Here is a 576,716-nt window from a genome sequence, read left to right as displayed (position 1 = left end):
TCTCATGTTTAAAACTACTAAAATACTAAAAAATAATGTCTATCTCTAAGAGTTATTTCAAGTTTTAAATATATTATTTTGTGCTTTATTTTAGTTGACTACAAAAGTTGCATAAATGTAGATTAAAAGTTGCACAAAACAGACTCATAGAGACAAGCACAATCAGACTGAAATATTAACCCACCTTAATGTGTAGCATTTGGGTTCATAGAATCACATGGTATTTTACAAAATGTCTATTTTAGAAAAAAATTAATTGAAGGTGTCAATTCCCTCATTAGGATATTATTATCATCACGTTATACTGTTTTTCCTAAGAAAGCAGCATTGTTCTTTTGCCCAGATTCCCTTTAGTTCTATGAGAATGTCTCACACCTCACTCCCATAACTGCTTATATTGTTGCAATAAGGTGCTCATATGCTCCCCCCCAAAACCACTTGGCATGTACGTATTATCCAAATTACAGATTCATGCTTAGATGCAGAGGCTTAAAATAAAACTAGTGGATTAAATTTTATCATATACCATCGTATTAGTTGAAAACAGCCAGGTGTAGTGGAGTCTTATGTAAAAAACTCAAAGTAGAAGATACAAGGTAGTTACGAAGTTGACATTTGGGGGAGCATAATTAAGATCTTTCCTCTATTATATTAGACATATTTAATTGTTTGTGAGTTTCATTTACAGATAGCGTTTCTTTTTGAATCTTTTACACATACAGAACGTCGATGACAGCTAAGTTTAAGAGCTCACATTGGAATGAGAGATGCAGTTAATAGCCTATTAAGAGTAGTCTTCAGAGTTGAAACTGTTTTATGTTGTGCATATTTGCATGTTTAAAAGTTTGTGGAGGAAACAAGCCCTGTTTGGTAATAAAAAGCAACCACAGACTTCCTTAAGAAAATAACCGTATGGATTATTTTTCAAACAGAAAAGAGTAACCGTAACTGTTTGCTTTTAGTCTCCAATGAAATAAGTACAAAAACTGAGTACAAAAAACTCTTATGGCAAATCAACAGAGTAACTTTATGCCAGTTAAATCTAACGATTATAAAGAAGTGATGAATTTTGTACATTTTGAGTTTTCTTTCTTTTTTAAAAAAATTTTAGAGTCATTAGATTTCATGAATTGTATTTCACAAAAGTGTAGTCTGAGAGGTACCAGAATAAAAACACACACACACATGAACATACACTAATGCCTGATCCTTCCCCTTTAAACGGTGTGAAAAATACTGCTCTCATTTATTTTCTTCAGTGGCCCTATTAGACATGTAGAACAGAAACTCTTACTGCTCACTCACGTATAGAAAATACTTATATCTAAGAGATTACATGACATGACATCATTAAGGTCACAGAGCAAGCAAGTGTTAAAATCAAATGCCAAGTTTTATTATTCCATATCTTATGTTCTTCCCCTTATAGCACACACCGTCAGAGAAAGTGATACCCTATGCTAAAAATCTGTTTACCTAGGTAGGCTAACCTTGCTTAGTTATTAGCAGTGTGGAGAGAAACATCAAGAAGTTACAAGACAGAAATCCAAAACAGAGGGAATATACGCATAGCTGATTCATTTTGCTGTACAGAAGAAACTAACACAACATTGTAAAGCAACTATACTCCAATAAAAATTAATTTTAAAAAAAGTTACAAGACAGCATCATCTATCTACCTATCTATCTATTCATCTATCTACCTATCATCTATTGAAGAGAGACCTCACACGGAACATTTAAAAATTATCTAAGTATAGGAGAGAAGGAAGCAAAGGTAAAGTCGAAATACTTTATGTGAGTATAAGGAAAAAGAAGAGGAGGTGAAATGTATGTGTGTGTGTGTGTGTGTGTGTGTGTGTGTGTGTGTGTGTGTAAAATAAGTGGATAAAACAGGTATTAAACAAGAAGAAATATGAAATTGACACGATCAAATGCTGAGCCTTTATTTTAGTGACCACCAGTTGAAAGTTAATATTGCAATGAAATCCTGAAGTTAGATGTTAACTCCCCGGAACTGGGCTGCCTTAGTCTGGCATCAGGGTTTCAATCCTACCATAGTCTTATTAAAAAAAAAAAAACTGCCTGGTTTATAGCAAACTGTTGCATGGAGTAGCTTTGTCCTTTTTTTCAGAAGAATTGTAAAGTTTGGGGACATCTCGGGGTAAAGTCTTCCTTCTTAGTTGGTGTTCCTCCTTCCATCTATTAGGTAGCTTAGATGACCCTCCACTGAAGAATTTATTGGCACCTATACCACTTGGGGAACTTTGTCCACACTCTGAGGCAGAAATTTTTTAAAGTTCCATAAATTCTAAAACTGTCCAGAATTTTTCTGATCAAAACCCAGAGACAGTAACTTGGATGTCTTTAATTAATGTTTGCAAAACGCTTTCAATGCTAATGCTGACTAGGTTTGTTATATGAGGAAATAAATAAAACTAAATTAGAATTAACTAGAAAAGTAACATAGAAAAACCAAAAAAAGTTTCAATGTTTGCAAAGGGTTTAGATGTTTAGCCACACTATTACTTCCTTGAAGCTGTCCTAGTAAGGCAACCTTGTAGATAACCCAGTATTTGAGATTGTCATTCTGAAGGCACTTTGGATTTAATTGTCAATCATTTGGGGAGAAATCTGCATGAGATGTGTTATAGACAGTGATGATGGCCAGTTGAGTCAGTGATAAGCCCTGTATTTGCAAACATGGAAAATAAATCTGAATGTAGTTTTACTTTCCAACATGTCAAATTTCCTGGCTGGTGAAACAGTTTTGGGGACTAAATAAGGCACTGCAACTATGTAGTGGCAGCGACCTTGAATTTCTGACATAGAGTCCCAAGAATTTTAAATGAGTTACTAGCTGATGTCTTGTTAATCAGCCTGATTTTAGTGACACTAGTGTACAGCATATATCAACTCAGATAGCCAATCCTTTTTTTTTTCTTTTGGCTTGTAGGATCTTAGTTCCCCAACCAGGGATTGAACCCGGGCCATGTCAGTGAAAGCACAGAGTCCTAACCACTGGACCACCAGGGAATTCCTGCCATTACATTTTTTTATTTGCTGTCATTTGAAAATGTACTACAGTTTTTTACCTAACGAAATAATCTAATTAAAACTTTTCATTTATAAAAACAAATTTTAAAACACTTTCCATTAAAAAAATCAAAAATATCAATGCTGAGTATTAAATTTATTAACTTCATAAGTACATGTACTTGTTTTTCAAGAAAGTAGAATTATTTATTTTAAAATTGCCCATTAATTATTAGGTATATGATTATATCTTTATTTTGCTTACAGTTTCTTAACTCAGAAAAGGTAAAATAATTATGCCTTTTCATTAGTAGGATATTTCTAATTTGAAGACTGTACTTAAGGATTGTGCTAATGCTTCTTTCACCCCAGTGACCCAAGCCTTTTAGTAAATTCTGCCTTGATATTAGTTTTCCTAAGTCAGGAAACATTTTCCATATGTCACGAAGCATTATCCAAAGGGAGTTCAGAGCCACAGGGCTCATGCTTTATCATCGTCATCCTGGCTGAAACGAAAGCCGTCTCAGTGATAACGCCCATCTGAGAAATCAGACAAAAGCATTTTTGGTACACTATTGTTCTTGGGTTAGCCACTTCCTTGAACTAGAATCATTTCACAGTTTTTATTAAAATTATTATGAAAGAACAGCTGAAAAAATAAACTAAGTTGTCTGACTGAATCTTATTTAGTGTCATCAAAGAAAAATTATCTGTCCTAGAGCAACAGAGTACAATTTAACAGCCGAAATGAACATTTAGAAGTAAGCGGAGGCATTAGAATTTGCTGAGGACCCCAGAAACGCATTACTTTCAGTAAACTTAAAAAGCAGCAGAGAAAGAAAAAAGAATGGAGAAATGTCAAAATTAGAAAATTATTAAAAATTATAAAAGAAAAACCACTGTAAAAACTATTATAAAAGCATAGAATGAAGGCAAAAATAAAATAAATTATCTAAGACTAAAATAATTAGAATAGAAATCAGATTGTATAATTATTAATGTATTCATATACATTAAAATGTAGGTATGTTTAAAGACATTGAATAAGTAAATATAAAGGGAGAATCAGCTATTCGTTATATAGGTTTTGGTTAGGGGCAGATTCTTATAAGCATTTAACTTTATCATTGGCAAAGGGAACAAATTTACATGGACATTATCTTTGAATTGCTGTTCAAGAATTCAGTAGACATGACATTTGTGTCTGCCAAAAAAACACACAATAATGCCCTTGGTGTTGTTTTAGAATAATTTGAGATCATGACCACAACAATTTGAACATTAGAACTCAAAACAAGATTAATTAAAATAGATGAATCAGATCTTACGTACTTTAATAATTTTTCTCAAATCATGAAATAAACCTATGTGATTAATAGAAGAATGCACAAATTGGGAAGAAATGCATTTGGTTTAATAATGGCTAAAAACAAAAAACAATAACATTCAAGATATTTAAATTAAAACCGTAGGGTAAATAACTTTTACAATGTGTGGAGGCCATGAGTAATGTCCATCAAAGCATGATGATTTCTTAAAGGAGGCCTTTTAAACATAATTCTGTATATTATAATGCATTAGCAAAAGAGAATTTTCTTTTCTGCTCTTTACTCTTCCTGCTGTAGCTTAATCGTGAATAAAATTCAGATAATGGAAATTGTTCTTGCCCATGGGGTTATAAGCTAAGTAAAATAGAGGGTAAGAAATTTATCCCTTGAGTCCCCTAGATTAGAAGTGCAAATTTGATTAGCAAAAACATATACCTGACAATAAGTGTGTTAGGCTACTCTGAGTCAAGCTAAATATTATCCTCAGGGACTGGCTGAGAGTTGGACACTGGTTGAGGCTCAAAGAATATAAATTATAAATGGAAAGACTTGAATGACACAGCTATTTTATATATATATAATCTTAACTGGCTGAAGACTTTTAAACAGTCTCACAGCAGCTGTTCTCAGGATAATAGGACTTTGAATGTTGACTCCCCCCACCAAAAAAATTATTTTATCTTTGCTAATGAATGCCAAGAATTGGAAACAAAAAAACAACTAACAAGAATTGGAAAGTTCATTTAATAGTACTCAAAAAAATTTTTTTAAGTTTCAACAAACTTGTAAAAATGCTGTCATGTGATTTATGAACTTTCACCTTTCACATATAAAATCTATAAAAACCAATATTGTACCTCCCCAAATACATAACCCGAAATTTTTGATGAGTAGCAAAACAAAAATACTTATAGATATTTTCCAGGTCTTAGTGTAAAGGTGCAAAACATTTGACAAATTAAGCCCATGTTCAGAGCAACATTCTGTCTCAGACATACATGAACTGGCAATGGAAAATAAGCCTGTGCCACACCACATCCAAAACCTTAATTGGTCTCTTGTCTTTCATCAGCAGTAAAGTGTTAGTGTTTCACTTTGCCAATTATCAAGATAATTGGGCAGTTTTAAAGATACAAAGTGACAAGCTGAGATTATTTAAAATATCTAAAAAATGCATTCAGAATGAACATCTGTGTAGATTAATCTCCTTTTGTGCTAACTCTCTAAATCCGAAGGGCAGTGTCTGCTTAAGAAAACTACCTAAATTCTCTGAAAGTCACTGAAGGAGGTTCATAGCCAAAATCAGCTTTCTCCCAGTGAGAAACGTCTTTGGGAGACCACGTTTCATTTTTAGAATTTGTAATAATCCGTAGATGAAAATATATACATGTACAAAACTGTCTAAACTGAAGCATTTCACACTAAACCTACACAAAATATTTGATACCTTCTTCTTAAACAAGTGATTTAGAAGAACAGGCAAATGTCCTTATATTTCATATTGTGTACGTTATATTTTTCTACCTAGACTAGAAAAAATCTTAATCAAAAGAAAACATAAAATTGAAGAGAATTAAAACAAATGCCAAATTTATTTTGTTGAGAGGAACAAGATACAGAGAAGAGAGACAAAGAAAAAATTCTGCATCCTTAAACTAATTTGTGATTAATCATATGTGGATAATCACAAAAGATAAAGCCAGACCCTTAGGAGAAGTACAGAAGAGCCATGGAGGGGGTTTTAGCAAATAAATGACTACTTGTCACTAACCTTGAGTTGAAGACATACATTAGGATGGCAGACACATCCTGCTAGTCAGCATAGAAGTAGCTATATGTTGACCTATATGGACTTGAGCTCTCTTTCTAAAATATTCTATGTGCTGTGCTGTAAATCCTGACAGGTTTACTAATCTTGGTAACCACTAATTCATTGGCATCCCTACCAGAAGGGACAAAGCAATGAGAGGAAATGTGAAGGACTTGGGAGTAAAGAATGTTCTAAATATATATATTTTTTTCTTTTTGTGGTATGCAGGCCTCTCACTGCTGTGGCCTCCCCCGTTGCGGAGCACAGGCTCCGGACGCGCAGGCTCAGCGGCCATGGCTCACGGGCCCAGCTGCTCCGCGCCATGTGGGATCCTCCGGACCGGGGCACGAACCCGTGTCCCCTGCATCGGCAGACGGACTCTCAACCACTGCGCCACCAGGGAAGCCCTAAATTATTTTTTAATGAAAATGCTATAACTTTGTTAAGAGAACCGGGGCTAGGTGATGTAAATGAACAATTATGCTGCAGAGAACTGATTTGTTATTTGATCATGCTTCACAATACCAGCATGATTACCTTTTGATTGGCAGGTGCAGTGCATCTCATAATGATTGTGATTATGTGACTGTTGTATGGTTTATCAATTTATTGCCTCTCAGGCTCAAATTCACCCTTTCTGACTGCTCTGTGACAATAAATCTGGACCCATAAAAATACTTTTTCCATTGTCATCTGGCACTGAATCTTTGTCAGTGTAGGGTGCTGGAGAGTCATTTCCAGAAATAAAGGTTTTGTTTTCCAGTTCTGCTTTGCTTTATCTACAGTCTCCTATGGCGTGCTTGATTTCTTCGGCACCAGGCTCCTGCAGCATTCCCAGCTCGCCAATGTCTGGCTCCAGCTGTGCATGTGAGCCAGCAGTGCGCAGAAGCCAGGAGCTGCCCTTGGCATGCCCTCCTCACCTTGGAGGGTTTTGTGGCAGAGTGCCTCAGATGAGATATCTCCCTGTGAATAGCTTTCTGCAGGTCCCCAGAGAGTGGATTTCTTGCAAGTTCCACCAGCATGGCATCACAATGACTGCCCTGTCTTCAGTGGCCATGGCCATGCTCTGTCCGGCATGGTTTGGACTGAAGCCCTGAAGAAGAGTCAGGGCATCTCCCTTGAGTACTCTACCTCAGCCTTAAGGGTAGTGGCTGTTCCTTGTAGCTGCGTACTTCTATAGTCTTTCAAGTTTTCTTCTGTTTTTTCATACCAATACCTTGTTGCTCCAATCCCCTGTTATAGTTAATAATTATATTAAAATTTCTTATTCTAATATTAAACTTTAATATTAAACTTTCTTATTCTAATTACTGTGTGTTTTCTCTGTTTTGATTGCACCCAAACTGACTCCTCTGCCAACTAGTTTACTATTAAAAGGCTTCAAAATGCACCTGCTATACTGAGCAAACCTTTCACTGAGCATCTACAGTGTACCATGTCTGTGTCAACTACTAGGGGTACACAGCAAACATCATGGATGCAGACCCAGTCCTGGCCCTCAACAAACTTAAACCCTACCTACAGAGATATAATGCAAACAGAATACTACAATACAATTTGTTAAGTTCTGGTAGAGACATAGTATATATTGAATTGATAGGACAGAGGACAGGATGATGGAGGATGAAAGGTTATATCCTGCACCATGTGGAAAGACTTTCCACCTCTTCTAAATAGGTGTGTTCACTCTAAGTAGAATCAGAGGAAAAAGTTTCAGGGAGGCAAAATAAGAAAGCCTTTTGAAATTATCAGAACTGTTGGAAGATAACATGAGATCTCTCAGGCATGATGAGCTTTCTGGCACTAGAAATATTAAGCAGAAACCAGATAGCTATCCCACAGATTTAACTTCGGGAATTAAATGAGTTTCAAGGTGCCCATCAACCTTTTGATTCTATGATTGTAAAACCAAGTCAAAGTTCCTTAATCACATCATACCTGCTTTTTCTCTGGTGTTCCATAGCTTGCTTAATTGTATTTTATTCTTCGTTGACAATAATTATAAAAATAAAGTTTGTTCTCAATTTCTTCTTAAACTATGGTTTATACATGCAATTATACATAATTTCCTATTGAGAAGATGCCACTCAAGTCTATCCTCTAATTTCTTTATAATTCCTTCTCCAGCATCACTCATTCTTCCACTTCTATATTAATAATAATTGCACAATAATTCCTCCATTTATTTTATGCTAAGAATTTTTTTTCTAATTAGTGACCCATTCCATACTTTTCTCATCTACCTCTGTGTGTTAGGGCTTAATGTGCTCTGTAACAAGCCATCCAAATTTTCAGTGGCTTCTGGTAATCTGCTAATAATATATTCTTTTTGTCTTTACCCTAGAGATTACACCTTGCTTTCTTAACAACAGAAAAATAAAAAGTATTCTCTCACTTTCTGACAAAACAGAAATATTTAAGTCCTAGAAAGATTAAAGTGTTTTCTCCTTTGCATCTTTTATACTTTTGTTATATATTTTAGTTCTACTTACATTTTAGAATTTATAAACTATTACAATTATTGTTTTGTTGAGATTATATTTAGTTATATTTACCCACACTATTTATTTACCCTTTCTGGGGCTTCATTCTCTTCTGCATTTCCCCATTTCCACCATGGGCCCTGAGCATCCTTCCATGTTCCTGCTGGATATGCCAAGAATATAAGAGCCTGACTATGCTTTATCTGGGACAGTTCCTAGGGTTGTGTTTGCAATGAGAAGTCTTGAGGACTGAGGTACCATCTACCCCTGGACGAAGGTCAAAGTTATTTCTGCTTGCTGTCAAAGCGGTGAATGCTCTCAGATCAGTGCTAGTCTCCTGAGACACAATGTGGCACTGTGTGGTTGAATGTAGGTATCCATGTGGACCGCCCTGTATTACTCTGTGGACTTGGTGAACATCAGGAACTGGTACAAAAATGAAGTTCATGTAGTGTGTTGGGCTGGTGCGTAATAAAGGTCTTTGTCTTTGAGTCAAGGATCTCTGTCTTCTGCCAGCATCCATGAAACAGTAACAGGCTAGCTTGTGAGCTTCCAAGTAAGGTCAAATCTCTCTCCTGACATAATTCTTCCCATAATAATTCACTAGTCTTGTGTTCTGCTCTGTCTGATCTGCTTTTAAGTTCTGAGTTTCAATCAAATTAAAACCCTGAGTTCTAACTCTAGATCTTGTAGTTTTCAGTTGGATTCTAGTTTATTATTTTTTTCATATACTTTGATTCTCTATTGAAAAGTGTTCATGCTTTTACCTATTTTTTTTTTCTATATTTACCCCATTTCTTCTAACCTGAATATCTAGGTCATGTGAACCAGCTTCTTGTATTTGATTTTCTTTTGATTATTGATCATATTGTCTTCCCTCTTTGCATATCTACTTATTTTTTATGTTAGACTTTTTGTATTAAAGACTTATATAGAACTCAGATGATGTTATTCGCTACCAAAGAGAGTTTGTAAGGCAGAGAGGGTGAAGGTCTGATCATGATAATATAAGCAGAAGATGTAAAACAAACAAACAGACAGACAAACAAAAACCTAAGGCAATTACAGAACAAATTGTTAGAAACAGAATATCCAGGACAAAACTTAGTAAAATTAGCCCCACTGAACTCTGCTCTGATCAAATCACTTTAGGAATATTCTGCTTAGCTTAGGCATCATGTCATACAAATTCGACTTAACGTATGAAAACTCTATCATATTTAGTAACCATTTCCCCCACCCTAAACTATATAATAGGAAAACACAATTTGAGGGGTGGTCAAGACACTCACAATTATAGATGCAGCCTCTTCATGGAGTGTCTTTAACTCAGTTCTGCCATGTAACAGGTTCTGAACAATCCTGGGTTTCAAGTTAGGAAAGTAGAAGTCTCCATGGTATTTCTTAGTCTACAACTAATAAAGGGACAGTCCTCCTTGCCTGGGCTAATTCCAAAAACTTGAAACACTGAACATATATTAATCATTTGATATGAGCCTCAGTGAAACCTAAAATTCCCTAAGGCTCTAGGTTGTACTAAATCTTTTAGTATATTCTATTTTCACTCCAAGAGGGAAATTAGTAACTAGGAAAAAAAATTGCCAATTCCATGAGAAGAGTGAAAAGCAGGCGCATAGATACTCTTTTGGGGAACCACCACTGTAGTACGATCTCCTCATATATTTACAGTTAAAACCAAGATCCTCCAATAAAGAAAATAGTACACAATACTTTTTGAAAAGCTCTCTGTATTCACAATGTGGGCTTTCCTGCCACACCTCCGCTCAGTAAAACTAGCTTAGATGAATCCATGGTCCTTACCACGGCAAGAATAGATCCTTACAAGATCACCAGATACAGTATGACCTCTTGTTATCTGTGTCTTTAAGTGTAACCTTCAGGGTGCCAATGGCCTATAATGATTAGAAATATTAAAAGATATTTCCATTTTAGCCCAAAGCTGGAGTTGTTGGTCATGGTATAAGGGGTTATGAAAATAAATATAATACATATTCGCTGAGTACTAGAAATTGTGCTAGGCACAATATATATATATAATTTCCAATGAACTAAGCTCAACATGAAGAATAGGTATCACCACCCCTTATTATTGATGAACAGAGACATAAAAAAGTTAAGAGGAAGAACCAAAATCTGAACACGGATCTCTCTTGACTCAAATATCTATGCCCATTCTACACCATCATCGCACCTTTCTGACTACTTTGATCCATGATTATGGTTGCAGCAATTGTTGAAAGATTATGGTGTATGTCTTGATATCAGGTTAGAGACTTTGTGTTGAACTTGTCATTCTTTAGGGGTTGAGCTATATCAAATAGAATAGATGTCATCAGGCGTAACAAGTGCAAAGTGAGTGTAATTTTCCCCTCCTTGTAATGGTAGCTCATGTTTTGTGTTGCCCAGTGAAATCATCAATTGTCCCCTCCTCTGAGTCAGGAACACATTCCAAGCTGTAATTTTTTTTTTTTTTTTGTAAACCCCTGGCAAGAAAAGTTAGCCAAACTTTCTCTAACTGATAGCAAAATCTGTGGGATTTTTTATTTTTTTATGAGGCAGACGTGAGTATTTTGCTTCTTCTTATGGGTTATTCCCCCAAGCAATTGTTATTTTTTCCCCAATTTTCCTGATAGTGATTTCCAAAGACATAAAAAATATGAATTTTGGCGGCTTCCCTGGTGGCGCAGTGATTGTAGGTCCACCTGCCAATGCAGGGGACATGGGTTCGTGCCCAGGTCTGGGAGGATCCCACATGCCGTGGAGCAGCTGGGCCCGTGAGCCATGGCCGCTGAGCCTGCGTGTCCTGAGCCTGTGCTCCGCAACGGGAGAGGCCACAGCAGTGAGAGGCCCGTGTACCGCAAAAAAAAAAAAAAAAAGAATTTTTAGACTGGCATTGGCTCCACACTGCCTTTGGCATAGAAAGCAATAGGGAATGTACATGAAAAAACACCTAAATGTGTGTTCAAGTTAGAAACTCTTAATCTGACCCATTAAGGAAAACTGAAGTGATTAGGTGGCACAGATCAACACCTAAAGAACACACAACGTGAGTGAAAGATTGAGGATTATATCATAAAAAATGGGAGAGGTAAACTAACAGTTTTCAGAAAAGAATCCTGGGGCAAACTTAAGAAATGATCAAAGGGAATCGCTGCTAATGGCTTTAAAGCTTTTGGTAAATTAATGAGAATGACCTAGGTTAACCCATAAATTAGCTAAGTCAACTATCAATGTTATTTATGGGAGCAACACATTGCCAGAAAACAAAATTTAAGTATTGATGTAGAGGCCCATTTCTGTGTGTTCACAATGGATTTGAGCTTTAAATATCTTCCTGATATATTTCACATTTCTTCCTCAATACCTATTTCTGCTACACAGTCTGTAATCATCCATTCTCTCTGAATGTTCTTTATTTTTTAGCACAATATTCTATTTCAGGCATATTCCTATATGACGCACATTTATTTTTCTTTTAAACTATATGCATGTCGTAGCATGATCTAGATAGATGAATCATAGCAAATATTTCCAGAATATTATTAGTACTATTTCTAAGTTCTGGATATCATTCTTAAAAGGTAATTCCTAACCAGCTCCAAACCAGCAAAACATAACAAAAATATGTATGCAAGTAAATATATAAATAAAAATAAGTTTATATTTTACTTTCACTTCAGAGTGATATTTCTAAACATCATTATATTATGTAGTTTTGTTTAATATCACTGGTCATTTGTGATTACAAATTAGGTTTCTGATAATTTAAGAAAACTAAGCAGTGGTAGCTCTTTTCTATATTTCCAAAAATTCAAATCTCTTCAAAACTTAAGTAAAGGCAATACATTTGTTCATATCGTGTAAACTAATATTCCCAATGGAAGAATTAAATTAGAAAATTCTTGCTGAACCTATTGACAGAAATAAGGCATCAAAATATAATATGCTGCCTCTGTTTGTTTCCTTGTATTGCTGAAATTCATTTAATTTTTTATCATTTATTCCTATTCAAATTCAGGAAAACAATTTTTTGTTTATATTACCACTACATTTAATGAGCAATAGCTTAATGATACTTACTTATATTTAAAACACCAAATTCCTTTAATTTTATTATTTCTCGATGCTTTAGTTCATACAATAGTTCATTGACTTATTTAAAAAGAAAGATTTGAGTATAGGGTATAGAAACAGGCATATTATAAACGCTTCCTGTTATCAACTCTCTAACTAAAGATGATAAATGTTAGTAGACCTATTTTATTATAATTAGACTAACCAAACTAATTCAAGTTGATCAATGGAAAAATATGAAGTCCATGTAAGTATTTAAATGAGATGAAATTTAAATTTTTGATTAAACTTGTAAAAGTTAGTTTGCCTTAAAATGTTCTCAGATTCAGGCATTTAGAACTTTGCTTGCAAGTTGGCAGAATTATAGCTATACCTCCTCCAGTTATGACACAATTGATATCAGATTACTGACACGAAATTAACTGTGAAGAGTCTTGGTGAAAATGCTCAATATAAATACATATCTGATGAACTAAAAAATATTTTAAATTTATTCACTAAATCTAAAACATCACTTCTTTGGTTGTATGTTACACCATAGAAATAGTGGTCGGAAGCAAAGGAAATGAGAAGATAATGGAAAAAGGAATAAGAATCCTTTCAAAAATACTCTGATGTAAAGCATCTATGTATGAAACTAACCTTAGAGTATCAATCACCTTCAGTGTGTGGCTTCAGGTTTTGGATTCCATTAATTTGAATGAGCATCAGTCGGCTGAACAGAGAAAGCATTTACAATGGAGGGAGATGCTTTTTCAAAATCAGGATATAAATGCTCTTTTGACAATCTGAAGTGTGATTTTCTCGAGGTAATCCGTTTCAAACCAACAGTGACTACTCATTTTAATTAGTTGCAGGCAGTTTTGCAAATTAAATTCCCGCTCAAAAGTCAAAATTCCAGAAGGAGAATGCTTTCATTTTGTTAATTGCTAAATGAGTTTTCAAGACAGGGTAGAATGAAGCGGGGGTGGTCCTAAGCAGCAGGCAGATCTTAAAGGGCACGCACCTGTGGTTATGGAGTGTCTCTTAGTAGGGCTAGAATGTTAGTGCTGAATGTACAAGTTTGTGCTGTCTTCCAAATAAACCATCCTAGTAGATTCACTTCAAATTAAAGTCTGTCTTTTTTCTCTTTTCAGTCATGTGCCTTCATGATTCAGACTTGAATTGGCCATATGTGAAGTTATTTGAATTAAAAGTATGATCTAATTCATATCCCAATACAAGATATGCTGCTATGAAGTACAGCAAACTAATCCCTTTTGTGATATTCACTCCCTTAGTGGCCTAAGGCAAAAATCTTTTTCTAGGTTTCAAAGACATATGAAAGTGCATGTAAACGTACAAATCACATGCACCCTCACAAGTCCCTCTATCTCAATCAAAGGGAAAGACTTGCTTGAGATTCAGTTCACATTTGAAAGAAAACTTAGAACTGGTTTCTCTATGCAAATAAAATTCTTGAAGGCTTCTTTCTACCTGAAAGCCTGCGATCCTTAGCAGTGGCTTTAGGCGATTCGGAGAAGGATTTTCAAGGAGAGGCTGACCCCTGGAGGCAGACAGAGCTCCCTTTTGGCTAGATCTTGCTTTTGTAATTCTTGGCGTTATTAAGTAAAGGGCTGACAGGAAGAGATGACATCCATGGCAAATTCCAGTGGGTATCTCACCTGCCCTTCCAATTCCTCCCTCCACACCCTCTAACTTATTTGCAGAAGAGCTAATCAAATCATAAATGGTGGAATATGAAGATTTTTGAAATCAGATACCACTGGACCATAAACTCCATGAGGGTAGAAATTTGTTTTATTCCTGTTTATATCCTCACCTCTCAGCAAATGGCTGACACATACCTAGCACTAAATAAAATTTTGTGGAAAGATTAAATGAACAAGTGAATAAATACAGTCTAATTCCTTTATTTTAGAAAGATTAAGTAAATTGCACAGCGTCCCATACTTAGCAGAAGACATGAATACTGATTAAATATCCATCAAAAGCAATGTCGGCAGAATGAAAGAGATTTAAAGCATTCCCCCTAAGAGAAGAGTCAGAAGGAGCCCTGAGGAACAGATAGTAGTGAAAGTTATCTTATGCCAGCCCCCAAACACTGACCCCTATAAGTCCATCTTTGGAATGACTTTGATAATTCTTTTCAAAAAGAATCTATAAACTTCACTGGCTTCATATGAACAAAGAAAGGAAAAGGGGGAGGAGAGAATTGCTTTCTCTGTGTGACTCATAAGCTTTAGGCCAAAACACAGTCATGATGAGAAAGCTTTAGTTTCTCCAAGATTACTCCCTTCCTACCCGATGATGCAAATTAATTTAATTTAAGACACTGAGCATTATTAACTGACATTACTCTTGGTAAAGCCTGGTTGAAACATTTGATCAATTACTTAAATGTTAATGCTTATAAATGAATATGTAAAAGAGACTTTGGTGTGGGATGAGATATGAAGCTAGTGTAGTTTTGATTATTAGACATTTGTCAAGGCACTGGCAAAGCAAAGGCAGAATTTTTTTTCCTAATAATTCAACATATGATATTTCCCGAAGAAGGTAGGTTGGAAAAACCCAATACTTGTTGAAATTGCTCACCTTCTTTTATATTTTAACACTCTTTAATTATACTGTGATTAGAGCTCTGTATTTTTCTTTGCTGCTTAAGGTCTCTCATGGGCTTTTGGCTGTTGAGTGCCCAAGTGTGTAGTATATAACATAAGAACAAAAAACTAAAGGAATTGATGCAATCAGAAAACAGACTTTATAAACTCCATTATTTTATTAGGGTCAACAATGCTTTTCTCTCCATTTAAATTGTGCTCCCAGAAGCAATCTTTAAATTCAGAAAAACACAGCTGCAAATATAAGCTAACCTTCTCCTCTTTCTTGACCCACAAATATGTACATCTTTTTATATACTTCTAAATTCTTGCTTCAAACACTTAAGTTCTTCTCAGATTTCCTCAACTCTTTGTTTCTCTGCCACACAATCTAGAATTAGTCTACATTGGTGGCTACATTTGTTCCTTCTCTTTTTAAAAGTAAAGTTTATTTTCTGATTACAAAAGTAATTTTGTACTCCATGCATAAAACAAAAACAATTACATAGAAAAAAAATTTATAATTTTACTGCCAAATATAACTACCACTAACATTTTAGTTATTTCTTCTTGAGTTTAACAATTGAGTCTATACCGTATATTTATTTTCAGTCTTCTTGCTTTACTAAATAATGCAGTATTTCTAATGTCATTAAAATTTTAAATTAGTATTTCTAATGTCATTAATGTATTTCTAATGTCATTATTAAAATAATGTCATTAAAATATTTCTAATGTCATTAAAATTTTGTTTTAATGTTTTCTTACTTTTTGTTTTTGACTATTTTCCATCTTTTCAAGTCTTTAGCACTTTGAGAAATATACTTTTAATTTTTAGAAACTCTACTTGTCATATTTTATTTTTAAAGAATATTTTAAACATATTTATCTATTTATCAAAATCAAGAAGGAATTCTATAATTTGAGACAATTCTAATTTATATGTACTCCTCCTGCATTTTTCCACCATCTTTCCTCACTTTCCAAGTTTGGGGGGGATTAGGAACAAGATTATCATTATTCACATTTTATTTTTCCATTATCCATTCTGTTTTTAGGCATATATTTAAAATATTTTAAACACTTTTAAGAATAAATTTCTAATCAATATTTTGACTTAATCCCACTTGACTAATGCACATCATCATAACACTTACTATAATATTTACTACCCCCTCCCTTGATTCCTTAATTTTGTTTTAACTCATTAATGACAATGTACCTTTAAGTTTTTCTCCTGTCTCATTTCTGGTAAATTTGGGATTGAGATTTATTAACTTTGAATTTTTACCTATTCAATCTATAAAACTCAATTGTAACAAAAGAAAGTTACCATGGTAAATGGGAGTGTTTCCTTAATTTCTCTTTCAGATTTTTCATCATTAGTGTTTAGGAATGCAAGAGATTTCTGTGCATTAATTTTGTATCCTGCTACTTTACCAAATTCATTGATTAGCTCTAGTAGTGTTCTGTTAGCATCTTTAGGATTCTCTATGTATAGTATCGTGTCACCTGCAAACAGTGACAGTTTTACTTCTTCTTTTCTGATTTGGATTCCTTTTATTTCCTTTTCTTCTCTGATTGCTATGGCTAAAACTTCCAAAACCATGTTGAATAAGAGTGGTGAGAGTGGGCAACCTTGTCTTGTTCCTGATCTTAGAAGAAATGGTTTCAGTTTTTCACCACTGAGAACGATATTGGCTGTGGGTTTGTCATAAAAAGACAATCCTCAGAATGGGAGAAAATATTTGCAAATGAAGCAACTGACAAAGTATTAATCTCCAAAATTTATAAGCAGCTCATGAAGCTCAATAACAAAAAAACAAACAACCTAATCCAAAAATGGGCAGAAGACCTAAATAGACATTTATCCAAAGAAGATATACAGATTGCCAGCACATGAAAGGATGCTCAACATCACTAATCATTAGAGAAATGCAAATCAACACTACAGTGAGGTATCACCTCACACTGGTCAGAACGGCCATCATCAAAAAATCTACAAACAATAAATGCTGGAAAGGGTGTGGAGAAAAGGGAACCCTCTTGCACTGTTGGTGGGAATGTAAACTGATACAGCCACTATGGTGAACAGTATGGAGGTTCCTTAAAAAACTAAAAATAGAACTACCATACGACCCAGAAATCCCACTACTGAGCATATACCCTGAGAAAACCATAATTCAAAAAGAGTCATGTACCAGAATGTTCATTGCAGCTCTATTTACAATAGCCAGGACATGGAAGCAACCTAAAGGTCCATCGACAGATGAATGGATAAAGAAGATGTGGCACATATATACAATGGAATATTACTCAGCCAAAAAAAAAAAAACGAAATTGAGCTATTTGTAGTGAGGTGGATGGAGCTAGAGTTTGTCATACAGAATGAAGTAAGTCAGAAAGAGAAAAATAAATACCATATGCTAATGCATATATATGGAATCTAAAAAAAAAAAAAAAGGTTCTGAAGAACCTAGGGGCAGGAGAGGAATAAAGATGCAGACGTAGAGAATGGAAGTGAGGACACGGGGAGGGGGAAGGGTAAGCTGGGACGAAGTGAGAGAGTAGCATGGACATATATACACTACCAAATGTAAAATAGATAGCTAGTGGGAAGCAGCCACATAACACAGGGAGATCAGCTCCGTGCATTGTGATCACCTAGAGGGGTGGGATAGGGCGGATGGGAGGGAGATGGAAGAGGGAAGAGATATGGAGATATGCGTATATGTGTAGCTGATTCACTTTGTTATAAAGCAGAAACTAACACACCATTGTAAAGCAATTATACTCCAATAAGGGTGTTAAAAAAAAAATGAAAGTTACCTTCAATTATATATTAAGTCCCTCTAGTTCCAGGTACTTTTGTCTATTTTTCCTCAACATTTTTCTCTTAAAAAAAAATATCTTGGGCTTCCCTGGAGGCGCAGTGGTTGAGAGTCTGCCTGCCGATGCAGGGGACACGCGTTCGTGCCCTGGTCCGGGAAGATCCCACATGCCGCGGAGCGGCTGGGCCCGTGAGCCATGGCCGCTGAGCCTGCGCGTCCGGAGCCTGTGCTCCGCAACGGGAGAGGCCACAGCAGTGAGAGGCCTGAGTAACGCAAAAAAAAAAAAAAAAAAAAAAAAAAAACTTGTTATCTTATTGTGCTAAGAACGCTTAACATAAGATCTACCTTCTTAACAAATTAAGTGTACAATACATTGTTGTCAACTGTAGGCACAATGTATATAGCCGATCTCTAGAGCTTATTCATCATGATTAACTGAAACTTTATGACCTCTGATTAGTAACTCCCCATTTTCCTGTTCCCTCAGTCTATGGCAATCACCATTCCACTCTTTGATTCTATGAATTTGGTGTTTCTGATTTTTTTCCCCCCAGGAGCAAGTCAGATACAATAATAGAAATCAATTCCCATGTTTTTCTCTTTATCCTTCAGGGAACATATAACCCACTAAGATTGAACTTAGACTCTCAACCAGTAGAAATCTTGGTTTACATACAATAGAGATATCATTGTCCTCTCCTCATACTTGTCCTCTTCAACTTTTCTTTCCAGGATCCATTATTCAGTAGCTCTGCATTAAAAAGAAAAAAAAAATATTAGAAAAATCTGAAGTCAAAGATTGAAAGAAGTTCAGACAAAACTTGGAAAAGTAGAAATCCTATTCTTTAATTCTTCCAATAATACTTTTGTATTGCTATTACATTTTAGGTTTTCATGCAATCCTACTTAGTTTCAGTAAACTCTTTTTTATAACATCAGGTTTTTAGTCTCATCCAGCTTTTCCTTTAATTTTTTCTTTCCATATCAAAGAACCATAGATTCTTGCTGTGTATTGAGAATGACAAATAATTTTATAAAATATTCCTACAGTCACTGTGTCATTTCATTTTGTGAGGTCTATTCCTTCTCTTAGTCTTCCAATTGGTCATGCCTTATTTTTATCATGGTGTATTATTTCTTTTTTACTTATTCTAAAACTAGGAGAAATCTCATTAATAAAAATGTTAAATCCAAATACACTTAAATGTGTTAGTCAATAAAGTATGGAGTCTTATCCACATTCATTGTCTGTGCACATTTAATATTTTTAGATCTAAACTGGAAATTAAGCAGAAACACACAACTCCTTCTCCAAATCTGACCTTGGTAGGCATGTATCTTATGAAGTTATGATATCCTGAGATGAGAGTTTCTCCTATCCTGCTTTCTAGTACTCGGGTTGACAACAAATCCTCAGTATTCCATCTTACTTCCTGCCTATAGAACATTTACTCACAGAGAATACACTAACAGGGATGTGTAGGGTTGAAGAATAAGGGAAGAGAGAGGCACCAGGCAGTAGAAGATGCCTCTAGAGTTTTGAAGTTGGTTTAGAACCTGTTTTTCGGAAATAGGAAATAGCGGATGACAAATATTTCCACTCACTTTCAGGTGATGAGGCTTGATTTTATCCTATAGTGCATCATGATTGGTGTTTTTCAGTTTTGTTTTATCAACTCTGCTTCTAGTGGAAACTCTTCCCAGATTCTGACACTAGAATAATATTCAGTGCTTATTTTCAGTGTCATTTTGAGTTCACTAATTTTGATGCTTCTTAAGAATTACAGTGGAAATTAGAAAAGATTATCAGAGGCTACTAACATCCCAAACTAGAATCTACTCTATGATTAATTTTTGTTAGGTATATCTTCAATAAAATGGACGAGTCTTTTTAATCTGCTGAATTGTGGCACTGGAAACAATCTCAATTCAATTTAATTCAATTCAATTCAATTCTGTTTAGGTGGTGATTATTGAATTTCTATTATTGGAGACAGAATCCCAAATTGACATAAGTGAAAAGGAAATATATTCCCTCATATAACAGAAGAGTTCATGAATAGAATTGTCTTCATGTATGGATAGTTCATGAGTTCAAACAATATTTTCAGTTCTTGAGCTTTTTCCATTTCCCAGTCTCTCAGATCTACTTTCCTGTGTTGATTTCACTTCAAGCAAAATTTTCTAAGTGGCATCCAGCAACTCTAAACTTAAGTTCTTCTAGTACATCAACCACAACAGAAGAAGAGTTTTTACCTCTCATATTATTGGCCACTTTGTGTCATGTATCCATCTGTGATGCAATCCCTGAGGTCAAAGCAATGTAGAAATTTGACCAGATCTGAGTCAATCAGGCTTCTGAACTGGAGACTAAATATTGAACCAGCCCCACCCCAGAGACATGGAATTTTGAGTATGGAGATAATATTGGAAAAGAAAATTGAAATGGGGTTTCTCAGACAACACAATTTTGCAAATGTTTGTGACATTTCTCTCTATTTGCATTTATCCAATTGCATAAACTAGTAACTAAGAGAGAGATCTTGCAGTATCATAATTCTTGAATCTAGATCCCAGAAATGTGAGGGTCTCAATGTCGAAGATCTGAGTGCTTTCTGCTTGCCCCTAGCCTCAGAGCAATGTACCACCACAGCATGAGGTGTGGTAGCAATTAATTTGTCCCTTTACACCAGACTGCATTTCAATATGTAGCTCTTTACAATGGTGCCAATTGTTTCCTTTGATTGGAAGGGGAAATAAATAGTAGGAAAATTTGGGAAGGCCTTCTCCAAGTCCCAGTATAATTTCACACTTTTACTCCCATTTTCTGCCTACGTTGGAACTAATTACAGTGTGGGACTCATACTTTAATTTTTCAGTCATCCACAGATCAATATTATTAGGCTGTAAGCTATGTAGATTTGCTTATTCACAGAGACAAGGGGCCTCTGAAATTTTTCTACCACTTCCCGAAACACTAACCTTAGTTGTCTTATTATCTGTGTTCCATGGTAAATACATTACCTTTTGACAGAAGTTTTGCTAGCACATAACCAAAATTGCAGACTTCTCAGTCTAGAATGGAGTGACCATCATTGCCCTCCCCCTGCATATGTCAAGTCAATGAATTCCACATTATATGCCTCCTTGTCTTGCCATCCCATGAACTTAGAGTAACGGGGAATTAGTTCTCCAAAGCAAAAAACCTGAAATACTGTTACTTGAAGAAGACGACTATATACTTGCAATGAACAAAAAATGATGGGTTTCTAGTTGTTTCAAGAGTAGGCCTAGCAGAGAAAACAAAGCCAAGATTACCAGGAAAAGAGAGAGTTCCCTGTTCTATATCTACTAATGAGACATCTCTCATCACTTCCGTGGCCCAAGAATCAGAACCGATTACAAAGTCCAAGGAATGAAAGGCAAATGTCATGGCAGAATGATGAGAAAACATGTGATTCCAGGCACTTAGAATGGCGGATGCCAGATTTTGACGTGTCTATACATATAAGCACGACTTGAGAGCCCAGGCATATTCAGGAAAAATGAGTAGGTTAAGTTTGGTTAAAACATGCAATATCAAGTGGTAGAAGAATTAGAAATGCAGCTGAAAAAGTAGGTAGTCATCATACTGTGAAAGACTTTTGATTCCCAGGTGATATTTTTTTTCCTAATTTGGTGGAAAACAGAAGACCTTTGAAAGTTTGTGAGCAGGAAACTTAATATGATCAGAATTGCATTTAGAAAGATGACTTTAGCAATGGTATGTAAAATAGATTGAAGCTGAAGGAAATAGAAACTGAAAAAACTTATACATTTACCACTACAACAGTTCACGTGATAAACAACAAGAAACATACTTAAGGAGATGGGAAGGAAGAGAGAAGGAAAGATGAAGGATAAAGTTTATGAACTTTCCCTGTTATCCAGCATAAGCCACTGGGTTCTTCTCTTCCTCCCACCCTTTCTTCCCTCCTTTTCTCCCTCCTTTTCTCCATCTCTCTCTCCCTCCCTCCCTTCTTTTTTGTCTCCCTTTCTCTTCTGTTTATCCTAATTTTTTGACATAATTAAACTGATTAAAATTTCACTTTTATCAGTGTAAATGAGGATGTTGAGATTTGTTCAGACAGCCTACTCTTGTCTGAAACTACACATCCAACAGGGTCCCCAAATTCCCAGAAACATAATTAAAGAATTCTCTAGGACCACACTGACTATTTAATTCTGAACGAACTATTTCATTTCTTTCTGTTTTGTCATTAAAAAAAAACTGACATATGAGATCATCCTTTAACCTTTTACAACTTAGGAACACTCTATTCATCTGAATAGCTTTGGGTATTAAATAACACTCTAGATCACTAGTAAAAATAATCAAATTTATGTCCACTGCTAAATGTTTATCCTTCAATTTTATTTTTTACTTTGAATAATAATTATTTTTACATTTTCTAGAAGCTGTTCTAAACACTTATTTATTTTAATATTTTATCACAGAGAATTTAAAATGTATACAACGGTAGAAAAATAATAAAAAGGAACCCCTATATACCTATCACCTAGCTTTAACAATATCACAACAAAAATGTTCTTTTAAGTAGAATGCCTGCCTTTTTTACCACCTCTAATTTAAAAAAAATCAGATACCCTTTTGCTTTTGCATTAGTGACAATAAATAAAAATGCATGCAGGTTTCTCCCATATATTATATTTGAAGATTTCCTCATAGAAGGTACATTAGATGTGATGTTTATCTTATTGGTGAAAACAAACTTAATTTTTTCAAAATATTCATATATTTTTAATAGTTTCACTAGGATAAAAGCAGTCTGGAATTTTTTCTTCAATTATTCACCTTCAATGATCCAAACAATTATAGTATTTGGGTAAATCTGACAGTTTTGTCCTTTTAGAGAGCGATATTTGTGTCATGAGCAAAATATTTGGACAGCTGCCAAATGGCATTACCCAGTAAATTATAACCAATAAGTGCTTATTTAATAAAGCATTTGTCCAAAGAGTAGAGCCCCATGTGAACCAAGAGTCAAGAATTCTGTGTGACCTCCCTTTGTGACGTGACTTGTTTTGTGAGTTGGAAAAATCAGTTAACCTCTTGGTGCTTGAGTTCAGTCATCTATGAACTGAGAAGAGTAACATTTGCCACCTAACTCACCAGTATTTTATGAAGGTTAATGAGTTTCAGAGTTTTTAATGTGTCTTTTCTTCTTGGATTGAAAGTCTCTCAAAGAGTACTAAACATCACTGCTATACTTTTTCTTACGGATCCATAAATTACCCTTTGAAAGACTCATGATATTACAAAATATGTGATGATACTTCTAGTAGTGTTATCGCTCATTTATCATGTTATCTGAGGGATAAGAAAAGTTTCAACATCACTGCCATTGAACTGTATTCACACAACTCCTATTATTAGTGCCTGAAAAGTTTGTGACCCAGTAACACATGCATGTTAAGAGTTTTTCCACCTGCAACTTAAAATATCTTAGTTCTAATCAGTTTTTCAAAATTCTTGCATCTCTTGACATAGTTTCATGAGTTGAATATTAAAAAGAAAAAAGTTTCTCCATTGAACAATTGGACTGTTCTTTATGGCCACATTGAATGAATAATGCTGAGGTCTTGATGGAAACCCACAAAAGTAAGACGATTTGAAAGAAGGGGAAAATTTGTCCTGTCACTCCGTACTTTCTGAAACAGTTTTGCCAAAGTTTTGCTCTAGATACAGAAGAACATTTTTAATAGCACAAATTTGGTAGGATCCTGAATTTTAGATATGATGCTACAAATCCTATGTTTTATGGATTTAATTAACTTTATACTACTTAATATATTATTTTAAAATTTGAGTGAGGAAAAATATCAGGTAATTTTCATGCTGTTAAAGTTTATTTTGGAGTTTAGAAAGAAAGGTGTCAACATATAAGCTATTTAATCAACATTTCTTAAATTATAGTTCAGCATTTTAAGTACTAAATAACTCCTATTACACTTTATATTAGGACAATAAGGGTAAAAACACATCTCACACATTTCTCCTACTTTATTTCGGAAGAATAATAAAAGAAAAACTAAAATGGAAAAATACAAAATACATACATTTTGCTCTTTTTATTTCTCTCTTAGCAGGAGAAAGAAACTATATAAAAAGAAAAGTACATTCATGTTTTTCCCTGACTATGGAAACCAGAGAAATTATCTATTGTATTTTTAGTCTAAAATAAATACAAGTTTTAGCTGACATCATCTTAAAAGTTAAAAAATATATACAAAATAATTTTAGAAGTCTTGGGACATGACCCATCCAAGGACTGTCACTCGTTGGGGGCTCATTTTTTGGGGCCTCCCCAAATCAAAGCAAACATATAAAGGTAAAACTGAGAGATTTTGAAAATTATTACCCACTATAGTCAACATGTTCTTTTTGCTCTTTCCTAGAAATACAAACCATCTTTCGAGGTGGCAGCCAGCCCACATCCCAAGTCTGTATGGTCACAGCTAGAAGGCACTTAACATGAACAGCCATGTACATTTTCTTGTTCCTGTAAGAAAAGGTGTGAGAAGTTTGTCTGTTAAAACAATCCAAGTATTATAACCATGAATAGATGGCCAGCTAGCCAAAGAGTTAAAGCAGGGTATCCTTAATTTAGAACAGGTCTTTGCTAAAGTGCAGAATTTGTTTCATTTTCTTTCTCCTCTTAAGGAAATGTGATGCTGTGTTTCCCATGAACCAGTTTTCAGACCAGGGATGGCTTTGAGCAAGTCTTCATAAGTTCAGGACAAAAAGAGGAAAATAAGACAAGATTCTTATATATGTGATGGTAAAGTTGTCAACTATTCTGTCTTGTGAACATAAACCTTTTAGTCCAAGAATCTGCCTTCCTAATTTTTTGTTGTAATAAAGTGACTCTTTTCTAAAATAGTAGTGATGTGGGACAGACTTTTAAAAAAAAAATAATGTCCTTACCTTGGCGAAATAAGTTAGCAAAACTACATTGTTCCTGGTCCTTCCCTCATCCCACTTTTTAAAAAGAGAATATTCTTGACCTCTAAAATCCAAGTCTAAGAGTCTTTGGTTTTAAATATCTTTATAATACTTTTACACAGCAGAAGAAATCAAGGTTCATAATATCATTATATATATAGCAGAGAAGTTTTATTGCTATCTAGAATCTATTAATATGAAAATAATAATTGGTATTTATATTGTCTATAATATTGCTAAAGAAGATTCTTAAATGAGCACAATTGGTAGGTGATATGTAAATTTGGTGTCTCTTTTTTTCTAAATGAATTATGATTGCTTTTAATCATATATAACCTGTGACTGATATGACAAATTTCTTTAAAAATACATGAGATAAAAAAGATTGCTTTGGGACAATATATAAATGCTATGCTGTAAATTAATCAGAAATTACTCCCAATAAGGCAAACCATCCCAGACAGTCCATCAACATCTTCTGACTATTGTCAGTCAAAGAGCCCAAATCAAAAACTCTACAATAGCTGACTAGAATATTTGCCAAACATTAAGATGCTCTTTTTGGAATTTGACATTTCAAAATGAAGCTTACTGGGTTTCACAACAATTTTGTGTTTGGTAAAGGAAGATAAATTTCTGTGGCTTATGGAAAAATTTTGGATACATCCTAGATGATTAACAAATACCTATTGGAATGTGAGCAACTCTAATTTTGTTGTACTTCCTGATTTCAAGTTTTTTTTCCAATTTCTTTCACTTAGTAAGTCACCATGCATCATATGAAACCTCATGCAGAAGTATTAATATTTTCATAGGAAAAAGAACCCACTGCAAGTCATCACAGTTTTCTGGCTAATTAGTACGTTGACCGTTGTCTGCCCAGAGGAGTTGTTAATGTCCGCCACTAAGTAGATAAAGCAGAGTCCTTACTGATCTCTGAATGACAGTTTTATGAGGCCACATTTTTTGAAATTTGTATTAAATCTATGGGTTTGTTTTTCCCCTGGGCATGTAAAGAAAGCTTGGTTACATTGTGGAATCTTTGCTGGGACTAACTTTATCTGCATATTTTTGGTCTCTGCAGACCAAAAATGTTAGTGCTGGAAAATTCCTGGACAGTGGCTTTAGAGGTACATGGCTATAAAAGAGAAGTATTTCCTTCTTTTTACTGCTTGACTTAGCAAAATAAACTCATTTTAGTTTTATAAAATGCAGACAAGAATTCAATTATAAAGGACCCTTATTTTTACTTTAAACAATTTAATCTTTTGCCTTTACATAACCTTTTAGTACTATCTTTTAATAAAGAGAATAGGCTACATAATGGTACTCTTGGCATTGCAAAGGGGCTTTGAAAATATCATTTTAAACCCAATATATATTGCATGCTAAGTACATGGACAGGAAGTTTGGTTTGGAGAGTAATTATATCAAACTACCAATCAGAAGGCCGAAAATGATGTCCTCATTCTTTCGCTGACGTCATTGTTTTTCCAAGTTTATTGTGCTATCTCGAGATTTCTCACCTGTGACAGAGGGCTACTTAGAAATAAAATGGGGCGGGGGGTGGGGGGGATGAGAAGGGGGAAAGAGGGAGGGAGGGAAGGGAGGAAGGAGAGAGAGAGAGAGAGAAATAGACATTTTAGAATATTACTTACATAACAGCAGACTTCACATTTTCCCCAGTGTTTAATAATGTACAAAGTTATTAGGAGGTCTGATCTCAAAATAATAACCAAATAGGAGGGAAATGGGCCTATTAAATAAATCTGTGCTTATGTAATATTCTTATGATAAGATTGAAAAAATATTAATCTATGAGAAATTATTCCCTTCATCTGGGGAGTCCACTGTATATTTTACTTTTTGGTCAGTCAGTTTAATTTCAATTTGTATATTTAGTGTTGCAGGAAAAATATTTTTTTGGTGAGGAATAAATCAATTCCATCAAGGCATTGGCATCAGGTACTTAACAGTCAAAGGGGCTCGTTTTCTGACACAAACACAAGGTCATTTAGCTATCTTGTCTTCTAAAGTAATTCTGACTCTGATGGCCCAGTTTCCTTGAAATGAGTACTCATGGGGCTATGTCTTTTCCATGCAGGCTTTCTGGCTAATTTGACTCAGTTAGTTCTACCACTGCCTTTTGGTGAGAATCTTGGTTCTATTTTAATAAAGCAGCTAAGAAGGATCTATATTCCCAATGTCAAGTCTCAAGGAAGAAACTTTTCTCTCTCTCTCTTCCTCAAAGGACACTGGTAGGATACTGCCCACGGATATGTAAAATCTTGTTCAACACAAGACCTAGAATGTTCTGGAGATTTCAGGAGTTTTTTGACCCTCTATGTCAGACTCTCAAGCACAATTTGGACTACACCATCACCCCAGACACATGTTCAGGGAAAAGATGCAATTTACAGGAGACTTGAAGTTCCTCAGACGATTTTATTGTTTGTCTTTTTTATCATAAATCAAAGGATAAAAAGTAAAAGTTTGATAATATATATTGGTCCATGATTACTGGGTGTATTAGTTTGCTAAAACTGCCATAACAAGAACCACAAACTGGGTGGCTTAAACAACCAAATTTTGTTGTCTCACAATAACGAGGGTAGGTTTGAGATCAAGGTGTTGGCAGGGTTGGTTCTTTCTGAGGGAGGGGGAATCTGTTCCATGCCTCCCTCCTAGCTGTTAGTGACTTGCTGGCAGACTTTGGTGTTCCTTGGCTTGTGGACACATCACCTGACCTCTGCTTTTATGCTCACAAGGTGTTCTCCTTTCATAAGTATTTGTGTCCAAATTTCCCTTCTTTTATTAAGGACACAATCATATTGGATTATTAAGACCTCATCTTAACTTGATCATCTGCAAAAACCCCTATTTCCAAATAAGGTCACCTTCACTAGAACTGCAGGTTGTGACTTCAACATCTTTTGTGGGGACACAGTTCAATCCATAATGCTGGGTTTATCCAGTTTGACATTTGCATTTCAATCCTCTTACACTCTAAGAAGATGCACAGATTAGAATACTGGGATTTCCCTATAAGGATTACATTATAGAAAAAAAGAAGAGGACAGACTAAGAGAGGCATCTCTCTCATCTTTCTCTCAAAGAGATAGCATCTAAAATAAAATCAACTTAGTTTTTAATATTCACCTCCTTTTAGGTTAAATACATGCCTTTGAAATATGTCTCTAATGTCATTATTTAGTTCTTACTCACCTCACCTAATGAATTTTTCTAATAACACATAATCCCAATTTAAAAAGCTAAATTTTGGCCAAATTTTGGTGACTTTTCAGTCTGATCCATTTTAATAATCAAAGACATACTAGGCAATGTATGTTTGTTTCTCTATTAGACTTGTATATACATTCACAAGGACAAATGCAGAGCAGAGAAATGCCTCAATGTAAATAACAGATTAGACATTTGGTTCTTAAATAAACAGGACAGGACTGTACTGAATCCACTGGTTTTCTTTCCAATCACTCTTTGCCGTATCAACCGATTTCTCCACTATTGATTGAATCAGCTGTGCAGACAATCTGATTTTGTCATTAAGACAGCTGAAAACACCAGACTGACTCTTTTTGATCTGTTTCATATAAACACAATTATTGTCAGAGTGTTCTCAAATCCTCCATCTGACTGCAGAATAAATGGAACTTCTTTTTTTTCACATTTTACTAACAGCAAAAAATAAAGTGGACTCTACAATCAATTTGCCTAAGAGTAGGAAAAGTTTGTCAACCATTTTAGAAATTAAACCTAATAGACTTAAAAACCTTGAGATAGTCTAACTTGACTGTGTCTGGAACTAAACTGATTTAGAATTAATGAGATAATGTATGGAAAATACACTTGGTTTCTTTATTTAAAAAAAAAGAAGCAGCATTGGCTTTGGCATAAAGAAATATAGGAATATATAAACCTCAGACATTCCAATGACCCATGTGTTGCCTCCAATTTTTAGTCTACCAGAGTGATGAACAGGGTGTTCTTATTCTATTGTGTTTACATTTATTCAGTTAAAGTATATCTCTGAATGAAGACCAATGATAGTCCTGGGTACTTAGCACCTTTCCTAGCTCTCCAAGTGCCCTGAAAATATCATCTCATTACTCTTCAAAACTATCCAGGCAAGAAATCATACATCTAGTCTCAAAAACAATTCTTGAAAACAAGAATTTATATCCTCCAATAAGAGTGTATACTATATGTATATGCACTTAAAATTCTCCCACTAGTTTTTATTTTGGAGATCTAGTCAGTGAGTGAGCAATTAAAAAACCATCTAAACAAGCCAGGAAGCAACCGCCTGTCAAGAAGATATTTATGGACAACTCTCTGACATGTTTGTTTTACAAATTAACATTAAACCTTCAAATAACAATAGGTTGGTGTGATTCTCTGTGAAGCAAACATGAAGCTCTAAGTGTTTCACCGTATTAAGGGCTCCTTTTTTATTTACATGATGATATATTATGTTTATCTTATTAGCACAGTAAAAATATCAGTAGCCACCTGTAAATAGAGCTCTGATAAAAGGTTACTTCATTTCAGTGTCACTAATCTATGTTAATACCATTTGGTCAAGGTCCTGTAACAGCTGTTAGGATTTCAACCCAGAGAAAGAAGATGGGAAAATCCTTAATAAAATGTTGTTAGAAGCTACAGGTGGGAAATAAAGAAGCTCTTGTGACCTATAATCTTATTCCCTCATAAAGTCACCAAGAGAGCACAGCAGCTTCTGAAGTTGAAATTAGACAACACACTAGTGGCTTTTCAATCTCAACTTTTACAGTTCAATGTTATCATTTTCAGAGAAGAACAAATGAAGGATACAGCAGCTCTGCCCACGATGTTCTCTCTCGGTTTAATCAGCCCATTCAACCACATGAGTAACTCTGCCTCAACAGTATTTTTTTATTCCCATTTATAAACAATGTAGGCTTCTTGCTGGTCTGTTCAAAAACAAACATCAGATTCTAAACATGTTCTATTTGGGTTTTATCATTTTTTATGCCAGATACATTGGAAGAAAATAATTTCCTTTAAAATATTTAATACTAAGTCAGATCAACTTAATAATGGGAGTTGATACGAGATCACATAATCTACCCTAGGCATAAGCTTTGGTGGAGGGCTGAGTTCTCCCAATATATGGGCCCACCACATTGGCACTCTGTAAAAAAAGCTGAGAAAAGGGCCACAAGCAGGTGTTTGACCAGATAAGAGTTCTGGTGATAATTGTGCGCGTTTAGCAGATGCCTCCGTGAGCTCCTGCCCAACGAGTAGCAGGCTTTCACTTTGCCCTGTCTTTACAGCTATTGGTGATGGTAAAAACCTGCTACATGTCTGCTATGTATAACTGGATCTTGAGGGACAAATAGCTTGTTGCTTCATTTTCCTCAGAAGAGCATGTGACTCTTATTTTCCTTGGCCCCAAAGGGAAAAAGAATGCTTGCTAGGAGATCACCATTGATATATTGTTCTTTCTTCCATAAAACTAATATTTTATGTTTTTCTTCTTTGATTTAGGAAGAATATTCAGCAAAATATAAAATAATAGGGCTGAAAAGAAAAAAATGTTCTTGTGGGAATAGCTAGGAAAGGGTAGATAGCAATTTTCTATGTTGATTTTTCTCCCAATTTATAAAAAGCATCTCTGGAATTACTATGTCACATCAAAGTTACATTTAAAAAATGCTTGATTAATACTAAAATAGCTTTTTAAAAAATAGGTTCAGACTATCAACTTTAAAATTGCTGCCATAGAATAGGATAAAATAAGCTCCTGGTGTTCTGAATAACACAGTTTTGGGTTTTTTTGTTTTGCTTTGTTTTGTTTTTGTTTTGTTTTTTTACATGGATGCAGTATTTTTTTTCCCTAAAAGTTAACCATGCAGTAGAGAGAGTAGAATTTAATATTGTTATTCAAAGATAAAATTTTGTAGATTTAATTTGCCATCAAGCCTTTGCATAATATTAAGGTTTGGATTTAACATAAGCTTAAGGTTTGTCATAGGCAATTTCCATTTATTTACAATGTATAGGACAACTTGTTTAAGAACGGTTGGCTCTGTGAGTAGTTTACTTGACAAATTATGTCAAATATTTGCTTTCTGAAATCCCAAGAATTGGTTGAGAATAATTGTACTTCATGTTGTCAAAAAATAAATAAATATGGGACTAAGAAAGTCCGATCATTAATTTGTCAGAAACACGAGTTGTCATTTCTGAAAATTTAATGTCACCGAAGCTCTATTTCCAATAGCAAAGGAGCACTATTGCTAATAGACTTCAGAGCTTGAAATAAATAAATCTTTGGAATCCTGTTGCATCTCTTGGGGTGTGACATTTGACAGTCTTTTATAGCACAGAACGAAACAAGTTTGTGAGCTGGAATTCAATTGTGGCGTATTGATTCCTTGCATCAGTCATTATTCCCTACTGATTGACAGCTGAAAATTGGTTACGTTAAGTATTTCATATGTTATATTGGCTGACATTTGCTTGCCTGCTCCTGTGTCAATATTGTTGTAAAGATCTCCAGCTTTATGAGATAGCAATAGACACTGACTGTGGCTTTTGTGTGATGTTCCAGTGTTTTTCCTGACATAATTTAAGACATATTAAAAACCAGCAGCATCTCCCCTCTTGAGAAGCTTAATGCCAATATTATTGTCTTCCAGGGGAAGATCATGTATGCTCATAATCGGGTGCTAATTTCCACCCGTCCGCTCATGTTTAGGCATTAGGCGCTATAACTGTAAAATTGAGCCTTCTTGATTGATTCATGTCAAGCCTCATCTTGGCTCCTGCAGGGGAAGTCATCCGGCTGACCCTTTTTACACTAAAAGAAGAGATTTGTGTTCCTTTCTTTCACCTGGAACCATCAAATTGACTGAATAATCTGTAATACATTAGTGCTGACATTTGTTAGGGGAGAATTAAACAAGACACAGTAATCATTCCCTAGAATAAAAATTGTGTTTCATTTCCAGCAGAGTTCTATTAAAGCAATGACAGAATTAGTCTCTTCCGAGGTGGAAAATCATGAATATTCTCTGCATTAATGAATCAAGTTAACACATTAATTGCTTATAGGACCTAGTTCTTCAATATGAGTGTTAAAGTGTAGGGAGGATTTATGGTCAATATGTATTTGTTTTCAAGGTGAGCTTCTTGTGGAAAGAAAAATTCATGTTGCCTTCTTACTTTTGCTAGTCTGAGATGTAAAAGTTGTATTATTCCCTGAAATATCTAAAATTCATCCAAAAATGACTTATTGTCTATGCTTCCACTCACTTGGGAAATATGATGAAAAGACTGAGTGAGCTAAGTACCCAAGTACTAAATTCGATTCCTGTTTTTCATTATGTCACTTAAGTTAGCAGTGTCTTTGAATCTAGATCAAGAAGTGTCCTTACAGCTCACCCCTCCTGTTCTAAAGCACACAGGAATCATGGTCACGAGCTTCACTTGAAACTCTTCTGAACAACTGTATATCCTAGTCATTGGTCTTCATTCCAGCACCTGATGTCAACCACGACTGTCACCATGAACGGGATCGTATTACACTCACTAGGGTTCACATGTGTGTGCGCTGTCAGAACCACAGTGTTTTATATCTAACTTGTGTAGGACTCATTTTCAAGATGATTCGTTTGTAAGTGATTATGTGAGTATGTTTCCCATTATGAGTTCACACTTCTCAGAAGTACCACTTAAAAATGGATCTTTTCCACTTTTGACGATATTTGTTGAAGTAGTTGTCAAGTTTGTTAATTGGGGTCATTTCAAAGTGCTCACAGGCATGAACTCCAGATACTCCATGCCTTGTGGAGAGACTTGGGAAAGAGAAGTGAGCAGCCTTTGCCAAGACCTAGTACAGAGAAAACAAAACTCTCCTCTTCCTTGAAATATTGGAAAGGCCTCTAGAAACTTGTTGAAGTTAAATGGGCGATCCACAAATTAGTAGGAAACACCTATCCGTTTCTACAGAAAATAAACTCTTAGTCTAAGGGAAATAAGAGAAATTGGTTTTGCTTCATTTAATTTGGCAAATTTAGTAGTTTTGTTGGCTTACAGATAACATATTTACATCCAAGAACTTTCAAGAACAAGCATAAAGCTCATAGCCTATGCCAAGCACCTTATTAGGAATGAAACCTACTACCACAAAGATATGAGGTTTGCTCTCACAGGGCCCAGTTTTCTGGGAGAGATGGAAGGACATGCTTATAATAAAATAGGCTAAGCGCTGGAAGAAAACTCTGTACAAATTGCTCTTTTAATACATTGTTGATGACCCAACTAGTTTGCACTCCAATTTTATAAATAATAGCATGTGCACTCATATTATAGAATCATTTTGCACCTTACAGAAGAAAACTATAATGTAGAAGAGGGCGATATATAATTTATGGAATCAGAATCAAATATTTGACAGTTTATCTAGTGTCTGTGAACCTATCTGTTGACAAAAGCACTTGCTCTAAATGAAGAACACCCCGCCTCTGCATTTCCAGTCCCATAAATGAACTTTTGAGGGAACTCCAAGAAGCTCTTCAGTGGCCAATTACCCTCTCACCTGCAAAGCCTGGGGAGCCCTAAGGAGCTTCAAAGACAATACTTGTTTTCAGTGAAGTTACAAACCAAGTCAAGGCCAGTAACTGTAGAATAAAACAGAAGAACACTAAACTTGGAATAAGAAACCAAATTGTTCTGGCCTGAAATTCTTGACCTAGAAAAGAAGTCTGGACTACCTCATTTCTGATGTTATTCCTAAACCTAATGATAATTTCTTATTTAATGTTTAAAATGGTACAAATAAATCTATATGGAAAAGAAGGGTATAAGTGCAGTTAAAATATTTTTGCAATAAGAAAATTTGTGATTCGTTTATTAATATATGAGTAAATGAAACACAGGTGACTTGTTTGCCCAACACGGTCAGGTGTCAAAGGCACAAAGGTAAATAAGACCCAGTTGCAGTCTTGTGTGCTGTGTGGGTGACAGGAGGAGAACAAGAGAGGCAGCCAAGTCACACAGCTTGATAAACCCTATAAAGGAAGCATTTACAGATTGCTACGGTGCTACGGCAGCCGGAGGGAATAGAGATTAATTTCATGGGGGACAGACAAGGGTCAGAGAGCCAGAGGTGACATGTTAGCTGGGTAGACAGTAAGGAATGGGTGGGACTTTCAAGGTGGCCAAAATGGGAATGAATGAGCACGCCAACGTGGTTGGTATTGGTCAGAGTCCCTTTGCTGTGAACATAATTCTCTCTAAATAGCTTGGGCAAGAAGGAATTTAATATAAGGTGTTATTTAACTTATAAATCTCTGGGAGCACTGAGGAAAGACTTTCAATTGGGCTTTTTGAAATGACTTCCAGAGTCAGACCCAGGGCCAGGTCACAATGGAACTGCTGTTTTTTCCTCCAGTCAGGAACTCCCTGGCCAAGAGTGCCCTGTCACTGCCCCTATGAAGGAAATAATCATAAGCCACGAGAGCAGGAAATCACTGATGGTGGGTAAGATCCACAAGAGCCGGGAGCAGGGTGTGCTCTGTTCACGGACAACCCATGGAACAGGAATAGTGTCTGGCATTGGATAGGTGCTCAATAAGTATTTGTTGAATGAATTAAATAGGTGAGCTGCTATCTCTATGAGCTCCAGTACCATGCCTTGCCTAACATGACTCACTCCAACCAGTGGATTCCTGGAGCCTGCCTCTCCACACCCACCAACTTGATGAGACACTAGTGCATGGCTAATGTTGAGAAGAGAAATCAGATGCCTTCCCGATACTGCTTGTCTGCAGGCACAATTGGTATTTCAGAAGCATGGCCTCTGCCTCACTTTGGCTCTCAGTCTCAGGTGATTGCATTGGTTTGGAGGACCTAGTCACAGCTAGGACCTACCATAAAGGGAGCTTAGGAAATACGGCTTTTAGCTTTTCCTCTTCAGTATTGAGCAGCATGACAAGAGAGGTCAACAGTCCAGCCCTTTGTCTCCTAACATCCATATATACACTTCTTAATTGTACACAAGCTCAGCAACAACAAGGAAAATAACCAGATTCTCCATCTATCACACAAGTACGATGAATGGGAATGAAAATCCCCACCGCCTTTCAAAGGGTGGACACAAAGTTCTATCCATTACTGTATTTATCTCTGATAAGTTCTTTTTTTCCTAATTGAGTTGAGTCCTGCCTTATTATCTTATAATATGTACTGAATAGATAAACTTAGCAACCATAGTCATACACTACATAAAAGAGGGCGGGGAATGGGGAGAAATAAGTGGGATTCAAAAATTCAGTCACATAAAATGTGGGATCAAGTGAAATTAATAATTGACTGGTGAGAACCTGTATTGCAAGTCAGATAGGGGTTGTAAAAACACCCACAAGTATGGTGTAAATTGCCTCTAAATCTAAAGAAGCCCAACAAGCATTATGCCTTTTTCTCCAGTGCTAGTTAATGTAAAGTCTGGCAAGGGTTCTTTTACCTTTGAGGAGATTACCTTACATACTGCACACTATAGGATCTTACAAGCCTCATTGGATGTTTGTGATGTGCAACTCTCACCCTCTTGCATGCATGTGTCTCACAAAGACACATAGATCATAGTTGTTTCCTGCCTACCAGCTCCTATCAGCACATAGACCTCAATAGCATGGGCCTGCATAATACCCTATGCAATGGCGAAACGACCAGGATCCCTACAGAATAAATGACGACAAAGAACCAGAAAAGTGACATACTGGAGTAATGCAGTAGAGTTATACTACTGTCACTAAGAGAAGAAAAGCAATTGCTCTGGAATTCTCTGCTTCTTGGGATAGAGAACCTGACCTTGTCAGATCAACTGTCCCATGCCTGGTGTGGGAGATTGGGTTGATGCACTTCAATGAAGAGACAAGTTCTGGAGCAGCTGTTGACATTAGACTTAACACATGACTAAATTTGTCATAATCCATGGCTTAGCAGAGAGAATGACAATGAACAAATGACCTGATAGAACATGCAGACCTGGGCTAGGAGCTAAAGAAACCGATGATTTAGGAGTAGAAGGGAGACTTCAAGAGTGGACCCTCTGCTTCTGCCCCCTCTCCTCGCCGTTACCACTTTCTAACAGTTTCAGTCACAATTAGGTGAGTGACTAAGATTAGAGACCTTGGAAGAGATTCCAGAAAAACTGGTGTTTGTTATTAGATGGGGTATTTATGAGATATTCAAACAAAGCATGGCCAGTCTCCTAGTATGAGTTGCAGTATTAGATACTGAGGGTTTTTTGAAACCTTATAATGTCCCTTTTCCAATTTGGAGGTCTCACTCTTTCCCAATAAATGCTCTAAAATTTACAAGAACCTCGGGGAGGTTCAGAATATAACCTATATTGTAATTTAGCAACTTAAGTGTCAGACTGGACAGTCTGTTTAAGCAATTTCCACTAGAGATAATGAGGTGATGATTCTTTTAGGACATCCATGGATGATCACGGTCCTCTGATGTCATCTCAGTTGGAGAATTTAAATCCTGCTTTTTTTTTTTTTTTTTTTTTTTTTTTTTGCGGTACGCGGGCCTCTCACTGTTGCGGCCTCTCCCGTCGCGGAGCACAGGCCCCGGACGCGCAGGCCCAGCGGCCATGGCTCACGGGCCCAGCCGCTCCGCGGAATGTGGGATCTTCCCGGACTGGGGCACGAACCCGTGTCCCCTGCATCAGCAGGCGGACTCCCAACCACTGCGCCACCAGGGAAGCCCAATCCTGCATTTTAATTTATTCTTTAAACTCACCAGAATACTTAGAAGCAGGTATCCTAAGTCAGTCTTTGTACTCCACATTCTTTCCAGGAGGGTTGACTGAAGCAGTCACGTGGTATGTGATGCCATACCTTCAATGTGCCCTTCTCTCCAGGCTGTCTCAGATGATAATTTTACTAACTGCTTTATCTGTATAACATGGATAATCCTCCTCTCTTCTTCTAATTGAGATTCAAACCCAACCAGGCATTGTTTTTGGTGTTTTAGAACTTTTGCTTTCACTGAAAATGTATATGTCTACTTTCAGCAAAATTAATTACATTAAAGAATTTTAGGCATTGGTATTTTTTTAGTTGTTTATTATTCTATTTTAATTGAGGGCATATTTGTTTGCCAAAAAGAGTTTATGTTTGTAATCATGAGGTGTGATCAATTAAATTATACTCCTAAGTGAAGACTTTATAAAGAGAAGATTTCCTCAATATTCAGAATGGCATGGGAGTGGGATGGAGAAAAGACACATAGTTGTCAAAGAGATAAATTAATTTTTTAAGGCTTTACCTTCATCGATGTCCTCTCATTTTACTTTTCAGAGATCATACTTCTGAAAGTGATCTTAAAGCCCTTCTTGTCTAACTCTTTAGTTCACAGCAAAAGAATCTGAGGTTGCACCCACACCCCAGTTAAACACTTCATTATATACTGTCTTATTCTCTAATGGCCTCTTGCCTGTATTACATTTCTAACAAGACTATAAGCTCTTTGATAGCTGAGGCAATTATCTTCTGTTTTGTATCTCTCTCACAGCTCTTAATACTTGTTGATTAAATGATTGATTTAATCAAGGGTGCTCTCTTTTTTATCCCTGATGCTTCCAAGATCACTGGTCGGGTCACAGATAGAAGCACTCATGGCAGAAGATATTGTTAGTATGAGAATTCTAGGTCCTTTGGATATAGTGTACTTGGTTAATAAGGTAACTACATAAAGTCAAATGACTCAATAATTAATGGAATAAAAATCAACAGGAAGGATTACAGAAGGAATTTCTAAATTCGAACAAGCATTCGTTTTCCAAGATGGTGATTGTGATACAAATGGACTTTAAACTAGAAAGTTTAAAAATCCACTTATTATCCAAATAGAAAATGTGAAATGTGTGCTTTCAAGCATATATATATATATATATGTGTGTGTGTGTATATATATATATATATATACAGGAAAACATATGAGAAATCCAGCCTGATTTTCACACTTTCTGTCAATTACTGCACACAGGAAATCAGTAGCTTAAGATTAGTCAGGGTATACTTATATCTTAAGTATTTACCAAGCAGTCATAGAAGTATAAAATGCTAGCTCTTCAAAATTGTGAGAACTTGTATTTCATAAATGAAAACACTGAGGCATAGAGTATCTGAGTACTTTAATATCTTGGTCAAGTGCACACATTTATTAAATAAATTTAGAATCAATCTAAGTTGGTCATTTTAATGCTTTTCCTATCCATTATCATGTAGCTATCCTGTATTTGATGGAGATGCTTTTATAAACACTGAACAGTGTTTCAAATTGTCACATTCAATTAAATTATTGGTAATTACATAAATTTCATTTTCCAGTTTGTGGAGTGCTTGAAGATAAAGATTCTGTCATTCTTTTAAACTTTCATTATGTTGGATATAAAGAATTACACATAGTAATTGGCTAATAAATGCTTGCTAATTAAAAGAAAAAACATTAGATCAACTCTATTTAATAAACGTGTTTTTGTTGACAGAATTCCATCATCCTCACCACAAACTTGTGCTATCTAGTTACTCTAGTACTTGGTTGAAGCTCTAAGTAAATGACACAGTTCTGCACATAAATCCTTCCCTCGAGGTAAAAGAAAAGTTAGCAATAGCACACAACTCCTTATACAAATTATTTTACAAGACTTCTTTCTAATCTTTCTTGCAAAAACTCTTCTAAATTCTAAGACAAATAAAATTATAGTTAATTAGATGGTTAACTACTGTTTATTATATTTGTGTATTACTTTTGGGTCAAATTTAAATGCAGGAGAATTATGCCTATGTGTGGGGAATAGACTTTCAGAACAATGGGATCTCTTGTATAAGCAATATAGATTGTTTTTTTAAACACTTTTTTTTTTTTTGGAAAACCAGCGCATAACTTTACAATTTAGTGTATTATGTGTGGATTATGGGAAGATGGTGGAGGTGGAGACAGCAGTTTTGGGATCTTCCTGACTCCCATGTAAAAACAGAAAGATTAACTAGAGAGCAAAACCAACAACACTTGGTCAATATTTACGAAAAACTAGGTGATGAGGTATCGACCTCAAAACAAAATAGAAGTGTGAAAGAACCAACCATCAATAGTTCCAAGATCTGTTGTTAACAGTGTCTATGAAGGAGAAAGCAGAGGAAATCAAGTGGGTGTAGGGCTGATCTGGAGCAGGAGAACCCCAAATATCCAACAAACAGTTAATAACTGGAAATAAATGGACTGCATGGTGCACCAAAGAAAATAAAGCTGAGTGGGTTTTACCCTCTTTGACCTAATAAGTGCAAGAGGTCCAGTCCGAAGGAGCTGTCTCAGGTTGCCCCCATGAACTTTTGAAACTGACCCCCCTAGGGCTTCCTTACAGGAGAAGGCATCACATTTAAGAGAAAGTGCCAAGAATGGAATCAAAATTGAGCAGTAAAGAAGAGCAAAGACAAAGGAAAGACAAGATCCAGGAAAAAGTGAGGCAAGAGAACAGAACCAGAACATCTCAAAAAAAAAAAAAAAAGCTGCCAGATATTTTGATATGGCATGAAAACAGCAGAAGAGGAAGCTCTGTAGACTTGGAAAAGCCTTGGGATCCTATCAGGAAAATGAAATTAATGTAAAAGGAAAAACAGTGGAGTGTTGAGGTCAATCTCATACAAAGATATTATTTAAGAATAAAAAATGAGTATCAGGAGCAGAGTAATAATTCCTACAGTCAATGAAAATGAACCAGAAAGATTTTCTTTTTTCTTAAAAGGTCAAAATTGAAATGTACTATTTCAAAAGGAGCTAAAAAAAATTGTTTTGGCTATCTCTTGACAGGTAACAAAATTGTCCCAAAATATAGTGGCTCAAAACAATCATTTTACTTTGCCCATGATTTCATGGGTCAGGAATTTGGGAAAAGCTTGTCACGACAGTTTGTCTCTGATCCTTGTGGCATAAGCTAGAGCAACTGGGGCTGGAGGATGCAATTCCAAGACAGCTTCTTCACTCGCATACACGTCCAACACCTTAATAATGTTCTTTGGTGCTCTGTTTCCTAAAGGAATCTCACCCTTAAGATCCTGTCTATGTGGCTTGAATTTTTCACAGGTTTGAGGATAGTACAACTTCTTACATAGTGGTTTGGGGCTCAAACAAAACAGGAAGGGAAAATAGACCTTACCATCACTCCTAGCATCAACCAGAGGAGTGTCAAAGAACTTGTAGCCACCTTTAGTGCACTGCAGACATTAAGAAAATAGTAAAGGAGGTGAAAGTAAGGCATAGATCAGCATTAAAAAAAAAAAACCCTCACGACTGAGGTAATAAAAATGCAAACAGAATTAGAAATAAATGAGAAAAAGTCCCTTAAGGAATAAAAAATAAACAAGAAGGAACACAGAAACATATATTAAAAAAATAATAATGCCTTATGAGAAATATATAGGGAAAAAGTAGAAACTTTTTAAGTTTCTTTAAAAAAAGAATAAAGTGACATTGAACATCTTTTCACATGCCTGTTGACCATCTGTGTGTCTTATTTGGAAAAATGTCTACTCAGCTCTTCTGCCCATTTAAAAAAAAATTCTTGTTGTTCTTGTTAAGTTGTATGGGTTCTTTATATATCTTGTATATTAACCCCTTACCGGATACATGATTTGCAAATATCTTCTCCCATGTGATAAGTTGTCTTTTCATTTCATTGATGGTTTCCTTTGCTGTGCAGAGGCTTTTTAGTTTAATATAGTTTAATTAAACTTTTTAGTTTAGTTCCATTTATTTTTGCTTTTGTTTTCCTTGCCTGAGAGGTTGCTGAGACCGATGTCAAAGAGCATATTGTGTATGTTTTCTTCTAAAAGTTTTATGGTTTCAGGTCTTATATCCAAGTTTTTAATCAATTTTGAGTTGATTTTTGTGTGTAGTGTGAGATAGTGGTGTAATTTAACTATTTTGCATTGGTTGTCCAGTATTCCCAACACCATTTAGTAAAGAGACTATCTTTTCTTCTTTGTATGTTCTTTGCTCCTTTAACATATATTTATTGTCCATAAATGTGTGGATTTATTTCTGGGGTTTCAATTCTGTTCCATTGATCTATACATCTCTTTTGATGGCAATATTGTGCTGTTAAATCAAAATCACAGTGCGCTATCACCTCACACCCATTAAAATGTGTAGTTTCAGAAAGACAAGAAATAAGTGTTGGCGATGATGTGGAGAAAAGGGAACCCTCAGGTGCTGTTTGTGGGGATGTAAATTGGTGCAGCCACTATAGAAAACAGTATGGAGATTCCTCAAAAAATTAAGAATAGACCCAGCATATGATCCAGTTATTTCATTTCTGGGTATTTATTTGAAGAATATGAAAACATTAATTCAAAAAGATAAATGCACCCATATGTTCATTGCAGCATTATTTACCATTGCCAAGATATGGAAGCAAACTAAATGTCCATCAACAGATGCATAGACAAAAAAGATGGGAAATACTGGAATACTATTCAGTCATAAAAAAGATGAAATCTTGCCATGTGCAGCCACATGGATGGACCCTGAGGGCATTATGCTAACTGAAATAAGTCAGATGGAGAAAGACAAATATATGATTTTGCTCATATGTGGAATATAAAAAAAGCAAACAAACGAGCAAAGAAATCAAATGAACAAACCAAACCAAACAAAAACAAACATGTAGATACAGAAAACAGAGTAGAGGTTACCAGAGGGTAGATGGGAAGGAGGACGAAATAGGCAAAGGGGGTCAACTGTATGGTGACAGATGGAAACTAAATATTTGATGGTGAGCACACTGTAGTGTACATAGGAGTTGAAATATAATGTTGTACACATGAAAAAACATGAGGGAAAATAATGTGAAACTTCACCATGAGTAGACATCCAGGAAATGTAGGCTAAAAAACAAAAACTAATTTAATCTTAAATTTAATTAACAGAAGAAGAGTTAAGCAATAAATTGAAATTATTTCTTCTGTATCTTGCACTGGTCAGAACTCATACGGAGTCCAGAGTTATAGGGAAGGGCATTTATGAGACATTGAAAAACAAAAAACTTTCCAAATCATCAATACCTGAAAGGATTTTACATCTGAAATTGTGAGAAAATGAAATTTTTATTTTGGAGAAGAGAAGAATTGAGGAAAACAAAATAGCTGTTTTCAAGCACATATAGTCTGTCATGTAGATAAGAAATTAGAATTGCTTTGAGTAATTCCAAGGGCAGGGACAGAATTGAGGTTGCAGAAAGACCAGCTATGGGATCTTTGACTAATTGATCTCCTGAACACTCATGGCCTCTGCTTTCACAGATATAAAATTTGGGAATTGATCTTATAGATCTCAGTGTGTAAGACTAGCACAGTAGAAAAATGTGTAGGCTACACTTAGATGGATTTCTGTGACTCTATGATTCTAAGCATTTTCTACCAGTTAAAACCTGTAGGTCATGTTGTGAGGTGGTAAGTTCCATTACTGGGAATATTTACCCAGAACTCATTATAAGTAACTTATATTTGCTGGATGTTGAGACCAAACTGCGTTTAAGATCTTCTCCAGGTCTGGAGCTGTGACTGGGTAAGGTTTCTGCCCCTGTGGAATGACGAGGTGCCTGTGAAGTCACTAACAAAATTGTGCTGACGCCAGTGTGCCGAGCAGGTTGCAGGACCAGCGGAAGAGAAAAGTGGCATATTTGAGTTTCCATTATGTTTACGACAGGTGCCCCACTTGTGTTTGCAAAGTCATAAAAAGTCGTTGGTGTTCTGCTTGACAAACGGTTGATATGCTATTTGATAGAAATTGGTGGTGGGAGTTGCAGGAAGAGAAGGTGCTAGTAATGAGGACACAGGTTTTTTCAGACTCAAGGAGTCACTGAGTTGCACTTAGAACATTGCCAAATACATAAAAAGCATTCAAATTCAATTAATATTAGTAGTAGTATTGTTGGGAATAATTATATGCATTATAATTTGATAATGTATATCACAATTATTAAGAGCTTGCTTATTTTGTTGTTAGACCTGGGTTCAAAATTTTACTTGTACAAATTGTTAACTTCTCTGAGCCTCAGTTTTCTCTTTTGTAAAATAAGAAATAATAATTCCAAGTTTAAATTGTAAGAATATAAAATATACAGTGAATATAGAGTTCCCAGCCCTATATCCTACGTGTCAGAGACAGATAGCTGTCTGCTTCAAATATCCATAGTGTAAAATTGTTTCTGGGAGGCAGCTATAATCCAGGAGCTCTAATTTAGAGATGCCTCACATCCAGTGAGATCCTGGCACTAGATCTTGCAACAGGGCAAGAACAGAAGTGGTAAGGACTTGTCAGAAGACTAGTGCCCTTCTTCATGCTCTCTGTCCCCCTTCTCTGGCTAGGGGCAGAGCACTAAGAGATCCTAGCCTAGAGAATTATTGGAGCCTTAGTTTTCAGGAGCTTGAAAGCCTACATAACCACAAAAAAGCCACCCACTAACCAGGCACCTCTATACTGAAATGTAATGTGAGAAAAAATAAACCCCTATGGTGTTATACCCTTGAAATCTCGAATATTATTTGTTACAGCAGCTAAAATTATTCTTGTTAATATCCATCAATGATAGTATTCAATACATTATAATATTTGTTTTAATCAGCATGTCTGATAGACTCTAGAAAATATTGTCTTTAATAAATATTAGAATTATTCTTTTAGTTATCTCAATGAAAGGATGATGTAGAGAAATAATAAGATGTGAATTATGCCTTACATTCTGTTCTAATACCGAAGCTAATGATACTAAAATGTATTGTTTTTACTCTTTATATATTAACTTTATTGAGACAACTAACAATAAAATGGATTCATATCTTTACTTCCTGTTTAGTGTCTTCCAGATCTACTTTCCAGAATGAAGACATAATAATTTCTCACTGATCAAATGTCCCTTCTTTACTTCATATAATAATAGTTCAAGTTCTCCTTGTGTATAACACATATGTAGGGCAAGTGACTGTTTTGGTTTAAGTAGTATCTCATTTTTTATTATGATTAAAACCACAAAAATAATGCTTAAAATATATTTATAAACTACACTTGTATGATTGGGCACCCTTTGCAAACTGTATAAAAGCAACAGCCCTAGACAGCAAAATAGGCAAAAAATAGAAATGAATTAAAGATGGTTTGTAAAGAGATACGAATGAGGGAGTGACAGCAGAGTATAGGAGAACATGGATCATGCTGAAACTTTAAGTGAGGCATTAGGCCATACCTGTGTCGCCAAAAATATATATTTAAGAGGTATATTTCTCAATCAGAAAAACAGTACATTCACTATAGATGTGACCACATATGTTAAATCCCATCTTCTTAAGCTAGTTATTCAGAGTGAATGCTGAGGCAAATTTACCTTAATTAGGCAAAGTAAAATGATAACTTAGAATACAAAATGTTAAAGTATTAAAATATTAATAAAGTCAGATAATAAAATTGTATAGTATTTATCACATTGTTTCTTAACAAGTTAATGATCAGTTAAGGAAGTCAAGAGACCTAGGGTATATATACTGAATTCCTAATTGTTTAAACATCTCTCATTAAATACTGAATTATATGACTCAAATTTGAAGCATTAAATTGCCACTGAATAACTGACATATGATAGAGTTTCTATATATTTTCACATATAATTAGAGGTTATATAAAATACATTAACACGTTAGTCATGGAATTGTAATATGATTGGGCCATTTTGATGTCCCACTCCCTTTTTTTTTTTTTTTTTTTTTTGCGGTACGCGGGCCTCTCACTGTTGTGGCCTCTCCCGTTGTGGAGCACAGGCTCCAGACGCGCAGGCTCAGCGGCCATGGCTCACGGGGCCAGCCGCTCCGCGGCATGTGGGATCTTCCCGGACCGGGGCACAAACCCATGTCCCCTGCATCGGCTGGCGGACTCTCAACCACTGCGCCACCAAGGAAGCCCACTTTTTGGGGTTTTGAAAATTTATTTTTGTGAAATTTACATATGGGAGATTGAGGAAAATCAGACAACAACTTGATCTGTTGAAGAATTAATAGGCCTTTTATTTGTTAGTTCATGATGCGTAGTCTAAGAATGAATCAATCAATATAACTCTCTTAACTAAGAAAGCACAGTATAAAGATATTAACCCTGCTTAGAAATATATTGTGAAATGGATGCTCTAAATCCACATTAAAAATAACAATAATAGTATCTCTGTGAATCCATTTTCTCTTTTACCAACAACTTGCTTTTTCAGTTATTGTATTTGCCACCATATATTACACATTGCAGCAAACTTTCAATATTAGAATTATTATATGTGTTTGTTGATGACCATCATGTCTTTTGTTACAATACATCGATTCATTGGCTCAAAATTGTAATTAACCTTTTCACTGGTAATTGGTATTTGAGAATTGGTATTTGAGAATTGGTATTTGACAATGCATATTTCTTTTCTACCTCACACAAAAACTTTCCTGGGAATTTGAAATAAAAATAAACGTGCACTTGTGCATAAAATTAAATGTATCCTAGAAACAATTTGTGATTTTACTGAAGAACAGCAGAAACTATGTTTTGGCCTTCTTTCAAAATACTCTTTACTATAAGATCTAGCTTTTTAAATGACTGATTTTAGCCAATCAACTTAGAAATTCTCCCTCTGTTTGTTGGTACTGTTTAAATAAGTAGTGAAACAAAGGTGTGCTTATTTATATGCAATGTAATCAGTAAGCATAGAATTGCTGAGAACTGATACTGCATCAGAGATGATAAAGAAATTGAGCAGATTCAGGTCTGACTCTCTTTCAGATTTGAAATTTTACCACGTTAGCCTGTGTACTAAGTCCATCTACAAGTCAAAGCTTTCTCATATTGTCAGAGTGGAAGAAAGTCTCTTACATGTGTAGGTGAATATTTGTTGAGTGAATAAATCCATCACTTAGGAAGCTTACCCGTTCAGAACCTAACTCAGTAAGCATACCCCCAGAAGAACAAAAAAGAATGATGATAAAATAGACTTTTCTATGTAACTTTTATTAATCTTCAGTAAAATCTTAACATGTGAATGACGGATACTTTTATTCCTTAATTTCTCTTTTGTGGTTTGACATAGAGCTTGGAATCAACCATACATTTTCAACGAATGAATCTACGGCGTGGTATTTTCTTCATCAGCTCACAAAGCAAAGCATATTATCTGGTGTTTCATTCTTACTCCTGAGAAAAGCCCAGAAAATTGACACAACTGCAGGGTGCTGATCACACTTTGTTCTTATAGGAAGAGAAATACGCTATTTGTTTTTACATTTTCCGAGCTGTCTTAGGAGTAAAACTGCCGCCAGTACATATGGGCTTAGTCTCCCACGTCCATCTTATGGGTGTCACCTGCTAAGGTGAGGAGTCTGGAATAGCACAGACACATTATGTATGGGTGGCCTTTTGTTTACAGCAGACAAAGCCAAAATCCTCGGGATTACTTGAAGATATCATATAACACACAAGATGGAGTTACTATTATTCTCCTCTAAGACATATAGTGTTTCCCCTGGGCAGAGGAAAGAACGCACAGCCAATCATATGAAGACAGAACCCATTAAAGATTTATGCAAGCCTGAATTACTTGGCTTTAAACTATTTTCTTTTTTCCCTCTTTCTTTTTCTCCTTTTTTCTTTAATAAGAGGGGCATTTCTTCCTGAACAGCAAAGCTGATGTAGATAGTATCACTGGTAATCCTAGGCTTAAGCACAGAGCTTCTAAATGGCTGGAATTAGGCTGGAAGATGGGGCTGTTTGATTTCCCTTCCTTTTTGTTTCTGTTTTCAAGGCTCTGTCACCAAATGTCCCACTAAACTAGCATTTATGTGGACTTGGGGCCTCAGTGTGTAAGTTTCCTTTTAAGCATAGTCAATGAAACAGCTTTGAAGCTGTTGAACTGTGTAAATGTTATATTAACATTTTCTCTCGCAATTATAGACATTTACATGGTCTTGTTGAAATAGCGCTTTCAGAGGGAAGTAAAAAATACCAGAAGTGAAGGTACACAATGACACAATGAAATGAAAAAGCAGCAGTGTGCTCTATTTATTTAGTTTCTGAAATAAGTAATTTCGACTTTTAATTTACACTTCTCTAAGATGGTGGTTAAGAATAGACAAACAAAGGATACTGTGAGAAATAATTTCATTTTGTTCCTTTGTTACATGAGATCATTTAATTTCTACTTGGTTTACATATGGAGATGTGGCCAATGCACCCCGTTCTTTAAATCTGCTAACTAATAACAAGGACTCAGGAAGCTCATTCTAAAGACCTAAGACTCATGGATGATGATTCAAAAATTATGAGACTACAAGTAGTTGTCCAGTTATAAGAAGAAGGGCAAACTGAGTAAATTAGACATTAATCCAGAGCATTCCCAACTATCCAGGTCCCTATTTAACAGAAACCATAATGTGCTTTCAAATTGAAAAGTGATTTGAATCATCCCCAAACTACCGCATGTGTGATCTTTTCTCTGCACACAGTCCAATGAACAGATTAGGAAAGGGAAGATATAATCACTTAGACTCTAAGGAAATACTTTACCAGTCTAATTTTGGTCCCTCTCTGCCTACAGAGCAATCATTTATAGATGCACAGTATCAGTACAATTCACAGTCAAATTAACTCCTTTCACATTGGTACTACTAAATGTATTTTCTCTAAAGATCAATAATTATAATCTTCACACTGTACCATAGGATTCTTTGCTATTGCTAGTCTTCTGTTCAATGATAGACTTGTTTTATTGTGTATAAAAATATATATACTCCTTGTCTTTCCACCAAATCAAATCAAAAAGCCTGTCCGTGATGGAACCGTTGCTCAGCAACTGTGATCTCTCCACTGGTCTGACCGCTGCTCTCTCCAGCAGGGCAGATATGCAAGATGGACAGATGCATTGATCCTCACACCGTATTAGATTGTATTACATGCATTTCAGAAGCTGATAGCAGTAATCTTGTACGTCTCTGTCTACACATCATTGAACTTTAACAGTCAAACTTTGAAAAGTACCTTGTTACATAAAGACTTTCTATAATTTCGATATCTAATTGATTTTCAGTTTTAAAAATTATGTTCTGGAGAATCTACAATGGTTGGTGTTCACGTTATCTCTAAACATAGATAAGAGTATGTTAAAATACACAAATATTTTTTGTTTGTACTTTTTTTCACATCATCCTTGGATTGATAATCCAAGTGCTAGCTTCCACCATGGTAATATGCCTCTTCTCTCTTAAGAAACAATCTTAATTGGAATTAAAAACTTGGTGTTCAGGCATTATATGAAAAAGTTGAATCACAATTTATGGCAAAAGATGTTCTTGGAATCCAATTCATTATCCGATAAGGAAGCTGAGAATGATTAAATGCATGTTTGTAAAAGGGTCAAAATTAGAATTATATATGTTAATATATTAACCATACAAAATGTTCTTTTTGATGTACATCTTCAAAAAATAAAATTTCAGATTGAGCACATTTTAAATTTATTTTATAAAACAGTAATATTAATACCATTAATTAATTATAATTTAATGTCATATCTGTTTATATGATTAGTATTCATATTTTAAAAAGGAAGAATAGAATGATTGAGTGAACTGATTTTAATCTGATAAAGTAACTTAGTCCAGTTCTGATCTTTTTCAAAATTTTTTTTCTACTTGACGACTTACCAGGAAAAGCACTGCTTTGTCCAGCAAATTAATCTATCTGGAGACACATTCAATTCTTTCTTCAAAATAAAAAAATCATAAAATTTGACCTTGAGACATTAGCACGTTCAAATTTTCCTTATTCATTTGCAGAAGTGGTTCCACGGTTTCAGATTACTTTTTCTTTGTAGATAATGTGCCATTTAATATAAACTTAGATATCTTTTAAATACCTGAAATCTGAAAAAGCAAACTCAAGGAACTAAAGGTAAAGGTTGACAGTATAAAACCTTTTTGAAACAGAGAATGGTGTTTTATTGAGGGAAAATTCATAAAGTGATAAAGATCGGTCAGAGTGAAAACATTTTCCAAGTTGATGATTCATTAATAATTTGAGAAAAGACCAAAATTTAAGGATCAGTTTTGTTTGATCAATAAAACTAATTTCAGCAGGAAACATATCTAAGCACAACAACCATCTGAAATATAAACAAAAAACAGGATGTAAGCAAAAATATCCAGTAAGAATCCAAAAGAAATTCACAAATCCATGCATTTACAAATTTTTTCACCTAGTTTTATTGAGATATAATTGACATTCAGCACTGTGTAAGTTTAAAATGTACAACATAATGACTCAACTTACATACATCATGAAATGATTATCACAATACATTTAGTGAATATCCATCATCTTTTAAAAAAAATATTTACTTATTTATTTGGCTGTGCCGGGTCTTAGTTGCAGCATGCGGGACCTTCTCTGCGGCTGCGGGATCTTTTTTTCAGTTGTGGCATGCGGGATCTTTTTTTTTTTTAGTTGTGGCATGCATGTGGGATCTAGTTCCCTGATCAGGGATCGAACCCGGGCTCCCTGCATTGGGAGCATGGAGTCTTAACCGCTGGACCACCAGGGAAGTCCCGTATCCATCATCTTTTATAGATACAAAATTAAAGAAGAAGAAAAAATATTGTTTTTCTTAGGACTCACTCTCTTAACAATTTTCATATATAACATACAGCAGTGTGCATTATGCTAATCATATTGTACATTACAGCCCTAGTACTTATTTATAACTAACAACTTGTACGTTTTGATCATCTTCATCCAATTCTCCCTCCCCTTCCCCACCACTGGTAACCACAAATATGATCTCTTTTTCTATGAGTTTGTTTTTTAAGTGTAACTGACCTACAACACTACGTTAGTTCCTGGTGCACAACATAGTGATTTGATACCTCTATACATTACATAATGATCACCACGATTAGTCCAGTTACCATCTGTCACCACACAAAGATATGACATTGTTATTGACTATTCCCCATACTGTACATTTCATCCCCGTGACTCATTTATTTTGTATAAAAAGTGTTTTTTATATGTACAAGAATTTCACATTTCTCTTCAGAGTCCATTTACTCTTATGTTACATTCAACTCTAATAAGCTTGGTGGTATCAGTTGTAAGAAATAAAAAGGGTAAAGAGTAGCTGTATATTACTAGTGGCACTAAATGTCAATTGTCTGTTAGCAGAAGGCAAAAATGTTTTTTAAATAGATAGAGAAATTAATTAAAGACAATACACAAATTGCTTGGACCAGATTGATTAACTGTGGAGATAGTGAAAAGTAGGTGAATTCTGGATCCATTTGGAAGGTTGGGCCCTTGGGATTTCTTTTTTTTTTTTTTTTTGCAGTACGCGGGCCTCTCGCCGCTGCGGCCTCTCCCGCTGTGGAGCACAGGCTCCGGACACACAGGCTCAGCGGCCATGGCTCACGGGCCCAGCCGCTCCGCGGCACGCGGGATCCTCCCAGACCGGGGCACGAACCCGCGCCCCCTGCACCGGCAGGTGGACTCCCAACCACTGCGCCACCAGGGAAGCCCCCTTGGGATTTCTTGACACATTGGATTTGTGATGTGAGAAAAAAGTCAAGAATGATTCCCCAATTCTTTTTTGCTGACCCTTGGAAGAAGAAAGTTAAAGCCAAATGACATAGGGAGGGAAAAATTGTGTGAAGTCACCAAGGAGAGAGAGTAGATAAAGAAGACAGGTAAGGTCAAGGAGTAAGTCCAAATATTCATGGGTTATTTACAACCATGACTTTGTCTGGATCATAAAAGAAATATTAAATGATATTTGTTATTGGTATATGTATAAATGATATACATGGTTTCTCACTATGTATGCACTTACATGAATATAACTATCTGATTTTAGGAAAAAGAGAAATATAAAAAAAAGGTAAACTTTACATAATCTAGGCTATTCTGTCTGACATTCTACTAAATGAGCCTATATCCAAGGGTAAAGTTTAGATGAAAGAGATAAATTTGCCATTCCTTCAATCAGTTACATTTGTCCTGTCTCTTGTGTCCTTGTAGTGTGGGTTTCTCATGACGTACATTTAAGTTTTTTGTTTGTTTGTTTTTTATATAACATAAACCTTAAATAAAAGGCTTTTTGTATAATATGAACCTTAAATATACCTAGAAGTCACTTCAAACTTATAGTTTGACATTATGAAGAGATAGTAAATTACTCTTCAATAGAAATATATATTTGGCCACATATACTGTTCTTTACCTTCAACTTAATGGACTTTCAAGAATAATTTTGATCATATTAATTTTTGCATTATAACTTTTTACCTTACAAAGAAGTCCAATATAAAATGAGGCTCTATGGTACATATTTTTAAAAACAAGGACACATGTTAACATTTTAAATAAAATTATATAACAGTAGGTTCCAGGTTTCAAAGTTTTGGTGCTATAATGAAGAAACTTCAGCTATTCTGAATTTAAATGAGCCAAGTCTTGAATTTCAAACTACTTAGTTTAACTACATGTTCATCATTATGATGAAAATGTATCAGTTTAGCTTTTGGAATATGAGTCATAAGTACATAGGATGCTGCTATCAAAATTCCATTTTTAAAAATTCAGTATTATGTTTTTTTCCTATAGTTTTATTTTCTAATATCTCCTGTGGCTGCAAATTTGTAGAAGTGTTTTCTGTCACGTCTCTCCCTCTCTCTCTCTTTTTCAATCTATCAACATTCTCAGTGGTCATCTTTCTCTTAAGTCCAATATTAGGGGATCAAAATTTCTTGTATTTTGAAAGTAAACAGACAATTATATATCAATAAGGAAAAGAGGGAAAGACAGAAATACAGTTATTACTATTGTGGGAGTCGGAATGATCTTACATCAGGCTTGGCAATGACAATTTATTTCATAAAATTTTTGAAGGATATAATTCAGTTTAACTCAATCCAAACAAAATTTACTGAGAACAGATTATGGCCAAGAAAATTATTAGCTTTCACAAAAAGACACACAAAATATTTTGAAAAAGACATTTATCTTGTCCTCTTAAGGTTTTTAAGATCAAAGACAGAAATGTACAGACAAGACTGTTTCACAAAGCAAACAAAGACCAAACCTGAAAAATACTAAGAAAGGTTTGATTATAATGGAAGCATTAATCCATGAATAGGTATGTGTTATGCTAGGATAACAAATAACAGATTCAGACAATAACATATAATGATTTTCCAAAAGCCAAACACAGAAAAAAAAATGTGCAGACTATTTTTAAATAACGAAAATACTTTTCCTTACTACTTTTTGTATATTGAGATCCATGTTAGGGAGGGTAATTCTGTTCTCACGATTTAAATTACAAATGAGAAAAACTAGCGCCCATCTGGGCATTCCTGAAGGGCAGCAACATTGCAGCAGCTTTCAAATCCTTCCCTTGAAATAGAAATGAGGTTGCAGACCATGTTACCAGGCTAGGCGGCTCACAGTCAGTACCAGCGTGCATGCCCAGGTGCTGAGAAAGGAGGAAATGTGCACAAAAGGCAACTTTTTCAAGTACTTCTACCAAACAATCCTCCTAACCTCACCACCACTTCATAAGCTTGGCTCCAAACACTTTCAACTACTATTGTTCCCCGCAGTTATGCAATATTTCCATGACTGTCATATACTTATTTCTTTGTGTATAATGTTCTTTCCACCTTCCTCTACAGTAGATATCTGTTGTGCTTGTTTTTTTGTCTTTTTATTTTGGGGGGGGTTGGCTTTTTTTCCCCCTGTCCAGCATCTTCCTCTCTGAAAATAAACTTCAATTTGCCTTTGGGAAACAATGCCTCCCTCTCTCTTCATCCATGTGGCTCAGATGTGGTTAATCCAGGCCTCCACATACATGCCACCCAAATGCTAAGTGTAAGCATGTGTTCCTAGCTTTATATTCCTTTCCTCTGGTGAGTGGGTAAGAACTAGATATTCATACAATTTAAACCAACAAGCAGCAAGCTCAGGGCTTCTGCTAGGTGGACTAGAAAGAAAACATAATCTTACCTCTGGGGGTCATGATCAGGTAGGATGGAAGGCTAGGCTTCCAGAGTCCATCTTGCTCCATAAGACAGAGTTTGCCTGACAAATTAAGCCAATTATAAAAAGAAAACTGGGCTTCCCTGGTGGTGGCACAGTGATTGAGAATCTGCCTGCCAATGCAGGGGACACAGGTTCGAGCCCTGCTCTGGGAAGATCCCACATGCCGCGAAGCAACTGGACCTGCGAGCCACAACTACTGAGCCTGCGCATCTGGAGCCTGTGCTCTGCAACAAGAGAGGCCGCGACAGTGAGAGGCCCGCGCACCGTGATGAAGAGGGGCCCCCACTCGCCGCAACTAGAGAAAGCCCTCGCACAGAAACGAAGACCCAACACAGCCAAAAATAACAAATAAATAAATAAATAAAAATTAAAAAAAAGAAAACTAAGAAAAAGAGAAAGGTATGGAAAAGGACAGATTCTTGATTTATATTTGGTTGAACCCTTGGATTTGTCATTCATGTGAGCCAACACAGTCCCCTTCTTATTTAACCAGGGTTTGTTTCAAGTTTTTGCCACTTGTAACCAATCATTAGTCTGTTCTAACTTTAAATCCCCTCACCATCAAAGGCTCTACAAGCTGAAGAAGTCTACCCTGATTCCTCATTCTAGTTTAGGAGACTATGCCACCACAGATTCCTGAGGAGCTTTATGCTTTCAGCCATCACACTCTTACCTTCATCACTGATTAATTCTTTGTCTTCCCAGCTATGCTGTAAACTCCATGAGTGTAGGGAAGTAGTCTTATTTGTGTTTCTTTTATCCTAGATACATATTAAGGAATCAATAAACATTGGTTGATTAAATGAATGAAATGAAGGGGTCATAGAAAGAGGCATCCAAAATATCTTGGGTGTGAGGTTTTTATGCAGAAATCCAAGATGTGAACTGAGAAGCATATGAAATCACTGTGAAGTTTTAATAAGTTGATGGGATGTGTAGTGTATTAGCTGAGAGAGATTGCCTAAGCCCGTAGAATTATCATCAGGGATAGATTCATGGAGGTTACCGAATAAGAAACTAACATTTGTCATCTAGAAGATCAAGATTTAGAGAATATAAAGAAACAGTGTAATTTTTAAACGACTGCAACTATAAATATTACCAAACCAAATTTGGGTCAGCCTGCCTGATGCTCAGCAGAGCCAATCTACTGACATCAGGTTGTGGTGAAGGAAGGTTCAGTGTCTATTGCAGGACCAAGCAAAGAGAATGGGCAGCTCATGTTCAAAAGACCCAAACTCCTCGATGCCATTTAGGGAAGGAATTTTAAAGACAGTGGGAGGGAAAGGGTCACAGGATGTGTGATCAGCTCCTGCGCAATTCTCTGGTGATGGTGAGGTAGCGTAACAGGGTGATGTCTTGGGAATCTCAACCATCAACCTTCTGGTTCTAACACATCTGGGATCTGTGTGTTGGTGGTCAGCATGCAGTTAACTTCTTCCACCTGGTGGGGATTTTAGTATCTGCAAAACAATTCAAGGATATGACTCAGCATAATATCTCTAGCCCTTGAGGAGGAACTAAAAGTGCTTGACTTTGTTTTATGGCTAAACTATTATTATTTTGCCTTGCTTGAGTGCTTTACTTTGTTTCTAAATTTTCTCACTTCTCTGGTTAATCTGCTCTTTGGAAATTGGGGACGGCCTAGGAGGCTAAAACTTTTCTACAAACAAGTGGCAGGTCAGGTCGGGGACACTATTGAGGGTTGTGGTGGTGTCTGTCCCTGGGAAGGCCTGCAGGGTCCTGCTGGGCTTCAAAAATAAAAGAACAATAGATACAACAAGTTTTAACTCCCCAGTTTACAAAGTTCAACTTCTATTTGTAATGAATCCATGCAGTAACAAAAAGTAACTGGTAGTCGAATGGAAGGGCTAGTGCCCACAGGAACTTTGCTTTCCCTCCCTCTATTTCATTTACTCAGGATTTTTATCCTCTACTCTTTAATTTCTGTTTCTTCTGAAATGCTCAAGGGTTTATTTAATCCTGACACCATCCATTGAGACAGATCCTATTATTTCATATTTTTGTAGATGGTGTAAATAAAGCAAAGAAAGACTAATTAACTTGACTATGATCATACATTAATAAGTTGAGGAACTTTGATTTAAACACACTCAATCTGGATTTGTTACTATATAAACTACATGGCTTCTTACTCTTTACATCTTCAGCTGTGGTTGTGTTCCTTTTTCCTTTCCTAAAGTCTATTATTTACATCTTTATTCTTTATGTCTTGATCAATCTTACCAGAGGTTTGTCAACTTTAGTTTTCTCAAGCATCTACATTTGCTTTTTTCAGACTTTTCATTGTATATTAGCTTTCAGTAATTTGTTTTACTTATTTGTTTCATCTTTATAATTTCTTTCCTCCTAAATTTTTCAGCTGAGGTGATTCTGACGTTTTTCTGTTCCTAAGTTCTTAAGATGGTTCCTTAGTAAATTAAAGTTAAGGCTTTCTCTCTTTCTGCTTTATGGATTCATGATATATATGTTTTTTCTAAGTATTTCACCTCTGTGCTGTTAAGTTTTGAAATATAGGGTTTTTGTTACTATTCTATTCTAAAAATGTTTCATTTCCAATATGAGTATTCTTTCATCTATAAATTGTTTTAAAGTATGTTTCTAAATTTCTAAACATGGCTTGTTTCTATTTGGCTTTGTTTATTTTTTTTCTTGTTTAATTTTAACTTAATTACTTTGTGTTTAGAGAATATGACTGCCATGTTGTTGAGTCTTACTTTATAGCCTATACGTGTTCAAAATTTAGTACAGTATGTATTTGAAAATAATATGTGCTTTGCAGTTACTGAAGGAAAATTTCTATGTGACTTACTTAAAGCTAACTGTGTTGATTAAAGCTTCTACAGTCTTATTGATATTTTTGTCTGCTTGATCTGGGTTTCCTTGTTTTTAAAATCTTCCACTGTGATTGTGGAATTGTATGTTTTTCTTTGTAGTGCTGTCATTTTTGCTTTATTTATTTTAAGACTGTTCTTCATTGCGTAAGAGATTAAAACTTTTATATCACCCTGGTAAACTGTTTTATCATTATTTTTGACCCTCTTTATCACTAGAAATGTTAATTTAATCTAAAAATCTATCTTGTTTCTAATAATTATGGTTACATAAGCTTTCCAGAAGTTATATACTCCATTATGCTTCTTTTAGTAGTTTCAATAGACATTAAAATGTGAATTTAACTCATTCAGGTTTAAAGTGAATCAGTTTATTTACTCCTCTTGTAAATAATCAAACACCTCCACACTATGTATATTCACTATTACCTTGTAATTTAGTTAATTTTAAGCTACAGTTAATATTATTAGTTTAAAAAATCAAAATTTATTTACATTAACATTTTTATCACCTTTCTTTTCCTTTATTTCTTCTTGCTTTTCAGACTATCTAGGAACATTAATGATGCATTACATATATCATTAAATATTTTCTTTAATGGGATACTGTCAGTTACAAACTCTCAATTTTTTTTATTCAAAAATATCTTTGAGTCATTCTTGTCCTGTCTAAAGAGATATTTTCTATGTAATGAACTCTAGATTGAGTTATCTTCTCTCACCATGGTAAAGATATCAATCCTCTTTTCTGACTTCCATGTTCCTACTATAATTAATTCTCAGTGTAATTTTCTTTCTTTCTCCTTGATTTAGATTTTATATTCTTGATTCAGGTATCTAAGTGGGAGAGGACCAAGAGTCTCTATCTAATTTCAGAAATACAAGCTATGTGTATGGAAAGGCCAGTTACTTCCATTTTTTTCTCTAATCCAAGGTTTCTCTATCTTGGCACTGTTGACGTTTTGAACCACATAATTGTTTGTTGTTGAAGACCTCCTGTGCACCAAAGGATATTTAGCAGCATCTCTAGCCTCTACTCACTAGATGCCAGTAGCACACCTCTTCCACTCCCTGAGTTGTGACAGACAATAATGTCTCCAGACATTGCCAAAATCCCCTTGGTGGGAGGGGAGGAAGGGCAGCAAAATTTCCCCTAGTTGAGAACTGCTGCTCTAATCCAAAGGACCTTGTAGTTAGGAATGATTCCTTCTAAATGTTCACATTAAGTTGATTTTCCACTTTAATTTACAAAATTGTGATTTTTTATATTTTTGTGCCCTTATAGATATTAGAGAAAATAAGGAGTGGTTGTATAAAATCAAATAGTGAAATGCTATTTTAAATCAAAATAGCAAAAATTTTTAATGATTTTTAAATTTAAAGAGTTACTGATATTGTCACTGAATTTCATATACACCCAATGGTAAATGCTTAAAGGCTGATCTAGACAACAGAAAATGAGATATAGCAAGGCAGATTTATAGCTTGTATTTTTGTTTTTTCCTGGTACGTTTCAGCCACTACAAAAACTATAACAGCTCACAGGTTTTTGTATATAAATAGTTTAAATATTCTTCCTTCCATTTTAGAGTACTCTAATACTGGCACAAAATGTTTTTAAGGATGCACATCATGCACTTATGAACCAAGTAGAAAAATAAAGTGGAAAAAGTATTCAGCAAACTGGTTCTAACTAGTTTGCTAATTTCACAGTTGGGCAGGAATTGGGCAGGAAAGACTCTAGTGTACTCTGGCAAAGGGAGCTGCTAAAGAAAATAAAGTTTAACAGATTGTATTTTCCTCTTTGAATCACATTTAAATACATATGTTTCCAAGTAGAATGCTAGGATGAGTGTCATGGAGTTTCATGACCCACTCTTTTTCTAATAAATGTAAGTCTAAAGTTCTGCCTCCCTAAAAAACAATGAGTGATTTTATGACATTTTTCTCAACTTTTTGAGTATTTTATGCATCAGTAAATGTTGCCTTCACTTTCAGGGAAGACCATGACAATGACATCAACTAGTGAGGAGAGGCCCTGCCTGAAAAATGGCAATTGTGAATTACAGTAAGTTCTTTAGACAAATGAAATTATTTACTCTGAAAAACTGGATATGGATTACCATATGGATTACCAAAGTATTACGTGGCTGATTCCTGTACACTGTGACAAATGAAGAGATAAAAATGATTTCTAAATGACAGATCCTTAATGTATGAATAATTGTTTTTTCTAAAGTACTTGAAAACGATTAAAGACAGTACCTTCTCTTACAAAGCTTAAACATTTCCCTGAAATCTTAAACTCAAAAAAACTTGGAAAGATGTGTGTGTGTATATCTGTATATATATATCATCACCATCATTTTACAAACAGGAGAACTAGAGTCTTATGTTGAGCAGCAGAAATTATACTAGAACATATGTTCTCATTTCCATATTAGCTGTCTATCTCACCATGTCTTTCCTATAATATTTACTTGCTTAGCAAAAGTTTTGTATAAATGCACAAAAAATATAAATTTCATTCTCATTTTTGTCCATGTTATCTTAAATTCCTTTTTAGTAGTGACAAAATGTTTTAAAAGTTTTCTCATAAGCCTAAATATGTAAAGGCAAAATAAAAACATATTCAGTAATAAGCAGCATATGTACCAAGATCAATAAATAGCTACAGTTTTCTACAAAGATCAACCCCCTAAAGCTCTCTGTTTAAAAAAGTTTTACAACTTCTCATTGCTTAAAATAAAACCTAGATTTTTTTTTCAACTAGCCTTTAGTCCTATAGGGAGGATAAAAGGAGCAAAGACACTGAAGTAACAAACAAAACAAAACAAAACAAACAAACAAAAAACATGGAGTGTGTTTAAGAAATAGAATCAAGGTCAAGATCACAGTCCCCAAGGAGTACCAAGGAGTAGTTCCACTTCTCTGATCATCTAATTGTAATTATCATCCGCCAGGTCTGTGTCTTCCACTTGTGTCTCACTAGCACTTGGAACAATGTCTTGAATGTGTGAGGAACTTAATATATGACTGCTGAATGGAAAGATTTTGGAAATAAGTCATGTAATAATTAGATAAATGCTTGTTTATAAGACTATTTTCACATTCTGGTTTCTGAGAGCTAGGGTGGAAAAAGTAACAACAACAAACTACAAAGGCTTTATAATTAAACATATGAATTTATATACTGAAAAAACAAAAAGATTCACCAAGATATATCTCTAATCTACCTCCTGAATCTTATCTCCCAATGCTCACGTTGTACATTTCAATAAAAGTAAACAACTATTTACATCTGGTATTTTTCCTTTGTCTTTTCTCAATTGAAACGTTATTTTTCCTGTGTCTGAGTTGCTAAATTCTACTCATCATTCAAAGCTAAACTCAGATGTTATCTCTATCTTAAGGCTTTTTCTAAGCCTTCTAGATGGAAAAAACTCCCTTCCCTCATCTGAACTCCCATAATACTTAATATGCCATCTCATTTTGCAGTTATTTACAGATGTTTTTCCTCACTTGGAAGATTGCAAAGTGTTGAACGACAGGGGCTGTGTTTAAATAAATTTCCTATCATCTGAAGGGCAAATAGTAAGTCCTTAACAAATACTCACTGGTGAAATAAGAAATGGATGGATACATAAATGGTTTACCTTAATGATAACATGACAAAACCCCCAAATCTAATCTAGCATCTAGAGATGCTAAGGAAATACTAATATCATGGTTTACTGCACAGGATTCTTTTAGATTCTTAGAAACGGTAACTCCAAATTCAGTAATTTGCAAAACCTATGACTTTCAAATCAGAGCTGTTGACTGAAGCTTCACCAACACAACTGAGTTTTCCAATTAGTAGACACCCTTTTTTTTTCCACAGTAAGTGCACTCTTACCAGCTGTTATGCCTGATTCTGCCATCATTTCTGCCAAAAACAACATCTTCCACCAGGCCCCTGCTCCTCAGCTGCGCCACTCCAAAACAATGTTTGCTCCTCATTAAAATTCTGCAAAGCCAACTGACAGTCAATCCACCACACAAGCAGCCCAAACCAAATTGGGGAGGAGAGACACAAAATCCGATCTTGGTTACCCGTACCACTAAGAGGCTGTGCTGCTGCATTCCACACAAGCTGTGAGCACTGCAGAAGCCCTGCTGGGAGCCCTGTTGGAAGGCCATGATGGCAATCAAACCATGTGGTCAGGAGGCCACGTGCTGCTGTTACTAGGTCGTTGCAAAGTAAATAAACTACGCAATCAATCGGTTGCAGCTTATGGAGACTGTGCAGCTGAAGAGGCACTTGTGCCACCTAACCCATGTGAATTGGAACCATGGTTCTGGTCTATCTCCAAGGAATAAGATAGGTTTTATAACCAGATGGGGCTCTAAACAAAGAAACTGGCCATGGATGCTGGGTTATTGGCCCTCACGATGGCCTGTTGTAACACAGAAAGACCCAGGACAAGAAGTTAAAGCAATCCAGACCGTTTGAGAAGTGAGGATGATTTGATATATTTAGAGCCTCAGGCAAACTCATAAGTTTTGTGATTCTGCATCTCTTTCACCCACATCCTAGAGATCTGGTTAAATCCGATGCCCTTTAATGCTCAGGGCTCTGAACTACTGACTATTCAAAAAAAAATAAAAAGTATCAGCAATGGCAAAATGCATTTTAAAACACCTCTGCTTTTAGGACACATTTCCTTAACAATATATATTTCTTTAATCATATGATTCACCCCACGACTTTTGGCAATGCTCAGAAATTATCAGTCCCTTCAAGGTTCAAACTCTACAGGTAAGTATTCCAAAGTTCTGCATACTCCTCTGCTAAATACAACCGATCTGACCTTTACTAAAAATACAAGAGAATAAATCAGAGATTTCCCTTACAAAATACTTAGACCGTGAGAAATTTGCATGTTTGCAATGACCTTCTGTGTAGTTAAATAGCAAAGACATAGATAGTTAATTGCAGACAGTTATTTTATGAGATTAGAGGCTGCATTGAAGAAAAAGAAAAAAAAACAAAACTGAATGAAGCCAAGCAAGCAATGCAATCTTTTGTTATACTGTAACAGCCATCTAAACCTTTGTATTATATTTTGATTAGAAATGTATCTTGGGAACATTCACTACAATCTGGTACATGCACAATGTTCTCAGAGACAGTTAAGAGCCACCCAAAGGATACTCAGACTGCTAAGTATCAAGATCATTTTATCCAGCTGATCAAACAACCCTGAATGTGCCAGATTAACTGGTAGTGTGAGAATGGAAATGGGAGACAGAGAAACACTGTACATGTCGGGTCAGTCTGGACCATTAGCTCCCCACGACATGCCCAAGACTGCTAAGCTGTCATTTTAGGAAAACACCTTCCTATTCACACCCTCCTATAAGGAGATTGGAGAGAGAGGACAACTTGCCAGAATAAAAAGTAAGAAAAGAAAAGTAGATTTCAAATGAATATATATCCAGAAATAAATACAGGAGAGAACACAGAGGAAGCATAAATGAACAGACATATCTCAAATAAAACATATTCTAGCATGGGTTGCAGGTAGTGTTTGATGGATGCATTTCCTACGAGAGAGTAACTATTTCTTCAAGAGCATACAGAGTAGAAAAAGTTTGAACATGCATACAAATTCGTTAAAACCAGCAGGTATTTAACAGTTTGATTTAAAATATTGACAACAGAGGTAATGTGGCTAAAAAGATTTTATTCATTCATATAACTAACATATTTATAATTGTAAAGACATATTTGTAATTTCTGAAGTAATTTGCAAATGCTATTGGCATATTTCTATGGCTATACCTCTATGTTATTATTAAATAATAATATTTAATATATAAGTAATATATATTTACTTATATATAAACATATACACACATACACAAATATTTATATAATATATACAGAATTATTTAAATCATTTTCTTGTATAATAATATGAATTGTCACATTAGAGACAATAATTTTAATTGAATCACTTATACCTGTAATATGTGTATATTTTATATAAAGTGTACATTAAAATTTTTTAAGTAATATCACATATAATAAGTTATACAATAAATTATAAAACCAGTCATAACCATCAATCTACTTATGCTGTCCTAACAAAATAGAGCAATCCAAATATTCCTTAATAATCATGCTAACTTGGCTAAGAACAACCTCCCCCAAAACAAATGACTAACTATATTAACAAGATTTAGAAACTACATTCCAATGTTTTCTTCCACAGAGAGATTAATTCTTTATTTTAGAAGATAAACTAAATAACACATTTATTAATGTGAAGAATTAATATTTTTGCTCTATTATTTTGTAATGAAACAAAAATTTTATGAGCATTAGCTCTATTTTAGCATTACTATATTCATTTCACTGTTAATATGATAATACAATCTTAAATTCAATTGAGCTAAATTTTCTAGTTAATTAAAAAGACCTTAAGAATTTTTTAACCCAATGAGAAAGGGGAGAAAGGATGGGAGTCACTGCCCCCTCAAACAAAAATGAATTATGTAAACATAGATTACACAGCGTGGGGAAAATACAGGAAAGATATCTCTGACTTTTCTCAGCTTACCAGGTCTGCATCTCTTCTATCGTCAGCTGCGTGCGCAAAGCACCTTACAAATCATAATATGTAACAGACTAAATGTCATTTATGATTCATAATTTTGTGTTTTATTTTTTGTCTAATATCATCCTTTCTCAGGCATATGTGTGTGTGTGTATTCATACAAGCACATACACTGCAAATATATATTACTTGTATATATTATATGGGAGAGAAAGCTGATTTTATCAGTCACCAAAGTAATATTAATAAACATTACTAAAAATTGGGAAAAATATCTGTGTGTGTGTGTGTCTGCGGTTTGGGAGGGTAGCAAGTGAGAGAGCACAGTTTTTGATTTAATCTCCATGGTGAAAGGCTTTTGTACGATAATTCTTTGCATGGAAAAATCACACCTAGCACTTTAGTCTGATGCTAGATGTCATGAATAACAGGAATAAGATTTTTTTGCCAGCTGTTTCAATCCCATATTCCTACACACATACATACATGCATATGTTTGCTAATTTAAGGAAGAAAGAAGGGAAAATGAGTTTGAACTAGTTCCACCATCTGTAAGTCACTAGTGAGGAGCAGAATGTTTTCATCAGTCATTATGGGTCAGATCTCAATGATTAAAAACCCCAGAGCTTCTCAAGGGTATAATTTCCTGGTTCTCCACCTGCACACTTCCCCATGGACCTCATCACCCTTGACTTTAACCAAATTCTGGAAAAGCAAGTTAATTCTAATTGAGAAGCAGGATTTAACAATACATGCAAAAGGACATTAGTTATGTTGATAACCAGACAAATTTAGCACAGGATTTTGTCAAAAAATATCAGGAGGAAATGTTTTCTTGACTTTGACTTATATCACCTATTACTAACTGAATGCAAAAATAATTGTGTTATATTATAAAAAAAAGAAATGTTTTCTTGAGGTTTCACATCAGGTATCATCATTGGACTAAGAGCCGCATTCTGGTGGCCTGAGAAGCTCAATTCCACTTTTGAATGCTTTGGGGTCAATAAAACCCCGAATGATTTGGGCCTATCATACATCCTCTAGTTATTTAAACCCTTGAGCATTTCAAAGGGAATTTAATCTATATGGTCTGATTCATTTACACTTTACTCATAAAAATTGTGTCTGTAAGAGTTACTCATTACAAAATACTTCTATATAAAAATGCTTTAATCTATACTTTTCAAAAAATAGAATGTCATTTCAAAATTAAGCAACTTCCTTCTTCCTCTAAATGTTCACGGTTAGTTCAAAACTCAGAATATTTCTAGTTTTAAAGGGTGCTGAATTTTCATTGAAGCACTGTATCTTTCCCAGGCACAGCTAGATCACAGAGCTTTCTCTCTTGGTGCTTGTGATTCCGAGATGCCTCCATAATTACAAACAGTGCGCTGTAGTTGTTCTGAGACAAAACAGCCCTCTATGCTTAAGGAACTGATAAAACAATGGTTGAAATGATCTTCCTAGACTTTTTATTTTCCCTTCAATGAACACTGTTAACATTAAAAATACATGGAATAGAATGTGGTCATGCTGAAATTTTAAAAACAAATATGGATAAAGAGCTAAAACTCTTGCTCAAAACCAATCTGGAAACATAAACATCAATAGCTGATTTTTATTCAAGATCCTATTGTAGGGATTTCTTTTGTTGTTATCTCATTATACAGAATTTTGTGTTTTTGTCTATGTTATCTACATTTGTACATGAAATGATAAACATAAGTCTGCAGTTATTTTTGAAAAACAGTTTAGAACAAGATCTAATTGCAAAATGATATTTTATTTGAAGATCGTTTGAGAGTTCCAGTTGTTTTTTTTGTTTTGGTGGTACGTGGGCCTCTCACTGTTGTGGCCTCTCCCATTGCGGAGCACAGGCTCCGGACGCACAGGCTGAGCGGCCATGGCTCACACGCCCAGCCGCTCCGCGGCATGTGGGATCCTCCCAGACCGGGGCACAAACCCGTGGCCCTTGCATCGGCAGGCGGACTCTCAACCACTGCACCACCAGGGAAGCCCCTGAGAGTTCCAGTTTTTACATACTTGGGGTTACATATCTTGTGATATAGTGGTCATTGTATGAGCCATATGTGGAATAAAATTGAAAAAAGAATATTCTGGAGTTCCTGATACAGCCCAAATCTCGTCTGAGACTTCTAAGATTAATCTTTCTCTGTCTTGACACAAATATGGTAGTATTAATATATAAGAAATGGCATAAAATTTCACAGTTAATCATTGCTCCAGAAAAAGTATAGTGGAGACAATAAGACAACAAAATTGTTCCTACTTGGGTTGGAATCCCAGTTCTGTCACTTAATTGCTGGGTGACTTTGGGCAAGTCACTTAAACTCTACACTTCTGTTTCCATATATATTAAAATAGAGATAACAATATTTATGTCTCAGGGTTGTGGTAGGAATTAAATAGGTTAATATATAAAAAGTACTTAGAACTGCAGCCATATAAATGTTAGCTCTTTTAACATTTAACAGAAAAAAATATCAGTTACGTTTGTGTTTAATATTTGAGAATTGCTTTCTTTCCCGTGCCTTCTGTGTACATATCCCCAAATAATGTAGTAATATGGAATGGCTATTTTAAATTTAAAAAAGAGGTACTACTTACTTAATGTGCATTAATAATTAAGTTTTATCATCTAAAATGGAATATAAATAAATAGGTAAAAATAAATAAAGCTAGTTAGTTGTATGGCATCTGCTATCCAGTCTCATTTGGTTGGCTCTGGAACCTCTAATTCTAGCACTGGCTGCTCATCTCCACTTTAAGCCCTAATTTCTAATGTTTTTGTCCATTTAGATGTCTAGTAGTTGTCTCTGGCACTGCATATTCTCACTGAAACTCACTTTCATCTTTTCCAGGTTTGGTCCACCTCCTAGTCATCTGAGTTCTCTTCATGTTGGTATGACTCTTCTTGCCTTTTGGGCTTTAATGATTTCTTTCCTTTTTTTCCCTTCAAAATATCTCTCTTTGTATTTCTCGCCTTCCTCTGTGGTCTAGACATCCCCTTTACCTGGATTAAATAAATATCCTCTTAATTTTCTCTCTGCTCTCCATTCTCTCTTTCAGATGAGTCTGCCCACCACAACCAGACTGACCTGTCTTAACACTGTCTTCCTTACGCTACCACAACTCTCTCTTGTCTCCAACCTTAGACCCAAAGCCAGTCTTTTGACTAGTTTTCAATCCCTGCATTTTCTGACTCCAATGGACTCCTTCAGTATGTTTATGCCTTTACATTTAGACAAGTTCCTTCTGAAAGTGGGGCACATCCTGATCACTCCTACATCTCTCTGTTTAATCTTCTCCCATCATGAATCCCTCTCCTTTCTTTTTCACACATTTGTGTCTTAAGTATTTGTTAAGGTACATATAAAGTTTTACTCTCTCCAGAAATTGTCTATTCTGACCACACAGACCTCTCCCTTCTAGGAATTACTATGCCACTCAGCATCAATACTCAAGAATTTAACATTTCACTTTGTGTTAGTTACTTCATCCACAAATTCCAAACTGACTGCGTACTTCTTGAGGTCTAGGACAATGTACACATTGTCCATCAAAGCCCTAGGCAGATAATACACAAGCAAGAAGAATTTATTGTAAGATTAATTGATTAGTGATTAAAATAGTAGAGAATTTTAGAAATAACTTTGTAAACATTAGCTCTTAAATTTCATACTTGTGAACCAAAATTAGTAAACTACCCTCTCTCTACAGGTCCTTCACTCAGTCTTACCAAGTCCCTCTCATATACTCAAATCTATTCTTTCTTTATTCCAGCTTATTTTCTCTACCACCACCAGCTTAGGCTTTCTAAACCAGTGATTCTGTATTAGTTCTCCTACATGATCTCAATGAACTTCTCTCCTCTTTTTCCTCTATTATCATAACAGAGATTCATAAAAATAATACAAGTTACAATCGTGAAAAATCAAACACTAAATTTCGCTAACTAAATGGTTACTCTGAAGTCAAGAAGAGTTCAAGTGGTTATCAAAGGGGACATTAAATGGTTGATTCAAAAAAAAATTGGTGTCTTGATGTTCCACTAATGTTCAAAATTTTTTATAGTTTTACAGTGTTATACGACGAGTATTAAGAAAGTTATTGCACTGTTAATTACTTCATTTGTTATACATATATTAGGTGTATGGATACAAATATTAATGAACAAAATATTTTAAAAACTCAAAGTAAATTGATTTATGACTGACGTTTATGTTTATATATATATTAAAATTTTTGATATTCAAAGTTCCCCTGAATCTGGTCCCACCTTTTCCTTCTAAATTCATGTACGATTGCAACCTAAGCAAAAGTTTTGCTTTTTTTTTTTCAGTCTGGTCTCCTCACTGCTTCTTGAGCTCAAGCCTACTATTTCCCCATTTAGAATGTCCTTTTCACTCAGAAATATTTATCCCAGTTCAGATTTACAGTTCTAGCCCCCTCTAGCCTCTTTCTGGCTATTGATCTTCTCTCTTCTTTAATTTCTAGAGAAATTTTTAAATAAACTACCATTTTAGAATTAATTGCACGCCTGCTTTTTAGTTTATGTTTCAAATACACATTTATTTTATCTGCATCTATAATATAAGCATATATAGGGAACTTATGTTAACTCTTTTTTTTCATTAAACAATTCACTCCCTAACGTGGGCACAATATGCTGAATAACTTTTTTTGATTAATAAGACAATAAATAATTTTGTATGTTTTAATAACTTTCATAAAAGCAACTTAACATTATATATGAGACTTATTAAAGATTTACACTCCAAGAAGTTGCTAATTATGCTTGTTGACTATATGTTCACCATATCTCATCACACTTCTAAACCTTTTATGGATCAACTAATATAATTCTCATGACTCCTAAAATAGGCATTATTATCTCAGTTTAACAGATGAGAAAACTAAAGCTAAGAGGGCCAAATAATTTGCTCCAAATCCCACAAAACTAGAGCTCTAAGTACGGTCACAACAAAAACTTACTCAACATCTGCAATCTACCAGGAATTCTGTTAGGTGGCTTATTTTATTTTTCGAAGTCACACTCACTAGCAGGTATTATCACATTATATTTATAGATAAGAAATTGATAATTTATGTGAATTTTAAAAAGTCATACCACAAAAATCTTCTGATATAAGGTCAATAAATGCTCTTATTAGTTTATCTCTGATATGCTATTTAGTATTATTCTCTTCAAATTATATTTATGGTCATTGGTATATTTAACTATATAAAACCAGTTGAAATTAAAATCTTCTAAGGGTGGCAGGGCAGGATAATCTAGTAGGCTGACATAGCACATGCTTAGGACCTCCAGAAAAACAAGGGTTTCTGAAAATATTTAGAAGTGTGTTATTTCAAAAAAGCTGTGGAGTGGGTATAGTGGAAATAGTTTATCGAACATTAGTCTATGTTTTAGTATTTGTATAATTGCATCAGCTGCCTCAATTCTTTAATCTTCCCTATATCTACTCTCTTTGCTCTGTGACTTTTCAGATTCTCCCGCTGAAGGAGTTGAGTATATTCTCCTGCTTCTTGGCTTCAGTTTGGCCCACAAGACTTGCTTTGGTCAACAGAACAAGACAGAATTGATGGTATGCCAGCTCTGAGCCTAGGCCTTGAGAGTCTTCACATATTTCATTTCTCTTTTCAAGACCCCTGCCATCAACTTACAAAGAATACGCCTGGGCTAGCTTGCTGGTTCCAGAAGTAGTGTGAGAAATACACGGAACCTAGCTAAACTGCTCACACAGAGACCGGTCTAGATCATCTGCGCTCCAGCAGAGCCCCAAAGCACTTGAGCAAGGTCAGCTGAGATTAATGGGCCCACACAGCTGTGTCAGGCTCAAATCAGCCGATCCCGGCTGCCCAGATAAACACCCAAATAAATGATGACTATTGTAGATTGCTGAGATTTTGTGGTAGTTTGCTACACAGCATTATTATGTTTAATAGTATTGTTTTTATTGGAAATAACAAACAGGGTATTGATATAGCACTACAACATTTCATGGGTTGCAGCTACATGGAATCATAATCTGATGCTTTGGGTTAGTAAATCAGATTGGTCTCCAGTGTAAAATAAGAAGGCTTTTTTTTAAAAAAAGTGTTTGCTTTTGTGTGTGTTTTGTTGGTTTTGTTTTATTTTGGGGAGAAAAAGATAAATATTTTTCAGATACTAAGTTGACAAAATTAGACAAGAGAGTGAATTGAGGTTCGGATGCAAGTACGTGAGAGTTGTTAATCTGAGTGTCATCTGTCTTTCTACAGCCTTTAGCTTAAGTGTCCTGTTCTTGTGAAGGCTTCCTGCCTTCTCAAATCTGGGTTTATCATCCTTTTAAGTATTTTCAGAATCCTCTTTTACCCCAAAGTAGCCGTTATGCTTCTTTACATGTCTTTATTTGTCTAAACTACTATATCTCTGAGGAAAGGGACACATTTTTATTGTTCCATGTTGTATCTCCAACACTAAGTATAGTTCCAGTCCCATAGATGGCCCTCAATAAACACTTTTTAATATGAAGCAATATGGACTTTCATTTCAAAAATATTTATTCTCTCACTTGTTAATAAAGTTTAACTAATTTTAGATATTTTAGTTTCAGGTCATGACAATTTATTTTTCCTTTCCAAAGTGGTCAAGTTTTATTATTATTATAAGAGTACATAGACTGATGGTAACAAAGTTACAAAATATGGATGTTTAAAAAGTGAAAAGTAAAAGTCTCTCTTCCATACTCTTAGTCTTTTCCCTAGACAAAACTATGTTTAACCATTTCTAGTTTTTTCTTCTTTGATGGTTATTTAAATAATTCAAAGAAGTATGCTTATACTTTAATTTCTAAAAATATAAATGTAGATATTATCAATGGTTTCACCTCAATAAAAAAAAATTAATATTACCTTATACCACTATATCTCTTCTCCTAAAAATGTACACAGATAGTTTTTTACTTCTTTCATTTTTTATTTTACTATGTATTACCTTAAATAATGTATTCAAACCCTCATTTCTTGATCCATCATTGCAGATAATATTTCCTGACTCCCAGTATGTAAGACACAAATGCTAGGTTGCAGCAGGTATAGAAAATAAATGTGCCATCCATGTTAACGCAGAAAATCAGAGGCTCTGAAATAAAGGTCCTCAGGAAAAAAGTGGATTCCAACTGGCATCTACTATAATTAAGGAGGTCTGTGTTCACAATGAAAAGGTATAGCTAAATGCTGCTTTTTATAAACAAGAGAAAAGAAAGATAATTAGAAATTCAAGGGAGGAAAAAAACCATATAATAACGCCATGGGCCAAAGATAAACTAAACTAAGATGTCATGTGCCTTAGCAGTCAATGGGTTACATTTCCTATTCAATGGGCCTAATCAAATAAACTTAATTCTGATATAAATAACATTTTTATATTATTATATTTTAAACTTTTTATTTATTTTCAATTATCAGAATCATCTTATAGATCTGAGATAAAGAAAGTGGTTCTAGTTGCAACAGAAGATCTAATCACAATAAAAGATCATGCTATGATAGAAAGAGGAGGTGGTAGACATGAGATGAGGAAAGGTAGAGAAGAAGAAGTCCAAATAAATAATTACTTTTAGATGAGAGAAGTTCTAGAGGAGAGTCATTAAAGTAAAATTAATGATAACCACGTGTTAGAATATTTCTGAAATAAAAAACTTTCCTCAAATATTATTTAAATTGATTATAAACAGACCCAACTTTCATATTCCTAAATTATTTCCATTTATGGAAATTAATAATTTTTGGTTAACCAGAAAATCTTCATAGTTTTTGTGATTGTCAAACAAATTTTACCAGGGAAATTGGATTTTCTATGTTACACTAGGAATTCCAACTTAAAAATATCCTACACGTCATTTCACAGTACCAACACTACTAATATTATTCATATATTCACTTATATATTTATTCATATATATGTGCATAAATATATATGTGTATATTACCATGTAGTCTGAGCATCAGTGAAATACAGCAGAGAGCAAACAACTACAATATGAAACAAATTAAGATACTGCCACTCAAAGATTATCTTTTAAAGTAGGTAAGATCTCATTTTCAATTTTAATTATAAAATTTTAATAAACTGCAATAATTGATTTTTGGTAACCTGCTTTGCAGATGAGATAAATTTAAATAATCAGAGTTTATAAAACCATCGTTGTGCACTGATGTTCACATTTGTCCTGCGTATCATGAGGTTGGATGACTGGGACCATCCAACTATTACTCAGTTTGTCAGACAGGAACAGGTGCCGGTGGACCTGATACAGTTTCAGGATATCCAAAACTTTGTAAAATCATTTTTTATGAAAACTTAAATTCTTTTAATAGCAGTATTTTCAAGAGCATACATTCTTTTCACAAGGATTAAAGTTTGGAAATTAATCTATGTCATGGGTCATTCCATTAAAATTAATTTTAAATCTGGATCTTAGGGCGTCCCTGGTGGCGCAGTGGTTGGGAGTCCGCCTGACGATGCAGGGGACACAGCTTCGTGCCCCGGTCCGGGAGGATCCCACGTGCCACGGAGCGGCTGGGCCCGTGAGCCATGGCCACTGAGCCTGCGCGTCTGGAGCCTGTGCTCCGCGATGGGAGAGGCCGCAGCAGTGAGGGGCCCGCGTACCGAAAAAAAAAAAAAAAAAATCTGGATCTTAAATAGCATGGTATAGTGAAAAGTATAATAGCTGACGTGAGAATCCCAGGTTTCCGTACTCTGATTTCTAGACTTTGGTAATCTCATCTCCAAAACAAAGCATTGATTAGATAGTCTCTAAAATCTCCTGAAAAATCAAACATCCCATTGTATTTAAAGAACGGGAAGGTAGATCAGGTGTGTCATCTTTGAAGGTCCAAGGAACATAGTTCCTTCTTCAATATATTCTTTGTTCCCAGTGACCTTAAAGGAATTAAAAAGTAACTTCTCTCTAGAAAAAAAAAATTGAAATCTTAATATTGAATGAACTTGAAACATTATTTCAAACTATAAATTGTATGATTTGGAGTAATAATAGTTAAGAACCTATATAATTCTAGGAAATTACTCCAAAAGATACAGATTTTACATATTCTACTTTGTTTTCTAGCAGTTCATAAACTCAGTTTCTTTTCCCGTTATGGGTGTTTTTGACTTTAACATTGGCTTAATCATATTTATGAGTATTTACCATCATTCTTTTAGGCAGGTACCTCTCAAGCAATGTAAACTCAAATAGAGGATTGATAAAAATCAGGGAATGTTTTATAAAGAAAGTGCTCCCTTTTTGCAGAACTGAATCTCAAAAGAGAAATAAAAAATTTTAAGAGTCACACAGCATGTAAACAGAATGTTTTCTTCTGATCTCAACTTTAGTACATGCAATACTGGGAGAACAGACGTTTAAACTGCATGATCCCAAGAGAAAATATTTTCAGAAATTAGTCAGTAATCATTTCCTTTTTACACTGAAAAACAGAAAGACATGAGTCTGAGAAAAGCTGAAGTTTTAAGAGCCCCAACGTAACTGAATTTTTTTGCAGAAAGTTTCTTATTTATAAATATTTTATCTTAGAGAAATTGATGCAACAGGAATATATTTAAAACAAAAAGAAAGTCTACTGGAATTTTTGTTTTTTACAGCAGCTTTATTGAGATAAAAGTCATATACCATAAAATTCACTGTTTTAAAGTACACAGTTCAGTGGTCCTATTGGATTTTAACAGGTACTGGTAAACTGAGCTATTGTACTCTGATTTAATAATGTTACGAATATAAACAAAAACAAGAGGGAAGACAGAATACCAGATGAAGAAGTGTGTTCAGGAGATTCCTAGACATTGATAAAAGTTATATGCTTAGAAGAAATGGACTGTTACAGATAAACAGGTTAAATATTTCAAAGCCATAAAGAAAATGAGAAGATACTTATAATGTAATAGTAAAGACAAATAACTTTATATAAAGCACTATCCCAATTTTGTAAATTATAAAAAAATTGAATTGAAACACATGCATTTATTAACAAGAGCTATCTCTGAGCTCTAAGAATGTAAGTGGTTTTAGATTTTTTCTTCCTACTTTTCTATATTTTCTGCAATCAGTTCGTTTTTTTTAATAATTAGAAATAAACACTATTAAAATTGCATAGTTCTCTTCAATCTTGCATATGAAAACAAAACAAAAACTATTTGCTTGGCTTTCTTTTTCCTTCCACTTTCCAATGCCAAACTTTTCCAAAAAAAAAAAAAGTTACATAGTAAATCATAATTTTGCCTTGTTCAAAAGGCTGTCACAGCTGTTGCTGCCTTGAGAAAGAAATTCAAAGGGCCTTCACAATCTGATGCCATTTTCTATTTGCAAATTTATCTCCCAACTGTTCTTCCAATGAGTAAAGTCTTGACTCTGGTCAATTTTGTGATTGTCCTCTGAACAAACCAAATAAACTCTTTAATGTAAATATTTGTTCAGGAAGCCCTCCCACTTACTCTCTCTAAACCAATTATCCAGGTTCTAGCCTCACTTTTGCTCCAAGATTAAATCTCATCCTTTCCCTCCCTCTCTGAGTATGTCTATATAATATCCTCTCTTCTCTAAATCTCTGTAGCATTTGTTTTCGTAACTCTTATTTCGGCACTAAATTATATACAACTTTGCACTGTTGTAGCCTCCATGTTTAACATGTATGTTTTTTCTTCCACTAGACTATAAGCAATTGAAAGGTTTGAATTCATCTTTTTCATTACTAAAAGGTGTATGTCCATGTAGAGATGTCTATTAAGAACTTGTTGATTTAACTAATGAGTGCATAAAAGAAAGCATGAGTTCATTATTTTAGAAGTATCATAACTGGTACTTGGGCAGAAAAGAGAAAGTCACACCAAGGAAGACAAGAACAATATGTCCAGGGAGACTTCAATGGACTAATAAAGCCCTGGGCAATTAAATACATATATGACAGTCAGAACTATGTAAAAAAAAAAAAAATCTCCCATTGCAAGTCCAAGGACTAGATTTAAAATCAATTTTTTTTTTCCCTTGGAATTGGTGGGAGTTGGGGGAAGTAGGAGAAGGGGACATGGTTGTAAGTACCATTAACCAAAGTTGAAGCAAAGCTCAATTCCATGCTGTCCTTCAAGCAAAGTAAGATAATCAATTAATAAAGATTAATTAGATCATTAATAGAGGTGCTACAAGAAGACTGGGAGAGTGGAGGTTCAATAATAATGGTCAGATCCCTAATCACTGGGAGACTTGGAGCTGGAGCAGAAGACTGTTACTGAGAACATATATTTGGTGCAGAAATCCACTTATGGGGACCATGGCAGCAAGGTCAGAATACTGAGTGAGAAATTCAATATCCTCCCAAACTAGAGACAAAATTTACTCTAAAGGTTAGGTTGGAGCTCAGCCTGCAGTTGGGAATAAGTAGAACTAGCTGCCATGACACAAGTAGATAAATATGAAAACTATTAGAAGATGCTTCCATCTGCCAAATTTTAAAAGGACAGATTCATCTTGATTCTGCAATCTGTTGCTAATATTTATATTTTTCCTCTTGCCTCACTCCTGATAGCTGAATCTTGAGTAGAGTGATGCAGTGACTGAAACAGTTGGAATGGATTCATTTTGAGAAGTATCCTGAAAGAGTTTCCTATAGTCTTTCCCTAGATCCTGGGATTTCCCCAGATTCCTGTTCTTCCTAAGATAGACTATTTGCTTTTGCTCTGATTCTGCAGGTTATTCATACCCTTCTAATGCATTCCTTTTTGTGAAGGTAATTAGAATTGGACAGATTTGAACCAATTTTACTAACTCATGTGTAATCTTAAAACCCAGGGTCAGATAATGCCCATTCATAGCAGTGTTTAGGATTGTATGCACTACAGCATGTGAGACTAGAAAATACCATTACTTTCATCAAATACCATTTCAAATTTTGTATGCAAGGAAAGCAGCAAACATTAACTTTACGTAGCAGTTATTCTTAAATAGTGATATATTTCTTTTATTATATAAGCTCCCTTTGTATCTGTACCTTAGTGCTTAAAAAAGTATTTGGCACATAGTGAGACTCTGTTAAATGTTTACTGAATGAGTGTGTTTCTTTTGGGAATACTTCACCTGTCCGTTGAACCCAATCACAATTTATGTTCCTGAGAATTTGAGTGATACTTTACTTTTACTTTTATTTATTTATTTATTTTGCGGTACGCAGGCCTCTCACTGTTGTGGCCTCTCCCATTGCGGAGCACAGGCTCCGGACGCGCAGGCTCAGCGGCCATGGCTCACGGGCCCAGCTGCTCCGCGGCATGTGGGATCTTCCCGGACCGGGGCATGAACCCGCGTCCCCTGTATCGGCAGGCGGACTCTCAACCACTGCGCCACAAGGGAAGCCCCTACTTTTACTTTTAAAAGGGACTTTTACTTTAAAAAGTGCCACCCATCCACCGAAGAATTAAGGATATATTATCAAAGCAAAATGTTAACCATATTAAAAAAGGAAATGTATAAGTGAAGTGCTGAGAATAATTTTAAAGCTAGTTATCAAAATGCTTAGACTGCCAGTTAGAAACTCTGACCCCATGTTTATATGTTCTGCTCACCTGAAAAGTGCTAGGAAGTCCCAGTGAAATGGGTCTTAACATGCTCCGTGCGCACATCCTGTGCACAAACTCACTTACTTTCATGCCTTCGGTTCCTCAGTTTAAGAACAGTGAACTGTTAGTGGCAGCACCCTGGCTGATATTAATTGCCAGGCCCAGGGCAAGAGGCAATTTATCAGATAACTGGGTCCCAGGCCATACAGGGCCTTAGAGATTAAAATGATCACCTTGAATTGCACTCAGGAGCTAAAAAGCAATCAGTGCAGACGGCAGAGCCCAGGTGTAACATGCTTCATGTAGCCAATCTAGTTAAGCAAGCTGCCCACAGCATTTTCAGGGCCTGAAGCTTCCGAGTGGTCTCTTAAGTGCTGTTCCACACAAAGCTTGGAGCTTGAATACAAATTTTTTACGTGTTTGAGGATTTCTCCTGGAAGAAATGTTTTTTAAAGAGAAAACAAATGAAAACCCCTACGAAATTTGCTAAAATTAAAGGGCACAAGTAAAATAAAACGTCCTATGAAAATGATGAGCAAGAGAGTTTTAAAACATTATGTCCAACACGTCTGTAAGTTCTTATAACATTCATACTCCCTCCCTCCCTCCCCAGATTGGAAAACCACTGGAGACCTTAAGTGTGCAGACTATGTCTGTCCGGAGTTCATCCTCACTTTTTAACGTGGGAAACAGTGTTTACTGTCACAAGTGCAGTCAGAGCTGAACAAACTCATTTAATAATGGAAGCATGTGGAAAGGCTCCCACAAGGGCATAGGGTCCTTCTAATATCCAGGGGTCAGTGTAAGAAGCACATTGGATAAACACAAGAGAATGGCTCGTGGTTTAAGTATCAGGTTCGACATTTTAAGACTCCTTTGGACATTTGGTTTAAATCCCCTTGTGGTTAGTAGAGCCTTTCAGTGGTAGATAAACTCAATTTCTGCAATGAACTGTGCTTTTCCTTTTATGATCTGTTGTTATCTGCCTCTCTGTTCTGCTTTGGTAGAACACAAAAGTCCCATCTGCACCTGTATCTGTAGGTTAATAACAACAGTGGGAGGACATGCCAAGGTCCTTACTGATCTACCTTCAAGCTGAAACCCATAGATGAGAGAAAGTGTGCCGCAGGACAGGTTTCTATTTCTAGAAATTAGAAGTAGAAAGTTTTATTTTAAATACTCAAAACCATCAACATAAATGATCTTATTGAAATATAACTAATTTCCCTAGTACTACTTAATATTAAAAGGCATTGAATCACTGTGTCATATACCTGAAACATACAATATTTTAAGTCAACTATACTTCAATAAAAAAGTGGGGGAAGAAGAAAATCAAATCATAAAAAGCATACAGATATTAAATAGATGCTCCTGATCATTTCTAGAAAATTCAAACTGCAACTTAATATATAATTAATGAAAGCAATAGCAAAGTACTATTAGAAGGAACTTCTTTCACACAGTTTTTAAATGATGGAAAGTGTTGTCAAAAATGGCACAATACAGGAGAAAGATATGAAGCAAATTGCCTAACACAGAAAGTGCTGGTGGCCTGAGCATGTAAATCCTTGCCAAGAAAAATGCTTAAAGTAATTATTAACACTTCTGAAAGAAACTGTCATTATGAAACATGACTAAGAGCCACAGATGTTTGCCAATTATTATCACATGTGATAATTTCCAAGTTATTCAGAAATGACTAAGGAAGATTCATTTTTTGAATCATCTTTCTCAGTAACACATTTACATTGTTCTTCATTGTATTCAGATTTCAAACTCAATTACTTTAATCTAATAATTAGAATCCTTCAAGTATAGTTTAAATCAAAACAAAGTCATCTAATGCTTGTTCATTTTCTTTCACTGCACTATTAGATTGGTCTTTGATTTCTTACCAGCTTTAGAGCCAAGTGTACTCTTTCCTTAACTTATATTTATCTAGAAGATTTATCTATTTGTCTAGAAGACTTGAACTGTTTTAAAATGCTTTCTTGACAAATGCTTGAACCTGGAAAAAAAATTCACATAGGCTTTGTCTCAATGACTAATAAAAGCCAGCAGAAATAAAATATTAAGGTCCCTGGCTTCCTTAGTAATCTTTAGTAAGGAAAAAGATTATGTACACTGAGAAGCTACCTTTGTAGTGGGATACATACAGAGTTCATAGCTACTCAGTCATTGATGTCAACTTTTACTAATGTAACGCTGTGTGGGTTAATACATTAAAATTGATGAGTATAAATGTTTTAATACACTGATTCTCAGGGTGTGGGTAACTGTGTTAATATTATAGTGAAGCCCTACTGGATAGATATATTTATACATATATACATATATATATATATATACACATACACACACACACATATACACATATATATTTTTTTCTTCTTAGAACTTCTTAGAACTTCCTAGCCACATAGCCAAACTTTTTGCCCTATTTCTCTTGATCTTCTCAAGAGTGTATGATTTTGTGTATGACCCACAAAATCGAAAATATTTATTATCTGATCATTCATAGAAAAAGTTTTCTGATGCTGCTCTAGAGGATTCTTTTTGGTTTTGGACTGGTCAGGGGTTTTGAGCTACCTGATTGAGTTCTATGAGCTCTCTGAAATGGTACAGAACTTCTAGGCAAAACCCTCCCTCACTTGACAATTTGATTATAGCAGCAGAGATTTCTTATGTCCCTCAGATTCTAAAGAAATATGTGCCAGGCTTATTTGTCCTTTATAACCTGTGATGCACACCAACTTGGAGGTTTTCCAGGGGAAAGTGGAAAGACTTGTATCATTAGAGAACATTGACTAATTGAGAAAAGGAAAGACCTCTCCTATTCATCTATGAATCTCTATTGAGCACATAGGAGGTGCTCTAGAACTATTTGTTGAATGAATGAATGAAGTGTATAGATGAATCAAATAAATGAATCCCACCACCCTCAAAAATATTAATAGGTTAACACTTGGGCTTTCTTCTACTACTGGATTGTTTCTGTCATATTTACCACTGATAGAATAGGAAATCATGAGGATTATGTGTAACACCACATTATCAAAAATAGATTCAGATTATTTTCTTCTTTAAAATAAGTTGCAATCAGAAAATGTAAAACTCTCTTTGTAAAAAGTGATAACTAATTACAAGAAACAGGCTTTGACAGCTTTCTTAAAAATCAGCTTGCTTCTCATATATCCATACCCAAACCTCAATGATAGAATTTACTGGTAAAAAATGCAAACCAAATGTTCTCCTTGACAAAAAGTTTTTGGTCAAATAAGCTTTTGGTTGTTATCATCTGATAATGAGAAAGTATGTTTTAAGTGGACTTTTACTCTTGGTTCCTACTACAGTATACACTGATCTAAGCTTTTGAGACTTGACTGTTCTCTCCCATGTATTGGGAACACTGTTTCCCCTTTCTTTATCAGGCAAACTTCTAAGCATCCTTTAAGATTAGATTACGCCTTGTCTTTATGAACTGAGGCAGAACTGAGCGCATCTTCTGCAGGTGCTCCCATAGCACCCACACATGCTTCAATCACCAAACCTACTTGTTTACTGCACTGAAGTCATCTCTTCAGGTGTCTATCTCTCCAACTAGATTCAGGCTGCTTGTGAGTTCCTTGAAGGCAAAGATTCAATTCTAGTGGGTACTGATTAAATATTAAACAGAATCTGCTCAACACAGGGGCAGAAATCCGTCCAAAAACTACTGAACGATTATGTAAATCAGTTTTTAGTAAGCAGGTCTCCAAATAACTGGAATTCACGTGAATGATAACAGACAGGCAGGTGTGACATATTTCTGAAATTGAAATTTTTAGTGATTTTCTGAAAAGGGGACCTAGAGTCATGATCCAATGTTTAAAAGCATGTATTTTAAAAATCTATTTTATATAGATAAATTTGTAACACTGAGTTTGTTAACTTACTGAAGTTGTATTATAAACTTACTTGACAAATAAACTTGGGGTCTACTTCAGTTTTATTTCCACTTTATTGACTTTATCTCCATGCAACTTTCCACCCTAATACCTATTTCCTCTTTTAAAATTTCCTTTCTCTTTATTTTTGTCACTATTTTGATATTATCTCCTTTTAAAATTGTTTTCTTCCTTTTTAACTTACTTCTATCAATTCCCTAAAAAAAAACCACACACATTCTATATAGAGTTTCTCAAATTCAGTCCCAACCACATTTATAATTATTTGCAAGGCATCTCCACTAGGTTGTACTGCCAACATCTAAAATGCAACACTATCTAAAATGCAGCAAGACCTAAACCACACTTTTCATCTGTACATCCACCCCCCTCCCCCAACCCTACTCTAAAGATCCTCCCACCCTAAATTCAATTTTTTGGTTAATTATGATACCTAAGTTTGAACCTTGAAATACTCATTGGCCTTCCCCCCCACCCCTGCTCCTCTCTCTAACAGCAGTAACACACACACACACACACACACACACACACACACACACACACACACACACACACCTAAATTTATTGAGCACTTAATATGGTCTAGGCCATGTGTTAATAGCTTTACAGATATGGGTTTATTTTTCATTCACAACCACGCCATACAATAAATCTTGTCTCCATTTTACATATTAGAAAATTGAGGTTTGCCAAGATCACACAGCAGCATAAATATTCAATATTTTGTGCTTCCAATGTTTATGGGTCAAATCACTGACTATTCAGAGGTGCGGAGAGAGGTTCCCCTACTTCTCTTACACTCATGAACTCAAGATTGGCAGGTGAGGGTGTGAATGGTAACATGGAAAGGGGTGATGTGATTATATCTGTGAGATGTTAACTTTTCAATGGGGGCAGGGGAAAAGTCTGGAAAAGCCTCAGTGCTCAGGAAGCTGGCTGGCTACTTTTCCTTGGTGAGAGCCTTGGAGAGAAGCTGAGAAAGCCAGGAGGCTGGGGCCGCAGTATCCTTATTGCTTCCCTAGGACCTCTCAGGTCCTGGGAGTTCCAAATCAGGACCAGAAGTGTGCTCTGGTGGCTCCCCCTTTATGTCGGTGGAGATACCAGGAAGGCTGCAGCTGAGCTGCCTTGTCTTCACCACTGCAGGAAACCACTGAATGACCGCCTTTCCAATTGCCCCTTCAAGCAACTGCTCTTCATTCTGCTGATCAGAGTTCTATCCTTTTAGGCAAAAGACAGATGCTAGATTTCACTTTCTTTTGTCCTTACATACATGTGCACTTATTGTATGGGGAAAGGGATATGAGTGACATGTCCATCCTGACAAATTTTTTCTGCGATGTAAACAAAAGGAAGATAGCCTATGACAGTCTCTTCAGACAAAGTTCTGCAAGGCATACACATCATCGTGACTTAACTCCATCTTTCCAGTCTTACCCTAAGGTCTGCTAATCACCAAACATGCCCAAGTGTTTGGACACCATCCAGTTGTATTTCCCATGCCTGAACTATCTTTCCATTGCACATATCCCTAGATAAATTCCATCGATTCTTTGAGGTTTATTTCAAAAATCATCTCGTCTTGTGAACTTTACTTGACTTTTCATTTACAGCAGTTGTGTACCTGTTGTATAACAATATTTTCTGCCTTTCATTGTGGTTATTTGTATCCATGTCTAATCTCGGCTAATAAATCACCTGTTCCCTGAGGCAATTTCATATAATACAAAGATTCTGAGGAAAAACTACCAATTAAATTCCATGAAATCACAGCTTTGAAGTAATGTAAAACTATTACCTTGCTATAGTTTGCATTTGATTAAGATAGCACTTTGGATGTTCTATAGGAGGATTTTTCCCATCTTGGGAAAAATGGAGGCAATTGTTTTTACTCTTTCAGCCCTGTTTTCTTTTCCATCTACCGTTTTTTTCTTCTGTTTCTCATTGCCCCTCCCCTTCTCTCTTTCTCTACCCTGGAATTCATGGTGTACAATTTAAAGCCTAGAGATTAACTGCAATAGAGTTTTGGAGGCATACACTACAGAACCATAAAGATAAATTTATTAACTATTCCACTGCCCTACCAAGAAAATAAAATACTTTTGCTTCAATCTACACATTCAGCCACCATGAATATAAAGTGTTACCTTATAAAAATAGTGCAAGACAAAATTCATTCCATACTTTCAGAGTTCTTATGGATTCCCTTTGGACATATGTACTCAAATGTACTTTAGATGAATTTAGAGCTAGAGCAGCCTTGTTCAGGTTTGACAGGAAGAATATCAAATTCTATCAAATTTAAGGTTACCAAAGTGTTCTTAGACAGCTGTTCTGTACAATATACGAGGGTGAATCACAACTGTCAAGTAACTTTGCAATTTGCCTATTATTGGGTGTCATCTCTAAGGAATAGCCTTAGGGTTCTTTTGAAAAATAATTCTAATAAAAATCCATAGAAATTTTCTAACAGAAAAACTCTAGGCTGGCAAGGGACTCTAGATATTTAACATTGCATTGGTAGTATAAATAAACCACAGTGGTAACACAAGAAGAATGGAAATTCATGTTCAACTACCATATAGATATTTGGAATTTGAGTTTAAAGTTTATATTTTCTTTACGCAGATTAGGTATGAGAACTGGATTCAAAGTTTGTGAAGTAGTTTATAATCCTTTAAAATTTACCATACAACTTCAAAGGGTTATTATTCCACTGTTTTGTGAAAATATTAACCCCAATTCTGATACATTAAAGTCAGCTCTATGATTGCCTAGTGAGTACAGTTAACTGCTATGATAGTGAGCTGGAAGCTGAAAAAAATAATATTAGCTTAAATACAGTATCCTTGTAGAAAAGACAAGGGCTTATATATCAATATGTAGCATATTATAACACTGGCCCATGAGTTTTATGAAGCACCTTTTTTGGCAGAGTATTTTATCAGTAGAAAACAGTCTGTGCTCTTGAGCCATTTAAAATCTATTTGAGGGACTTCCCTGGTGGTCCACGGGTAAAGAATCTGCCTTCCAGTGCAAGGGATGTGGGTTCAATCTCTGGTCAGGGAACTAAGATCCCTCATGCCATGGGGCTACTAAGCCCACATGCCATAACTAGTGAGCTCGCACACCTCAGTGAGTGTGCCGATGTGCCGCAAACTACAGAGTCCACGTGCCCTGGAGCCCACGCGCCACAACTACAGAGAAGCTCTCGCACAGCAACTAGACAGAAGCCCAAGCGCCGCAACTAAGACCTGACACAGCCAAGAGAATACATTTAAAAAATTTTAAAAATCTAGTTGGAAAGTTAAAACATAGAGCACACATAAAAGCAAAACAAAAAAACACAAAAATCAACCTGGCTCACGGCATACATGGAGAGGCAAGCTGAGGAGAAGTTTAGGTAAAGTTTTCTGTTTGGAATAAGTTTTGTGTAGAACTTTTGATAATTAATTGGAAAGGACAGAGTGAAGAATGGAAATGAGTAAAAAGATCACATGGGCGATCATGTTGAGATTTTTACTAAAGAAGAATGTCGACATGTGTGGTTCATGGAGATTCTGAAGGCTGAGCTAAGAGCAAACTTATCCCCCTGATGTGTACTTTTCCTTTAGGAATTTGTGTTAAACAATGTGAATCAAACCAGAATTTAAGAATTTCAAAGAGAAAACATTTCTGATATTCAGATCTTTCCAGCTTTCATTATAGTACACTTCCACACGAAGGTGTGGTAAAAACAAATGAAAGAGATAAATTACTTAATTAGATGTTCATAAATTTTAGGAAGTATCTTAGTATGAGAAAAATTCCATAAAAGAAGTAATGGTTAGCAAAACAATGCAGAAGAATTCAAGGGAAAAACAAGAAAGGAGGAGAAGGGGAGAGAGAGAGAGAGAGAGAGAGAGAGAAAGAAAATAGCTAATAAATGAATAAATGATAATTAGGTGGGGAATGTTTGCTAGCATTCATAAATTAAGTACCTAATGTTATACGATGCATTTTAGTTGTATTCCTGAAAAAATAAATTTACATAAGACTGATTTGAAAAATGACTTTCTATAATAGAATACTATGTCATGGGCCATTATTTACAAGTAAAAAAGTTATCACTATGTTGAATAGAAAATGTCAGAGATTTTTCATATAATGTTAGGAAAGAAGTTAGGTATTTCAAGCAGAAATGAGTTTTGTTAAATTCTAAGAGTTGGTCCAAGACATAAGCAAACAAAAAGGATTGGGGCTAAAAATATTAAAAAGAAACATTTTCCTTTCCTTTTTTATTATGAGGAAATTTTTAAACAACTAAAATAATTTGTATGAAAGTAGACAGATATTTCATTTAGTGGAAATCTGGGGATAAAGGCAACATGTATGTAAACTAACCAGATGTTTATGATTAGTTCCTAGTTAACATCACCCAGCTGGCTAAGGATGATTTTTATGGAGGGGGAGCATTGTAGAATGCCACATGTTTATATAAATCATGAGTACGGCAGTCGTGATCCTGGGGCAAAAGAGCTACACATCCCATTTGGGGTAACCTCTTCAAATCACACTATATAACATAAGAATAGCCATTACTCCCCAACACAGTGTCTGTTTCCAGTTTCCTCCAGCATTCTGATGGGTGTCGTTATGTGTCAGCCTGCATTCTGTTTTCTTATGTTGTAACACATTTTGTGGGGTTTTGTGCCAGGTGAAGTCCATTACAATATTTTGCATTAGTATCACTGGGTTGGGAAAACGTGTAGAACAGTTATTTTAAATAATTTTTTTTCTTTGTCAATAGGTTGCTAACTTACTCTTTAGAACTTGATTTGTATCAAGGTCTATATTTCAACTTTAATTTAAAAACCTGTTTAATGTGGTTTAACTAGAGCTTCACTTTTTCACTCTTTTCAAAAGATGAAAATGTATATTTCTATGCCAAATATTAAATTAAGAAAGGAAAGAAAGAAGAAAGGGATGAGGAAGTGAGGGAGAGAGGAGGGGTAGAGAAGGAAAAAGGAAGACAAAAAAAAGATTACCAGTTTTTTACTGAAAAGTAATAAAGATCCATTCTACTTATGCTTTAACTAAAGGTAATCATGTTGAGTTTTCTCTTAATATTGTATCACAAGAATTTTACTAAGTTGTTCAAAACTCCTTAAAATCACTTTAATGACTGTAAAATAGTTCATCCAATAAAGTATGTTAAAATGAAAGAAATCTGAATAAATTATACATTTAGTTTATTGGTACATTAGTTGTGACACATGTATCATAGTGATGTAAAATATTAACAATAGGAGAAACTGAGTGCAGGTTATACTGGAACTCTGTACTATCTTCACAGCTTTTCTATATAACTAAAACAACTCCAAAAAACTTTACTAAAAATTACTTAACTATTTTTAAAATTAGGCATTTAATTTTTTCCTAAAGAATCATGAGCATGCATGAAATATTTTTAGTGTTTTTTATCATTTCCTACTGGACTATTACTTGATGCATACTTGTTATAGCAAAGTATGACTATTATAAATATCTTCACAGATTGTTTTAGAGAAAATTGTATGAATTTACATTTCTTCCATTCTATATTTTTCCCCAACAATTTATTATAAAACTTTTCAAACATACAGCAAAGTTAAAAGAATTTTACAGAGGTGCCTTCAAGATGGCAGAGGAGTAGAGATGTGGAGATCACCTTCCTCCCCACAAATACGTCAAAACTACATCTACATGGGGAACACCTCCTACAGAACACCTACTAAACGCTGGCAGAAGACCTCAGACTTCCCAAAAAGCAAGAAACTCCCCACGTACTGGGGTAGGGCAAAAGCAAAAAGACAAACAGAAACAAAATAATACGGATGGGACCTATGACAGGGGGTGGGGAAAGCTTCAGAGCCACAGAGGAGAGCACAGCAACAGGGGTGCAGAGGGCAAAGCAGACAGATTCCCACACACAGGACTGGTGCCGACCAGCACTCACCAGCTTGAGAGGCTTGTGTGCTCACCCGCTGGGGCAGGTGGGGGCTGGGAGCTGAGGCTCAGGCTTCGGAGGTCGGATCCCACGGAGAGGACTGGGGTTGGCTGCATGAACACAGCCTGAAGGGGGCTAGTGCACCACAGCTAGCTGAGAGGGAGTCCGGGAAAAAGAGGCAAAAAAAGACCATTGTTTCGGGGTGAGCGAGAAGGGATTCAGAGCACTACCTAAACGAGCTCCAGAGATGGGTGCAAGCCATGGCAATCAGCGTGGACACCAGAGACGGGCATGAGACGCTAAGGCTGCTGCTGCTGCCACCAAGAAGCCTGTGTGCAAGCACAGGTCACTATCTACACCTCCCCTCCTGGGAGCCTGTGCAGCCCGCCACTGCCAGGGTCCCATGATGCAGGGACAACTTCCCCGGAAGAACACACAGTGTGCCTCAGGTTGTTGCAACGTCATGCCGGCCTCTGCCGTCGCAGGCTCGCCCCACATTCTGTACCCCTCCCTCCCCCTGGCCTGAGTGAGCCAGAGCCCCCTAATCAGCTGCTACTTTAACCCCGTCCTGTCTGGGTGGGAACAGGCACCCTCAGGCGACCTACATGCAGAAGCGGGGCCAAATCCAAAGCTGAACCCTGGGAGCTGGTAGATTTCAGCTGGTAGATTTCAAATCATTGGTAGATTTCTTTATTGATTTTGTTGCTCTCTTTTGTTTTATATATATATGTATATACTTCTTCCTTTTTCTCTTTTTGTGAGTGTGTATGTGTATGCTTCTTTGTGTGATTTTTGTCTGTATAACTTTGCTTTTGCCATTTGTTCTAGGGTTCGGCCTGTCCGTTATTTTTATTTTTATTTTTTTAGTATAGTTTCTAGTGCTTGCTATCATTGGTAGATTTGATTTTTGGATTGGTTGCTCTCTTCTTTCTTTCTTTTTTTTTTATTACTTTTTAATTTTTAATAATTTCTTTATTTTAATAACTTTTTTTCTTTCTTTCTTTTTTTTCTCCCTTTTCTTCTGAGCCGTGTGGCTGACAGTGTCTTGGTGCTTTGGCTGGCTGTCAGGCCTGAGCCTCTGTGGTGAGAGAGCTGAGTTCAGGGCACTGGTGCACCAGAGACCTCCCAGCCCCACATAATATCAAATGGTGAAAGCTCTCCCAGAGATCTCCATCTTAACACTAAGACCCAGCTCCACTCAATGACCAGCAACTACAGTGCTGGACACCTTATGCCAAACAACAAGCAAGACAGGAATACAAACCCACCCATTAGCAGAGAGGCAGCCTAAAATCATAATAAGTTCACAGATGCTCCAAAAGATACCACCGGACGTGGTCCTGCCATCAGAAAGACAAGATCCAGCCTCATCCACCAGAACACAGGCACGAGTCCCCTCCAGCAGGAAGCCTACACAATCCCCTGAACAAACCTTACCCACTGGGAGCAGACACCAAAAACAACGGAAACTATGAGCCTGCAGCCTGTGAAAAGGAGACCCCAAACACAGTAAGTTAACCAAAATGAGAAGACAGAGAAACACACAGCAGATTAAAGAGCAAGGTAAAAACCCACCAGACCAAACAAATGAAGAGGAAATAGGCAGTCTACCTGAAAAAGAATTCAGAGTAATGATAGTAAAGATGATCCAAAATCTTGGAAATAGAATGGGGAAAATACAAGAAACATTTAACAATGACCTAGAACTAAAGAGTAAACAAACAGTGATGAACAACGCTATAAATAAAATTTAAAACTCTCTAGAAGGAATCAATAGCAGAATAACTGAGGCAGAAAAACGGATAAGTGACCTGGAAGATAAAACAGTGGAAATAACTACCACAGAGCAGAATAAAGAAAAAAGAATGAAAAGAATTGAGGACAGTCTCAGAGACCTCTGAGACAACATTAAATGCACCAACATTTGAATTATAGGGGTCCCAGAAGAAGAAGAGAAAAAGAAAGGGTCTGAGAAAATATTTGAAGAGATTATAGTTGAAAAGTTTCCTAACATGGGAAAGGAAATAGTCAATCAAGTCCAGGAAGCAAAGAGAGTCCCATACAGGATAAATCCAAAGAGAAACACACTAAACACATATTAATCAAACTATCAAAAATTAAATACAAAATTAAATATTGAAAGCAACAAGGGAAAAGCAGCAAATAACATACAAGGGAATCCCCATAAGGTTAACAGCTGATCTTTCAGCAGAAACTCTGCAAGCCAAAAGGCAGTGGCAGGACATATTTAAAGTGGTGAAAGGGAAAAACCTACAACCAAGATTACTCTACTCAGCAAGGATCCCAGTCAGATTCAACAGAGAAATTAAAACCTTTACAGACAAGCAAAAGCTAAGAGAATTAAGCACCACCAAAAAATCTTTACAACAAATGCTAAAGAAACTTCTCTAGGCAGGAAACACAAGAGAAGGAAAATACCTACAATAACAAACCCAAAACAAATAAGAAAATGGTAATAGGAACATACATATTGATAACTACCTTAAATATAAATGGATTAAACACTCCAACCAAAAGACATAGACTAGCTGAATGGATACAAAAATAAGACCCGTATATATGCTCTCTACAAGAGACCCACTTCACCCTAGGGACACATACAGACTGAAAGTGAGGGGTTGGCAAAAGATATTCCATGCAAATGGAAATCAAAAGAAAGGTCGAGTAGCAATACCCATATCAGATAAAATAGACTTTAAATTAAAGTCTATTACAAGAGACAAAAAAAGACACTATATAATGATCAAGGGATCAATCCAAGAAGAAGAATAACAATTGTAAATATTTATGCACCCAACACAGAAGCACCTCAATACATAAGGCAAATGCCAACAGCCATAAAAGAGGAAATCGACAGTAACACATTCATAGTAGGGGACTTTAACACCCCACTTTCACCAATGGACAGATCATCCAAAATGAAAATAAATAAGGAAACACAAGCTTTAAATGATACATTAAACAAGATGGACTTAATTGATATTTATAGGACATTCCATCCAAAAACAACAGAATACCGTTTCTTCTCAAGTGCTCGTGGAACATTTTCCAGGATGGATCATATTTTGGGTCACAAATCAAGCCTTGGTAAATTTAAGAAAATGAAATCATATCAAGTATCTTTTCCGACCACAACGCTATGAGACTAGATATCAATTACAGGAAAAAATCTGTAAAAAATACAAACACATGGAGGCTAAACAATACATTACTAAATAACCAAGAGATCTCTGAAGAAGTCAAAGAGGAAATCCAAATATACCTAGAAACAAATGACAATGAAAACACGATGACCCAAAACATATGGGATGCAGCAAAAGCAGTTCTAAGAGGGAAGTTTACAGCAACACAATCCTACCTCAAGAAATAAGAAATATCTCAAATAAACAACCTAACCTTACACCTAAAGCAACTAGAGAAAGAAAAACAAAAAATCCCCAAAGTTAGCAGAAGGAAAGAAATCATAAAGATCAGAGCAGAAATAAATGAAAAAGAAATGCAGGCAAGGATAGCAAACATCAATAAAACTAAAAGCTGGTTCTTTGAGAATATAAACAAAATTGATAAACCATTAGCCAGATTCATCAAGAAAAAATGGGAGAAGACTCAAATCAATAGAATTAGAAATGAAAAAGGAGAAGTAACAACTGACACCGCAGAAATACAACAGATCATGAGAGATTACTGCAAGCAACTCTATGCCAATAAAATGGACAACCTGGAAGAAATGGACACATTCTTAGAAATGCACAACCTGCCAAGACTGAATCAGGAAGAAATAGAAAATATGAACAGACCAATCACAAGCACTGAAATGGAAACTGTGATTAAAAATCTTCCAACAAACAAAAGCTCAGGACCAGATGGCTTCACAGGCGAATTCTATCAAACATTTAGAGAAGAGCTAACACCTATCCTTCTCAAACTCTTCCAAAATATAGCAGAGGGAGGAACACTCCCAAACTCATTCTACGAGGCCACCATCACCCTGATACCAAAACCAGACAAGGATGTCACAAAGAAATAAAACTACAGGCCAATATCACTGATGAACATAGATGCAAAAATCCTCAACAAAATACTTGCAAACAGAATCGAACAGAACATTACAAGGATCATACACCATGATCAAGTGCAGTTTATCCCAGGAATGCAAGGAATCTTCAATATATGCAAATCAATCAATGTGATAAGCCATATTAACAAATTGAAGGAGAAAAACCACATGATCACCTCAATAGATGCAGAGAAAGCTTTTGACAAAATTCAACACCCATTTATGATAAAAACCCTCCAGAAAGTAGGCACAGAGGGAACTTACTTCCACATAATAAAGGCCATATATGACAAACCCAAGCCAACATCATTCTTAATGGTGAAAAACTGAAACCATTCCTCTAAGATCAGGAACAAGACAAGGTTGCCCACTCTCGCCACTCTTATTCAACATAGTTTTGGAAGTTTTAGCCACAGCAATCAGAGAAGAAAAGGAAATAAAAGGAATCCAAATTGGAAAAGAAGAAGTAAAGCTGTCACAGCTTGCAGATGACATGATACTATACATAGAGAATCCTAAACATGTCACCAGAAAACTACTAGAGCTAATCAATGAATTTGGTAAAGTAGCAGGATACAAAATTAATGCACAGAAATCTCTGGCATTCCTATACACTAATGATGAAAAATCTGAAAGAGAAATTAAGGAAACACTCCCATTTACCACTGCAACAAAAAATGCTGAAAAATCTGAAAGAGAAATTAAGGAAACACTCCCATTTACCATTGCAACCTAGCAATAAACCTACCTAAGGAGACAAAAGACCTGTATGCAGAAAACTATAAGACACTGATGAAAGAATTTAAAGATGATACAAACAGATGGAGAGATATACCATGTTCTTGGATTGGAAGAATCAACATTGTGAAAATAACTATACTACCCAAAGCAATCTACAGATTCCATGTGATCCCTATCAAATGATGAATGGCATTTTTCACAGAAAGAGAACAAAAAATTGCACAATTTGTATGGAAACACAAAAGGCCCGAAATAGCTAAAGCAATCTTGAGGAAGAAAAACAGAGCTGGAAGAATCAGGCTCCCTGACTTCAGACTATACTACAAAGCTACAGTAATCAAGACAGCATGGTACTGGCACAAAAACAGAAATATAGATCAATGGAAAAGGATAGAAAGCTCAGAGATAAACCCATGCACATATGCTCACCTTATCTTTGATAAAGGAGGCAAGAATATACATTGGAGAAAAGACAGCCTCTTCAATAAGTGGTGCTGGGAAAACTGGACAGCTACTTGTAAAAGAATGAAATTAGAACACTTCCTAACACCATACACAAAAATAAACTCAAAATGGATTAAAGACCTAAATATAATGCCAGACACTATAAAACTCTTAGAGGAAAACAGAGGCAGAACACCCAATGACATAAATCACAGCAAGATCCTTTTTGACCCACCTCCTAGAGAAATGGAAATAAAAACAAAAATAAACAAATGGGACAATGAAAATTAAAAGATATTACACAGTAAAGCAAACCATAAACAAGACGAAAAGACAACCCTCACAATGGGAGAAAATATTCACAAACAAAGCAACTGACAAAGGATTAATCTCCAAAATATAGAAGCAGCTCATGCAGCTCAATGTCAAAAAAAAACAAACAACCCAGTCCAAAAATGCGCAAAAGACCTAAATAGACATTTCTGCAAAGAAGATATACAGATTACCAACAAACATATGAAAGGATGCTCAACATCATTAATCATTAGAGAAATGCAAATCAAAACTACAGTGAGGTATCACCTTACACTGGTCAGAACGGCCATCATCAAAAAATCTACAAACAATAAATGCTGGAAACGGTGTGGAGAAAAGGGAACCCTCTTGCACTGTTGGTGGGAGTGTAAACTGATACAGCCACTATGGTGAACAGTATGGAGGTTCTTTAAAAAACTAGAAATAGAATTACCATACGACCCAGCAATCCCACTACTGGGCATATACCCTGAGAAAATCATAATTCAAAAAGAGTCATGTACCAGAATGTTCATTGCAGCTCTATTTACAATAGCCAGGACATGGAAGCAACCTAAGTGTCCATCGACAGATGAATGGATAAAGAAGATGTGGCACATACATACAATGGGATATTACTCAGCAATAAAAAGAAACGGAATTGAGTTATTTGTAGTGAGGTGGATGGAGCTAGAGTGTGTTATACACAGTGAAGTAAGTCAGAAAGAGAGAAACAAACACTGTACGCTAACACATATACATGGAATCAAAGAAAAAAAAAAGGCTTGAAGAACCTAGGGGCAGGACAGGAATAAAGAGTAGATGTAGAGAATGGGCTTGAGGACACAGGGAGGGGAAGGGTAAGCTGGGATGAAGTGAGAGAGTGGCATGGACATATATACACTACCAAATGTAAACTAGATAGCTAGTGGGAAGCAGCCACATAGCACAGGGAGATCAGCTCAGTGCTTTCTGTCTACCTAGAGGGGTGGGATAGGGAGGGTAGGAGGGAGGGAGATGCAAGAGGGAAGAGATAAGGGGATATATGTATGTATATAGCTAATTCACTTTGTTATACAGCAGAAACTAACACACCATTGTAAAGCAATTATACTCCAATAAAGATGTTAAAAAAAAAAGAATTTTACAGTGAACACCATATATTCATTACCTAGATTCTACCATGTTACCGCATTTGTTATGACCATCCCTTTACCTATCTATTAATTCATCTTGTTTTAATGCATTTCAAATACATTGCAAACCTCTGTTCACTTGCCAATGAATACTTCAATGTGCATATCATTTCTCAGACTTTAGTATTTGTTTAAAGTATTTTCATATAAAATTTACAGTGGAATGCACTAACCTTAACATGGGCTCTTGACAAATGTATATACTTGGTAACTAGAACCCCTCTCAAAATATAGAGTATTGTCATCACTCTCAAAACTTTCCTTGGGTCCCTTCCCAGTCAACGCCCTCCCCAGCTTCATCCCCTACTATGAAGCAGTTATTGTTCTGATTTTTCCACCACAGATTACTTTTGCTTGTTCTGGATCTTAATATAAATGAGTTCATACAATATGTACTCTTTACGTAAGACTTCTTTCACTCTGCATAATATTTGGAGGTTGATCTAGTCTGTTAGTAGCTTGTCCCTTTTTATTGATGAGTCAATATCCCATTGCATGAATATACCACTGTGTCTTTATCCATTTTCCCACTGATTGGCAACTAGGCTATTTATAGTTTGCGCAATTATAAACAAAGCCACTGTTAATATTCTTTATAATTATTTTGTGAACATAGGTTTTATCTGACTTGGAGTGAAATCTGGGTCATAAGATAGGTATAAATTTCATTTTATAACTGACAGCCAGAGCTTTGTCCAATGTGTTTGCATCTTTTTACATTCACACTAATAGTGTATAAGACTTCCAGTTGTTTCACACCCTCACTAATATTTTTATTACCAGATTTTAAATGATATCCATTCTGTTTGGGCATATATAGATATCTCATTGTGGTACTAATTCACATTTTCCTGATGACTAATGGCACTGGACTCATTTTCATATCCTTTGTGACCATTGATGTCTATTTTGTGAGTATCTGTTCAAATATTTTGTTCATGTTTAATTGGGTTATTTGACATTTTAATTTTTGAATATTAGTAATTCATTATGTCTTATACCAGTCCTTTGTCAGATATATATTTTGAGAATATTTTCTATCTAAAGCTATTCATTTTCTTAATGATGACTTTCAATGAGCGAAAATTCTTAATTTTGGTGAAGTCTAAGTTACTGATTTTTCTTTTATGTTTATTGCTTTCTGTGCCCTAATAAAACATTGCCTACCACCAGGTAACAAAGATATTCTCTTATACTTTTCCCTAAAAGTTTTACACTTTGAGTTTTTATATTTAAATCTATAATCATTCACAAATTTATTTTACATATGTTATAAAGTAAGGACTGAGGGAGTTTTTCCCATATAGATATTTTTTCCTCTGTTTATTTTCTTCTTTTGCTATCCTTTTTCTGTCTTCTTAAGGTGAAACCTCAGGCCTTTCAGGCTTTCTTATTTACTAATACGTCTAGAGCTTTCAATTTTCCTATAAGTACTGTTTTAGCTGCACAAATTTTGATTTGTTGAATTTTTATTTTTCATTTTATAGTATTTTCTAATTTACCTTATGATTTCCTCCTGATCCTTAGATGGTTCGGAAGTTCGTTGTTTAATTTCCAAATATTTAGTGTTTCCTAGATATCTTATTGCTATTGATTTGTAATTTTATTCCATTGTGGTCAGATACTATGCTCTGTATGATTTTATTATAAATGTATTGAGATTTGTTTTATGGCTTAATGCATGTTCTAACTTGCTGAATGTACCATATGCAATTGAAAAGAATGTGTATTCTGAATGTAGTCTCTATAAATATAAATAGATCTTGGTGATTGATAGTATTTTACTGATCTTTTATGTATTTACTGAATAAGTTCCTACTGTTCTCTCAATTGCTGAGAGAGAGGTGTTATAAAAAGTCTTCACCTGTGACTATGAAATTGTCTACTTCTCCATTTACTTCTGTCACTTTTTGAGTTACATATTTTGAGGCTCTATTATTAGATGCATACACATTTTTAATTGCTGTGTCTTCCTAATGTATTAACAGATTTATCATTATAAGATACTGCTATTTATCTCTGGTAATGCTTTTACTTTGAAATCTATTTTATTTTATATTAATATAGCCTCTCCAGACTTCTTTTGTTTACTCTTTATATAACTTTTTCCACCCACTTTATTTAGATCTGTGACTTTATATTTCAAGTTCATCTCTGTATACGGTTTGGAGTTGGGTCTTGTTTTTGTCATCCACTCTAACAATCTTTGCATTTTTAGTAGCATATTTATTCCCTTAACATTTAGTCTAATTATTGACATGATTGAACTTAGGGCTACCATTGTATTTTTTTTTTCTGTTTATTATCTCTGTTTTTTTGTTCCCTTGTTTCTCCTTCCAGGCTTTTTTTTCTTTTTTTTTTTGTGAGTATTTAAATATTTTTTAGACTTTCATTCTAATTTATCTTTTGGCTTTTTAACTACCTATTTATATTACTTTTGTTTGTGTTTTGTTATTGTTGATCTGGGGATTTTAATATGAATCTTTAATTTTTCATGCTCTGCCTAGAATTGATATTGTACTACTTATGTAAAATGTAGAAAATTCACAATCAGGGAACCCATTTACCTCCCATCCATTTTTCTCATGTAGAGATTATAAACCCCAAGGCACTGTTGCAATTTTTGCTTTAAATAGTCCTCTGGATTTTAATAAAATTGAGAATAAAAATAGTATTTTATATTTACCTTAATATACATCATATCTAATGCTTTTCATTTCTCCTTGAAGATCTACAATTTTATGTAAATTTCAAAATTTTGATTTTATTATGTTGTATTCATCTAGACATGCAAAAAATTATCTCTAAATATTGATATTTTGTTTCTAATATTTCATTTTTTATATCTGTATTATCTTTACTGATGTGATTAGAAATTCAAGTAAAAATAGTATTATCAGGCATATTTGCTTAGTTTTTTATCCTTATTTTGATTACCTATGCTGCATAAAAAAATCATCCCAAAATATGTTGGCTTGAAATAATTTATAGATGTTCACAATTCTTGGATTTGACTGGACAATTCTGCTTCACATTGAGTTTGCTGGGGCTCTGGATGGCTGGACTCTCTAAAATGGCCTCATTCACAAATCTGACAGATGTTTGAGAGACCAGCTGGAGCTATTGGCTGAGAGTCTTAGTTCTTGATTTTATTGTCTTCACATGACTTATTCTTTCTCATAGTACGGTAGCTGGATTCCAAGAAGGAGCATTTCATGAGGTAGGAAGTGAAAACTGCCAGTCCTGTTAAGTATTAGACTCAGAAGTTCCAGATCATTACCGGCTGCATCCAAAATCAACCACCAAAGCAGCTGAGCCTGAAAGGAAGGGGAATGAAGCTTTGACCCCATGTGAATAGTGACCAGGACATAAGGAATTGGGAAGGAATTTTAGGGAGCCATGATTGGAGACTAAGTACCACACCCTCTTAGTCTTGTTCCATTGAGTATGATGTTGATATAAAATAGTCATTTATTCCTAAAGTGCTTTAAAGAAGTGCTATAATGAATTTTATCATATGTTGTTATAAAATCAATTTTGAGATCATAGTATTTAAACAGTTTTGGATTGCTTAAGCGTGAGTTTTAATAAATGCTGAAGGAGCCATTAATTGACATTTTATACAAATTGTTACAGAAATACAAACAAAACAAATGTTACTCAGCATTTGTAAAATCATAACATTAATTAAGGACATCTTATTTTATAGGGTTGAAATGCCCTATCATTAAAAAACAACAAAACAAAAGCCTAAGGCAAAAAATTTGATGAATTTGATTAAAGCAAATTAAGATTTCTTCTCAAAAATGGATGGTAAATAAAATTAATATATAAATAACAGATCAGGGAAAAAGAAATTTGCAATATTTAAAATTAACAAGGAACTCTTATCTAGAATTCACAAATCAGTAAGAATAATAGCCCTATTAGTAAAATGGAAAGGAAATGAATAGTTAATTTCCAGAGAAAATGAAAAGTCTAAAAGACCTGAAAAAGATGTCAGTGGCATTGTAAGCTGGTGCAGCCATTCTGAAGTGCAATTTAGATGGTAGAGCTTAGTCCAATTAAGAATTCATAGATAGATAATCCAAATCCTGCTCCTGGGATAACATCCTAAAGAACTTGTCACACAAGTCTGTAATAGGGACATTTATCAAGGTGTCCTTTATAGCAAGATTGCTCTAGCAGAGAGATAGAAACAAGTTAGATGTTCATCAGTGGAAAGCAAAAATGTGGTGAATCACTGTGTCATCCAGCAATTAGATGCAATGGATGAAATAACATCAAAAGATTTATCGTGGATATCATTTACATGCTGTAAAGTATACGAAACAAAATAATAGCATATTACTAAAAAGATACACTACAAACAGAATGTTGCTGATACAGGAGAAAAGAATAAGGATAAATGGGGAAAAAAAGTAAAAGGAGAAAAGACTTTCACAATGGAACTATTGCATGTCATATATTTTAGAGTATCTAATATTGCTTACTTTCCTTTTTCATTCTATGGATTAAAAACAAACAAACAACTAAGTTATGGCTACAAATTTGCATGCAGTACTTTCCCAAGTAGAAACAAAAGTCAAAATTAGTATACATCTTTAATAGATTAGCATCTGTTTACTATATAAATAATATTAATCATTTAAGTCTTTCTCTTTTGTAATGTTTTAACGTATTCAGCTATGTGATATAATTGATTGTCACTAAGGCAAGAAAGTAGTCAAACAATTCTGTTCCTCAAAGTACACATTTGGTCCAGATACAAAAAAAAGTTATTGTGTCAGTACAAGATGTCCAGTTGTGTTATTACAGTGTTTTCATCAGAAAGCATAATGCAGGTAACTAACAAACTAAAGTGAATTCAGCCATAGTTAGATTCAATCATTATCATTATCCTCTTAAATGCAAAATACATTGAGGAAAAAATTTTTATTTCCAATTACGCTCTTCTTTTCTACTCAAGGATGCTGTAATTCTAAGAGGAAGAATTATGTAAATGTTCTCAAATCATTTGGAAAGAATATTCTATGAAAGGGAAAAACAGAATATGTATTAGTATATTATTTCTTACCTAACAGAATCTCTATCAATTCAGATTGTTCCTCACATCACTTATTTGGAGTTTACAGTTATGATACTGTAGAGAAGAGCACCTCCAGTCAAAATATGTAAATTCCAAAGATAATCTGCACAGCTTAGCATTTCTTGTCTTTAAGTAGTATAAGAACACAGCTCTGAAATTAATAGTCTGTTGTAATTGCAACTCTGAAATAAATATAGCCTGATTGAGTCATTAACAATGTCTGCTTCATATGTGTGAGAATACTCATTTTCCAAAACGTTACAATGGAAGACTTATCAAGATATTCTTAGTCTGAGAACTAACTTCCTTGCATTTCTCAGGTCTCAAGGGGAGGGAAAACTACCACAAACACTGATCTAAAAGGGGAAAAAAATGAATTACAACGTATTCAAGTTTATCATTTCATTTTTAAAAAAAATTTTTAACATCTTTATTGGAGTATAATTGCTTTACAATGGTGTGTTAGTTTCTGCTTCATAACAAAGTGAATCAGCTATACACATACATACAACCCCATATCTCCTCCCATTTGCGTCTCCCTCCCAACCTCCCTACCCCACCCGTCTAGGTGGTCACAAAGCACCGAGCTGATCTCCCTGTGCTACATGGCTGCTTCTCACTAGCTATCTATTTTACATTTGGTAGTGTATATATGTCCATGACACTCTCTCACTTCGTCCCAGCTTACCCTTCCCCCTCCCCGTGTACTCAAGTCCATTCTCTATGTCTGCGTCTTTATTCCTGTCCTGCCCCTAGGTTCTTCAGAACCATTTTCTTTTTTTTTTTTTTTTTCAGATTCCATATGTATGTGTTAGCACACGGTATTTGTTTTTCTCTTTCTGACTTACTTCACTCTGTATGACAGACTCTAGGTCCATCCACCTCACTACAAATAACTCAATTTCATTTCTTTTAATGGCTGAGTAATAGTCCACTGTATATATGTGCCACATCTTCTTTACCTTTATTCATCTGTCGAACACTTAGGTTGCTTCCATGTCCTGCTATTGTAAAGAGTGCTGCAATGAACATTGGGGTGCATGAGTATTTTTGAATTATGGTTTTCTCTGGCTATATGCCCAGTAGTGGGATTGCTGGGTCATATGTAATTCTATTTTTAGCTTCTTAAGGAACCTCCATACTGTTCTCCATAGTGGCTGTATCAATTTACATTCCCACCCACAGTGCAAGAGGGTCCCCTTTTCTCCCCACTCTTTCCAGAATTTATTGTTTGTAGATTTTTTGATGATGGCCATTCTGACTGGTATGAGGTGATACCTCAAAAAGTCATTATCTTCCACTAGATTCCTAATCTTTCATAGTCGCTATAGACTCTCAACAGCATGTGTCAGTTGCTTCATTGTTTTGACTGTTGACAAAATATAGTATATTTATAAAAATACGTTAGCAAGTATTTCCTTCTAATTTTTCAACAATGAAATAGGTAGGCATTTTTCCAGGATACAAACAAGAGAAACTAAAGAAACTATGGGGGCAGGGATTTTAAAATATGTATTTTTTCAATATCAGGGTTTTATACCTGTTCTAGGAGAGTATTCCTTAGAGATTTTGAGTATTAAATGGTGAAATGTCATCCTATTCTTTACCTCATATAAGGAATGACTGGTAAAGGTGACAGCAGTAGATAGTAAAACAAACAGAAAAATAATTAATTTGAATTTCATTTTTGACAAATAACCTTAAACTACTGATGCAAAGAAAGTGCCTGAATTCTCAGTAATGGCCTAAGAAAATATGATTGATTTATATAGGGAGCTCCCAAAAGTAGGTCTAGATACTAGTATCTCATGAATATACCCATATGTATGTGATGGTTACAAAGAATCCCTTTGGAAAATGTGTGTGAGGAGAAGGGGTTGAAACCTTTTAAATACATGTGATAATTTGGAGACTTTGAGCCAGAGAAATGACAAAATGGCTACTCAAGAGTCATTATGAAGTGAATTATATAGCAAGAGTATTCAGAAAGGCATAATATGAGAATAGCATGAAAAAAAAAAGAGAGAGAGAACGCCTAGTCATTTGTACTGAAAAGAACTGTTAAAGGCAAAGGAAGCCTATTCCTAATTGGAGCAGTTTTACATGTTTTCCCACAAAGGAAACCGAAAGTCCCTATATGGAGTAACTAAGATTTGTGAAGTCTCATTATACTCCTCCTTAGTGGTCTGCAGCATTTGAAAGAAGGGAACTTGCAAAATCACAGAGATGTGGTTCTTCCACTAAAAATGAGCTCTTGGAAAATACTCGTAACTCACGAAACTAGTGCCAATGCACTACTTTAAATTAATTTCTGCCAACACTCCCTGCTTGACTTCCTTTTCTACTGCATCAGCACCATTCTCATTCCATTTAATAACCTCAGATTACTCCTTAAAACCTAATTATATAGTGCAATCTGAACCAGACCCACGAATCAACAGAGACCACTTGTCACTTTTCTAAAGAAAGATCTAAAGGGCTAATTTTACTTTAAGTAACTGACTTTTTATCCCTGGATTTTAGAAAGGAGAATTCTCTCTACTGCAAGAGTGGTAAAATTGTAGGCACAGCACTGATTTAACATTGAAACTTTTTTCTATCACACTCTAATTTGCTAAATGTGTGTATATTGTCTATATTGTGATAAATCAAAACGGATTAAAATAAACTTTGATTCAGTAAAGGAAAAATATTATATTTTGATGCTTTCAGAATTTGAATATAAATAGTCAAATAGTCTATTCACCTTGCAAGGCGTTTCACATATTAATAAAAAAGGTTAATCCCTTGAGTTATAAACCTATTCTCGATTATCATCCAAAGAGTGAATGAACATGATTTACTGGAAAAAAGTTCCATCCTTCTATCAAAAAGTGTCAAGGTAACTAGGTAGAAGTTATAGGTAAAATAAAAACCCAGTCCTCACCATGTGTGGTTCCCACATGCATGAATTTCGGTTACCACAGTTTAGCTAAGTAACACTAGTTCTTCTACAACACAGTTCAAATTTCAGTTACCCCAGTGTATTAACTTTGAGTAACTGTAAAAAGTATAAGTTTTACTGCTAGCTCTTCAGTTCACAAATCACTGTTTAGTAACAGTTGCCCATCATGGTCAGTGAGCAAGTACATCACTTCTTTTCAAGTCTGCCAGGGCTTGGTCACTGTGTATCTGTTTTCAATTCATACACAGACAGCAAAGTGCATGTCTGTGCTGCTTCCTTGTCTCTCAGTGACAAACCCACATGCCATTTTACAAAAATGGGTAATAAAAAGAAGGAACTGGTTAATAAAGATGAAAGGACAGCAAAGAAAAAAACTGGTGATGCTGGAAGTGAAATCTGAATCAAGTAGAAATGGAGGTATAAAAGAAATAGCTGACTGTGGGGATGTTGGCATTGCTGCCATTCAAGAGACTCTAGCTGAGCAGCCAAAAAGACTTAGAAAAGGCTAATGCATTGACATAAGTAAGAAAAGTGATTGTGGGGACAATGTCCGGGAGGAAACGCTGCTGGCAAAAAGACTTCACGTTAATGCAACTCTCAGAGATATTTCATGGCATTGAAAGTGCAAAGGATTAAATGTTGGAAGTTGATCCAAGATTCGAAAGGAATATGACAGTTCACCAAGGCATAGAAAAGGTGCTCAGTACAAACAGTAAGTTATATGATGAAAAGGCAAGCAGTGTTCAATGTATTCTTGATCAGTTTTTTTTTTAACAAAGACATGAAACATTTTAATTCTCATTTATTCTAATGTTTTGAATTACAGGGTACTAAATAAACGTTAGTTTTACTGATTTTCACTTCCCTATACATTTATAAATGACAGTAAGATAATTTTTAATGTTTCCACAAAAATTTTAAAATCTGCACATGGCTGTTTCTTACTTTACCATAGAAAAAATTAAATTCTGTGGAAAAAATTTTAATGGTAAGAAAATAGCATATTACACTAAGTCATTTCATTCAACAAATTCTACTTACATTCTCTCAACTTAAGCTTTGAGTCGTTTTCTCTCAGGTCAAAAGATAATAACTCATCTGAGAATAGTGTCATATATGCTTAACCAGGAGTACATAACTTTTTATTATCTTGCTGTCTGGATGTTCCTAAGGTGTGATGTGCCACATACTTTCATTCACAATAAAAATAAACGTATTCTGATCTTGATATTGAATGGAAGGCTCAAGCATGTTCCAAAATGAATGATAAATCTTTGTGAACACAAGATATCTAGCACTATATACTGTATTTCATTCCAAGTTCTTGACATTACTAATTAAATGACCTATAATTGCTAATTCTTTCTATGTAAGAAATAAAATATTTAACCTAAATTTCAATAATCAAGATTAAACATACTTTAACAGATTGTAAAGTTGCTTTGAGAACAACTTCTACCTAAGAATAAACACTCAAAAGAAAAATAAGCAATCAGACTTCCCATGGGTCACCAGTCTCTGCATCACAGATACCCCATCATTGCAGAAGATTGTACAAAATCTGTACTGGGGCCATCAGAGGATGGATATTGGGTTAGGCATTTTTTTCTATTAATCAAAGTGCAATTTTATTCAGAAGAAAACATAACAACGATCACAGTTTAAACTTCTGATTGACTGTAGCAATCATATGTAGTGAGTATTTGTCTTTCCACTCTTGTAGCCCCTGTGTGTGTATATTTGTATGTGTGTGTGCACTTCCTATTTTAGGGAGGATTCATTGACTTCTTGTTATGGTAGTTAAGGTTTTAAAAGTTTTACCTCATCATCACTTCTACTTTTCTGTTTTGCCAATATGCTTATTTCATAATTTTTTTTAATTTGAAGTATTACAATTGCCTACGGCTGAGCCAAGTAATATGCCATGAATTACAGTTTCTTTCTCCTACAATTATTTTTCTGAGTTTATTTTTTCATTTACTTGGTTTTCTAGAAATACATACCCGCTTTTCCCATATACTCCAAAACCCATCATATTCCTTGCAATAATTTCTCCAACACTCAATTATACATCAGATAATGTATCAAGTTATGTATGTATTTTAACCTAGATGTCCTCTCCATATGAGGCTCTCTTTCTGCTCTAATCTAGATGGCTTCTTCTATATGCCCACTGCTCTGAGGCTTCTGTGAACAATCCTTGGCCACTCTCCTGATTTCAGGATCCTTGAGCCTCATTTTTCTTCATCCTGCTCTTCTTTTCCAGAGTTCCTATTAATCAGATGTTGGGCCACATGGATTGATCCTCTAAGGTTTCTTTAATAGCTTATTTCCTAAGTTTTATATCTGTGTCATTTTGTTCTACTTTCTAGGACATTTCCTCTACCTTATCTTCTGGATCTTCTAATTATTTCTTCTTAATTTCAATTTTCATATTTTTAATTTCTAAGACTTCTTTTTTAGGCAAGGGAAATGTGCTTTATTCTTTTTCTTACAGCTTCCCGGTTTTTCTTCCTATTAATACAACTCTTGCCTCTTATCCAGTTGATTATGATTACAATTTAATTTTTTTATATTGTCCTTTCTCTAATGTCTCTGTTTATTTCCCCCCTTCCTCTGTTTGTTTGGTCTCTTTGTTTTGAAGGCTTTCCTTAAATATCTCAAGATTTGTTCTCTTGTCTATAATTAAGTGAAGCTTATTGAAATTCTCTGCAGGGGAGAAAGGGGAGTTGTTGATCCATGCCTTTCTCTGTACAATGTTCGGTGGTTAGCTCTACACTGGGGATCCCCCAATGTCAATCTGTCTAGATATTGTCTCTCAGGACCTCCATTCCTTTAAAGAAGAATGCTCTCATTTTTTGCCTCATGGAATATATGCCTGGATGCTGTCCTGGGAACAATGCAGGGAGAGAGCAGACTGGAGATTCTGATTAGTCAGCGTTCAAGCTTTCATCTAATCCCCTGGTGTCAGCTCTGTGCCTCACCCCTATACCTTGTCCCAAATTCTCAGAGAATAAACCTCTGGCTTGCTATGTGTGGGCATGTGGGTAGGTCAATATGGGAGGAGAAGGGGAACTGAAGGTCCGGCTGTCTACAGACATTAACCTGATTGCTTATTTCTAGTTCAGTGCCTATGTCTAGTCACAGACGTCACTTAGGCTGGAACTCCCTTTGCTCTTGAGTAAATTGCAATTCTTGAATCATCTCTACATTTTCACAAAATTTCTTAAAATTTATGTTATATTCTACCATTCCTTTGTTAATGATGGTTAATAAATTTTTTCCCCTAATTTGGTGAGTTTTGGTGGTGTTTTAGAAGGGAGAAAAGATAAATCCATATCTGCAGTCCATATCCTTCAACACATCTTGTAAGGGAAAAATGAAGGCACAATCCAACAAGAGTAAAATTCTTTCCATCCTCAGGCCCAAGAAGAGTTGAAATAATTAGGTCTAACAATGACATTTGGGAAAATTATATTACAAATCAGTCAATACTAAGTATGGGGCCTCTTATTTATCCCTGATTTGTTTCACAATATTTCTTCTGCAATTTTGACGGTGAACTGAATTGGCCTCACCTCACATTTAATGCAGGATAAGTGGGGATGTTTTAAGTATTAGCTGATGTCAGAAAAGAATAAGACAAAATTATGCTTTATATTACTAATTATGGGCAAATTAAACTTATTTATTTAAATATGCAGTATTTTGAAAGTTTTTATTTTCTGAAACTATAGGAAATATTAGCATTTGCTATTTAATGTGTTGTATGTAAGAAATAGACTTTTATTTAATGCAATATTATATTTATATATAGACAGTTGTTTTTCAAAATTATGATAATTGAAATATTTTGAACCCAGTTGAATCTTTGTAAATTTTAAGAGTTTATAAATTTTAATTTTTATAATTAATGAAAGTCAGTTTTCATATGCTTTAACGCTTCTGAATGAAATAAGCAATTTACCATTTATATCAAATAGCAATTTGGTCTGAATCATAGGAATCATACAGTGTGGATCTGCCAGAGACCTAAGGAGGTCCTCTGGCATACATAGCAGATTTCTCTTTGTTGAAGCAAAATAATATTTTATGCCCATTTTTATAGGTGAGGTAACATACTCATGATATATTATAGTTTCTTCCATTACTAAGGCAGGAGACTTATCCTTTCCCCCCTAGACCAGTGCTCTTACATGTAGAAGGGAAACTCTATTATCAGTAGGACTAAAGGAAGTATTCCCTACTAAAATAAATACAAGTCGGACAGGACTGTTAGAGTCCCTGAGAAAAGAGAATCTAGACCACTGTTTGTTCACAGTGACTGAATCAGCCTTCAGACAGCCCCTGCCACAGTTAACATTACTCCCAGCTTAATTATACCTCTTGTATATCTCTTCACACTTCCTCCCAAAAGCCCAGTCAGTAAAAGAATTATCTTCCCTTCCCTTTCTAATGTGTAACTCACATAGCCACAGTCAGTTTGTGATATTTCAATTTTTTGTTTTCAAAGATGTGGGCAAATATCAACTGGTTTGGAATTGAGATACCACAATCATTTCATCTTTGGTTTAAAGCACACTTTAACCTCAGGTGCCGTGAGGCAAAAGGTTAATGCCTCAGCTTGCTGCCACGTGTAGCCCCCTTGCCATAATATTCATGGTTTTTTGCCCTAGCTTGGGACCTATTTCAATATACTTTACAGCTAGTAGGTAAATATGACATTCAGATTTGATTCTCAAGAGCCCTGAAAACTACTGAGATAGTACTATCTCAAATAATAGAGATTAAGGATTTTTTCTTTTTTAGGCTCATCTTTTAAAAATTCTTTTCTTCTCCACCTCCATAATAAAATCAAAGAACATTGCTTTTGGTATATCTAGGTAGGTAGAAACAAATTATGTATCAATTATGTTTAAACTTTCTTTTTATAAAATTATTTAAATATTTACATCTCATGGACAAAAGTATTTTATTATGATAATAAATAACTGTATGTTTGAAGAGGGTAGGGAAATAATAGAAACAAAATAAGCTCAGGAATGGAAATTATACACTCAGCCTTTATGTAATTTTAGTATATGGAGCACAATATGTTTTTACATGTCCATTGAACATAATTATTCTTAGTCTTAATTGTCTTGTGCATTTGTTCTCATATATTTTATTTATTGTATTTTTCTTATTGATATGACTATACTTAACATACTAACTCAGAAATATAAGTCTTGTTATAACCCATAATATATCCATACTTGGAAAACCAAAATAGGAAGAAAATACTAATTAACATAAGATCAATGGAATTTCTGGTGAAATGACATGAAACTAAAGCAAACAGTGTGACTTCATTTGCTAATTGACTAGTTAAATCCATACTATGGGAGAGGTTTACCAAAATGTGTATTTAAACTGGCAGGTGATGTTTCTACCACAATAATGCCATTATCTAATTCTTTCAGGCTGATGGGAAAAGTAAGGGCTACTTTTCCTTCCCAGGGTGTGGCAATCTGTGAAGCTTTAAGCTGATTAAAAGACAAAAACATATTTTTTAAATCTAGGGATTTTGTCTTCAACAAGTATGGAGCTAATGTTTCTCCACAGTGAGACAAGCTTGGAAGTAAGAAAGTAGATTTTTAAATGTTAAAAATCTTAAAAATCTTTAAGATTTTTAAGATTTTGCCTTCCTGTTTTATACTCTTTCTGTTATTAATTGTTGATTACTTGTTTAAAGTTTACGGTGAAACTTTAAACTTTCAGTTTCTTAGGTTTTCTTTTTTATTCTTTTTAAATCAGTACATCAATAGTAAATGAGCCAAGTCTTATACCCGATCACTCAGTTTTTTTCTTTTACTTTCAGTCTTGTGAGGAAACTGAGAGCCCAGAACAATCTCTACACTTATTGTGTTCTCTTGAGCATGATACAGAATCATCTTTTGGTGTTTTAGAAAGAATGGAGCTAGCTACCTGCGAAAATATTCACTGTGGTATGTAATGCTTTAATTTATGAATTGTTCAGTAAATTTTTTGTAAAACTTTTAAAAAATATTGACATATCATCAAGTTATTTGTCAAATGATAACAAAGCGAGAAATAAAAGGGAACATTTCAGAAGGAGAAGGAATAAAAGAAAGAAGCAACTAAAAGGGAGCAAGTTTCTAGCAATAATTACTTAATTTCAAGTGGTATGAATTTTGATGACATAAATAGATGAAAGTAAGGGATACAAAAACTGTTAAGTAAACTTTTTCTGTAGTTGAGAGAGAAGTAGTAACATTCAAGATAAAAATATTTATTCATTTATGTATCCCCATCTTGTTTCACCAATCATTTCGGACAGAAATACTTAGAGCTAGATATGGAAAACTTTATCCAAAACCAGAAGTTTTCTTTTTCCTTATCATTGGTTGGGATCATTTATGAAACACCAGCCAATATGTTCAATATCAACGGCAGGATATGTTTCATGAATGTCCTAAATCTCGCACCAAACACCATTACTCAACAGGAAATGAGTGTTTTGGTTGAGCAGGTCCAGAGGAAAATAGTATAAATTATACACTTGCACATCAATTAAGAGCAGTTAGAGGCTATTTGTTTAAATGGCTTCCATACCACTAGGTTTTGAATGATGGGGGTAGTTTGGATTTATCAATGATTCTCAATCACCTGCCCCTTAATTACAAACTGCTCTCCAAACCTGGAGTTATGAGTATTAAAGTGAATGTTCCTGTCATCTGAATCATACTGTGGACTTGTTTGGGTCACCAGGTTAAAAGGAAATGCTTTATATAGACTCCAGGGACTAATGTTGGTGATCACTTTCTTTATTTACTACTGTTGTATTGAATAAGTCAAGACACAGTGCATAGCTTTTCACTGAATGGCTGAAGTTAATTTAAAATAGGCACTCATATAATGGCAGAAGCAAAACTGACCTTATTACTCTTGGCCTTTCCTGAATCACTTTTCTGGATTATTATTATTATGGTATATAATCACTTGGGCACCACATTTGGCATAAACCAACTCTATCATGCTAACTTTTGAAAGATTTTATTAATCCAAAAGCATAGTACATAAAACAGTCTTATTCCTCAAGAGTCAGAAGTATAAAATGTGTCACATTATTGAGGAAAATTCTTGCTAGCATTTCCAGGACTTATCATCAGAGCTTTAAGAAGAGAAAATATGTGATAGTGAGTTGATACAGGAATGTGAAATGATTTGGGAAACTTGTCTCGATTTGTAGGAAAATCCAGATGTTATATAGAATACAAACCAAAACATCCCCACCTTCTCCATCCTGTGCCTGTCCCCATTCAAGAGACGTTGAAAACTGTGGATCTTGCTTCTAAAAAAGATTGAAAACTAGCCTCTGTGTGTGTGTGTGTGGTATGTGTATTTGAAATTTTGTCATATAGCATCTTTAATTTAATAACATTTCTTTTGATTCTTGTGATTCTGTTTCTTATTCTAATGAAATCAATGTGTGATATAAAGAAACCACTCATCAACAAAATGTTTTAACAGAGTGAATAAGTTTATCCAGCAACCTCATGTCTTTCTCTATCTTGACACTACCACAAATGCTTTAGATTTCTGTTCACAAACACAAAAGGATTAAAATCACAGTATGTCATACACATATTTTATTAAAATACCAAATTAAATCTATTCAACAGTTATAAAATTCTACGGATATACTGAATGATAATCACTGTTTCTAAATCTGTTTCAAATTACCAACGTCTCACAGAAATTGTGCTCTAGAGCACACAGCAGGAGCATGCAGCAGGATAGTATAGAAGTGGAGATTTCAGGATGAGAACCAAATAAAACTCTACATGGAAAAGCAGACTTTTTCTCTAACAGAAGGAGGAAGTAACAAGATAACACTGCAGTTGCATTCAACATAAGGGTTGTCTCAAGGAAATCCTTTAGGAAATGATTGTGCCTTAATTTTGAATTTTAATTCATAAAATTTAAACCACTAGCTGCAATGGGATAGCTAATTGACTATAAAGTTTTCTCACTTCCTTTTTTCATAATGTATTTCAAAGAAAGATAAACACTGATAAGATCTATGCTTTCTAAAACAAAAAAATTTCCAAGTAAAACAACGGTTCAAGTAAAATATACCATTGAGAAGGACAATGTAGCAAAATAGAAGTTCCCAGATATTCTGTAAAGTTTTTTTTCACACATTTAACAGTATGCCAGATAAAGAAGAATGTGTTTATAAAATATTAAAAAGAGAAATTCATGAAACCTTAACAAATATTGTACATAATATTTTTCTTTTCAAGACTGAAAATCTGCTAAATTTCTTCCACTAAATATTTCTCATTTACCTGACATATATACATGTTACTTACATCGAATTCAACAGTATATATTTGAGCATAAGGGAAATTTTCTATTGGAAACTTCTGGTGACCGAAGAGTGAACAACTTTCACCTGAATTGGGAAAACCTAAGAGACTGTCCTCAGTCTCTTAGGTATTCCCAATTCCTAATGCAGTGGCTTCCTGAACTTCTTTTATAGAAACATGCTTTTTAAGCAATAAGCATTTCCCAAATACATAACTTCAGCATCAGAATGGAATAATACACATATCAAGTAAAATGCACTTTTCATAATTTATTATTTCCTTTTTGTGCAGATATATTTGTGGTAAGTACATTTACTTTCTACTAATACCTTATTCAAGATTTTTTTCTGTAGGTCCAGCTCCAAAATTGTTGAATTTTCCTTTAGATGTAAAATACCTTGAGGTATGGTTCGAACTTTATGCCCAAATCAGTTTACTAATATTGAATTAAATACTGGTTTTCTCAGACATATATTTTGTGTATAGAAAGTTATAAATCTTCTAATGTATAATGGATATGGTTGCAATGTAGATTTACAATTTTAGTATTCAAAAACAGGTATGCACATATTTTATGTTAATTTGGATCTATATTCAAAGAAAAATAAACTTTAAAATTTCAAATCTAGGGTTTCCCTGGTGGCGCAGTGGTTGAGAGTCTACCTGCCGATGCAGGGGACACGGGTTCATGCCCCGGTCTGGGAGGATCCCACATGCCACGGAGCGGCTAGGCCCGTGAGCCATGGCCGCTGAGCCTGCGCGTCCGGAGCATGTGCTCCGCAACGGGAGAGGCCACAACAGTGAGAGGCCCGCGTACAGAAAAAAAATAAATAAATAAAAAATAAAATAAAATACAATTTCAAATCTATATCAAAGTATAAATGTTTTAATTTGAAAATAAACTCATAGAAAATATTCAATGCTGCTAGATTTAAAACTAAAATATAAACTTTTATAAGAGAATATTCACTTTAAATTAGCTACTGTATTGAACTATAAGGTTACATCAGGAAAAATATGAGGAAGAACATTTCTAATCCTTTGGGTTATAGCTAAATGTTTCAAAATGCTTCAGTCCTCAGTTAGAATATTATACTAAGTAAGAACATATTTTTTATTTAAATTTAATTCTTAAAATTAAATAATTTGGGAATCTTTGGGAAGAGATATTTAATACTTTACAAGCATATTTTTAAAATAAAATAGAATAAAAGATGTACTCCCTTAACATTTGTTACTACTGCAATAATTCTGTTCAACTGGGGTCTGGTTTTCTTATTCTGATTGTACATTGACTACACTCATCTTTAAAATGTTAGATCCAATTTCCAAATCATAACTCTAATTTTCCCCCTTTTATTATTGATCTTGGAACCCATCAGCTTCACTACACCACTCCTAACACCCATTCCTTCTTCTACCCTCATATATAGTCATAGATTTTTTTTCCTATGATGAAGATAAAAATAATAGGACTCAATTTAATGTCCTATAGCATTAAGATTTTAAAATATTTATCCTGGTAAGTAGTACTGTATATCCCCTCTTAAATTAGAAAAATTGGATCCAGCATAGAGTGTGGTATTAAAAGGGAAAGAGAGAGAAAGAGAGAGTGACATATTAATATGATAACAAGTAATTATTAACTGTGCTCTTTGGCATCCTAATTTATCTGGAGTCTTGTAAGTTTGTCTCTGTGACTGCCAAGGAGAATTCAGGTGAAAGCAAAGACAGCTTGAGCCCACAATCCATTTCAAGGATTAGAGTACTCATTAGTACATTAATAAAGGAGAGAAGTATTAGGCATGTATGAACACATAAAAAATGATTAAAGTATCACCATTCACTTCTATAAGAAAAAAAAGTAGAAGAATAAAAGAACTTTACAAAGATTGTGCTAAGAAACCTCTGGATTCAATGTTGAACTATAAATATTTTGGTTTTGACTCTGTTTTGAGTGAATGGAACTAAACCAAAAAAGTAAAAGGTTACATTTGAAATTTTCCTTTTATAATAATGTACACAAAACTTGCCAGTAGAAAAACAGGTTTCACAAGGCCTTAAGACTAAAGAGAAACTACTGAATCCTTTTTAATTCCAGAATATCAAAATTTCTCCAAAATAATCAACATAAAAATAAGGCAAAATTAAGAAAGCCTATTTCTTTACAGTATAGTTAGTTAATGTCATTAATTGCTACCTGTTCAGTCTCTATTAATGATGTTCTCTGTTGAAAAAAATAAGAGGAAAAAACATCCTTTTAATTTTTAGGAATTTAACATTTATTTGGGTAAGCAACTCTCACACCTGTGAAAAGATCTAAGATTCAATTAAAAGAAAAATGTAAATATGTAGAAATTAGCCTCATCCTACCTGTTAAGGAACAGATATTAAATGATCTAAGATTCTTATACTATCTATGAGTCTCACTTTTCACAGTAGGTGTGTTTTTAAAATATTTGTATAAATTTAATTTATCTAAATTGAACAGTATTTTCAAAGCAGGAAATGTGACTTAGCATCCCAAAACACTCAAATTAGTCTCTCTAAAATGTGAAAATTCCTTTACAAAGGAAATAATTACCCATGAATTCTATGATTTTTAAGCTTGGATTTTTATCAGTTTCTTAATGTATATATAATTAAAAGTAAATAGGTTATATATTTAATTTGTATATGTTTGAAAAATAAAACTATTTTATTACTGTAAGTTTAAAATATGATATTTATTCATTTGATATATTCTATTAAAAATATGTAACAAATTGTTGCTGAAGGAAACCATCAATTTAATAACATGATTTTGACTTTTCACACTCTAAAGGCTTTATAATGTTTTCTTTAATTTGTATCTTTAGTTTTATTGTCAAAAACACAGGTGAATCAGCTTTTATTTGTAAATATAATTGTCACTGCTGCATGCTCATATATAATAATATTTATTGTGATATCTCATTATTGTGTATTGTGGATTATTAGTTACATAATATAGTACTTACCAATTATCCTAGTACCTACTCTGAGTTATTGGCCATAAAATTGATTACAGTTCCAACTTACCAAGGATTAAATGTTTTTGTCCTAAAGAGGATAAGTGAAAACATGAAGCCTAATTAAGTCCCTATAGACTAATTCTGAGATATGTATTTTGTAAGCAAGTTTTAACCATATAAGAGATAAAATACAGTACCTTGTTTTCCTATCTAGATAATACCAGTTCTCCTACATACTTTCAGACTGGTTTTCAGAGTTGATTTGTTAATTACACCAATAGTTCTCCAGACTCTACCACTAACATGTATTGGCAGAGATCATTGAAACCCATACAGGTCTCCCATGAGGGAAGGAGGTGACTCAGCTCTATAAATACAGAGTTTGGGACATGGAAGATCATCTAACATAGCAATTCTCAAAATGTAATGTGCATACTAATTATCTGGAGAACTGGCAAAAGTGTGGATTCTGATTCAGTAGGTCTGAGGTGGGGCTTGAGATTCTGCACTTTTAACAAAGTAAAGGACCAGGTAACACTAATGGTCCATTGACTGCATTTTGTGTATAATCCTTTTATTTTACAAATGAGAAAAACTGAGAAAACTGAATCCTGGATAGGCTGTTTCAGAAGTGGGCTTGGTACTTAGATAAACATTAGTGCAACATAACAAAAAAAATTATACCCTGTAGTGATCCTACTGGAAGATCTTGAATAGTAATCATGTGTTGAACATATTTTCATCAGCCACAACACCTACCAGAAGGTTTTATCTGTAGTGGAGTTTATGGAATAAATATATATGAAGGAATTAAACATCAGAAACTTTGCCTTTGATTTCATGTCACTAAGTATCTACAATCCATCCCTGCCCGAGTGGTTTCTTTTCCAGTTCTTCATACAATTAAAGGCACCTTATCCACACAGCTGCATGTGACAGAAACTTGGAAGTCATCCATTACATGGCCCTGTCCCCAGACATCTAACATATGAAAGTTGCAGGATACAAGATTAATACACAGAAATCTGATGCTTTCCTATACACTAATAATGAATTATCAGAAATAGAAGGTAAAAAAAAAATCCCGATTAAAATCACATCCAAAAGAATATAATACCTAGGAATAAACTTAAACAGGAAGGTGAAGAATCTATACTTTGAAAACTTTAAAACACTGATGAAGAAAATTAAAGATGATACAAAAAAATGGAAAGATATCCTGTTTTATTGCTTTGGAAAAATTAATATTGTTAAAATGTTCATACTACCCAAAGCAATCTACAGATTTACTGCAATCCCTATCAAAATATCCATGACACTTTTCACAGAACTAGAATGAATAATCCTAAAATTTATATGGAACCAGAAAAGACTCCAAACTGTCAAAGCAATCCCTATCAAAATATCCATGGCACTTTTCACATAACTAGAATGAATAATCCTAAAATTTATATGGAACCAGAAAAGACTCCAAACTGTCAAAGCAATCTTAAGAAAAAAAAAATAAAGCTGGAGGTATCACACTCTCTGACTTAAGACTATACTTCAAAGCCACAGTAATCAAAACAGCATGGTACTGGCACAAGAACAGACACATAGATCAATGGAACAGAATAGAGAGCCCAGAAATAAACCCATGCACCTACAGTCAATTAATATATGACAAAGGAGGCAAGAATATACAATGGAGAAAAGACAGTTTCATCAATATGTGGTGCTAGGAAAACTGGACAGCTACATGTAAAATAATGAGATTAGAACATTTTCTCACACCATATACAAAAATAAACTCAAAATGGATTAAAGACCTAACTGTAAGACCTGAAATCATAAAACTCCTAGAAAACAAGACAGGCAGAACACTCTTTGACATAAATCGTAGCGATTTTTTTTTTTTTGGATCAGTCTCCTAAGTCAAAAGAAACAAAGCAAAAATAAACAAATTGGACCTATTTAAACTTTAAAAATTTGGCACAGCAAAGGAAACCATCAATAAAACAAAAAGACAACCTAAGGAATGGGAGAAATATTTTCAAATAATATGACCAGCAAGGGGTTAATACCCAAAATATATAAACAGCTCATATAACTCAATATCAAAAAAAAAAAAAACCAGCAATCAAAAAATGGGCAGAAGACCTGGACAGGAATTTTTCCAAAGAAGACACAGATGGCTAACCCATGAAAAGATGCTCAACATTATTAGGGGAAAGCAAATCAAACGCAGATCAATTCAATGAGATAGCACCTCACACCTGTCAGAAGGGCTATCATCAAAAGGTCTACAAATAACAAATGTTGGGTATGATGCGGAGAAAGGAGAACACTTGCACACTGTTGGTGAGGATGTAAATTGGTGCAGCCACTGTGGAAAACAGTATAGAGGTTCCTCAAAAAGCTGAAAATAGAACTACCATATGACCCAGCAATTCCACTCCTGGGTTATATCCAGAAAAAAATGGAAACACTAATTCAGAAAGATACATGCACCCCAATGTTCATAGCAGCACTATTTACAACAGCCAAGATATGGAAGCCATCCAAGTGTTCATCAGCAGATGAATGTATAAAGAAGATGTGATATCTATCTATCTACCTATCTATCTACCTATCTATCTATCTATCTATCTAAAAGAGAATATTACTCAGCCATAAAGAAGAATGAAATTCTTCCATTTGCAGCAATGTGGATGGACCTAGAAAATGTTATGCTGAGTAAAATAAGTCAGACAGAGGAAAACAAATACTACATGATATCACTTGTATGTGCAGTCCAAAAGATAATACAAGTGAATGTATATAGCAAAACAGAAACACGTTCACAGATATAGAAAACAAACTAGTGGTTACCAGTGGGGAAAGAGAATGGGGGAGGAGCACATTAGGAGTATGGAATTAAGAGATACAAACTACCATGTACAAAATAGATAAGTAGCAAGGATTACTGTATAGCATAGAGAACTACAGCCATTATCTTGTAATAACTTTTAATGGAATATAAAGTGTAAAAATACTAAATCACTATGCTGTACACCTGAAATGAATATAATATTGTAAACCAACTATACATCAAGAAAGGAAGGAAGGAAGGAAGGGAGGGATGGAGGGAGAAAGAAAGAAAGAAAAATAAAAAATAACCCTCATGAAGGGCAGTGCCATAGCTATCATCAGTAAACACTTGAACTACTTGTGACATCCAGTGATAAGAGGAGTGGTGTACAAACAGCACAGCCCTCGGGGAACAATGACACACGTCCTCATCTGACTTGTCAGCTACTTGGCAGTTTGAGCCACACCTTTCTTCTCAGAGGCTGCTCCTCCCTTGGCCGCCTTGCCTCTGCGGTTTGTATATTTATGAAGCTACTCCTTCTTATAACTCTTTTACACCAATTAATAAAGGTACAAAAAGACTTCTCCTTTTAGAAATCGTGAATAGTGTATGGTATGCATTATATTCACAACTAGGTATTAGGAAACTAGCTTATTTAACTCAATTAAGTTCTACTTAGCAGGAAAAGTATTTGGCCCATTTTTAATATGTGGATTGATCATCTAAAATCATTGCTTAGTAATACCTAAGTTGTTTCCTTAAATGACACATTGCCTTTTGTATGTATGTGAAAAGTGGGTATTCACATATACTATGTCCTTGTCTAAAGATTTTGTATCTATAGAAATCTGACTGTGCCACTGCTAGGACTGTGGGTCAGTGTTAAAGAGGAAAAAGAAAAGACTAAATGCAAACCTGGGAGAGGCAAGATGTGTAGCTTCTGCATAGAATTAAAAGTTAAGTTGTGTGAGGAAAAAAAATAATGTGTCTCAGTTTCATTTCTGTCAATCCTTCAGATGACCTTGACCATTTAAAAAGAAATGAGCTTTTTGTCTGTACATGTGTCTGAAATGATTCCAAGATATTGAGATTATGGAACCTCAATTAAAAATGACCTCTGTCTCAAGATGAGCTAAAATTATTCTGTTCATCTTCTTACAGTATGTCTCATGAAACTAACTGATGGCATTTTCACTAAGTCTTGTGCCCACGTTTACTAGTTGTGTTATTCTACTTCCTAAGTCTATGTTAACAGGAGAAAACAGCAACTTCCTTGCCTATTTTGTGGACATTTTTGTGTCTCTTAGACCAATTGTCTTTCAAAAATCTCACAACATGACTGGAATTTCAGAGCTTAGCTGGCTACAAAATCTGAAACCAGAGTACCAGGATTCAAATTTTGAATTTAGTTCTCACAGAACTTGGGCAAGTTCATTCATCTTTCTCAGTATCTTTCTCAGTTTCCACATAGAATTACTGTAATAATTTAAAAGTTGAGTACAACTAAAGCATTTGCATCAGTTGAGAATATGGTGTGCTAAATAAAAGTTATTATTATTACTTTTTAAAAATGTGTGTCTACTGTATCTCTTACAACTTTTAAAAACTATAGTAAAATATACCATGGTACGGTCCTCACACTAAACAGTTCACATGTGTGAAGATTGAAATTAAGTGTGTATTTTCCCCAAGAGTGAACAAGTCACCTTAAAAATTTCCCAAGAAAAATTTGACAAATGTCTGCAAGCAATATTTAAGAAAAATAAACATTTTCTTTCTTCTTTTCTAGACATCCAGGATCAAAGACATGAGGTGGCATTACTCTTCAGCTCACAATCTGAGTCCAAAACCTGCTCACCCTCTTCTGAGTAGGGGTAAAGCAAAGCACACAAAACAGAAGTGAAATTGAGAGGAATCTAAGAACACAGAAATGAGGGAAACTAATAGCATGGCAGACATTAAAAATTTAGTATTTACTCTAAAAGTCAACTATTTCCAATATATCCATAAGCTCTAAATCAGGTTTTATCTGTTACATCTTTACTCAAGTTTGAAATTACTTAGGAGGTTAAAAAGGCAGCAGCGGGTTTCCCTGGTGGCGCAGTGGTTGAGAGTCTGCCTGCCGATGCAGGGGACACGGGTTCGTGCCCTGGTCCGGGAAGATCCCACATGCTGCGGAGCGGCTGGGCCCGTGAGCCATGGCCGCTGAGCCTGCGCGTCCGGAGCCTGTGCTCCGCAATGGGAGAGACCACAACAGTGAGAGGCCCGCATACCGGAAAAAAAAAAAAAAAAAAAAACAGCAGCATTTAAGAAATCAAGAATGACAAGTAAATAAATCCTCACAGAAAAGTATTAGGATCACCAATTCTTTTTATTATTCTTAAAATGGGAAACCTAATTAATTGCTGCTTTGGTTTCTACTTGTATTTATTCTGCAAAATCAACCCTTCTTAGCTAATATTGCAAATGAGCCCACCAAGATTTCCTGAATTAAATAACCAAGACACCAGCATTGGCACTTATATTTCAAGAACACCTCTTTTTAAAATTTTCTTTTAATTACTAGCTACTTTCACTAACTATTCACCTTTGGTAATAGAAGATAGATGATACCATCGGGTCAAATTAGGAGTAAATGTTGACTAAGTTTTCCTTTATTATAAGGTAAGATATTATATCAAATCCTTTTGATCCATGCTTCAGGAATCCAAAAGATTTTTGTCGTTTAAGAAACTATTCAAACAACTTCTAAACAAATACAATTATCTTTACTAATATAGGACATTTGAATCACAAACTAAAACTGTTGTTCTTGGTACTTGAAAGATAAATATTAAATTATATAACTCCATAAAAAACATTTTGTAATATTTTGTATAGATAGGCAAGGTATAATGATAATAACAGCAGATAAATCGTTGAGCACTCATTAAATACTAGGCAGTGTTTTCATATAATGCTCACATCAACACTATGAGGGAATACTATCATTATCCCCACTATACAGCAAGAAGTAATCAGTCCAACATCCTCAGCCAGAGAGTGAAGGAACAAGATTAAACCCAGATTGTAACTCTTAAGCATTAGAAGTTAATTTATGCTGTACACAAGGAGCAATGATTGCACCTGAGATGGTACATTCTATTCCACAGCCTTATGATTGGTTGTTTATGAACTCTGCGGGAGTCAGAGGTGAAAGAGAAGCCCTGAGGTAGAGCGTGGTCCTAGGTGAGCCTTTACAAGTGGTTATTATCTCCTGTGACTCCACAGTTTTCTCTTTCACTTCCTTTATTCTTCTATGAACAATCTCCTCTCTTAATACTACCCTGTAACCTATGCAATAAAGGGAACCTGTGTCTGACTCCCTCTTGCAAAGGGTCAATTCCACATTTCTTTCTTCCGCAACCTCCACCCCTACCCTGGGGATGTACTGGATTTAAAAGTTTAGGCACATTCTGCTCTAGAGTTTAGAAGTTTTCTTTCTTTTACTTGTTGCTTTTTCCCCCCTCAGATTAATTTGTCCTTGCTGCTTCTTTAACTCAATCAAAATTACTGGTGTTAAGCCTTTTAACACCAAAATTAGAGAGGTTGGGAAAATGTGACAAGGACTGCATTTTGTCTGCGTATTGAGCTAAAGAGGGATCTTGTGACTCACAGGTGGTCTGGTAAAGTTTACCTTGAAATTGCACAGGAATTGGTATCAAAGCTTGGTCAGAAACTAAGAGAGATTTTGTCTGATCTGCTCTGTGCACACGTTCCCTGAGGGTCATTTTGGAAGTGGCTGAAGCTGCTGAAGAATGTGGGTCAAGGATTGATGGACAGTCTTGGGATCTTGACTATCAGCCTCTCTTTTTCACCATGTAGTCACCATAACTGGTAATCATGTGATATGTACTATTTTCTTGGAATAGCTTAATGTGTGATCTCATTTTTATATTTTCTGTAGACTGAATTAGCAGAATACCACATGATCTGTTTCATTGCTGAAAAGCTTCACGACTCAAATATGAACTCTACTCTCAATTACTGTATGCCTCTTTAAATTTTACATAACCTGTATGCCATATTTATTTTCCGTTTTTACTGCTCTAGAAAGTGAGGTCCATAAAGACAGCTTTTACGTCCAATCACACTCTGAGAGGGAGCAATTGGGTGTTTGAAAAATTTATGAAGAATTATTTTTTATTAAGAAATTTATAATATAATAATAAAGCAAAGATATATACATTAAAAATACTAAATAGCACAAGTATTAGATACCAATACCAAAAAATTATTTATACTGTACACAATGGGCAGTCAGATGTATGCTAAAAACTTAGAGCGATAGTCCACCATGGAAGACATTTCTGTGAAGACCTTATAGATGAGAATTGGCTTGGAGTAAACAGGAGGATTTAATGACAATCAGAGATAAAAGGCATGCTGATTAGAAATATAGGCGTAATCATTAGTTGTTAACACTAGGATAATTCAACTCAATTGTCCATAATTTGGTATATTTTATAAACATTTAGGCTCTACCATGCCTCAGAACCTCTGCAGTCATTCCCTCTGGCAGCACTTCTCTTACTCTAGATTTTCCCAGCAATGTTCCTTCTCAGTCTTCATGTCTCGGCTCATCATTTTCTTCCCTCCAGATGTCACTATCTATCACATTAATTTTTTTATAGTATATATGGATGTCTAAAATGTGCATTTGTTTTCTTTTTATTTGTCTTTCTCTCCTACTGGGAGCTTCTATTTACCTCTGTTTCTCTAATGACTTGACCAAGTAGTAAATATTTAGCAAGTGTGAGATGAATGAATGAGTCACAGTGACTGTTAAATCACATCCCATCATTGGGAAAGAAAAAACGTCCAAAGGTGAGGGGAGGTAGAGAGTATGTAGCACTTGCAGAACTACCACAGTATTTGACTCACAGTAGATATTCCTGGACTCTCAATCCCACTAATACTCAGTAAATGTTCGTTGAACTCAGATGAATTAAAGACGTCTCAGATGATCCTGGACAGAACGGAAAGCTCTAATAGAGGAGTAATGTAGAAAAATGTAAGTCAGAATCAGATTCAAAAGGGCCTTAAATGTTAAGCTAGGGAGTTTGTGATATGACAAAAGGTTTTGGATCAGTAGGGTGCTCTGGTAAAAGTAGTTTTGGGAATGAAAAAAATTGAGGAATTTGAGTCACATGGTATGGTTTACCATAGAGAAAGAGAAACTAAGACAGGAAGATCATTTAGGGGCCTATAACAATAAACCAATTATATCATGATAGATTCCCTCTAGAATGATCCAAAGGAATCAATCCACACGGAATAACTGAAAGGACTTCATACCTAGTTCGCCAAGGGAAACAGAAGACTAAGTCAGAAATGGCATAAGATTTGAGCTTGGATGATAGAGGAAATGAACTAGTAGAAATTCAGGAAATAAAACGAATAAGGTTTCAAGAGACAATAATGATATACAGGTACAAATGTATAGGCAGGTAGAGATAATAACTGAAAATATGGTTTGAGATTAGAACAAGAGATACAGACTAGGATTTTCCAAAGTATGTTCCATATGATGTTATGAGGTATTGAGGAAGATATAAAAAGAAAAAATTGTCATGACAAAATAAGTATAAATTTGAGAAGCATGAGTAAAAACTTTCCTTACTTCAGAATATCTGTCTTTAATATCCTATGTGCACTACAAATCTCAATACAGTGGATTCATATCTATAAAGTTCCTCAAACTTATTTGACCACCATTTGTTTATTACAAAATATCTGCCAGGACTCCTATTCCACAGAAAAATAGAAGTGGGGAACATATAGATTATTGTTTAGTTTGCAAGGGCTGCCATAACAAAAATACTACAGGCAGTGTGGCTTAAACAACAGAAATGTATTTTCTCACTGTTCTGGAGGCTGAAAGCCCAAGATCAAGGTGTTGGCAAGTTTGGTGTCTTCTGAGGCCTCTCTCCTTGGCTTGCAGATAGATGGCTGCCTTCTCACTCTGTCATTCCTCTGTGCATGTATAACCCCTGGGTCACTTTGTAGGTCCAAATTTCCTGTTTGTTTTTTTTAATGGACCCCAGTCAGATTGGATTAGGGCTATGCTAATGGCCTCATGTTAACTTACTTTATCACCTCCAAATTCAGTAACATTCTGAGGTACTTGTGGGTAGGGCTTCAACAAATGAATTTGGGGGGTGACAAAACACCCCAATACATTCATCAATACAATGAGTGTGGGTTGAAGTCTCCAAAGAAGAAAGATTAAAGTCAGAAGAAACTGGGTCCAAAGACTGACATGGGAAAGATCCATAACTAAAATAAAGCACAAGAAGAAGAGTGATGGGAAGAAAGAAAGAAAAGATGTCAGAAAGGTAGAAGGACTGCTAGAATGTTAAAGCATCAGAGTGATTAGAAGTTTCCTAAGCAATGCCAATGTGTTTAAAAGGTGTAAAGAGTAAAGAGAATTCAGAAGAGTAACTCAGTTTGACAGTTCAGGAGTGTTGATGGTCTTTGGGATACAGATGAAGTAGATCTGAGATACAAGAGAGTAGGAAACAATATGTATTTAATTTAAAGAAACTAAATACCATGTTTGAAGAATTTGGCATTAAAAGGAAGGAAATACCTTGTAGGATAGAGTTATCACATATAGATTGAACCATATGAAATTGCCACTTTGTAGGTCAAAAGAGAGTCAATTATCAGCAATTTCATAGGATTCAACCAAAAAAACCCATCTGTTTTTTGTGTTTTTTTTTTTTTCCAGGATGCTGGCCTCTTACTGTTGTGGCCTCTCCCGTTGCGGAGCACAGGCTCCGGACGCGCAGGCTCAGCGGCCATGGCTCACAGGCCTAGCTGCTCCGTGGCATGTGGGATCCTCCCGGACCGGAGCACGAACCCGTGTCCCCTGCATCGGCAGGCAGACTCTCAACCACTGCGCCACCAGGGAAGCCCCCATCTGTTATTTTTAAAGGAAGGAAGATCTGTTATAAATGAGGCAGGAATAAGAAATATTGCGAAAGGAGATACTGAAGAAGGAGTATATAATTGAAAAGTTTGAGGAGGAATTGGGAAGACAGTGGCCAAAAAAAAAAAAAAAATACTGATGAGGTATCTTTTAGGAAGAAAATACGTGGGAAGTTTGAAAAAGGATAATGGAGAATCCATAAGCAGATGGGCCCAATTTTTGAGCTGCCAACGGAAAATTTAAGATGACAGTCTATATATTTCATAAGTGTTCAGCAAATTTCTGCAAATGTTTCTTTAGTTGGACTCATTATTTTCCTGATATTGTATTATTTGGGAGCTGATATTTAATCTCATGATATCTTATCTAATAGAATATGACCCATATTTTAAGGAGATTAAAAGATTTCAACTCTATCACTTTTTCTTGTAAAGACAATGATGATATTGTAATATTAGAAATACAGGCATTTTTCAACATCCCACATAATGCAGAGCCTATGTGATTAGCTGATTAACTTTTATCTATCTGCTTACACATCTCAGAAGGGTTCACAAGTTCATATAGTAATTGAGGTCTCAACTAGTATAGAGAAAAAAAATCTTGAAAAAATGCTGTTCCAGTTGATATAAAGGGAAGATAAGACAAAAAATTTGGTTACTGTCTAAACTTTTTCCTATCAGTTACTAAATATGTGTGAAATTCAACTGAAATAGCAAACCTATTTATAAAAATTTGAAGTGAAAAGCCATAGGTTTTTACCACCCCTCACCAATGCGGGGAAGGGAACTCTGATATTTGTAACATCTTTTCACTGCTGTTTTTTCCAAGCTGGATTAGAAATACAAAATATGGCCCACAGGAGTTAAAAAAAAAAAAAGAGAAAGCATGTCCTTAAGCATACATTTAATTGGATGGTTTTGGAAGGAAAATAATATTTTAAGTTAAACAAAAATACATTATGCAGTATAATACAAAATGTATATAAATTTAATGATAAAAACTTTAAAATATTTATATGCAGTCAACTCTGTCTGGCTATGCCTGCAGAACCCATCTCTCTAAGGAGTAAGATAGGTTTCCACATATTTGTTCTCTTCTGTCATCATTGGACTTCCTTTTCTGGAATAATTTGAGAACTTACAAGTGAAAAAGGCTAATTGTTTATCAAGACATTCAACTTACTGTCAAGGAGTGATACTGGCACTAAGTGGAAAGCTGTTCATCATGTACAAGAAAAGTATGTCATTTAAAAAGTTGTTCATAAGAACAGATTACTAACTTTGGTTACCTGACACAAAATGTCTGTAGCCAGACGTGTATGGACATGGATTTTATAAAATGAACCTTTAGTGTTTGCGAATGAGCTACTCAACAAGATACATAGTCAATCAAACCCACTTATCTAGAAAAAAATTTTAATTATAGAACTTGAAATTAAAACTTAAAATCAATTAAAGATGGAGAACCAGCTACAGGTGAAATGGCAGGTGAACTAACCATCTGAATACCCAGTCCAAAGTTTGGGTAGTAGAGTCAATAATTTAAAAATAAATCAATGAAAAAGAACAAATTTTGTGCGTTTTTAAATTTCTCCCCTTAATAAATCTTTTGTTCTTTTATATTTCCATGGTGTCTTTCTTCCAAGACACTTAGAGAATGCCCTAAATAGAAATTATTTCAATATTCTTCAAAAAAAAAAGTTCAAGTAGAAGGGTACCAAGAACCACCTCTATTTAATAGATGAGAAAATTATGTTCAAGTGATTTGAAATTAGCATTAGGCTCCTCTTTCCCAACTAAATTAAAGAAATATTCCTTAGATTTTATACCAAGTTTTCAACATGTTGGTTATCATAACTTAGATTTTGTACATATATCCTATATAATAAATTACATGTAGAAATCATAGAAACTAAACTAACTTTTTCTCTGTATTTGACTGATGAGTACATTTTGGTAAGAGTATATATTAGAGATTTCTGATTTAATGACAAATAGAAAATATGTGTTCAGCAGAGATAAGTTGGATGCTCATCAAACTTACTTCCTTTTCTTCACAGGATACAGCCAGACTACACTTCTGTGATTCACTTGAATTTAGTCATAGCCACATGGACAAATGTGATACCTAACTCCACAGTCTGGAGTTACCTCCACCCTATCCTGTATGGTCTCTCTTTCTCTAATGTGAAGAGGATCCAGGAGGCTGATGAGGTCCTAGGGAGGAGATGGTGGTGTATCAAGCTGAAAGGTGTCTGGATTCCTAAGTCACCACATGACAGGAAGTAAACCTTGCAATCCCCACCCCCCCAATAGACTGTGTTGTGGGTAGGAATGAATCTTTATTGTGTTAAGCCTATGAGATTTGGAGTTTGTTTATTATAACATTTAGACTACCCCAAAGAACAGATTGTGTTTATCTTCTACTGCCTCCAAAACATATATTGAAATAACAGTAAATGAAACAGAAAAGACATAAACCAAAAGGATAAAGAAAATGAGAGAGATGACTATAGGCAGATGAATACTCAATTCATTATTCTGAAGCTGAAAAGTAGACCTAGGAGAGGTAACTTACATAAGCAGAGTAGGTAGACAAAGCTGCAATTTAAATATACGAGAATAATAATGAGAAGTTGAGCCAATCTATCCTGAACTCACAAAAGGCTTAGTTCTTGGAGGAACAAAATACTATAATAGGCCAGGGTTAGGTAGGCATTCAAAAGAGGAGGTTGGTAGAAAGTCTTAATTAGGAGAAGTTAGATTGCAGATCTCTGTCCCACTGTTACTAATTTTCTAAATTTCGGAAATTACTTACCTTACAATACCTTACTTGCTGGAAAAATTGAACTAGAGACATACAGGGGACAGGAGAGGGGAGGAGTCAGATACCAGAATAAAAACAATGGGATAAAATCTGCATATGAGTGGTGAGGCTTCTTAGACCCCTTACTCCCTGCTACTCCCAGAACACTGATATCTAGTCATATACTTCTAATATGAGAGTGGTGAAACAAAATTATTAAAACCAAATTATTAAACCTAGGGAAACCAAATTAGTAAAAAGCTACATAAATACTAATATTTAGCATCTTTCTGTGAAAATTCGAGAATTCTCTTCTATCAATAGAATGCCTCTAGAATTAAGTGTCCCACTGCCACCACTACCACCACAGACATTTACAAATTATTTCCATCATCTTTTCAGGTCACCCTCTCAAAGGTAAAGGATTACTAGGATTTTGAGGAAATTCTTCAGGGTCAAACACAAGGACTAAAACAAATAAAAAACAAAAGATAATGCAGGCAGCAAACAAAAATTAATCATTATCATCATAGTTAATATTGTCAGATAAGTAAGATACTGAATCTATGACCCAGAAATAGAACACTAGGAACAAAGTTAATCAGAGAACAAAGTTAATCAGAGAACAAAAGTGAGTTCCTACATATTTCCAAAAATAGAAATTAGGGGTGGGGGAGTGAGAGGTACAAACTATTAGGTGTAAGATAGGCTCAAGGATGTGTTGTACAAGACGGGGGATGTAGCCAATATTTAATAATTACTGTAAATGGAAAGTAACCTTTAAAAATTGTATAAAAATTTTAATAGCATTTTTAAAACTATAAGATGAAGTTAAGAAAATCTAGGAAGTTGAACAAAATAAAAAGATGGAGGGTTGGAGGGGAAAGATACAAGAACTGATCAAGTCAAAAAAGCCAGTATACTAACCAATAGAAATTTCAGAAATTAAGCAAAGTGAAAAATCAAAATGCAAAAATTACAAGAGAAAAAAAAAAAGATAAAATTGAAAATCATTAGTTTCTAGATTAGATATTCCCACCGAATGGCTTCCAATTCCAAAGGGGAAAAAGTGATTTTTAAACCTAGAGTTTTATATCGGCTGTGGTGGTTTTAAAACATGATTTTTTAAGACCTTCCTTGGGTTTGCCAATGCTACGAAGAAGCCAAGCCTCATGGAGAGGTCACATGTAGGCACACCAGTCTGTAATCTGAGCTGGACCCAATCTAGCACCAGCTCTGTGAATGAAGCAGCTCCAAATGGTCCCAGCACGGCCATTTGACTCTTTCCCAGCCACTTAAGTCTTCCCAGGTCAAGCCCTAGACATTGTGGAGCTGAGACACACCATCACTTCTGTGCCCTGCCCAAATTGCTGACCCACAAAATTTGTGAACATAATAAAATGGTTGTTAATGTTAGATTTCAAGATGATGTGTTATACAGCAATATATAACTAGAACACCATCTGAACTGTCAACTGAATGTTGACATTTTCAGACAGGCATAGATTCAGAATATGTACCTCCCCAAAATCATTTCTTGGGAAACTACTGTCTGGTGTATTTTAGCAACATGATGGCTCAGCCAAGAAAGAGAGAAGCATCAGACCCAGAAAGCAACGAACCCAGTACTGGAAAGAGGAAAGAGGGGCCTAGCGATTATGAGCTCTGCACCAGAACTTCAGAGAAAGTGATCAAGCTTTACCAGAGCATAGTGGGCAATGGAAATTTAACAAATTAAATAAACAAAGTGAACATTAATCTCAGGAAAAAACTGTTAGAGAGAGGTGGAGAATATAAAAAGGGTTAAGTCTTTGACTATCAAGATGTAAAGTCAATTGGTCATGTCTAAAATTGGTTTAATAAGTAATGGGTAATAACATTGTATAGACACGGGTATAAGAGCAAGAAGAAGCAGATTTGAGAATCTGAAATATTTGGCTATGGCAGAAGGAAAGAAGAGTATAGAAGGTATGGGGCAAAGGACTGTTCTGTTTGTAATAAAGTCTTCTAGTACTCTTTTTCGTTCTGCTTGGATAACAAATAATCACATTCCAGAGGTATGCAATATGCACAGAAATCCTCATCAATGAAGATGAGTAAATACATTTGGTGCAGTAAACAGAGATGTTTTCCAGCCAAGCAGACATGACTTGCATTCAGCCTCTTCCACTTACTGCATTAGGTAAATTAACTTAGCCTTTCTTAGCCTCAGTTTCCATGTGGGAAGAAAATGAGGATAAAAATATGTTCTTCTTAGTGCTGCTGTCAGAAATAAATGAGGTAACAATTGTAAAGTGACTGACTCGTAGCCAAGTCTTAATATGTGTGAGCTCAACTTCTCCCGTCCTTTTGTGCTTGCAGTTATCTGAATAAATACATAAATATCTTGGAGCCATTAAGAACACTCATCAAAATTAATTTAAATGTACAATTTAAATACCTGAGATCCACAAGGCCAAAGCTAAAATGTATGCAATTCAACGATCTGGTATTAAGTTCATCCAGTGAGGGCTAGTGGCTAATACATTAGAATAGACCTTGACATTCACCAAATATAGTGCACTGAATGGAATGGCCAGAAATAAAATATTTTTTTTGTTGTTCTCAAAACTTCCGCTAAATGAGTTGCCCAAATCACGTAAGTTTCTCAGGATTCATATGTTCTTTCCACATTGAATGAAAGAGGAATGATTACATACTGGAACCGTAAAAATAAATTATTATCTGAGTGAAGTGCATTGGCTTCATGGAAGAGAGTACTGCAACACAAATAAAGTGTTTTTAATTTAAAGGAAGGCATCGTGTTGTATCCACTGTTTACATAGGCTCTTTCTTCCCAGAGGAGACCTTTCACCTCTCCATTTGTGAGTATTAATGCTATCTTGAATTAAAGAAACTCTGGGAAAAAAATAACTTTTTCTTCTCAAAGACATTTCTTTTATTATAGACTGGAGTGCAAATTATTACCACTTGTCCTTCTCTAAGAAACTGTGCCTGGATGGCTAATGTGAGACAACATAGCAATTAGGTCCAAGGCATCCCTTGGCTTGAGTACCAGCATTTCTGGTTCAGTAGGTCTGCAATGGGGCCTGAGAGTTACATAACTTCCATGGGGATGCCAATTTGGTTGGTCTTCAAACCATGTTCTGAGTAACAAGGATTAAAAGACAGTGCCACCATACTAACACAGTGTGAGGTTTGTAAATAAATATCTCTCATTTTGCTAAACATTAACCACTTTTCAATGTCTATGCTGAGAATTACAATCGTGGTCCCCTGATTTGAAGAAAGCTAGCGCCTTCTGGACTAAAACAACAGGTGGAGAGTGAACTGAGACTAAAAAGGCATCCTCTGCTCAGGTTATTCAATGCCTTGTTAAATTCAATCAGGCTTTCTTTATCCTCCATTACCCTCATTAGTCCTGTTCAGTTAGTGCTCGGTGTTGATCTGTATCTTGGTCAAGACAATTGTTGATGATTAACTATAATTACGAGTAATGGGGCCAGCTTGCTTTCAGAGACTAATTCCCTGGCTCATCCTGCATTGTTCTGCCATAAAAGGTCCCAAACTGCTGGTCACTTACTTGCCAATTATTTGAACCAACAGCCTTTTCTTTTTCTCCCTCCCTTTTTCTTTTTTTTAAATTTTAGAACAGGTGAATGACAAGTCATTAAAAAAAAACCAAAAAACAAAGGTAGGTAGTGCTTACATAAAATTCTACAAGCAACACCAACAAAAATACAATTAAAGGTACATTTAAACATTATTTAATATTTGGAAAGACTGTCCATTTTTACACATTAAAGATGGTAAGTAAATAAGTTAACACAATTGATCACAAATTAACACAGTCGGCAAGTAAATGACTAGCAGTTTGGGACCTTTTATGGCAGAACAATGCAGGATGAGTTAAAACTATAATCTACCTATTAACAAATTCTTAAATTGAACAGCATTCATTTTAAGAATTGAAAACAGATATGATTCTTTTTTTTAAATTTTTTGAAGTTTGCTTATGTAAGAAATGCAATGCCTAGGACCCTAGATGTACAATGTAATCCATTACTTTTCGTAATCAATTCTAAATAAGAGGCAGATAATATTGCACATAAAATGCTCTAGTTTTTATCATTTTATTACTTTCCTTTTTATTGAAACACTGGGCATGGATCTTTGTCATTTGCACTAGAAATCTAGTGAGTATTTAAATACACTTTTGACAATAATATTGTTTGAGAAAATAGTGTGGCAACTCTTTTTTATGAAAATATAACATTCACGTCAATTGTAGAGCAATCTAGTATAAAACAGGCAAGTCTTGGAAAATATACAAGAATATCTACTTATATGAAAAAGTCCTTAAGGTAAGGCATTTTCACATATGAGATAATTATTAAGACAAGTAAAATACAGATATGATTATACATGGTAGAGTAAGAAAAGCACCAGAAACCGGGTTTTGAGATGACTCTATTACTAAACAACCTCAGTGTCTCAATGTTTTCATCTATAAAATAAATTACTAAAAATCCTACATTCCTCAAACAATGGTGAGGATTAAATAAAAATATATGTGATAACACTTGGAAATTTTGATTGTTTCTTGTGAGAGTTAGGTAATTGAAGTTAAACCATCTCCTAAAAAAGTCTGGTTTGGTTAAAAATAGAGTAAAATACTTTGGTTTTTACAGGCCCTGAACAATCTTCATTCCCTCCGGGTTGGGAATAAGACTTTTCTTAGCATTACATTTAATACCTGATACTAGCATTAGTCTCATCACATTCTCAATACATGTCATCGGCTGGTTCATACAGATTAGTTACAAACAAACTGGCTGAAAATAAATTGAAGTGACAAACTGAGTGAAGTGAAATAACCTTTATAGTCAAATATTCTAACATATTTATTTGTAACTTATTTGTAATGTTTTTATACTGTGGGATAGCCTAGCAATTGTTTTGTCTGTGCCTTTAATACTTTTGATCCATGGGTTTTATTATCAGTGACTTAACCCATCATTTTTATTTTTTTTTACAAATTTATTTTCTTTCTTTATTTATTTACAGCTGCGTTGGGTCTTCGTTGCTGTGCACGGGCTTTCTCTAGTTGTGGCGAGCGGGGGCTACTCTTCATTTCGGTGAGCGGGCTTCTCATTGTGGTGGCTTCTCTTGTTGCGGAGCACAGGCTCTAGGCTCGTGGGCTCCAGAGCGCAGGCTCAGTAGTTGTGGCGCACGGGCTTAGCTGTTCCATGGCATGTGGGATCCTCCCGTACCAGGGCTCGAACCCATGTCCCCTGCTTTGGCAGGCGGATTCTTAACCACTGCACCACCAGGGAAGCCCTAACCCATTATTTTTAAAACCTCTTCCTCCACTACTCCAGTTTTTACAAACTATGAACTTTTAGCATTTTTGCTTCATTTTTTCTGAGCCTGATTCTAACCTTGCCCCTAAATCTTCTATGCACTTGTATATATTTTTAACTGTAGCTTCAATTCTGATTGTCAAAGTTATATAATCTAGTTGTAATATTCTGAAAAGTCCTTAACATAAGGCAGTTTTACATATGAATGGATTCTTAAAACAAAGTATAGACGCAATTATACATAGTAAGAGAATAATACTGGCAAGAATTTTTAGGTTAGGATTTCTAAAAGCAATTGTAAAATTTGCAAGCCCTATTCAAAGTACACCAAAAAAATCTAAAAAATATACCTGACATACAGAAAGTTTCAAAACTACTTCCTAGTATACATAAATGTAAATTTAAAAAGAAAAACACATGCAGAATTACTGGAACATATTCATTCCACAGTAAGTTATCTTATTAGAACCTGATGATGATGCCACATTTTAGTACATGCTAGTCCTTGTAAATTATACTGATATACTTTAAAAAAAAACTAATTTACTGATATACTTTTTCTGTCTGTTGAAAACCTACTCATCTTTTACTAAAGGTCAGGTGGCACATCCTCTGAGGTGAATGCATCTTTGTTTTTCATACAGCACCAGGCTAACGAGCCTATTTAAACATCTAACACATTGCACTGCGGTTCTACGTTCACTAGTATAGTCACTTACAATAGAAATGTGTCTAATTAAAAGTTTATAGGAGAGTATGTGGCACACAGCTAGTACTCAATAAGTGTCTGCTGAATTAATTTATATAAGCATACATTATTTTCCCTTGAAATTACCAAGCATTTTTATCTATATTGCTAAAAAATCTTACTATTTCCTCCCAAGTACTAATGGTATATTTCTTACATTTCTAAACTACCAACATATCACCCTTTTTCACTGGCATGGTTTGCTCTCCCACCATCCATGTCATATAACTTATGAGGAACTATCATTTGTGGTATTATATGCATCAGCAAATATGATGAGTAACTAACATAAAGATTTGTACACAGTATTTACAAATATGAGCTATTAGGCCCCCAAATTATTTAATTTTGCTATTCTATTTATTATTTTCCAAAATTTACTTGGTGAAGTAGAAATATTTCTTGCTTAGGGGTTAGATGATCTGATTTGTAGTCTGAACTCTACAGCATAGTAAGTGTGAAACCTTGAGTAAGTTGCTTGACTTTTCTGTGTATCAGTTTACCTGCCTATAAAATTGTCCTCCCTAATATTACCAAGAATTTGCACGGACTTGAACCCTGTCTTTTTAATGTCTCTACATCATATCTAGAATATAGCAAAACCTCAAGGAATATGTTTACTGAAAGAATAAATGAAAGAACCTTGAGAGTTAGTGAAGTATATCTGCAGCAATATTGGGGGAGATGGCAAGGGGCTGAGTCAATACAGGAGACAGAGATGTACATCAATAACAATATAATAGCAAATAATTAACTCAGATAATAAAAATATATACAAAGCTACATGAAACATGGCTTAGTGTACCTTAAGGACTGCAGATGATAGACAGGGTTAGGTGAAGTGTCTGACCTGAAGTATGCAGGCTGGCTTTGGATCTTTAAGGACCTTGAATAATACACTAAGGTGCTTGGGATTTTTCCTGTAGGTTTTGGGGAAGTCAGTAATAGAATTCAGGCAGGAGAACGTGTACAAATATGAGCTTTAAAGGGATTTCTCCTTTGGGGAGAATATAGGAGAAAATAGAGACTAGGAAAAGCAAGGGAAGAATGAAAACTTCCTAAGAGCCAACTCTATAAAAATATTATTTCATTTAATAATTACTAAATCATATTTATTATAATTAATAAATTATCTAAGGAAAGAATTTTCCTTATTTGTAAAGGTGTCACAGACACTGAGAGGCAGAACTGGGCATTCAAGCCAGTCAGCTGATTCCAGGCTCAGCATTCTCCCACGCAGCTCATCACCTCCCTCATGCCAGGGTGACCAGCTTAGAGTCATTTACATCAATCTCTAGATCAAATAAAAATGAAGTCCTTGAACTGAGGCAATGGCCATGGATACACACAGGGAAAAGAAATTCAGGAGGCATGTCAGAAGTAAGTTTACTGAACTGGACTAGTTAGATATAGGGGTTAGAGAAGGGAGGAACTGAGAGTGACCCTTTCTCAAATTTGGGATTATTTAAAGATGCCAAAAAAAAAAAAAGATACAGGAGAAATTCTGAAAAATATTATTAATTAGAGAAAGGAAATAAGACTTTTTTTATACATGCATATATAGACCACTGTAATTGTTTTTTCCAAGTTGCCATTAACTAAATGAAGAAATAAGACTGGTACTTACTTCCATAATTGACCTGGAGTGTACATGATAGCAAGTTCAAATATGCACTGTATGTTTCTAAAGATTATATTCATGATTGTTACAGACTAAACGCTTGTGTCCCCCCTGCCCCCAGATTCATGTATTGAAGCCCTAATCCCCAAAGAGAATGTATTTAGAGATGGGGCCTGTGAGGAAGTGATAAGGTTAAATGAGGTCATAAGTTTGGGGTCCTAATCCTATAGGGCTGGTGTCCTCATAAGAAAAGGAAGAAACATCAGTTTCCTCTTTCTGCCATGTGAGGATACAGGGAAAAGGCAGCCGTCTACAAGCCAGGAAGAGAGCCCTTACTAGAAACCAACTATGCTGGCACCCTATTCTCAGACTTCCAGCCTCAGAACTGTGAGAAAATAAATTTCTGTTGTTTAAGCCACCCAGTCTGTGGTATTTTGTTATGGCAGCCCCAGCTGACTAATACAATAATGTTTTATTAATTAATTTGCCAGTTATTTATCAAGTGCCTTCTATGTGGAGAGCACTGTGTTCGATGTTATAAATCTGAATGAGATATTGTCTCTGCCTTCATCAAATTTACAGAAAAGCAGAGAAAATTTTAAAAATGGGAAAAACTCACAGTCCCCAAATCTGTAATACAGAACATCATAAACAAATGTCAGTGATGTCATTAACTGTCAAACTGATCTGGGAGCAATTCTAGAACTTGTGGGAATTTTTCATCATCAGGCAATTACTGTACTGCAATCATACATTTCAGCACTTGATCCAAATTTAAGGAATGTCCGAAGGCTAGACAAGAAATTCAGTTTTGTAGATTAAAAGAAACAATTATGACAAATGTATACATAGGTCACAATATATCAGTAGATTATACAAATGACATTTACACAGAGGTGAGCTTGTAGAATTAAGAAGGTTCTCTGGATGACAAAGAGGGAGTTTTGAAGGAGACATCTTTTGCACTGGGTCTTGAATGAATGATTTAGTAGCAATTACACAGTATGGTAACCTTATGTGAAAACCCATTTTAAAAATATATACCAAACCACAAAATATAAAATAAAAGATGCTCCTGAAACATTTCTACCATTATGGGAAAAGGATATGATACAGAAAAAAAAAAAAAGAAAACAATGTAGGAGATCACTTTTTTTGAGATTATCTAAATTTATACATCAGTTGAGAACTAAGTTAAAACCTGAAATATTGCTCCACTGGAATTTAGCCAACAATTTATTTTTTTTTTACACCTTTATTGGATTATAATTGCTTTACAATGTTGTGTTAGTTTCTGCAGTACAACAAAGTGAATAAGCTATATGTATACATATATCCCCCTCCCTCTTAAGCCTCTCTCCCACCCTCCCCATCCCACCCCTCTAGGCTGTCACAAAGCACCGAGCTGATCTCTCTGTGCCAAATAGAATCTTCCCACTAGCTATCTATTTTACACATGGTAGTGCATATATGTCAATGCTAATGATTTATTTTAATATTGATTTCAGACTACAGAAAGATATGAATAGTAGTCATCACATCATCCTATCAAACATACAGCATATTTCATTCTAATTGCTTGCTTAATTGTCCATGAGCCTTCTAGATCTAGCTGGTAAGCTCTATGAACACAAGGGCTCTGTTCCCCTTGTTTACCAGTACCTAGTACAAGGTCCTAGGATACAGTCAGGAATGAACATATATTTGTTGAAGAACTAAATGAATAAATATAAAATTATTTAACTCTAAATTGCAAGGTCCAAATTTAATGGTATAATTAATTGGCCTTGTCATTTTGCTTAACTAAAAATATAATCTATTTAAACAGGAATTAAGCATTTTAACATAAATCAATATAAAACTTATGTAATATTATCAACTATTAAAGACTATTTACATGTAATTAAAATGATTTAATGTGATGTAAGTGTACCTTGCAATTACTTAAAGTTCTTTTGCAGAGATGTAAATAATGCAGAGAATAATTAAAGGACCAGAAGCCACATTTCATGACATGGTAATGAAGAATGCAGGTCAATTGCTGCAATGACGGGAAAGGCATTAGTAACAGTTCAAAAGTAACTATAGACCACAGAAGTAGACAGGCAGTGAACATAGTCTCATTCAATAAACTCTACAAGGGTTTTAGAATAGGATAATCCATAGGGATTGCAATAATTACTGTTTTCTCTCATCTCAAGGATGTACAACTTATAAAGTAATATTTAAATATTACTGATATTTGTTTAGGGAGGTAGAAGTCAGTCTACTAGACACAAAGCATTTTTATATCATTTTCCATTTCTTAATGGGCAAGACAACAAAAGGTAATGTGTCAGTCAGCTTGATTTTTAGATCTGGAAAGATACTGGAACAAACTAACCAAAATTAAAAGCCATGCATAAAAGATGATAAATATAGATGATAAATAAAGTGACAATATAAAGAACAAGTTATGTTAGATCAATTAAATTTATATCTATGTAGGACTATTGGGTATAAAAGTATAGAGAAACAATATCTGTAATAACATTCAACTCAGCATTAGAAATATTTCTGACTTTATCCTGTGTCACTTGTGATTTACTTTAAAACCCACTAATGAAATTTGCTGTGATATCATTTTCATACAATGGTCATCAGTGGTTAGTTGCTAATATAAAGAATAAAAAGGGACAGCACAGGAAAATTGCATAGAGCTGAGATTGTGTCTAGGAGTGGTCTCTCGATATTTTAGTAAGATAACTGGAAAATAAAATATAAATATGAGTATTTTCATCTATGGTAGAATGGTAAATTGTGGCTAGTTTTATAGAAAATACCTAAGAAATCTAATCAATTCTTATCTGTTTTTTACATAATCAAAAGGGGAAGAAATATTCCTGTTATTAGAAATATATACAAATAATGCTACTGAGCAAATTATCTGCATGCGTATTTATGATATTCAAGTGAAGGCCTAGAATTATCTGAGATATACTGAAACATTGTTGGTCAGGGGTGGGGGGCACCTTTTTATGCTTGTTAAATTTCCTTAAGGCAAAAAAAAAAAAAAAGTGCACAGACTGTTAGAGAATTGGAATCTTTAGGTATCTGGCCTGGCCAGCTGGAGATGGCTCTGCTATTTGCCCAGGGGGATACAGACAGGACTGATTCAAAGGGAAAAAGAGTTTGAATACGTCAATTATGTAAGTAGCCTGTTGGTAAATACATCGAGGTGGCAGTTGTGAATATGATTCTAGCTTTCAGAGGTGAAGTCAGAATTAGATATATGCATTTGGGAGTCATATGAAAATAAAAGGGTAGAATTTGAATCCACAGTGGAAGATAAAAATATCTAAGCAGAATGGGAGGATAAGAAATGAAACAGAAGAGCAAACTCTAGATAATCCTAACATTTAATGGACAGATAGAAGAAGAGAATAATAGGGCTCTCCACATATATTTCAGTCTTGTATTTATCATACCATGTTATAATTGGTTCCTTATGGTCTGAGATGGTAATATGTGAAGTCTCAAGTTAGTAGATCAAACACTCTATAAATCCTCCAGTAACGTTGCTGGTCAACACTTCATGGTCATGACAAACAATCGCATACCCAGAATATGTGTCAGTTTCAGCCAAGATAAATTGCTACCCATTCTAAAGTCAAAAGGATCCAATGTTAACACACAACTAGCCACAAGTGGCTGGTTGGCTTTCTTGGGGGGATAGTGCCATTTCAGGGTCACACTATTAATCTCTGTTGTTGACAGATTAGACATTTGACAGCGGAAGTGGTTTAATTGGTCTTAGTGGAAGCCCAGAATATTGTGTGCATATATAGTCTCCCTCCTTGCCACATGGCTACCTCATTCATGTACCTGTGTTCCAACACTGGAGAGGACAATAACATAAAAACTTGTTATTTGTAGACTTTTTGATGATAACCATTCTTACAGGTGATTTGATATATCACTGTGGTTTTGATTTGTATTTCTCTAATAATTAGTGATGTTTAGCATCTTTTCATGTGCCTGTTAGTCATCTGCATGTCTTCTTTGGAAAAATGTCTATTCAGGTCTTCTGCCCATTTTAAAATCAGATTGTGTTTTTTTTGATATTGAGTTGTATAAGCTGTTTATATATTTTGGTTATTAACTCTTTATAGGTCATATAATTTGCAAAAATTTTCTCCCATTCTGTAGGCTGTTTTTGTTTTGTCAATGGTTTATTTTGCTGTGAAAAAGTTTTAAAGTTTAAATAGGTCCCACTTGTTTATTTTTGCTTTTGTTTCTTTTGACTTAGAACACTGTTCCAAAAAAAAAAAAAATACAATTTATGTCAAAGAGTGTTCTGCCTGTATTGTCTTCTAGGAGTTTTATGGTTTCAGGTCTTACAGTTAGGCCTTTAATCCATTTTGAGTTTATTTTTGTATACGGTGTGAGAAAATGTTCTAATCTCATTATTTTACATGTAACTGTCCAGTTTTCCCACATATTGAAGAGATTGTCTTTTCTTCATTGCATACTCTTGCCTCCTCTGTCACAGATCAATTGACCATAGGTGTGTGGGTTTATTTCTGGGCTCTCTATTCCATTCCATTGATCTATGTGTCTGTTCTTATGCCAATACCATGCTGTTTTGATTACTGTGGCTTTGTAGTATAGTCTGAAGTCAGAGAGCGTGACATCTCCATCTTTGTTCTTTTTTCTTAAGATTGCTTTGACAGTTTGGAGTCTTTTCTGGTTCCATATAAATTTTAGGATTATTCATTCTAGTTCTGTGAAAAATACCATGGGTAGTTTCATAGAGATTGTATTAAATCAGTGGATTGCTTTGGTCCTTATGCACATTTTAACAATATTAATTCTTCCAGTGCAAGAAAATAGGGTATCTTTCCACTCCTTTGTATCATCTTCTATTTCCTTCATCCAATGTTTTATAGGTTTCAGAGTATAGGTCTTTCACCTTCTTAGTTAAGTTTATTCCTAGGTATTTTATTTTTTTTGATGCAATTTTAAATGGGATTAGTTTTTTGCATAAAAAGTCTACAAGTAACAAATGTTGTCAAGGATGTGGAGAAAAGGGAACACTGGTACACTGTTCATGGGAGTGTACATTGGTGCAGCCACTATGGAAAAAGGTATGGAGGTTCCTCAAAAAACTAAAACTTGAACTACCATCTGACGCAGCAATTCCACTCCTGGGTATATATATGAAATAAATAAAAACTCTAATTTGAAAAGACACATGCACCCCAATGTTCATAGCAGCACTATTTACAATCGCCAAAACTGGAATCAAACCAAGTATCCATTAGCAGATGAATGGATAAAGAAGATGTGGGCTGTGTGTATATATATAAATCATGGAATATTACTCAGCCATAAAAAGAATGAAATTCTACCATTTGTAACAACATGGATGGACTTAGAGAGTATTATGCTTAGTGAAATAAGTCAGACAGAGAAACACAAATACTGTGTGATATCACTTATATGCAGAATCTGAAAAATAAAAAGAATGTGTATAACGAAATAGAAACAGACTTACTGATATAGAAAACAAACTAGTGGATACCAGTGGGGAGAGGGAGGAGGGAGGGGCAAGATAGTGGTATGGGATTAAAAGATACAAATTACTATGTATAAAATAGATAAGCAACAAGAACATATTGTACAGCATAGGGAAATAGAGCCATTATTTTGTAATAACTTTAAATGTAGTATAATCTATAAAAATATTGAATCACTATGCTGTACCTCTGAAACTAATATACTATTGTAAATCAACTGTACTTCAAAAAAAATAAAACTTGCTGAAGCATTCTTTTGGATAATCTCTGGGATAATACGAAAATCTTCACATACATTATCTATTCCCATATATATATCAACATACCACACTTCCTTGAGCATAATCTCTGAATCTTTCCCCTTTAAGACTTACCAGTCAGCCAGGCCACTCACAACTGTCTATAAGGCCACGTATATTTTTACCTCAGGTCACTTCTCCACCAAATAGACAACAAGATACACAGCCCAAAGTTCTGACCGTTGGGAAAATTTCCTCTTATTGCATTCCCTTTGGGTAGTACCTTTGAGTAGGCTTGCATTGTACCATTAGCTCACTGACAGACAAAGTCCAGCCAGTTAGGAAACATGCTCAGCCATTTTCCTCCTCTATCAGCTGGTCAAAAAGAAAGTTGCGCCCATAGGTGGAGGCTAAGAGAGGTGCTGATGGGACAGTGGAAAATGGCATGGCAGTTGGAGCCACTTGGTCATGCAAATTACTTGTGCTGCTGACCAGGCTCATGCTTCATCCTGTACCATTCCTATCTTACAATGGATTTCTAAGGACTTGGTAAGCCTGAACAAACCCAGTTTACAATGAGCAATTATGACTACATGGTCCCTTGATATACCATGGACAAATTCCAGGAGTTATTTTTCAAATGATTTTTAGTTCTGTTGCAGATGGTATGGCCTTCGTTTAGAGTCTGCAAGTGTACATTGTAATTCTCATATTGAGGCTTGCCATAAATTCTACATGATGTGTTTTTCCTCTATAGATACTTTAACTACCATAGGCTCTTACAAGTTATGTGGTCCAAGTTGTAGGGCTGCTTGCATTGCATTCTGAACCTACTACAGAACACTTTTGTACTCTCATCCCCACCCGAATTTGACAAATTTTTGTGGCCCACAGTATGTGGCTTGGAGCAGTATTCCCAAGTGCAGAATATTATTCCTCAAATCTAGAAAGGAATGTTAAGTACTTGTGTAATGGTGAAAGGAAAAACGTATGATAGTTTGTCCTTTATTTTGTAGAGGATAGCCTGGTATTCACAAGATCATTGGTCGTTAAAAACTTCATCAATACAGGTCCCTGAATCTTTGTGGAGTTATCTTCCATGCTCTGAAGAACTTGTTTCTTACTAAGATCTCCAACATACTTGTCATTTCTTGCTTTTTTGATTAAATTAGTAAAGTGTCATAAATATTGTGGACCAATGTTTGATTCTTCAAAATTTCCAGATGATCCAATGCCCTTTGCACTATATGATAGAGGATTTCAGAGTTAACAGAGCCCTGGGGCAAGATCTTAATGTAAATTACTTCTGTTCATTCCATGTGCGTGCAAATTCCTTTCGATTCTCCTCTAAATAAATATAACAAAGAAAGCATTTGCCAAATAAATGGTGACATACTACATGCCAGAAACTATGCTAGTCTGATTGGGCAAAAATACCACATTAGGCACAGCAGCAACAATTGCAGCTACTACCTGACTGGATTTGTGTTAGTCCACTGTCATCCACCATGATCCCAGTTGAGAAATAAGTACCAGACTGATTAACTAAGAGACAGAACAGAGATCACCACCCTGTTTAAGTTTGAGATTCTTTAATTTTTCAGGTAGCATGAATCTGTCCTTTCCCCACAGGATGCAGTATTGTTTTTGACTGATGACCGCGGATGGATGGTTCCGTTTCCACATGGCTTTCGCCTCTACAATACCTCTTGCTGGACCCTTCTTCAAAGGAAATGTTCCTTCAGTCAGTGGGTTCTAGGTCTGAGAACTGGCTCAAGTAGAGAAACCTGGCAGGGAACTTTTTGTTGAGGTGACTGCCTTCAGCCTCCGGATCATCCATTCTTGATTTCTTCTGAGTGAATAAATTAAGCTAATTCATTTTTTTAGCTGTCCATATACCTTGCCTCTAGAGGCACTGTGCTCTCTTAACTGTTTCTATAATTCTATGGCTAACACTCCAATCTTACCTCTCATTGAGATAATAGCACCCACCTTGTTTCTGATGGTTGAGCACCACCGCCTCATTCACTGCCATGAATTCTCTGATTTCAAGATACCATTATCTCCGTTGCTATCAAAGAACTCAGTTATACAACAACTCCTACCATCAGCCCTGGCTACAGAGTACAGTCAGTAACCATTGAGCTTATCAATGATGGTGGTACCACTCTCACCAGCACATTCCTTACCACTTATGTTAGAAAGTGCCTTCTGGGCTCTTTCACACAATATATCTAGCTAGAGGGAAGTTCCAGTCTTACATGGTAGACCCACTATAACATGCCCACTCCTATGAGTCTATTGATCCTATCCTCTGCCATCTGCTAAAGTAATGCCAGCCTTTCTACTTCGGTTAGTGTGGACCATTGTTTGTTTGAGGCTCCCCTCCCCAATCCACCCCAACCTTCCAAGAGCCATTTTAGCTACTTGTTAACACCATACTCATACCTAGGTGTTAAATTCTCCTCCACAGGACAGTGTTTCCATATGGATAAACTCTCCCGTATTCAACTTTATGTCTCTGGCCTTGACCCAGAGCACCCTCAGGACCAAGTCCCCTGATTCCTGCTGATATATGTTAACCACACATTGCTGCTCCTTTGAAGAGTCCCATTCCTCTTTTACTAGGCCCAGCACATCCCCAGCTGAGCTATGCTGAGCCGGGATTCTTGTTGCTTCCTTGGTGGTCAGGAAGGGAGGGCCAAGTGTTGTCTTATAAGGCATCAGCTTCAGTCGAGGCCTCTTCTCTGGTCTTCAAATAAGGGATTCTTACAGAGGGGCCACTCCACACGCACAGCAGATTTAAGGGTATTGGGAGTTCAAAGTTCTTAACTGCATCTACCCAGAATCCCCACTTTAAAGTCTCAAGATTCCATTCCTTCCTTATGAGGGCCCTGTGCTTGGCATATGAGGCATGCTGAGGCTAAGAATTCAACATTTCCTGAAGCTCCATTACTCTCAGAATTAAATCCTTAGCCTGGTCCTTCATTCTTTCTGCCCTTAGCCACAAAAGATGCAAATTTCCTTCAGTGCTGCCAAGGAAGTCCTCTGCCTTTTACAAATAGGTGATTAATCAGCCCCAGCCTATCATTATCCCTCTCAGTTCTCTACAACATCCTTGTAGCCTCATATTCCTAATAATAATTACCATTTTTCTCAGACCTCACCAGCTAGTGCAATGTCCTTCTCGGTATTGCATCTTGGTTCACCACCAATGGTGGACTAAAGTACATAGTGTTTCAAAAAACAGGTTTCAACCAATCCTGCAACTGAGATGATTGAAACCCAATCCATTTGTGAAAAATGTGTTCAGAGACTGGGAACCTATATGCCATTGTTTAAAATGAGAACTCGCAATGCACTTGAAGCATTAAGTGCTGGAGCTGAGATGATCATTCAGAGTTGTCTCAAATTGAACAAAGTGGTCCAGACTTTTTTATTCCCACATCAGCCAGTGACTAGACGCAGGCTGAACTCTGGAAAGGGAATAACCTGGTAAGAGATTGGTCGACTGGTCCCCTGTGACCTCTGGCAATTCCCAAGGAGGGGTACAGTCACGACTGTCAGCAGCAGATATTCCCACTAGCAGAGGGGATCTGGGCAGAGCACAAATATAGCACTCACTGTAGCTGAAAACAAATTCAGTTAACTTAAGAAATCCAGAAATGACTGTATTTTATATAAGTTGGAAATAAAAAAAGTTATTTGAAAATGGTGATTCAATTATTTATTTGATTCCTTGTTTATTGCAAGGCAGAAGTAAAACATAGTTCACATCTAATACTATATAGCTTTACTGTATATTACACAAAACATATGCATTAATGAGTTTATTAAGTGTTAAATAATTTTGGTAATAGGTCTTTTATATGTTTTATATTATGCAGAAAACTATGAGATATTATTATGTAAGAAGTTGAGTGTTTTAGGGCTTTAAATGCATTGCGAGTTCTCATCTGAAACAATGGCATATAGGTTCCCAATCTCTGAACACATTTTTCACAAATGGATTGGGTTTCAATATCTGCATACTCTATAATGGGAAATCTTGTTAGTCATTAATACATAGTCACAATTAATAAAATGAGAGCTCATTACCAATAAATGGGAGTTCTGAACGTGGAGTAGAGAAAGATAAGCATAGGTCACTTATAAAGTATGCAGTATTTCAAGGGAGAGTAATTTCAACTTTTAGTTAATTTTGAAGCATCATTGAAAGCTTACCACGTAACAGGTTTTGTGCTATATTCTAAGTACGCAAGAACAAATAAGGCCTAAGATCCATTTTTAAGCTTTCCATCTAGTGGGGGGGGGGACACAAGGAGGTAAACAAATAATTGCAATCTAATTTGTAAGATAGAATAATAGCAGACATATTACTAACTGTGGTGCAAATAAGAAAATGATCAACTGCTGTCGACTGGAGATGAGGAAATCCCTACTTGGGAATTTGAGTTGTGAGATGAGTTTGCAATGTCTGTGTGTGGGGAGGTAAGGGAGTTGTGGAGATAAGGAAGAGAGATTCCAATAATAGTGAGAGCCATTTAAAGGTCCCAGGTGAGAAGTAGCAAAAACGTAATATCTTGGAGAACAGTATAAGAAGAGACTGGATAGGTGAACAAGATGGGTATGGAGTGAATTAGGGCTATTTAGGAGTTCTTACTCTGTATTCCTAATGTCCTGTGACTGCATCTATTAAAGAAATTACTACATTCTGTCACAGCTTTCCTGTATTACACTAAGATATTTTTGAAGCTAGGGGTTGTTTCTTGGTCACCTCTGCATCCTCTAACACTATTCTTTTTTTTTTTTTTAAAAAACATCTTTATTGGAGTGTAACTGCTTGACAATGGTGTGTTAGTTTCTGCTGTATAACAAAGTGAATCAGCTATCCGTATACATATATCCCCATATCCCCTCCCTCTTGCGTCTCCTTCCCACCCTCCCTATCCCACCCCTCTAGGTGGTCACAAAGCACCGAGCTGATCTCCCTGTGCTATGAGGCTGCTTCCCACTAGCTATCTACCTTACATTTGGTAGTGTATATATGTCCATGCCACTCTCTCACTTCGTCTCAGCTTACTCTTCTCTCTCCCTGTAACCTCATGTCCATTCTCTACATCTGCCTCTTTATTCCTGTCCTGCCCCTAGGTTCTTCAGAACCCTTTTTTTTTTTTTTAGATTCTATATATATATGTCTAACACTATTCCTGATACACAGTTAAGTGCATGCTTTGAATTTCATACAGACAAAATGCAACATGAATAAATAATAATAATAGTAATAATAGCAGTTAACAGTTTTGAAGCATTTAGTACCATGAAAGGGTGTTATTTAGATTATTTTATTTAATTCCCACAATGCTGTCATTACTTTCATTTTAAAGTGAGGAAATAGAGATCCAGAGAAATGAAATAATATATCCAAGGTCACAGAGACAGTGAATGGTCACCCTATCATTCAAAACAGAAAGTATATTGAGAACATGAAAATTTAGAAAAGAGGATATAGGGTATAAAAGAGAGATTCAGAAAAGAATGCATTTGAGGCTGAGGAGGAAGTGTTTCGCACTATTACCCAGGTGGCTAGAACTGCTACTAACTAGGTGGATAATCTGCCCGCTGTCTCTCCTGTGGCTTCTGCAGGTCATCAGCCTTCTGGATGGAAAGCAGATGTGTTAGACGGCAGCCAATGTCACCCTATCCTGATGTAACCGGTCTCTTCCATTTAACCCACTTAAATCATCAGCTGACAGCTTTTAGCTTCTTCTAACTCTCTCCTACTAGAAAAGGACAAAAGAAAAGAAGAGAAGGACAGTGAGGAGAAAAGAATAATAGAATGAACAGAAGAAGAAAGAAGCATTTGATATCAGACTGCTCCTGGGGGGATTAAAGAATCTCCTTCTTTGGACTTCCCTGGCAGTCCAGTGGTTAAGACTCTGCACTTCCAATGCAGGGGGCACAGGTTCGGTCCCTGGTCGAGGAATTAAAATCCCACAGGCCGTGTGGCATTATCAAAAAGAAAAAAAAAAAAAAAGGATCGCCTTCTTCCACGCAAACCCCTTGCTGGTTTTCTCCAACCTCCTTCTCCATCTTTATTTTGGTGACCCTACTCATGAGCACTTCCGTATTAGATCCCTGTCAAATTCATAGTGCTTCCTGGACCTTTTTACCACACTTCTAGATGGTTTCCTCTCTTATTTAGTCTGGAAATTTGTATCTATTTCTGTTGAAACGCCCATTTCCAAAGATTTTTATTTATACATGGAACCTGCAACCTTGAGAATTCATCACACCTATCCTACCCATTATCTTCAAGGAAATGATATGTGCCCTGTTTCCTGGTGTAGACTATTGTTTCAATTTCTGTTTTTTAAACATCTTGCCATACAGAGGGGAAGTCTGAGGGTGAGAATGGGTTACAGCAAAGTTGGAATGATGATCTGCTTGATCATTAGTCTCTGATAAAAGCCAGAGTTTGAGGGAAAAGAATGATTCATGTTAGTAAAGATTCCCTTAGTTCACCAGCTTCCTTCCTTCTTGACCTTCCCTTCAGGAACCTATGTAGCACCTACAAATCCCTCCCTTGATGTCAGCCCAGTGAGAACAGGGATAAAGCAGCCTTTATATGGCAAGCAGAAAACTTCTCCCACATTTGCCTGGCAATAATCCAACACAAATCCAAGCCTCAAAGTTATCCAGACTATACTACATGGCTTCTGGGGAACAGCATTGGAAGTTTCGGGATTTCATTTGTTTTTTCTCTTCTGTGTTACAAAACTAAAACTATAATGCTGACTTCTTCCAAGTAGCAAGCAGTCAGGTGATACTTTCAGTAACCACTACTTACTGCCACAGAGTATTCCAAGATAGGGGTGGAGCACCAGACTGCTAAACAATAAAACTCAAGGTCACCTCAGGTCTCATCCTTCAAGTCTCAGCTTAAATGTCAATTACTTAGGGAAGCTTTCCCTGACCTTCCAGACTATGAACACTCTCACAGTGCCCTGTGCTTTGCCTCCTGAGTAGTTACTATAATGATTATTATTTCTACAATTATGTTAATGCTTTCCCCACTAATTCCTGAACTAATAAAGCCTACCCTGACATCTTATTTAATACTGCAGGCTGCACTCTTATGCCCATATTTCCAATGCCCCTTACCGTGCTCTCTTTTTTTATTTTTCCTCTTAGCTCTTACCACCTAATATCATTCTATATAATTTACTTTTTAATCATGTCTATTACTTACTGTTTGTTTTCTATAATTAGAATGAATGCTCTACAAAGTCAGCAACCTTTTGTATTTTGTTCACTGGTATACCCTAAGTTTCTAGATGAGTGTATATATAGATTGTGCTTGATAAATATTTATTGAATGAATAAATGAGGAGGGGGAGAGATCTGTCTGGTACACCTCACATCCTCAATACCTGGTTGATTGTCTTTCCAGGATTTCACACTCAATGCCTACTAATTTGAAGATTAATGAAGACAGGCGATGAGAGTGAATGAATAAATAAAAGATGGAACTTGCCTGAAAATATTATTTTAACTAGCTGTAATTAAATCCTTCAAACCAGTATCTTACCATAAAACAGATAGTTAATTTTACTGAGTTTATTCTATAAACTGAAAATAACTCTTCATACAAGATACTAAAATTAAGCAAGTGCTATTATCTAATCCACATAATTCTCTTCAGGTTTGTGTGAATGTGTATGTGTATACGCATGTGTGTACTTCAAGTGGTGATGATTTTCCTGTTCCAAGGACAGGTTAGAGAACTAAGGGAAAAAAAAAACATAGATGAGTCAAAGTATAAGAATAATTTTGTTTGCTTGTTTATATTTCATCCCTTCTTTTGGATAAGAATTTCTGAAAATGCATGCCATGTAAATAAGGACATCACAGAAAGTTTATTCTCATATCATATGTGTATAGGTATGAGTATATATCTTGGGATCAGCATATATGTATATGGACATATAATTCAACAGAGAAAAAGTAAATAATTTCAGTAAAATATCTAATAATTTGAAAATTTTTCTCAGCTTAGAAAAAATAGTTTCCCATGAGAAAATTCCCCAAATACATATTTTCTCTAATAATGTATTTTTGGAAAATCTTAGGAAATATGTAATAATATTCACTTTAATTGAAATTTGTTAGATTTGTTAAATTTCATGGCCAGAAAAATATACTTTTAAAAAACTTTTATTGTGGAATAACTGACAAATATAAATTATATATGTTTAAAGTATACAATGTGATGATTTGATATACATATTCATTGTAGAATGATTACCAAGATCAAGATAATTAAACAGAGGAATGGATAAAGAAGATGTGGTATATATACACAATGGAATATTACTCAGCCATAAAAAGGAACAAAATAGTGCCATTTGTAGAGACATGGATAGACCTAGAGACTGTCATGCAGAGTAAAGTAAGTCAGAAAGAGAAAAATATCATATAATATCACTTATATGTGGAACATAGAAAAATGGTACAGATGAACTTATTTGCAAAGCAGAAATAGAAACAGATGTAGAGAACAAACTTATGGATACCAAGGTGAAAAGGGGGGTTAGGATGAATTGGGAGATTGGAATTGACTTATATACACTACTATGTACACAATAGACAGCTAATGAGAACCTATGGTATAGCACAGGGAACTCTACTCAATGCTCTGTGGTGACCTAAATGGGAAGGAAATCTAAAAAGAGGGGATATATGTATACATATAACTGATTCACTTTGTTGTACACAGAAGTTAACACAACATTGTAAAGCAACTATACTCCAATAAAAATTAATTAAAAATAATAAACAAATAAATGGGATTAAAAAAAGATAATTAACACATCCATCACCTCACACAGTTAACATAGTTAACTCTTGTGTATGTGTGTGCGTGTGGTGAGAATGCTTAAGATCTACTCTCAGCAACTTTCAAGTATACAATACTGTATTATTAACTGTAGTCACCACACTATACATCAGATCCTCAGGATTTATTCTTCTTATAATTGAGAATTTATTTAAAGAAATAATAAAGAAGTCATTATTTCTTTATATTTCTTCTCCCTCTTTTCTCCTTCTAGAACTCCAATAATTTGCAAATGGTTTCTTTTTCTGGTATTACATGCATCATATAGGCTTTCTTCATTCTTTTTCATTCTTTTTCTTTGTTCTCTGACTGGATAATTTCAAAGTTCCCGTCTTCTAACAGATCCTTTCTTCTGATCAATTCATTCTACCTTTGACGCCCTCTCTTGTATGTTTCATTTCATTCACTGTGTTCTTCAGCTCTAGAATTTGTTTGATTCCTTTTTTGATTTCTATCTCTTTGTTAAACTTTCTCATTTTATCTGTGTATTGTTTTCCTGATTTTGTTGAATTGTTTTTCTGTATTTTAATTTAAAAAATCAGCTTTATTAAGGTATAATTGACATATAAAATTGTAAAATATTTAAGGTGTACATCATGATGATTTAATATATGTATACAATGTGAAGGAACTCTCCCATCTAGTTAATTAATACATCCAGCTGTCACACATTTAGCGCTTTTTTTTTTTGATGAGATTTCTATATTTTCCTGTAGCCCATTGAGTTTTTTTTTTTTTTTTAAAGATTTTTTGATGTGGACCATTTTTAAAGTCTTTATTGAATTTGTTACAATATTGCTTCTGTTTTATGTTTTGGTTTTTTGGCCACGAGGCATGTGGGATCTTAGTTCCCTGACCAGGGATCAAACCCACACCCCCTGCATTGGAAGGCGAAGTCTTAACCACTGGACCGCCAGGGAAGTCCCCTAATTGAGTTTTCATAAAACAACTATTTTGAATTCTTTAACAGTTAAATCACAGCTCTCCATGTCTTTTGGATCAGTTACTGGAAGATTATTGTGTTCCTTTGGTGGTGTAGTGTTTCCTTGATTTTTCATGTTCCTTGAAGTTTTGTGTTGCTGTCTTTGTATTTGAAGTAGCAGTCATCTCCTCTAGTCATTACTAACTGCTCTCTCCAATGCATCTAAACTCATTCTTTTTCTTGCTCTAACAGTGTGCTGTAATTTCTGAGCTGGAAACCTGAACTTCCACAAAGGCTCTCTCATGTGTGGGTGGTTGTCTAAGACAGTCTTTTCCAGCGGCTTCCAGACTGCAGCCCAGAGAGGACAGAGCTAGTTCATGAGTCACTGCAGGGCCCACAGCTGGGATCAAGGTCTGTATACCTATTACTGAACACAAGGGTGAGCAAGACTCCTCAGCATATGATGATGGACCATACAGCTCCCCAAAAGGCTCTTGTGTCTGTAGATGGATGCCAAATTGTTGTTGGGAGAAGAGACACAAACAAGAGATGTCTCATTCAGCTATAATCCTGCCTATTTTATATCAAAAAATGATTGCTTAACAAGATTTCATTTTGTTACTAACTCAAGTGCAAGTGTTGGCTATGCAAATATATATGCTATTAAGTTTCTTTATGTCATAATAAGTAATAGTTTTGAACATAATTTACTAGCTGACTAGGGAATATCCATAGTCTGCCAGGTTAAATCTAATCATATTTTTAAAGGCTTTGATAATTATAACTTAGAAGGATTTTTGAGAAAAAAATCTGGATTATATGTCTTTATTCTCTCCTGTTTAAAAGTTTCACAGCTTCAGAAGTGTCCACTTCTCAGGAGAAATTTATTTTTCTAGTACAGAATTTTCAAAGTTATGTTCTACAATATTGTTATATCATGAATAAGTCAAAGCTTATAAACAGACAGATAAAAGATACATCAATTTGCTCAACCACCCTCTTCCTCTCTTTCTTTCTCTAAATATGGTCTCTCTACTTCAAACACAAACACTTCTCTCTACTTGAATAAAATGTGACAAAAATCCCCAGTCGTCCTACTATGATAACTATACATCTGCTTCAACTCTGGCTTAAATGAGGCAATACTCTAACGGCTTCAATAGTCATGGAGACAGTGGTAAACAGACATTAAATATCATATATTTATAGTTACTAAATTTAGCTCTGTCTATATATTTAAAATAAGAAATTCAACGGAATTCATTAAACTGCTCTTACAAATGGCTATTTCAGATAATTCAGAACACGGAAGAACAGAAATGGGTATTCTTCTCAGTCAATGGATCTATGCCAGTAAAATACATAATACAAATAAATTGAGTCAAAATATTAAGCATTATTTTTCTAAACATGCTTTTGTTCTAATCATTCAGATATTACCAGTAACAACATTTTAAGGTTGATGTATCCATATAACCCTCTTGATTCTTCTCTTTCCATGCACAGACATGAAGGAAACCCATCACAATCCTGAAACGCTATAATCGGATTTATGATATAGAGCAGAAAATCAGAGATTATTTACACAAAATAGAGTTGAAATAGGCTTTGCACACCACTGATGAAAATGAATAAAATTCCTTTCCATTAAATGTGTAAAACTTAATCTAATTCGTTGGATATTAAAAATAGTAATTTTATGTTGTATTTTTCAGACCTTTGCCACATGTAGCCTTTTAGATCTCTGTGACAAATAACTTTCTGACACATTGCTTCCCCTAGCTTTTTTGCTAACTATTATGCAGTTGTATCTGATTTACGTAATTTTTAAATATTCTTATTGATTACATTTTTTCCAAATCTCCAATTTCTAAGTACCTTATCCATGTTGGCTAACATTTACAAAAATAAACCTCACCCTCTTCACCAATTGGAACCCTTTGTAGAGAATAAACAGAAAAATGTACTATTTCCAAATTTGTTTTACTGTCTACACTCCTGATCATACCACTACCACTGTGAAATATGGGCTGTCCTGAATTCTTGAAGTACAGAGTGTTCTGGGGCAGGCATTGGTCACTTTATGTATTTTTGTCTCCAGTTATTTTGTTTTGAACCAGTATTTTATCTCAGTGACATATGGATGCTTTTACAGTGAAACATCTCTATTGCCGACAATCACTGTGTATTTCTGCAGCACTATCACATGAGAGCTAAGCATTAAAGCTGTCAGAACAAGCCTAAATCTCTGTAGTCACTGGGAAATTAATTACTGCATAGAGAAATAAAACTAGAAATAAAACTATTCCAAAGTAGTCATTTATAATATTGCCTTCAAGAGGATCATTCTGATGTACGTTACACCATTTCATCTGAATTTCGCCTGCAACTTCTGCCACCTGAAAACCGAAGCACATCAGGATAAAACATATTTCACTCTACTTTAGACCTCTACCCTTATCTCTAACGCTTGCACCATTTTGTTTTCACCCTTAACCGTAGGAGGTCCTTCTCTTAATTTTCCTACCTCTCTCTAAGAAGTCACTGTAACCCAGGGCAGAGGCAACTGACCATTTAATAAGGAATTACTGCCATCTTGTGGCTATCATAATTGAAGGCAAATAATTCTAATGCACTGGACAAAAAACAAACAAACCAAACTAGGTTGTTTTATGCTCTATTTTTCATCCATTTTTACCTCCAATAGACTTCACTAAAAAGGCACTATAATGTACACTGTTCAATAGTGAAAGTATTTACGTTAGTATTATAACATTCAGGAAGATGATCTCTTTTCCACAATTCATCAAAGCCCAGCAGTAAATGTAAAACAATCTAAAATTAAAACGTGAGTCTGCACAGGACAGAAAATTATGTAGGCAATCAAACAGAGGCATTAATAATTTCTACAACCCACTCCGTCAGCAATTTATCTTCATTTTTTTTAATGTGAAGAATTTGTAAAAGGTCATAATTCAGTAGGTTCAAATGTTTCTAACTCTAAGGTGACATGTTCGCCACACATCTCAATAGCCCATGTCAGCGCCGGAAATTGGCCAAGACCTACTAATAACCAGAAACAGATTTGAAGCGAATGCTTCTCTCAGATCTGTAGGGCACATGTTGTCTTCAATATTCCTTCTCTTGACATGTGACAAATTTGCAGATTCTGCGTTTTTAAGATTCACATGCTACAGCCAGCAAAACACTGGCAGTGAGATACAATGAGCACATCTAAGAACACTTTGTTCAGAAACTATAAAGCAACACCCCGCTTCTCTGTCAAGGTAATGTGAAATGCTATTTAAAGAAAAAGATTTTTGAACAGAGGTTTCAAAGTATATTTACCTGCATGTATTTGATTGAGGGAAACACCTTACTAAAAACTTATTTAGATAACTAGATGTTCAAAAGGAACATATTCGCCCCATAAGATTTGTATTGGTTCTGAAGTGTTAAAACCTTAAATGTTTAGTAAAAAACACTCCACCTGGTGGTAGAAGGAAAAGGGTAGCTGCTTTCTGCAAAAGACCCTCGGTGGGGGGGGGGGGGGGGGGGAAGATGGAATGAATCAACAGAATACTCGTCTAGTTAGAAGCCACGTAAGATACTCCACTGCAGTTGGTGAGCATCTTAAAAGCAAAATCCAGACAGAATCTTTCTCTCTATAAATCTTTCCACCCCTTTCCATTACTAGTTAGGTATTGCTGGCTCTCAGCCATCTGATTTTACTATGATTTATTAACTGCTATGCATTATATATGAGATTCAGGTTTGCTGAAGAGTTACCCTTATGGTCATTGTTGCATACAAATCAGCTACTGTTAGAGAGGTTTATTGCATCATTTCATGCCGCTAGCACTTTTGTTAGGCAGTAGTAGAATATGTTACTGGAAAAGAAAACCCTTCCTGTTACGTTTTTCCATATATGTTACTAGCACATGCAGTGCATGTTAAGAACAATAGGTCTTTGTTCTAGTCCGTCTATAAGAAAAAGCATCCAGAAGAATAGATAAGAAGAAGTAAAAACCTGTTGTCTAAATCAAGGGATTGGTATTCGCCAAATCACTGCTGCAGCATTGAGCCATTTTTTCTGGTAAGACAAAGTGAAACGTGAGAAAGAGCAATAATGTGAGCAAAACCAATTTACTCTTGGTAGGAAATTGGAAAAACAGTAGCAGAGATCTAAGAAGATCTGTCTCTGAAATAAGCTACTACAAAACAGTGCTTCCACACGCTTTTTACACTGGGACATTTGATTAACTAAGTAATTCAACTTGAATTTCTAGTCCAGGTCTCTGTATAATGACTTGAAAGCTTGGCTTTAGCACCTTTCTTATATGTTTGCTCTCAGCGGGCATAAACAATCAAGACAAAAGCAGCACATTACCTAAATGGCCTTGGTGTATCTACAGCAACAGACACATGGAAAGAGAACAGACATTGTCTTACACATCCAACAGAAAGGGAAAAGGTGTGACTGATCATATTTTTTAGAAGTCGGAGGAGAGAGCGATGCTTTCTTTCCTATCTGAAATCTTGCCATGTTCCTCTCACCGCAAGCATTGCAGTCCACTTCAGTGTGGCATATGTTATGAAGTGTTTCTGAAGAAAGGAGTTATTGTTCAGTAACAGCATTATGTCCAAGAAGAATGAAGCAAATATTATGCAGTCTCAGCTTTCGTATGACTGCTCTAGGAATACTAGAATCATATCTACTGAGACACATATAAAATGATTTTAGAATCTCAAGTATGTGGATTATTAAATGCATATAATTTTTAAATTTTTGTTTAAGCCATCCATGAGTACATTTCCTAATTTTTTAAACAGCTTGACTTCCTCTTAATTAATTCAGTAATAATAATTATAAGACAGATTCAACTGGAGTCATGTTTAAGAAAACCCTGAAAAGGGTTTTCAATTTAGTTTAACACACACACAAGAATAACATTTGTTGGATGGCCACTGTGTGTCTACTGATAACTTTTAAGCATAACAGAGATAAATGGCTAGTTGACATTAGAGATTCTTAATCATGCAAGTCTCTGAGTTGTATAGATATTTTTAATGTATACTGAGTACTATCCCACAAAAGCTTCCAAAGAGGAGGTGCTGAGAAGGAAGATGAGACACTGAGGAGGACAGGTAAAGGGACCCAAGAGAACCAGCTGTTCTCATGTGTGGGGAACTAAGAAAAGTATGACTCATAGGTTGTACTGACAATGCAGTTCCATAGCTTATGAATTCATGGATGCCTTGAAACTCCCAAGACTTTTCCAGTTTCTAGGATCAATGGTTTGAGAAATGCCCTACATACAGAGACAATTTTGTGTCATAACCTCTCCCACCAGTTTTCCTTTAAGGGGGCATATTTTCTTCCTCGAAAGGTATGTGATTCAGAAATGTGGAAAATTCATCTCCTGAATTATTAGCTGTTACATAATACTGTTACTAAATACTTTATTTTCCTTTAAAAAAAAAACTAAAACACAAAATTTTCAGTTTTTAAAAGATCTTCAAAATGAGTAATTGAAAAATCTCAGAAACTTACCCCAAATTATTGTTTCATGCAATTTGCATATATTTTTAATCTTTAAAAAAAATTACTGTATATAATCCCTATTTTCTGGGTGACTAACATGAATTACAATGAACTGCACAATCAGAGTGAAAAGAATGAGTATGCAATGTTTATCCCAGTTTCTCTGTCTTCCAATGACATTGTTTAAACTGATAAACATCACTTGGCCGGGGCTACCTAGACCCTCAGGTCTGCAGGCAAACCCTAATTAAGCTAAGTGGTACCTTTTCCAAGGACATCTGCTACCAAAAGTTTCAAATATCCACAACAAAGCATGATTTTTCAGCTTCCAGAAACATTATGATTAATATAGAAGTATTTTTTTCCAAAAGGGTAAAGTTACAAATTGAGATACTGCTTCCAGTAATTTTGAACCACAAAACCTCGACCCATTCCATTTCTTACTTTCTTTCTTTTTTTAATTTTTTTTTTTCATTTCTTGAAGTGTTTAGACTCTCTCACTGTACGGTTTGACAAGTTTAATAATTAAAACAAATGTAAACAATCAAGCAGCAAAACTTTATAATAGAGGTTCAAGAAAAGTTAAGATTTTTTTCTCTTTTTTTTCCCCTCAAGCTCTGTGGTCTTATAAAAAACACTTCTTTTTAAGGTGGTGTCTCTACAAGACCAAGTAAAATGGACCGTGTTCCAGTTGATGTGTTTTAAATGAATGAAGTGGTATAAAATGACACATAAATGACTATTTTTACTACATCCACCTAAATTACAAATTATTTTTTTATGTATAGCATTGAGCTTACTGAATTTGTAATGATTTGGACCAAGATAATTAATTAATGGAAGCATTTTTCATGTTTATAGACAAAGAAGTTTGTTTTGATTTATTTAATTTTCTGCATTTTTGATGAGAAAAAATTTAAATAAATGGTTGTTTAGCTTAATTCTATTAAATAAACTGAATGAATGCAAATGTCCACACTTTCTGGTAATCAAAGATTTAAGGGGCGGGGGGTGGTTTAAATACTCATATGGATAGAAGTAAAGTTTTGATTACCCTAAAGTTAAAGGACACGGCTCTCAGCAACACTGAATTTATGCAAAAGCCGAATATTTATTTGGTTCAGCCAATATTAGCTTGTGAGTTTTAAAGTGATTATAGTACTTGAATGGTATATAGGAGAACAGTTATTCCAAATTAGGGGGAAAGAGGGAACTCCACAAGTCAATATTTATGACAGAATTTGATTCTTTCTTGTTTTTTTACAACTGATGGGCTTGAAGTTACTCAGATCTGCTCCTTCATCCCTTGTGCTATCAGTAAGAATGTGGCGCTGCATCCCACATGCTAGATAGCATAATTCGATTTAATGCATTTCATATATGTCATGCTACATTATAATGCAGCTTACACATATTCAGAACAATTGTTGTTCATACCCGTTAGGCTACAGCTTTTGTCACATTGTGTATTATCTACAATCACTGTAAATCCAGCAAAATACACAGGCAGGGAAATCAAAGCAGGAGGCAGAGATTGTTTTAATGTGATTATATGGGCATCTGATATGATGGTGCTCTGGACCATATTGACATGAGCGAGGATTCTACGTAGCAACTGTTCAATACCGTCCGTTGGACTTCTCTGATAGACCACTTAACTATCTCAGCTTTTCCAGTGATCATCTCATTTATCTAGGATTATTGCACTGAATTTACTGTTTGGTTTTCTTCCAGAACTGAAATGTCAAGTCCAGTGTCATGTATGCAGTAGCTTTGTGCTGTGAGAGCTTCACAGATCCCCCAAAAGCTGCTAGCAGTTGATCTTTGGATAGAGTTAGAAATAAATAAATCCTCTTTAGCAGATCAATATTCATCCCATTTAATGCTTGATGTGAAACTTGTGGATTTGTGGTGGTAATGCTGATGTACAGCTAATCGTTGAAAATGGGCATTAGGGCTTTTACAGCATGGCAACATATTGTCAGGCAGGAAGGGAAAGAAGTGGTGAGCACAGCCTGGAAAAAAAACATGGTAAGTTTGTACAAATTTGCTGCACATTCGGAATCCATTTGGGGTGCTTTACTATGTAATACAGAAACTAATAACATGGACAGCTAACAGGTGTGCTACGTAAAAGAAATTCCTGTGACCTTCCCTTGGTTTGCCACTATTTGTGGTACATATATAAAAATGAACTATCTAACTCATTTTGAGACTCTGGTGCTGAAGAAGTTGATATTGAAATATTTTCCCTATGGTGGTGTTGCAAGTACCAATAATTAGAGCACAAAAAACATTTTAGTATAAAAGCCAGAAACTTTGGAGAGTAGTGGGGTTTTTATACTAGAAATTCATACTAAAAATGGGGAGACTCAAAGAAAGGCGTGTAAAGTAGGGTACTGAACAATTAACTCCAACCAAGGAAAAAGACATCCTGCTAGTGAGGAAGGTTTGAAACATGGTTAATGCCAATAGTTAAGGTATTTTTTCTAGTCAATGATATAAAACTCAAAATGTCAGAACTTTCTTAGACTGCAAAGGTTACATTTAGCCCTTTTGATTTAACGGTCTTATTTTTTGCTCTAATATATGACAATTCATACTGTCACGGCGTTCAGAAGAGCAAGTTGGTGCCGGGCATTCTTTGCATGCAATAGCTTTTAGCCCAACCACATACTGTGTAATATAGACATCTGTGGTTGCCAATGGTATATATTTTTTCAACCATATTTCTCGATTATTAATTTAATATAGCACAAGCAAAATGTGCACATGATCTCTGTGTGAAAACCTGGACTTGTCAGTGTTCTTACAGACTCAGGCTGCCCTGGCTGGATTTTAGCAAGCATCTAAACTTATTTGTATAAAGGGATGCCTTTGTGAATAAAGCATGAGAAATATGCACTTACTGTAACTATTGAAACTAGAGAACTGGTATTGATTTGATTTCCCTAGAGAAACGATATTCTTTCTCAAATAGTAGGTTTTCATTTAAGTTTACTGAGGAATGAAACATTATAATCTTTACATGGTGGGAGAGGTCATTAAGCTTAAAACATGCAGAGTAACATCTGCTGGCTCCAGAGATTCACTGGACTGCACAGAAGTGTCAGTTTCCCTCGTGTGAGTCCCAAACTTTACCACTGATAAATGATATTTTCCCCTGATAGGGATCTCGGGTAGTCACAGCTCCTTTAGTTGGAAAAGAAAGATAGGATAAGAGGGCAGGTCACGGTCACAAGATTGTGTTTAACTGATGAAGAGTAAATCAGTAAACAGGGGAGGAAAGGTATGTTTATGCTTGAGGCCATGAAGGTTGGGAAACAGTAATGTGCAAGGCCGAAGATGACAACTAGGAGAGCGTGTGGGTGTGTCTGCAATAATATACACTTGTGAGTTTTCATGCATAAATATGTTCAGTTACCCTGGATATGAAAAAGGCATAATAATATGTGAATATATAGACATATATGTATATATAAGCACCCAGAGATACACTCCATCTATATTGTGTTATGTGTGGATGCAGGAGTGAATATACAGGCATAAATGGGAATATCGTAATCATATTTTAGGGCTTGAAAATATCCTGAAAATGAAAATTTTAAAGTTTATATGAATTCATAGACAGCAGAGTAACAAAAGGTTAGTCATAGAAACTAGGGTGTCTTTTTTCTATTTCTAACTTTTCGTGGTTGATATCAAGGAAGATAAATAGTCTTTTGCTCTACTTTCCTGGAAGAAAGTGGGGCTGGTAGACTTTCTATGACAGTTCTTACATTGATCTAAAGTGACATGTAAGTCAGGGATTTTCCATTTCTTTTTTCTATCTAGAAAATAAATATTTTCCAGGTTCTCAATGTTTAATTTTATTTTAAGAAGTTATTATTAAAAACTTCACAACTGGTACTTTATTTGACAAACTGGGCCATTAGAAAACTGATACGAAATTTTTTTTTCATTTCCCTTAATAGTATATTCTCTCACTTGAATTCTAGAGAATACTATCCATGCACCTTTTTAGGAATTAAAAGAAAATACACCCCCAAAATAAGGTGGAACAACTTACTTCATAATCTCCCCTTAACTACCATGCTTCTTGTTTAGAGAGAAAAAACTTTGAAAAACAAAAATCTGATTTTATTAGGTTTATCACTGTGTGTGTGTTAGGCTACTCAGATACCAAAAGACAAACTATACATTTTTGCCTTTTAGTCTTGCCCTCACATTTATAATTTTCCTATTCATTCATTTCTTCAACAAATTATTGGGCACATTTTGTGTGCTTAGTCCTTCATCTCCAGGATGTTACACTCTTGTTTTCCATTTTTCCTTAGTCCCTGAGACACTGATATATATATGTATTTGCATATATTTTTGAGATGTCCATATTTGTTGTCAACCATAGAATGTAACATGTGGAACAAGGTCGAACATAAATAATACAGAGGTGCATGGGTTGATGTCTGGATGGAGTATAATTGAAAAATAATCTAAAAGCCATGTATATGGATATATAGATAACCAGTGGATAGTATGAAGAGTCCTATGTGATTATGTGATCCTCGTTATACTCATGAGCTCTGCTCTTCTCCTAAATCAGAGTCTACCAGTTGAGCAACAGATTACATTCTTCTACGGGAAACAAAAACACCCAGCATGAAGTACTCACAGAAAGAATTCCCTCACAATGGTTTCAGCTTCCAAAGATAGGAAAATAAGACTTAAATTTCTACTAGAAGTTAGCTGATGTGAGCACCACCCAAATGTAGCTAGAGTGGAAAAGTAAAGGAAAAACACAATGACTCAGAAACTTTTGTCAGAGAGGGGTCATCTTGGAGAAAAAAAAAAAAACTGAAATGTATATAGAATGAATTTCTTTTGGGCAAAGTGCATGTGTTTATTATAGGACTGAAAATCATGTTATAGTAAGGAGGAAATTTCTATAGTCCATCTTTCTAGATTGACAGTCTTTAAAGGTAACATATTGCCCTGAAGAATGTGTTGGTTGAGGATATCTTCCAGGGGTTTTAGAATTACAAAATGGTGGAGTCCCATAATTCTTGAACATTTTTTAGTCCAACTTTCTAAAAATTCTTATTATACCAGTAGTGAAATCAGGGAGGTCTATGTGAGAACTAGGAATATAAACAGATCAGAGGGGCACATTGTCTAGAAGGTTTCCTGTTGTGAAATATCTTCCAAGGACAAATGTCCACAAGAGAGATCTGGACTTGAGTCACTGGTAGACTGAGGTTCTATCAGTGTGTTCCATCTGTGCAAATATAGTCTGTGATACTTTAACTAAAATTTGCCAGAAAAACTATTTAAATGTGGAAGTTTATCACTTTACCTCCCTTCCACTAATCCCTTTTAAAATATTATAAATAACACAGAGCTTAGAGTTGCAGAACAGAGACCCAACAAAACTTAACCTATAATCTTTTTGTAAAAGATTCAAATAAAACCTCACAACAGATAACCAAACCAACCCACTTTGATCCATATGACTTATCTGTAGTTCTAATTCCCCTTATCTTTAAAAAATAGGGAATGGAAAAAACCCTCATATTTGAAGCAGATTATTTTATAGGCTTTCCTTAAAAAAAAAAAAAATCCCCTGAGATGTCATATTTCTGTAGGAATTCTTATTTCAAGGAGAAAGAGTTTGACTTGCTCTGGCTTTACATGGCCGCAGTGCCTTCATGCCTTCTTATTGCTGCGATATGCAGAGGTTACTTGAAAAGCTCCCTGAAAAGATCTGTGCCCTCTTTTATGAAGACAATGAGTAGGGTTTTATACATAGACAGTGATAGAGAGACAAGGAACTACTTGGAAGTTTAAATAATTTGACAAGTTCTGGAATTCCTAACAAATAATGAAATGAATTTTTGCCGAATTTTTATTTTGTTTTTGTTCTGCCTTCAGTTCACCTCGGCGGGTTCAGGCAGGAAGAACAGCCTGAACGGCTCAGTCTGATCTGGAGGGATTAGTTACAGCAAAGAAGCCTGTTGTGTGAAGCTGAGTCATTTTTTTTTTAATGGTAGCAATTCTAAAGAAAAAAATTCAGACATACATAAACATGCCAAATCCTACCTTTATGATAAGTATATCTGGGCAAGCCTTTTAATATAAAATCACCTGAAAATTATTTATACCTAATTAGAATGATCTGTTCTATAGTAATGCTTTATTGGACTCTGAGTAAAACATAGTGTTTCTTATTTCCGAACAAAATGTAATTTTAGTCATAATATTAAGTAAAATACTTAATTTGGCATGAAATTTTAGCACTGTCAATTGCTGACAAGCAATAGGTAAGGACAGGAGATAGGAATTACACAACCAAGGTGAGAAAGTTTTCCCATCAATTTTAAGAGCAACTAGGGTGATGTTAAAGGTGAGATAATGATCTAAATTTTCCACAATACTTTGGGACTAAAATAAGTATGGAATAAGGAAAATTAATTTTCAAAAATATAATTTTCTAGCTAAAATTGTTCCAAATCGGAAGAGTAAAATCTACCCCCTGAAATATACCACACCCAAAGATCTATTCTAAAATATCAAAAAGGATTCATTTTTGCTCCACCTAAAATTGCATCACTCATTAAAGTTTAACATTTTACCTTCTGCACTTCAACCAGTCCCCCAAACCTGAAACAATCATGAGGCAAATGGACTAACTTAACTAAAATGTTAATTATTCAAATTGTAAGCTCCATTTCCTATTACATTATGGTCTCATTGTGTTTGTTTGGAAATGTTCTCTGTCTATGGAATAATAGAGTTATGTGATCATAAAAACGAAACAAAACTATTTTAGTGGTGATGGCTGCTTGAGTTTTCCTAAATTGTGATCTCAGAACCACTGCACAAATATAGTAGTGTCAATGGAGCAAAGAATACCTATCTTCAAGATAGTAACGTCACGTAGCCAGACAGCATTACACATGTTACAGCAACCTCACAAGAGAAATGTCAGCAGATGTGACAACCTATGTTTCTTGCTATGTTGCAGAAAATCATTTCCCTTTACTCTTATCATTTATCCATTCAATTAATACACCATAGATAATATTATTAACAATTTAAAAACTCACCTGGCCAATTAGAGCTCTATCATTATTGTGACATGAAAGCCTGAATATTCCATTTCTTAAGATTTATAACTAAAAAGAAGCTGGTGAATTTTAACAGAATATCCATAATTTTGCTTGAAACTGTTACCTGTGTTTAGCTTGAGGTATAAAAGGCCTACACTATTTCATTTATTAATTCATAAATTTCATTTATTAATATATAATCTTCCAGATAGGAAAGCAAAGAATTAGAATTCTTGCTTGAAATTAAAATTGATGTTATTTCATTAATTTGTTAATTGCTTTGCTACAGAAATTGGACAGAATTCAGTATGTAGCAAGAAAAGAAAGACTTTTTTGGCAATTATCCTGCAATTAGCTTGGAAATGATTTAAAAAAAATTATCAAGACAGTTGCTTCAATATGTATTCTTTTTGCATGTGCAGAATCAAACGACCTCATTTATTTTTATCCTGTTAGGTAAGTGGACAAACTAAGAGTTTGCCAAAATCTATTCTCTGGCTTCATTTAAAATGAAAATACAAATAAAAAAACTAATGAAAAATAACTTGGATCAAAAGTAGTTACAGAGTTCAAGTACGTAGTATCCCTTTCCCCGTCCTTCTCTTCTTCAGCTAGTGCATGCACCCGCACACACACACACACGCACATGCATAAACACACACACCCATGCACACCATACATACACCTCCATACACATACACACTGCACTTACATACATACACACTTATGCCCTCACAGAGACATTTACCCAGGTATTCTGATGTTTCAATTCATCACAATTAATCAAGGTTCAATGTCTACATGTCATTCTCCCCTCTTACTATATAATATGCAAGTATTATCTGAATTTTTTATTCACCTACTTAGTCATCTTAGAAGAAACATTTGTCAGCATTTATTTACCGAAGTATTTAACTTGTTTGCTATCTTTTCTTGTAAGCCTGTGGGTAGTGAAGTTGACTAGATCTACAACTACAACATTACGCAATGTTATTCTTTGGAATATAGTTGCACAAAATTTGTGCAACTATAAAAGGTTTGGGGTCAGTGCATTGACATCTTTCTGTTCTCTGGTCTAAAAGGACAGCAGAGGGAGCCCCTGCATGACTTAAGGAAACCAAACGCAGGCTGGAGAAGAAAGACTTCAAGGTTGGAAATTAGGCACGGTGCCCTCTGCTGGATTCGCTGGTTAAAAGTTTGGATTTCAAAAGGAAATTTGCAAGCACTGAATTCCAAACTTGATCTTAATGTGTGTTATTACCCGACATCATAAACGGTGTAGCAGATTTTTCTGAACAAAACTAATTATAATTTCTTTTGATTAAAAAATAAGTATTCGCTTTACATTTTTTTCATGAAGCTTGAATTTGAAAAATCAAATTTCTGTGGAAAATCCCACTCCTCTAAAATTTGTAACATTACTGAGTTGTCACAATAATTTCTCCATAACTCCTATATGCCAGAATCTTAATATGCACTGTGTAAACTATGACATTCATATGACGGTAATGCTGGTATATCATTCTAATGTAAAACAGTTTTACAGTGGGTGAAAGAATCCATTTAAAAGGGTTTGGGGTCAGGGTTTGTACTGACTAAATGATATGGTTAATAAATTCCCCCTTACTGAAAATCATTTCAATTTCTGCTTGCTTTATAATTCCTCTGAAGAACACTTCAAAAGAAGGTATTTTTAATTCAGGGTGATTGGTAATAAAATTACCTTCCTTTTTATTGTAAATATATCAGTATTAATTATACATAAGAAATTATTCATTATTTCTATTGGGAACCAACAAATCTCTAGATATCCCATATAATATTGTGTTACAATATTATGTGTTATAATACTATGTAATCACTTGCAAATAAGATATTTATGAAGTCCACTTAGGAAACCACTTCTCATTTAACTTTCCCATTATATTTAAATCCCATGTAGAAAAGCACTATTGCACTGTGATTTGAAAGTATAAGAAGGCTGAAAAATATTTCCTTCATTAATATTTTGTCATGATCCAATGATTACTCAAAGGGTCCATCTATAGGAAAAGTTAGTAGGATATTAATGTCCTCCATAGCAAGAAACAAAAACTTATTGTTCAACTTCAATGAAAAATAAGGAACTTTTCCTTCTGGTCTGCTCTGTAACAGGAACATTTAACTTGACCAAGCCCATCAGGAATGATACAACATAAAAGAGGAAAGTTTCTTGAGTTGTGTCCTTGTGTTTGTGTTAATATAGACTATTAAACATATCGATCATTAATCTAATTTTGAAGATTAGTACTATATGTCTGTGTTGGGAGCTGGGGGTTGGGCAGGGGAGAGGTAAACATGGGCTGAAGATGAATGAGTATTAGTTACATGTTCACAATGACCTTATGAAAGGTGTCTAGTTTCATGTATATATTTACTTCTTTTGAAGCCAGTAAAATTTTAAAGAATAAAGGCAAGTATTTAACAGCCATAAAATTCAAATTTTTAGCTTGAAACTTATAACACCTATATTTCTTTTAAAAGTTTTCAACAATACAAGAAGAGTAATACTGAAACTCCAAATGTTCAGAAAAGTTTAATTTCATAAACACTTATTCACACTTCTAGAATGCAGAAAAGAAATTAAACTGTATGTACTTTTGATTCAGATTGAACATTTATTCGTTCATCAGACAAATAAATGTTCAGTAGCTCTTATGAGTTAGGCACGGTCCCAGGTCCTGGGGATGAAGCAGCGCACTGTCCTCTTTAACTTACACTTTCATTTCACAATAGATAACATTGTTATGACATTTATCATATTCTTTTCTAAAATGCTACTGGAATACATGAGTAAAAATAAAGCTAAAACACAGTTAATCTATCCCAGGCAGAACAAGACTTTATAGAAAATGTTGAAATTTTTTATTGTGAATAACACTGTTGACGGTTTATGGATTTTTAATCTCACTAAGTTTTGTGTTTTTTTTACTGACAAATCTTTCTGAAGCTTTTCCTCATCTTCTTTTCCAGATTCTCAGTTTGTGATTGATGTATTGGTCATGTTTTCAAATAAATAACATTCTTGCTCTTTTTTAGCATACAGTAATATAAGGTAGGGCTCACTACCTTCAAGTACTAAAGGGACCAAGATTGCAACAAATATTCGATAATACAGGTTTTCCCCACTATTTGAAAGTAGAGTGTTTCTATCAAACCTTTAGTAAGCTAAAATGGTATAAATCGAAAAAGCAGTTACCTTAGGACACATCTTGCTAAGGGACGCACAAAATAAATTGATATAAAGCACAGATGCTCACAGACTCAGTTCAAAGCTATGGAGCCCTGATGCTAAGATACTGAATATAGTTCCAGGAGAAAGAGCTTGGCAGTGCTACCCTCACTGCTTGGCAGGCATGATTTTCTCTTTTTACCTTTTTTTCTTGAAAGCAAAAATCCTCTTCCGATTTCTTTCCATTATAGAATACAGGCACTAATGTAGGTTTTTTGTAAAAGCAAAGTGGTGTAAGGCAAACTTTTGGAGAGCAAAGTATACCTGTACAGGTGAACACTAGAGTTCAAACTTAATCTAAAGGCGTTCAATACTCTTTCGCCTTCTCTGTCTCTCTCTCTCTCTCTCTCTCGTCTATCAATTATCTATCTACCATCTATCTCCATCTCTCCTTCCTAAAATAATGCGTGGCAAGAATACAACATCTTTTCTCACTGAATTATGCTTACGGTGATTTTGCCAATGATTTCAAGCTCACCCATCCCTATCTGCTTGCACAACCCTATTAGTTCATAATCTCCTCTGCCCTCTACATGGGGGACAGATTTAACATCGTTTCTTGTGTACCATTGATTCTCAACATTTTTCCTCTCTAATTTTGTATATAAATTATTCCTCTGGAGAAAATGATCTTTCCTTATTTTTGTCATCAAGTGTATCTTCAAGAACTAATTAAAATGCCATTTCTTCTTTGAAGCAGCCCCTGATTTCCCTCACAACCAGAAGCAACCAGTGCTTTCTCTGAACTCTCCTATTTTTTCTAAATGTCTTTCAGAACTTAGTATATGTATCATATTTCTTTTTTTTTTTTTTTGGTACAAATCTTAGGTCTACTCTAATCTGTTACACTAACAGGAAGCTCTTTAAGAATCAATGCATCTCTGGATATGATGAACATGAAGCGCTGAATACGAGGGAGCGTTTTGTTTAAATATTTACAAAAATAATAATAATTTATTACCTAATTCTTTTTATTCAAGGCACTTCTTAGTATGATTATACCCTGAGGTCTAGTGTGCCTTCAAGGAACATATGGTATCCCATGCTTTAGACTATTTTAGCTTCCAAAATACTGTGCAAAGTCAGCTTACCAAATGATAAATTTCAGTATTTAAACTTAACACTTGAATTAAAATTCACAACTAAGTTTATTGAAAATTATTTGGGGGGGAAGTGATAACTTTCAAGATTTTATTTTGCATGCAAGATTACATTTTTCATGTCTTAGGAAAGTTGAAGAAAAGTGATTCCGTTTGAAAAAGAAATATATATTTTCACATCTAACAAAGGTTTCTTTTAAAATAGATTAAAAATAAATATATATTATATTATGTATATAGATATACATCTTAAGAATTACAAAACATAAGGAAATTTCGCTAAGAAAAGTTTTTCTGGAAGCAATTTTTGTGTATTAAAACACTGTTTAGCCAGGTTTATATGTCACACATATGAACAAAAAGGAGATTCAGAGTGTGTGATCATTCATCTTATTGTCACACTTTTTGAATTAACATTATACAGAGATGCAATCGTAAGATTCTTTAAGATGTACATATGGAAATTTAGAAATACCTTTGTGGCAGAGACAAATATATCCCTTTTGCTTTTTCTCTTGAACATGCAGTTAAACCACATTTTCAAGACTCATTTCCGTTAGGTGGAACCACATGACCAAGTTTTGACCAATGGGATATGGGTGGAAGTGATATATGCCACGCCACTCCCAGGTCTAGCCAATAAACCCTCTCACCAGCAAACGCCCATGCTCTATTTCCTTGGAGATGACTCCAAGGCCTTAAGAGATATTAGAGCCACATGATGGAAGAAGCCTTAGCCCCTGAATCACCACTTGGAGGAAAGCCACCAGAAAAACTTTCTGACTGGGAACATCCATGATGGACTGTTAAAGGAGGGAAAAATATGTTTTATTATGTGAAGCTCCAAAACTTTTGGTATTTTTTGTTACAGCAATTAGCCAACCCCAACACAGACACAACAGAAATTCATACTCTTTACCTTGTGACCTGTAGACATAGCCCACATAGAAGTCTGCATAAAAGGATTAAATTCATAAATTAGGCAACCAAGAGGCAATAAACCTTACAGCAAATAAACAAACTTTTCTGCATGAGATCCAGTTCAGTAAGAACAAAAATGTTTGTGAGCCACATTTTTTTAAATGAAGAAATGATATTGGCTGAATTACATGAGGAAAATGCTTATCTTTAAAAGTTACATTTCATTTACTAGAAAAGTGCCACTGAGAAAACTGAGAAGATTAACACTAAAATCTTAGTGCCTGAAATTACTTGAGCAATAGCAGTATGAAAACAGCTCTTTTCTTTCTAATATTTGATAGCAACTTAGTTTGCTAAGAGAATTCACATGTATTATGTCATTTTATCACCAAAGGAAGATTTCAAGGTACAATCTATTGTCAGTCCTATTTTTGCCATAAGGAAACTAAAAGTTAAAATACCTCTAAATCTATACAGCCAGTAGCAGCAGAGCTGAGGCAAGAATTAACCCATTCCAAACAATGTTATAATTTCTGACTATTCTGTGTCAGAAACTCTCCTAGTGTCAGGTATTATCTTGAAGGTACAAAGATGACTCACAGGTGGTCCCCTCCTAACTTACCCTGTCCCACAATTATGCCATCTCTTCTTTATCTGAGCTAAGCAAGATAGAGCAGGTTGTGTACCTGAGTGGAATCTGTTCCACTATTTTCCAAGAAGGGCCTTTTGGCTGCTCAGAAACTTTGGGAGAGTCCTGTTAACCAGAGGCCCTAGCTTGTGGCAATTCTCAACACCTTTCTCCTCATATCCCCCCACCACTACCTGTTGGCCTCCACCTAGAGTAAGCTCTATCCCCCATCTACGCCCATTCACCAGCTTCATGGAGAAGCCTCCGCTCTAGCTCACGTCCTTGGGGAGCACTGAATCTGAAAAGCCTTTTGTCTGCACCTGAGGTTATTACCTGAAAGGCTGTTCCAATTGTTCTTTCTACTTTGTTTGATCTGCAAGAAGGTGGGGCGGGAATAGGCCCTACACACTGGGCTGTCAATGGCCCTAAGATTTTGAGTTGCTTTCAGTGCCTTATAAGAGCATGCCTCAGACCAGCCTGATCCTACTGGATAAACCGTACATTACACAGACTATCTTTTTTGTGTTTTATATACAAGGATTATTTAATAGGCAAAGATTCAAATCATTACAGTTAGTCATGGGTTCTATGCTTTTAAATGCATCATCTCCTGTAGTCCTCACTACAAGTCAATGAGCTGAGTACTATTAGAAATCCTGACTCACAGGTGAGAAAATCTAGGCTCAGGGAAGTAAGAAAACTGACAAAGGTCACACAGCTGGTCAGTGAAAAGGCTGAAAAGCCTCTTCTCTCTGGCGTCAAAGCCCTTGCTCTTAACTAGTCTTATCGTTGTTATATTTTCCCCTCTTTGAGACAGTGGCACTCAATCAAAAGAAATCTTAAGGTTTGAATTTACAGAAAAAAGGAGCAGAAGGCTATATAAAAGAGTTCCTTACATTTAACTCATAATCCTTGCGTTGTACACAGCCATCTGTCTGCATGTCTTCCTGAAAGCAAATGGTACAATCTCGTATTTGTAGTCCCTACTAACTGTCATAAATTCATACTGTTAGATGCAAAATTCTATACTTTTCTTGCCTACGGAGATAAGAATACAGAGAGGCACATCTGTGTCTGTTTGGGCACTTGTGACTGTACTTTTTGAAATTTATATTAAAAAATCTATATATTTCACAGTACTTTTCAAACTTCATCGTTCTTACTATATTGTAAATTGTAGGGCAAGAATTTAATCTCACTATTACACCCTTCTCATTACTCTTAGCTCTTTCTAACAGTTGAAATATCAACTGATTAAGAATTAAGACAAAAATACATGAAATTATATAATCATTATCACAATCAACTTTAAATGAAGGTTTATACTTGATGTATATATAAAGTAGGTACAGATTATTCAGATGGGGAATTAAGATTTGGTAACGGTGGTTAAGAAATTTTCCCAAAGACAAACTCATTGTGAGTAAGCAAGGATAAAACTCAGTCACTCTGACACTAGAGTTTGCCTTGTAAGCTTCCCACATCCAATTACTATTGAAAGGAATGGGGAAAGAATTTTTTCCCAGAAATGTCCCTTAAAGTTAACCCTGTTAGAAAATACTCAATTTGGTATTTTGAACATATTATTTGCAGAAAACGTTCTATCCCTTGAAAGGAGTATTCCTTTATGCAACAAAAGGAACCATCTCATGAATGAGTCTGATATTAAGCATGAAGTGGCATAGAGGACAAAGATGTATAACTAAATATAACAGGTATTAGATAAGTTAATGGGAAAAACTTAGAGTCACAATAAATTAAGCAAAAACTAAAGAGGGGTGCAGAGTCAAAATATTTATCTTTATCCAATCTAACATCACCCAAAGGAATTTGAAATGGAATTTTAAGAGCTAACTTGATTGAATTACTTCCTGTGTACTGAGCATTGTTTTAAATGCTTAACTTGTAGTCATTCATTTAATTCCAAATGACCCTAAAGGTTATTATCCTCCTTTTCCAGATAAAGCAACTGAGGTACAAAATGTTTTTTTAAAAAAAATGCCCAAATCCAATAGCCTAAACCAGGATTTAAACCCAGGTCTGATTCCAGAGCTCTTGATTTTATCATTATGATTTTATCATATAATTAAGACGTGTTTATTATTACAGTTTTCCATCTCAAAAGTTCTGCTAACTTTTAAAAACACAGTAGTATATTTAAAACCCAAATTATGCTGTAGCATTCCACATATATTATGTCTCAGAAAAGCATCCATACTGACTCTGTTGAGGCTGTGAGTCATGATTTTCTCTCTGACAACATCATAAACTCCATCTGGAATCTGAAAATAAAGCTGCTCTTTGCCTCTTGCATTGTCATTAGTCATATAGATTTTTTAGTTGGAACTTTGGGGGTAAGACAAGGTGGAAAACTCCACAGTCTACATGGGAGAGACATCCCTTTAGGGGAAAGGGCTGGATGACTGTATTCATGTTAACTCTTTCCAAAATTATTTTTTCTTTTGGTTACTGTTTCTGCTTTGGGATCTTTCCCCCAGTCTAGTGCCAAGTGGAAGGACCATTAATATCTATGCAAACGACTTCTCCTGTACTACTCACATTCTACCTCCTGTGTACCTCTTTGGTTTTTGTCTGGTTTCTGACTGCTCAAGTTTGAATCCTGGCTCTCCCATTTACTAGCAAGAGCAAAGTATTTAATTTCTCTCTATAACAGGTTCCTTATCTATAAAATAAAGGTAAAAATAGTACATATGTGATAGGGTTATTATAAGGGTCAAGTGAGATAAGACATGTAAGATGCTTAGAGCAGTTCCCAGCATTTAACAAGTGCTTACTCAATAAATATTAAATACAAGCTTTAAAATGGAAAGAGCCAAGATTTGCAATCTAATAACAAATCCCTGTAGATTAATACAAGCTTTTCAAAGCAATTTTTAAGATATGTGAGATGTGTTCTAGTTCAGTTACACTAGTGAAGAAATTGATGTTCAGAGCAATTAATTGTTGGGACATAGTACCTGAGGCACTATGAATATAGAGTCCCATAAACTATTAAGAACTGGTACAGACCAACTGTGGGTTGTTTCCGAAGTATGAATTTTTTCTTCTTTTGATGAGAGATAAATACTGTATCTCAAGTTGTCCGTGTTTTGAAGACAATTTGATATTTCTCCTCCTTCTGGTAATATTATCCTCTATAGAGATGGTTCCCCTCTTTAGTGGGAGAGAAGAAAAATGGATTTGGATCTACAAATGTAAGTCTTAGCACCATCAGTGTCATCTAGAAAATATTTATGGAGGCTTGGGCTTGATGTCTGAGGAACTAAGAGAGAAACTGCTTCTGACTACAGTCAGGGAACAGATTAATCTGAATTTGGCCGACCAGAAAGCATAGTCTTCTCAGATTCTTCAGTGTAAGTTGTTTCATAGCCCCAGATAACCTGGCAGCAATGTAAAGAACATCATTTATGGAATCATACAGGTAGAAGTTCAAATCTTGAATTCAACTCTTAGCTCCGTATCTTTGGAAAAATTATTTCACTTCCTTGAAATGCAATTTCTATTTCAACAATCCATACCTGATAGGAAGCTTAAATGTGAGCATGTGTCTAACGCACATATTACAGAGCCTGACAGATGGTAGCTATTGGAATTTGAGTTGATTTGAGCATTAAATAGCAGGTTGAAGTAAGGGCCTTTAAACATCCCAAACATGAGATTCTTTAAGTCTATGAATCTTCGAATCTTGACATACAGCTTTCTCTCTACACACAAAATGTATGCCTACCTTGTGTAATTCAAAATCCCTACCATACACATGATAAATAGAATCATCCAGCTGTGGTAAGTTATGAAAAAATCACTCAGTGTTTTCTGCTTAAAGAGGTAAAGAGGTTATCCCAGATACTGTATTTGCCAAATGTTATGCCCATAACCTTATTAAATCTATCCTTTCTAATTTATTCATGCAAGTGAGACACCTAAGCTTGTTTCATCACTGAAGTGAAAATCAGAGGACACACCAATAGCAACAGAACAACTCTGTTTATGGATATACATTTTCTAATATAAACAAAGTAACTCCAAGGACTTCTGATATCATGGGAAATGTACATACTGGATTAATACAGCCTTCCCGTTAATACATTTAATGAGCCAGAATGGGAAGGAGGGGACGAAGGGAGGAGTGATGGAGAAATAGTATGTCAGGGCAGGGGAAAATTCCCTGAGATTACGTTCAAATTTTTTTTAACACCTAATGGCTGATAGAGGTCACATCTTTGATCCAAAGCCCTTTACAAAGTATAATCGAAATAAAGAGCCATAGAGCATGTTACAATCTATGTGAGTGAAATGTACACATTTTCTCTTTACCTTGCTTGCTCTGCAACTTGAAAAATTGTTTCGACCAGGATGGCAAAATGGGAAGATGGGATTTGCTATCCAGGGAAATTATTAGGCACTAATCAATTTCTTCTTGAATTATTTTCTGATAATAAGTATTGTTTAATGGACTTATTTCTGGCATTGTGGAATATTACATATAAGAGGAAAAAATATTTCCTGGTCTCTTTGTAAGATTAGCATAAAGTTAATAGCCATCTGATACTTCTAATTTTAGCTTAAAATATTATTAATACTCCATAGACATAGCAATTTTAAACTTTCCATCTTGACCAACTTCACACCATAAACATTATGAAAAATTAAGGAGGAAAGGAAGAAGAGAAGGGGTGGGAAGATTGTGAAAGGAAGAGAAAGGAAAGAGAGGGAAAGCAAGCATTGATATTATGGATCTGAAGAAACTTGTTGATGACAGCATCACTGAACAAGATTTCATTATGAACTTCTTTATATTATTTTTTTTATCTTAGACTATTTCTTTGACTCATTATGAAGACCGTTTCATTTTCCATTTTCCAAAACCTTTCGGTCACCCAAAGTCTAAGATATAAGGATGCTTGCCCCTCTCTTTTCATTCCTTACTTCTATTAGTCCTTCCTGTTCTTTCACATTATTGTTCCTTAAGTGAGTCATAAGAGTGACTATGCAACTGAATACAAAAAACTAGTATTCAAGACATGGATTCTGGCTGTGATTCTCTCATGATCCTTTCCATGAATGGAGGTAACCCTCATAAACATGACATTTTCCTTCTTCAGAAATAATGGGTGCCAGAACTAGATATGTCCTGGGCACAAAGTCAGATTCTCATAAGATGATTGATCTAAAATTCCTTTTAAGAATATAAAGGACTTTATAAATTCAAGGGAGTACATTAATATCCCACCAAACCATTCACCAATGAGATAAGCAAAGATTCTTAACTTTTCTGGTTTTTACTTAGATTCCTAACATTTGAGTCCATTGAGGCTATATTCAAAGCCCACTCTTCTGGAAAATATCATAGGATTTTTAAAATATGGCTACAAAGAGCAAAAGAAGATTTGAGTCTCCAGAGAAAAGATCTACAGATTGAAAGCCGCATAGAAAACCATTTATTCACCTTATGAAGATGAAAGGATAAAAAGACCCTGAAGGGTAATAAAACTTACCCATTTTTTGGGGGCCTCAAGAAGCTGACTTATCGGGCTTGGTAGATGGAAAGTATCTGTAATCTCAAAGAAAACCCTAAATAGTGTCCAAGGAAAATGTCTAAATAGATTTTTAAACTCCACTGTTTTTTATTATCTCTCTACAACTTTACTTGAGAAAAATTAGTTCACAATTATGATGTCATTATTTTTACAGCTTTGTTCTGCATTAAAATAACCAAAAATCTTAATAATTAAAATATAATTACAATGTACTAAAGTTCCTAAGTCATTTTGCAAAAATGATGGTTTTCATATTTGCAAAATTTGAGCTTAAATAACTTTAAATCCTTACAGTTTTGTTTCAGATAACCTCTCTCAATGAGTACGGCTAAATTAATAGGCGACTATTTGACCATTAGGCATATGTAACTTGTTAGATCATGAAATGGAACTAAATCATAAAAAAAAAAAAGAGAGAGAGAATGATTTGGCAACTATAAAGGAAAAAAAAACAAGAAGAACAGTAAACAAAGAAAAAGAGAAATGCAGAAATAGTTGGTAAGGTTCTGAGGAAACAAAAAAGGCAGAGATTGACCAAGAAATAAGCCAAGTGAGTATTATCTCTGTCAATAGGTATTTGTCATCATAGAATTTAAGCTCTACTACGATGAGCAATTTTGACCTCCCTGTACATAACTGAACACTCTCCTTGCTGTACTATACTCCACCTGAGAAAAGAGTAAATAAAATGATCTGAAAGCCCACATGTACATTTGCCCATTCCCAGGTCCCAAGTTGACATCTGTGGGATGGGTGCAATGCATTGCAGACTTCCTCAACAGAAACCAGGGTACAATAGTATACTGATGGAAATTTCTGACACCCAAAAAACTTTATCGTAAAGGAATATTGGCTAAAGAGCTAGCAGTAGTCAAATTTTGTGACTTTTGGGGACTTATTAAGAAACCTAGGTATGCACTCGATGGCTTTAGAGGGCTATCAAAAGCCCACTGGGCAAAGACTATGCCCACTTAGAAGCAGTGAAGAATATATATTTACATAAATCTTACTGTGGCAATGTTTTACTGATATTCAGAATTATAATGAGAACCAGCTTAACTCTTGCCAGTCAATGTCAGAAGCTACAGGATGGGAATGTGGGAGGGAGTGTGTTGGGGGTAGGGTGGTGGAGACTAAACAGATATCCTCCAAAGTATGTTTTGTGGAACACAAACTATATAGACACTCTCTCTCTCTTTGCAAAATATCTCTTTGATCAAAAAAGTTTAGGAAACACTGTGTGTATATATATATATATATATTATATATACACACACACACACACACACACACATACACACACACAAAACCTCCCTGGAGATTAAAAATTCACATTAGCATATAGTAAGTACACACACGCCAATACACATAGTAAAGGCTCTGAAAACTCCCCCAAAGCATAGCATCTGCCAAACATTTCTCCCTGCTGATTTCACTGGCATGTTTGAAAACATTATTATAGAAGAATATGGTTTGATCTGTGGGAGCCGTTTAAGACTCTGAGTAAACAAATTGCAGGAAAAGGTACAAACTTTCAGCTATAAGATGAATAAGGTCTGCGGATCTAGTGCAAAACATGGTGACTATAGTTGATATTGTATCACTGAAATTTGCTAAGTGAGTAGAACTTAAAAGTTCTCACCAAAAAAACAAAACAAAACAAAAAAAAGATCAATATGTGAGGTGATGGATGTATAAATTAACTAGATGGGGAATCCTTTCACAATGTATACGGATATCAGATCACCATGATGTACACTTTAAATATATCAATTTTATTTATCAGTTATACCTCAATAAAGCTGGGGGAAAATGCAGGGCAAAATGGAGTGCACGGGTAAGAAATCACCTTACTCTAGAGGAGACTCTTTATTTGTTTCAGCCTAATATTGCAAATGTAAATGCCTGAAAAATTCTGCACACTAAGGACTTTAGAACTATCTTTTGTGTCTCCTCTCTGAGTGGCCCTCAATCCTGACTGCATATGAGAATTGCCCGGGATCTTTTTAAACATCAAAAGAGTCTGACTTAATTGATTTGGGCTGGAACCTAAGCATCAGCATTGATGAAAAGTTTTCATGTGACTCCAGTGCTGTCTGGTTGAGAAACACAAATGTAAAAATGTTTGTGAAATCTATTTTGAGACCAATGACAATGTTTAGCTTATAACTAAAGGCTTTTGATCAGCCCAGCAGGCTGTGGTGTGGCCTTGTATAAAAGGTATTTGTAATTGATGTCGGCTTGGAAATCCTCTCATTCTATGCTAGCTCACCATCAGCCTCATTCTCTGCCCTCCTATTCTGTTTCCTTTTGCTTTAATACATTAGCCCTCTTGTTATGCTCTCTCCTTCAGTTCCCCACCCCCCCATCTCCTCCTGCCTTTTAGAAAGGAGTTTTCTCTGTTGTCCCGTCTCCTGGCTGTGAGGAATCACTCACAGATGAAAACAGCTTTGGTGGTCATGCAGCTGAGGATAATTGGATCTGGTATCACCCACCTTCTAAATGCATAGAGAACAACATAAGCTGCTTCCTTCTTAGCTACAGTTGGAGGCCAAAAATAGGAGCAGTTATCATGGTTGAAAATCTCATACTGCTACACCAGGAACAAGCAGCCCCTCCTACCGTCACAGCATCTACCACCCTTTATGGGCAACTTGTTTTCCTCCTAATTGGACATTCAGGTGGTGTATAACAACCCAGGGTTCTGTCTTTATGTATGCAGGTTATTTGTTTCAAATATACATGTAAAGTTTGCACCAGCATCCAACTTTCTTTTATCATTGTTGTCAAAGGATAGTTTGCTTTTTTTCCTCCATGCAGCAACTGTATTTAATGAAATTGTGAATTTGAGTGTCAACTCCCAACAACAGGAAATGTGGAACTAGTGTTTCTCTCTCTGTTTCCTTTTTTTTCTGTGGAGTGGGTGGTGGGCAGGCATGCTGGATGGGGAGTGTGTACTACTGATGTAGGAGGGAATCTTGAGAGAATAATTTTTCACTTTTCCCAAAGAGTTCTGCAAACATGAAGCATAAAAAAAAAAAAGCTAATATCTATTAAATGCATATGTGAGAAGGAGGAACTGAGGGACCTGAGGAAGGGGAGAGTGCAAGGGGGTGAAGTCTGAAAGGAGGAGAGGGGGAGAAGGACGGCACTTAGGATAAAACACTGTGAGCTCAGCTGCCTTCATCTAGAATTGTTAGTAAATAACTTTACAAGTGCTCTTTTCTTATTCTCAAAGCCTAGAGACTGACAATTTTGCTCAAATCCCAATAAAGTGATTTATTTAAAAGTGCTTCTTTCCAGAAAATCCACAAAATGGAGTCAAATAGTCTTCTCTACTCCCACCATCAATTTTTGTTATCTGTACCAGCATGGGAGTGATGTTTATGCTTTTTTTTTTTTTTCTGTCTCCACTAAGTAAAGAAGAAATCTGTTTTTTATCAAGCACTCTACTTTTTAAAAAATATCGTAATATAAAACCTCCAAATATATAAACTGAGATAACTTCTTTAAATGAGAAAATCATCTGTATAAAGGAAAATTAATCATCTTGCCAGACTGAACCCCCAAACTTAAGGGGTTGAAAGTACATAATCCTCTGTCCTTACATCTGAGAAGAACAGGACTGACATACTTCAGAACAGGATCTCAGGAATCTCTTCAATTTCTGAACCAACAAAATGAACTCATGCTAGTTTCTACACCTCTTTCACATATTGAAAAGGCACTGATTTCTTTCCACACATTCACACCAGGTTGCCCACACCGTGTTTTCATCATTCTTTTAATATTTGGTACTGATCTTGGGTGGCCTCGGTCTGCAACAGCTTCAAGCAGGGTCTCAGTTCCTGGCCAGAGATTGAGTTGTAGTCATGGCAATGAGATCGCTGAATCCCAGCCACGAGGCCAGTGGTCAGTGAAAAGGCCCTGGCCCTACGGCTTTGCAGAAAAAGAATTCCCACAAAGACGGAAAGTAGTGAAACAAGTAAAGTATATATTAGGAGAACAAAGAAGTACAGTATGTGTGGATAGACACACGGGCGGACTGAGAGAGAGAGAGAGTCGCGCCCTCGTGGCAGTTTAAATCACTTATACGGGGCACTTCTTCCGTGTTTCCTTTGACCAATCATTTTGATTTGCCTGATTCAGAGTCCATATTTGGTGTATCTCAGGATCTTCCCATGTGTGCGCGCATCTCTTAGCTAAGATGGAGTCTACCGAAGAGGCCTGTGGGTAGTGAGCATCAGCTGGCATCAGCATCACTTTCCTTTTGACCTCCAAGGAGACTTTCTCCGCATGTGTAGTCTGGGAGGTCTCCTGACTTCAAGAATGAGAACTATGTGGTCTCTTATCTTCTATCTGGGCGGGGCCCAGCCTCCTCTCTCAATTGTCCTGTTATTCCCGTCTCAGGGTATTGGTCCACAAGGAACAAACTCAAACCATTTGCCCTGGGGGCCCATCTGTCTCCTGCCTCAGTACTTTGTTCAATAAGCATGCAAAACCACTTTAATGTATCTAAGAAAATTCTGCCGAACACCCTATCAGGACAGATCAAATGAGAAGAGGTTCTGAAACCAAGGCTCCCTGGGTCCTGGCAGACAAGGAGAGAAATTGGTCCTCAGTGAGAGGGATCCTGGGTAAAGCTGTGGAAGGTAACAGCTTCCTCAGACAGCACTCCCCAGCTCAGCAAAGTACATGAACTAGATGTTTTACTCCAAGACTTCGGCGCTTTAAGCACCTATTTTATTGAACTGATGAGATACAGTGAGCTAACATAAGGGAATGACTATAATGTCATTTGGAGCAGACCGGATCTGAAAGAGCACCACACGAGTCCACGCCCAAATGGAGACCTGCCATGATTTTCATTCTAACGGAATCCTGACCTAGAACTCCTCTCTGTGTCAATCAAACAGACACCATCTTCTTATATCTCTCAAAAAGCAATCATAAGCATAATATATCCTCCCTTTATTTTCCCCCTTCCTTCTAACTGGTCTTCACCGGGCTATAAGGAATTCAGTAACTCAGGGCTGCTCATACATCACTTTTGCTGCATGTGAGAAGCATGGCCATGAGGGGAAAGACAATAAACCACAGTCTATTAATTTCCCCATTTTCCACTGCTCAGAAACTATGATGACAGCATATCAAATAAAACTTCTACAATGCAATTTTCTACTTGAATCAAGTCCAGGTGTCCAGATATCACCACATCAGCCCCTCACCAGCCTGTTCCTGTTGATAGTTCATGCTCCATCATCAGAGAGAGCAATGGACCTGAAACACCATAGTATCCCCCACGAAGTCATGTTTACTGGCCAAACTACATGAGGCCAAGTTATGGAGGCTCTAAAATAGACAGGAACATCAAGAAATATTAACCGATTGAAGGCTCTTGGGCAGGGAAGTAACAAGACAAAACTTGCTTTTGAGTGAATAACCTGGGAGTCATATGTAAATTATGACAAAATGGAAGATACTGGTCTAAGAGACAAGAACTATAGAATTTATAGTATTGCAGGTATAAATGAAAATGGAGAATGGAGACAGAAGAGAGGGTGAATTAGGATGATTTTAAGGGAAAAATACTTTGAAAAATTAAGATCTGACAGGATCTAAATAATAAAAGACATAAATACTTCTAAATTGACTGTAAGAAAGAAGACCTTCAAGACTGGGAGAATTTTCTTGCCAGAAAGAGAGAAGTTTAAAAGAACAGTTTTCTCGAAAGATGAATTTGGTTTTGGACATGCTGAGTTCAAAGTAAAGTCAAGACATACAAGTAAATGAATCCAACAGGTGCCTGGTTACTCTGAAGTGACACTTTAGTGAGAAGGTAGGGCTGGAGGTGGGCATAGAGGAGATAAAATGTAGGGGTGACATATGAAGCTGTGAGTGGATGAGGTGTCCCAAGAGTGAGTGTGGAGGCAGTTTCAAAGGGTAGAGATGCCAGAGAGGAGGAAAAAGGAATTTGGATGCAATGAAAAATAAGAGCGTAGAATTAGGCAGGTCAGAAGAAGAGAGACTCGAAGGGAAAGATAGATGGGATGGGTGCAGAGCAGCAGCATGGTAGTTACAGGATCTAGATTTGGGTTCTGGGTCTGCCATCACTAACTCTCACAGACCTTCTCTGAGCCAAATTCTTTGTATGCAAAATAAGCAATTAAGATGAGATCAGCATCTCCCACAAGTTTGTTCCATATAAGATTTTAAATCCTACACAAAGCAAAGCACCCAGTGTCCAAATACACTTGAGAAATGCTTATTTAAAACACTGTTAGATAGATTTTGCCTATTGCAGGATTTATTATAAATTTTACAATTCTGATATGCACCATGAATCTCCGAGATGGGAGATACAGATTGCAATGTCTCCTAAGTTATTTGACAAAAAGAACTTGTGTGTGTGTGTGTGTGTGTGTGTGTGTGTGTGTGTGTGTGTAGAAGCAGTATCTTAAAGAATAGTATCAGTGGAACTATAGAAAATACTGGCCTAGAAGATTTCTAATGACACTCCCAGCTCCAGAATTTTATGAATCTGTCAGACATATAATCTGATTCTTGAAAAACTTTATCTATTTAACAATAATAAAGACACAGTAATGTCAATGCCATCATTAAATGTCATCTTTAAGTCCAGAAATGTACATTTATTATTTAAAACTCTGTTTCTGATCCATATTTATCAGTGATGTTCTGCACTGTCAAAAATGACATGTTAATACAGTTCTCCAAAAGAATTATGCTTTCACAAATTTGCAGCTTATTTGTCACATGAGAGATTTTTATTAGGTGAGGTGATAGATGTTAACCAACCCTACTCTGGTAGTCATTTCACAATCTGTAAGTATGCCAAATAATCACGTTGTACACCTTAAACTTACACAGTGCCCTATGGCGACAATATCTCAATAAACCGGGGTGGTGGATATTTTTGTGCCTTTGTACACTGGATAAAGGATCCAGGTTTTGTCCCTCAAAACAGAGGGATCCTAAGAACTATAAGTTATACAGTATTTAAAATTAAGAGAAAAGAAGCATTGATACAGAATTCATGATATGTTTATCTCTGGCTCTGACTCTGAAAACAAACCAACTCACCAGCTTTGCCTAACTACCACATTCAGCACAAGTTCTTTCACTTTGTCTGCTCCCGTTCCTACTGACTCCTCATTGATGTTCAAAAATGGTCTCACTCATGGATGGAACTGAAGGTTTTCTTGGTCTGACCCTGCCTGCCCGCTCTGCTGACCAATCCTGACAACATGGCCCAAGTCAAAGTGACAGTTTCACTGAACTGTGATCTTTCAACCTTCATTCAGAGATTTATTAACTTGATTTTTAAACAAATTTTAGGTGCATAGGAAAAAGATCAAAGGATACTAGATAAATGCTAATCATAAAACTATTAATATTTCCTATCTCTACCACTATTATTCTTTTTTTAATTGAAGTATAGTTTTATGTTTCAGGTGTATTACATAAGTGATTTGATATTTGCATACATTGCAAAATGATCACCATAAGTTTAGTAACCATCTGTCCCTAAAGTTATTGCAATATTATTGACCAAATGCCTTATGCCGTATATTACATCTCTGTACCACTATTTTTCTTATTTCCATTATACATGTGTATTTATTTTTTATTAAGAAATCTCTTAAAGCTTTGTCACTTGGCTCTCCAGCACTCAAAAGATTATAGCAAATAGAATGAAGGTCTGGGAGGTGGGACTAGAAATTTAGAGTCAGTTACTCTGACAGCAATGAAGTGATAATTAACAGGTTGACATTAAGAGAGGTGACAGAAAAAGGCACACACTGAGATCTATTACTACATAGGAATGGATGGCCATTCAAAATGATGAACATGGGTAATCAGGAAAAGGTTAAATATAGTGCTATACTTTGTGTGTTAAACAGCATGGAATTGCACGATACAGTTTATAAAAACTTAATTCAGAATAATAGAAAATAACTAGATAAGATGGTTTGGCACACAAAGGGGTAAGCTTGAGTGGTTAGGAAAATGACAGTGTATGAAATACCTCTTCCTTTGTTGCTGGATAAAGAGACGTCAATATAGTTTCACATGAATATGTACTAAACAGCACTAAACAGCATTACATATGGTCAGATATTTTCTACTGTTTGGTTTTTACTAAAATGTTACTGTTAAAGTCTGTCAACTTTAATTTGCTAAAGGGGAAAATCAGCAAAGACACGTTTTGAATTATTCGACTGTACAAATTCCAAACAGGGAAAATGGTGCCCTTGGCCATGATGGTACAGAAGGCTATGACAACAAGGTAGGCTATCTGGCTGTCTCCTGAGGGGACTCACTGTCCATGGCATCCACTTTGTGCACTATTTCCTAAACTTTTCTAACAAAGATGTAGAAAACAGTAGATACATTTTATTAGGAAATCTGGGGAAATCTTACTTTTCTTAATTCTAAACTTACAACATTTTAATCACTTTGAACTTCAAATAAGACTCTGACTTTTCAAAAGGTTATTATGATTATAGCTTTCCTCCTTCAGGTTAGAAAACCTGAACCAATGGCCAGTTTTAAATTAACTCTATAAATTTTATTTCAATAAATAACTCAAATATCAGTATTTCCTGATAGAAGATATATTTTTTCTTTCACGAAAAGCACATGATAGAAAACATTGCTAATTTCTGCATTGGCCCTTTTAAATGATACCTTGCTCAATGGCAGGGTATTTTCGAAATTAGATAGAATAATGCCATCGTATAAAAGTGATTCTATATTCAATTACAACACCTTTTGGACAAATGTATCAGAAACATTAAACTCTAGGGACATTTTCATTTTCCTTGTGGGTCAAAGCATCTCCGAGTATCTTTAGATCTTAACATAGTAGCTGCAGTACCCACACAAACGTAGGTAGAGAAGTACCCTCACTTCAACACTTCACAAATTAAAGCAAAGCCAGTCCCCAATTTTTAACAAAACCCAAACTATACTTCTCTCTAGTTTAAAGGAGCCTGAGAATATGAAGAGTTCCTTTCAGCTTTCCCCCAAATAGGAAAGGTTTATAATAGAGAAAGTGATGAATGACAATCATCACTTATAGATTTCTTGTTAAGTGGTCATTCCTCCCTAATTTTTCTAGTATAACATGATTATCATCCTAAGTCTGTTTCCCGACGGTGAACTGCCAGCTTAGGCCATGTTTGCCCTTTTTGGAGAAGAGGGGTATAAACAATGAAAACTTTCACATATAAACAGTTTACTTCTCAAAGAAAGCCAAGTGAGCATGCATTACAAGAGCACATAATCATTAGCAGTGTCTTTGTTAGAAGAGAAAAAAAAAAAAAACCTTGAAAATTGGAGTAAAGAGGGTTTACAATTTGAACTGACACCCAGCATCTTAGAGTTACAAAGGACAAAGAACAAAGCATTATTTGAGAAAAGTACACTAAAAGATCCTAAGGCTCTACTAATGCTTAAAATCCAAAATAATTATCTCATATTTAAACCAAGAAACAAAAACACCCTATGTGTAGCAGCATCTTCCTGGTTTTCTGAAAATTTGAGATGAGCTTTGTCCTCTATTTTCTTCCTACAAACATTTTAAAGCCTTCATAATCTTTCCTTTGCCCTATCATCCTCCATGAGCTATGTTTTTCGTGCTTAAATAAGTACTCCACTTTGCTATCTGGACATGGGCTTTTGAGTATGAATGACCTACTCTATTGGTAGATTAAGTCCAACATCTCATTTAGGGCAAAATTACACAGCATTCAAGAACTTAACTGAGTGAAAATTATTTTAAATGCACACTCTATTTTTTTTTTCAAAATGGCACATATAATCCTCATTGTAAATAGATTACATAAAAAGAAAAATATTGTTTCTAAAATCTCATTTTCTTTGGGCTCAGAAAAGAAATATTTGTACATTCCCATATTATGCTCAACTTTCTTCAAATAACTTTTGATATTCTGAAATTTAGTTTTTGTTATAGCAAGAAGAATATTCCACCACTAAACTCAGAAATTATTTTACATTTATTTAACTACACACTAGTTAAATAAAGAAAGAAAACATATATCTTTCTGCCCAAAGCATAGCACGTAAAGCATGCATTTCTTTTAGATTAGAGTCATCATGCATGGTTGTCTACCCAATGACCAGAATCAAGTCATATAGGTATACAGTGGTAAAGGACTCCATTGATTCACATCTTTTTCACAAGACACATGAGGAAATTTTCCACTGGACTGGTGTTGAGTAGTGTGTATACAGGTCAATGGAACACCTTTTCTTGCTCTTTGGTCTACGAGTCTGTTGGCCCAAGTCTTTCTTGATTATTAGACACGGATCCCATTATGCCTTCAAAGGCTATCATCAGCCACATATTCCAATATTCAGATTTCCTCTCTCTGGATCTGTATTTCCAGTTCTGCAAAATATACAATCTCAGCTCACTAATATTTTCCTTTACAATTAATCAACTGATATAGAGGAAGTGAGAGAACTGAGTCAGAAACAGAGATGATGCTAACATAATACAGTAGATAAGGGTTTTAACTCAAGTCAGACAACCTAGTTTTACATTCCAAGTGTATTGTTTGCTCTTCGTAGGGCCCTGGGTGTGATCACAGCACCTACTTCGTAAGGTTAACGTGTGGCCGAAATGAATGATGTATAAAAATACTTGACACTGCTCCTGGCAGTGCCCAATAATGCTGTAAATATAATTAACAAGGCAAAGTTGTCATATGTTAGTTAGAATGGAGCTAATAATAATTCCAAAATTCTATCAGGTGAATATTCTGATTTCTTAAATCCTGAAGCCTTACTAGAGAAGATATCTGAGTTGATCCTCCTATAAATTTTCTTTAAAATCACTACTGTGATAGATGACAGAGAATAAAAGGAGAGGGAGGAGGGGTAAAAGGACAAGAACTAACATTCATTCAACGTTAAGTTAGGTGTCAGGCATTATGCTCAGTATACGTCTTAGCCAAGTAGATGGAAAAGTCACCAAGCTGGAAAGTGATAAAGCTAAGATTTGAACCTGAGTTCTTCTGATGTTAGCCTGTATTCTTTAGTGAGAAAGGCAAACAAATAAGCAACTATCCATAAGACAGTGTAAAGTGTATTAAGTACTATGTATTAAGTACTAAGAGTGATGAATTCCAACTCGGCAGAATTAGATCAGACAATATAGAAGAGGTAGCACTGAGTTTATTAAAACTAGGGAAAAAATAACAAAATGTAATAAAATATTCAATATTTATTAAGTGATTACTGTGTGTACTATTCTAATGTTTTATCCATGCAATATATAGATAAGGGTAAAAGAATGTATTTTGGCAGAAAGATCAGACTCTACCCAGAGTTGAGATGGCAGATGAAGGAACTTCATAGTCCTGTGTACTCAGTGTTTGTGTGCACAGGGAAACGACAGTGATAAAACTGGAAATGCAGGTTAAGGCCAGTCTGGGGAGAACTCTCTGGATGCCATGCTAAAAAAAAATTAGGTTTTATCCCAGAGAAAAAAAATTAGAGTCAGGTTAGGTTTTTAGCAAAAGAGCCACATTAATCATATCTGACTTTTTAGAAAAATAATTAAGTTAGAAAGGTAAGAAAATGATTTGGAGTTGGTGGCTCCAGAATAAACAAAAACAGAAATAAATTAAAAACTAAAACACAGCAAGATTACTCAAATAGTTCAAATACGAAATGGAAGAAGTTTGAACTTTCAAACTGGGAGTATGAATGATTCTGGGAGGGACGGATATAATAGGCCTTCTAAAAACAGAACTGACAGAATTTGATGGATTAATGGATACCAATAGTAATGACAAGAGAGAGGTCTTCAAGATATTCAGGTCATATTGCCAGTAAGTAATGTGTCTGTAGTTCCAGACAGAGAACAGAGTGAGAAACAATGACAGATGATGCAGAGATGATAGGTCATTGGTAGACAGATGGCTAGAGTTCATAGTACTTCCACATATATTTATGATGCAGATTGTAAGTATACATAATGTATGTAAAGTGTATGCATGATTTTCATCTCCTATATAAAATTGTGTGTGAGTTCAGGCCACCAGAGTAAAGGAAGGAAACAAGATCTCTCATGGAGAGAAAATATGAAGTAACAAGAGAAAGCTAAAGATGGACATTTGGGAAACTGGCTCCACATAAGGGACAGATGCAAGAAAAGGAAGTACTACAGGAGATAAGGACATTAAAACAGAGAAGTCACAAAAGAGGGCAGGAGACACAGCGAGGAAGAAAGTAACAGTATCCCGAGGAAAGTGACTTCCAGAAAGCAGAAGCATCCATCAGTACCAAACGCTGCAGAGAGATTAATCAGGGTAATGAGCAAGAAGAAACCATGGATCAGGCAATTAGATAATCTCTGCTGCATTATTAGCCTTTTGGAGATGGTGGGGTGAGGGTGAGAGTCAATGGAAAGTGAAGCAGTACAAGCAAAAATTCAAATTTTTATGAAAGAGCTGGCAGTGAAGAACTGGATTAGCTTGAGAGAAAGGATTTTTCTTTCTTTCTTTTTTTAAAGATGAGAATAGACTTCTTTTTTAATGTCTAAAAGGAAAGAAGCAAAAGGAAAAGGGACATATTTTTGAATATCCTAGACAGAGAGTGACAGAGCAAGATTTGGGGGGAAATGAAACAGGCCTTGATGAAGAGCATAGCAAGGGAGAACTCAGGAAAGAATATGAGCACTCAGTTATGAGGCAGAAAAGAAAGGTAAAAATACTGGGCTGGGGGAAGACAGAGTTTCTTTCGAGCCATTGATGAGAGAAGTTGACGGGTTTTAACAACGTGTGTGTCTGCACGCGCAGTGTAAGTTTAATCATTTTGCTTCCTCTACAGCAAAGACTGAGATGAGGTCATTTGTTAAAAGGAAAAATCAAGTTGGGATAGAGATTTGAAGGAGGGAATAACGTTTGAAATGTCCCCTTTGAGAGACAGAGAAACTAGTTGACTAGAGATTGCTGAACAATCCGCAGGCTCAGTTTCAAAAGCTGACATTCTAAATAGCAGAGGTGAGTTTTTTTCTCCTTCAGCAGCCCCTAATTCTAAAGAAAGAGAAGGATTCAGTTGTCTCCAGGAGAGCACTGTCTCCTGCCTGAGGGGAACAGCAAAAGGACAAAAGAACTAAGAATAGTTTTAAGACAGTTCTTAAAATAGTTGAGCCAGGAATCTTAGTTTACAGGTCAGAGACCAGGCGGAAGGAGGGTGAATAACAGTGATGATGAAAGTGATGGTGGCAAACATTGTTTAGCTCTTACTGTGTACTTGGCAGTGTTCTATGTATTTTACATATATTAACCCTTTTACTCTATATAAGGTCACGTCGTGCATGCAAAAAACAGGTATATTTCCTAACCAGATGTACACGCCACATCACACTCCCATTTTTAGTATGTTTTATTTGTAAATGCATTTCTGTATAACACATCATTTCCAAGACACATGGGCAATTTGTTTTCACTTTTCTAACTCACATTCTAGATGGCTACAGTTCAGCACAGGAATATTTAGCTCATTTTCCAAACATCACATTAATGCATGATTTAGGAAGTAAACAAGAGTTGAAAATAAAATCCTCTTGGATATTCTGTTGTTTTAAAATCTGAAGGGTTCACTATCCTTTAAATCTGTAATCACTAAAAAGAAATCCACTGTCACTAAATCACATGTAACTCTACAGAAACCACACAATGCAAAGTTCTCCAAAGAATAATTATCATTAAATGTGACTATGAAACAATAATAATACATTACAAGGCCACTTACACATGCATGCTATTTTATCTGACATTATTGAAGTCTTTATTTTCTTGCTTAGAGTTGAGGTTATAGCAAATCCAATCATGGTAATAAAATTACCAGAGGTGAAAAGGCAGTTCTCTAGTATGTGAAAATGACATGAATATTCAACAAGATGTATAAACGAGGAGATATATTTGGATTAAAGCTGGCCTACTAGGCACGTCTATCATAAAAAATTTAAAACCCTCAAATCATCTTTAAATTGATCAATTTTAACATGATCTATTACAACCACAAGACTACAAATATAATCTCTATATGTTTGATTATATAATTAATATTAGTAAATATAATACATTTCTTTTAAAAGTTTTATATCTCATTGAAATCACAGAGAAAATTTACTTAGTATATTTATGATCATTTATACAATTCTGAATATCTATAACATTTCTGTTTCTACTGATCTTTTCTTCTTTCCCAAAATATCACATATTTTAAATTTTAATTAAAGAAAATGTGCCTGCTTTTATTATTATTTTAAGATATTTTCCTCCATAGTAGCCTTTCCTATTCCCTTTGCTCCTTTGTGAGACCTCTTTTTAACCTTAGTTCTATCTGTAGTGTCTTTGGTTCCTTCTATTTTTGTATTTTGAAAATATTGGGAGCCTCATCTTTTAATTTGCGTCTAGTCTTCCTGCATAAGATTAAATTTAAAACTTTTCCTTGTAACAACATCTGATCTTTAATAAATGATGTTATAGTTTCTAATGTGTTATGTTGATTATTATTTTAATAGAACTGTAATTTTTGTGGAATTTCCCTCTCCTCTTTAAACACTGAGAAACTAGAATGAGCACAGGAGATTAAATGATTTGTTCAGAGTCACAGATCAAGTAGAAGATTGTGGACTGTAACGAAGATCTCCTGATACTCAGAATCTTACCCCATGAATCAAACACAAAGAGAGGGCTGTACCCAAAACCTCCCATCCCCATTCCCCAAATCCTCCATCTACTTAAGGTTAATTTTTTTAATCTCTTTAGGATGGCATTTGTAAATTGTCAGAAGCTTGAGTAGCCGCTGTACAAAAAGCCTTCGCGTATAAACATCTCCGAAGCAGGCAAATGATAGATAACACAATGAGCATTTTTTATCTTCCCAGCTTCAGCCTTTTGCTAGCTTATAAATTTTTAGAGGGGAGCTATAATGCTATTGAATTGATGACAGCAACAGACAAGAATTTAGAGACAGGAAGATTCCTTCAGACAGACATTTACCAGACAAACTGATAGCACTTAAGAGTTTAAGTGACACCTCTTCTCTAAAATCCCTAGAACAAAACCCCCAAAAAGCCATCAGATCTCATAGCATCAGGTGTGAACTGAATCACAATTCATCCCTTGGATTATATCATATCACCCTATAAGCTTCTATGTTAACAAATCATATAGTATATGGCTATACTTCTTTTCCTCTGAAAAGTGATTAAGCAGAATCTTTTCTCTTATTTTCATTTACCTTTGATTGAAAAACAGCTGGCTGCCAAAGAGGAATTTTCCATTAGATGTCCACCACAAGAAGTGTCTCTACTTTTACGTCAATTAAAATATAATTTTTCTTTTGACAATAACTTGGACATATATACATATTTAATTGAAATATTAATAAATCATGTATAATTCAAGGAAAAATTCAAAAATTCATTCAAGTGTCTTTGTTCTTTTTTTATTTATTTTTTAAAAATTTTATACACATTTTTAATGTTACTTTCCATTTATAGTTATTACCAAAGATGTTCTTAATAACACCAAGGTAGTTTTTTAATCCCCTGCTACTCTGACTTTCAAAGACAGAAGAAAGGACTGTTTGCTATGTTGAAAACTATCGATGGTCAGCAACCAGGTGGCCAGAGTTCCAGCTCTGTCATAAGCCACACTGAAGGCCTTGCACAAGTTGCTTTTGCTCTCTGAGCCACAGTTGCCTCATTTTTGACACTGACAGGATAGAGCTAGGTGATTTTCAGACCCTTTTGAGCCCTATATTGTATATACAGAGATAACAAATTCCTAAATACTCATATATTCGTATATTAGCTATGGAAGAGGGAATTGCCTCAGGGCTCAGCTGGCCTGGTGGATGGCCGGACTGCCTGCTAAAGCACCTCTGGCCAGATGGGAGTTTTATGTGAAACTGATGCAGTCTTTCTCTTGATTCAAAAGGCTCACAGGATTTCTGGAACCTCTTCAAAACAACCTTTACCAAACACATTTCGATGAGTTATGTCTACACTGATCAGAAACATATGGATTGAATTTTCCTAGAGTTTAAAAATTAAATGAAAAGAGCATAACAAAATGAATTTTGAATTTTTCCAAAGCTAAAAAATTAAATCATGTAAGATACAAGAAGCCACTGAGTTCTTCCCACTCTAATGCTGGGTCCTTATCAGAGTGGCCCCTTTGCTATCCATCCTATGTTATTTCTTTTTTATCAAACGATGATTAGGGGATTGAGCATTCAGTGTGTTTTACTTTTTTGTTATATTGGCTGGCGTTTGAGGAAAATCAGGCTGAAATTCATGAGACCCACATGCCTAGAGAGAGCAGTTATTACCAGTACTCCTTTAGGTCAGATGGCCTCACTAACATTTGTCAGTAGCCTTAAAAATGTACCCTTAACTAAAGAAGAAACCAAGTCAAAGAGGAGGGATAAACAAGATCTATCACTATCAACAGATGAATGACTCCTAGTGCACTCTCACAACAGAGAATCAGGATATGAAGGATGGTGGGATACAATGATGCAATGTCTAGTGTTGAATCATTCAGTACAGTAGCTGCCAGACACATGTGCTACTTACATTTAAATTAATTAAACTAAAAATTCAGTTCATCAGTTGCAAAAGCCACATCTCAAGCTCTCAATAGATGCACGTGGTAGATAACTGCTCTACTGGCCAGTGCAGATGTAAAACATTTCCATCATCACAGAAACCTCTCTTGGCCAGTGTTGGCCCAGTATAATGCCTGGCGTGTAATGGATGCCCTATGAAAATTAAAGAAAATAATTATAAACTAATAAAGACATTTTGAATGGCTAAGATTAACTGAGTAAAGTTTGTTTTCAAAGAAAATTTCCATTTTCTGAAACTTTTTGTGCTACCTTAATATATATACTATGCCAGAAGAATCACTACCCTAATCAGTTGATATAATTGAAGTGGTTTCTATCAATTGCTATAAAACATCAATTCAGCTATATTTTTTCTCAATTATCATTAATACTACCTTGTATTTGTATAAATTTAATTATATGAAACTATTTAGCATACAAAGCTTTGCATATTCATTTCAGCTTCACAGAACTCTGAAACTAAGGATCATCATCCCTGTTTTATAGATAGGGAAACATGTTGACGGCACCAAATGATACAGTTACACAGCTATATTCAAGTTTAGAGGAATCAAGGGATTGTTTACAGTAGCACAACTAACAACAGAATGCATCCAGGGCTTAATCCCCCTTCTTCTCGCTTAAAGTCCAGAGCTCTTGACACTAAACTATGTAGCTCCTGAGCAGATCAATCAATCAAAGCATAACGTATATACTTAGATGAAGAAATATCTTTCTAGTTCCTATATCATGTATTAGTATAAGCAAAGACATCAGTAATAAAATGACTAGAAAAAAAAAGATGGATGCCTAGATGTTGATTTTGTAAACTTAAGCCTAAAATGCCAAGTCTGAAGTAATGCACTGTAAATTTGACACACTGGTCACGTTGTACAATGCCAGGGATCACATGCATAATGTGGTCCACGTGGTCAGTGGCACACTTCACATCTCCAGGGGATTTCACTCACATCACCTACAATGCGCCTCACTTTCTGAAGCTGGGCAACATCAGAACCCTTCAACTTTGGCAAAATCAACCTTGACATTTAGTATCGTATTCTTTGCACATCAAATGAAGCTGAATCTGCTGAGCTAAACTGAAGCATTTTGGGAATAGTGGTAAAAATATTCAGGGCTGTCATGTTATTTCTAAATGTTTTCTGACACTTCATGATTTAGCAGAGACTTTCAGGTGTTATATATATATATATATATATATATATATATATATATGTGTATATATATATATATGGAATTCTACACCTCTATTAAGAGAAGCAATGCAGTATTGTACTCACTAGCACAGGTTTTGAAGTACGATTGTTTGGGTTCAAATTCAAGCTATATAATCTTAAGCAAGTTACTTAATCTCTCTGGGTCTCATTTTTCTTATCTATAAAATTGGGATAATAATATTGTTTTCCTCCAGATATAAATAAACACAGGTTAAGTATTAAGAATAGTGCCTAGTACATAATAAGGGCCTAATAAATATTGTATTTGTGTTGTTGTTGCAGTCATTATGATGTTGTTGAGAAGGATGATTTGAAATCACCTACTGTAATAATTAATTTCCAGAGATGGCTCCCAATGAGCGATAAGCAATGAGCCTATTCATGCCTTTGTGTAATCTGCTTCCACGTGGAATACTGGACTGACCTGTGACTGCCTTCAACCAATAGAATGTGGTAGAAGTGACACACCATTCTAGTATTGAACCTAGGCCTTAAAAAAGGCCTGACAGCTTCTTCTCATGCACTTTTGGGAGCCTTTCAGCAACGTTGTAAAGTTCTGCTAACCGGATAGAGAAAGCCATATAAAGAAACCATGTGGAAAGACCACAAAGAAAGAGTGAGACCAAGGAGACTCTATAAAGAAATAAAGAGGCCTAGCCATCTGATCCTCCCATTTGAACACAACTTTCCAGTCATCCCCCACAAGGCACCAGAAGCCATCTTTGATGTTGTAGCCGTGGCTATCATTTGGTCACAGCCACACGAGTGACCCCAAGTGAAAACCAGCGGAAGAGTCATCCAGCTGAGCCTTCTTCAATCAACAGAAACATGAAAAATAATTAAATGTTGCTATTTTAAACCATCTCGTGGTTAAGTGGTTTGTTATGTAGCAACAAATAACCAGAGCACCTAATATTTACATGTAGTTATAAAACTACATATGAATCTTCAAAATCATTGTAATCAGAGATGCTATTTACGTTTCTCTCTCCATTGTCTTCTACTTGATGATAGGTTCTTATTATATCTGTCATATCTACCTCATATCTAAGTTTTCCTAACACAGACTCTTTGCTATGTTTAAGCAAAGTTACCCGACTTATCCTTCATGTAACCTTTTTCTTCCAGTTTACATCTTCTATCCACAGCATTTTCACTACCTGTGATATTCCCCTCTTTCTTAGAGGCCAGTCTATTTTCATTTTCTTCTTCCAGGAAGCCTTCCTCGACTTTACTTCTATTCTTCCTTGGCTCACATATGCACATTTTGTATCACATAAATGCACTGATATGTATTTATAGTAGATGGTCTATTTAGGATTAAGTCTCATTTGTGCCTCAATCTGATTTCCTGTTTGAAGAACAGCAGTCTATATTTTTGTATCTTTATGAGGTATTTAGTATATCACACAACTCTATACACAGACTGTCTCCCAAGGATGGACTAACGTCACCAAGCTCTAGAAATAGCTGACTATAATATCAAAGTCAGTTCACTAACTTATAATAAGAACAGTGATTTTCAAAGCAACAACACTACACAATGATTTCCTCACATTATGGTGGTTTTAACCTGTAGGCAATCAACATGGGAAGCCAATTATAATCAAAAGTTTGCTTGATGAGGGTGGAATGTTACTTACATGATTTGATTGTATAATGGTATCTATCTAAGAGAGTCTCATGTATCCATATCCACAATAAGATTATACCCACTCCCTAGCCATGCAAGTCCTCAGGCCAGGCATACTCCTTCCTACACTGTGTTGAAAAAATACTCCTTGACTGAATTTTCATTCATTCAAAAATATTTACTAAGCATCAACCATATGTCAGGCATTAGGGACAAAAAAAATTGACCAAAGGAGACCAAAATCCTCATCCTAATGGACGTTACATTCTAGGAAAAGTTTCTGGCTTACTGCTAAGCTCTCTAAAATAAATTCTAAAAAACAAACATACGTTCATATGTATATAGCTATTGTTTTTCTACATTAGAAAATTTATACTTTACCTGGAATTTTGAACATATAAAGCCATCAAAATAAGCAAATACCTACTGAGGCTGAGAATAAGAACTGCAGCTTGCCAGATGTATAAACAGACCATAGTTCTCACTGCAGGAGCGTAAAGCATTAAATCCTTGTATTAACAATAAGAATCATTATAGCCCTTTATTTCAAAAATGATTTAGAATTTTTAAACAAATCCGAAGCAACCGTCTAGCGCAGTCTATGTTCTCTGATACATCTTTTACACTAATGCTTATTTCTTTAAAAATTGCCAAAATATCTAGGTGAAAGGAGAATTTTATTTGGTACAACCTAATGTTATCCCACCACTGTCAGTATAAGCCTCACCGTCACCTAACAGAGAACAAATAGGCTTTGCATCTGACTAACCCTAATAAGGGATTTTAAAAAAATATTTAACTGGGTTTGGTAGAAATCCTCTCCTCCACCACCTCCTACTCTCTGAAAGTATAAGTATTTAGCCTTGAGTAATATAGCTTGAATTACCTGAAAATGTCTATAAATACATTTTCCCTGCTTATCTGGGGTTCTCCTCTGTTCATTGGGATCAATGTTTAGATTGTTTCCAGAGAGGGGACAGCACCTTGTCAATGCCTGTAACATGTCAAAGGGTCATTAGAGCTTGAATCCACCATTGAAGCCTGGAAGGAATGCATTTGCTTTTAACAGGCTGCAGTTTGGGCCAGTGAAAAATTAGTATGTCAAGGCATAGCCATTTAAGGAGGGTTAGTGTAAAGTTACTCCACCATTAGGCCTATTGGAGTGAAATGATCAGCACTTCAGGAAAACTTCAGAGCATTAATGGAGATGGGAAATGATGACAACAAGGTAAATAACAAAAACCACCTATGGTAGTAATGGTGCTAAAAATGAAAATGGTACTATGGAATTCAAAGGGTTTACAAATTTGAATCACTAGATACGGTTCCTAAAACTATTCCTCACTGTAACTTTATGCTGTTTTTCCCCTAATAAAGACCTCTGTAATAGAGATACTTTACCAGCATGCTTATTAACACCTTGCATTTTCTATTTTATGGAAGTACAAGAAACGCTGTAGCTCATTTTATTTTTGTCTTGTTTAGACGCCTACTTATCAGTGTAAGCACATGACACATATCTCTTGGCTGAAAGTTTCTTCTACAAGTCTTAACTTGTGAAAAAATCTGAGCGTTTATGATCAAATTCACTGACCTGGTCAAAGAGAAAGTTTATGTGTGGCTCAAGTGCACATTAGAAAGAGCATAAAGTCAGGCATTTATTAGCTGTTTCTCATAGGATAGGTACTTAAATTCTGTTTCCTTATCTACTAAAATAAGTATAATAATACCATTTCAAAGGGTTGTTATCTGAGGGAATGAGTGTGAAATGCCTCTAATGTTGCCATGTCCATAAAGGTTAGTTACATATTTATTACAGAACTATATTAAAGAATAAGTCGTACTAGAAGAAGTGAAACTGAAGAAATTCACAAGCATCCAAAATACTTAATATTAATCATCACCATCATGCAACTCAACCAGGCTTCCTCATAGGACTAAAAGGGTCACTATTCCACACTAAATCATTTTCATTAAGTGCGCAAGCTTCAGGGGGCTAAAAACCGTTTGATTTAGCAATTCAAAGGCAAAAGTACAAGGATTTCCTTAAGGTATATATAAACATGGACTCAAGCCAGGAGCTCTGTAGGCTCCCAGGGCTGGCGCTTGCTTGCAGATGAACCCACCCTTTGGACAGAGAATGCAGTAAGGCAATACAGTTTGAGACTCAGTCTTCTGTGGAAGTTCCTGATCATCAGGTTTATGTAGCCAAAACAGTGTTGACAAAGGAGATTTTTGAACTGCAAGAAACTGGAGACAAGGCTAATACCCATTCTGGTTTGGTTTGAGAGCAGTTCTTTGCAAAATCATGGCCATGGGTTAAATGGTTTTCAAAGGGCAGAAAACTGAATGAATTTTATGTTCCTTTCTCTTCTATCATCTTTCTAATATATCATCTAAATCCCTACTGTTACAGTCCCTTCCTCATGACTTCAGTGGAAAGAGAACAATTCAGAATAGGGTGAATTATTCCTAAGAAAGCCAGACCTATGCAAAATCTAGTAAGAGGATTAGCATGGGCTTCATGCCTGCTGTGCTTTTATTTATGCATGGTTCATAAAGGCACACTGCTGATTCCCATTTAGCTTGTTATCCACTCTAATACCATTATTTTTTTGCTACTGTTGCCTTACTCTGAAGTGTTCAGTCTCTGTCCTTAGGACAGTTCTCTCCTCACAGGCAAACCATTCTTTATTGTCTCTATCAGACATCATTCAACTTGTCAAAGGCATTTTGAAATGCAATGCTCTTGCCCAGTATTTCACTTTCTAGGTGAAGTGAAATGCCTACAAAGATCTGCATAATTGACAAATAAAATTATCATCAACTTCTACTGAATAAACATAAAAATTTTTATGGTATTGTACAGATTACAGTGGATAATATAAAGACGTGTAATGAATTGCCCCCATTCAAACTGCGGGGGGAAGGCAGACGTGCAGAAAAGACAATCTGAAGTACGAAGCAGTGTATAGAGTTCAAGAAAAGAGAGCACTCTGAGAAGAAGTCAAGGTGGTTAACAGCCTGAAAGAAAGGATGTTTTCGAGGGTAAAGAAGGGAAATTCAAATGACGAGGGCAGGGGAAACAGTTTTAGCAAAGACATAGAAGACTTCTGGAGCCCATCTGGATCCTAAAGAGAGGACTAGGGTGCCTGAAATCAAACCTCACCCAGAGGCTCAGAGAGAGAAAACTTAGGGAGAACACTGGAGAACATTCCATACTAGGTTAGGGCTGTCAAAAGTATTCAATGAGGTCGTATTGTATTGTGCTTAAAGTACAATCTGAAAAGATGAGTTCAAATCCAGGCATTGCTACTAACCCGCTATGAGTCCTTGGGAAAGTTACTTGCATTTATTTCTCCAGGCGTAAAGCGAGGATCTTAGTAGCTCCCACTTACAGAGAATGTGAGAGTACACAAGACAGTTCATGACTTTTCATATGTGCTAGGGCCAGGCACTGTGGTGGCACTAAGTATATTGATGAGCAAACAATGTTTGATCCTTGTCATCAGGGGTTTAGGGAAAGGATTTTGGATTTAAAACTCTGGATTAAAAGATATGCCATTCATTTGCATGTTTGTCTGGAATCTGAAGTGATAAAATAGAAACGTAGCTATAAGGGCACATTATCTTTCTGCAGGATTTACTATAGATTGCTCAATAATTATTTATGTTCACTAAAGAAATGAGAAATAATTTATTGACTCATGTCTTAATTCTCCTGATATTTAACAACTGATTATAACAACTTGGCAGTAAACCACCTCTCTCAAGGCCAAGGAAAACGCAGGCAACTCAAAATCATCTCTATGAGTCATTAATTAAGCAATAAAGATAATTAATGGAAAGAACATTGAGCTGAGGCCCAGTAGATGTAGTATGAGTCCTATTACTACCATTATAACCTTGCAAAAATTACTCTATGTTTTCTGGGTCTCAGTTTCTTCAACATGAATATATGAAACCAGAGGTCTCAAAAGTCCTCCTAGCTCACAAATTCCAGGATTTTATGATGTAACTCAAAGAGCTGGTCATTACAATCTATTCTTGTAGAGAGTGTTATGCTCTCTTGAAGGTTAGCATAATTCCCAGTCATTTAGAGGACTGTACTTAATAACATAAAAGATACACATATAACACAGTATTTTTTCAGTGGTGTGTGGGATTCAGCCATTGCCAGAGCCTACTGCTAATTTTTTAGGAATATTAAAAGCCAGTTGACATGGGCTGTTAGGTTGGACTTGATTATGGCAGGAGAATTAATACCCTGGAAATTTGTAAATAATACAAAGTATGTTTTGCATTTTTGTTTGTTTGTCTTTTCTGGAGAGCCCGTTGTTAAACATTTATCAACATGTTAAGCACATTAAAGTGGAGTAAGTAAATCAACATTGTTAAGCAGCTAAGGTCTTCTGTTTTGCAGTTTTTGAATCATGATTGGCTCTGTGCTAAAAATAGTAGGAATTGTTTCAAAGGGTAATTCAGAATTAAGTACATTTAAAACAAGGTGCAGCAAGGTGTGAAAAATAACAAGAGAAAACTACTCTTACATTTAATCTTTTTCCTATTGTCCCAAGGTAATTTTGATTTGTGTTAACGAAAGCTGCCCAGACGATATGCCCCCCAGTTCTATATCCCAGCTGGAAATCACAGTCAAGACTGCTATCTATTAATAGAGTGACTTGCCCTCAGTGAGATGTCCTAGGAAGTGGATTAGCTTTGCATTAAACATCATCAGGAATAAACAAGAAAACTAACCCTAGAAGCACTGCCAGTGGCTTAACATCAACTCACAGAAAGAGCTCAAGGCAAGCATTACTCCTAATAAATATCCTGATATTGAATCTAAGGGACTTTAAATTTGGTTTGCAAGATTGCCAACACATGTTACAATGCTTCCTGGGGCCCAGCACCACCACAGAATCGTTCTAAAAGAAGCCAACAGTAGTGGGTGCGAGAAGAGCTTTAAATCTGGATTTAATTTCTCATAAATGAAATAAATGTGTCTTTTTAAGGTTTTCTGCATGCCTGTTGACAAAAGAAGAAACACTGCAGATTTACAGGGCTAGAAGACTGAAGTTCCAAGAGTCTTTGTTTGAGAAGAGTGAAATGTTCGAAGCTCATTCATTACAAAATCCTGCCAGAACACTCGAGATGATAATTAAAATCTGCATTAAAGAGGGTAACCAAGTACAATAATCCCGGGAAGATTTCATCTCTTGATTCTTTTTATTTTTCTCACTGCTTTTTTTTTTTTAATCAAAATGTATTTTGTACAATAGTAAGGATAACAACAAAAATAACTGACATGACTTCTATTTGGCACCTTATCTGACATAAGGCAGTGTAAGCAATCTCAGTTTGTGAGTGTACACCCAGATGTGAGTGTAATTTTTAGAGAAAAATGGTAAAAGAAAAATTGCTTAAGGACCTAGGATAGAAATCAAAGCATATAACCTAAGACTTTTTTTCTATCAGGAGTGTGGACTTTATATTCTCCAATTATTTTCAAGATTTAGACTTAATTTCCCATTGGTAAGAATAAGGCCCATAAAATAAGCTAATCATTCCTTTATGGTCCTATCAAGCCAATAACTATTAGAACTACTAGTAACAGCAACATTCTGAAGGGTAGACCATTTGGAAATCACCAACATTTACTAACTAGTTCTGTTAGCATTCTTAGGAAATAAAAGGATAAAAAGATTTTGTCCCCAGTGGAAAAAAACTAAAAAGAGTTCATGAAATTTAGCCCAAAAATTAATGTCAATGTCATATGCCTTAGCCATAAATCTATTTTCTTCTTCTGATACCCATGTGTGTTGAATCCATAAGTAAACATTTCTTGAGATAAAATGAAGAAAAGGACAGAAAATCATTTTAAAAACAAGGAAGGCATCAAATCAAGTTTTCCAAGTGCAACCTTATTCTTTTGTTGGTGTTGGTTATTATTATTAATTAACATTATTAAAACAATGCAGTGGTATACTTTTAGCAGAAAAAAACGAGCAAAGTTTCACTCATGCTGATATAAAATTACCGTAAAACATGAAGTCTCCTGTAACTCTTATGAAAGAGAATTACTGGTTGTGTGTAGTGATTTTCATTTCTGTTGGAGTAGTTATAGCTGTCAGTTGGGCTGAAAAAAACCCAAAAACATTTATAAAGTATAAATGTTCACGTTGAAATTTCCACGCAAATTCGGCAACAACAAAAAAAAACCTGTAAACAATTTATGTCTAATGTAGGCGATTCCTGCTGTTGCTACAAAACAAAGTAACCACACCAAATGCATTATAGACATCACACTAACCAAGGCTGACAGTGCTAGGATGGGGAATCAGACCTAATCTTATTATTTGGCTGTAGTTTGGACAGCTTCTAGGCACGACTTAAGAAACAGAATTCAAAAGATTACTTTCTAAAATGGCAGTTTCCCATTCAAGCTTCTGTTTCCAATTTGTCTTCTCCCTCATGCTCCACCTCTCTCCTTGCTCCCCTTCTTCTCTCATCCTCTTCTACCTCCCCTGGTCACCTCCTTACTTCCCTCCTGGCTTCTTGGTCAGCTCTTTGTGAAGTGGTAACATACTTGCATAGGATTTCCTGTTTGCCTACTATGAACTAAATGCAAATGATCTCAATATCATGCTAACCATGAAAGGTTGGGTGGGCGAATGACTCTCTCACGTGTAAAGTCATTGTTGTGTTGGGAAATGCTGGTGTAGGGCCAAATTTTTCTTAAATGAATTTACCAAGAGCCATTATCAAGGAACTAGATCTTTGGAAGCATTTATACAAAACATGGTGATAGTGGGAACCAGATGCTTTCGTTTCTATTACAATACTTTTGGGAGGTGGTTCTTTTTTTTTTTTTTCTCCTGGTGTAAAGAGCAAGTTTCCACCCTTTATCACAGACATGTTGCAGTAAACTGTATCAAAGTCTGCCTCCACTAATCTGTGGCTGTTATTAATATCAATGGAGAAGAGCTATAAATTCCACCCCGACATGGCTTCAGGGGTGTGAACCCCCAGATCTTCTCTAATCCCAAGATTAGATACTGAAGTGCTGCTTCAATTGTACAATATTATCACATCCTATCACTTGGCCCCATTTCAGACTGGAGCATTTATTGACAATACTTTCCAAGCTGTTGCTAAGTTGTGAGCACTCCAGCTTATCTGTTGCTCCTTTTACAGCCTTAACTAGCAAGACTCTCAGAGGAAGTGTCCTGCTAAAAATACCACCAGAAACAACCAGCTTGTTTTCATCCCCTTTAATACAAAAGGTCCTTGATAGTCACAAACATTTATTTACTCTCAGTTACTCTGAGCGAAAGAATAAGTCTCCTTTGTTTTTGTTGTTGTTGTTTATTTTTTGGTGGACCTATGCTAATTTCACATTCCTGTCTCTTTTTTTTATTCTTTGGATTTCTTACTGACCTCCTGAAAATCATGTGAGGATATGAGGAACTCTTTGTTGTTATTCATGGATTTTTGTTTTCTGTGAAAGATTACTTACGTCCATCTCTACAGTAGGAATGGTGCATTAATAAGCACTTTAGGGAATCAAGTAGAAGCCAGTGTCCTTACTATAGGAGACAACAAAAGCAGCAAAAATAGCTTGACACATCTGATGAGAAAACATATTTCGTCAGCTGAAAACAGGACTTCCCAAAGTTTCTGGATCATTAGGATTTTGTAAATATGTAATTACATACACACAAAACACTGGGTAATGTTGAATCTGCTTGGCATCTCCACTTGGATCTCTAGTGGAGATAAGGTGCTCAAAAGGAGCAAAAGTGAAATGCACATCATCTGAGCAAAACCACTCTTGCGGCAATATTCCCAACCCAGTTTCTAGCAACACCATCCCAGTGTCTTCGTTGATTCTCTTTCATTTCACATCCAATTCCCGAACAGATCCTGTGTGCTAAACACTCAAATCCAACCACTCCTTACCACCTCTTCACCTCTGGTCTAAGCCAGTGTATGTCCTTAAAAAAATTTTTGCATTCACATCTTAATTAGTCTTTAGCCTCTCACTCTTTCCCCTTTAAATATTTTCTTAACAGAGCAGCCAGAGTGATTCTTTTTAAAACACTTCAGATTACAGCAATCTTACACTGAAAACTTTCCAATGGTGTTCCTTCCTCAAGGGAAAAATAAACAACCAAATCCGTTATAATGGTCTACAAGACTGCAAAAGCTGGCCATCATTTCCTACTACTCTTTACTACAGTGACACAGGTCACTTTGCTGCTTCTCCAACACTGTGGCCAGGCTCCCCCTCAGGGCATTTGCACTCTGTTTGCTGGTATCCCAAATGTCCACGTGGGTCACTCCTTTGCCTCTTTCAGGGCTCTACCCAAATGTCACATTCTCTATGATGGGTGGGGAGCGGGGAGGGATAAAATGGGAGTTTGGGATTGACATGTACACACTGCTATAGTTAAAATAGATAACCAACAAGGTCCTACTGAATAGCACAGGGAACACTGCTCAATAGTCTGTAGTAACCTAAGTGGGAAAAGAATTTGAAAAAGAATAGATACATGTATATGTATAACTGAATCACTTTGCTGTACACCTGAAACTAACACAACATTGTTAATCAACTGTTCTCCAATATAAAAGTTTAAAAAATAAAATTTTAAGCCCCACATCCCTCTGTATCCCCTTTCTCCATTTTCACTTTTCTCCTTAGAGCTTTTTACAATCTGTTACATATTTTATTATTAACTATGTTTATTGCCTGTCTCCCCTCAGTAGGCTATAATCTCCATGAGGATGGGCATGTAGGTCTGTTCTATTTGCTGCTTTATTAGTGCTTAGAAAGTGCCAGGAACATAGAGACACCCAATAAATACTTGTGGAACATGTACATCTCTATCTCTATCACATATCATTGAATATCATCTGTGTTTGGTTTGTAGTATGATATTGGGGGGGGTTGACTAGAATTATTAATATTAGAATAAAACTTGAGAAAAAGTAAAATATGATTTAATTCATTTATTTAACCCCTATAAAAATCATGGTTATCTATTGATTTGTTAAAGAAAAATAATGAAGAATCTACATTTTTATTAGATAGCATAAATTTCCTTAATAACAAGTAGATAAAATAATCCACAACAGGTTACATATTCCCAGATGTTAACATCTCTCTGTATACTTCATGTGTTTAATGAAAGGTTGTAAAATTTGAGGAAGACAAAAATAAAAGTTTTTAAAACTCAACGTACCTAATAAATAAATTGGAACAACTAGAGATGACTAAAAACAAAACGTATTATATTGATCCACCCACAACATAACCTGATCTCAGGGACTTTAAGATACTTATACAGTAAACTTCAAAAGTATTTGCATTTAATTGTGTTTTTGTTGTTGTTGTTGTTGTGGCCTCTCTCGTTGCGGAGCACAGTCTCTGGACGCGCAGGCCCAGCGGCCATGGCTCACGGGCCCAGCCGCTCCGTGGCATGTGGGATCTTCCCAGACCGGGGCACGAACCCGTGTTCCCTGCATCGGCAGGTGGACTCTCAACCACTGCGCCACCAGGGAAGCCCTGCATTTAATTGTTGAATAAACAAGTGCGGCTGGTATATAAGCCAGGGACCTCTGGTAGCGCTTTGTCAGTTTTCTTTGATCTCTGGAAGTTTTAAGTCCTTTTCCAGACTTCAGCTAATTGCTAGGGGACTTCTGCCCCCTGCTCCACCTGCTTTTTGCCTTGCTCATTCCCACCAGCTGTTTTGTCTGCCACTGCATAGACCTTGACATGAAAGTCATCCCCCTGTTAGTGTGCACAAGAAAGCAATCCCTTTTGATATTACTGAAGATTTTAGAGGGGCACACAGTGAAGTCTTATCACAGGGCATGCAGCTTTCCACCACTTTTATGGTTATTCTCTTTTCTTTCCCCTTCTACTCCCTTCTCACTCTTCCTCTCTTCTACAAACAAAGCAAGTCTTCTCTGTAACTCATGTTTAATTGATCCCTGAATTCTGATGTTTTGTGTATGAAAACATTCTTCTTGTTTCTGGGACTGACATCTACCCATTCAGACTAGAGAATGTCTTTTCTGAAATAAAAACATTTCTCTCCACAAGGAAAAACACTAGGTACAGCTGCTAATATAATAAGGTAAAAAGTAACTCCCAAGCAGTTCATCTTTATAATGATAAGCAGCAAGAAAAATTGTTCTAGTGGGCTTCAATAAAAATAGCACCTTAGTACCTACTTTGCCTGGAAAGGATTATGCGCAACTTGAAAATACTAAAGCCTAGCTAATTATTATTCTATAAATAAAAGTAAATGAGGGGCTTCCCTGGTGGTACAGTGGTTAAGAATCCACCTGCCAAAGCAGGGGACACAGGTTCGAGCCCTGGCCCGGGAAGATCCCACGCGCCGCAGAGCAGCTAAGTCCATGCACCACAACTACTGAGCCTGCACTCCGGAGCCCACGAACCACAACTACTGAAGCCCGTGCGCCTAGAGCCCGTGCTCCGCAACAAGAGAAGCCACTGAAATGAGAAGCCCACGCATCGCAACAAAGAGTAGCCCCCTCTGGCCGCAACTAGAGAAAGCACGTGTGCAGCAATGAAGACCCAATGCAGCCAAAAAAATAATTAAAAAAAAAAGAAGAAGAGATTGGATGAAAATTAAAAAAAAAAAAAAAAGTAAATGAGAAAACGTGAGCAAAGGGAAAATACACTAAAGACAACTAAGATGAAGCCAGAATTAGGATAGTATATTAAATGTCTACTGAGGAATAACCAACAAATTTAGATGTGGATTTGTCAACAGTCATTTCAAAGTGGGAACCTAATGAATCCCATGACTCAGTTGCCATAAAGTTAAAAAAAGAAATGCTTCTCAGAAACCCAACTACCCACAGCATAAAGATTAAAAAATAAAACTTTCTACATCTTCATTAAAAAGATACTGGGGCTTCCCTGGTGGCGCAGTGGTTAAGGGTCCGCCTGCCGATGCAGGGGACACGCGTTCATGCCCCGGTCCGGGAAGATCCCACATGCTGCGGAGCGGCTGGGTCCGTGAGCCGCTGAGCCTGCACGTCCGGAGCCTGTGCTCCGCAACGGGAGAGGCCACAACAGTGAGAGGCCCGCGTACTAAAAAAAAAAAAAAAAAAAAAAAAAAAAAAAAAAAAAAAAAAAGATACTGTTTAATGAGGTAAGCAAGTTTTCAAAAATATCCTTAGAGTAAACAAAAATATGAGTGTAAAAGAGTAGGTAAAGGCATAGAACCTAAGGGTACTTAATAAAACTGGATTTTTGAGAGAAATAGTCAATGCACCGATTTCTTTGCCACTTCAGTAGCACATGCAGTGCCAAGGAATATTCCTTTCCTTTACTTCTGTGGTTAGTATAATCACTGTATAGTCTTCTATGAGCAAGTCAATATAGTATTAATTTATTCTTAAAAAAAAGAATGTATTAAAATTCCATTCTTCGATTAATTGCATGATTTGGGACCTGGAGTACCTGATATTTTAAGAATATAAACTTATACCAACTGAGAATATAAATTGAAAGAAGAAAAGTCATTATAATATAAAGCAAAAACTGATTCTATTTTGATAAAATACAATATGGAGATGAAAAGACATAACTTTCATTGGATTTGTGTCTTAACCCAAATGTGTATATTTGGAATTGCTTCCTGAACGTGAACCCTTTGTATGAAGACATTGCTGTCTCTCATGAGGGACAGAATAAAAGAGGGGAAATATATATGTGACGCATCTAAGAGCTTCTGAATAAGACTAATTCAATGATTTAAAGATAAATGAATTGGAAACACATGTACTTATTTCCCCATAAAATGCATACTTACTGAAAACAATGAGCTTCACAGCTTACAGTTTATGAGGCGATGTCCTCCCTCAGTTTAAGCCATGTCTAAATTTTAATTTTATTAAAGCCATGTTAGTCTAAGAGTATGCTTTTATAAAATAAAATCAGATCTATAAAATTTTAAAGTTTAGAAAGAACTAACGGGAAAATAGGATAAACAGTCAGAAACTTACTTTTTAGAATCCCATCTCTAACTTTGAGTTGCTTTTTTGGCCTCACACAATGCAAATACGAAGCAGGTGACTGAGAAACAATGTATAAATTATTCTAAAGCTAAATTGGTATGCCTTTAGCATACTTCCTCTCTCCCAAGACTCCTTTACAAAAGTAACAGCATAGAACAAAAAGGAATAAAACAAGGCTGTCATTCAGTCCACTGTCATACAAGTACTGGTCTACCAGTACTGGTATCAGTTCCTTGTCTCATTTTCCCTATGCCATATGGGTTTTAAATATTTTGAATATAAACCGAAGATCAAATTCATGGTCAGTAGATACGAGTTAAGATATTAACACATGTCTAAAAAAATGAAAAGTAGATGTAATTGTGTTGAAGGACAAAACAGATTGAAGGAAACTTCAACCCAGACCACTTGAATAAGGAACTTGCAGTGAAAGTAGAAGCTATTCTTTCAAGAAGAATCTTGGAGAGATTCTTCCATCTTGACAATTAAAAAAAAAAGAAAAAAGAGAAAGAATTACTGAAAAAAAATGTGTAAGAACAGAGGCTGAACCATGGGGCTTAAATGAAGATCTATTTATGAAACAGTTATATCAGTTGCCTTCTTTGTACCCACTCCTACCCACGTAGCTTTATTGAAAAACAAAAACTAGTGGTCTTCTCAATTGAATAACTGAGACATCAGCCTGAGGAGATCCAAGTGGGGATGTTGGTGCCTCAAGAAAACCTTGATAATTCTGCCTTTTTTAAGAGACTCTCAGTCAACAATTCTGCTCTCCCACTGAATACCGTAACATGAAGCCAGTCAGCCAGCCAATTCTACCTGAGTATCCAGAATCCCCAGACCAACCTCTCATTTATGGGTGAGTCCATTAGCAACACACCCACCTACCCAAAAGAGAGAAAACACACATGAGCTATCTGAAATAATTACTTTTTCTTTCATTTTCAAACATAAGTGGGCAAACAAGAGCCTCAAAACACAGAAGCAAAACCAATTTGAAAATCTATAGCTGATAGGAGAGGGTACAGGTCCCTTTCGCCAGCTGGGCCAATGAGCTCTTTTCCTGGGATTTTTAAAAAATGTTGACTTGGTCTATCTATAATCATGTAAGACTGATAGTTGCAAAATCCATAGTTTTTACTACCAATGCTCGTTTCCTACCGGGAGAAAACAAATCAATAGTAAGAAAGGAGATGAAAATAAGTGCCCAAAGAAAAGTAAAGATGAGAAAGTTTTGTCAGCATCCAGATTATATTCTGTTATAGCTGTTTCTGAGGTTCAAATACATCCATGCTTTGCCCGCAGCTTAGCAGTCATGTAATTCTACTAAATTCCTTTCTTTTTAAGTTAGTTTGAAGTGATTCCTACCAAATACATTGTTTTTATATATCATCAAAGTAGACATTATATATTTTTGTGATGGGATATGACATTAGTTATGACAAGTCATAAAACCAACTGGAATTTACTTAACGCATATTTTCCCCACCACACTATTAAGATGCTATACACATATTCCAATGGCACTGCTGATTTCAAAGATGCCTTTGGGATTCAGCTTTTGGAACTGCCTTCCGAACACTTTATAGAAAGCATTATGGTGTTTCCAAAGATTCATGTCATTGAAGGTAGTAAATATCATATTATCCTAGTTTCCAATTTTATAAATTAGTTAGTTAGAATGTGAAATCTTGGGTACACTGTGTATGGATGGGGAGAATGAAGATGAAACAAATATATTTAGCCTCAGTCACTCAACATCTTAACCTCTCAGCTAAGTGTCAAAAGGCACTATGATGTTTTGACCGTTATGTTGTAAATCATTTTTGCCCTTAGTCATAATGTATTTATTCTGAGTCCAGACTGGACTTTTATTTAAATATAATTATAAAGTAATAGAGTTTCTATTTGTTTAAATTAGATAGGTTATGCTGTGGCAATAATCGCAAGTTCTCATAAATAAATGTGATTTTTGCATTCATTCACAGAATACATCCAGCATCGGATGGTGAGGTTTAGCGGGTAAGGGTTCTAGCCACAACAATTCCAATATGGAAGGTTTTCCTATACCCCCAAGCAATTCTTAGACACTAGTTGAGTGTCTTACAATTCAACTCAATTCTGTCACTACCCGGAGACAGCATCAGATTCCACAGGTTAGGGGCTCAGTCCTACAAGAATGTACTGCCCCCCGCCTCCACCTCCCCCATACACACTTCAGACGCCAATCATGCTTCTGACAAACCAGCTATAGATCAGAGGTTCCCAGGACCTCCTCCGTGGGTTCAATTAATCTGCCAGAGCAGCTCACAGAACTCAGGAAACCAGTTTACTACTAGATTAGTTACTCATTACAAAGGATATTAAAGGATACAAAGCAACAGCCAGATGAAGAGATACATAGGGCAAGGTATGTGGGAAGAAGCACAGAGCATGTCACTCTCCTCCAATCCCCACATGTTCATCAACCTAGAAAGCTCTCCAAACCCCAACCTTCTGAGTTTCTATGGAGACTTCATTACATAGACATATTTATTAAATCACTGGCCACTGGCAATTAATTCGACCTGCAGCCACTCTCCCTCCCCAGAAGTTAGGGAGTGGGACTAAAAGTTCCAAACTTCTAATCACTTGATTGGTTCTCATAGCAACCAGCCCTCATCCTTAGGTCCAAAAAATCATCTCATTAATGTAACAAAAGACAGCTTTGTTGCTCTTATTACAGGAAATTCCATGGATTTTAGCATCTCTGTGCCAGAAACATGGACAAAAACCAAATATATATTTCTTATAAATCACAATATCACAGGGGAAACAGAGCTTCTCTGTTAAAAGCAGGCACTCAAGGACCAGGATGACAGAGACAAAGTAGGTACCACCACCTTGTAGTTGTATCATGTGGAGATCTGACCTTGTTGGTCACCATGCAAGGGAAGAGAAAAAAACTAGAGAATCACACAAGTGTCTTTCACAGCCTTGGCCCAGAATAACATGTACCATTTTCTCCTCACAAAATGCTCATTGGCAAAAAGTAGTCATATGCCTTGCCTACCTGCAAGGAGGCTAAGAAATGGAAGGGAGTCAGTGGAAAACTGTGGACATCACTGTCTCTGCCACAGAGCCTGGGTAATGACCCTGCAAATTCACTTCAAGATGATCTTCACTAGTTCCCTATGATCAACAATTTTATATTGTACATCAAGACGCCTCTTTCATGTTATAAAACAAATCTACTGTTTAAAAAAATTGTGACAATTATTTCCAATTTGGCTTCTCACTTCTGAGAAATAAAGCACACCCATATCAGTAATGTCATATTTATGGAGAAAAGCTTTCAAATGGAATTACAGCCTAAAATGTTTTATCTCCTCAATTAGGAAAAAAAAAAATAAAGATTATGTAAATGACTTAATTTTGTTAAAGAAAAAGAAAAAACTAACATTTTTATGTAAGCATTTTTTTCTATTTTGATTCTGTAAACTGTACTTGAATTTTATTTTAAATGTTCCCAAACCAAATGTGAAATGTTAGGTTATTTTCAAATTGATTGGTAAGCAACCTTATTTTTCTTACATAATTTATTTAAAGTAAGTCTAACTGATTTTATTCATTAAATGAAAACATGTTTTATATTATAAATACTATTAAGGATTGAATAAAAATACTCTAGAGTAAAATCTTTAATAATACACTGATAAAAGATTTTATTTATTTAAAACCATTTCTTATTTACCATGAAAAGAGGTTTTTCAAAATTCCTACTGATTTTTAAAGATTATAGTGATAGAAATGGGTTGCTAAGAGAAAAAAAATATATATATATATATTTAGAAATTGTTAGTATAGAAAAAATATTATTTTCTGAGCTGATATTAAGAAATCTGCGTTCTCAAACAGGTTCTGTCCCCCTTTCTCTTGTCAGTAAATCAAGGGTTTGCTGGAAGATTACTGGGGCACAAATAGAGGACCGTCACAGGAGCCTCTCATCAGACAATGTACTAGCAGTGTGAGGGCACTGAGAGCACTTCTTCAGGCCAAATCACACTACAACAGACTCAGAGACCAAGTTCTCTTCATTCTGCATCTTTCCCTCTTCCATATGCTTTTGAATGATTTTTTTAAGATTACATCATTAATTAGGATAAAAAGGCAAAGTAAAACCTACGAGAAGAGATAGTATAGGTGAGTAAATTTCAAAAGGAAAAAAATACATAAGAAAACAAAATACAATGAAATATGGAAAAAGGGACTTCACCACAAAAGACTGGTTACCCAAGATATGATTATTTGACATGGTATGAAGAGCATCATCAGAAATGCATTTGCTAGGCCCTAAAATGCTTAATAGTGGCTTAGCTAATTAATCAATGTGGAAAATTTGTAAAAACAAAAATCCAATGCCAACAGTGGATATTTATTCCATCACAGTGTCAAAGTATTAACAGAAAACATTTACCTTAGTTCCTAGATATTTTACGGGCAATTGTTAGGAATTATGGTTCTCACAAGAAACTCATCAGAATAATTCAAAATAAATTTCTCTGAAACCAAGCATATTTTTATATAGTATTTGTTAGCTATCTACTTATAACTCAATTCCATATTTTTTTTTGCCCATTTTAATATAGGGTTATGAGTCTGTTTATTTTCAAGTTGTAGAAGCTTTTGCAAATCTAGGTATTAAGATTTTATCCATCAGATGCTTTGAAAGAGTTTTCTTTTAATTTATAAAATATGTTTTGAGATTATATTTCTTCTGCAAATTTAAAGGATAAATGAAAATTTTTTCTTCATAGATTACCTTAAAAAAGTCTTTTGAACCACTAGATAATAAAAAGATTCTTATATCTCATTTATTTTTATATAAATATTTTATTCTATTAAGAATTTATTTTTGTGCATGTTATGAGGATGATTCTCTATTTTATTTTCTTCCAAATAGAGAACCAGTTGTATTGACACTGTTAATTATACAAACCATATATTTCCCACTGAATTGAAAAAGTGCATTTATCGTAATTTAAGTTTCTCTATATAATAACATCTACACCGGCACTCTTTGTTCCACTGATCTATATATTTCTTTATTTTATGCCAATACCATACTGGTATGATCTGAGTAGCTCCATGTTATATTTTAATATCTTTAAATAAGTTCTCAATCAGTTTTTAAGTAACTTTCAGCTTATCTCATATATCTAATCTTCTCTAAAACCTTATTAGTTTAGCCAATTCTGAACAAAATAGCCATTGGGATTCTAATTCAATTGTATTTAATGTATATGTTAATTATGGAAGTAATGATTGTTTATGATATTGCCTTCCATCTAATAGCATAGTCTGTTCTTTCACTTGTTCAGTTATAATGTTATTACTTTAAAATATTTTGCACCTTTATTAATAGCTTTCTGGTTAATTTCAAAAGACTTTTAAAGATTTTATCAGTAATATGCATGGTATTTTTATAATTTCATTTTAGTTAATTGTTGATAGTATAGATGAAACCTATTGCACTGTATGTGTTTATTTTTATTTACCAAAGCCATTTAATAATTCTAGTATTTTTTGCAAGATGCTATTAGAATTTTTCTAAATATTCAGTAATCAAGTTATATGTGCATATATACAAATGCATAAATTAATCTCTTTATAGATGTTAATTATTTTTTTCTCTTAGCTGATTCACATTACAATGAAGAATTTCACTCCTCAAATATTTAAGTGGTTTGCAAAAATACAAAATAACAAAATAGGGTAAAAAAATTCCAGATGCAATAAATCAAAGAAAATGGAATAAATAATAAGTTTAATCACATAAGGAAACAGAAGATTCTAGAATACAGGAGAGATATAAAACACACATCAAACTCTAATCCTCAAGACCTTTGTTATGAGTCAACAAATTCTGAGATTCTTTATTAATACTCCTAAATATGGACTTAAAAAAACCAAGTGAGGGGCTTGTCTGGTGGCGCAGTGGTTGAGAATCCACCTGCGAATGCAGGGGACATGGGTTAGAGCCCTGGTCCAGGAAGATCCCACACACCGCGGAGCAACTAAGCCCATGCACCACAACTACTGAGCCTGCGCTCTAGAGCCCGCGAGCCACAACTACTGAAGCCTGCACGCCTAGAGCCTGTGCTCTGCAACAGAAGCAGCCACGGCAATAAGAAGTCTGCGCACCGCAATGAAAAGCCTGCGCTCTGCAACTAGAGAAAAGCCCACGCGTAGCAATGAAGACCCAACGCAGCCAAAAATAAATAAATAAAACAAATAAATTTATTTTAAAAAAAAGTGAGTTTCCTTATTTTTTTCTTCCTTTTACTGATGAGAAGTGGAAAAGGTTGTTGGAAAATAAGCAATGTCACTGACTCTTCTTCCAACCGATGTTTTTTAGTCCCATGGGGGATAGTCTTGGATACCACACCATTTTTTAAATTAAGTATATTCCAATCAGAGAAAATCAGCCCTTTTGTTTATTCTTCAGTTTCCCTCCAGCAACCTTTTCTACTTCTCCTCAGTACAAAGAAAACATGAAACTATTCAAAGATAAAGAACCCAATCTGGAGGAAAATATAAATCAGTGAACAGAAGCTTATTCTTCACTTCTTTATTGCTATAGACTGAATGTTTGTGTCCTACCAAAACTGTATGTTGAAACCTAATCCCCAACGTGATGGTATTTGGAGGCAGGATCTTCAGGAAGTGATTAGGTCATGAGGGCAGAGACCTCATGAATTAGTGTCCTTATAAAAGAGGCCTCTGAAATCTTTCTTGTTCCCTTCTACTATGTGAGGACATAGCAAGAAGATGACCATCTATGAACCAGGAAGCGGGCTCTCACCAGATACCAGATCTGCAGGGGCCTTGATTTTGGACTTCCAAGCCTCCAAGAACTGTGAAAAACAAATTTTTTATTATTTATAAGCCACCAGATGATGGTATTTTTGTTATGGTAGTCCAAATTGACTAAGATGTTCATACTTTAAAATATACAGTAAGAACATGAATTAAATTTAATAAGATATCAAAACTGAGATATTAATACCCAGAATAGGCTAGAAAGGGGTATTTAAAATTGAAAAAACAAAGTGAGAACAAAACAACTTTATTGCAGAATTAATAATAAATTAGAGGCAGAATGATCAAAATATATGTGATTCAAAAGTTAACTGGCATAAATAAAAGTCTTGAGATAATCAACATAAATGCAGGATGGGCAAGACCAAGGTCATAAAGAAACTAAAGAGAAGATAATATACACGAAAGATAGATCAAGATGAACAAGATGAAGTAGAAAACCCAGCAAATGAACCAGAAGATATGTTTGATGTTATTACATGAACTTGAAAAAAAAGGGAATCTGCACCTTGAGGACCACATAGAAAAGTTTGAGACAGACTGCTCAGTCCTAGTTTAGCCATAGAATGTCAAGGATTAAGAAAGAATGATTCAAGCATTCAGATAGAGAAAGAAATTAACCTACATGGATGGAAAAATCAAGCAGGCCTCAGATTTCTCCACAGAAATATGCAGTGCCAGAAAACAGTTGCACAATGTGGACAAGTATGATGCAAGAACGCAATACCCAGCCAAGCAGTTATTCAAGTAAAAAGGCAGCAGACAGATATTTTTAAACACGAAAAAAATCAGGATAAAAGAAAAGAAGCTTCAATGGCAAAACTCAGTATTTAAGAGATAAAGTTAAAAGCAATCATCCCTGAATTTATCTATTGACATTCGGAATTTAAAAACAAATTGCTAATTTTAATTCCAGGTCTTTTTAATGCTGCATTTGAATCTCATCAGATTCCCTTATTTTTCTATTGTTCCTATTAAAATTGCCATCTATGTCTACCTGTTTTCTGGCACTGAATGTTACTATGGAAAAATCAAAGGCCTTCCTGGTTTTCTTCCAGAGGTTCTGCTTATTCTTTCTCTCTCCCCTAAGTGTTCTTCTAGGTAAACTGCTTTTTCTGTCTGGAAACTTGCTGCAGAGTTAAAATGGCTGCACCGTGTGGTTAGCCAGAGAGCAGGCCCAAGTCATGTTTCAAGTTGCTTTGGCTTTCATATTGCAGGAAGGGATTCAGAAGTTTCTATATGTCCCTTGCTGCAGGACCACTCTATATGGTCTTCTCTAAGAGCTGTCTGTACCAGGAAAGCTAAGAGTAAGCTGTCACAGAATTCTGAGACACAGCAAACCCACTGCTGATTGGAAGTGCTGCTGTCTCTACTCCATCAGTCAGCAGCTGGGTGATGTGCTTGCCTTCAGTTCTATCCTAAAACACCAACAGGGAGCCTCTCTTCTCCATGGGGCTCTAATTAGTGCTCTCCTGGTTTCTTGGGTAGGAAAAATCTAAGCCAATTAGTGCACTATTCCCTGTTCTTCTTTTGTAGGCAGTGGGGTCCCACAGGTCCTACTAGTGCAGGAATCATCCTTCCACTTAACTCATGGGCCATGTTCTGTTTAAAGATATCAGGATTCAGATCTTTTCTCCACCCTTTCTGCCACCTCAAGTCACTAAAATTTGGCGCAGCTTAGAGGGAAGCAAAGCCCTGTGCACACCCTCACCTCTCAGATTCCGGCAACAAACAGTTTTATGCTCATTCTCAAGCCCTATCTACCTTCTGCCCCACTCAGGAGAGGTAGTTAGACTGTAGTGATGAGAGGAAAGAGTCAGAATGTGTATTCAGCCTGTGTGGCAGTCTTTGAAGATATGTACCATTCAGATGCATATCTCCTGCTGTGTAGACAGCCTCTGCTGCTGGATCTGCATCCAGATCCACCACCATGTTTGCACGGAGGCCACACTTCCCACAGGCTCCTCCTAGTCAATGACCAAGGATGGTGGGGCAACCAAAGCAGGCCTGTGAAATTCAGGACACTTCTGAAGAGTATCTTCAGCTCAAGGACTCCTGGTTGTCCTGGCCAGTTCAAGACCCTTCTACCCAAACATCCTCCCTTCCCTCTCTCCCATCTCAGGTATCAGACCTGCATCTCCCCCTTAGAGGAGCAGTGGGAAGGATGAGGGTGAAACCCTGAAAACTGGTTACTTATCAAAATAAGAACAACAGCAATTACAAAGCTTACCTATTTTTATCCTGAAAGAGTCTTGAAAGTGAAAGATAGCATACCTGGCAAGGTTAATATTTCCCTACCATCCCATTCTGTAAGTTTGGATATTTTATAAGAGTATAGGCAAAATGCATGAACTTTTGCTTGTGGCTAAGTGTGAAATGAAATAGGAATGGATAATTTTAAATAAAATAAGGTATAATTTTAAGCACTTTATACATATTAACTTATTTAAACTTCATAAAATTTTGAGATATTAAAATTATTTTCCCCATTTTATAGATGAAGAAAATGAGGCACAGAAAATGAGGTGAAGTAACTTTTTCAAGGCCACACATCCATGAAGGAGCAGAGCTGGGATTGAAACCCAGGCACTCTGGCTCCTCAGATGGCAAGATTTGTCATTATGACCTACTGTCTCTTCACATGTTTCATGAACTGAAGAGAACTGCAATCTCCCTATTGATGTACAAATTAAGTACAAGCCATGTTCCCTTGCATTTAAGACTCAGTAAGCTCTCCCGGACTCACTATTCCTGCTCCACTTCTTGCTCCTCTTCATGAACTTTAATTGTAGTCAAGGGACATTGGATTTTTCTCTTTCTCACACCTAAGTCTCTCTTTTCATATATTCATGATATAATCTGTATTCTGGCTTTCCCCAGCAAGTACCATGGCCCTCAACACATGTATAAGTATTTTTCACTCAATAATTATTTATTGATCACTTACCATATGCCCAGCACTTGGAAGACACTAAGCATACAATGGTAAAAATGACAGGCAAGTTCTTCATCCTCAAAGAACCTTATATTCTAGTGTCAGAGACTAGATGAATTAGGTAAGTACAGATTTCAGACAATGTTATCAATAGAAACATAGGAGGGTGAAAGAGAGAGAGAGAGAGAGAGTAACTGGGGAAATAGCTTCTCTGATCAGATGACATCTTAGCTGAAACGTGAAGGATGGGAAGAGACTATCTGTGCAAACAGCCCAGGCGAGGGTTTTCTAAGAGAAAAGGAAAGCCATTAAAGGATCTTAAGCAGGATGATTGTTTGAGCTCTGGAAAAGAGAAGATGTTGGTATGGATGGGTGGTAGCAGTGATGACAAGAACTGTAGAGACTTAGTCAGGGACCAGATGGGTGATGCTAGTGGAGGCAAAGGAAGAATAAAAAGGATACCTCCTTAAGTTTGGGACTTGAGCAACTCAGAAGATGTTGGTGTGAGAAGCTGAATATATGGGAGAAAACTCCAAGACTGACATAAATTAGAAATTCTTAATCAACATCCAGTCAAAGATAACAAGTTGGTAAGGTATAGAAGTCTGGAGCTCAGAGTCTGGCCCAAGAAGTGGTTCTGAGTCTTCCTACCATCAAGATGTGATCACTGGATTCTCTGAGCTCTCATAAACTTTGTGCCTTTCTTTTGCCGTTTACCACATGACAGCTTTTGAAAAACATTCTGGCACGCATGGAAATTTCTATTTGAGTCATGTTAAAATACACAGACAAATAAAAGATACGAAAGCTTTTCCTACCTAATCTTAGAAATTACTCTTCATCCATAAGCACCCAGGAGGTAAGTGTTGTCCTTAGCCAGTTCTTTAACTGTTATATCTATCTACTAGATAAAGCTCAGTGTTGTCCATATTTATATTTTTGTAGCTCCTAAGACAATGATTCATTCAGAAATTTTATTTAATAATGCTATTATCGACACAAATGAATATCTGACCCCCAAGTTTTTTTGTGAAATAGTTTTACTTATTTTTCTTATGGGGCACTTATCGTTAGATAAACATCAGCCATTAATGTTACTCAAGAGAAAGAAATGACTAACAAGTACTAAAGATATCACACTGTACTTTGGGAAAAAGAAGTAAATACCATCCCTGCTAAAAAACTAACAGAGCCAAAACCCCTTCCTGAAGTTATCTGATAACTGAAGAGCATCTGTAAAGGACATCAAAAGCAAGAAGCAAATGTTTATAGCAAATTTTGCAAATTCATAAATAGGATTAAATTATTGAATGACAAAATTCACTTAACATATTTAAAACATATTGTTATTTTTACAGACATACCTTAGGAAAATTTCCATATATTAAATCCATATACTTCATGTTAGCTGAATAGTAACACGCATTGAAATATTTTATCATCCCATACATAATTATGTAAATAAATAAAACCATTATTTTCCTTTCTCTGTTATTGTTTTTCATTTCTTTTCATGGTTATTTTTCTTTCTTTTGTTTTTTTTTTTTTTTTTTTTGAAATGAAGGATATTTCAAAGTCATTCAAAAGGTTGTAGTGCTTTTAGGATTAATTGTATAATACAGTGCTGAAATTACAAATTGATTTTAAAGACTCTGCTAAAGTGTCTCTCTGTATTTTAAATTATCACTCAAGCTCTAGGACGAGAGATTGAAAAGGCGATAAAAACAACCTACTTACCCAATGGTTTATTACCTTTAAAAAAATTGCTGGTGTTTGATTTCAGCTGATGTTACATAATATGACTCCCATGAAGATTTATAGTCTTGACATACGAAAAAGGGCTGCTTAAGCTCAATGCAGTGCTGATGTTTTATATCAGTAACTGCTAAATGTATTTATCATCAATACCTATGGTGTGCCAAACAGCTGTACTTGGCCTCCTTGAAATATTCTGAACAGTTTTTATGGACCTATTAGCACTAATAATAATTTTCAACATGAATTGATAAAATAGAAACAGATTTCTGGCCATCATGACCTCTCCAGCAGGAATGGCTCTTCTTATCTGAATGCACCCCCCTTTCCAATTTAATCCCTTAAAACAAAAGTCTAAACGTCAGCATCTATCAGTACTGTTTCTCCACCAGCTGCTAATACTAATATATGTGAGGTGCTCCTTTGAATATAAAAATTTTATCTCCCCACACTGTGTTCTCAGCTCCTGTTACAGAGGGTCCGGCTGGATATTTGCTCACACAGTTACTTATATTCACTCTTTTTGAGACAGGAGAGAGTAGCCAGCATTGAGTTATTACATAGTTACTGACAATAATGATGATGCCTTAAAACTATTAGTATATAAAAATCACAAAATTACATATACATGATAACATACATGTATTATCTCATTCTCTCAACCATCCTGTGAATGAGACACCATCATGTCTATTTTTGAAGAGAGAAAACTGTTCAGTGGGCCAAAGTTACCTCCCTCAAGTCAAACAACTGAAAAGTGGGAAAGTCGACTCCCACCCTGGCCTTTTGATTGCACATATTTTCACCACATAACACCCAATGTTCAGCCCAAGCTAGATTTATAACATTGACCAAGAGACTCAGAAGGCACATATGAAAAATTTGCAATAGACATTTGAGGGATTCATGTGATTAATAACATTTCAATTGCCTCAATAGGAGTACTAAAATTTCTCGGCAAGTTTGCAAAAGGATGGATTGGAATGGAATTTAGGAGAACTAGAAGGTTTATAAAGGAATCACAAAAGTGTCATGAAATGATATTTCTAGTGTTTTAAACTCAAAACATTTCTCCCCCACTGGACCCAAAAGCTAAAAGAAAGTATATTGAGAATTTGCATTTTGAAGTACACATACACTTACAGATACCTTCATGTCATACAAATATAGCACAGATCCTTTGATGTAAATTAATCTCATAGGCTAGAGCTGTGGCTTCCAGAGGTGATAAGAAAGTTTTAATTTATGTAGGAGAACTGATTTTCTCTCCAAACATATCACACCACTTCCCCAATACAAAGAGTGCCCAAGTTATGTTGTACTCACTCTTACTTACTTTTCATTACATCCCTTGAAAAGTCCCAGGAGTATGTAAGGAGCAAATATCTTATTTAGAAAAAACATACCATAAGCAGAAGTAGTTATTGTCTCTCAGTAAATGTGGAGGGTTTTCTCACTTTTTCACGTTCTTCACTTTACGTATTTTGCATTAATTTTTATTGTATCTCAGAGAGGAAAGAGCATTATGATGGTAAAACAGCAAAAGCCACATAAAGTATTGCAAACTTAAAGACACATAATATTAAAAATAAGGGAAAGTTAATTCACAAAAATGCCTTTTCATTTCTTTTAGTACTTTCCACTAAACGTAGAAAGATCAGTGAACAGATCTGCAAGTAATACCGGAAAATAGAAGAATGTGTGGCTGGATCTGCTTCAGTAAAATCTTTGATGATAACTAAACATCAATCCATGTAACTAAGCAGACTGACAGCCTGGAGTTTGTAAATAGAAGATAAAACTCAAAAACATGTCTCTGAGTTGGAATCTTATTCAGGAAGAATCAGTGCAGCATAAAGATTTAAAAGATTAGATGTAAGAACAATCTCTTTTTCTTATAAGAGACGAATCCAGCAATTTCAAGAATGTGCTGGACTTAAAAAGTATTAATGTGCTGAAGTTACCAAAGCTGAGGCTTGGTCAGACAGATATAAAAGTTTGTTATAAAAGTTTGGCTTTTTCTGGTGAAGGAAGCATATTTGCATATATATGTATAGGTAAATATAAACATGTGATATATATATACACATGTATATATCGTATATGAATATTAAGAGATAACAGCGCTTGCTTCAAATTAAAGAATCCGCATTGGCTGCATATTTCATATAAAATTATTTTAGAATAATGTACGCTATTCTGATATTTATATATGTATACACATTTATACATGTGTTCTGATATATATATATATATATACACACACACATATACATATATATATATACGTATATATGGAGAGAGAGAGAGAGAACGACGTATTTACCATAATCTCTTATGTAAACTTGGGTGCTTTTGTATATGACATCTCTTTGTGACACCTACATTTTATCACTCAGCATTCTCAGAAAAAAATGAATGTCATTTGGAGGTTCTTTCTTAACTCTCCTTTTTCCTATGCTGAAATGGTTTATCATATCGCTATGAATTTGGTTTTTCGCCTCCATCTTAGTTATGTAACCTATCTCTCTAGGAAAAATATTTTTCACAATGGTGGCTAACCTATTAAAATTGTGAGAATGAATATATTTTAAGAATATTCACCATACAATGACTAAATTTGGCGGAAGGGGGAAAATTTGGCTAACAGAGTTAAGATGCCTATTGAGCTATCTCTTCTGAATTTTCTTGTGTCTTAAACCCTTTTGGTTTTACATGGGCATCAGATTAGCCACTGTAAAGTGTGATTTCATTTATAGTCATATCACAGAATAAGATTACTTTCATTGACTATGAGATTAGAGCCTTCTCCATAAATGTGTATTTTATAGCTACTGTTAGATGTAAGCAATCATAGCTTAAAACTGGAAGCAAACACATAAAAATCATACAGTTGATTCAGGCTAGAGGCTCTTAGGTAAGTCACTCTTCATTTGCCCGAGTCACGATAAGTAGTGTTAACACTCTTGTTATTCATCAATAAAACAAGAAGGATGAAAGGAATGGGAGGGCACTGAGTGTGATAAATGCTAAATAAAATGTTTGGAAAAAGTGAAGGTAGCAGTCAGGTAGAGATTAAAATACAACATATCTTTGGGTCACTCAGTTAAAAGGCTGAGTACATTCATCAGGGAATTCTATCATGTTTGGCAAACATGTTAATTATAGACATAAGGGAATCCTGACACAGGTAATATAAACACCCAGCCTTTATCATATATCATCACCAAGTATTATAAACTATGCCAAGGAAAACCATGTTTCTTTTTCAGCATAAAAAATGTGTGAAATTTGGGGTCATGGTACCAGCCCGAAGGGAGGAATTTTTAACCTTGTTGTACTCTTGTCAAGCACAGTTTGCAATAAATATTGAGATGAAAAGTTCAATCAAGAAAATATATTTTTATTCATATGCTGAACTACCTAAGAAAAGTAATACAGCTGGTATCTCCAATAAACAAAGAAGCAGGACACTGTCAAAAATGCAATATTATTTCTTTTAGAATTTAGCTAACAAAATATGCAACATTGTTTTAGACAAAGGAAAATATGAATATAGTGGGTGCATATATGGACTTGCAACATATAACACATTCTACTTAGTGAACACTAATATAATATGATGGTTTCAATACTATATACTCACCAACAGAAATCTATACTACATGCAGGCCACCCACCAACATTTTTGCCTGCCCGTTTCAAAATAATCCAACCTCAGTAGAAGTGAAAAGAGAATAGAAAAAAAAAAAAAGTAACCACAGGGTTCCTTTCTGGTACACTTTATAAGGTGAGCAGGAGGATGCTACTAAAACTCTAAGTAAGTTAAAGCCACATAGCATGACCATTAACTATTAGAAAGTATTAACAAGCAACAAATCATCCCAATACATTGCAAAGTGTGGGTGTCGTGTAGACCATGATAAAACAAACAAGAACTCACACATAAATAAGACCCATAAAGAATGGTCAACAGGCTGACAAATTACATACGAAATTTGGATTTAAATATAACCTCAGCCATAAGTCTGATTTTACACTTCTATCCAACAATGGAGAGTCGAGCATTTCAACTTTAGATACAAAAGCTACATCTTTAAAATGGCAGCACTGCATAGAGGCAGGTTTGCTGGAAAGCTATTAAAACTTGAGTGTCCTTCACTTTACCAGCCCCTTCCAAGATGCTGAAGGTTATGTGGTTTTGCAAAATATTCTAAAGTTAAACATTTTGGCTGAACTTTGTTAAGAAATATGTTTTCTTCTACTCCAACTTTCCATTTCCATCCCCTCGTTTTGGGTGACAATAGAATAGCCAAGGGCATTTTTGAAATTCAGCTAAAGGAAAATTATTTGGAGAAACATTAGTTTAGACTTACTGGAGTGTAGTTTAGGGATTTGCAGCAATTTCTGTGTAGAGTTAAGTTGCTGCTGCCACAGAATGGCTCCCACAGTCCTACCAAACACTGACAGAGCCAAAGGCAATACCATGATATGAACACCTCTTTGAAGGCTTAGGACTGGAAGTATATGGATAGCAGAAGAGGAAAAAAAGAAGAGAGAGAGGGAGGGAGGAAAGGAGGGAGGGAGGGAGGAAGGAAGGGAGGAATAGAGCCAGAAACTAACCTTTGGATAGTTTTCCAATCACCAAACATGCAGTTATAAGTGAAGGATTTACTTCTCATCAATGCCTAGACAAAATATAAGTTCTCTCCTATCAAGAAAGAAATACACTCCATAATGCAGCATATAAACCGTAAGTGCACCAAACACTTTATTTCTTTAAGGAAATTATAATACATTAGAATTTTATCAGAAATTCTGTTTGTAGAACATAAGCCCAGCAGTATTCCTTCAGCTTCTATGTTTGTGAGTCAAATCACCTGCTTTCTGCATGCCAACATACTGGATCATGTTTAAGTACGTCTGACTCATGGTGGCCCGATGAAGTCCGAAGGTTCCAGATGAAAAGCTATATAAAATTGCTACAGATGCATCTTGAACACTTGTATACAAAATTGCTGCATCTGTATACAAGTGTTCAGTGACAAAATTCCTTACATGTTCATTGATCTAGCAATGAATATAGTATCAGAGTTTTGAGCTATGGTATTACATAGCTCAAGATTCCTGATTTGGACACAAATGAAGGTAACTCTTAATCATCCTTAAATTTATTTACGAAAACAACTAAGAAAATTCTGATTAAAACTTCATAGAATATGAAGCAAAATGATAAAATGAGCAAGAAAAGCAACAGAATTTATTTTGAAACCTTATAGCCGATGCATGAAAGTTGATAGTTTATTTGAAAATAAACCTAAAATTTTACTTGACATCACTTTACATTACTTGTGAGGCTGAAACTTTTCAGATCCATCAATTAAAAAAAAAAACAACCCAGTAATTTCCATCAACTATTTTAGAAGACAGACTGAATTATTGCTCTACATAAAGAAATTACAAAATCACTGTCATATGAAGAGGCTATTAAAAGATTATGCAAGGGCTTCCCTGGTGGTGCAGTGGTTGAGAGTCCGCCTGCTGATGCGGGGGACACGGGTTCGTGCTCTGGTCTGGGAGGATCCCACATGCCGCGGAGCGGCTGGGCCCGTGAGCCATGGCCGCTGGACCTGCGCGTCTGGAGCCTGTGCTCCGCAACGGGAGAGGCTGCGGCAGTGAGAGGCCCGCATATGGCAAAAAAAAAAAAAAAAAAAAGATTATGCAGGGTATTCCCTACAAAAAAAATTTCAGGATAAAAAGTATTATAGACATTGGTCAGGCAGTTAATTAATAAAAATATTACATTTTTATATGGATTTTGAAGTGTTACATTTGTTAGCTTTTAAAAAATTTTTACTTCTTGTTATATCTATCCTTATTCTAAATAGTTACTTCTGAATCTAATTTTGGTTTTAATGCTGTGTTATTTTTCATAAGGAAGGCTCCTAAAATTTTATAATTTAGGTTTCACGTGTCATAAAAATTAGATTCACACCCACAGGCCCCTGGCTTTGACAGTATAAGAGCTGGGTTCAATTTTCAATTCAGCAATTTCCAGGAGAGGTGATATTAAGCTATTACTTAGGATAATAAGAATACCTCTGTCACAGATTGTTATAAAAATTAAGTGAAATACACATATTGTAGTGTAATGTAATGTGTCAAACTTTATAATGGAAAGATGTTACTTTTACTATCATGCAGTTGAATTCTCTTTTAAAATGATTGTTTCTGTTTTCATGGGACATGAAATGGCATCTATAGTAAGGGACAATCAAGAAAAATTGACCTAAACCACATGATTTAACTTAAGTATATGGAAGACTTTCCCAACAGTGGAAAATTTTAAATGTAGCCATGAGCTACTATGGGAAATGATCAGGCTATCATATAATCCCTTGAAATTAAATCTTTCTGAAGGGTCAATGTAAATGATTCAAATTCTTCATGAAATAGTCTGAAATTTCACTGAAAAAGGGTAGTGACTTATTTTAAGGACATTCATGTATTTTTTCTTACTAAAAAAGTAATACAAGGCCTTTTTGGGAAATTATAAAATAATAAAAGACAAGATCACTATCATCTACAAGCTGGTGATTTTAACTTCTCTAATGAGAAAACATATATACATTAATAACTCTTGAAATGTAAGTTAAAAATCAACTCTTGGGGCTTCCCTGGTGGTTCAGTGGTTAAGAATCCGCCTGCCAATGCAGGGGACACGGGATCAAGCCCTGATCCGGGAAGATCCCACATGCCGCGGAGCAACTAAGCCCACGTTCTGCAACTACTGAATCCCGCACCCCTAGAGCCCATGTACCACAAACTACTGAAGTTTACGTGCCTAGAGCCCATGCTCCGCAACAAGCCAAGCCACTGCAATGAGAAGCCTGTGCACCACAACAAAGAGTGGCCCCTGCTCGCAGCAACTACAGAAAGCCTGTGCGCAGCAACGAAGACCCAACGCAGCCAAAAATTAATTAATTAATTAAAAAAATCAACTCATGATCTCACCAACAAAATACCAGTCGTACATACTTCCTCATTATAGTCAGTACCCCCTCTGGTATCTGTATCTCAATTCCTCATGTGTCATCCACCTCATGTCTCATTATTGCCCAATTCTACTCCTTTATTCTACTCTCTTCATCTGCTTTCCATCACCAACATATTTTAATTTTTGCTTTTAGGTCATTTGTTTTGAAACTCTCACCTTGTGTGTGTTTCCTAAATGTGGAAGATCTAATAAACGAAAATACAATTTTATATTTATATCTGTTGTCACATAACTTGGTCATTGTTTTATACCATCTTATGTATGATATTCATTTTCCAACTAGCCTGTAACATTATTTCAGATAGTGTATAAAACAGTATTAGATTTAACTACAACACTGAAATCGAAATTCACAATGGCCCTAACAAGAAGCTTGTTTTGCACACATACGAATTCTGGGGGGTGAGGGGACTGGAATAATGACTCTACTCCCACAAAGTCCTCAGGGACCCAGCTCCTAAAGCTGCTACATTACCCAGCGCCAGGGGCACTATGCATAAAGGCTACATGGTGAATTGTTGCCCAATGGAGTTGTGCTACAATGCAACTCTTTGGGGTTTCTCCAGCCACTGCTCTAACATTCTTAGGGGTGGCCTCATGCTTCTGGTCCAAGATGGCCTATACCCATGCTTCTGGCAGCAAAATGAGCGAAAAGAAAAGGAGGACAAAGACTATATTCATCTCTTAAAAAATTTTCCCCAGAAGCTGCCACAGAACTTGTCTTTCAGCCCAATGGCTAGAGTATATGACTTCCACATGCCCACAGCCATCTGGAAGGGGAGCTGGGAATTGCATTCTGTGTGTGGCAAGCTCTGGGTAACTACAGGGGGAGAGAAATGGGAGCAAATAAGAAAATGAAAATGAAATGAAGTTGCCATTATGAGGATGAAAACAAAGGAAAAGAGATTTCAGAACTGGGAGTGTTTTGCCCTATTTTTCTTAGACTATACATGAATATATAGGCTTATTGGAAATTTAAACTTTTGTGTGAAATACACAAGTGCACAATAAACAGAAAACATAAATTTGTTTTCTTCTGAAGCAATACAGAAATATAAGACATTCCTAATTTTTCAGTAATATAAAGGTGTTTTTACAAAGTAGAAGATATAATACTGAGGGAGAATGCACATTTTTTTTTTTTAGTTTCCAATTCGTCAATTATATTGTATTATGGCCTAAGTGCTTAACACATACCAGGTACTACCTGCAAATCAAGGACTTCTAAATGTATTGTGATTAAAAATGTGTATTTCTTCAGTGTATCAACTATGCAAACTTTTCTTGGAAGATGGCAGTGGGAAGAGAAAAAGGGCAGTAAAGGGTGAAAGGATGAGACCTCATGAATAGTTTTCATTGAAAGAGAGGCTTCTGAAAAGTGCTGGAGTGTCACAGACTTTACATCTTACAGCTGGTGTGCAAAACACTCTCTTCATTTTCTTCACTAGAACTGGCATAAACACTACTGTACTGAAATGACATACCCAAGAGGACACTAAACAAGATGTGTCCAGAGATGTTCTGAAGCTAACCTTCAAAACTAGAGCATAAAATGGTGTATGCAAGTTTAAATATTTCAAGGGAAAAAGGAAGGAAAGAATATGAATATAATTTTCTTTGACTTTGAGGAATAAAGCATTCTTTTCTTTCCACTCTGCTTCTCTCTTCGATTCTCTGAGAAAGGGGTTAAATCTAAAACTAGAGTTGGAAAGGAATCTCAGCGACGTTTTACCAGCAAGTGGCCCCACGTGCACCTGTGAGACACCTTTCCTGGGGCTGCAGACGCAAGAGGGATGTGTTCATTGCAGCTTAGAACAGATGGAACCAGTACAAGCAAAAAGTAATTTCTTATATAAAGTCAATGAATCTAAACCTGTCTGATGTTGCCCAAGGATAATTTGAAATAGACTCAGATAGTTCCAAACCACAGTATTTGGGCTTTAGCATGATCTTGTCTGGTAACGATTTAAATTTGATAACAGGCCAGATTTCCAATTTTTTTATCCCCTCTTTCCCCAAATTGATGTAGAGAGCTATGAATTTATCATGCACCAAAATCATTTAATATTTGTGTCCTACCATTTTACAGATAGATCATATTTTCAAGAAAAAGAAAAACTAATTTCATGTTCATATTTTCCATTTGTTGAACCCATAACAAATATTTAACTTTCTGATGGTTAACTTTCTACAAGCTTGTTTCAGTTAGCAGAAAGAAATGTGACTCTATCCGTGGCTCACAAAAGCCCCATGTGTGGTACAACACAATTTTGAGAAGAGACAGATGGAAAGAGTTTATTCTCAGTGTGAAAAGCTATAATTTATTCCTTGGTAAATAAATAAATTAAAGACCATTCACATTTGAATTTGCCCAGAAACAAATGTGAAGGGCCTTCTCTAGTATACGATGGTAGTTTGAGCATTCTTTTATATAAACAAGGTTTGAGCCACCATTGGCATTGGAATTTGGTGAATAATAAACAGTGGAGGGGCCTGATTCCTACTACTAGCCATTGGGAGCCTGCAACAAACTAGTAAATGTGTTCTAGAGCCATGTGCCTGGCTCTGGTAAAATAGTTAATATGACATTCACATTGACAGAAATAGAGGATGACAGGCATTTTACTCTCAATGTCATTATGCTATGTGAAAAGAGATCATGGGATTGGTGAATACAAGACTTCCCAACTTTATTATGACGAATTTTATTTCTCCAATATTTTAATCAAATTTTCGCGTGACATGGTTTCACATCTCCCCAACGTCCTAGTCATTTCTGAATAAATGACGGTCTATATGTCCCTCAAAGTATAATACCCCAATTGAGCATCATGAGTTGAGCATGCTCTGACCACTGCAGAATAGTGGGTCTAATACCAGACTTTATCTAGATTTTATTTTTTTATCAACACAGATATCATGGTAACTATTTGTAGAAAACTAAAGCAATAATAACAACAACAATAAAAAATGAAAGGGAGAAAAACACACAACCACTTGAACTCACCAGACCACCTGAGATAGGAATGATGTCTGGTGTTCTACTACTTCCCCAACACCTATATTCTGACTATGAGATAGTGCTCAATAAGTGTTTGCTGATTGAATTATACTGTAGGATAATGGATTTGGACCAAACTCATTACCAGAACTATCCAGATAAAATCAGAATTAGTGGTGATCTGTGGAGAAACAGGCTTTCCAAGACAGTGGAAAGGTGAAGGCTGAGAAATTATTCGAAACACCAGATATGTATACCTTCTCAAGTAAGCATATGGTTGTGCTAACACTGAGTGTGGTGGAAGAGCCCGGAAAATCCAGTGATTGTAAACATTCCCTGAAATAGACACACCTGGTTTTCTAACGTAGGCTCTCCAAATGGTCAGTATAAAGGGATGAAAAGTCAGCGCTTCAGATCTGGCAGTTGTAACTCATGGTCATTACTTCTGTGAATCAAGAGAAGCTCAGGTGAGCTTTGTCCTATGAATTCCTGCTCTGTGTGAACTTATTACTTCCTATAAGAATTTACATCTTATCTAATTGTTTGGAACTTCATTTACCTTTATACTTCGTGTGTGTGTGTTAGGGAGGGTTTCTTCCTAATCACCTAGAACTCACCAGAATTCAAGCAGCTATAAATTTTAAAACCAACCATATTAATAGGCATCAACATTCCCTATAAATAAGTATATAATATTTTGCCTCCAAAAACATTAAATGAGATGGAAAAAAAGCTTAAATGTAAGTAATGAAAAATAAAATGTAATTATATGAGGCAAGAATAAGGAAATCAGGATTTGTAGTTGTGCTGACAGAATGCCATACGAGACCAAAAGGTCTTTTGGTATATATATATATATATGGACAAAATTCTAACAATTATCAATACCTACAGGTAACTGATAGATGATAGCTAGCTAGCTAGGTAGACAGATATACAGGCAGACACACATGCATTCCAAACTGCGAAAGGTTAAGTACACAGGATTTCAATATAACATATACAAGTAGACGCTGGGGTTTTCATGAACAAGTAAGGATGAGAGCCAACACTACAGATCTTGTACAAGGTAAGAAGCAGGAACAAAGAAACCCAAGTTTATCCACAAATCCAGGAACCAGAAAGGAGTTGTCTCTTCCATGAAAAGATAACCAGAGTTAGTGAACTAGAAAAAAAATTTTGCACCTTGGCCTGGAAATACGACACAGATATAGGCCACATACTCTGGGTCATGAGTTGATAAAGAATACCTACCTTGTACAAAAAGTGTGAAACATGAATTCGCACTTACTCATAAGGCAGAGAAACCTGTGTCAAGAAACAAACAAAAGAATTGGTCAATTAAACCTGTAGGGATATGACAGAAATAAACAATATATAGACATAGGCTGTTTAAATTTCAAAATCATATGTATGGAGTGGAGGTAACCAATTCACAAAAAGAAATGAAAACAACGATCAATAAAAATCCAGGAAAAATATAGCGTAAGATGATAGGATTATAATCAAATATATTAGCAATTATAATCAATAAAAATCAATTAAACACATTCATTGAAGTAGAGATTCTGAGATTTGATTATCTGCAATATCACTAAATTTACTAAAGACAAGTTTAAAACATAATGACAAAGAAATATTCACTTAAATAGTGAGGGGAAAAAACAGGCAAATATTTATCAAAATAATGCTTGATAAAGCTATTAATAAAACACAAAAATGATTAATAGGGAGAAAAGGTGACATTATTCACTGATAAAAGAAACAATGGCCTATGACGATGTAACAATCATAAGTATGAATGTTTCTAAAAATATAGCCTCATACTCTTCAAGGCAAAAATAAAACAGAGAAATTGAAAAATCCATAATACCTTAGGAGATTTTCATATTCTCAGCTCAGAAACTGATAGATCAAACACCTAGAATATTATCAAGAATGTAGATTTAAACAGCACAATCAACAACCTTGATCTAATATAGAAATATGCACGCAACAGATACAGAATATGTTACTTTTTATTGATGTATAGTTAATTTACAATATTATATAGTTTGAGGCATACAACATAGTGATTCAATATTTTTACAGATTACCATATGAAGTTATTATAATATTACTGACTATATTCCATGTACTGTGCATTACCTCCCTGTCACTTATTTATTTTATAACTGGTACTTTGTACCTCTTAATCCTATTCAACATTTTGACCATCCTCCTAACTTCTACTCTCTGGCAACCACTAGTTTTTCCTCTGTACCTGTGAGTCTGTTTCTGTTTTATTTCTTCATTTGTTTTATTTTTTAGATTCCAGATATAAGTGAAAACATACACTATTTGTCTTTCTCTGTCTGACTTATTTCACTCAGCATAATACCCTCCAGACTGGCAAGACTTCATTCTTTCTTATGATTGAGTAATATTCCATTGGATACATACATCACATCTTCTTTATCTATTCATCTGTCCATGGACACTTAGATTACTTCCATATCTTGGCTATTGTACATGACAGTGCAATGAACATAGGAATGCATATATATTTTCAAATTAAGTGTTTTTGTTTTTTTCTTTTTTGGATAAATACCCAATAGGGGAATTTCTGGATCATATGATAGTCCACTTTTATTATTTGAGGAATCTCCATATAGTTTTGTACAGTGGCTGCACCAACAGTGCACAAGGGTTGCCTTTTCTCCATATCCTTACCAACACTTGTTATTTCTTGTCTTTTTGATAATAGCCATTCTGACAGGTGTGAAGTGATATCTCACTGTGGTTTTGATTTTCATTTTCCTGATACAGGTTGAAAATCTTTTCATGTATCTGTTGGCCATCTGTGTATCTTCTTTGGAAAAATGTTTATTCAGGTCCTCTGCCCATTTTTCATCAGATTGTTTGCTTTTTTGATATTGAGTTGTATGAGTTCTTTATATATTTTGGGTATTAACCTCTTATCAGACATATCATCTGCAAATATCTTTTCCCATTCAATAGGTTTCTTTCTTATTTTGTCAATGATTTCCTCTCTGTATAAAAGCTTTTTAGTTTGATGTAATCATGCTGGTTTATTTTTGAGTTTATTTTTTTTTTACATAGTGTGAAAATTAGTCTAGTTTCATTCTTTTACAAGTAGCTGTCCAGTTTTCCCAACACTACTTACTGAAGAAACTCTTCTCCCCATTGTATATTCTTGCTTCTTTTGTTGTAGATTAATTGACCATATAAGTGTGGGTTTACTTCTGGGCTCTCTATTCTGTTCCACTGATCTATATATCTGTGTTTGTACCAGTACCACACAGTTTTGATTACTATACCTTTATAGTATAGTTTGAAATCAGGGAGCATAATGCCTCCAGCTTTGTTTTTCTTTCTTAAGACTGCTTTGTCTATATTTGGGGCCTTTTGTGGTTCCATACAAATTTTAGGATTATTTTTTCTAGTTGTGTGAAAAATGCCTTTGGTGTTTTGATCTGGATTGCATTGAATCTGTAGATTGCTTTGGGTATTATGAATATCTTTACAATATTAATTCTTCCAATCCATGAACATGGAATATCTTTCCATTTATTTGTGTCATCTTCAATTTCTACAATGTCTTATAGTTTTCATAGTACAGGTCTTTCACTTCCTTGGTTAAATTTATTTCTATATATTTTATTTTTTGATACAACTGTAAATGAGATTTTCTCTTTGATTTCTCTTTCTATAAACATTATTAGTGTGTAGAAATGCAGATTTCTCATTTGTATCCAGCAAATTTACTGAATTTATTGTTTCTAATTTTTATTTTGGTGGAGTCTTTAGCATTTTCTATATATAGTACCATGTCATCTGCAAATAGTGACAGTTTTACTACTTCCCTTCCAATTTGGATGCCTTATATTTCTTTTTCTTGTCTTATTCCTATGGCTAGGACTTCCAATATTATGTTGAATGAAAAGTAGCAAGAGTGGGCATTCTTGCCTTTTTCCTGATTTTAGAAGAAAAGGTTTTAGCTTTTTACCTTTCAGTATGATGTTAGTTGTAGGGCTGTCATAAATGGCCTTTATAACATTGATATATGTTCCCTCTATACCAACTCTGTTGAGAGTTTTTATCATGAATGAATGCTGCCAAATGCTTTTTCTGCATCTATTGAGATAATCATGTGATTTTTTTAAAATTAATTAATTTTTTTTTTGCGGTACGCAGGCCTCTCACTGTTGTGGCCTCTCCCATTGCGGAGCACAGGCTCTGGACGCACAGGCTCAGCAGCTGTGGCTCATGGGCCCAGACACTCCACGGCATGTGGGATCTTCCTGGACCGGCACACGAACCCATGTCTCCTGCATTGGCAGGCAGACTCTCAACCACTGCACCACCAGGGAAGCCCTAATCATGTGATTTTTATCCTTTGTTTTGTTAATGTGATGTATCACATTTATTTATTTGCAAATATTGAACCATCCTTGAATCTCTGGAATAAATACCACTTAATCATGATTTATGATCCTTTAAGTGTATCTTGGATTTGATTTGCTAATGCTTTGTTGAAGATTTTTGCATTTATGCTCATCAGAAATACTGCCCTATAATTTTCCTTTTTATTGTGTCTTTGATTTTGGTATCAGAGTAATTCTGGCCTCATAGAATGAGTCTGAAATGTTCCCTACTCTTCAATTTTTTGGAACAGTTTGTAAAGGATACATATTAACCGTTTAATATTTGGTAGAATTCCCCTGTGAAGCTGTCTGATCCTGGACTTTTGTTTGTTGGGAGTTTTTGATTATTGATTTAATTACATTACTTGTAATCAGTATGTTCAGATTTTCTGTTCTTTCCTGTTTCAGTCTTGGAATATTGTATGTTTCTAGGAATTTAGTCATTTCTTCTAGGTTGTCCACTTTGTTGACATACAATTGTTTGTAAAATTCTCTTATGATTGTCTGTATTTTATGATATTGGTTATAAATACTCTTTCGTTTCTAATTTTATTAATTTGGGCCCTTTTTTTTTTTTTTCCTTGATGAGTCTGACTAAAGGTTTATCAATTTTGTTTATCTTTTAAAAAAACAGCTCTTAGTTTCATTGATCTTTTCAATTTGGGGGAGGGTGTCTCTATTTCATTTATTTCCACTCTGATCTTTATTATTTCCTTCCTTCTTCTAACTTTGGGCCTTGTTCGTTCTTCTTTTTCTAATTCCTTTATGTGTAAAGTTAGGTTATCTGAAACTTTTTTTTATTTCTAAGGTAGGCCTGTATCACTATATACATTCTTCTTAGGACTGCTCTTGTTGCTTCCCATAGATTTTGGAAAATTCTGTTTCTAATTTCATTCATCTCAATTTTTAAATTTCCTCTTTAATTTCTTCATTGACCCATTGGTTTTTTAGCAGCATGTGTTTGGTTTCCACATGTCTTGTGTTTTTTCCAGTTTTCTTCCTGTAATTGATTTCTAGTTTCATACTGTTGTTGTTGGTACAGATGCCTGATATGATTTCAATCTTCTTAAATTTATTGAGACTTGTTCTGTGACCTAGCATGTGATATATCTTGGAGAAGGTTCCACGTGCACTTGAAAAGAATGTGTATTCTACTGTTTTTGGTTGGTATGTTCTATAGCTGTCTATTAAGTCCATCTGATCTAATGTGTTAAGACTAATGTTTCCTTACTGATTTTATGTCTGGAGATCTGTTCATTGACACAAGTAAAAGTCCCCTACTATTAATTTATCACTGTCAATTTCTCCCTTTATGTCTGATAATATTTGCTTTACATATTTAGGTGCTCCTATGTTAGATGCATGTACGTTTACAAATGTTATATCCTTTTCTTCGATTGATCCCTTTATTACTATGGAATTCCCTTCTTTGTCTTTTGTTATAGTCTTTGTTCCAAAGTCTATTTTTTCTGATATGAGTAATTTCCCCAGCTTTCTTTTTGTTTCCATTTGCATGGAATATCCTTTTCCATTCCTTCATTTTCAGTCTGTGTATGTCTTTAACTCTGAAGTGAGTCTCTTATAGGTAGCATATAGATGGGTCTTTTTAAAAAAAAAAAATCCATTCAGCCACCCTCTGTCCTTTGGTTGGGGCTTTTAGTCCATTTACATTTAAAGTGATTATTGAAAGGTATATACTTATTGCCATTTTATTATTTTTGCACATGTATGCAAACTGCATGTGCCTGCCTTGGGTGGAAGGGTGGACGCTGAAGCAAGCATGGGCTAGGGCTTTTTTCAGGGTGTGCCAGGGCCAGCACCTTGGCAAGGTGGGCTGAATACAGAGCCCGGCACGTACTAGAGCACGGCTGCCACTTTGGTGGGGGTTGGGCAGGGCTGGAACCTGGGTGGGCCAGGACCTCTCCAGGGGCATGCTAGAAGCTGCCACTTTGGCAGGGAGGTGGGGGGAGTGACTGGAGCCAGAACCCTTCCCAGGCCAGGGCTTCTCCTGGGGCATACCAGGAGGCACCACTTTGGAGGCGTGGTTGCAGCCACAGCCGAATGTGGGATGGGGGAGGGGTACTGATGTGCCTTAGCAGGACATCTGGCGCTCCAAGCACTTTTTGACCTGCTGCCTCTGTGCTAGGACTTGGAATGAGCAAATTTAGGTGCATGAGATTTTAAAAGCGGAGTCTTAATTTCCTACAGCCCTCTGACTCTCCAAGTCATAATAAGCCCTGCTATATTTGAAAACCAATTAAGGGGGCTCCTCTTCCCAGTGCTGGTTCTGAGGGTTGGGGTGTCTAATGTGGGATTAAAATCCCTCACTCCTTAGGGAGGACCTCTGAGTTTGTGATATCCCCTTCCTCTTTTGGGCCCACCTGGGGTGTGGGTCCTGACTAGATCACTTGTCTTCCTCTCCCATGCATCTCAGTGCTTTTTTTTTTTTATTTCATTATATCCTTAATAGTAGAAAAGCTGTTCTGCTAGTCCTTAGGTCATTCTCAGAGAAAGTTGTTCTATATGAGGTTGTAGTTTTGGTGCATTCATGGGAGGAGGTGAGCTTAGGATCTCCCTACTCGGCCATGTTGATCCCACCTCTCCCAGAATACACATTCTTTGAAGTACATATGAGTTATTTCAGAAACTGATCATGTAGCAGCAAAACAAGGAAGCCTCAATTAACTCTAAATATCAATATGAAAATCATATTGATAATAATAGGGCCTTGCAGATTCTTTTAAGGGAAGCCATTGAGGTTTTTTTTAGCAGAGGAGTGACATGATCTTTCTTAAGTTTTAAGGGTCATTGTGCTGCTGTATTGAAAAGAAATGGTAAGATTGAAAAAGAGTCACAGATGAAAGCAAAAAAGCCAGATTTCTTGATGTATAGATGATTAAAGAATCCAGAAACAAAATTAGTGCAACAAAACAGTGGAAAAACTATTCATGAAAGAAATATTCACTTCATAGGAATTAGGTTGAAATATCCATTACATAGAAATACAAGTTCTATGTAGAGGAAAATTATAGTCCTGCTCTAGAGTTAATGCATAATAGAAATGTAATATATGCAGGTTTTCTGAACTATTTTCTAGTTTTAAGAAAAACAAATTTAAGAGAGTTGGAAAAAAGCCAAGAAACCCCACCATTGTGTTAAGCCCTGATGAATCAAATTGGCTGGTAGCTTCTGTCACCACTCTCTCACAATCTTTGAAATTGATTGCTATATGAAATTAGGCTCCTTGGGGTCTTGGATCTCACAATAGCTTCAGAAAAAAAAATGACTCACTGTTTACTTACCAACATGAGTTAATTTATCAAAAAGAAGGTCACTTAACAAGGTGATTTATCATCTTCTACCATGTACAGTGCTCATATTCCAAGTTCTCCAAAGAAAACACTAAAGTCTACCATCTTCTAGATAAAAAATTAAATGAATGAGGAAGTGGCCAAAGGAGGGTCAGTAAGAGAGAGACTACCCTTTGTTTAAATACTGAGCTTTATATGAAAGACTGGAACAGGATTTTCTAAAGGACTTGAACTTATTTAACCATATCTTCTAATTTTGAAACCTCTCATTCTACTTCTCTCCTTTCCTTGAAAGTAGCTGAGTGTTGGCTAAACTTAAAATCACTTAGATTAGATTTACAACACAGTTCTTTAAAATTGTAAAGCAATTAAGAAAATTTCTTAACCACCTTTTAGATTTGCTTCTTCTCTGGCATATACACACAGATTTACACTACAGATTTTTAAATTTTCTGATCCTAAAACTATTTTTTTTTCTCCACCAGCTACATAAAGTTTCCCTGCTAATCATTACAGCTATATTCCTTACTGTCTTGATATTTCACAATTTCCTTTTGGAGCCCTTAAGAAGGAAAACGTAACTTCTTCCACTATGTAGTCATTTAGTATAATTTGGGATTGTTGATCTTTCCCTCATCTATCCTATGCCATAGCATCATGATGGTAAAACACTACCATAAAACTAAGAATTATATGTGCTCCTTAAACTATCGTATATTACCAACTGGAAAATATACCATAAGAAAAGGTGACCATTACACTGTTAGTTGAATAACATGCCTATAAAAAGAAAACAATTTAGATTTAAGCGGATAGTTATATAGAGTAAAAGAAATATTTGGGTGTTCTTTGGGATTATTCATTTCAACAAAGTCTGTCATGCTCAATAAGTTCCAAATGACAGTGTGGGAACATGTGAAATTGAAATTAGACTGCTGGAGAAATCTGAGAGGAGATATAGAAAATCAGAACATGCTCTGCACAATCCCCAGCTCAGTCTTAGAGTATCATTTTCATTATCAGTCACCTGATACCTTCTTCTCAGAATTTCCACTCCTAAATTGTGTTTGTTCTTAGAAATTGATAAACTATATAATAAACTTAATAAATGATTTTAAGCCCAGACATTTGGAACTGAAATATTTATATAAAACATTAAATTTATAAAAAATGATACCTAAAGTTTCAAAATACCTTATATAATAATACAAGTCATTTTCAGTTGTATTTTGCTTAGAGAAAAAGTCTTTTAAAAAGGAATAATGATTAAATGTATTTAACTAACATTTAATCTCTCTTTTATATGTTTGTATACCAACTGAAATGTCCAAATTATATTGAAACAAATGTACTTATATCCATGTATTTAACAACCATTTTATTAGATTTTCCCAAGTACAGAGCTCTATGGTAAGGATTGTATGACAATATAAGGATAAATGAATTAATATCTCTTTACTCAAAAACTTCTCAACAAACAGAAGAGTTGTAAACACAAGTAAATATTTTAACATGGAGGCTGATAATCCTGCCGTAGGTGAGATCAATATTGTACGATAGTTCATTTTTCATTCAGTCATTCAACAATAATGGAATTCCTTCTAAAAAACCTGACACTTTTCTAGGTATGATGGATAGAGAGAACAAGACCAACAATGAGAAAATTAATTACTTCACATGATTATTTTAAATAATGTGTAATCATTCATTTAAAACAGGGCTCCAGTAAAGAGGACTAAAGTTAGTTTAGTTTCTTACTATGGAGATCTACAGCACTGGTTAGGATCCACTTCCTTCTTTGTAAAGAGAAATTGTTTTGGTTTACATTTTGTAGGGATCAGCCATTTAAAGCCTTATTCCTTCTATGAAATCACATTTATGGCATTGTTACCATATAGATTATAATGCTTCTCTTAACATATATCATGCAATTATTTTATACCAAAGAATACAGCTATAGCGATATATGATCATTTCTAATTTCATCTTTTTCTGATACGTTATAAAATGTTATTGTTCAAATATGTTCCCCAAACATCTAGATTCCACAATTTGTGACTCTGGGAAAAAGTCCATTTGTCTCCGACCCAGTGCATGTGTATATGCCATGTTCACATTTAATTCATTTAAAATAAATGACATTTTAAAATGTGGAGTATTGTGTAGCTTGAGAATTCCCAGTAGATGGCTAAATACTAGCTTCTGTCCTCAGGTAGACCTATCTATGAGCTTCTCACAAAGGTTCTTGCCTCCTAGGACTCATAAAAAGGCAATAAAAACCATGGCTATAATTTCTGCACGAATAACTCACAATAAAGAAAATTGCCAGGGCAGCTTCTTATTACTAGAAGAAATTCCACATTTCAGAAAAGCTGCATTTACTACAATTTTAACTCTCTCAGTGCAACATATGTCCTGTTATTGCAAATCCAGACACAACTGCTTATATCTACAGTCATCCTTCAGTATCCTCTTGGGTTTGGTTCCAGGACCTCACCCAAAGATACCAAAATCTGCAGATGCTCAAGTCTCATAAAATGATGTAGTATTTGCGTATAACCTAAGCACATCCTCCTGTATACTTTAAATCGTCTCTAGATTACTTATAATACAAATTACAAAATAAATAGCTGTAAATACAATGTAAATGTTATGTAAATAGTTGCTGGAACAAGGCAAGTTCACTTTTTCTTTTTGGAACTTACTGGAATTTTTTTTTTTCCCCGAATATTTTCAATCCGAGGTTGGTTGACTCCAGAGATGCAAAATCCAGGGATACAGAGGGCCAACTGTATATGGCATTTGGAGTTTTACTCAATTATTCTTCCTAACTAGTTAATAAAATAAATAAAACAGTAATTATTATCCCTATTTTCTCCAGAAGAGTAAACCAAACCTCAGGCAGGATAACAGAAAAAATTGTAAATTAAGAACTCTAAACTAGGTTTTTAATTCTTAGTTGAATGTTCCTTCCACAATATCATAAAGCCTTTGCAATGATAAACTTGGTATACTGGAAGAGTAGTTCCTTTCACTTTAATGCAAACTGCACATGTGCAGAAAAACTAGGGAATTTTTCCATCTAGAATAAAATGGTAAAATGTAAGGCACAAAGATTTTTTAACAATGACATTAACGCTAAAATCCTTGAATTCATACTGATAAACACTGTGTTTATTTTTCACATAAAAGGAAAGTCACAATAACATTCAGAACTATTTCCTTCCCTGATAAAACGTCACAAACCAAATTCTCCATTTTCTAAGATTTTATAACCTTGCTTAATAGTCTGAAATTAAAACCTCTTTTTGTGTAGTACATAGTGTTTGTATTTTTTTTTACATAATATCTCATTTGATCTATACAAAAACTCCATGAATTAGGAAAATATTATCTCTTATGTGTGAGTAACTCGACATAGAAGGATGAAGTGATGGGCCTCTAGGCCAGGATTATTTTCACATTTTCCACAGAATGACATTTTTGGCTGATGTTGAGACCAGTACTTCATCACATTTAATGCAGACAATCTGATCGACTCCGAAAAAGAGTAAAGTCAAAGAGTAGCCATTGGCAAAGGGAAGCGATACCAGGAAACTCCAAAAGTAAAATAAACTCTCCTAATTTTTGAGCCTCCATGATTGAGTTATGCCCCCATAACAAATACTTTGATAATATCTAATATCCATCTCTATCTCTGGAAGTTACTGGAAGGGGCTACTTCTTAATCATCTATGTATCCCTAGGACCATCTTAAAGTCTGGCAATTATAGGTACTCAGTGAACTCTTGGTGGATGAATAAATAAATCAACTCTACAATTTTTATTTAAACGTTTTTTAACCAATGAAAAATATTCATTTAGAGACATTAATCAACCTGACTAAATAATCAAGAGATGTAATTTACCTGCCTCAGGTAGACATACTATGTCTTACCATTCTTAAACTTCATATTTTCAAAATAATGTAAAGATTTTTTTACAAAGTTTTCATAATGATTTTTAAATATACTTTTTATTTTAAGACTTTTGGTCATTAAAATATCCCCAAATTCCTATACTCCACTGAGACCATATTGATTCCTTAGAGAACAGAAGTTAGGATTTCTGTGATTGTATATAAGAAAAAGAAATGAAAGATGACTGATTTTCAATTGGGGTGGAAGAAGAAAGAGCATATGACCATAGCTTTTATAAATTACTCTTTCATTGCAGTTGCATAAGCTGTCAGACCTGCTTTCATTCATAATCGCTGAGTGACTTTTCAACTTCAAACACCATTAAGATGGTCAGTGAGAAGATCAAGACCTAATCATCTTCCATCTAAGAATATCTTTGTAGGATGATGTGAAAGGGGAAGAAATGTGATCTGCAATTTGATTCCACTGGATTTAAATTAATATAGACTATATATTAAAAGTCACTTTTAAAGCTAAAAGAACAAATGAACTTGTGGTTTGCTTTCCAGAGCTTTCTTCCTAATCTACCACTAACAATGTAAGAACAGTGTGACAGTGACAATTGCCAATGACTGAGCTAGGTTTGGAACAATTGCTGAAAGTCTGGGCCAGGATTTTCTCCAAATTAACAGTCACACTGAAATATCTGCAGCAATATTCCACCCCCCCAACTCCTTCAGTTACTGAGAGAAGATAGGTACAGTTCTTTGAAGGATCTAGAAAGAGATGCCCATGAACTATGGATGATCTAGTGAGGGGGTGAGTAGGGAACAAGGACATTTTAGCATGCTAGCAGAACTTGGTACACATCTGTCAACACATCTGAGTGGGGTTGGCAAGGACAGCACTGTCCTACTTGGGCAGCTGCTCAGGATTATGGAATCCGTATGGTGAGACCTGCAGTCTTTAAAGAGAATTACACATGTGATTTTGCTGAAAGCCAGGATAATGTTAGTCAAAAAGCCCCCTTACTGGTTTTTTTAAAGAATCCAAAGACTTAAAGAAAGGATCTGAAGAATAACGGTTCTACTGCTGACATGTGGTTATTGAATGTTTTATGTACTGTTTCTAACGATAATAATTGAATGTGAAATGCATTTTTATGTTTTTCATAGAATAATATCTTCCAAGTTAAAGGTTGAAAGAAAAAGATGTAAAACTCTGTGAGAGGTATTAACTCCACAGATAATTGGGTGAAGAAAGAAGGCAGACCAGAGCAAACGTTCTAAATGATTTAATATATCAAAGCAAATACTAATGTAAATTACCTAATTCAAGTTCAGTATATGTGAGAATGCTAATCAAGAAGATTATAAAAATGATTTAGGAAAAACAATAGCTTTCAAAATGTTTAGACAATCCTAATTATGTCAGTTATCTTGAGGTGATGACAGGCAAATTTATAGATGATTTAATAGAACACATATACAACATAAATGAGATTTTTTTAAGGTAGCTATTGTGATTTATACCTTTTTAGGAGTTGAACATTTCAATGAAACCATGGCAAAAAAATAAAGACACTGGGAAATAGTCAGGCACCCACTAAAATAAAAAAATAGAGTACCACAGCCAATAGAGAATCAACCAGCCATCCATCACTCTGTGTTTGACTATCTGCCTGCTCTCTTCAAATACTTATCTACTTCAGAACCACCCTTTTCCTTGGATGTTGGAAAGCCAGTTAATGTGTAGCTTTAATTTAGCATTTCCACATGTTCCTAAGGTTTTGTGTTTCCTCTTTTGAATGGAAACATAGAGTGGCAGGCACACCCTTTCCACGGTATTGGAAAGAAATTTAGAATAGTGGTTACCAAAAGAAAGTCTAAATTTTCTTCAGATTTTGGTGAAATGAGAAAAAAGGAAATAAAGGGCAACACAGTGAATTAAAATAAAATTATTCCTTTTTTGTAATTTTTCCTTTTTCATTGTTAAAATGCCCTTTAGATAATCAAACTATATTAATAAATTATAGTAGTTCTTTAACTTTGTTCTTTATCTTGATAAAATAAAAATGTCGAAACTATGCTGCCTGACCCCCCACCCCAGCTTTATTTTATTTTTACTAGTCTCTAAAAACCAAATGTCTTGAAACAACTGGTTTAGAGTTTCACACGAAAATAAATGGGTTGCCTTTGAAAAATATATTTAATTCATATTATTCTTTTGGTAAAGACAGCTTTTTTTCTGTCCATAATCTATATATCCTTCAAGCAAGTAAAAGCCCTAAACTGTGCTTTTGTGAGATGGTTTCTGACTCACACCAATGTGTCTTTTTGTGCGTCTCTTTCTATTTCCCCTCTTAGTCCCCATGACTCCTCAAGCATCTGTCCATGTTTTCAGACTATCATTAAAACAACTTTGTCCAAACTTCTGAATCTGGAATTTTCTTGCTTAGCACAGCTAAATGAACCAGTGACAAAAGAAGGCAAGCATAGTTTAAATCAAATGCACTCTAAATCAAGTTCTTGGTCACTTACTAGTAATTACTGCTGGAGACCGAGTTTGAACTGGGACAACTGCATGCAGCAAAAGCGAAAGTGAGTTATGGCCACTGTAAAGCAGAGCTCCCACGGATTTGGGACCACCCTTCATAGTAAGAAATTTGTTTCTCATTAGTCCCCAGAAAGCACATTCACAGAGACACAACCAAACATCCACAGCTGAAATTTAATGTCTCACAAAACAATACTTATCCTTATTCAGTGCAATGCACTCTCACATTTTTTATGCTATCGTTTTTAAGCTGACCACATTTGCTGTATTGATTTTGTGAACCACTAAAGCATCGCAGCTCAGTTTCAAAATTGTTCCATATAGCACGACTTATAATGTTGCTATTGAATTTCATAGCAATATAAAGTTCAAAACAGTTGATTTCTCTTAAATCAATATAAAATTAGAAACTTAGCCTTATCAAATAATTTCTTAGTGTGTTGCCATTGAATTCTTGGAGGAAAGAAACAAATATTTTTATCTCACTTTTCTCAGTTTCCCTTTTATCTGATCTGATTGGCTCTATCTCAAGACTCCTAGGTTTTTCTCCAAATAAATTCCTTCTGAACTGGAAGAAGTACTGGAGAGGAATGATAAATAAGTGTAGGGTTTTTTTTTTAAGTAAACTTTGAGGATCCTAGTTTTAGCATTGATAATGACTCAAATATTGACTAAAAATTCTGAATTATATGTATGAAATCCTGAGATGTTCTTAAAAATCACTAAAGAAATGCAGTTATCTTAAATTGCCTATTTCAAGTTTATATAATAATTCTCTGCAATGTTTTGATTTCTTTTCAAATAAATAAAAGGTAGATAAAATTTTAAATTGGTAAATACATTGGTTATACATACATGGATGTGTGTGTCTGTGTGTACAAGGACACACTTACACTTACTATGGTAAGGAGACCAGACTTAGGAATTCAAACAGAAGTAGTTCAAGTCCTGGTTCCAATGTCTTTTAGAAATTTTAAGAATTTCTTCTAAAATTTCCTCCTCTGCAAAGTGGAATAATAATCATACCTGCCTCAGAGGGACAGGGACAAACTAGATAGAGAAAGCAAAAATCAAAGTGCTATTAAATTGTTCGTTATTGCTATAGATTTCAGGGAATGAACTGTTTAAGTTTACTTCATGCCTGGGGAAAAAAAATAAAATTATCCTCGCTGACCATTTTAATTGATTTCCATGCATGACTCTAATCTTATAATTCAGTTAATGCATGTAAGTAGAGAAAAAGAGCCCCTTTAAGGCAAGAAAATTATAGAGAAAAGATTAATAATACAGTTGATGTTAGAAGAATATCAAATTCTGTACTTCCTAAAATCTTTAGACATTTGAACTTGACCATCAAGTGATTGCTACTGAGAGAAGCTCCCATACTTTAAAGGATTAAAATTACAGCTCCACTTGACTCCCTTAAATTAATAACCATGTAGAAAATCCAGTCTGTAGCCTGTGTTCCACCGACTACACCAGGCCCACAGGTTAAATGCAGGGACTGCCTATTTATCTACGGCCTGTGAGCTAAAAATGGTTTTTACATTTCTAAATGGTTGGAGAAAAAATTAAAAGAAGAAAAACATTTTGTGACAGTGAAAATTATATGAAATTCAAATTTCAGTGTCCATAAAGTTTAATTTGAGCACAGTGTAGGTCATTCATTAATGTATTGTCTATGGCTGCTTTCACGCTACAACAGCAGAGTTTAGTAGTTGCAGTAGAGACCACATGGCTTCTAAAGCCAAAAATTAAATATTTATTATTTGGTTCTTCACAGTTTTCCAAGCCTGGACTATACAGCAAAAAGAAACTCAGGGACAAAACGTAAATGATGCTTATTAGCTCCATAATTACTCCAATATAATTATTTTTAAATATAGCAAGGATGATTCTTAACCATAATAAGTATATTTTACATTTGATATAAAGAGTATGCCTCTTTCAACATGAACTGCATAACCTGTTTCTGAACAGCAACATGGTGTGTGCTTCAAAACCAAGTAAAGAAAAACCAATGGTTTTTATTTACCTAATAGTTTATACCACACACCCAGGCAATGAGATTAAATAGTATTACTATAATGGAACAGAAGCCAGCTTAAGATAAAACCCCAAACACCATCTTCCACAGGCCTTCCATCTATCACCATAAATGAAAATTCAGTATTCCCCCAAATCAAACTTTAATTCTGATCAAGTAACTTTTTATTAAACTCCTAGGACTATTAAAACAACTGATTTCAGCAGAAGGTAAGCACTAGCATTTGAAGGGGTGAGAGGATTCTATTTATATATTCAACAGTGCCAATTAAATAGAGACTAACAGATAATGGCTTCTTATTTATTATCTGCCAGCAAGGACTTGAGCAAAACAGTTAAAACACCAACAAGACCAAGGAATTTCAATGGGCTTATGGGTCAAAAGAGAATGTTGAACAAGGACATTCAGAATTTGCTTCTTCTAAATCTCAAGCACTTTATAATGTTATTATTTGTTTACTAATGAATCATCACTAAATATTGACTTAATTTTCAAAACTGACAAGAGAAAATTATCTACCAGTCAGGTAAAAGAATAAAGTATTACGTTAACTATAATATGTAATGTTTGACCTTCCTAGTCTAGATCAGTGTTCTCTAGACTGGAGGATACCCCGCACCTATTTCCTGTTCCTGTTTTTGGCTGTCTATGATGTACATTAATAAAATAATACTTGCGTTAGTTCATAAAAGAATAAATGTACCTATAATAAGAGTGTATCATGAGAATATTTTACCTACCAGTACACACAACCAAAAATAAGTGAAAACTATTAATCTAAATTACTCTAGTTTGGTACTGAACTATAATTAATTACAATAATTTAAAGATTTTTAAAATATAAGTTACGCTAATAGATTTTACAGAAGGTGTCTGCTTTCTCTAACACTTGATTGCTGTCTCTAAAAACAGTTGCCCACTAGAAAGAAAGCAGGGGTCCTTGAAGAAATGGCTGACTCCTGGAGTGGGAAATGTATAGGGTGAGCCTAGCACAAGAGTAAGAAAGCTATTGAAAACTATGGAGGGCATGTCTGAAAGACTCAGGAGACAAGAGAGGCTTTCATTGACCCAAAATGGGACCATATAAGCAACCATAAGGATAACTGCAGCATATTGCCTCTTTAAATTCATATGCATTTTCAGGAGACTAGAGAACTAACTCATTGTGAAAACTGCTAAAATAAAAATAATGAAGCATTTACTCCATCTTTTCTAAAAATAACAATAATAAATACTCAAGGCAGATGGGAAAATAAAGGGTAGGTGACAATGTGCACTTAAAGTAAACAATGGCACTTTTCTTCCTAACTGATGGCATAACTTCTACGCTTGTTCTCAGTATAGAAATACTCAACCAAAAGATATAGCATTATTTTTTCCAAGGAGTTTAGAGTTTGGTACCCTGAATGGTTGATTTTGAAAAGACAAATGATTCTGCTACTTAATTTAAAACCTTTTGGAATCTATAGTTCAGATCAATCTTTTATAGATGGTTAAAGTGAAGAAGTTTTAATAAAAGTGTCTTTCTTTTCGCTGGTTAATCCTTAAGACTTGAAAAAACCCCTCTGAGCTGATAATGTTTCTTTTTCTTTTTCTTGCCAGTAGAAATGAAGCCAAATAAAATCCTATTCCTCAGTTCCCTCCAAGGATATAAATGAGGCTGAAAGTGTCCTTGGCTTCGCCTTCTAAGCTGGCTAAAATCCCTACAGCCATTTGCTTATCTCAGGGGGACGGGATAGTTCCTTTAAATTATATTTTATGTGGTATGTCCCATGTTTTAAGAACTCTCTGGGCAAAAAAAAAAAAAAAAAAAAAAAGAACTCTCTGGGCAACAGTAAAATGTCGCATTCCTTAAACTGGTACAATGAAGATGCCTGCTCATTCCCCCTCGTGTGCTTTCCTACACACTCAACTCGTGCATATTTCTCCCTGCCACTGTCCCTAAGCCCTTCAAGGTGAGAACCAGATGTTTTAGCCACAGGACACCAGAATCAAGGAAATGAGCTACAAAAGATGACACCATTTTAAAATTTAAAAAATCACTCTTCCTTCTCATTTCTCAAACTGATCACTCCGTACACCACTTGGGAAACAGTCTTAGCTACTTGGAATTAGATGACCTAATTTCATATCTTCAATTCTTCTATTTAGTAGTTGCAGATGACTTAAAATCTCTGAGGATCAATTTTATTTTCTGTGCACAGTACACTATTATCTGTATTAAAAATAATAATTATTATTAATTCTATCAAACTGCAAGTTTGAAAGTAAGAAAATAAATATAAAATTGCTTGTACAATAAATGCATAGTATAATTATGTACACGTAATTATCATAAAAATCTCATTTGGATAATAAAAAAAGTACTAGCTTGTATATATTCCACAGTATCTATGTGCTATATTCTATGCTAAGCACCTTACATATGTTACCACACTGGATTTTCACCAAAACAATCAGGTATGTATTAATATCCTCCACTTACTAATCAGGACACTGAGATTCAGAGAAGGGTAAAAACTTATTGAAAGACGCATATGGAATAAGTAGCCCAAGGTTAAATGTGAAAATGTGAATCTAGATCTACCTGACGCCATAACCAGACTCTTGACTCTCACATTATTCTGCATTTCTACACAAGTGGAGGGGGAAAAAAAGGAGAGAGATTGATTTAAAATATAAAATGACATTAAAAAAAAATGTAAGCCACAGATATGCTGAGAAAAATGGCATCTATATCAAAAACTTGAAAGAAGTTTATGTAAATAAGGCTACCTTCATGAAGCATTGCTTAATTTTGTTAAGCAAATAATTTTGGCATAAATGTAATAAGTTAAACTACATCTATTATATGTGATTCCTTAATAATCTCTTTTACTCGATTAAGATCTACAAAAGGTATTATTTTCTTGCCTGCTCTGCAGGGATTACCTCAAGTGCTTTAAAATCCTCATATCCCTAAAAGCCTTTTTGATACAGACATGTTAAATCCTCTTACAGTCAACCTAACCTGAATTTAGAAAAAAACAATTTTCAGAGTTTCTCCAAAAATGCCACAGGAGGTTTATAATCCTCCAACATCACCATCAAAGTGCAAAGCTGCTGGGCTGCAAGTGCACACAACTGAAAGGGCAGACTTTGCTCTTCCAGTTCTCTGCTTCCCTTTCTATTTTGATCTTCCACTGCCCTTTTCCCCTCTTTGTTTCATTTTGGACTCTGCATCCCCCCACCCCAACAAGACACTGAATTATTTGTGAAGCTCATTTCATATTCGGATTTTTAGCTCAACTCCTCTGCTTCCGCTCTTTAAGGAACAGTTTTTAACAAGGCAGAGTCATCTTAACATCCCTTCACTCTTAAACACATGATTCAAGTATATGGAGACAAAGCAGAGAACTAAGACACCATCCTGTGAGTTAATAAGCCTAAGGCTTGTTTGACATGCCTGAAATATAAGTTAAAGTTTCCCGTGTTAGTTCCTCTCTTTTTTCTCCAGTGCATCAAAGCACCGCCCTCTATGATGGGAGAAAAGGAAGACACTTGCTTTCTTTGGAGCAGAAATTTGATCCCAGGGACATACACTTAAAGTTCTTGATCCAAATCCCAAAGACAGGGTCTGGGGTCATACAGTTTGTGCTTAATATTGTTAGGAAGCTCTCCTAGACTTCATTTCTCCCGGGTGAAAGCCTTATCCCCAGGTGACCGCTGCAGGGCGTTCAGCTGAAACTGCCTGAGCCTGCAGTGTAAATGGATTCACTTCATCTGAGGATTAGTAAAACAAGTCCATTTTTCCAGGTCCAGCTGAAATCCCATCTATGAAGCCTTCTTTAATGCCTCAAACCCACAGCAATCCCATGGCACTTACTGACTGTATAATTCATAGAGAACCCGGAAACATTTTTAGAATTGCTATTTAACACTTTCTTGGTTAGAGAGAAATTTCCCTCTCTTTTTGGCATTTAGTGAAAAATTGAACCAAACAAAACACTTTAATATCTACTAATGGTATCATAAATCAATATTAATATCTATTAAAATGAACCAAGACAAGGTAGTCTTTAAAAAATATGGAAAAGAATGGGATGGATTTTAGAAATATTTCCATAGAAACAACTGAAATATTTAAAAACTGGGGTTCTTAGCAAATTATAGATAACTGACACTCCCTGATGATGACAAGGAAGCTGCTGCAAAAAATAACAGCAAAGAACATTTACCAGGTGTTTTCCCCTTACCAGGCACTGAGTGTAAAGCACTCAGCCTTCCCGACACACAATAAATGTGTTATTGTAACCTACATATTACGAATGAGAAAACGCAGGCACTTAAGTCAACTTCTAGAAATGTCAGCTAAGTGGGGGAGTCAGGATTTGGAACCCAAGCAGTTTGACTACAGAACCGATGATCTTGACTTTCTAACTAAAATTAATGATTTTGGCTTTGGAGTAATTATATTGCATATCCACTTCATTTGGACAACAGAACAATAGAATTATGTAAGAAATAACGCAGTCTGTCCTACTGACGGTTATTGTAATCTCAAAGAAAGCTTACATTTAAAACATTGCTTTGAAAAGACATGTAAAGGTGAAATGTGTATTTGAGGGTTTTGGATTAGCAGTAACTGTGTTATTTTTCCTGAAGAATTGTAAATAATAGAGAAATGTAAAGAGTTCCTAGTGAATTATATTATTATGCTTCAAAAATAATAAATGTGTTAGTGAAAATTAAGAAAACAAACCTAAACACCATTGATTACTTCCTCTGCAGCACATGAACCCCAGAGGCCTGAAGCGGTGCGTGGAAGGAGCAGTGATGGGAACCTAGAGGCAGAGTCCCCTGAAAAAGGCACAGAGCCAGCCCACAGTGACCCAGTGGGGAGGAAGAAAAGAGAACAAATAACCTGACTCACTCTCCTCTTCCCCCCTTGCTTATGATTGCATTGGTCTATTCCAACCAGAAGCCAGAGGTCAGAGAACCCATTATTGCAGTCCACTTCAGGCCAGAAGGAAGGTGGAGAGCAAGGGGGATGGCAAGAGTGGACCTCAGAAGCCACCAGAAGGAAGGTAGTTAGAAGTGTCATCTATGCACATTTTCCATTTTTCTAGTTTCCTTCTTCTTAGAGTTAAAAATACATAGTTTCATTTGTACCATTCTGGAAAGTCCTCCTATGTATTAAAAATCTAAATCTAAAGCAAAATCACTAAAACATGTAAATAAAAACCTTCTGCCTTAAGAGACAATTTTATCTTTGCTTCTTTTATGCATTATTTCCTCATACATTTATTAAGGAACTCCTATCTGCCAGGTATGGTGCTGGGTATGAGAGATGACACAACAAGTAATATGTGGTCTTTATTTTCAGAAACTCACATTCAATACAAGAAAATACAATAGCTAACTAGTTAAATTACCATGGTGACTTGATAAGTAAATTCACTGGTGTTGGGGGCCCATTGCCTGGTTTACTACATTCCTGAAAAATACTTTTCTCCTGACCTCTGTTAGTTTTGAATCTTATAAACAATGAGCACAATGCTTGCTTAGTGATGTTTGTGGTAAATAACAATGTATATAGGTGTTCTCTATAGCCATAATGTTAAAACTTGGTGCTCAGAACTCGAAAGCCTGAACCTGGGGTCTTCTCACAGCTTTGACACTTTTCTTTACCAAGATGATTTTGCAGCAGGGTTTACTGTTCTTCCCTTCAATCTGCATTTCTAGAGCTCCTTATCAGGTTTCCCGATCTTTGTAAATTCTTTGATGGAATGCATAATGGGGAATGTAGAATGGTTATATAATAGGAACATGGTTCTTTACAATACAGAAAGATTAGTATTGGGATTTGGGCTTAGGCTCCTGAGACTTACTGGTTTACAGCATCTCTGTTTTTCTGGACCACAAGTAAATGTACAAATTTATAGAAGAATGCATTTAAATAAAAAGCAATAAACAAATCCTCACCCACCTCCCTCAGGGGAGGCATGTAGAGGGACTGAATCTCCTTAGGTTGCCTGACATTATCTTAGGCATTACTATCAAGGATTTTTAGAAAAGAGTCTCCTATTCATGGGCCCAGTGATGTTTTACAATTCAGCAGTGCTCTATGTGTAATAAATCTAAATCAGCTCTATTTACAACAGCCAGGCCATGGAAGCAACGTAAGTCTCCATCGACCGATGAATGGAGAAAGAAGATGCGGCACATATATACAATGGAATATTACTCAGCCATAAAAAGGAACGAAATTGAGTTATTTGTAGTGAGGTGGATGGACCTAGTCTGTCATACAGAGTGAAGTAACCACAACTAGAGGAAGGCCCACACGCAGCAACTAAGACCCAACACAGCCAAAAATAAATAAATAAATAATAAACTTATTGAAAAAAGAAAGCTATTCTATCCTTCCATCCAGTTGGCTCTATGCCCACCACCCAAAATAATCCTATCTTTCCTGTAAAATCTGATCTTTCTCTCTTGCTATTTTTACCTGCAATATCTCCATTAGAAAGTCTTTCACTATCTGTGCACATATATGATGATATATCCATATTCTATAGATTTCAAGGATTCTGGTATTAATACCTTCCAAAGGAAAATAGTAAATCAATGTGTTCAAATTGACAATGGTCACAGGAAATCTCTTGCTACCAGAAATATGAAGTTAGTCCTAAGTGGATACAAACATTAACTAAATTATTTCAAACTTTTATTAACAAGTATCCTATGTCTCTGTTAACTTTCTCCCCAAGTTTCTTTCTGACTGATGACTCTACTTATTAATCCCACTACCTCCTGCTGTTGCTTAAAATAAAGTGTTTTCTCTGGAGAATAACATTTTAGTACTTCACCTAAGAACTAATGGACTAAATAAATGTATAAATATCTCCACTACAAGAAAATGGATGGTTTTAATGCACTATACAGCTCAGTTAATCTAGACACAACCAAATCTGACGGTGTTAGTGACATAATAACTGTGAAATCACACAATCCCATGCCCCAAAGGCAAATGGCTCTTCTTGTCCTCTAGTCACGTATCTTATCATGGAATGTGTGAAGACATGGAAGCAAAAAATAGCATGATCACGTGTCAGCTTAGAATTTCAAGACCCGCCTCCCTCCATATATTTGAAAAAGTCACTCTTCATTCCACTTACCTCTGCTTTAGTTTTTTCATAGCATTTACCACCACCTGGCATGATTGTCATTTATCTATTTATTTATTTATATTCATTAATATTTATCTATTCATATAAACTTCAGGAGGGCAGAGACTTTGTATGTATTGTTTGCTATTCTACTTCCAGTATCTAAAATAGTTTCTGGCATACAGACAATACTCAATTAATAATCATTACATAAATTTATTAACAGTTTCCAGTAACTGGAAATTAAACTATTTTTCTTCTCTGTAATTAATACAGTATAAAGAAGATTTTTATATTAATGAGTTTTTCCTTATTATTTTTCTAGAAATAGTTATTTTTCTAATTAAATTTCCCTTTCTTTAATTGAAAATCAACCCAAACAAAAGATTTGATGAACTGCTAAATTTATACTTCTTTCACGTAAGCTGGTTCTGTTATTTTTAAACACACTATAATTTATAATACCTTTATAGAGAAAATAAATTCAAACTACCTCAAGCTTCCTCCTTACAATTTTATATATGTGGCACTTATCAATAACACTTTTACTGAGACATATAAAGTACTGCATTCTACTGTCCAGTCCAATCTCATGAAAATGATTTTCAGAGTCATTCTGTCTTTTAGATTTCTAGAGCTTTAACTTAATAGAAATAAATGTTAGGAAATCTTATTTTTATTCTAGATCTACCAGCCAATTGCCAATACCTCTAAAGCTTATTTCTGATACAAAAATAAATAGGCAAATAAATAAATATTTTATTTTTCTCATATGCTTTGTTTTATTCAGATGGTTTAGACAAGTGACAGGCCTGATATTTGAAGATCCTTAATACATATAGAGTCATGGACCTTGACTTTTCTCAGCTAGAGAGTCTCCTTAAACTTGAATCAAGTAAGAGAATAAATTGGTAAACAACTTGGGCTTTGAAATCATATTTTCTGAGTTTGAATACTGATTCCTCTGCTTGCCATACTGGCAACCTTTCAGGAGTTACTTTATTTCTCCAAGATTCAGTTTCCTCACTTATAAAATAGCAATATGCACAAATCTCATGAAAATATTGTCCAAAGTAAATGAGATAATCCCTGTGAAGTATTATATAGCTCAATGCCTGGCACAAAATAATTGCTCTAAACATGTTGGATGTTGTTTACACCATCCCCCTAAATGTATGGAACTTCTTCCTTCTTGAACCCCAGTGTATTTTTGTATGTGTGTATCTCAAGATATTTTCACATCCATCTAGTACTAAAGCTCTCTGTGTATTTCTCTTTTTCCTGTATTACTCTCACATAGGAAATCTTATCCACCTTCATCTTCTCTGAAGTGTTCAGGCTTGTGTCTTGAACATGACAGAAATTTAATATATTTTTTAAAATTGAATGAAACTAAAACAGGACAAACGTAACCATATGTCTATACTACATCCCTTTAAAATAAAAAAAAATTCATTTGTCTCTTGCAAATAAATAAAATTATTTTAAAGGTTTTTTAGATATAGTTTTCATAAAATATGAATGATAAGTTAATTCAAAAACTACAGATTGCTCCTATATTCATCACTTCAGAAGTAGGTTTTTTCTTATGTATATTGCTTTCAAATGTGTTGCATTTGCAATCCATGGAAGAGTAAACTAGAATTGAAGATTTTATACTTAATGATGGGTATGTAAATTTAATACACATTATTTTCAGAACACAGAAACTTCCTAGTGGATTGAAACAGTAGAGCCAAGACCTCTATTGAATCATTACAGCTTCCTACTTTCCTCTTCTATTCAAGTACACTTTTCTGCATTGATCTAACAGGTAATAACTACTCATATTTCACAGGAACAACTGGGACCCAAAGAGAATAACAAATATGTTTAAGATTATTCAAAAAAAGCAGAAAAAAATTGCAGTCTTTGGTTCTTAGTCCATCTAGTTTGGTTTTTAGCCCATTTAGTATCTTCTGATAATTTAACAACTAAACTTGCAACAAATAATGTAGCTTATTGAATTTTTAAACCCATGTAATCATTATAATAAATTTGATTTTGTTTTCTAAAATTTCCTATTCAAAGACAAAAGGACATCACATCTGGTACAGAAATTTTTAGTATTATGGTGACTAATCTACTACAGTTGTCAACAGAGCTGATTGGATAGAACACATAATTGATACAAAGCTGACACATAGCATGATGAATTTATAACTAAAAATGTCAACCTCTGAATGTCACCTGGAAGTCTCACTATGCTAAAAGCAGAGCATGTGATAAATCCCTGCCTTGCCTTGCTTTGCTCTGACTTGTTGATAATTTCATTTCTCAGAAAGCTAAGGAGGCAAGAGTGGAGAAATAATATTTTGAACTTCATTTTACTAAATCTTACATATCAAGGGTGATACTCAAACTACTTCATAAACAGTACTGTCAGGCACAAAGCAGTCAGGTCCTAGAGGCCCTCCATGCTTCAGCAGTTACTCCTGTAGCTGTTGAATTGTGTGTGTCCTGGACCTGGAGAGAGGTACAAGAACCCAGTGAATCAGGGGGACACCTGGGTGTCTCAAGGAAGGAGTATTTATCAACAAGTATTTTAATACTATGACAATATTATACCCGTACTGTTATATAATGGCTGCATATCAGTTTGTTGATAATTCTCCCCTCTTATCTCTTGAATCCATCCCTTACTTTACAACCCAGGAACACTTCTTTGCTTCTGAAACTCATTGCTACTTAACCTAAACAACCTAACCTAAACCGTAAGTCTCATGGTTTCTACCTCCTGAAAAACATTCCACCTCTTTTCCAGACCCTAGAGTCTCCATTTTCTTATCCATCTTGGTTTCTGATTGTGACACTTTCCAGCTCAAAATCTTCAATGTTTCTCCAATATCATCAATACAAAACCCAAAATTCTTAGCCTAAACACTAAGACATACCATTCGTCTGATCCCAACATAACTTTGCAAACTGTTTTCTTGTTACTTTTTATTCACTCTACAATCCAGCCAAAATAAACAACTTATTGTTCTCTGAATAAAGGACACATTTTCACACTCCTATTATTCTTTTGCTGTTACTTTGAACCAGAATGCCATTTCCTTCCTGTGTCCAAGCACTTCACAGCCAACCACAAACATGATCTTCATCACAGTTTTCAACGATCTCTACATCCATTGCAAGTTTTGTCAATACAATGCTCTATATTTACTGATGATGAAAGTAATCATCATGTTGAACAATTTATTTTTGCATATATCTAATCTCCCTTTGTAGATGGTAAGTTTTCTGGGTATGATACATGGTTGATTCATTTCTGTATCCTGATAGCTCTTAGCACATACTATACATACAGCAGCTACCCAATAGATATTTGGTGAACGAAAAAATGAATATAATGAAGGGCAAGAGAACAAATGAAATTGGCAAGAATGTTGGCAAAGAGGAATTCTCACCTCAGAACCTACTTAACTGAAAAAAAGAAATGCCGACTATAGTAAATAATGTGTCCTAGTCTCTAAAATGTTATATTCTTACATTGACTAAAAGGTAGATAAAACTAGAAATTCTAAAACAATACATGACCACGGAAGATAAAAGTCCATAAAAATTATATATGGTGTAAAAGTAATCTTTATACCAGAGACAGCTAAATAAATTTATCTGAATGCACAGGAGTTATTGTGTACATATGTTGGAAGGGGCCTCTCATGACCCAAGTCTCTCAATACAAATAGCAAAAGAGCTGAAACCCAAACAGAACTGAGTCTTCTGAAAAATGTTAGGAACAAAAATATAATTGTGGAATGGGGGGTAGAGAGTTGCATGCTGGTTTGTTGTTTTGTTTGGTTGGTTAATTGATTGGGCATTATTTAATGCATTTATTTCAACTAAGAAAAGAAAAAAATATACATAGGGAGGAAGAAATAAGCTACTGTGGGGAAAGGTAGTGATACCAAACATACATAAAATTGCCAAGAAACATTTAAAAATGTTTATACTAAAATAGAATGAAATCTCAGTGTAATCATGAAGAAAACATCAGGCAAACCCACAATGAAAGAACTTCTACAAAATACCTAACCAGTACTCCTCAGGTAAGTCAAGATTATGAAAAATAAGGAAAGACTGAGAAAGAGTCACAGACCAGAGGAGACTAAAGAGACATAATGGCTGAATTCAGTGTGGTGTCCTGGACTGAATCCTGGAACAGAAGAAAGGTATAAATGGAAAGCTGGTGGAACCCAAATAACGTGGTCTAGTGTCTGTCAGCTCTCCCTGAAGCTTCCATCTCCTACTGGCTAAGTGGGAATTTTCCTATTGCTCCTAAGCCAGGGGAAATTATGAAGAGAGTTAAGATCTCTTCCATGTCATGACTGAGTGAAAGGAGACAAACAGAGTAAAACACCAACAACCTCCTCTTTAACACTTCTGATGTTAACCATCTCTCTGGACTGTCATCTTTCAAGTGAACTTAACATCGCTGGCAATGGGAGAGATCACACCCACCTGGACACATCTACTTTCTAGGGCTTAGCTCCTTCTACCTGTAACACTATTTGTGAGTTTCCACATTCAGAGCTTAATGATGTTACAAGTTTCCATGCACCTTTTCATTTATTCAGTGAGTATTTATTGAGTGCTTACTGTGTGCCAAGGTACCAGTGCTTTTCTAAGAGCTAAAGATACAAAAAGACCAATAAGGTGTCCTTATTCTCATGCAGCTTGCACACAATGTTTACTGAATGCCTGCTGTGTGCCAAGAAGTATAATATGTACTTGATTAGATTATATAAAGATTACAATTAAAACCAAAGACTGGTAATTTATGCACTAATATGAACTTGGAGGGAAGACTAAATAAGATCTCAATAGGTTGGAATATTTGGACCATACTAACAAGATTAATTTTAAAGTCCTAGGCATAATTTTTTTTTTTAAATCAACAACTCAAATGGAGGCCTATTTTAACAGCAGCAGATCTTAATATATGTTTTTTAAAAAAGCCTCAGGGCTTATTTGTTTTTGTTTTTGTTTTTTTTTTTGCTGTATGCGGGCCTCTCACTGTTGTGGCCTCTCCCATCGCGGAGCACAGGCTCCGGACGCACAGGCTCAGCGGCCATGGCTCACGGGCGTAGCCGCTCCGCGGCATGTGGGATACTCCCAGACCGGGGCACGAACCTGTGTCCCCTGCATTGGCAGGTGGACTCTCAACCACTGCGCCACCAGGGAAGCCCCTCAGGGCTTATTTGATGTCTCTCTCTACTTGACTGTATATTAATCAACGAAGAAATGACAACATAAAAAGTCATGTACAATTTAGAGTTCATCAGGTAAAGTACAGTTTCCATTGCACTTTGAATGCTATATTCTAAGTGAGATATTAGAATAATGATGCATGCTCTTAAAGAAATAAGTTGTCCAAAGACCACTTCATTGGAGGAATGGTTGAAGGAACCAGAAATTTTTCACAAATAGGAGACATGCCTTAGAGAAATTGTGATAGGTTTTGAAGAATTGCCTTATCAAAGAAGAATTCTACTCTTTCTGAACAATGCCAAGATGCCCAACTACAACAAGCAGGCCAACGTTATAAAGTGACAGATGTTAGATCAATACTAACTAGAACTGGACAAGAATAAAGCTGTTTAGAAAATCACTTTCCTCAAGTGATAATGACCTTTTTATAGGTGAAAATGTAGGAATGCAGTAGAACTGTAGTGGGCAGATTATAAGACCTTTACATTTTCTCCCAACTTCAGAACTCCATAGTTCTAAGAAGATGTAGATGTCAACAATTTATGATATAAATAAAAGCAAATGAGCCTGCCTTCTGTGGATGTTATTCATGCTGTGAGTTTGCATCTCTTGCAGCTTCTCACATTTGCCCAAAATAAGTTCCCAGATATTTATCTGACTAGTCTACCTCATTTGCTCCTCCCAGCAGTAGTAACTCAGAGCAAACTGCTTTGCTATATTCCTGTACAAGCTCCAAGAACCAAGAGCAATGACATCCAACTATGTTTAAGGAAACAAATGATATTCAATCTTGGTTTGTTTCAGTGAATATTGGACCCCGGCCTACCTCCTTTAAGCGCTTGATATGGGACTTTGACAGTAATGATTTGTAAATCTTCTAAAGAAAGGTGAAAATCAGAGAAACGAGAATACCTCCAAGTCCTGATGTCTCACAGATTAGTAACCTGCCATTAAGAAAGTGTGGGGCATTGGGTGAGTGAGCTGGAGCCATAAACATTATCAGGTAAAAGTGAGGTTTCCTGGAGCTGCAGAAAGAAATGGGCTTGTAACTACTTCTGGTATTAATCATAATAAGTGTTTTATCTAAACCTGTCATGTTTAGTTTCTCCATGCAATTTACCTCTCAGGCACGCTGCTCACAATATCAGTTGGCCTTATCTTTTAACTTATAGTCTTCAAGTACCTAAATGTATTTCCCCCAAAGTTCCCACAGTTAACATGACAAAAGTCAACGTAAGTACTATTTTAAGACAATGCTGCACCCACATTATAAAAGACAGAGTTGCTTATGCCTGGCTACTCCTATCATCTGTTGAAAAGCATAACAGGCGGCACTGATTCTTTGCCTAATTGCAGTTTTAATGTGAGATTTTACAAGAGTTTAAGTGGGGATCTCAGGTGATTTTTAAAAATTCATTTATTTCACTTTTGTCTTTGCCAAAGAAATAAAATAGAGATGTGCTTATCCTATATCTTGCTCATCTTTTATCAAACAATACTTGTTAGGTGATACACTTAGGTCCACAAGTAGCTTCTGAGGGATCACATTATGAAGTTCACTTTCTAAGGATCATAGAACACGAGTAGGAGCAATCCAACCAACCAAATAATCAGACAATAAACAATTCAAACCAAAAATACTGCACAGACAGACTTTTTGTTAAAAATGTCAGGGCAAAATAAAAACTGGTAGCTCTTATAAACGCAGTGAAAGATGCCAACCTGAGAAGAAGGCACAACTTGAAGATTAGACAGCTAATAATATTCCACTCTGAACGACCCTATTTCATTGTAGTCCTCTTATGATCTGCTAATAATCCTTTATAATTAAGCTCCAGCATAATATTAAAACGTAATCCTCATGAACACCAGTCGCAGTGTATTTCAAAGGCTGAAGTGGTTATCGCTTCCAGCCGTGCATGACAATCACTCAGTCACTGTGCAGCTTTAATTTCATATTTTTTAAACGGTTTGCCCCAAGATTTTAGGAAAAAATTATGATTCATTTCTATCCATAAATACAGTGAAATAGATCTCAGTTAAACTCAAACTGATAAGAGTATGTCCAAGGTATAGGCCTTAGGAATTTGCATTCATCACTTTAGAACTAAAACCTTTGCTACATCGCCACAGAAGTCAGGTCATCTTTTGCAGAATATCTTATGAAATGTTTACAGTAAATAAAGCTGGTAGTACCAGAAACTGCATATGGATGTTATTAATCAACATGCAAAAAAATTCCTGATTCCACATTATGTGATAAGATTTGATTGAACATTACTGCCCATATTCAACTGTAGTACATATAATATTTTCCATTTCTTCTATTTCAGTATATTGTCCTCATCATATTTCAAAAAATTCAGTTTTTGTCCAATAACTAAATAATCATTCAAACCAAATAATAGATTATTAGAAGTAACACATTCAAAACATACTTAGTTTAACTGAAATAGTTTTATATTCAAGTATAACTGGATCATGAACATAATCTACTAAATAGATTTACTTCAGAACAGAATTATTGTTAGAATGTTCTAAATAATTGATCCCAGGGTTAAAAAAAAAATGATGATACACAATTTAACCTTATAATCTTTTCTGACTCTGCCTCTCATATAAAAACAAGGGAGATGGGGTGATATTAACAACTTTCACATTAAAAATGTTGACTCAGACTCCAATAAAGAAAAAAAATGTGAAAATTATTGCATGAGCTTTTAAAAGATTTGACCTTGATTTTTAATTTACAGATAACGGAGTGGTATTAGTAGGTTTTCCAAGCTGAGTGTTACCATAGATGAGGAAAGTAACATGCTGTTAGATAGGAAATAATGGCTTTCAACCATTATTAGATATGAAATATAGATATGACTATATCTAGACTTATAAAGTGCTCTGAAAAAAAATACTGCTCCACAGATAGCTATTTGGTGAGATTATTATTAGACATTTGACTAAATTTAAACACTTTTGCTGAAGGAAAAGGTTTTCCTTAATTTGTTTTTGTGTTTTTAAACAAAAGCAAGTTCTAAGGGAATGATTTACAAGTGTCATTTAAGCTATTTTAAAATGGTGTATGTCAAGATTAATGGTAATAAAGTCCCTTCAAAAATTTCTTGGAAACATTTAATTAGAGCAATTCTATTTTTATAAAAGTTTTATATAACCCTAAGCATTGAGAAAAACTGGCTAAGAGATTTAAAAAGTCAGCTTTTATTTAATGTTAAAGATATGCCAGGCACTGTGGCATGTGGTGATGGAAATAAACTCTATGAATACAACATAGGGTCTGACTTCAGAGAGGTTTTAATCTAGTGGTGAGGTCTGGGGAAGAGTGATAGAGGAGGAGTGGAAGGGAGAATAGGCAGAGGGGCAACTAAAATACACAAGCCACTGAGTTCAGCTGCAAACCTTTGAAAAGACAGGCAGGAAACACAGAGTCAGGAACTAGTTAATGTAAGACATTAGGGAGTGGCAGGAACTCTAAATAAACTGTAGAGTGCATGCCCCATGCAGAGACATTCAAAACTAACTATTTTTAAAACACTGTACCAGTACATCAAAATAGTTTATCAGCTCAATTTAGTCTGCAATTTACAATCTTTGTTTTAAAACTATAAGATGGATTAAACTGTGGTATGACATGTGGTATAGTCAAGGTACAAGTAAAATTTACTGAGAGCCTAAAGAGCAGAGTGAGTAAATCCAGGTGAGGGATTGGAAACGTCTTCCGAGAGAAGGTGAGATTTAACTGAATCCTGACAAATAAGGAGGATTCAACACATAGTGAATGGCAGACACAACATGATGCAGTGGCTAAGAGCCTGGAATTTGGAGCTACACTGCCTGGGTTCAAGTCCTAGCTCTGCCACTGACCGATTCTGTGCTCCCGGCAAGTTAATTAACCACTATAAGCCTCAGTTTCCTCATATGTAACATGAGTACTTACCTCCCTAGATTGTTTTAAAGATTAAATGATAAGATGCATGTAAATTAATGGTTTAGCTATTATATTTCTATACATAGCTATATGTATTAGGACCATTTTGTTTGTTAAAACAAACCTTAGGTTTTCATAAGAATTACCTTTAATATATCTGGTAATTTGGGAAGGAGCATACTACTATTATATTCGGTAATTAATGTAACATTTAGGAACATATTAAGTCTTTTCATTTATGCACATTCAACATGTTTTTTTTTACGACTCTCCTACATTGTATTTTACGTCTGAACAAACTGAAACACTCCCCTTTCTACAAACTTCTCTTCTTTGTCTACTTTCCCAAACCTACTCACCTCCTTCTTCCCACTGAAATTGTCCTCATATCTCCCTAATGATCACACCCACTTTCCAAAGAAACCCACTTCAAATGCCCCTGTCTCCATGGATCTTCTAATTGTACAGTGGTGGATAATTTTTTTTATTTTTCTAAACTTCTATGGGGGGAGGTGTAATTTTGTGGATAAGTTATGCCACATCAAAAATTCTGATTTGCTATTACTCAAACATCAGCTGTCCTTTTCTTCTTTGGTTCTCGAAATCTATCAACCATTTGTCTTTTCACCTTGTACCGACTTGTCTGCAAAACTATACTTTTTAACATTTCCCAAAAAGTACATTTGACAAATTAATAATTAATTAATAAGCAACAAAGGTTTTTTACAGAGAAATTTATAACTTGTAGGACAAGTATTTTACATTACAACCCTCAACAAACAATTTTAAAATCCCTTTTAAATCCCTATTAGCTATTTACTGTCTTCCTTAAGTCCCTGTCTCAGCTGGTCTGCCCCAGGCATTCTTATCTTCTTATGCTTTCCCTGCACAGTGAGTGCTCAGCCAACCAGAGTGGTCACTGCAATGGCTAACTGTCCCTCTACTAGCCAGAGGGTTTTCTCATCCTTAGAAAGCCTGGCTACCAGATGATAGCTGGACTTAAAAGACTCCTTATCAAATTATCATCAAAACATCATTGGGAGGCATGGGTGGCAGGAGTTCCTTCATAAAATGAAGTTTTATACCAGCTGCTAAGAAAGTAAAAATTTCTCCACATCAGTATTTACTTAGCTGTGACAACCTGTTGTCTCCCCAGTATATGACAAATTCTGTAAGTGCAAAGTCACTGTCATAATAATCTTTAAATACTCCACAGCACTACGTGCATAACCCACAATACCTTGCTTCTTGCAGATGAATGCTTTCAGATAAATAAATGAATGATTTGATAAATTAATAATTAATAAATGAACGGAAGTATGGCCTTTATGTGGCTCATAAAAGATATGAATAGAATTAATTTGAAGAATGCTCTATTTTATTAAAATGAGGAGACTAGTTTTCACAACTGCATGTCTTGTTTCCCACTTTTCTCCTTAGGTCCACAATATCTCATTCTCTTAGTGGAGAGTTTTGTTGTGGTTTTCAGTTTTAAAAGGAAACAAATCCACCTTTAGTTTCAAGTTTCTTTTTCGTTTGCTTGTTTTGTATTGTTTTTGTCTCTCATTTACTCTGAATCAGCCTCTCTCAAAATCTCATAGAATATCAAAAAAAAAAAAAAAGAAAAAAGAAAATTTGTAGCACCACCTAAATCTAATGCAACAGGATATAGAGTAGAATTTTTCAATTGTCCTAGAATTTGTCACTGGGACATAAAATTGAAAAGCAAATGAATCAAGTACCCTGTTTTAAAGACAGAAAAGGCCAGGAAGTCCATACAAGTTGTCAGAAGTGCAACAAGTTTCTTTAGGTATAAAATCTACCTTTTAAAATCACAACTTATGTACAGCAAAGGAAACCATCAACAAAACAAAAAGACAACCTACGGAATGGGAGAAAATATTTGCAAACAGTGAGCGCAACAAGGGGTTAATATCCAAAATATATAAACAGCTCATACAACTCAATATCAAAACAAACTACTCATTCAAAAAAAAAAATGGGCAGAAAACCTCAATAGACATTTCCTCCAAAGAAGACATACAGATGGCCAACAGGCACATGAAAAGATGTTCAATATCGTTAATTATTAGAGAAATGCAAAACAAAACCACAATGAGGTATCACCTCACACCAGTCAAAACAGCTGTCATCAAAAAGTTTACAAAAATAAATGCTGGAGAGGGTGTGGAGAAAAGGAAACCTTCACACACTGTTGGTGGGAATGTAAATCGGTGCAGCCACTGTGGAAAACAGTATGGAAGTTCCTTAAAATACTAAAAATAGAGCTACCATATGATCCAGCAATCCCACTCCTGGGCATATATTCAGAAAATATTAAAACTCTAATTCAAAAAGGTACATGTACCACTATATTCACAGCAGCACTATTCACAATAGCCAAGACATGGAAATAACCCAAATGCCCATCAACAGATGAATGATTTAAGAACATGTGTTATATGTTATAATGGAATATTACTCAGCCATAAAGAAGAGTGAAATATTGCCATTTGCAGTAACAGAGATGCACCTAGAGAATATCATACTAAGTGAAGTAAGTCAGAGAAAGACAAATATTATTTAATATTCACTTATAAAATATTATAGATGAATCTATTTATAAAACAGAAACAGACACACAGACATAGAAAACAAATTTATGGTTACCAAAGGGGAAAGGGAGCAGGGGAGGGATAAATTAGTACGGGATTAACAGATACAAACTACTAAACATAAAATACATAAGCAAAAAGGATTTACTGCATAGCACAGGGAACTCTATTCAATATATTATAATAACCTATAATGGAAAATAATCTGAAAAAAATACATATATAAAACTGAATCACTTTTCTGTACACCTGAAACTAACACAATACTGCAAATCAAATATACTTCAATAAAAAAATCACAACTTAAAATTTACCTTAATAACATGAAGCAAATTTACTGTTTTGAGAAAAGGTAAGGGAAGTTTCATAAATAGTGAGAAATGTCATGAACAATTATTGTGGGAAACTTTCTTACTTTTTAAATATATAATAAAGCAAATACATAAATACTATAAAAGGGCAAAGAAAATTAGATATTATTATAATGTCATAATATAACTGTGTACCCTACAGAGCCTAAATTTAATTTTTCTTTAAATATCCATTGGACATTTTCAAAGTATTATATGTATGTATATCACAAATGATTTACATAATATATTTACATATATACACAAATATACATATTGAACCATAAGAAAATCTCAATAAATCCCTAACTTCAGAGATTGTATAAGCCCCATTATCTCTATCTGACAATACAACAAAAATGGAAAATTAATAACAAATTTTAAGTGAAAAAGAGCCCTACTGGAATTTTTTTAAAGCTCATCTAAAGCATCATTGAGTTATATAATAAATGCTAAAAGCCATAGTAAGCAATTCAGGAAATAATAAAATTAAGAATACTACATTTCAACACTTATGAGACATAACCACAACTTAACAGAGACAGAAGCATAGCCTTAAGGGTAATCATTATGAAATAAAAATAAATGAACCAAGCATTCAACTTAAAGGATTATAATCATTTCATATAACATTAATAGTATCAACAGAAGCTTACTTTTAAAGCAACCACTCTGCTACAACATTCTATTAAACACATTGTAATAGTTTCTACTTTTAACTCCGACTTAATGAGGTAGGTGCTATTGTTTGAATTTTGCACATGGGAAAAAGGCTCAGAGAGTTTAAGTAGCTTGTGCAAAATCACACAGCTAACAAGTGTCAGCTTCAGGATTCATAATACAATGTGTGAGATTCCAATCAGGAGGAATAAAATATTTAAAATAACAGAATAGTGAATTATAAACCAAAATGGTATTAGTGTTAGAGTAATTAAGACTAGGGACAGAATTAACAATAAAAGGGACAGAATTCTGGTAAATGAAAAAGAGTATTTACAAATAACCAAATATCAGAATGAGACAAGATGCATTACAACAAAGAGATGAGATAGATCTAGCAAACGATACTAATAAAAGAATAATTTAAGGAAAAATACTACATTTGCTTAAGAGGGTTATTTTAATATAAAAGCAGTACAATCTTTCATAAATAAAAGCATAACAGAGATAAACTTTCAGTAATTAATGGTATCAAAATGTGTAATGTAAATATTGTTAGAAATTTTTTAGCCTTTTGGAAATTTTTAGATATATAATTGCAGTGGGAAGATTTAATTTAACACTCAATCAGATTAAGTAAATAAAAAGGGAATAAAATATAGAATATCTGAATAATGTAGGATTACTGTATTGGATTCAATCTATAACTAACAGAGAACCTATTTTCTTTTCTAAGTATTCATGAAATATTTATTTAAAAAATAATTATACATTAAGTCACAGAGGAAACTGCAAGAGAATCCAAAAAGCAGAAGTTTTAAAGGCCATATTCTCTGGCCATAATGCAATAAACTTAAAATCAAAAACACAGTAACATGAAATACAAAAAAGGGGGAATACTTGCAGTATATAGTAAAATGATATTTACTATCTAAATTTATATATATTTATTTTACATATAAGTGAAGCAGACATATATTTACTACATAAAAAGCTCTCAAAAATAAGAAAAAGTTTCACAACTCATTGGAAAAGCAGGCAATAGCAAATAGAGCAGCCAAAAAAGTAATAAAGGGCTTCCCTGGTGGCGCAGTGGTTGAGAGTCCGCCTGCCGATGCAGGGGACGCGGGTTCGTGCCCCGGTCCGGGAAGATCCCACATGCCGCGGAGCGGCTGGGCCCGTGAGCCATGGCCGCTGAGCCTGCGCGTCCGGAGCCTGTGCTCCGCGGCGGGGGAGACCACAACAGTGAGAGGCCCACGTACCGCAAAAAAAAAAAAAAAAAAAAAAAGTAATAAAATGGCCAACAAACTTGAAAAGTTGGTCACTCTCATAGTCAAACAAGTGCAAATAAAATAATATAGCTCTTTTTTTGTCTGTCAGATTAAAAAACAATAAAAAAGAATAAAATCATTCGTGTAATTGAATATGGAAGCCAACAATATTGTGCAAAGGAAGTTAAATTATAAATTAATACACTTTTTAAAAGGTTGTGTAGAATATATGTTGAAGTTTAAACATGGATACTATCTAACCTTTCATTTCAGTCCTGAGAATATATCATAAGAAAATAATAAGTGTGAAATGGCGTAAAGATATCATGCACCTGAATGGTCAAAATAGTAAAAACTTGAAAACAATCGTATCCTTCAAAGAAGACTGGTTAAATATTTATTGTACATCTATACAAAATAATACTTTTAGGTAATAAAAGTAATCATGTTAGGACAAGTTTTAGAAGCCTGTTACATATGAGTACTGCACACTCATTAAAAAAGCCAAAGTAGATATGTGTCCAAATGCTGGGAGCTGGTGAAGAATATAGAAATGTGTTCATTAAAGATTCCCATTAGTTCGTTGGCTCTACTTAATTTAGTCTTTCCTCTCTTCTGTTTTTAATTTGTGATTATTTTTATCATTTAAATATGAACTTCAAATTCATTTAGTAAAAAGATTTAAGTGTGTTCACTGAATCATATGTGTTCCAAGTATCAGACAAATTCTTGTCCTAAAAGCCAAAACCACAAAAACTTTAAGTTTTTGAGATAGTTCATCCCAAATTAAAATCAGCCACAATTTATTCAGACCATCCTAGCGTTATCCCATTATCCCTTGACTGAAAGAAGAGGCAAAATTCTGACAGAAATTGGTCTCATATCTGTTCTAATAAATGAGTATAGTTCTTTTCTGAAAAAATAATTGACCTGAAAATTCGAAGTTCAAATTCTATTCACATCCATCGATTTGAACACTATTTTTTTCCTCAGGTAAATTGTACTCTCTAGTTTACTTTCTGGGCTGTGATCATTTCAAATTTTGCCAGACAGACCAAGTTAAAGACTTCTTTAAGTGTGATCAGTCTTCTTGTTTTACTGCCATTTAGACCCAGGTTTCAAAGGTCAATGAATTAGGCCAGTATTGTTTAGATTATGGACCAACTACAAACATACCACAATGTGCAGAGCCGATAAGAAACATGATCGATAACCAGATAGCATCTTACAGCTGGTACTTTAGAAAGGAAAGATGATCAAAAATGACCTAACATTTTCAGCATTTGTTTACAACATATTGATCAATTGTATAGCAGTCAATGTATTTTAAAAAGCATGACTGCTCAAGTTGAAGTTGCCTTATATCATAAAAACCAAATAGAAACCCACGAAGCTGCGTTTCTCAGTGTGGCTATAGATTTTTTGTGTGTGTATTTCTATTTAATATATAGCTTAACGTTGCATCCTGGCACTTAACTTACAACCGTTCTGAAAATAGTGTGTTCTTCACTGAGTGAATAAGTCAAATACAAACAAGAAGTAGGTCAACTTAAGCCCTGAAAAATCTCAGGTCAAAGTAGTATATGAGTGTTTTAAAATCCATTTACTCAGTATCCCAAAGGATTTGAGCTTTTCTAAAGCTCTAAAGCTCTGGATAAAATTCTGATATAGAGATTCTAAATATTCCATCCAATATGAACCTTAAACAACTCAATATTTTCATTAACAAAATATCAATCTATGATTCCTGACTATAAAGTTCTAACCCTGGAAATTTAAATGCGGTTTAAGTGCATCTGTACTCTGGAGTCATTGCTACACTGCCTCAAGCTCATTCTCTAGGCCAGGCTCCATCTTAAACACTATATATATTATTTCAAATAATCTGAACAGCAACATTATGGTATAGGTAGTTCCCATTTTAGAGGAGAATGAAACATAGAAAATAAGTACCTCCCTGCGTACCTAGCTACTGGGTGGCGGAGCTAAGTTTCAAACCTAGCCAGCCCAGCCCTACAGTTCATGCTCTTAACCTCTGTGCCTTGGTATAACTATCCAGGGAGTTTCCTTATATTTGGCATGTACGTGCTAAGGTATGTGCCTTTAAAATTTCTAATGATTTAAATGTGGCACAAAGATTGCATTGCTAAAGCTATTTTCTGAAAGTTTTGTGATTATTTCAGTCCAGATGTAGTCTATCCAGATGTAAACTTGCTGTCACAGACTTTTTCCTGCCTCTTTTTTCTCTTTTTATTCTCAATTTCCCATCTCTTCTCTACTCATTTACATAGACTCCTTAAGTTCCTTTTCTCCCAGAAGGTTCACTCCATCTTCTCTTTTGTGCTACTTTTTCTTCCCCTCAGAGCTGCATCCCAGATCAACTGGCTTTCCTCTAACCCTACCCTGTCTACCCATCTCCCTCTATCCAAGTCCTTATTTCTTGGCCTCTAGCTCCGAGTGAATGACTCAATTATCATCCTTCGACAATCCTAAGATTATAGCCCCAGTGCATCTTATCGCAGAACTTAGAGTCAGTGCTGTAATAAAGATGTCTTTCAAACACATTTTTAATAGTGATAAATATAGTCTCATATAAGACTTTGAAGACTTTTACTCCAGTGGCCAAATTTTTCAATTTCATTTGTCTTTCTGATTTCGAATTTTATTTCCAAATTTCAGCTTAATAATTGCCTACTTATCAAACAGAACATAAAGGAATTGCTCTGCTTTAAAACAAGCCTTATCTTACATGGCGTTGTTTGACAATTAATCCCTGTTCTCTTCTTAACTATGGAAGTCAGCTGCTTTGTGATAAATTACTGTCTGACACCCTAGTAAACTTTACCACCAATAAAATAAATAGGAACTTAAAGGGGTAGAAGGAAAGAAAGAACATGGATCATGGAAAGAGAGAGGTGAAAGGGATGCTAACTAAAACAAACCAAACAAAAGTTTGAAAAAAATTAAATCTTCATTTTCAAATAAATACAAACATATATTACCTGTTAAATAGAAAAAAGTAAAAGATTTACTTTAAAAACCTGTTGAGTATCCAAAAACAAAATGCTTGTTTTCATTTCTACTGTGTAAGTTTTAAGATATGACTATTCATACAAAGAGACATCCATCATCACATTGATTGAAGAGGAATAAAATTCTTAATTTCAAAACTGGTTAGGTCAGAAACCATCAAGTGAGTGGCGCGTATGTTTATTTGTGTACAAGTGCATTCACACTTCACTGAACCATATCTTGGTGTTTTGCATAACGAATCTCATCTGTCATCTTCTGCTCTGTGGGAGGAAGTAAGTAGGGAGGGGGCAAACCTTGTCTTTCTTGCTCTTAAAGAAAAGCCTGCAATTAAATGGAGGAAAAGTAAAGGTCCTCATTAGAATCACAGTGATTCCCACCACTTGTTTGTAGTAGAGGGCTGCTTCTCTCTCTGGGGAGTGGTCTATGCTTCCCTTCTCCCTATTAGCCTGGATGCCTTACCTTCCTAATACTGAAAGAGCTGACTGAAGTTTTATTACATTTCTCAGAAGGCTAAACTTAGTGGAACTTTTAAGTGTGCCTTGGAACGCCGTGTTCATGGAAGTTTTTCCTGCTGTGGATTACTGATGCTGCAGGAGCAGGTAGACTGATGTGCCTTGAATTCCGACAAGGAGAAAGGGGCTATTATTCTTTTTGCATAAAAAGTGAGTATTTTTAAAAGGCTTTTTACTTCAATGTGCTCCATTTTGATTCCTGATCAATTTAATGTGAGTCATTTTAATGCCATGCAACACTAGTTTATATTTACTCATTTGAAAACTTTGCCTAGTTATTTGCTCATATTGGAATCATTTGAGACCGATCTGTAAACAATATCCAAATTCGCTGTCATGCAACAAGAATTAACGTGTGTGCACAGACATACAATGGAGATGCCAGGGATAAAGAGAAGGTAAATTATGGCAAAGGCATTAAAAATTAGCAAAGTGTGAGTCTTTATAATAACCAAATGGCTATTTTTCCATTTTTTTGCCCTTAAATCAATTTTGACCTCATCCTGACAGTTATGAAGTATTTACAAGGCATCACGTGACTCAGGAGAGTGGTGTATATAGTTCTATAGACTACTTTAGAAGATTAAGACCTTTCAGTGTATCTGATCCATCTGCTTCTTTAAGGCCCCACATTTTGGAGGAACTGCCATGTGATTTTACATCAGGATGTTCATAACCTGAGTTCTTAAAGCTGTATATGAAACAGATTTCAAGGAATCCAGGCCTGATTAAAAGAGTTAGCCTGTTCACATCCTCCCTATTTACTGCGGATTACAGGAAGGGAAGTTGGGGTTAAATCAGCAGGTCTTCCTGCTTCCCCAGGAGTTAACCTGGCAGCCGGTTTGGCACCCCCAGGAGAGCTGACAGGTAGCAGGATTTGTCTGAGCAGGCTGCCTGAGAGCCAACAAGGAAAACTGAATGCTCTGGATTAGTTCTGGATTATGTTGTCAGAGTGAAGGCTGATGGACAAACTGCAGAGAAATAAAATGCAATCTGTTTGGGAAGAGAGGCAGCGTGCATAGCTTTCATTTTTCAAGAAATGACAAGAAAAATCATTAATAATTTGTAAATCCATGTCCATTAACTTTTCTCCTTGTTGTCCCAAGACAGCCTTTTTAACATGAGTTTGCCACCATCCTCTATCTCTTCTGTCTAGTGACAGATAAGATAGATAAGAAATTGGATTTATAATATAATATCCCCACCTCCAAGAAAGACGGAGCTTTATTCTCCTAACACTGCTCTGGCTTCCTCCACACCTTCCCCCCACTCCGCCCCCAGGATGAAAGGAAACTTTGACATTGGTGAGATAGCCAAATGACATGTGTTTGCTTTCTTCCCTCTGTAATAAATTTCCAAGACAATGGTATTACTTAATGAAATTTAAAGACAAAAATAAATAAATAATCATGACAGTAATCATGATAGTATTAATATTATTATGATGATAAAATATGCTGTGGGATTTCTTCTCTTTTTTTTTCATAAAGGACCTGAGCATCAGTTCCAAGAACTGAGATAGTTAATAGATGTGAATACTCAAGTATATTTAATAAAAACAAATTTAGGTCCCTATAGGAGGGGGTTACATTTTTCCAATATAGGTGTTACTAAAATTCTTTAAAAAATAGTTGTGAAATAATTAAGGTTACTCAATTTCCATTTACTAACAAATCTAATGTTCTAAAATAATTTGGGTCATTTTTTTCTTACAAGTTTCTTAAAGTGAAAGTTACTTATCATCAGAAAAAATCTCTGCTTAGGCTTGGTTGAAACTAAGAAAAATATTTAAGTGTTTTTAAAACAGCAAAAATTAGTATGTCCAGATGTTTTGGATTATGGCTACATGATGAATATTACTTAACAATAATTTCAAAAATGAAGTTTTATGGGTGCAAGGAGCTAGTATTCATAGACTCTAACAGTAACAGAGCAGGATTCTTATGTTCTCCTTTATGATTTCAATAACGAATTCTATCTTTTCTGACATAGAAGAGTTTGCTTTCTTCTCCACAGGAAGCAGTATAAATTAAGTGATGCATTTAAAGAGTCTCTTAGCTCCTTAAACCAGATCACTATTTCCTGATGGATCAAAGGCATAGTATTACTTCATTACTCTTCTTTTCAAAAATGACAATAGCTTCTCCTGAAATTCATACAGAATCCAGGTAGTCCAGGTAATTTACCTGGACTCCCATGGTAGTTTTGTAGTTTTTCTTGTAGATGATCTATTGTTTTGTATCTTTACAACTCTTTTTGTTTTATATCTTTGCAAACCTAAATAAGAACATCAGATTATAGTGATATTTAAATTATTGTGAATTTTCTAGTGTAAAATAAAATCCAACTAAAAATCAAAGCAATTCAACAATTATATATGTCTTTTTAAGTCCAGTGTCTACTCCAGTAACATAAGGATGAAAAATGAATAGAATATAAATAGAATATAAAAAGAATGTGTATAACAGAGTCACTTTGTTGTACAGCAGAAATTAACACAACATTGCAAATCAACTATACTTCAATTTAAAAAAAGGATGAAAAATGGTTGTTGGGTTTGGAAAACTAAAATATATGTGTTACCTTAAAAAAAGAAGTTTCAATATAGTGGTCAGGGATGAAATCACATTTCAGAGAACTGAAAAATTAAAGATAGAAAGTGAAGACTGCTCTTTTGTAAAATTTAGATGAGAAAAGGAGAAAAAAATAATGAATAATAACTACTGGGACCCCAGGGTTAAGGGACATTTTATTTGAATGGGAGAGATTTGAGTATCCCTAGAGGCTCATGAAAAGGAATTTTTAGAAAGGATGAGTTTGAAGTTTTCAGGGCTGGGGCCCTGAAAAGTGGAGTAAGGTGCAGTGAAATGGGGAAATTATGGAACCAAAGGGTAGGGTAGATGGATACATCCACCAGCTTTAGGGAAAAAACATTTAAGACTGGTCTGAATGTAGACAGCTTATAGGTAGAGGAGTTTGCAGCACAGTTGTGATGGGCACAATTTTTCTCAATAAATCGAGAGATCATTCCCTGGCAAGAGGAAAAGGCTGAACAAGTTACATGAGAAATCTGACAGGTGTTTATATTCTTTGAAAAGATTGGGAAAATATATTGAAATGGGGGACCATGTTACAATGACTGGTCAAACTGGGGACCATATTTTTATAATGGTCAATGTCCAAGTTTATGTGATTATTCTTTGGTAGGTTCAGCTGCCTGGATGTGGGGGCAGAGAACGTGGATCATGGCAACAATCTAGGATGGGGACTTTGTAGGTAGACGATGAATAGGCATACACAAGAATCAAGGATGTTGGTAAGAGATTAATTCGGGAAACCAGTCACAGAGTCCAGCCTGGGGGGAAAGAATGAGAGAAGAGGAGGAACCTAGGGACTTGGAGGGGCCACATGAAACAAGAAAATGGGCACTACTGGCACAAACAGTAGGGATTTTTAAAATCTGGGTAGTGTGTGAGATGGCGCATGGAGTAGGAAAGATAAAGGCAAAATCCTGGGGAATACTGGCATTCAAGGACTAGGCATATTTTTGTTCTAATTGGTGGTATTAGAGGAAGAATTTTTGACTTTCAAATATGAAGTCTGATAAATGCATCCAGAAATACCTTCCAAATTTTTTGCCATAGAGATTCTGAAACAATTACATGGAATAATACGAGTGATGTCAAATCATTTCCTGTCCAATTCAATAAATAAAACTATTCAGTCCCTGAATAAACTTTTAAGGGGACATAACGGCAGAAAGGAGTCACCATCAAGACATGCACTTGTAAAGTGATTTATTCTTTGACCAGAAGTGTTTTCAGAGCCTCCTTGGGAACTTCTCCCAGAGTACAAAAAATTAAAATGTGAGAATGTGACATCCAAATCCACCCCTGCACCCACCTTTGAAAAAGGTTCATGATTCCACCAAGGCAGAATAAGATGAATCTGAGAAACTCCAGAGAGAGCGGGCACCTCAGATACTTGCAAGTTAGGGGACAGCTCTGTTCCTTCAAAATAACAAATGAGCAGGAAATCAACAAGCGTTCCACAGGACATGTGTTTTAGCTTTTAAACCTCTGTAGGCTGGCACACTCCAAAAGTACTACCTTTTATGACTATAATAATTCCAAAGGAAGAAAAAATATTATTATGATCTCTTTAAAATAAAAACACAACCATGGGACTCCCCTGGTGGCGCAGTGGTTAAGAATCCTCCTGCCAATGCAGGGGACACCAGTTGGAGCGCTGGTCCACATGCCGCAGAACAACTAAGCCAGCGAGCCACAAAACTACTGAAGCCCACTGCACCTAGAGCCTGTGCTCCGCAACAAAGAGAAGCCACCGCAATGAGAAGCCCGTGCACCACAAAGAGTAGCTCCTGCTCACCGCAACTAGAGAAAGCCAGTGCGCAACAATGAAGACACAACGCAGCCAAAAATAAATTAATTAATTAATTTAAAAAAAAATACAACCATGAAATTCCAACCATCCCTAACATCCAAAACTAAACCTTCAAATCATGGATTCAGTTCAATTTGAGGTCTAAGACCTCAGCTACCATTTAAGTCATTCAAAGCTGACAAACAAATGTTTTCATTACATGTAATTTTAAAAGTAATAAATACTATTTGCAAAAAATCAAATATTTTAGAGATTAGAAAGTGTTCCATAATACTACTCCTTAGAAATAACCAGGGTTAATTATTGATTCTATTGGTTTAAATTTGATAGTTGCAGTCAAGAGAATGAGTTTACCAAAGAGAAATTAAATGGACCTAAAACAGAGTAAGTAGGGGTATGTTTAAAAAAAAAAAAAAAAAGGATCCAGGAAAGGAAAGAAAGTAGTAAGAGTCATCAAAGTACTAGAAGAATTTGGGTAATGACACACCAGGAAACTGAAGAAAAATAAAAAGAGTTTTAAAAAGGAGGTGCTAGTCTAGAATCACAGGTTCATAGACAAGCCAAGGAGATGTGAACAGAAAGTCAATTTGCTTTTAGCACAGTCCTTGGTCTTTTTTGTATGAAACTAGTACAAATGTTATGGAACACTTATCAATAAATTCTGCTACTTTGAATAATATTAACAGTATAAAGGAAACTTCCGTCAGAAAAAAACATAATTTTCATTCTTTTCTTTGGAATACATTAGTACTTTTGCGCATTGTACAAATTACAGTTTTGTGCTTGGCTATTCGTTTATTAATGTAAGCACTAATCATTTTGTGGAGACAATTTCACTCATTGACAGAAAGATTACAATCTCTTTTACCCTTTGTTTCTGACCTGCTGAAAGACAAGAGTAGCTAAAACTCTTTTTATCTATGAAAACATCTTAAGTATAAGGTGCCATAAATACCAAATTCAATGGACAGGACTAATGGAATCTGAGAAAATAGCAATTTCTTCTGTTATTTTTTCTTTTTATTTTGAGTTTCTATATATGAAAAACAATGAAGACTGGTTCAATGTGCTAAATATTTGCAGAGATAAAATGGCAGAGCCATGTAGACTCCAAAAAGGTTTTGAGTTACTTTCAAATGAAAACACCACTAAACAAGGAGAGGAAATGAGTAATGATACAGAAAGAATAGGAGGCAAGAAATTGTTGAAAAAGCAGCCTCTGCAGCCCTCCAACCATAGTGAATCAGAAGCCCTGGTAACAAATATTTTTGAGGTATTTTTAGTACATATACACACATCTACTGAACTACCAATATGTCACTTTATATATATAAATATATATATTTATATATGAACATTTATATATGAATATATATATATACACACACTAATATATATAGGCTTAATTGATGATAGGAATTTTACACTTTTAGGAAAAAGCAATAAAGAATGAGTCATGATTTGGCTCATATACTTTATTGCTTCTCATATTCCAAATTAACATATTGCTTTCCATAAAAAGCTCATTAAATGCATTCGGATATATATTTCTTTTTAAAATGCACTTCTTCTAAGAAATATTGACAACGGTTTTCTTAGCTTGGTCATAACATGGGTCAAAAATTCTCCTCTAGAAGTCACTCCTGTAAGGAGGATCCACAGTGTGTTATACAACTTGAGAAAAATCATACTGTATGTGTTCTCCACATGAAGGGTTTTGATTGCTGAAATCCAGAAGGAAGCTCTAATGGTAGAAAGATTAGATATTAGTTCACATTTGTTATAATAAAGACTTGACCTCCAACTCTTCAAAGCCCCCGGTGAACATCATTATTATGTTCCATCATATAAGGCCGGTCCAGCCTGAGATGACCTTCCTTCTCATATTCACATATATCAAATTTAACTAATTCACAAGTGGATAGAATGGAGATTTTTCAATCGCTGTTCCATGCACAAAGTTGGTGTATTTATACAAATAAGGGAAATCAGGATCCAGATAATTAGGAACTCTATTAAAAGAAGATTATGATCAATTCAAGAATGTAAGGCTCATTCTCCAGTTTTATTCTATTCTACTCAATAATTACAGATTGCACTAATGCTGCTTTTCTTTCTCTCTCATTAATTGCTTTTTTACTTTAAAAAAATCCCTTTTAATCATCTATGTGTTTCATTTGTTATGCAACCTCATCCTTAATTCCCAAGGGCAATTGAGGGTTAAGTATAGATCAGAATTATATATATATACAGTTAGCCCAATGAGAAAAAGGAGTCAGACACCATTATCTCTATCCATACAACCCTCAGTAGGAATTCTTCATTAACTGTCAGAAAACTATAACCAAAATTGCAGGAAGAGAATGAAGCCACAGAGAAATTTTTTTCTACCTTCAAGTCTTTAAATTTAATGGCAAAATATCTAACACTTGTAAGCAATTATACCATGTTTACAAATAGCATTTTTGTACCTAAAATAAAATGTTTTAAGTACTTCCAGACAACCTGTTTTACTAGTAAATTAAAACATTTATTTGACAAGCAGAAGCTGGACGTTTCTAGAATGTCTTTTGAATATGTTTTCCCTTTGCACGCTTCTGAATCACAGAGGCAGCTCAGCTGGCTGAGAAAATAGCATCATTGGGCCTTTTGTGCACCAGTCATTGCAGGTCATCTAAACACTACTCAAGTAGCAGCTCAGAAATGCCCCAATTGAAGAGGGCTTGGGAGGTTAATTCTGTCATTACTGCGTTGACATGAGGCATGTTGCAGCCTTCAGCACAAAATGTTACTCGTAATCTTTTAATCCCAAATTAGGTCAATATTTTATCAAGTTAATCTAGCATGAAGATTAATTGCATTAGTCACACACACATATACGCCTGCAGGTTATTTGTTTTAGAGATACTTTTAATCAAAGAGCAAACCCTTGGTTCTAACAGGCGATTTTTTAAAAAACATCCTTTCTCCAACAGTCTTTATCTTTCTAAAGGAGACATTTATTCTTTTCATTGATCTTTACATCAAGACGGATGTAAGAAGAAGGATAACGGTCTGATAATTACTAAAACAATGACCACTTAGAAAAGTTGTTTATAAGGGAGTAATGACTTCTGATTGAAGTGTTTTTAATAAAGAACCTCTTTGGTCTATTATTTCAATTTAATTCAACTTGTTTTCTTAAAATATGTGATTAGTTCTGCAAAGAAAGTCAATGGTTTTCTGTGTGTTTGCACGTTTGTATCTCTAGGCATGTTTAAAAACGTTGTAACAAAGAATATGAACTAGAGTGATTTTCTAGGAAATTATTATTATATTTTTTTTCAGTTATCAAAATTGCGATCAGGCACATCTTCCTTTTTTTCTTTCATTTTTTTAAATCTAAGAAGTAGAGTTTAGGGGGTAGGAAGGTAGAAATATATTGATCTAAGTGGCATAAATCTGCTAACAGAAGTCATTAGAGTGGACAAATGCCTTTCTCCCTGAATTTCTTAGATAAGAACTATCTGGTAGTTTAAAATACCCAGGCGTCATTCTGGGTAGTATTACAGACCCCCCAGGGTGGCAGGACAGAGTTCATGCCCTGTTTCATCAAATATCCAATGACATTCTCCAAGGGTCATGCTAATTATAGGGATTTCACAGCCAATGTTTAAGAATATTGCATCTCAAAATTTTAGCTCCTGTCTTCAAATATTGGCTTTCTGGCATTCTTTTAGTGAAAAATGATAGGTAAAAGGATTCAGAAATATTTTCATATGACTAGTCTTTTCTACTAATTAATGGATTAATATCAAATCTTTCATGTGATGAATAAATCAACAGCAATCTCAGTACCCAACACTTTAAGAAGAGAATGCTTGAATTTGGAAGTAAAGTTCACAATCCTGAATGTCAACCTTACAGTTCATATGAAGTTCTGACAAGCTACGCTGAAGAAACATGCCAAAGAATTCTCTATCCGTCCACTTACTACAATGTAATATTCTTCTCATAATAAATAGTAATAAAAATCCACATTCAACTTGCTGAAAATCAGCCAAATGCATGATAAACATAAAATGAAAACAAATATTTTTAGGAAAGAATACTATTTTAAAAATCCCAAATGAAATAAAAAATCATTTAGGGTCCAAGTTTCAAATTTTATTTTTTGTACTCTGTTCTCAAATTCTAAAAATTTTACATGCCCCCCATGTCAATTCAAACAATAAGAGGTATAAAGAAAAGTTAAGCCTCTGTTTCCTTCGATTCAATCTCTTTCATCAGAAGCACCTAATATTAAAAATTTAGTGCATAGCCTTCTCACTTCTTTGTCATGTTAATTTAAATATAATTTTGTAAGTATATACACATCAATTTACAGGCTTCTTTTAATTTCTAATTTAAACTGTATAAATATAAAAACAGATTCTCTTAAAGTTTTTAAAATATATAAATATACATGTTTTATCACAATATTCTATCTTTTTAAAATTAATAGCATATTATTATCAACTTTCCTCATCAAGACATATAGATATAACACATTATTTTTAACAACGCAATTAGAAACTTCCCAGCCCTGATAAAATGCTGCCTAATCTCTATTAATAGCTTATTTTCTTACTGAGAACTTATGTGTACCTGTCACATAACAGGTTAGTGTGGTATTCAACAAGAAGTACTAGATAGAATTTCTGACAATATACTTTAATTTACAAGAAGAAAAAAGACAAAACAGAGACAACATCATCAATGGTGTGGTCTGGGTTAAGAGTATGGATTCAGGAGTTGGCAGATCTGGTTAGAAACTAGGACTCCACTATCTACCAGCAGGATAAACTCTGGAAAATGTCTTATCCTCTCTATGCTTCAGTTTCTTTATCTGTAAAGCAGGAATAATAACAGTACTTTGGGAATGACTAAATGAGATAGGGAAAACAAGCAGTGATATACTGCCTGATACTTGATAAGTGTCTGATAAATTTTAGCTAATATTATTGTCACCATTATTTATATGATCCATAAGAAGGAGCTAAGTTGGAAAAAAAGGTATGAGCTCCAAAGGTGTGAACAGTAGAGTAAAAACTGAGGACATCTGGGAAAGCTTCACAAAGATGAGCCGATCCAAATGGGCACATGTAATATTTCAGAGGATTAACTCTCACTGCCCACAAGTTTTATGATCACCGTAAGGAAGGAGGGCTGAGGATGTGTGGGTCACTCAGGTGAGGAAGGAATGCAGGGGAAGAAGGCAGGGATACACAGGTCAGATTTTGTATAAACTCATTGAAAAGGTTGCAGATTTATTATCACAGGTATATGGGATTTTAGAGTTATAGGGAACTTTATGACTCCACTAGTTTTATTTTGCCTAGAAGGAAATGGAGAGTAGAAGGACACATCCAAAGTCACCCAGCTGGCAGTGGCCGAGCCAGGATCACAGTCTAGGTCTCCTGTCTCCCAGTTTATCCCCCTCTGCTCCATTCTGCCTGCCGTTTCAAGGCACTAATGTGATGACAGCCACGTTTTAGGAGGATTGATTTAGCAACCACGTGTAGGTTGAATTAAAGGAGAAAAGTCTAGGGAGAGAGGAATGAGGAAAGAGGCTATAGTGGTAATCCAATCATTAGGTGATGAGGCTAATAAGCCCTGGCGATTTCCCCATTCCACACTATTCAACATTGCATGGGCTGCCTGAGGCAATGGTGAGCACCTGAGGATGACCAGTGCTCATGTGGGAAAAGACCCTTCAAACAGTGATATTGTTGGCGGGGACAAACCTGATAGCCAGCTATCACAAAATGTTCATTTGTAAAATTAGAAGGAAAAGTGCTTTCACAAAGATAAATTAGTTCAAGTAAAAGATATATTCTGGGCCTTAATCTCATTATAGGAGGGACTTCCTTGGTGGTCCAGTGGCTAAGACTCTGCACTCCCAGTGCAGAGGGCCCCTGTTCGATCCGTGGTCAAGAAACTAGATCCTGCATGCATGCCACAAGTAAGACTCGGTGCGTCCAAATAATTTTTTTTTAATCTTATGAAAGGAGAACGTAATAATATGTCTGTGAAATCTAAAATAAAAAGAACATTTTTCCCCTTCCCTAAGGTCACTCAATGAGATCATTAGCAAAAAAAAAAAAGATTATAACCTTGAATTCCTCTCTTGGAGACTTCAGTGGCCATTTTTATTATTCCTTGACTAACATTAAAACTGCAACATTTGAACTTGATTGTATTATATATTAATTCTCACCTTTAGTTTTTACACAAGTAAAACTGTCACACCTGTATTGGCCCCCAAAATTCAGCTGGACTCTGTGTACTTTCACAGGAAATGGAAAAACAATTTTCCATTTGATCTCCACTATTGACAGTAAGATCTATTCCAAGAACGTAAACCATATCCACGTTATCAGTTTTATGAAGGACCAGATATAGGAAGAAATGTCCCATAATTTAATTCTCTCAACATAGTAATGGTGGCAATAAGTTGAGTTAAAATAGAATTGGCTTCCTTTTTATAAATTCCATACAATTTTAGAGACTATGTATACTTACAAGTAGCCTGGTTTGTTTATGTTTGATTTTTGTTGCTGAAAGATTAACACAATTTGCTGTAGATACCTATGAGGCTTGGCTATTGCCAAGAATATCTTGGGAATTAAATCTAAAGTTATTCTCATGACTAATATAGCCTGTAGAAATTTGACATAATTTTTTTAGTGGTACTGATAGAGAAATAAAATATTTTAAGATAATAAAGGAGTGCTCTTACTACAACTTTCATTTTATCACAGCAAAATAGTATATTGCTTCAATTTACTTTGTGATAAAAAATTCTGCATTTTTTGTGACCTAAAATAAATATTTTTTGTTTTGTTCCTTTACATTTTATCTATTCCATTTACTTTCATTTTTTTCAATAAAACTGAAATAAACATTTTTTAAATGCTTCCACACTATATTTGATAGACAAAAATAAGAATAAATAGAATCATGATAGAACTAGTGGCAGCAGACCAATAACAATTTTCATGCATCAAACCACTAAAGAATTATTGTCCACATTGATTGCTTAGTTGGCTATGTGTTTCTGAGACAATAAATACATCTTGTCTAAGATTTGCATATGGAATCTTTTCTCTAAGCAGTGCGCATATTGGACAAGTGAGCCATTTATTTGCAACACCACACTGTTAAATCTATCCACTCCCCCTTAGCAAATTTTATGAAGTATTTAATTATTTTAGCAAGTAAATGAGGTTTCTTGTAAGTATTTATAAAGTTACAAAGTAAGTGTAAAGTTATAAAATAATCAGGTAGAAGATGGCCAGAGCTCCCAGCATTCATAATTTGATTTAACTGCGTAGTGTTTAGATTAGTCTAATTAGTATATAAACACCCAAGTGAGGGACTCAAGGTCATAATCCCATTTTCTTTCTAATTTTTATCATGGTATATTTATATATTTAGCAAAAATATCAATTTTAAACAAATGTGAAATTCTGATGCATTTTCCTCTAACATTTTTTTCTGAAAGTTTTAAGACCTACAGAAAAGTTGCAAGAGTGGTAAATCAGCATCCATACATCTTTACCTGGATTTAATAGTTGCTAACATTTTATCATATTTGCATGCTGTCTCTCATCCCATGTGTGCACATGTGTGTGTATGTCCGCATACATACATTCATATATATTACTCTTTGCAACTATACATGTGTTTCCATATATGATATATATACACACCTATATACACACATACATATATGTATATATATATGTAGCTGAATCATTTAGGAGTTAGTTAACATGCACATTCATAATATTACTCCTAAGGCTAGGTATTATCAAGTGGCATGAGTAAAATAACATTTCTTATTTCTGTCTTAATACTTAAATACATTGTCTTTCTCATGAGAATTTAGCAAAGTTAATACAATATATTTATAAATGAAAGAAAATTTTAGATCATCTTTTTCCCGATTACCACAAAGGTAAAACACATTTTATTAGTTCACTCAAACTAGTGTCCATAACTGGCCTCCTGGCTACCACTCTTGTCTCTTCCCATCTCAAGCCTATTCTCCATCAGCAGCCAAAAATCCTGCAAAACCATAATCAGATCATGCTAACATCCACTCAGAACCTTCTGTGATTTCCCATCTTACTCAGAGTTAAGCCAATGTTTTTAACTGGTCTAGGAACCTGCACTGACTCCCTATACCCCTTTTACCTTGTCTCCTGATGTTCCCAAAGGCCCAGAAAAGCCCCAGCCTCAGGAACTCAGCACCTGCTATGGCCTCTGCCTGGAACATTCTTCCCTTAATGTCCTCATGGCTTGCTCCTTCTGCCCTTTTAGATCTTGACTTAAATATTACTTTCTCATGGAGTCTTTTCCTAGCCAATCTTTTTAAAACTACACACACACACACACACACACACACACACACACACACACACACACATCTAACCTGTATAAAAGCACTCCCTATCCTCTTTCTTGCTTAAGTTTTGTAAGCACTTACTAGAATCTAATATTCCCTGTCTTTTATTTATTTACCCACATGTAAGCTTCAAAAGGACAGGGATATTTGTCTTTCTTTGCTGCTGTATTACCAGTCCTATAATGGTACCTGGTACAAAGAAGATGCTCTTGAGACATTTTGTTGTTGTTGTTAATGAATGATACAAATACATATGGAGCAAAAAATAAAGTAATATAATTTATTAGTCTTTTTGCATATATTACTTTCTTTAAGGCAACTATTAACAATATTAATGCCTCAATTTTACAAACATTTTGTGCTTGTCCAGTACCTTCCACATGTTAGCTTATTGACTGTATTAGTTATCTACTGCTGCATAACAAATTACCTCAAAACTTAGTGGATAAAAACAAGAAATGTTTATTACCTTAGTCTCTATAATGAGGAATGTGGGTACTGCTTAGCTTAGTGGGTTCAGCATCTCTCCTGAGGTTGCAGTCAAGCTGAGAGACTCTAATCCTCTCAGACTTGTCAAGGGCTGATTATCTACTTTCAGATTCATTCAGGTTGTTGCTGGCTGGCTGTGGGTCCTCACCACACAGGACTCTCTTTAAGTTGCTTAAGTGTATCCCAATGGCATGGTAGCTGGTGCTCTGAGACAGAGAGATAGGAAGGCCTTCTGAAACAGAAGCCACCATCTTTCATGACCTCATCTCAGAAGTAATATCTCAGTCCAGCCCACATTCAAGGGGAAGGGATTACACAGGGTATGAATATCAGAGACAGGTATCATTGGGGCCATCATAGAGGCTACCTAAATTTTTGACCATTTTATAGACACAGATGTTGAAAACTAGAGAAGGCAAATTTTCCCAAGTTACACAGTTAAAAGCAAGATAGAGTAATTCTGATTCCCTAACCAGCACCCTATGAGAACCACTGATAAATTTAAATGTAATAACACCATATTAACAAATTGAAGGATAAAAACCATATGATCATCTCAATAGATGTAGAAAAAGCTTTTGACAAAATTCAACACCTATTTATAAAAGTTCTCCAGAAAGCAGGCATAGAGGGAATCTACCTCAACAAAATAAAGGCCATATATGACAAACCCACAGCCAACATCATTCTCATTGGTGAAAAACTGAAACCATTTCCTCTAAGATCAGGAACAAGACAAGGTTGCCCACTCTCACCATTATTATTCAACATAGTTTTGGAAGTTTTAGCCATGGCAGTCAGAGAAGAAAAAGAAATAAAAGGAATCCAAATTGGAAAAGAAGAAGTAAAACTGTCACTGTTTGCAGATAACATGATACTATACATACAGAATCCTAAAGATGCTACAAGAAAAGTACTAGAGCTAATCAATGAATTTGGTAAAGTAGCAGGATACAAAATTAATGCACAGAAATCTCTTGCATTCCTATACACTAATGATGAAAAATCTGAAAGAGAAATTAAGGAAACACTCCCATTTACCATTGCAACAAAAAGAATAAAATACCTAGGAATAAACCTACTTAGGGAGACAAAAGACCTGTATGCAGAAAACTATAAGACACTGATGAAAGAAATTAAAGATGATACCAACAGATGGAGAGATATACCATGTTCTTGGATTGGAAGAATCAATATTGTGAAAATGACTATACTACCCAAAGCAATCTACAGATTCAATGCAATCCCTATCAAACTACCAATGGCATTTTTCATAGAACCAGAACAAAAAATTTCACATTTTGTATGGAAACACAAAAGACCCCGAATAGCCAAAGCAATATTGAGAAAGAAAACAGAGCTGGAGGAATGAGCCTCCCTGACTTCAGACTATACTACAAAGTTACAGTAATCAAGACAGTATGGTACTGGCACAAAAACAGAAATATAGATCAATGGAACAGGACAGAAAGCCCAGAGATAAACCCATGCACATATGGTCAACCTTATCTTTGATAAAGGAGGCAAGAATATACAATGAAGAAAAGACAGCCTCTTCAGTAAGTGGTGCTGGGAAAACTGGATAGCTACATGTAAAAGAATGAAATTAGAACACTTCCTAACACCATACATAAAAACAAGCTCAAAATGGATTAAAGACCTAAATGTAAGGCCAGACACTATAAACTCTTAGAGGAAAACATAGGCAGAACACTCTATGACATAAATCACAGCAAGATCCTTTTTGACCCACCTCCTAGAGAATGGAAATAAAAACAAACAGATGGGACCTAATGAAACTTAAAAGCTTTTGTGCAGCAAAGGAAAACATAAACAAGATGAAAAGACAACCCTCATAATGGGAGAAAATATTTGCAAACGAAGCAAATGACAAAGGATTAATCTCTAAAATTTACAAGCAGCTCATGCAGCTCAATATCAAAAGACAAACAACCCAATCCAAAAATGGGCAGAAGACCTAAATAGACATTTCTCCAAAAAAGATATACAGATTGCCAACAAACACATGAAAGGATGCTCAACATCAATAATCATTAGAGAAATGCAAATCAAAACCACAATGAGGTATCACTGGCCACCTCTGATGGCTGGTCAGAATGGCCATCAACAAAAAATCTACAAACAGGGCTTCCCTGGTGGCGCAGTGGTTGAGAGTCCATCTGCCGATGCAGGGGACACGGGTTCGTGCCCCGGTCCGGGAAGATCCCACATGCCACGGAGCAGCTGGTCTCGTGAGCCATGGCCGCTGAGCCTGCGTGTCCGGAGCCTGTGCTCCACAACAGGAGAGGCCACAGCAGTGAGAGGCCCACGTACCACAAAAAAAAAAAAAAAAAACAAACTACAAACAATAAATGCTGGAGAGGGTGTGGAGAAAAGGGAACCCTCTTGCCCTGTCGGTGGGAATGTAAATTGATGAAGCCACTATGGAGAACAGTATGAAACTCCTTAAAAAACTAAAAATAGAACTATCATATGCCCCAGCAAACCCACTACTGGACATATACCCTGAGAAAACCATATTTCAAAAAGAGTCATGTACCACAGTGTTCATTGCAACACTAGTTACAATAGCCAGGACATGGAAGTAACCTAAGTGTCCATCGACAGATGAATTAATAAAGAAGATTTGGCACACATATACAATGGAATATTACTCAGCCATAAAGAGAAACAAAATTGAGTTATTTGTAGTGAGGTGGATGCACCTAGATTCTGTCATACAGAGTGAAGTAAGTCAGAAAGAGGAAAACAAATACTGTATGCTAACACATATATATATATGGAATCTAAAAAAAATGGTTCTGATGAACCTAGGGGCAGGAAAGGAATAAAAGCACAGACATAGAGAATGGACTTGAGGACATGGGGAGGGGGAAGGGTAAACTGGGATGAAGTGAGAGAGTGGCACTGACATATATACACTGCCAAATGTAAAACAGATAGCTAGTGGGAAGCAGCTGCATAGCACAGGGAGATCAGCTCAGTGCTGTGTGACCACCTAGAGGGGTGGGATAGGGAGGGTGGGAGGGAGGCGCAAGAGGGAGGGGTTACGGGGATATATGTATACATATAGCTGATTCACTTTGTTATACAGCAGAAACTAACACACCATTGTAAAGCAATTATACTCCAATAAAGATGTTAAAAAAATTTTAACGTAATAAATATTTTCAAAAAGTCAGGAGATATCTTTTTGCCTTGCTACATGCCAGATACTGTTTAATTGCTTTACATATGTCAACCCATTTTATCTGTAAAACAACCCTATACGGTAGGTCTGCTTATTATACACATTTTACAGATGAGAAAAATGAGGAATAGAGAATTACAGTAACTTTCTCAGGGTCATATAGCTAAAGTGCGTCAAGGCTGGCATTCAAACCCAGCAGTCTGGCTTGAGAGTTTTGCTTCATAACCGGTACTCTGTACCACATGCTTCTCATACATAAGAAAACTAAAGCATTTGACTGTCTTCAATTCATCAAAATCCATTTTGTATCTCTTGTCTTTTTAAACTCAAAGCAAGAGAGGAAGTAATGTTATTTTAAAAACTGTCTGGTGAGGAAACTTTCATCTAACGGGCAAAAATACCTACGATTAAAAATCATACCCATTGCGTGTACTGACCTCCAGTGAGAAGACAATTGGGCAAGCATGTGTCCGTTGGTTGGATCTGCTCTAGACAGAATGTCTCATGGCTGACTATAATGTTCTCAGGTGAATAGCCCTTCCCCCTTTCAAAGGAATAAGAAAGCCACACACACAGAGAATGCCATCCAGTGCATGGGAAATACTTCCTCTCTCTTTCTTCTTTCTAGCTTATAAAAGTTCCCCTTCCAAATGGTAATAAGTCACTTCAGAGAATGCATTTTCTAAAGGATGATTGCCCTCCTTGAGTAGTGGTGCACTTAAGGCAGGCATGCAATAATCCCTAGAAATATACTGCCTGGAGTGTCTTACTGGTTAATTAGAGCTGGCACTGGGCCACTGCTTCTCAGCCTTGAATCGGTGCAAGAGCACTGGAAGGAGGCAGGGGTATTAAAAGTGTTATTTCAGGGGGATATAAAGCAATGGCACCATGCCAGTCTGCAGAAAATAAAGCCAAACATTCCTGTTACCACAATAAAATGTCAAAATGCCTGGCTTTATTGTAGTCAGAGATTAAATCGATCACTGTGCCCATGATCAGGGTTTAAATATGATCTCTGTTGTTCTAAAAGACTTTACAATCATTACTCACAGGACAACTATAAAAGTAAACATAACTTCCCCCAAAAGTATTTATTGAATGGAAGGAGGAAGCCATCATTATAATTATGTAAACATATTCTCTTACTTCCATAAATAGCCTACCATCTATTTTTTTTAATAGTACTACATTTTATCAGAGAGTAAATGGATAGTCCATAGGAACTAGATGAAAAATGTCTGTGGCTCCAGCTGACACCCCCCAGCTTCCACATGTGCTCAAGAGGCTTCCAGAGAAGTTTTACAAGTAACAGCAACACATTACAATGTATTGATATGGCAAATTTTACTTTTTTATAATCCCTACATTAGTAATGTCCTATTTCAGTTTTGAGACAGTCTATCTGGGGGCTACAGCACCCTATAAACTAGATCCTTTGTTCTTTCCTCAATAATTGATTCCCATTTCTCCATCTCTTATAGTAGTGGAATTTATTCCTGATTATCTCAACCTCTACTGGAACAGAATTTCTTGACCATAATCCAGCCTTTCCATGAGTTGGTCCTAAAACACTGCTATTGGTTCTCCTCGATGCTGGCTACCTATCCACTTAGAACTCTATCAATTACCTATTTTGGAATTTCTTTAATAGACATTCTGAGTCTCTGACTAAAACTGATTATTTTGCCAATGGTACTTGCACCTCACCTCTTCCTTTCTCATGTTGATCATTTTTAATTTTTAGATGGCTAGTTAAAAATTGCTAGACCAGTAGTGACAACCTGAAAACAACTGACATTTTTCTACTCCCATATGCAAATCCCTGCAATCTCACCAGGTGTGTTTGGGTTCTTATCCTGGCCATCTCTTGGCCAGCCCCTGCTACCACCATCCAACACAAAGTCATGACAAATGAATAGGCAGTAACAAGATCCTCCAATATTCAGAAGAGGTAATGTTTTCAGGTAGCGCAGGAAAGAAAGTTCTAAATTTCACAAATACTGCATAAAAATTCATTGTAAAAACATAGGTAAGAGAATACCCCAACTGGAAACTGTGTGTTTTATATGATGCTATGAGATTAAGTTAAATAAAATTTCAGTGCTCATGCTTAAAAAAAAAAAAAAAGTTAGCCTAATCTTAAATTGCCAGAAGGCATGGCAGCTGGGGCTTCAAACCTATGCTACATTTTAATTTTTTATGGAGACAGAATAAATTGCTTTATTTTTTCAAACTGAAGTACGTAAGAAAAACTACAGGCAGATCCTAGAGCGCCAGTGAAGAACAAAGCAAGCTCCTTAATTTAAACTCTTCCTTACCAAAGTATTTCAACTTGTCCACTGACAGAATTGTCCATAAGAAGAGATCTTTGTTTTTACAGTGAAAGTCAATGGAAAAATATATATGATTTTCTTTATAAACAAACTTTCACAATCATTGGACACCTACATCCTTCTTCCAAAATCAGGCTCTGTCTAAACGAACAATTTATTGAGTCTCAGGTATGTTCTCATGGACAATGAACCCACTCTCCCTACCAGCAGCAATGTACCTAGACACCTAGAATCTGAAAGAAATTTTTATTGGAAGTCAAGACCAGTCATATAATTTGTGGGTCCCAGGCAGAATGAAAATCCTGGGTCCCTCTACCAAATTTTATTAAAAATTATTAAGAATTTCAAGGCAGCAATGGCAAATGCAAGGCCCCGCTAAGTGTGAAGTCCTGAGGAACTGCTTCAGTGTCATATACATGGCTGTGCTGGGAATCTAAAACACCATATGTAAAATGCAATTGAATATATATGCTCAGTAGCACTGTTACATAGGCACAGTTTTTTTAATGTATACAGGTAACCTGTTAATTCAATCCTTTTTAGTCAATTCAGCAACACAAACAAAAGCATCTTCACTCCCACTGCACCAACAAAAAGACAATTACCTTACAACAGGAGAATTCATCCTCAGCTAACTGGTACTCATGCCTTTTGGCAAAGCTGGTGCATGTTCTAACACTAAGGCAGTATTTTAAGAATATATCTATGCATGTGTTTTAGTCTGTTGAAGAGAGTTATTAGTTTGTAAAACTTTTTGAAAAAGGAAGACATGGCAAGTAAAGAAAAAAATGGGTGTGTTGGGGGAAGGAGTCCATGGAGGTACTAATGGCAGAGACTGGGCTTCCAGGTTCCAGCTGAGTCTTTTGGGCATCATGTTTTGGAATGCCACATTGGCAGTGCATAGATATTCGGAAATACTATAAACCACCACAGGCTCTTCTGTTTTTCTTTAAGCAGTGTATATTTCTCCACCATGCTGATCTGGGAAAACAATTGACATCAGTCTTGACAGTGCTGGAGTGGCAGGTTACAAAGAGTCTCCTGGTGGAGAGAAGCAAAGGGCAGGAGATGCCATAGGCTAAGTTACCTCATTACTAATATCTGCCCAACAAGGATTGGAGTGAGATTTATGTGCTGAGAAATCAAGTAATCATTGATGTTCCAGGCAAGCAGCGCCAAAGCTTGGATTTTACTGGATCATATCAAGTGAGGGAGAAGAAACAGATGTATCTTCCCAACTGGGAAAAAGGAGACAGGGTTATAGCTCAGAAAGAAACTATGTGTGATGCATATGTGCCTGATTACACAAAGATGCCTTTCCCTTTCACATATATCTAGAATATTCATTTCAATGTTTGTGTATTGCTTGATATTCTATTAGCTTGGGGGAAAAAATGACTGTTCCTATAAATGTCATCATGGAATAGAATTATAACTTGTTTGTTCAGATAACTTTTGTTTATCTCCTTGAGTTATTCCAATACTGACAGAGACTCATACCACTCTCTTACCTCCATCCAAACATGTAGTCAGAAAACGTTCTTAGGAAAGTATCTTTTTCTTGTTTTCTTAGCACAAAATACTGTTTTCTCTCTTTTTTACAATCTCCTGACTTTATAGTCACTTCGTATTTTTAGAGTATTTAAAAGCCTTGAGACATAATATTTTTTTCACTGAACAAGTCATGTATGAGTATCTATTATGTGAGAAGCACCGTTTTTGCTCTGTAATTTTAGGTATTAGTTCAGCATTTATCACTGACTCACTGAATGAAAAGTTTTACCTTTAAAAATAGAGTCAAAGACACTCAACAATATAAAATGAGAATATTGTGTACTAATCCCTGAAACAGAGAACTGTGGTTGTCTTTAGGTTTAAGACCAAAGGAGGACTGCATGACTCTTATATCCCCCTCACTCAGCAACCTTTGTGTGCGATTTCCCTCTATATTCATTTTTAACTAAGTCTATAAGTTTGGAAGAGACCATAGTCAGCTCTAGGAATTAACAGTAAAATTTTAAAATTCCTTTCTACACTAGAATACTGTAAATCTAATCCTCTTACTCTCAATAATTCCATAGTTTATGTATACGTAGAAAATTTCCGTTTACTTTCTTACCTTCCCTCCTTTCCTTCCTTCCCTCCCCTCCTTCTTTTCTTCTCATTTGTATTAAGTTCTTGTGCTTTCAAGCTTCTCTAGGGATCACGCGACTTTCTAGGACCATTCTGACTTACACCCTGGTATCTAGGAATATACTGATGGGGATAAACAGGAGGCTGGACGTTATTTGCACTCTTCCTTGATTGATGGGGGTTATTGGGTTGCTTACATGCTCTTTACTTATTCAACATCCAAAAGTCAACCACTATAAAAACACATATTTAGATGTCAATGATGTAAGCTGAATTCACACAGCCGTTAAGTTGAAATTGGCAGCACTAACAGTGGTCCCCTCCACCTTAGATATCTTAAATGGTTTAGACAACTATTTTATTCAGGTAGTGATAAGTCAATACATGTTCTGGGTCACAGTACTACTTCAAGATGACAATGAGTATGTGATTTTTTTTTTTCCAGAGTAGCCATAAATTAATGTTTTTGTTTTTGTTTTGTTTTGTTGCTTTAAGAAGCTTATGGGAGAAAAAAATAGTCTCAACTTCCTGATTTTTTTTCCCACTCCCTCTCATAGTTAAAAACTGACTGCCTGTTGTCTTTGTTTTTGTAGGAGCACCATATCCTCACTGCATTTCTTCAGCCATATTAACAGTTTATGAGATGCTTTATCCAAAAGAACATAAATGAAGTAAATTTAGTCATTTCTGTCTTCCTTCTTTTACATGTGCGATTGGATTTCTGAATTCCATGGTAACTACAGAAACAGATGTGTTGAAATATACTTAGTTTTCTTTAAAGGAAAAAAGAACACTATTTCCATCGATCATTATTTTTCCTCTATTGACATGAATTTAGAAAACCGTGCTACTAATTTTGCAAAATTGTGATGTTAAAGATTCTAAAAACCTGAGTGCTTTCTCTTTTACCTAGAGTTTTTAGTTATCATATAACATTTGGTCTACTTCACACTTCATTGACTAAATAGGAATTATCTGTTATCATTCATTATGTAGGTTATTGTCAACTTGAGATACTTGCCCTTAGTAAAACTGCAGCAGGAAGGGCTACATAATTTATGAGGCCCAGTGCAAAATAAAAATGTGAGGTCTCTTGTTTAAAAAGGATGAAGAATTTCTAGACAGTTACAGTAGAGCATGAAACCAAGTTCAAGACCCTTCTAAGTGTAGGGCTCTATGCAGCTGCACAGATGGGATACCCATGGAGGCAGCCTTGAATGGTGGCATATCTCAGCTAACTTCTAAATCCTATGCTCTATAATCACATTTCCTACCACCAGTCTGCACCAGAGATGTGCAAACTTCAACAGATTTGGAGCTTTTATTTCTATTTCCACATATTAAGGAGGTATATGTTTTCACAGATTACTTTGACTAAGATTTTTTTTTTTTTACATTTCATGAGCTTTTGGGCCTCACCCAGGTTGATAAATATCTCAGTAATATTATTCTAAAATGGAAGAGTCCCAATATCTCATGTGAACATACTGGGGTGGGGGAAAGTAAAGCCTTCCGATTTGGGATTTATTCATGTCATTTGGAAAGTTTTCCCCTAAGTTTGCATGAATTGATTTTGGTGAAATACAATTTTTTTGTTGAGAACACACAAATAAGATTCACAGAATAGGGCTTCCCTGGTGGCGCAGTGGTTGAGAGTCCGCCTGCCAATGCAGGGGACACGGGTTCGTGCCCCGGTCCGGGAAGATCCCACATGCCGCGGAGCAGCTGGGCCCGTGAGCCATGGCCGCTGAGCCTGCGCGTCCGGAGCCTGTGCCCCGCAACAGGAGAGGCCACAACAGTGAGAAGCCCGCGTACCGCAAAAAAAAAAAACGATTCACAGAATAATAACCAAAACTTTCACAAGAAGCCATGTAGTCATTCATTAGTCAGTCTGGTCGTCTCCAGTCAGCATTTTTATTCCCCAGGTGTAGACCTTCATAAAGAAGGTGGTCCAAAAAAGAAAAAAGGAGATAGTCTATAAGGCAAATGCTGTCATCTAGAGAGAGAGAGAAAAGAACATACAGACAGTGGTAATTTTCCAAGTATAATTCATATAAAACTAGAAAGCCTCTGTCAGAATTTCACATCTCAGAATGTAAAAATTTTCCAAGGAGAAATCATCCTTTAGAAGAAATCAGCATTTTGTAAAAAGGAGCCATTAAGTATTCCCTGAACTTGAGGTGAAGGGTTATTCTGTTAATCTTTTTGTATAATAGAATCTATCAAGAGATTTTTTTTTTAATTTTAAGCAGGAACTTTTAAAGATGGTACTCTTAAGTCCGTGTAAAATAACTGCATGAGAGCCAATTGTTTTAGCTGTGTAAAAAGTAAATGACTATATAGCATCATGTTTAAACAAATAAAAGAAGTTAAAAGAAGGTTGAATTATCTGTAATATATTGGTCAGTTTACCTTGTTTTCATGATACAGTACAAAGACACTCCATTTACTCTGGCTTTAAAATGACACGAACTGTAAAATCAAACAGACAAATACCAAAGGAATCACTAAAAATATCTGAAAAACCAAGGGAGAAGGTAGGGATCTAGCCTGTCTCTATATATTAGTTGTGCAGACATTTAAACAATTTACTTTATAAGAATGAATTGTGCACACTGAGATAGCAATACCCAAATCAATTCACTTAGATATTCCCCCAAAACATTTCTAGTACAGGTTTCCCCTGATATCCAAAAGTAGGACATCCCCATGTAACCTTTCATAAGCCAAAATGGAGTAAAGCAAAGAAGCAGTACCTTCAAACACGTCTTGCTAACGGACACACAAAATAAATTGAGAAAAATCACAGATGCTCACAGACACAGGTCAAAGCTATCGCAGCTTGATGCTGAGATGGTGAATGTAGATCCTGGGGAAGGAGTTGGTGGTACCACTCTCACTGCTAGGGGTGTCCGCTGCCTCTCTAACAGCTCATTGCAAACCAAAGGCCAAACGCTATTTTTGCTTTTTTCGTAAAAGTGAAAATCCTCTTCCAATTTCTTTCCATTATGGAAAACAGGTACTGATGAAGGTCTTCCGTAAAAGCAAAGTGGCATAAAACAAACTTTTGAAAAGTGGGAGGTGCCTGTAGATCTTATTAACATACACGCTGCCTAGATTACTGGAAAACAATCAAATTGTTATTTAAGGAATATCCTAAATCATTTTAAAATTTAAGCAGTATGAACTGAAGTAGGTTCTATTGTTCTTTTTTTTTCAGTTGTCAGTATTTGGTTCTGTGAAAAGTTTTGAAATTTAATATTGCACTGTAAATTTGAAATTTTTCTGAGCTATGTATTTCTCTGAGATATATTTTGATAATACATTTATATGTGTGCTTATATATTATACATACACTTGATATACTTAAAATCATAAAAATAAGCAAACTGAAATCTTCCATTTAAATTTGTTTAAATAGAAGGGCTCAGGCTTCTTCTTATCTAATAAGATATCATTAATTGAGTAACGTTAAAGCGTTATTCATTCATTCATTTAGCAGATACTTATTAAGTACCTACAATATACCAGGTGATGTCATAAGTGTTAGGGATGCTGCAGAGAATATAGGTGCATAGTTCCATGTAAACCTCATAATATCCCATAAGCAGTAACTGTTTCCATTTTACAAAAACTTGCTCGAGAACTTACTGCTGGCGAGTGAGGGAGTGGATTTAAATTCAGTCTCTGCTTACTTAGAAATCATGTTTTTATGTCACTTTTGGTGCCTCCCATATAGTTAGCCCTTCCTGTGCTGATGAAAGTTTTAAGAAAAAAGTTTTGATTTTCAATAACTTGACAAGCTGTGACAGGTGAATTACCAGTGCAGCTCTTGGAAAGTTTATTATAGTTTGGTCAAAACACTTAAATCCTTCACAAGCAACATCTCTAGTCATTAGGGAAATGCAAATCAAAACCACAATGAGATACAACTTCACATCCGTTAGGATGACTAGTATCAAAAACAAACAAACAGAAAATAAGTGTTGATGAGGAAGTGGAGAAATTGGAACCCTTGCGCATTGTTGGTGGAAATACAAAATACTATACCTCCTGTGCAAAACGGTTTGGTGATTTTTCAAAAAGTTATGCATAGAATTATTCCATATGATCTATGAATTCAACTCCTAGGTGTATACCCAAAAGAAATGAAGGCAGGGATTCAAATAGATACTTTTATACCAATGTTTATAGCAGCATTATTCATAACAGCCGAAAGGGGAAGCAACCCCAGTGTCCATACACAGATGAATGGATAAATAAAATGTGGTACATACACACAATAGAATATTATTCACCTGGTATATATATACAATGGAATATTATTCACCTTTAAAAAGGAATGAAGTTCTGATACATGCTACAACATGGATAAACCTTGAAGAAACTATGGTAAGTGAAGTAAGCCAGGCATAAAAGGAAAAATATTGTATAATTCCACTTATGTGAAATACTTAGAACAGGCCAATTCATAGATACAGATAATAGAATAGAGGTTACTGGGATCTAAGGGAAGGGGAATGGGGTGGGTGGAGGAGTTTCTGTTTGGGATGATGAAAAAGTTGTAGAAATAGTGGTGACAGTTACACAACAATGTAAAAGTACTTAATGCCACTAATATGTACACTTAAAAATGGTTAAAATGGGAAATTTTATGTTATGTATATTTTATTACAATTTTTAAAAAAATCCTCCACAGGTAGTAATGGAGTTGTATGCATCCCAAGAACACTGAGAACTGGAAAGGGCAGGCAAGCGATCAGAAAAGAGAATGAAAATATAACACTATTTTTAAATAAAGAAGCAAACAATTTGCCTATTTCAAAATTTCAATAAGGTCTTCCCCTAAATACATAGCTTAGAATAAATTTCTTATCCTTACTATAAGTAATCATCCATAAATGTCAGAAAAAATATATCCACTTTAGCAGAAGAAGTCAGACAAGATCAAACAGAATGCATTTGGGGTGATGGTTTATATTAGGATATTATTCTTTGACTTAACTTGTCTGAAGAATGTAACACTAGTTAACCTTCTTAAAAGATCACCATGTGGGAAAATGGGCTTTCACAAAAAAGGAAGTATTAAAGGCTTTTTTATCTTCTTCATTTTCTCAATGTCTTATTTTCTCAATCTCACATTGAGATACAGATTCTCTCTCACTCATATGTGTATGTGTGTGTGTTCTAAAAATGACAGAACACACTAATAAGAATTTCTGTATTCATCAATCTTATCCATGTGTACTAAGCAATTTCTTCCCAATATAATTTTGTATTAGAAGAAGTTCAATAATTTAAGGTGGAATGTAGTGTTATTCCCCTATAAAAATGCAATATATTATGAAGTATCCATGTCAGAGACTTCAAAAATTATATTTCTATATGGTACTCAATAAAAAGCTATTAAATCAACATCTTAATATCTGACACTTAATTGACAACCATGCATGCCTACTGTTGACATCTACCTGGTTTTATGTGAACCCAAGGACGACTGGCATCAGTTAAGTGTTAATATCCTTATATGCAATTCACAACTAAGTTCATAAATTCATATTTTCTTTTTCTTTTCAACATTCCTTTTTTTTCTGTTGACTATTCCTATACATATTAATGTAGGTCCAGAATCTGAAAGCTTAAAATAAATTATGCCAAATGAAAATAAATTTGAAATTCAGTTTAACTGGGAAGGATCTCAATTGTTACACATCTTTAAAATTCACCAGGATTAATATTATATGTCATTATTTTTAATATAAGCCTAAAAAGCTAAAGAAAATTATGGAAGCAGATAGATTTTTCTGAACTTATATATAAATATGAAGCATCTATTACTTATGGGAACATCTATCCTATTCCTTAATACATGCTCAGAATAACTCTAATGCAAAAGGGTTAAATGATGAAAAATACATGTACTGAAGTAGTATTTCCTGGGTTCGAATCCTGGCTCTGCCATTTATTAATTGTGTGAAAAACTACTTTCCTTTTCTTGTCTTAGTTTCCTCCACTATAAAATGGAAATAACATACTCATGGTGTTGTTGTGAAAAGTCAATAAAGGACTTAAAGCAGTATTTGACACAGAATAAGCAGGTGACAAATATTACGTATTATTATTGGTTCCCTTTTCAAAATCAAGAGAATTGGGGCTGGAAATCAGGTACTTTCCACACCAAAGTTATACATGTAGTAAGATGTATAGTCAGATGCTAATTCTCTTCTAATTCTTGTTATTTTAGAGGAAAAAAGGAAACTATCTATAGGATACTTCATCATTGGAAGGTTATGATTATTAAAATTATATCAATGGCATTTAGGTAGGATACTTTAAAACACTTGTTGCTTCTACTTGGCATTATAATAACAAAATTTTATTGAGGAAAATGATTAATGAAATTTTGAAGTCAAGGTATCTCTCTTCCTGCAGACAGCCAAAGCACACAAGAATATTTTTTGACAATCATTCATATAATTTAAAGTTTTTCTTTTGTAATATTCTTTGTAATAACTCAGCTGTTTTAACCAAAAGCCAACTTTATGGTAAATAACAATAAACAGATGAAGTTCTAGTTTGGTCTGTAAAATATTTGTTGGTGAGTTTATTAGAATAAAATCTTAGGAACAATCTCCCCAGTCATAAGTTATTCAGGTTTTGATGTTAGTAAAGATCCAATGTCCTCCCACATATTTTATGGAGTTTAGCATAAACCCAAATATATTTTAAACCTTCAGTAATTACTCTACCCCCCAAAAATGTTCAATATAAATATTATTGACTAAGATAAAAGTACTGGGAAAATATTAGGGTAAAAGTTTCAAGAAAGTTAACAAGGTTATATTATCATAAACAAGGCAGTCCATCCTCTTCCAAAGCAAAGCAAAGTCATCCCTGCTCAGGGCGATTTCATGAAGATATTTTCTTATGTGATTGACTAATGTTTGGTTTTGCTTGTTTTTGTGCTATGGGAGTTTAATATGTTTCCATCTACCATGATTTTGCCCTCCTCCCTGAAACAATAAACTCTACATTCTACTAACAGTATCAGCTACAAAAAATTAACCAAGCTAACTTTTACTTTTACTAGCTAACTTTTACTTTTACTGGCTTGTTTTCTTGGACTACAAACATGATGAGATGAGATACACTCCTGACCCCCTGGACCATCAAGTCAAGTCATAAGACTGAAATGACTGGCATTTATGGCAAGATCTATTGTCAAAGCATTGTTTAAAAACTAAATGAGGAAATGTCTCTCACCTACTATGATAGGATAGTAAGTTATTCTATTGTTTAGAATCTGGGCTAACATTTAGTGCTTAATTTTTTTAAGCTTTAGGGTGATTTCTATACTTATCTAATATCTAAAACTTTTTGATAAATTTGAATAAGGTTTTTTCTTTTTTTCCTTGTACTTCACATTTTTACCAAAGCTCCTTTTAGACAAAAAGCAAATGAGCTTTTCTATATTCAAATACAATGTTTTTCAACATCTGGGTTGGAGGTTTGAGAGGAGGGAAGGAAGAAGGCAGATACAATATCCCAAGTCCAAAAATCATCTAAACTGAGATAGAAAGTAGCAGCAGGAAATTAATACCAGGTTTAAAAGAAAAAAAATGCTAATATAATGAAGCAAATGTTGAGCCAGATGCTACATATGAAAGAGCCTCTCTCCTGAGAAGTGCTGGCCACTTCTATAATATCCAAGTGGCCCGATCAGAGTTGATGACCTTCCTAAAGTTCCAGACTGAAACAGTAATTGAATTATTCTTGGGATTTGGCTTAAGAAAATTTTAGACTTGCAAAACCCACCATATTTCTGTTTTGTATTTGTCAAAAGGGATGGAATTTCTTCAAATCAATACATTTCACTTGAAAAGCCAAGTCTGTCATTTTTCTGTTGTTACCCTTTGCTCATATACAAAAACTGTATTATTATACTTGTATTATTCTAAAGCCCACGATCAGACTTTATTTCAATATATTTTCAAGTCAAAAACTTAATTATAACTTTTGGAAATATGAATAATATTAGCATTTATCTGCCTGGCCATTCAGACACAGACTAAATCAGTTCTGAGACACAGATGTTTAAACTGAAGGAAAATATCAAAATTCTCCTTAGATACATATTAATTAATCTAATTTTTTATAGTCATAATTGGCTTGTGAGAAAATCTGATAAATGTACTATAACTTTGGAAGCAATAGTAAAAACAGAATAACAAAAGACCAATCTTTTGGGAACCCCATTACTGGAACTGAATATGATAATGGTGATTAAAATGCTTCATAGAAAGTTTACCAGTCTAACCAGACTGAAAAGTAACCCAGTAATTTCAACAACATTGTTAAATCGTTAGCAAATTCCTTTGGTGAACTTCTTGACATGAACTATAGAGCAGCCTATTAAAAATTCACCAGCATGCAAAGCGTATGTATACTTGCATGCCTTCAACCAAGCTTATTAAGGTCTACACTCATATGTTTTCAAATATACTACATAAACCCCTGGAGGGCCAAGGCCAAGGCCAGATGTGGTATTTTATCTGCATTCTACCCTTGTCTGTCCCTTTGCTAACATTTCCCTGAGCACTGTACACAGTTCAGCATGCAGTGTCAAATAATTGTTACAGAGTGCACACATAATATATGGTATCCATGAAATGCAGATATTTCAAGTATTTTAAATGTACATCAAATTAACTAAAAGAGAACACAGTGGGGAAAAGTAAAGCAAATTTTATATACTTTCACTTAATTTTCCTGTTACTGAATGTTCAAAATCAACTATTTCAAGAGGACTATACATGGAACACAAACTTTTCTAACCATGGAAATGAGAGATAATTTCAGTTCCTGGAAGTAACTAAAGATAAATTACCAAAGACAACCGATCTCTTTTTTTCCAGCACTTCATCAAATACAAAACTTAAAATTACTTAAAAAGCATTGTGGTAATATGTTGCTCCAAAATGCTGTCAGTTAGAAAACACATTTTATCATTTGGCAAGCCTTTATTTCCCCAGCCCTCCTTCATCATTAAAAAAAATACTTCTGTAGTTTGATGCATTTTTCCAGAGAGCAATAAATAGGTTAGATCATAAGTGACTTTATCCACTGACATACAGACTGACTGATGGAAACTTCTAACAGCCTTAAGACTTTAAGCCTTGGTACAAGGGTTTACATCAGACCCTTCGCAGGAGAGGAAAGCCATTTAATCCTAAGAACTTGCTAAACTTTCTACAAGATAAACCAGAGATTTTGTGTATTTTATTAATTCCAAAAAAATCCAGCAAAAATATACTTTTATAACTCTGGGTGTTTGTACTTCTTTTTTTTTTTTTTTGTATAATTGTGTATTGGAAAAGACAAATGCGTAAGACTGAGCTTTGGGTGGCAAACCCAATTTCACCCTGTACCATGCATCATTCTTCCTATTCAAGGCTACTGCTTGCTTGGGTCCCTGAGAATAATTGCTGCCACTTTATTCTGAAATGATGTGCAGGGTTTTGTTTTGCTTTTGGAATTTTTATTGGAGTATAGTTGCTTTACGTGCAGGTTTTTCTAAAAAAATAGAGAGAGACAATGCCAAGGAACACTGTGTTTATCCTCCTAAAAGTAAATTCAAAGGTTTCATAATTTAAATAGAAAGTGACTAGAGCTCACATTTGCCCAGGTGCTTTTTATTAAATTATTGAAAGCTTTTTTTTATTTCTCTGCATTTTTTAATTCTCAACTCCAATGTATATTTTCTATGTATTTGTACTGAATGAGAAAAAACTCCCAAAAGATTGCATACCAAAGAGCAGAGCCTCCTGTTCCCTGAGATTGATGTATGTTTATGAGGAAATCCAGCATGCAATTTTCAAAACCTGCAGGTTCACTGTAAGTTAAACCATGTGGCCTCCACTCAAATCATTCCCTCCTTTCAAAATCAGTCATCAGAACTCCCAGTTGCCCTCTTCCCTTGAATCTTTCCGCACTGATGTGCTCCCGCCAAGCCCCAGTTCTGTGTGGTGGAGCCACTAGGGGTGGTGGTCCACCAGCCATCTGTGTCACTCCTGTCACTGAGGCACCACTACAATGCCCTCCCCAACACTGAGCCTTATTTAACCGTCATTTACTCTTTTATTTCATAAAAGAAAATTTTAAATAAAAAAGGAAACTTTCTTCAATAAGAAATATAATTTTAGGTGTGCATCAAAATGACCTGGAGGGTTTAATAAAAATACAGATCCGTGGCTTCATTCTAGAACTACTGAATCAGAACATTGATGGGTAGAGAGAGATCCGCGTCTTAAATTTGTGAGCTTCTTATAGGAGCCTTAATATTACTTTTATGTCATTACAAGAGTGAGGAAAATATGTTCAAAAGTACATGCTTCTTTTCATAACAAAACACAAACATTTCAAAACTGTGTATTGTTAAATAGATAAATGAGAAGCAAGAATATCCAGCCTCAGCAGAAATGAGAATTTTAAGAGCTATGTAATGTCATCAGTAAATTTTAAAAAGACAGAAAAAAATAATAGAAAATGCAGCTTTTGTTTCATTATCTGATTTTTTAAATAGTCATGTAGCATTGTATAAAGTCTAAAGGCCACCCATCATCATCTGAAGTGAGGTAGGAGGACCTTAATTCTCAGATGAAAGAAATTAAAATTCAGTTTAGGTAAAGAATTTGATGTCCACTTTTAAATCTTTTGTTGGTTCATTGTCACTTAGCCTAGGCCTCATTTACCTCTGGATTTTCACAGAATCCTGCTGGAGAGTCTCAGGGTTGTTAAATGACAATTTAAAAGCCGATTTAGGATTAGGCAGCTTAACCAGGTGAGCGGAGGGTCTCACTTCCGGAACGAAAGAAAGCTGCAGCTCTGTCAGGAAGTCCGTACCATGAGGCCGAGAGCTTTATCAGCCCCATGTGCGGATGAGCTCACACTCAGCGCGGGGATGAACTTCGGCTCAGGAGACACGGCTCCAGTGCCTGCAGCCCACGGTCCGCGCGGCCAAAGCACCGGGATGCCAAAAGTATAAATGTTTCTGGACTCTTCTGTGTATTAATTAGCACTTTCTAGGGGGTCGCTGAATATTAACGCAATCACTCCCAAATCATGTTGAATAAGTGCACACTTATGATACATTCAGAAGAGTCGTAGCAGAAACCAGGAAGATTTCTAACTTACAGAATCAGTGAGGATGCTCTGGCTTGCGCCTTATTTCTTAAATGCCAGAATTATTAGATTTGTCCATCGTGAGGCTGCAGTGTTTTCCTCAGTAGAAAAAGGCACACTTATGATACATTTCTCAATCAATATTTTTATAGTAAGTGTTATTTCTCTCAACCGAAAACTGTATCCCTAACCTGTGCCCGTTCCTTCAGTGACTTACACTGTGTCACAGTGTGGCATGGCCACATTCAAAGAGGCACGGAGTCTTTCCATGTGCTCAGAATTCTGGGCAAGGGCATGATTCAAAGAAATGTGTTTGCTCAGGAAATTGGAGAGCAAGGGATTCTCCTTCAAAGGCACTGAGATGTGGTTTTTTAAAGGGTGGCCGTACCTGTAAAAAATCAGGTTCATTTACATTTCTGTAGATAAAACAGATCTCAGAGAAGAGAGGAATGTGTGCAAGAGCACAGACAAAGACAAGTGGGCAGAAAAATCAAAGACTGTTAAAAGGGGTGATGAGTAGAACAAATGGCTGTTTGCTAATGTAACAAGGCTCTAGAATCTAGAGTCTCCCTGCTCCAAACTGTGGTTCAGGGGTCAGCATCACCAGCATCACTTGTGAGCTTGCGAGAGCAGCAGCACCTTGGGCCTCACCCCTAGATCTACTGAATCAGACTCTGTATTTTAACTAGATCTCTAGGTGGTTCGTACCCATATTCACGTTTAAGGTGCCCTATTCTAGAAACTATAGCAGGAGAGCATGACGAGTAGAGATATGGGCTTTGAGCTCCAGAACACATTTCAGATTTTATTTGTAGATGAAGGATGGTAAAGTAAGAGTTTGAGCATGGGAGTTATTTTAGAAAGAGGGCTATGCTACTGTGTAGTAGAATATTTGGATATATATATATATATATATATATATATATAACACATATACATATGTATAAAATAAAAACAATTAGAAATCTATTGAGGTAGTTCACTTGACAACCATGTAGGATAAATAATTTAAGAAGTATTTAAATGCATTGTAGTTTATCCTGTATTTTCTTTTGTACTAATTCCTAAAACATATCAAAACTCCTTGCTCCTAGTTTTCAGGAAACTAAATGGTCCCAGGAGTGTCATTCTCAGGCAACATTTTTTCAAACAGCAATTCAACAGAGGCCTACATGATGAGCTCACAAAACATACATCAACCTAGTCAGCACCTAAAGAAACCTAATGCAAACTCTGATAGCACCATGAAAAGCAAGGGTCAAGATGGAAAGGCTAATTTGTGTGAGAGAACAGAGCAAAAAACATATAGGTGTCCTCTGCCATCCAAATCCAGGAACTTGATGAATTCTGATAGCAGGGGATGACTGTACTGGCAGAGAACACTGGGTAAGAGAGAGACAGTGGTGGAGGGAATGTAACCAGTGTCATTTACCTAGAAGTTCATTGACAAAGAATTGATAAACTATCAAGAAAAGATTTAACCCAGCCATCGTTCTATTAATGAATCATGATGATTTATGTTGCAGTGGTGTGATCCATAACTCAAGAGTATGAAGTTGTGAGCTTTTTATCTGTAGCTTCTTTTCCTCTGTTCTTCTAGTCATTTTCCCATGAGTAAGTCCTCTCTTAAAGGTAAGCATACCAGAGTTGCCTGGTGGATATAAGAATCTTCTGCAATTGTAGACAGAGCTGATGTGGGAAACCATCTATTGAAGACTGTTATCTATGCTAATCATACTGCACTCAGACACTAAAACAATTTTCCTGCCTCAGTGATATGTCACACTAACTCCTTCCACCTGACTTGCTCATATGCAAGCGTGGCACCACCTATGGACAAAGATAACAGCTAGTCTAACTTGAAGCTAATAGCCAGTTAACAACTATCTGAGTTTGCTATCATAGTTCCATAAGCTTCACTTTAACAGTTGTTAAAGACATTTCTCTGGTACGGTATATTACAAGAGCCAGTTTAGAAAGCCACTTAAGAAGCTGTGTTATCTGGACAAACTACTTAACACCTCTTTGGGCCCCAGTTCCCTCATGCATAATATAAGGATAATATTAATGTCTACTTCATAGTGTTGTTATGAGGATTAAATTGTGTGTGTGTGTGCATGTGCTCACAGTACCCAGTTCATAATAGGTGCTATGTAAATATTGGTTGTTATTATTCTCAAATGCTATCTCCCCAAATATTACTAACACAACCTGTCAGTAAGACAGAGCTGACTTTATTGCTTACCTCAAGGAGGGAAAAGACTGCATCTCGAAGGGAGAAAATTTAATCTTGTGCTCAAAATTTGATGAGAATTAAAAGCTTGGATTATTGTGGGTTTTTCAGTTCGGGGGCTTGATTAAAATTAAATAAAGATTAGGATACAACTGTCCAGCCCTAACTGTTTTTTGATTCTTTCCACTGAAGATTTGGTAGGTCTTTAGGGAAGTTCGTATAATGAACAATGAAATCATTTGCCTGGACAAAAGTCTCAGGAAATAGCAGTCATGTTAAAGTAGATATATATTTTGGGGTGGGAGGCTTCAGTAGAAGGGGCTGATAGGTAGTTTCAGTCCGCATTATCAAGATGTGTATGTGGTAGCAGAGCAGCTCCCTCACTGCAATCTACTGAAAGTCAGCCCTCGACGCAAGGGTTTGTAAGAAAAATTAAAAGTAGAAAAAGAAAAAAAAAAAAAAAGATGTGTATGTGGGTAACTGGTTTTGGTAGTCATTATTATTGTTTATTCTTGTTAGTATTATTATTGTTACAGTTCTCAGAATTAGGTACCACCACATTAACTAAGTTAAGAGGATAATCTGTTTTTACCCATAGTCACTCAGGAAACATTAAGACCTTGAGAAATCAGAGAAAATGGAAGGAAGTCCCTGGGAAGTCAGATCTGAGTAAAGTAGAAACGCAGAGGGCTGGGAAGGAATGAAGTAGACAGAACGAGCAGTGAGATAATATCAGAAACATACTGCCTATAGCACATTTTTTTGTGTGCGTCAGCCTGCTTTCTTCCAAAATTTACTTATTTACATCGGGTTTGATCCTTGGAGGGCAACAAGTATCAACCATTGCATTTGTACTGCTTTGGTTTTCCCTTTGTGGCCAGCAGGGTAACTAAATCTTTTGAGAAAGGCAGTATACACAGCATTATCAGAAATAGGAGTGATATTTGTAGATAGATACATGTAGATATATTAAAATGGAGGCAACGTGACTACAAGTACCTGGCAAGGGCTTTGAACCTAAGTGGATCTGCCTTCCAACCCTGTTTCTGTCACATACTAGCTGTGGTGCCTTGGACATGTTATTTAACCTCCCTAAACTTTACTTTCTTCACCTATAAACTAAGACCACAGTATCTACTTGCAGGAATGTTATAAAGAAAGAGATGATTATTAGCAAATAATACTCAATAAGTTATAGTTATATTAGAATGTACAGATATGCTTTATATTTTATAGGTTACATCTATATATACATGTTCTCTTGCTTATGATATATGAATATATCACTATATAGTATTTGTGAATTACATATTATATAAGTAAAAATTAGTAACTGCAATATATGTATGTCATTTCTGTTTTAAATAAAAAACTGAAATCTCCTCATTAGTTATATGTACACTCAAAAATCACAGAATTTGGTTTTAATTGTCAATCATAACTAATAAGTATAGTACCTAAAATTTCCCCTACGTAGCAAGTAATCCTATCCTTATTTATACTCAACGCACTCAATTTTTACATCAGTTATTGTTATTCATTTCCTCAGATAATATATGCTTTTGAGTTTTTTCCATTTTTATAACATTATAAATTCTAGATTATTTTTAAAATCTGAAATTATACCAAGACTTCTTAAAGTCACTATTTCAGCTGCAGCATTTTTAAAAAGAAAATTTATTTGGGCTTATAATCTAGTTATTGTAGCAAATAAATATCAGATCCACATGCTTGACTAGAAGATCAGATTGATAAAATAGGTTTCAAAGAATCTAATAATAAAGTAAATAAAAGTCAAGCTGCAATTCTAATTTCAGATTTTATGGAAGTGTTACTTTTCTCTTTGGGTTTTTTTTTTTACATTAGTTAACACCATAACTACACTTGTCATCTCTGATTGTTATTTAAGATAAATTTTTCCCCAAAGAGGTTTATAATGAAAAGGGATAAAATCGGCATCAGAAAAAATGGTATTTTTGAACATGTATAATACATTTCATTTTTTTTAATACATTACATTTTAATACTATGTTGAAACTGAATAGCAACAGTGTCTTTTCTCCTCTTCCTTTCCATGGTGCCAAAAGAGCCCATATATCCAGGTAGCCTTCAGATATAGTGTCAGAGAGCCCCCATTTCTATCACTCCCTGATGATGAATGAGCTTCTTCGTCTAAACAAATAAGCACTTCAGAGGGTTACCCTTGACAGGGTTGTTAATCCAGAGAGCCTGCCTTATCGCAGCAGAATTCAAGGGCTGAAGTTTTACAGGATCCCTGCACTGCCTGGCTCTTGGGCAGTTGTGTGGAAGCTGCATGGCACATGGCCACTCTTTGCAAAGAACCGCCAGGCTCTGTTCCCTGTGTTTCCAGATCTGGTCTTCAGCTAACTTAGGATTTTCCTTTTAGCAAACTGAAATCGTTTATATTATACATGCAGCAATTGGTTAATATGCTACATTAATATAGCTTTCATTTTATCTCCAGAAAAGCAATATGCCAACATAAATTCTCGTGCATGCAAAGCAAATAAAAGACAGGAAGGTTAAATGACCATTCCTGGTCCTACAAGAGCAGAACTAGAAACACCACCTCTGGATTCCTGCATATGAAACACAGAGACAATTTCCACCTCTTATCAGCAACGTATAAATGTCTTACCAAAACTCTCTGGCTCTTGACTTTGCTTCCATTGACATCTAGACTAAAGGTCAGCATTTCTTTTACATTTCAGAAGCTATTAGAAATCAGCTTAAATTTATATTCCTGTAAAGAATTGATGAGTTGACCTTAATTCAATAAGGTTCAACAAATCTCTCAGTGGCATCTCTAAAAATAGGTGTCCAGATGATGATTAAGAAGTCAGGAAGAGGACTTCTTTAAGAAGCATATGCTTTCTTGATATTTTTTAAGTATCAACATTTTGTTTTCAATAAAAGTCACAAGTTAAAAATCAGTTTTGCCTCTGTAAATGATGCAGGCACTTCTAACCTCCTTCTAACCTCCTCTATTCTTCCAATCCCACAGTGTAGCACCGCAGGAGATATGTAGAAATAAAGAATGCATATTTTTTATCCGTCACAAGCCTTATGTCTTAAAAGGTTTAGGAAAGGCATCTGACAAAGCCTGTTTGAAAAGCAGAGCATAATGTGTTTTCAGTTTATAAATTATAAAATATTCAAAAGCACAGGCTAACACCAAGGAATTGGTTACTGCTAGATATCTGGAACTGTTTTTTCTTTCTTTCTCTTATCTCCTTGCTTTCTCTTTTTTTCCCATTAAGAACGAAATGCAAATAAAATGCAAATGAAACCCCTTAGGCCTGAGAAGGAGGAAAACAACTGTGCCAAGAAAGAATATGGGGGGTCTCTTTGAATGCTTATCAAACAAATAGTTTAATCACGGGATTTTTTTGATTGACCGGTTCCTAAAATGTTATTTTCTAATTTGCATGTTGGTTGAGTATTAAATTTTACAACCCCATGGTTAAGCATAACAGACCTACTATTTGCATTTTGATTTTAATTCCTGCACAAAGAGCCTAAAAATTGTAGATTACAAATATTGCTGATCAGTATAGAAAGTTTGCTACATTATTTCAACTCAGAATTGATGCATGGTAGTTATTTCACAAAATGGGGACTCTCAATATCCCATTAGATTATGTCATTGCGTTTGTTAAGAAGGAAGAGCTGGAGGGGCTTCCCTGGTGGCACAGTGGTTGAGAGTCCGCCTGCCCCTGCCGATGCAGGGGACACAGGTTTGTGCCCCGGTCCGGAAGGGTCCCACATGCCGCAGAGCGGCTGGACCCGTGAGCCATGGCCCTGGAGCCTGCGCGTCCGGAGCCTGTGCTCAGCGACAGGAGAGGCCAAAACGGTGAGAGGCCTGCGTATCGCAAAAAAAAAAAAAAAAAAAAAAAGAAGGAAGAGCTGGAATATGCTCTATCACCATGATAATATTGAGCTTCCTAATACTCAGAGTCTGTGTGGATAGCAATTTAAGCCTTAAATTGGGATCTGCAGGCCTTTCTGAAGATTCTATATAAATGAAAGATTAAGTGAATCATATTAAAATGGTTCAAGAAGATTCTACCTTAGAAGGAGAGCCCAGTGTTGGCTTCACATAAGTCTATACACATGCACATCAGATCTAATTGAAAAGATGAAAATCTTAGGAAGGATCAATTCTACTGTAATGCTTACAGATAGGGTTTTTAGATTCACGTAAAAACACTTTCATTCAAATTCCATGGCTGTTCTTTTAAAAATTATTTGTATTTATTATGAACTAGTAAAAGGGAAAACATTATTTAGAGTCTCAACATAACTAAATCACAGTGAAATATTACAAGCAGAAAGTTAAGCATAAGCCCCAACTTCTCCCAACCTCTACCCACTCAACACTTTATTTTGTGGCTATGTCTTACTTTTCTTAGGCTATGTTCAGTCTTTATGGTAAGGAAAATCGTTTCCCTCAAGTTGTAAGACCATATAAGTATGTAGTTATGATAGTTATATTTATCAAAAAATATGTTAAGTATCTTTTTGACCTAACTTGAGACTCAATTAAAAACATCACCATGATATATTTATCATTGTAGTTCTTTATATATTTCATGGAGATTTCAACAAATGGATGAAAATATATTATTTCTAATGTCAAGTATAGAAGCTATATTATAATACAGTAACTATTAAAAGAAGAAAACTTAATTTCTAGATAGATTTTAATCAGTGTCCCCTGTATCAAGATGGATAGCGTTGCTGAAAGATATGTGTAAGTGTACCTAAGATAAATATACAATGGAGATTCTTAAGAGAGATTAGATAAGTGAGAGACAATTCAAAAGAAAAGTAAAAAACGAAATAAAGGATTGATTTACCCAGTTTCAAATGCCTTGGTTTCAGATGATTATGACAAGAATCATTTAGAGAAAGTAAAGAGAAGAAAAATTTATTTTTTGCAATACATGATTTTTTTAATTGAAATAGAGATGAAAATTTAAGGCATAAATCTTTTATAAGCAATGGAAAAGATTTCAAAATAATGCCTGAAACAAACCAGAGTCACCTTAGAGCTTTTTAATGGTAAGTTCCGTAATGGAAATAAAAGGATATCGTATAAGACAATTATCTTTGCCCTTAAATATCTTTCTATAGTCTTAGCTCTATTCTGGCGGATAAATTAAGTCTTATGAGGAAATCTTGTTCCTTAAAATAATTGCTATGTCTATCTTAAGTGAATTTACAGTCCCTTATCTTAGAATAAATAAGTGATTAGATAGTTATATTTCAGTCAATGACATTTTCCTGAGAAATTAACTAAAGAGATTGAGCTTGAGATGTTTGGATAGAAGAGAATCTCTCAGGCGTTTCAGAGTGTATTCCTTTCCAATAATCAGGAAGATGTACATCTCAATTACTCTTTATTTCTATGTATCTATTGACTAGGACATTCACTCTGCTAAGGAACAAACACAATAGCATCCATGAGAAAGCTATCAACTGTGATGTAACTGCCCCACAGAGATTGTGTCCTTGTTTTCCTCCCTCTGTTATCTCACTAGACAAATCTCCAGCCTTTAATTGCAGCCTTGACTGTGCAATAATTAACAGTTTGGGTTGGGGAAAGGGTCTTTTTAAAAACCTATGTAATAAATTCAGTGTTTTAACCATATAACTCAATTTAGTATGGAATTGATTTTTTAAATAAAAATTGCTTGGCAACTGTCATTTAATGGTCCGCTTGGACACTGCAGGAAAGCATTTAGATTGATTGAATGTTCTTAAAGATGGACGTATAAAGTTGATTTAATTGATATCAGAGTAGCTCTTCACATTTATCGTTGGATACAATCTGTGTAGCTGCATAGCATGTTATCTTCTTTTTGAAAAAGATCAACTAACACGAAGGAGATTCTTCCTTTGTAGTTGCCCCCAACATAAACATTAACTCCTGCATCAGAGACAGGAGGATGAGGAAAGGCTCCCAGTGCAGTTGGTAGTGGACGTGCAGTAGAGGCTGCTCCTGAGAAACTCAGATTAGAGAATCCCCTTCAATAATGAAGTCAAATAAACCCCAGATGAGATAATTCACTGGGCTTTCATCAGCTACACTCAGATCTCAGGAGGTCCTATCCAGGACAAAGTACTGAACTGAACAAAAAAGATCTCCAAAATAAAATGAGCAATATAGCAGCAGGGCTCACTGTCAGATCTAGTTTAAATGCTTGCAAAAAAGAAACTACTAGCTCAATATTAGAAATCAGTTTAACAAGAGTGAAGTGAAAACAAATAGTTTTCTCCATGAACACTAGAGAATTTATTCCAAATGAAGACTTGATACAGTAGAGATTTATTTTCATAAGGAGATAGCATGGAGGTGCATCGCTTCATACATATGAAAATTTTAGGCTTGATCCAGTCTGTTTTCATACTGTAAAATAAAATTGTGATCTTAAAATAATTTATATTTATCACTAAACTTATTCTCAGATGTGTGCATGTGTATGTTTGTGTGCATGTGTTAGTTGATCAAGTTTAGAGAACATAATAAGGTTTCTACTTAGGAACTCAATCTAAGAATAAATTGTTTCTTCATTCTATCTTAAACATGAGTTATGATGTAAAAGTCTTACAGGTATGATCTCAACTTTCCATCAGATTTGGCCCTGCTTAAATCGGCCCCCCAGGGCCTAGAGCAAGTAACGGCAGGTCAGATATTAGGTATGAAAAGAGCCTAAGAGATCTCTCCCTGCTGACCACCATGATGACCATTTAAATCATCCTTGGTTTCAAGGACCATGTGAACCTGTGGTTTCAGAATTTAAAAGTGAAAGTGTCATGTGCTAAAAACACAAGAAATACAGGTCTAAAATGTATCGGGCATGCTCAGGACTGGTGGCATAATTTACGGGACCCAGTGCAAAATGAAAATGTGGGGCAAGAGTAGAGCATTAAACCAAGTGCCGAGTCCTGTGTGGCTGCACAGGTCACACCACACAACCGTGAAGCGGCCCTGCGTGTGCTGCAACTTGTCTGGAGGGAATAACTTAGTTTTTGCTATAAGTAACTTCTCTACACTTCATATTATTCCCCATCAAATAGTCTCAAAGCACAAATGTACATTTGCATTGACTAGATATGCATTCAGAGACCTTTTACCTGGCCTCTGTTTGTGTGGCTTCATATCTTTATGACATGGAATGAACAGCTTGGCGCCACGTTGCTGTTATCCATTAACCATTCCTGTTTTCCTAATCATCTTTGACTCCATCTTTCTCTGTCCTATCTGTTATTGTCTTCGGAAAAGAGATGTGAGGTTTCCTTAGCCTGTTCTGGTTTACATGACATGATTTGTGTATCTGCCTACAAGAGTTTCTCAAATGAACCCTGTGTATTATCTTCTTCCCCCAGTCTCTCCTCCTCTGAAGAAAGAAGAAAAAGGTCATACATCTGTAAAATGACAGCACTTATGAAAAATGAGGGTTTGGGCCACATGGCTCTCATCAGACACAGACTCATCTGCTGTGCCACAGACACTGCTCATTTCCTTCAGAATCAGACTACAGTTAAAAACAGGAAACACCTAATAAATTGCCTGGTCTATCAAATTAACAAAGCATAAAGAAACTTTCTAGGTATCAATGAGTATCACTTGCTTTAAAAAAATGCAAGTATCAAACATAAAAAATCTAGAAATGTGACCATACTTTTTTCTATAAAACTACTTTAAGATGTCAACCTTAATTTAAATTTAGAAATAAAAAACCTACTCAGAGAAGAGGTAAAAAATTGAAGTTTCTACCTAATTTGCAGTCATAGATGGACTTTAAGTATTTCAAAAGCAGTGAGAACTTTTATCATATATTCACAGTGCCAGGATTTTTAGGCACACAAAGTTTTTTAAATAATAAATCAGGCATACGACAATCATACAAGTGACAGAATTCCTAAGGTAATCTCCTTTTGTGTGAAATTAATCAATCCCATTTTTTAAAGGTAACAAAACTCAGCATTATGAAATATTTTATCACACCAATACCTAATTGCCAAGAGCTGCTTTTTTTCATGTATTCTTGCCTAGAGTGAAATCAGTAATAAACCACGAAGCAAGGGGATACTTTCTTGAGCTGTATTTTGGATAACAAAAATACAATTAAATTTATGTTTGGAAAAAAATATGCTATGCAATTACAACCCTTTCCTCTCCTGCTGCTAAAGAAATCCTTTCTCCGTGAAAAAAATTGAGGGTAAAAATCTGAAAAAACTGTGCCCTCATTTCCTTCAAAGCCTTTGAAAGTCTAATCTCTCTAATGCTTATGTGCTCTGGGTTTCATTCCTATCCTTAAAACAAGCTTCTAGGAAAATGTCAAGGAAATAAAAACTTTTCAGAATTGACAAGAAGAATATCCCTTAAAATCCTACATTTCAATACACTCATTAGGAAACAACCTTTATTTTCAGAAAGAATTCAATTGCTCTGTCCCTCAGAAGTGACACAAAATGTTTCTACCACCACTCAAAGACATTTCACTATTCAAATCAAGAGTCTACTCCACTGAGAGTAGTATTTGTCCTGTGCATGAGTGACCCCTTCAGGTGCTGTATTGAAAAGACTATTCTATGCACAGAGTGGGAAAGGTCCCCCGACACAATACATGAATGCTAAGAATTTACAGAAAATTTTCAACATAGGAATTCATTCAAAAGTGCTCTGAGAATAATAATTATGATTTTAAACCATCTAAAAAAATGCTTCTTCTCACAATGCATTTCATATACCATTCACCATTTCTTAACCAAGAAAGAAATTTTGAACACTATTTGAAAGAAACTGTGCTAGAAATAAGACTACCATAGTATTCAGAATACAATTTTAGGCCCTATTTCAAATAATCCATGCTCTGACCCTATCAATGTACTAGAATTTACCAAATCATGTATCTGGATCTTTTCCGCAAAAAAATGAGATTACTACAATAGAGAATATTGATTTCTGCCCTTCAGACGTTTAAAACTGAATTGAAAACTGCATGAAAAAATAATTTAATAATTAACTAGAATTGTCCAGGAAGACATGATAATTTCATGATCTTCATAGTCTCAGAGAAAATGTCTGAAGCTACCTGAACAGTAGGCTGCCAGGAAAAAGCAGGTATTTGGAACTGGGGTAATTCTGAGTTTGTGAATCGTGAAATGAGATTGGAGTTGGACCCAAGCATAATTACCAACAATCCAAACTAAATGCCTAAGGCGAGGCTCATGAATGGGAGTTCCATTCAAACTGACAATACACAAAGTGCATTTGAGAAGGCAGCGTCATAATGATGTGAATCTGGAAAGTGGCAATACCTGTGTGTAGGCAAGTAGTGTCACAGACCTGGGGTAGAAGCAGAAGATAGAGTGAGGCAATGCCTCAGCCAGTGTGAGTAGCTGTTAAGTACAGAATTCAGCTTCTCAGAAATGAAGGGTTAGGGAGGGCTAGGCCCAAATCAGCCTGATGTTCAGGGCAAGATTTCGTTTTGGATAGTACTGGTACTACAAACTAGTAATCGTGGGATCCACATGGAGTTAGTTGAGCAAAAGGCAAGCCGGTGCACTATCAGTGCTGCGCTGAACATCAGATTCAAAGTTGAGGGTAAGAGGGTGAGTGATTCCTTATCCCTTCTTCACGGCAGGACATAAGGGGTCCTTAATAAGTAGTCAAAGTTGACATTCATTGCTTCAGCAATTGTGCCAAATATTGTACAAACTGGACAAGCAGGAACGGACACATAGAAGGGATGTGATTAGAGCCTTTGCGCGAGGGTGAGATTTTGAAAAGGGAGCAGAGGAATGTGGAGTTTGTGGGGGACGAGTGATATTTCATGCTGTATTTAGGAAGTAAAACCTGATTATTGGGCATTCTGCCAACCATAAACCTCAATAATCAATACTTTTGTATATGAATGGTATAAAAATCATTAGCATATAAAATGATGATATGGAGACAATAAAGTTCTTCAGAGTTCCTGAATGATTTTAAATAATTTTTTTAAATTTGTGTTAAAAATATGTCAAATTGTATCTTAAAAATATAGTTTTTATGTTAAACAGTTAGAGATTACTTAAACCTCTTAAATAGATCATAAATCCACGCCATTAAATTTAGTACATGGCTCTGTCCTGCTAACACTTTTAACAATATTTTGCTGAAAGTCTAAACGCATCCTCATCAAAAATGTTGAAGCTAAGCAGATTAGGTTATACACTTATATATTAGGTGACTGGCTAAAACAAGACAAAAAATTATCTTGATAGGGATAAAAATGGGCCCAAAATACAAATATGAAATTGAACATCATTAGATATAACGCACTTCCTTAAAGTTAAAAAAGAATTCAATATTCTTAGACGAAAAACTCAAAATTGTACAGATTTAGTTCTCCTACATTTATTTGTATATTTAATGTAATTTAAATAAAATATAGCTTATGGTGAAGGTGATGGAATCTGTCGAAGAGCTATAGATTTTCTGAACGAATAATTACAAAATAATAGACATTTTTAAAAAAGAATGATATTGGGAAATTTGTTCTATCAGCTTAGTGAAACATATTATAAAGCTATAGCTTTATAACTTGACCACATCAAGTTGATGTGGTCAAATCCATGCGTATACTCTTGTGATAAATTCTTAGAAGTCAGAAAAGCCTATTATTTGACTCTGCTAATAAACTCTTTTTTTAAGCAGGGTTAATCAATGAATTATTCTTTGCAATTAGATATGCTCACTAATAGAATAATATACTACCTAGATTAGTAAAACTCTATTAAAAATCTACTGGACACTGACCTTTTGAGTCATTCATTCTGCTGCCACAAACTATGAACCTCAAGGAAACACCTGAGGCAATTTACAACTGAAACAGTTTACTTTGCAACTTTGCATTCCTTTCCTTCTTTTCCCTCCACGACTTTTTCAAAAAAAAAAAAAAAAAAAAACTCTTTTTCAGTACAAACCTGACCTAGAACATTCTGAGTTCCTCCCACCTCTGCCATGAACTCCAGGAGACAGAAAACAAACTGGCTCAAGGAGAGTCGTTATTTCCAGGGTAAACAGAAGATGTTTCACCGACAGCATGTGTCATCAGAGCAAATCTCCTTATCATCCAACCTTTGCCTAGTCTGGAAGGTAACAGGAAGCAAAGAGAAAAGCTTAAAGACAGACTTTTAAACACTTGCAGGAGGAGAAACAGAATTCTCCACGATTTGTGTTCAATTCTTATGATAAGGAAACAAACCTTCCAATGCAGACGAGTCAATGAAGAGCCCATACTGCCAGCCCCATCTGGCCAAGAGTTCCACCATTTTTAGTGAGGTAGGACCAAATAACCCTGTTGGTTATTTGTATTTTGTGAACTTTATGGTCACACTAAATTAGCTGTTAATTAACAGTGTATATTTCTTACTCTATTGAACATGTTCAATTATTCTTAGCTAATCATTTTTATGAGCTGTAATAAATTCTCAAGTAAAAATCCCTCTTTCTCAAAAATATGAGGTAGGAGCTATATTATTATTCAAATCAAGACTATATTTAAAAAAACACCCCGCAGAACAAGAAAGCATCACCCTTTATAGGATGCCCCTTAAGAAAAATTATTTCTATCAGCATACGTCATGTATTGCTTTAAAAATACTATAAAAATGCAATATCTAATGCTGTCATAGATTCTATGTAGCCTGAATTGGTTAGTTTTTAAATTGGTGCATAATGCTTATGAGGCCAGTGTGATAACATCAGCACCCACTAAACTACTGAGATTAAGTACCTTTAGGTTCTTTAAGCACATGAATGTGAGCACATGGGCACATGCACACAGGCAAACACATACACACAAATACAAAAAAAGTCACGAGGAAAACCGGAAAAACTATGTTAATAATTTAGTGCAATCCATTGCTACTTCTGGAGTCTAACCTAAATGAACCATGACTTGCTATGAACATGTCAGTTGTTTGTCTCACATAGATATATCCTAAGTTCTTGAAAGCAGGACTATTTAGTGGCAAGCAAACCAGCTACTATTATTAAACATTAAACATCAACTATGCCAGGCACTGTTCAAGTGCTTTACCCCGCATTTCAGTCAATCCTCACGACACCCCTGTCCAACTGAGTTAAAAATAAATTAACCTGCCCAACATTCTAACATTAAGAGAAGCTGTGATTGAATCTCAGGTATGTCTGGCCTCCAAGCTGAAGTTCATTAACTGCTACGTTATGCTGACTAATGAAAATATCACATGGATAAATTTAAATTTAGTTCTTGTTTCAAACCAGTTGGTCCATGATTTTTTTAGCTATATTTTATTGTTCAATGTGGAAAGGATATTATGATTGAATTGATAATATTCACAAGCAAATTCTCTACATTGTCTAAAATCCTTTGTGGGAAAAGGCAGGTTAAAAATAACTGAATATATACATGTGTACATAGATTAAAATATCTGTGAGTATTTTTTTTCTGCTAGAAATGAGACAGCAGAAGCGAGTAAGGTGGACTTGGGAGTTATTAAAAAAAGGAGATTCCAAGTCCACAAGACAAATGTAGCAGAGAGGAATGTGACACTAAAAACCCTAATCTGAGCCTTCATCTCATTTGAAGGCAGGGAATTTTCCCTCGGTTATTACTGGGGGGATTCCCAGAAGTCCCATGCAGTGTCAGTACATGAGGAAGACTCCTCTGGACTTCTCCCTGTACTGGTTGGTGTACAGATGTCCCCTGTCCAAGCTCATGTGGTGCCCTGGCAACTTCTTCACTTGTACCACAGAAAACACAAGAGAATCTCAGCTGAGGCTGGAAACCAGAGGCCAAGGGCCCACCTCTAGGGCCCATGTGGCAGGGATTGCCCTCCAAGGACTTTCTACCACCAGCTGGGGGGCTTCCAGGCCCACCCCAGCCTCAAGTAATGTCCTTGCTCCCAGCTCTCTTTCCTCAAAGAGTTCAAGCTTCTAGAAAACAAAATCCAAAAACACAGGTTATTTCGAATAACTTCTACTTTTGCCCTCTAAACAAACTTCCCGAGGGCACCAGAGTCTGCCTACAAGTTTGGACCTGGGGAAAAAATAATAGGGGAAAAGCAAAAAATAAATTAGTCTCTTAATAAATTATTTTGCCTGCAAATAATGCACAAAGGTAAGGAAAACAGAATTTTGCCTCTTTTCTCTCTATCGTTCCCTATTTCTCAGTTATACTTGCTTCATATCTTACTCTTTCTCTACTTCGTTCTATTTCTTTCATGTTTTCGTCTCTCCTTCCAGAGCCCATACCCCTTACTTGTAAGGGTGGTGCTCTAAAGCACCGCCATGTTGAGTATGGCACTAACTTCAATTAAACTGGCTAGGAATCTTTAGAAGTATTTGCCCATAACTAATTCCATGTCTTTTCAGTTTTGAACTCTGTGTTTACGTGTGTATGTGTGCGGGGGCGGGGGTATGTAAAATAATTTTTTCTTTTTTATTCTCAACAATGTTTGGCAGTAGATATTCCAATGGTCTTGAGGATACGCTGGTCAAAGCACCCTATCTCTCACCCCCAAGTGGTGTTTATAATTTAGATGAGAAAATAAGCATTTTAATTTGCAAAAGCTAGTTCTCTGGCTTTTTCAAACTTATTTTAGACACAGGCACTTTAATTTTTTTCAAGTTTCCATGCCACTAAACTGTTTAACTCATGGAGTTTTAGAATGTTACAAAGTGCAGTTGCATTTAACAGATGTTCATTTCAAGGAGTTCCATAACTTCATAAATTATTATAAATTAATTTGCTCGTTTCAGAGTTTGACAAAGCGGCTCTCAGGGTTTTCCATGGTCCGGGCTGGAGGAAGGGAAGAGTGAAAAAAGGAGCAGGTTGGAGTCCCAAGGAAAAAGAGGGTCTCCTGTGTTTCAGTAAGTGGTTGCATCACATAAAACTTATGTCGGCTGTTAAGTGGCCAAGCCAGCTGCATCCCATGTGCCACAAATGCTCTGGCCTCTTATTTCTCCCGCTCAGTTATTGTGTCTATAAATTCAATGGCCCACCTGTGCAATGTGCTCATCCAGAAAAGCCCCAGAGGAAGCATTAACATATCAAGGCTCATAAAGCACAAATCCTTAAATGTAAAAACCGACACTTTCATCCTCTCCAGGCTACATCTATATAGATTTCTTTTTAATGAAAACGAAAAAACGGTTTATCTTTCTGCTTACAGTAAAATACCTATGAATGGCGTTATACAATTAACAATTGCATTTTTTAAATTTCTACTGCTGTGAAGCCACCTAATTTTATTCTCTGAAACTATATGTCAGTCTATGGTTAGAACACCCATCCCTATCAGTAACTCACCATTCAATTTAATCATGAAAATGTCCCATGCCGAATGCCTGGCAAGCATCAACTCATAGGACCAACAACGACAAAAAGTGTAAACTTTAAAAATAACTGAATACACCTTTCTCTCCTTTCAATTCTCTTTTCAATTAGTTTTCCTGAAAATCTGTTGTCTACTGGCAAATCTAATAAAGCCATTTCTCTGTGTTGTCTCTTCCCTTTCACAATGTTAGTCAAACATTTTAATGCATTTAGTAACATTTTGAACATATCCCTATTAGTATTTCACCTGGAGGGTTGTGACTATTTATTTATGTCTCCCCCCGCCCCTCTTTACATTGTAAAATTCTAATAGCAGTTCTTAATGGTAGTTGGAGAGGAGGTGAGTGGATCATTTAGAGACCTCTTTGTATATACACATTCACTTTCCAGGCACTTCCTATCCCATCCTAAAACACTAACAGAACACAGGAAAGTAGAGAGCAGAGAATAAAGGAAGAAAGGTCATGTGTATTTCTGCAAAGTTCCCCACTGTAGGGAGGAGATATATTGCATTCATATTTGTTTGCATATCAGTAAACCTGGCATATCACAGGAGATTAATAAACTCTGAATGAGTAAGTGAGTGGAACAAGATAAAGCAAAAACTTTCAGTTCAAATAATTCAATACTAATAATTTTGAGTCAAGTCATTCACCAAGCCCATTCTGGAAAAAATATATATATATATTTTGATATATTATTTTCTAATCAACATTTATACCCTCTAAACCAGTGATGGGAAGAGCAGAGAAGATGATAATGTTTAGGGAAAGAAAAGAAGCAGTACTGATGCATAAGGACAAGCCTAGTGTAATATATAGAAGACAAAGAGAAACCCTACAGTTTGACTGTGTTGGGCCTCAGGTTCCTGCATGAGAACCAGAACATTTACCTTACAATCTGTGCTGAAAAGCTGAACCCAAGCTGCTGCACACTTGCATCATTCCCTAACTGATAAAACATTGGAAGTTAATCTCAACACATGACAACTATTTAAGAGGAGGCAATAAGGCACATATTTTGTAAAACCTCTTAGGTGATCGGGACCAACTTGTCTCCTTACCAGGGAGTGAGGGAAAAGAAATGGATCAGGTATTCAGTCAATTAAGAGAGTCCAATTTCAGAGTACGTAGGAAAGAATTAACCTTACCAAAGAGAGGTTTGTTCTTTCCCCTTGTCTCCCGGGAGATGATCTCTAGGAAGAGTGTCTTTGTTAACTTGGGGGCTTTGTGCCACACCAAACATTCTAACGATGTGACTTATAATGGGGCTTTGGGCCATGCTGTATCCACTACCTCTAGAGGGGCTGGAGACTAAAGGACAGACACTCAGGCAGTCAACTTCACAATGAAACCCCAATAAAGACTAGGGACACAAGCCTCAGGTGAACTTCCCTAGTTGGCAGTGCTCCACATGTATTGTCACACATCATTGCCAGAAGAGTAACACAGCCCCTGACTGCACGAGGAAAAGGGTAACCAGAAGGTCCTTGTTCAGAACTTTCCTGAATTCTGCCCCATGAATCTCTTTCTTTGGCTGATTTTTTACCTGTATCCTTTCCGTGTAACTGTAACTGTGCGTATAATAGTTTTCAGTGAGTTCTGTGAATCCTCCTAGTGAACTAGCAAACCTGAGGGTAGTCTTTGAACCCCCAAGTTCTGCAGCTGGTATCAGAATGGTCTTATGGACTGTTCCCTAACTTTGTACAGAGCTTCTATGATTTGAGGGGTGGGATTAGGAGAGTCACAGACACTCAGGCCATTGCAACATAGGAATTAAGTGAGCAACAGAACTTCCCGAAATTAGAAGGTTCCAGTATATCCTGTCATTGGCTACATTGACTGTGTGGTGCTTCCAGAAATTCTGTCTTACTGTCAGCAGTGCCTCCAGTGCTGACAGAAAACCAGGGCTTCACAACTTTGGAAAAACCGTCTGCCTAAACTGTTTCTCATTTACTTTGAAAACGTATGGAATTATTTTCTAATTACCTGAAAAGCAAATGCACTACTTTGTTTTTTAATTCTCTCCTGATCCATAGTAGGGAATCACAAGTGAGCATCACTTTAATATTTAAATAAATAATAAGAGATTTGACAATCATAATTATAATACATACATACACAAATAGTGTTTGGTGCAGGGACTACTCTGAGTGCTTTAAATAAATTAACTCTCAATCCTCACAATCATTAACCCCTATTGTGATAGTCGTTCACCCACTGATAAACTTTTTTTTTTAATTTATTTATTTATGTATTTATTTTTTAACATCTTTATTGGAGTATAATTGCTTTACAATGGTATGTTAGTTTCAGCTTCACAACAAAATGAATCAGTTATATATATACATATATTCCCATATCTCTTCCCGCTTGCGTCTCCCTCCCTCCCACCCTCCCTATCCCACCCCTCCAGGCGGTCACAAAGCACCGAGCTGATCTCCCTGTGCTATGCGGCTGCTTCCCACTAGCTAACTACCTTACTTTTGGTAGTGTATATATGTCCATGCCTCTTTATCGCTTTGTCACCGTTTACCCTTCCCCCTCCCCATAGCCTCAAGTCCATTCTCTAGTAAGTCTGTGTCTTTATTCCTGTTTCACCCCTAGGTTTTTCATGACATTTTTTTTTAATTCCATATATATGTGTTAGCATACGGTATTTGTCTCTCTCTTTCTGACTTACTTCACTCTGTATGACAGACTCTAGGTCTATCCACCTCATTACAAATAGCTCAATTTCGTCTCTTTTTATGGCTGAGTAATATTCCATTGTATATATGTGCCACATCTTCTTTATCCATTCATCCGATGATGGACACTTAGGTTGTTTCCATCTCTGGGCTATTGTAAATAGAGCTGCAATGAACATTTTGGTACATGACTCTTTTTGAATTATGGTTTTCTCAGGGTATATGCCCAGTAGTGGGATTGCTGGGTCATATGGTAGTTCTATTTGTAGCTTTTTAAGGAACCTCCATACTGTTCTCCACAGTGGCTGTATCAATTTACATTCCCACCAACAGTGTAAGAGGGTTCCCTTTTCTCCACACCCTCTCCAGCATTTATTGTTTCTAGATTTTTTGATGATGGCCATTCTGACTGGTGTGAGATGATATCTCATTGTAGTTTTGATTTGCATTTCTCTAATGATTAGTGATGTTGAGCATTCTTTCATGTGTTTGTTGGCACTCTGTATATCTTCTTTGGAGAAATGTCTATTTAGGTCTTCTGCCCATTTTTGGATTGGGTTGTTTGTTTTTTTGTTATTAAGCTGCATGAGCTGCTTATAAATTTTGGAGATTAATCCTTTGTCCGTTGCTTCATTTGCAAATATTTTCTCCCATTCTGAGGGTTGTCTTTTGGTCTTCTTTATGGTTTCCTTTGCTGCGCAAAAGCTTTTAAGTTTCATTAGGTCCCATTTGTTTACTTTTGTTTTTATTTCCATTTCTCTAGGAGGTGGGTCAAAAAGGACCTTGCTGTGATTTATGTCATAGAGTGTTCTGCCTATGTTTTCCTCTAAGAGTTTGATAGTTTCTGGCCTTACATTTAGGTCTTTAATCCATTTTGAGCTTACTTTTCTGTATGGTGTTAGGGAGTGATCTAATCTCATACTTTTACATGTAGCTGTCCAGTTTTCCCAGCACCACTTATTGAATAGGCTGTCCTTTCTCCACTGTACATTTCTGCCTCCTTTGTCAAAGATAAGGTGACCATATGTGCGTGGGTTTATCTCTGGGCTTTCTATCCTGTTCCATTGATCTATCTTTCTGTTTTTGTGCCAGTACCATACCGTCTTGATAACTGTAGCTTTGTAGTATAGTCTGAAGTCTGGGAGCCTGATTCCTCCAGTTCCTTCTTTCGTTCTCAAGATTGCTTTGGCTATTCGGGGTCTTTTGTGTTTCCATACAAATTGCAAAATTTTTTGTTCTAGTTCTGTGAAAAATGCCAGTGGTAGTTTGATAGGGATTGCATTGAATCTATAGATTGCTTTGGATAGTAGAGTCATTTTCACAATGTTGATTCTTCCAATCCAAGAACATGGTATATCTCTCCATCTATTTGTATCATCTTTAATTTCTTTCATCAGTGTCTTATAATTTTCTGCATACAGATCTTTTGTCTCCTTAGGTAGGTTTATTCCTAGATATTTTATTCTTTTTGTTGCAATGGTAAATGGGAGTGTTTTCTTGATTTCACTTTCAGATTTTTCATCATCAGTATATAGGAATGCCAGAGATTTCTGTGCATTAGTTTTGTATCCTGCCACTTTACCAAATTCATTGATTAGCTCTAGTAGTTTTCTGGTAGCATCTTTAGGGTTCTCTATGTATAGGATCATGTCATCTGCAAACAGTGACAGCTTTACTTCTTTTCTGATTTGGATTCCTTTTATTTCCTTTTCTTCTCTGATTGCTGTGGCTAAAACTTCCAAAACTATGTTGAATAAGAGTGGTGAGAGTGGGCAACCTTGTCTTGTTCCTGATCTTAGTGGAAATGCTTTCAGTTTTTCACCATTGAGGATGATGTTTGCTGTGGGCTTGTCATATATGGCCTTTATTATGTTGAGGAAAGTTCCCTCTATGCCTACTTTCTGCAGGATTTTTATCATAAATGGGTGTTGAATTTTGTCAAAAGCTTTCTCTGCATCTACTGAGATGATCATATGGTTTTTCTCCTTCAGTTTATTAATATGGTTTATCACATTGATAGATTTGCGTATATTGAAGAATCCTTGCATTCCTGGAATAAACCCCACTTGATCATGGTGTATGAATCTTTTAATGTGCTGTTGGATTCTGTTTGCTAGTATTTTGTTGAGGATTTTTGCATCTATGTTCATCAGTGATATTGGCCTGTAGTTTTCTTTCTTTGTGACATCCTTGTCTGGTTTTGGTATCAAGGTGATGGTGGCCTCGTAGAAGGAGTTTGGGAGTGTTCCTCCCTCTGCTATATTTTGGAAGAGTTTGAGAAGGATAGGTGTTAGCTCTTCTCTAAATGTTTGATAGAATTCGCCTGTGAAGCCATCTGGTCCTGGGCTTTTCTTTGTTGGAAGATTTTTAATCACAGTTTCAATTTCAGTGCTTGTGATTGGTCTGTTCATATTTTCTATTTCTTCCTGATTCAGTCTTGGCAGGTTGTGCATTTCTAAGAATTTGTCCATTTCTTCCAGATTGTCCATTTTATTGGCATAGAGTTGCTTGTAGTAATCTCTCATGATCTCTTTTATTTCTGCAGTGTCAGTTGTTACCTCTCCTTTTTCATTTCTAATTCTATTGATTTGAGTCTTCTCCCTTTTTTTCTTGATGAGTCTGGCTAGTGGTTTATCTATTTTGTTTATCTTCTCAAAGAACCAGCTTTTAGTTTTATTGATCTTTGCTATTGTTTCCTTCATTTCTTTTTCATTTATTTCTGATCTGATTTTTATGATTTCTTTCCTTCTGCTAGTTTTGGGGTTTTTTTGTTCTTCTTTCTCTAATTGCTTGAGGTGCAAGGTTAGGTTGTTTATTCGAGATGTTTCCTGATTCTTAAGGTGGGCTTGTATTGCTATAAACTTCCCCCTTAGAACTGCTTTTGCTGCATCCCACAGGTTTTGGGTCGTTGTGTCTCCATTGTCATTTGTTTCTAGGTATTTTTTGATTTCCTCTTTGATTTCTTCAGTGATCACTTCATTATTAAGTAGTGTATTGTTTAGCCTCCATGTGTTTGTATTTTTTACGGATCTTTTCCTGTAATTGATATCTAGTCTCATGGCGTTGTGGTCAGAAAAGATACTTGACACAATTTCAATTTTCTTAAGTTTACCAAGGCTTGATTTGTGACCCAAGATATGATCTATCCTGGAGAATGTTCCATGAGCACTTGAGAAAAATGTGTATTCTGTTGTTTTTGGATGGAATGTCCTATAAATATCAATTAACTCCATCTCGTTTAATGTATCATTTAAAGCTTGTGTTTCCTTATTTATTTTCATTTTGGATGATCTGTCCATTGGTGAAAGTGGGGTGTTAAAATCCCCTACTATGAATGTGTTACTGTCGATTTCCCCTTTTATGGTTGTCAGTATTTGCCTTATGTATTGAGGTGCACCTATGTTGGGTGCATAAATATTTACAATTGTTATATCTTCCTCTTGGATCGATCCCTTGATCATTATGTAGTGTCCTTCTTTGTCTCTTCTAATAGTGTTTGTTTTAAAGTCTATTTTGTCTGATATGAGAATTGCTACTCCAGCTTTCTTTTGGTTTCCATTTGCATGAAATACCTTTTTCCATCCCCTTACTTTCAGTCTGTATGTGTCTCTAGGTCTGAAGTGGGTCTCTTGTAGACAGCAAATATATGGGTCTTGTTTTTGTATCCATTCAGCCAATCTGTGTCTTTTGGTGGGAGCATTTAGTCCATTTACATTTAAGGTAATTATCGATATGTGTGTTCCTATTCCCATTTTCTTAATTGTTTTGGGTTCGTTATTGTAGGTCCTTTCCTTCTTTTGTGTTTCTTGCCTAGAGAAGTTCCTTTAGCAGTTGTTGTAGAGCTGGTTTGGTGGTGCTGAACTCTCTCAGCTTTTGCTTGTCTGTAAAGGTTTTAATTTCTCCATCAAATCTGAATGAGATCCTTGCTGGGTAGAGTAATCTTGGTTGCAGGTTTTTCTCCTTCAACACTTTCAATATGTCCTGCCACTCCCTTCTGGCTTGCAGAGTTTCTGCTGAAAGATCAGCTGTTAACCTTATGGGGATTCCCTTGTGTGTTATTTGTTGTTTTTCCCTTGCTGCTTTTAATATGTTTTCTTTGTATTTAATTTTTGACAGTTTGATTAATATGTGTCTTGGCGTATTTCTCCTTGGATTTATCCTGTATGCGACTCTCTGTGCTTCCTGGACTTGATTAACTATTTCCTTTCCCATATTAGGGAAGTTTTCAACTATAATCTCTTCAAATATTTTCTCAGTCCCTTTCTTTTTCTCTTCTTCTTCTGGAACCCCTATAATTCGAATGTTGGTGCGTTTAATGTTGTCCCAGAGGTCTCTGAGACTGTCCTCAGTTCTTTTCATTCTTTTTTCTTTATTCTGCTCTGCAGTAGTTATTTCCACTATTTTATCTTCCAGGTCACTTATCCGTTCTTCTGCCTCAGTTATTCTGCTATTGATCCCATCTAGAGTACTTTTAATTTCATTTATTGTGTTGTTCATCGTTGCTTGTTTCATCTTTAGTTCTTCTAGGTCCTTGTTAACTGATTCTTGCAATTTGTCCATTCTATTGTCCATTCTATCTCCAAGATTTCGGATCAACCTTACTATCATTATTCTGAATTCTTTTTCAGATAGACTGCCTATTTCCTCTTCATTTGTTAGGTCTGGTGGGTTTTTATCTTGCTCCTTCATCTGCTGTGTGTTTTTCTGTTTTTTCATTTTGCTTATCTTACTGTGTTTGGGGTCTCCTTTTTTGCAGGCTGAAGGTTCGTAGTTCCTGTTGTTTTTTGTGTCTGTCCCCAGTGGCTAAGGTTGGTTCAGTGGGTTGTGTAGGCTTCCTGGTGGAGGGGACTAGTGCCTGTGTTCTGGTGGATGAGGCTGGATCTTGTCTTTCTGGTGGGCAGGTCCACGTCTGGTGGTGTGTTTTGGGGTATCTGTAGACTTATTATGATTTTGGGCAGCCTCTCTGCTAATGGGTGGGGTTGTGTTCCTGTCTTGCTAGTTGTTTGGCATAGGATGTCCAGCACTGTAGCTTGCTGGTCATTGAGTGAAGCTGGGTGCTGGCGTTGAGATGGAGATCTCTGGGAGATTTTCGCCGTTTGATATTATGTGCAGCTGGGAGGCCTCTTGTGGACCAGTGTCCTGAAGTTGGCTCTCCCACCTCAGAGGCACAGCACTGACTCCTGGCTGCAGCACCAAGAGCCTTTCATCCACAGGGCTCCTTAATTTGGGATGATTCGTTGTCTATTCAGGTATTCCACAGATGCAGGGTATATCAAGTTGATTGTGGAGGTTTAATCCGCTGCTTCTGAGGCTGCTGGGAGAGATTTCCCTTTCTCTTCTTTGTTCTCACAGTTCCCAGGGGCTCAGCTTTGGATTTGGCCCCGCCTGTGCGTGTAGGTCGCCAGAGGGCGTCTGTTCTTTGCTCAGACAGGACGGGGTTAAAGGAGCCGCTGATTCGGAGGCTCTGGCTCACCCAGGCCGGGGGGTAGGGAGGGTCACGGAGTGCGGGGCGGGCCTGCAGCGGCAGAGGCCGGCGTGACGGCGTGACGCTGCAGCCTGAGGAGCGCCGAGCGCTCTCCCGAGGGAGCCGTCCCTGGATCCCGGGACCCTGGCAGTGGCGGGCTGCACAGGCTCCCCGGAAGGGCGCGTGGCTAGTGACCTGTGTTCGCACACAGGTCTCCTGGCTGCGGCAGCAGCGGCCTTAGCGTCCCATGTCCGTCTCCGGGCTCCGCACTCTTAGCCGCGGCTCGCGCCCGTCCCTGGAGCTCTCCCAAGCAGCGCTCTTAATCCCCTCTCCTCGTGCACCAGGAAACAAAGAGGGACGTAAAAGTCTCTTGCCTCTTCGGCAGCTCCAGACCCCTCCCCGGACTCTCTCCCGGCCAGCCGCGGCGCACCAACGCCCTGCAGGCTGTGTTCACGCCGCCAACCTCAGTCCTCTCCCGGCGCTCCGACAAAAGCCGGAGCCTCAGCTCCCAGTCCCGCCCGCCCCGGCGGGCGAGCAGACAAGCCTCTCGGCTGGTGAGTGCCGGTCGGCCCGATCCTCTGCGCTGGAATCTGTCCGCTTTGCCCTCCGCACCCCTGTTGCTGTGCTCTTCTCCGCGGCTCCCAAGCTCCCCCACTCCGCCTCCCGAAGTCTCCACCCGCGAAGGGGCTTCCTAGTGTGTGGACACTTTTCCTCCTTCACAGCTCTCTCCCGCTGGTGCAGGACCCGTCCCTATCCTTTTGTCTCTGTTTAGTTTTTTCTTTTGCCCTAACCAGGTACGTGGGGGGTTCCTTGCCTTTTGGGAGGTCTGAGGTCTTCTGCCAGCGTTCAGTAGGTGCTCCGTAGGAGTTGTTTCACGCGTAGATGTATTTCTGGTGTATCTGTGGAGAGGAAGGTGATCTCCGCGTCTTACTCTTCCGCCATCTTCCCGGAAGTCTCCCACTGATAAACTTTTTACATTAAAAGAAAAATAAAGCAGCCATCTAATCAACTAAATTGCTTAGCTGATTGGTTTAAATAACTCAGTGGCATCTGAAAAGGCCACTTTGTTTCAGTTAGGTTGTCTTCTCAGTCCATTTTAGCTCAAATCTATATCCAGGATTTTTTGTGCTGATCTTCCAGAAAGAACATCATGAGATCAGTCATCTTCTTGGAAATACTGTTTCTCATCCTGGCCACAAACACGGACTTACAGGAAATCCAAAAAGGACTGGTGGAATTGGGACTTTGGAAGTGGAAGCGGTGAATACCTTTAAGATGCTGTTGGGCACTGGTGTGTACAGTAAAAAAAAGATGCTGAGAGACGGTGATTTTTCCTTCCCTTGTATAGAATTTTAAAGGTGTATGAAGCCTGGCTTTCAGAAGTATTTTGTACATGTACAACAGATTGTTTTCTCTTTTTGCAATTATATGAAATGCTGTGTAAATATTTTTCTGGAGCATGCACCCTTCCATTTCTCTATTGCTACAAAACAAATCGCCCAAATATTCATTTTCTCATGAATCTGCAATGTAGGCAGGGCCCAGTGGGGACAGTTCATTTTTATTCACTTAGCATAAAATGGGGTGGCTGGAAGGCTGGGGTCTAGAAATCCTCCAAAGACCCCTTCATTCACATATTTGATGGTTGATGTTGGCTGTGGGCTGGGCCCTCAGCTGGAACTGTGGCCTGAACACCTAGATATGGCTTATCCACGCAGATGCTTGGCTTCTTCACAACGTGGTATTTAATTTCCAAGGACAAGAGTCCCAGAAAAGAGGAAGCCAGAAGGAAGCCTCACCATTCTTATGACCTCACTTCAGAAGTCATGTACTCTGAAGTCATATCACTCTGCTGCATTTTATGGAGAGTCTCACAAAAGCTTATCTAGTTTCAAGAGAAGTGAGGAAATAGACCTCACTTTCTGATGGGGGCTGACAAGGTTGTGGAAGAGCACGTGGGACCAACAAATAATGCTTGTGCTATTTTGGGGCAGTACCACCTACTGCCACAACTCCCTATGAGAAAGGAAAACGAATGACTTCTGTTTATTTTCCCATAAGGAGAAATGAAACACATCTATTTCACAGATAATGTGGTACACACACACACATTCAGAGCTTCAAATTAAAGGTGCCAAGCTTTTATATTCTTGATAACTGAAGTGTCACACCTGTCTCTGTTTCCTATTGGCCAGCTGGTAGTCAAATGAGCTGGATAATACTCAGGGCCTGAATAAAAACAGAACTCTTTTAAGTGTCTTAGAATTGAAAGCATCAGGCCAATCTGGGATAGTTAATTATGTTTAAATGCCTTAAGAAAATAGTGAGATCGTCCACGTGACATACTGCTAAAAATCGTTATCTTTGGGGTTATGGAAAGAGGTCTTTTAGCAGCACTCAAAAGAGATTTCTGATAGACACAAGACATCAGACTAAATGGACGCTTGGCAATATCCAACTTGCCAGTTCCAATATTGCTAACCCTTTCTCCTAAGCTGGCCGTGCCAGGAGCTACAGCCTCCAAAGCCAAAGGTTACCTGAACAGCAGCTTAATTCAACTAACACACATTTTTTTTTTAAATTGACGCTGGCAACAGATGAAGGATTCACTGCTCTCAATAAAATGCAAAATCATCTCATAGAGTTTTTCAAATTTTTCTGCATAAGCCAGACATCCCTTTGATTAATTTTTAGGCTTTTGTGAGTTTCATTAAAACTCAGTAATCCAAGATTCTACCAATATGGAGTGAGCTACCAGTCTTGGATACCAGGAAATCTCTCTGGTCAAATAGTGGTATTGCTTCCTCTTTGCCAGTTATATGAGAAAACCAAACCAGAATTCCAAAAATATTAAAAATGGAATAAATTTTAGAGTTTTTAACTTTTCATAATTGTCCCTGAAATTCAAAATGCTAAACTGTTGGATGTGGAAGGAAGGTAGAAACATAGGAAGGAAGAAAAGAAGATAAAAGGAAACATATTACGGAAGAAATAAATTTTGAGGGTTATTTATTCTATTGTGATATTTTTTAAATATGAACTCACATTAAAGTTTTTTGTTTTTTTTTTTTTGGCCACGCCGCTCTGCTTGCGGGATCTTAGTTACCCAACAAGGGACCAAACCCGTGCCCCTGCAGTGGAAGCGTGGAGTCCTAACCACTGGACCGCCAGGAAGTCCCTGAACTCACATTAGAAGCGATTTACTTTGACTAGATGGTCACAATTTTCAAACTACAAGGATTGTGAATATTATCAAGGTTCTCCACAAAATAGTTACTCTACTTTAAGGACAAACTGGAATAAGACACTATAGTTTTTTAAACTGAGATTATTTTATAATTTTTTAAATAAAATTTTATCATAGATGGAAAGAAATTCCCTATATATTTACCAGTAAAATTTTCCCATTACTTAGAGCCCATAAGCACACCTCATTGTGTCCTTTGTGGCAGGCTCAGTCTGGTGGAAAGTGAATGGGATTTCAAGTCAGAGGGCCTGACTTGCTACTCAGTTTTGAAAATTCACCTCACTTCCCTAAAACCCAGTATCTTCACCTATCAAATAAGACATAATAAAAATCAAATCACACTTTTATTTTGAGAATTAAACAAAAATATGTAGATGGAAATTAGAAAAATTTAAAAACACTATATTAAATTATATCATAATAATTATTTGTGTGATTTTGAATATCACATTACAAAGAATGAACAAAAGAGAAAATGTTATTCTTTTCCAGATTATTTTATATATTTTTCTGAAATTAGGTTTGAAGTTACAAAATAGGAGATGGGAGAAAACTACATCTGGTTAAAATACTAATCAAAACTATGTGACTTAAAATTCAGTAAAAATTGGTCCTCTGCTTCCATTCCAAAATAATATTTTTCAGAAACTCAGGTATTTCACATTTTAAGATATACATTATTGAGGCAAAAGAGTGAGGGAACAGTGTGTGAGCATAATGCAGATTGTTTTTGAAGCACTTTTATACCAGCTGATGTTTTAAAAGGAGAGGAGTTTGATTACCTTTCTCCTTAGTGTTTAATGTTTTCTTTTCCTAAAAGAAATCAAAACGAAAGAATAATTGGGGAAACTCAGCTATAATTAGAACTTCTCAGGAATGTTTCTGAACTGGCATCAGCACAGAAAGCAAATTATAATCAGTTTTTCTAAATAAATGTTGTACATCATAAATTAAATCTCCTGTTTTAATACTCTGCACTGTGTCCTATCACCCAGTTTAAGTAGGGAGCCATAAATGACCCTTACACCCTACCGTCACTGCAGTGAGAAAATCCTGGATGTGGTAATAAATAACATGGCCGGTGTGGTGGGCATATTTCCCTAGAGAACTAGCATCTCCAGTCTGGCGTCTCCAGGACCGTGACTTGATTCCCTGGACTTGACAGGAATCACAGCTATGCTAAATTCACATTTCCTGCCTGCCCACTGAAGGGAAGTAAAATAATCTTGCCCCTTAAGCTAGTTACTCCTTAAATCCAGACAACATTCACCATCACCAAGTTGTGTGGCAAGAGCCTGGGTCTATTCCCCAAACCTCAGTTCTCAAAATTTGAGTCATTTTGACAAGTGGGAGCAGGGCACTGGATGGGAAAAATAGTAAGACTTGGAGCAAAAAGAATATGATCCAAGTCCAAATTCTGTCACTTAGATTTGAGTGAACTTGAGCACATCAATCAACCTCCCTAAGCTTTAGATTCCCCTGCAAAACAAAATCAGTGCCCTACTGTCTAATAGGAAAGTGAAAACGCTTTGAAAACTGTAAGCCAGTGGTTGTCAAACTCCAGTATGCATCAATATCACCTGGTGGGTTGGTTAGGACAGATGACTAAGTCCCATCCCCAGAGTTTCTGATTCAGTAGGTCTTGGGTTGGGCCTGGGAATTCGCATTTCTGTCAAGTTCCCATGTGATGCTGCTGCTGGACCAGGGGTCACACTTGGAGGACAACTGCTCTAAAATACTGAACAAATATAAGTGAATAACATTACTATAGTAGTAGGTGCCAAAGTAGTTAGTAAATAGTTCATGAGCAACAAGTCTTCTGAAATAAAATACAACCCACTGCATAAGACTGCAGCAAGGCTGAACATGGCATGCCACCACAGTAAGCAGAAACTTCTCAGATCATTGCAGGGATTACCACACAAGGCATGTACGTGATGTGGTGAGACTTTTTTTCCAACCAGACACTGCTGTGCTCAACAAACTGAAAGAGCAGAGTGCCTCAAAGACCCATTTGTCAAGTCTCAAAAGGCTGCCTTTCTAGTAGAGATCAATTCCTCTGTTTGGAAATTTGACTTTATTCTTGGTTTTGCTTTTTAAATCCTACTAATCAACTTGCTTCTTCAATAAAGTTTTGACCAATGACAATCAATCTGGACTCAGTATTTAATAGAAATATTTGGTAAATAGTGGTATACTTTACACGAAACAAATCAAGAGGGACGCCAAGCTTTGGTAGTGAAGGCAAATTGTAATACCAGTCGCTCTCATCTAGTTCACTACTATTAAATATAAAAATACAAAAATTATAGTCTTGAGACTGCTCTTTGGACAAAATTCAAACACTTAATTTAAAACTTTTAAGGACTGTGGAAAAATGTAAATCTCTGTGAAACTGACTTATTTTAAAGAAAGCCAGAAAATATGGTACTTTAATAAACAGAATTATTATTTGTAGTATTTACACACATAGTCTTCCATGGTAATGTTAAAGTTACCATTTTCTTCAAATGTCCCTCAAAATAACACACTTTGCTTTCCAAAGTGAACCTTGGATGAGGAGAGTGATCTACTCATGACTGTGTCCCATGTCTCTTTAAAATACCCTCAAGGCTCAAGTCCATATCATGAAGAATTGCTTTACTTGGCTCAATTTTATCCAAAATTATTATCGTGTAACATGAAAATCATAAGGCATTTTATTAATAGACCGAAATTCCTTTTTTCCTCCATTAAGACCTGGTACCGTATCAATACATTTCTACTGAAGATCTTCTTGGAAAAGTCAAGTGATTAGGACATGCTCTTGTACAGAACCTGGAATCAGCTCCTGAGTCAGCTTTCTTATTAATCTTCTGGCTTATTAGAAAAATGCCATGGGAGATCTGTGCATAGTAAAGTATAAATCAGATAGTATTGAGAACTAGACACCATTCTTTATGACGTCACCACCTAGCATGATGGAAAATGACACTACATGTCACTATGCTGAAAGTATGGATGCACACGATCTTAATGAAATAAATACATCTCAAATTACAGGGTAAATTTTTTAAGGCCTTTCCCAACAAACTATTCAATAGCTCTCTCAAAATTTTTCTAATAAATAGACCTAGAGGAGAGTCCTCATTTACCTTTGATATCTTGCTGGAAAATTGATATTGACCACTGACATTGTTAAGGCCAATAAATGGACTTGCGAACTAGTTCCCCTTCATGGGAAAGGGGGATGGGGGAGCTGTGAATAGCTCTGAACTACAGAGGATTGAATTCCCATTTCCAAAACACACACAGAACTCCTTTTTATGCAATATGATTACAGCTTCTATATGTAGAAACTGTATGTACAATCAGAGAGTTGCTCTATGTAGTATTTAATAATAGTTAAGACTTTAAATTACTGGCAGCTATCGTATTAAATTCCAAAACTTAACAGGCACCCATGCTTATTACAAAATATTTACATTTTATTGCTCAAATGCAGAAATAAGTTACAGTTTCAGCAAAAAGTGCCTGTTGTGATTCCAACTGTATACATTATGAACATTCCATTCAACTTATCCCTAACATGGATAAAATAAGCAACTTGTAACTTTGATGAAGTCTCAAGTAAACTATTTGATAATGAAAAATGATCTAATGTAATGTGATAAGAAAAAAAATTTCAGGAAATGTATAAGTTTGCTCAGGACCTAGGGATAAAGCATCAAGGCAGCTGAACTAGTGCAATAAAAAAAGGGGCTCTGGGCCCCCCAGGTCCATGACAGGTTCTCTGGCCATCTTCCATTCCATTTCCTCAGGTTCTGAAAGAAACATGCTGAAACAAGCTTAACTCTTTTTTTAGGAACAGGAAGCCTGTTAAGGAGCAGATATATCCTGGTCAGATCATATACACTCTCTTATTGTGCTTTAAATTTTGAATTCCTTTTGCATGTGTGTATATGGGGGGAGAAAGGGGAGGCTGATACAGTGATGCCATATAATGTTAGCTTCCATGAAAAACAAAATGTAAGATGGTTTGAGCCTTCTTCTCACATTAAGGTAAGTTCCATTCTCCCCTCATGAACAGTGAAGTCATTCTCAATGAATAAGATTTTTTCAATTCTTTTTTCAAAATATGGGAGCAACAATATTTCCATAGAGAATAAATATTCCAAGAACCACTAAAACCAGTGGGTCAGAAAACCTTTATGTCATTTTACTGTACATCAGCCTTACAAACTCTCAAAACTCTTGGACAGTTAATCTTGAATTTCTCTTCATTTAAATTTTAGGGCTTCCCTGGTGGTGCAGTGGTTAAGAATCCGCCTGTCAATGCAGGGGACACAGGTTCGAGCCCTGGTCCAGGAAGATCCCACATGCCGCGGAGTAACTAAGCCCGTGCGCCACAACTGCTGAGCCTGCACTCTAGAGCCCGTGAGCCACGACTACAGAGCCCATGAGCCACAAATACTGAAGCCCGCCTGCCTAGAGCCTGTGCTCTGCCACAAGAGAAGCCACTGCAATGAGAAGCCCGTGCACTGCAACGAAGAGTAGCCCCCGCTCACCGCAACTAGAGAAAGTCTGCACACAGCAATGAAGACCCAACACAGCCAAAAAAATAAGTTAAAAAAAAAATTTCAAACCAGCCCATCACACTGATTGTTATGCACCAAACAGGAAAAAAATACACCAATATCATATATGCATACTATATTAAAATATATATAATTATATGAAATTATAGATATATATAAGTAAAGCTATGCACACACATATATATGGTTTTCCAGTATGCACTATAAGAAGATTCTATTTGCACTCATTTGTTTTTACTAGTTTAATTAATAATTATTAAGGATCTGGTAGGTAACAAGCTCTAAATACTAGATGAAGATAAATCAGACATGTTACCTGACTTTGTGAATCTGACACACTACTACGAGAGACAGACTCAATAAATAAATAAATAGATAAAGTAATTAAACTATACTTAAAATTTGTAAAAAATAGACTCATAAACAGATAATTACAATACAGTGTGAAAAGTGCTATATTAGTCGGTTTTGCATTTTACTATAGGTACTAAACAAGAGATAGATTAATGTAGTTTCCCTAAAAGATCTGTGTCTAGATCTTTTCCCCTGTGTCTAGGAGTTTCCTCATAACTCATCAACTTATAATACTCTGGCAGCACTCAATGTCATTATCAGATGATTTCAAAACTGTCTCCACCACAGACACATCCACCTATCAAAGTAGGCAAAGTCAGTTCTGCTGCTTCTCTGGGCACATCAAAGCAAACATAGACATTTTAAGTGGGCCACAAAGTGAGAGCATTGGGAGCCCAGGACTCAACAGGACAAAAGAATTGGCATGAGTGCCTGAGGAGTTTCCTTTTAAACACACTAAGATTTGATACACACTCACTAAGCACCTATGGGACAGGATCCAAGCTCCAGGCTGGGTACTGCGAATTCAGAAAGGAATGAGACCTGGTCAATGCTGTACAGGATTAACAATCGATATTAAAATAAAGAAACTGGGACAACTAGTTACCAGCAAATCTGACTACACAATGCTACCAATTTAAGACACTGAATGCATTTTTATCTTCCAAATATTAACTACCAATTTAGTTACCAAATTACCAATTTTAAATACTGAAGATGTGTTTTAATAGTGGATGGCAGTGGAGATGCTCCCTCATTAATTCAGTTGAAATTTTTTTTAAAGGAAAGTCAGTAGTGTGTGGAGCCTCTTAGAATGTCAACACATACTGAAGGAAGTGCTTTCCAGCAGTATTTGTGCAGAATTCTCTTTATGTTGGCACATAGGCTCCAATTTCAGTCTCTCTACACTTACATATGATCCCTCTGTCCAAGAGATCCCTTGAATCTGTAGTTCCACTTCCTTAAATGGTCGCTTTTTCCTCTAGACTAGAGGCATTTACAATTTCTAATAAATTTAGGTGGCATGATTGTACTTCCGCAGTAGGTGTCTAACAATTACTTCAAAATAGTGAAGTTTGGGGCTTCCCTGGTGGTACAGTGGTTGAGAGTCTGCCTGCTGATGCAGGGGACACGGATTCATGCCCCGGTCCGGGAAGATCCCACATGCCGCGGAGCGGCTGCGCCCGTGAGCCATGGCCACTGAGCCTGCGTGTCCGGAGCCTGTGCTCCACAACGGGAGAGGCCACAACAGTGAGAGGCCCACGTACAGCAAAAAAAAAAAAAAAGTGAAGTTTAATTCATTATGAACCGAGTTTGAAATTCTGCATATTATATTTTATTATCAGTGCTACTTATAGAAAGGACATCATGCCCATGCCCTAAGTGCCATTAGTTTACATCTAGTGGCTTTTATTTAAAATGGGTGGCAAACAGGTTAGTTTAATTTTTTGGCAGTTGTGATTTTTTTTCATGCTACAGAACTTTTTGTAAGACATAATCATTACACGATTTCTAAAGCCCGAGTGCTCATCTTTGCTTTGGTCATTTGGGAATGTGTACTAACCAAGCAATGAGAAGAGTTCTTTGCTGTGAGGGATAAGAGAAAAATAACTCTCCCCTCCACAATACACACACACAAATCCTGACTGAAAACACAGGCCTGCCCCTCCGTGACCCTGGACGTTGCCAGTTACACATATGCACGGAGCATGGGAATCCTCTTCTCTGCAGCCCTCACCTGCCACTTCCATCACGATGCGGCCTCAGCTCCAAGCAGGCAGTAAATCTGTCAGTGCAGCCTAGCACTAAATGGCACCGTGTTCCTATCTAGCCTTTTAAGACAAGCCTCTGAACAATTTCTTCCCTTTAGACTGACATAAATGCTACACTCAGAAAAAGGCTGATACCAAAATCTTTACTCAAGTTGCTTTTTCTCTTAAAAATTTTTTATCAATAGAAATTGATAAGAACAAATTTCAAAGAATCATCTAAATGTATCCATACTTGAAAAATCAAGGACACTCATTTTGTTTTGGTTTGCCCATAAATATACTGGCTAGTGCCTGAAGAGCTGAAGATAAACTGAGGGATATATTGTGAGTAGATCACTTGGCAGTCAGGTTTGAAGACTGTACTTCTGAAGCTCCATCAACTACTTCAAGTGAAAGGCCTGTGTTTGATCCACCTTTAACTAGGAACACTGCAGTTTCAGCTTCTCTTTCTCCCATTAGTTCCAGTTTAGTGCTATTATCCATGATGTACTGGAATAGAAAGAGGGTCACAAAGTAATCTGAGAAGGGGGAAAATAAGCAAGACTCCATGTTTTAAATACTGCAGCCACTTGGAAAGCGTAGCTTTAACACAGAAACCCCCAAACCTCGCAAAACTCCCAAAAAGGAATTGATTTGTTGTATTTTAGAGGTACACCTCATGTTTAAAATAAGTTTAATAGTTTGGTTTTTCCATATACATATATAATGTTAAAAATTGTTCCCATGCTATAGTGGGATGAACAAAATTTTGGAGTTAGACCTGGGTTCAAATTCCATTTTGGCCACTTATATATAGGTTTATGAGAATTAAATAAGATAGTATATATAAGCATCTGGAATGTGACATGTGATAAAAAATGTATTAGTTCTTACTTCTTCCTCACCAGCCATAAAATATTAAAATTAAAAAACATTTATTTTTATATGATCAATGTAAATTTACTGTTTTTAAAGCAGAAACTAACACACCATTGTAAAGCAATTATATCCAATAAAGATGTTAAAAAATTAAAATTAAAAAAAGCCCCTAATAACAATGACTTTTTAAAAAATTTTATTTATTTATTTATTTTTGGCTGTGTTGGGTCTTCGTTTCTGCACGAGGGCTTTCTCTAGTTGTGGCGAGCGGGGGCCTCTCTTCTTCGTGGTGCACGGGCCTCTCACTGCCGTGGCCTTTCTTGTTGCGGAGCACAGGCTCCAGACACGCAGGTTCAGCAGTTGTGGCTCACGGGCCTAGTTGCTCTGCAGCATGTGGGATCCTCCCAGACCAGGGCTCGAACCCGTGTCCCCTGCATTGGCAAGCAGATTCTCAACCACTGCGCCACCAGGGAACCCTGACTTTTTTTTTAATTAATTAATTTATTTATTATTTTTGGCTGTGTTGTGTCTTCGTTGCTGCGCGCAGGCTTTCTCTAGTTGCAGCAAGCAGGAGCTACTCTTTCTTGCGATAGGCAGGCTTCTCATTGCAGTGGCTTCTCTTGCTGCAGAGCACGGGCTCTACGCGCACAGGCTTCAATAGTTGTGGCACATGGGCTCAGTAGTTGAGGTTTGCAGGCTCTAGAGCGCAGGCTCAGTAGTTGTGGCGCAGGGCCTTAGTTGCTCCGTGGCATGTGGGATCTTCCCGGACCAGGGCTTGAACCCATGTCCCCTGCATTGGCAGGCGGATTCTTAACCACTGCGCCACCAGGAAGTCCAACGATGACTTTTTAATTTTTTTTCTTATATGAACCGACATCATTTTATTTCATAAGAGGATAACCTTTTCAACAAATGGTGCTGGAAAAACAGGATATCCATATGCAAAGCAATGAAGTTGGACACTTACCTTACACCATATACAAAAATGAACTCAAAATGGATCAAAGACCTAACTGCTTAGACGAAAATGGGGAAAACTTCATGACGTTGGATTTGGCAATGATTTCTTGGATGTCACACCAAGCATAGGCAACAAAAGAAAAAAATAAATCGGACTTTATCAAAATTAAAAACTTTTGATGATCAAATGACATTTGATAAATGAAAAAACATCAAAGGACATTTTCAACAGCATGAAAAGGACTGAAAATGGGACAAAATCTTTGCAAATCATATATCTGACAAGGAGTTCATATCCAGAATTTATAATGAACTGCTACAACTCAACAACAAAACAACAAACAACCCAATTTAAAAATGGCCAGAAGACTTGAACAGATATTCCTCCAAACAAGATATACAAATGATCAATGAGCACAGGAAAGATGCTCAGCATCACTACTGCTTAAGAAAAATGCAAATCAAAACCACAACAGATACCATTTCATTCATCAGGATGGCTTTTATCCAAGAAACAAAAAATAACACGTGTTGGCAAGGAAGTGGAGAAATTGGAGCCCTTGTGCACTGCTGACTGGAATATAAAATGGTGCAGCTGCTATGGAAAACAGAGTGGAGATTCCTCAAAAAGTTAAAAGTAGAATTGCCATATGATCCAGCAATTCCACTTCTGGGCATTTACCCACAAGAATTAAAAGCAGCTACTTGAACAGGTACTTGCCCATCCATGTTCATAGCAGCATTATTTACAATAGCCAAAATGTGGAAGCAACCCAAATGTCAATCAGTGGATGAACAGATAAACAAAATATGGTATATACATACAATGGAATATTATGCAGCCTTAAAGAGGGAGGAAATTCTGGCACATACTTAAATATGGATAAACCTTGAAGACATTATGCTAAGTGAAATAAGTGAGTCAAAAAAGGACACATACTCTATGATACCACATAGATAAAGTACATAGGGCAGTCAAATTTATAGAGACAGAAAGTAGAATGGTGGTTGCCAGGGATCAGGGAAGAGAATTGGGTAGTTACTGCTTAATGGGTAAGGAGTTTCAGTTTGGGAAGATGAAACAAGTTCTGCATGAGTGGGGTGGCAGTTGCAGAACAGTGTGAATGTGCTTAATGGCACTAAACTGTACACTTAAAAATGGTTAACATGGTAAAGTTTTATGCCATGCATATTTCACCACAATTTAAAGAATCAATTTTAAAAACCTAGCCTATTCTAGACAGAAGATAGTTTTAATCAACATAGGGGAGCATGATAAGAAAATTCATTTATACCTGTAAAATAGCACCCCCCTTTTAAAAAAGCTGGTCTCAGTACACAAACCAAATTTCCCAATGAGTGTTTCTAACAGCAAATTTAAATATAAAAAGAGTCCTCACCTACTTGAAATCCCATTGGTAGCCTATTTTCATATGTAAGAATCTTTCATTATGTAAGAATCAGAAAGCACTAAATTCAAATTCTAGTTCTACCATTAGCTATGAAAAACTGAACAAGCACTTAGTCTCTTAGTTTCTTCATCTATAAAACTATCCTTTTAGAGCTGCTATAAAGATTGCTATAAGATTATACACACACATGCACACACACATATATATAATATACATATATTAGGATAATAGTGGCTCAATACAAGACAAGGTGTTCACTTCACATCCTTTTACATGGTTATTCAGAATACTGGTTCCTTTTATCTCATTGCACCACTATCTACTACAGCTTCCTCGGAGTCACCCACAAGCTCCTCTGCATTCAACCAGCAAAAATGTTGAGAGTGAGGAAAATCATGCAGGAGATTTGTGGCAAGGCCTGGAAATGGAATTCAACACTTCCAAGAACATTCCATTGACCAGCTCCTGATCCCATGGTTCCAATCTGCCTGCAAGGGAAGCTGCTGAACACAGTACTATCTGCCCAGAAGAGGCAAGGAGATTGGTGGGCATCCAGTCAGTCTCTGTTACAAATGTAACCTAGGAGAAAGTTGTCTCCTATCCCTTAAGGAACACTTCCAAGAACATAGTGACAGAGAGAAAGCAGATTATCTCCTTTCTTTGATTATTTGATGGCTCCCTGGTGTCAGGTATTTCTCCCTTTGCAGGAGAGATGCATTTGCTCTCAGGGGTACCAAATTGTTTTTCTGGGCTAAAGTCACAAGATAAATATTGTGCATTTTCCTGAATATTTTAACTGGCTGGGGCACTGAGGTAGGGGTAGAATTAGAGATGAATTAAGTGATTTAACTTGTATATAATCTAAAACTTTAAATTCATAAAGTAAAATTGAATATGGAGTAGAATGCAAAACTTACATGAAGTTTTAAATAGAGAAATCATGAAATTTCAAAGAAATGTCATACATGAAGGGGGTCCTTTATGCTGAATTTCTCCCTATTACTATGCATAGGTGTTCATTTTCCTCTAGTATTATTTTAGGGGAAACATATGAGAAGCACTGATCATTCCAAGCAAACATACTACCTTTTGTGTTTTTAATTATTAAACTGAATCTTTCTGCTTCTTTTTGTGTGTCAGTGTTTTACATATATATAATATATGGATATATAGTTACTAAATATTAGTATAATCTGAATATTACACACTGGATATAAAGAAACTTGAACTCTCATTATACCCAAACTGCCTTCCCACACCTTCAGTATAAATATACTGACACATTCTTTCAGCTAAAAACAGTTATCACCCAAACGGTACTATGTCTGCAATGTCATCCAACTGTTAAGGTCAGTTCTCTCTTGCATGTGTTCAAAGACAGGCAGCTGGAGAGGTGTTGTGAGACAAAGTATGGGCAAGCTAAGTAACTAGTTCAAATTTGTATCTGTCAGCATTTTGGAAGAGGCGGCTTGTTGCTGTCTGGATTTCCAGACCTAAGACATTTGTTTATTTGTTGTGTGACACAGATAAAGGTTTACTCTTTTACTTCACATTTTATTATTTTATCTTAGAAAAGAAATTCACGTGAATGGTATCTAACAAAACAAGCTAAGATGCACAAAGAGTTAATGATTTTCCTTCTCCTTCTACCCTCACCCTGGGTAGCCAATGTTAACACTTTTCTCCTGGGTCATACAAATACATACAAGCATACATGTACATAGGATTCTTCGCATTTTTTTGCACAGAAGTGGAATTGTACCAAATCCGTCACATTTCTCATTTAACACATCACAAACATTCCTCCAGTTCATAAAACGTGGATCTAACTCATTTTATATTACAGAATTATATTCTCTAATATAATATACCACAACTGATTCAACTTGGACATTCATGGGGTATTTTGCTTGCGTATGTGTTTGTAAATCATTATAAAAGAATTCAGGGCTTCCCTGGTGGCACAGTGGTTGAGAGTCTGCCTGCCGATGCAGGGGACACGGGTTCATGCCCTGGTCCGGGAAGATCCCACATGCCGCGGAGCAGCTGGGCCCGTGAGCCATGGCCGCTGAGCCTGCGCGTCCGGAGCCTGCGCATCCGGAGCCTGCGCATCCGGAGCCTGTGCTCCGCAACGGGAGAGGCCACAACAGTGAGAGGCCTGCGTACCGCAAAAAAAAAAAAAAGAATTCAGCAATAAATACCCTTATATAAATACCTTTATATAATGGAGCTTTTATTTCTTATTATAAGCTAGATTTTCAAGGAGCCAATAAATATATTTATTTCTAACCGTGAAATTGATCTATTTAATATGCACTTATCTGTCCTCTAATTCTATTTGCCTGGTCTAGTTGTCTTTTCCTAGGCCAGTAACATATTGCTTGGATTGTAGAGATGACAAGTACTCATCAGTGTCTGTGTTTTCCTCGTCTTCCTGGGTACACCACTAGAAGATATTTCTCATTCTTCTTGCATTTAGGTGAGACCACATGATTAGTGACTACTCACCAAGGATGTTTAGAAAAAGTGGGACTTCTCCATCTCTTCACCAATCAGTGGATAAGCGAAAACTCTCAGGAGGAAGGAAGAGCCACAAGATAGAAAGAACACAGGTGTGCTGGTTTATCAGCGTGTTGCCTCTCAATGCCAAATCTACCTCTTTGCCCTGCTTTGCTATCCTGGAGCCAGATCGTATAAACGAATACTTCTTTGCAGATGACATGAGGTTAAGCTTGTCAGCAGAGGGTGTTAGAAGGATGCTAAGATGAAGGAGCTTCTCATCCTGGTTCCAAGGTGGGTTTTCCTACTGATGGTTGCAGCACATGGCAGCAGACAGCATGCCAGACACCTAATGGCTCTCATGCTCCCCACAAGTTGCCATGGAGCCCGAGCAGGCAGCTTCTCAGTGAGTCTTGCCAGCACAGTGGGCAGTGTCCTGCTTGCCAGCCCCAGCCTGTGACTCCTCAGCAGACCTTCCCACCTTCCAATGGGCCACAGCCATCACCTCCCCAGAGAGCTCTGATTCAGCTCTCTGGGGGTGGTGATGGGCGGCTCTCCCAAGTTTATTTCTTCCTTGGGTACTCTGCCTCAGCCCTAGAGGTAGTGGCTGCTCCTCAGATCTGCTATTCCTCTAGTCTTTAGAGTTTTCTCTACACCTTAGTAGTTATCCCCCTAGTTAACAGATCTCCAACTGAAATTGTCCTTGTTCAAATTAGTGGTACAGTTTTGGTCTCCTGACTGATATAGCATATCCCTGACTGACTGCTGGAAAAGACCCTTCTGCCCTCCCTAGCTGTTACAAGAGTATGAACTACTTGTGTTGGCTGCTAAAATTTGAGGGTTGCTGGTTATAGCAATTACACTACCTGAACAGTCAAATTACTGAACTATGGTAGCAGTTATATCCAGCAAATCAAGTACTCTAGGCTCTTCTTTTTCAAATTGGCATAGCTAATTTCAGACAATAGTACTTTGATATGAAATTTTACTTCATTTTAGCTCATTCCAGTAAAAGAAAATTCCTCCCCACTGGAAGTCTGATCGAGATGATATATTTATGAAATTTAATAATTTTAAAATAGTACTCCTTTCCCCCGGGAACACATATTATATCTCTATATTAGTTTAGACTTTATATAACATCCTCCAATAATGTTTTTAATGTTTTTCAAATAGGAAATGGCTTGCTTGTTAAATTTCTTTGATCACTATTTCAAATGAGATCTCTCTGTTTCCATTTTTAAATCCTTCTTACCAATCCAAAGAATTTCTATAGATTTTTGTACATTGATTTTTTTTTATCTAGCCAATCTGCCAAATTTTCTTTAAGTTTTAGCAATTTTTAAGAAAAGCCTTTGGATTTTTGTCATCTGAAATAGAGATAAATTGATCTAATAATTACATTGATTGTTTCACTTACTGCATTAGCTAAAACCTCTTTAAAAATGTTTACGTTGGAATGAAAGTATCCTAATATTTTTCCTGATTTTTATGAAAATGGCTTAATATTGTATCACTTATTTTGTTATTTACTGTTGGGGTCAAATTAACTTGTTCTCTTCCTGTTTACTCAGTCTTTAGATAAGAAATAGCTGCCAGGTTTTATTGTGTCTTTTTGACATTCACTGCTGTAAGCACATAGCTTTCTGTTCACTCGGTTGATGTAAGGAATTAGATTTCCTCCCAGCAACAATGGGCCACCACTAGCCACAACTCCCTTTCATAGGATCCAAGGCATATTCCTCACCTTGAAATTGTCCACACAAGACTTGGTTGGGAGGAGGAACCACAGAGCTCCAAGCGTTCTGCATAAGACCCTGCTCCCTTCCCTCAGCACTGCCAACAAAATTACAAGGGACCCAGAGCTCCAGAGTCCCAGTGAAGTCACTACACGCTCCACCCCCAAAACTCCTTGCTTCACCAAAGTAATTGTTTAAGAAACAATCCCTCAAAGGATAATATAATTAGATCTGACCATCTATATCTTCCTGAGAGACCTTTAAGGTTAATGCCATCATGTCCTATAGCCCTGGTTAACGCAGTCCCACATTCCTTAGGCTGTCTTAATTCCCAGACACTTATCCCCTCACAGCTGTATAGGTTACCTAATCTGAATCAAGCCCTTAGCCCTCACCTGATTCTCCCAGTGGGTTTCAGCTAAGGTGCTACGGGCATTTTAGTGCCGGAGCCAGAGATGCTAATGTTCTGCCATGCCCTGTACAGCATATGCACCATAATAATTATCTTGCTTAAATTTCCAAGTTTATCTGTTAAGAAACACTAAATTTTCATAAGTTTCCCCTAAAATTCCTGTCTCTCATCAGCAACAGTTTCTCTATCCTTGACCTCATCTCTGAATGTTCATTTCATCTTCCTGCTCTACGAGAAAATGGCCTGGCTACCCACTGAAGAGCTCTGCTCAAGCGGAAGCTGCTGGAGCTCCTTAAACCCCAGCCTCCTTAGTTTCAGCCTCACCCAGATGTCGTCAGTCTATGCTGCCCACTACCAAAATCCATGTCCTGTGAACTTGAAAGGGAAATAAACTTTCCATCCAGAGGCTAATTATGTTTATTTCCAGAAGAAAATCCACCTGCGCATAACATCTCCTCTCTCAGATTATGGCATTTGAGAAAGCCTTGTCTTCTTGCACAGACATTTGCCATGGTAGTAAACCCAGGCAGCAAGCCTTACGTGAAGCCTTACATTCCACCCTTCCGCCATATCTAACTTATTCTAAACTTCCTAATTTCCCTGAGCCGGTGTTGTCAGCTTCCTGGCACTGTAACTGAGCATGGCCTATGTCTCTTGATAGAGCCTTCACGTGCTCCTGTTCTGTCGCCACTACCTCTAGCTGTGGAATTGCTTAGGCCTATAAACCTACCCCCTAGGGAAAGTTTTTCCATGTGTAAAATATTTTTTTCAGCTGGAAAATAACTATCCAGTAATCCTTATCTGAAGCATCTACTGATGCCTCTGAAGTCTGTGACCCATAGAGCCTAGTGAGGAGTGAAACATTTCCCATTTGCCCATAAGCAGAGTCCTAATTAAGCATTAACCTCTCCTGACCTCCTGTTCTAGTGGTTCTTCACCTAGTACACATTATACTCACCAGATACTCTGGTTAAATTGGCTTGTGGTGAGGCCCAGGCCTCAATATTTTTTAATTCCTGTGGTGATTCTAATATGCAACCACCACTGAAAACCACTATCATGTTTTTCAGCTGAATTTGTAACAGGTCCATCTTCTTAGCTGAGTCTTTCCTACCCTTCTACAAGTAAAGCCAATGTTGTTTGTTGATTTTGAGAGCCTTCTTTTCTGTCTATCTCCCTCTGCATTCTGGTGACTGTATTGTGTTTCTCAAATACAGTACTTTAGATTTCATCTTTCAGAAAATGTGGACACTCATATTCTGGTAGTTATGGAATCAATGAGTTCTCTGTCTTCCCAAAGCACTTGTTTATGTAATTTTTATCCACCATCACTTTGGAGTCATCCACTCAGGCTTTCTCCCATCCAACCAAGATCTAACTCAACTTGATCTATTTTTAACCTAGCAGGCTGCTGGAAGATAAACCTCATCATTTCTGTGCTTCCTCTTAGATTCCACAGTTTTTGAGGCACGTTCCCACAGGACACAGCTAGTACCTGCAGAGTCACCTGCCATGACTGTTACCTTGAAACTCATCTGGATATTCTTTGAGAATTTTACACTGATCCTTCAAGTTACCTTCTCCCCAGTCTATAACCACATGGTGTAGCAATCTATGTTTAACATAATTACTTTTATGAGGAATACTAGGAAGGGTGTGTGCAAATTTAAGAGACCACCTTACATTAATCCTCTTAATCTCTCTACTGGAAGCCATCCCAGTCTACTCTCCATGATCTTCACCTTATTTCTTTGTTAAATTTCTCCGGGACAAATTCATAGTTTCTGATGAGTAACAACTAAAATCCACCCATCCTCTGACTTTTCTAGTCCCCTCTTTAAGAGAACTTATTCTTGGGCATGCTTCCTCTGGTTTTCCCCTCTTTTTCCAATTTATACTGGATTTTAATATCCTATTTTTCCCTGTTTTCCATCCCTTGTGTCTTTGTGGATCATGGCTTTCTCTTACAGAACTACCACTGTAGTGGTAAATTAAAATTCTTTTAATTTAGTCAGTCTTATTTCCTTATTTTGTTCTTTTATAATTTCCCTCTGCTCTTGTTATGATATCAATATGGTCTTGAAACATATTTTTCAAATCACTCTAGTTCATCTTTGATATTCTGAACAAAACTTGATTCCTAAAAATAGAAATCAAGACATTTTTTATAGTTTTTGTTAATAAACTTGATTTTAAAAATAGCCTAGATTCCAAAAAATACACATAAGTGAATAGTTTGATGACTTATTACAAAATAAACATACTATGCAACCATTACCCAGGGCAAAAACTAGATCACCACCAGCCACCAGACGACCTTATATTGCCACCTGCCAATCACCCCCCCCTTACTCACTATCTTGACTTCTAACACCATTCCTTATTTTCTAACTTTATACAAATTAAATTTTATAGCATGTATTTTTTTAATATTTCTGGCTTCTTTTACTCAATGTTATATTTAGAAAATGTATTCATGTTGTTGCATGTAGCAGTAATTTGGTTATTTTTATTGCTGTATAATAGTGCATTTTATAAATACACCGAGATACAGTTATACACATTTTTTATTAATGGACACTTATAATTGAAGGACAATTGCTTTTATGAGCAACTTAGAGTTTACAAATTCTATCTATAGCTATAAGAGACTACCTTGCCTTTGGACTATTACAAATAATGCTTCTTTGAATATTCTTGTACATCTCTTTTGGTTGGAATATGCATTTAATTTTGTTGAACACATACCTAAGGAGCAGAATTGCTGGTCACAGGCATGCACTGAGTCAGGATCTAGTTGGTGCAATTTCATGCACAAGACTTTGGTATACTTTGAAAAAGTTAAATAATAACTTTTTTTTACAAATACATATCCCAGAAATATATAACTGATCTAATAAAATCATATCCTGTGGAAGCAATATGATTGTTGGAAGCAATATGAATATTGTTCCCAATATTTAGGCAGAAATGTCACTAGACTTGAAAAGGCAATTAACTATACATCAACAGTTTAATAAACCCAGATTACAGAGGGCCCTAATAGTCAGGCTATGATGTTTGCACTATATTCTCTGGGGGTAATGGACACCAAACAGTGGAGTTACCTGGTCAAAGTGATACTCTAAGGAGACATTCTGACAGAACGGATAGGGTAGAATAAAGCGTAAACTTAAGTACACCATTAAAAAGCTTTCTGAGAGGGGCTTTCTTGGTGGCGCAGTGGTTGGGAGTCTGCCTGCTGATGCAGGGGACGCGGATTCGTGCCCCGGTCTGGGAGGATCCCGCATGCCCGCATGCCCGCATGCCCGCATGCCGTGGAGCGGCTGGGTCCGTAAGCCCTGGCCGCTGAGCCTGCGCGTCCGGAGCCTGTGCTCTGCAGCGGGAGAGGCCCCAGCAGTGAGAGGCCTGCATACCCCCCAAAAAAAGCTTTCTGAGAGTGATCTCCTTTTGGAGACTTTAAAAAATGGGGGAGACAAAAGGAGAGCTTTAGAAATGTCCCACCAAAAATGAATCCAGAAACTAGTCTTCCTTTATAATAGTTTCATCACATTTAAGTGCAGCAAGAATGCCACCATCAAACTTTTCCCAGGTTAAATTCATTCACAACTTCTAACCCAGATTTCAAGTTTGATTCCAACACTGTGTGACTACCTAAGACTAAACTGATTGAGTTAAAAAGGAAAAAAAAATGTTATTCTTTTAAACAATAAAGACAATTATCATAACACTTAGCAGGAAAAAAAATTACCCCTCAAAAGCACAGCAGGCATGCACAGAATTGTGCTAATGATTTTATTCATGCTAATAAAGTCACTGGGTTTCTACACTATGAGGGAGTTTCTCACATTACTCAAAATCTTGCTTTGGGTGTTTTTTGCTTGTAGAAGCCCAGGAGGTACTAGTGGAGGATAATGAATACCTTCCCACAGAGAGGGGAACAGAATCCTTGTGAGCTTTTTCAAATGCTTCCACAGAAGCACAATGCTCACCTTAGTGTTTGTCCAGTCACTATGTACATACCATTATCATTTCCAATTGGGAAACATCAACTCTAAATCATTTCTGAGAACTAGATCCAGATTAGGGCAGATGTTTTGGGTTATATTCTTTTTTAATAAATTACAAACTACAATAGTAGCCATCTGTTTTAGAAGTTTATGTTTATTGTTTTCTATGGAGTAACAAGCAAAAATAGAAACAAATAAAAGAAAACATCTGTCATGGAAAACTTTGAAAGGTGGAAAAGTTTGCTTTTAAACTAGTATCAAAATCAGCAGATCAGTCATTTTGAACAGATTTGGTTTTTTTTTTAATTGGTTATGAAATTTTTAGTTAAATTGTCTAGTTGCATTGGGATCAATTTGCCTCAGGCCGTTAAGAGCTGAAGAAGAATATTATAAAATCTTAAAATTTATATAAACTGAAATGGCTTCCCACTGACATATATATATAATGTGCTGACATATATAATAAAGATTTTACTTAAACTTCCATTTCAGATGGCATTGGGTTGGCAGCCCCACGAATTGACCTCTCACAACTTCCCATTTGAAATGTACTCATACTGACAGAAATGATATTGCTGGAATTTGGGAGGAATTTTTACAAAAAGATTGATCTAACTGGATAGAGAGAGAAATATTTGCCTACCCAAAAGGCAGCAAGAAATATATATTCTCTTTCATTGTCTTCCTGTGGACTCAGAACTCTACAGGATGTATGTTTGCTTCCAGACCATTACTACTTCACCCCTGTCATAAACAACTCACTCTTTGAGACTCATACAATTTGATTACACTCTCCATCCCTTTCTTGTTACTGTAAACAAATGAAAGGAACGCCTGTGTCATCTCTGCCACAGTCTTCCTCTCCATGTTAAATCCTGCCATCAGCCTGAAGGACTTCAGTGTTCCATCAAAACCCAGCCCTTCAGTTCCCTGGTGTACTAGTTCCAAGTAACCTTCTCTTCCACTTCCAACTCAGATACCCACAACCAGATCTGTAGCCCAGTTTTTGTCACCATCCACAACTGCTCCACCTCCAGAAACACTCATTCAGGTATCCTGCTTGCTCAGCACAGCTTCTTCTCCTTCCACCTTACTTGTTCAACATCTCCCCACAAATAGTGTTTCGGCCTCATCAGACCACTAGCCCAGGGATGTATCTACCACGGCTCTTCCAACATATAAGTAATCTCCTTTCTTTCACAGCACTCTTGCCAAATCCCAATCATCTTAAACACCTGACTTCAAAACCAAACATCTAGATTCCAAAAATAAAAACAAATAACATATTTAACAAAAAGTGTGATGGAAAGAGGAGAAAAGAGATGAAAGGCAAAGCCCTCTGCTACTCAGCTTTTTACTTTTCCCCACCTAGCCGAGCACCTTGAACGTCCATTTCCATAGAGGCTTTCTGGTTCCTGCTGGTAAATATGAGCCATACCCCCCAGCACACACCTCCTGGACAAGGAGTGCTTCCCTGGAAAGACCACACTGAGACCCGGCTCTACTGACTTAGAACAAATAAGGGTAGATAGTAAAAGATCATGAGGTGGGTAAATATCTTTCTCCAGAAATCTGCTTCAGAAAAGGCCTTTGCCTCCATGCACTGGGAGGCTGCTACCCTCCCGCAAAGGGAAGGTGGTTAACCAGCCTGGGAGCTTGTGGTTCTCAAGAGCATCTACCCAAGTGTCCCCGTTCCAGGTCCCTGGCTTTAGCGTAGATGACTAGTTAGGGCTATTAATTCAATCTCTTGTAACTCTGCCAGTCTTATAATCAAATTGCAGGCTGAATTTTCAGCTCAGGTGGCTCTCTAGTTGCAGGAGATAAGGCTCTCTTTAAATATTGCTCTGTAAGCTTTCTGGCTTTCGTGAAGTGCCCTAAGTTGGTAGGTAGGTAGTCAGTAGTCTCTGTCTGAGCCTGTCATTCTTTTTCTGTGAAACTTCTGTAGCAGTTAACAAATGAAAATCATCCCTACTGTTGTTATAATAAACATTGTCCCCCATATCTTTCAAGTGCTAAAGCTATCACATAAACCAGTGCTTCCCTTTTTTCTGTATTCCATCCTTGTTCCCTAACTACTGCAAGCAATATGAAAATTCAGTCATGTAGTAAGACAAAAAGTGAATATATCAATTTATACATAGAGATAATAATCAATTAGAAGATACAGTGGGAAAAACACTTTACTTAAAATATCAATAAAAAGAGATTTTTAAAAAATGTTTTCTATATAAATTAGTATTAGGCCCAGCTACATGCAACATAAAACCCAAATAAACAGGGCTTAGATACACAAGTGGTTATTTTTTCATATGAAAATTCCACTGGTCAGGAGCCCAAGACTAGAATAGCACTTCCACAGATCCCTAAGGGTCCTGGCTCCTTCCAGCTTTCTGCTCCAGCCATAGTGTCCCATTCTCACCAAAAGAAAGAGGAGAGTGAAGAACATGTCTTCTCCTTTAAAGAACACTCCTCAAAACTGCACATACCACCTCCATTTGTATCCCACTGTGCAAAACCTACAAGGGAAGCTATAAAATAAAGCCTTCATTCCGGGCGGCCGAGTGCCAGCTAAAATTCAGGGCTTCCACTGCAGACAAAGAAGGGGAGAAATGACATTAGGGGACAACTACAAGTCTCTGTCATACCTAGGAATGTTTAAGAAGAAATATTAAGATCTACAAAGAAATACTTTTTAACTGCCTGAGAGATACTAAAAGAGATCTGAACAAATGAAAAAGCACACCATGTTCTTGGGTAAGCAAAAAGAAATTTTACCTAGTAAAATTTACACAAAAACGTTTTAACAGCCATGAATTCTGATGCCTCAAATAGTATAACAAAACCATATATAAAACAGGACTGTTAAATATATGAGGAAATAACAGAAACACAATTATAGTAATAAATTACAACCTTTGCCAGAGCAAATAAACAAAAATAAATTTATAATTATTTTTAATAATAGAATAAATAACATCCAGATGTCAACTAAGGTCATCTTTCTGTCAAAAATAAAACTGGCAAATGCTCCCATTACATGTCAGGCAAAGGTTCAATGGCCTCCCCAAGGCTTCTAGGAAACCGCATGTCTTTCCTTCTCAGGATTCCCTCTAGTCTTGTTCCTGCCCTCTGAACCTCATTAGATTCTTGCCTCCTGTCTAGTTCTCCTTTATCCACCGTGCATAGGTCCAGACGTGGGACACAGACCCTCTTATTCATTTATCTAACAACAGCTCATAAAGGCCTTTTTTGTTTATAGTCAACCTAACTGAAAGTTTGGGCCAGTGACAAGAAAACTACTAACACATACTAGGCAGTCTGTTCTTAAAAGTTGTTAGTGTTTGGTTACTCCACTACCATAAATATCACCCATTTTTCTGGGAAATCTAGCTTCTTGCCTTGTGACCTAGCTCTGCTTCCCCCCAAGAAAACTGCCCTAACATTTTCCTATTGCTCTGTTTTCAAGTCCATTCCATTTTGCCTCATCTCAGAAAATAACTTTTACTCATTTTTTTTTTAATTAGCAAGAGCTCCAACAGATAGCTTGGGTAGAACATATCAGAAGGGTTACTGTAATTTCTATCAGACTCCGTAGAGCCGTGCCAAACAAACACAGAGTCAATATGCACTGCAGCCAGCTTGTACCTTATTACCAGAGCCGATTACGTGAATCTCCTTCCTACTCCCCATGCAGTGACTTCACATCAGTAGGCTGAAATCTGCATAGTGGATATTTACGCCCTGAAATCATCCAACACTACACATATCAGTGCTTTTGGTTTGGTTTGGGGTTGGGGTAGGGATGGGGGATTTTTGTTTGTTTGGGAGACCAGTTTACCAGCACAATACTACATACATTCTATAAAACTTTGTGTTTGATGTGCAAATAAAGATTCAAGTCTTTTGATTCCCTTCCACATGAACCAGCCTAACCCTCCAGGGCAGTAATAAGGACAGGGAGAGGACACCAAGCAACATGATGATCTCACTGCTTGGATTCCACACAGACCACAGGAACATGACACTTTGCCTGTTCTAGTCCGTAATTTTCCCCCATGCAACAATACTGAGTAGAACAATTCAAGCAACATGGACATGCAACTTTATAATATATTAACTTAATTTGTTCATTATACTGACCTGACTAGAGTTCAGACTCCAGGACAAAGAGGGGCTATTAAACCACATTCTAAAGAGAGGCTCTGGGGATCAATATCTCTCACAAGATCTAATGAAAAGCAGAAGAAAAGAGGCTATAACTCCCATCCAGGCCCATCCCCCTTCCATGCTCCCCCACCCCCAACCACCAGTATACGGAGACGACTGGAGGTAGAGAAGAGCAGGTTTTGAAGTCATTGGGCTTGCGGGGAATACAGTTAGTATTCATGGAAAATTACTTTCCTAGCCTTCAAGTCAAGATGGCAGGAGGAGATTCTCTTAGAGATTGTCAAATAGAATTTTTTAGTCCTTCCAAGAGGAGCAACTGGTCTTTTAGTTGGAGAATGACTATCTGCTAAGACTTGCTGACCTGTCCCTGTGAATTAAAGAGAGGTGATGGTAGGCTAAGGAAGAGGATGACAATGGAGAAGTCAAGACTCTTATCATTTGCTCTGCTAAGGGTGTGTGAGTTTCTCATAGGTCCAGAGAACACCAGAAAAGGAGCCAATCTTGAGATCTTTTTGCCAGTGCCCCATCCAAGAGGGCTACCCTCTAGGCTAAGGGACTCCAGAACAGGGAGGCTGTGTGATATACCACTGTAGATGAAAACTGAGCAGAAGGAATTAGAAGTGCTTGTGCCAAAGAAGATGCCCCTTGCCAGAGAAATGAGTCACAGGGAGATCTCACAGTATAGGGCAAAGAACTCACCCATGCCACTCCCTGAGAGATCAATTCTTTCAATGCCTTTCACACAAATAGACCACCATCAGCAGCCTGTTAGGATCACCCAGAGGGACAGCATAAAACAGCACAAACCAACAAAGGAAGAAGCACAACTATGCCCAATTAAAACAGGTCGACTTTTCAGCCAACCCTTTCTTCTTCTTGTCCCCAAACACAGGAGTTGGAGTCTAGTAAGGGAGTGCAATGTTAACCTCTCCACTTAAAGACCCTTGAATCATGATTTCAAGAGGTGATTTGGAATGGAAAAGCTTTAGACCAAGTATGAGGGAAATTTTAAACTTGATTGGGTTGAGTTTTTTAAATCTAAGAGTGTCCAAAGGTTATGGAATCTGTCTGTAACATCCTTAAAGAATGAAATGGAAGAGTTGATAAACATTAAAAGTGCTGATTAGAGAAAAATAAAGCTTTTCATGTTTATTCTCCACCCAGTTGAGATTCACCCCTTAATTCACCCCTTAAATTGTGCTTTTTTAGATTTACACAAAACAGAAACAAACTAAAACAAAACCTTTTTCTTTTATTTCCTTTTTTCTCTCCACCCCAATTCCCCTTCAGTGTTCCCACACTGTGACAGGACTCCCTGTCGGTTCATGCTGGTTTATGCTACTTTTCTGGTTAATACCTACAGGCTGTTGCTGATGGCCTCTTCGTGTGAAAGGCACTGAATGAGCGCATCCCTCATGGAGATCTTCTGTGTGAGTTACTCACCCTATCCTGTGGCCATCCTCTGGCATGGGAGATCAAGCCTTTACCTCCAAGTCCTTTCCTTGGCATGTCTTAATATCATGTAAGTGGTCCTAGGCTATCTCATCTGGCACCTATATAATCATTCCTTTGTGATAACTTTACTGTTAGTAGATTTGTTTCCAGTTTTGTGTAAAAGATATTGTATACTGTGGAATGAAACAGTGCAAAGAACCAAACACTTATTTTCTAGGACAGACACAAGTTGGTGCTAACTGGCTTATCTGATTTCACTTTACTTGTACTTAGAGTTCTACAGATTTTGTTTTATTTTAATGTAAGCATTTTCCCCTTCAGATAAAAGTCTACTTATTTTTAAAATATTATTTAAAATTAAATACATATTGTTGCAAACTTTGCTTCATCTTACTTCTCCACAAAGACAAGGTCTCGCTCTAATTTCTCCCTCCACTCACCCAAGTTACCACCCCCCAAACTCACTACTATTTATTTGCACAGTAATTTAGCTTTCCAAAAGTCCAGTGGTTAGATCATATGCTCTGATAAGCAAATGACCCAATGGCTTGAGTTAAACATAGAAAAATTAATAGAAGCTTTGAAAGTTCAGTCTTTTCTTTCTCTCCCACTCCAATCTCTTTTCCCAATAAAACATATACATCGCTCTTGCCTCCTCTCAGGAAGCAAAACAATGACAACTGTTTTGTTTTGGTTTAAATAAACCGCCCCTATCCAATACAATTAAGCATGCCAGAGTATGCAAATGAAGAGACGATAAGCCAAGTTTATTCTATAGACAAAGCTGAGGCTGAGGAAGTGTATCAGTACAATTATTATTTTTTTTAATATTTGAGTTTATGTCTTGGTATGTGCTCTCCCTGCCACCTCATCTGCACCAAACCCTAATGAATGACATCTGGCCTTTGAGCACATTCATATAACTTACCTGGCTTCTAAAGGTAGTTTGTATTGACCTGAAACAAACGCTGAATATATGGATGCATGTATGTATGTCTCCCACTAACAGGGAATATGTCTTCTTTTCAAGCATCCATAAAACATTTGTAAATATTGTTTGAAGAATGGGAAAACAAATCAACAGAAGATTAGAGACTACCTTAAAACCAATAAAATAAAAAAGATCATAACATGAAAAAGAAGCATTGCAAACTAATGCACATGGGGGAATTATCCAAAGATTTGGGGGAAATTATACTTTTGAGGAACAGATTAAGTTGGATCACAATTTCAAACTGTCATTCACTAATATAAATTTCATTTAAAAATGAAAGCAGAAGACAGAAATACAACTATTAAACCGATCTCAGAATAGATAAGCACTTTCTAAACGTAGACACAAATGAAAACATCATTGGGAAATGTTGTTAAACTTACCTATATAGAATTTGAAGCCCTCTGAAAGGCAAAACCTCATAAAATTATAAGATAATTCAAACTGAGAGAATTATTTATATTAATGGCAGGCATTTAATAATATTTGCAATATTAAAGACTCACTCAATTTGTAAAAAGGACTCTAAAACTTTTGAAAATGGACAAAGAATATGAAGAGAAAATTCACAGATGACATATAAATGGTTAATAAAATATTTAAGTTATTAATAAATAGACATACCGACTAAAATGGAGAGAAGGCCTTGACTGTGTTGTCCAATTGTCCTTTTCTTAAGTCAATAGTGCTACCAAGAGTGTCGTGAGAAGGGTCTCTCACACTCAGCTGGTGGGATAAACTGGTGAAAACTCTCTGGAAAATAATTAGACAACATGAACAAAGATGAGTAAACATACTGCTGTTTAACCTAAAAGAAAGAGTCTCAGATGAGAATAAAGATTTATATTGAAGAAAGTTCATGACAGGATATACATCAAAGCAAATATTAGAAACAACCTAACTTCTAATAATAGAAAAATAATTAAATAATTTTTGAAAAATATTAAAATGACATGGTAAATGTTATAATATTAGGTGTAAATGTATGGGTACTCATACATGTCAACTAATAAAAATTCTAAATCAAATTAAAAATCTCAAAGGAAGTAAAATATTGAGTATACTTAGGTAGTACAATTATAAAAGCTTTACTTTTTCTAAAAAACTGTTCAGTGTTTTCTAAATTTTGTAATAATATGTGTGTACTATAAATATTTTATAAAGTGTTGATTGAGTACTGAGTATATTTTTTTCAATGGTTTAGAAATCTCTAATGAAAACACTTAAAATATAACTTTATATCACAGTGGGTTTGTCACTACAGTCCCAGCACAGAGTTTAAACCTATTTACATCAATCTACACTGAAGTATCTATTACAAACTTAAGTGTTAGAGACAAGCAGACAGACAAGGAATATTCTTGCCCTTGACAAGTGTCCAGGCTAATGAAGAGACAGACAAGAAAGTAGACTATGAGAACACAGTGTGCTAAGTGCTGTAACTCAGATATTTACAGCATATGTGCAAGTATAGTCGAAAAATAGTGAATTCAGCCTAGAGGAAGGTGTTGGAAAGACTTTCACGAAGAAGGTCACCTTTCATCTGATTGATTCTTCTCCCTCATCTCTTTTTTTCTTCTCCCGGTATGTTAGAGACCAAGGAGATACAGTAAAGAGATGGAGTCTTCAAATTTGGAAACACAGTCATGATATGAGGGGTTCTTTAAAATCAGCTAGAGAAAGGATTATTTATTTTTACTATCTTAAATCTGAAAAATCTAAGACCCCTTCCCAATACATAGAGGAGGAAAATAACCCCCTGTGGGAACCAGAAATTGGGGGTGTCGAGGATTTTGCTGCATCTCAGGCATGGAACTGGGATCCCGGGGGGCAGGATGTTCCTCTTCAAGAAGGGTCAGGCCATCTAGCTGCAAGTCATGTGTGAGACTGACAGCCTCCAGTCATCAACTATATCAGGGTCTGTCCCAGCTTTCCAACTAACTAGGTTACTCTTTTCTGAGGGTGGAGGGGGGCTAGCCAGTGGCTGAACAAGAGAGTGATACAGGGGCTAGCTATTTCCACCCAGTGTGGGAACCCTGTACCAGGCAGTCATTGCTCTAGACCTCCCTATTGGGCGTCATCAGGTCAACATCACAGTCTGACGGCTTCCCCTTGTTCAATTCTGCCTCCATACCCACCCCTCCGCCTTCCCCTTTTGCACTTCTATTCAGTCTCCATTTCTACTTCCTAGAGAACCCACCCATCACAAGAGAGATGAGTCAAAAAGGCCCCGAGAAGTATGGGCCAAAAAAGTAACAGGGCCAGAAGGAAAAAGAAACTGGTGTCTCCTGAAATGAACTTGATCAACAGCAATATAATTTTCCTTCTGGTAATATCCTCTAGTCTATTGCAGATATTAATAAAAAGCACACAAGGGACAAGTGAGGTGACAACATGTACAGCAAAGAGGAAGAATTAGAACATTAGGGAACTCTTGCTAATGGATTGGTTTGGATGAATAAAGAAGAAAAAAATGTATACTGGGACATGGCAGAATTCAAAAGGAAAGTCAGAAGCTAGATCATGGAGAATGCTACACTCTGTGTCAAATACATGAGGATCTTTCCTTCCAACTTTCTTAAATACCTTTTTTTTTTTAACTTCCATCATTTTTATAGTCTTATGCAAGGACAATGGAATTACAACGTGAAAATCTTCAGTGAAATTTATTGACGTTATCATACTTTCACTGAATATTAAAAATAAACTTAAAATCAAATATCAGATATCAAATAATCCTTTCCAAGGATTTCTAGAATATCTACTTATCCTTATGTCTGGCATAATACTTCATAGGCGCATATTAAACTGTTTATTCCAGTGATCACAAAACAGGTGGCAATTTAAGCATATATAAGATTTAGTTAGGATATGAGTTTAAAGGTTTTTATCACCAGTGTGCTCTCAGACAATAACAGTTTCTCTGTGATGTGGTCTCTCTCAGATCAGAGTTTCCAGGTGTCTTTACAAAACTATATGTAACCATCTATCCAGAGAGCTCTTCTTTTCTGTGACAAAATTTTGCCTTTCAGATGTGTCACAATCACTTAACCATGACTCACAACCACTTTTCGTGGACACCTCCATCAAATTGATTGTTGTTTACAAGGCCTTGGAACCAGGCTAGTTCCTCACAGCCTTTACCTCACTGTTATCTATCACACAAAAGCAAGACAGAAACTACATAAATTCATTTTGTTTCAAGTGTTACAAAGGACAGAAGAGCTCACATCGTCCATAAGGTATTTTCTTAACTGCGTATTTCCAGTGATATCCCATGGTCCTCACTGGTTGACATTTCTTTATAAAACACTCCTAATATAGATGTCTGTGTCCAAGTAATGATTCAAGTGGGCTTAAGTTGAGAATTGCTTGAAAGCAGGGGTTTTGTCTTATCATTCTCTGTATCTGTGGTATACCTAAGGCAACCAGTAGGTAGCAATTTCTGATTTCCATTTCAGCTTTGCAAACCAGAAATATCTCCTCTGAAAGTAGGAGAACGTTCATCTGAACATTCATTGTTCCAATGGCAATGCTCATGAGCTAAAAATAGAACTTAAAAAGAAAAAAAAAAGAGCTTAGTAAATTACATTTTTAGTAAAGATTTTTATAAAGTAAATGACCCATAAGAATCCATCCTCAGTGGCTTTCTCTCATCCACTCATACATGGTTAGCCTCTGCAAAGCCTGATGTGTCACTGGCCTAGCATGAACTTCATAAAGTATGGGTAGCTATCATCTGTAAATACACTGCACTTCCCCATAATTAATGTCTCTGACACTAATGAAAGTTTTGCGGCTGTGCATGTTTATTACCAAACAGGTTTAAAATGTCAGCCTTGATTGATTTTCTACCTAACTCATTTTATAGCATGTTTTATGCCTCCATAAGGATTATCATCAATTCAGCCAATATGAACAATAATAAATAAATAAAAGAAACTGAAATGGATAAGTTTAAACAAAATTGCCAAAGACAATGAAAGTTAAAGATGTAAATGCCACTTTAGTTGCCTTCCTTTTCTGCTTCTCTGCCCACTTCTCTCCTTTCTCCGAGGCTTTCTATGAAGTTTACTAAACAGATTAATGCAATAATGGTCTGACTCTTGCTCTTCAGCAGCCTGAGCATGAATTACAGTTGTGCAAATTTTTAAAAGGCTTTATCTGAGAAATTAGCTAAAGCAGAGATACAAAATTTTAAAAAATAATAATTTTTAGAAAAACAGACAAATAAAGGTAGCACTTAACCATCTAAGGAAATTACAAAATTAGTAGATTATTTGATATTTTTTTCATATTCTTTAATCAACAACATGACAGTTAGCTACAAACATGCAGGCTACTTTTGATCAAAGTGCAGAGTAAAAATTTAGTTTAATTTGAAACAAGAAGTGTTTATTTGAGAAATCATCTTGTTAAATTCACCAGAATTTAATGAAAATTGTGAAATATTCTAGTTTGCCTTTGACATTTTTTCCAATTCAAGAAAGTCTTCTGTTTTCATCTCCCTTTGATCTTTTGCTCCCTTTAAAACAAATTTTTATGTTTTCTTATTACTGAAATAGTGTATGTTCTTTAGACAACATTTTACATGAGAAAGTGCTGTGTATCTCTGTGTTACCACTTACCAATCATATTGACACATTTATACGACTCCCTCCCAGAACATAAGTCCTTCTAGCCAGAAACAGAAACTTTGAACCCCAGAGCCTTAAATAGTAAACAGCACATCTCAGAGGCTCAATATATGTTTTTTGTTAAAGTAAGCAAATAAAAAATTTCCACAAGTTTACCACTAAGAATTTTTTACTTATATTTTTCTGTATTTCTTTCCAATTTTTTTACTCTGTTCTTTTGGGATCATTTTTCTAAGTTGGAAAATAATTCTAAAAAATTTTGACAAGAGAACTCTAATATTCAAAAAGCCCTCAAAAGTCAAACAAATAAATCTCAAGTGGTAGAAATGAAGGCCCTATAAAAGGAAGACATTCCAGAAAGCCAGAGCACATACTGTCATTTCTAAAATTGTGACACCCACTACTCCACTTCCTTGTAATGTTAACCCTCTGCTGTTAAGGTAAGGAATCAAGATTTTCACTATAAGAGAAAAGTGATACAATGTATAATTCAGGAAGGTAAGAAAAAGCCATGTAATATTAAATGTGAATTGGAAGTATCACTATGAGCTTGAGGCTTTTTATATGTGTTTTCTAGCTCTATACACTGTGTGGATGTAGAAACAATGACATCGCTGTAACAATGAGCACATTTTGTGCCCAGGTCTTTTATTCTAAGCACCATTCTCCACTAAAAGAAACCAGAGAAACTTGGAGAAATGCTTATTCCAGGTATAAGTCAGGGAAAATACAAAGTAGAATCAGAAATCTTGTTGCACTAGTAAAAGAAATAAAAGTGCCCAAAGACTAGTGGGGCTGTATTAGTTACCTGTAGCTGTAAAACAAATTACTCCCAAACTTACAGCCTTAAAACAATAAATATTTATAATCTCCCAGCTCTGTGGGTCAAAAATATGAGGGTGGCTTAGTTGGGTTGTCTGACTCAGGGTTTCTCACAAGGCTGCAATGAAGTTGTCAGCCAGGCTGCAGTCCTCTCAAGTTCATCTGGGAGAGGATTCACTTCTAAACTCACTCATGTGGCTGTTGACAATATTTGTTTCCTCATGAGCTGTTATACTGAAAGCGTAGTTCCTTGCTGGCTGTTGATCAGAAGGCTCCCTCAATTTCTAGCCATGTGGGCTTCCTCATAGGAAAGCGAACACATTGTGTCTGGCTTCCATTAGCATTAGCAGACAAGAGAGTTAGGATACCAAGACAGAAGCCACAGGCTTTTCATAACCTAATCTCAGACATGACATATCATCACTTTTGCCCTATCCTATTTGTTAGAAGTGAGTCACTAGGTCAAAGGACACTAAAGGGGAAGGATTATATAAGGGCATGAATATTAGGAAGCAAGGATCGTTGGGAGCCATTCTAATGGCTGCCTATCACACAGATCATGTCAGAGGTCAAAGGAACAAGTCTGAATGGGCTCCAATTGAACTGGCTATTTAGGACAATTTGATCACCAATAAAAATAACTATAATGATGTATTATGATACAATGAATTTTTAAAAATACTATGAGTCTATAGCTATTAGAAAAAGTGGAGGAAAAATTTTAAGTGAGGGAAATGTATTATTTGGACTCAGATTGCCATTTTAAATAGAAAATCTATATTTCCTTTTTGAAAACTCACAAATTATCTTTCACAATTCTATATTTCACCCAGTCTCCATGGAAAGTTTACACATATACTTGATCCAATAAAAATTTTGGTTCGTCTCTAAAAAAACAAAGAAAAGTACAGATGGAAAGTGGAAGGGAAGAACAGTCTTATTTATTAAAGAGTGCCATTTAATAAATACAGAAGAAATGACAGAATTAGAAAATCACTATTTTGTAAACCTCAACCCCAAAGTAATAAATGATTCCAGCAAGGGTTATCAAAATGAGCTAAAACCATTGGGTGAAATGTAGTCATATAACAGTATAGTCACATAGTGCCAAAATTTCATCTAACAGAAGATGAAATATTAATAGATTATTAAAAATTAATAGATTAGTAATGATAATAGAGTAAATATTAATTAATAAGAGCAAAAAACATGCCTTTTTCAATACCAATACTGATGGTTAGCATCTTAGCCAATCACTAATAGTGGACAACCTTGTATTATATGCCTCCTGATATAATGTTATGCAAAATATGGATCATCACCTGTGAAATCTTCTTGCCATAAATGTTTGAACTTAATCTAGTCAAGCTTTTAAACCAAACATCCAAATTACAGGAAATACAGGGGATAGAGGAACAAGTTAAACAAAACCAATGAGGAAGCAACCAGACAAATCTAGAATGTGTGACATCCAAGAGAAAATCACCCTGGACTCTGCAAAAGTCACTGGCATGGGATAAAAATAAAGAATGGAGTCCAGTTCTAGATAAATCTAAACAGAGATCAAAACCAAATGCACTATGTGAACCCTGACTGGACTGTGCATAGGAAAAAATAAATTGCTTAGGTCTCTGGGGGATGCCATCCAAAGAGGTCACAAACACATAGTCCTAGGATATAAAATACAGTTTATTGAGTGAACAGTTTAAATCAGAGAAATAATAGAATGCATGTATTCCCCATAATGCTTATAATCTCACAATTTAGGTTTTGCGTAGTTGACCTCTAAATGCCTGGCCTATGTGCAGTAGAGAGGGGCCCTTCTCTACTGGTAAGGCTGTACATATTTACAGTGTGGAAGGAATGATCTATGGAACTATGCAACACTGGAAGTTCTCAACATGAGGAAATGGTTTCACTAGAAATATGGAGCCCCGAGGGTCCAGGGGTTGGTATCAGCCTCTTCTTCCATGGAACTAACTTAGACTTACTGAGAAGTTCCTTGCTAAGCTACTACAAAGAATTTCCAAGAGCACTGGGAGATCTCACTGGCAGACAACTAGAGAAATTTTTAAACAAACTAGATATTAATTAAAATTGTTGAATTGCTGTAAATTTTCTTAAGTGTGATAACAGCTTTGTGGTTATGTATGAGAAAGTCCTCTATTCTTAGAAAGTACGTGCTGAAGTAACCACAGGCAAAATGTCATGATATCTAAAACTTACTCTCAAATAGACTTTTTAAAATAGTGGGTATGTAGAAAACTAGTGAAACAGAGAGACAGAGAAAGAAAGAGAAATAAAATGTGGCAAAATATTACCAATCACAGAATCTAGGTAAGGGGTATTGAGTGTTCATTGTGCTACCGTTTATACTTCCCTGGAGTCTTGAAATTCTCCAAAATAAAAAGTTGAAGGAAGATGAGGATTGTCTTAATTCTTGAGTAAATTAGAAGTAAATTTGCAAACAATATGAAAACATGCTTTTTAGTTCTTCTCCTTTTGTGATTAAAAAAATTAGTAATCTAGATTTAGAAGCTAGACTGCTGACTGCAAATAACTGACCTAGGAAACTGGATTAAATTATTCAAGACAAGTTTGTTCCTAGAACACTGAAATGAGGATATGGCAAATAATATGCTCATGGGAAATTATTTCCTAGGTCATTTTGAATCTCTTCTTGTTATTTCTAATTTAAAATGTATCTATTATACATAGTTGGCATATTGGCTATTTGGTTGCCTAGCTGTGATATTAGTCCAGCAAAACTTGAACACTATATTGAAAAGTATTTCTCTTAACTATAATAATGTTTATTCCTCTAATATAGTATCCCTTACTTTCTATTTATTGCTAAGCCATCATTTGTTAAACTAAGGTTTCTTGTTAAATAACGTAAGATACTGGTCCAAGAAACTAATTAAGGAAATAAAAGAAGAATGTTTCACTTGCTGCTGTTTTCTAGCTTTCTATAAATATTTCTGCAGTACCTGTGATTAAAGCAGATTTTATTGTCCTATCTAACTTCTCCACCATGACCTTCTTCTCCCTATTGTCTAATAAACATCTGCTTCAATTGAATATTTCAGCTGCCTGAGAAATAAAAATCACATTTTCCCTCTCATTCTTTCTCTGATATTCATTGTGTGATTCCCGTCTACCTCTAAATCATTAGATGGTACTCAACACTAAAACTAGAAGAAAAGGCTCATTAGAATTAAACTTGATTATACATGTGAAGCTCAGTAAGGCAGTATTAGATACTGGAGCAAGATACCTACATTTATTTCTTCACTGTGAGAATGTTAATAAATCTAAAAATCTGAGTTCCTGGAACAGGAAACTAGTTTAACAGTTTATCATCACAGCCTTCAGAGAATAGCAGTACAAGTTTTTCTGTGTAAGTGGACACAAGTAGAAAATATGGATTTGTTTTAAACTATTTTGCCAAATCACTCTAAAATTAACAAAACATAAATTATAAAAATTAACATATATGAGTTTACATCTAATGATACAAAATTTAAGAGAAATTTTTTCTTAAAGTAGGAGAATAGATGTTGGTATTATAGAGAACTGTTATGACTATGTCTTTGGCACTATTCAAACAGTGCATGTTATTTAACATCTGCACTTGAGTTTCCTAATCTGTAGAATGTATAGTAATTTCATTGTGTTATTGGGGAGAATAAATGAACAAATGTATATAAAATGCTCGGTACAGAGCAAACCCTCAGCAAATGCTAGTTTTCTACCACAGTAATTCCCCAAAATGATTCACCAATACTGCATCTTTCTTAACACAAACAGTATCTCAATAATTGTGGTGAACAACCAATTTTCCAATTATATTTATAACTAAATTTGACTTCCAAAATTAAGTCTGGTTACAAACATGGGTATGACTTTTTTTCTTTTTTTTAAGAAAAACCAAAAGGGTTTTTTGAGATGGTCTCTTAGGACATAGGATTTCAATATTCCTCAATTTTTTTCTAAAGAAGATTCTCCAAATATAAAGAACATTAACATATGGTTCACAGTAGTAATCCGATTAAAATTTCAGAATTTGTAAATTATTATTTCTCAAAGAGATAGCTGATTATATCACAACTAAATGGAAACAGAACTAGATTATGAGACTCAGTAAAGTGCATTGTGGGAAAATGAAAAGACTACTGATCAAAGGAGGGTTCCTCCTCACAGAAAAACCAAGCTAAAGGGTCTCAGAGGGCTGGTCCTTCTGTTTACATCACATTAATCAAGGTCGCAAGTCACTGTGTTTACAATCTTCTTAAAAGGAAGACAGGAGAGCAGTGCTTTGAGAGTATGCATTTCTCCTTAAGGATGCATTATCTTTCTCATTAGTTTCCACATCCTCTGGAGAAAGAAGTAAAGTCAAAAATTTGCTTCAAATTTAAACCTATAAATTTGTCAATGTGAATTGCTGCTTTCTTCCCAAAGGCATTTGAAACAATTTACTTTTCATATTCGTCACAAGCTAAATATGATCCCAGCCTTCTCTTAAAAAAGGACTCTTAAGGCTGAGAGAATACAGGTATGTGGTTCCCCCCAGCGGCCACTGAGAACGTCAGCCCAGTTCAGAGACACAGTGAGGGGAAAGTGATGCTTTGAATTACCGCCAGCAAAAGCCCGTTGTCCAATCTTCTTCACCACCTGGTAACAGCTGGTGTGTATGTAAAGACGAGATGAAAAACGGATAGAGGTCAAATCCAGGAGGACTTCCCTTGTATAGCAAATCAATTTAAGGCAACGAAAGTACCAGGATAAAATTTCCAAGAACTTCTGAAGCTTAAAAACCATGGCTAAACTTTAGGGAGAAGAGACGGCAAGGAAGAAGATAGGAGCAAGGCTTCATTCACTTCACATAGCATCTCGTTAATAGTTTCAGATTTAGAAAAGTAGAAGAACTTTTCCCCTGTAACACCAGGGGAAAAGCTAATACCAGACTATTCCCAAACTGACAAGTAATTTGGAATGGAAACCGACACAATAAAAAATTCTTAATGTACAGAATATATTCCAGCTGAGAGTCTTCAATATCAGCAACTCCCAAAGGTTCCAGGCAGTCATTTGGCGATTGATAGCACCAAAACTTCTCAGCCTTGACCCAGGTTTCAACCATGTCCCACATACAACATTGCCTTGGTTCTCTTGAGGGTTCAGCCTTCATAGCAGCCTTTAAATTCAAAGCATAGTTTCTGAGAAGGGAAAATACTTTGGAACAAAGATGAGAAGATATATTTGCCTTCCAAATTTATAAGCCTCTATATTCACCAGCACCAGTCAGCCCACAAGCACTATGCACAGACAATTCACAACAAGTTAAGAGCTGGGGAGGGATGCTAGGCTAACCCCTCCTACCAACAAGCCTGACTCATGAATTCTTATAAGTTGTCCCCCCTCTTAAATGCGTCTCCTTAACTAATGCATGCGTAAACCTCTCCCTGCCTTTCTCCCTTTTCTGATCCCTTTCTCTTTCTGTTTTTACCTCTCTCTGGCCTCTCCTCCCTAATACAGCCACCTGTACCAGGTCAATTTGCCCTGCCTCCAAATACTGTTCTTTTCTAGGTTTCGAGATTGACTCCTCTCTGACTTTTGTTTCCCTTAATCTTCTTCTAATGAATTTTCCTCAGCCTCCTGCTATTACTAACATGGGAAGCAGTCTGTTAAGGGATAAATTACTGAAGAGGCTCAACTACAAAGCACTATAGAGTCATAGAGCTTAGAGCCCCAAAGGGTCTCAAAATATAATGTGACAGAGCTTTCAGCTTACAGGCTGTTAAGGTGCCTCTTTGAATTTTCCAGATGCTGAAATTGAGGCTTAAAGCAGGTAACTGTCTTGCCTGCTGACAATTACCTGGAATTTTCAGCTTCTTAAGACAGAATATTTACCATTATAAACATTACCTCTTACGCATAACAACATGGAACAACTTTTGAGGAAAGGGTTAGGTTTATCGTACTATGTGAGCATTGCCACTTAAATAAAAAGCCACCTGACAATACTTATATTTGAATTCCAGTACTAGAAACAATCTATTTTTTAATTACAACTACTTTGTCTTCTACATTCTTCTTTTTCTCCTTCACTTCAATATGAATAATTAACCCTTTTTTTGATAAATGCCTGTTTCCCGGTTATTGTGTATGAATACATATATGTTCTCATTTTAAGGTATATTGTTTTCACCTGCCAGCTGTCATGAAGAATTGCATCTGCCAAAAATGAGCCTTCCTTGTAGTTTTTTACGTTTTGTTTTGCCCACGAAGGTTAATTGCAGTTCTGCTTCCATAGCTTCCCTACTGCTGTGGAGTTAACCATGGGTTTTCTGCACTGGGGAAGGTTTATCAAAGGTCTGCAATCCAAAACAAGGGCAACAATAAATACCAATTAGACCCAGGCCCTCTGCTCCCACTGCCTTCACAGGTTAAAGCAGCAAACCCAGCATTTGACCTCAGTGAGACTGGACTCTACTACAGTCCCTGGGGAGGGTGGCTGAGGGACCTGTTGCCAATGTAGCTTTTGGATCACAAGTTTTCCTTCCTGATTGAGATGATGTAGAGGCACTGGTGAGCAGCATTCCTGCTCTGTACCTTCTCGAAGCAGCTTCTCTTGGGAGTCTGCAATTGTATCAGGCCCTAACTAATCTGTTAGGAGTAAGTGACATGTGAAACTGTCACCTGAAGTTTATTTTGTCACAGGCTAATAATTCAAGAAATTGATGATTGTGAGATAAGGAACATCCAGTGCAAATTAAAAACTACATATACTTTCCAACTTTGACAGAAATATGCATTTCTCACCTGTCTTGTATATTTCCCTTTATAAAATTACTCACTTTCTAAAATAGAAAATATAAATATAGCTCTCTAAAAACATATAAAGATGTAGAGCTATATAAACTGTTCTATCACATCAGGAAGATGGGATTCCTTTAAAACAGTAAACAGAAAGTCACTAGTAATTTAACAAAATCTTTGGAACATCAACACAAATACTAGCTACAGTGACCTCTAGTGTTCTTAAGGCTAAACAATCAACAGTTATAAAAACAGCTGCTTGCCCCATTCATTGTGGTTAGCAAATATCAAGTCAAATTGTAATTTCTGAAAATAAAAGAGATCTCACTAGTAAGTCTGGCTTTACGAATTACCATCTCCATGGAAGGAAAATATGACAATAAAATTAAAGAATTTTTAACTATTAACATTGCACCATTCTAATGATTATCTTTTTCATTTTTGTCTTTAACTTTCTAGTCATTGTTCACATGTATACATATTAATACATTCAACATTATATATTTTATCCCATATAGTATGGTAATCAATTTTTGGTAATTTTAGAAAAAATATCTTATTTTCTTGACTCTCAACTTGGAAATCAGGAGTTATAAACAGAGATATCAAAGGTTTTATCACTGGAAATGTGTTAGGTGCTGCCTTTACATTTAAGTGCTTTTTGTGACACGATTTTACTTCCATCTCCCAAAATATAGGTCCTATCTTCCACAAAGGAGTTAACTAAATATCAAAATCAGGTAATTAGAATATAGAGAACAAATACTTAAGAGTAAATTTCTAAGCTACAGGATGCCTGTAATTCTGTTGTTCGGATTCTCTTTCCTGCAGGAATGACAAATCAATCCATTTATATAGCAGTTTGCCCTAAGAGGAACATGGTATGCAAAACAGAATTTGTTTAACTATGATATGCATTATAATTTTAGTTCTAATAACCTGGTAAAAACTCTTGCAATCTACACTTTTTCAGAAAACCAAGTTCTATCTCCACAGGTCCTACAAATTGATAAGCAAGGGTTCAAACTACAGGAATAAGGGATTTACATTTCTCTTCTAATGAATCTCATCCTCCAAAAAGCAACAGTGACTGAAAACAAACATTTTTAGAATGTCTTCATTTGTGTCTTTCATTGGTTCATAGGACAGCCCTCTCGTCTCATCCATCCAGTAAAGCGGCAGGCACAGTGAGCTCAGAATAAAATAGTTAAGTGACAATGATATGTGAGCTGGGCCCCAGGAAACTATGGAAAGGCCACAGCTCATCTTTTTAAGAAGTCACTCAAATCATTAGCTCATATTTCATGAAATATTGCATTTTCATCTTATCTTTTCTGCTCCTGTTATGAATGAAGACCAACAGTCAAGAAAAATGAAAGACTAGAAATAATTCACCTTAAACTGAAGTTAGGACTGCTTTTTATGCATGACTGCTTCCAACTATGTATGTCATTTAGCCATCAAGTCACTGAACCAAAGTTGATTTTTATTATTTAGGTTTATAGGGATTTTTTTAAAAAGAGGGAATGAATTTGTATGTAGGTAGTTGGGGAAGCTTTTAAAAGATACATAAACTAAAGGTGAGTTCGACACTCTAATAAAGGGACATAGAAGTTGAGATGCTGAATCACCAGGAAAATTAAAGTCAAAAGTTAGAGAAAGATTAGCTTTCCTCTTCCCCTCTTTTAAGTTGACAAGTAAAGATCAGAGTGATGCAAGAGCTAAGAAAAAACACTTGAGGATTATATGGGGACAATAAAGTTTCAAGTGCTTCCCCAAAGGGCTGACCATGAGGATGTAGCCCAGAGAAGTAGAACACTGAACTCATGATGATACCAGAAACTCCGGAAGGGAAATTAGATCAAAGACATTTTCTATATATTCAGAAACCCCAAATATAAGGAAGAGCGTCCATAATATCGTGATATTAAGGTCTATGGGAATTTTCTCCTTCTACATCATTTATTAACTTGATGCTTGTTATATTAGACCTCTTTTTTAATGAACTTGTAACAAGAATTCAAGAAATAAAAAGGTAAAAGTAAAATCTGTTCACTTACACGCAAAAATTAGGATAAATCTGTGCCAAGAAGATATTTCTGAGCTAAGAGATCTTAAGACCTTCCTGAGTCTCATAAAAAGTAACAATTTTATACAATTTTACCTTCTTCCCCAAAAGGTAATAACTCCTTAAGTTGTTTAGGTTAACTTTTAAATTACTTCTGTAACCCTGAGTGTCCATTTATTGTATATTTAGCCATTTTAATTAATATTATAAAATATATACTAAAAATTGCAAAAAATTGATTAAAAAAATTTAAAAAGACACAAATAAATGGAAACATATCCCATGTTCATGAATTGGAAGACTTAATATTGTTAAAATGCCCATATTACTCAAAGCAATCTACAGATTCAATGCAGTCCCTATCAAAATCCCAATGGCATTTTTAACAAAAAGAGGCAAAAACAATTCTACAATTTACATGGAGCCATGAAAGACCATGAATAACTAAATTAATCATGAGCATGAAGAACAAAGCTGGAGGCATCACACTGCCTGATTTCAAAATATATTACAAAGCTACAGTAATCAAAACATTATAGTACTGGCATAAAGACAGACAGACAAACCAATAGTATAAAAAGACCAGAAGGGCTTCCCTGGTGGCGCAGTGGTTGAGAGTCTGCCTGCCGATGCAGGGGACACGGGTTCGTGCCCCAGTCCGGGAGGATCCCACATGCCGTGGAGTGGCTGGGCCCGTGAGCCGTGGCCGCTGAGCCTGCACGTCCGGAGCCTGTTGCTCCAGAACGGGAGAGGTCACAACAGTGAGAGGCCCGCGTACCACAAAAAAAAAAAAAAAAAGACCAGAAAAAAGTCCATGCATATACCGTCGACTGACCTTTGACAAGGGTGCCAAGAATACACAGTGGGGACAGTCTCTTCAAAAAATGGTGTTGGGAAAACTAGATATCCACATGCAAAAGAATGAAATTGGACCTTTATCTTACACCACACACACACACACACACACACACACACACAAATTCAAAATGGAATGAAGACTTAAATGTAAGATCTAAAACTGTAAAACTCTTAGAAGAAAAACAAGAGAAAAGCTTCATGTCATTGTCTTGACAATAATTTCACAGATACAATATGAAAAGCACAGGCAACAGAAGTAAAATTAGACAATTGGGACTACATCAAACTAAAAAGCTTTGCACAGCAAAGGAAACAATCAACGGAGTGAAAAGGTAACCTATGGAATGGAAAAAAATATTTGAAAAACACATATTGGATAAGGGATTAATCTCCAAAATATATAAGAAACTCTTAAAATTCAATACAAAAAAATAATAACCCAATTTAAAAATGGGCTAAGGACTTTTTAATTTTTTTAATTTAATTTTATTTATTTTTTTATACAGCAGGTTCTTATTAGTCATCAGTTTTATACACATCAGTGTAAACATGTCAATACCAATCACCCAATTCATCACACCACCAGCACCACCACCCGTGGCTTTCCCCCCTTGGTGTCCAGACGTTTGTTCTCTATATCTGTGTCTCAATTTCTGCCCTGCAGACCAGTTCTTCTGTACCATTTTTCTAGGTTCCACACACATGTGTTAATATATGATATTTGTTTTTCTCTTTCTGACTGACTTCACTCTGTATGAGTCTCTAGATCCATCCACGTCTAAACAAATGACCCAATTTCGTTCCTTTTTATGGCTGAGTAATATCCCATTGTATATATGTACCACATCTTCTTCATCCATTCATCTGTCGATGGGCATTTAGGTTGCTTCCATGATCTGGCTATTGTAAATAGTGCTGCAATGAACGTTGGGGTGTGTGTGTCTTTTTGAATTATGGTTTTCTCTGGATATATGCCCTGTAGTGGGATTGCTGGATCATATGGTAATTCTATTTTTAGTTTTTTAAGGAATCTCCATACTGTTCTCCATAGTGGCTTTATCAATTTACATTCCTACCAACAGTGCAGGAGGGTTCCCTTTTCTCCACACCCCTCCAGCATCTGTTGTTTGTAGATGTTCTGATGATGCCCATTCTAACTGGTGTGAGGTGATACCTCATTGTAGTTCTTGTTTGCATTTCTCTAATAATTAGTGATGTTGTGCAGCTTTTCATGTGCTTCTTGGCCATCTGTATGTCTTCTTTGGAGAAATGTCTATTTAGGTTTTCTGCCCATTTTTGGATTGGGTTGTTTGTTCTTTTAATATTGAGCTGCATGAGCTGTTTATATATTTTGGAGATTAAACCTTTGTCTGTTGATTCGTTTGCAAACATTTTCTCCCATTCTGAAGGTTTTCTTTTCGTCTTCTTTATGGTTTCCTTTGCTGTGCAAAAGCTTTGAAGTTTCATTAGGTCCCATTTGCTTTTATTTTTGTTTTTATTTCCATTACTCTAGGAGGTGGATCAAAAAAGATCTAGCTGTGACTTATGTCAAAGAGTGTTCTTCCTATGTTTTCTTCTAAGAGTTTTATAGTGTCCGGTCTCACATTTAGGTCTCGAATCCATTTTGAGTTTATTTTTGTGTATGGTGTTAGGGAGTGTTTTAATTTCATTCTTTTAAATATAGCTATCCAGTTTTCCCAGCACCACTTATTGAAGAGACTGTCTTTTCTCCATTGTCTATCCTTGCCTCCTTTGTCATAGATTAGTTGACCATAGGTGCGTGGGTTTATCTCTGGGCTCTCTATCTTGTTCCATTGATCTATGTTTCTGTTTTTGTGCCAGTACCACACTGTCTTGATTACTGTAGCTTTGTAGTATACTCTGAAGTCCTGATTCCTCCAGCTCCATTTTTTTCCCTCAAGACTGCTTTGGCTATTCGGGGTCTTTTGTGCCATTGGTAATTTGATAGAGATTGCACTGAATCTGCAGATTGCTTTGGGTAGTACAGTCATTTTCACAAAATTGATTCTTCCAATCCAAGAACATGATATATCTCTCCATCTGTTGGTATCATCTTTAATTTCTTTCATCGGTGTCTTATACTTTTCTGCATACAGATCTTTTGTCTCCCTAGGTAGGTTTTTTCCTAGGTATTTAATTCTTTTTGTTGCAATGGTGAATGGGAGTGTATCCTTCATTTCTCTTTCAGATTTTTCATCATTAGTGTATAGGAACGCAAAAGATTTCTGTGCATTAATTTTGTATCCTGCAACTTTACCAAATTCATTGATTAGCTGTAGTACTTTTCTGGTGGCATCTTTAGGATTCTCTATGTATAGTATCATGTCATCTGCAAAGAGTGTCATTTTCTTTTTTTGTAGTATCTTTGTCTGGTTTTGGTATCAGGGTGATGGTGGCCTCATAGAATGAGTTTGGGAGTGTTCCTTCCTCTGCAATTTTTTGGAAGAGTTTGAGAAAGACAGGTGTGAGCTCTTCTCTAAATGTTTGATAGAATTCACATGTGAAGCCATCTGGTCCTGGACTTTTGTTTGTTGGAAGACTTTTAATCACAGTTTCAATTTCATTCCTTGTGATTGGTCTGTTCATATTTTCTATTTCTTCCTGGTTCAGTCTTGGAAGTTTATACCTTTCTAAGAATGTGTCCATTTCTTCCAGGTTGTCCATTTTACTGGCATAGAGTTGCTTGTAGTAGTCTCTTAGGATGCTTTGTATTTCTGCGGTGTCTGTTGTAACTTCTCCTTTTTCATTTCTAATGTTACTGATTTGAGTCCTCTCCCTCTTCTTCTTCATGAGTCTTGATAATGGTTTATCAATTTTGTTTATCTTCTGAAAGAACCAGGTTTTAGTTTTATTGATCTTTGCTATTGTTTTCTTTGTTTCTATTTCATTTATTTCTGCTCTCATCTTTATGATTTCTTTCCTTCTGCTAACTTTGGGTTTTGTTTGTTCTTCTTTCTCTAGTTCCTTTAGGTGTAAGGTTAGATTGTTTGAGATTTTTCTTGTTTCGTGAGGTAGGCTTGTATAGGTATAAACTTCCCTCTTAGAACTGCTTTTGCTGCATCCCATAGGTTTTGGATCGTCGTGTTTTCATTGTTACTTGTCTTTAGGTATTTTTTGATTTCCTCTTTGATTTCTTCAGTGATCTCTTGGTTATTTAGTAACGTATTATTTAGCCTCCATGTGTTTGTGTTTTTTACGTTTTTTCCCTGTAATTGATTTCTAATCTCATGGTGTTGTGGTCAGAAAAGATGCTTGATATGATTTCAATTTTCTTAAATTTACTTAGGTTTGATTTGTAACCCAAGATGTGATCTATCCTGGAGAATGTTCCGTGCACACTTGAGAAGAAAGTGTAATCTGCTGTTTTTGGATGGAACATCCTATAATTATCAATTCAACCTATCAGGTCTATTGTGTCATTTAAAGCTTGTGTTTCCTTATTAATTTTCCGTTTGGATGATCTGTCCATTGGCGTAAGTGAGGTGTTAAAGTCCCCCACTATTATTGTGTTACTGCTGATTTCCTCTTTTATAGCTGTTAACAGTTGCCTCATGTATTGAGGTGCTCCTATGTTGGGTGCATATATATTTATAATTGTTATATCTTCTTCTTGGATTGATCCCTTGATCATTATGTAGTGTCCTTCCTTGTCTCTTGTAACATTCTTTATTTTAAAGTCTATTTTATCTGATATGAGTATTGCTACTTCAGCTTTCTTTTGATTTCCATTTGCATGGAATATCTTTTTCCATCCCTTCACTTTCAGTCTGAATGTGTCCGTAGGTCTGAAGTGGGTCTCTTTTAGACAGCATATAGATGGGTCTTGTTTTTGTATCCATTCAGCAAGCCTGTGTTTTTTGGTTGGAGCATTTAATCCATTCACATGTAAGGTAATTATCAATATGTATGTTCCTATGACCATTTTCTTAATTGTTTGGGGTTTTTGCAGGTCCTTTTCTTCTCTTGTGTTTCCCACTTAGAGAAGTTCTGTTAGCATTTGTTGTAGAGGTGACTTGGTGGTGCTGAATTCTCTTAGTTTTTGCTTGTCTGTAAAGCTTTTGATTTCTCCATCAAATCTGAATGAGATCCTTGCTGGGTAGAGTAATCTTGGTTGTAGGTTCTTTCCTTTCATGACTTTAAGTATATCATGCCACTCCCTTCTGGCTTATAGAGTTTCTGCTGAGAAATCAGCTGTTAACCTTATGGGAGTTCCCTTGTATGTTATTTGTCCTTTTTCCCTTGCTGCTTTCAAGAATTTTTCTTTGTCTTTAATTTTTGCCAGTTTGATTACTACGTGTCTTGGTGTGTTTCTCCTTGGGTTTATCCTGTATGGGACTCTCTGTGCTTCCTGCACTTGGGTGGCTATTTCCTTTCCCTCGTTAGGGAAGTTTTCAACTATAATCCCTTTAAATATTTTCTCAGGTCCTTTCTCTCTCTCTTCTCCTTCTGGGACCCCTATAATGCGAATGTTGTTGCGTTTAATGTTGTCCCAGAGGTCTCAGGCTGTCTTCATTTCTTTTCATTCTTTTTTCTTTAATTTGTTCCACAGCAGTGAATTCCACCATTCTGTCTTCCAGGTCACTTATCTGCTCTTCTGCCTCAGTTATTCTGCTATTGATTCCTTCTAGTGTAGTTTTCATTTCAGTTATTGTATTGTGCATCTCTGTTTGTTTGTTCTTTAATTCTTCTAGGTCTTTGTTAAACATTTCTTGCATCTTCTCGATCTTTGCATCCATTCTTTTTCTGAGGTCCTGGATCATCTTCTCTATCATTATTCTGAATTCTTTTTCTGGAAGGTTGCCTATCTCCACTTCATTTAGTTGTTTTTCTGGGGTTTTATCTTGTTCCTTCATTTGGTACATAGCCCTCTGCCTTTTCATCTTGTCTACCTGTGAATGTGGTTTTTGTTTCACAGGCTGCAGGTTTGTAGTTATTCTTGCTTCTTCTGTCTGCCCTCCTATTGAGCCTTTTGGGCTAAGGACTTTTAATAGACATTTTTCCAAAGAAGACATACAAATGGCCCTCAGGTATATGAAAAAATGCTCAACGTCACTAATCATCAGAGAAATGCAAATCAAAACCACAATAAGACATCATCTCAAAATTGTCAAAATGGCTATTATCAAAAAACAAAGACAAGGATGACAACAATGTCATCCTTGCACACTGTTAGTGGGAAATTAGAACCCTTGCACACTGTTAGTGGGAATTCAAAATGATGCAGTTGCTATGGAAAACAGTATAGAATTTCCTCAAGAATTAAAAATAGAGGTACCATATGATCCAGCAATCCCACCTCTGGGTATTTATCCAAAAGAAGTGAAATGAGGCTCTCCAAGAGATACAGGACTCCCATATTCATTGCAGTACTATTCACAATAGCCAAGATGTGGAAACAACCTAACTATCCAAAAATAATGAATGAATAAAGAAAATGTAGTATATACATACAATAAAATACTGTTCTGCCTTTTAAAAATAAGAAAATTCTGCAATATGAGATAATATGAATGAACCTTGAAGACGTTATGCTAAGTAAAATAAGCTAGTTACAGAAAGACAAAGACTGCATGATTCCACTTATATGAAGTATCTAAAATAATCAAATTCATAAAATCAAAGAGTAGAATGGTGGCTGCCAGGGGTTGAAGGAGAAAGAGATGGGCAGTTACTAATCAATAGGCATAAAGTTTCAGTTAAACAAGATGAGTAAGCTCTAGAGATCTGCTATATAGCATTGTACCAATAGTAAACAATAATGTACACTTACAATTTTCAGAGGGTAAATCTCATGTTAATTCTCACCGTAATAAAATAAAAATTTTAATGACACTTGAAAAAATATTAAATATAATGAATGCACTAAATCTACCTGTAAAAAGTATTAGTCAAATTAAAATAAAAACACTTTAAATATTTTGCAATAGTATTACCCTTGAGAAGCAGATACAAATGACATTACTCAAGAATATAAATCTTTTTTCCATTTATAGGGAAAATAGGAGGATGTACTAGTTATTATATGGACATACCTTACCAGGCCTTCTATGCTCTGATTACAACCTATGTCTAAATAAATCCTCCTCAAAATATCTGCTCCTCCTGGAAGGTACTATCTTTTAATAAGGTTAATAATATGCACTTCACAGGGATATTTTAATCATTAAATGAGACAAAGGTCACACAGTGCCTCGAATAACTCCTAACACAAAACAGGCAAATAAGGAGCGATAATGATTCCACTTTTCAAAGACAACATGCTTTTGTCACAACACAGCCAAATTTACTGTACGTTATCATATAACATCTTTTGTAAACTGCCCCAAATCCCTACAACTCCTTAAGTAAGGGGTTTTTTGGTGGGGTCCCATTGAGTTTTAAATTTTAATCAACTTTATTTAGGTATGATTTACATGAAATAAAATGTGTCCATTTTAAGTGCATATTTTGATGAGTTTTAAAAAATGTGTACACCCATGTAACAATGTCACCACCACAGTCAAGAGATAAACATTTCCATTTTCCCCCAAAAGTTCTCTGGTGCCCTTTGTAATCGATTCCCCTACCCCTGGGCCCCTGCAACCAGTGATCTACTGAGTAGCCTGTTCTGTAATTTCATATAAATGGAAATATACAGTATGTACTCTTTTGTGTATGGTTTGCTCAGGATAATGTTTTTAAGATTCACCCATATTTTTTGTATTAGTAAGTTTGTTCATTTTTACTGCCAAGTGATAATATATTGTATGGATTTACTACAATGTGTTTATTCATTTTCCTGTAAAGGATGTTTTGTTGGCTTCTAGTTTTAGGCAACTATGATAAAGCTGCTATGAACATTCTTGTACAAAGTGCTCATATATTTTCCTTTTGCTTGGATAAATAACTAGGAGTGGAATTGTGGGTCCTGTAGTAACTATATATTTAACTTAAATGGAACTGTCAAACTATTTTCCAAATGGTCATATCATGTTATTTTTCCACCAGCAATGTATGAAAGTTCTGCTTGTTTTTCATGGTTGCTAACACTTGGTATTGTTTGTCTTTTTATTTAGCCATTCTAATAGGTATAGAATAGTATCCTACTGTGGTTTTAATTTTGTATTTTCCTTTTGACTAATGACGTTAGCATCTTTTCCTGTTTATTGGCCATTCATATATCTTCCTTTTTGAACTGTCTGTTAAAATATTCTGCCAACCTTTAAACGCTTAATTAAAGTTTTTAAATTGTCTGATTCCCTCTGAATATCTGGGACACGACCCATGAAAGCATCTCTCTTGATGGTGGTTCCAGTGTAAGAAGCTCCTGAGCCAAATTTAACTAAGATTTAATACTTGAGGTGACTGATGCAACACAGTGGGACAGAGAACAAAAGAGCAAACAATATTGAGAACTGAATCCAAAGAAAAGCTGAGACAGGAAAAAGAGAAAACACAACATAGTTGGCGGTCAGGATCAGGAGAGAATCAGGCTTTAAAAACTGGTTAAGGATAAATTTCAAAACAAGGACTGTGAACAATGAATGTAAGGTAAAGTTCTTTTATGTGGTACTGAGTGTTTTTATGGAGTCAGGCATGGATATTTACAGAAGTCAAAGAAGATTGGATGAATATGAAAATGTCACCTTCATAAGCTTTCATCTTGTTGGTTTGAGTTTAGTACTTTAATAGTATGTCAAGTCGTCACTGACTTCTTGTCCTAACCGAGAAAGCAGCCTCCAGTTAACAGAGCAAGAGATGGAGTTTAGAAAACGTGGCTTTTACCCTGATATGCTTGTGATTAACACATTGTAACCTTGCCAAAATACTTCATCTGTCTACATCTCAATTTCCCCAACAATCATATATAAGCAGCTTGATTTACAGAAGCTGTATCCCTAACCTTTTGCACAAGTAAGAGCAAACATGCAACAAAATACTTTGTATTAATACCATGAGCCCCAGAAATCTTCACAGAAACTCAAATGCTAAAGATTGCTCGCAGTCGTGCTGAATGTGTAGTCTAACCACAGAGAGGTTGTGCAAAATGCTTCCACTACAAAAATTAAATAATATGTATAAAGTGAAAGGTGCAACGTTCAAGAATCCCATCTGACACGCTTGCCTTCAGCACTGCCACATCAGGAAAGCAGGGGTGTGATCACAATGCTGGCTTCCTGGTGTTATTTCTTTGTTTTTTCTTCTACATCTTTGAATCACAGTCATGTCCGCCTTCCTCAGTCAGAGAAATCACAATGACTTAGGGAAGTTGAAGGAGATATGCTGAGAGCCTCCTTGCACATGTCTCTCAGCAGCCCTGGAGGAGTACATCAACATTCATCTCTGAACCTTTCTGAGGGAAGGCTTATCATAGGGTCCCTGTTTCAGCAAGCACATACGAAATGCCCACTCTGGACACTGCAACAGCAACAAGGCTTACCTTAGTTTTCTATTACATTATTTTCCTTTTAGGGGAAACATGCTAATAGCATTGGCTGGCAGAAAAGTAAAAAGAGAGCAAGATCTCTACAATGTCTATCTCCCTTGATATTTTCACTGACGTGTCTGCAGAGAATTTTTTTATACCATAGATATTTTCCATTACAGATTAGGGAAAAAGGAAAAACCTAAGTTACTATCATTTTTATATAAAGTAGAAAACAAAAAACATATATCTTAAAACTTAAGGTTAAATAAAAGTATTTGCTTGTGCAATAACAAATAAACTGAAATAAAAATAGACAAGATGGAATGATAACTTCAAAAAACTAAACAACATAAAGGAATTAATTTTTGATACAATCAGCTCGGTGCTTTGCAATGACCTAGAGGGGTGGGATAGGGAGGGTGGGAGGAAGGCTCAAGAGGGAGGGGATATGAGGACATATGTATGCACATGGCTGATTCACTTTGCTGTACAACAGAAACTAACACAGTATTGTGAAGCAATTATACTCCAATAAAGATCTATTCAAAAAAAATTTTTCTACAGACAAGTCTTCAAATTTAATCAACTCCACCCCATAGGAAAAGGATAAAGAGCTATCATATGCAACTCAGAGAAGAGGAAACCCAAAAGGTTAACAAGAAAATGAAGAGATGTTCAAGTTCATTATTAACCAGAGATATGCAAACTTAAACCCCAGTGAAATTTAAGTCTAAATGCTACAGACTAGCAAAAATCATAAAGCAATAGGAAGTCAAGCCTTGATGGGAATTCGGTGATATCGGGCATAGTAGGCACTGTTGGTGTGTCAGCCACCCTGGAGAAGAGCACACTGGCAGTATCCAATCAAGTTAAATATTTTCCTGCGTATTTGTCCCATAGAATTCCAACAGATCTATAAGTGGGAAAGCATGACGATGTTCATTATAGTGTGACTGGTGGTGATGGGCAATAGAGGCGATCTGGATGTCCTTCCTTGGGCAAGTGGACAGATACAATATGGTGAACATTACAAAGTACTATGTAGTAGTTAGAATGAACACACCAGATAGAGTGGGGAAAAAAATGTGCAAACAAAAATGATAATAGCACAATAACATTTATGTGATTTTTTAATCATTAATGTATCCTCAATGTACACATTAAGAAAACTATAGATTTAAAACAATCAACATGTTCAAAAGAATAGATGTTATATATATTAAAATGATCGCCCTTAAAGAACAGGTATGTAAATGGGAAATAAAAATGAGAGTAAGTAAATAAATAAAACAAGAGAGGGGCCTTGTAGGACAAATGATGGTGGATAACTTAAGACCAAAAATGATAATCAAAGAGGGAGAGAGAGAGAGAGACAGACAGAAACAGAGACAGAGAAAGAAAATGCTACTAGTACCAAAATAATTAACTACTGCCTCATTTTTGTCTCCATACCCTTTTCTGGGAAAGTAACAGGCTTCTAGAGCACAGATAAACCAGAAATATTTTTTATAGGGAGACAAATTTTCTTTAGCGTATGAAGATAGAGTTTTGATCATATTACTCCTAAAATTTATCTTGCCACACTGTGACAAGCAACAGAGAGAAACAGATGTTATTGTAATAGCCAAGTTAGCCACCTTTAAAATAAGGCCCTTTATGCCACTGTTGGCAAACCAACTTAGAAAAGGTAGGGCTAGCCTAGAGCACATAGTAAACATAATACGCTTATGTTAACCCTCAGAAAGGATAGCACCCCCAATATCTTTACAACATAACAATCCTCTGGATTTATCGTTAGAAATATACTTTAAAAACTATGAAGATGTACCTTTACTTGTTTCTTTTAAAAAGTAAAATCAATCTCTGGAAATCTCTAAGAAAAATAATAACAATTGAACTCTACCTTAGAGGTGTATAGTTGAACTTGGGCTTGGAGGAAGAATTGAAATATTTCAAAACTCCTGTCTTCTATAAAGAATAATCTGACCCTTTTATTGAATAACAGCCTGATGAATTTCAGTGGTCCAAGAAAGACAGAACGTGAAGGCACCGTGCCAGCTCCTACATTTAAAGTGGTGTTAACAGCTGCTGTGGGGAAAAACGGGATTCCATGATCAAATAGTTTGATAAACTGTGGGTTAAAAGGAGTTTCACATACATAAACTACAGGACTTGTCGATCCTATACTATGCCAATGTGCACTGTGAATATTCCAGATGTAAACAGGACCCAGAATTTCCTGATTTCTCTTATGGACACGGTTCAATATCGAGAACTTTGGGAGACTAGTGTTCTTTCACGTATACATCAAGAAATGTTACTCTAGGTCAGGCATTACCATATCCAGTTGATCATCAAAATCACCTGGAGATATATGTAGATATATGTAGACAGCTATAGCTTTATAGATATATAAATACAGACTGCGGGTACCATCCAGACTGACAGACTCAGAATTTCTGGGGAAGATGAGGAAAGGAGCATAGGAAGTCCAGAAATTTGTGTTTTTAATAAACTCTCCGGGTAATTTTGTTAATTAACCCAATTGGAATATCATGCATAGATAAAGACTTAGGTATACAAGGCTTTTCAAAAGTCTTTGTGTAGTTTTAAGCTTTAATAATTTCAGAAGTATAATGCTATTAACTTAGAAAAAACATTCAAAAGGTCATTTAAATTTTTTAAATACTGATGTTTCTTGTTAAAATTTAACATAACCACTGTCTCATATTACACATTACTATAGCCGATTTTCAAACTTTGCAAAAAAATTACAAGGATTGCATTTGTAATCCTAGCCTTAACTCAAAGAATGAGGTATTGAAACATATACAACAGTTCTGATGTCACCCCACAAGAGTGTAAGGGATAGAGATCAGGTTACCAAAGTGGCCAAGGAAAAGGACATTTTCTACCAGAAACTGTGGCAGTGGCACAAAAAAAGTTAAAAATTTGCTTTTTATTGTTTTTACTTAAGTCATTACTTCAACAATCTGTTACTGTATCTGAAGTGTAACAGTATTAGATACTCATTATGATTATTTGAGGAATAAGAGGGCCCAAACTGTTTTCTACATTATCAAAGTAAATTTACATTCACTATAATTGCAATGTGTATTATACTTTTAAGAAAAGTAGCAATCCATGAACTGCACAATTGTAAGTCTTACATTAACAAGATTTTCATTTAACAAAAATGCCCATTCCTCAATCATTACAGGTAAATGATAAATTAAAATTCTCATTTAAATAAAGTTGCAGAGAGTAATATTTGTAGAGAGGTATTTGAATAAAACTGTTTAGTAATAAAAATTGTGGAGATGATTTTTTAAAAAGACCTCACTAAATCTTTACAGTGTAAATGCATGATGTTCTTCCTATAATTGACTAGTAATGAATGGAACGTATCAAAAAGAGGTACTTAGGGCTTCCCTGGTGGTGCAGTGGTTGAGAGTCTGCCTGCCAATGTGGGGTACACGGGTTCGGGCCCTGGTCTGGGAGGATCCCACATGCCGCAGAGCAACTGGGCCCGTGAGCCACAGCTACTGAGCCTGCGCGTCTGGAGCCTGTGCTCCGCAGCAAGAAAGGCCGTGATAGTGAGAGGCCCGCACACCGCAATGAAGAGTGGCGCCCACTTGCCGCAACTGGAGAAAGCCCTTGCACAGAGCCAACACAGTCAAAAAAATAAATAAATAAGTTTATATATTTAAAAAAAGAGGTACTTAAAGACTAAAGTGTATTTCAGGAGGACCAATCCAAAGTGTATGGACAAGGCATCTACTTACAAGGAGACACTTGAGGAGTATCAAAATCTGTGGAGGATGCAAGATGCAATAGAAAGAGGAAAAAAATTAGAGCTTGTTTGATTAGGTCTCATGAACTATGCTGACATACATAGGTCAGTTTACCTATTTACCTATATTACCAATATCAGAGGCCTCACTTGTAAAAGCAAGGTCAGCCTCTCTATCCAAGCTGTTGTAGGATTACAGAGACTACTCATTCATTTATTCATTAATAACTATATTTAGATACCATTAAACCCTGGTGGTGATAAGAAAAGGAGATAGAGTCATGTGAGAAAGTGATTCTGTGTGTGTGTACATATGGTTGAGTAGACAAGGAAGTCCAAGATATGTGAGCCGAAATAATACATGGGAAAGCAGTTGGTATACATATTAAGCACTCAAAAAGTTTATGTATATTGTCTTCACAAATGTCCCAATTTTGTCCCCAAATATCTTTCACAAATAGCTAGACATGATGATAAAAAATCTCATCCAATTTTGGCACACACACCTGCTTTTCAAAAAGCTTTACTAAAATTCAGATTAGAAAATACTGTAAAGGAGAGGGTGAAAAAAGGAACTAACAGTTTCAGAGAACACACTATTACTTTAAATTCTGAAAACAATCCAGTGAGGTTGATACTGTTAATACTCCCATTTTAGAACTGAGGAAATTGAAGCTCAAAGAAGTTAAATGATTTTCCTAAAGTTATATAGTTAATATGTAATGATACTGAAGTTTGAACATGCACGTATCTAATTCCAAAGTCTTTTCTTTGCCAACATTATCACCAGAGATGGAATTACCATGAAGAAATGATATTTAAGCTTCTGGGCCTCATAACCACATGAGATTTTTGCAACACCCTCAGGAGGACCTTTAGCAACGTGGATAAAGAACGTAATAAATTCACACTGATGAAATAAATTGAAGATGACACAAACAGATGGAAAGATACACAGTATTCTTGGATTGGAAGAATTAATATTGTTAAAATGACCACACTACCTAAGGCAATCTATAGACTCAGTGCAATTCCTATCAAACTATGAATGGCATTTTTCACAAAACGAGAACAAATAATTTTAAAATTTGTATGGAAACATGAAAGACCCTGAATAGCCAAAACAATCTTGAGAAAGAAGAACGAAGATCGGGGAATCAGGCTCCCTGACTGTAGACTATACTACAAAGCTACAGTTATCAAAACAGTATGATACTGGCACAAAAACAGAAATATAGGTCAATGGAACAGGATAGAAAGTCCAGAAATAAACCCAGGCATCTATGGTCAATTACTCTATGACAAAGGAGGCAAGACTATACAATGGAAAAAAGACAGTCTCTTCAATAAATGTTGCCAGGAAAACTGGACAGCTATGCATAAAAGAATGAAATTAAAACATACGGGGCTTCCCTGGTGGCTCAGTGGTTGAGAGTCCGCCTGCCGACGCAGGGTACACGGGTTCATGCCCTGGTCCAGGAAGATCCCACATGCCGTGGAGCGGCTGGGCCCATGAGCCATGGCCGCTGAGCCTGCGCATCCAGAACGTGTGCTCCGCAACGGGAGAGGCCACAACAGTGAGAGGTCCGTGTACTGCAAAAAAAAAAAAAAAAAATTCTCTAACACCATATACAAAAATAAACTCAAAATGGATTAAAGACCTAAATGTAAGACTGGAAACCATAAAACTCTTAGAAGAAAACATAGGTAGAGCACTCTTTGACATAAATCGTAGCAATATTTTTTTTTGGATTTGCCTCCTAAAGCAAAGGAAATAAAAGCAAAAATAAATAAGTGGGACCTAATTAAACTTAAAAGCTTTTGCACAGCAAAGGAAATCATCAACAAAATGAAAAGACAACCTAGTGAAAGAGAGAAAATATTTGCCAATGATATGACTGATAAGGGGTTAATATCCAACATACATTTACAGTTCATACAACCCAACATCAAAAAAATCACCTGATTACAAAATGGACAGAAGAACTGAATAGACATTTTTCCAAAGAGGAAATGCAGATGGCCAACTGGCATATGAAAAGATGCTCAACATCGTTAATCATCAGGGAAGTGCAAATCAAAACTACAATGAGAAAGCACCTTACACCTGTCAGAATGGCTATCATCAAAAAGACACATGATAATAAATGCTGGTGAGGATGTGGAGAAAAGGGAATCCTGGGACACTGTTAGTAGGAATGTAAATTGGTGCTGCCACTGTGGACAACAGTACAGTGGTTCCTCCAAAAACTAAAAACAGAACTACCATATGACCCAGCAATTCCACTCCTGGGTATGTATCCCCAAAAAACAAAAGCACTAATTCAAAAAGATACATACACTCCAGGTTCATAGTAGCATTATTTACAATTGCCAAGATATGGAAGGAACTTAGGTGTCCATCAACAGATGAACGGATAAAGAAGATGTGGTATATAAATACAATGGAATACTACTCAGCCATAAAAAAGAATAAAATTTTTTCATTTGCAACAAATGAGTCAGATAGAGGAAGACAAGTACTGTATGATATCACTTATATTTGGAACCAAAAAAATACAAACAAACTAATGAATATAACAAAAAGCAGCAGACTCACAGATACAGAAAACAAACTAGTGGTTACCAGTGGAGAGAGGGAAGGGAGGACGGGCAAAAAGGGGCAGGAGATTAAGAGGTACAAACTATTAGATACAGAATAAGCTACAAGTATATATTGTACAGCACAGGGAATACAGTTTTAATTCAATATTTTATAATACTATAACTGGAGTATAACATTTAAAATTGTGAATCACTATATTGAACACCTGTAACTTATATAATATTGTACATCAACTCTACTACAACTTAAAAATTTTAAGAAGAAAAAAAAGAATGTCATCAACTCAAAGAGATTTAACATTGGTCACTGCACTAGAAAATTTCACACATCTGGAATATTACTCAGCCATAAAAAGGAATGAAATTGGGTCATTTGTAGAGACGTGGATGGATCTAGAGACTGTCATACAGAGTGAAGTAAGTCAGAAAGAGAAAAACAAATATCGTATATTAACACATATATGTGGAACCTAGAAAAATGGTACAGATGAACCAGTTTGCAGGGCAGAAGTTAAGACACAGATGTAGAGAACAAACATATGGACACCAAGGGGGGAAAGCGGTGGGGTGGTGGTGGTGGTGTGATGAATTGGGCGATTGGGATTGACATGTATACAATGATGTGTATAAAATTGATGACTAATAAGGACCTGCTGTATACAAAAATTAATTAAATTTAAAAAAAGAAAAGAAAATTTCACACATCTGAAATTCTACTGCTCACTCATGAAAGAAATTTGATAGAGGTTTTCTCAAATTTAACAACCTTAAACATTTATTTCAGATTACCAATAACATGGTGTGAAGTGGAAAGAAACTTTAACTATCAATAATAAAAAATTTTATATGCCAGAGAAAAGACAAAATTATCTTTCCATTTAGTCTATAGAAATCGATATTATAATATTGCTCAGTCATATGAAGAGGCAATCCAAAAATATGCAGCCAAATGTGTGGGGAAAAGGTATAAATGTGTGGCAGTCAATTAAAATATTATACTATTTTCTAGATTTTCAAATTTTGAAATTTGTTAGACTTTTGCTCATTTTAAATAAATGTTTCCCTTTGTACCTAATTTTGTATTCTGTTTCTAAAAAGGGGCCCCTCAGATTGCATAAACTTCCAGCCTTAAAACCTAGACCTATGAAGTCCCCAGGTTCTTGGCAAAAGATAGGTCCACAGGGAAACAACCCAGCGGATGGCCAGGTATGTGGCGGATGAAAAGATACTCTTGCTCCCAGAGACTGCAGGTCTGAGAGGAATTGGGAAACGAGTGATTCCCATAAGCCAGAGAAGAGCAGAAGAAAAGAAGCCACCTTGGGAGGGAGCACTTATCAGGGGACAACGGGTCATGAGATGGGAAGTGATCAAGTACAAAAACTACACTGCACAGTCTTTCTCTTTGGTGCCATCTATATTCCATGGTCTTTGCTGCTTTGGTCATGTTCTAGAGATCTTAAGTATCTCATCTTTATCTGGTCAAATATTTCATTTACATACTTTTCAAGAAACTGATTTACATTAACCTGAATACTTAATTTAGGGATGATCACAGAGAATCCAAAACAAAAAAGAATCTTAGGAATCCTACAGAACTGCCTTAATTTTACAAAGAGGAAACTTGACTTACTCAAGACCACACAGCTCACTGGAGACAAGAGTTCAATCAATCAAGTAATCAAATATAACTGAATATTTCTTCTGTGTTTAAGGCATTGAGAGAAGTAGAAAAAATATGAAGAACCAGCCTCATATGTTTAATATTTAAGGTGAAAATATAGTGTTTAGGACCATTATTGATATACATAACACTAGATATATATGTGCACACAAGTATAATACATATACATATTCCCTACACATACATGTGCACATATATATAGCTAGTATTGTGTACTGTACATATAGGCTATATAGTGTATAGTTAGTTATCTTAGAGCAATGAAATGAAAATGCTATAAAAATATAAATGAAAAAGGCTTCATTAAATATCAATGTAAGAATATTTTATCATGCGTCAGAGAGTGCTAGGGTATTGATGTACTCAGTAATTTTAACATTAGTATTAATAGGAAAAGTAAAATATATTTTTCTGACTGCCTATGCAAGCAAACAAAATTCAAATACGATAGAATTGAATCATCTATTAACTGTTCATAGTTTCTATTTTTTTATAATTTAAATGAATATTATACTTCTTTTTAAAATCAAATGATTTTAAATAAATGTCTATTACTTTGTAAATTGTCTCTGCCTTTACAACAACTCAAATTAGTTCTGTCTTTAACTGGACTCATGAGAGCAATGTTCCATCAAGTTAATCCACCAAAAAACAAACTTCAAAACTCTAAAGAGATCTGTCTTCCCTAATCTAAATTAAAACACTGAAAAGGACAGATTAAAACATGAAAGAGGTCATGGAAATTTCAAAATAATTCCATTCCACATTACCTCCTGTCCCCTGCCTCTGTCCCACCCCACCAAAAAAGACTTTAAAATGAGTGTTGAAATACGGCCCAGAGTACATTAGCCTTCTAGTAATATCACAGCTGTCTGAAAGCTCAGGGGAAAAACTCCAAGCAGGATTATGCTTTCTTCCTTTTTTGTTGTTGTTGTGTTTCATGCTGTTCATTTGGGGGTTTCTGAAAACAGAAGAAGGAACAGACAGCTGGATGGACAGACAGACAATTGCTTGAAGCCAGATTATTAGTAGCTTAAGTATTAATCTTTTAAGTGTATTGCCAAACATCCCACAAAGAGATCTGAAATAGCTCTTGAATGATAAAAGCTGAGGTGATGTGGTAATGGCACACCTCAAACTGTTTTTCTGACCCAAAACTTTAAAATGTTACTTTCATCTTGTTAAAAGGTGCTTAAAGTATAGTAAGTTTTGGAGTCTTCCTTTATTGGATGTGTCCCCACTGCCTTTTTCAACTGTCACTTGAATTACTCGAATTTTTTTAAATAATGGAAAAATATTACCTCCACAATTCATGTTGTGTCAATATAAAAACTTTAGTAATCCACCGGAATTAGAATAAATAAAACCATTTCAACTGTATTTTTCCTTGCTTTACAAACCAGATGACAGACAAAAGTGTGACTATGTAAACTATTCCAGTTAGGCTTATTGACCTATGCCATTAAGATTTCAAGACAAGGAACTCTCAACAGAATAATAAATTTCAGTTCAAAACTGGACTAATAAAAAGTTCCATATGAATATTAACACATTAACAGAGCAGAACAAATACGTTTGCCAAAAATCTCATTGGGGAAATAGATATAATGATTATTTTTATTGGTGTAAAAATAGAAACAACAAAAAATGATAATGATTTAGATCTTGGAAAGCATAAAAAAATTTGTGTGTTTCTTTTGACAAACAAAGCAGAAACCACAAAACCATTTATATACCGCACTCTCTTCTTATCTTTACTCCTTTCATTGCATTTCTTTCTGCATTGGCGGGGGGGAATGAGGGGAGCGTTGAAAAAATGGAGCCTAAAAGTATTTAACTAATATATATTTATTGTAATCAATTCAGAAAACATAAATGCATACATTAAAAAAAAACACACTCATCCCCTACCCCATTTCTGGAATGTTAATATATATTCTTTTTGTTTTCTATGCTTATACAATATATATGTAGTTATATACATATATACCTTAACTTTCAAGTATTTTTAAACTTACTCAAGAAATGGTAAGAGAGCCGAAACACTAGAGAGACTAAATATCTTTCGTCCAAAATACATTTTTGTTAGCTCCAACCTGAGGTATACAAGGTATACAGCTTTATACAAAGTATACAGTTCTACATTCTTCTAGGCAACTTCTACAGAAATGAGATTAGAATACCTTGCCAAGTAAAAACAATCATGGAAGCCACTAAACCAGAAAACCTAAAAAAAAAAAAAAAATCAGGGAAGATAAAGTTTACTAATATCCCTAACCATTAAGGACTCAGATAAGCTTGTACTGTAAAATTTTCCAAAACAATGCCAGTAATACCCCTGTTTGCAGCTTGTCACAAGGGCGCATTATGAATTTCAGCACACATTTTTTTCTTTTGCTTCTTGTTTCAAAAATGACTCTCCTTTAAGATCTTAGCAATGCTTTAATTTGAAACAAGTTCCTCCAATATTGATGCTTTTATGAACAATGAAGTGTTCTGTTCATGTTACAAGTTCTCAACTATTGGTGGTTTTGTCTTTACTTACATCAAAAACCTGAGTGTGATGTAATTTAACAATTGCCATATTACTGGTCTGTGTATCACTGATGTATCAACTGTTGTAGCTAGGTTTCCTAGTGTCTTTGAGTGATTTAGATCGGATTTATATTGTTTCAAAAGATAAATGCTAATTGCGGAAACTCATCGTCACTGTGGTTGTACAAGGCTGAATGATTCACTGAGATCCTAAATCTCTTACAGCCAGTGCTGTGCTGGTCAATGGTTAACAACCAGCTCTCTGGGGTAGGGAGAAGCCCAGCCCTGATTTGTAGTATTTTCCTATTTCCAGGGAGTAAATATTCCCACTAGGGCCAATTTCAAGATACTGAAAAAGGTCACTAACTTCAGAGTTGGGAAGGGATGTGCACAACCAGCTCTTGAGAGCATCTACGAGCCACTTCATAGCAATCTTGAATAGATAACTTTGAAATTCAGTGACATGCCAACTTTTCAGTCCAAATAGCCACAATCATGACTACCAAAAAACTCAAAAGCACTCCAGTTGTCACCCTTTCTTTTCCTCTTCCCAACATTTCTTCCTCTTTGGAAAACTGAGTCTAATTATCTGCTGAGCTTTTGATCTTAAACCTCTTTCCCTGAACCCAGGATATTAAGGACCCCAATTCTCCCTCTTCCCTTTGCACATCTTGACAACACCATGATCTGAAAAAAAAAAAAAAAAAAAAAAAAGGAAAGGAAAGGAAAAGGCAACTTCCCTGGTTGTTCTTTAGGCCCAGAGCAGTAGCTGCTGTTATTTCCTAGCACCAGGACTAGAGTCAAGAGGAAGGTAAATAACTGTAACTATTCCATAAGGTACATTTCAACATGCAAGGCTGTGGTGATTTCAAAGCCTCCTATCAAAGTTCTTATCCACCTCTTCACCCATAGGGTCACCATGAATGGTTTCACATGGGAAGTGCACAGCCAAGTGCCTAGCACAGGGAAGGGATGGATATGTGTTTGTTGAATAAGTAAATGAATATTCACTCCTCCCTCCATCTTGTGATACCCTTTTATGAACAGTCTCTTAGAAGGAAGTGTCTATAATATAACTGCACCTCCATAGTGTATCCTCAGCTATTATACAATATGAGTAATATGAAGGCCATTTATGGAAGGGAATGCTATGAAAGTGTTTCTGAATTTATCAAGGGAAGAATTAAGTTGCTAAACTGAAGGTAAGGGAAAATACTATATTCCTAAAATTGTCCAAAATCATTGCTGTCTGTACTGTCACTATTGCTCCAAACTTCCGGGCCCAGATTCACTGTGGAGAACATGCCTATACTCCAGGAGGCCAGGTGAGGTGAGCATCTGAAAAATGGTAATAGAAGAAAGCACCTGGCTTAGAATTGCACTCAAGTACTTTTTTTTTTTTTTCTAACTTTCTACTCTCCCAACACTTCCCCTGCTTTTCTTCTCTTCACCAGCACTATAATCATGTTACCACTGAAATAAATAATCTCTACTAGGAAACTTGCTCCAGTTGGGAAGCCAACAACCAGCCTCATATTTTCATGGGTTTCGATATTATACTTGTAGATCTCTTCTTCCTTGAGTTCATGTGGAAAATAAGGAGATTTTTGAGGAGGGGGAAATTCTATGATTTCATGTGTTTTATTAAAGATGTACAAAAGTGTTCCAAATTGTATCCTTTTATTTTGCAAGCAGCATTACAATTATTATTTTCTACCACCTTCTTTGGAAATATACTGATTTAATCTACATTACAAATTAATGTAATTAATTTGTCTCTGATTAGCTAATCTGACCCTTAGCCCAGAGATTTATATACCTGAATACATGCTAAAGGAACTCTACTGAATTAACAAATGAGTGAATGAATAAATGGATCTTATAAGATCAAAATCACTATTCTAGAATCTAAATGCACTTTGATATCCAATCTAATTGAAAAAATGTTCACTTAGAACCCATCTTATTGCCATCTTGAAAACTGACTACATTTGACATAATTTCATTCAACTCTGAATCTTGTTAGCCAGAAAATATAATGCTATTTTTCAGCCACTAAACCAAATCTTTATGAACTTTGCTGTTGTAGCTGTTATGAGAGTAGGATTAAATTTTTTCTTCCCTGATGAGCTTTTCTAAGTAAAGTTTTGAAGTCTTGATCTGTTTTTACCATTGTGCCTTATTTTAATTCAGTAGCTTCCTTCAGAATCGAAAGTTTCAAACATACTGGAGAAGGCAGAAGCTCCTCCATTGTTCCTACAACTATTGTTAAGTTTGCCCAAATCCCAAATAGCCTGTAGAGGTCCTTCCAATCCCACAACTATAAACACAGGCAACATCTCATTAAAGAAGCAATGAAATCCTTAACAATTTACAGGGAAAGAGAAAACTACAGCCTTCCTAGATAATAGGAGTTGCATTTCAAAAATCTTCCTTCCTATTGGTTCCAGAAATTAGTTTCTCAATATAAGAAAACAAACACAGGACTTCCCTGGTGGCACAGTGGTTAAGAATCTGCCTGCCAATGCAGGGGACATGGGTTCAAACCCTGGTCCGGGAAGATCCCACAAGCCGCGGAGCAAATAAGGCCATGCGCCACAACTACTGAGCCTGAGCTCTAGAGCCCGCGAGCCACAACTACTGAAGCCCGTGCGCCTAGAGCTCCTGCTCCACAGCAAGAGAAGCCACCGCAATGAGAGGCCCGCACACCGCAATGAAGAGTAGCCCCCCGCTCACCACAGGTAGAGAAAGCCCGCGTGCAGCAACGAAGACCCAACGCAGCCAAAAATAAAACATAAATAAATTTATTTTTAAAAAAAGAAAACAAATGCAACTAAACTCAATTTTACTTTTCAAGTGTTTGGTTATACACGAATCTATGACTTGTAGTACCTTCAAGATTTCTTCCTTCTTTCCTTCCTTCAGTACACACTGACCAACTATTATATCCAGCAATTGAAAATTAATATCTGGATAGAAGATAAATTTCTACTGATTAATTTGCAATACTGTTTTGCTGTGTTCAAAAAATAATACCACAGAAACTTGTGTTCTTCAAGTGGGCACTTATTCAGTATCCACTATTGAGTTTTTAGGCTTTGTCTTCAATTTTAGATATATTTTAGTAGTATTGGTGCTCTCAGAAAACTGGTTGGCTCACAGTTCAACCTGTCTGCAGAATGCTCAGTGGAGAAATAATAGAGCTTAACTCACTTAACCCAACTGGTGTCAGCTAGTCCTGATGACAAGAGTGCCAGCAGGGTGGGGCAAACTTACAGTCAGATTAATAAAATGTTTAATCCTCTACTTCCCCAATATTAATATAATGCAACAGTTTCTCTTTCCACAGAGTACAATTAATAATCACTTCTCATTTGAGCAGCTAAGACACAACACTACTATTAGGCAGTGTTTCTCCAACAGCTGAGTCATCCCTTTCAATTTGGTGTCAATTAGGCTAATTAGTGGTTAGCTGCTCAGACTGCCCTTCAGTCATTTGGAAGTAGCTTTCCACACAAATGCCAGGCACTCACTCTATGATTTTCTCACATACTGATGATCTATGTCTTGGCTGCTAAGACAGAAGCTATAAGCGAAAAAGGTAGCATTTGATTGGCTCAGCACTTGCCTGCCCACTGTCACAAAGCAGAGCTTTTTTTTTGGCCACCCACTAGTTTTATGGTCTCTTGTCAGCCACAGCAGTTGGGGCGCAATTTGTTGGCCACTGATATAACTCAATCGTGGTACCTTTTCATCTCACCAGCTAGGTGGTCGGGTGTGCTTCCCCCTGAAGGCATATGTACCTGTTAAAACACTATTTCTTTTGGCTCTGGTTCTAAACCCAGGCAAAGGGGATTAGAAACCTGGCTTTTAATTGTGCTTGCCTTTTTCTTTTGCAAATGGCAATCATTCTGTAGCACCTTTTGTGATATGAAAATGAACACTGGATTAAAGCATATTTTTGATTCCTCACCAAGCATTCTAGTCAGTCAGGCACCGGCTATGCTTAGCGGGCAGTTCAGCTTTGGCAGCAGGCAAACATTGAGCAATTTCAAAGCAAACCTGGTATCGAACAAGTTTACGGAGATAATTCAAAGAATTATTTAGCACTGTTCATTTAGTTATCAAATAAAATCTTGAAAATTTTGACAGACTGATTTCCTTCATGGGATTTTAATAATCATAATACACAAAGAGTCTGCATAAACTGTAGAAAAACATAAAGTAGATTGTTCTACAAATTAAATCTTCATGTGAAGAATATATTTTCAAAACTAAGGTTGTGTTATGACTTTTAAAAAATGTTATATATACTGACATATCCTTTAGTAAGCCTCATGAGAAAATTTCCTTTTAAATAGGACACAATTATTTCCTATCTAGAAGTTTAGATGTTTAAGAAAAGTTACCTTATTCAATTGAATTAGATATGTTATCAAGCTTTTGATTCTAAGAAATTGAGTCCTATGTAATAAGATTATATATGAATATATTTTTGAATATGGTAATTCAAAAATTTCCAGGAATCAATATAAAATTAGAGAATTTGCCAATTAAATATTTATAATGACATAATAATATATTTGAGTAATGAATGTCATGTTAGATTTTATGTAAAAAATCTTCAAAATACATCACTGACATGAAAAATTACATGTAGTTTAAGCCTCTCTGTGATGCAAGTTAAATTTAATCTATACTTTCACTTTATAAATGATACATTTTTATTTACATGTTTAGAGTCTCTATAATGTGTAAAGTATATGTATATATTTTATAGGGTTCAGATATATATAAAATTTTTAAATGCACATCTGAATTTACATTATATAAACAAATTAAAAGAAGTTGAAGACACTCAGGTATTTAAAAATGTGGCATCAATCATAGCCACAGAGAAATGTGACCAGCAAAACTTGATAAATAAAAATATCCATTTTGATTAAAATTGGCTCAAAAAATTATATAACAATAATCTAAACCACCACATAAGTTTTTAAATTTTCTAAAATATACTTTTGATAATTTTCATTTTTAAAATTAATCATCTGAAGACATAAATACTGCATGATTTTTTACACTAGCACTATACATACTTGAAAATAGTCAAATATTTGTGCTCTATAAGTTGAACTCATATAAAATAGGCATAGATAGAATAGGTATAGGTTTGAACAGGTAAAGCCAGATGGAAATATCTCTGCATAAATAGCAAATTATGGATCAGAAACTTGTAAGTTTTCTTATGATTTGCCTACTTATTGATTATCAGTAAGACTCAATCTTAGATTTTTTTTTCCCCTTAAATACGAAATGATACTTTGAAGAAATTTTTCTTAAGCAATAAGGTTTACATTAGACCCTGTAGTATGTGGAACAAATTTTTAAAATATGTTCTACATAGAAAGTAAATTAACTTCTAAAACATGGAAACTGGGGAGGAAAAATAATTTATAGTATTCTGCTATTTACTCTGCTAATATATTTTAAAGCTCCAAAATTTTCTCTTTCACACTGTTTCAATACCAGGCAATTCATGCCTCCAAACTGAGGACCTCACCAATGAAAACAATCCAAAAACAGTACAGTAAAATCTGAAAAACATAGTCTCTTTTCTACATAACTTGCAAATTTTTTCCACATAACTCATTTCATTACTTGTTCAGTAAATGTTTCATACCAATAATATCGCAATTTGCCATCATAGACATCAATGTGAAAAATGACATCCTTAAGAATTCATACCATCCAAATAGATTTCAAAATATAAAACAGTGAGAGCAAATGATGAAATAACATCAGGTCTGAGAAAAGAGGGCAGAATAAAATAGGAAAATTACAATTTACAAATCAGACTAGGGATTTCAGTTACAGAAAGAATAATGCTTAAGGATATGTATCTGTAATAAAGAATATGGATTTTTGCAATTTTTTAAAAAATTTCAACATAGTTCTGTTTTTCACCATTCATTTATTTCTTTTGCATGAAAAGGTGTAACTTGTACTGTCCAATATGGTAGCCTCTGACCATATGTGGCTATTGAGCATTTCAAATGTAGCTAGCCCAAAATGAGATGTGCTTTAAAGGCAAAATACACACTGGATTTCAAAGATTTAGTACAAAAAATATAAAATATATCCTAAAACCTTTTATATAGATTACATGTTGAAATGATAATATTTTGGATATATCAGGTTAAATAATATATTAGTAAAAGTTATTTCACGTGTTTCTTTTTACTTTTTTTAAACGGTCACTAGAAAATGTAAAATTATATTTCTTGCATTATATTTCTACAGAACAGCACTTGTGTAGACTGCGTATACATGGCACTAAATAATCAGTCATTTCACTCAAAATTTTAACGTGACTTGCTTTTTTCTGAAGTGCCTGATACCCTAAGCAAGCTAGTTTGCCTATTTCGACTAACATGACCAAAATTAGCCAAAAGAAAAGCAAAAGGGAAGTAAATCCAAAAGCAGTAAAACAAAAAAACACAAAACATGGAAAGATCCGTAAAAGTAGGTACACTGAACAATTTTCTACTGGTGAAGTCATTCAAATAGCCAAACCATTTGTGCTTTTTGATGCAGCTTCAATTTTTTTATCCAGCTCCATCAGATTCATCCCACTAGGGAACATTTTACATTCCTGTTACCCTTCCATATATAGTGGCCATGTATTATTCTAAGTAATTGCTAGATTAAAATTAAAAGCATAAGACTGATAATGTACACTAGGCTTATACATACAAAATACCTCTATAAAACATACAAGTTTAACTACAAATTAATTATTTTTTTAAAAAATAATACATTCATTCCATCAACAATCAGTAACATGGTTATTTTATTAGCAAGTATGTTTGAGTATTATTATATCAAAACAGATATTTGAAAGCTGCAAATTTTAATCAATCAGTTGTCTTATACAGTATTGTACAATCAAAGTCAATAGAGTGGCCATACCCAAAGAACCGATTGAAACCAACTTTGATATTAAATAACATGGGCAAAGAAATGGCAACTAGAACTGAAAAGCCTCACGGCTACATCAGAAATAAAACAAAATTATATTGCCTACACTAAGCTTCCATTTTATAGCCTGCCTCCTACTCTCATACTGTTTCCAGTAGATTTGTCACTTAAAGTTCCATTCACATGGAATTTGATGAAATCCCCAGCAGACCACAAGATTGGTAAACCTGTTCTAACTGCTCTTACAATATCATGGAAGAGAGCTTGAATTACCAATCCACCAGAGAATGCTAATGTAATTATGAGTGTTTACTTACACCATGTGTTTCTCACTGAGCCTCCCCCGCTGTGTCAGGATAAACCAAAGGGAGCTAATGTTTTATAGATGGTAAGACTCTGTTTGTTTTCAGTAGGGCTAAGTCTCCCAAAGCACTCAGACACACTAATTAAAGTAAACTGCAGAGGCCCATAATAAAATATATGTGTTTGGAGACTGTGAGATGAACCCTACTGGCTTATTAAAAGTCAAAAGAAAAATATACATTATTTATGACTTCAAAGGGACACATTGTGAGCTCTAGTTTATTTAAAGGATTAACAAAGCAGTGGTTATTGGTGACCATCTGAATGGTTCTTCTTTCACAGTTCATTAGTTCTGTCATATATGTGAAAAGGCATCATTTGGGTTCAAACCAAATATTATTAATCAAATAAATTACAGAGGGTACACCAACATTATTAAATAGAATCTTTGTGAAAATAGCTGCTAATAAATCTAGTACTTACTTTTCAACAGTTGCCTAGTTGAAACAGTGTGATTTAAGTTTTCAAAATGCGTTATAAGTATTAAATAATACATTCTTCATAAATCTGGCTATCCCCAAAATAGGAAGCTGAGGAATATAATTACAAAACAAGTTGCTTCATGACTATCTATTTTCACAAGTTATTCTGTAGTCCCTTAATATGGAAACCTGGAAACTTCACAAGGAAGTCCACTTTCCCATTTTCAACACAGACTACAACAGAAGGAAAAGTAATGGCACATGAAAATCAAAGCCTTTTTCCATCTTATATTACTTTGAATTAAGAATCTTTGAATTCTAAATCAATCCACATTATTCAATCAAAGGACATTGTTTACACTTAGCTTAAGTATGAACATAGGATGATCAAGACAAATCAATATTGCTGCATTTGTTCACCAGTATGTGAATAATTGCAAAGCTAACCATTATTAATAGTTTCTATCGATGAAAATTTCATATTATTTAACTGATTATATCATGCATCTGAAGATTCCATATAAATAAAATCTTGCAAGCATTTCAGGGTATGATCCTAAAAGAATTTATTTCTCATATTGTTCTAGTCACCTTGAGATTTACCTAAGTTTACACTTTAAAAGGAAATATTGTCCCCTCAAAATAAGATATCTCTTCTGGACTGTCTTGAAAACAGAGGTCCCCTTAGTTTTCTCAAGATGGAAGCTATGATATATACGGTGATCTGATATTGCCTCCTGGTTGTTTTATTAGGGCTTTTGATGTCATTTTTTCTTTATTCTCCTTTTCTCTCCTCCTTCCTCCTCGCTCCTACCTGCACTTTCTCTCTCTCCATTTGGTTATTTGTTTCCATCTGAAATTTGCCCACACTCATTTATCATCACAAGCTTAGGTAAAGAATACAATAAAACCCAGGGTTATAAGACGACATTTTTGAATATCATGGGTTACACTTCCAGGTAGTGAGTTTAAATTGTTGAGTTAAGAACCAATGATAGAATATTTATATTTTATTTTCTTTATAAATTCACTTTAATACCTCTCTATTCTGCCCTTCGTTAAGCAGAAAAAGACAAAAACCTAATTTGAATTAATTCAGGCTTACCCAAACAGTACTTATTCAAAATCATTTTTATTTCTATAATTTGTATAGCTTCACCTCAACACAGATATTTATATAACCTTAATATTTTAGACTTCTGAATCTGTTGGTAACAAAATTTATATTTTATAATTTTAATATTCTAGAAAATATTAGTGGCGGAAAGAGTATATTATTCCCACTTGGTTGTGAGATATTTCCCTAAATGCACATTACAAAGGGAAAATAATAAACAAAATTTATTGGACTAAGGGCTACTTATAGTATTTTTCTTTTATCTACTTCTTTTTCTTCTCTTGCCCAGTAGGTTTCTTGTCTATTTTCCTGTAATGCTAAATTTAAAAGCTTCTTTTTACCTTCCAATTCTGGAACTGTGGTGCTTTTATGCCTTTTTTTCTTAAAAAGATGCTCTATAGGCATATCCTATATCATTTCGAGAGCATCATATGATGATTCAGTAAGCAAAATTAAACAAACAAATGAAACCCTATCATTAAGAAACCCACATCTTCTTTAAAATTTATGCTCCTTTGAGCAGTAACAAGAGTTTGGGTGTAATTTGACCATGTATGTGTAAACTCAAACAGGTGCCTTAGTTTTAGTTCTTTGGGCCAAATACTCTTAGCTCCATTTTAATTATCTCTGCTTTACCAAATCAAGGTGTCCTTATTTCAGCATCAGATTGAAAGTATTTTACACACACAATAAAGGTCTTCCATTTTCAAATTAAATTTTGGTTGAAAAGAAGATAAAGTATAGCTACATTTCATTAGCACTTTCTGTGAGGTAGATCTGTTACCTCCATTTTATAGATAAGAACAGTGAGATTCAGAGAAACAGGGTTTTTTTTACTGTCATACTACTAGTAAGCAGTGAAGGCTTGATTTTAATACTAGCCCAACCCTGTCTGAATCTAGAGTTGAGAGCTTAACCACCCTGATAAATTTCCTCTCTAGTATTAGAAAACTACCGTCAATCTACAAAGCCAGACTTTCAAGCCTCTGATTACAGTAATCAATGGATTGTACCTCCAAAAATTAAGTTGAAAATATTCATCATAGCTCAAAGTATTTCACTAAAGTATTTCCATTCCCTTTACTAAAGAAATAAATAAAATTATCTTAAAAACCAGATACTTGACACAAAGAGATAAAATCTCTGGCCACAGCATTCCTTAGAACTTTCATTATCTTCACATTGTGTGCTTTTTAATTCTACCTTTGTAAGAACTTTGTTGTGGAATTTATATAAACTTATATTCACTAAAGAAATATCCATGTTTGGATCCAAAATTTTGATATTATCAATATTTGTTTCTGTCTCCCCCACCAAAACTGCAACTTTCAGATGGTATAAATTGTCTGACCCATGCTCAAAGCCAAGTATCACACCGTGAGATTCCAGTGTGCATTCAAAAAATGTTTATTGAACTAACTCTTACTACTTTGTAGCACCTATAACTAATTCCACAGTTCTAAATACATGGATGGATTTATAAAATATACATTAGAAAAATGATGACCTCTTTATAAAATGAAGATGGACATGTTACTCAAAATATGACAATAAAAAATTATTTTAAGGCTTCAAAACTTAAAACAGGGTGGACAAAGTAAATCTCCTAGATTCAAAACTAAATGCATGGTTTTTGTTAATGTACTTAATCTAGTCTAACGTCTATTCAACTTTGAAAACAGCAGCAGGAAATAGAAGAAAATGCCCAATTATTCTCTGGTCTAGAACAATCTTAGAAACCATTTTTAATTTAAAACCCCAAATCTAAAGGTTCAGGCATTTATTTTATTCTATATATATTTATTTAGAAATTAATTAACATTGTCAGAGATTTATAAAAACTATTTTTTTCAAGTTTACAATTTTATATAGGGGCTGAGATTCAAACAGTAAAAAGGTAAATAAAAGTGAAGTAAGAGTTTTTCTGCCATCCAACTTATCCCAATTTGTATAATTATGATTGATAACTCACACATGAAACTGTAAGGTTCCTTAGGACAGAGATCATGCCTACTTTTCCTCTTTATTTTATCCCTATTGACAAAGACAGTATCTAGAAAACGCACATTAAGCAAATATGTGCTAAATGTTTATCATTGAATTGTAAATATATTAAGTCCTGGAGGGTTTCAGAGGGGGAAAGACTGCTTCCAGCTGGAGTAATTGTGGGAGACTGTGTAAAGGAAATAGCTCTTGAGTTGATCTTGAAGAATGAGCTAGTATTTCAGTAGGTGGAGCTGAAAATATGTGCTTGAATGCTGGAGAGCAAGGGAGTGGAGTTGGGGAAGGAAGGGTATCGGGAGATAGGATAACATAAGTAAAGATGTGGAGGATAAAATATAAACATACTCAGTTATAGCAGGCAAACTGACTGAAATGTGGGGTTAAGAAGAAGAATTTTGTAGACAATAAGGGACAAAAGGATCAAAAGTCAGGAAGCCTTGAAATTCAGACTTACTGTGGAAGATTTTGAACATGGAATGAAGTAGCATTTTATAAACCTAAATCTAGCAATGGACTACAGAATAGCTGCTGCACTAAAATGACAGTAGCGGGAAGGCCAATTAAGAGACAATTGTGAAAATCTAAGTGGGAAGTAAATATAACTCTGAAAATGTTTCTGCTCATCAATTTCTGAAAATGTTTCCTTGAAATCAGCAAATTGTTTAATTTGGGGGCTAAAATGATTTTACAGATCATCTTGTCCAAACACTATATTTTATAATTTAGGAAACGGAGGGCCAAGAATTCCAATGAAAGGCCCAAAATTGCAAAGCCAAGACTGGATGTGGAGCTCCTCACTTCCAGCCCAGTTGTTCTTCCTATTATAAAAGAACTTTCCTCAAGGTGACTCTTTAAATTAAAAGGAATTAACAGAGAAACAAATACAGAATTAGGACCTTTATTGCTATTTCACTAACACACAGTAACCTTATTTAATAGATCTTCCTTGCCACACAGACATCCCGCTGAAGCATTGTAATAAATGTAATAAAAGGGGAGATTAGGGCAAACATCGGTGGGAAGACATTAATTAGAGGAGGACCTCACCAATTCTCAGCTGACTAATCCTCAAACCCTGTAATTCTCATAAGAAAACTGACAATCTTGCTTTACTTCTTATCAGAGATTTTCCAGCTAAAGAGAGTGGCAGGCTCAAGTAATCACAATCTCATTAATTTTATTAAATATACTATAAAGTCCCAAAATAAATAATTAAGCCCTATTAAACAGATATTTGATAGTACATTTTATCCCTTCTTATTTATAGACACAAATAAAATGACAGTGCTTACAATGAAAATCGTAAAACTTAATTGTTGTTATTGCTGATGATAATACCTTATGCTTGTTTTAGATATTTTAAAGCTTTTCAAGCATGACTGTTGCACCATAATTGCCATGCAAAGCATTTATGTCTTAATCTATATAAATAAAGTTTCCATCTGCTAGCTGTTACAGTGGCACTTGAAAATAGACAGATTTTCACCACATTTGGCATGTATGTTTGTGATAACCTGACTTAAGAAAGTAATAATTGTTCAGCATGTCCAGTGGGGAGGGCCCAGCCTAGTGTTGCTTCAAACACTGCTGGCAGATTATGGATAATGATGGCTTCCAGAAATTGCCAACAGTGTTTGAAGCTACACTAGGCAGTATCAACTGAAATACATAGATGTGTCTCCACTTTTACTAGAGCAGCGGTCCCCAACCTTTTTGGCACCAGGGACAGGTTTTGTGGAAGACAATTTTTCCATGGACCGGTGGGGTGGGGGTCAGGGGAGTGTTTCAGGTGGTAATGCAAGTGATGGGGAGCAATGGGGAGCGGCAGATGAAGCTTCACTCGCTAGCCTGCCACTCACCTCCTGCTGTGCAGCCCGGTTCCTAACAGGCCGCGGACTGGTACTGGTCCCGGTTGGGGACCCCTGTACTAGAGTACAAGCTAGGGCTTTTTTTTTTTTTTTTTAACTATTGAAAATGTTAAGGCTCTAGAAATTGTCTTTTCTTTTACCTACTTTACTCATTTCCGCTTGTAAGGATAAATGTTTCTGGCTACTAGTAAAATTCATAGTGCTATAATTTGTTGTTTTAGTTTTGGCTGTGCCTGGGTTACAAGTGCAACACAGAATTTATCATTTTCAACTGAATCACAGCACTTTGCATATAGTCATTAAGTCAACTGATATAGTAAGCAGAATGGCCCCCCAATATATGTCCATGTTCTAATTCATGAAGCCTGCCAATATGCTGATTTGCATGGCAAAAGGATCTTTTCAAATGTAATTAAAATCGTGGACCTTAAAATAGAGAGATTATCATGGATCTTCCAGGTGGGCCCAATCTAATCACATGAGTCACTAAAAGCAGAGGATTTCTCTGGCTGTAGTCAGGGAGATACCACAGAAGTCAGAGAGATTTGAAATATAACTGGGATTCAGCTCACCACTGTTAAAGGGGGCCTCATGGACGGCATGAGAAAGAATGCAAGCAGTCCCTAGGAGCAAAGACTGGCCCCACCTGACAGCTAACAAGGAAATGTGGACCTCAGTCATACAACCACAAGGAACTGAATTCAGCCAATAATCTGATTGAGCCCGGAAGCAGATTCTTCCCCAGATCCTCCAGTGAGAAATGCAGCCCAGCCAAAGCCTTAATTTCAGCTTTGTGAGACCCTAAGCAGAGGACCCAGCCAAGTCCACTAGAACTTCTGACTTACAGAAACTGAGAAATAATACATTTGTGTCATTTAAAGCTGCTAAGTGTGGTAGAGTGATGTCAATATCATGGCAGTATGAGATACTCCCTTTGTCTCTCATCTTCAATCTACAACCAGTAAAACATCCATAACTCAACAAATGTTCCTCTGCCCAACACACCAGGACACCACAGAAATCCACAGGTCTGTACATCTATAGGTGGGCAGACTGAAATACGCAGAGGAGAGAGAACCAGGGGAAGAGACCACAATCCCAGGCTCCCACTTGAGATGGGTTGAGCCTGCAGCCCCAGGGAACCCAGTAGCAGCAACAGAGGTGATACACATTACAGCGGTCTCCCAGACATAGAGGCAACCACAACCACAGAGAACCAAGCAGTAGTGGCAGCAAAGCCTGCAACCTCAGTCCCTCTAGCCACTCAGTGCCCACAACTCCAGCACCCTGTCCATGGAAGCAGCACTTGAGACTCTGACAACCCCATACACAGTTGAGGCACCAACTACCCCAGCTCCCCACTCACCCTCCCTCTCCCACTGTTGAGGCAGCAGTGCCCATGACACAAGCACCCCCAAATAAGGAGTAGGTACCCTCCATCCCAGTGCCCCCCGTGTGACGTCAGCCGCAGCAAGGCACCAACGACTCCAGAGACACAAGCAGTGATGATGTGGCTACCAGTGATACCTCTGGCAGAGGCAAAGGAGGAGGGAAAGTGCAGATTCTCAAGTATAGCTGGAGGCAGCTCCGGTAAGAGAAACCAAAAACTTGTGCTATAGCACCACCTACTGAAAAACAAAAGAAATGCCTCAAATTACCAATCTGTTGAATTGTTAGAGTCAAGTAAAAAAAGCTTTACCTAAAGAAGAAAGGTGTTTGCTATTTCTAATGCACTGGCAGAAGCACAACTCATCAAGCACCATGAAAACCACAGTAACATGGCATCACAAAAAGAAAATAACAATTCTCCAGAAACCAAACTTAAAGTCACAAAGAATTGTGATCAAACTGACAGAGAATACAAAATAGCTCTTATGAAGAAACTCATTGAGCTACAGGAAAACTTAGAAGAGCAGTTCACTGAGCTCAGAAATAAAATTAATAACAAGAAGGAAACTCTCTTCCCCAAAGAGATTGAAACTCTAAAAAAGAACCAAACTGAAATTCTGGAGTTAAAGAACTCAATAAATGAGATGGAAAATGCATTAGAAAGCACTGGAAATAGGGCAGACCATATAGAAGAGAGAATTAGCAAGCTTAAAGAAAGAAATATAGAAATGATTCTGGTAGAAGAGGACAGAGAACTAAATTCTTTTTAAAAATGAAAAAACTCTGTAAGAACTATCTGACTCCATTAAAAGGGCAACATAAGGATAATGGGTATCCCAGAAGAGAGGGGGAAGGGAGCAGAGAGTTTATTTAAAGAAATAGTAGCTGAGAAGCTCCCAAATCTGAGGAAAAAACAGGATACACAAGTACATGAAGCTAATCAAATCGTCAATTTCCTCAAAGCAAAAAGATCTTCTCTAAGACACATTAAGTTAGAAACTGTCAAAAGTCAATGATAGAGAAATAATTTCAAAGGCAGCTGGGGAAAACAAGACAGTAATCTAAAAGGAACCCCCATTAAGCTATAAGCAGATTTCTCAGCAGAAGCTCTACAAGCCAGGAGAAAGTGGAATGACAAACTTAAAATGTTGAAAGATAAAAAACTTCAGCCAAGAATACTCTACCCAGCAAAGTTATTCTTCAGATATAGTGGAAATAAAGGCTTTCCCAGACAAACAAAAGCTTCAGGAGTACATCACCACTAGACCTGCCTTACAAGAAATAATGAAAAAAACTCTTCTACCTGACTTGAAAAGGCAAAAGTACACAAACTTTTGAGCAAAGCAATAATAGAAAGAATCAGAAAATCATAATGCTATGTCAGAATATGTTGCTAAACACAATTATTAGCATAAAGGTCAAAGGAGTAAACAAGAATTAAAATAACTATAGCTACTTCAACTTGGTAACAAACTCACAACATAAAAAAGGTGGAAACTTAAAGCTATCCCTCTAAGATCAGGAACAAGACAGGGATGCCTACTCTCACCTCTCTTGTTCAACATAGTATTGTAAGTCCTAACCAGAGCAATTAGGCAAGAAAAAGGAATAAAAGGCATCCAAATTGGAAAGGAAAAAGTAAAACTGTCACTATTTGTGGATGACATGATTTTATATATTGAAAACCCTAAAGACTCCACCAAAAAACTATTAGAAATAATAAACAAATACAGTAACGTTGCAGGCTACAAAATCAATATTAAAAAATCTTGTGCATCTATACACTAATGACAAACTAGAGAAAGTGAAATTAAAAAAACAATCCCATTTACAATCACATCAAAAAGAATCAAATACCCAGGAATAAATTTAACCAAGGGGATAAAAGACCTGTACTTTGAAAACTATAAGACAATGTTGAAAGGAAAGTGAAGGCACAAAGAAATAGAAAAATATTCTGTGCTTGCATATTGGAAGAATTAATGTTGTTAAAATGTCCATATTACCTAAAGCAATCTACAGATTTAATGCAATCCCTATCAAAATCCCAATGATATATTCACAGAAGTAAAACAAAAAATCCTAAAATTTGTATGCAACCTCAAAACACCCAGAAGGACCCTGAGGGGGAAAAAAAAAAGCTGGAGGTATCACATTCCCTGATTTCAAATTATACTACAAAGCTATAGTGATCAAAACAGTATACTATTGGCAGAAACACAAGCACACAGATCAATGGAACAGAACTGAGCACCCAGAAATAAACCCCCCCACACACACACATATATGTGCCTTATTTACCACAAAGGCACCAAGAACATACAATGGAGAAAGAAAAGTCTCTTCAATAAATGGTACTGGGAAAACTGGACAGTCAAATGCAAAAGAATGAAACTAAACCACTATCTTACACCATACACAAAAATCAACTCCAAATGTTTTAAAGACTTGAATACAAGACCTGAAACCATAAAACTCCTGGAAGAAAACAAAGGCAGTACGTTCTTTGACATCAGTCTTAGCAATATCTTTTTGATATGGTTCCTCAAGAAAGGGAAACAAAAGCAAAAATAAACAAATGGGACTACAAACTAAAAGCCTTCTGCATAGCAAAGGGAATCATCAACAAAAAGAAAAGACCCTACCAACTGGGAAAAGATATTTGCAAATCATATTCTGATGAGAAGTTAATACCCAAAATATATAAAGAACTCATACAACTCAACAACAGAAAAAAACAAACAACCTGATTAAAAAATGGGGAGAGGATCTAAATAGATATTTTTCCAAAGAAAAAGACATATATATGTCCACAGGCACATGAAAAAATATTCAACATCACTAGTTATTAGGTAAATAAATGCAAATAAAAACAACGAGATTATCACCTCACACCTGTTGGAATGGCTACTATCAAAAATACAAGAAATAACAAGTGTTGGAGAAGGTGTGGAGAAACGGGAACCCTCGTACACTGCTGGTGGGAATGTAAATTGGTGCCACTATGGAAAACAGTATGGCAATTCCTCAAAAAGTTAAGAATAGAACTGCCATATGATCTAGCTATTCCACTTCTGGGTAGTTATCTGAAGAATATAAAAACACTAATTTGAAAGAATATATGCACCCCTAGGTTCACTGCTGCATTATTTACAATAGCCAAGATATGGAAATATCCTAAGTGCCATCGATGGATGAATGAATAAAGAAGACGTGGAGTGGAATACTACTCAGCCATAAAAAAAGACAAAATCTTTCCATTTGCAACAAAATGGATGGACTTTGATAGTATTATGTTAAGTAAAATAAGACAGAGATAGACAAATACTTTATAATTTCACTCATGTGGAATATTAAACAAACAAACCAAATGAAACAAAAACAAACACAGATACAGAGAACAGAGTAGAGGCTATCAGAGGGGAAGCAGGATGGGGGAAATGTGACATGGGAAAAGGCAGTCAAGAGTATGGTGACAGGGCTTCCCTGGTGGTGCAGTGGTTGAGAGTCCACCTGCCAATGCAGGGGACGCAGGTTCGTGCTCCAGTCCGGGGAGATCCCACATGCCGCGGCGCGGCTAGGCCTGTGAGCCACGGCCGCTGAGCCTGCACGTCCAGAGCCTGTGCTCCGCAACGGGAGAGGCCACAACAGTGAGAGGCGTGCGTACCGCAAAAAAAAAAAAAAAAAAGAGTATGGTGACAGACAGAAACTAAACTTTTGGTGGTGAGCATGCTGTAGTGTATACATAAGTCAAATTATAATGTTGTAAAAATGAAATATATAATGTTATAAACCAATGTTAGCTCAATTTTTTTCAATAAAACTGCTAAGTTTATGGTAATCTGTTACAGCCACAATGGAAAACATACACCTGAGTATTCTGATTGATTTAATTAATTGAGAACATGCCATATGTAAAGTACTGTATTCAAGTAAATATTTCCTTATCTTGCCCAACATACAATCCATTAGTAAGGTGAGATATGTATATGGAGGATTGATTACTAAGTCAGAGCAGTAGTAAATTATGTGGTAAATAATAAATTCATATAGGTATTTAAAAAAGAAGAAAAAACAATGCCTATTTAGGTCATCTAGTGAAAACTTAAAAGGTAGATTTTTTTTCCTATACATCAGGGAATATTCCCTTAAATTTTAGCATATATCAGGATCACCTGGAATCTCCTGGACATCTTATTTAAATGATCTCACTCATAAATTCGCACTTTCAGAATTTCTGATTCAGTAAGTCTGGGATGGGGCTTTAGATGTTGCATTACCAAGTTTCCAGGTGATGCTGACGCTGCTGATCTCAGGACCAAAATTGAGAAACACTATATATAAAAGGAAAAGGAAAATCGTTTAAACAAATATTTAAGGCTTAAAAGTTCAAGAATTGTTTAGGGACCATAAGTACTCCAATATGAAAATCATGTTTTGGAAAGATTAATAAGGCCATAAATATTCAGGAAATACTTGGAGTCAGGAAGAGATCTAAAGTAGAAAAAAGTCAAATATTAAGGATGCCACTGCAATAATCTGAGCATGAGAAGCCCAAATCAATGAAGAATGAGCAGAAATAGATAAGAAAAAAAAAAAAACCTTGAGGATTAGCAAAGGGCTATAATAATAAATAAACAGGCATGCTATACTAAAGGTAATTGACTCTTCAAGATTTTAATCATCTTACATTTTATTTTTTCTTCTGTCAATTTTGGTTTTTAGAGGAATTTATCCATTTCATATAATTGTCAAAGTTATTAATGTAAAGTTGTTCATAATATCCTCTTATTACCTTTTTAATGCCTTTAATGTCTGCAATAATATTGCCTTTTGCATTATTAATATTGATAATTTGTGTTCTCTCTTTTTCTTCATTAGTCGTACAAGGAGCTTTTCAATTGTATTAATATTTTCAAAGAACCAAATTTTGACTGTTGATTTTCTTTAAGTTTACTTCCTCCTTTATTTATTTTGGTTCTTACCTTTAATATTTTCTTCTTATATTTCTGGTTGATTAGATTTGTTGTAAATTTTTCTAACTGATTGAGATGGAAGCATTAGAACATTGGTTTTCAGGTTTTCCTATTTTCTATTGTATGTATTTAGTGCTATAAATTTCTATCTAAGCTGTGTTTAGCTGCATTCCCTAAGTTTTGATATGCCATGTTTCCATCATTTAACTTGGAATACTTTTTAAAACTTATTATGATTTCTTTCTTGACCCACAGACTTTTGTAAGTATTTTAATTTAAAGACAACTGTGGGGAATTCCCTGGCGGTCCAGTGGTTAGGACTCAGCACTCTCACTGCCAGGGCCTGTGTTCAACCCCTGGTCAGGGAACTAAGATCCTGCAAGAAGCGTGGCGGGGACAAAAAAAAAATACAATTGTGGACGTTTTTTGTTACCTTTTTATTACTGATTTCATTAACTTTGGGAAAATACATTCTGAATTATTTCAATACTTTGAAATTTACTAACTTTTAATGGTCCAAATTATAGTACATTTGATAAATATTCCATGTGCATTTGAAGAGAATCTGAATTCTCTCATTGTTGGGTACGGAGTTCTATATATGTTAATTAGGTCAAATTTGTTAATTGCACTATCCCCACTAAGATTTTTCATCTGTTTTTTTTTTTTTTCTCTTGGCTATAGGTCTATCCAAGTCACCCACCCAGATTGTGGATTTGTGTATTTATATTTTTCTTTTGGTTAATTTGTGCTTTATAATTACCAACACCATAAAACTATGTTATATATATATAGATTTAAGATTGTGATACTGTGCTGGTGGGTTTCTATTTATCATTTAAAATGTCCCTGTTTGGAAACTAGATTAGTGATCGTTTGTGACTGGGATTGGGCATTGGAGGTAGTGCGGTAATAGATAATGGGTCAGGGTTTATTTTTAAGGTGATGAAAATGTTCTAAAATTGATTGTGGGCATCATTGTATATATCTGTGAATACAGTAAAAACATTGAATTATACACTTTAAATGGAGAGTTGTATGTTATGTAAATTATATCTCAATACAGCTGTTTAAAAAATCAATAGTAAAAGTTTTACTACTATAGTGAAATATTATTAGCATTCTCTTTAAAATCAGTAATGAGGCAAAACTGTCACTATCATTGCTTTTGTTACCAATTAAATCAAGCAATATAAAAACAATAAATGTAAAGGATTTTTAAAATAAATAAATAATAAAATGTCCCTGTTTATCTCCAGTAATACTTTTTACCTAAAAGTGGGATTTCTCTGGCATTATTTATTTTGTTAGTGTATACATTGTATATCTTTTATCATTCTTTCAATCTTTGTCTTATATTTGAGATGCATCTCTTTAAAGCATCACATAGCTTGTTTTTCCCCCAGTGTGACAATCTTAGTGTTTTTCTTGGTAAATTTAGTCCAGCTACATTAATTTATGTACCAATATAATAAAGTTTATATCTCTCATCTTACTTTTTTTTCTACTTGATCTATTTGTTTTACACTTGCTTTTTATCCTTCCCTGCTTTCTTGTGAACACAACAAACTTTTTTTATTATTCCATTTCCTGACATAAACTTGTTAAAAATGCATTTTTTAGCCATTACCATAGATATTACAACATGCAAACTTAACATGATACTCTCACATAAATTACTAATACCTCCCTGAAAAAATGTTAAAATTGCAAAGCACATTAATTCCAACTTTACCTCTTCCTGCCTTTTCAATTATTTTTAATTTTATAAATATTCTACAAATATTTAAAACTCAATTAGACATAATTTTGCACAGTAAATATTTACCCAATTATCTTTTCCACACAATTACCTTTCTTCCTACATTTCTGTTTTCTTCTCTGAGATCATTTCCCTCTTCCTTAAGAACTCTCTTTAGTATTTATTTCAATGCAGGCCTTCTTATGACAAATTCTTTCAGTTTTGCTTAAAATATCTTTTTATAATATTTCATTTTTGAAGAATATTTTCTCTGGACATACAGTTCTAGGTTGGCAGTCATTTTCTTTTAATTCTTTCAATACTGTCTTCTGACTTTCATCATTTCTGTTGAGAAGTCAGCTGTCAGTCTTAAAGCTTTTTCTTTAAAATTTTTCTCTTTGTCCTTGGTTTTCAGCAGTTTGACTTTGGTATGTGTGTTGGCTTTCTCTGTTTGATTCCTGTATTTATCCTCTTTGGGATTTCCTGAAATTTTCAAATCTGTGAGTTTGTATTTTTTGTTAGTTTTGGAACATACTCAGCCATTTTCCTTTCCAATATACTTCTCAATTTTCTCTTTCTCTTGCTGTCACTCCAATTACATAAATACTGGCTCATTGCACAATATACCACATTTCTTACACTTTGTTCTATACTTCCTATGATTTTTTTTGTTTTAGGTTGGATATTTCCTGTTGACCTGTATTATACTTCATTAATTCTGTCTTCTTATATGACCAATATGCTGTTAAAGCATATATTGTGTTCTTAATTTCAAATATTGTGGTTTCAGATTTTATTTCCTATTTAAAAATTATAACTTATTTTTAAATTCTCCCTATTTTAATTGATTTTTGCCTACATTTTCTTCTCTCTACCTGAACATATTTATAGTAAAGTTCTTGTCCACTAACTTCAATATCTGGATCCATCTAAGGTCTCCTTTTAGTGTTAACTTATTTTCTTTAAGTTATTGGTCATATAGCCCTGTCTTTCACATTCTTAATAATTTTAAAGTTAATTCTGGGCATTATATATATTAAAAAAAAAAAAGAAAGTGTATCTGATAATGTTGCCTTTCATCTTTTGTGGTTCAGCCTTTCCTTGGTTAGGCAAATACAGTAGGTGGCAGAATGGACAGCTGATCACCTTATCCAGTCAGGGACTGAGATGAGTTGAGTCTGGACTGCAGTATACATTTGATTCACCTCTAGCCATACAGCATGGCCTTCCAGGACTTTCAGTTGAGAAAGTCTTCATCTCCTGAACACTAAGAGTCTGCGATAATTTCTGCTCTGCTTTCCAGACATCTCAGCTTTAGAAATCCTGATCCTTTAGTCTTCCACTTTACATAGCTTTAAATTTTGCCAAATGTTTTGAGGAGAGACTAGCTGTGTGTTTGAGATTCTTCAAGTCTCCAATCTTGTTATTCCAGTCTTATGCAACTGACACAGGGTTGTGAGCATTTACGCCTAAAGCTTTTTTCTCTCATCTTGCTATGAGAGAAAATGGTCTGTCTGAAAATGAAACCAATAGAAAGGAAATGTAAAAAAATGTAAAAATGTAGGAAGACTGGGAATGGTGACATTGTTTGAGTCTCTGGTCTCAGTGAAGCTTGAAACTAATACTATCCCTCATCTTTTTAATTACGTGAGTCAATAAATCTCATTTTTGCTAGTTGGAATTCAACTTCCAATCACTTGAAACTGAAATAATCCTGACAGGTATAATCACTAAATTGGCATTTTGCCATATGGAGCTTTCAATCCATTTTATCTTTTCATTTTTTTCCTCAAGTGAAAGTCACTACCATCTTTTTCTTCTTCTACCAGTTTGGGTTAAAACATTTTGAATATACCTAGGTAATCCCACCAGAAATACATTTATATAAGAGACTCAGAAACCTCTAAAGGAAAAACAAATCTATCCAAAAGAAAATAGGCATAAGCATAGTCCAGAAACAGAACTTCAGAGTTGTAAGGAAAGAGTAATACTGGGTACTTGATTAACTGTTCGGGGAGCTCATGGAGGACACCATTTGGGAATTTTCAGCAATAGCCAATGTTGGAAGATTTGCTGATTGTGGTCAAAATTATTAGGCAGGAAAAGGAACCAGTGAAACAAAGATGATTATTACTAAAAATGACCTTCTTTTGGACTCCAGCCTAGGATACTGGAGGAATCCTGGTTTACTACATTCTACTATTGGCTTACTACTAGCTTGTTGCACCATGATGGAAGGCTAACTCTTATCATTTAGCATCCCCAGAACCTAACATTATCTTGCACATAATAGGTTTATGAATGTTTTTGGAAAGACATCCAGGTAAAGGGAATAGGCATTAGATTGAAAATTAAAAGGTAAATATTCTATTTCCAGGTTCACCAAACGTATCTTTACGACTCTAGTCAAGCCATATAACCTCTGAAAGTCTCAGTTTTCTATAATATCTACTATGCGTGGTTGTGAGAAAGATGAAATGAAAATGAGTATGGCAAAGCACTCTGTGAAGATTAATATTATTATTAATGCTGATAATGTTCAAACCTACACATTTATGCTGTGCAATTTGTAATTTAAAAAGTCAGAAAGTTGATTAAAATTGCAAGTGGATTCAAAGGTTTAAAAATCTTATTCAGATTATTCTTAAGAACCCACAAAATATGAATAGGCTTTATTGGGTCATACATTCCTTTACAGAATTTACTATGAATTTACTAATTCTCCCTATGAACACCAACTCTCCCTATTTTCATCTATTTTTGCCCACCTCTTCTTCTCTCTATCCTCTCAACACATGAATGTATTTTAATGTAGTAGGGTAAAATAGTAAAGATTTGGGGGATTCAATTTCACAGTACCTAATAAAATTTCAAGTGCAAATGTACTCTAACCCAGCAATTCCTTCTAAATATATATTCTTGAGGTATATTTACACATGTGCAAAAAAGCTTCTGTAATAATGTTCTTTTTATTAATTGCAGTGGTGAAAATGTGAAAACACTCTAAGCATCTAGCAATAAGGGAATGGTTCTGACAAATGCTGGTACCCATTTGCTATATACTTGGCAGTTAAAAAGAACATGGTAGATACAGCCTTGCCAATATCTCAAAGATAGACTGCCAAATGAAAAATCAAGCTGCATTGTTTAGAATATGACCCTCATAAGGTTAACAAGACAGTAATAAGTATACATGACATATGTTCAAAAATTATATATATAATTGCATATATACATATCTATCTATACATATATATGTGTAAAACACATAAAACTGTTAAAAAATGATTACCTCTTAGAAAAGTATTACTGTGAGGGAACAAAGAAGAAAGACTCACTTTTTATTCTATGTTAGTTTTTTTGGTTAAATTTGTATCATGAAACTGTAGTCATATGTTATTTTGTAAGACATATATATATATACCTCTGAATATTCCTGTAACACAAAGTACTCCTCAGATCCATTCAACCTATTCAAATATAGGCAATGCCCCCTAAAGTCTTGTGAGCATGGCTTTCCAGTGTGGCAGTATGGCCTGTCTGTACTCTTCCTTACAAAAGCACCAGCAGATCCTGGGGCACCAACAAATCTGCGACACCTGATTTCCTGTCATTAGCCTTTGAGACCACCTTGCTACCCTCATCCTGCACAGTTAATTCATTTATTATTGGATTTGTTGTTCACATCACAGTACCTCTTCTCCTACTCACTCCTCTGCCCTTTCTCATTCTACCTGTACATACTTCCATCACTGCTTGTACCATGGAGTCAAACCTGCATTTGAATCTTAGCTCTACCACTGTTTGTGTGGAATGGGGCAAGTTACTAAAATTCTATGAAGTCTAGTTTCTTCACCTATGAAATTATGACGATAATATCTGCCTTCCAGTATGATTGTTAGAGTACTGCGTGTGAAGCACAGTGCTGGGCTCCTATTTAGGGCAAAAAAATAACAGATACTATTATTATTTTTCTTTCTCTGATTAAGCCGTCTCCTTCCCTGGTTCAGGGACCCTGCAACACATCAATTCCAAAGTTCCTGAGCACTCTATACCTACTCTGATGACCCCAACTTCTGTCAGTGGGGAATCATGACAGACACTTTCTACAGGAAATACATTACTCAATCTTAACTGCTCAAATTCTATAGCAGCAGCAGCATTACATACATTGTGTTCCAGAGCCTGAAAGATAGAAAAATATATCCTTACAATCAAAAACAACATTGGATCATGAGTGTGTCTTGTTTTTGTCTGGAGTACCAGGAAAGAGACATGCAGAAGGGTGAGCAGAAAGGTAAACAAAATGTTTTTCTTATGAGCATAAAAGAAGAAATGATAGTAGGATATAGAATGAGTAAGTATTAAGAAAAGAATTACTAAGATGAATCAAGCTCCTCTGGGTCGCCTCATACAAAGGCAAATACAATTCTTCTTTCTGAAAGACAATTTACCTAAAACCACATCACGTGTATGGTTACCACTTTCCATGACATACAGAAACACATTTGAATTTGATTCTGTAAAGCATGTAATTTAAACATTGACACAGTGCTCTAAGTGGGTCCATAAAATCTGTGCTGTAGGGTCTAATATATAGTTGAAATCACATTATGATGAAATTCTTTCAATTAATCAGGTAATTTTATCCCAAACCATGCTATGGTTACTATAACATTAAAGTGCTATTATCCATTGAAGTGCTGTTTCTCGTTGCTTTTTGTTATTTTCATTGTAAATATATTCAAGAGCACTACAACTATATATGAAGCGGTACATTTTAATGTTTTATTTAAAAATTCATGCTTAAAGTAATGTTGATTTGTTTCTGTCACTGTAAAAAATTTTAAGCCATGTAAGTGGTCACATCTTTTAACAAGAAAGGCATGGTTCATAAATACTTTAAAGACATACCAACAGCGCTAAACTGAACATGAATCCTGCGGGCTAAGTGTGTGGGTTCCCAGTCAAAACAGATGCCATCCTCCATAATACCTGTGTTTTTGCTGGTATTCTTTATATTGCTATTATAAGAGCTCTTGATAGTCAAAGACATCTTCGTCTGAAGCTTTCTTCTAGAAAACATACCCTATTTAATAAATTAGGTGTAAAGCTCTTTTAAAATACTTTGGATTTTATTTATCTTAAATAAATTCTGATAAAAATCTAAATCACAAGTATTTCACCCAGGTGAAGACATGAAAATAAAATGGTCTTTCTCTTATTTTATTCCTTCATATTTCCCCCTGCCCCTCCTAGATATAATAACCTATTTCTGAGGTAATATGTATAATTCTGTGACAAATCCACTTCAGCCTTGGTAATGCCCTTCGTTTTGACTTCAAAACATTCACTGGCTCTCATGGATTTGTACTATTTAACACCCAGATAAAGGTAATCTGCCTTTTTTAATAACGATGGATTACATTTTCTAGTTACATTCTCTTATTCAATTGGATTTTTTCAATTTAAGCACATCTATTCTAAGGGAAAAATGTAACGTCAGTCTGAGAATAATTGTAGTTATTAGAAAAGTAAACATGATGAAACACAAAGTAACATAAACTGAAATTATCTGATTAAATTACTATAGAAGACTAGTATTTCCACGGAAAAACAAAGTATCTATATGCTCTATATTTTACCTGTCCTTTTTTTGTTATAGGACTATGTTATAACTTGTACCTTCTCATAATCAAATATATGGGGATGTGGGGATATTTTAAATAGAAATGAAAATTTGGAGCATATACAATGAAAGAGACTCTATATCATTATATGTTTAGAGCCTGGTCTGACAGTTCCTAAACTAACAAATGTCTTACTGCTTTTATGGATGTTCTTCCTGAATACCAATTCCAGATTATTCCTCGAAGTTATATTCTGATAACATGGCTAAGTCCATTAAAACTTCCTTTGATTGTGTAGCACTCACATACATGCAAATAGACACTACTTTATTGAGACCTATTCCACTCAATTTCAACCATTAAAAATGTAAACCCACATCACTGATAAATATTTTTAATTGCTTACTTAAGCTACTTAAATACAACCATAATAATAAAATCAGCTATGATGTTTTCAGGATCTATATGATGTACACAGTACCCATCATTTTAACTAAGTTTTCCATAAACCTCACAAGTATTCAGCAGGATAGGTTTGCTGACCCCTCTTCCAGGTGATGAAACTAAGACCCACAGATGTGAACAAACTGTTCAACTAACTAGCTTAAGTAGTATTTGAACCTGGTCAACCCAATTCTAAAGTGTATGACCAGTCCAGTGCACCACTCAGATTCCTGGTAACCAGTTCTGAGACTTGAACCCAAGCATTACCCCAGCTCAGCACCCTGCACAGTGCCTGACATCTAGTGAGTGCTTAGTAAATGGTCAATGAATGAATGAATACATAAACAAAATATTAGTCTTGGTAGAATACAGAATATGGCTCACAAGTCTGAAATGTACTATCACAGTTTCTTAAAGCCAGCATGCAAAATCATGAAAGTATACTCAATGGTATAAATTTCATTAAAATCACATTTACAGCAGCATATTTCTATTTGAAGAACTGATACCCAAGCTTTAAAGTAACAGCATATGTGGTCTTTTATATGTAAATACATTACAGTCTGAGAAATTGGGCATATTGATGTCTTCCACTGTTTTCACGTAAATTCACATTTAATTATGACTTGTTAATGGAACATTCCTTTTTTGCTGTGTCAGAATTAAAACAGTATATTTCACCTTCATTCCTTTTCAGAGATGGCAATGTTTAAATCTGGTATTTGGGTTTTAAATCATGTTTTCTGACCAAAATTCCTTTGGAGAGCAGAATGCAATATTCAGTATTTCCAGGCATGCTGTTGTTGGACAGATCCTGTAGCAATGAACCTGAAAGATTGGCAGGATGAAAGAGTAAGAGTTCAGAAGGGACAAAGCCAAGATGCCAAGGTAGAAGGAGAGGAGAAAAGCAGGTGGTGGGGCTGGAGGGGAGGGAGAGACAGAGAGAGAGAGATTTGTATTTGTCTTACTACCTTGTGACGACCATGTAGAAGGACATGATCCTGTTTTGTAGGACTATTTTATTAAAATAATAATAATATTGTGTTTGTCTTCTTTAAAACATTTCATAACAGTGCACCAAAAAAAGATATGGAGACCCTCCTGTTTCATTTCCTGCCTTCATAGAATGTTGTGTTACTAAAATATTTTCAGCAGAACTTGAAGCAATATAAAATGTTTGCTTGAGGATTTATTTTAGTCCCTTTAAGCTGAACTTCTGTAATCAAATCTATTTACAGACATTCCACAGTGCCCTATGGTTACTAGCTTATGCAAATGAAGCGTGACCCTGGGAATAAACCTCTTGCCCCCTCATCATCCTCCCTGGCTTCAAAGGCCTCTAGGCAATCACTTTTTTAAGTGAAGAGATTTTTAAGATGAATTGAAATAGAAAGACAGGGAACATAACTTGATGCCCAATACTCCTACAACCCAACCATTTACTATCTACTATTTTCCCATAAATATTTAGACACTAATTTATAGATCCATTTGGAATAAATGTGTTAGTGTGTAATGATTTTTTTTTTCAGCATCTTCTTTTACTTTGAATTCAGAAACTAGAGACCAATATCAATCAATAGTCATTTATTCTAACTTCATTTCTTACTTCTTAAACTAAGGGTCACTAGACTGGGACAGAAATTGTTTAGTGATAATAAAATCTTTTCTGCTGATTCTATTATCACTGAAAATATATTTGTGCTGAGTATGAGAATAACCAAAGTAATTAGAAAGATTTATATAATTCCATGAGGACAATAACTAGGTATAAATTTAACACATTATTTGAATATATTAGTGTTAGGATTGGAATATATTGGTATTTACAAGCAATTAAGAAAAAAAATGGATCCAATTTTTTAGAAAAGGGTAATGAAACTGGATAATTGGTTGCATTTTCAGATGTATTACTGGGAAACAGCTGTACAAAATTTTTAAATGACAATCACCATAACAAACTATATAAATTTAGGGGGTTCCTTCCTACTGGACAATACCTTGAAAAAAAAAACAGTTATTTTTTCGTGGGACAAAATATTTAAAATCCAGATGGCCAGTGGAGTCGAATAAATTCTTGGAGGCCCCAGAGACCTCAAGGTCAAAGTGTCATCTCAAAATACTGCCAATTTTTAGAAATACTCCAGGATAACTCTGGGACCTATAGGCCAAAAGGTCTCCTCTGCAATATTTTAAGGGATGGCAAACGACAGATTACTAACTTTTCAGTAATGGCATGATAAAATTAGATAAAGTTAGAGTACAAGAAAACACTGGCAATTCCCTTTAAATATATATTTCTTTTAATTTTTGAATTTTATTTTATTTATTTTTTTATACAGAGGTTCTTATTAGTTGTCCATTTTATACATACTAGTGTATATATGTCAATCCCAATCTCCCAATTCATTTTAATTCCCTATTTAAGTGTGCTGAATCTTTACTATTTTTAATGAAATATACAGCTTTATTAAAATTAAAGTAAATGTTATTTAAACTCTGTTTTTAATGTTATGCTTTATGTAAAAATCATCAAATTTATGTCATGGGATTTTATTTTAGGCAGTTTATGTTGAATAGTCAGTATTTTGCATAGATGACTACTTAGGCCTTGAAATCATAAGGCTGTGCAAAATCCTTGCTTTCAAAGGGGTCTGGGACCTCAAGACCATAGCCATCTGCCTGGAAAAATCTGATAGACTCCAGAACAGGGGTAACAGTCCTGAATGCTAGGTCAGCAAAAAAATGACCAAAAGGCAGGGAAATAATACATAATCTCCCCAAAATAGATGCCAGAAATAGGTGCTAAAACTCAGCAGGTCACAGTGAGTAATGACTCAAAGTAAGTTTGTTGTACTTGTGAATATTATTGAGTTGAAGAGGAAACATGCATGAGACCAGAAAAAAGGAGAATGATACAACAGAACTAAGAATCAGTAATTAAGAAGAAACTGTAGCATAGCAAGCCAAAATCATAGCTAAAATCCACTAAAAATTTTAATACTAGAGAAACTAAGAACCCAGTAGAAAAAAATCAAAGACCTCAACCTGCGGAAAGTAGGAAGTCCAGTGGAAAACATGCAATAATTAAAGAAAACATTCCTGAAAAAAAATTTATATACACACACACACATATATATATATGATTCCAACTTAGTATTCTTACAGACCAAAGATTCCTTTCAGAAGCATTTCCCCCAGATACTTAGCTGTCAAATTTTAAACTTCAAGAACTAAGAAAAACTGGAATATAATCTCAACTGTGGATGCTGCTCCTCAGACTGAGAAAGGGATGGGAGGATGCTCAAAGATAAAGAGCTACTCTTATAAGTGCAGCAAAGAAAGTAGATAACAGAATTAAAAACAGCAATATCCTTTGGAAAGACAATAGGAAGCTCAAGTTCAGGTTCCATGGAGTTATCATGGTCTCTAACTTTTTTAAGGTCCTGGCCACTGTGACAGAAGACACATCTCATCTCTCAGTTTCAGAAATTCCTGCTCTGAACCACACTTAGATAGCAAGTCACAAGACAGGATCCCTAGCAGCAAAGCCCTGGACTATGTCAAGCCTTAACAGTTCTGCATACTGCTCATCACCACATGTCATTCACTAAAGAATAATAACCCAAGCTATTTTTTCTCAGTGGGTTAAAAATCTCAAAGAACAAAGGCAGAGGAAAAGCTCTAAAAATTCACAGAAATGTATCATAAATGCAGATGGCCAGAAAATAATGGCAATAAACAGAGGAGTGAATTTGAGGATAGGATTTACCTCTTTTGGCCAAACCATGTATGGAGAGGACAACGTGCTTAGGGCACAGGCATTTCAGCCCACACTCCTTCAGCAAGCCAAGAGCATTCTGATACTGTTAAGTCACAGGCAACACTTCAAGGGCCACAAGAACCTAATGTTTTCGTCTCTACCAATAGAAAGATGCAACATACAGTTGCCTTCTGGGTAGCTGAATCCCAGCTAGGAAACACCTGAGGTCCTGGGAGACTGATATGAAAAATAGCTTGTGCTTTTTGACTACATTTGTGAAAGATGCCCCATTTTTTTTAATAAGCAACGTTGTTACTAAGGAGATGGTAGAGTAACTCCATAGGAAGTCCAGGACCAGGTGGATCCAACCTGGGTCTTATAGGAGTAAAGAGCAATGAATTCCTAAGTGAAGGGGAAGTCTATGCTGTTAGCTCAGGGTTGAACAAGGACTGAAGGCATTCCTGGAGGTAGGATATTGGATGCAATGTGTGATTGAAGCCTTTCAGAGTCAGTCACCCTGGCCCAGTGGCTGTGCTGTAGTGACTGGTAACTAAGCATATATGCATAGGCACCCACTCCTGCAGAATGAGTAGGCATCCAGCAAAAAGTGCAGACAAGCCTGACATTGAAACCATTTGGACGAGGGAGGCAAAGGTATCAGTGAGCTGAACAAACTTTCCTGTTCGCTGTAAGCCTAATTTTACAAGTAAGACTAGCCTCCCCTTTAGCCTTAAGGATTTATGGGGCTTCTTGGGCAATTAAGGAGGTGGTATACTAAGAAGGCAGGTAGGTACTTGAGTGATTAGAATATGTTCCAGGTTTGTGGAGCAGGACATACTACTTACAAAAGGAATATCAGTCTCTCTTCTAGGCTTTTATCATATTCATCAGAGTGGCACCTTCATTCTCACATCCTTCTGTTTTCAAGGTTATTACACTGTATTATTTGAAGTATCTTTACATAATTGTGCTCTTTTTGATGTTCTCCACACATACTCACATACCTACTTTCAAATAAGAAACTACTGATACAAACTTCCATTAAGTCAGCTTACCTATTTATTATAGCACCTATTTTCAATTGATAAATTATGCTTTACTTCATGTGCTTACACTGAATTCAAAAATGTAAACTACAATTCCAATTTCCAACCAATAATGTCTTTCAAAATCTTGTTTAACCTCACCACAAAATTAATTTTACCTTAGCTTGAAACCAATTGCGTTTTCAAGGGATACTGAAACACAACAGAGATCCTACTGGGTTGTACTATCCGCTTTTTTGAAACAAACCTGTTTTAAAAATTAACTTTAAAAGTTATATATCTATATATATATATATTTTTTAAAGTGAACCTGCACTGATCCCTACTAAGAGATGACACTGGGACTTACAGGAAAGACACTGGATATGCCAGGCACTAAGTAGCAGAGACTGCAGGATCCCTGATGTCTCCCGAAGGAATTTCAACCTTGGCTTTAAGGGCTGGGCCTGATTCGCGACAGCCCCTGACTGACAGCCCGGCGCTGCAGAGTAGCTCTTGGTTCTCGGTTAAAAGGGCCGCCTCCGCGGGGACCACGTGGCTCCCGTTTCGCTAAAGTGCGTGCTTTGGCGATGCAGCCGGACTCCCCGCGCCGCGCCCCGTTGCTCAAAAGCAGTGCGTTAGAAAATATGTTTATTTTTTATATTAAGACATGGAGCTGTACTTTGAAGTCTTTGAGAAAAGAAGAATCTGCAGGTACTTTTTTATACATCTATTTTTATTGCATTATTAAAATTTTCATCTGTTTTAGCCAGCTTAGGCTAAATCATGCAGTGACAAATGATCTCAAGTGTTGTGGACTAAACAATAAAAGTTTATTTCTTGCTCACATTTATGCTCATCACATTGATGTCCTGCGGCTTTGCTCAATGTGCTCTTTACTTTGGAAGTAAGTCTGAATAAGCAGCCCTTATGTGGAGCCTGCTGGGTTTCTGACAGAGAGGAAAGAGAGGTGAGAACGAAGCATGGCTCTCAAAACTACAGCATGAAAGTGGCATATGTCACTTGTGGACCTTACTTATTTCATCATAATTTATTTCGTATATATTTATACATGGAGAGAGAGAGAGAGATCATTTAATTTATACACGGCCTCCAGGAAAGACTACCTGAAATGTTCCAACAGATCCTGGAGAAAGAAACTCCAAGATTTTATTTGTGTAGCCCAGTGCCTCTCTATTATATGATTAGAAAATCACCATATTAGAACCCACTCACCAAAAGGACAATTTCTCAAAGACCTATGTATAATAAAAATTTATCAAGCTATACAGGTCTAAATGACCCACTGTGGAAGTTATTTTGGTTCTTCTAAAAACATCTGAGTGCATGATTATTAAATATCACAACTACATGGTGTATATTTAGGTTTATACAAATATACACCATTATAAATAATTTTAACATAAATTAATTTACACGAAAAAGAAGGATTATAGAAAGGAAAACAATCATAATTCAAGAAACATAATTTGGGCTTCCCTGGTGGCACAGTGGTTGAGAGTCCGCCTGCTGATGCAGGGGACGCGGGTTGGTGACCACATGCGGGAGGATTCCACATGCTGCGGAGCGGCTGGGCCCGTGCGCCATGGCTGCTGAGCCTGCACGTCCAGAGCCTGTGCTCCGCAACGTGAGAGGCCACAGCAGTGAGAGGCCAGCGCACCGCAAAAAAAAAAAAAAAAAAGAAACATAATTTACTTAAAGCAGGTCTCCTCAAAAACAAAGAACATTAACCATATTACACTCAAAAAGCCCAAAATATTTTAAGTATACTTTATCTTTACAGTTCTGTGCTAAGGATAATAGTCATTCTCAAAGCAATTATTTTCCATTAATTACATATGTAGATAAACATATACATTACAATTAATCTACAAAAATTTACTATTTCTAAATAACAGCATGTTTTAGGAACTTAATAAAATAATATCCTAAAATATTATCCTCAGTCTTCCTGCATCTCTCTGTAAATTCCAACATCTTAATCAATCAAAAAAACAACCTTCAAGGGTCAGACTTTCTCAATGTCCAAACCATCGGATTACCTCAGGATCTAACATCAGGCTCAATTAAATGCAAGTTACATAGATCTCTCCTTTCTTTGGGCATAACCAAAAGGAATTTTTTAATGTTGATAAAAGAGCAACAAGTGGGAATAAAACAACCCTTATATTCTTCTCAATCAACAAACAAATCAACCAACCAAACTGAGGTGAGAGAATTACGTGTGATCTAATAGTATATATTCTGTGACATCACCATTATTATTACCCAACAAGTATTGAGCATTGATTGTCATGTGCTAGTAATGTGGTAGATGCTGATAATTCAATGACAAGCAGAGGAGGAGAAATTAAGGGGAACCGTCCGAAAGAAGTTTGAATTTCAGAGAATGAATTTGAAAGAATGGATATCATTTTGCCAGATGAACAATGGAGGCTAGCAAGAGAGGAGGCATGTGGAAAAAGAGAGAAGGCATTCCATGCAAGCACAAGGAATCTCATAGGCAAGCATGGAGGCACAAAACAACATCGTAAATTCTTGAAACTGCCATTAGTACAACACAGACAGATGCATATTGCTAGGGCGCGGGCTATGAGAGATGGAGTTGTCAAAGGGCGTGGGCAGGGACCAATATATGGAGGGCCTCATGTGCCTTGCTAAGGTTTTTAGATTATCCTGTGGGCAACGGAGCATCAATGAAGGGTCTTAAGGAAAAAAGTCACATACTAAACTAGTATTTTGGAAAAATAATTTTGGCCAGGGTACAGAAGATGCATTGGAGGAGACTGGGCTGCAGGAAAAATATTTTGCAAATCCAGGTGAGAAAGACTTTTTTAAAAGGTTCCAGCAACAGCAGGAGTAGTGAGTGTAAGGAAGAGAGAGCCTGAAACAATACATAGAGGTAGAATTGACAGGGCTCAGGTACTTATTGGATATGGAGGTTTGACAGAAAAGTCAAGCCTGACTAGGAGAGACACAAGTCTAGGAAGATAGGGGAGAAATCCAATGAGTTTCGTTTGGAATCTGTTACTCATGAGAGGACTATTATACAACCAAGCATCTACTGGAGAGAAGATGGCATTTTTCAGGATTCAAAATTTGTCTGTTTAAAAGTCCCCCACCCCCACCCCAACCCAGAAGATACTTTGAAAGGAACCATCTTCTTACAAGATACCTTCTTACCTTGACCAAAATGCCTATGTAAAGAATTTGTTTGCTCCTTGGGGAAAATTTCCACAAATTTCTAATTCCTTGAGCTATGTAGGGTTCACATACTAGGTCATGACACATGCTTTTAAGTGATAAATAATTGTATTTCTCCCTTGATTGGGCATCTGACTTCTCCCTCCTACTGAGAGCATGTGTCTCTTCTGTACTGTTTCTTCCCACCAAGATCAGACTTGCCCATGACCTACGAAGTAACCCTGAACTGTGTTATATTTTTAAAGACCAGTAGAAGAGACAGCAATGACTGGGTGTCCTCAACATTTTGCCCAGTCGTGTGACATCATAGATATTCTCTGAGCCCATTTCAACATTTGACCAATTATTCTTCCCACTGAGTCATGCTGAAACAAAATACATTATCTCGATAATTACTATCTTCAGCAACCCAAAATTAAGCATATTATTATAACACTTTAGTACAATGAGAAAGAAATTCTCTCCTTTAAGAAAGTTGAGGAGAAACTGGTTCTAGGGAAGTTATACCATACAAGTAGAATAACTTTTTAGAAAGTATCTTTTTAATTGAAGGAAAAAGGTCTATCACGCATCATGAAGCAACAAAGCCCTCTTTTATCCCCTTTCTAAAAAATTAAATTAAATTAAAATTAAGCATAGTTCTAAATACTGTCATTAAATGTTGTGTTTAGGTTTTAATTTCTGCTTATTTAGCAATGCATTCATTCTTAAGTATACAAATCATCACTACTAAAAAATATAGCATCTCCCTGAAAAGTGAGTATCTTGTTATAACTAGCTAATGTTGCTTTGTAAACCCAAGACCTTTTAGTAAGTTTACATAAAAACTCTGATAAGGTCTTAAAAACATCTATGATGAAGATCACACAATGCAGTAATACCCAAGAACTGTTGACAGTAGCTTCTTACTGCCTGCCAAAGTCCATGATTCTTTTTAAAGATTATGGAAGGCCATTCATTTTGTTTTCATAAACTTAAAGATGACTTAACCAAATCCCCTAACAGTAGTTAATGCTTCTTAATTATATGATGTGATAAAAAAAGAAGAAAGCCTTATTCACTGAAAGGCACTATTATTACTAAAATTGTCTAATTTTATATGACAGTAAAATTAAAAGATGACACAGCAAAGATGGAAAAATACCCCATGAAGTGGTTAAATAGCATCCAAATTTTCACCTCTCTGTGCCAAGTTTAACTTCAGAGAACAAGTTTCAGTTGCATACAATTTCAGGGAAACATGAAATTAAGTTTTAGAAGCAGATTTCACAGCTAAAGAATTTCATCCACAATCAGTTCTTCTTTATTTATATAAAGAAGTACATTTTGTATCATTCCTTGAATCTGCTAGCATTTCCATGATTAAAATTTTGACATTAAAGTTGAACAGCAGTATAGTCTATTTTGAGTAAGCCTCATTGTTATACCAATATATCCAATAATATTTTCCACAAGAATAAAAAACAAACACCTGGCTTTCAAGGATTCTATAGGATTTAGAACATGAACATGATAAGCCTACCTGAGACTGCCTACACCATTTCCTTTGGGGACAAGAACTCTATTTCTTTCAAACCTGTATAAACACACTAGCTATTCAAGAGTTTCCAGTCCTCATCTGTCCTGTTACCTTATATGATAACTATTTATTGAGTGCCAAGTAGGTACTCACCTAACTTTTTTCATTTCACATTCCAGAAACCCTATGAGATTGGTATTATGGTCCCCATACTAAAGATAAAGAGTTCAAGGCTCACAGAAATTAAACTATATCCTCAAAATGCACAGAGTCAAAGAACAGATACAGGAGTCAAATCCCTCTTCTATTCAACAGGATTTCAAATGCATATCTATCTGACTCTAAAACTTGGGCTCTACCCTACACAAGGCTGCTTTCCATATATCCAGCTCTCCATTTAACTGTCCCACCTTAAACTAGGTGACTACACATTCATCTTACGTAACTTTCAAATGATTTACATATTAATAGTAAGTTCCCCTTCATTTACCAAAGTGTCCCCTCTGAACAATATGGTCAACTTGCCTTCAAGTCAATACATATGAAACTAAATGCATATCATTTCCACCACCTCCCAAAATATGTTCCTTACTATTATATCCATTACTACCATGGATGGCACATAACCCCCATTCACTTGCAAGAGCCAAGAAACAGGGATAACTCGTAACTGCTCCTTTTTCCTCATATCTTATGTCACCACATCTTTTCTCTTCTACTTATTATCTTTCAAATCCAGCTTTTCTTCAGCTTCATTTCCACTGTCTTAGTTCTGACTCTCATAATTTCTTTTCTAGACTATTATATAAGTTCTCAACTGATATTTTTACCTACATTGTAATTTATCTCTAATCCATTCTCAACAGTGCAATTAATATGAACTTCCAAAAGGACACATCTTATTATGTAGTCATCCCAATTTAAAATCCTTAAATGGTTCCTTAGAACCTTCAGGATAAACTGCAAAGCCTTCTCAGGACTCTTAAGGCCCTTTGTTAATTGTCACTTGCTTACTCCTCCATCCTAATCTCTCACTACTCTCCCTGTCACAGACTACATCCCACTCCACTGAATGTTCTATAGTTACCAAAATATGCTGGCTTGTCTCTTGTCTTTATACCTTGGCACAGATTGCTTTCCTACTTCTTCCTCCTCTCTCCTCACATCCTCCTAATTTTCACATCCTTCAACATACAGTTCTGGCATCCCCTCCTCTGATGATCTCCTGATTAAATTCTTGCTTGGCATAGCACTGGGCCCAAAGCACTCAAGGAATATTTTGTCATTATTGAGCTGAACTTTGAGGTCCCTCTAATTCTGCCCATTTCTGATCTCCTAAGTGTCATCTCCTTGGGTGAGGGATGGTGGACTGGGGGTCTGCCTCTCCTCTTTCAAGATGTTCCCATGCCCTTTTCCCCATTGCCTGTAATGTCTCCAAGTTGAAATTAAACTCAAAAAAAAAAAAAAAAAAAAAACTCCTGATTATTTGCCAACTCCCACTCAGTTTAGGTTAGATGTTTTCCCTTGGAGCTCCATAACATGCAGTGCATAACCACATGATAGTGTAATGTTCTGGCTACTTGTCTGTCTCATTGACGAGGCTATAAGCTGTTTGAGGTAGAGCTTTTATCTTTTAATTCCAATATTCAGAACTAGATCTGGCACACAGTAAGTGTACCATAGATTTTTATTTTTAAATAGGACATTTGTCTACTGAATAGGATTAAATGAAAGATAACCAGGATAGTGCTGAAGAAAGGCAATATATACGGTTTAATGTATTTATGATTTTTATAATCCTTGAAAATCTCTGAGAACTGTAGATATACAATAAAATTACAAGTTTCCTTTCTTTTTTAAGCCATGGTAAGCAGCCTTGATTTATAATAATATCTATTCAAATGATAAAGTCAGAATTTCAGAACACGAAAGAAACATAGAATCTAATCTAGTGATTTTCAATCCATTGTTTAACATTAGATCAAAATCATAACCATCCCCAGAACATAAACAATTTACTCTAAAGCTGTTGCCCAAGAGCTGCTGCCAGGGAATGAGGGCCTTGGTACTTCTACTTCTCTATGCTCCTCTCACCGGGCCTGGAGATCCTAAGGCTCTGAATAGCACAGTTACACAAACTCTAACCTAGTCCAAAATCTTATATGGCAAAAAAAAAAAGAAGACAAAGCCTTAGAGAAGGCTGTGATCTTCCCAAGAGCACCAAGTGATGTAAGACTGGCCCTGGTCTTCTGGCTCCTAGGCCTACATTCCAAACATTGTTTCACACTGCTTCTAACAGGAAAAGAGCTTAGCTCTGGGAGCACCTGCAAAATGTTCCTATTGCCTAGGTAAAGCTATTCAAAGGGACAATAACAATACTAGGAAATATGGACACCAAAGAAGTGTTGGAATGAATTACAGTGAAAAAAATTTGCATTAAAAAGCACATTGCCTATGATGGTGATATTTGACCAGACACTGTAAATTGCAGGCTGCCAGATGCCCTAAATCTTTCCTTATGTCAAATGTTCAGCATAGATTCTTATGGAATTTTCCCCCATAACAGAGTCAATGAAAAATAATAGTAATATTAATTTGATAGAATCCCATTAATGTATCCCCTCTCTGAATCCACAGCATTTTGGAAACAAAATCATAACACCAGTCAACAATGGGAGGCAGCCTAATTAAAACTGGCCATAAATTGTACTGGTCCTTGTTATGGGTTGAACTGTGTGCCCCCAAAATGTGTATGTTGAAGTCCTAAACCCTAGTACCTCAGAATATGGCCTTATGTGGAAATTGGGTTATTGCAGTTGTAATTAGTTAAGATGAGATCAGACCAGAGTAAAGTGGACCTAGACCAATATCACTAGTGTGTTTATAAAAAGGGAAAGTTTGGAGACACACACACAGGGAAAATGCTACGTGAAAATTGGAGTTTGGCTTCCATAAGCCAAGGAATGAACAGAAGCTAGAAGAGATTCCTGAAAAAGATCCTTCCCTAGAGCATTCAGAGGGAGCATACCTCTGGTGACGCTTCAATCTCAGACTTCTTACCTCCAAAACTGGGGCAATAAATTTCTGTTGTTTAAGGCACCCAGTTCGTGGCACTCTGTTACTGTGGTCCTTGCAAATTATTAAATATTACAATTCTAGGTCTTCAATTACTCTCAAGGGGTATTATTCTCAATCATCTAGTTGAGTTACATGCCAGCAATTAGATCTCTTTACTTAAATTTTCCAGTTGCTAAAACTTAATCCAGAATAAAATAAGTAAATAGCGTTACAAACAATTAGATAATGTCTGTATGCAGAGGATGAATTGAATACAAAATCATAAAAATACAATTCAATGTGCTACAAAAATCAACTATCTCTAGAGCCCAGTCATATGTTTCTATTATGATTAAGCTTCACATAACTGAATACAGAACTTTATGACCTTCACATATTTCTTTTACCCCATTTATCATTGCCTAATTGCTACATTTAAAAACTTTATTTCCACCTACAGACTACAATATCTTAAAGAAGTGTAGAAATATCCCAACATTAGATTTCCTTTATCTCTGTTCCCTAGTTTATGCAATCCTCTGGCCTCTCTTTTTATGTACAAGTTCATACAAGAAATTTGTCCCCCACAATAAGCCTTGCAAAAAATTAGTGACACAGATATGTTAAATAATTTAAAGGCTTGTTTTAGTTCAAGCAGTGATTTCAAAGGTAAACAATTCATCTAACTTCCACATTTAGCTGTCTGTTAATAGACTGCTATCAAACTAAATGGCAAAACATAATCAAACTTCATTTTATGATTTAACATGTCATAAAACCATACAGCTGGATGTTATCAATGTGAAATTAGTTTTCTAAAAACTATTAAATATATCCAATGATTTCTACCATCTTTCAAAATTAGTAGACATTACTTATTCTATAAACCTCATGTATACTCTAGAGAAGATATTTGTATTTCAATCAGACAATGAAATAACTCCTTTATAAACAGAAATCATATTTGAGTGTTAATTTTTCTTTCTTGTACAAGTATACAAACCAGGAAAGAGGACTATTCCCCTTCCAAATATCATTTGAAAATTGGCTCTTTGTATTTTTTCAAGAGACATATCCCTTCTCTTTAAAGTTTTTACTCCTATCTTATGTTATAAATATGTCAGTATCACTGCCTTCATACCAAGAGAAGATGAAGGTCACTGTGGTTCAGGTGACCATCTTTCCAACTCCTCAAGAACTAAGTTGGTCATTGCTTTCCCATGGGACCCCACCTTAACAGCACAGGGATTAAGAATCTCCCAATTATTATATAATCAGCTCCCAATGGGAACTGGATGAGTGTAGGCAAATCATTTGATTTAATTCCATTCAACAAGTACATATTTTTTAAGTGCCTACTACATGTCATCATTGTGCTAGGCATTGGGTAACAGAGATAAAAGAAAAGTCTTAAGGAACTTACAATCTAGAGACAGATAAATAAACAAATATTGACATAATGTGGTAAGAAAAGAGATAGCCATTCACCCAGAGTGCTATAAAACTTAGAAAATAGTGCTGTGAAACCACTTGGCCCATCCAAGAGTTGTTCAACAGATTTCCTGGAAAAGATAGACTTGAGCTAATTTCAGGCAAGATGGATAAGAAACTGGTCAGCAGGGAAGGTGGGAAGGTTCTCCCAAGCAATGGAGCAAAATAAAGTGAAATGGAGAAGTGTGGTCAAAATTTTGTTTCTCTGAAGTGAACACTAAGTGTAAGATATTATTAAGATCTGTATCTGGGGAAGGGAACAGAAAGAAGCAGGACTGGACAAAGGGGGAAAGTGAACTGTGACACAAGATGTCCAAGCCCAAGCCTCTGCCAGCAACATGGGAATCCCAGGAGCCAGGCATTTATATCCTTGCCTGGCTCTGTCACCAGATGCAGGATGCCCAAATGGTGAGACCTTGGGCAAGGTGGCACTCTGAAACTGAGGCAAACAGAGAAGTGGCTGAAAGCTGGAGGCAGCTGGGCAGCAAGTCCTTCCTGGAAGGGGCTCCAAACAGAGCACCTCCATGTTGCCAAAAACGTAAATCTAGTAGAGGTCTGGCATATTAGACTATAAATTTACACGTAAAGAATGGTAAGAAAAAAAGCTGAAAAAGTATATTTTCAAAGATGTATTCTCACAATGATGTGCTAGTCTTGCTGGAGAGAGCCAATTGTGTATATCTCTTCCCAACTTTACCTTCGGTAACGTCACTTGGTATCTCGAAACCATCCTTAGTGAAAGTATTTGCATAATGGAAATTGGCAAAAGTTACAAATCAGGGCTTTATTTGTCTGAGAGCCAGTTTACCAGCACAAAATGTCACCATTTTCCTTCCTGTGTCCATAAACCCAATTTTGAACCATGATGAATAAAAGCCCTGGGTAAGACAGCATTCTACAATCTCTTCAAAATAGTAGTGGTCATAGGCCAATAATCCCCATTTCTTTATGTCGAGAGAGGTAAAGACTCTTCCCTTTTCCATTTCCTATTCCTGCCACTAACCTCACTTCTGCCTTGGTAAACTGCAGTCATCTCAAAGGATAATTCATTCATTATAAGTATTCTGTTTTCACATGTATTCAAGAATAAGTATGGAAGGCCTACTATGTGTTAAAACTAAGCCAGGTACTGAGAATTCAACAGTGAGCAAACAACAGACTTAGTTCCTATTCTTAGTTTACAGTTGAGATACAAACATTAGATAAATCATAAAATAAATATATAATCATAAATGGTGACTATTATGAAGAAAAGATAGAGAATGAAAGATACTTAAACAATACCTTTGATGTTTTAACCTTATAAATCACCTAATAGCATAAAATAAAACATCAAGTTATTAAACACTAAGAATTAAATTAAGTAATGATATACAGTTTCAGAGAAAGCCAATTATAATTATTTTTAAGAAATTTTATCTTATCTACTGTTATGAAAAGCCCAGCTGAATACTGATATATATTTTTTTAATATCCATATATGCACCTTGGCAATCACAGTGACTCACTTTTTTCATTTACTATATCATTACATTCATCTATCATCACAAAGCTATAGACACAGAGAAATTTGCATAGTATCAAAAACCAGAATTTTTCTCCTTTGGTCATTGTTATTTACACTGTAAAGAATATCTCATGTTAGGATAGACTCTCAGCTATAGCATTCAGATTTCCTAAGTAATTGCCTCTAAGATTATTAGTACAATTCTCTGGTTAGGACATAACATTTGGCAAAGAAAACGCAGAATCTCAACTTCAAATTCATATTCCTGGGCTGATTATATGAAGGAAAAATATGAATTCTATTTACTATTTTTATTTTAAGAAAAAATAATATTTTTGTGCTTGGAAAAAGCTGAGACTTATGCCTGATCAATACCTAACAACATATGAAAAGAGAAATTTAACATCTATTCATGATATTGCATTTCTTATGTGGATTCCTATCCATGATGAGCATGCAGCTAAAAGCACATATCAAAATCCTATTTTAGAGGATTTTGAAAGTAACACTTTCTATTTGTGCACCACAATTATGTTCTTGTGAATTCTGATCAAATAAAAAAATGATTAATCCAGGATAACCTGCCTCTAGTTCCTATAGTCAAGATTTAGATTGAACAAGATTGTGCCATTTTTAATATCTATTTTCTTCATCCCAAAGTCATTACAAAATACATCTCTAGAATCAGATAAAAATTTATAAGTGTTTCCACTGTGGATTGCACCAAAGAGTTAAAACACCACAACGCATTATACATATATTCATACATAGGGCCAAAGGGACACCATTCTCATTTTTCATCATCAAGGCATTTGTAAGACTTCTATCTTCTTTTGCTTTTGTGACCTCTAGCCAGAAAGGCCAAAGTAAATAAAGGTCAAGATAGATGTCAAATCAAGCAATTACTAAACAGGGAACTTGGCTGTGACCCTCAGATTAGAAATGCTGACCTGTCATAGCAACAGGGGAAAACATTCCTGCAACTCCTTCTCTCATTTTATGAAATGCAATCTAGATTTCAGCCTAGACTGAAAAAAACTGATATCCTTCATTTGCGTTTTAATTTTTTCTACCCTTCATACTGGGGTTGTCCTCCCATTCTCTCCTTGGCTATAGGCTCTGAATTGTAGACACTTAGAAGGAAAAATTAGTAGCAATCAGGAGCAGGGAAGGACAACATAGCTACCATGAAAAATGAGAATGATCCAACACAACATAAAATGTTGCAATATCGCTTTTATTCACATAACTGTATTTGGAACTGCATGAAATTCAGATAATTTTCATAATAGCAGTGATCTCAATCAATAATATTCATATTTTTTCTGCAGTGGGCCACCTGTAGTAACAGCTTTTCGAAATGTTCTTTGGGAGATGACTAAAATTTGTAAATTTGTTTATATATCTGGACCTGGATTCCTGTAATCTCTAGAATCTAGCTCTTTCTGCTTTGGTTCCAAAAAGATGCAACTCTTCACTCCAGAGGCTATATTGAAAAATATTATCTTTATTACCCATGTTAACATTACAACCCATACTCACTCCTGAATTCCTCAACTCCATAAACTTCCTCTCCATCAAAAGACCTATATTATTAGTGTTTTCACTGTCAAAAAGAAAAATAAAAGATTTACCTATGAATTTAGAGATGAGGCAGAAAAAAAAGAAAGGAAGTCTGTCATAGCAATAGTTTGATAATGGAGTTTTACAAAAAGGCGTCTTGCTTTTCCTTTTACCACTTGACTTGTCACAATTCACAAGGGAATATTAGCAATTAAATAAATAACTCTCAGTCTTGTTTCCTGGTGAATTATTAAATTCAGTTGAATTAATGGATTTTGACTGTTGAATATAATTATTTCAATAAAGTTCATTAAATCAAAGAACCTCATTGAAAATCTGAAATAAGCTGACAGAACAAATACCAGAACCAAAGACTAATTAAAAAACAAACAAATCGGGGCTTCCCTGGTGGCGCAGTGGTTGAGAATCTGCCTGCTAATGCAGGGGACACGGGTTCGTGCCCTGGTCTGGGAAGATCCCACATGCCGCGGAGCAACTAGGCCCGTGAGCCACAACTACTGAGCCTGCGCGTCTGGAGCCTGTGCTCCGCAACAAGAGAGGCCGTGATAGTGAGAGGCCTGCACGCCGCGATGAAGAGTGGCCCCCGCTTGCCGCAACTAGAGAAAGCCCTCGCACAGAAACGAAGACCCAACGCAGCTAAAAATAAATAAATTAATTAATTAATTAAAAAAATAAACTGGGTTGTTTAAAAAAAAACAAAAACAAAAAAAAAACAAACAAATCAAAAAAATAACAACCATCATCCTGTTATTGGAGCACAGGCCTGGAACTACAGTGAGGAATAATTATCCAGAAAAAAAAACTTTTGAAAATGAAAGTCCTACTTTTCAAAGATTCTTACATTAGCAAACTTTAAATGTTGACCCTAAAGGAAGAATGCAAATATATCACTGTAAGGTAATTCTCATTTCAGACTCCACTCAAATCCAAGTCTTCACTGAAAGAAAACTAAAAAATTAATTCAAAGATTTTCTTAGCTGCACACTTCAGAAAAATGAAACAAAAGGAAAAGTTCCCATATCAAGATGACAGCCAATGTAAATTCTATATAAACCACACTTTTTAAATCTAATTATTTTCTATCCCTATGCTCACTGTTTTCACTTCTTTGTTCAATGAGCCTAATCAAAGATCCTAGTGGAACGTTCAGCCTATTTATTTTGTTATTATAACTGGTTCTTCTAGTCACCAAAGAAGCTAAAGTAGCATAAGTGTTTTGAATAGTCAGTTTAGAAAGCATTATATCCCCCAAGGATTTCTTCACAGATTACATTAATTTTGGAATATCATTTCTTCCAAAAGCGTCAACATACAAGAATACCAGCAGGGACAGGAATGAACTAGAAATTCCATATTCTTTCTTTGAAAAAATTCATCTTTACCTCTATTGCATGCATTTTTATTTACAAAATTCCCAGAGCTGAGGCTAAATAAAAGAACCCAGCTCATAACCACTTTGAATTACTACATCTTATTTCTTCATTGTGTCTGCGGTTAACAAAACTGTGAATGAATAAGACTGAAGATGCAACCTGTGATGGCTTGACATGTTTTCTGTTTCCTCAAGAGGTGTGGCCAGATTAAAAAAAAAAAATGTGTACTGAAAAATAATTGTCCAGGAGTGAGAACCTGGCATTTAGATAGGAGTGGATTCACTCTAAATTTTACCCCAGTGGCTCCAAGATATGAATCACAGAAAATGGGCAACTCCCTGTGGCCGGCATTCCTTCCACCCACCTTCAATAATGCCAAATAGCCTAGGTGGGGTCAATATGGGGGTAATGTTACATACTGGACAGTTTTAGTAATAATTTTTCGCCTTGGACGGGGGCAGGTGGTGTGTGGGCTTCAGGCAAACTAAAAATAAAATTAGTTTAAGCAAAAGGAAAAGTTAGACTTTAAAGTTAGAAAAAATTTAATCAGTGTTTATTTTTAATGTCTTCTTTATTCCTTTTGGAAATTCTGAAATAACTCAAGAAAGCATAATAACCTTCTCTGGTTATTATGAGGATGCCAAAAGTTTGTTAATATGTTTGCTTTCAACCCCATGCTTTTTAGAAGTGTAGTTCTCAAGGACTTAGATAAAAAGTGATTAATGCAAAATACAGAATGTATTTAGAAGACTGAATTTCTTCGTAATGAATTATTTTAGTGTTGTCCTAAAGAAATGTGTGTGTTAAATAGCACCTATTATAATTTTTATATAGTTATTTTCCCAAAAATCTATAAGCATTATACAAATCAATGCCTAACCTTTACCAAAATATTATAACAATCATGTATACAACGGAATATTATTCAGCCATGAGAAAGAAGAAAATCCTGCCATTTGCAACAACATGGATAGAACCTGAGGGCATTATGCTAAGTGAAATAAGCTAGACAAAGACAAAGACTGCATGGTATCACTTCTATGTGAGATCTAAAAAAAAAAGAAAAAAAAATCTAACTCACAGAAACAGAGAGTAGAAAAGTGGTTGCCGGGGCTTAGGGCATGGAGAAAATAGAGATGTTGGTAAAAGGGTACAAACTTTCAGCTATAAGATCAGATCTAAGGATCTAACGTGTAACAAGATGACTGTAGTTGATAACAATGTATTGTAGAATTGAAACTTGTTAAGAGACTAGAATTTAAATGTTCTCACCAAAAATAAATAAATAAATATTTATTTATTTATAAATAAATAAATAAGGTGAGGTGATGTGTGTGTGTTAATTAACTGTATGCAGGGAATCCTTTCACAATGCATATATATATCAAATTATTATGATGTGTACATTAAATATCTTATAATTTTATTTGTCAATTATACCTCCATAAAGCTTCAAAAACAAAAATACTAACAATCAATATACAGTGAAAATATATACATGTAATAATCCAGGACAATTTCTGAGGTAAATTCTTTGATCCTCTAACAACCTTATAAAGTGGAAAAAGTCAGTCATTTTTCCATTTTAAAGATGAGGAAATTGAGATTCAGAATAATCTCTATGATCTCAAGCTAATTATTGGGAAAATACATTAGATTCCCGGCCTTCTGGGCTCCTGCATATACCACTTCATATTCACCCTGTCAATATGTAATTCAGCCCCCAAAGTTTTATGTAATCTGTCCAGTTCTTTAGGAATTCAGAGAAAGCACAAGTAAATTGGTTAAGACTTCATATGCATGAGAGCTTTGAGCAGAGCCTTATATGTGGACCAGTTAGGCTTGGCTGAGGAATAGAAGAAAAGTATGCCAGGAGAGGGAAAAGAATATCCAAGTAAAAATAGTAACAACCACATTTATTAAGCACATGTTACCAGATACTCTACTGAGCACTTAACTTACATCATCTTATTTACTCCTCACTGTACACATGAGTGAACTACTTCCTGTTAGGAAACTGAGGCTTAAGAAACTAAGTAATTTGTCCTGGGTCACAGAGCTGGGACAGAAGCAGTAGCTGGATTGTAGCCCTGGTCTGTTTGGATACCCAAAGCCAAACCTTTATCCCCTACTACTTCTGGAGCAAGCGCATGAGGAGTGGGGCATGAGTGAAAATAACCTGACTGCAGAAGAGTCCTGTTGATAGTGGAAGAAAATGAAGTTGGATAAACAGATTGGGACCAAGTTACAGAGTGCCTGGAAATTCAAGAAAAAATAAATTCGATGTAGTAAGCAATGGGGCCCTTCTACAGATTTCTGAACTGGAGGAAAGACAATAAAGGGAAGTATTCAAAGAATGTCTTAAGGCAGGAAGATGGAGGGAGGAAAAGATGAAGATAAGGAGGCCAGTTAGAAAACTAATCTAATGGTTCAAGTATGGAATGATGAAGGTCTAATCCAGAGTGGTTAACGTGGTCATGAGTCAGAAGAAAAGGATACAGAAAACAACTTGAGGAATCAACATAATTTCGTGACTAATTAGATGCAAGGACTGAAGCAAAGGAATGATGAGTCAAAGATGACTGGATGGTTTCAAGCCTAGAGGACTGAAGAGATGGTGCCATGAAGAGTAAAACTGAGAGAGGAAACTGGTGGAAGAGCATGACTTTGTGTTTAGGCATGTTGGATTTTAGTGACTGATGAGTAGGGACTTGACTATGAGAACTCATTTTCAGATATCAGAATATACAACTATTAGAAACAAGGGCACTGTGCAAATAATGAAAGTTGTGGATATATCTGATTTTGCAGCTGAAGAACATGGTAAGAGAGAAAGTAGGGCTGAGATTTTAGTCTAAGGAGTTTCCATAAATAAGGATGCCTGAGAAGAATGAGGAGGCATTCAGGAAATAAACAAGACCAATCAGTGTCTTTCCTTTAAGGGATTTAGAAGTAACTTGGGGAGGTATATTAGCATGCATGAAGCAACATCAGTGTAATTACTTATCTCCACTGGAATATAAGCTCCATGAAAGCAGAGACTAGCTCTTAAAATAGGACTTGGCGGGCTTCCCTGGTGGCGCAGTGGTTGAGAGTCCGCCTGCCGGTGCAGGGGACACGGGTTCGTGCCCCGGCCCGGGAAGATCCCACATGCCGCGGAGCGGCTGGGCCCGTGAGCCATGGCCGCTGAGCCTGGGCGTCCGGAGCCTGTGCTCTGCAAGGGGTGAGGCCACAGCAGTGAGAGGCCCGCGTACCACCAAAAAAAAAAAAAAAAAAAAAATAGGACTTGGCATATTTTTTAAATTCTATAATATTTGCTGAATAGATGAGTAATTCATTGTATCCCATATCTCAGCAACTAGCACAGTGCATGGCAAACAGCTGGTGCTCAATAAAGCTTGCTTAACTGAATTGAACTAATAATTCTGTCTTTAGTCCTAAGAAGAGCTCATCTTAAAGTTGTTAATTATGAGATTCCAGACAAGTTCCAAAAATTCAAAGAAAAGATGAATTAAAAGTAAAAATCATGAAGTGGCTTCAAAATAAAGGGAAAATCTAAATAAAAAGAAAGCAAGAAGTACAGGGAAGGAGATAGATAGTCACTAAGGCACAGAGGCAGAAATGAATTTGAGATATCTGTACATAAGTTAAAAATTTGGAGGTAAATGAAGGATATGAATTAAGAAAACATGAAAAAAACCATTGCTTAGGTTGCAGTGCTAGTAACCAGTAAGTATATCACACACCTTCATCATTGGCTACTGGCAATAAGAGAGAAATGAGTTAAAGACCATGCCAATGTTTGTGACCTGAGTGACTATAAGAATGATGGCAATGGGAGCTCAAGTGGAAAGGAAGATGTGTTTGATTTTAAACATGGATGCCCAATTTCTCTGTTAGGGGTCATTTGAATGAAATTCACTCAAACCAGCTCAAGTGAAAATGGGACTCATTAAGGGTAAAATACAAAATTTTGTAGACATCAGAGAAAATTGTTAAATGTACAGCTTGGCCACCATTACACCTGGAAAATCATGATTCTGTGGCTCTGATCCATTTTCCAGCTAGTCTCTGTAGACCAGCTTCTTATGCTTTTTCAAGGTATTTCTGCTCCTTTAGAATTTTTTGCTTGGACATGACTTTGGCATGCCCTGATGCCAACTTTACATGAACATCCAATTTTTGCACTTTCATTCTGAAAAATGTCTCACATGCTTTCACAAAATAAATATTCAGTACTATACTGCTCTACCTTTTTTTACAAAACCACCTGAAGTCAATAATTAATTGTATAAGCAAATTCATTTTGTTTTTACTATCAACTGCAAGTATACATATTAATTCCCCTTCAATTCGATACTTATTCATTTATTGCCTTGAAAAGCCTCCTTTCTAAACTCCATGTTATCTAATATAAAAATCAACAGGTAACTCTCACTGCTTCATTGACAATGGCTAAAAAATTATTAGAGAAATGGATAATCAGTAAAATGTACCCACAAGCAATAACAAGGGATAGAAGAAAATTGACAAAATTGGTTAATTCACAAACCAAAAAGTCAGACACTGAATAACTCAGAATTTGATTAAGTAAGAATAGCCCAATAGCACTGAAGTGTCAATAATTTCATCTCTATTATCTTAGATGGCTTTACTTTACATCCTTCCAAATATTGGAGCTAACTATTTTCTAATGTGATAGTTAAGATTGAACAGTGGTCTCTGAAAAAGCCTGGAAAGAAGTGGCAAATAGCCTAAATGAATACTTCTGAACTTTTATCCAATAGAAATTGATAATTGATAATTATCCCATGATGTATGACTGATCTTAGCTGATATCTACATCTGATTTTTGAAGCAAAGCCAAGGCTGACCTTAGTCATTTAAAAGAGCAAGAAAGATTTGAACATGTTTCAGATTTCAAAAGAGTAATTTTATCATTTAATAGGCACTGTAATAAGAAAAAATCTGTTGCCAAGAAAAAAAGTGGATATGAAAATAAAGATTTGTCTCGGGAGAATCACTTCCTCATGATAATTCCCTTCTTCATAAGCTTTAATAATCCAGAGTTAATTATATTACCTTTGAATTCTTCGTGAATTACACTAGTAGCTACTCTACCAAATATAAAGCAGTCCTAATCTGAGGGTCACCAAGATATGAGTAGGCAACTCAGAGACTCTAAGAAATGATATATAATAAGCATTTACTCAATTGAAAATAGATTTTCTGACAAATACTATGATTTCTGTCCCTCTTTACAGGTTTGTAAGGTAGGTCTTACAAACTGATCTATAATTTCTAAAAAGTAAAAATGACAGCCCTCATTTGTACTTTACATAGCATCACATGGATTAGAATTAAGGTATTATCTCTACCAACTGAAGAGCTAAGAAAATATCTCTGAATGTTCTAAACCAAACAGGAAGAGCTTGATAATCTTTTCTTGATGGGATTTCATGGCTCCAGGAAAGAGGCCAGGCCTCCTCCCCCACAAAAATTCTCTCACTAGTGAGCCAGTTATCTGAAATTTCATTACCAGAATTTTATCCCTTTGGTTGACAACTTTGATCCTTATGAAAATACTTATTCTTCCTGGGTATAATAATTCTCCCTGTTCCCAGAGACAACTCCTGACTACTGAATTTTACCAGGTCTAGTTTTCCTGGTAAGCTAAATCTTTTGCATGTTATGTGCTCAAATCCATCAAAGAATTCAAGATAAAAGGTCAGTGATATCACCAAACTGTAGGCCAGAAAAGTAAACTATGTCAAATGTTAGTATGAAATAATCTCTTGCAATTTATTTGTAAGTACTTCATAAGGATCTGTTGAGAAAACAATTTTAATTTTATTAAGCCACAGACTGTTTGCAAAAGTAGGTTTTGTATTATTCTATAACTTGTGGTACACAAGACCACTGGACCCAAATTTTAAACTAAAAGAAAAAAAAAAATCCTCCTTTAAAATATAATCTTAGGGCTTCCCTGGTGGCGCAGTGGTTGGGAATCCGCCTGCCAATGCAGGGAACACGTGTTCGAGCCCTGGTCCGAGAAGATCCCACATGTTGCGGAGCAACTAGGCCCCTGCGCCACAACTACTGAGCCTGTGCTCTAGAGCCCGCAAGCCACAACTACCGAGCCCACATGCCACAACTACTGAAGCCTGTGTGCCTAGAGCCCGTGCTCCACAACAAGAGAAGCCACCGCAATGAGAAGCCCGCCAACCACAACAAAGAGTAGCTCCCGCTTGCCGCAACTAGAAAAAGCCTGCACACAGCAACAAAGACCCAACGCAGCCAAAAATAAATAAATATTTATAAAAAAATAAAAAATATCTTACTAAGATTTTATAGAAAGGCAGCAGTCACTACCAATGTTTAATCTCCCTTCAAATAACTTTTTTTGATTCTTCAAATATATGTTTAATAAGCCATATGGGAAAGATTGCAGAAGGCCACACTGACATTTCCTAAATATGAAGAAAATAAAGGATAATTAAAATCAGTAAGTCATCACTCATGGCCTGATATATATATATATATATATATATATATATATATATATATATATATATCGCTCTCTTCACGTCAGACCTACTTTGTTACCTTATGTAGTATTCCACAAACATAAAAATTCTCAAGGCATAGATGTACCATAATTATCTTCTAACCAGTTCATTTTTCCTCCTATTTACTGCTTGACAATTTCTAATAGTCCATCTTTAAAGTGTTAAAGCTTTTCCGAAGATAAAATTTAATTTTTTGTTGTTTTTTTTGTTTTCTAATGTGGTTTATTTTGGGGGAAGGGATGTCTCTGGAGGTGCCAGCAGGAATGATAGTTACACACTTCTGAAATGTATTCAGAACTTAGTCCACTTTTTAAGAAGAATATTGATAGAACTGAGTCTGCAGTGAAAGATGGCATGGTAGAAGTGGTCAGCATTTCTCCTACATTCCCTGGGATCCCTTCACATCCCCACTGCACACCAGCCTGACTCCCACTGTCACCACCAGGTGGAACCTACTTTTCCCAATGCATGATGGTAGACGTGACATAGAATTATGCCCCACCAGGGACAGTTCTTGATGGACAGGTGTGGGATGTACCATCTTCTTCACCCCTCAGCTGGAATAATTCTGAAGTTTGGATTTTGTGCCATTTTCCAGAATTTCCCTACAGGATGGAAACTCTGCTCACTCTTGCGGGGGCTGACTTAAGGTAAACTTTACTGGATGTGTTTTCTTCCCTGTATCACTTCTCCTCTCTCCAATACACATACCATGGTCCTTGCTCCTTCCAATAATGTGCTTGCACGTGAATCCTTGGATCGGCATCTGCTTCTGGGGAACCAAAGCAATGTTACTGTTTCCATCCCAACAGATGTTTCTCCCCCAAGATCATCCTGCTGAATTGCTGAGCCTTGGAGGATTCCTCTTCTTTCCACTGTCCTCAAATCATCTTCTTGTTCCAACCAAGAGATCAGAGTGGGTTTCAATGATTGATACCCTGCGTGGTCAGGTTCTTGTAGTTCTCCAGCATCACATCTCTGTATAGCTTTCTCTGAATGGGGTCCAGTAAAGTCCATTCTTCCTGGGTGAAGTCCACAGCTACATCAGCGGAGGTCACTGAGTCCCGAGAACAACTTCTCAAACACTCAGCCATTTTCCTTTCTGCCTCTATCTTTTCCTCAGGAAGGCGAAAGGGTCCTTAGAACACATGACTCCTAAGAGTTGAGGGATGGCCAGAGTCTTGCCCATATTCTTTATATTTGTAGCATTTCTCTCTTGCAATATCTTAGACAAATAAGGTGACAGTTCTTTCTGAAGAATTTTCCACAATGATTAAATTCCATTGGTTTCTCACCAGGGTGAGTTGCTGCTGTTTTTATGCCATTAGAAGTTTTTTCCCCAGGAACATTCTGTGTAAGAATTGCGTCTTTTGATTTAAGTTGAGTATCCCGGTCTCTATAAGCACCTTGGAGAATTCCTCTCTGCTCTGGCCTCAGCTCTTCCTGCTCCACCTCAGTGATCAGACTGCGTTTGCAGAGATGATACCCCACTGAGGCCAGGTTCCTAAAGTTCTCCAGCATCACATCTCTGTACAGGATTTTCTGAGCAGGGTCCAGCAGTGCCCACTCCTCCTGTGAAAAGTCCACTGCAACTTCCTCGAAGGTCACCGAGTCCTGTGACCAGGCTGTCAGCAATCCTGCAGCCATTCTTCCTCTTGTGTCTCCCTCCTGGCCAGGCTCCTGGCCAGGAGCATGCAGACCATTTCCACCACACTGGATTTTTTCCCATCCAAAATATTCCACTGAGGTGCTGACCATCCGGCATTAAGACAAATCTCCCAATCACAAGGGAAAAGGTCAATGGCTGGCATCCTGTGACTCTGTTAATGAAATCTGCCTTAACATGTCTTATTCCCAAAGTCTCTTCAAGACAGTTTCTGAATTTAATGGATAAATTAATCTCAATTCCTCTTGATTAAGTAGGAGTCTTGCCTCATACCATCAATCTTTATGCAGGAGGCATTTTTCATCTGTCATCAAGCATCATTCATTAGCCATCTCTCAAACTTCCGATAACCGACACCCACGGCAGGAACAAAGCCACCGAGAGCGCTCACCAGGACCCGGGGACAGGGGGCCATTGGAGCCGGAGTCACCGTGACGAGAACGACGGAGATGCTATTCCTTTTCCTTGTGGAGAAAGAACTCAAAGGTTGCTCTGGAGCCTTTTGAAATCGGGCGCATCGCGGACGGAGACAAGGCCTGGACGACCCGCCTCCTCCCAGAGGTGCGGCCCGGACCTCCGCTGGCCGAGCGGGCCCGGGCTCTCGCGGGAAGGGCCGCCCCCCGGGAGCGCCGGCCGGAGGCCGGGGCGGCCAGGTCAGCGCACGAGGCCAGCGTCCTCTGACCTCAAGCCTCTTCTGTGGTGTCTTCCCCTCCTGCTTGACCGCACAGAGGCGGGACACACCAAGAAGCGAAAAACTTACCTCAGACCCGCACCGCACCGCGCAGCAAAGACAGCCGCCGCCTTGCGCACGCGCAGATCCAAACGCGCACGCGCACGCGCACTTCCAGGCTCCGATAAAATTTAATCTTTCAAAGTATAGACAATTCTTTTCATTGTTTCTTCTAAATTCAACAGTAAAGAATACAGACATGCATTCCTATTTATAAATTGCTAAGTATGCAAATATGGACCATGATATAAGATCTTTTAAGTCAGACAGTCATCATGTGTGAAAACAGATTAGTTCTCCATTCACCACAAATATTCAGATATTACTGACAGTTTTAAGATGACTACTCAATGCAAAAATCTTAATTACATTATCTGAAACTATTTGAATTAAGAAGGACTCTTGAGTGAAACAGCTCCCCAAGGCAAGCATGTATTGGTGTGATGGACTCATTCAATTTCAAGTAAACATTTGACCAAGTTATAGGATTTATATTACAATATATTTCATGTCTTTAATTCCAAAAATGTAGCTATGAAAAATCTTATTAATTGCAGAACCTGAAAAGTTATAAATATCTGACCCTCACTTTTCTCATCTGTTAATTTGAGAAAGTAAATCACAGTATTTTTCTGTGGATTAAATTAAATGAGATATTAAAGTACTTGGTGCATAATAGGGTCTCAGTAAATGTTTGCCTTTATTATTATAACTGGGAAAAGTATTTCAAGGGAAGAAGAAAAATGACATTATAATACCACTTTTAAATTCAAGCATTGAGGTGATTCCCTGGTGGTCCAGTGGTTAGGACCACTTTCAATACCGTGGGCTGGGGTCCGATCCCTAGTTAGGGAACTAAGATCCCACAAGCTGCACGGCCAAAAAAAAAAAAAAAAAAATCCAAGCATTGAAATCACATGTATTCTTGGGCCATCTTCTTTTTCCTTCCTTAACACTACCTAGAAGTCCATGTAAATCCGTTGAATTCTTAGCATCTTAATTTTGGATTTGATTCTACAGGAATAAAATCAGAAGTATCAGAATTATACACAAGAGCCATGTTGATGATGTTAATTCATTTCATCTTAGGGAATGCAACTAGTGAATGAATTAACTGAGCCTAGCTATTAACCCTTAAACAGAGGGTGATTACTTTCTTTGGACCTCGGATTGCTAGGAAGATGCTTTGGTCCTATTTCAAGACTAGTCCCCAGTTTGTCTCTCATTTGTATGAAGCAATAAATACCTTTTTTTTTCCAGTTCCCTTCTCCCTCTACTCTACCTTCTGATATAATGCTAGATACATCCTACCCCTCTAATCCTGCTAATAATTCACTCCCTGCTGCTCCTGTACCCTGCAATAACTGACCTTCAAGCACTTATTACACAACTTGGTCTTCTCTTTCTATATTTCAGTAAATTGAAGACCTCACTTTGTAGGATCTTTCACTTAAAATGTCTTCCATCAAACCTTCCTATTGACATGTCCTATAGTCCAAAGCAGGACCTGGATGGTATCCAGAATAGTGAGGCTGACCACTAAAATTCTGGTATTTATGGAGAGCCAAATGAAAATCATATAGGCCAAAATAAACATTAACACTCTGTAAGCATAATGCAAATGGTCTTAATAATAAGGCTCAGAGAAAGTGAAAATGAAAACAAATGTTATCCCCTGTAATTTAACACTAGTTCCAGGCTTCAACTGAAAATGTTTTCTTACTGTATAGCTTGGTCAAACTTTGAAGAAATAAAATGAAATGTTAAATGAAATGTCCCCACAAGAACTAATTACCCTCAACGTTTTTTTTTTTTTTCATAAGCTGGAGTTTTAACCTAATTAACCCATCTTTCACAAACATGTTGCAGAAATGGGGCCTGGCCAACCATGACTGCATATGCTCTATTGCCTGGACATGCTTGCTTTTGTGGTTGAAACTCAAATGCTTCCTCCCACACAATGAAACAGAAAATATTTTCATTTCCTTGAAAAGGCCAAGTATCTGTAAAATTTCATATTTATTTTATATATGTTTTCCTTTTTATAAGATTCACATTGCCCATTTAATAGATTCCTTTTCTACCCTCGCAGAATCAGAAGTTTACATTTATTTAATCAGTTTCTCTTAAGTTTGCAGAGTATTGATTACATATCATTCAAAGCTATTCATCTACACAGGTTCTCTGTTTTTTGCCTAAATTCTGTATATATTTTACGAAAATTAACAAAATAAACATATAATAAACTATATTGTATTTTGTGGCTATAGATTCAGTTTCACATGTACTTTGGGAATTACTTCAATTTGGTAAGAGTATTTATAACTTTATGTTTCATGCTACATATAGAGAGACATTTTAGTATTTATTTATTTTAAACTTCAATATAAAAAGGATTTGAAAAGATCCACAAATATTTGAGCAATGTAATGGCATAACAATATACACACACAGACATACACACACTATATTATGTGTAAGATAGCATTCCACATGCATTATCTCATTTATTTCTCATAACAACCTCAGTAGGTCAACCTATTGTTATCTTCATTTCTCACAGGTGAGAAATGGGGCTAAGAGAAGCTAATGAACTTGCTCCTATCTCCAAAACTGAGGAGCAGTTGAGACTGGGATTTGAACCCAAGTGATCTGACTCTAGATCCACATTCTTGCTAGTAAAGATAGAGAAAGAAAAGGAAACCAGAGTTAAAGTTAGCCCAAGAAATGTGCATTGAAAATTTTGTCTAATACAAAAAGGGAATCATAAACTTGGTTCTGATTTTCTGTGAACCAAAGAAAGCAAGCAACAAAATCAGAAACAAAATTCACAATGCCCACAAAATAAAAGCCATACCAATAATTCAGAAGAAACATGGCTTCTCCTCTAGTGGACATTTTATGAGAAAGAGCAAAGAGTAGTCTTAAAAACAAACAAACAAACAAATGAACAACAACATTGTTCAACAACAAAATGTAGCACCTTCTCATAATCCCCTTAAAAGCAAACTCAGGGAATAACCCAGAACCTAGCTCAGAAAAAGCACATTTTTAATGCTCCAAAGCAATATTATCAAAATGCCCAATGGTATGGCTTGATGCAAGCGTAAAATTTGGAATATCTCAAGGAATAATAAAGTACATCTTCTGCTAGCAATCTTTCCAATATAACAATATAATATCTCAGCAGTTACTAAACGTTTAATGAGAGTTAGGAAGAAAATGCTAATATTATATTCATTGGTAAAAAGCTGAGATATACGTATTTTACCTTGCTGATTTAGAATGTATCTATTTATTTAATTCTTCAGCGAAGTAGAAGATAGAAAGGACACAAATCACTCAAAGCTTTATTCTCCTCAACTGTAAAATAGGGATAATAGTATTACTGTGCTGCTTTGAAGAATTAATGAAATAATGCATAAAAAGTTCTTAGAACAGTGTCTGGCTTGTTCTATACATTGATTAAAATGTTGATTGCTATTAATAGTAGTACCATTCCTAAATCCACATTTAGAAATTCTAAGATGGTCCTTCAAAGCTTTATAAAGCATAGCAAATTGAAACAGAATATTAGGGCTTAAAGAATCAAAGGTGAAATCTTCGTACTGTCCTAGGAATCAATTAACTACTTGAGTCAGGATCCAACTCTGAAAAGTTATATGTAGATTTTGTGGGTTTGGTCACTTTTTCAAAATGTTTTAAGTTCGGTTTAAATTTTTGTGGGGGAAAAAAATGTTGTGTGTTTTTTTTTTTAATTTAGTTGTCTAGGTAAAATTAAGCCCTTGAATCTATTAATAAAGTAAGGATATATCTCTATCCAAACTGGAACTTGAGTGAAAAGCATGCTGAAATAATTAACAAGCATTAGTTGATCTACAACAGGTATAAACCAGGACATTCCAGCAATTCTAGGATATAGGGTAACCCTAACTATGCTTTCTTCTATATTTCAATCATACAGAGAAGAATTAACGGCTATGCATTATCTTTAAAAAATATTTGCAAAGGTCAACTGGGCCAGTATTTTTTGCAAAATTATAATTGCATTTTATTTCAATGTATTAATCTCCAAAACAAATCAAGTATTACCAATTGTACTCAGACTCAAAGGAATTCTAAAACTTTATGCAGAAGTTGGGACCTTATAATAAATTCCAATGACTTAAGATGCTTATCAGTTTGATATTATCAGTTTGATATTATTCAGATTTATTTAGATATATTTTTTTCTTTGTAGAATCTATGGACAAATAAATGCCCAGTAAATCCCTTCAGTGACTTTGTAAATATATACAATAGAATCAAATATGTTCCATTCCTTTTTTTTTTTTTTTCTTTTTGGAGGACATCCTAATGCAGGGGAAAAAAATGTTTCCAGATTCTTTAAATCAAGTATTACTTTTCTTCCACAAAGGATTTTTTATCTTGCCATTCCCCTAGTTTATTCTTTCTATAGTCTTCAAACTCTCATTACCTCAACAAGCAAGTGAACAGGGATAAAAATAACAAATATTTATCTAACTCTTCAGATTGGTGATTTTTTTTAAAAATCTTTATAAAATAAAAATACATGGAGGGTTCCCCACTTCACTTCTAATCTTTGAACAAAGTAGCATAATTCCATGCTCATCCTCTGAGAATCTAGGCTTTATGAGAGCAGGGACAGTTTACTCAGCACTGTATCCTCAGAACATTATATAGAATCTGACATTTAATAGGTGCTCAATAAACATTTATTGATTAATGAATATAAGGCCCATTATTTAGGTTCCATGCTTCAGTATTTAAAGTCCAGGATTAGAGCAACCAATTAAAAAACAGTGTTACAAACTTATATTAACAGATTTACTATGACCCTGAAGGGTGAGGTAATTTCAAAGTCTAATGCAATCTTTGGTTTTATTGGTACAAATAAAGACTAGATCAGGGACTAGTAATCCTGCCTTGTTCTGTACTCATCAGATCATGTGTTATAAGTAATTTTGACAAAGTGGAGTCAATTAGGAGAAGGCGAAAAGATGGTACTGAAATTAATCTGTAAATTAATCATTAATGCCTCATCAAAGGAATCACAGGGAAAGACAAGGTGGGGCATGATCACTATTTAAATATATTCCAAACTTATGGAAGAGGAATTAGATGATTCCATGTAACCAAGAGCATATAAGATACTGTGAAACAAACTGTAACTCAATATAAAAATAATTGTTTTATGGGAATTCCCTGGCACTCCAGTGGTTAGGACTTAGTGCTTTCACTGCTGAGTGCCCGGGTTCAATCCCTGGTCAGGGATTCTGCAAGCCATGCAGCATGGCCAAAATAATAATAATAATAATTGTTTTAATAATTACAGCTGAGGAAGAATGCAATGGATTATCTTCCTTTGAGGTGCTGTGCTTTCTAGTTGGGTTGATAAAGAGCTCTTCTAGGACTTCCCCTGGTGGCACAGTGGTTAAGAATCCACCTGCCAATGCAGGGGACATGGGTTCGAGTAATGATCTGGGAAGATCCCACATGCCGCAGAGCAACTAAGCCCGTGCACCGCAACTACTGAGCTTGCTCTCTACATCCCTCAAGCCACAAGTACTGAGCCCGCGCACTACAGCTACTGAAGCCCGCCTGCCTAGAGCCCATGCTCTGCTGCAAGTGAAGCCACCGTAATGAGAAGCCCGCGCACCACAAGGAAGAGTAGCCTCCCCTCGCAGCAACTAGAGAAAGCCTGCACGCAGCAACAAAGACCCAACGCAGCCAAAATTAAACAAATTTTTAAAAAAAAGAGCTCTTCTAAAAAGACAGACTGAAGTCCATAGAACTTCTAAATTAATATTATTTTATTACATATCTATATACATAAAATATAAAATAGAATGCAAAATGCTAATGCTTTGTATAGATGCTTTATACAAATAGCTTGCAGCATATACAAAATAGCACTTGGATATCTAATGGAATTTTTCATTACTTCCATTATAATTTCAGAGATATATACCAATCGAAAAAAAAATTCTGTGACTCACTTCAAAAAGGCGTCCGTGTTTTTAGAATGCTTATTACATACAGTTAGTTGTTAACTTCTGTAAGAAGTTAGTGAATGAATAATCAATTGGTATAAACTAACTCTCTCTGAAGTACTTGTCAGTTTATTTCTATTTCATTTGAGGAGTTAAGAATTTGTGATAAGCGTATAAAAAGATGCTCCACATATTATGTCATCAGGGAAATGAAACTATTTTTTTTTTTTGGCCACCATGCACGGCTTGCGGGATCTTAGTTCCCTAACCAGGGATGGAACCCGTGCCCCCTGCAGTGGAAGCACAGAGTTGTGACCACTGAAATGCCAGGGAATTCCCAGGGAAATGCAAATTAAAACAACAAGATACCATTACAAATTTATTAGCATGGTCAAGATCTGAAACTGACAATACCAAATGCTGGTGAGGTTGTGGAGGAACAGAAACTCTAATTTATTGCTGGTGGAAATATAAAATGGTGCAGCCACTTTGGAAAACAGTTTGGCAGTTTCTTGTAAAACTAAACATACTCTTACCAGATGATCCATTAATCACATTCTTTGGTATTTACCCAAAGGAGCTGAAAACTTATGTCTATAGACACACAAAAAGTACCCTGTACATGGGTATTTATAGCAGCTTTATTCATAATTGCCAAAACTTGGAAGCAACCAAGACAACCTTTAGTAGGTGAATGGATAAAAAATACTCTGGTACATCCAGACAATAGAATGTTATTCAGCACTAAAAACAAATAAGCTATCAAACCATTAAAAGACATGGAGGAACCTTAAATGCAATTTACTAAGTGAAAGAAGACAATATGAAAAGGCTACATACTGTATGATTTGATCAGATTCTAAATGGAATATCAAATAAATGTAAAAATGTACTACTGAGGAAGAAAATATGCATTTTAAGTTGTTGATAGCTAAATTGCCAATATATTATATTCCTTAATATATAGTCCTTAAGAACATATATTATATATACATATATATTCTTTAAGGAAAATATATATGTACTTTAACCTCCACTTCAGTTCTTCCTTCCCACACTTATTTGTTTACCCTAGGAAAATCAATTTTGCATTTTATTTTAGGTTTTCTTTTACTTGTAAGTTGCGGGGAGGGCTCTAATTCTTGTTGCAAAGTGTTGGTGAGCTAATGACATGTTGCCACAAGGAGACAACATCCTAAGTTATAGAATATAGATTTTTTAAATAAATACCATCAAGATCTAAAATGCTCAAAATTGTCAAGTTACCATCAACATCACCCCGCCCCTCATACCAAGCTGCCTCTCTTCACACCCTGACATTCAAAATAAAGAACCCAAATAGTTATATGATTTCATTGTTTTTCTGTTTTGTTTAATTAGTTGTGTTGTTTTCTTCTAGACCGACCACAACCCACCATGAATTAACTTTGATTTGGATTACTCTAAAAACCCAACCGTGTTTTCATGTAAAAATGTGTATAGTTCATTTTAGTAATGAGTGCTCACTTAAATTCTAATTATAGACCACTACTTGCTGCAAACCTTTTTTTCTGCATAGCAATGCCTACGTAAATCTTTTTCATTTTGTATCTTTGTAACTCATGTTTTCCTAATGATGCTTCCTCATATGTTATCCTAAAGCATACCAAAATAAAATATAACTTTGTTTTTAATATTTTTTAAAAAGAGAAAATATTATAGTGTTCAAACACATCACAGCTATCAGGATATACATATATATATGAATATATATGGATATGTATATGAAAATTATATACATATAAAATTTTCATTCAAAAATTTCAACTAAATATTATTCTACTCAGACTAATTTTTCAGCATTGGAAATACCCAAAGAGACTCTTAATCCACTGGGTTACTGAGAGATCTATGAATAGTTCTTATTCATCAGTTTCAAACAGGATAATTGACCGCAGAACCCAAGACAAAAAAGATCTGGAAGAGGATGTGGCAAAGTGGTAAAGGAAGTAACTTAAGATATTCATAGGGCTCTTGAATAGCAGATTTTGAAAGAGGGGGTTAAAAACACCTTTGCAGGTTCCTTGGATAATCTCTTAAACATGCAAATAAATGACTAAGTTAGGGAAAATCAATTTAGCAATGGATGGGGCACTTTTCTGTGGCATTTTAGGATCATGTTAAAACTGGTGATAATTAAACCTAAATCTCAAGGGTCTCATGTACAAAGGTAGGAGTAAATGAAGAAGAGACCAAATGACTGAGAAGAATTCTGGGCTGGGATTTTAATCACTGGCACCATAGAAGATTCACTTTTGCTCCATCATGGCATGAGGGGATTAAATGATTTCTCTGTCTCTGAATTTCATGGGCTCCAAGTGGATTTTAATGGATTTCAGATGATTTCATCACAGTGCTGAGAAAACAATCCACAATACTGAAAGCATAAAACCAAATGGACAGTTTTACAACGTATTTCCATTCATTCATAAACTACTATGACAATACCACTCATTATATCTCTCCAAATCTCATATAAAAATAACTATTCATGACAATATTATGTTGACAAATTAATAGTACAACCAGCTATTACCTTTTTAAAATAGATATGATTTTTAAATAGATTCTCAGTAGAATATAAAAGAAATGTAAAGATAAACTACTATGGAAGAAACTAACAGCGCATTTTAAGTTGTCAAAAGCCAAATTACCAATAAAAAGACTTTCAAACTGACACTTATGGAAGAGTTAAGTACAGGATACTGTGGGAACAACTGAGGGGTGCCTGGCCAAGAATGGCTAAGGATGGGGAGAGACTGAAAATTCAGGAAGGCTTCCTAGGAGACTTCCTGCTAGAACAAAGAGGGATTACTTCAGAGAGGTCCACATTTCCTGCCCTTCACCCTTCAAATTAAAGCAAATGGGCTCAATCTGGACTTAAAATGTTAATGTCAGATTGGCGCATTAAATAAAGCACTTGGTATAACCAAGGTCATCAATGTTTGGTATATCTACATCTTTCTCAAGAAAATGTGGTGAGTTGATCTTCCCTAAAGATTCAGCAAAGAAAGAAAACTATTACAAAGAATACAAAGAAAACTATTAAATCTGGTAACATTTCTATAGTAACAAAGACCAATAATTACTACAATCTTTTTAAATTGCCATTTAAAATTATTTATCAAACTGGAAAAATTCCACATTTAAAAATATTCATTGTACAATCTGAAACCATCAGTTTTTCCATTTATTTAAAAAAAAGGAGAAACAAATTAGATACTGCCATTCATGGGGTATTTTTTACATTTTTTTTTCACTAAACTGATATCAGACATGCATTGTTATTCAACTTTTTGAAAAGTCTTTCCAATATTCTGACCAAATGTCATCCAAATATATGTATGCCTACACATATATGTCCACACACATATATATAGTTTGAAACATCTAAACAAATATAACAAAGTGACAGTTATCAACTACACCAAAATATGCCCCCTGCGGTTTATGTACATTTTTTTTTCTTTTGAGACAGTAAGCTTTAGGATTTGTTTTGTAATTAAATGGAGGAAAGATGATATTTTCAGTACTTATGCGGTGGTCTTTATAATTTTTTTTTTAAAAAAAAAGGAGGGAGCAGCTTGCTCATCACCAGAAAGGTTGACAAGATTAATTCTTACCATATCATCTCTGAAGCTTGACTGAACATCTTAATTAAACCATTACATAACAATGAATTAAGAAATAGATATGACAGGATGTGTTTTACTCACGTTGGAGAGTGTCTCACCTGGGATTTAGAGTGACTAACTTTGTAACCTAAAATTTTAGAATTAGAAAGTACTGCTTGGGCTTCCCTGGCGGCGCAGTGGTTAAGAGTCTGCCTGCCGATGCAGGGGCACGAACAGGACACGGGTTTGTGCCCCGGTCCGGGAAGATCCCACATGCCGCAGAGCGGCTAGGCCCATGAGCCACGGCCGCTGGGCCTGCGCATCCAGAGCCTGTGCTCCAGGGAGAGGCCACAATGGTGAGAGGCCCGCGTACCGCAAAAAAAAAAAAAAAAAAAAAGTACTGCTTTTGTTAATCAGATATGACTAAAATTAATTATCTCAAGCAATGCTCAGAGGGCAGCTTGATTGAAACACAAAGGAGACAGAGAAAACATTCATAACAACTTATTTTCATAAACAAAGTTCACACTGAATCCTAAATAAGCAAGATGTTTTAAAAGTTAATGTATTCCTACCCATTCTAAAGTCTTACATAAGTACAAGTCTCCACTTCTACAATGACTCTAGGGGTTTCTCTGGTGGCGCAGTGGTTAAGAGTCCGCCTGCCGATGAAGGGGATACGGGTTCGTGCCCCGGTCCGGGAGGATCCCACATGCCACGGAGCGGCTGTGCCCGTGAGCCATGGCCGCTGAGCCAAAAATATATATATATATATATATATGCGCGAGAGAAAGGACATGGACTCTCATTCTTTTTAAAATTAAAACTAGATAGCAGATTGCCACAGTAAATGTTTCCTTTGGATCACAAAACAGCTCTAAAACATTGCTAATATATAATTGAAATATAGGTTTGTTTTCTTTATTCGTGTATGTAGTATCTCATATCTAAAAGGAAAATAAGTAGGAAAGGTCAACACAATAGCCGTGGAAAAGGAGATATCAAGCACAATTAATGGAAAATGTCCACCACGAAGATTACAGAATGAACTACGATAAGTATGACCAAATATGAGGTCATGGAAGAGTTAGAGGAACACAAAATAAGAACAACTGCTAAGGTGGTTCTTTTAAAATATAAAGTAGGCAGGCTTCCATTTCAAAATGACCAAAAAAAACATACGTTTTGTGAATTTTTTTCCTTAATTCTTTGGCATTTAAAAACACAGTGCCTAAGTTTACATTTCAAGCAGATTTACGAAACAAAGTCTTGGAGAAGAGGTAAGTTTTTAAAGGCTGTTTAAAAGCACCAATATCCACGTGCTGGCGTCATACTCCACATGAAAACTTTGCAAAGAGCTCCATCTTCAGGCCATTCACAATATGCTGAGCTCAGTCATAAAGGTGTCTAACTCCCACTTTCCCTTAATAGTTCTTCCATTGCTGACTATCTTCTTCAGATTTGTTCTGTGTTAGCATGGGAAATGTCATACTGAGTAAATTCATTGAATAAGACACAAAATTTTACAATTTTCTTTCACATGGAATATTTCTTCATAGATCAGTTTATTGCTCAAACACATCTATGCATGAAGACCCACCAATGGGAGAACATTAGCTCCACAGTTACTCCTAAGGTTAATTCTAAACAAGGAAGTCTAAAGGAAAAAGACCTCTTTAAACTTCATTTTCTAATTTTAGAAGAAACTATATTTTTTTATCTTCCAACTTCTCAAATTCCTTGTTAGGGTTTAAGTTATTAAATACAACATTTACAAGCTTATGATTGAAGCAAAACAGAGATGACTTAAGCAAGAGGCTCCTTTTTTCGCCCTGGTAAATAATATTCATTTCTTTTTCCATTTCTCCTTTCCCCACTCTTATTAAAGTCAGAGAACATAAAAAAAAGAACCTGGAAGGAATTATACACAGCAAATGAATCCAATATAGCTCTAAATCCTGACTTTTTAATCTTTAAACCCCTATGCAAGTCATTTGACTTCTTATCTCAAGGAATGAGACACATCCCAGACAGACCTGCTTTCAGATCTCACATGTCTGAAAATTATCGTATTTATTCATTAAGCCAAGCAACTCCTAGAATCAGGGTACAAAAGAAAAGAAAAACTGCTCTTCATACCGAAGAGAGCAACACAAAGTGACTTAGACAACCAATCATAAATATTTATACAGTTAAGCATACAAATCCACCATTGGTCACAAACTTTGATCATTAAAACTTCCAAAGAAGTTTTATGAACATATTATAATGGCTTCCATGAAGATATTTCCATATAAAGGTTACATAAGTAAAAGACGCATTTGACACGAATCATATCTGGTATGAAATGTTAAATATTCTTCTCATGCAGATAATTATGGAATGACTGTATTACAATTCAGGGTAAATGTTGTAAATCTCTTAAAAAATATGAAGACAACAGCTGCCCCAGGCCTCAGCTCTTCAGGACAAATCTGACACAAGTTCTGAAAAAATCATAGAATCTCAGGTTTGGAAAGACAACCAAAGATAATTTAATCCAACCACACCTCTAATGCTGTTATTAAAACCAATCTCTCTATACATAGTCTCTTCAAGATGTAGTTGATGATATTTCACTGCCTGATATTAAAGTCACTGATGAAGCTAGAATTATTTGGACCCAAATTTAAATAGCAGAAAGAATCTCATTACCCTGTTATTTGTGAAATAAACAGATTTCTGGGCCTCCACTTCCAACAGTGCAGGCACAACATAGGCAGACTTCATAGTCACAAACAAGGAGAAAGGTGGGGAGTGAAGGGAGTGGCACAACAGCACGCTCTCTGCTTCGGCACCAGCTCTGCAAACTGAAAGGGATTCTGCTGCTAATGAGGAGGGTAAAGACTAAAACAGAGAATGAACAAGCTCTATCGCTTATGTAGTCTGACAACACTGTGTAAATACATTTTATTGAACAAGTAGATCCAAGGTGCCGTGATTTCTGCATTGGCCGACTGAAACTCCTTCATCAGCAACCAGAATCCTTCTCAGATGAATGGGCACTGCTTGAGCCAAAGCTGTAAGTCTAAGTCTATTTGACCAGATTCAATACTATAGACATTTCAATAAGCTGAGACATTTGAAAAAGCACAGGACAATAAAAAGATGGAGAAAATAAGGCTCAGTGGAAATGATGGTATGATTTGTAATTTCATGTATCTAAAAGATCCTTTCTCAATGAAGAGCTAAAGTTGAATGTATTTCATTAAATTTAATTTAATCACTGAATTTTAAAACTAGGGTAGGGAAATAATTTTTCATCAATGATGAAACAACAAATTATTTTTGTATGCTACATAGGCTAATAATTTAATTGTGGTATTATTAAATTATTATATTTTTATTATTTATTATTATTAATAATAATATATTATTAATATTATTAATATTATTTTAATTATTATTTTATTATTATTAATAAAATTAATAATATTTTATTATTATAATAATATTTTATTATTAATTATAATATTATTAATATTTTATTATTTATTATTAATTATTATAATTGATGTGGTACCATCAATTGTGGTATTTTTAATTACTTAATTTCAAGCACTAGTATTTAATTGAGAATATCTATAGTTGATCAGAATAAAACAATGGAATTTAGTCCAGGCATGTCATAGATAATTCTTTATTTCTCTTGAGATAAATCATGCTTCTTATGAGCAAAAATCTAAAGTAAAGAAGCAGGAAGAGAAAAATATAAAATAAGTCAGAAGAGTAGTTATTCTTTTTGTCAACTAAAATATAATCACATAGGAGTGCTTATTTAGTTATATTTTTGCAGACAAGCAGGAGAAATATCAATTTTAATACAATTCTAAAGAAATTGATAAAAACATTAAAAGTTTATTGTACTGTCACTTACAAACAATATGTCTTCAATGTAAAACTCAGAATTATTGGTTATCAGAGAAGTAAATATAATCCTATTGTCACACATCATTATCATCATAACAAAAGCTATCACCCTCTTTGAAAGACTGTGTTTGCAGCATTATACTAGGTGCTTTACAAATATTGGATAAGTTTATCACCAAATGAATGTTATGTATACTTTATTATCTGAATTTTTCAAAAAAAAAAAAATTGTATCTAAGATGCCACATTCTTTGCCCAAGGCCCATCTGTCTGACCCAAAACTGATACTCAATTTTGTCTCCTTGCCTTTAAAATACCACCACTTTAAAGCCCTATTCTATACTTTAACAATCATATTGACCCATGTGTCCTAAGAATTTAAATTTAATTTTTATAATTCTATTATGCTCGTAACACATTTCAAACTAGAAATACATCATACCTTTACTTTATAGAATAATATTTTATTGATCTCAACAGTAACTAGATGAAGTTTAATACATACAAAGTTTAATCAAACATTAATAGTGTTAGGACTTCCCTGGTGGCGCAGTGGTTAAGAATCCACCTGCCAATGCAGGAGACACAGGCTCGATCCCTGGTCCTGGAAGATCTCACATGCCGTGGAGCAACTAAGCCTGTGCACAACTATTGAGCCTGTGCTCTAGAGCCTATGTGCCGCAATTACTAAACCCACACGCTCTAGGGCCCGTGTACCGCAACTACTGAGCCTGCGTGCTGCAGCTACTGAAGCCCACGGGCCTGGAGCCCATGCTCCACAACAAGAGAAGCCACTGCAAATAAGAAGCCCGTGCACGGCAAAGAAGAATAGTCTCAGCTCGTTGCAACCAGAGAAAGCCCATACACAGCAACAAAGACTCAATGCAGCCAAAAATAAAATTAAATAAATAAATAATCTTTAAAAAAATTAATAGTTTCACTGTATTTTAATGCTATACTGGAACATTATATTCAGAATCAGAGAATTAAATTGCATAACAGAAGCCAAACTTTGAGGACGTTAAAGTGGTTGCTAAGTAATGAGCAAAAGAAGAAATAAAGGACTGATTTTCTAAGTTAAAAGAAGTTGAAAACAATTTCTAAAAAGTAAAAATAGCCTGAACTCGCATTAATTATGCCTGAGAGTACATTTTACATATGAATCTTTAAGGGAAAAGATGAGAAGATAAGGAAGAGTTCCCATAAATCAGTATTTTAATTTCTTAGTTTTCCAAGTGAAGTAACATAAATTCATGAATGCAATGCTTTAAAATGCAATAAATTAACCTAAAGTATAGTATTATGGTACTCTAAGTCAAATAAAATAGTAATTTTGAGAGCAGAGATGCATTTAGCCATATATCTGCTTCTTTATAATTACTGAAAAACATGAAGTTTTAACTTTTAAGATTAATTTAAATTAACTTTACTATTAGGTTTTCATTTCCCCTCGGTTGAGAACACTTAATCATTCATTCATACCTTTGAATGTTTATGTATGTGAAATTAAAAATTTCTCTCTGAAGGTACACTCAACTAGGCTATATATTTTGGTAACAATCAGAAATTGGCCTGTCCCTAAGGAAGCAGTTCAGAAGATCCTGAGTCCCATATTTGGAAAGGCCCTCTGAAATGTCCCTCACCAGGAAAGAATGGCTGAGCCATTTGCAATTGCCACTAGGTGGAAATCAAGGCACTCCCTCTGCACAGGCCCTTGCCATGGTCCCCATGCTGGCCTTACTAACATTTCACCCAGAGCCCTAGTGTGGAAAGGAGGGACCATGCCTGACTCACTGCCATGTGCAGGCCCCGTGCCCTCTCAGATGCCTACAAAGATGCTGACAGCAGTGCAGAGCCTTAACCTGTCACCTCTCTGAATTCTGAACCTCAGCCAGGAATGAAAAAGAACAGAGTGAGCATCTTATAACCACAGCCAAGCTCGTGACGGCCTGATCACTCAAAAGCCTCTAGATCATTCTGAAGACTATCCACATAATCAGTTTTGCAGATAAGTATTCTTTTTTTAATCTTTTCTGCCAAAGTATTCAAACAGCTCAACAGCTCTTGTTGTTACTCTTCATTCTAATCAGCCCTCCTTCTTCATGCTTCTGATATCAGTGGTTTGTTCAAGAGTCCCCGAATATATATTTCTACCCAAACAGAGTTAAGACACAATATCCAGGAGCTAGGCACTGTGGAAGACCACTTAACTTCATTCATCTGAGGGAAGACAATCGCGAATTTCTGTGAAGAACACAGACTTCAGGTAGCACACTCAGGCGTCATCATAAAAGGGGGCAACCTTCGCAGATTGACCATAATCACCGTCAGAATCTTGACTATGATAGTCAAGGTAGCGTCTGCCCAGGCCAGATGGGGAGCTCAAGGCAAATAAGTCAGAAGTATCCTTTCATTCAGGCTTAACGAAGAAATAAAGGGAATTACTGAATAATCACTAAACCTATAGTGTTGATTGAGGTCTATTTATAATTATATCTAATTAATAGATAACTTGAGCATAATTATGTATATACACCAAAACTACAATCTATTTGCAGTGAGGCTGAGATATAAATTTCCAATTATCTCTTCCTAAGAATAGGTGAAAATTCTTAGCAAATGTGATGAAAATTGAGGTCTGTGGTATATTCTGTCTTCCTTGTCTCCTTGTATTGCCCATGTCTCTTTGACCTCTTTGCTACACATCAGTCCTTTTCATGTCATATGAAAGCACCCAAAAGTGCTTTTTTATATTAAAACCATCCCCTAAGTCTCTGCTTATAATGTTGGTCAGTGTGAATTTCCAGTACAATTATCATCAGTAGATTCCTATTGGGGATTGCTCCCTCCATTCTGCTCTGAAAAAAAAAAAAAAAAAAAAAGCCAGCCACTGTTTACTGTTAATGTGGCTCCATGACCCAGGACCAGCCAGTGTGAGGGCTCTGCTCTGAGCACTCTGTAACTTGCTTTTATCATTCAGCACCCAGGATGGTGTTGCAGTTAGGAACAAACTCTAAAGCCAGGGTCTCTGGATCTGAGTCCTGACTTTGTCACTAACTAGCTACGTGGCCCTAAGAGATATGTTGAGCCTCTTTCTACTTCAGATTTCTTATCTGTACAATGGAGGTAGTTAGATTCACTCCTAGGGTTCTTTGAGGATTAATTTACCTAATTCATTCACTTGGAACCGAGCTTGGCATACAGTGAGTATTTTATGTTACCTACTTTTATTCTGCCCAGTTGACATCTGCTATCCAACTACTCTAAGAGCTAATGTTTGAATGCAATACCCAAGTGGTGACCCTGATTTCTTTAACTGGAAAAGGGGATGTTTCTCAAATAACTAGATAAGTGGTTGCATTATCAATAAGGCACGACCAAGTGAGAGAAAAGTAAAACCCTGCTTGTTTCTTCTGGGAACTGTGAGATCTAGATGCTCATATTTAGAAGAAAACTATTGAGGTTTGGATTAAACCTAGACTTTCTCTGTGTCACTGACACTCAAGCTAATAACTAGCTAAAAGAAGAAGTTAGTAACTGGCTGAGTGTAATGGCTAAGTTTATAAGTCAACTTGGCTAGGCCACAGTACTCAGATGGTTGGTCAAATGTGTCTGGATGTTTCTGTGAAAGTATTTTTTGGATGAGACTAACATTTTAATCAGTAGACTTTGAGTAAAGCAGATTACCCTGCATAATGTGGTGGGCTTCATCCAAACAGTTAAAAGTCTTAATAAAAAGACGGATCTCCCCTGAGGAAGAGGTAATTCTGTCAACAGATTACCTTCGGACTTGAACTGCACCATCGACTATTCCCTGGGCATCCAGCCTGCTGCCCTATCCTGCAGATTTTGACCTTGCAAGACTCCACCATCACAGAAGCCTATTCCTCAAAATAAATATCTCTCTAGACATAGACATGATAGAGATAGAAATAGGGATATATATATCCTATTGATTCTGTTTCTCTGGATAAACCTAATACACTGAGCTTCTGCAAGTAGATTCCTGAACGCCGACAACCTAAACTCTGTCCAGAGGGAAAGTCACTCATATCTTCTACAGTTTCCCTTGGGTGGATATCAGATGACACATGATTTATAACTGTCTTTGTAAAAGGACAGGGACTGCACAGCTGCCCAAATAATGAGAACTTACCCAACACTGAAAATAGTTTGCTTAATTTAAATTAAAAGCACTGATTTTAAAAAAACAGTGCAAAGATATACTTCAATTCTGCCTCTTTTCAAAAATCATGAGTTCTTAATGTACTGCAAATCTAAAACTTTTGACAGAACTTGCTGCATCCTAATTTTTATCTTGTGAAAACACAAATTTTCTCATAATTCCAAAATGTCAAAGAAGCAGCTTCTCAAATTTTAAGTGCATGGTGCAACACATTTTTTTTAGATTGCCCCCTATACCAATAAAGAATGCATTTGGCTGCAAGTACCCATCCAATATGCTGCAGATGAATTACAGGTGTGCTATAAGTGTATCTCTCCCATTAGCTCTTGGATCATCTGGGAAGAGTCTGGAGTGGTCAAAGTTCCTGGGCCAAACATCTCCAGACATGAACAGCTTTTTCCAGAGCTCCACAAAGGGCTGATCCAGTAGAGTTGAAGATTGGTGGTATGCCTATGGTCCCCATGGGCAGTAAAAACTAAGAGTCACATCCAGCCATTCACTGTTCTACCATGAATGTTACATATAACCAAGTATGATATATTACCTGAACATCTACTTCAGTAGCCAGCACACTTTGCCAGTCACGGACATGGAGCCCAAGGAGCTACTGAAGGAGTTCATATAGCAGGCACCTGTGGAGCATAGCATGTAGCCCAAGGTACAGCTGCAAATGTCTGGCTGGTAAGCTGAGAGGGAGGCTGGCAAGCACATGTTCAGGCAGTGCCCCCCAGTCTCCACCTTTGCTGGATACTTCTCTTTGATGTTGCTTGTATGCCTTTGTAGTAGAGTATAAGTGAGTTGCAGGGTGACCGATCTAACTACCTATGCATTTCTACTAATTAGAGCTTCATTATTTTAAATACTTGATATGAAAAAGTCTGATTAGAGTCAACATCTGTTTACATTATTACAAGATATTTTAATACTACATCTGTTGCTGAAAGAAAATTAAAAGCTTTTAGATTCTAGGGTTTCCCTGGTGGTGCAGTGGTTAAGAATCCTCCTGCCAACGCAGGGGACACGGGTTCGAGCCACGGTCTAGGAAGATCCCACATGCCGCGGAGCAACTAAGCCCATGCACCACAACTACAGCCTGCGATCTAAAGCCCGCAAACCACAACTGCTGAGCCTGCGTGCCACAACTACTGAAGCCCGTGCACCTAGAGCCCCTGCTCCACAACAAGAGAAGCCACCACAATGAGAAGCCCACGCACCGCAACCGAGTAGCCCCCGCTTGCCGCAGATAGAGAAAGCCCGCACGCAGCAACAAAGACCCGATGCAGCCAAAAATAAGTAAATAAAATAAATAAACTTATACAAAAAAAACCTTTTAGATTCTTAGATAATAATTTCAACTGGCATAAATGGTAAAAATACATTTTAAAAATATTCTCTGCTATTTATGCAAATAATTTCTCATTAGTGATTATTACCAAGAATTTGAAGAGATCATAATTTAAGTCTAAAATTTTTCAAATTATTTTATCTATCTTTACTCAAATTAAATATTTAATTTTTATGCAAATTAAATGTTGATTTTTTTTTCTCCCAGATGCCTCTGTATTTTATTATTATCATCATAAATTCCCTGAAGATTATCCCAGTGTGCATTGCAAACATTATTTTTTCTATGTGTATCATGACTAGATACAGAATGAGAAACACTGGTTAAAACAGACTATTTTTCAACATATATCAAGAAATCCCCAGATTGTTGCTGCACCACCTACTCCTTTAAGCTTCCTAAGGGCAAATTATATGCCTACTTCATCATTAGATGTTTAGTTCCTTGTCTGGTGACCAGCCCAATATATATGTGCTAAAGGAATGAATACATGACAAGTATGGAAAAGGACCATCACTTTCTTTCAAAACAAATCTTTAGCTATTTCATTACCGACAGGAGAAACTTACAGAATTACTTGGGGAAATTATTTCTTTCCTCAAGGAAGCACTTTAAACTTATAATAAGAACCTATATTACTTAGCAAAGAAGAAGGAATTCTTAAACAGCATTTTCAAAGAGCAGTGGTGAAGGACAATGTCACTCTGACCCTCCAGAGTCCCTCTGACTCTTCCCACTATCTAACTCCCCCTAAATTCTCTCTTTCCTGGTCTGACTTCTAAAAGTGACTTTATGGAACATTTTAACTTTTTTTCTTTAAAATTAAAAAAAAATTAAGTTTATTTTTTTAATATATGAGTCCTTAAAATATATTTACTATAAGTCAGTGGCTGCCTACAAAGGAGTTTTCTTACTCTTGTTACAATGTTTCTCTCAAAGATTTCCATCCTTCTTCAATGACATTGCCCACTTTCAACTTTGCTGAATTTTCACTTCAAGTCAAAATTTGTTCATTTTGTTCAATATTTATAAATTATCAATAGGTGAAATAAAAGACCAAAAAAGCAGAAAATATGTACAAAGTTCTCAGTGCAAGAATAATAGCAAAGCATCTAGTTAAAAGGTAACACTAGATAAATTTACCAAGCTTCCTGGAATGCCTAACATCTTCACCACAATCAGAGTCAGAAATGGAAACACCCTTAGATATTTTCCCTTCTAAGAGTAGCATCTACCCAAAAGTAATAGTTATATTTCAAGAAAATTTGATTTTGGCCTCAGATAATCGTTTCTGCAGGAATAAAAGAAAAAACAGCAAGCAAACAGATAAATGAACAGCAGATATTTTGGCTGTGAAGCCAAAGTAATTTACTATTTCACCCACCCACAGGCACCATATTTGAACAGCTGGAATATGTTTAATTTGTTACATGATTCATTATCACTTTTTCTAAAATCTATGGCCCTCTCTACCTCATAGCAGAAGAAACCAAAATGATACACCACCTTAGGAAAAAACCTAGGTGGGTTTAGCAAAGCCAGGTTTATCAAGCTCAATCAATTACACATTCCTTTGTTACCTGTGTGGTTAATCTGTTTTAATTGAGCTCCACTGTCATATATTTAGTAAACAAATGAGCATAGGTGCAAATATCAAGATTGTTTACAGCACAAATATTATGTAGCTTGCAATTTTAGAAGACCCATTAGCAAGACTTAAAGCTAGAAGTATTTAATGTTCACACATATTCTTTTCTTTACACTTTTGTTTGTCATTTTTTTGTTTTCCGAACATCCCAAACCCAGCTGTTTAGCTCACGTGACATGGCAACTGAATGGACATACCATAGAAGCTCTTTTTCTTTTTTTTTTGGCCGCGCTGCACGGCTTGTGGGATCTTAGTTCCCTGACCAGGGATGGGATCAAACCCATGACCCCTGCAGTGGAAGCATGGAGTCTTAACCACTGGACTGACAAGGAAGTCTCTAAAAGCTCTTATGAAACAGAGTTTCTTTCTGGTTCCCATTTATTTCCCCAATAAACAAAAGGAAATTTCACACTTGCCTGGAAAAGACCACTTTGATTACTTCACTGAGAGGAATTCTTTATTTTATCGACAAGCAGTAGATTACAATTCTCTCTTCATGAACAAGTCTATTCCGAATTTCTCCCACATAAAAGTTACATCACAAGAAAAAACAAACCAAAATTACCTTAACTTGTTTTTGCGGCATTACCAATGTTAAATTTTTTTAAAATAATAATTCTATATAGCCAGATGCCTGTTGTTACCTCTAAATCTATAATTATCTGAGTTTGATGCCTTAAGAAAAAAAAAGGGATTATATCTAAAACTCCCCCCCAAATCTTAGATCCCTCAGAAAAGGAAGAAAATAACATACAGTCACCCTTTGTCTATCATTCTCAAATAGCTTGGAAATATGGCCAATATCAAGAAAGGTCAGTGTTACAAGCATTCTAAACCCAATAAATTAAATATCGAAGGTAAAGAAAGCCTAAGACTAAAAAGTATAGATAAACATATTACTCTTTCGAATTTCTCATTCTAGAGTAATATGCAATTACCTGGTGACTCCAGCCCAATAAATTGTTTGTTAGTCTTCAAAATTCCCCCAAATTCCTCTTCACTTTGCTAAATGTCATTGACTGTATATTTGTATAACACATAACACGATACAGCAGAACCAGAGGCTTTTAGAGCCAGAGGTTTTTAGAACTGACTGTTGAACGTATGTCACTGGAAAAGCAAGATCTCTGACACGTAATATGCTCGAGGTTTTAAGGGACTTCCTCAAGGTCACACAACTAGTTAGTGACCAAAGCAGGACTAGACTCAGCCTCTTGAGTCCTGGCTCAGTGGCAAGTGTTTCTCATTTCCTGATGCTTGTTTAGCATGGGAGGGTTGGGGAAGAGAGGTGTCAATTGTCACCACTTTATTACCAAGGACAAATGTTGCATCACTTAATCAGAATGCAGTCCTTCATTGAGCAAAATCTCAAAGTGACATCTAGTGGAATACCCAGTCTCTATGTAGACATTTAATTAAACTGTAGTCCCTTTATACCAGCACAAATATTGTGAGGGAAAACAACTCAACTCCTTTGACATTTTTGCAAATAGGTTTAGTGGAGTCCATTCTGTTTACTTTTACTGACATTTGTTTTTCAGTCAATTATCCCACATGGTTATTTTTTTCCTTTCATAATTTATTGCTAGCAAGCTAGCCATAAGAATAAATACAAATAATTCCTTTCTTTGGTACAAGCATCAGAGCTTAGGTTAATAATAGCTGGAGAAAATGAGTACTCATTTTACCCCTCCCGTTTCCTTGTCCTACTAGTTCTAGCTCACTTATAAATCAGGCTGGTGGCCACAGCAGAATCCAACTAGAAAGACTTTAACCTCAAGTGCATTGGGGGTTTCTCCTCACATAGCCCTAAAACTCTGGAAAATAACACACTTTACTGGATTAGTCGTCTGTCAGATAACTAGCTAAATATGACAATCATTTTTTATCTCATAGCCATCTGTCTCCAATTTTTGCTCACCTTTACTTTGAAACTTTTTGGGGAAGTCTTGAAAGGGTCAGAAAGCCTTCATCACAAAAAGTTCCATTCCCTTTGTTGTTCCATGGGATCTCATTGAGTAGACACAGAAAAACTCATTTTTAAGAGGTTGAAAAATACGTAGTGTACAGCAGAGCTGCTCAAACTCCAACATGCACATAAATCACCTGGAGATCATGTTAAATGCATATTCAAATTCAGAAGATCCGGACTGAGGCCTGAGAGTCCATGTTCCTTACAAGTTCTCAGACTAGACTCTAGTGCACACTTTAAATGGAAAGGGTATAGAGGAAAGGGCATTTACTTTGGAGCTCAGGAGCCCTGGATTGAAATCCAACTTCAGTGGGGTCTGGCAGTGAGAACCTGAGAAAGCCCACCCCACTGCCAGACCCCTCCTTTCTCCCTGTACAGCACTCACAGCCTCACCACCACCATCTGCCTTGGACCCCCTGGGACTGATCTCATCATGCCCTTTCTCCCATTCTATGTCAGGCCACCCCTAGACTCCCAGGCTGCCTCCCAGATCCCACAGTTGAATCCCTGTTAGCCTCTGTGAATCTATCCTAGTCCTCCTTGTTCCTTATTGCTGCTTTCAGACAAATTTCCAATCCTCCCTTTTCCCCAAAACCACCCATTTTGAATCTCTGTCATCAGATTATATCACCCATGATTTCTCATTGTTCTTGTCACCAAAATGCCAAGGATCCCCTTCATTTCCTCTACCCAACCTAGCCACTCACTCCCACGGTCATTACGCTAGACCTTGTTACTGTTAACAACTGCATCTTCTCCTTAGTGTTAATTACACACATCCCACTCTCTGCCATCAACTCCTAACATTTCATCTCATTCTCTCTGTATTCTGCATGGCACAATTCTTCCATATCACTGATACTGCTAAGTCATTGATCCTATCATCTTTTCATTGCTCCTTACTCCTTCAATGTCCTCATTTCTCTCCTTACCCAACTTAAATTCCATTGTCAATGATTATTGACTCCCTTACTTCTCCACCTTATCTCTTACCTCTTGTTGCTCTTCCTTTGCAAAACTAGAGTCCCATTTAAATCCAAATTTCTGCTTACTCCAAGCCTTCCTCCATGCAGCTAAACATGGTGGAGGAAATTACAAACCCGGATGGCTGGTCTTTCTTTAAATACTTGACCATAAACCTCAAGTGTTCCCACCATTTATACTCTATGTCTGTAGTCCATACACTCTTTAAATTATGTGGGTTGCCATTTTAGTCTCTCCCCTCAAGTACTCAACACCTCTTCTCCCACTGTTATCCTAAGCTGATAACCTTGCTTTCTATTCTACTGAAAAAAAAAAAAAATAGAAGCAATAAGAAAACAATTTCCACATATTCCCTTCAACACATCTACCCACATGCTTGCATCAGCAAACATCTTTGCCTTCCTGCCTGCTACCATTGTTGAATCGTCCAACGCTCCTATCAAAAATCAGTCCTTATATGCATGCACTAGATCTCATCCCCCTCACTAATCCAGCCCAGACAGGCCTTCCAATAGCTGTAGTTCCTGCTAACATCTGAATGTAACATCCTGAGAGACCCTCATCCAGATCCACCCAGCTAAGCAGCTTCCAAATTCCTGACACGTAGAAACTGTGTTTTAAAATGTTTATTGTTTAAAAAAAAAAAGTTTATTGTTTTAAGCCACTAGGTTCGGGGGTGATTTTTTTTATGCAGCAATAAACATAATACAAGAAATAAATGAATGAAATGACAGATCATGAGATCAACTTTGTACCCACTGGTTAATTAGGAAGGAATTATATACCAGTCAATTGAGGGACGAATTTTCAAGTATCAGGAGGGGAAGGACAGTAGGTGCTTCTTCTTCTGGCTAAATGGGGCTTAGAGCTTGATAAGGAGTGGAGCCTTCATACAGAACTGTAGAGTATGAGTAAAACATCTTTGACTCTTCTGAACCCCAGTGGGAAAGAAAGAGAAAACTCTATAACCAAAGAGAAATTCTGACAATTATGGATGCTCACTCTCCAGGCAGGGTTCACATCTGCTGTCAGTATAGCAGGATATGAGGGGAGGTCCTAATAGCTGTGGGACCTTAGGAAAGCCAAGTCATTTCTTCCCTCTCCTGAAGATGGACAGCGTTTCTTTCAGCTGGTCCCAGAAGATGTGTGTGCCAGAAGATGGCAGACACGTGTCATGTGACCTCCTTCTTGTGGGGCCGGCCAACTTATACAAATTCCTCCTGGAGTGACCATGAAAACCAGAATAAGGCAGTTTTATCACATTGGGAGTGACCAGGTGTTTAGGGGTCAGGCTGCCCACTCATCAGTGATGGCCAGACATTCAGGACCTGAGGCTCCCAAGCTAAAAATAACCCACTGGCCCTTTAAATCACAAATTAAAAGGCCAATGATATTTTCACATTTGAAAATAATATTGGGGTCTAAATTCCAACTCCTGTTTGATGAAGAATTCCTCAGCTAGTTTTATATCTAAGGCCCATAGGCTTTAACTCTATAGTCTGATAACCAGAGAAGAAGTCTCATAATAAAGTAGGGTTTTTGTTTTGTTTTGTTTTGTTTTTTTGCTTGGAGGGCTCTAGGTCCAGGAGCAACTGTCCCCAGAATACCCACCAAGACACTTGAGAGACTCTGTCCATCAGTCGATTGATAAATAGATAGATAGGTACACACATACATATATATTTAAGTATATATAAGTAGAAATTTTATTTTTTTAATTTAGCAAGAAAAGGTATTTTTTAAAACACAAGTAGAAAAGTATCAACCAATCCGAAAGTTTCCATTTCTTTTAAACTTATTTTCACCTACCAGTAGTTTCCAAACAAAAAGATATGTGTCCTACTAGGCTTTACAAAGAATCATACAATGAATTTGGGCAAATCTTATATCTATGGTTTAGATGTTCCAATAGAAAAGTCTAAATAGTTTTTAAACATTTTAATTTTGTTTATAGAAAAGTTGCATCTGAATATTCAACAGTCTAAGTGAAAGACCTTTACTACCATAACGCAGTTAATGTTTTCATATAATTTTAATACTCCTAATAGTCATTATATTTGTGGCTATGATTAATACAGAAGCTATCAAGCAATTTCTACTAATTCATATAAAACATGCCTCTTTGAACTTCACCTTTCTTCTAGCTACACTCACTCCCTTAATGATCTCATCTAGTTACTTGGCTTTAAACATCATCTATCCACTAATGATTCCCAAATTTATATCTAGAACCCAGACAGCTCCTCTGAACTCCAGACTCATATATCCAGCTGCCTATTTGACATCTCCATTTAAAGGCCTAACACACATTTCACACTTATCTTGTCCTAAACCAAACTTCATATCTTTCTCCCAAACCTTTTCCTCCCACAGTCTTCCCCTTCTCAGTAAATAGGAATCTTATGCTCCTAGTTGCTCAGGTCAGAAATCTGGGAGTTGTCCTTGACTCCTCTTTCTTTCACTCCTGACATCATATCCATCAACCAATCCTGTCAATTCTACCTTCCATATCGCCCAGAATCTGACTTCACACTGTCTCCACTGCAACTGCGTTGATCCAAGGCACCATCATCTCCACCTGTATTACTCAGTAGTCTCCTAACTGGTCTCCTGCTTCTGCCCTTGATCCCTATAGCCTATTAGGTACACAACATTCAGGTGATTAAGTAAAGCATGTCCTCCCTGTGTGTAAAACCCTAAAATTGTACCCCCTTTCAGCAAACTAAAAGACAATTCTACAAGGTCCTACATAATCTCCACATCACACTCTCCACATCTTCCACCCTGTTACCTAACTCATATCCTGCTATTCTCCCCATTGTTCACTCTACTTGAGTCACTCTAGCATCTCTACTGATCCTCAAACATAGGGCCTTGGCACTAGCCCATCCATTGCTTGGGATGCTTTTCCCCCAGTTAGCCACATGGCTCATTCCCTTATTTCCTTCAGGTCTTTGCTCCACTGTAACCTTCCCAAGGACTCCCGTATTGAAAGCATAATCCCTCCCCTCTCTCACAATACCTATTCTCCTTTGCTTCATTTTTCTCCATTGCCCTTTTCAACAGCGTAAACATTTGTTTGTTTTCCTCCACTAGAATGTAAACTTCCTCAAGGCAAAAGCTTCTATCCATTTTGTTTATTACTATACAGTCAGCTCTGAGAATATTCTTAGCAAGTTGTAGGCACTCAATAAATACTCACTGAATGCATGAATATTAAAGGACTGGAAAACCATTTACAATCAATATTTCAGCAATTGGTCACTATCCTAGCTAGTAGAAGGAAAACTCAATATAGTATTGCTCTTTCCCCCTTGAAACATACTCTTTATCATATTTGAATACCTAAGGTCATTTTCACTTGGCTTTATTAATCTTTGCAGCAAACATAAGCTCCAGTGTTATGATCCTTTTTCTGGAAACACTGGTTTCTGAATATCTAAATATTTTTCCACATCTGAGAACCCCATTAGAGTTGATGATCATATTACTATTTAAAACTAAATGGGAAAAGCATATGTGGGCTTAAACCCCCTCATCTCTCTACCAAATGGAACCAGGGAAATATTTGGCAAGAACTGAATAATTATAGAATAGGGGTCTGCAAACTATGGCTTAAAGACCAAAGCCAGCTAAGATTTCCAGATGAAACACAGAATTCCCAAATAAATTTGAATTTCAGATAAACAACAAATAATTTTTTAGTATAAATATGTCCCAAATACTAAATGCTGAGTCTGGAAACCTTAAATCTGGCCTGCTACATGTTTTTGTACAGCCCACAAGCAAAGAATGGCTTTTCCATCTTTAAATGGTTGGAAAGAAACTGAAAGAAGAATAATATTTTGTGACAAGGGAAAATTATATGAAATTCAAATTTCAGTGTCTATAAATAATTATTGGAACACAGAAATGCTCATTTGTTTACTTACCATCTATGGCCACTTTCACGCTACAACAGCACAATTGAATAGCTTCAACACAGACCAAGCCGCAAAGCCTAAATATCTACTGTCTGGCCCTTTGTAGAAAAAGTTTACCAACCCCGGTTGTAGAATATTTCCTTTTTATTCTTCCTCTCACTGAAGACAAAGCAAAGTAACTGTTTTCCCTTTAGAACCCTCTTCCCTCAGGAGCACTCTCAGTGTTTTACCATTATGTTGGAAAAAGGAGTAGAAGTCTCTGAGAAGAGGCAAAATGATAAAGATTACTGTGGGCTATGGATCCCTGCAGAACTGAGTGTGAATCCTTTCTCCACCTTCACAGTTTGAGTGAGTTAAATGGGGGCCATATGAATACAACCATACAAAGTGGCTGAGAGGGTTAGGAGATAAGGAGAAATGATTGATTTTAAAGGACAAAAAAAGGGTCAAACTTCTAGACTACAATAGAGGATATGATTGTCAGAAGGAAAAGAGATGGAGAAGAAAAGTGAAAAGATAAAAATTAGGACTAGGAGAACAGACTTCTCAATCACTCACTAAGTGATGAGCTTTAGTGAAAAATATAGACTTCACATGGATTCAAGCAAGATATCATAACCAAAAAAAGAAAGAAAGAAAGATATCATGACCAAAATTAGGGAAGGATGGATATATGTGCTCAGACAAAGTAAGGCAACAGTAACACCTTTTCCAAGGTAAATAAATCTTGGGTTGTGTCTATTCAATACACATGCGATTATCTCAGTAAAAATTATATAATTCACACTGCCAGAAGCTAGTATTATTGTATTCAAAAGGTATGAGTATGTGTTGCTGCTACCATGAGGGGAAATGAGAAAAGACAGAGCCACGTTTACACCACTGTGGAATCCCCCATATTCTCAAAGGAGTCAGTGGATGAAGCAGCAACCATAGCCCCTTTAGCCTCATTCTTTCCAACAAATATTTTCTACTCAGGCCCCTGGGTTACAGTTATCAGACCCCTGTTTTTAAGGCCTGAAAAAACAAGAAGTGTATAAATTGAGGGGACAATTTATAAGATCTATCAAATGACTGTCTCTGTAACCCATGACCCTAGGCAGTGGTTCTCAACATGTGAGTCTCACATGTAAAACATATTCCCAAACATAACTTCTGGCATTAGATATACTGCACTTCACTCCTCCTAAAAGGCATATCAGCATGGGAGAGAGTGAGAGTGATGTTACCACAGAGATAACCTTGAAGTTGTTCTAAATATATTTTTAAATGTAAATTATTTGCAAGCTTCAGTACTTCAACTGTGTTTAGTAACAAATACTTATGACATGTCTCACTCCTGACCTGTGTCACAACACTATAATTGAGTAGTACTGTTTCATGCTACTTCTGAAGAACAAAATTTTCCCGAAGTATAGAAGTCATGTTAATATTAACCATGGCAGAAATACTATTAAAAATACATGTAATCATCCCCAAGGTTACTTTAGGGACTGTGGTTTTGAAATTGATTTCTGTTCACAATATATGTTGATGTACTTCACAGGCTTATACTCAGAGCTGGCCAAGACATTCATTAGTTCACTCATTAGTTCTTCATATTCTCAACATACGAAGTTCACATGAGAACCACTGACCTAATGTAACAGATCACAAATACAGACATCTATGGATGTAGAGAACAAACTTACAGTTACCAAGGGGGAAGAGTGGGTGGGAGGAGTTGGGAGATTGGGATTGACATATATACACTACTGTGTATAAAATAGATAATTAATGAGAACCTACTGTATAGCACAGGGAACTCTACTCAATGATCTGTGGTGGCCTAAATGGGAAGGAAATCTAAAAAAGAGGAGATATATAACTGATTCACTTTGCTGTACAGCAGGAACTAACACAACATTGTAAAGCAACTAGACTCCAGTAAAAATAAATAAATAAATAAGTAAACTAATACAGACATCTGACACATTTCAGTCAACCAATATGTAATGAGATCCTTTGACAGCTGCAGTTCTAGGGGTAAAGATGAATAGCCAGGGCTCTGGCCCCCTAGGAGCTCACAGCCTAGTAAGACAACATACAAATAAAATAATTTCAATGTAGTGCGATTAAGAAAAATGGTGGACATGAACACAATGTGTTATGAGCTCATGGGAAAGTAAGCGAGTCCACAAGGGAATGATTAGCGAAAGCTTTGCAAGAGAGAGAGTACACTGAGCAGCTACCCAGTGTCAGTAACTGTACTAGCTGCCGCTAGCCACAGAAAACTGTTAAAAACAGCATAGCGCCTGACAGTAACTTACAGTCTGGTGCACGGGGCAGATCCATTAATCTGAATCTCAAAGGCAAATGGAAAGTCAATGAACTGTGTTGGTGCCCTGGACCTATCTCCCTCCTAACCAGGCCTCTCACCTTCACCAATCTGTATGTACTCTCTTGTTCTTCTGTGCTAGATACTTCAAGGAATAACCCCTTACTACAAAATGCTCTCCTATTTGGGAACAGTCACAAACATAGGTATTAGATATGAGAGGACATATCTTTATATGACCCTGACCCCCTAGAAATAGCTGATTGTTACATAAGTAGATATCTGACCCAAACTGTACCATTCAATGCTCTTTTAGTATTTGAAATTCTAAACTGAGATGCACAGGGACTTGGAAGTGACCCACACTGATAGCAACACCCTATGAAGAATGACCACAAACTCCTGTCCCACAGGAAACCCATACCCACCCTGCCTTCTACTCTTTCCACATGTTGCTTATTGCACTCCCTTCAATTCTGTAAGAACTCTCCCAATCCCCTTCCATCTGCTAAGGCTGGCCAGAGTCAGTTCTCTGCTTATAATCCAAGGAACTTTCATACATGTCACCAATCCACATAGTCTCCCAAGTCTTACACCAGTCTAACTGTATTTTCCTCTGATCAACAATTTACTGAGAAATTAATCGTTCATAAATCTTAGTATGTTATCTACCCCCCCCCCCAGAGAGGTAATAGTTTGCGGGGACTTGTGGAGATACAAGTTGAAATGCAGAGATTCACGATGGTGACATCCCCACGCCACCCTTCTTTCTGCTACTGAGTCAGTTCTTCTTGTTAACATCTCCTTACTTCTGAGTAAGCCTTAGAGAAATGAAACATCTTTCACGACTCTAACTGCACCATCTCTAGCACTTACCTAAGAGGTTTGAAGGAGAATTTTAGAACTTAAGTTTTTAACCTAAAACCCAAAGCAAAATCATTAATGAAAAAGCAAGTTTGGGATTTCCCTGGCAGTCCAGTGGTTAAGACTCCAGGCTTTCATTGCAAGGGGCATGGGTTCAATCCCTGGTGGGGGAACTAAGATCCCACATGCCTTGGAGCATGGCCAAAAAAAAAAAGGAAAAAACAAGTTTGTCCCTAAATAATTCTATGTACTCTTAGAATTGACCCTCATATCCTTTCTAGATTCATTTCTTTCATCAGGCACACTAGTAGTAGCAGTAGCAGGAGTAGTAGCGGTGGTGGTGGTGGTATTTGTCTTCTTTCTATTCCTAACAAACCCACAAGAAGGAGGGACTTGACCTTCATTCGGGGAGTTAATTGACAAGGATGGATCCGTCCAGAACTACCCTCTTTCAGGTGCTAGGAGAAAAAGTCCCTTGCTAAAGTTACATTAAAAAAAATTTTTTAAACATAGGCAACAGATTAGAAAAGCCTTCTTTTGGGGGCAAAGAAGAGAGTTTTCAGTAATTGAATATTAGCTATCTCGATTATCAGAAAAGCATTTCCTATAATTTCTCTCCTCTGTTCTCAGTATTTGCTACTACTGGGGAGACATTTCTATCAAACTCAGAATAAAATAGAGTGGCATATCAAATTAAATAATACCCCAAAGAGTTATCTATCTTTTCCAAAGATTGAACATTCAACCCAAAGTACATCTTCAAACCCTGCCTCTAAACAGGCTCCCTTCTTTTCTCCAGCTACTGCACACCTCAGTAAGAAATGTGTGTGTATGAAGGAGGGGGGCGTGGGGGGGGAGTATGAGTTTATGTGTGTGTTTGTTTTATTCCAAGTGCGTGGAGTAAGACATTTAATGAACACCTGAAAACTGGAGCTGGCAAATGACAGCAGATGCTCCATAAATATATGTTCGATGAATGAACAAGATCTATACCCTTTCTAATAACATTTTAAAGTAATATATTGTCCTTCTTCCTGATAAGCTCATACCTTTTAAGAGAGAGACCAGCATCAGCAACAACTATTCCTGAAATTTCATACCATCTTAGTCATTTCAATAAATTAATAGCTTGAATTGGTACCATGGGTTTCCATGAAGATGTCAAGGCATTTGATGTGTTTTAGCTCCTGGGCAGAATGAATTAAGTTTTTAAAAAATGTGCCTCACTGAGAAATTAGTCTACTAATACCATATTTTGATTGTAAGTAATTAAGGATTGTAGGTGATCTTGGGAAAATATTACTTTTAGCTAAATTGAAAATAGGATTATAAAGGAACAGAGGTGATATATTTCATTTTAAATGAGGCGAGTGACTTATTCTTGGGTTAAAGACCCAAGTTACTTTCTGTTCCAGTATCTCTCACATGTAATAAAATGGTGCAGTCTACTTTAGCTCCTGTGCATGGCAATCTCTATGAGTAAGGCTACTTAATTTCTCTGTGAAGTATAATTAATCATCTCCATCCTACTGTTTCAGGGAAGTTCATCTACAAAAGGCAGTGGAACTACTGTTCATGGCAACTAATAAAGGCTTTCTTTCATCGAAAGATCTTCCAAAACAATTAGCAATTGATGAAAGGCCTGCAAGTGCCCAGAAATTGCAGATGCTCAATCAATTTCAAATGATATGGCCTTTAGCTATCCAACCAGCAAGAGAAGTAATAATAAAATAATTAGTTTTAAAAGCTACGGAACACTGGTAAGAAAAATTGTAAGAAGGAAATCAGTTACCCGTGTATAAAATTCAATGTAAATGTTAGAAACATAAATTAAAATAAGGATATAATTGCAAAACAAGTAGAGAAAGAATAAATTAAGAGAACATAATAGTGATTTATGTTTTCTATGTTCAGCTTTTGTCCCTAAACCCAAAGTGAACAGTTTTTATTCAGAATATTTTATACTTATATTTATCAGAAGTAATTGATCTGGTTAGAAAATTGACCTTTATTTAAACTGCCCATTTTGCATGCATTAAAATCAGATTTTTAATTTCATGAAATCATAATTTCTCAAGTACTGAAAATGCTTCCCTCTTATTCAAACTAATTCTCACCCCTATTAATAAGGCTTTTTTGCATTTGGTTTGTAAACATGCATTTGTAATATACCAGAAACTTTCACTGAATCGTTTTTAAACTAAGTTGCTACCTGGAAGGCATTGATAGCATTGTGATAGATCTATCAACAAACAGAAGATTATTTATACGATTCTCTCCAACCCTTCTTGTAGTATCTTGGGTCAGGACCTCTTGTTCAATTCTCACACCAGCTCTGCTAGTCAGTTCTAAAGGGTTCCCTTTCAGTTCTAACCCATGAGCAATCCCTAAATTCCATCAAAAAATCAACACGAGGGCTTCCCTGGTGGCGCAGTGGTTGAGAGTCCGCCTGCCGATGCAGGAGACACGGGTTCGTGCCCCGGTCCGGGAAGGTCCCGCATGCCACAGAGCGGCTGGGCCCGTGGGCCATGGCCGCTGGGCCCTGTGCCTCTGGAGCCTGTGCTCCGCAATGGGAGAGGCCACGGCAGTGAGAGGCCCGCGTACCGCAAAAAAAAAAAAAAAAAAAAAAAAATCAACATGATATGTACCAGAAAATTAATCAAGACATCAGATTTTGTTTAATGATGAAGTATTTTCTATCTTAGAGAATAGTTTGTCTAATATGCTACTTATCAAAAATATATCTTGTTTCTCTTATGTATTTTTATAGCTCTGAAATTATATCTTATTCATCTTATTCTGTCCATTCATCTTTGGAGGCCTGAGTTTAAAGCTGTTTCTCCCTTATATGGACAAGCATGTCGTCTATAATGAAGACTCTGCAGGGTGTCCTCACAGACATTTTTGTCTGCCTCATACCTCATCTTGGATGTCCATTCTGTAATAGATCCTCCCGACATTCCTCTGTTGACAGAGCATCAGCCCACTGATGGAATTAGATTATCACTCCATGGACAAGCATCTCTGACTGAAACTCTGGAAACCAAATCACAGAACACTAAGAATAAACAGACTAGTTTCTCATATTGTATGTGACATGCAAAATACAGTATATATTTCTACTCTTATTAAAATGGAAAATTTTCCTTCACCTGGTCAAGGCCAATTAGTTACAGTTAAGCCACAGTCTTCTGTGACATGTAACAGGTCTTTCAATAAAAGGACAGAATCATAAGCTACTTCTCAGCTGTGACATGCTGTCTAGGCTCTGGTATGCCTCAAGTTGGAAAATATGCCTTTCCCTTCACAAAGAGAAATACCACATGCCACAAAGTCTGTGAACCCAGTATGCTTGCTTATCATGGTGTTCTGAAACTGAAAATTACCTATTTTAAAGTCATATGTTATTAAAATATATCTTTATTTAATTTTATAAAGGCTTCCCTTAATAGCAATTTATTCAGTGCTGGAATAATCCAAAACAACTGCTATTCCTTCAACTAGTCTATGGTATTTTATTTTTAAATCTCAGGTAACATGTCCTTGAGGTGAATTGCTACAGCTATCTAGCTATCTTCAGACTTTAGACTGAATGCTCAGAGCAGGTATTCTCAAACTTGTCTTCACACTGGAATCACCTAGGAGTTTCAAAAAATACCAATGCCTGTGTTCTACCACCAGAGGTTGCAAATTAATTCGTCCCAGTGTGGTCTGAGCCTGGGAATTTTTAACTATCCTTAGATGATTTAATGTGCAACCAAGTTTGGGAATCACTGGTTTATAAGAATATTGATTAACATACCACCATGTGGGCATTAGATAAATAATTACTGCATCCCATTATTATCTGACAAGATCAGAGAATGACATTCAGATAATTAACCTTACTAGTAATTGTTACAACATATTAAAATGCTGAGAACTTTACCAACATATTTAAGCCTCACAGCATTCCTGCAAGGTAGGTATTATTATTCTTACTTCATAGATAGGGAAAGTGAAGATCAGAAAGTCTAGATCGTTTACCCAAAGCCGCCAATTAATAAATGGTGGAGCTGGTACTTGAACCCAAGTCTGTTTGACAATAAAAGACCTGTTCTTTCCACTATGCCAAACAGTTTCACAGGAAGCTGTATCACCTCCAAGGAAGTGAAAATTAGTTCTTGAAGGTCAAAAAATTCTTAGATATTACAATGATCTGTGGTCCTCCAAAGTTCAACTCTGCTGACACAGTCTTATTCTTTAATTTCTCTCACTGGATAAAATTTAAATTTAATTTCATTTTTCTACTTAGGAGTACAATAATGAGAAAAAAAAGTTCCAGAAACACTCTACTATATCACGTTCTGTCTCCATCCATTTTGGTTAATAATGAGTTAACATGTGTACTACTCACATACCACTTGCATTTTATCTACTATACCAAATACCTGTAGAGAAAGTGGCTCTCTCAACAATTTTACAATTCCCAAGTTGTACTCAGAGTTGAAAAGAAACATAGTACAAATAAAGCTATATATGTCATAGGTCCCCAGAATGCTAATGATGGGAGAGGAAATAGTAAGTCCAAAGAGTATTATCTAAGAGTCTTTATAAATATCTATTATATAGCTACTCCAGCGTCATAGGAGTAGGTTGTTGGTTTGCAAACTTGGGAGTTTCCAGGTGAAATCTAAGATTAGCCCTTGCACATGAAGGGCAAGGAAAGACCAAGAAAAAGGTAGACCACTTAAGATTGGGAGGTGGCAGGTTTAATAAGCAAGGGAACTCACTTACAAGGCTTATCTTGTGCATTGGTAAGACAAGTACATCTCCACACCTGTCCACCAGAATCTTAAAAGTTTATATAGAGGCCTTAACTGAGTTTAGTCATGTATACCATCCGGATGATCTCAACAACACTGTCTAAATGCTGTGTCCCGGAGACAACTTCTAGTGCAGGAAACTCAAGTGGAACGCACATTCCAAGGACAGGGGAATGGGTGAGGAGCCATCAGTTGCCTGGGTCCAAATCCAGGGTTAACAGGTGGTTACATCCTCTCAATGACCTCCTCCAACATCTTACTAGAGTAAGCTTTCTCTGATCTGACTTGGTTAAATGGCAAAATATTTCAAAGTTTTAAACATCTGGAGGCAAGAATCAAGTCATTCAAGTGTCTATCTCCTATAGCGCTGGGCCTCAGATAAACTAGTCAATCAAGAAATGTGTATAAAATTTAAAAGAAAGAATTTCCATTGCCCATACAGAGGTTATCAATCACATAATCATAAACACACAATAATATTGCATGGGGGGCCTCATTGCATGGGGGCCTCTAGCCCTTTCTGCTTTCTCTAACCCTTCATGCACCTAGAGCTCTGACCCAGCCTGAGTATCTTTGGTTATTCTTCTCATCTCAGAGAAAATTAGGTCCACAAGGAAAAAAAAAAAAAAAAAGACCTAGTTGAATTTGCATTAGACTCAGAAGGGTAAAGTCACATTCAGATTCCTGTCCTAGACAGAGTCTGCCCCATTAAAGGAGCTATATGAGGCAGTAGTGAAACTGAGCAGGACCCTGTGGGGCTCCTAGCCATGGAAGCCTTATTGTGACCCCCATTTCTTGTTTGCAGGGAATAGACTTCAGCCTCTTTGACCTTCCCTGAGTTCCAAAGGGCAGATTCTGAACAGCTGCTAATCAGGGAAGGGAGGGGATGCAGAGACAAGGGAGGAGCAGTCAAGAAACAATAGTGCAGCCTTGGGGCAGGGTCTTGGTTCTGCCTCAAGGGATACACACAACAGTTATCTTCTGAGCTCTTTACAGAACTAAAACCCCCAGCAAATGGAAGATGTTAGCATTCTTCATTTCAGAGATCACAGTTTGATAATCAGAGAAGCTCATCAAGAGACCACCTGAGGCCAGATTAAAGGAGTGCAGGCCCTGCACACACCCTAATCCTTATCAGCAACTCTGCCCTTGAACCACTGCTATAAAACTCCTCACCAAATCCTCCCAGGTTGGGACATAAAGTTTTCGAGAGGCATGAACCTGCTTCCCCCTTTGCATGGCAAAGCAATAAAGCTATTCTTTTCTACTTCACCCAAAACTCTGTCTCCAAGATTTTATTTGGCACCAGTACACAGAGGCTGAGTTTTTGGCATCAGTACTACTACTAATAATATTAAAAATAATAATAACAACAACAACAAATGATAGTAGATAACATGTATTGAACATCTGCCATATGTCAGTCACCATATTAGGTGTTTCATATTCATTCTTTCACTTAAAACTTTCAAAAATCTTGTAAGATTTTTTTCTTATATATAAAGAAAGAATGCTAGAGGATTTAAGCCTGTAAAATGTTAGATCACAGAATTTGCTTTGAGTTTTCTTGTGTGGTAAGCTAGTACTTGAACTTGCAAGCTTAATCCTCTCACATTAATCCCCCTTTTCTTATGTCTATGGATGTAATGAAGAATCTTTGCTTCCTTTGTGAGGGATAGAAACCTAACTCAAACTAGGCAAAGCAGAAAGGACGTTTTATGAGCTCATATAACCAAACCACTGTAGGGATCAGGCACCAGAGCTCCATCTCTTGCCTCTGCTTTTCTTTGGATGTTAGTCTCTTTCTCATATATGGTACACAGGTACTCTCCAGTCGACTGGAAAAGTAGCCATTGACAGTTCCAAGTTTACCTCCTTCCAGGTTCATGACTCCAGAGCGAAAAGCCTTCTCCCTCCAATTTCAGGGTAAAGAAACACAGGGTAGGACCTGACTGGCCCAGTTTGGGCCATGTAGCCCATGTGGCCACCCTGGGACCAACTGTTGTAGCTTAAATGTCCAGACTTGAATTACGTGAGCACCTCTATGGCCAAAAAGTCAGGGCCCTATGTCTTGCAACCCCACCAGAATCACCTGAGTAGAAAGAGAAAGACGTTCTTTTAAGAAGGGGTGGGGAGGCATGGTTACCAGAATCAGGAATGCAGGACAGATACAAATAATCTAAAGATCATGTTAAAATGCAGATTCTGATTCAGGAGGCCTGAGGCAAGGCCACAGGTCCTGCATATCTAATAAGTTCCTACAAGATGCTACAGACCACACTTTAAGTAGCAAGGCACTAACCTTCTTTCCAGGCATTGCCCACAATTATCTAACATGGTAGACGCTCTAAAGCTTAGGGCTCACCCCCAAGGACAAATGCAATCTCACATGCTTGTCTGAGTACGGTGCCTTCTCGGGAGCAGCTGTGTGTCCCCGTCACAACACTGAAATAGCAGAGGTGTTGCCCGTCAGGATCGAGACATATTGGCAGAACTCCATGATAAAAACACTTTACAATTTCATAGCACCTTTCATTCCAAAGTGTTTCAAAGCTATATACATTCAGCACCACAGAAAGATGATAGAGGCAGCAGACTCCATGGGGTGAAGGAGGTGTCGAGGGATGGAGTGGGGGTGGAGGAATATGTAAGCTAAGGTCAGTGGGACATGTCTCTGTTAAAGGGAACACAACACCAAAAATCAAAAAATAAATAAAATAGAAAGGAAACTAAAATCTTTAAGGTTCATGTTCAAAGAATGATAGCACATAAGTTAATGTTCAGAATCATTTTCATAGGACCATCTTCTCCCAATAAGCTGCCTATGGGTATGGGCACTCTGAAAAAGCACAAAGAAAAAAAGAAAAGGAAATCAGAAATGAGCTAAACAAACAAGATTAAAAAGCATTAGGAAATCTATAACGTCTGAATCCATTAACTCCGGTTTGAATAGACTATGTTGGTCTTAATTAAACGATTAAGTCTTAATATCTTAGAGGGCAGTTTTCCATCACAAATTCTCTGGTGTGACAAGTAGCCTTGTGTTTGCAGAGCACTGAGTAAAAGAAATGACTTTTCTAAGTACTGCAAAATGTGAATATCTAACATAACCTTAATATACCTGATGACAATATAGGTGGTTCATATATGTTCTGCAGGAAACAAAAGTCACTTTATGACAGTGCTTGAAAATGGAAACTTTTAATGACTCCTAGAGTGTTTGCCTTGAAAGAAATCCATTTGCTAGTGTTGCTCTGTCCCATTTATTACCAGGGACTGCTAGGGGGCTTCCGGTGACTTAGAAAGAGTTCTATTTTCACTTCTTCTGGCTCCTGTGACTATGTCCAGCAGAAAACTGAAGACCCAAAAGCTCCCACAAGACAGTTTCAAAGAGGCTGTGCTTGGCAGTATGTGGCCACCAGCCAGGGAAGCACATACCAAATTAAAAGGGCGAGGAGAGAAATCCTTTTACCATTTCATATTTCCTGGGGTTTCCAATGAACTCATTGCATTACTCTTCTTTGTGAAATGTTTTAGCAATTGTGCTTATTTATGAACGTTCACAAAACCCTCAAGATAACAAGGAAAAAGAAAGCAGGGATTCTTAGACCAGAAATTCATCTTTCCGGCTCTTTTTTTACTCACTATCCTCCCATCCTTTCTCCTCCCACCTTCACTTGAGACAGGTGGTGAAGCCTTCCCCAGCCAGCAGATAACAGTGGTTACTCCATCAGGACAATTGTTATCTGGAATCATAGCCTTATTGTATTGTCAAAGAGAAAATCATGCTACTTATAAATCCAACAAGGTGTTTTCCATTAGGAAATACATTAAAATGACCCAGTACTCTTGTGCCCTCACACTGTAATTTTGAGCCCCTGGCAAAGTTCTTCCCCAAAGCCTATTTTTATAAATGATGGGAAGTAACTGATGTATCTGGTTATCACTCAGGATTCTGTCAGTTCCACAACTAGAAATGGTGCTGCCACGCTCACTCCAAAGGAAGGTGGTGGTGAAGTGTAGGCTTCAGATAAGGATTTACACTGAGAGGCCAGCTCCAGATTATAGATAGGAGGCAGGCAAAGAGAAAGGTACAGTCATAGAATTAGAGTTATTGCAGATCTGCATATCTTGCAGATAAATGAATATATTCCATTTTGGTTTGCTGTACATTTGACAGTAGCACAGAAACAAAACTGAATATATACGTTTTGAATTATAATAATCTAACATGCTAGCTTGGAATGAACAATATAAAAAGAAAGAAAAGTTGCCAGTTAAATGGCACATTTTAAGCAATGGAGTCTTTGGAATTATATCCTTGTTTGACTTATCATCTGACTTACTGATAGCCCATTTGCTTCTCAAAAGCTTTAAGTTGGCTCAACATTTCACTAATGTCAACCCCATAAATACGAATTGAGAGCTTACTGCATCCAAGCACAGTTCTAGGAACTGGGGATTCTTAGTAATTAAGACAAGTATGCCTGTGCCTCTCAGAACTTACCATCTAACACTGTAGTCTAGTTTAGCATGAAGAAAATAATTGTCTAAGTATGGACTACTGAAACTAGAACAGTACTGTTAAAACCTGTAGGGCCCTTGCATCATTCACCACCTTGTGAACACATTATTTATTGAGTGGAAGTGTTTAAAAACAAAAGTTACCATAATCCTCTTTAAATTCTAACGTTTTCTTTTGCTCTCTGAGTTCACACTCATTAAACGTACTTTAATATGGATAGTAAAATATTTTCAGAGCTCAGATAAACAGTTTAGGGTAACTGAATTATAACTCCAAAAACATCCACTGATTGTCTTTGAAGTGCAAAGCATGTCACGTAGTCCTCCAAGGAACACAAAACCAATTAAGACCTAGCACCCACTCAGGTTGTCTGTAACTCCATTCAGGGGGTATTTACATGAAGAACAGAAATAGAAAGTAGACTGAGGTGAACACTGTAATAGAGGTTTAAACTTAAGTTCTAGATACATGTGGCATGAAAAGGTTAATTTGTTAAGACAGCTGGAGAACTCTACAGAAGTTGAAGTGGCACGGATGCCATGAAGGATGAATGGATCTCATCAGGCAGATTGGGTGAAGGCAGAAGAGTGCAATGGTTAAGAACTGGCAATACAAAGTGATGGTCAGAGTTCTGGTGCTCTCTCTTACTAGCTCTATGACTTGGTCCAGTTTCTCATTGGTGAATGGGGATAATATAAGAGTACATCATAGGGATGCTATGAGTATTAAATAAGATGACTCATGTAAAGTGCTTTATCCAGTTCCTGTTACATAGTACTAATAAATATTAGCTTCTATTATTATAGACTAAGAGTGGAGGAAGAGAAGCAGGGAAGTATAGATTATGCTTTAAGTAATAGCTGAAGAGGTGCGTAAAAGGCCTATTGAAAAAGCAAGGTTAAGAGATAAATTGTTGAGAGCCTCCAAATGCAAGAAAAATAATATGGCCTCTATTATTAACAAACCACTCAAAAGCTTGGAGTAAGGGAGTAAGTGACATAATCAAATCATAATTAAATTTTGTTTCACCCTTACCAATTTTAAGATCATATTCCTAAAGCCTTTTTAAGATGAATAGTGGTACAACAATCATGACTTTGAGCACTACTAATGATATCTACTGTTCACCAAGCACTTACGATATACAAGCATTGTGCTAGGTACTCTGCATATTTTTTTCATTTAATCATTACCAAAAAAAATTATGAATCAGGTATAATCAGACATATATAACAGATGAGAAAACTAAGACTCACGGAGGTTAAGAAAAGCCCAAGGTCACACCCCTAAAAGAAAAGTGAGTGCTATCAACTGATGAGTCCTACAGCAAACTTAATAGTATGGTTCTGGTTTGTTCTATCCTAACGTTTATCATACTCCATTGCATTTGACTGTTTAATTGTCTGCTACTCCTACTAGAGTGAAAGTTCCTTAAATCAGGGACTATATATTAGCTGCCATTGTGTTCTAGGCAACCAACACTCTATCATGAATGATTAATAAATGAGTGAATATAATTTTATGGCAGAATTTTCCTTAAATGGCATAATTATAAGCTTCATCTGATTATTGCAAGCATGCTAGAGATGTGGCTAGAATGTACGTCCATAGAGTTTATATTTTTACACTTTTAAACTATATAATACAGTTATATGAAAAGGAAAAAAAATTCTTTGTTAAAACTAGACTATATTTAGAGTCCTCTAGAGTCAATTTGACCCAGAGTCAGCCCAGTCAAAAAAAAAACAACAAAAAAAGTACCAAACAAAGATGGAAACATGAAACACAATTAATAAGTCTAAAAATGGGCAATCAGTAAAGTTTAAAAAAAGACAAACACTTTAGATCATTTAAGTATGGGTTTTGTCTGGCTGACTGATGTTGATTCTCTAGCTCCAGACCAACATGACATGAACAGAAGTTATATGGTCATTTGGTTAATACATTGAAACTTATATTATCCGTTAAGCATTACTATGGACAATCTTAAATGACTTGAAATTTAAAAGAGGAAAGCCCATAAGACAATTTGATTCTTCCAGAAGATTTACAGCCCAACTAGCCTTTTTCCTTGGTTCAGTAAGCACAATGTGAGGCTTAAGATGATTCATAATGGCTAAAGAGTGGCTAAAAAAGATCATGTTCTAGGATGTTAAAATTGCCAGGAATAATCTAAATAGAGAATGATGCAGGCAGAAAATATGCATGTAAATGTATCTGGATTAGACGATCACCAAAGACTTTCATTTCTGCATTATGATTTCTATATCTTTCATATTTCATATTTACTATGGTTGTAATAAAGGGTCTAATTCCATTCATGATTTTTGACTGCTGATAGCTTTCAAGGCCCATCACCACCCATCCCTTTCTGTCCCTCATTTAGGCAAGCTGGTGAGAAATCTTAGGTTCTCCCTCCTTTGGTACAGGTGGGAATTTCAAACCACACAGTCCCTGATCTTTATACAGGAACCCAAACCCTAGACCCATTCCCAAACTACAGTAAAGACTGAGCCAGCCTCCTTTTCCTACTCTTTCAAGCTATCTCTGGACCTGCTCTTTGCAGAATGCTTTTTTTTTTTTTTTTTTGGTGGTACGCGGGCCTCTCACTCTTGTGGCCTCTCCCGTTGCGGAGCACAGGCTCCGGACGTGCAGGCTGAGCGGCCATGGCTCACGGGCCCAGCCACTCTGCGGCATGTGGGATCTTCCTGGACCAGGGCACGAACTCGTGTCCCCTGCATCGGCAGGCGGACTCTCAACCACTGCGCCACCAGGGAAGCCCACGCAGAATGCTCATTTTGTTAATAATAAATTTTTTCATACCCTCTTGGTGCATGTGTGGCATCATGGGTCTCAACATCAGAATCAAATTTTGGGTTGGGTTCACCTCTGCAGAGTGGATGACAATAGTCAGTATATATATATTATTTTTGTAATGTAAAAAGGACTTAAAAATGAATAAAGTTTGAGTGTTGACAAACCTCATCAGCATATACCATGTTTCTCTCTCTCTCTCTCACACACACACTCTTACACACACACACACACACACACACACACACACACACACTGAGCAAAGTAAAATATGTCACTTTTCTATGTGCATTTCCTAGATATTTCAAAAAAATAATTCTATATCACATCATGGAAAAAACTAATACTTTCAAATAATTTTCTATGGAAATATATCTTATGAATAACTGATAAACAAAATGGACAGTGAGGGAATTTTGATCAGAGTATATTATGAATTTGATTCAGAATAAGCATTTATCAAGTGCTATTGTGAGCAAGGCTCTGATATAAAAGCTTTGCATATATTAGCTCCTTTAGCCCTCACAACAACCCTATGCAGTCGATATTTCAGGAGCCCACTTTACAGATGAGGAAGCTAAAGCACATGGAGATTAAGTAATTTGCCCAAGATCCCAAAGCTAGTTAGGGAGGTGAGAACTGAAAACCCAGAAAACATGTCTCCAGAACCACATACCATAAAATATTCCCTTAACCACCTCTTCTCCAAAATTTAATAACATCAGTTTTTTATAATTATATCTCACACAGGATTTATTATCTTTTCTCTTCATGTGGACATTTTCTAAGTTTTTAGCATTTTGCAAGTGATCAAGCCCTAAACTAAACACAAGTTCCAGACAGGCAATTATCATGGGTTAAATTTGCATTACATCCATTCCCATTTTTCCCTTTCCTAATAATGGTCCAGTTTTCCTTCATGCATCCGTCTCTACCCCATAAGGCCAAATGCATAAAGGCACAAGTACCACATCTTGAGCTCCACAAGTGAACCCAACGGGTAGAAAGGTAATCCCAACAAGTCTGCCACAGTGAATGGGTCAGGAATACAGACATAAGCCAGTAAGCACTGGGCACTGCCCTTGCCACAAGGATTATTTCAGGAATGGACATATGATCTAATTTAGACCAAGGAAATACAAAGAAAGATTTACATAGAACTCCTGGGAACTAAGTTTTCTCACTCAATAAAAAATCACCAGAAAAATAGTTCTCACTCCCTCTGAAAGTCATGAAACAGAGCTGTGAAGCTTAAAGTAACTACAGTCATTTTGCCTCCATGAAGGAAGCCAGCCTGAAGATGAAGCCAATACACACAGGAAAGTACAGCTGAGCAAACTTTGGAGAACCAGCCAGAGCCACTGGATTAAGCCAGCCTGAAGCTAGTCTCCTCTGAATTTTTGAGCAGGGAAGCTAATAATATTTATTTGCTTGTTTAAGCTAGTTTAATTTTGTTTTCTGTTACTTGCAGTCGTAACTCACACACATGTAGAATCGGACTCCCTCTAGCGATTTTACACTACTCTATCCTTTCAAAGAACACACTCTTGGTACCAATGTAACATCCCTTATTCATATGGAGTGGAATGTCAGTAACTTTTCTCTCAGATTTGTGGCTGTTGGTCTGTATTTTTCCTTTCCAGAAATGTTAAGTGTTTTACTCCACTATTTCTCATCATAGGTAATCCTCGGCTTTCTCACAGTTTGTTTTTGCTACCACGTCATAACAGATATCACTGGGAGGAAGCTCGTAACAGCTGAGTTGTTTTTTTTTAATTGATTCATTCCTTGTACTTTCTGAGTCATCACTCCCATAGGACTCCGATGCAGTGACTGAGGGTCAATGAAGGATGAAAGAAAGCTGGTCAAATTGAGCACATAGAGCAGTGAAATCTCACACATTAAAAAGTAGGGAGTGTGGAAAAATAGGTAAATGATTGAATAAATTATACTCTAGGCCAGAACGTCATGAAATATTATGCAGTTATGCAGGGTTTTTTAAAATTATGATTCTAGAGACTTTGGTAAACATGAAAGAAAAACAGTCATTATCCTAAGTGGAGGTAAAAGATACAAAATTGTATACACAATATTTACAATTATACAGTAGTCACAAACCAAAAATTTTTTTAAAACATAATTTTTAAAAATTTTATTGAAGTATAGTTGAGTTACAAAACAGAATTTTTAAAACTCTGAAGCAAATAAAAAAATAAAACACTAAAAATATATTAACAATGGTTGCACTAGAGACTATAGAAATTTCTTCCAGTTTTTCTTTTACTCTTTTTAATGATCACAGATTATTTTATGAAGAAAAATTTTAATTTTTTCACATAGGAATGCCATACATCATTTTCAGTAACCACATGTCTAAACTGACAGATTTGTTTGAGATGTACAAAGATAAGAAAGTTAAGGAGGGAACATTCAGCATTGCGTAGTTTAAACATCTCAATGTCCGCTTTCCCAGAGAGGTTTTCTAGGCCAAAGGAGATGCACAGTCTCCAAAATAAGACCTCACACCCCATGAAATTTAAATACTGTCTCTCAGGTGCTAAGAAACAAAAGACCACCGATTAGGTCTTCAGAGTCACTTGGCAATCTTTCAGCCTCCTCCAAAGCAGTAATACCACACAAGAGATAATATAGCTCAGGAGGGGAGAAAAAAGAGGACAGAGTTGTGAATCAGTCCAATTTAGTCGGACTATGCAAAGAAGGGAAAGAGGCAAGGAATTAGATAACACCAGGCTGTAAATCTGTATATATCATTATTTTCCAAAAGTGAACCTCAAAGTGAAAGGTTGAAATGAAGGGGAGACAAGAGGAAAATGAGGTGAAAGGAGATGGAACTGGAAAGATCGAAGCCAGAGATATGTGTATAAAAGGACAAATGATAAACCAGAATTATGAATAGAGATAAAGGAGTTAATAGAAAGGACAGAAAGAAAGTGAACAGGCAACCGAACGAGAAAGGATATTCCCAGTGGTGTCAGACCTGATGATGGAAACCCTGGCGAGACCCTAGGAAGGGAAGGTGGAGGTGAATGACAAATGTGCAGCATCAAAATAAATCATCTTTTCTAGACTTTCTGCAGGAACAAATTTTCCAGAGATTTAGATTTGGTATACGAACCAAGCTGGATCACAGTGAGGAACTAATACAGGATTTGAGATGTCAAACACACAGAAGCCAAGGGGTGCCTGTAATGTTGAAAATAACACCACGCACGGCCTTTTAGTATCGGGCTCGTTTCAAATAACTGCAGTTCAGAGAGACTTCTCTAAAAAACGTGCGACAACATATTAGTTTTTCTTTAGCCATAAGATATAGCAATAATCATTCAAACTCAATGTATTTAGTCTTATTAATTTTTCCTTAGACTCGAAAACCGTGTATGTGTTCATGCATGTTTTGTATTATTTAACGTGTTTACATTTAGTATTTGAAATCAACTCATTATTTATTCATTATAATGTGATAGAATTGTCCGACTGAGAGAAAACACATTTGAAAAGAATCTATATTTTCTGATTTTTAAAATGACAAGTTTTCAACCATAAGCTGTTAACTGGGAGTGAATTTGGTGCTTGAAGCTGCTTTATTAGTTTTCAGATCCGGACAGACCTTAGCCATAGTAATTAAGAGAAATGGGCTCTAGAATGAGAGGGACCTGCCTGGGTCCAGGCTCCACAGTTTTTCAGCATGTTGGGCCTGTTTCCTAAGCTCTCTGACCCTGAATCTCCCTAAGAGATAAAATATCAGTACCTGCCTCAGACAGCTATTGTGAGGATTAAATAAAATGACACATATTACATACTCAGCATAGCATCTGGCACATAAAAAATATTCAGCAAATGCTGCCATTAGCTCTGAAAGTCACCATAATTGTATCATTGTCAATATTACTGCCAATATTGTTGCCCCTGAGAGTGGGAATCTCATTGACCAAAAAATCACTTCTTACTTAGTTGTGCACATATTTCAGGCATCCTGAAGTCCCTGACCTTACGTGTATCATTTCCCTACCTCCTCCATGCCCTCTTTGCCTGGCTAACTCCCTCTCTTCCCCTGTCAGCTAAAACATGGCTTCCTCTGAGAAGTTAGCCTTCTCTGACCCTAGAGGATGGGCTTGGTACCTAGCAACCTGCTCTTCCTCTATGCTCTTGTCATCACATTACACTGTAATTCCATGTGTATTTTATTGATCTGTATCCCCCCTCCTATTACACACACACAACTGTAAGCTTCATGAGAACATAAATCTATCTTCTTGGCCTTCATTTCTAACCCAAACATGTAGTCAAAGTGTTCATGGCACATACTAAGTTACTAATAAATGTACGTTTTGAATAAATAAAAGACACTTAGCAAATAAATGTTAAGAAGTTTTACAAACCCTATGTGCTAGGCTGAATCATAAAATGTCCACTAATCCAGAAGCATCCCATAACTACTGAACTATGAAATTCACTGACTAGTTGCCAAGAGTCTCCTAAATCAAAGAATTTGACAATAAATAAATAAAGTATCTTGACATATTTATGAAGATCTTTGAAGCAGTCAGCGAAGAAAGCAATTTAAATAACATGTCCTCAAGAAAATTTTTACAAATTTAGTCCTTTCCTGAGTCCAGCTATCTTAGTAGTTCCCTGAATAGAAATTACCTTAATGGGAAGAATGATGGAAAATAGCCATCAGAACCGCATAAAAATTCATCTAATAAACATTTGTGAATACTTCCTTGTGTGTTAGGTTCACAGGCAGATCAAAGAAAGACAAAATACAGACTTTCCTCTCAAAAGGTTGATAATCTAAATGACATAAATGTCACCTCCCCCCACCAAATTCATTAATGAATGACATTTATTTGTCATTTATACACATTTACTTAGTGTTGAATTTGAGAGGTCCTTATTGAACATTAATATGTACATTAAGGTTTTTTGCAACTGACATGAACTTTTGTATTTGAGATAAACTAAGCATGCAGGTCGTATTACAACTTTATGATTAATTCAGTCTTTTGAAAATAAACCAGTTTCTCCAAGAGCACATGCTCATAACATCCATGAAATAGACAAGATGATTTGTATATAGCTTCTAAAATTTTACCCCGAAACGTGTAATTATTTTTCCTTTTGGCAAAAGCTTCTGACTGAACACCTGTTGAAGCCATTTCTGTTCTGTCCTTTGGGGGCAATAGGCGAGATCAGCTCCCTCACAGGCTGCATTTTTCTCAAGATTCACCAGGAACCTCATAGACTTGTTGCTGCACAACCAGGTGGCTGGTCCTGTTTCTTCTCCCCCCACCTTCCCCTCATCAAGAACAATATACTGGATTTCCTTTTTCTTTTCTTTTCTTTTCCCTCATGCAAATATCCAAAGTAGTGGGGAGATTCTCTAAAGCTGACAGAATTTAACCCAGCAGATTAATTTCACGAACCTGCATGGAACAAGAGTTTTGCTGATGAAATAGGAGATGAATTGGGTCTTTCCCTGTCCCTCAAAGCTGAGAAACATGAGTGAGAACTATGAAGATATCAGTCCTTCAACAATATCAAAGGTCAATAGTGAAAAAAAATCATCTCAACAAAATGATAGCTACTAAACAGTTTACCGGACAAACACTGAAACCATTTCCCTTTGAAAGTCAAGAAAGTCTTAATCTGTGCTTGGAACAGCACTTAGGCTGCATGTACTTATAAGGAAACCTTTTGTTTTGATGTGTTAAGAGAAGGGCGTGGTGGCTCTCAGCATCTGGCTGTTGAGTATTCCCATTCTTCCTCCCCGCAATGCAGTCCATTCTCAATTAGTGACAAAGTCTTATTTCAAATTCTGAGTCTATGGTTCTATTTTCCATAATACTAACACCCCTTATTGTATCCTTTGGGATCCTGGTGGGAAACAAATCCACTCCAAATCATTCAAATTCAGAGACTCCGATGAAGCAAGAATTTACGTGAGTTTTGGGCAGGGTTAAGGGATGGTGACACATGGAACAAAGAATGGTGAGGCACCCAAAGACTTCAATACTGGAAGGAAAGAGTGTTCCAGGAGCCCAGAGGGATCTAACACTGAGGAGGTGGGACCATGTAGTAGGAGCTATAGCCATAGGAGACATAAAGGAGGAAGAGGAAGTAAACACTCTGACCTCTCTTTCTTCTCATCCTCCCATTGATCTCCTACTGGCAAAATCCAACTGAAGGTTAGAAATCAGCTACAGGAGGATCCAAGTAATAAAATCTGTAGGGAATAGCCTCATGGAAGTACAATGCAAGATAGGTAAGGGCAAAGAATAGATCTTGCATTGAAACAAAATATAAAGAAAAAGGTAAAGACACATCCAAGCAGAACTTGTTAGCAAGTTATTAAACTGGTCCAGCAATGTTTATCCCCAGTGATCTACATAGAAGAACCATGGAGAGTTCTCCAAGTGAAGACTGTAATGCATTAGTGCATAAATAGCACTGTCTAATTTCCTGTCTCCTCCCCTCTTCTCAAGCTAAATAAGGGTCCCCAAGAGAACTACTCAGAAGTACTGAAAAGATGTTCTCCAAAAGGGCAGACTCTCTGGCAGTATTCTTGCTGAGGGACAGAAGCTCAGAGTCGACCCTATACCACTGCTGGCACAAAGCAAGAGCCTTTAGTCCTCAGGAGTTTGGGGGTATAGATACTGATATCTAACCTCATCTGGAGAAATGAGGATGGGCTGCTAGCCAGAACATCCATGATAGCTGGATGAAAAGAGAGTAAATTGGTGGAATCGTGCCAAGTTCCCATGGATTACACTGACACTAAGAAAGATGAATGGGCATAAAGCAAGTAGGAAAACATGCTTACTTTCTAGGGCCATGTGATAACAGCAGATAGAAGCTCTGTGGTTGGACCACAGGACAGGTAGGGAGGTGAGGGAGGCAGGCACAGAAAAGGGGGTGCTGCGGTGTCAAGATACACTGCACAGGGAGCTCCAAAACACCCCAAAAAAGTGGTCCATAAGGCAGAGCAAGCATTGGGCTCCTGCCATGAGAAAAGGTATTTGAGAGCCAGAATAGAAGTACTAATAACCCATGTTAAGTGAAAAGGGTTTTATCTCTCATCCTCTACTCCCTTCTCCTTCTTCCCCCACCTTGAAGGAACCTGAAGCAAGAAGAAGAAAGTTAGGAGCAAGAAGAATGGAACAATAGCTCACCAGATCCCCCTAGCCCACGGCTGGCCATGGAGCCACTGGACAGGGAAAGGGGAGAAGTTTTGATTTGGATGAGAGACTGTGAAAGAATTTCCTTCGGTTCGTACTGGACCTTTTAATACCTAAAAGTAAGGCTAAGATCAAACATCTGAAACTGACTATGCAAAAGGCTGCACAGCCTCAGAAATACTGAGAAATTAGAGGAACCAGGTCCCTCTAAAATGTAAGGTGAAAGTTGGGGCTGAAAACAGGCAGTTGTATTGAAAGTCTCTATAAGAAACAGACCTACTCCTCCCCGATCTCAGAATAAGACTGAAGTAATAGCCCTCCCTGGAGCCATTGAACCAAAGAAGCTTTTAAGATCACACAGCTAAGAGTGGGAGTGAGGTGTCATAATGAACAGAGGTAGCTGACTTACCTAACACTGGAAACCTGTAACCCCTTTGCCCACCTGGGTCCCAGAACACTGACTGCCTAGGTTTACACACCTCCCAGCAGGAAACTGGAATTCTTGTAAAGGATACTTACCAGTCTAAAAGAGATGACCTTGGGGTTAAGAAATTGGATGGCAGGTGTCTAGGGAGGAAGGAAGGTTCACTTTTTACTGAATATCTTTTTATTGTTTGAATGGTTTACCATGTACATGTATTGTCTATTAAATATAATAAATACACAAACATTTTAAACATGAGCATTTAAATATATGAATGTTTAAACTGATATGAATGCCTCAAAGAGACATAAAAATGATACTGAGTCTATGAAACAAGAAAGGGATGTTATAACAAAAGAAAGATTCTAAGACCAAAAAAGAGCTGTTGGAGATGAAAACATGATCACAAAAATAAAATGTGATAGGATGAAAGTTTCCTGAGAAAAAAAGCAAGTTATATTAAAATGCTTGGGAATCAAAATGTCATCTTCTCAGGAGCAAAACTGGGCAATGAAGAAATACCTTCACAGTTCTCAGGAAAAAGATTTTCCTACCAAGAACTCTTAACCCAGTCAAATTAAGGATCATTTTAAAGAGAAAAATAAAAAATACGCAAAGTACCAGAACAAATTTAATTCCCACCACCTTTTTCAGAAAGCTACTAGAGGATGTGATCCAACAAAATGAGAGTAAAAATCAAGAAAAAGATATGAGATCCAGAAAGCAGGAGACCCAACATGGAAGAAAGACTAGGGCCACTCTAGGATGTTGATAAAGGAAAGTTTGAGCCTAGAAAGCAATTAGTCAAGAGTGAAGAAAGAAGACAGAAGGCTCCATAATGGATGTATCCAAGAAGAAAAGAAAAAACAGAAAGATGGACAAGAAGGAAGGGAGGGAAGGAGGGAGGGAAGGAGGAAGGAAAAAAGAAAGGAAGGGGAGAGGGAAGGGACGAAGCAGGAAGGAAAGATATGTTTGACTAAATTGAAAGGACATTTATAATTCTCAGAAAGCTGGAGTATAAATTAGTGAAAGTCTCTAGATATCATTAAGAGAGAAAGAGAGGCAATTATTAACTTCAAGAAATGATGTAATTAGAGTAAACAACTTGACTCAGCTGTAAAAAGTATTTACTTAGTTGTAACACTGAATGTTGCTTTAATCAAAAAAGTGTGATATAACTATATTGGGAGACTGGGGTGAAGGCAGGTGGGCAGGGAAGAAGGGTATGTTGCAGGTTAAAAGAGTGAAATCCTCATCTTCTACAATATTTAATCTAAAATTGTTAAATCAAGTCTAAGGATGTTGTTTTAAAATATAGAGGTAAATAGCATAAAATTAGCTAAAATTTCAAAGTGGATGGCTTTGAAGAATGGGAATTGGAGAAAAGTGGGGTAGGGACTGGTCAGAATTTTTTGTTATTATAAGCTCGCTACTATTATTTCAAATCTTTGTATATGTATATACAAAATGTTATATACTATGTATATATGTGTGTGTACCTGTGATAGAGATTAAAATTTAGATTAAATATTAAACAATCAGCCATAAAGTTCACGGTTACACTTTGCAAGAGTAAAGAGACCTGTTGAATAATACAGAGTAATTAGAATTCCACATGTGGGTCTAACAGGAAACCGTTTAACCCATAAAGAAAAGGAAAGCGCCAAAGGTCATCACATAGAAACAATGGGAAGCATTAAAATAATGTAACACAAATGAGAGTGTTTCCATCTCTGGATGGAGTGCTTTAATTGCGTCTCAAATAAATACAATCTGGAATATTTATAGTTTTAACTAATCTAATTTTCATATAATATATGACAGACATTAGTCCTTCCTTATAACATGGAAAGGGTAAGACAGCTGTTGACTTATCGTTTGTACAGCAAACTAAATGGAAAATCAGTGAAGTCCCCACAGCTCCTTTGCAAAATATAACTTGGTGGCAAAGAGCTTTTGATGTGCTCCCAAAGGTGAAAGCCGACTAGGAAGGGCCCGTGTCAAGATACTCAGAGGCAGTAGAGCAGCTACTCACAAGCAAAGGGATGGGACATCATCACTCCTTCCAATGTCCAACTCAGGGGGGCCAGAAAGACAACAAAAGTGTTCCTATTCTTTTGCTGTTAATCAGAGATGTCCAAGAATGTGTTTTAAATTGTGTATGTTTCTTTTCTGGTTGCAAATAGGAAAACAAAAGTTAACAAGAGAGATGGTTCAGAAGTATTCAAGACAAAACAGATCTTTAATTATGCTTCATGGAGCACTCAAATTATTAGCAGCCCTTCCTAGAATTTTTTAAATCCTGACACTTGTTTGCATTATTTTCTGATAAACCTCTAAGGCAAAGAGATTTACAAAAAGTAATGGGAGAAGTCTCAGTTGCAAATTCAGAGACATTTTACTTTCCAAACTATCCTTTAGTGTCAATGTGAGCAACAAAAAAGAACATGGGATTTAGAATCAATAATACCAACCTTAACATTAGTCAATCTTGCACTAATATTACCAACATCAAAGGATTCTTGTAACAATTACAGATGATTTATATGAGCAGTCTGGCATATAATAGATACATAATTGTCTATTATCATTATCCTCTGAATAGCTTAGACTGTAGTCAAATATAACCTTGTAAACACTGTTTCTATCAAGCTCAGTTTCACAGATACGGAACACTGGTAGAGAAGAGAAAATGTTAAATATTTTTATGGCTACATTAATGTCAAGAGGTAATAAGACAAGAATAAGACCGCTTGTCCTAAAGTGTGGTAGCAGTTAGCGCTATTCACCAAATGTTCCCCATTTAGGCCCCTTCTAAGCACATGGCTGGGGAGAGGGAGCCTAATATTAGTTTTGGCCTACGTGCTGTGAGCAGGAAGTGGTGTGCATCACCCGGGCCAAGTATTTAATTGCAAAGCAAGACCATACAAAGCTCCCTTTTCCAGCTAGCATACTGACCAGCAATGTTCACAACGGTGGCCAGAGCTCTCTCAGTGGAGGTCCCTAAGTGGCTACAATGTACAGAGCCTCTCTGATGACCCATAATTGACATGCAGTGTAAGCAAGAAATGAAGCTTGCTGTACATCTTTGAGCATATTTGTTACTAGCCTAACCTAATTGATAAATAAGGGAAGATGATTCACTGTCTGGACAGCAACCTATCAGTCTGTCTCTGTCTCTCTTTCTCTCCCTCTCTCTCTCTCACATAAATAACAATTATTATTATTATATGGCACTAGGCAGTCAACTGAAAGATAACATGGCATTAGGGATGGTCATGTGCATGCTAAGTACACACAGAAAGAGCCTACAGAGAAAGCATAACAGACTACACGTCCATTCACATAGATAATGACACCCTCACGGGGACAAGAAAGAAGAGTAACTAAATGACAATTTTTCTGGTTCCTTTGAAATGAGTTGTACTTCCTATGTTTTATTTCCAAAAGAAGTCATTATATTCTCTCAGCACACTTTTACTACTTGAGCTAGTTTGAGTAAGTTTCTAGTCCTTGCAACAAAAAGAACGCTAATTAAAACTGGGCCTTGGACCAGAGCAAGGCACATGGAGCCCAGTACCATTACAGGCAGTATATTGCTAAGAAGGGCAACAGCGGAGAGATTAAAGGGATGACCCCTAGCTCTACAGCCTGACAGGCAAGCCAAACAGTGCAGTTACTGATGGCACACTCAGCAAGCCCCCAAATAAACCTTAATGACCATAGTATATCATAGGGAATGTTCATTGCCTGTTTAATGAAATACGGAAAAAACTGCTCATCCTCCAAATTAAACAAATGTTTATATTCTATGTAGTAAACAGCTACATAAAAATAGGTCATTAATGAAAAATGTTTGCCTGCAAAGATCTTACTCCAAGGAGAATGTGCATTAGGCCAGAACATAGTTCATCTGGTATGTACAAGTGCTGCAGGGAAAACTCGAGCACCTGCATGAACATTTGATTACTTAACCAGGCCTTTTGTCTAGCCTGTCAGATCTCCCTGTTAGAAATCCCTTTTTCTGACACAATAAAAAGAAAACCAGTTTTTCAAACGAATGTTCTTTTACTCCAAAAAAGCAAGCCAGGACTCATACCTGCCATGTGTGTCTCCATCTCCTTTCAGGAGACAGTTGGTAATTATTGCAGGGCTTCACTCCGGGGAGGGATTGTCCCTGCAACTTTCACTGATTTGTTTAACTAGCAGTGAAATGTGATTTATATGCCTTTCTCCCAAGGTGGTCTTCTCTAAAAACCACAGCAAAATGATCATCTGCAAGCTGAGCTCATGGTAAATAAAACCAGGTCCTTTCTTTTCTAAAGTGGAAGGTCTAATCCTGTAGTCTTGATTGCTTTCCTAATTACAGACTCTAATCATTGCCACAGTACCCAGTGGTGGCAAGAATTCTGTAACTGGTTATATATTCCACCCTCATCACGAACCTCCTCACGTAAACCCAGTACCGAAGCAACTCACATCTACACGTTGCAGGTACTGAAAACTACACTTAAGTGAGGGCTTCATTTCCCTTTTCATTTGTTCCCTTTTCATTTGTTCTATCTTTCTCACTATTATATCACCAGGGAAATATGTTCTTCTCTTCCAATAAAAAAAAATTAGTCTGAAAGACTAGTATCATCTCCTGTGAATAGAATACTGAGGGATAACAAAGCAACCCAGATCCCAAAATCACAAGGGACCTTTTTTCTTAGCTCATTTCTCAAATATAGGATGAGTGGAGACAAGGAAGGTATGTATCACAAGCAGATCTCCCCACTCCAAGAATACAAAAGTCTTACAATAAAATGAGAGGTGCAGGCAACTCTGAAAAATTCACAGCAAAACATCCCAGAAGACCTCATCTTAAGGAAACACCGGCCTCCAACTGCCCACACTCTTCCACTTGACCACATGAAAAACTCAGATTCCCCTGAAGATATGCCTTTGTCCCAGGCACTACATCAACTCAAATTTGGGAGGAAGGAAAAGTTTTTAACTGAACCTAGAAAACAGGGGAAACTTAAAAACAGGGGAAAGTTTTTAACTGAAACCTAGCTATAGAATTTCGTACTTTGTAATTCAGTAGCACCTCCTAATCAGTATGTCTAAAGCTTTTCAAGTATGAGGTTTTATTACACTCCTTTTCAGAAAATGGCAAAACAAATTGAGGTAGAATAAAGGACTTAAGCCTCAACTCAGCCAGCAAGGCAGTAAGAAATAGAGGGAGGAACCCAGAAACCTTTACTGTGAACTGGGCTTCTGACGTCTTTAAGATGCTGCTGAGTCACCCAGTTCTGAACTCAACTCAACTTCAAGGAACAAGGTGATACAGCTACTCCTGAAGAGGATTAAAGAGGTGACAAGAAGATTTTCATCAGTGAAAAGGTCACTCAGAGATCACTGTCCACCACCCAGTCTTGGAGATTAAGGAAGCAGGGAGGGAGAAACCACAACAGCTCTTCAACGCCCAGCTAAAAGTCTATAGCTTCACAGCATAGCAATATTATAATGCTAACGCAGCTGGTCCAGACAAAAATGGCAGCAGTGGGCCTGACTAGTAAGGTTTAATTTCTATAATTATTATTATGTTTTTTAATAAATTTATTTATTTATTTTTGGCTACTTTGGGTCTTCGTTGCTGTGCACAGGCTTTCTCTAGTTGAGGTGAGCTGGGGCTACTCTTTGTTGCGGTGCGCAGGCTTCTCATTGTCGTGGCTTCTCTCGTTGTGGAGCACAGGCTCTAGGTCCGCGGGCTTCAGTAGCTGTGGCACATGGACTCAGGAGCTGTGGCTCGCGGGCTCTAGAGCTCAGGCTCAGTAGTTGTGGTGCACGGGCTTAGTTGCTCCGCAGCATGTGGGATCTTCCCGGGCCAGGGCTCAAACCCGCGTCCCTTGCATTGGCAGGCAGATTCTTAACCACTGCGCCACCAGGGAAGTCCAATTTCTATAATTATTAACTCAGGCAAGAAACTATCCACCTACCCATTTTTTTCTCACAAAAAGTGAGTGCAAATAAGATAGAGTCACATCTTAATTTTTATTCTTTCCAACTACCTCTGCAGTCAGTTTTACACATTCAAGGTGTTTTCTGACCATTAAAAAAATACCATAAACAACGGACACTTCGTATTTTTTTTAAGTGAATGAAAGATTCTTCAAATTCTATAGTGCTTTACAATTTTCAAAAGTTTCACACACATGATTTCATATAATGCCATAATAGTCCTTTGTTCCCCCTACCCCTAGACTGCCCTTCCCCTCTTCCCTCTCCCCACCGGTAACCACTAGTTTGTTCTCTATATCTGTGAGTCTGCTTCCTTTTTGTTATAGTCACTAGTTTGTATTTTTCGATTCCACACAGAAGTGGTATCATACAGTATCTGTCTTTCTCTGTCTGACTTATTTCACCTAGCAAAATGCCCTCCAAGTCAATCCATGTTGCTGCAAATGGCAAATTTCCATTCTTTTTTACAGCTGAGTAGTAGTCCATTGTATATATACCACCTCTTATTTATCCATTCATCTGTTGATGGACACTTAGGTTGCTTCCATACCTTGGCAATTTGTTAATAATGCTGCTATGAACACTGGGGTGCATGTATCTTTTAAAATTAGTGTTTTTTTTCAGATATATTCCCAGGAATGGTATTGCTGGGTCATATGGTAGTTCTATTTTTAGTTTTTCAAGGAACCGCCATTCTCTGCGGTGGCTGTATCAATTTACATTCCCACCAACAGTGTAAGAGGGCTCCCTTTTCTCCACACCCTCACCAATATTTGTTATTTATGTTCTTTTTGATGATAGTCATTCTGGCAGGTGTGAAGTGATATGTCATTGTGGTTTTGATTTGCATTTCTCTGATGATTCTTGATGTTGAGCATTTTTTCCTGTGCCTGTTGGCCATCTGCATTTACTCTTTGGGAAAATGTCTGTTCAGTTCTTCTGTCCATTTTTTAATCAGATTGTTAGTTTTTTTGATGTCTAGTTGTATGAGCTGTTTATATATGTTGGATGTTTACTCCTTATTGGTCATATCATTTGCAAATATCTTCTCCCATTCAGTAGGTTGTCTTTTCATTTTGTCAGTGGTTCTCTTTGCTGTGCAAAGCTTCTAAGTTTAATTACGTCCCATTTGTTTATTTTTGCTTTTGTTTCCTTTGCTTTAGGAGATGGATCCAAAAAAATATTGCTCCAGTTTATGTCAAAGGGTGTTCTGCCTATGTTTTCCTCTAGGAGTTTTATAGTATCTGGTCTTACACTGTGATCTTTAATCCATTTTGAGTTTATTTTTTGGATGTGGTGTTACAGAATGTTCTAATTTCATTCTTTTACCATGTAGCTAGGATGCTTTGTATTTTTAAGATATAAAAATTAGTAAATTGCAAATATTAATAAATAAGGTATTTCTCTCTTCATTCAGGCAGGCTTCTCACCCTCCTCCCCAGCAAAGTGCACTGACTAGTACAGAGCATCATGTCCTAATGAAGGCTACACAGAAACAGGAGCTCAGTAGAACCCACTTTCAGAGAATATATTTACTTACATCCTTGCCTCACAGGCAGTAATTCCCTTTCTGACCAGTTCTCTATAGAAAACTTTTCTTTTTGAGAACCAGTATCAGCTGACAAGAAGATTTTCATCAATTGAGATCGATATTAATCAAGATCAAATACTTGATGGGAAATATTGGAAAGATCAGGCCTATTTGACTGGTTTATTTTCAAGGCTTTTATTGTCCAAACCACTGCCTACTTTCTTATATAACTATATACAGCTTGAAAAAGAGACTATGCAGGAGTACATAAATAAACTTTAGTATATCTAGAGATTCAAAGACATTTACCATTTTACCATTTTTTATTCTTAAACATTTATATTTCTGAGCCTCACACACATTCTTTTGAGTTGAGCTAATAATATGATTTCTAGTTTACAGATAAGGAAACTGAGGCATCAAAACAGTGGTTACATCTATCATTGTCCTTCACAGTTAGAAGACTACTGTTGACAGTATTAAGAGAGACAACAAGGCAAGTCAATTACTGCGCTGGATTAAACCTTCAAGTTCTCCTAGGTTTATGCTTGATCAGGGAACCACCTTGTCATTCCCACAAGGTCGTGGAGGGGGGTAAACTTTTTATAATGTTATTGACTTTAAAGGAGTCCTATCTTTATTTAGTTAACCCTTTATCTTGGTCCTTCCTATTTCAGATCCGCTGTCTGCATATTTCCATGTTTTGAGTATACTCAAGAGTAAGACTGTAAAGAATACAAAAATAAATCAGTACATAACGATTATCAGCCTGAATGCCACTAGGAGACAAAAGAAACTGCCACAAGGAACAAGGGAAATTAACATTCTTTCCTATCCACCTGGCAAGAACTAAGATCAAAATGAACTTGTTGGCAAGCTCTGTTAACATGGAAGCATTAGGAGAGTAGGGACCCCTCTAAAATATTCTGGAGCTACTAAGGTCATATTTATTTGACATTGTGCAAGTTACTTAGCCTCTCTGAGCCACTTAACCTCTCTGAGCTACAATGTTCTCATCTGTTTAAAAAAATGAATTATAATGCCTCCTCTTATGATGATTAAAAGGGAATATACATAAACCACTTGATACACAGTAGACATTCCATAATTGACAGCTATTAATTAAATCAATCTGGATTACCAGTAAAACCATTCTATATCAATGGGAGGTGTAGGGCGGTGGTGGGGGGGGGGGGAATATTTAAATTAGCCTGACTGCCTGTATCACATGGAAATAAAGCATTCTATTTCTGCATTTTGGAAATAGTTTGCATTTATTACTTCTAAGATTTAATGGTCATGAAGGGACCACCAATAGATCAAACACAATGTTAATATTCTTTACCTCTCTGTGGAAAGAACAATGCATTTCACGAATGCCTTTGGAAAGAAATAATGAAGTTCAGAATTTCTTAATCGAATTCTCAGACCCTACTAAGTGATTTAATGCAATATCAATCTTAAATTCTAGTTACAATAAAAATTTTTTAAGAAACTAAAAATTCCTCTATTAGAATGTGAATTCGTATCTAACTGAGCCACTTGAAGTCATATGACATTAAGCATGCCATTTAAAACCTTTGAGCTATGATTTCTCACATGTCTGATGGAAAGGCTGATGTAGGTTTCTAGTTGAAAGCTGTTTCCTTATACCACATCATGCATTTTGTACAGTAAATATAGGCAGCGGTGGGTAGGGAAAATTATTAAAATAGGAGAGGGAAACAGAAAAAAAATAAGTTACTGTCCTTCAGAATTGAAATATGTTATCCAGGTCATTCATTCAAGCTCCAAAATTCTATGGTACTCAGAGGGCAAGGATAATATATGTATCTTTTTATCTCTTCCTCACCCCCATCTCAACACAATACTTTCCTTATAGTGGTATTTAATAATATTTGTCAATGAGGAAACAAACAAATGAACACATAAACTTTGTTTTACATAGTCTAGCAGCCAAAGAATTGTCTAGGATTGTTCTTTTTTTAAATACTTTGATTCCATTGCATGAATATACAACAACCATGATTCGCCCCTGGAAACATCTCCAAGGTAATCACATGAGAATAGGGGACTCTGTGGAATATAGTGGTGATGTTGATTGATCACAAAATGGAAGAAATGTTAAAATTTATTCTAAAAAGGGAAGTAAATGACATTTTCTGAGTTTCTATTTCAAATGAAAAGGCAGTGAAACAATCAGCAAAATGCCAAGAAAATTAATTCAATATGCATGGAAGATAGAACACAAAACAACCAACTTCAGAAATCTGTTTAAGTCACGCGGTAGGGACTCAACAGTAAAAGACCAAGAACTTCTGTTTTAGTTTTACACTTACTTCGGAAAAAGCCACAAACTTTACAAAGTATGCGATGGATACTTTCTGCTGGATATTTTTAATTTGATCCAATTGTTCTCGACAGTTTCTTTTACCACATCATGCATTATGCACATTAAAGATGGGCAGTGGGAAGGAAAAACTATTCAAGTGGGAAAGGGAAATAGAAAAAAATATATTTTTTCTTTCAAAATTGAAATAAGCTATCCAGATCATGCTGAACTGTATAATTTTACATAAGAAAAAAGGAAATGAAGATGGCAAAAATCATATTACATTTAGTGTTGAGAGTGTTAGCTTAATTATCTTTTGAATAATTCAATAAATTATCACACCTACAATGCATTTTATCTTTTAAATTATGTTAAATCAGTAGTCAAATTTTACTTAGGAATTAAGATAGTGCATTATGAAAGCCTTCATTTAAGTTAGCTGCATTTAACTGGGATTGGAATGAAATTTATTAACATGTTTATACTCCTAGAATTTGTCACCTTTCCCACGTCCTCATTCTCCACCTCTAAAGAGAGTGCTGGCTTGGCCTACTCAGCTTTATCGTCTTTCCCTGCCTCTAAGGAGAGTCCCATCTTACCAGTCCAATGCCCCTGCTCATAATTTCTGGAAATCATCAGGAATTCCCTCTGAGTAAACTGAATATCCCCTGGGCCCATCATTTATGGGTCCCAGGTATTATCGATTTCTTACTTGTTGACACTAGGTGGACAGAGACCACTAACTCAAATAATAATCAGACCAGCTGCCTGCAGTTCTGTATACATCCATTAATTTATCTAATACTCTCTATTGGATAGGACAGCGGTTAAGAGGCCTAGCCAAGTCTTGACTCTGACCCTAACAATATCCACTTCTAAAACAGCTAGGATACGACTTCCCTGGTGGCTCAGTGGTTGAGAGTCCGCCTGCCGATGCAGGGGACACGGGTTCGTGCCCCGGCCTGGGAAGATCCCACATGCTGCAGAGCGGCTGGGCCTGTGAGCCATGGCCGCTAAGCCTGCGCCTGGAGCCTGTGCTCCACAACGGGAGAGGCCACAACAGTGAGAGGCCTGTGTACCGCAAAAAACAAACAAACAGCTAGGATATCAAGGTAAGCTAGGATTCCAAACCCAAGAGGTTACTGGATTTGACCAGTAAATAGTAACAATATGATAAATAATTAATAATATCATTAAGGAAATTTTCCGTGGTGAGAGATTAGGAATCAAATGTTTAACCATAAATAAGAGAGCAGATAACTACTAACTTGAGGATGTGGGTATATCATTCAAATGGATTTACAAAAAAACATGAGATTCAAGTTGGTCAATGCTGAAATGTAAACCATGAGCTTAGGGCAAGGGTCAGCACACTAAAGTCCTGCCTCCTTTTGTAAATAAAATTTTATTAAAACACAGTCACACCCATTCATTTGCATACTACCTATGGCTGTTTTCCTACTTCAACAGCACAGTTGAGTAGTTATGATAGAAACCATAGGGCCTACAAAACCTGAAATATTTATTATCTGGCCCTTTATAGAAAAAATGTTTGGCAACCCCCATCTCAGGCTTTACGAAACTGATGACTACATTGTGAGAAAAAGGTCTCTGAGTTCATACCTCATGTTCACACCTCAAATTATTTCACACTTTAGGCAATATTTGAGTAATCTGAATTTCACCATTTGGTTGAAGTGATCAATTTAGAGAGGTCTACAGATCAGTATATAATTTTTCATATATACACCTAGTTAGATAAAGTATACCCTTGTTTACTCTTCTGAAATATTAAGGAGCAAAATTTCTTTACACATTTGAATTGTAACATTTTTCAAATGAAAATTGGAATACTGTAAAAGAGTTTGAGGAGGATGAAGAAAAAGAAAATGCCTTTAGTGATGTGTTATGAGGAGGGAAACACTCTGAAGCAAGCTAAAGAATGAGGAGGTATTCTCAAAGATCTCTGTAGTAACCATCTGGTTACCATCTCTGGTAACCATCTAATTATCAGCTAATTATGACCACCATGAGTAAGTGGTGCAACTGCCCCTCCTGGATCCTGTGTGATCTTCATTGAACAGGAAGCTCTTTCAATGGCAGCCTCTCCCATCTTCAGTTCTAACCTAGTGAGAACAACGATGATAATTTAGGATGCTCGTATGTCCTTTAACAGTGCATTTCTAAATTTGGCAGTGAAAGGAGTAACCTCTAAACCTTCTTGGATTCTTAGGACTAAAATAGATGAGCAACCCAGTAACATCTGTAGAACTGGAAAAAAAGAAAAAAAAAAAAAACAACCTCTAAACCTGACAGAATTGACTTGCACTGGACCACACTGGAAAGTCTCGGCCCCTCATCCAATTATCAGCTCTAACTCAGTTTCCAAAACCAGGGCCTCTTGAATGAAAGGGATGCCTATGATAGGCAGAAGGAAGAAAGGAAGAAGCCTACAGCATCACCAGTTAGTAATATAAATCTCCACTCTACCTTCTCCTAAAGCAAAGTGGAGCCATTTACACACCCTTACCCATCCCAGAGTTTGTTTATTGGCTTCATGCTACAACAGACTATTGAAGACTCAGTTGCAACCTTTGTTGTGAGAAAATGCCTCCCAAGGTATGGGATACTCTGGCATGTGGTGTGCATTCTGAACCCGCACCCAGATATGATACTGTTTTTCACATAGAAATGATACATGGGTTGAGGGACCAAAGGATAAAAAAAGAAGTGGCAGCCTTCACTCTAATTCCCAGTAATTCATTATCAAAATTGTTGCTTCTCAACACCCAATGATTCATTATCGAAATCGTTGCCTTTCAAAACTAGAGGTCCCTGAGTTACTACCGGGGGTATATGAGGTCAAACTATTTTCACAATTATGCTAAGATATTATTTGACTTTTTCACTGTGTTGGCATTTGCACTGATGGTAGATAAAACTGCTGGTGGCTTATCATGAATCAGAGCAAACTATACTAGTAGCCATTGTGTTCTTTACCTCCTTGCACTCACAATAAGAAAAAACAAAAAGTGCCAATTACACTTCAGAATGCTTTTGATGAAGCCATAAAAAAATGTGAATTATATTAACCCTTGACCTGTGAGTACACATCTTTTTAATATTCTGTGTGATGAAATGGGAAGGATACATAAAGCACTTTGGCAACACACTAAAGGACAATGACTTAAGGAAAAGCACTTGTGTGATTGCTTGAGTTATGAGCTGAGAGCTAACCTTATTTTTCATGGAACACTAATTTTTACTTTTTAAAAAAATGACTGACAGATAAATTATGTCACTTCAAGAAAAACAACGGAACAGTAGGTGTGGCCAATGATAAGATTCCAGCTTTCAGAAGAAATTCAAAATTTTTAAAATGTGTATCTACCACTGTGAGCTTGACAGTTTTCTAAAACTTAGACTTCTTGATGAGATCAGTGGTAGTATTAACAAATGTGAATTTTTGATATTGTATGATGAAAAAGGTCAACCTTCAGAAGATCTGAATAAGTCAGAGAAAATATTTTCCAAATAACCAATGAATAGTGTTACAAAATCATAGAAGATCCATTAAAAACACAAGACAGACCAATGGAGTTTAATGTAAAAGAGTACTAAAAGTTTACTGGTGTGGTATCAGATTCTACATTGCAACTAACCTGCAAAAACCTACAACTAGTCAAGTTTTAGTGGGTATCAAAAAGGATATCCACAGTTATATGAAAAGACTATTAAAATACTCCCTTTTCACCAAGTACATATCTGTGTGAGGCTGGACTTTCTACATATACTCCACCTAAAACAAAACATTGCAATAATGAATAGAAATCCAGCTGTCTTCTATTAAGCCAGACATTAAAGAGACTTACAAACATGTAAAACAATACCACTTTTCTCCTCTATAGTTATTTTTCCTTAAAAACATATTCTATATTTTAACATGTAGTGAGCTTATCACTATTTTTAATGAAGTAATAAATAAATATATCAAAATTATCTTCAGTTTAATTTCTAATATGGTAAATATCCATCACTATAACTATGTAAACAAATGCTCTTTGGGAACCTCAACACTTTTTTAAAGTGTAAAGGAGTCCTAAGACTAAAAGTTTGAGAACTGTTGCCTTAGAGACTCTTTTTTTTTTTTTACTGTAATCCAATGCTGTCCGATAATTCCTAACAGTTCCCGGCTGACAAGAATAAGGATTTATAAGATAACTATAAAACTTATATAAATTGAATGGTAACTTCAAGAAGCTTACAATCTCATATTCATTTTATAAAATCATTTTACAGTTACTACTTTCTCAAAACCAATATTTCCATGGGGAAAAAAAAATATTGAGGAGTATCTTCTAATAAGTTCCTTGGAATTTATTTCCTTGAAAGCCATATTCTTAACTATGGGCATTTTATGCTAAATATGTCCTGTGTTCATTTAGGGTTCACAAATATGCATAACGTGTTATCAGGGCCCACTTAATCTTCACTTAACTGAACACAATTTAGCTGCCTTAATCTCTCCTCACAAATCGATTCTTCAGTTCTCTTTACCACTATTATTTCTCATTTCTGGATTTCCTCCAGTGTCTCTTTTCTAAGAGTTCACAAAGCAGCAAATTGAATTCCAGGTATGCTCTCTCTACCACCCAATGGATAGGAGTGGTCTGTTCTCTGCTCTCCTAATGAAAAGCCCAAAATAATTATAGATCATCACTGCTAGACGTTATCTAATATTTTTGTCCTCAGTCATGTTGAGATATCTATAGTATTCACTGGCTTCCAGGTTATTCTTTCCTACTGACTTTCAGAACTGCAGATCAATTTCCCACATTTCAAGGGAAGTACCTATAAAGATAATCTTATTGACACCCTCAGTTCTGTAAGAGCATAAGAGGGGCTGTGGTGAAAAGAAAGTCCAGTAAAGAACAAGAACAGGGGCTTCCCTGGTGTCGCAGTGGTTGAGAGTCCACCTGCCGATGCAGGGGACGCCGGTTCGTGCCCTGGTCCGGGAGGATCCCACATGCCGTGGAGCGGCTGGGCCCGTGAGCCATGGCTGCTAAGCCTGCGCACCTGGAGCCTGTGCTCCGCAACGGGATAGGCCACAACAGTGAGAGGCCCGCATACCGCAAAAAAAAAAAAAAAAAAAAACAAGAACAGCACTCAACAACAATTGTATGTATATGTCTGCACACACGTGTAAAAGTTGGAGAAGGTAATTATTTTGGTCACATAAATTTAGCCATCAAAAAATAACATATAATTTGCTTCAAATACCTGATTTTTATATTCAGGGTACACCAGTCTTTCAGCATTCCATTATTTTCCTTTAAATTTATTACTAATGTGACTTTTTTTTTAGCAAAGTGGAAAATATTTTAGAAAGTATTCTCTTAAAGGAAAAATAGCATACCTTATGTGGATTTTTTTCACATAGTAGAACTCAGAATGTATCTTTGTATATTTAACATTTTTCCATCTATTTGTCAGTGGGATTTTTAACTTCTCAGCCTCTTGAGACATGCAATCACTATTAAGCAGAAACAAGCCAGGGGGTCACCTAAATTCAAAAACTATTGCATAATTAATTGGAAAAGGCTGTGCACTTATAGATGTTTTCTGAAGACACCATAAAGAAATACAGGAAAAAAATTTATTGTAAATATCAACAATATTCCTCTATTTCTGAGATGGATTTTATAAAATGCTTGTTTCAGAAGAAATAAATTAAAATTTAGAACGGAGAGATTAAAATGAAGCATTGTATTTGATGTTCTCCTCAATAAAGAGAAATTACTCCAACCATAATTGACATCTATTTCTGTTTTCCAACATCAGTCAGTCAAATGAATTGAGCTCTCATTATATCTGTGTACTATTCCTAGCTCCGTGAAAAAGAAGTTACTTTCAAGAAGCTGATGCTTACTCATTTGCTTTGTAAAGTTAACATTGTCATTAATTAGAAACTAAAGAAAATAAGAAAATATAATCCCTATGTATTCTAAATTACTTTGAAAAGAACCAGGATACGTAAGAAGATTAAAGGATTCTGATTTTAAATATTCATTATTCATATTGACAATCCCCAGAAAATGTTTTTATTTTTAAGGGACTACCTTTAAAAAGTTGTAAACCTCTATTCCCTTTAAACAAACAAATAAATAATTGATGGCTATCACTTAGTGAAGGTTATTGATCCCACAAATTTTCTGTTTCTAGAAAAAAAGTAAATCTTTCAAACCTTGGTTTTTGAGCCACTTCTCAGTGAGTATGGGGAAACTCCTCAAATAAGCATGATTTAATTCCCTGTAACTTTCAAAATAACAGCACATCTTGTAGAACTTTGCAGATTTTACTTAGTCAAACAAATCAAAGAGTTTATGGTTTATTGTAAAAATTCCATTTAGAAAAATTCATATAGCAAAATAATTTAGATCTTCCTTTAGAAGATCTGAGGCTATAATATCAAGCTTCTAACCACATTTTCAACATAATGATCAAGAACTCTTACTACCTTTACAAAGTATCTCCATCCAACCCCCCACACCCAAATAAGTTTTATTTTTAATGTGGTTAACCTGCAAGTTTTTCTCTAGCAATTTTTTGTTTTGTCTGGATTTAAGTCCTATTATTAAGTCCCTACAATTCAACATATATTTATTGAGAGTCTCAAGTGTGCAAAGCTCTGGGTTAAGCACTGCTTTTAAATCCCTGAATCCTACTGTAAAATCCTATTTTGCCTACATCAGTGAATCCATTTCAGAGGGTAAATAACTACAATAGCCTTCTGACTGGTCCCCATAACTTTAATTTATCCCCCCTTAATCCCACCTGAAAACTACAGCCAGATGAATTGTAAAATAAAAATTTAATAGCGACTGTTGAAAAAAGCACAAAAGGCTCCACTTTTCTAAAGTAAATTCACATATTGCTTTTAGCTGTGGAAACTTTTGTTTAAATAAAATACTTTCTAAGCCCAATACACAAAACAGATGCAGGTAGAGTTACTTGGATTAAGATAGGGAAGGGGGAGAAAAGACCATGGGTTCAAAGGAAAATGTTTAGGCTTCTTGCCTTGCATTGAAGGTGTTCTACAAAATAACCTCTGTATTCCTTAACCACTATCTTCCTCATACTGTCTCCATTCCTGAAACTTCTGGATCATGCATTTTGATCATTTTCTCTCAGATACATTCTGAACAACACTACCTCAATCACCCTTGCTTATGCTATTTATCTTACCTGAGATACAGCTTCCTCACACACTTTGACCATTTAATCTACTTCTAACAATTATTTGAGGCCTAGTAAAATTCTGCCTGCTTTTATACCTTTCATAGTGACATAAAAAGTAGTGAAAATTCTCTCCTATGCTTATCATATGGACTGCTACTTAGCATTGTTAGGTAATTACATGAAGATAGCTTTTATAGAGTTTAAGGTAGTTTTTCCAAAATTCCCTCATTGATTTATAAATATCTTCTCAGTTAAATTACTTCTAAGCAAACAATCTTTCAATCCACATTTCCTGTGTTTGAAGATCTGTCAAACTATTGCCGGTCTCAATGTTTTAGCCTCTGTCTTAATTATCTATTGCTAGGTAACAGCTTGCCATAAATTTTGTGGCCTAAAGCAACACACATTTATGATTTCACAATTTCTGTGGGCCAGCTTAGCTGAGTCCTCTGCTTAGGGTCTCACAAGGCTGCTATACATAAGGTAACCGCCAAAGCTGCAGTCTCACCTGAGGCCTGACTGAGGAGGAATCTACTTCCAAGTTCACATGGTTGTTGGCAGTATTGGGTTCCTCACAAGTTGTTGGACGGAGACCCCTGTTTCCTGCTGACTGTCAGCCAGAGGCCACCCTAATTTCCTGCCACTATGTAACATAATCATGTACGTCCTGTCACCTTTGCCATAATCTACTTGGCTAGAAGAAAAGTCACAGGTCCTGCCCACACTCAAGCAGAGGTAGTTACACAAAGGCATGAATACCAGGAAGTGGGATGATGGCTGCTGCTAAAATTACTATATCAGTGAAAGGACGCTTAGATTAAATGAAGCCAAGAAGACTTTTAAGTTGGTTCCAGACACCTGAGAGTCTTCACACACATTAGTAAAAGGTATACATATGTTCCAAAATGCTCAGTAGTTTTATAAATAGTAGTGTTAGGACATGGAAGGAAATTTTCTTAGCACATACACCAAATACCTCGTCAAAATCTTAAGGGAGGGGCTTCCCTGGTGACGCAGTGGTTGAGAATCTGCCTGCTAATGCAGGGGACACGGGTTCGAGCCCTGGTCTGCGAAGATCCCACATGCCACGGAGCAACTAGGCCCGTGAGCCACAACTACTGAGTCTGCGCGTCTGGAGCCTGTGCTCCGCAACAAGAGAGGCCCCAATAGTGAGGCCCACGCAGCGCGATGAAGAGTGGCCCCCACTTGCCACAACTAGAGAAAGCCCTCGCACAGAAACGACGACCCAACTCAGCCAAAAATAAAATAAATAAATAATAAAAAAAAAATCTTAAGGGATAATGTGACTTTGCCTCTTGTTCAAAGGATTTTTCCAGCTGATTAAGAAAAGGAGCTAACATCTTGGAAATGGTGGAATTCCATGTATTTACTAATACAACTGGGTTTGGAAAAGACTGATTGATTTAGGAAGAGTGTAGCACATTACCATCAGTGCCAATCATTACAGAGGCATGATTCCAGATGTCCTCTTCCAGAGAATATGGCCAAAAGCAGAGGACCATGATTCCCCATAACTGTAGAGAATGGGGTCCAGTGAAAGTCTGAGTCAACCTCAAAAGCTAGAACATCTGCAGGGAAAAGATTTGAGGGGAATTCACAGGAAAGAATAGAATGGAGGAACTGTAAACTAAGTGTCATCAAGTCGGGCTCCACACAGCATTCAAAGTTCTCAATCAGGAAATCTGTCAAGTAAATTAAGGAAAAAGACAAAGGGATTGTTTTGGCTAAAAAATTACTCAAAACTGAAACTAGATCTAAACTCAGGTCCCAATATGAGTTTTCTTTGGCATATCTCAGTCCCGTGCATAACAGTCATCTATTCATTCATTCTTAGGGAGACATACACAAAATATACATCTCAATGGGGCATCAGATCCTAGTCAGTTTTTCCATAACATTCTTAATAAGAGAAGGGATTTGGAAATTTTTCACACTAGGAGAACACTCTGGAAAAGCTACATTAATGGGAGGCCAACAAAGTTAGTCAGATATTTCTCTAAAAATGAATTCTAATGACTTAAATATTTTATATTGTTTCTCTCTGCAAAAAAAGTTCATATATATATATATATATATAGAGAGAGAGAGAGAGAGAGAGAGAGAGGGAGAATGCCTCCCCCTTAGGTTTATGTCAAAGTTTTAGGACTCCATGACCATTTTCTAGAATTAAACCTATGCACATATTATACTGAAAAGACATAAAAATAGATCTGTGCATGCTTTTTTTTTTTTTTACAGATGTATCTCAATTGCCTAAAAGAACACTTGACATAGCAGATGCTCAATAAATATTTGCTGAGTGAATGAACAAAAAATCAGAGCCGGGAATGATTTCAAAGTTCATGTAGTCCAACTGATGTCTTGCTCAGTATAATACTCCCACAGATTTCTAATCTTGAGCTCCTTTCATTTGTAGGGCTCCTTGGAGTTGACAAAGTTTATTCATGTCTATTATTTTATTTCATGTTTGACAAAATATTCTATGATCAGTATTAATACACTTCAGATGGAAAAACAGACTCCAAAAAGTGAAGTTATGTGTCTAAGATAACACAGACAGAGGTGGAGTCACCAGTTAGTTTGTTCCATTCATTACAATTTTATGTGCTTGGCCTCATTTTAGGTACCCATATGGTAAAGATCACCTACATCCACTTCATGCCAGCCTGAACCCTCTTCTTTTGGATTTAAAATTGCCCCTTTGCAGGGAAGGGCAGGGTGAGCCAAGCAACTCTGAGCAACATCAAAGCCACTGATTTTCTGGAAAGGCTGTCAGTGCACCCTGGCTGCTCTGTGTTCAGTCACTCTGTGTTGGGAAGACCGCCTGCCCTCCATTCTAAAGATTCCTACAAAGACCTCACTATGGTAGTGCACATTAACCCAGCTCCTAATCACATTGTCAGTCTAAAAGAGAAAGACTGTAGCTGTTTGTTAAGCACCACTTATGTTAAGACCTTAAACCTAAAGCAAGAATGAAGAGAAGAAAGAGTTAAAGTATTTTCACAGTGACTCCAAGACAGTAGACACTTACTGAATGTTATATCAATTAATTAACTAGTTAAATAATTGTCAACTTTGTCAAATATAGGTTTTTCAAAGGCTGCTTTTACTAACAGCATTGTTCTTTCACTCTTATCAGAAATCTAGGTGGAATTCTTAAGAACACAGATCAAAAGCAAAAATACTGTTTTCTAAATGTGGCAACAGCATGAAACTAAAAAGAACTAAAATTCATTCAAATGTAACCCAGGTGCCAGCTCCCTGGATGTCCCCAAGTCCTCCAAACTATATTACGTCAGCCTGTTCTTTATTTGAATCTTTCTTCCACTTAGGATAGGCAATCCAGAATCCATCTCTATTAGGGATTCAAGCTGATGAGGTGAATTATGTTGATTCTAATTATCTCTGGCTCCCAGTTATTGCTTTCTCACAATTTTCTAGCATTAATGCATGTTATGACTTTTCCCCATTCTATTGCCCTTTTGAGACTACCCTGCTATTGATCCTAGGTACCAACAAAACACAAGGTTTTATTGAAGGTTTAGGACAAGAGAATACAGCATAGCAACTTAAAAACTAAACATGTATGTATCCCTAAATGCTTTATTTGGGGGGGGGGGGTCAGTTTTACAAAAAATGTTATTTAGTATATAATTTTCTGAGATTTGATTTGCTTTATTACGTTTCTAAACTTTATCCATACAGTTTCAGCTGCAACAATGAAGATAATATTCTGGTTCTTAGGCTGGATGGTATGTTCACAAGTGTTTATTATTAAAATTAAATATCACTATATACTCTTTCATATGTAACAAGTATTACATTCGTAAAACATTTAAACTAAATATTAGCCACTTCAGTTCTTAAAATTCTGACAGCCATTAACACCTCCAGGAACTTCTCCTTCTCCATCCAACTTTATTCCTTCCATGGAGCTCAGTCAAAGACCACATTACTAGGCTCCAATCTTCCTTCTTTCCTCCCTCCTCTCAATCACTTTCTTCCAACTGCAGCTCTTAATCCTTCTGATTCCTATTACTGATTTTTCCAAATGTATTATTCCATATTGACTTGTCATAAGCAGCCCCAACCCCCAATATCACAGTAGTTAATACAATAATACAACATTCTTGCTCATGTAAAATCCAGAGCTAAAGTTCCTGACCAGGAGATCTCCGGGGCAGCTGTTCCTAGTGGTCCACCTGGGATTCAGGCTCTTTCCATTGTACATTTCACCACCTCAAAGTCCTTCTCTTCCTGCTGTGTGGTTGGGGGAAAAGAGCAGAAAAGATCCCACAGGGACTGTCTATGGTCAGGCCTGGAAGTGGCATACATCACTTCAACTCACTTTCCATTCAAAGAGCTCAGTGACACAGTCCCCCCTGGACACAAAGGGCTACTGGGAAATATGTGTCTTCCTCTATGCCCAAAAGAAAAACTAAATAGTTTGGTAAACTTGTAGTACTGTCTCTGGTTTGTTTTTTTTTTTTTTTTTTTTTGCTTCTCCAGCCTGTTCAGACTATTGTGGGAAATGAGGAGGCAGAGAGTAAGGAGTTTATTTTTATGTATATCTTTCATACACAAATAGATATCAGGCTACTTTCTATACAAAAGCAGGACCCTTTATATGAGTCTACTACAACCATATAATGGGATGGGGCGCACTTCGAGATAATAACAGAAGTTTTCCTTATTAACACTTTTTTTTTTGGCATTGCCATTCCTTGCCATAGGAATGGAGATCAGAAGGAAGAAGTCAACTGACGTCCTGAAGCCTTTTATTTTTTTCAATTTGTTTCAGAGTCAGCTGTCTTAAAATTTTAAGCAAGGGAACCAGTTTTCAGAGATAAAAAGGTACCTTGAATTACAAAAAGCTTGGTTTTGCATATAAAGAGTCACAGCTTGGAAGACTAAAATGGAGTTTATTCCATAAGCCTTAGAGTAAAGAAAACTTAATCATGAAGGAAGAGAAGTTTCCCCAATTCAGAAGATTATATGTTGGCCAGTGGGTAGGAAAGGAAGAAATGAAGGTAACTTGCTAGAGTATAAATATTGGTAGCTGCTTGAGAAAAGGTCTAGTGTTCCATCTCCTTAGGCTAAATAATGACTGGGAAGGATGCCAGAAGGGAAGGAGGCATCTCTGGATGCTATACTGATAGAAATCTGAGATGAGTTTGAAAAGATTCTAGAACAGAAAGTTCATTGCCTGGCTATAAAGAGTGTAACCAGGAGCTCAGTAGAGAAGTCCCCTGTCCAACACTGTACCTGAAATAGCAGTGGCTGAAGGAGGTGTCTAGAGGGATGGTCTGAGAGCTTCCTCATAAGAGTCTCAGCACTCCAGATAGACGGGGCTGCATCAGTCAAGAGTTACCCAGCAACCTTGACAGAGTACATATAAGATTGGGCATCAAAAGCCCTAAAAAAGCCTTGTAGTGGGGTAAGAACTGGAGGCCCATGATGAGGCGTGAACTCGGCATCAGGGACAGAGGCCAACACCCAAGACCAAGAGAAAAGACTGACACTGCAATGGAGGCCATAGAGCATACGGGAGGCCCAGCAGGCCAGTTGGCTGGCTTCTAATGCCAGAAAGAAACATCAGATAATCACCATCACCATCCCCCAAGAGGGCCAGATTACAGCATCATAATTAACTAAGTTGTTACTGAAAGAGACTTAAAGTTTAACTGAAAGTGCTAATTACCTTAAATTGGCAACAATGAGTTGGCCCTCATCAACAAAAAATGGCGATTTGAGTAAGCTTATGTTAATTCCAGGAAAACAAAGAATATTGCATTTTTTGCACACAAGCTGTAACTTGTGCCTATTTACAACTTTATGCCTTCTAGAAACAACATGTTATTGATGACATACTGTGTTTTAAGCTCTGTACTATATGTTAAGAGTACAAAGATTAATAAATCCAAGTTACTGAACTCCTTTTATGGTCTTATAGTGGAGTGGGTGTGTTAGCTAGGCTATAAAACCTACTGCATCTGAATATTTGTATTAGTATATAAATATCCTAAACAAGGGCTGAAAAAATAATAAAGTTCCTCTTTAGCACACAACTAACTATAAGCAGTCCAGAGTGGATATGGTAGCTCCACAGTATGGGGGATGCAGGCCTCTTCTGCCTTGTTGCTCTGCCATCCCAGGGTGTTACCCATATCTGCATAAGCAAAAATGGTTCACCGCACCCATGTTCTAGTCAGTGGATAGGAAGGATAAAGGGGTAAGGGAAGGGCATACCCTTTACTTTAAAAGGCACGTCTCAGAAATTGCACACACCATTTTGTGCACAAAGCATTGGCAAAGAACCCAGTCCTACGGCAACACATACTGCAAGGGAGGCTGGAAAATGCAGTTCTCATTTGGACAGCCATATGCCTGATTAAATCCTTTTACTACATAAGGACCCACCAAACACTGGGAGACAATGTAGCATCTGCCTTAGTCTGCTCCTCTGGCTTCTCAAACATGCGCAATATGTGATCCAACAAAGAAAAGAAACTAACTTTGGAAGGGAAAATAGAGGGAAGTATGAGGGAAGAGACAGCACGCTAATCAGGGAGGCCTTCAGAGAAGAACTGATGCTTGAACTGAGTCTCATAAGATGAGTAGAAGTTCACGGAGACCACAGAGCAGAATAAAGACATCTAGAGGGAAGGAAAATAAGAACATGTGCAATAGCACAGAGTGATATCAAAATATCAAATGTGACATTTGCTGTTCCATTTAGGGAATTGCAAGTAGTTCTATGAAGCCAAAGTGTATGGAGGAATAGATGGAGATGAGATTGGCTCGATATAAAGAAATCAGATAATAAACCGTCTTCTAAGGCCAGTAAGGAATTTAGCCATTGTTCTGTAGGTAAAAGGGAAATGCTGATGAATTTTAAGTAGAGAAGTGGCATAACCATATTTATATATTTAAGAGATTACTCTTGAGACAATGTAGAGAATAGATGAGCCTGAAGATAAGGATAAGATTTAGGAGGCAGCTGCAATTGTACAAAAACAAGATTACAAGGGTATTACCTATGGCAATACACATAAGAAATAAGAGCTTTAGGTGACAGATTCTGTAGGAATTGGCAATTAACAGGCAGTAGAAGTGAAGGGAAAGAAGATTACTGATGCCTGGGTGGATGCAGCTTAAGACATAGAATTCAAAATGAGATCATGGATATGTTGAGTTTGAAGGTACTAGGGATACTAAGAAACACCTGAGCGAAGGTGACCAATATTTATATAAAAATAAGGATCTGGAGCCAAAGAGGGAGGTCTAAAATGGAAATGTGTATTTGGAATCATCAGTGTGATGTGATAGTTGAAACATCTGACATCAATCAATGAAAATACCGAGGTTGAGAAGACATCTGAGAATGGAAGACTGCTTAGTAGGCAGTGCCAAGTAGCACTACCGACCTTGTAAAACATTTCCGGAAGTCAGATTTCAAGGTTCTGGTCCACACAAGTATTAATATATTCAAATACATTGAAAGTCACTGTAGGGACTTCCCTGGCAGTCCAGTGGTTAAGACTCCGAGCTTCCACTGCAGGGGGCACGGGTTCGATCCCTGGTTGGGGAACTAAGATCCCGCATGCCACGCAGCGTGGCCAAAAAGCAAAAAAAAAAAAAAAAAAGAAAGAAAGAAAGAAAGAAAAAAGTCACTGTAATCAGGAGCTGACAGTGAATCTGTAAGGAGAAGGAATTTTGTTGCTCTATAGATAGAGAAGGAGGAATAAAACTTTAAAATAATGATTATAATAAAGTGTAAATTAGAAGATCTGGATGCATATCCCAGGTCAGTCCTTACTGGCAGGTTGAACCTGGGCACATAAGAAACATACCTTCAAATAGAAAGAAGAATTATGTGCAGAAAGAAGCAAAGACAGGAAATTGAAAGTAAACACTGCCTGTATTTCCAACATGTTCTAAATTCCTGTCCTTCTTGGACTTTCTTCATTCCTACCTTTGAGTTCCACAAAACACCACTGTTATTTATAATAGATTTCTCTTTTTCCTCCTAGTCCAAAGTAAACTGATTTGCTTCTTGCAACAGTAAGATCCTAATATACAGATACAACATCCTTTTAGAAAGAAAAAATTAATTTTCTCCTACATGGATGCGAGGAAGTGTGAGGAGGAAAGTGGGTAGAAAAAACTATCCCTGTCTAAAGCAGAGATCGTTAGGTACCATCCCATATACATTACCCTCTTTCCTCAAAGAGGAAAGGAGAACCCACATTTTAATTGATAATTGGTTGAAAGCACTTTGCAGTCTCCCTTGTAGCCCGTCATGACATGTGACAAACTTCTGAATGATGAGATGTAAGTGGAAGATGATATTGGAACTTCTTAGAAGACTACTGAAAGAACACTAACTCATTTAGAAAATACCTTTTTGTCCTTTCTCCCTTCCTTCTTCCTGCATTCGGGACAGCTGACATGAGTGCAGGAGTTCCAGCAGCCATCTTGAACCAAGAGGTGACCTTGAGAATGAAAGCCATCCACAAAATAGTGGAATTAGATGGCAGAAGGAGCCCAGGTCTCTAATGACCACAGAGCCATAAGAAAAGCCTTTGAGCTCTCTTCTCTGTTTTTTTTAATATGGAAGAGAACTAAATTTCTATCTTATTTAAGACATTTGAAGTCTGCTGTTATATGCAGCTAAACCTAATTGTAGCAGATACTTTTTTAAAAATCGATATGCCTTTTTATAATTTATACAACTCCAATTCCTAATATTACTACTGCATTTATCACAGAAAGTATTCTCTCAAACTAAAAACTTATTTAAGAACTCTTCTTCTTTACATTTCTTTATAGGAGAAGTCAGAGTGATGTGGTGGGGAAAAAACTTCCAGAAAATTAAGAAACCTTTATCTAGATGCTAGTTATATTACTTTATTAAGTAATAAAACTTCAGGTACTTTTTTTTAATCTTTAAAATGAACGATTTGAACTAGATGATGTCTAAGATCCCTTTTAACTGCAAAAACTTCTTTTATCCTGTATGTTTTGCTTTTTTTCACAGGATTATTGAAGAGATCAAATGTATGATTATTATTTAGCAAACACATAGCACTGTGCCAGGCACTTTGCAAATATTAATCATCAAACAGACCTATGAGGTAGGTGCCACTCAACTTGCCCAAAGTCACACAGCTTATACTTGGCAGAACCTGGATTCAAAGCCAGGAAGTCTGACGGGTCTCTGATCTTAACCACTATCCCATCCTGCTTCAAATAAACAGAGCCGTAAATAAGCCCCACTTAACGAAGTCACTCCAGTACCAATGACTCAAAGAACCTAACAGGACCTGGAAACTTTATTTATAAAATATTTCCAAATGTGATTTCTCCCACATACCCTTTGAACACAGTATTGGTGAGAATGTCATAGTGCAACAGAGACTTCAGAAGGGTACCTGTGCTATGCTCTGGACTAGATGGGTGCATAGTTTCCCTGTGAAGCAGGACTGAAGAAATTTTCTTAGAATGGCCTCTGGGGAAGAAGGATGCTCATTCTTTCTAGTAAATCAGATTTTTATTTTAAATAACTAGATAAATGAATAAATAAACCATCGCCCATCATTTTTTCAAGCTGGGCTGTACCATTGATCTTGCCACTGCCACGCAGCAGATGGGCTGCGCTCTGGCATGTCTGATGCTGAGCTGCCATCTCTCAGTGGCTCCAGCCACCATTCCTCTTCCTGTCCCTAGTATGTGAATATTGGGTTTCACATAGAAATGTGAAAAATGCCTTTAAGCTCATTTCTACATGAAATACAATATATTTGCCAGATAAGCTGGACCCTCACATTATTCATAAATCAATTATGTTTATCCTTAGCCAAGAAAGTACTACAATGTTCTTTCCTCATTTTGAAATCTAATCTGATATTCACAGTAATTATGCTGCCTTTCATATGAATCACTGTCTCATCCTGTAATCGTTAGTACTATGGCTGATTCATTTTCTGCCTTCTAGTATTTGAAATGATCATTTCACTTGTGGTAGGATTTTGGGAGTTATTGAAGTAAATCCTTTTATTCACTAGACTTTCCTTTTTTTATCTCATCTTCAGTCTCTTTGTTCAGATTTTACACCAAAGTTCTCCAAAGGCTGTAGCAAGTAGGGGAAGAACAAACTGTTAAATCCTACTGAAGCCAGAAAAGCCATACAAATGGATGGCGAAGCCTCTCTCTCCACCACTTTCCATTGATCTTGCCTTTCCTACCGGAGTCAAACCACACCCGTCCTCTTATTTACCCCTTTCATCCCTCTAAAATATAGTCGTGTTAATATGATGTGCTGAAAAGCTTTTAAAATACCGAAGTCTTTATTTCTGGTCATTATCCAGATACACATAAATAAATATGAGTTATTTTCTAGGTATCATATACATCACCATTTTGGAAGAGCCACATTTAAAGACAGATGTCTGCTGCCCTGGAACCTCCAATATCACATTATTCCATGCATATTAGGAAGGTGTCATGGGATCATCTCTGGTTCAGACCCTCTGGAATGTAAGGCAAAGTCTTGGGATTATGCCCTGCTGCCCTTTCCACATTAAATGCTCCACTGTCAGAATGAGTGAAAACAGGTGGACCGAGCACAAGGCCATCTGACTCGGACTGCCAACCCCCAGGTGGAATGTAAGGAGATGGAAAAGCAAGAACCTTTGTGAACACTGCTGTGGCTGTAACAAAAGACAATAATGAAAGGGGACTTTTGCCATCACAAATATTAATAAGGGCTACTCCAGTGAAAAATTCCTTTCCATGGCCACAGTCACAGGTAGATTCAACATCCATGATAGCTTTACTTCAGGAGGGGTTGTTTATATTGTACTCCACTTAAGGGCTATTCCGTACCTAGAAAACTGACTAAAGCTTACGCTATCTTTGCATTTGAAGTATTGGGCTTTTCATTTTAAAACATTAGGTATGAAATTCCATCTTCAAAATGAGAGTGGCCACTCATTGAATGTGTAGGATACTGTGCTAAGAGCTTTATAGTCACAATCCTATTTGAACCTGAAAACAACTCTTTGAGGTATTATAAACTCTTTACAGATAAGGAGATAAAACATCACATACTTATTAGAGAAGATCCACATCAGAAGTCAGGCTTTTGGAACTCCGAAATTCATCTTTTTAACTAGATGTTATTTTTTTAATCTCATGCTATATTGCCTTTGCACTCACGCATGGATTGCCCAAGAGCTGTGCCGAGTTTTTCCCATACCAGTATGTCTTGCTACAACCAGTTGGTTTTTAGAAACTTCCTCTTTGCTTTCCTCTTTCAATGCTCACGGGGTTGTTTTGATTTTTTTTAATGGAGTTAGAGGAAGTACTGAACAATGACAACATTATCCAAAAGCAGAATTTGTTTTAAATGGTTTTCAACCATTGTAATTTTCTTAATCAACACATTTATTCTATCACCACATAAAAAGATACAGTACTAGCTGGATTTTTATTTTGTCTGAAGATGCTGCTGCATTTTGTAAAATGACATGTATAAGATACAGAAGGATACACCTCTGTGCAACAAAGCAGTTGGTCTTAAAATGGGCAGTTCAGCCATCAACTCTTCCCCACCCTTGGTTTCTTATATGGAGCTTCCATGACATCTAGTGGATATTCTGTATACAGCACGCAGGAGTTCTAATTTAGAAGCACATTCACCATCTTACATTGCTAATGAAATTTTAAGTTAATACAGCACTTCACAGTTTACAACTCACTTTGGCATCAATTATTGGTTTATGAGCTTGATGTAATGACCTTCTTATACTACTTAGATTTTTTAAATATTTATTATAATTGTTACACCAAAGCCATCGTTTATTCTGAGTACAGGATTGAACCATAGAATTTGATTCTTTGGGTTTAACTTCTACAAAAGTAACAATTCTTTAGATTAAATATCAATAGTTAAATCAAACTTACATTTTTTTCAATTTTTTTTTTAATTTTTATTTATTTATTTATTTGGCCATGCCACACAGCTTGCTCTTAGTTCTCCAACCAGAGACTGAACCTGCACCCTTGGCAATGAGAGCGGGCAGTCCCAACTACTAGACCACCAGGGAATTCCCAAATCTACATTTTTTTTTTAATTTTTTTTTTTTTGTCGGTACGCGGGCCTCTCACTGTTGTGGCCTCTCCCGTGGCGGAGCACAGGCTCCGGACACGCAGACTCAGTGGCCATGGCTCACGGGCCCAGCCGCTCCGCGACATGTGGGATCTTCCCGGACCGGGGCACGAACCCGTGTCCCCTGCATCGGCAGGCGGACTCTCAACCACCGCGCCACCAGGGAAGCCCCCAAACCTACATTTTTAATAAGAGTCTACGTAAACAAGTAATACATCTGTATTATCTCAAGTCACAGTAAAAAATTATTAATATACAAGTAAATTTTCTATGCCTCTTGCTGAGTTAATTTAAGAATGATTTTTGCTAAATTTTAAAAAATAGTTAACACTATTGGAGTAAGAAATAAAAGACCAAAAACTGGTTTAAAAAAAACTAAAAATGATCATTTTCAGCAGCTTTTTTTTATCTCAAAGGTCTATTCTCCAGTAATTATAGTTTCTGTAGATTAAGCTAAAAGAAGATAATTCATGGAAACCACCATACAAATAACCAGAAAGATTGTTTAAGATTTTTTTTTTTCTAATGTAATTTCTCAGCCTAAGAAACCAAAAGGAGAGTCTGAGAGAAGTCTGATGCACAAGTGGTTTCTTAACTGCAATTGCAGAAATAAGAGCAAGAGACAAGGGCCAGGAAGGACAAGAGTGGATAGAGGGGAAAGAGCCAATACAAAGGTGCAATACGGAGCTGGGCACTACTGGGCGTTAGATTTGCGGGACTTTCTGAAAAGACTTATTGAATATACTGTACCTCAAAATTATCTGATGGAAGGATGAAAGGGCGGAGCATTTATCTGTCAACTCACATCCCCCATTGGTCAAGGTTTGCCCCCTGGGTTACAAACTCTCCCACACTTCCAGGTTGCTCACGGGTGTTCAAGCATCCCAAGCTGCAGGTGTCAGAGAAGGCAATATGGGCCAAGGCAAGGCAATTCCGGTTACACATAAAGTAGGTCAACATCTGTGCAAAAGTGTTCCCTGAAACCATGACTGGAATGAAAGATCAGGCCAAATGGATCTGCAGTTGTACATAAGAGATGTCCAATACATGTACATATAAAATCTGTGTTATGTTCACAATAGATAGGTCATTCAAGTTTGTTATGGATACTTTTATACTTTATGGACATTATTAAATATGTTGATTAATTGATGCAATCATCACTCTAGCCAATGCACAGTAGGAGTCAAAATTACAAAGAGATCTTGAATCAGCAGTAAAAGCCATTCATCTTGATCAGCAACTATTTTAGTAGTGTCAGTCCAAATAATGTTCACAGTAGGAACTGTTATGTGGAAATATTTAAATCTTGTAAAAAGCCAACATTTAAAATCAATTATCTCGATGTGAAATCCTGATATGGTGGGAATAACTGGCTCCTGGGAAGGAACTCTGTTAAACTTTCATAGCAGTCCCAAGAGCAGATGTTTTCCAGAAAGAAGAGAAAAACGTAAAAGAAAATGAGAGTGGGAAATAGAAGAAAATTAAAATCCTACCTCAGATCATGAAAAAGATTTCCCAAAAGATAAATTTAGATATTGTCTGCCAAAGGAAAATTAGAAGTTCTACTATATTGTATGTCCCTGTACTGCTCAAACTGATCACTTTATCATCCTCAAAGAGTAAAGCTTTTGTTAGATCCTTTCTTCATCACTGCTATCAAACTCAATTCAAGATAAGTCAAAGACTTAAATGTAAAAAATAAAATAGTTAAATTCCTTGAAGACGACATAGGTGAATTTTTTTATAATCTTCAGGATGAGGAAGGCTTTTTCAGCCAGAAATCTTAAAAGATGAGTAAATTTTATTAATTAAATGGTAAAAACATATATGGTACAAAGATACGCCAAACAAAAAACCAAATACTTGTAGCATGTATGACAGACAAGTAGATAATATCTGTAATATTAAAAGAGCTCTATCAACAATCAGCAGATTGACCATGAGCTCTCATTTCAGACACTATTAGAAGGAAAATAAATGAATATTTTCATTTCTTAGTAAAGAATTTGATAGTTGATGCTCCTACTCTAGTCACATAACAAAAACAATAGCAACACAAACAGAAGCAGTCACCATTATGATTTATTGGTTTTATTTTGAAATATATGTACATAGAGACAGAGCAGATTGCCATAATCATTTTAGTGCTTAACAACTCCAATGTCATTAATGTGGCCCTTTATATGGCTGTACTCACAATAAAGTATAGAAAGTCCTACTTCCCAGTAAGTAGGATGATGAGAGTCTCCTGACAACATAATTTGTATTCCTATTCATTATGCCAAGGTCAATATACCTCCTTTATAGGTTTGTTGGGGTAATGATTGAGGCAATATATGTAACTTTAGCATTTCAATAAGTATTTTTCAAAATAAAATAAAGATAAAAGAGCTCTATCAAATCAGTAAATACAAGATGAACATCACAGAGTATACCAAAGAACTTGAATATACAATTAATGAATGAAAAAATTAAATAGTAATTAACATGAAAATATACCAATAGCTAACATCTACTGAGAGTGAGTTTACCAGGAAATGTGAAAGCTTTATGTGTGCTAATTCATTTAATCCTCACAACAATCCTACATTATTATATTATTATTATCACCACTTTACAGATGAGTAAACTGAGACATTGAGAGGTTAAATAATTGGCACAAGGTCAGAAAGCTGATAAGTGATAAAGATAGGATTTGAACTCACACAGACTCCAGAGCTTGGGATCCTAACCAACTACACACCCTCATTATGAATCCAAGGCAAATGCAAAAACAATGTACTGCTTTCCACCTGGTCAATTGATAATGATCCTAAAGATTATCAGTACTCTATGGGCACTCATGAATTGTTGATGGAGTGTCAAATGATACAATCTTTCTGAAAGGCAGTGTAACAATATGCATAAATGTTAAATGTTTTCTCTGTGTTGCAGACATTCTTCCTCTAATAGCATATCCCAAGGAGAGAAAGAATCATAAAGATGTATAAACAAAAATGTTCTTCAAAGCATTGCTAATAATGGGAAGGAGAAGGAAAAGGAATACACTTTAAATAAAGTGTAGCTACACAATGAATGAATATACAGCCTTAAAAACGGGTGATCTACTCACTGACATAGAGAGGTCTGAAGATTACTGAGTATAAATTCTAACTACAAAGCAGGATACAGACAATGATTTTCAACTTTTTGCCGTCACAGATCATGACAGCCTTTAGAGTCCATAATGAAAAGCGGTTCACTGAGTCACTGATTCTCAATTCGATTGGTGAGGGGCGCATAGTCCCCAGTTATAAACCATTAATGTATAGTATGAGGATATATATAGATAAAGATATATGTATATATTTATACTATATATATAACCATATATATATATATCATATACATGTATATACGTATATAACTCTATTATACATATGTTTGCTAAAGAAATCTGAACAGATCTTTACAAAAACTTGAACAATAAATATTAGCCTGAATAATAGTATTGGGAGCTATTGATATTTCCCTCTTCATATTTTTTATTTTGTTTGAATTTTCTATACAATTGTATATTATCTGTCAAATCAAAAAAATAAAATAACACAATTTCCATCTGAAAAAAGAATTAATGCCTTTGATATGTTCTTCTTAAGCTGCGGAAGACACCACCATCTTTCTGTGTTCCCCCATAGGTCATCCAAGTTTGTAAATACCTTATGATCAGATTTCTCTTATTTCATCTGCTGGGTTACTGCCATACTTGTGGGTCTTCAAACAAGGACCAATATATGTAAAATGAATGCTTCCTTTATAGATGACACACTTAAATATTAAGCCTAAATGATGAAAACACAGAAGGAAAAAATGCTGACCTGCTTTGTGACTTTCAAAGAGCCAACTTCCTCCTCCCACAAGAGGTAACTCCTCACATTCCTTAAGGCTTTAGCAGATCCCTGTTCCCCGGAGGAGAAGCAGAGCGCACCAAACTTAAGGAGCCAATGCCTCCCTTATACACTAAGTCAATAACTCACTTCTACCAGGATTAGATCATTGATTCCAACATAATCTTAACAGAAGTGTTTAATGGCAGCCCCCTCCCTGCTAAACCTCTTAGTAGAGTATGTTCCTAGGATATATCCTCCCAAGAGAGTAGCAGGGTAGATTCAAGCTAAGAAAGCTAAATCAGCTCCACTTGGTCAGTAGCTCAGCCATATGGCTACTGAAAAATAGTCTTTGTTGCAAAATGGGAAATCCTACACCCTGAACCATCCACCAGTTTCTACTGGATCTTATAGAAGCTATAAAGCTCCCTGGGATTAGGAATCAGAAATCATGTACCATATAAAACAGACTACGCTATAATAAACTGAGTGAAAATCCAGAGCAGACTGTGCTTTTTTCTGTGGAAAGATGCATTACACACACACACACACACACACACACACACGCACACACACACACACACACACGCACACATGGATAAAATTAAAATGGCAAATATATGTGAAAGTAAAACGCTCCTAAAATTAAGGACAATCTCTTTTCCAGGAAGCTATACATAATTCAACAGGGTATAGTAAGATAGAAATGTTAATTATATTAGAAAGTCATTTAGCCTTATTTTTTTTTAATTTCAATTTCAATACAATATTTCTGCACATAAAAATCATTTAGTCTTTAAAACAAATGATCTAGAAATAAATGCAACTGAAGAGATCTCATTCTAAATCCAGGTCAGAATTTAGCCTGTGATGTGCAACTATTCTGGGTGACAGGAATTATTAGTAGTATTTTACAGGTAAAGAAACTAAAACCAATAAATGTTAACTGACTTGCTCAAAGTCAAACAGGAAGTAAATGGAAGGACTGGGATTAGTACCTAGGTCTTGACTTTTAAGTCTGAATTTCTTTTTGCTGCATCATGCTTCCTCCTAAACATTACAAAGAGAAGTTTCTTATTCAGAGTGGATGAGAAAGAGTCAGTTATTTAATTTTAAAATATATAAGAACACAACATACAATTTCTTCAAGACAGAAATAATATTAGTAGGTTAGAAACACTATCCATTACATAAGAAGTTGTAATGAATGCCTTCTGAGTGAATTTAATTAATGAAGTAGTAAAAAGACACCATTATGAGTTGATTCATCTACATAAATCTTGAGGATAGCACAGCAGCTACCTGGCTCAGGCTCCATGTTAGAGCATTAGTTGATGGTGAGGGATGACACGGGACTACCAGTCTTACCCCAAAGAACTGGTCTTAAGTTAACTGTCAGATAGAATGAGTCAAATACAAGCTTTCTAACAAGTCTGCCCTGTGAGGGAGAAGGGAGTGTGGCGATGTCTATTAAAATCATGGAACCATAATGAGAACAGAGCCTTCTCAGCAAACACAGAAAGAACGATGCTTGGAGAAAAAATGAGGACCACTCAGGCTTGCAGGAGGGATATCATTGCAATAACCAGAGGTTTCAAGGCTATATATCAAGGTCCTATAAATGGGAGACACAACAGGACACCAGAACTAAAGCCAGAGCAAAAAGAGTGGCTCAGGCCGCTATAGAGAAGCAATAACAATGGCTACTGAGAAGAGTTAGTGAGCCATCACCAGATCTGCTTAGGAAAGAGAGAAACTTTAACGAATAGGGATTTAAAATGATTAAGCTTCTGGCACTCATAGCCAAAGATTAGGTAGAGTGAAGGTTATGCTGGTGTAATATTCAGGTCTAAAGCTACAGTAGTCCATGTTGACATGTGTCTTTAGTCCACATGGTCCATGAACTACATTTCTCCCACCTTGCTACTCCACTAGCACCTCTTCTGCCTGGAAGAAGCTGTAGACACATATGTTTTTCAGCTCATTAGATATGTCTTAAGACCCAAGCCCAGAAGAGTCACACGTAACTGCTCATGTATCTTTGGTAAGAATTTACACACATGGATACTCCCACCTCTGAGAAAGACTGAGACATGTAGTCTCTCATATCCCAGTTAATGTTGTGTAGTCTTTAGTTCACCTTATAATTTACCTTATAATTCTATTACGGAAGGAGAGAACAAATTTTTGTGCTCAATAGTCTCTGTCAACAAGTAGTCTTTAATCTTTTTTTTTTTTTTTTTTGCGGTACGCGGGCCTCTCACTGTTGTGGCCTCTCCCGTTGCGGAGCACAGGCTCCGGACACGCAGGCTCAGCGGCCATGGCTCACGGGCCTAGCCGCTCCGTGGCATGTGGGACCTTCCCAGACCAGGGCACGAACCCGTGTCCCCTGCATCGGCAGGCGGACTCTCAACCACTGCGCCACCAGGGAAGCCCAGTCTTTAATCTTAATCTTTATTTACACAGCCATGATTGTACCCCTCCCCTCATAAAGCTAAAAATTTGAAAAGGAGTATAGTTCACATACGTATGTTTATGATTCTTGCAACCTTTATGTATGTAGTATGTAATCCACAGTACAAATTCAAGAATCCCATAAGATATTATTTGGGTGATATGTCTGAAACAATGCCCAGAACAGCAAGAAGCAACCCTCACATAACAGAATCTAAACTTGGACATAAAATATATTACTGTAGTATATCTTATGAGTTTCCTATTTTTAGTAATTAGCTATTACACATCTATGAAATCTATGGAAAACTTACTAAAAGCACAATTATCTTGATAACTCAACATTTTTTCTGTAAGGAAGGAGATCCAATTCAAACAATCCCTGATTACACAGATTACCTGGTTGAAAAAGTTCCAATTATACAACATGTAGCTGCTTTTACTAAGTTCAACCATTGGAGTGTTGATTTTTACTAAATTCATTCAAATAATTTATGTACACAGACTATGCTAGAGACAAAAACAAAGTAGTATAGACCTCTGAAGCAGGATCTTTTCAGAGTGTTGTGTTAAAAGCCAACAAATAGGAATTTTAATATTTAAAAGTTTCTCAATGTGGCTGAGTCTATAAAAAATTCATATTTGCTTGACCACTTATTTATTTTTTTAATTGAAGTATAGTTGATTTACAATATTATGTTAGTTTCAGGTATATAACATAGCTATTCAATATTTTTATACATTATACTCCATTTAAAGTTATTATAAAACATTGGCTATATTCCCTGTGTTGTACAATATATCCTTATGCATTATTTATTTTTTACATTATAATTTATACCTCTTAATCCCTTACCCCTACCTTGCCCCTGTCCCCTTTCCTCTCCCCACTGGTAACCACTAGTTTGTTTATATCTGTGAGTTTGTTTCTGTTTTGTTATATTCATTCATTTGTTTTACTTTTTAGATTCCATATATAAGTGATAACATACAGTATTTGTCTTTCTCTGACATTTCACCAAGTATAATATTCTCTACGCCCATCCATATTGTTGCAAATGGCAGAATTTCATTCTTTTTATGGCTAATAGTCATTCATATATATATACCACATCTTCTATATCCATTTATCTGTTGATGGACACTTAGGTTGCTTCGACATCTTGGCTATTGTAAATAATGCTGCTATGAGCATTGGGGAGCATGCATCTTTTTGAATTAATCTTTTCATTTTTTTCAGATATATACCCAGGAGTGGAACTGCTGGATCATATGGTAGTTCTATTTTTAGCTTTTTGCAGACTCTCCATACTGTTTTCCATAGTGGCTGCACCAATTTACATTCGCAGGAACAGTGTACTAGGATTCCCTTTTCTCCATATCCTCACCAAAATTTGTTATTTGTGTTCTTTTTGACAATAGCCATTCTGATCGTGTGAGGTGATATCTCACTGTGGTTTTGATTTGCATTTCTCTTATGATTAGCAATGTTGAGCATCTTTTCATATGCCTGTTGGTCATCTGTATATCTTCTTTGGAAAAATGTCTATCCAAGCCTCTTGCCCATTTACTACAAAGCTACAGTAATCAAAACAATATGGTACTGGGGCTTCCCTGGTGATGCAGTGGTTGAGAATCTGCCTGCTAATGCAGGGGACACGGGTTCAAGCCCTGGTCTGGGAGGATCCCACATGCCGCGGAGCAACTAGGCCCATGAGCCACAACTACTGAGCCTGCGCGTCTGCAGCCTGTGCTCCACAACAGGAGGGGCCGTGATAGTGAGAGACCTGCGCACCGCAATGAAGAGTGGCCCCTGCTTGCCACAACTAGAGAAAGCCCTCGCACAGAAACGAAGACCCAACACAGCAAAAATAAATAAATAAATAAACTCCTACCCCCAACATAAAATATATATATATATATGGTACTGTCACAGAAACAGACACATAGATCAATGGAACAGAATAGAGAGCCCAGAAATAAACCCACATATCTATGGTCAATTAATCTACAACAATTATATACAACAGAGGCGATTATATACAAGAGAGAAAAGACAGTCTCTCCAATAACTGTTACTGGGAAAACCAGACAGCTACATGTAAAAGAATAAAATTAGAACATTTTCTCATACCATATACAAAAATAAACTCAAAATGGAATAAAGACCTAAAGGTAAGACCAGAAACCATAAAACTAGAAGAAAACATAGACAGAACACTCTTTGACGTTAATTATAACACTATTTTTTTGGATCTGTCTCCTAGGGCAAAAGAAACAAAAACAAAAATCAGCAAATGAGACCAACTTAAAAGCATTTGCACAGCAAAAGAACCCATGGGCAAAACAAAAAGACAACTTACTGAATGAGAGAAAATATTTGTAAATGATATGCCCAATAAGGCACTAAGATCCAAAATATATAAACTGCTCATACAACTCAATATCAAAAAAACAAACAATCCGATTAAAAAATGACTTAACCATTTTAAAGACCTCAACATTATTTTCTTAAAATAGCATTAATTAAATTTACTGAACTAATATTAAATTGTTACTTAACATTAAAAATGTTTCCTTTTTCAACCAGTTAATTTGGTGTCATGTAAATGTAATTTTAAAACTACCTCCACCATTTAAGAGTCTATTGTACAATCCTATTCTGTTTTAAATTACATTTTAATGAAACAATTCTAATCAATATGATTACATAATTTTGAGATTATGTTAGGAGAGAAACATACTTGAATAAATGGGAATTCTGACAATTAGAGTGCAGGTACTCACAGCCAAAGATAGGTTAGAGTGAAGGTTTCCCAGTCTGTTTTCTCAAGAAAAGCAAAAGTATGATAATAAAGGAATGCTCATCTCAACCTATGAACAAAATATGCGGTATGTAAAATGAAAACTCTGCTTAGAAGTCAGTGAAGTACCTAATATAATATTAAGAAGCTGCTCCAGCTAACATTGAATGTAAGATTTGAAAACTTTTTTTTGAGTTTTATAGTTTTGAAAGGTGCTTCAACACACAAAATGAACCAGTTTGGTGACTTAGAGTACCCCTATTTATCCACAGAAAAAGGTAATAAGGCCAGCAGCAAAACAGGCTCAAAACACACTGGGCCAGCAAACCCTTGATCTTAAATTTAAGGAGAGAAGAAACAGACTCAAAGATGGTTGTTAAGGAATTCTGGCAGAATCTCTTCAGAGAGAGAAGTTAATAGGTGTAATAAATGACCCAGGGCACTGGTAGGAACAAATTATATAAATAAACTTAAGAAGAAGTTATACAAAAAACTTGGACTCAAACAAATGTGAACCTGTAAGTTACAAATGCAAACTCAGGATGGCATGGCCTATTAAAAGCTGTTTGACCTGCCACTCCTCTCTTCTTTTGTTAGTTATAGGAGTATCCTCTTAAGCTGTCACTATTACAAATGTAAGCAAAATAATTTTATAAAGAGATATTTTGTCTTATTAAACACTGCTCCCAGTACATAGTCCAGATTTCCCTATTAGCCTGAAGGAAAAGTGAATGAATATTGGAGCAGAAGGTTTACATTAGAGTTTTTATTTAAATTATCATTACCACGGGCTCTTAAATCACCTAAGGATTCGTTTGCTTTGCAAACCTAAAACAGAACTTTTTAAGATAAACTTTAACTCGCTACAAATCATAAAATTATTTCCATATAAAGTCTGTTTATTAAATGTGTTCAACTGTTATATGGTCCCTTTAAATTTATGGAAAGGCAAAGAACTGCTTGGAGGAATACCTGCAAAAGCAATATACATCATAAGAAAAAAACTTTTATACTATGAAAAGAGAGAGTACACAAGGAATACCCAAGGCTGGGAATTGAATTACTAAGCCTAACGTGAGCCAAGATGATCTCATTTTATGTGAAGCCATCCTGAAAGGCAAAGATTACAGCCCTAAACTTTATCTATTAGACTTTCATTATTTTGGCTAATTCTAAGAGGAGACATTTCAGACTTCTTCATCTTCTGATTACAAGGAATTTAATGACTGATTGGGGTTCAACAGCACATAGCCCTTTCCCCTATTTTGGATGCAAACAAATTCCTGAAAGATATGGTTACAAATTACCATAGCTCCCAGCAAAAGATCATAAGGTTAATAATGTTTTAGCATCTCGAGTATACCTGTTAGAGATTTTAGCTGTAGACACAACCATAGCCCTCCCTGAAAGGAACTATATATGGCTAGTTTAGCTTTGTAACACCTTGAAACTGGCACGTTAAGCCATTTTGAAAATTATTAGGAACAAATTCCCTGTTTCTGTCAAACAACAAAGATTCCCTAAGTAAAGTTGCACTGCTACATCAACAACCAGACATTATTTTTTTTCCTATGACAACCTTGATAGGAATTAACAACAGAAGGAACTCTGTGAAGGCTCAGAGCTCCAAGGGGACTATCTGGCAGAGTCTAGAAAGGCTCCTTTCTGAATGAGTAGCTGTAACATCTATTAACTATTTGGTTACTATACAGATAAACCATATTTTTTTTCCTCCATGACTTTACTTCATTGGTCCATGTCAGAGGATTACCATCTCAAAGAAAATATCACTTCAGAATATTTTATGACAAGTCTTTAGCCTGTGGTGATCAGAGAGTGATTTTCTTTCCATATTTTCACAACCATTGCTAAAAGTGCAATCATTCCTAACCTCCTGCTACTCACCAAGTCAAATACCCATGAACACGGAGAACCAGCAGTACAGTCATCCAGAATATTTTCTTCTAAATAGGTCTGCCACCTTAATTTATTAATTTAATTGCAGCAAAGAATATATTTTTCTGATTACATCATGAAGTTATAATGAAAAGTAAGCACTTACAAGTCTCTAAAGAATCCTTATCTCTTTGGGTACAAAAACCACCCAACACATGATATATCTAAAATATCTTCCGTGCGTCTTATGAGTTTCATAGGCGATAAAGACAACATTACACGACTGTCTTGAGACAGTGACTGGTTTCTTCACTGTCGATGAGGAACAAAGGAAAAAAGTATCTGTAACAGGCTTCCATCTGGATATTACAGAATCTGAGTGTTACTCTGAACAAAACTGATCCTGGAAGTGCTTAGATTATTCTCATTGCTATCATTTTTTGACACGTGTGGCATGATACTGCCAAGTAAAATATATATTTAAATGCAGTAATGAAAGAAAAGTGATGAGTTATGTGGTTTGTATTTTACAAACACAGTTTCATTTGATATGTATGTGCTCTCCTCATCAAGATCTTAAAAGGAGAATAAAATGTAATTGAAAGTTTAATTAATTAATTAATTAAAAAGTTTAATTAATATCTAGGACACTTTCACTTGCTATCTCATTTAATCCTCAGAAATAATCATACGATATAGATATTATTATCCCCATTTGCCAATACGAAGACTGAAACTCAGATGTTGAGTGATTTGTCCAAGGTTATAAAGCTAGTAACTAATGGAATCAGATTCTGAACCCAGGATTTGAAATACCAAATCCAATGTTCTTTCCACTACACCATGTTGCATCCTTACACAATACTCAATATTCTTTTCGGCTGAAGGACAATACTGAGAAAAGCTCAGCATATGATTCAACATATGACTTGGGGTACTTGTGTGCATTTCTAACTTATGAGGTTCATTGAGAGATAAGGGAGCAGCTAGGAGAGCAGCAGTAAATCCTTAAGTGTCATTCCACAGAAAACACCCCAGAGCCATTCATTTTAACCTTGGCAAAGGTGTATTGACTTTTGGTTTAGTTCCCTTTTCTGGATTTCATTAAAAGATGGTGCATGTGTAAATCAAAAAATGCAGGAAGAATGAAAATTGGTAAGAAAAAAAAAAACCTGAGTGGGTAAAGGAGACCAGTATTTATTTTATAAATGCAATACTCTTTATAAAACAAATTATTTGACACATTTTATGTAATTTATGTAAATTAAATTTTAATTTCCTTGAAGAAATTAATTACTCAGAGGAATACTTCCGTGTAATTTTTGTAAGCAAATATTATATTTGAACATAGCTGTCTGGAGGCAACATAGCACGATGCCTAACAGCAGGGACTTCAGAGCCAGACTTCTAGGATTTTATTCTGACTCCTCTGTTTACCAACCACGTAGCCTTGAGCAAGTTACCAACCTCTCTGTATCTCAGTTTCCTCATTTGTAAAATATGGGGCTGATAAAAATAGTATCCAACAGTTATTGTGAGAGTTAAAATGAATAAAAATATATATTAAGTACTTGGAACCATAAGTACCGGCACATAGTAAGTATTAAACACGTTAACTACAAATATTATCACATTGCTGAAAACAATGTATATCTCTGTTACAAATAGCTGCTTATTTGGATCTCAATAAACATTGATGATAAAGATAATGATAATAATGTAAAATTATCATAACCATATTAACTACATTATTGACCACTATACTGTATAGTTCTTTGGGTATAAGCCAAATCTCTGTCTTAAAGACATGGTTAAGCCAGTTTTCAGATACATGGGTAAAAAGTACTGAGGATTGTGTAAGTAGAGCTATGAGCTGAAAAGAATAAAGATATAGGTAGATAGACAAATAGAGATTATATACTTACAGAGTTAGAGATATATATACAATAGGTGCATTAGAAAAAGATGGTAACTTTATAGAAACAAACCTGACCACTGAAATGAAATGACAATTTGCCTACCTGAGCATTCCAAGAAGATGTTGTTGACTCCTTAAAAACTGTTCCTGCCCAGATGCCAAAAAGTCTAAAGTTCTACTTTCTGGGACTTCCCTGGCGGTTCAGTGGTTAAGATTCCAAGCTTCCAATGCAGTGGGCCGTGTTCAATCCCTGGTCGGGGAACTAAGATCCCACAAGTAGAAGGCGTGGCCAAGTGTAAAAAAATTTTTTTAATGAAGTTCTACTTTTAAAAGACTCATGCTATTGGATAAACTTTATTCAATTCCTTTTTTTAAAACAAAATTGCTCCTAAAAGCAGTCAGTCACACATAAGTCAATTCAGTCAGGTGTAAGTGATTGATCAGGTTCTCTTTTCTAGGAAAATAAAGAAGCACAAGGCAGAAGAGTTCAATTTTGTTTGTATTCTGCTTGGGAGAGGAGGAAGAAAGGGCAGACACGGAAAGTAATGAACGAATAGGGGATCCACTGAAAGAGTACAGAACCAGCCTTAGATTGACTTTATTTCTTATCCTCTAAACCAGGCTTGGAAAACTTTTTCTGTAAAGGTCAGATAACAAATATTTTAAGCTCTGCAAGCCATACAGTCTCTGTCACAGCTACTCAACCCTACCACTGTAGCACAAAAGCAGCCCTAGATAATACTACACAACAAATGGGTTGTGTTCCAGTAAAACTCTATTTACAAGTACAGGCTGTGGCCAAATGTGGCCCTCAAGATGTAGTCTGCTGACCTCCCTTCTAGACCAGTAGCCACTTGAGATTTTCTGATAAAACCCCTTACCAGGGCTTCCCTGGTGGTGCAGTGGTTGAGAGTCCGCCCACCGATGCAGGGGACACGGGTTCGTGCCCCGGTCCCGGAGGATCCCACATGCCGCGGAGTGGCTGGGCCCGTGAGCCATGGCCGCTGGGCCTGCGCATCTGGAGCCTGTGCTCCGCAGCGGGAGAGGCCGCGACAGTGAGAGGCCCGCGTACCGCAAAAAAAAAAAAAAAAAAAAAAAAAACCCCTTACCATATTGCCCCCACATAAAATTTAATTAGTAATAAAGCTACCAAAAAATTATCTCTTAGAGAGAGTAAAAAGAGCATATATTAATGTGCTTAAATCTTTAATCCAAGTAAAATGTAGCATAAACCCAGAACTCTGCTACACTATCTACGCCTAAACCCTGTAACAGAACACATAGACCCCAGGTTGTCTCAAACCGATGTTCTGGAATTTGTGAAAGTCGCTGTGGCTCAGTGTTTTCTTTTTCTGGACCCTTCACACAGAGATTTCTCCATTTTAATAAATAAGGAAACAAACTTTAAAAATGTTAAGGAACCCCAAAGTGAAGCTGGACAGTGGAGATCCTGGATTGAAGCACCAGACTGGTCTGACTTCAAAGCCCGTGCTAGAAAAAGAACTTTGACTTATTCCCACCAATGGCAAAAGTGGTCTTCACTAGAGCCCATAAAGTAACATTGATAGCATAAGCACTTATCATAGGTAAAGCAGGATTATTGCAGCAGGGTTTTCACTCTGGAGGTTCTTGAATAGTATCAGGACTCTAACATTTACTGTTGGGTATTTTAAGAAAATGTAGAATATTTACAATCAACCTATACTTTTGTTACTCTAAATATTTTGAACAATTTTGAAAGTGCCCAAGCGTAAGTTGAATACTGATTTTCAGAGTGAGATGTATTAATATTTAACTTAAAGCTATATATTAATAAAGATGTGTCCTAGCAGGGGAAAGAAAAAAATCCATTTAAATTTTGCTATACGCCAGCAGAAAATATAATTGGTAAATCCAATTCAAAACATGTGTTGGGCTCTTACTCAAATAACTTTAAACATATATACAAATTAAAAATTTGGGGAAATTTCATAATGTAAATTTTAAAAGAATAATAAAGAAAGGCAGATGGGGCTTCAATTTAAAGAACTGCTTCTTACAAAAGAGGCACTTGTGGGCTTCCCTGGTGGTGCAGTGGTTAAGAATTGGCCTGCCAATGCAGGGGACACCGGTTCGAGTTCTGGTCCAGGAAGATCCCACATGCCGTGGAGCAGCTAAGCCTGTGCGCCACAGCTGCTGAGCCTGTGCTCTACACGAGTCACAACTACTGAGCCCACGTGCCACAACTACTGAAGCCCGTGCACCTAGAGTCCATGCTCCGCAACAAGAGAAGCCACTACAACGAGAAGCCTGTGCACCACAGCTCGCTGCAACTAGAGAAAGCCTGCGTGCAGCAACAAAGACCCAATGCAGCCAAAAATAAATAAATTTATAAAAAAGAAGCACTTGTGATAATTCGCACAGTGAAACATATGACATCACAGTGTACATTTTATTTATAAGGGACTAGCTGGTTATATCCTAAGAATAAATACAATGCACTTCGGATTTTCCCTAGGCTTCTGAGATTATATTATGACATTGATTTCTGCATCTGTCATCATACTGTAACCTTAAAATGTATTGCTTAACTAGTACAGACTATCTCACATCTTTGAGTAAGGCTTCTGTAGCACTAAGATTGCAAAAGGATCATGACAAAAAGATTGCAATTTATTATTACTGAAATTCTGAAAAACAATTTCAATCTTATATAATTTCTTCTTTGATACTCAGAGAGTTTCTATTGACTAAATTAACCACATTCTCTATAGGACTTTTAAAAACATGATTGTAGGAATTCAGTAATGACAGAGTAGATAATTTGGACAAATACTCAGCTAGAAAAACTGAACAAAATATAAAAAACATAATCTCCAAGGCACTGGAAAGCCAAAAAATAGTGAAAAATAATCAGGCCAAGATTTGGGGAGACTGAGGACCAAGGAAATGAGCCTGGCATTTTAAACTACTTATTCTCTGAGGGAATTGACAAATCCAGAAGAAGCAACTCAATAGCTAAGAAGCTGAACAGTGCTGCTGATAGTCTTGTAGAGGTAAAAGGAAAGAGACTTAAGTCCAGGGGTACCAGCTCTCTTTTGGTTAGTGTTTGCATGGCATATCTGGATATAAACTCAAGTTAATTATTAATCACAGTAAGTGAAAAATAAACAATTCCAATTAAGAGAAAAAGATCATAGATTGAATTTTTTTAATTATATGCTATAATAGACATATCTAAAGCAAAGATACAGAAAATGGAAAGTAAAAGAATGATAGTGATGCCATGCAACTCCAACCAAAAAACATAATATACTAATATAAAACACAGCAGATTTGAAGGCGTTCCTAGAGATTAAACAGCACATTTCATAATGATAAAAGTTTAACTCACGGACTTCCCTGATGGCACAGTGGTTAAGAATCCGCCTGCCAACGCAGGGAACACGGGTTTGAGGCCTGGTCCAAGAAGATCCCACCTGCCGCGGAGCAAAGAAGCCGGTGCGCCACGACTACTGAGTCTGCGCTCTAGAGACCACGAGCCACAACTACGGAAGCCCGGAAGCCCGCGCACCTAGAGCCCGTGCTCCGCAACAAGAGAAGCCGCCGCAAAGGAACCCAGCGCACCACAACGAAGAGTAGCCCCGGCTCCCTGAAACTAGAGAAAGCCCGCGTGCAGCAACGAAGACCCAATGTAGCCAAAAATAAATAAATAAATAAATGCTCTTTAAAAAAAAAAAAAGTTTAACTCACCAGGAAATATAATAACTCTAAATTGGTATACACATTACAACCTAGCCTCATAATACATAAAACAAAAATTGATAATACTACAAGGGTAATTAGACAAATCTACAATCATAATGGAAGATCCTAACATATATGTTTTAGTAAGTGTTAGAATAAACAGACAGAATATCAGTAAGAACTCAGAAAATTTGAACAATATAATTAATAAGTTTGAACAAATTGACAGACAGGGAACACTGCCCTCAATGACAATATGCATTCTTTTCAAGCATGTGTAACTCTTGTAAAAACTGACCCTCTTCTAAACCAAAAGGCAAGTTTCAATAAATTTTAACAAACTGAAAGTTATAGTATGTTTTCTGGCCAATTAAGGTAAAATAAATTTTAACAATTTTTAGAAAAAAACCCTTACCTTGGAAATTAATCAGTATACCCCCAAACCATTTATAGATTCAATACAATCTCAATTAAAATCCTAGCAGGCTTTTGCTTTATTCTGTTTCGTAGGATTTGACAAGCTGATCCTAAATGTACAACATATGAAGATAATGAAGGCCAAAATTATGCTGATATCAAGATTTATATAAAAGTACATAATTAAAACCGTGTGGTATTGGCAAAAGGATGGGTAAATAGAACTATGGAACACAATATAGAGCCAAGGAACATTTACTTATTTGTGGAGAGTTGATTTATAATTGTTGTGGCCTCTCCCATTGCGGCGCACAGGCTCCGGATGCGCAGGCTCAGCGGCCATGGCTCACGGGCCCAGCCGCTCCGTGGCATGTGGGATCTTCCCGGACTGGGGCACGAACCCGTGTCCCCTGCATCAGCAGGCGGACTCCCAACCACTGTGCCACCAGGGAAGCCCAAGAATGACCTTTTTAACAATTTGTTCTGAGACAACTGAATGCCTTTGTGGGGAAAAATAAAAATTGACCTTTACCTCATACCATGTACAAAAATATGAAAGGCAAATTATACTAGCTTCTATAAGATAATATTAGAGAATATATTTATGACATTGGGGTAGAGAAAGACCTCTTAAACAGAACCGAAAAAACCATAAAAGAAAGGGCTGATAAATTGGACTACATTAAATCTAACCATAAAAGATCATGAAAGAAAGGATTCATAAGATGGACTACATTAAATTCAAAACTTCTGTTTTTCAAAAGACACCACAAAGAGAGTGAGAAGGCAAGCCACAAACTCGGAAGCTAACTACAGTAAATACAGTGAGCAACAGACTCAGATTCACAACAAATTAATGAGAAAAAGTCAATGCAATAGTAATATGCACAAGAGACTTAGATAAGTGCTTCACTACAAAGGATATCTAAGTGGCCTGTAAATATGAAGCATTCAACATCATAAGTAATGAGGGGAATGGAAATGATAGTCACCATGAGATACCACAACCTCCCATATAAGAATGTCTGATAATATCCATGTTTGAAAGTATGCAGAACACTGGGAATACTAACACTGATGGCAGGAGTAATGTTAATAGAAATAATATGGAAAACAGCTTAGAATTATCTTTTAAATTTGAAGATATGCATACCCTGTGACCCACCTTTTCCACTCCTAGGTATATAGCCAATAATAAATGTGTGCACATGTTCTTCAAGAGACATGTTCCAGAATGTTCATGGCAATATTATTCGTAATATAAGAAAAACTGGAAACAGCACAAGTGCCAATCAATGAAAAATGATAAATTATGATATAGTCACACAATGGAATTCTATGCAACAATGAAAATGAATGAACTTCACTCAGACAATAACATGGATAATTCTTACAAACAAATCTGTTGAGATAAAGTCAGATTCAAAAGAATTTATGTCAGTTTAATTTACATAAAGTTTTTTAAATAGACAAAACTAAACTGCAGGGATTATGGACATGTGCTTGAGTCCAACTATAAAGAAAAGCAAAGAAATGATTTTATTAGCCAGGACATTAATTAACGTTAGGAGGGATAGAGGGGGCAATAATTGGGACGGAGTATGGAAGGGGGTTTCTGGGGAATGACAGTGTACTATTTCTTGACCTGAATTGATTACATGGATGCTCATTTTGCAATAAATCATTAAGCTATATTTTTATTTTGTGTACTATTCTGTATGTGTGTTATGTTTTACAATTACCAAGGATTTTTTAAACTACCTTCTGCATTAGAACTTAATTAAAATTCAAAACATTATTTTGATAGCTATCTGATATTGCAATAATGTGCTTGAAAATGAGTTAAAATTACTGACATTGCAGGGGAATATTCACCAAGAATTGAGCCAAGCAAATAACAGTAATAATAACAAATATAATATTAATAATGGCTAAGATATATAGCACTTACTATGTGTCAGGCACTATTCCAAGCACTTTATGTATATTAACTCTTTTAATCTCATAAGTCCTATAAGACATTTAGAACAGAAATATGGGAATATATATTCACTCTTCTAATCTGAATCACAGAATTAGTATTTGTAAAGAAATACATCCCACAAGAAAAACAGCTCTGAATATAACAGCACCATTGCCACCAGGGGTATACCCTTTCCAAAAGTCACAGATCACAACAAACAAACAAAACCACCTGTCAAGGAGTTTATGCCAATAAATCAGGAAGAGATTAGATACTTTAAAAGAGATCAAGTATGTCCATCAGTTAAGGGTGGAGCCAGTTAGGAAGCATTGTAAATAAATGAGTAAATTTAGCAGAAGATTTTTTTTTAATTCAGATTATCTAACTAATCTACCCATTTAGGGACATTTCTTCTTTTGCCTTAGAATTTTCCTCAATATTTGCACATACAATATATTCCTTCTTAATTTTTAAGATCCCAGTATAATGTTGAAATAAGTTTTTCTTATATCAGCTAATATCCCAAATGAAATTAAGCTGACCTTGTAGGGTAGTGTAATAAGAAATAGCCATCAAATGCTCCATGGTTGGACGGATGTGTTCAACCAAGCAGGACACAATTAAATATGTAAACACTACAGTGTCTTTAAGTTGCTAGGAAGATATTTTGATTCTTTTTAAATTCTGAGATTAAAAGCTCACTGAGAATTGTGTTTTAGTTTATGACAACTGGAAAATCCAGTCTACCATTTGATAAAATAAAATCAGTTTCCTTAGATACATAGAACAGCATGGTCAGCTAACTCGAAGTTGACTTTCACTTTTCAATTTCACTTTTCAATTTCACTTTTCAATTCTGTTTGTATATGGCATAGACACCCTGCTTATTTGAATTCCCTGGCTCTCTCAACATATAAAACAACTATACCCCAATTAAAAAAAAAAATCTAAAAAATAACTGCCAATGTAGGAAATAATTCCTCTTCTAACTTTGATCAAAAAAGATCAGTGTTGGGCTTCCCTGGTGGCGCAGTGGTTGATAGTCTGCCTGCCGATGCAGGGGACACGGGTTCGTGCCCTGGTCCGGGAAGATCCCACATGCCTCGGAGCAGCTAAGCCGGGGCACCACAACTCCTGAGCCTGAGCTCTAGAGCCCGGGAGCCACAACTACTGAAGCCCACATGGCTAGAGTCCGTGCTCCACAACAAGTGAAGTCACCGCAATGAGAAGCCCACACACCGCAACGAAGAGTAGCCCCCGCTCGCTGCAACTAGAGAAAGCCCACACACATCAACAAAGACCAAATGCAGCCAAAAATAAATAAATAAATAATTTTTTTTAAAAGAAGGATTAATCCATTAATTCTTCAAAAAAACAAAAGATCAGTGTGGGTCTTCTGCATGGTAATGCCACTTATAGAGGCAGGATAATAAATAACCCTCAACATATGAAAAGGTTGCTTTGCTAACTGACTAAAAAGTTAATTAGAGAACAGTTCTGTTTCATCTGAATTTATTGAAAAAGTTTAAAACAATATTATTAAGATTAAGCTGTGGTGATGAACACACATACAAGACAAAAATTACCCGTATTTATTTTCTTAGTGAATTAAGTTATTTGCATTAGGAGATACTAATTTTCTTTTCTTTCTTTCTCTTTACAAATAGTAATACAACCATATTTACAACATAAATATTACAGTGATATAGTAAAAACTATTTTTTAATGTTGACAGCATATTGAATTATATATCTTTCACAATCAGGATGCTGTATGGAATGACCCAAATTTTTAATAAATTAATAGACTTAATTTAAATAGGAAGGTTTAGGAAACAATCCTGAGTGTGGATTCATCAATTCAACACTGAGTTATCTTTTGGTAAACCCTGCTATATATTTTCAATTAAACTTTTATTTTGAGATAAATGTAGATCACATGCAGTTGTAAGTAATAAGGAGATCTCATATAACACACACTTTGCCCCAGTGGTACCATCTTGCAAAACTGTAGTACAATATCACTGCCAGGACAGTAACATTCATATAATCAAGATGCAAGCCATTTCCATTACCACAAGGATTTCTCCTGTTGCCCTTGTATAGCCACACCCACTTCCCCTCTGCCCTTCCCCCATGCTAAACCACTGCAACTACTGTTCTATTCACCTCTATAACTCTGTCATTCAAGAACCTACATACCTCAGAGATATTGTGGGTTCAGTTCCAGACTATGCAATAAAGCGGATATCACAATAAAGCAAGTCACACTAATTTTTGGTTTCCCAGTGCATGTAAAATTATGTTTACACTATACTGTGGTCTATTAGGTGTGCAATAGTACTATGTCTAAAAAAATGTAATACCAAAGATCACAGATCACCATAACAAGTACAATAATAATGAAAAAGTTTGAAATTTTGCAAGGATTACCAAAATATGACAGAGACACAAAGTGAGCAAATAATGTTGGAAAAAATGGCATCGATAGACTTGCTCGATGCACTTGCCACAAACCTTCAATCTGTAAAAAAACAAAAAAACAAAAAAAAACACAGTGTCTGCAAAGCTCGGTAAAAAAACTACAATAAAACTAGGCATGCCTGTGATTGGAATCATACTGTTCATAACCTTTTGGGACTGGCTTTCTCACTCAGCATAATTCTCTGAAGATTCATCTAAGTTGTTGCATATATCAGTAGTTTGTTCTCTTTATTGTTGAGTAGTATGGTATAGTTGTACCACAGTATGTTTAACCATTCACCTGTTGAAGGACATCTGGGTTTTCCCTAGTTTTTGGCTATTACACATAAAGATGCTATAAACATCATGCACAGGTTTCTGTGTGAATGAAAGTTTTTATTTCTCTGGGATAAATGCCCAGAAGTGCAATCACTGGGCTATATTATAGTTGGACGTTTAGTTTTTTAAGAAAGTGCCGAAGTGTTTTCCAAAGTGGCTGTACCATTTTACATTCCCACCAGCAATGTATGTGTTCCAGTTTCTCTGCATCCTTGCCAGCATTTGGTGAACCCAACTATAATTTTTAATGTCAGCACTTTGCTAGGACACAAATATTCAGGCAATGTATTTGTGCAATTCCATTTCCTTGTGAAATGATTTGTTCAATTATAGAAAAATAAAAGATGGCCAGTTACAAAAAATTAACAATAAAAATTGAAAACAATAAAATTGAAAACAATAAATTAGGTAACAACTACACATACTATATTACTTCATATGGTCCTCTAACGTAACTTTTATGAGTCAATGACTTATTCTCCATAAAAAAAAGCTCTCGGGCTTCCCTGGTGGCACAGTGGTTGAGAGTCCGCCTGCCGATGAAGGGGACACGGGTTCGTGTCCCGGTCCGGGAAGATCCCACATGCCGCGGGGCGGCTGGGCCCGTGAGCCATGGCCGCTGAGCCTGCGCGTCCGCAGCCTGTGCTCTGCAACGGGAGAGGCCACAACAGTGAGAGGCCCGCGTACCGCAAAAAAAAATAAAGGGACGTATCATTAAAAAAAAAAAAAAAAAAAGCTCTTGACAAGCTCATCTTCACCAACCATATCTTAAGCTTACAGCTTTACCAACAGTTTGTTGTGTTTTTTGAGTAAAAATTCAGTCAAAAGAAATCAACATATCAACATGAATAGATGGATAAAAACAGAGTGTTATCACATGCATTCAAGTTAGTTTTCTTTTTCTTTCTTTCTCTCTCTCTCTCTTCTTTCTTTCTTTCATTTTGCAGATTTATTTTCTCTTTGCTTCAGATTATTCATCTAAACCAGTGCTACTTCTCAAACACAGTTGTCCACAGAAGTATGGCTAATCATTTGAAAAGACTCAGGGAAAAAAAATGTCATAATCCATCTAGACCCAACTCACTATCTTAAGAAATCCATAGGATTATACGCGTATTCAGTTATTTTGGGAGTTAAACCCAGGCTTAGGTATAATAAAAGCTTGCTAAAATGTCTTTTGTCCTTTACTGGAACACAGAGTCTCACATGCAAAACAGAGAAGCAGGAAGCAATCACAAGAGGAAAGATAACACTACAAACTGAGAATAACCAGAACTTGTTCTCTTGTGTTTTGAGTTAGCTTCTGCTTTCCATACCTTGAGAGGCATCAAATTAAAAGAATGTGACTTGAAACCACAAAAAAAAAAGTAACTACATAGATTTACAGGCATGCTCATAAGTCCATGTAGTTGCACAGCTCCAGGCAGAAGGTTTATGTTCATTTAAGAGTGGAAAATTTTCAAGTTCTTCCAGAAGCACCATCTGTTTCTACTGGCTGGTCTCAGTTTGAATTATTTATTACAGTAATCTCAGATTTATCAGGTTAACCTTTGGATTGCCTCCTAAAACTAACTGTGGAATATGTAGAATTTTTTGAGTAATATAGTAGAATATAAGAATTTTACCATCTTATCGAAAGAAACTTAAGGTCTTCATCATAACAAAAATAACCCAAAAAAATTATATAGTTTATTACATTTAATGGGTTTGACCCGTACAGACAACACAATTAGTCCACAAGATGGCGCTAAGGTAATTAAAATTTTTAAAGAATTATTTGGTACTATCTTAAATAACTTAAATAAAAATTTCCCACCACAGTTATCATAAGATATCTGTCTTATCAGTCTGTTAATGAGAAATGGAAAAAAAACAGAGTTCCCAAAATCAAAGCCAGGACTTTAAAAGCTGACAAACAGCTTTCTATGATTCTTTATGATCTGATAAGTCTCAGAATCTTAAGAAAAATATAAGTGACTTCTTACAAGTAAAGTTGAAGATAAACGGCATGCTATGAAAGGATTAAATATAGAAACATTGGGGAAAATGCATTTCGAAAAGACAGCAAAACTTTCCCTAGTGCAAAGTTACATTAATCTCGATAAGCGTTTTTTTTAAGAAATGGAAAGAGAAAATACAATTTTTCTCGTATTTAAGAACTCCACCTATACATTCTTGGGTTTTGTAGACTGCGACAACAAACCTTCAGTTAAAAATAGACAAATTTAGAAAAAGGAGCTAAGAACCTAATTACGACACCAAATTGACCAATTTTCGTCTTCTTGAACTAAGTCACAAAACTGGTTGCCTGCAGGCCACTAACACAGCCAGTCTAGTTCAGCTGCATTTTCTCTAGCTTCAAGACAGCTCCTAACTGGCTGATGGCGCTAGAGAGCGGTGGAGGGTACAGGTTGCAGTTCCTTCTAAATGAAGGTATCAGTTTTTCTTTCTCAATTTATTCTGGTTTTGTTGAGGCTGTATATTTTGGTATAAACTTTTCCCACACTCATACCAATTCTTTTTTACAAGTATTTGGGACCAGCAAGAACTGAGAAGCAATTATTTCTCATTTTTCTTTGTCTGAAAGTCACTTCAGCGATTACTAGCCATTTGTAATAGTGTGGATAAATTTTTAAGTTTGTTAGCACAAAGTTACACATGAAAGTAAAAGGGAGTACTAGTGGTTTTTGAAAGCATAAAAAGCAACTTAGAAAAGAAGTCCAAGTCCTATAAGATCAGTTTTATTCTTAATGGGAAACATTTCAGAGTATGAGTCATGTGCAACTTAGCTAGGAGTTTTAAACCTTTAAATCTTAATCCTTTGAATCTTTATGGAAGAGAATCCTTAAATGAAAAGCATTCCATACCTAACTCCTAAATGGTCTCTTTCAGATTAACGTATAGCATCAATTACATGTGGCCATATTGAAAGTCTGTATTACAGAGTAAAATTTTTAGAATTCATTTCTTAATTACCAAATTAATAGTCAATGGAGGGACAAACATATCTCTCTGGGTTCACCTTCAGTTTGATGGCCCTTTAGTAATATTTCTAGCCATAAGGAAGAGGAAATAATTGCAGTGTAGCCTTTCTATCTTTATTTCTTAGTTCAATAAACACTACTGAATCCCTAGGATATGTTGAAAACAAGTGAAGCCAGACAGGAAACATGAGCCCAGAGTCTACTGCCCCAACACTGATGGCTGAAGAACAGCCCGGCCAAGAGCATTGGCTGAAAAAGATAGAGAAAGATGGACAAGAACACTCAAATGTAGTTAAATATAAAAGACACTGTGGATCTGAGGTATTGTATATTCGAGGGTGAATAAGACAACATCCTTGTCTTCAAAGACTTCATAACCTAGTTGGGAAATAGACATTTATACAAATAATTACAATGGCTCCTCTAATTGTACAGCTCATTACACTGCAAGGAAGTAGATATGACGTGCAGTGGATGTGAGATCCTCACTGCATGTCTACTACACTCAAACAAGAGCTGTTCAGAACTGTTTGTCAAGCATTGCCTGAACATAGTAGGTAAAAACAAAGTATGAGATCCTTAAAATGTCCTTATACTCAAGTTGCTGTCTTTCGAGCTTAGGCCAGAAAACTAACATACAAAGAACACCTGACAGAGCCCTGGCAAAGATGTAAATTCAACTGATATTTCAATCCAGCAATTGTAAAATCTATCTCTGTGTTTCATTTTCAACATTCCCAACCCTGTAGAATTCACAAACAATAAAAGATCTTGCATCATGATCATACATACAAAAATATTGGATAACAGTGAGTGTTAATCTAACACTGACTGTAAATTATAGATTGCTTATAAAGGTGAAAATCTGTTTAAGCAGCAGTAGTCTAAGAAGAACGTTTGGAAGAGACACAATTTAGCTGTTAACCTCTCTGCTCTACTGAAGCTGCACTTTCCAGGGTCTACAATGAGTTCTTAACTGAAGGTTCAAACATTTTTCTGGTTTACATCATGCTTTACCTTTTGTTATGTCATTCTTTCTCTACCTCCTCACCATACCCAGCAGACTGCAAGCCCTTTAGCTACCACCACAGTGTCTCTCACATCCTTCCGTTCTTTTCCAATCTCATTTTCCTGTATTACTGGCAGGATACAGAGTCCTCACCTTTTATTATAAGAGCAACGGGAAGTGGGCTTCCCTGGTGGCACAGTGGTTGAGAGTCCGCCTGCCGATGCAGGGGACACGGGTTCATGCCCCGGTCCGGGAAGATCCCACATGCCGCGGAGCGGCTGGGCCCATGAGCCAGGGCCACTGAGCCTGCGCGTCCAGAGCCTGTGCTCCGCAACGGGAGAGGCCACAACAGTGAGAGGACCCGCGTACCACAAAAAAAAAAAAAAAAAAAGAGCAAAGGTAAGAAATCACCTGATTCTCTGCCCAGTGGGAGCCAAAACAGTAACATATGACCTATTCCCAGCCAATCATATGCTTCCACTTTGAACCTTGGAGGAATGACAAACAGAAACACGTTCTAATCATGACTTCTTATCTCAAGAATGCATCAGAGATGCCTATTAAGGTATTTCCTGTTAAGTATAAATTTTGGGGGCTGATAGTTCAGATTTTCCAGATCTTTCTTGTCTGTAATTAGACTAATTAAGTAAGAGCTGGAATTAGAGTTCAATGTCAGGTCAGTCCAACAAAAAACCCATGTTCTGCCCATATATCCCACTGTCTTTTTGACAGATGTTACCTGTGGCATCTAATGAGTGAATCAGACAAAAAGAATTAGTGAGTTGGGCAGATATGTTTTTATTTTACCCTACAATCCAGGGAACTGATATTATAGTCACAAGATCTGTCTTTTAAATTTTCTAAACATGCCTTTCAAATGAGAATTTACTCTTTCATTGTGAAGGTGTCATGGCAACTTTTAACATTAAGAAGCCGTTTCTTTTCATCTTCTTTACGGAAAACAAGCAACTAAAAAAATCAACAACAGTGAAGAAATAGTGTACTTCTCTAACTGGTTTCATAAAATTGATTTTGGTTTTTTACAAAAGTCTTTAAATCACAAAGTAATAAATGGTATATATATGGTATACGTGTACAAATGTCTTAATTGAACAGTTTTATTGAAAATTCACAACTAATTGATTAAAGAATAAGAAAGAAATAAACGTAGAAACAGCATTGAAAAAGATGTTTAGAGAATGGTGACAGTCATTTCTAATCCCAAACCACAAAATTTCCAGTTCAATTCAATCAGGGGAATATAAAAATATACATTACAATTGGCAGGTAAATCCTTGAGTGTGCCTCTGATCTGAGACATCATTCTTGCAAATAGAGGAGAACAATGAAACTGGAGATAAAGAATACAGGGCTATATCTAGGTGGCTCATATCTTAAGTTAATGATGGTATAAATAAAATAATAACTATAGGGCTTCCCTGGTGGTGCAGTGGTTGAGAATCTGCCTGCTAATGCAGGGGACACGGGTTCGAGCCCTGGTCTGGGAAGATCCCACATGTGGCGGAGCAACTAGGCCCGTGAGCCACAACTACTGAGCCTGCGCGTCTGGATCCTGTGCTCCGCAACAAGAGAGGCCGTGATAGTGAGAGGCCCGCACACTGCGATGAAGAGTGGCCCCCGCTTGCCACTACTAGAGAAAGCCCTCGCACAGAAACGAAGACCCAACACAGCAAAAATAAATTAATTAATTAATAAAAACTCCTACCCCCAACATCTTCTTAAAAAATAATAATAATAACTATAACTCACCACTTATAGGTCCTCTTAGTCTTTTATTAGCCTTTGTTTAAGATCCTGATTCTAGATCCAATATTAGCAATTAAGGAATGAATAATTTAGCTGGTGACTTTAAAAATAATATTTTTTCATGAAAAAAATCTCCCATTAATAGAGAGTGATTATAGAGCACTAGAAGTTAAGACAGATTATGGATAGAAAGAGACAGATAGATGATAGAAAATGATCGCTAGGTAGCTGTTCAGATAAATTGAAAGCTTACTGGTATGGTGTTAAAAATAACACTAATTTTCCTGGGCATAGTTTCCACTATATAAACATTAGTAAAACTTGAAAAATGTTTCAATACATAATTTCTGCAATTTATCTCAAGGAAACAGAAAACCCCTGAATGGTCCCCAGTGTAAGAAGAGTTTAAGTCATGTCATTTCTTATTAAGTCTGTACAAAGCACTTGTTAGCAGCATTAATACACCTACACTAGTAATTACTGGTATTGGTTTGCAATACTCCAGGATTTCTCTACTAATCTTGAAGGATGTCATGAAATTATCAAAACAAAATTAACACCCTTAATTAAATATATATATATATGTCTTAAGACTCTGCAAAAGAAAGCAGGGAATATAACCAAATAAATAATAAAATATCGCACTCCAAAATTGCAGGAAATCAACAATTTTTACGTATCACAGCTAAGCAACTTGATGGCTGCAAGGCAGGGACATTCCTCCTTGAATCTACAGAAAGACCATTTGCTTGATACTACAGCGCCATCCAGTGGCAGTTAATGCTAACCTGACCAGGAGGACTCCAGCCAAAGAAGAGCAAAGGAAAGAACAAAGACGTTCACAGTGGGGAAGGGGCTTCTGCAAATGGCCAGGTTCCAATCACACTAGAACTGCCTTGGACCAACATGCATTATCTCAGACTGTTCAGAGAGTCTCAAAGCTGCAAGACCATTTAAAATGAGGAAATTAAATCATTCGAGACACCACAGTTATGTCTACGATGTGTAAAGAATCTGGTGGAAAGTGAAATATTAGGTCAACTGTCCAGATATTTGACTCTTCATAAATAAGAACCCTGGGACTGAATTTTCCACTGTATATTCTTGGGTAATATACGTATAATCTTAGATTAGAATGTGAGCATTTTGCTTTCATTGTGTTTTCTCTAATTGATTTCCATGACATTTCTTGTGAAACGTGGCTCTCTTGGTACATAAGTTCAACGAAAGAAGAATCTATTTGTCTGGTTCACAGCTGTATCTCAGCCTCAAAACAGTGCCTGTCCCACATTATATTCTCAATGCACATTTATTGAATTAATGAAGAAATGTGATTCCTTCAACAATGCTTTAGAGATGCAGTCTTTTACGTTCACAAATACCTTTGAGAATATGATAAAAAGCAATAAACTCTTTATCCCCAAATATGCATGTATATAATTACGCATGCAGTTTCCAGGGTTTCTTGGACTCTCTGTCACTCACGTTTATGAACCACAGGTTAAGGAGTTCTGCTCTAAAAAGAACATCAGGACCAACTTCATAACTGTGGAATTGAGATGGTCAAGGGCATGCATTATTTTTGCTTGTTTTGCTTCAGCTATTATTGTCCCAGATCCTGGTCTGAGAGATGCTGGACTTACTGATGGTGCAATTAAAACTAATGGGGGAAAAGAATCAGTTCTATTTGAAAGTTATACTAAACATCAAAAAATGTATGAGAACACAGAAAAAAAAAAGATTTATCTGTGAACATAGAACATTCAGTGTACTGTTGCCCCTTTCTATTCTTCTCAGGCATGTGCCCAAAGTGATCATAATGATCAACAGGCTGAAAAGAATGAGATTCACCAGGTCCACAGGCTCTAAAGAAGGCACTCCTGGAATTCTACCTGAGTCCTGCCAAAAGGGCCAAGTCAGTGCCTAGACGTTTCCCCATAAAGCCATAATTCGGTTGTCAAAATGCCTTAACACCAAGACTCTGTCCGAGCTCCGGGCTCTAAAATCTTTATTGCACCAGCAGCTGTACAATCTCCTTTTCTGTGACCTAGGTTTGCAACCTTTCCTTACCTTCAACTTTGTCGTAAAACATACGAATTTTCCAATGATTCTCTCCTGGAGCGTTTCTATGAGCAGACCTGGTGATGGCTCACAACCTTAGTCGTCCTGGGGGGGGAAATTCGAAACTGGCCTCCCCTGCCATACACGAAGGGCAGGAAGGGAACAAAGAAAGAGGCAGCCACTCCGAATTGGTAGGTGGCAGCTTTAATAAGCAAGGGAACTTACTTAGGAGGCTTGCCTTGGGCGGCTACAAGTAAATCTGCATATCCGCCCACCAGAACCTTAAAAGTTTATAGAGAGGCCTTAATGGGTTCAGTCACATACACCGTTCAGAGGGTTTCAACAACACTTTTCTCTCAAGACTGCATCCTTGAAGCGGCTGCTAGTATGGGAAGAGTAGGCGGCCCATACATTCCAAGGACAGGGGAGGGGGTCAGGAGTCCAGCTCACAGTCAACCAGCAGTTGTGTCCTCTCGATGACCTCTTCCAACACCTGGCTATAGCCCATGACAGCCATCTACTTTAATTCAATTGAACCATTATTTATTGATACCACTTCTGACCGAGACTCTCTACTAAATATTGCAGAGATAGATAGAAAAAAAAAAAAAAAAGATGGCCCAGCAATTCAACTCCTATGAATGTACCTGAGAAAATATAAAACATGCTCACACAAAAATTTGTTCATAACAGTATTATTCATAATATCCAAAAAGTGGAAACAACCCAAATGTCCATCAACTGATGAATGACCAAACAAAATGTGGTATAGTCATACAATGGAATACTAATTCAGCCATAAAAAAAAGTAAGTATTGACACATGCTAACTGAAGGAAGCCAAATACATATTGTTTGACAACATTTCCATGAAATGTCCACAGGGGTAAATCCATAGAGATGAAAGTATGTTAGTGATCGCCAGAAAATGTGGCAAGGGTGGAATTAGGACTAACTGCTAATATGTACAGGATCTTTTTTGGTGGGGGGCAGTGTAAGGAGGGGAATGGAAAAGTTCTGGAATTAAACAGTGGGGATGGTTGCACAACATAGTAAATATACTAAAAACAACTGAAGTGTACACTTTAAAATGATGAATTTTGTACTGTGTGAAGTGTATCTCAATTTTTAAAATGCTAAAAAAATTCTAGTCTTTTGGTAAGGATGGTAAATGGGACGGGACACACAGGTGGTTGGGGGAACTGGTAATATTTTACTTCTTGATTTGGGTGGTGGTTACACAGGTGTTTGTTTAAGATAATTTATTAAGCAATGTATTTATGTTTTATGTACAATTCTGAATGTATGTTATAATTCACAAGAGAAATTTTTAAAAGAAAGAAAGTAGGAGATAGTTACCCACACACTTATGGTCAATTAATCTACCACAAAGGAGGCAAGAATATATGATGGAGAAAAGACAGTCTCTTCAGTAAATGGTACTGGGAAAACTGGACAACTACATGTAAAAGAATGAAATTAGAACATTTTCTAACACCATATACAAAAATAAATACAAAATAGATTAAAGACCTAAATGTAAGACTGGAAAACATAAAACTCCTATAAAAAAAAACAGGCAAAACACTCTGACATAAATTGTAGCAATATTTTCTTCAGATCTGTCTCCTGAGGCAAAGGAAACAAAAGCAATAATAACCAAATGGGACTTAATCAAACTTAAAAGCTTTTGCACAGCAAAGGAAACCACTGACAAAACAAAAAAACCTACGGGATGGGAGAAAATATTTGCAAATGATATGACTGACAAGGGGTTAATCTCCAAAATATATAAACAGCTCATACAACTCGACATCAGAAAAACAACCTCATTTAAAAATGGGCAGGGGCTTCCCTGGTGGCACAGTGGTTGAGAATCTGCCTACCAATGCAGGGGACACGGGTTCGAGCCCTGGTCTGGGAAGATCCCACATGCCGCGGAGCAACTGGGCCCGTGAGCCACAGCTACTGAGCTTGCGCGTCTGGAGCCTGTGCTCTGCAACAAGAGTGTCCGCGACAGTGAGAGGCCCGCGCACCGCAATGAAGAGTGGCCCCCGCTCACCGCAACTAGAGAAAGCCCTCGCACAGAAATGAAGACCCAACATAGCCAAAAATAAATAAATTAATTAATTAATTAATTTAAAAAAGAAATGGGCAGAAGACCTGAATAGACATTTTTCTAAAAAAGACATACAGATAGCCAACAGGCATATGAAAAGATGCTCAACATTGTTAATCATCAGAGATATGCAAATCAAAACCACAGCGAGATATCACCTCACATCTGTCAAAATGGCTACTGTCAAAAAGAACACAAATAACAAAAGTAGAAAAAAGGAAATCCTTGTACACCATTGATGGGAATGTAAATTGGTACAACCACTATGGAAAACAGTATAGAGGTTCCTCAAAAACTGAAAATAGAACTACCATATGATCCAGCAATTCCACTCCTGGGTATATATCAGAGAAAATGAAAACATTAATTGAAAAAGATATATGCACCCCAGTGTACATAGCATCATTATTTACAGTAGCCAAGATATGGAAGCAACCCAAGTGTCCATCAACAGACAAATGGATAACAAAGTTGTGGTATATATATACAATGGAATACTACTCAAACATAAAAAAAAGAATGAAATTTTGCCATTTGCAACAACATGGATGGACTTGGAGGGTATTATGCTTGGTGAAATAAGTCAGACAGAGAAAGACAAATACTGTATGATATCACTTATATGTGGAATCTAAAAAATGAGACAAACTATTGAATATAACAAAAAAGAAACAGACTCACAAATATAGAGAACAAAGTAGTCATACCTGTGGGGAGAGGGGAGAGGGATGGGCAAGAGAGGGGTAGACGATTAAGAAGAACAAACTATTTACTGAGTATAAGATAAAAAACAAGGTCTTACTGTATAGCACAGGGAACTATATTCAATACCCTGTGATAAACCATAATGGAAAAGAATATGAAAAAGAATATATATATGTATAACTGAGTCACTTTGCTGTACAGCAGAAATTAACACAATATTGTAAATCAACTATACTTCAATAAATTTTTTTAAAAGTTAAAAAATAAAATAAATAAGCTACAAGGATATATTGCACAGCACCAGGAATACAGTCAATATTTATAACTATAAATGGAGCATAATCTTTAAAAATTGTGAATCACTATGTTGTACACCTGAAATTTATATAATGTTGTAAATCAACTATACCTCAATTTAAAAAAATCTTATGAAGAACAGAAAAAAAATGTAGGAGATAGTAAACTAATATCTATATGGTATTGTTACCAAAAAGAAATTAAAGTAACAAAATTAACATGGAATTTCATTTCTTTGGACATGGGATTAATGAATATATATTTAAGACAGTGAATTTTTATGCTTACTGTATACATTAAGAATATATACAGTGAGCATAAAAATGCTTACTATAATATATTCTTATATTTCAAATAGGTATCTTAAAAGATGTGCATTGTTGGGGAAAGGATTATTTAAAACTAAAGTAAAATCAGAGAAATAATCATATACAAATAGAAAACACTGACCTTAAAATTTTACAAACAATAAAAAAGGTAATGATAACCTTCCATAAAAAGTAAAAACAATGACAAATTAATTTGTAACTAAATCAAGAGTTTTGTGGATTGTGAGAAAAATCATCAGAGAACTAGATAGAATTTTGTTTGAAAAATAAACACTAAAAATTACCTGTAATATATTCAATTTGTATTCTTTGCCCACTCACTGCTCTCCTTTTTCCTTCTTTTCTCCTTCTCCTCCTCCCCCTTCTCCTATTGTCATTGCATATTAAACGGGTGCGAAAAGGGAAGCAGAATAAAGTTGAATAAAGATAAAATGAATAAAGAATTACAAGGGGAAAAATTCCCTTAATTTCACCATTTCATGACTTTAAATAATGGGTGCAACTTATAAAAGGCTCTTGTAAATCAAATTACTTTAAATGTTCTAAAAGAGCTGCATGAAAGAATACTTAAGAATGTATCTTTCTGGGGCTTCCCTGGTGGCGCAGTGGTTGAGAGTTTGCCTGCCAATGCAGGGGACACAGGTTCGTGCCCCGGTCCGGGAAGATCCCACATGCCGCAGAGTGGCTGGGCCCGTGAGCCAGGGCCGCTGAGTCTATGCATCCGGAGCCTGTGCTCCGCAACGGGAGAGGACACAACAGTGAGAGGCTCGCGTACCGCAAAAAAGAATGTATCCTAAAAACTCAAGAGTTCTATTACAGTTCAAATAAACATTTCCAAATTTTGTACCATTGGATTATTACTCTATATTGAGTTTTCTTAAAACAGGATAACATTTATAATATACTTATTATATACATTTTTTTTCCCATAATTGAAAAATTTTATTTTCATCTTGGATGGTAGTATAATGTAATAATTATGAACTATCACTCTCAAATCAAAATATTATTTTATATCCTAACTACATCATCAATGAGCTGTGTGTTCTGGGGCAATGTAATTAGCCTATTTGGCTTTAGTCTCCTTATTTGTAAAAAGAGGATAATAATGATATATACCTTGTTGGGTTTTCATGAGGAGTAAGTGAAATAAATATGTGTGTGGGGGTGGGGTGGGGTGGGTGTGTGTGTGCAGAGAAAAAATAAATAAAAAATGAATAATGAATTCCAAGGGGAAAAAATTCACTCAACTTCATCATTTCACAACATTAAGTAATAAGTACAATTCATAAAAGGCTCTTGTAAATCAAATTAAGTATTCGGGAAGAGTAACTGCATAAAGGAATACTTAAGAATGGTGTATCTCTCTCTGCAGAGAGAGTTTTACACAATAAAATTTCAGCACATGATAAGTAATAGTAGAACAGGTAGTAATAATATTAATTACTTGACATACTATATATCTTTCTCCAAGAAGTCTGCCATTTCTAAGAATGTATGAAAAAAGTAAATCCTTCCTACTTAAAATCCTCCTTCCAACCAAAAAGCAAACCATGATAAAGGTATCCTTTAAATCTAAACCTATTTACTTAGCTACTATGCAGCTTAACGTACCAATATATTGGAAGTTATAAATATGCAAGGCTTTGTCCATGCAGAACATCATATTTTATCTGCCAGCTACTGACATTAATAGAATTGCAAAACAAAAGAGAGAGAGGAAAGAGGAAATTAATCCTTTTACTCCTGTATGGTAACAAAAAGCTAAAATTTAGTCTGATGGTAGACCCACAGAACATAGACCTCTTACTATATCTCACAGTACATGTAAAACATCATTACTTCCTGATATACCTAGTTCTGTAGTTAATTCCAAAAATCCTATATTTTCAAACAATTCTTTGTGTTTATTCTCTCAAGTGGGTACAATCTGTTTTAATCACTGAAGCCGGAGAGATTTTTTTTTAAGAAAAAGAACCTCCTTTCCAGCCTCATTGCTGACCACTGTCCCTTTAATCGCTGAGCCTTGGCGCCCAAACCAGCTTTTCACTCCTTCTATTCAACCACCAAATATGCTGCTCCCTCTGAAATATTTTCCTCCCTGCCCTCTTCCACCCCCTCTCTTTCTTATATGCCTCCTACTCATCCTCCGAGTTTACTCATCCTCTCAGTTTAAACGTCTCTTCCTCAGGGACCAGGTTACATCCTCACATTATTATCTCACAGCACTTTATGCTTCTCCTTCATCACACTTATCACAATTGAAGTTAAGCATTTGTGCAAGTGTTTGTCTAATATTTCTTGCACCCGCTAGATTGTAAGCTTCATGAAAACAGCAAGCATAAATGTCTGAGTTGCTATTGTATCCCAACATCTAACCTGATACATGGTACTAAATAAATAAATAAGTGGAATTTCATATTTTTATTCCCTTGCAATCCCTTAAGTTAAAACTCAAGAAATTTTACGATGAATTTAAATGCCAAATAAGACACCTGATACACATGTTTAGCCTAGGACAGTGCTCGGCTCCATAAATATTTATTGCTTAATAAATATTGAGCAATAGTATATGAGTCAATACATGGCCATAAAGTTATAAAACATTTACTATAAATTGATACTATTCTTAATCTCTCCTGAGATATTGAATTTCCATAAACAAGAGGAAAACTTAAATATAAGTCCTCTCTTTTAATATCTGTGACATTTAATCAAAACATAGTTCTATAGCAATGAAACCAACATGGCCCATATCCCAGGCTTGGAATGCATGTTTGATCACATCTTATATTTTTCCACTAACTCACTCTCCCGATCTGCCTTCATTAATAGAAGGTCCATTATCTCTCTCTTGAGACCTACCCATTCCCACTCTAAGCCCAGAGGGTTACTCACTCTAAATGCCTGGCCGATGGAGAAAAGAAAGCCTCCTTGGCCCAGCACAGCTGTTGTTTCTTTCACTGCCACAAGATGTCACTGTTGAAAACCAGGTCTTCACAGTCTAACCTGCAGCAAAATCCTTTCCATCTTAGTGCCTGCATAACTCCACCCTTGAATGTAAATTCATAGCTCTTTAATTTCCTCCTCAGATGCTCAGCCTTTTTTTGCAAAGCATGACAATTAAGCCAGAAAGACTGAGTCTAAAGGGGTTTACAACCTCAGCTATATACTATGCCATAACCAGCCCATTTGTGAGGTGCAAATCAGGGACCTCAGTTCAAACATGTCTACTTGCTTCGTTTTGCTTATCCACACTCTTTGAAAATTCACATAAAGTTTTTTACATAAAAGAGAATTTCCAGTGTCTCGTGAATAATATTGCAATACTGAGCTCATATCTGACAGAGACAACCTTCTGGAACTGAGCTACAGGTATAGTGGCCCCTCAGTATCTGCAGACACCAAAACCTGCGAAGGCTCGAGTCCATTATACAAAATGGCTTAGTATTTGCATATAACCTATGCACATCCTTCCGTTTACTTTACCTCTAGATTACTCATAATATTTAATACAATGTAAATACTTTGTACATTATTGCTGGCCTGGGGAAATTCAAGCTTTGCTTTTGGGTACTTCCTGGAACTTTCTTTCCAAATATTTTCAATCCATGGTTGGTTGAATTCTTGGATGTGAAACCTGCCTATATGTTGGGCTGACTTTACCTCCTTCCACCTCCTACATGTCTGGTCACAAGGCAAGCACTTCACCTCAGTCTTTCTCCACCCCAGATTCTTTGATATTGGCTGTTTACTGCCATTCAATTTATGATGCCTATTCTAGGCTAGGCCTTGATGATTATCCAAAGTCAACAGTCCATGTTTCCCCCCTTTTCCCACAAGTTTCCCTATGTGGACCTGCGGGTCCTTACCCGCCATCAGATGTCAGTCAAGACCACTTTTGTCATCAGAGAGGTCTCAGGGCCTTTCCTCCCAGAAGACTCACTTGACCCCCCACCCCAACCATTCAGTAACAAGCTCTGCAGACAAGGTCTGCTACATAATTGGCAAATCACAGCACAAAATAAAATTGTGGGATCTCTTGTTCAAAAATCAGGGAAAAGTATCAGTAAAAGTACTACAATATAAAACGTGTTCCTTTTTTCCACAGTCCCTTTCTCTCAGCATGTCATGGTGGGTTTTATTTGCTATTTAGTGGTGTTCACTCTTAGGCATGGGGGCACTTATATGGCAAGTACAGAACTTCACAGGTACCCGGGGCTCCTCTGTGACTCTGCACATGTGGCCCACCAGCTGCCAGGATCTGTTTCCCGGCAGCCACCAGGTGCCATGCCACAGCCAGGGGCAGGGAAGTCATCTTCCCTTCTCATGGCTCTACTGCTCCAACCCATGGTGGACAGGCAACTACCAAGGGACCACAACTTCCAAGGAGCCAGGAGGCATGCAGTACCTGGATAGGACGTGAAAAAAAGACTCTCCCTCACTTACTGAGCTGCCAAATATACAATGGAATTGCCAGTCCAGGGCAGGGATAGCCACCACCTTGCCTTGCCTTATGGTGCTGCAAGGCACACATTGACCCTGAACTTCCCACGTTTGTTCACAAGCCACTCCTAGGGCCAAAACGTGGTGGCAGAATGCTGCCTACGGCACCTCCCAACTTCCTCCCCACCAATCCAACCTGGTTGCCAGCTCAAGAAGAGGGCAGCAGTAGTCATGGGGCACAGGCAGGGAGGGTGTGAGAGACTGGGGTGCAGACAGCCAAGAACCCATCCTGGGGAAGTGGAAGGAGGAGGGACCAGGAGTGAGAGTGAGGTGAGGCTCCAAGCCCCCAAAGCATGCTCCAAAATACAAACTCTAAGATAAAATTATTAAGAATTTCATAACAACAACGCAGACCATCAAACACGAAGTGTGGGGACCTTCTGAGCAGGGGATCCTGTGTGACCACACTGGTCCCACACCTGTGAAGCCAGCCCTACCAGCAGACCATGGAATCTAGAGAGAAGGATCTCTGTCAAGCCACAAAAAGTCTACTACACCTTTCCTCCAGGGTCATGGGTGTATACTCACTTTAAGTTTCATAACCTGGTGGGGTACTCAAGTGACTAATGTCTGAAGATGAAAATCTTGTTTCAAGGTGATTGGCTCCATCCACCTAGGCGTAGAGGTGGCTGGCATCTTCTTACAAAAATAAATAAATTCTATATCACCAAGCACCGTAGTTAAGAAAAGCAAATGCTCTAAGAAATTCAAACTTTTTGAAGAGAGTGATTAGATGATTAGTAAGATAAAATAACAACAATAACAATAATGATAAATTCATAGACAACTTCTCCATCCATAGTGTCTCAGTAGAAGAAAGGATTTCACAAGCACATCTGTGTTCATTAAGATGTGACTGCTGTTCTTCACTTTTAACTGAATTTGGTAGAAAAGAGAACTAATAAAAATGCATATTTTCTCAAGTCACAGAAGAGAGAAAGTTAAATAGTGTGATACTGTGGCTTATAATAAGAAATATATAGTTGGTCTTCATGCCTGCTTCAGGAATTGAGCTCCTAAAATCCTGGGCATTTCCTACATGATAAGAGCGATTAAGGTGTCAATATTCATAACAAAGCCCTTTCAACCACACCTGAGTTAATGTTAATGAAGTGACTTTTGGGAAGCACCTAAGGATGGGGTCTCGTTGACAGGAGAACCATGTGATTAGAAGGTTGGAATTTTCAGTCCCATCTCCAGATCTCTGGGGAGGGGAAAGAAACTAGAGATTGAGTATAATACCAATGGCCAATGTTTTAATCAATCATGCTATGTAATGAAGTCTCTATAAAAACCCAAAACGACAGGGTTCAGAGAGCTTCCAAGTTGGTGTACCAGAATGCTTCCACATGCCGCTGTGCCAGGCCCCAAACTCTATGACGATAGAAGTTCCTTTGCTCAGGACCTCGCTCTAAGTATCTCTTCATCTAGCTGTTGATTCGTATCCTTTGATATCGTTTGTAATAAACCAGCAATCTAGTGAGTAAACTGGTTTCCTGAGTTCTATGATCTACTCTAGCGAATTAATCAAACTCGAGAAAGGGTCATGGGAATCTCTGATTTACAGCCAGTCTGTCAGAAGCATAGGTAACAACCTCGACTTGCGATTAGCATCTGAAGTGAAGGGCAGTCATGTGGGACTGAGCCATTAACATGTGGAATCTGATGCTATCTCTGGGTAGGCAGTGTCAGAATTGAGTTGAATTGTAGGATGTCCAGCTGGCATTGGAGAATTGCTTGGTGGTGTGAGGAAAACCCCTGGCCACACATTGTAATTGGTGACTAGAATCATTACATGGTATGTTTATTATGAGAAGTTATCGTCATATTGGCCAAAGTCTTCCAAAAATCATCAAGTAACAAATACTAAAACAATCAGGCTACAGCTTAGTGAAGAGGCTCAGCTTTTCCTTCTTAATTAAACGGCTCGTAAGAAGCAGAGAATCAATTTTCTTCCTTTGCCTCACCTCTTTTCTCTTTCCGTCTATGCACATTACATTATGAATATCTCTGAACTTTGCCACCTTTTCCTTTTTTCTACAACATTATTTTATCATGTTTGATAGTAAGCATATTTGACTGTGTTCCTGTTTCATAATTATATCATTTGAATTTAATGCTCGGTTAATGTCAACTTGGAGATTATGATAGTTTCATTAAACATATTTTATACTATAGTATGTGTTGGTCACTGGTTAAGGCTACGGCGATAAGGATACTAAAGAAACAAAAAAAATTTTAGTTTTATATGAGGTAAATCATTATGCAAACATTCAACTTTATTTTATGGTCTGTTTATATTTCATAATTCCCTTCCATGATGTCAATGGTTTTCATTTAAGTGTATGAATGCAACATACAATATGCAAATTGTTTTGTGTGGCTGTTTCAATAACAAGAAAACAAATAAAATGAAAGTAAAAGGGGCTTTTCCGGCTGGAAGCGGGATTTCTGTGGGTGCCGAGGCTAGATTGGAAGTGGTGCTGTATAGGGAATGGAGGCCAAGGCACACCCGCGGGTCGGCAGGCGAGGTGTGAGGCTCGTGGCACTGGGCTGGAGGTCAAGGATGCATTCCAAGACAGTTCTAAAAATATGTCACCAGCTCCAACCTTATAGTTGACCTAGCCATGGAAAACCTCATTGGAACCTCATGAGACCAGACCATACGGGCACTCTTAAAAACCCTTCCCATCAAAAAGTATCAGGAATCAGGAATGATACATACCTACCACTTCAAGAAAGTTCCTGTATCAGCCAACAGTTTAGCAAATCAGCTAGTTTCTTTGATCATCAAGCAGACGTAGTCAAACCACTGACACAAAAGAAAGTGTCTCTATGTCAGTGTTTTTCACATTATACATGTGACCCATTTAGTAGGTCGTGAAATCAATTTTGTGAGTCACGACGAACATTTTTAAAAACAAAATAAAGTATAAAATATCAGAGTGCTTTGCATGAATCCTTTGCCAGAAGTATATACCTTGCAAGGAATACTAAAGTCAGTTTCAATATGTGGAAAGATATTTGATGGAGGCAATATGATGAATAGAATGTACATTGATTGCCTAAGAAATGGTTTTTCAATCATATGCCCACTGACGTCTTATTTGGTTTTCATAATAACAAAGTTGATGTGCAGTCTAGTTGTATATTACCATGACTTGCAAGTGGATATAAAGTCTGAGATGTTCCACTGAGATTCAGTTGCAAACTGCATTTTTTGGAAAGATGTTATCTAGCCTATAAATATATAGATATATATATTAGTGGCAATTATAATATTTTATTCAAAATTGCTTTTAAAATGGATCATTTCTTTTTTAAAAGAAAGAGGAATAATGAAGCGAAATATGCAGAAGCATGTTCAAGTTCTACTGCTGGATCTGGAAGTATGAATAGTGACAATATGGAGAATAATATTGACTCTAATCTGCAAACATCAACTTCGTTTGAGCCACATTTCAAAAGGAAAAAAGTAGCTGCAATACGTTATAATGAAGATTATTTTAAATACGGTTTTATCAAATGTGAAAAACCCTTTGAAAATGACAGACCTCAGTGTGTTATTTGTCATAAGATTCTTGCAAATGAAAGCTTAAAACCTTCAAAATTAAAAAGGCACTTAGAAACACAGCATGCTGAACTTATTGATAAGCCTCTTGAATATTGTCAAAGAAATAAAATAGAGGTAAAGTCATCAACACAATTTCTTAGCTGCCCTACTACTGTTAGTGAGAAAACCTTATCATCATATTTAGTTGCATATCATGTGGCAAAAGAGAAAATGGCTCACACAGCTGCTGAAAAAATTATTCTTCCAGCATGTTTGGACATGGTGCATACAATTTTTGATGATAAATCTGCTGATAAGTTAAAAACTATTCCTAGTGATAACACAATATCTCTTCGAATTTGTACGATTGCCGAACATTTAGAGGCAATGCTTATTACTCGGTTACAGTCGGGAACAGATTTTGCAATCCAGCTTGGTGATAGCACGGATACTGGAAGCCGCACAGCACTTTTAGCCTATGTCAGATATGCGTGGCAAGGCGATTTTATGGAGGATTTTTTGTGTTGTTTAAACTTAACCTCACACCTAAGTGGATTAGATGTTTTCACAGAATTAGAAAAGTACATTGTTGGTCAGTATAAATTAAACTGGAAAATCTGCAAAGGAATTACAAGTGACGGAACAGCAAACATAACTGGAAAACAGAGCAATTTAAAAATTGCTAGAAGTTACTAGTGCTGCATGGAATCATGGTTTTATACATCGTGAAGCGTTAGAATGCAGAGAGATTCCACAGAAGCTCACGGAAGTATTGAAAAAGGTAGTGAAAGTTCTTAACTTTATTAAAGGAAGCTCACTAAATAGCCGACTTTTTGAAACATTTTGTTCGGAAATTGGAGCTAATTATACCCACTCACTGTATCATACCAAAGTTCGTTGGTTGTCTCAAGGGAAAATACTAAGCAGGGTTTATGAACTCAGGAATGAGATCCACGTTTTTCTCATTGAAAAGAAATCTCATTTGGTTTTGAGGATGATATTTGGGTAACGAAACTGGCATATTTAACTGATATTTTTGGCATCCTTAATGAACTAAGTTTAAAACTACAGGGGGAAAACAGTGACATATTCCAACAGGCCGGACGTACCCAAGGATTCCAAAAGAGATTATTGTGGCAAGCGAGTCTTAAAAGCAACTGTCCTAGCTACTACACGTTTCCAAGGTTTTTGCAGCACATTGAAGAGAATGTTAGCAATGAAAACATTTGGGAAGAAATAAAACTAGAGATATTGTTGCATCTCACTTCTCTCTGTCAAACCTTTAACCATTTATCCCCAGAAGAGAAATTTGAAACATTAAGACAAAATTGTTGGGTAAAAGATCCATTTGCTTTTCGAAACCCAGAATCAATAATTGAGTTAAACTTGGTGCCTGAAGAAGAAAATGAATTACTGCAGCTCAGTTCTTCATATACATTGAAGAATGATTATGAAACATTAAGTTTATCAGCATTTTGGATTAAGATAAAGGAAGACTTTCCTTTTATAAGTCAAAAGAGTGTCCTGCTATTACTACCATTCACAACAACTAGTTTGTGTGAACTAGGGTTTTCAGCCTTAACCCAGTTAAAAGCAAAGGAAAGGAATGGATTAAATGGTGCAGCAGATGTACGAGTAGCATTATCCTCCTGTGTTCCAGACTGGAATGAACTTATGAACAGGCAAGCACACCTACCACGTTAAATAAAACTTTTTTTTTTTCAATTGGAGTATAGTTACTTTACAATGTCATATAAATAAATCTTACCTGGTTTTTATTTTTGCATTTCTTATTTTGTGATTTTTTTTATATGTTGTATTTAAATGTTAATATAGCACTGTATGTGATACCTTTATTTTTATTTTGTTATGTTTTAATACTAATAAAATCATAATATAATTTTTTTAAAAAGAAAGTAAAAAATTTGCCATCTACAACTTCAAAGGAATATTATCATATCAATATGCTTAATCTAATTAGTGCATAACTATGTGATTCTCTGCCTCTTTATTACTTTTTTACCTCTGGAGTAAAAATTCTTTTTAAAATCCTAGCTTCAAAGAGCTTTAATATGTCTTGCATTCTAGGAGCTTCAGTGTACTTCAGTAAGTCTGTCTTACATCCTCAATTCCAATGGCTTCAATACACTTGAGTAAATCTCTCCCACAGCCCCACTTTGAACTTGTCTTCAACTCCAACATTTAACCTAAAAATACCTCTCTCTGACTAAAGTTTCTATCATGCCAGCTCTCTCTTTCCTACACCCCACATTTAGACTTGGACTACATGCCACTGATTCCTCCAATGATCCATGCTGGCCTCATGTCCTTCCCTGTCTAACTGGGACACTGTGGTTTACCACTTGATGTATCATCTCTCTCCAAGTTTACCTCCCTAGACCTCTGCCCAGTTTCACAAGAACTTCAACACAATTTATTAAATTTTTTTGTTGGTCTTCTCCCTCATTATTCACTTAACATTCACCTGGAGTTCCCAATCTGACTCTAACCTCAATCTCAGCAGATGGTCTTGTCTTAAACACCACTGCATAAATTGTTAAGTCTCAACAACTTTCCTCCCTTCGTCCGTGCTCAGAGAAAAAAACATGCCTCCATTCCTTCACAATCAATTCTCTACCGTTTCGTCATCTCATGCCTCCCCAATCTTCTACTACCTTGGAGACCTTGCCCTATTTCTATCTCTCCTATAGGTTCAACCTCACTCTCTCTACTAAATCCTTCCTTTCAGATTATAAGCATGCCCACCTTTCATCCATTTTTTTTAAAAGCACAATAAAGAAACATCTTCTGATGCCATAGTGGCTCACTCTCATCTCTACCTACTATATGAGTTTACATTTCACATCATATTTTTCCCACCTTACCCTCACCCTATCTCCCTTCAGCCAGTTAAACTCAACTCACATTTTGGGCATCAGTACATGTATCATTTCCTTGGGGAAATCATTCTTGCTGCCAAAGACGGATCAACGTCCTTTGTCAAACACGTTCAATAATCTGTGTTCCCTTCCTTCAGAGATTTATCCCAATTTGTAATTATATGTAATTACCATGATTCATTTATTAATTTTTCTCTCCACTACTCTTAAAGCTTTGGGAGAGGAGGCACTTTGTCTGTCTTTGATCAACAATGTCCCTTCAGTGTATTACATAGATCCTAGAACATATTTGGTGTTCAATAAATGTTTGTAAATGAATGAATAGGTTCATTGATTATTTCTCCTAGATACATCTTTTAAAAGTTTATTGTAGCTCTTAAATCTAGACAAACAAATATGAGTCTTTTAGGAAAAATAAAACACCTACTTTTTTTTTCATAGTAGTGATGCTAAAAGGGGGAAAGCGGGAGGAAGCAAGATGGCAGAGTAGAAGGATGTGCTCTCACTCCCTCTTGCAAGAACACCAGAATCACAACCAGCTGCTGGACAATCACCGATAGGAAGACACTGGAACTCGCCAAAAAAAATACCCCACATCCAAAGACAAAGGAGAAGCCACAATGAGATGGTAGGAGCGGCACAATCACAGTAAAATCAAATCCCATAACTGCTGGGTGGGTGACTCACAAACTGGAGAACACTTATACCACAGAAGTCCACCTACTGGAGTGAAGATTCTGAGCCCCATGTCAGGTTCCCAACCTGGGGATCCGGCAAAGGGAGGATGAATTCCTAAAGGATCAGACTTTGAAAGCTAGTGGGATTTGATTGCAGGACTCTGACAGGACTGGGGGAAATAGAGAGTCCACTCTTGGAAGGCACACACAAAGTAGTGTGAGCATTGGGACCCAAGGGAAAGACCGGTGACCCCAGGGTAGACTGAACCAGACCTACCTGCTAATGTTGGAGGGTCTTCTGTAGAGGTGGGTGGTGGCTGTGGCTCACCATGGGGACAAGGACACTGCAGCAGAATTTCTGGGAAGTACTCCTTGGCGTGAGCCCTCCCAGAGTCCACCAATAGCCCCACCAAAGAGCGCATGTAGGGTCCAGTGTTGGGTTGCCTCAGGCCAAACAACCAACAGGGAGGGAACCCAGCCCCATCTATCAGCAGTCAAGTGGATTAAAGTTTTACTGAGCTCTGCCCACCAGAGAAACAGTCAGCTGTACCCACCACCAATCCCTCCCATCAGGAAACTTGCACATGCCTCTTAGATAGCCTCATCCACCAGAGGGCAGACAGCAGAAGCGAGAAGAATCAAAATCCTGCAGCCTGTGGAACAAAAACCACATTCACAAAAAGATAGACAAGATGAAAAGGCAGAGGGCTATGTACCAGACGAAGGAACAAGATAAAACCCCAGAAAAACAACTAAATGAAATGGAGATAGGCAACCTTCAAGAAAAAGAATTCAGAATAATGATAGTGAAGATGATCCAGGACCTCGGAAAAAGAATGGATGTAAAGATAAAGAAGATGCAAAAAATGTTTAAAAAAGACCCAGAAGAATTAAAGAACAAACAAACAGAGATGCACAATACAATAACTGAAATGAAAACTACACTACAAGGAATCAATAGCAGAATAACTGAGGCAGAAGAATGGATAAGTGACCTGGAAGACAGAATGGTGGAATTCACTGCTGTGGAACAGAATAAAAAAGAATGAAAAGAAATGAAGACAGCCTAAGAGACCTCTGGGACAACATTAAACGCAACAACATTCACATTATAGGGGGTCTCAGAAGGAGAAGAGAGAGAAAGGACCCAAGAAAATATTTGAAGAGATTATAGTCGAAAACTTCCCTAACATGGGAAAGGAAATAGCTATGCAAGTCCAGGAAGTGCAGAGAGTCCCATACAGGATAAACCCAAGGAGAAACACGCCAAGAAACACAACAATCAAACTGGCAAAAATTAAAGACAAAGAAAAATTATTGAAAGCAGCAAGGGAAAAACGACAAATAACAAACAATGTAACTCCCATAAGGTTAACAGCTGATTTCTCAGCAGAAACTCTACAAACCAGAAAGGAGTGGCATGATATACTTAAAGTGATAAAAGGGACAAACCTACAACCAAGATTACTCTACCTGGCAAGGATCTCATTCAGATTCGATGGAGAAATCAAAAGCTTTACACACAAGCAAAAGCTAACGGAATTCAGCACCAGCAAACCAGCTCTACAACAAATGCTAAAGGAACTTCTCTATGTGGGAAACACAAGAGAAGAAAAGGACCTACAAAAACAAACACAAAACAATTAAGAAAATGGTCATAGGAACATACATATCGATAATTACCTTAAACGTGAATGGATTAAATGCTCCAACCAAAAGACACAGACTTGCTGAATGGATACAAAAACAAGACCCATCTATATGCTGTCTACAAGAGACCCACTTCAGACCTAGGGACACATACAGACTGAAAGGGATGGAAAAAGATATTCCATGCAAATGGAAATCAAAAGAAAGCTGGAGTAGCAATACTCATATCAGATAAAATGGGCTTTAAAATAAAGAATCTTACAAGAGACAAGGAAGGACACTACATAATGATGAGGGGATCAATCCAAGAAGAAGATATAACAATTAAAATTTTTATGCACCCAACATAGGAGCACCTCAATACATAAGGCAACGGCTAACAGCTATAAAAGAGGAAATTGACAGTAATACAGTAATAGTGGGGGACTTTAACACCTCACTTACACCAATGGACAGATCATCCAAAATGAAAATAAATAAGGAAACTGAAGCTTTAAATGACACAATAGACCAGGTAGATTGAATTGATAATTATAGGATGTTCCATCCAAAAACAGCAGATTACACTTTCTTCTCAATTGCGCATGGAACATTCTCTAGGATAGATCACATCTTGGGTTACAAATCAAGCCTCAGTAAATTTAAGAAAACTGAAATCATATCAAGCATCTTTTCTGACCACAACGCTATGAGATTAGAAATTAATCACAGGGAAAACAAAAGTAAAAAACACAAACACATGGAGGCTAAACAATACATTACTAAATAACCAAGAGATCACTGAAGAAATCAAAGAGGAAATCAAAAAATACCTAGAGACAAGTGACAATGAAAACATGACGATCCATAACCTATGGGACGCAGCAAAAGCAGTTCTAAGAGGGAAGTTTATAGCTATACAATCCTACCACAAGAAAGAAGAAAAATCTCAAATAAAAAATCTAACCTTACACCTAAAGGAACTAGAGAAAGAAGAACAAACAAAATCCAAAGTTAGCAGAAGGAAAGAAATCATAAAGATGAGAGCAGAAATAAATGAAATAGAAACAAAGAAAACAATAGCAAAGATCAATAAAACTAAAACCTGGTTCTTTGAGAAGATAAACGAAATTGCTAAACCATTAGCCAGACTTACCAAGAAAAAGAGGGAGAGGACTCAAATCAATAAAATTAGAAATGAAAAAGGAGAAGCTACAACGGACACCGCAGAAATACAAAGCATCCTAAGAGACTACTACAAGCAACTCTATGCCAATAAAATGGACAACCTGGAAGAAATGGACAAATTCTTAAAAAGGTATAACCTTCCAAGACTGAACCAAGAAGAAATAGAAAATATGAACAGACCAATTACAAGTAATGAAATTGAAACTGTGATTAAAAATCTTCCAACAAACAAAAGCCCAGAATTTGATGGGTTCACAGGTGAATTCTATCAAACATTTAGAGAAGAGTTAACACCCATCCTTCTCAAACTCTTCCAAAAATTGCAGAGGAAGGAACACTCTCAAACTCATTCTATGAGGCCACATCACCCTGATACCAAAACCAGACAAAGATATTACAAAAAAAGAATATTACAGACCAATATCACTGATGAATATAGATGCAAAAATCCTCAACAAAATACTAGCAAACAGAATCCAACAACACATTAAAAGGATCATACACCATGATCAAGTGAGATTTATCCCCGTGATGCAAGGATTCTTCATATGTGTAAATCAATCAATGTGATACACCATATTAACAAATTGAAAAATAAAAACCATATGATCATCTCAATAGATGCAGAAAAAGCTTCTGACAAAATTCAACACCCATTTATGATAAAAACTCTCCAGGGCTTCCCTGGTGGCACAGTGGTTGAGAGTCCGCCTGCTGATGCAGGGGACACAGGTTTGTGCCCCGGCCTGGGAGGATCCCACATGCCGCGGAGCGGCTGGGCCCATGAGACATGGCTGCTGAGCCTGCACGTCTGGAGCCTGTGCTCCACAACAGGAGAGACCACAGCAGTGAGAGGCCCGCGTACAGCAGAAAGAAAAGAATAAAAAACCTCTCTAGAAAGTGGGCATAGAGGGAACCTACCTCAACATAATGAAGGCCATATATGACAAACCCACAGCAAACATCATTCTCAATGTTGAAAAACTGAAAGCATTTCCTCTAAGATCAGGAACAAGACAAGGATGTCCACTCTCACCACTATTATTCAACATAGTTTTGGAAGTCCTAGCCATGGCACACAGAGAAGAAAAAGAAATAAAAGGAATACAAATTGGAAAAGAAGAAGTAAAACTGTCACTGTTTGCAGATGACGTGAGACTATACATAGAGAATCCTAAACATGCCACCAGAAAACTACTACAGCTAATCAATGAATTTGGTAAAGTTGCAGGATACAAAATTAATGCACAGAAATCTCTTGCATTCCTATACACTAATGATGAAAAATCTGAAAGTGAAATTAAGGAAAAACTCCCATTTACCATTGCAACAAAAAAATTAAATACATAGGAAAAAACCTACCTAGGGAGACAAAAGACCTGTATGTAGAAAACTATAAGACACTGATGAAAGAAATTAAAGATGACACCAACAGATGGAGTGATATACCATGTTCTTGGATGGGAAGAATCAATATTGTGACAATGACTCTACTACACCAAGCAATCTACAGATTCAGTGTAGTCCCTATCAAATTACCAATGGCATTTTTTATGGAACTAGAACAGAAAATCTTAAAATTTGTATGGGGACACAAAAGACCCCGAATAGCCAAAGCAGTCTTGAGGGAGAAAAACGGAGCTGGAGGAATCAGACTCCCTGACTTCAGTCTATACTACAAAGCTACAGTAATCAAGACAATATGGTACTGGCACAAAAACAGAAACATAGATCAATGGAACAAGATAGAAAGCCCAGAGATAAACCCACACACCTATGGTCAACTAATCTATGACAAAGGAGGCAAGGATAGACAATGGAGAAAAGACAGTCTCTTCAATAAGTGGTGCTGGGAAAACTGGACAGCTACATGTAAAAGAATGAAATTAGAACACTCCCTAACACCATACACAAAAATAAACTCAAAATGGATTAGAGATCTAAATGTAAGACTGGACACTATAAAATTCTTAGAGGAAAACATAGGAAGAACACTCTTTGACATACATCACAGCAAGATCTTTTTTGATCCACCTCCTAGAGTAATGGAAATAAAAACAGAAATAAACAAATGGGACCTAGTGAATCTTCAAAGCTTTTGCACAGCAAAGGAAACCATAAACAAGTCCAAAAGACAACCCTCAGAATGGTAGAAAACATTTGCAAACGAATCAATGGATAAAGGATTAATCTCCAAAGTATATAAACAGTTCATGCAGCTCAAAATTAAAGAAACAAACAACCCAATCCAAACATGGGCAGAAGACCTAAATAGACATTTCTCCAAAGAAGACATACAGATGGCCAAGAAGCACATGAAAAGCTGCTCAACATCACTAATTATTAGAGAAATGCAAAGCAAAACTACAATGAGGTATCACCTCACACCAGTTAGAATGGGCATCATCAGAATATCTACAAACAACAAATGCTGGAGAGGGTGTGGAGAAAAGGGAACCCTCTTGCACTGTTGGTGGGTATGTAAATTGATACAGCCACTATGGAGAACAGTATGGAGGTTCCTTAAAAAACTAAAAATAGAATTACCATATGATCCAGCAATCCCACTACTGGGCATATACCCAGAGAAAACCATAATGCAAAAAGACACATGAACCCCAATATTCGTTGCAGCACTCTTTACAATAGCCAGGTCATGGAAGCAACCTAATTGCCCATCGACAGATGAATGGATAAAGAAGATATGGTACATATATACAATGGAATATTACTCAGCCATAAAAGGAACGAAATTGGGTCATTTGTTGAGATGTGAATGGATCTAGAGACTGTCATACAGTGTGAAGTAAGTCAGAAAGAGAAAAACAAATATCGTATATTAATACATGTATGTAGAACCTAGAAAAATGGTACAGATGAACCAGTTTGCAGGGCAGAAGTTGAGACACAGATGTAGAGAACAAATGTATGGACACCAAGGGGGGAAAGCTGTGGAGGGGTGGGGATGGGGGTGTGATGAATTGGGCTATTGGGATTGACATGTATACACTGGTGTGCATAACATTGATGATTAATAAGAACCTGCTGTATCAAAAAATAAATTAAATAAAATTCAAAAATTAAAAAAAAAAGTAAAGGCAACCCAAATACCCCTCAAAGGATGAATGGGTAAACAAAATGTGATGCATCTATACAATGGAATATTGTTCAGCCATAAAAAGGAATGAAGTGCTGATTCATGCTACAACATCGATGAACCTCAAAAACATTATGCTAAGTGAAAGAAGCCCGACTATAAGGGCCAAGTATTATATGATTCCACTCATATGAATTATCCAGAATAGGCAAATCCCTAGAGACAAAAGCTAATTGGTTGTTGCCAGAAGCTGAGGGGGAGCAGGGGGAAGAAAGAGTGACTGCTTAATGGGTACAGGGTTTCCTTTTGGGATAACAAAAATGTTTTGGAACTAGAGATGGGTGGTGGTTGCACAACATGTGAATGTACTAAATTCTACTGAATTGTAAAAAAGAATTAAAAAAATAAAAATAAATAAAAATAAAAGGGAGAAAGCATGTGTAGAGAGAGACAAAAAGGATTGGCTTGGGAATTGGGAAACCAATTCTCTGCCTCTGTCTCCCTATTCACTGTGAGAAATAAATGTGAATTTCTTGAAGCTTATTTCTTCCACTGAAATCATCTAATTTTCAAATTATTGTCCACTAAAGCAATTAATGGGCTATTCCTAGAAGGAAACTTTGAAAAAAGTTTTATATATCTACACATATTTTGAAGTTCCTTTCACTAATCAAGCACCTATGAAACAAATGTTAATTTGACCTATTGACTTGTTTTAAAATAAGATACTATGTAACAGATCATGCATCCATGGTGACCTTCATTCCTGAATATAACTACTTTAATATGCTACAGAAAAAGTTTTCTTTAGCAGCCCAACTTCAAGTACACATTGAAACTAGGGACTTCAATACCATTTAATTTCTCTGATGAAAAGATGATGAATGTGGTGTAAAAATATGATAATAGAGTGTCTATTTCTAGTTGGAAATTTTAACAATCTATTAGTAATTAATTTTCCATGGATTTTCCATTTTTCTTTTTCCTAGAAGATACGGTTTCATTTTTTTTTTCCCAAGTAAGTTTCAAAGTGTGTCTTTTTCAATACTTTTATATTCTTATAATGCATCTTCCAACAAACTGTGTCTGCCTTGGATTTGTCTAAAATAAAGGATAAAAAATTAAAAACTAACACTTTAAAAAAATTTTATTATGAGTTTACCAAAATGAAACTCCCATCAAAGAAAACTGTATCCCTCTCCCTCTCTTATTATTTTTTTCTTTTGTGAATATTAAGTAATAGACTGGCTGGTACTCCAATAGTTCTACCACAGAATAAATTTAAGTTAAATTCCTGAGGTAGGTTTCATCTGGTACTCCTATTTCTAAAGACACCACCATGTGGAAAGATGTTCTAAACTAATAAATGTAAACCTGAAGGAAAATACATAGCTGGTCTTTAGACAAAGAGTTCAGTTGTGCTTTATGAAAGTAATGCCACTAAGCAAAAAAGAGAGAGCGCTTTTTAAAGTCCTCATAAGTAACTGTGTTAGGTCTCATATCCAGAGGACTGATATTTACTGAGATTTCCAAATGACATTTAGCAACAATGCTGACTATAAGAAAAGAGACATACCTCAGCAAAATATTTAGGTTGTAAACGTTTAGGGAATTAAAGAGCTTATAAGTGGTCATTAACACAAAGGGATGCATAGCTAAAGAAATAGAAAATGAAGCAGGAACTGTTAATGTTTTTCATAGTCAGCATATAAACCAAAGAATGTGGTTTGTAATTATCATGTATGCATAGGTTTGTCTTTAAAGACACTGTGGTAAAGCCAATGTCAAAGTAAGCTCAGCGTGCTGGAACAAACACTTCTGTACACCACTGACCTACTAACAAAGGTATCGACCTCAATTTGCCTTGAAACTCTTAGCCTGTGCCAAATGAGAGTCATCTTTGAAGATTAAAGCTAGGCAGCATTCACCAGTCCAGCTGATGCTCAAAACTAATATTGAGCATGGTGGTTCCTCAAAATATTAAACATAGAATTATCATATGGTTTCAGTAATTCTACTTCTGGAATTGGGTTTATACCCAAAAGAATTGAAAACAAGGACGCAAACAGATATTTGTACACCAAAGTTCATGGCAGCATAATTCACAGCAACCAAAAGGTAGAAAGAACCCAAATGTCCATTAAATGGATAAACAGAAAAACGTGGTATACACATACAATGGAATATCATTCAGCCTTAAAGGGGAAGGAAATTCTGACACATGCTACAACATGGGTGAAACTTAGACATTATGCTAAGTGAAATAAGAAGCCAGTCACAAAAGGACAGATACTACATGATTTCATTTTTATGAGGTACATAGAGCAGGCAAATTCATACAAACAGAAAGTGGAATGGTAGATGCTAGGGACTGAGAGAAAGGAATGGGAGTTGTTGTTTAATGGGTACAGAGTTTCAGTTTGGGAAGATGAAAAAGTTCTGAAGATGGACAGTGGTGGTGGATGCCAACGATATGAGTGTACTGAAATGTGACTGAATAGTACACTTAAAGATTATTAAAATGGTAAATTTTATGTTATGGATATTTTACTATTGTTTTAATCTCATATAAGAAATAGCCATATAAAATTTAGAAAATACTGATAAGCAAAAAGTTCTCATAATTTTACAAGCCTCATGTAACTACTGTTAACTGTTATTGTAGGAGGAAAAAACCCTAAAACCAATGATTATGCTAAATTGACACACCTATTCACATCCCTCAAGGAAAAACAAAAAGTGGAATAGTTTAAGCAACAGTTTTAAACCAAGTTTAAAGGATCTTAAAACTCATGTTTTACATATGGAAAAAAAGAAATAAAAAAGAGTTCCAGAGGGGTTAAGGAACCTCCTCAACTTCATAAAACTGAAAATATATCTTGACTCTTATCTAGTACTCATTAACAAAATATCTGTTTTATAAATATTTTATCCTACCTGGGAAAAAGCTAACTGAGTCCTAAACAAATTAAGTCTATCCATGTAGCCAATGTGTTTCACATTTAAAGCCTTGCTGAATAGATATAAATAGTCCAAGGCTGTAGCACTTTAATAATTAGCAGATAGAAAGGAGGTGGAGAGGACCATTTAGATGACAGCAGATCTTCTACTAGGTATACAAGTACCGGAAATGATGTAAATTTGAGTCAAACATTATTGTTACTGCTTTGTGTTTTCATCTCTTTTTTCCCCGTATATATAGATTACTCATTGTCATATGGTTTCTTGAAAGCCTGAAAGTTAATCTTTAATGTGGAAAGGAAAATTGGTTAACACACTGAGAGCTTGTGCCGTGGCTCTTAATACTTCACGTGCTCTCACTGCAGTAAGAGGGAAAGAATCCACTTGATCTGGAATATGGCCCCTGGAAATTGAACTTGACTTGAGTTTTAAACAAATATACACACTTTATGTGCACTGTTCAAAATTGAGGTTTATCAAGAGTATATGATTATTAACCACGTGCTAAAAAGAAGAGTTGGGAGGTCTTTAAAGTACATATATCTGCATTTATCACACAAACTCGATCCAACTTATTTTTGTCTGTGTGGATTCTTCCATTCACACTTCATATCCCAGAGAAAGGCTAAGTAATTTGTTACTTAAAAACAAAACAAAACAACAAATCTTGATGACACTTCTTGGTTAGGTCCCAACATTATTAAGGTATGAGAGGACAGCGTAGTAACTGATTCAGGAAGGGAATGTGCTCTCTTCTCAGTGACCCTTGGCCTCATTTGTGACCATGTTTCCTCCTCCCCTGAGTGCTTATCATTCCCGTGACCCGAGAGGAGAAATGATTCATCTCCTCAAAGATGAACTTTCCAGGGTGTTTATTATTTGGCATTTGGCTGACTCACACACACAGCAGAATTTTTTATTACTCTTCCTTTGATTTCTGTTTAATGCTTAGGTTCCCGAGCATGACCCTTTTCGCCTCCCATGACTTGTACATGCATTTCCTTAGGAAGAAATGCCCTTCCTCAAACACTAGTCTCCTGGTGAGCACCCTCAAGTCCAGCTTAGTAAGGAACCTCCTCTGGGAAGCTTTCCAGGCACCTCCCTCCTATCTCTCATTGGATTGATCACACACAGCCCTGTGTTACAGGGGTGTCCTGACACAGACGTCTATTGTTCCATTTATTCCACTACATTGCAATGTTCTTACACTCATAAAAGAAGAAATATGGGCTAATTTTTGTCTCTGTATTACCTGCACCTAAAACAGTGTGAAGTACTAACAGATCCCAATTAATTTTTGTTAAATGTTGATTATTTGAACTCTAAAAAGTAGTCTATTACTTTACCAGAGAAGCTGAGATTTAAATCTAGGTGTGTGTCCAAAGCCAATATTTCCTCTCCAGCATGCTACTATCTGTGTATCTGTTCACTAAACCCCATTTCTTCTGCCTTCTGACCACACAGCTAGATTTCATTTCCCAGCCTTATATAAGTAGAAGTGACATATGCCCCTTCAGGGTCTGGCCCCTCAAAATAAGTTCCTGCCAATCTTCTACCACTATTTCGCCTCTTGTTTGCTGGCTAGATTCAGTAGATCCAATAGAGGGATCTAAGACCCTAGAAAATGGCAGAGCCACCCGATAGAGAAAGCCTAGGATCCCAAGTCACCATGTGAAGGAGACCAGGAACATCCAAGTAGAACTATTATGTGAGCAACAAATAATTTCATCTGGCTGTAAGCTCCTAAAATTTTTGAGGCTTTTTTCAGCAGTTTGCCTATCCTGATTAATACAATTCCAGAATTGTAATTTTCATACCTTTTTTGTTTTCATTTTTTAAAGCTATATGTACACTGTGGAAATTTAAAGATATAAAAAGAATAAAGAAGAAAAATAGTTCTCATCACTCAGAGATAAACCCTGTTTTATTTTTCTTATATATCTTCCCAGTCTTCTTTCGGGGAGTGGGGGAGTGGGCCAGTGGGAGGTATAGATATAATAAAGAGAACAAAGAGATGTTATTTAAAAGATGGAAGCAGAGGTTTTCTTGAAGAGAACTTTTCATTTTGTTCCTTAATGGATTCTTTTATTGTGAAGTGATGGGCCCCAGGGCATAGTATGGAAAGCAGAAAAATGACTAAATTAGATCGCTTTGCATAATAAGTAAAAGGATTTTGAGATTCCCTGGGCCGTGCAGGAGCTTAAGAGAAGAGTGAAGGAGCCAAGAGGAGGAGAAAGGAAAGGAGGCTGGTGAGGAAGAGAAAGGTTCCATCAGGACAGGAGAAGGCTAGGACCTGGACCTGGGAGAGCAATACCAATGAGAACTTCCCAGCACTGGGAATTCCCAAAACACATTTAAGAATAAGAGTGTCTATTATTTGGTCCTAACATTGTTGCCATGGTGTGTCCTGCTGGCCCATGATGCAAACCCCTTGCCATTTATACCCCTGAGTGTTTAATAAAGTCTCATCTCTATGAATGTTTATATGAGTTGTGTTTTAAGAAAGAAAATCAAGGGAAATGGCAAGAAGTGAGACGTAATAGAAATTACAATCTCAGAGGGGGCAGGATGTCAGAGAAAGAGATGACAAGGAAAAACTTAGCACTGGAGACTTCCCTGGTGGCGCAGTGGTTAAGAAGCCACCTGACAATGCAGGGGACACAGGTTTGAACCCTGGTCCGGAAAGATACCACATGCCAGAACAACTAAGCCCGTGCGCCACAACTACTGAGCCTGTGGTCTAGAGCCTGCGAACCACAACTACTGAGCCCTCGTGCCACAACTACTGAAGCCCACGGGCCTAGAGCCCATGCTCTGCAATGAGAGAAGCCACCGCAATGAGAAGCCCACGCACCGCAACGAAGACTAGCCCCCGCTCGCCACAACTAGAGAAAGCCTGAGCACAGCAACAAAGACCCAAAGCAGCCAAAATTAATTAATTAATTAATTAGCTAGTTAAAAAAAAACTTGAGACTGCTTCATCAAATAACATGTCATGTACATTTGCCCAATCTTTAATGTCTCTGAAAATATGCTTTTTAATGGCTGCCTGCCATTCCAGTGTATGAACGCACCATCACTTACTTAACCTTTCCCTATTTGGTGCATTTAGATCATTTCCAGTTTTCCACTGTTAAACATACTTCCTCACGAAACACACGCATGTATAAAACCTGGGTCCAGATTTTCTGGT

General features: G+C 36.1%; 1 long non-coding RNA gene across 4 annotated transcripts; it reads right to left on the bottom strand.

Annotated features, from left to right (window-relative positions):
• Positions 1 to 225,575: 225,575 nt before the first annotated feature.
• LOC307185411 lies at positions 225,576 to 536,800 on the bottom strand. Of its 4 annotated transcripts, none has more exons than XR_013828041.1 (6): positions 536,209 to 536,800; positions 473,746 to 473,862; positions 380,155 to 380,343; positions 351,947 to 352,075; positions 226,745 to 226,792; positions 226,131 to 226,179 (listed from the first exon to the last, which is right to left on the bottom strand). It is a non-coding gene; the product is annotated as an uncharacterized lncRNA (long non-coding RNA). The 4 variants fall into 4 exon arrangements; XR_013828043.1 differs by lacking the exon at positions 536,209 to 536,800 and adding an exon at positions 477,934 to 478,065; XR_013828040.1 differs by lacking the exon at positions 226,745 to 226,792 and having other exon boundaries at positions 225,576 to 226,179.
• Positions 536,801 to 576,716: the final 39,916 nt, after the last annotated feature.

Source organism: Stenella coeruleoalba (genome assembly GCF_951394435.1).
Source record: "Stenella coeruleoalba genome assembly, chromosome: 4".
NCBI lineage: Eukaryota > Metazoa > Chordata > Mammalia > Artiodactyla > Delphinidae > Stenella > Stenella coeruleoalba.
The sequence above is the reverse complement of the archived record's forward strand: the minus strand, read 5'-3'. Positions and strand labels throughout refer to the sequence as shown.